The 575,132-nt window shown below is 39.6% G+C and overlaps 4 protein-coding genes across 16 annotated transcripts; 1 reads left to right on the top strand and 3 right to left on the bottom strand.

Moving 5' to 3' along the window:
* Window positions 1-5,050: 5,050 nt before the first annotated feature.
* FAP (fibroblast activation protein alpha) lies at window positions 5,051-66,264 on the bottom strand. 4 transcript variants are annotated; one of them, XM_026697148.2, is made up of 26 exons: window positions 66,132-66,264; window positions 62,391-62,475; window positions 51,825-51,920; window positions 47,777-47,868; window positions 47,612-47,686; window positions 46,816-46,868; window positions 45,966-46,038; window positions 44,425-44,545; window positions 42,335-42,489; window positions 41,072-41,175; window positions 40,121-40,256; window positions 38,006-38,050; window positions 36,680-36,784; window positions 36,514-36,584; window positions 34,339-34,392; window positions 33,806-33,924; window positions 23,044-23,091; window positions 22,232-22,330; window positions 20,826-20,895; window positions 19,814-20,008; window positions 16,950-17,004; window positions 12,418-12,517; window positions 11,338-11,402; window positions 7,833-7,905; window positions 7,450-7,523; window positions 5,051-5,342 (listed from the first exon to the last, which is right to left on the bottom strand). In XM_026697148.2, the coding sequence occupies exons 1-26, from the start codon at window positions 66,135-66,137 to the stop codon at window positions 5,244-5,246; spliced, it is 2,268 nt and encodes a 755-aa protein (XP_026552933.1). In that variant the 5' UTR covers window positions 66,138-66,264; the 3' UTR covers window positions 5,051-5,243. The 4 variants fall into 4 exon arrangements, with proteins under 4 accessions (XP_026552933.1, XP_026552932.1, XP_087776197.1 ...); XM_026697147.2 differs by lacking the exon at window positions 66,132-66,264 and adding an exon at window positions 62,718-62,830; XM_087920071.1 differs by lacking the exons at window positions 11,338-11,402; window positions 12,418-12,517; window positions 66,132-66,264 and adding an exon at window positions 62,718-62,830.
* A 9,620-nt stretch (window positions 66,265-75,884) lies between these two features.
* On the bottom strand, window positions 75,885-110,884 carry IFIH1 (interferon induced with helicase C domain 1). The gene is made up of 16 exons (XM_026697146.2): window positions 109,984-110,884; window positions 105,924-106,080; window positions 104,228-104,389; window positions 98,079-98,162; window positions 92,916-93,139; window positions 90,651-90,861; window positions 87,586-87,803; window positions 85,963-86,079; window positions 83,545-83,668; window positions 83,201-83,431; window positions 81,806-82,062; window positions 81,093-81,242; window positions 80,083-80,244; window positions 78,543-78,733; window positions 77,677-77,770; window positions 75,885-77,472 (listed from the first exon to the last, which is right to left on the bottom strand). Exons 1-16 carry the CDS (start codon window positions 110,440-110,442, stop codon window positions 77,287-77,289), a joined length of 3,027 nt encoding a protein of 1,008 aa, XP_026552931.1. The 5' UTR covers window positions 110,443-110,884; the 3' UTR covers window positions 75,885-77,286.
* Window positions 110,885-116,403: 5,519 nt separating this feature from the next.
* Window positions 116,404-136,695, top strand: GCA (grancalcin). Of its 2 annotated transcripts, XM_026697144.2 has the most exons (8): window positions 116,404-116,569; window positions 121,530-121,703; window positions 126,612-126,681; window positions 128,412-128,455; window positions 130,219-130,366; window positions 130,723-130,836; window positions 131,423-131,481; window positions 136,508-136,695. In XM_026697144.2, the coding sequence occupies exons 1-8, from the start codon at window positions 116,546-116,548 to the stop codon at window positions 136,532-136,534; spliced, it is 660 nt and encodes a 219-aa protein (XP_026552929.1). In that variant the 5' UTR covers window positions 116,404-116,545; the 3' UTR covers window positions 136,535-136,695. The 2 variants fall into 2 exon arrangements, with proteins under 2 accessions (XP_026552929.1, XP_087776196.1); XM_087920070.1 differs by lacking the exons at window positions 116,404-116,569; window positions 121,530-121,703 and adding an exon at window positions 122,306-122,611.
* Window positions 136,696-144,640: 7,945 nt separating this feature from the next.
* On the bottom strand, window positions 144,641-489,521 carry KCNH7 (potassium voltage-gated channel subfamily H member 7). 9 transcript variants are annotated; one of them, XM_087920066.1, is made up of 17 exons: window positions 488,839-489,521; window positions 485,650-485,880; window positions 308,373-308,528; window positions 303,074-303,106; window positions 291,822-292,250; window positions 289,946-289,966; window positions 285,185-285,399; window positions 229,972-230,286; window positions 214,627-215,026; window positions 199,477-199,676; window positions 182,427-182,679; window positions 181,091-181,296; window positions 176,084-176,183; window positions 170,971-171,219; window positions 165,575-165,743; window positions 148,566-148,755; window positions 144,641-145,916 (listed from the first exon to the last, which is right to left on the bottom strand). In XM_087920066.1, the coding sequence occupies exons 1-17, from the start codon at window positions 488,912-488,914 to the stop codon at window positions 145,650-145,652; spliced, it is 3,510 nt and encodes a 1,169-aa protein (XP_087776192.1). In that variant the 5' UTR covers window positions 488,915-489,521; the 3' UTR covers window positions 144,641-145,649. The 9 variants fall into 9 exon arrangements, with proteins under 9 accessions (XP_087776192.1, XP_087776188.1, XP_087776195.1 ...); XM_087920062.1 differs by having other exon boundaries at window positions 182,427-182,670; window positions 229,861-230,286; window positions 488,839-489,520; XM_087920061.1 differs by having other exon boundaries at window positions 144,642-145,916; window positions 229,861-230,286; window positions 488,839-489,520.
* Between the last annotated feature and the right edge of the window lie 85,611 nt (window positions 489,522-575,132).

Raw genomic sequence — 575,132 nt, 5'->3', positions numbered from 1 at the left:
GGTAACGTTCCCACCCACCTGGCCATCCAATCTGAGGTGTGTATAATGTCATGTGAAGCATCTTCAGGTGGTGTTTCAAATATCTGGCTCACCAGGATGGTTGACCTTGGCCTGATTAGATAAGAAGCTACATCTGTGCAGTAAGCAGGTAAGCATAATCAAGAAAGTTTTCCCAAATTTTACAATTCACCATCTCAAGCCTCCAGCACTCTTCCTCCCTCACAAAGCCCAAGATCAGACTCGTGGTGGAATGATGAATTAATCTTCCCTCCCCCAATTTCTACGTCAGCCAGAAAGACAAGCAGGATTCTTGAAGGCTGACATTGGTTCTCCACCAATCGCTTTCATAAGAGCTAGAAATCTGCTAGGGCGGTTCCAATGTGGAACCATTGCAAACAACAGTGCTAGAAGTGTGATCTTCCCTTAAGTCACTAGTGCAACTATGAGCAGGAAGTTTTGCAGAAAAATGCATATACTGTATATTAACCCCTTAGTTGCTCATCAAAATGCAGAGAGGATGACACTCTACCTTAAAAATTAAATCTACTGAAATTTGAGCAAGAGGGGTTTTTTTTGCTTGCTGTTGCCTTTGGTTTGCAAAAGAGAGATGCCCAATTATATTACAGTATACAAAATCCAGGATTTTCTTTGTTTGAATAGAAATCTTCTCTTCATAGGGCTTGTCCTGCTTTGTTGTCTGCTTAGTTTTACACTGTGCCTGCCTAATTCTCATAACAATGCTCATGATACAACAGTGGCTTTTCTTTTTCAGCCAGCTTCTTTTATGCTGATTAGGATTGAGAGGCAGTGACTGGCCCAAGGTCAAATATTATATCCTAGTGACTTTGTATACGTAATTATTGGTTATGCAATATGCAAATGTTCTATTATTTTATGTTTATTCATTTGATTTGTATCATGCAAACAGAATGACTTTATTATAATTGAGGGGTCTCTCCAAGTATGGTTGTTTTGTTGCAGACATTTCATCACCATACTAGGTAACATCATCAATGCTAGTAGGGAGTGGGGTTTGCTTTTATTTTGTAATAAAATAAAATAACTTGCCCTGTCAGTGTTGGTGGGAGTGGTTTTGGTGGTTCTTTGGTTGGGCTATTGTTCGGATCTTCTTTATTTCTTGATTGTTGGTCTAATATTAATCTTGGTGTTAATCTATGCTCATTTGGGTTTTGATTGCTGGTGCTGGTTTATTATAATTGCTATTGCTGAGAAATAGAGAACTAACTTAAAAGAATACAAGAGGAAGAAGTACTTTTTTTCTTATTTACACAAAAGCATTGTTTCAGCTAGCACCAAACTGGGCCCAGCTGGTTTCTGTGCCTAAAGGAAGACTAGAATCGGGACCTCCCTGTTCCTAATCTAACATTTTAAACAGTCCACCATGCTTCTTATTCTAGGAGATACAAGTATATGATATAAAGCAAGAATCAGGCTTGTAAACATCCTGATATTGATGAATTTTGCTCTCATCATTCTGAATCAATAACTATGCTTGCCAGAATAGATAGGAACTGGAATTCTCCACCCAACTTCTCAGCTCCTGTTGCTTAAAGGAATTTGGAAGTTGGCAATTCTTATGAATCCCTATTGCAAGTCTATGGCCTTACCCAGTTTCTGCCTCGTTTACCATCTTGCAACAAAAACAGCTTTTGCCGGAGGCTTAATCTATTCCATTGTATATTACAAGGCTTTCTCATTTCATCCACTGAATATTGTCTCCTTCATACAATTCCTTGGAGCTTTCCCTACAAACATTTATTCATTTATATTTTAAAAAATATATATACACCACCCATTCTGGAGACTTGTAAACAGTATGACAGTTTATAATAGAATACAATAAAGCCACCCCTAATGAACCAATTAAAACATCTCGGTAAAAAACAAAGAGAAAATGAAGTCTAATAAAATTAGCTTGTGTCAGAAGAGCAGCCCACAACCTCATTTACCACTCATCTACTCAGTGGATCAAAAGAATCCTATCAGCCTTGTAAGCAAGTTGGTTTGAATTAAATTTACTCCGTATACTCAGGGGTGGGATTCAACCAGTATTACTGCCAGTTCGGTGAGGGTGGTTGAAAAAGCAGGAAATAAAGGACAGCCAAGAGCCCAGGTGGGCGGGTGGGCCAAACAGACGACCAAAAGGTTGTTGCAGCAAACAGGTTTGGTGTCTGCTGTTCTTCAGAGCTACCGGTTCTATAGAACCGGGCTGAACCGGGAGCATCCCACCCCTGCATGTACCCAACAACTTTAAGCAAACTTGGTCGGAAGAATATGTCTTTCCTGTGTAGTTCAAACTCAGAAAGAGAGAAGGGTCTCCAGGCAGTTTGTATAAAAGGATCTGTAGCATCAAAATCTTTCTGATAAACCATTCCATCTAATGAGTTGACATTCTTACCAAAAAGTTTTGCAACCACATAGTTCCCCCTAGTAATATGACCATGGCTTTAGCTCCAATGACCCTCTCTGCACTTGGAGAAGATGAAAAATCACCCAAGGTGTTTCTCTTTATAGTTGCTCTTGGATATGGGTGATGTTTTTTGGATTTGTTGGGATTTGGAATGGGGAAATATTATGTATTGGAGGTTGTCTTTCTTAAAAGAAAAACTGTCTCTTTTTGCCATGTTAAATTTTAAGGGGGTTACTCTAGGACCGTGATGGTGAACCTATGGCATGCATGTCACAGGTGGCACACAGAGCCATTTGGGTCAGCATGTGAGCGGCAGGCAAACTTACCTCACTGTGGATGTGTGTGCCTCCCAGCTGATTTTCGGTGGGTTTGAGGCCTTTTTCGGCCTTCCAAAGGCTTGAGGAAGGCTTCTGAAGGCTTCTGAAGCCTTTGCAGGCTGAATATTAGCACCGTTTCATCACTTCCTGTTTTTCTGAAAATACCGGAAGTGATGAAACAGGTCTAGTTTTCGGCCTGCAAAGCCTGCAGAAGCCTTCCTCAAGCCTTTGGGAGGCCAAAAAAGGCCTCAAACCCGCCAAAAATCATCTGTGAGGTCCAGTGTAGGTAAGGAGGGGTGGGGGGGCTGGGAATTGCACGTGCATGCATGGGGGGCATGGGGGGCACGCATTGCCTTCTGGGTGCTGGCACGTGAGCATGAGCATGTAAGTGCACACGCAATAGCCACCATTGCTCTAGGACCATGATGGTGAACCTATGGTGCGTGTGACAGAGGGGGCACACAGAGCCTTCTCTCTGGGCACGTGAGCCATCTGCCGTGCATGCATGTGTGCGCCTCCTGGGTCTCTGCCGCACATGCGCAGGAGGTTGGGTGCACATGTGGGGGTTGCATGTGCATGCGTGGGGAGAGGGGCGCATACGCAGAGGTCACATGCGTATGCATGGGGGTGCAGAAGGGTCACATGCGCAGGGGTGAGGCACATGTGTGGGGCACATGAATGTTGCATTTTGGGAATGCACGTGTGCACACGTGCTTCGGGCACTTGGTGTCGAAAAGGTTAGCCATCACTGCTCTAGGATATCAGGGATTGTTTTATGTCTTTTAAATGAAGTTTTGCTTACAGCTAAGACTTGAGATGTGGAATGTTGAGTTTTATATACACTAATTAGTGTTAATATTTTTGTGCTCTGCTTGGACTTTTTGTTGATAATTGTATAAGGAGAAGATGTTATTATTTAATTTGCCTATTGTTAAAAGATGAATTATAGGAGGAAGACTTTTATATTTGTTAATTAAGAGGAGGTGAAGAGATTATGAAATGGTTTACTTTCTTGAGAGGGTTATTTTTACTTTTTTGCTTTCTTGCACTCTTCCCCCTCCTCTTTTTTTGCATTGTCTTTTATTTTTGTTTCTAAAACTTTTAATAACATTAAAAAGATACCAGAAAATTGCATAAACTGTTTGCTGCCTTGAGTCATTTATAAAAGTAATAAAATGTATATAAGTAAAGAAAAATAAAAGATTAACATACCCAGTCCCCAAAATGATTCAAATTGGTGGGAACACAGAGTTGAGAAAGCAGTTTAAAACGAGCATGTTAAAATGTACAAATACACACTGATAAAGATTTGGCTCATAACACACCAGATTTAATTGTGGTTGAAAAGAATAGTGTGGATAATTGATAAGGCATTACTAGGAAATAGTATCAGATAGAGAACTGGAAACGATCACAAAAAACCATGATCTGAAAATTGAAGTTGGAAGATTATGGCATAAACCAACCATGGTGGGTCCAACTGGTTACCAGCACACTGGTGCCACACCCCAAAAAATCCTAGATGGCACTTAGAAAATCTATGCACTGACAAAATTTCGATCTGTCAATTACAAAAGGCCATATACTTGCATAATGTATACCAGGGTCAAACTCACATCACATCGTCATCATCACATGACGTATTGCAACTTTTTTCCCCTTCACTAAACAGGGGGTGGGGTGGCCAGTGTATGACGCATCTGGCCCAAACCCCGTGAGCTTGACACCCACAGATGCATACTGTGCCAATACATGATGACATTCTAAGTTCTTGGGAAGAACTCAGTGCATATGAAGGCCAACCCCAGCTAAAGAATCGGTGGGTGTGATTTCACATTGTTGCAAATTATTAATAATAATAATAATAATAATAATAATAATAATAATAATAATAATAATAATAATGCCTACAAGTACTCTCCCTGAGATCCAAATCTTAAGGTGGATCGCCAAATGCTAAAGCCAAACTTGCCTTGGCCAACATCAAAACACACATTTCACTTTTAACCGAAAGGAATCATTTTGCTCAGTTGAGATGCAATTCTCCACTGGCGATATGGAAGAGCTGCAGCCAAGGGTTAAGCAGCAATGTGGTCGGCTTTCCTTTGCAGCAAAATTGTCTCTGATCCTTCTGAAGCATTTTTCCAGTGACTCCATTTGCCAGATTGAATAATCAACCAGATACAGGGCTGTTTCCAAAAGTGCTTTCCCCTCCGCCCAAATTCTTTCTATTCTTGATTCAAAACGTGTGCCTGAATTTGACATGTGAGACTGACAATATAGGGAGAGAATACACAAAATATGCAGCCTTTAATTTCACACTTTTATTTGTATTCATTTATTTCCTAGCTAACAAAAATTCCCAAGCGGTACACAAGGGTCAGTAAGAATCATCGACACCTCTTTAATTCCATTTTTCCCCAGGTTTTGGAATGTGCATAGTTTGTGCAATTCACGTTGCTTTGTCTTGGAATCAAGACAGAAGGGAGGAATCCTTAAGGCAAAGAAAAACACTGCTTCAGGAAATGTGTCATGTGAATGTAGAGATGCTTCAAAGAAAGGCCTGGGATTCCATGGTTTTGGTCTGTGTACCACTGAAAAGGAAGGGAAACATTCTCTTAATCCCGTGGTTCTTAAGCAGACTTCAAACAAACAGTAACAATTTTATAAGATGGGGTGGGAGAAAGAAAAGGGGATTTGGGTCTTTGCATCTCACCCACTAAGCAACAGTGCTATAGAATTTAGACTTATATACCGCTTCACAGTGCTTTACGGGCCTCTCTAAGTAGTTTTACAGAGTCAGCCTATTGCCCCCAACAATCTGGGTCCTCATTTTACCCCCCTCGGAAGGATGGAAGGCTGAACCAACCTTGAGCCTGGTGAAAATCAAATTGCCAAACTGCTGGCTAAGTCTGCACAGCAAACTTATTATAGTATGTTATGCATGGGGAGGGCAGGGTTTCCTGACCCAAGAGCAAAAGATCAAAACTTGTGTGATTCTCTCGTTCATAACAAAAGCCATTTAGGTCCTGAAGGGGCAACAGCAGGTTTATGACGGCAAACATCCAAGCCGAAGGAGCCAATCTGCACTGATTGTAATGAAAAAAGCTGGGATCAAGCATTAGGCTTTGTCTTGAAATGAGATCTTCAGAATTGCAAAATCAGCCTCCCACTCCCCTTTATATCTCCCAATTTTTTCTTCTATTTAGGGTTTTGACAAGTAACATAAACATGCTGGTTTCCTATCAGATGTACTTTCCTACCCCCACCCCAAGTTTACATCAATTTTGACCTCTAGGCAGGAAACCCTATACCATTTTGGACAAATGGTCGTCCAATCTCTTCTTAAGAATTTCCAGTGTTGGAGCTCCCACAACTTCTGAAGGCAAGATATTCCATTGGTTGATTGCTCTAACTGCCAACAATTTTCTCCTTAGTCCCAGGTTGCTTCTCTCCTTGATTAGCTTCCACCCTCCTCTCTTATTGGGAAAGAAGAAGTTAGCAGGCATTTGTATCTATGATTCCAGTTTAAAAGGAAAATTGGATTTGAATTGGAGATGAAGATGTTTAAGCCATCAGTCTTGTCCTTTGTCCATTGGAGGAAGATTTGAGGCACATAAGCAAGGGGCCAACAGTGCTGTTTCTATAGGCACCATGGTGCCTACGATACACTGAAAAGCATTGGCTAGACCCAAAAATTCAGCCTAAAACTACCTTGTTTATAGGAAAACTCCCAAAAGATCAGCAAAAGCTGTGGCATTTCAATGTTCCCACCTAAAATCTTGCAATACTTCGGGTGAGAAAGCAAAAATCCTGTGACATTTAGTAATTGATTTAGGCCATTTGAAAAGTAGTTTTATTGGGTGCATTTTGGATCTGCAGTGTCATACCTGCTAAACAGAATTTTAATTAAAGAGATATCTAAGATGAATTATATTTTACTTAATCAGTTGTAGTATTTGGAGGCTTGGTTTTAATTCCAGAAGTCCTCCCATTCTTTTCCATATCCTCTAATGCACTATCTGGCTGTGTTACATCTTATTGTGTGTCTGAAACAATGGATAGAAACTAATCAGGGAGAGAAGCAACTTGGACTTAAGGAGAACTTCCTAACAGTGAGGATAATTAACCAGTGGAACAGGTTGCCATCAGATGTTGTCGGTGTTTTATCCCTGGACGTTTTTAAGAAGAGACTGGACAGAAACCTGTCTGGAATGGTGTAGGGCCTCCTGCTTCATCAAGATGAGAAGACCTCTAAGTTCCTTTCCACCTCTATTCTGATTGATTGAGTTGCGGTAGCCGTTTCTTCATTAGATTTATAGCCTGCGTTTCATTCAAGAGTTCCAAGCAGCATATATAGCAGTCCCTCCTATATTTTACTATTGGAAGACCTGAAACACAAGTTAGGAACAGATTGCCATGGAGAAAATCTATGTGGCCACTAAGAGTCAACCCTGACTTGATGGCATGTAATCAAAATCTATCAATCAACCCTCCCATTTTCCCCTCATAAGAGCAACTCTATAAAGTTGGCTGAACTGGGTGAGAATAACTCTCCCAAAGTGAGCAGGTAAGCATCTGTGACTGAGGGTGAATTAAAACCTATCCCCACTCCTATTCCCACTTCTAATCTAACACGGAACAACTATTCCAAATTATTAGCACGACCAATCGACACTTGAATAATTTGATCATATCTACCATTGCTTGAAAATCCACTTGTGCATTGACTAAGGCTTTGGAGATCTGTGCCGAGTTCTGAAAATGAACATTATCTGAAATATCAAGCAAGGAAGAAAAGAAATTAAGAAAGAGAACGTGGCTGATTAAAAAACAAAAATCCCACCAGTCTGACAAATACCAGAAAGCACGCAGGAGTAGAACATTAGACTCGTGTCATGAGTTAACAAGCGATATAGCAGGGACGATCAACAATGAGTCAGCAGTGCTCAATGTGCCAGACAGAAAATGAAAATATGTCTAAATATATTGACCCTGCTCACAGGAACAGAGCAATGCTTAATGTTTCTTTTACAAAGTGGTTCTCTCTCAGGATTGGTACCAGTTTTTTCACAGAGCCTCACCATCTGCCGTTCCATGGATGAGAAGGTAATCCACATTATGGAAATTCTGAGCCCTTGCCATAACGGTTGAATTCTGAAAGGGAAAATAATGAACAATTACGTAAAAATGATAGGTGCCTTCATTACAGTCAGTGAAAAGTTCTGCTTAATTATTCTTCAATCTCAGGTTTTGTGGGTTTTGTTTAAGGAATTACCTGCAAGTACAGACAGATCTCAAGTTACAATAGTTCATTTAGTGACCGGTCAAAGTTATAACAGCACTGACAAAAGTGACTTAGGACCATTTTTCACACTTATGACTGCTGCGGCATCGCCATGGTCAAAATTTAGGTGCTTGACCACTGACTCATATTTATGATGGTTGCAATGTCCATTTTTTGCGAGCTTCTGACAAAGTCAATGGGGAAGCCAGATTCCTTTATCAACCATATTACTAACTTAACAACTGCAGTGACTCACTTAACAACTGTGGCAAGAAAGGTTGTAAAATGGGGTAAAACTCACTTAACAAATGTCTCACTTAGCAACAGAAATCTTGGGTCAATTGTGGTCATAAGTTGAGGACTATCTGTTTCTCATTGTACTGGAAGATAGAATAGAATAGAATAACAGAGGTGGAAGGGACGTTGGAAGCCTTCTAGTCCAACCTCCTGCCTAGGCAGGAAACCCTATACCATTTCAGAGAAATGGCTGTCCAATATCTTCTTAAAAACTTCCAGTGTTGGAACATTTACAACTTCCAGAGGCAAGCTGTTCCACTGATTAATTGTTCTAACTGCTAGGAAATTCCTCCTTATTTCTAGGTAGCTTCTCTGTTTGATTAGTTTCCACCCATTGCTTCTTGTTCTGCCCTCAGGTGCTTTGGAGAATAGGTTGAGCCCCTCTTCTTTGTGGCAGCCCCTGAGATACTGGAACACGGCTATCATATCACCTCTGGTCCTTCTTTTCATTAAAGAAGATCAGAAGATGTGGAGAGACCTAGTCCATATAATTGCCAAGAGTCAGACATGACTGAATGGTTAACATCATCATCATCAACTCATAGAAATATTTCAGTGCAAGACTCACAGGAGTTATAGTTAAAGAAATTAAGCCACCAGCCAAATCCGTTTTGAAAATTTGTTTGAATCATGGTTATCTTAGGGTTAGTTCAAAGAAATGACTTCCTTCTTAAGTAGCCAAGAAAAGATATAGCTTAGAAAAGAGAAGCAAAATAAAATTATGAACATCTCATTTCAACTTAATTTCTCATTTTCTTGAAATAAGGCTTGGTTTGCCTTATTTCTACATCATAATCAGTCCGCATAAGTAGCCCAAAATGTGCAATGTACTATGGATAAGATTCCTGCTGTTTTGCTTAAAATTGGAGGGAAAAGAACATGTGGACAATGCTATGTAAAGTTGTATATCTCATTTTTCCAGTATACTAACTGCCAATCCCTTATGCCATGGACAGCTTTAAGACTTGTGGAATTCAACTCCCAGAATTCCTCCTCCAGTCATGTTAGCTCAGGAATTCTGGGAGTTGAAGACCACAAGTCTTAAACTTGGCAAGTTTGAAGACCCTTGCCTTATGCCATCCACAAACCTTACTGGCACAGAACTGGATGCCCTCACTGGCAATACCTATCTTGCCAGCCAATGACAATAACCCTTATTCACTGTGTACAGGACATATTAAAAAAAAAAAGTTGGAGGATACCTTCAGTTTTGTTTCCCTCCCAATCTTCAAACATTAGCGGTCAATGGGAAAACATCTATCAACACAGGCTGAGCGGGGAAAGTGGCAAGTTTTAATAGATAGACTGACAAGGATATCTTATGTCACTCTGTTTTTGCGTGAGTCATTAGTGTGAGTGCATCTAAAGCAGAAGTGTCAAACTCATTTTCATTGAGGACCACATCAGGGTTGTGTTTGACCTCGGGGGGGCTGGGGTAGGTGTGGCCAGGGTGGGCATGGCCAGCTCAACATCACTCTTGTCAGGGGCACCTGTGGGGGCCTGAGTGTTCTGTGAGTGAAAATGGCTCCCGAGCTCCGTTTCTGGCTGCAATGGCTTCCTGCAACCCTCTGCCAGCGAAAATGGAGCTTGCAAGGGCAGCATGAGGCCTTCCCGAGCTCTGTTTTCACTGGCAGAGGCACAGTGGACCAGTCCTTCACTGTTTCCAGGGCGACCCTGCAGGCCGGATCCGGCCCCTGGGCCTTGAGTTTGACACCCCTGATCTAAAGGGACTCCAACTAGCATTTGATAGGCTTCTTTCGGATACACGTTTTAACACTATTATGGAACAGCATTAAACTTTTATTTTAAAAAGCAGACTGAAAAACTATGGAGAAACCCAGTGAGAGTTGGATTTTGAAGCAGCAGAGGCATCTCTCTCTCTCTCTCTCTCTTTCCCTTTCCTCCTTCTGCACACAGGTTAAGGCCAGCTTAAGTCGCTAAGCCAATCCCTGGTGGGTACAGCAAAAGAACCAAGTTTTATTTCCCTGGATTTTCTTCCTTCCCGAAGACAATGCCTAGGGATAGGGGTGGGATTCAAATTTTTAACAAGTGGTTCTGTGGGCGTGGCTTAGGTGGTGGGCGTTGTTTGGTGGTCATGTGACTGGGTGGACATGGCTTAGTGGTCATGTTACTGGCTGGGCGTGGCCAATTCAACATCACTCACATTGAGGCACGCATCTCCTCGCCTGGCCTCTCATGGCTGTGGGGATGCTGCCACAGTCGTAAGTGTGAAAAACAGTCATAAGTCACTTTTTTCAGTGCCATTGTAATATTGAATGGTCATCCACAAAAGCAAAGTACTAGCAAAGGAGGGGAAAAAAACTCCAGAGAAGTTCCAGAGACAGGAAGTCTAGTCCTGCCAAGAATGTAATAAGGGTTAACGGAGAGGCAGTTTCTGTAAGCAACACCAGAATGTTTCCTTCCTGCCTTCCTTACAGAATTAGGCCAGTAATTTCTTCTAACAACCGGTTCTCTGAACTGCTTAGAATGTTAACAACCGGTTCTAGTGAATAGGTGCGAACTGGTAGAATCCCACACCTGCCTAGGGACCACAGGGAGTAATTCAGCACCAACACAGTGGCTCTTGTATGTCCTGATGACCATAAGTTGACTATAACACCAATCAGTGAAGTGTGTCAGCTCACAACCAAGGCTTATTGTTGTGACTTATTGAAATACTGGAACCGCTCAAGGCATTTTAAACTATCTTGGTAATAGTTTGGGGATGAGGTAAAGGCTATGTTATTAGGGCATGGCTTTTTCAGTTTAAAAGGAGACCTTTAGTTTCCTTTATAAAACCATGCCAACCCTCCCCCCAATCCAAATAGACAAGGCCTCCCAATTACCCTCAAATATCAATTTAAGACAGTGTCAGTTGGAAGAACCGGCAGAGACAAAGAGGGCAGCCCACACACTCAGCCAAGGAGCAAAACGCAGGAAAAGGAAATTTGAAATTAAACAGCAAGAGTATAATTAAAATATAGGAATGTTTACACAGTTCTTACTTTGTAATGCTCAAGATTGTCAGATTTGGTTGGAAGACCCATAAATCGTTCAGTGTAGATGGATGCTGCAATGTACAATAAATGCAGCTGTCACGATACACAGAAACACATGAACACACACACAAAAGCAGATGTATTGTAAAGCATTACATTTACATTCATTCATGCTAGGCATTCAGAGGGAAGTTTGGGCAGTTTTCTCATCATTTTCCATAAAACAGACAATTAATTTTAAAGCTGGCCTCATGCTACAAAACACATTAACACAGCCATAACCATACAGGAGGCAAGCCTACTATTAGCCAGAGCAATGAGAGTGCCTTCACTCTCTTAGTTTGTATATTAAGTGCAAAACCATTTTATGCAGATAGTTGTTCTTATTTAATTCATTACGAACATATATTTTTTTTTGCCAAAGAAGCAGGGAATTGTCAAAACAATGCTGTTTGTACTTTAACTTGATGTGGAACTATATGTCTCTGTGATACGCATTCTGTGCATTTTGATTTGTGGGCAGATGATCATTTCCTATTGTTTCTTCATCAGCAAAACTTTGCAAGGAGTGGAAAAAAAAGCCTGCCTGAGATGGCATAAATAGGGTAATGAAGGTAGAGGAATGTTCAAGAAGTAGCTGGGCACGATGCCAGGCTGCCAGCTTTGTAGCCACAAGATTGCGTGCAGAACCGATTGAGATGAACAGCAGGCCCAGCCAAAGTTTAACCTCTGAAGCTACAATTGATCTTATAAAGGGCACATAATAATTGAAAACAGGAGCTGTTTCATGGACAACGATGTCTTTGAAAAGGCTTGTATTTTGCCATGTTTGTTTTAAGAACATCTGCTTTGAAGATACATACTCAGCAACTCTGCAAACTATTTCAAAGCAAGCTTTGCCCCAGAGAAGGTGTGTTTGTTTTTAAAAGAAAGTGTATTTTGAAGAAGGTGTTTTTAGATGAAGTGTGCCTCAAGCCTTTATTCATATGAGCAAAGGCCTAGCAGTGACCTATTTTTTTTTAAAAAAATAATCCATTTTCTGTATCCAGCTGTCAAAACCCAATGTTGTTAGTTGTTTTTCCATACCATAATATTCCCAGCTGGAAACAGGAGCCACAGCTATTCCACACTTAAACATGCCAGAACCAGACCCAAGTGCCAGAGACGTAATATATCCACCATAGGACTAGAAAGAAGCAAGAGAGAAGTTAATATTCGAAAAGGCAAGTATTTGCTCTCTAAGAATCCAAGTAATAAAATATTGAAGCCAAGGAGAATATTTGTTTTGGCATCCAGGAATACAAACTACTCAACAGTTTCTCCTGAATAATTTTTTTATGAGCCGCTGGAACAACTGGGACTTCCAAATATTTCTCTTCTAAAAAATACTTCTCTTTAATTCCGCTAGGAATCCAAAATGTTGCACCTGAGGATCTCATCTTATTTTAGCTTCATAACAATCTTGGGAGAGATTGTAGTTGATCCCTAATCAGCCAGGTGTGTTCCATAATTTAGTGAGAACCTGCACCTGCATTTTCCCTTCTGCAATGATAGAACGAAGGAACTTATGATTAGGTTCTTATATCATATTAAGCCATATTATGATTTGGGGTTGGCTTTGCAAGTTATATACACTCGGCCATCATGATTTGTGAGCCATGGTTTATCACTCAGTTTTATGTGGGAACCCATCCAATTATGGATTATATTCAACAAACCATGTTTAATAAGGTGGCATAACATGATATATGAACCTAGCTGATGTTTATTGCAGGTTCAGTTACAGAAGGTAAAAGAAATGCTGCTGTGTCCCAACTGCAGAGCTGAAGAGTAATAACCATTTACATTAGAGATGACAAAATTTCTCATTTTTTCACGCCTTTTCATAAAAAGAGAAAATAGCTCTTCTCGGTAATTCTTCATGCCCCTTTGCAGATTGGCCAACATCATTTACATATATGAAGGAGACTAAGGAATATACTAGTATTAGGAAAGTTGAAATTCTAAGGCGGGGGTGGGGTCAAACTCGCGCCGTCACATGACATATCACAACTTTCCCCCCTTCGCTAAACCAGGGGTGGGCGTGGCCAGGATGGATGCATCTGGCCCGCAGGCCGTGAGTTTGACACCCCTGTTCTAAGGTATAATGTCATTCAAGAATCTGAACTACATTGCATGGAGATGAAGAACATATCATGTAATATAATGGCATTATCAAGAGACTGCAATCCTTACAAAGTAAGCAACAAATAAAAATTCTCCTGAGAAGCTATACAATCTGAAGGAGAAAAAAAAATCAGGAATGGTTTTCCCATGATTTAGAGTGAGGTGACTGTCTCAGCAACAGAGGTAGCATGCCATTAAAGGGCAGCATATTATTAATTACTTCATTTGTTATTACAGTAGTGTGGTAGGGAAAGAGAAGTGATTGTGGGATTTGATAGATTAAAAATAACATGGCGGTGTTATTGACAGTGATGGGCTAGAGAACTCGCCTTTTACTGATCTGTCTCAAGGTAGGAACACATACAGAGGAAAAAGAAGCAAACCAGAAAAATTGGGTTATTCAAAAGTGGGTGAGCAGAGTTAACCTGGGTTAGAATGGGTAGCCAATAAATTTAATAATAAATACAATAAACATGCACACAGTGTATGGGCTTTGATCCTGGGATCTGCTCACAGAAGATGCCAAGTCATTATGTCCCAAAGATGCTTTTTTCAGGAGCCAACTAGACTGGTTTTTTTTTTGAAGATGTTTCACTTCTCATCCAAGAAGCTTCTTCAGCTCTGACAGGATAATGGGGAGTGGAAGGATTTATATTCCTTGCAGACAGCTGGTCATTTGCATCCTTTTAGAGGGTCTTTGAAGCACTTGAAGTTTATCTACATCGTCAGAGTCACCTAGTGCTTCTAGTTCCTGCAGTCTGCAATTCTTTCCTCTGGAAATCCATTCTTACTCCCACACCATTCAAACGGTGTCCATCCCAAATTGTACAACTAAAATAAAGCTAGACATACTGCATTCTTGTATGGTATGGGAACAGCTCTGTAGCAGACAAAAAAGCTCTACAGAGAATCATTAAAACTGCCCAGAATATCATCGGGCTCCAGCTACCAGCCCTGGATGACATCTTCACATCTTGCTGTTTGAGGAAGCTGCACAACATTCTCAGAGACTCTTCCCATCCTGCTTACAATCTTTATGAACTGTTGCCTTCTGGCAGAAGATACAGAACAATTAAAACTTGGATCACACGTTTTCTGAATAGTTTTTATCCCAGAGCTATAAATGTAATTAACAATGAACTTAAGGACCACCATCAGTGAGCTGTTGGACAGTGTTACTTAGTCTGTTGTGTGGATGCTTGTGTGTTTTTAGGAGGCAGGGAATTTTGGCAGGTGGGGAGGTGTTTGGGGATTGTCATGTGTATATGCATGTTGAGTCTGGTCTCTGGGTGTTAGGTGAATTTCTTTGTATGTATACTGTGTATATACATACAATGACAATAAAGAATTCAATTCAGTTCAAAAGCCTTTGGGACAACCATGACCTGGATGACTGAGAATCTCTACAGGCTTTTTGCCAAATCATAATGTCTTTAGTTTGACTTTAACATGTTGTGTGAACCTAACCATCACAGTTAAAGCAGGATTTATGACAGGGTAACGGTTGTGAAAATCTGGGGAGTTGATTCATTGAACAATAGACTGGGGAGTTGATTCATTGAACAATAGACTGTGATGAAATAAACCATAGCTATACATTCCTTTGGTCACGATATATGTGGCTATTTGTACCATAGGGACAGTCCTAACACTAGCAACATAGGTTCTCAGTGGACTAACAAAAGAGTTCAACCGCAACTATGCTACCAGAAGAACATTAAACATTAATTTGGTGAATAACCCCTTCTGATCTCAGTTACCCACAAAATCGCACGATTCTGCAGCTGTAGACAAATATTTGTAGTAGCAGCTTATCTGAACTGCCGAGTTATCCTGTCAGCAGGATACCAGAACCAGCAGGCAGAAATGGATGATGGTTTTCCTCTGTGAATTCCCTAGTTGCCTTCAAGGTGCTCTCAGGGCTTGTTTCTCTGCCAAAGTACAATTCCCTCCCCTACCAATCATGGCTCTGTGGGTGCCTCTGTCCTGACGGTGCGAGCATTTTATTTGTTGCAGGCTAACCTCAGAGGAAGCATTTCTTCAGCTAAGCCAGTGCTGCTTATCGTGCCTAGCACTGATCTTTTTAAGGATTAATTTAACAAGTAGGAAACTGGAATGCTGAAAAACAAAGGGCCAACATCCAAAATTATTCTTCTTGCCAAGGATAGTCTCTCCCCTCAGCCTTAACAATAAGAGAGCAGACTACACTACTGGTGCTCTATTTAGAAGTGTCCCAGGGGTGGGATTCTACCAGTTCGCACCTATTCGCTAGAACCAATTATTAACATTCTAAGCAGTTTGGAGAACTGGTTGTTAAAAGAAATTACTGGCCTAATCCTGTAAGGAAGGAAACATTCTGGTGTTGCTTACAGAAACTGCCTCTCCATTAACCCTTATTACATTCTTGGCAGGACTAGACTTCCTATCTCTGGAACTTCTCTGGAGCTTTTTTCCCCTCCTTTGCTGATCCTTTGCTTGTGTGGAGTGACCATTCAAAGTTACAATGGCACTGAAAAAAGTGACTTATGGCCATTTTTCACACTTGGCTGCAACACACTGACTGTTGCAACATCCCCACAGTCATGAGAGGCCAGGCAAGGAGATGTGTGCCTCAACGTGAGTGATATTGAGTTGGTCACACCCAGCCAATAACATGACCACCAAGCCATGCCTACCAACTAAGCCACAGAACCAGTTGTTAAAAAATTTGAATCCCACCCCTGATGTGCCCATATTCATAAGGAAAATGAAGTAAATTGGGGAGATGGGAGCATGAGTGAATGAAGGGACGCAGAGCCCCAATAATGTGAATTTTGGTAAATGAATACTTTGGAGACCTTCACCCACCAAGGAATCCACTTTCTAAGCATACCCTTTATATGTTATGGGTTTGAAGTGCTTCCAGCTGCTACTGTATAAAGGTTGAGGATGGCTAGTTTCAATGATAGCATCATGTTGTTTACCTGAAATATTTTAAGAGAGCTTATATAGGAAAAAAAGAGAGAGAAGCTTTTTCCAGTAAAGGGCTCTATCAGGCATGAAGAAAGAGGGGAATTGTTTTATTTGTTCTCTACTAATAAGTATTGCACTCCTCGTATATAATTTATTTCACCTGTCATGAACTCCTTGGGTTGGGTAGGCTGAGGAAAAACATCCATTATATCATTTAGTCCTAGCATTTTATATATAGTTATGTCAATATAAAAAATTATGCTAATATAAGAAGTTAGGACAACAATGTTACCTGATCTTAAATATCAACCAATGAATTCAATTTTGGACATTTTCCTTTTGAGAAAGTATGCCATATTATATTTTTTGCCAAGCTGCTTTATTGGAATCCAAGCCAAGGAAGAAGATAAGAAAAACAAACTGCGAGTGACAGGCTAAACAGAACATGATTATTCAAGATTTTTTTTTTTTGGTTAATTTTTAAAATAGTGTATACATACCCAGCCCCATATGGCTATTCGTTTTTCATCAATAAAACCCATGTCTATAAATTTTCTGTTTGGACGAAAAATACACACAATTAATTAAAGAAATATACTGTTTTAAAGTACTTTGGGATGCTAGAAAACATGAAAAGGGTTATGTGCCAGAAAAATACTTTACAAATCCTCTAATAATTTTTAATAGATATCAGCAACTTCATCTGGATCTGAGCCTAATAAAGCCAAAGACAGCTGGTCATTTAGATTTTATCTTAAGCCACAATGTCACATGTACACATTTTGGCAACTTTTGCCAAACCCAACCCTAACCCTGCTTCTAATCTCTATTTTAGAAGCAATTCAAAACTTCTGCTTCTAATTTTTAATTACCTTTTCCAACCTAAGTTTAAACAAGCCAGGATAAATTGCGATTCACCAACCTTTTATTAACCCTAATCCTTTGGACATAATTAACTTATAACTAATTTTATCTGTGTATCTGTAAAATAAATTCCAAGAAGGGATAAAAAATAAATTTTCTTTTGCCTATGATATACTAGCTGGATACCTGTGCTTCGCTATGAAACTCCTCAGCATCAGAGCATGTTAATAATAATATAGGAAATACTTATACCCCGATGGTCATTTCGAAAAATCCTTTTTTTAGTGAGCACTAAAAGCCAAGAGGAACATATGTGCCAAATTTCAAGTTTATAGGCTTTATGGTTCTGGAGATTTTGTGATGATGGGTAAGTGATTTTTCGCTTTTATATATATAGATTTATTATTATTATCAGACCAGGGTTGCAAAAATCTTGCCAATTACTAGATGGTCACAGAACTCGATACACCTGTTTCCTGTGGTGTCATCTTCTGGGCATCTGGATTTTTGCAATCTTGTTCTGGTAGACTAACCTATGAGAACAGCTGATGTGCCCAGCTTCAACCATTTAAATGTAATAGGTGCTTTATTAATATTATTTGGGATCTTTTCAGTGGGTCATGATAATAACCTGGACCATATTTCAACAAAGCAGTCACAGGAAGAAAGGGCACCGGAAGGTTGGTTTTCACATGCATGATACCTTAAAAAGCAAGCAGGTTTATGGAATGTTAACCCCATTATTAGAAATTCAAATTAATGAGGATTACCACCAGGGAATACAACAACAAAAAAGCAGAAGAGAAAATGCCAAAATATTTCAAGTAGGTGAAAGATTTTTCCTGTTGATGCTAGCTATAAAACCTCATTTCTTTGGATGGGTGTATTATTAATATTTATTGCAATAAAAACTAAACTAAACTGAAAAAATTCTCTTTTTAATCAACCTTGGCACCATGTGATGTTATTTGCACCAATGCAGAAGTATTCTGCCATTTCATATGTGTCTGTCTCTGTGTGCCTTCCTGCCTGTCCAGCCGTCCATCCATCTATCCACCTACCTACCTACCTACGCATGCACCTTCCTTCCTACCTACCCTCCCTCCTACCTACCTACCTATCCACCTACCTACCTATCCACCTACCTACCTATTAACCTACCTACCTACCTACCTAAAGGGCAGGAATCATGGCAGAGAAGGCTCTTCTCCTTGACCCCGCCAGCTGAAAATTCCTTGACTGACGGGATCTGCAGCTTGCCTCCTTTGCCAGCACAGGTGGGGCTGTAGAGTAAAATATGAAATTTGCCATTATCTTCTGCCTGTGTCAGTTGTAGCTTCCTGAATGATTGAGTACAGGGACTCCTGATCCAGGAAATTCTGCAACTGGTGCATATACCAAAGTTGTCCAAAGGCTGTCTTGGTCACGACTGCTACCTGGTCTTCAAGCAGAGTCCCAAGCCCAGGAGAACCCACCCACAAGTCGCGAACTGGGTCTGTCTGGTATAGTGCCACCCCATCCAGAACTAAATATCTCAAAATCCCAGATCCTAAATGCATGTTTTTGCTGATAAATAAACCTGATAGGTACAGAAAAATGAAATGTACTTATGAATGAGTATGTGTAAAACTAACCTAGATCACATCTGTCACCCTAGTATCTTCAGTTTATTACTTTATGACACCAATTTAAAACTGTTATGGTTACTATAAAACAAACAATTCTGCTATTGCATTGTACAAAAAAAGTAACGCTAGCAAGATGGAAATCAAAATGGTAAATTGCCCCATCTATTTCACTTTGTGCATTTAAACAGAAAAGAGGAAGCGGAAGCATCAGAAAGGAGAAATGGGGTGAGAGAGATAAGAGATCCATATAGTTACGGGAACATGCAAGCAAGATGTAGAGGTGAGAAGCTCTAGATTCTATTCCTAAACCGGCTGGTTTATAATTTGTCAAGCCAGACTAATCATTTTTGCTCAACTAAGAAAAGGTCCATGCAAATATTACTTCTACACATGTGGTGCATCAAATTTATACCCTTCTTAACATATTCGGAGCTCTTTACCTCTTAAGTGTTGACTTCCGAAACAAATCCTTCCAAGAATTCCACCAAATCCGGAAGAAAAACTGTTATATTCATGGGATAGGTCAAGAATATTGGGATGCGCAAGGAGAAATAATAAAAATATTTCTGTAGCTTTGTAAAGACTGCCACATAAACTCACGTGGCAGTCTTTACACAGCTACAGAAACATTTTGCCAAACAGTTTAGTTTAAATTTTGCCAAATTCCCAAATAGTGTTCTAGCATGACTGTTCAGAATATTCCCAGATGTACTGCACTAATACAAATAGTTATAACTAATTTATTAACATACATTTCTTTGGCATCAAACATGAACAGCACTGAATTATTCTCAGCGGCTATTCATGGAATTATTCCCAGAAGGAGTAATCTGTTGTAACCTATGCTATGCAAAATCTCTCCTTATTCTTACCTTACAGCTGAGATTTGATCTTCAACTTCATAAACCCCAAGTTTTCGATAGACTGCGTGCAACATCTTATCACCTTGAAAAGCGGTTCCTCTGCCATCCACAAGTGCTACCACTATATCTTCTTTGCTTGCAAGATAGCTGATCCAGCTAACACTAAAGGTATGCTTCACATTTTGGCTACAAGGCCCTCCATACCTACAGGAAATATCAATGGGATTTAAAGCTTTCTACTTTAACATCCTAAGATCCTAAAATATTTAATAAATAGCATAAGAAAAATGGAATGACGAAGGACTTCCCCATTGGAATTTTGGAATTACTTCATTACAGAATGACACAGTAGTTAAAGTTTTGTATTATTATATTGTGAAGACTACCCTCTGCCAAAGAAACTCACTGAGTATCTTTGGACCAAAACCCCTCTTTTATTTTTTAAATATCCCACAGAGCTTTATTTGTCAATGACCAAAATAGTGTGTCTGTCTGTCTGTCCATCCACAGAGCTGATATGGGAAAAATTGTTAGCTCGAGCTCTGGGAGAAACAAAAGTGACAGTAGCAAATACTAGTAATTTCCTACATCACTTTGGGCAATTTTGCTTGAGAAGAGCAGCCTTACATGGAGTTTTTTTTTCCTGAAGATGAAGAAGATTTCACTTGGGAACTTCTGCATACTCAGCATACATTGAGCTACAGTGACGCAGTGGTTAGAATGCAGTACTGCAGGCTACTTCTGCTGACTGCCGGCTGCCTGCAATTTGACAGTTCAAATCTCACCAGGATCAAGGTTGACTCAGCCTTCCATCCTTCCGAGGTAGGTAAAATGAGGACCCAGATTGTTGGGGGAAATAGGCTGGCTTAGAGAGGGCCGTAAAAAGCACTGTGAAGTGGTATATAAGCCTAAGTGCTATTGCTAATCCTGATGTGCTGTGGCCAGCTTTGCAAAGCTATTGATAATTTTGACAGTTTATACAAGGCATATAGGGAGGACAATTGAATAAAACATTACATACACTTGTATAAGAAGAGGATATTTCTTGGATCTATCAAACTTTGGAGGTAGAAGCATCTTGTACCATAAAGCTATAAGAAAAAGGGGGAGAGGAGAGAATAAATGAATTATATGTGAAACTTTCTGTGGCAGTTTAAGATCCCTTGATAATACTTATGGCTACAAAGTTTGCATTATTGATAGCCAAGTGGATTAAAAACCACTGCAGGCCTCTCTTTTAATCATGCATACCACGTTGCATTGTGCATTATACACTTGCATTTTCTATTATGTACCTGTGGTTTGTGATGCCTTATAAAGTCTGATTGAGTCCTGAGAACTTCATGGATTTGCCCACATAATTTTCTTGGCAACTATGTAGAATTAGTCTTCCACTGTTCCGTTTCAGGATTATTTTTTTTTCCATTTGCCAATTTAGCCTACAGATCTGCGATTCCTTTTTTAGTACTGAATCTAAGCATTAACAAGGTCTGATGATGATCAGCCCCTGAGCCCAGATAAGATCAGCCAGATGATACTATCTGCAAAGATGTAAGAAAAAACATTCTCCCAGGTAGTCCTCGAATTATGATCAAAATTGAGCCCAAAATTTCCATTGCTAAGCAAGGCAGTGGTTGAGTGAGTTTTGCCCCATTTTACGATCTTTCTGGTCATAGTTATTAAGCAAATCGGTGCAGTTGTTAAGTGAATCACATGGTCATTAAGCAAATCTGGCTTCTCCCATTGACTGCACCAGTCAGAAGCCAGTTGGGAAGATTACAAATGGCGATCATGTGATCCCAGGACAGTGAAACTGTCATAAATACATGCCAGTTGTCAAGTGCCTGAGGATGCTATAACAATCTTAAGCGTGAAAACTGGTCATAAGTCGTTTTTTTCAGTGCCGTTGTAACTTCAAATGGTCACTAAATAGATCAGGGGTGTCAAACATGCAATGGGATGTTGTCATCACAAGACGTAGCACAACTTTTTCCACGTTCGCTAAAATGGGGGTGGGGGTGATCAGTGCGTGACCCAAACAGCACACGGGCCGTGAGTTTAACATCCCTGAAATAGATGGTTGTAAGTCAAGGGCTATTTTTATTCACTTTCTTCAGATCAAACTTAAAGATATACAACTCATAACATGCCCTTTATTTTATTCTAAGCCAAAGAACTATAGAAGGATTGCTCCAATTTCCTCACCACTTTGGTTGCACATCTATACAGTCTTTGTCTGGGAATACGCTATTATTAATGCATAGGATTCCAGTAATTAATTTCTTAATACACTGTTGAAGGAAAAACTCTACTGTACTGTTTCTTGGTCTAAATTCAGATATCATACACCGTAAGTTTTTAAATAGCAACTATTTAATTCTTGTGCATACGCTGAAAAATCAGGTGTAAAAAACAAACAATACTTACTTATGCCATCCACTTCAAGTTTGCTAATCTTCTGTGTTGGTAAACTGATTTTTTGCAGAGCAGACTCCAAATCTGCATTGTCTTCTAAGACTTTAATTTCTGTGTATAAAAAGTTTTGAATTAGAAATGCATTTCTCATTGATTCCCTGTTCTTGAAATGTTACACAACTGGATACTAATAAAAGCTTAAATCATCAAGTCTGTTAAATTTAAATGAGTAAATGAATTCCCCAAGTTTATAATTATGGAAATACCAAAAGTTTCATGATGTAACTGAAACAGACTTGAGATTTTCCTAGAAAAATGCAGGGATGGGAAAGACAGGAAATAAAGTGTCTTGGAATTAAGGTAAACCTCATTACAGGGTGATAAATTCAATTTATTAAGGTAATCCGGATATAAATAATGAAATGTGTGGCTTATATCATATACTCTGTTAGCTGTTTAATTGAATGAAAAAAGTTAATCATGATAAAGTAGTTATATCATGATTTTGTTGTATATTTACTTAAACCCACAACACAGACAAATAAATTGGGGCAATACAAGTCAGCTTTAGATGAAGTGTAAAAACATTTTACCATTCTGGCCATCAGAATCAAAGTTCTTTTCCTCATAGCACAAACACGCTCCTGCATTTTCCCCCACACAGTGACCCATGACAGGGCTTTCATTTCTTCTCATCCTGATGAGTCATGCTGAAGCTGGTCTTTATTGTGCTAGTTTTGAAGTATGACTTTTCTCCTTATGCCCACAGCACCTAAGATTAGCCTCAAGGTGTGTAAAACTGGTTAGGCTTTGACACCTCTTACCTTTATTATATCTGTTATCATATATAGTGGAAATGGGGATGCCTGGGCCTGCAGTATTGATTAGAATAAAAAGAGAATCTCCATTAAACAAAATATCTGAAATATCTGAAACTGATTGCAGGAAATACGACTTCAGCAACAGAGTGGTCAATGTCTGGAATACTCTACCCGACTCTATAGTTTCTTCGCCAAACCCCAAAAACTTTAACCTTAGACTGTCTACTATTGACCTCACCCCTTTCCTAAGAGGTCTGTAGGGGGCGTGCATAAGCGCACCAACGTGCCTACCCTCCCTGTCCTATTGTTTCTTTTATTTTTCTTTTATTTTTCTTATATGTACCCATTTCATGTATTCATAACTATGTATACACTTATACTTATTATCTTGTAAACAATTGACAAATAAATAAAATAAAATATTATTGCTACTGAAAATCATTTCATTGCTTAGCTACTTGCATATTCCCGTTTGTTCATCCCTCACAGTTTTTTTTCCCCCTCGTAAGCTTAACATTTTAATTTGAGCAAACTGCAAAGCCCAGTTGGATGTTAGAATGACAGTAGATCTATAGAGACCTGAATTTACACTAAAAGTAACTTTCTCAATGTTTCTAAAAAGTGCCTTATTTGAAGCTCCTTTTCTCAGGGTTCCAAGTAATAGATCCATTTCAAGCCAGAACTCCAAGGCAGGGAAATTCCTCAAAGAATAGCTTTATTGGAAATATCAAATTGACACATATCTGGTGAAAGTCAACTCTGAAGGGGCCCTTGGTTTTTACCTAATTAAAAGTAAAAGATTTTCCCTCAACCCCCCAAACAATCAGTCACATGGCCCAATCACTGCAGCACCCGCTGGTCTGGTGACATCACTCCTCCTTCTCTCGGCTAGGTGAGAGAACGTCCTTGGTTCCCAGGAGAAAGTCTTGAGAAAGTATTTTATTTGGACTACACAAGTCCACCTATCTCTAATCCCCCAACACTGTGTGGAAAGGGAACTTCATGAGGACAGTGGTGACACCCAAGCAGAAAAAAAGCCCAAAGGGAACACCAGGCCAGCCATAAAACAAACTTGCATAGGAAAAGAGATTTAATAAAAGGTATTGAAAGAAGCCCCCTAGACAAAAAGCCAAGTAATTAAGAAAACTAGGGAAACAAAAAGAAATCCCTTACAAACAAAAGGCCATGCCAAATCAGCAAAACAAATAAGACAAAAAGACCCATAGCAGACAGGAGATTGCTACTAAACAAATATAAGAAATGAAACTAATAATCCAATCAAACCACCCCGCAGAGTTTACCCTCTGATGGAAACCCACCCCCCTGACAGGATTTAAGCACTCACACACAAAAGGAGAAAAGGTATAAAAATCAGGAGTTTATTACACAAAGCTGGCTAGCCCCAGGAACGCAGACTTCTTGCTATCTCTCGCCTTCCTGAAAATTAAAGAAACTTGCTTCCAGGTAGCTGCCTCTGTCTGTGTCCTTACTCTGAAAGCACTCCCAGCTGGGAAAAAAAGAACCCTTGGAAGAAAGGCATTTGCCAGCCTTTCAACAATTGGCGACCACGAAGGTTTTCCAGCCAACCCTGCCACCGGACCGGGCCCGCAGATCCAAACCCAGCCGGCATGGACCTTCTTTGTCCAGGGAAAACATCCACGGACCCAGCCCGGAAGGCATAAGGGTAGTAAAGGGAGTCCTTGAGCTTTTTTCTGCTCAACAGCTACTTGAAAGCAGGTGAGTACCACTTCAAATTTATAATCTTACTAGGGAGGGGAGTGGAAGCGTGAATGTACCAGGTGTGTGAGTGTGGGTTTTCTCTGCTGAAACAGTGGGACCTCACCTCCTCTGTGATTGCCAGCCGCACCCCAGCCAGCTGCTAGCTCCAACAAGCCGTGACCGGCTGGATTTGGGAATGCAAGGGGTAATCACAGAGTGTGAGTCCTTCTGAAGGACGTAAGAAAAACTGAGTGGGCTGAGAAAGGAACTGTTGTTGGGAAATAAATAGAAAGCAGAATAAATAGTCCCAGTGCATCCTGCAAGTAAAGCCCTGTGCATTTAGAAGGGGCCTGTACCGGCTGCTGGCAAACAAAATTGGAAATAGTTTGCCTTACAAAGCAGAGCAGGTCCTTCCAGATCCCCACCTTTAAGGGAGATCTGAAAACTGACTGGCGGAGTGTAGGAAGGGGCCCGTACCGTGCTGCTAGGGGGCAGACGGTCCTCCAAGATCCCGTTTTTAGGGGGTCTTAAAACTGACTGGCGGAGTTTCCCTACGAGAAAGGGGCCCGTACTCCGTGTGTAGGGAAACCGGAGTCCTTTCCAGACCTTTTTTGTCTGAAAACTGACGGCGGGAACCCGGCTAAACCAAAGTAATCCCCACATCAGGTAGGGAATATGGGAAGTTGTAGCTCGAGGGCAATGGAAGAGACCCCCTTGGATAAATTACTTGAATAGAAAGGAAGTGAAAAGAATTTGTAAAAAGTGGGCTAGCAAAAAGTGGGCTTTATTGCGAGATGACATGGGTAGACAAATTTGGCCTGATAGTGGTACTTTAGATTATAAAACCCTGAAAGCACTTAGAACATGCATTAAGCCTAGCCAAATACCCTATTGGTACTGCTGGGCTGAAATTGTTAGGACCAAAGACCTGACTGAGAAAAAAAAAAAAAAGAAAGAAAAGCCTGAAACCCATTTCAGGGAAGGGAATACTGAGGCACGGATTATGGCTCCCCTTTTAAGCAAGCCAGTGCCAGGCAGAAATAGGGGACAACTAGAATATGTTTTTACCCACACTCCCTTCTCTGCCTCTGACCTAGTCATCTGGAAAAAGGATACCCCAGCTTTCAGGGCTGATCCTCAAACAGTTATTAAAACCCTGAAATCTATCATAGACAGCTATAATCCATCCCGGGGTGACATGACTCAGCTGTTACAAGTCTTTCTAATGAAAGACGAACTATTAAAACTGTTTGGAAGAAAAAAAACAAAACAGTCCAAATAGCCAAACCACCAACTATCCCTGGTCAGGCAGCCCCAGTCCACATCGCAGGGCCAATACATCGCCCTGACTGGGATTATAATGATACCAATCAATGGGACAAATACACTAGAGCAAAAGATAATTTACTAGAAGCTCTAGAGGAAATAAGAAAAAAAAAACCTTTTAAACTAGTCTGAATTTCAAAAGAAACAACACAAAGGGAAAAGGAAAACCCTGATGCCTTTTGGGTCCGTTTGTCAGAAGCAGCTACTGCATATGCCCACCTAGACCTTAGCTGCCTGAAGGACCAAAGGATTTTAGCTTCAGCCTTCGTGGATCAGTCCACCTTAGATATTAAAGAACATTTCCACTGCTTCATCTCTAACTGGCCAACCTTAGACATAGCAGAGTTGCACAGGATTGCTAACTTTGTCTATGATCAAAGAGACAAGCTGAAAGAGGAAGAGAAAGATAGAAAGAGATGAGTAGAAAGACAGGAAGACCTTAAAATGTTTGCTGTAATGAAACATGATGCCAGACAAATGCCAGGTAAACCCCCCTATAATTCAAAGAAATGCTAGCATTGCGATAAAGCAGGATGGTCGCAAGGCAAATGTCAGCATTGTTATAGGTGCAGACAGGAAGGTCATTTCAGCAAGCAATGTAGGCAACACCCCCCCCTCCTGCAACCGGTATCACCCACCACCTAGGAACATGAGGCCAGGCAATAATCCAGCCCATTACACTGAGCAACAAAGTTTCAGTCATCAGGCACCACCCAGCGCTCCCTTTCCTCCAAAAAATAATAACAGTAGACATCAATGGGAGCAAAGGAGAGAACAAGATTTACCCCCTTCTTGACTAGAACATGACAATGAAAGCACTGAATTCATGGCTACCTTTAACAGGCTGGCTATCCCCCTAAAAAATGGCCCAGAAGGGGAACCCATTGTAACCATTCTTATAGGAGGAAAGAAATACAATTGCTTAAGTTGATACTGGAGCCACCTCCTCATTCCTGAACTACCATATAAAGCTTCAGTGGCTGAAGGGGCTCAGGATAACATAATGGGAGGGGGAGGACTAATCCCTGTAGAATTTACTCAAAACGTACCAGTAGAACTAGGACCTTTCACAGTAGACCATGCATTTACTATTTGCCCCCAGTCCCCACTGTCTTTACTAGAAAGGGATCTCCTATGTAAAATGGGAGCTACCATAACATGTGGAAAACAGGGGCTGCAATTGGAAATCCCAGGAAAAGGCACACACAAGACAATCATGCTGATAACCAGCAACACAGGACTCCATGAAGATTTAAAAAGCCTGCCACCCTCCTTATGGGGCTGGGATACATCAGAAGTGGGACTACTTAAAGGAGACACACCTCTCCTGGCCACAAGTGCTCCCAATTGCCCTCTTTTATTTCAGAACCAGACCAAGACAAGATATAGGTATTTCCCCCCCCCCCTTTGAGATCCTTTTTGGTCACCCCCCCTTTGAGATCCTTTTTGGTCACACACACCCCCATACCCTACTATCCTCATTCTCAGCCTAGATCCTCATTCCCTTTGCTTAGATAGGGGGGATAGGGTTTTCTCTTCTTATCTTACAGCCCTGCAAAAGAGACTACAAACCCTCTGGATCCAGAGTGCACTGACACAGACCTTACCCCTGGAAGAAGCCCTGCATCCATATGAGCCAGGAGATTGGGTGTGGATCAAGTTCTTCACCAGAACCTCCCCTCTACAACCCAGGTGGAAAGGACCCTACCAAGTTTTACTGACTACACACACCGCCATAAATGTTTGCAGAATGAGACTTTTGGCTACATTGGACACATGCAAAGCCAGCAGTCATAGACCATAGCCAAACTCCACCACAATCAATCCCACCCATCAAACTCAAAAAAGATCAGGACACAGATCAATGGACGCTTGCAGCATTCTTCAACACTGGTAAACCACACCACTGTGAGGAACCAAGTGCAAAGGTTGCATTACACAAAACTGGACTCTCAGGTGCTGAGTTATAAACTTTTTTTAATTTTTGTCTCACCTTAAACCTTTTTTCATCGTATTTTTTTTTAACAAAAAGGACTTTACTCATAATTTTTTGATACTTGACCTTTTACATTTTTTTATATTGCTATTAAAAAAAAAAAAAAGAGGGGGGAGGAAGGGAAGAAAAGAAATCTAGCAATGGGGAACATGAAATGCAATGTATTCTATGTATTATTATCTGTAATAATTGTAACATTTGTAACACAAGAAACTGAGCTCCTGGAACCAAAGCTTATGCCAGAGAAAGGAAAACATATGGGAACGTTTAGCAAGAGAACTTTTGCTTAGCAGGAGGGAAATCATAATGTCACTGGGTGCAGCACACCTAGGGTCACAGAATACACCAGTCTTAGCAACACAGAACTAAAATGCAACTATACAGAGACCATATCATTTTCATATAGTTACCTGAAGCTCCCACCAGGATGGTTTTTCCTTTGTGGCTTAAAAGCCTACTCATACCTTCCTGCAAATGCCACAAATGGCCCCTGCACCTTGGGAAGGTTAACCATGCTTATGCCATCCCTACAGAGATGACACAGGAGAGCCTTCCAAACCCTAGACTCAGACTGTGATTCCAAAGTCTCCCTTCCCACAAAAACAGAATACATCTCATTGGCAATATCCTTGGTAGGGGTACCTGGATTGGCAGTGCAAAATTCTAAAAATTTGAATAGACTAGCATGTACCCTGGCAAAAAGCTTGAATTTGACCTCCCATGCCCTGGATGCCCTTAACAGAGAACTGAGGGAGGTCAGAGAAGCCACCTTGGAGAATTGGGCAGCAATAGGCTTCCTTCTCTTGAAGCATAACTATGGCTGCGAAAAATTCCAAGGGATGTGTTGCCTCAATCTGGACGAAACCTCAGAACTCGTAGGGAGGGACATCCACCACCTGAAAGAGCTATCTCAGAATATTGGTCAGGAGCAATCATTTCTGGACTTTTCATGGCTCTTCTCATGGATGCCAGATTTCCATTGGCTCAAAATCCTTATAACAACCACAGTCACCATTTGTGTCTTTGGAGCCCTCATGTGTTGCCCCTGTCGATGCATACCACCCTGCCTTAGCTGCCTAAAGGCCTGTATTCCCTCTCAGAAGAGAAAATTAAAGGGGAGACAGGCAGCTATGATGATGATCCAGACTGATCACAAATAACGATTATACCCAGACATTCAATCAGAGACCACCCTTTAAAAAAAAAAATGAAGGATTGTGGAAAGGGAACTTCATGAGGACAGTGGTGACACCCAAGCAGAAAAAAAGCCCAAAGGGAACACCAGGCCAGCCATAAAACAAACTTGCATAGGAAAAGAGATTTAATAAAAGGTATTGAAAGAAGCCCCCTAGACAAAAAGCCAAGTAATTAAGAAAACTAGGGAAACAAAAAGAAATCCCTTACAAACAAAAGGCCATGCCAAATCAGCAAAACAAATAAGACAAAAAGACCCATAGCAGACAGGAGATTGCTACTAAACAAATATAAGAAATGAAACTAATAATCCAATCAAACCACCCCGCAGAGTTTACCCTCTGACGGAAACCCCCCCGACAGGATTTAAGCACTCACACACAAAAGGAGAAAAGGTATAAAAATCAGGAGTTTATTACACAAAGCTGGCTAGCCCCAGGAACGCAGACTTCTTGCTATCTCTCACCTTCCTGAAAATTAAAGAAACTTGCTTCCAGGTAGCTGCCTCTGTCTGTGTCCTTACTCTGAAAGCACTCCCAGCTGGGGAAAAAAAGAACCCTTGGAAGAAAGGCATTTGCCAGCCTTTCAACAACTGAATCTCCAAGATGGCTCCACCCAGGTCAGCCTCAGGGTTGACACCTTTACAATGGATAGTGAGATTGCAGGATTCAACCCACAAATGTCTGTGTCTATATTATGGAGAACACCATCCAGTTTCTGGGATTCCACAGGTACAAAAACCTCTCATAATACTTCATGGCAGTAAGATGCAGTAAAACCTGAAAAGTAATGCCATTTGGCCACTCTCGCTGCAAAGGTTTAGGCCTTAAATTGGGTTTATACCCATGTTCATACATATTAATTTTTTTCTGCCATTGATGCTTTACTATTGCTTCATTCTTAAAGTTCCTCCATTAATCATGAAGCACCAAGGACTGGTGCTCAAAGAGAGGCCAATTGGGAAAAAAAATCTCTTTTTGAAAGCCATGTGGAACTGCTTATCTAGTAGCTAAGAAATTCTGCAAGAGCTTTCGGAAATCCATGACTCAAGACTCCTGGGGCAGACATACTAATTAATCCCCTCTCCCTGCTGAGATTAGCAATGGTGGCAAATCCAGTAAACTGTCTATGACAAAAAAAAAAAATCTTACAGAAATGTCTTCCATATTCACTTCACAAATTAATTACTTCAAGGTCCGATATATGTGTGTTTGTATGAGTCAGGAGTCATGTCCTGGGTCAAGGCCATTAAATACTGAACCACTCCTGACCAGGCCTGTCATTCATAGAGATTGAAATCCCTCAACAGTATTCCCCCAGGAGACTCAGCCTCCAGTTTGGGCAGTATTGTGAGTAGCTCAAAAAGAATGTTGTTAAGCAGTGGCCACAGTGGTGGGATTCAAATTTTCTTACTACTGGTTCTGTGGGCGTGGCTTGGTGGGCCTGGCAGGGGAAGGATACTGTAAAATCTCCAGTCAGAGGTGGTATTTGCCAGTTCTCCAAACTACTCAAAATTTCCGCTACCGGTTCTCCAGAACTGGTCAGAACCTGCTGAATACCACCTCTGAGTGGCCCTAATTAATCCTTAGTGCCTATCTTGAAATACATAATGAGCAGGGCATCCTGTTCGCTTTCAAGATTATCTTCAATAAAGAAGTTTTGTTACAGAGAGAGAGAGCACTTTACATTTTTAATAGCAGCTAGAGACCAAGGCTTCCAGCAATTTAGCATCAAGACTTACAGGTCAAAGGGTTAGGGATAGGACTGGCATCAAAATGCCCATCTCTCTCTCTTCCCCTGCAACATCCACCTCAAACTCTCTCATCATATCTCTTTTCCCATCATGATGTAAATCTTTCCCAAGCCTCCTTTGCCCAATAATTTCCACTGCCCTTTTCATCTCTGTCCTCTCTGGAGCATCTATATTCCACCACTCTATGTGATTACCTGGTCACTTGGTCACACATACACCCACATCTGCAACTCAAACAATTCCTTTTTCTTATTAGCACTGAGAAATTTACTTCTTTCTCTTTGTATGGGCAGCTGTAGCAATCTCCCTCTCTCCCCCCCCATCCCTCCCTCCCTCCCTCTCTGTGTACCAACACTGCTGCCGAGTATAACCTTTGCATTCACTCTCCCAGATAAAAAGATACCTAGATAAATGGTTACATAACTTGAACATCGAATTAACCATGCCCAACAGAATCTGGATAAGTTGTCTTAACTCATTTCTCAAGGTCAGCACATTCCCTGTGTGACACAGTTTTGGCACAGATGAATGATGGAAGTGCTTATTCAGTTATGTTTGCAATTTTGCTAGTGATATTGTCCTCATTTGCAATACTTATACACCTTGTCCCAAGCATAAATATATGATAAAAACTGCACAAGCAACTATTTTCTCCCTAAAATGACCTGAGGAAAATGTACATTGCTATCCAAGCATCCGTTCATTCATCCATAACTAATCTGCCAATTTGGGTACACCCAGATTTCTCTCTTTAAATGTAATCTGAATTTTATTTTATAATTTATTTTATTTTTCTTTGGTTTGGATTTTAAATACCATAACAAGCAAAGGAAATTGTCCCCTGGGCCATGGTAATGTCACCGGTCAATCTTTTCAACCTAGAAGCAACTTAAATGGTGTCTCTGGCATGAATGGGATGGGAGCAAAGAAAGTACTTCTTTAAATTTATTTTAGGAAACTAAGCCAGAGCAGACAGCGCCTTTCCTGATTCCATAAATTCAGAGCTCAGTTGGAGAATCCTTGTATAGGATGAAAAATGTTCTGGGTCCAATTTGTAGGAGTTCAAGTTCCAGAGCAATTGGAAAAAGCTCATGGCTGAAACCATGGAGAGATGCTGCCTCTCTTTTTCATCCTCATGATTTGATGGTTCTACATTCTGATGGCAAACTGTAAGTCAGTTTCCTACATTCTAAAACTTGTTCATATCAACTTTGAGCTCTCTCGTGCCAAACCCAACTCATTCACGTAATCAATGGGTTTGGGCTCAATTTGTCTTACAATTTGTTTTAAAGGATGAAAGATAATGCTGCCAGGTCATATTCTCAGAGTCTTTGCCATTTCATAATTAGAAAGCGATACAGGTGATTTATAACCCTTAAATGCACTATCCTAATTTTCCAAATGATTAGACTATACATTAAATTACCTTTATAATAGAAAACTGAATGGCATTATTTTATTTTGTAAAAGATGTATGTATGTATGCATGTATGTATGTACTGTTACTACTCTACAGGGGTGGGATTCTACAGATTCGCACCTATTTGCTAGAACTGCTTAGAATGTTGTTAACATTCTAAGCAGTTCGGAGAACTGGTTGTTAGAAGAAATTACTGGCCTAATCCTGTAAGGAAGGCAGGAAGGAAATATTCTGGTGTTGCTTACAGAAACTGCCTCTCCGTTAACCCTTATTACATTCTTGGCAGGACTAGACTTCCTGTCTCTGGAACTTCTCTGGAGTTTTTTTCCCCTCCTTTGCTGATCCTTTGCTTGTGTGGAGTGACCATTCAAAGTTACAATGGCACTGAAAAAAGTGACTTATGACCATTTTTCACACTTACAACTGTTGCAACATCCCAACAGTCATGAGAAGCCAAGTAAGGAGATGTGTGCCTCGATGTGAGTGATATTGAGTTGGCCGCACCCAGACAGTCACATGACTATCAAGCCATGTCCACCAACTAAGCCAAACCCACAGAACCAGTTGTTAAAAAATTTGAATTCCACCCCTGCTACTCTACTCACCAGGCCCAATCCAGAGAAGGAATCCAACTCTACATATAGGATTTCAAATAATAAACCATCTATCAGGAAGGGGGAAAACCATTCATCAGCAACAAGTCAATTGTAAACAATCGTCACTCTTACCACACCCAGCAACTGTAACATCTGGATGGTAGTTTCTGTATCCACATGATGTTCTGTAAGCATCATGATATTCATCGGGGCTTACGCCCAGATAAGTGTATCCAGGGGTTAGCCCAACCCCTAGCTAAAATTCTGTGCAATTTAGAAAACCCCCAAATCTTACTCTTAGCTGGCTCTGCCCACCCCCTTCCCTCCCAGGAATCCCCATGCAGGAATCCCCCTGCACCATTTTGGGTGCAAGTAAGTGCAGGGCACACGTAGAGCCTCGGGGAGGGTGAAACAGGCCTACCAAAAGTTCAGGAAGGCCAGCAATCGGACCGTTTCTGGTCTCCAGGGGGCTTCCAGAGCATGGAGAGGCTGTTTTCTCCTTCCCGGAGACTCAAGGAAAGCCTCCAGAGCCCAGGGAAGTCCCGCCATAGTGCAGGAGGCCAACTAGCCATGCCCAACATGGCCATGCCCACCCAGCAACTGGGCATAGAACCCCTTTCTAAAAATTTTGAAGCCCACCCCTGAATGTACCAAACATTGCACACATTCATTTACTAATGTTAAGGTGGTCTGAAATAGAAACAGTGAATTGTGACTTGAAATAACTATTAGGATGTTATTTATCCATAAATTTGACCTACCATAACAGATTAGTGCATAATAGTTAGCGTTATCACTGAATCTTGCGGCATAATACTGGCATCTTTCTTTTCGTAAATTACAAGTAATGCACTGCTTTGTTCCAGTATTTCTTCCAATTCTGTAAAAGAATCAGATTTAGGAAAAAAAAATCAGTCTATATATAGAAAGATGTTCCCAATCTCTATCAGTCTTTTCTGATGTTTCCTTACTATAGGAGGGTGTGGATTTTGGATAAAATGTTTATGTGGACTAGTATGTTAAAAGTTGGGGTTTTTTAAAATCAAAATATAATTACTTTATTTGGAGTACTGGCCTCCATTATGTCTAATATTACAGTACTATATTAGGTCCAACTTTGTTCTCTTTATGCATAAGAAATATGAGATAGTGATTATTCCTTGAAATCTATGAGCCAAAGAAACTATATAGTTTTGATGAAGTTGACAAATTGTCCTCACGAATCTGAAGTACTCTTTACTATTTTACACTTCATAGTCAGATTTCTATTGCAGAAGTTTTTACAGCAACTTACTTGTAAATATTTCTCCTTCCTGGGTAACCTTCAAATTCATTGCTTGAATAAAATCTGGAAGGTAACATCCATTAGCAAATAAATTATGCATTCACTATGGAATGAAATTATAAAATGGTATTTATTATGAAGAATTCAAAAGAAAATGCTCAAATGTGAACAGTTCCAGCCAGCCAGGAAATTCCCCTTCTTGCTAGATTCTTGTTTTTCCCAAAGGATTCACCAATTATGCCTATTAAGTGAGGTATGATTTACTTTCCTGCCCAATTCTTTTACTTTCTTGTAAAACTTTGGATTTGCCAGCCCGTCGAAGTAGACCAGACACTGTAAGAACAAGGATGTAATAACAGAATTTTGAAAGCCTAATAGAGATTCTTGGTCTTTTCCTTCTGATATCAAAGAGAATCAAGGCAGGGGAATCTTGAGTTTCTTTCTTACTCTTTCCTTCCTGTCAGACTAAGCTGGTGCTTAATTAACAGCTGCTGAATTCCTTCATCGAGGCTATCTCCATAATCCTCTACACGGGATTCCCTGAAGCTGCTACCTTCATCTTTTTTGTGTGGGAGGTAACATTTGGCTATATAAGGATCCACGTTCAGAAAATAAGTTGCTATAAATATTTTATTAGGCTGTTGGACAATAGAATTCTTAGAAACCCTAGAAGCTGCCTGCTGTTTTTGAAACCTGTATCTTGCTTTTTACCCGAGGAAGAAACTAAATGCACTACTTTTTTCAATGTTAACAGAAAAAGGGAACTTGGAAATGTCTTTCTTCCCCAGTATATATGAAGAAGGAATTGGATATGTCTACTTTAATGAAAAGAAGGAGTAGGAGTGACACGATAGCAGTGTTCCAATATTTAAGGGGCTGCCACAACGAAGCGGGAGGGAGAGCTTCCTAATCTCTACAACACCCGAAGACAAGACAGGAAGCAATGGATAGAAACTGATGAAAGAAAGAGCCAACCTAGAACTAAGGAGAAATTTCCTGACAGTTAGAACAATTACTTATTATGGTAATTAATGGAACAACTTGCATCCAGAAGTTGTGGGTACTTCAACATTGGAGGTTTTTAAGAAGAGATTGGACAATCATTTGCCTGAAATGTTATGGAGTTTCTTGCTTGAGCAGGGGATTAGACTAGAAGTTTTCTAAGGTTCCTTCCAACTCTGTTATTCTGTTATTTTTGCATGTAATTGATGCATGCATGTTTCTTGTTAAGAAAAATCATTGGATATTCAGCTTGTAAAGTTATTTTGTTATTGAACAATCCAATATATACTTATTCAAAAATAAATGTTGCTATATTGTTTTGGAACTATACTCGTACATAGACATCTGTATTCTGAATTCTTATTCATTCAGAGACAAATTTAGGTTTCTATATTTCACTAGACCACGGCTTGATTGATCAGGTTTCTGTACAAGCCAACATCGGCTGAATTTATATACCTTGTTAAGTTACAAGCCAAAGCTAAGGCCAAACTTTAAAGTAACTGAAGTCCCTCTGCTTTATTTTTAACTAGATCAATATGTACAGTAAGCTTCTGATAGCCTGGAGTTCCCAGTCCTTCTCCAAAACTCTTGTTCTCTACAAAACTGATTGCAAATAATAATAATAATAATAATAATAATAATAATAATAATAATAATAATAATAATAATAATAAAAAATAGAAATAATCCATAAGTATGTTAAGTGGAGGAAGAAGACTGGTTTCATTCAGTAAAAAGCAGGTCAATTTGATTGTTGCTTCTTTATAGATGCTTTGTTTACAAAGCCATATAGGCTTCCCAATAGATTGAAATCAGCTATTATGCCCAAATGAATAAATAATGCAGAGCATAGTAATATAACTTATATAGTAGTGATTATATTCTTGATTAAGATGCTATTAGACACTTCTAGTCATGTCCAATGTTTATGACTGGATGCACAAGTTGAGGGAGGGTGAAATTCTTTTTTCCTCCTTGGGATAAATCTAACTCTGAGGCCTTTCCAGGCCATAGCTGTTGAGGGAAATCCATTGTAACTAGTCACATGGAATGACTCTCAAAGACCTTTAAAAATGGGGTTCAGCTGCAAGGCTAATGGAAAAATCATTCTTGCATTCTTGCATATAATTTTCATTGACAGACAACATAACTAACATACCACGCAAGTGGGATACTTACATTGCATCATCTGTTACTCTATAAATATATATGGCCTCCCACTCACCGCTAGTGATCTGGATTGCCTTTTCCTACAAAAGCAACATATTGAAAGTCAGGTACTTTATCCCGCAGCACATCCTTTGCAACATAGGTGAACTTCAGATTGGTTCTTTGGTTGACCTACCACTGAGTCGTTGATGTAATGAATGTGTTTATAGCCATTCTGGTCGCTAAAAATTTTGTAGTATGACATGGCATCTGAAGTGAAATAGGGTGCTGAAACAAAGAACTGAGAGACAACAATGATAAACGGTAGGCGAAACAGAAATTAATATCTTTGAGAAGTGAATGAAAATAATGCCAAGTATAGTAAATATATATTTATACTGCATCTTTTACTGTATATCATTTTGCCATTTTGTGTATTTATTAAAAATGTATGATTTACAAAATATATTTCACTATATTTACTATAGTAAAAATATAGCAAAGCTTTCTTTTCCCCCTTATTCCATTAAGTGGAACATCTTTCATACTGTAGTGAAAACACATTCGTTAGGATTTACAATGTACGTACCTAACATTTTTACTCAGTTTTACCTACTGAGAACCAGTAGGTTCTCAAACTGATAAATGGATGCCTATGATATCCCCCTCCCCAAAATAAATTAAATCCAAAAAAACCAAATAAATAATTACAGAAGTAACAAAAATAACAGAGTTGGAAGGGACCTGGAGATTTTCTATTTCAAATTTCTGCTCAGGGAGGAGACCCTATATATACTATTTCAGGCAAATGGATGTCCAATCTCTTCTTGAAAACCTCCAGTGATGAAGCACTCACAACCACCGAAGACAAATCATTCCATTGATTAATTGTTCTCACTGTCAGCAAATTCCTCCTTAGTTTTAGGTTGGTTCCCTCCTTGATTAGTCTCCATCCATTGCTTCTTTTTCTGCCTCTGTCTAGGTGCTTGGGACAATAGGCTGACTCCCTCCTTTTTGTGGCAGCCCTTTAGATATTAGAACACTGCTGCCATGTTGTGGTTGGTGGAAAACTTTGACAGATGGGCAGACCCACAGTTTAGCTATTTCTATGAATTCATGGGAGCATTTTTCTAGGTTTTACCTGTGCCAGTCTGCAGTGGGACTGCCCAGGCAAAGAGGTACGGAACTCTGACACAAAGCCAGAGCCCTACAAAACTCATTTCTGGCTTTGCTTCCTACTTTACAATGTCAGCACTCACTCCGGATTTTGCTTTCCCCTTGCCATAAGTTTAGCCATGGCATAAAACTTGCAGCTGTTTGATTCCCCACTTTGCCTAGGAAGCTGGTTGCCAGGCAAGGTGGGTAGGCAAAGCAGGAGTGAATTCTTACAGCTCTCCAGTTTCATGGAGATGGCCGTGTTTCGGTTTCCCTGAAACTTATAGATGCATGGTTAAAAGTCAATAAAGAATGAAAGAAGTCTTATTTAATAACACCCAAAGTGGGAAGAGCATAGAAGCCATACTCCACCAGCCCATCCTGTATGGCTCTCTTCTACGTGTTGCCGAGTCTGTCAAATCAAAGAAAGCAACAAGGTTGGGATGCAAAATGGAAATCTGATATATCAATGCTATAGAGCTTCAATCAAACAGAAACATGAGAAAATGAGGACCCATTCAAACACAGGCTACTTTCTCAATAACAATTTGTAGCATCCTCTAATTCAATCAATGCATCAGCACAGCAATGTCTATTGGCTAGCAAATCTTCGCCCTTAGTTATCTATGTGGAACCCTTGTAACAATCTGAACATATGTTGATAAAAATCAGGATATTCAATGATAATCTAAAAGCATCTTGTGAACAATTCACTTTCCAAATATTTTAACAAAGCTTTCAAAGCAAACCTTTAAGTTATGGATGCCTCTTCCTTTGAAGTATTTCTTTGCAAAATGCATTCCATTAAACTAAACTAACAAATTTAATATATTTACCTATGTGATATGGCTGTAATAATATTATTATTTATCCTTATTATCTTCTTTACTCCCCCCTTTAATAGGTATTTTATTGGTATTATTATTGCTGTTGTTAACTCTTTTATTCATTAAACATGAAACTCAGTCAACTGAACATTTAAAAATGTATCACAAATACCAGTGACTGGTGCTAATTTCTTGATGCATTTTGTAAAATTCTTGGACATGGTACCAAGTGCCCTGATGACAATGGGTATCACTGTTACATGTTTCAACCATAACCATGTATTATTATATACTTTATTCATTAAACATGAAACTCAGTCAACTGAACATTCAAAAATGCATCACAAATACCATTGACTGGCTCTGGCAGTTGATATGGGTTGTTGCCAACATCCTAGGTATCAACCAAGTATCTTCTTAAAATGTTGTTGTTATTATTATTGTGGTTATTATTATGTTACTTCATGTATACTGCGTGTGTCTGTACCAGAGACAAATTCCTTGTGTATTTAATCACTCTTGGCCAAATAAAATATTCAGTTCAATTCAAACTCAAATGATAGATACACAAACTTTTGTAGGATTCTGTAAGATTGTTCAGAAGCTCGTACAGAAACTTGAGGAAGTGTAGCAGTTCATCAAGGCTGCAAGAATCTGGATGAGCATTAGATGGCAGCAAAAACTCCAACCTTGCTGCCATTAAGTGGTCGTTCAGAATTTGTAACCCAGATAGGGTAGCTTTGAGCAAGGTGACTATTTAAACTTGTATTCAATTTTTATTTATTGGGTATATTTGCTGATTTTCTGATTTTTTTTTTTTTTAGTATGGAGTTTAGAATCCTTTCTGGATTTGCAGAAAAGTATTTCTTATCGTTATTTGCCCACTGCAGCTTTATTATCTCCTAATATATCCGGTTTAATCAGAAAACAAAGTATGAAATGGAAATTTATTCCCCTGAGATCTTTTCAGCAAACACAGCTTAATGGAGTTCTCCCATCTGTTCGCACTCTTATTAACTAACCATTGGTGTGCAGAGTGATGCGGTAAAAGCACTTTATAAACAGAAGATAAGAGTGGTTTTATCCACATCTTTCTTTTGGTAAGAACATGCTGAGGCATGGAATTTTTACTGTATTTGGGATCTTCCAGGACAAAGTAGCTGATCATTTTGGTTCTCTGTCTAATCACAATTTTTCAGAGGGACAATCTTAAGATGAAATATTGGTCTTATAGTTTTTCCATATAGCAACTTGAACTCTAATGCTTATTTGTATATTGTGATAAGACTTAATATGGTTGACTTGAGTTTGATGTGACCATACCCTTTGTAGTTTAGAGCCAATAATGTATGACTTCATATGTTGATAAACCAGGCCACTAAAGATCAGCAGACCCTCGGTCAAAGATCAAAATGAAACAGAGGAGAAAAGACTGTAATAGTGATGAGTAAAAACCAGCTCCCTATTCTCACCATTAATAGGTGCTAGCAATATTCTTTCTGAGACAACTTAGGGTCCCACTTTAATTTGGAATTTAATTTAATCTTTTCCCCTTCCTTTTGCACAGTAACTATCCAGTTACGGTGGAACATTTACCAAATTATTCACCGATATGAGTTTTTGCTTTAAATCTTAGCTTGATGGAAAAATACTACCTCCGGGCAATCCCAAGATCTGGAGTGGTAATTGTAGTCGCAGATTGCCGACAGGGAGAAGTTCTGGATCCTTTTCAACCACTGCACACAGATTCTGTCATCTGTTACCCAGGTAATCCAAGTGACATAGTGATCGCTAAAGGAAAAAGGAAAAAGAAGGGAGTTAGTGAATACAGAGAGAAGACAGGAAAGAAATATATTATTGCATTAATAATGTATCTATGATAGGTAGACCAAATTAATAATGTAGATGTGAGCTCTGAAGCAAACCTGGCTGAACCCATATTTTGTTGCCTCATAGATGCCACAAACCCTGAGAGGGGGAAGTAGATAGAGAAAAAGTTTTCCTGTGGAAATCACGGTCATCTTAACAGGTGGCTGTGAAAGGAGGAGAGGAGTGATCAAGCAGCCTGCCAGTTACTTTCATTGGATAATGTGACCAGTGACATCTGGGAGGGGGAACTGTTTTAATTAGGTGAAAACCTTGGGAACTTTTAGACTTGGTTTTCACTGGCTGTGCCAATATAACATATCCAATGAACATGTTGTTTCAGGAATCTACTTGCCTCGGAGTTCTGCTTTCAATGGGTGCGTTACTCGGAATGCTGACAATAGATGTGATAGGCCAGTTTAATACCATATCTGAGTTTTAAAAGTTTAAAATGTAAAGGTTATTAAAGCAGCACCCAAATTCTTTGAACAAATGGGCCAAGCTCCTTAGCGTCAGCACTCTTGTACTGCTATAACCAAGTGGCTGAAATGGTTTCTATCATTAATGAGATTTACACCTTAGGTTTTCCTTTATAGCAATCCTTGATCCAGAGGCTATATTACAAGTAGAAAGAAAATTTTAAGAAAAAAAAAAAAAACCTCCCAAGGCAAATGACTGAAAACTATTGCTATTCTTTTAAGGGGGAAAAACAGGAACAGACAATTTTAAGAAAATATTACCTTGATGCTATGACTGGTGGTGCAAGTACTTCCTTCGGTCCAAAATCTCTAGGATTTGTAGTATCTATAATCAACACTCTAACAGTTGGATTTTTAGCTCCAGCCTTCAAGAAAAAGTAGGAGCAAATTCTAATGACTTTAATTACAATATTTAAATAAAAGAACTAAGTAAAGTTCTATAGAGTTATTTTATTCATTTCAGGCACAAATAGGGTGCTTTTCCATTTCCAGACAATTTTGGATCCTGTTGAAAATGTGTCATAGCTAGACATTTATTCTGAGAGGTTCACAGTAGACTGACATCATTAACTAAGCCAGCTGTAAACACTAAACAAATAGTATAAAGATTATAATCTCATGGGAGAAGTCTTCTAAGCCTTTGTCTTCAGAAGTAGCAGAGGGTGTCTAAGATCTGCTACTTCAGATTCCATTCCCTTCCTTCTAAGTCAGCTGCCACCTTGAACATTACTATTACTAAGTATTTTCAGTAGGAGTTATATGTGAAGGGAATTGATTACACCTTTCAAAATGTTAGTGGTACCTTGGTAATCAACTGTTTTGAAACTCATTGAATTTGATTCTCAATGCATTTTGACGTGAAAATTTGTCTCAGTACTCATTGTTTGTTTGATATTCAATATACAAGTGGAACATATTGGTGTTGGCTGCCTAGTGACTCACTGTATTATTCCTGATGGGAAAAATCTGTTTGGTACTCATTGTTTTTGGTGCTCATCATGTCTTCCAGAACCAATTAATGATGAGTAACAAGGTACCGCTATATTTTAATAATACAGGCTGCACAAGCTGGGTTTCCATTTAGAATAAGCATAAACAACACTATCCTAAAGGTTGTATTTATTTTAGATTTGTATTTTTCCCCCACCAAAAGCTACAAGCAGAGGCTCATGACATTATGACAGCACCAAGGGGAGCTCTTCCCATTCCCTTTTCATTTTGGAGGGGTAAGGGGTTATGCACCTATTTATTTCATTTTTTGCAGAAAACCAACAAGAATCACATTTTGCAATTTGCTGGCTGGCTGTTATACTTCAGGCATGTGATCTTGGCTGGGGGAAGCAATAGGATTGAGGCTCGTAGGCTTCAAAACACCCACTCCCTTTTTAAAACTTTTTAATTATGCTACTTAGCAGGGTTTTTAAAAAGTCAATGGTTACATGTGGTATGGTTATTTAACATTCAAATATACAACAGAACCGAGCTTAATACTAAAAGAAAAATAAATAAACAAAGCACATCTACCTTTGGATATGGAAGAGTTATTTTTCTAGGATATTGATTCTCGCCATAATATGAGTATTCAATAACTGGGATTTCGGTATCATTGAACTCTATGTATGCTATGTTCTTGCCATTTGGTGACCACCACAGAGCATATTTTGTTCCAAGCATTTCCTCTAAAAGAAACCAGGTTAAAGAACATTGTTGTTATGGTTGCAAAATTGTACAATGTACTATATGATATAGTGCTATCTTTAAAACCATGCCAGTATCTTGATATCTTGCCTTGATATCTTGCCTGTAATATCATTAATCTGACAGATCACCAGTCAGTTTGGGGGTAACTGAGGAAGAGAAAGCAGAATCGCAGAGAAGTAACTATGAAATTGCTGAAGGAGGAAGAAAATCATGGCAGAGAACTGTCAGCTCATGTGTGGGAAAACTGGTTAAAAGCCAAAACTTAAGAGTTGTCCTAGAATGGTTGGACAGATTTGAAGGCAAGAAGTGAACAGTTTTTCTTTTTTCCCCTGTCTTTTAGTCCAAGTGAATAATAATCTAAAGATGCAGATAACCCGGAATTAAATGATTTCACTGAATTACTTCACAGAATGATGAAGGCTGGCATCCAGTTAATACGCACAGGGGGAAGAAACAACACAAAAGTGCCTTGGTTGTAATCACACTTTCCAGCGGGCTATAAATGGGAAAATATCTCTTTCCTTCTCAGTGTTAGTGACTCATGATTGTGTTACAAGTGCCATAGATAATGCATAGATTCATGCTCATGAGTTCAGTGAGCAATAACAATATTCTGAATAGCTATCACCATGGGGTGCCTTGTTGATGGAAGTGTAGATATCCTAGTTTCACTAAGGGTTATTTATTTATTTTGGTCTTTATTGCCAGATATCTGGGGGAAGGACATTAAGACCATAATTCTTCATCACTGCAATTTCATGTTGAGTTTATCTGAATTCACTTAATATGTCACATCTTACCTCCACCTTTGCACACAGATATAGAGGGGTGGGAGAAATTCACTGGTTTTATATAGGAACATTTAATTTGCACTTTCCAAAATAATATGTAATATGGAACAAAAATATATTGATGCATACATGCACGCACATGCATACACACAGACACACAGACACACACAGACACACAGACACACACACACACAAACTGTGTATGAATTTTCATTCAGACTCTTTTAATTTTAAAAGCCCCAACCAAGTTAAGCTTTCCTCATGTCTAGGGATCTCTCTGATCTTCATTCCTGGAAACTCTTGGTCCAAGATTAGCTTGGTCCAAGGCCACTAGTTACAGATCCCTAAAACAGTTACTTTGTTCAATAATCTAACATGTCAACATTTAAGACACGCTGAATAGGATCAACCCGTGGCCCTTCATAGACTCAAAAGGGGTGAGGTCAAGCAAGGATTCTCTCTGAAGGAAGGAATGGTGGCGAGTTTCACTCATACCTTCAATGCTCTCCCATGTCTACAATGGGATTGTTCCAGGGAACTTCTTGCCTCAAGAGAGGATACTTTTTGCAAGGAGCCATGAAAAAGAAATCATCTCCTCTCCCTTCCAAAAATAGAAGCAAGCAATTAGTAGAGTTCTTCTACCTACTTCAGGTCTGAAGCCATTCCACTGGAGCTATTTCTCCAGGTTTGCAGAATTTACTTCTCACCTTTCTTAATGCAATTTTGCATTTAGTTCATAACTGCTCCTTTTTATTATATTCTCCTTGATTGGCAAGGCCTTTTAGAAAGAAAACTACAACAAACCTTTCTCCTAATAATGCAGATACACAAAATACAAGAGACTCTTAAACTAAGTACAATAAATAGTTTTACAACAACTTCTGATGAAATCTATTTTGAGACAACTTTTTTTTTTGCCATAAAGAAGAAGAATGATATGACGGGAAAATGTGAAAAATTGAAGAGACAGGATGTTGAGCAACTGCAGACTTTGTGGAAAAGATTAATGCAACAATAAGTCATAAAGAACACATTTTGACTCTTGTTTTGGGGCACTGCATTACTTTATTGCTCAAGTCTTATCATGCTAAGTCATAACACTGCTTTTAAAATGCAATTTACCTTCATAAACCCAGTCAGGAATTCCATTAAATATTTCATTCCAGTAACCATTTTTGGTTACTTGAATAGCAGCTTCTCTGGGATCTTGTTTGAAATAGATATTATTCTGGTAAACATAAGCCTAGAAGGAGGGAAAGAATCGGTTTCTTTATCTGTAGAAGGTACAAAGGATTTATGCAATTCAAAAATATTATATAGCACAGCTAAATATGGGACTCACTTCAAAATCCTTTCTTACAAATATTTATCTTTGCAAAAGGAAATTGTTCCAATTCTATTTTCCAGGCCACAGAGAAGAATGTATTACTTAATAAGCCTTCCGCTTTCCAAACATGTTGGACTACAACTCCTATCACCTCGTTCATCATGACCAAAAGCCTTATGAGGGATGAGGAAGTTGTAGTCCAGAGAGCATGAAGTTGGAGAAGACTGATGATGGCACAAGAATAGTTTGTGTTAGCATACATAAGATTGCCCTTAGATAAGAAATACCTGGCTTAAGTTCTGAAGCTGTAGGGAAGTCATCTTTTACAAGCTAAATTTGTTATATGAATAAAAGAAGATAACCATATATTATCTCCCGCTCTTATCTGTTTTAGAATTCCCCTGGCAGATGTGCAATATGCAAAAAGTTGAAAAAGTAATGAAATGCTTACAATGAAAGACTGGATCATAAAATTAACTGAACTTTCAGAAATGGCGAAGCTGATCAGTTTGGTCAGAGGAAAAAATAAAGGTGATTTTTTTTTTTTTAAAGACTGGAACCTTTATATGAACTTTTGTCAAAAGAATAAAAAATGAATTGATGACTGTGGGATTTGAGGGTTAAAAATGAGATGAAACAGCTGAAGAAAAAAATTAAGATGACGATTACAGCATCCACTGGAGTTGGGGCCCCAATGCATTTAAAGTAATAAAGAATTCGATGTGTGTGAAGACCAACACCAGCTGAAGAACTGGCAGCTGTGATTTCACATTTTTGTGTCTATAATAATAAAATAATATTCAATAGGAAGAAGAATGAAGGCACTTTTTTTCAATTTCTTTCTTTTTCATTTCTCTTACAGGAACAGTCTTAATCTAATTTCGCACTGTGTTAAGCTATGGTTTCTACGTATTGAGGGCAATCAGCTGATATCATAGTCCACCTATTTGCAGCCCATTTGACCTTGTCTGGATGGGCTAATTTAAGAATCATGACTTAAGGTCTGCTAGATGGAGAGAATATGCAGAGGATTTACAGAAACATAGACAGAAGTCCAGCTTCTGGGTTTCTGTATTTGGTATATCTCACTTGAGACAAGCAAAAACGTGTCACCCTAGAAGAAAACAATAACAGGTCCATGCTGAAGTGTATACTTTATCTTAAACCACAGTTCTAATATGTCATCTAGCCCTGTCTACAAATAGTGTTATTGTGAACATTTAAAATTCTTAAGCGTACATAATAAACAGAAATAACTGATACTTAAAAAAAACACCACAGGCACATCAAACTCAACCAAAAGAAACATTATTGTGACACTGTATTAATTACTGACCAATTTGTGTCCAACAGGTGACCAGGTGATATGCTGAATATTATCTGGTAGTTCATATTCTTTGACAAAAGTGCTACAATGGGGGAAAAAAAATCATGGAATGACATAGTGTTTTTTAAATTCATATTTCTAATTAATTATTCAGTGCTTACATGAAATTTAGAACCTGTACTTTTAGGACAGTTGATGAATGCTCCCCCAAACTATGTTCATTCTTTATTGGTGAACGTATCTGTTCACAATGATATTTTGCCGATGTTAATACTGACTGTTCGTATCTGAGCTTTTTGATACCCAAAATACTTTGGGATTATTATCCTATTTAGTAGAAAACCACAAAGGAAATTAAAAGGTGCTACAGGGGTCTAAGAAGCCCACAAGCAAGACATAAGTACAATGGCATCTTCAGTAGGCAGTAGACATTTACTGCTATTGATAACCATATATTTATTTATTTTATTTATTTAAGAAATAAGGGGATCTTGGCCTTCTTTGAGCTTGGTTGTTTTCTTGCAGATATTCCATTACTCAAACTACCAGTAGGTAACATCATCAGTGCTAGTGAAAAGCCCTTACAAAACCATTGGTTCATTAGTGCTGAATTCTGACAAAGTGCTAGGTCCAGCCCAATGAAGACTGTTTATAAGTGACTGATCAACAGTTTAAATGGAGTTTAATACAAGTAATGGAGAACAAAATGAAGCACTCCAGTACATATTTGGGAATATCACTAGGGATAACAACTCTGTCTGAAATCTATTTTCTTAAATGACTTAATGGGTCTCAAGAGCATTGCATAAACTTAAACATTACTAATGTTTTAATCAACAGGAAAATAAATCTGTCTTACCCTAATATAAGATCATAAATGTGATAGGATGCTGTGTAAGAATACCTCCAAAGCTGAAAAGGTTAAAGCGGAGAGAGAAAAATCATTATTTTTGCTAAATGTAAAACAGGTTATCTAATCTTCATAATGCTTTCTCTTGAGGTCTTCATTCCACTCATTATCTGTGTTTTATTAAAGACAATGCAATCAGGCAAGCAATTTTCATAAAAAGCTCTGTGAGTATCCACAGTGGTATTACCGTAGGAACAGTCATCACTATTTTTCAGTCATGAAGAAGCTTTTCAAAATGCTTTTGACTGATGTAAATACTATTTCCAGAAAAGGAACCAATTTCTCACTTTGTGATTTAGCTATTGATCAGCATTATGATTATGGAACGGTGATCCCAATAGATAGATAGATAGATAGAGAGAGAGATAGAGAGAGAGAGAGAGAGAGAGAGAGAGATGGTATGATAGATAGATAGAATATTTATCTACGTAGTTATCTACATGAGACCCTCAGGTCTTAGGAAATCTCAAGATTAGAAGTCAGTGCACAAGAGCTAGTCTCGCAGGGATGAAGGGCTGATTGCTTGTTCAAAGCAAAATATGATTGTTATTTTGCAGTAATTATTGTTTACTGCCTACTTTGCAGTAATTATTGTTTTACTATGGAGGCTTAAGGTTGGAAGGAAAACGAAGGACTAAACTGAGGCCTTCCTTCCACTTTCTTTCTCAGGGAATTCGTTCAATGAATATTGGTTAATGCCCTGAAAGTAATAGAATACCAGTCCCAACTTTAAAAAAAACATTACCTTAGAATAATTGCTTTCCAATAAAATAAATTTCTGATCTGCGGACATTGCATAATTTTTGGCATTCACTTCTTTCTGAAAGATTAAAGCATCAAATAGTAGCCAACACGTAACCATCACTTGGATAAATTAAACTCGTAATTTTGAAACAGCGGCCATACATACAAGGGTTCTATTTGTCAAGATAGTGGTCGACTGCTCTGATTCAACATTGTGAAGGATGACATTATCTTTAGACTGATGAAGATATTCATTTCCTTCAATGGAAAGAGAAATGGGACTGTTCAATAAGTTTCACGGACATGCTATCTTGTTGCATTTCTCAGGCAATCATGCATTTAGCTGCTTACTTCAAAACCATAGGCAAGAAATTTTCATGTAAGTAAATAAAAGAGCTATGGGAGGAAAGGTAAAGGTTAAAAAATGGTGCTTTGATCTTGTAATTCTGAACAGGCAAAAATGACATCAAAGTTGAGAAAAATCAAATATATGCAGAGGTTTTTTTTAAAAAAAACCTCAAATGTTCTTGGCAGAGATGAGGAATAGATTGATTGAACTCACAACTGAACGTAAATTTTTCATTGTTGCTCTAATACTTGAAAGATTAAAATTTGATTTATATCCCATTTTTCTACTAGGACAAGTATTTGGTTATTATTATTATTATTTCTGCAACATTTTGCATTGTAATTCTTCAAAATATATATACACATATATTCTACACATATACATGTATACAAGTTAAATTCGAAAAATTAGAACATCGTGCAAAAGTTCATTTATTTCAGTAATGCAACTTAAAAGGTGAAACTAATATATGAGATAGACTCATTACATGCAAAGCAAGATAGTTCAAGCTGTGATGTGTCATAATTGAGATGATTATGGCTTACAGCTCATGAAAACCCCAAATCCACAATCTCAGAAAATTAGAATATTGTGAAAAGGTTCAATATTTTAGGCTCAAAGTGTTCCACTCTAATCAACTAATTAAGCCATAACACCTGCAAAGGGTTCCTGAGCCTTTAAATGGTCTCTCAGTCTGGTTCAGTAGGAATCACAATCATGGGAAAGACTGCTGACCTGACAGTTGTGCACAAAACCATCACTGACACCCTCCATAAGGAGGGAAAGCCTCAAAAGGTAATTGCAAAAGAAGTTGGATGTTCCCAAAGTGCTGAATCAAAGCACACTGATATAAAGTTATGTGGAAGGGAAAAGTGTGGAAGAAAAAGGTGCACAAACAGCAGGGATGACCGCAGCCTGGAGAGGATTGTCAGGAAAAGGCCATTCAAAAGTGTTGGGGTCTTTCACAAGGAGTGGACTGAGGCACTCAGTGCATCTAGAGCCACCACACACAGACGGATCCTGGACATGGGCTTCAAATGTCATATTCTTCTTGTCAAGCCACTCCTGAACAACAAACAATGTCAGAAGCATCTTACCTGGGCTAAAGAAAAACAGAACTGGTATGTTGCTCAGTGGTCCAAAGTCCTCTTTTCTGATGAGCAACTTTTGCATCTCATTTGGAAACCAAGGACCCAGAGTCTGGAGGAAAAATGGAGAGGCACACACTGCAAGATGCTTGAAGTCCAGTGTGAAGTTTCCACAGTCTGTGTTGATTTGGGGAGCCGTGTCATCTGCTAGTATTGGTCCACTGTGCTTCATTAAGTCCAAGGTCAACACAGCCGTCTACCAGGAGATTTTGGAGCACTTCATGCTTCCTTCCGCAGATGAGCTTTATGGGATGCTGACTTCATTTTCCAGCAGGATTTGGTACCTGCCCACACTGCCAAAAGCACCAAAACCTGTTTCAATGACCGTGGGGTTACTGTGCTTGATTAGCCAGCAACCTCGCCTGACCTGAACCCCATAGAGAATCTATGGAGCATTACCAAGAAAAAGATAAGAGACATGAGACCGAACAATGTAGAAGAGCTGAAGGCCGCTATTGAAGCATCCTGGTCTTCCATAACACCTCAGCAGTGCCACAGGCTGATAGCTTCCATGCCATGCCACATTCAGGCAGTAATTGCTGCAAAAGGGGCCCAAACCAAGTACTAAGTACATATGCATGCTTATACTTTTCAGAGGTCCGATATTGTTCTATGTACAATCCTTGTTTTATTGATTGCATGTAATATTCTAATTTTCTGAGATTGTAGATTTGGGATTTTCATGAGCTGTAAGTCATCATCATCACAATTATGCCAAATCACAGCTTGAACTATCTTGCTTTGCATGTAATGAGTCTATCTCATATATTAGTTTCACCTTTTAAGTTGCATTACTGAAATAAATGAACTTTTGCACGATATTCTAATTTTTCAAGTTTCACCTGTACATATGTACACATACACAAAATACACACACACACACACACACACATTCTACACAAAAGTACATATACACATGAAACCAGTGTATACATTTTATATTGGGATTTTAAAAATGAAAACTGAATATTCATCTAAATTGCAAGTCCATCAAAATATGTTCCAAATGCTTAAAACCAAAGCTCATGCATTCACAAAAATAAAATAGGACATAAATTGACACATCATCTCTATTTTTGTCTTCTATAATGTAACTGCTTCATAAAAATAAGCAAGGAAAAAAATAATTCCTTAGTATCAGCCAATTCGCCTGCACCAAAATAATAATAATAATACAATAAATCATGCAAATGATGTTGTTTATCGCTCTAAAAGCCCCAGAGAGTATGAAATTTAGTTTTTAGACTAATTATTTAGGTTCTGACCAAGTCTAGAAACTCTGTGGTTTCAAATAAAATACTCCAGGGAATGGCAGATTTAGCAGTTTTGGGCACTTGTAACACTTCTTAGCTGTATACGTTCATACAAGAATCATGATTATCTAGGGAAGCGACATCATCATCACCATCAGCTTCCTATCACCTGTGAACTATTTGTCACAAAGAACTTTGGGGTTTAATACACATATGCTGCAATGGTTTTATCTACAATTACTTTGGAAGCAAACCTTACAGATCTTGGATCCTCAGTGATTCTTAATATCACTGTTGATGATCTCAAGTCTTCCAATTCTCTGCACGTTTTAAATAGGCTTATTGATTTAGTCAATTGTTTGAGATACCATGCACCCTGTCCAGTGGTGGGATTCAAAAAGTTTTAGTATCAGTTCTGTGGGCATGGCTTGGTGGGCATGGCGTGGCTTGGTGGGTGTGACTTGGTGGGCGTGGTAGGGGAAGGATACCACAAAAATCCCCGTTCTCACCTCACTCCAGGGGAAAGATACTGCAAAATCCCCATTTCCTCCCCACCGCACTAACCTACTTTCCAGCTCTGTTCTCCTGTGCAGGGCAACAAAAGAAGACCCAGCCAATCAGCTGGGACTTGGGAGGCAGAGAATAGATGGGGGAGGGGCCAGTCAGAGGTGGTATTTGCCAGTTCTCCAAACTACTCAAAATTTCCACTACCAGTTTTCTAGAACTGCTGAATACCACCTCTGACCCTGTCCCTGCACTGTCTTTGCAAAGCTGAGGGTAAGAAACCACAACTGAAACCCAAACAATCCCATATATATATATATATATATATATATATATATCTTTGGTTGTTCGGGTTTTCTCCCGCGTAAGATTCGAAGTATCTAGGCAACGTTTCGATGAAGTCTCATTCATCATCTTCAGGCTTCTGTCTCCGGCTCTGTGCTTCTCAGAGTAATGTGAGATTGCAGCTGCTTCCTCCTTTTAACTGCCAGTGGGGTGGGACTTGATTGGGTGGGGGCTTGGCTGTGTTCTGATTGGGTGGGGGTGTGTTCTCATTGGTAGGGGTTTGGCTGTGTTCTGATTGGTTGGGGGTTAGCCGTGTTCTGATTGGTTGGAGGCGTGTTCTGTTCAGGTGGGGGCTTGGTTGTGCTCAGGTTAGTCTTAGTTGCTGGGGGATTTGAGCTGGTGAGTTGTGATCTTGCTGTTTGGCTTCTAGTTCGTGGTCGTGCTGCATACTTCGAATCTTACGCAGGAGAAAACCCGAACAACCAAAGATCCACATATAAATACCCGCAAGAACCTCAGAAAACAAATATTTATTTATTTATTTATTTATTTATTTATTTATTTATTTATTTATTTATTTATTGGATTATCCCTGAAATTTAGCAGATTAAAAAAGCATTCCATGTTCCATCACTTCCCCATATTATCCCATAATTCCAGATTAATTTCACGTACCTGAAACCCAGTATGGAGAAAAGGTTTTGTAATTAAAATCTCCATCCAAATACTCATCCAGCGTAAGTGGTCTGGGATTATTTCGTTTGTGTTTATCTTCAGAAACAAGACAGAGATGACAGATTAACAACAGTTCCCACAATATAGAGAAATCGTACCTAGAATGCTATAGTTTTCATTTTTTTCTTTTGAATAGGTGGCAATTTCAGGTTCATGTTGGTTATAGTTTGAAAGAAATCAAACAGGAAAAGCATGTCAGATTGAAATGATGCAAGATGTCCCATCCTCAACTCATTTGAAAAATAAGCCTGGTTACTTGAGGGCCACTTATCATTGGTTGGTTTTGGCCAGTAAGATTGGACAGAATATGTGTGCTGTGCTCCAGCTTGCCTTACTTAAATGATGTCATTTATCAGAACCATGAATGGAAACATGAATCATTTGTTGTTATACCTTTTTAATACAATTGCATTCTTCCAGAGATCCACTTGGATTTAGCTTCAAAAATGTCTGGAAAGTTGACTGGTCACCCAGGCCTTGGGGCAGAGTGGTGCTGAGCCCCTTCTTCAGGGGTGGGATTCTACCAGTTCGCACCTATTTGCTAGAACCGGTTGTTAACATTCTAAGCAGTTTGGAGAACCGGTTGTTAGAAGAAATTACTGGCCTAATCCTGTAAGGAAGGCAGGAAGGAAACATTCTGGTGTTGCTTACAGAAACTGCCTCTCCGTTAACCCTTATTACATTCTTGGCAGGACTAGACATCCTGTCTCAGGAATGTGTCTGGAGTTTTTTTTTCCCCTCCTTTGCTGGTACTTTGCTTGTGTGGAGTGACCATTCAAAGTTATAATGGCACTGAAAAAAGTGACTTATGACCATTTTTCACACTTACGACTGTTGCAGCATCCCCACAGTCATGAAAGGCCAGGTGAGGAGATGCATGCCTCGATGTGAGTGATATTGAGTTGGCCACACCCAGCCAATAACATGACCACCAAGCCATGACCACCACCTAAGCCACGCTCACAGAACCGGTTGTTAAAAATTTGAATCCCACCCTTGCCCTTCTTGATACAGTATGTATAATTTTCTGTTCTGGATGTCCACGATCTGTTTCTTACGTTTTATTGTTTTCTTGTTTTTAAAGGATATACCACCCAGAGATGTTTGCAGTCAGGCAGAGTTTAACTTATTTTGGAATGCTATTTCTGTAAATTGAGTGATGTTGAGTACTTAATGTTAGAAAATGCATTTCCAACATTTGGGAAAGATCATTTTTTAGCACGTGAATGGCAATGTCTCAAGGCTAATAGTATGAAACTTTTACAATATGCATGCCACCAGCAAGATGAAACTTTGGCTCGTGTATTTCAAATAGTGGAGAATGCACGTTGTGGAGATCAGCAAAGGTACTCTGAGACTCACATATGTGTTAACATCAGCATTCAATAGATTCCAGGCGTTCAAGATATTATGGGAAAACCACGGCACTGTTTTGGCATGTGTGAGTATTAGAAAGCCAAATGGAATTCCAGTTTTGTTTTTCTTTGTGGAACTTGAATAGACAGAAATCCAGTACTTGCAATTTTGGTAATTTTGCCATGATTGTCCTTGGTGTACTCAATCAAAGTCATATGCTGTACATTGTTGTGTTTAACTGATACAATGATGGCATATAGCTATGCATTAGGGTTCCTCATTTTCACTGTTTTGCAAAAACCACGAGTCATTTTCATCAAGAAGCAAACTCTTGTGAGGGTTGGGGGCGGGAGTGGAGGACAAACATTGGGCAGCGACCCTCTAACCTAGTTTCAGAAAGATGCCTGTAACTTGAAATTAACCAGACTAAGTACGCAAAGCAGTAATTCACCAAGAAGACTAAGCAACTGCCTATTAAGAAATAGATTCTAGGAAACAGATTCTGAAATTTTTACAATTTCCTGTAATAAATCACGTAATTTGATACATCAGCCATTTCACTAGGAGCTCTGGAAGGAAAACAGTCATAAATTAGACTCACATTCCCTTTCAATAGTCATGTGATCCGTTTTTCTTTTATAATCACAGGGTCACTTGCTAATACATGTTATTATCCTTAAGCTCTGTATAATTTATTGCATACATTCCTATTTTATGCTTATTTGTGGAAATATCTGTTTCTTGCCCCTCATGTGACAGATGATTCAGATAGCTTAGGGAATTCATCATGTTCACACACACACAAACACACACACATACACACACACACAAACAAACCAGTGGTTCGAAAGACAAAACATAAAGGGACTGTGTACAATTTGATGCAACAGTACCGTATATAAATGGTGCAACTGCACACGTATACACAGACACATCCATCGTGCTATTCCTTTTCAGTAAGCAATATTATGCAGAGCTTGCACTAGGAGAAATTGCCAGCCAAAGAAATTAAGGGCATGGTATAAGAAAAAGAATGGAAAATATAATTTATACCAATACATTTACACCAATACATTTCATAATCTGCACTTCTCCAATCTTTTCTATCCTTGCAAACTCTCAGTGATATCCCTCACCTCCATACAAGGTTTCACACATTGTCGTTTGTTTTTTACACTTAATCACCTCTCAACCACGACTTCCTGTTTTCCTCTTCCTCTCAATCCGTTCATTCTTCCCTCATGTATTTGTTTTTATAATTTGATCAATTTTTTAAAAAATATGAATAATTTTGTGTTATAATTTTAAAGCAAATTTGTTTTAATATTTAAAAAAAACAAATCTGAATGATCAAATTATAAAACAAATGCACTGAAACAAAGACAAATACAACAACAAATCAAATATGACCAATCACCTCCAGAACTGGTCAGAACCTGCCGAATACCACCTCTGCTGCCCCCCTTTTAACATGCATTGCATGTGTGTGATGATTGTAAGAAGGGTAGGCTTCTATTGTGTGGCTGCAGCCAGTATTAGTATTTTGACTTTGTGGCCCCATACTCTGAGGGCATTTGTTACTGTGCTTGTTTTATTATTTTTTACTCTGAATATATATTATTCTCTTTTGGAATTAAATTAGGGCTTCTTCCCAAACATAACATAACCTGAAGAGAAGAAGATATCCATAATTTCACTTAATATAGATCTTAACTTCTATAGCCTCTCTACTCTCTTCAATCACTTTTTAACTATTAGCTCCTTCACACCTTTCTGGTTTGATGACTGTTGCCCTTTGCAACATGAAAACATCTTTATTGTAACAGGTGTGTGAAGCATATCTATGTTTTGTAAATGGTAATGCTTTGGATTCTTCCTCCTGAAATAACTAACTATTAGTTACTATAGAATAAACATGTCACTTTCACTGTTGACACAGCTCATCACCAACACTAATGCAGAAGAAAACTGTCAAGATAAATAAATACAAAAAGGGAATATAAGTACACTATCATTTCAAAACTGTTGGGCTGCACCTTATAAGAACTGGGAAGTATATATTTGGAAAATGGATGGCTCACCTTATCAGAAGGGCTTTAAACTAAAATAAAGGGGTGAAGGTGACCAATCTTTAGGAATATTAGGACCTAATTCCAAGCAAAAAAACCTCTACACACCAAATCAAATCAGGAAATAGGGAGTGAAGGGAAGGAAGAAAGATTCAGATGCAAAGTAGGAGATATAGGAAATCATACCTAAAGTCAGCCATAAAGGACTCAGATGCCTATAGAATAATACTCAAAGTTTAGGGAACAAACATTGTGAATTTGAAGTACTAATACACGAGGGCAGGTATGATATAGTTGCCATTGCCGAAACTTGGTGGGGGATGAAATAAACAGATACAAACTATTCAAAACAAACTGATCTAACCCGCAGAAGAGGAGGTGGAGTTACATTATAAGTATGTGACCATTTTCTTTCTACAGAGATGCACAAAACCGAGGATAAAAGCCTCCTAAAATTCATATGGGAAAAATTCATAAAAGGGAAAAAGAATGAGATTGTCCTAGGTGTATACTATGTGTCACCCAACCAAGCAAAAGAAATAAATGAAAATTTTGCTAAACAGTTAACGAATGTATGTAGGAGACACACCACAGTAGTAATGGGGGACTTTAACTACCCTGACATCAACTGGGAGACAAACTCTGCATCAAGTGGGAAATCAAACAAGTTCCTGACCAACCTAGCTGACAACTTTGTCATCCAAAAGGTAGAGAGGAGGGAACTAGAGGGACCTATGAAAGAGGGGATTGCAGGAACTTTGGAGGAGAGTGATCATGTCATATTAGAATTCAATATAATGCAGACACAAGCATTATATAGATCAACCTGGTCCCTACCGCCCATTATGGGTGTCCCAGCTTTCATGGTGGGCGGTAGGGATTTTGTCCCTTACTTTATAAATCACCATTACTGTGGAACCAGTGGGCAGTTAGAAAATTTTACTACCGTGTTTCTCATAAAATAAGGCCGGGACTTATATTTTTTTGAGCCCCGAAAAAACGGCTAGGCCATCTTTTTGGGGGTGACTTAATTCCCCCCCTTGCATCCTTATCTAGAGCATCCCGCGGGCAGCCTTGCCACCAGCCGCTCCTAATGGGTGATCATGGCGAAGTGCAGAGAGCTCCCTACTCCCACCAAACACCTTTGCTGCAGACCCAAGACCTTTGGCACCCGCTGCTGTTGCTTTCCCTTCTGCCCATTCCGCTGCCATGTTTGGAGCTACCACTTCCATGTTTGGAGTGCTGCCACCATTTGGAGCACCGCCGACATGTTTGGAGCTGCCACTTCTGCGTTTGGAGCTGCCGCCATGTTTGGAGTGGCGGTGGCGCTCCAAATGGCGGTGGTGCTCCAAACACGGAAGTGGCAGCTCCAAACACGGAAGTGGCAGCTCCAAACACAGTGGCAGCTCCCAATGCGGAAGCAGCAGCTCCAAACAGCAGCAGTGCTCCAAACAGTGGCAGTGCCCCCAACGTGGAAGCGGCAGCTCCAAATGCAGAACTGGCAGCTCCAAACGCAGCAGCAGGTCCAAATGCAGAAGCAGCAGCTCCAAATGGCAGCGGTGCTCCAAACAGCAGTGGTGCTCCAAACGTGGAAGTGGCAGCTCCAAATGCGGCGGTGGTGGCATGGGTAGAAGGGAAATCAACAGCAGTGGGCGCTGAAGGTCTTGGGTCTGCCGCAAAGGTGCTTGGCAGGAGTAGGGAGCTCTCCGCGCTCTGCCATGATCGCCCATTAGGAGCAGCTGGTGGCAAGGAATTGCTGCCCGCAGGGCGTTCCTAACAGCAAGTCCCCCTGCCCTTCCCCCATTTTGCATCTTTTAAAATAGGTCTAAATTTGGAGGAGTGGCTTAATTTGATTTTATGCCTAGAAAACATGCTGGGTCTTCCTATTGGGGGAGGCCGTATTGTTGGAGAAACACAGTACTAACAGAGATATAAAAGTGGGCGGTAGGTATAAAAAGGTTGACTACCCCTGATATAGATGCTTGTCAATATAAGACATATAGAACGTAATCAAACCAGTGTCTTAAACCTTAACAGAGCTGATTTTAATAAACTCAGAGAAAGCTTGGGAAAGATCCCATGAATGAAAATCTTAAAGGAAAAAACAACTCAAAAAGCTTGGGAAACTCTGAAAAATGTGATTATAAAAACCCAGTCCGGTTCAATACCACTGAAAAGAAAAACAAGAAATCAGAAACCAGCATGGCCACACAAAGAGCACCCTGACAAACTGAACAAGAAAACAGATACAAAAAATGGAAAGAGGAACACATATCTAAGGCAGAATATCAACAAATAGCCCGAACCTGCAAAAATGAAGTTAGGAAAGCTAAGACTCAGAACAAAGTAGATTTGCAACAAACGTCAAAAATAATTTTTAAAAAGTTTCTTTCAACACAGAAAAACCAAGGAAAAAGTCAAGGAAACAATCAGTCCACTCATGGGAGAAGATGCCAAGGAAATAATAGACCCTAGAGAGAAAGCGGAACTGCTTAATTCAATTTTTTTTTGCATCTCTCTTCATCCCCCCCAAAAACCACAGCTCAACTTACCAAATACAGAACTGTAAAAGAAAAACTAAGAATGAAAATTAAATAAGCAAGAAAAAGATAAGAGAACACCTGTCTTTTCTAGATGGATTCAAATCAGAGGTCCTGACAGATTACATTCCAGAATTGTGAAGATTCTGACAGATGTGATTTTGGAACCATTGAACCATAACTTTCAAAGTTCTTGGAGCCCCAGGGAACTAACTACCTGAGGACTGGAAAAGAGCTGATGTGGTCCCTATTTTAAAAAGAGGGGGGGAAACAGATCCAGGAAATTACAGACCAATCAGACTGGCATCAATGCCTGGAAAGATCCTATAAAAGATAATCAATCAATAAATCTGCAAACACCTAGAAGCAAGCAAAGCTATAACTAAAAACACATCATGCCAAACAAATCTTATTTCATTCTTTGACAAAGTGAGTAAATTAGTGGATCAGTGAAATGCTGTGGACATAGCATACTTGAATTTCAGTAAAGCATTTGACAAAGTGCACACAATGTACTTCTTGATAAGCTAGAAAAATGTGGGACAGACAGCACCAACACCAGATGGATTTGTAACTGGCTGACAAACCATACTCAACATGTAGTCCTTAATGGAACTAAATCCACATGGAGGGACATAAGCAGTGGGATACCCCAAGTTTCCATTTTAGGTCCAATACTCTTCAATATCTTCCTAAATGATCTAGATGAAGGAATAGAAGGGGAACTCATCAAATTTGCAGGTGACACTAAACTGGCAGAAATAGCCAACACTCCAGAAGATAGGCTTAAGGCATAAATGGATCCCAACAGACTTGAAAACAGGCCCTATCTAACAAAATGAAATTCAATTTAGAGAAAAGTACAGGTCTAAAATGTACAAATGTACAGGTCTAAAATAGCCCAATAGTAGTAACTGTGAAAGAGATCTTGGAGTCCGAAGTGGATAGTCACTTAAATATGAGCCAACAGTCTGCTGTAGCAGCCAAAAAAGGCCAATACAATTTTATCCGACACTAATAGAGGGACATAATCAAGATCGTGTGAAGTATTAGTACTGTTTTATAAAGCTTTGGGAAAACCACACTTGGAATACTCTATCCAGTTTTGTTTACCACAATATAAAAAAGATGTTGAGACTCTGAAAAGAGTACAGAGAAGAGCAACCAAGATGATTATGGAAGCTAAAACATATGAAGAACAATTGCAGGAATTGTGTATGTCAAGTCTAGTGAAAAGAAGGACCAGGGGAGACATGATAGCAGTGTTTCAATATATGAAGGGCTGCCACAAAGAAGAGGGGATCAACCTATTTTCCAAAGCACCAGAAGGCAAGACAAGAAACAATGTATGGAAAATAATCAAGGAGAGAAGCAACCTAGAACCACGGAGGAATTTCCTAACTTAGTCCTTCTTTTCACTAGACTAGACATATCCAATTAACCAGTGGAATGGCTTGCCTTCAGAAGTTGTGGGTGCTCCAACACTGGAGGCTTTTAAGAAGATTCAACAGCCATTTGGTCTTGAGCAGGGATTTCAACCAGAAGACCTCCAAGGTTCCTTCCAATTCTGTTATTCTATGTTCAAATAATGAGCTGGCAGGAAATGTAGAAGATGAAGGTTTTTAAAAAGCTACTTCCCCCATCAGAAGTCCAATCACTTCAAAAAATTAGAAATAAAAGCTTATCTAGCACACTTGTGTTTTTTTTTAAAGTCATTTCCATTGCATACAATGGATTTGTTATCAGTTCTTTACTAGCTGTACACGCTCCATACAAAGAAATTCCCTCATTAATTACATGTTCGTATAACATCTTTAAACCTAAAACATCTGTTAATTGCATGTTTTGTAATAACCTTTAATCAAGGTTGCATGACTTGTCTATGCAGTTTTCAGCGGTTCTATGAAATATCTATTCAAAAAAGGATTGTGCTCATTACTTGAAATTATTTCATTTTGCTGTAACCTAAGTCCATTGTAGGCAAAAGGTGAATGATGTATTTCTGGTATCCATTTAGTTAACTCTTTTGTCAGATAGGTGTCACATAAATTGCATGTTTACAATATGTTCTATGTTGAAAATAAACTGTATTGTAACACAGCGAAGAAATTGTGATGATTTTGGCAGCAACCTCTAGTATTACCATAGTACTTTGGACCAGGCCTGAATCTTGAAACTAGATCTGTTTGCTATCACTCAGTTTTATTTGTCAGCTTGTCTAAGAAATGCTTCATATTGGCTTACATTTTTGTAAATTTCAGTTAGAACAGCCTTCTCCGAATTGGTGCTCTGCAGATGTACGGAAATGACAAACACCTGAATTTCCTGTCACTATGTCAGTGGAAATAATTGGCCCAGCACAACTAAAGGAAAAAGCTAAATCAAAACCTCTTGATTTGGTCCTCTGCTCTACTTCCACATTTTGTATAAATGAAAGAAGAAGCTGTAAAAAAAAAGTATTTTCAACATGCTCAGGTGTTACCTTTGTCTGCTCTCGTATCATGAGTTCCAGGATGAAACAATGAGACTAAAAAAAGATTCACATCCTTAAAACCATTGGTGACATTCAGTCATTTTTGGTTCTAGCTACTACAGGACTGAAATATTAGTATTTTACGACTGTCTGCAATTAACAGAAAGAGACCGCGTGCACAATTGTTAACACTTAAATACTTCTTAGCTCAGTTTCAGCAATGAAATATGTAGTGAGTTGGCAGATAGGCTTTGCATGCCTGCCAAAAGTTCCAGATTCCAGAATCATCACTTAAGGGTTTCACCCATTTAGCCTCTTGGCTACAAGAAAAGATTAAGCGGAGTCTGATAGAACTGTTCAAAGTAGCACTTACAGATTTACAGATTTACAGAGTTGGAAGAGACCTTGTAGGTCATCTTGTCCCAACCCCCCTGCCCAAACAGGAGACCCTACACCATTTCTGACAGATGGCCATCCAGTCTCTTCTTGAAAGCTTCCAGGGATGAAGCTCCCACAACTTCTGAAGGCAAGCTGTTCCATTGGTTGCTTGCTCTCACTGTCATAAAATGTCTTCTTACTTCCAGGTTGAATCTCTCCTTGATCAGTTTCCATCCATTATTCCTTGTCTGACCTTCAGGTGTTCTGGAAAATAGCTTGACCCCTTCCTCTCTGTGGCAGCCCCTCAAATACTGGAAGACTGCTATCATGTCTCCCCTGGTCCTTTTTTTCACTAGACTAGCCATACCCAGTTCCTGCAACCGTTCTTCCTATGTTTTAGTCTCCAGGCCTTTGACCATCTTAATGCTTCTCCTCAGACAACATTAATTTTGCTCTAGGAGACACCAAGATAGCTGAGGAGGTTTAAGGTCTCTATATTAACTACCAGAAGAGGGATTTTCCCCCTACTACAGACTGTATACTGCTTATAACAATATAGCATAATTTTAAATAGTAGGCTAATGAAAAATGCAGCTGTATATGGTTGGGTATGTACATGCACTCTTCCTTAGTAAGTTGTTTTATCTTCCATTTTTAAAGCTCTCAAGTCTTCATGGAAGAAATGAACTGTTTAAAAAGAGGGATAATCCCAGGTATACAATCATTTGGCTCAAATCTGTATGAGGAAGGCAATCTGAGGTGTATGTGAAGTAAAATGGTGGGTAAGAAAGGTGAGCCATATTAACACTCTAGAGCTTGCATATTACAGGTATTTCTCAATTTGCAATCCTTTGTTTAGTGACCATTCGAAGTTACAACGGCACTGAAAAAAATGACCTATGACCATTTTTCACGCTTAACGACTGTTGCAAGTATCCCCATGGTCATGTGATCAAAACTCAGATGCCTGGCAACAGGTTCATATTTATGATGGTTTTAGTATCCCGGGGCCACCTTTTGAAATCTTCTGCAAAGTTAAAGGGACAGCCATGTTCACTTGAGAACCCTGTTACTAACTTAACAACTGCGATGATTCAACTTAACATTTAACAACTGTGGAAGCGGGTAAAGTAGGGCAAAACTCACTTAACCACTTAGTGACAGAAATCTGATGCTCCGTTGTGGTTGTAAGTCAAGGATTAGCTATCTAACAGATCTACTGTGCCCAGCAGAAAGCAACGTATGAAACAAGTTTGTTTAGCATAGAGTTTGCAACTTGACTGAAAGACCTTGGCTTCCATGGACTGCAAAGTGAATGCAGGTAAGTGTATCATTTGAAAAGATCCTATGCATTGATTGCTCCAAACATTTCTCTTTTACTTGGATGCAGACATGTCTGTCCGGTATTTCTAAATTTTACCAGAGTTACAATTTTGTAGAGTTACAAACGTCTGCACAAATATCACTAAATACAGTTCTGCAGCTTAAAGGGAGGGGCGAGGAATGAGGTTGTGTGTGCCGAAATGCTGTCCAAATTAGAGTGTTGGTAAAATAGGTTATCACGCACACATCCTAAATTCCATTTTTTTTAAAAAAAGGAAAATGCTCTGCAAATACTTGCAGTGATGTAAAATGAAGGAAATGTTTCTCTCTTACCCCACCCCTCCCCTCCCCTCCCAAGTTAACATACCTTTTGCAGGAATTAACACAATGCACAGAAGTAACAAGGAGAGCAAAAGGCAGGAGATCACTCCAACTAGGATTTTCAGCTGAACCTGTGGGAAAGAAATGAGCTCAGATTTTCATACTGTTCATTCCCTTCCTCCTATGTTTTACAGCATCTCTGCAACAATTTTAGTTAAGTCCTGCCAACTACAGAAATCTTGAAGTTTGCTTTCAACTGTTCTTTCCTTGCCTGAGCATGCTTACGTATCAAGTGTTTCTCCACAGTGGAGCACCAGACACTATTTAAATTGCCCAGACTCCAATACTCAAGTTTTCTTTTCGTTTTACAGACCTTCATGCTTCTTGTTGTCTTAAAACGTCCTAGGACTTCTTGCTGTTCTCAGTGTTGGTCACTAACTCTCCCAAAGCAGTTTGAAAAGCAGCTGCAGCTGCTGGCCAGATATGAGACTCAGTTTTTTTTTTTTTTAAATGTGTTTTAATAAGCCATGCCAAATTTCAAAGGTTTTTCCATACAATTGGAAACAGATTTTTAAGGGCGTTCTAAACCCCGCAATGAACTGTGGGTGGCTGCAAAGGGTCTGTGTCATTACTCAGATCTGCTTACACAAAGATTTACGGAATTTTATGACTTAGCAGCAAATTTAGCATGTACTACTTACAGCATGCTTTGGAAATAGGGAAGATAAGATTTAAATTAAGATCCATTCTTAGTACAGTGACAAAGAAAATCCATTTTATGTGTCGACTGATGTATAAAAATAATAGCAAATATGTCTTGGTGTCTGTATATAAAAACCTGGGATTTGGAAGAGGATCACTGGCTTCCACAGGAAAAAAGGATCAGGTAGCTGATAAGAAAAACTATCTGCCTGCCTGCCTGCCTGCCTGCCTGCCTGCCTATCTATCTATCTATCTATCTATCTATCTATCTATCTATCTATCTATCTATCTATCTATCTATCTATCTATCTATCTATCTATCTATCTCTTTTGCTGTGATTCCAGGATAACTGCTGGGATTTATAATAAAGAGTGTATTAGAGAATAACGTTTTTACCAATTTGTTCCAAAACATCACGATTCCAGTTTTTTGTCCAAAACTTTTAAGCTCACCACTATATATTGGAGAAGGCACACAGAGGTCTGTTATATATCAGACAGAAGGCATTTATTTAATCAAAGGAATCTTATTTCATTCTTATTTATTTTTATTTTATTTATTTATTCATTTTGTTTGTCAAGCATGTATGAGAAAATAAGTATAAGTATGAACACACAACAAACATATTTAAGTATACACACAATAAACAAGTAGGGTAAATGGATAAGTGGGAACAGTAGGACAGGGACGGTAAGCACGCTGGTGCACTTATTCATGCCCACTTACAGACCTCTTACGAATGGGATGAGGTCCACGGTAGACAGTTTAAGGTTAAAGTTTTGGGGATTTGTTTGAGGATGTAACAACAGAGTCAGGTAGTGAGTTCCAAGCATTGATCACTCTGTTGCTGAAGTTGTATTTTCTGCAATCTTATTTGAAGATAAGATCTAATGATAATAATTTCTAGGAAACCATGATGAATGAGCACACAAATAAGAAGAAACTCATTTAATATATCAAGGGTGAAGGGAATGAGAGGAAATTCAAGTTAAATCCAAGGATATAAAGGGCTACAGTAATGTAATCCCTTCTTGCACAGACCCTAAATATAATATTCAGTTTTGTTGATGTCAAATTTCATTTAGGCTGCAATCCATTTGCATATATCTGGGAACAAATCCAGAGGAACTCAGTGATATCTACTTTTAAACAAAGATGTTTAAGATTACACTTCTGGTTCCTCTTAGAATAAATTTTAATGGCAATATTTCAATTTCCTAAGAGGGCCTGATGACATTATTGAAATGTGAATAAAATAGATACACCCAGCATACAGAGAGAATTTGAGCCACCTCCTCTTTCACAAGAGTTATTCTTTTCCAATTATTCTTTCAAGTAAGAATCTTGTCCAGTATGGTGTATATCAGATACCTTGGAATGAAAACTCCAAGAATTCCCAGCCATTCTATCAGCTGGGAACTATCTGAGCACTTATGTGGAACTAGGCCCCGAGGTCATTAGGGGTCACTTTCTTATGTAATGTTAAAGATAGTCCACACAGATATTACGTATTATGCACCCAGGGAAATACAAATATGTAGAGTGTGATTTCTAAAACTTTTGCCAATAAGTATTGCAAATCAGTTGAGGTATGAAGAAGGGAGAAATCAGAAATTTAAAAATGTATCTATGTTTAGGGCTGGTTTTTTTTTATGTTTTAGCATTTATAATAATACAATGGAGACTTTGGCATGCTTCTTTTTTCATAAAAATAGACTAAATCTGGTATTATGTATTAATATTATATTGAGCGATAATAGTACACCTCAGCAATTATCTGTTCATTCATAGATACCTCTTTTTTTTAAAGACACACATTTGTTTTCAAGAAACTAAAAGTATTATAGAAAGACTTGAAAAGCAATAAGGTAAAAAAATGAAGGGTATTGTCGCTGTACTTTTTTAAAAAAAGGAAATAAGCATGCTGTATATCTTTAAAATACACAGTAAAGAGCATTGTGCCTTTTGAAAAAGGGAAATAAATATATTGTATTCATTTCCCTTTTTGAGTGAATACAGGATTCATTCAAAATCTCTATTCTATTTTGAATACAAAATATTGTATTCAATATTTTTGAATGCAATATTTTGTATTCAAAAATATTGAATACATATTTCTATTTCTCTCTATTTCTATACGCTATAGCGTCACTAAATAAAGTTTCAACTAAGAAAAGCATAGTCCATCCTACTAAGCTGCACACAAACTATGTTATGGTCCAGCATAAAACAGACATCCTGTGGTACTCCTGTAATTGTTGGACTACAATTCCCAGCATCCCTTACCACTTGCCATGCAGCCTAACAGTGATAGAGTTGGAGTCCAGCAATTTCTGGGGGGAGACAAATTGCTTATACTTCATTTAAAATGAGGCATGCCATCCCTTAATTGTCAGCAAATGACAGAAGTTGCAGTCAATTCATTGAACAAAATGAGGAGCAATAACCCAGGTAATTTTTCTTCCATACAGTTCCTGTCACTGATAGAGAAGGAGAGTCAAAGATGTCACTAAGAGAATAGCAAGCAATGAATCAATACACTATTGCAGAAATCTGGCTGTAACATTGCACAACCTTTTCTTATTTTAAAATATTTTGTACTTAGGAGGGGATAAGACTGATTATAGATACATCCCATAATATTGATGATATAGTCAAAACCAACTTAGCTGCATCACTGCCGCTGGGAAACTGGAGTTAAAGGCTTTCATAAGGAATTCAGTCTGAGAACAAGGGAATCTGGAGCAATCTATTTTTAGTGGTTCCTGTGACTTGAACAACTGCATGGATTTGCAATAGATTAGAATTCATCCCCTCCTCAAGATATTTTGATAAGGTGAGTTTACTTTAACTGTTGATGCTATACATCACTGAAAACAATGCCGGAGCATATACATGGAGCTCACTATGTGCATAGACTGAAATAAACGAATACTTATGCATTGCAATGCTCCACCTACCATTTTGCAAAATGACCTCCCTGAATCTGCTCCATTGCAGGCTTCACAGAAATAAATAATCAAGAGCCAAACTTAAATATGGTATATAATTTGGGTTCTGGCTTATGGTAATGGATATGCTCACCTCCATTGTCTTGGCTTTCTGCTTCTTTATCCTCTTTGCTAGGCGGCAGGTGATGCTTCCCCAAATCCAACAGTGGCCAGTTTACTGCTGAGTAGAGATAGCGCAAGCCTTTTTTTTCCTCAGTTGTTAGAGCCTAAAATGAAATAAAATGGAACCTGAGATCACAAAGCTCAAAAAGAAGTAGCAACACAGTGCCAGTTGCATATTCAATAGGAACTTTTGCTGTCTTGCTATTGATAGAGATGGCTTTTTACGCATGTTCTAAATCAGGGGTCCCCAATCCCTGGTCTGTGGATCAATGTTGGTCTGTTGCATGCCAGAAACTGGGCCACACAAACAAGCAAAGACCCATCTAAGGGATGCAGGTGGCACATGAAATCACGCCCCCTCCGGTCCACGAAAAACCTCTCTCCTATGGAACCAGTGCCTTGGGGGCCATTTTCTAAATGATAAGAAAATGGGGGCAATGGCTCCGAAGGAAGAGCACTCCCTAGTCTCCCTGGTCTGCTACAAGAGGTCAGAAGTCAGCTTGGAAACATTCATGGCCATTATGGAGGATGCGATTCTTGAAGAGACAATCCTAGTACTGCAGCCTTAAATGGTTTCACTTCTCTGCTTAAACTGACCGGGAATGAAGCCAGCTTGAGAAATTATCTCCAGATTTCCACCACTTCCTTTGCTTTGCTGGACACAGAAATGGCTTGATATTCTGTTTGGATTACATCTACCACAACCCTCATTGCTGAATTCTGCTTTCTTATCCTTCCAAGACTGGAGAAGACAAAGGAAAGGAAAAGAGATAAAGACAGAAAAAAACCCTAATAATTAACTATTTTCCCCCATCACTTGGGCTAGAAGAGAAAGTACAAGAAGCCTTGCCAACTTTATCTGATCTTTTGTTTTTTAAAAAAGCTGTGATTTCTCTGTCTGATAGGTAAAGCAGGAAAAGAACCAAGTCCAGCTTTTCACCATTCTCTTGGTGAATCTGCAATAATAATATGTGGTAGGGAGCAGAGACAAGTAACTGGGAGAGAGTCTTGCTACCACAGGGCATAAGAGCATCTGGAGTGGCCTGCCACCATATGAAGCCTGACAAGCAGCAAGTTTAGTTCAATCAACTTTAAGTTGGGATGCATTACTTTCGATCTGTAGCAGGAAAAGATAGGCGGAGGTTGCCTTCTGGAGGCAGGGATTTGGGGCAGGGAAAGGATAATGTCACGCATGACTCAAGAAGAGAACAATGGCTAATACTAGAGCTGGCTGAGCTTGTCATGAAGATCAGCTCTTAGCGTCAAGCCTCCCATGAAGAGCGGGTATTCAGCAGGTTCTGACCAGTTCTGGAGAACCGGTAGCAGAAATTTTGAGTAGTTCGGAGAACCGGCAAATACCACCTCTGACTGGCTCTGCCTCCATCTATTCTCTGCCTCCCATTGAGTCCCAGCTGATCGGCTGGGTCTTCTTTTGTTGCCCTGCACAGGAGAACAGAGCTGGAAAGCAGGTTAGTGGCGTGGGGAGGAATGGGGATTTTGCAGTAACCTTCCCCTGCCACGCCCACCAAGCCATGCCACACCCACAGAACCGGTAGTAAAAAAATTTGAATCCTACCACTGCTCCCATGACATAGATCCTGGGTTAATCCAAGCCACTCACAAGATCCCCCCTGACTAGCACAAGAAGAGATAGTGTTAAGCAGTAGGCTAACCATATATTCCAGCTAGCACTCCATATCATCAGACTGTTTATTAATAAAGGTAACCTCTATATTAACTATCTTATCCAGCAACTAGAAGCCAACTACATTCATGCCGCTAAACTGGGAAATAGGTTTCTGCCATTTTTACTAGATGGCAGACAATCCTGTTATTATCTAATACAAGGTGATTTAAAGAGTGCAAAGAGTGCCCCAATGTTGCCAAGACAATAACTGGTGATCAATTATAAAAAAATGTTTGATAATGATCTTGTCTAAAAGATTTACAACCCTTAACTGGTCTGTCAACAACTGCACAATTGAGCAAGTTAACATCTTTCAAATACTTTGCCAAACAAAGTGAATGGGGGAGGGGTACTAGTGCAACTTGGCAAAGGAGTACCTTGACCATTTTGCAATTCCATCACATGAAGGAAATCTTTTGTCTGCCACCATCAAACTCTTTCAGGGACTTAGCCAAGGATTCAGACACTTAACTCTGAAGAAGCTTCTCCATTCAGCCTGCGGAATGCCAGCCTCATGACATTCTGAGTCTGATCAAATACTTTACAGACACCATCAAAACAGCTGGATATTCCTGTCAGATGATGAGATATGGCTCCAAGCTCTTGGATTCAGCATGTAGAGTGGACCAGGCGTCTCCAACCTTGGCCACTTTAAGACTTGTGGACTTCAACTCCCAGAGTTGAAGTCCACAAGTCTTAAGGTGGCCAAGGTTGGAGACCGCTGGAGTGGACAACAGAACAAAGATAGTGAGGCTCCTTGCCAAGTAAGGAAATAGCTTTCTTGTTAGAGAAAATTGGCTGCAACTTAATTTAAGAGGCAGCCCTGACCCATGTTTTTCTGTTGGAAATAACTCTCTGATCTCCTGTTCTGTGGGTAAATCTTGCTGGTGACGCTCTGGCTTTGGATTGGCTAACACACCTGACTTTGCTGCCTAACTTCAGGTTGGATTTTGACTTCTCTTCTGCACTCTCCTGTTAAAAGTAAAACCACCCACCCAAGCAAGTTTTCTTTCCAAGAGATGTTGATTTACATTCCTTCCTTGGCTACTGTTTTCTGCTCAGCCTTGAGTAAAATGCTCTTTTCGCTTAAGTTCAGGCCATGTGAGATGGTATAGTCCAGGTTTTTAGAGCTATATTCGGCCTTCTCAAAAGTGGTGCTAGAACTGTTCTTTAGATTCCAGCCGTGCTTGAGTAAAAACTGGAGTTTGGATAGCAGCAATTAACTATTGTAGATAGGCAGTGCAAAAAAATGGAAAATAAATTTAAAAACCCATAAATGTAACTATTCTATCTGAGCTGCATCACCTCACTTTTCAGTAAAATTTTTCAACTCAGCTAGGAGAAGGCCCTTACACATAAAATGACATATGGTGGCCTCTTTCCAGATATGTATATTAAATAGGGACTAGGCCACAAAACTTGTAGCACGAGTCCTCCTGGATGTGGAGCTGTAGTTCAGTCTAGGTCAGTGATCCGGTTTCTGTAGAACTGCAATCACATTTGATGGGAGAGTCACGACATCTTACTGTTACAGTGAATACCAATGAGCCTTCACGGAGACGCTGCAACACTTTTTTTTTCCTGCCCTGCCACAAGGCATGTATCATAAAATTCCTGTCACTTGTTATTTGTGTTCTTGTAAAATAGGAGAGGTTGAAATGATTACACGTGTGGTTTTATACTGCCGGTGTTATTGGCGTTTATGCCAAATTTAATCTTTCCCTTTAAAAAAATAACAATGCCAGCACTGTCAGATGATCCTTATGCTTGTATACTGGGTTTTCTTCCTGGCTTTTAACTACCATAAAGTTTTGATTTGATTTTGCCAAGGTTGTTGGGTGGAGGAATGCACATGATGTATATAAAAGCCGTAATTTTATGAGGCTTAGCCTCAGTACTCTTCACAAGATAACTTTCATTTTAAATGACCTATTTGGTTAATTAATTAATGCTAATAACTTAGATAAATTACAAAGCTGTCCCTGATTGTCTACTAAAAGAAGAAAACTGCAATAGGACCGGACTCAAGAACATTTCTCAACCATGTACGGGTAAGCATGTGTGGAAAGCATTGTCAAAAAGCCTTCTAAACTATAGGCTCTTAGAATAGTTGGTGTCAGGAGCAAGTACAGGGACTGAGTTCAAAGCATTAAATGTTTATTCCATATCACCTATATACAACAGTCTGACTTAGGTCGGACTTAGGTCTCTTGTGGTTATGTAAGGATTCCAAACTGATGATACATTTGACCCTGCCTTCGGGTTCTACCTGGTCATCTCCTACAGTTGGTAGTATTATGTACGATTGTACCTTGCTTTCCAAGAGGCCCTCTAACTCTTCATCTTCCCTTCTCTTTTAATTTATTCAAAAATCATTTTAAAAAAACAACCCAAAGTCCAGATAGGATAGGAACTCTGTTAAATTCAAAAGAAGGTATCTTTAGGTAGTTTGATGGCTGTGGGTAGCGGGCCGTCTATGGTATTCCTGAGCAGTATTTTAGATTTCTAATAGGAAGCAGCTACATATTAAAAGAAGAAAACACTCCCTTGAGCATGAACAAATTGTTCCCTGACTAAAAATCTATCCCACATATGGTCTTAAGGTTTTTCCCCTCTTGAATTGGAAAAGTTTTTGAGTATCACATCACACAAGGTATTTATTCATCTCATCTATTACTATTTTCTTGGAAATCCTTTTTCAGAGATGTACTTTGGGGGTGGGGGGTGGGGGGAAATTCCCCTGACAGCCATGTGAGGAAGCAGCCTTTTTAGGTATGATCACAATGTACCAAGTGGAGAAAGTGTCTCCCCTCATAACAATTAATTTAAGGAAAAAATCTTAGAAAAACATCTTATTAGAATAAATTGTCCCTCCTTCCCATTATTGCTGCAAAAAGAGGGAGAGTGGGGTTGCAACAGGTAGGAAGGAGTTAACCACCTCCAAAAATGTAATTACTGCATTCAGTTCTGACAAAGGGATGGGTCATGCAAAGCTTTATTAAAGACTGCTGCATACAATTGGTTATCAGGATTGATCTCGTGCTAGGATTCTCCAAGATGGGATGGGAGAAGGTCCACAGGCTGAAATGTCTTTAGAAGCAGTAAATCCATTCTGCTGAAATACAACATGTTAGGCGAATAATCTTACCAGAGGCATTATTTGGACCGGTTCTCGTGTACCAGTAGTGGAAGTGTTGAGTAGTTGAGCGAAGTGCTCTCTCAGAACCAATAGGAAAAAAAATGTGGAATTTCACCACTGAATCTTACCCATAAACTCTTTTGCAGATGCGTGGGCCAAGAATAAGAACCAGCTTTCCTGCTGTGCTGGTTTTAGCCCATTAAAAAAGTTAGGGCAAAGAAAATCTTCACTGTTTGTGCGAGATGAATGAGAAACTGGGGTAATGTAGCAGTGACACTCTTCAGGGTAGTGAACGGGATGGGAATTAGAATTGTACTTCTTACGCTAAACATTAGTCCTTTTTGAATATTTGAATATCTAGGGCTTGCTAAACTGGAATTCTGCTCCACATACATAAACAGTTATCTATATGCTGATTTCTTACCTCCTGTTGTTGAATAACAGACACTTCCAGACACTTGATAAAATAGATGGCTGTCCTTCATCATTATACTAAGTAAAGCAAGGAATGAGAAATTCCTCCTTTGTTCTGTCTCCCTCTATTGGCAAGGAGGTTTTTCAACTGGTGAGATTTGCTCATGTACTATTTTACACACAGACACAATAGTAGAAAGAGGGAAAGATTAATGATCTCTCAGCCTCCCGTAACACATGATTACATATAAAAAGCCCCAATCCCTACGTATTTCCCACTTGTTCCTTGTATTATTTTTTAAATATGTTGTTCTACTTCAAATAACAATTAGATGGAAAACAAAGCACAAGTCTTTAATATCCTCATTGTTGTTGAAATTTTGCCACAACAGCAGCTGTTGCTACAGCGTATTATCATTGTCATCAGAAGCCTGTTTTGCTTCTAGCTCACCCAACTAAAAATTATTTTTATCTGGAGCTGGAATAAGCCAAATAAGAAGGTTGAGGGTTGAAACCTCTTCAAAAGTACATTGTATTTTGTACCTCTTTTTATTGTTTTAGTTGTAGAATCTTGCAATAGCATAATGGAGAAACATCAGAAGACTCCAACTGGGACCATTAAAAAGAAGTATGGCCTTGGCAGAGGAAGATGACAGATTAGAACAGGAGTGTCAAACTCGCAGTCATGGTGTCATCACGTGATATATAGGGACTTTCCCCCTCTTTGCTAAACCAGGCGTGGCCGTGGCCATAGTGTGATGCATCCGGCCCTGGATTAGAAGAATTATATGCCTGCCTCTCTTCTGCTTATTGTCTTGCCCAGATGGATTATGTACATAGACTGGATCACCCTCTGAATTGGAGGTGTTATTGATGAATGCCAGGTCAATTAATAGTAAGATCTATCTCACGTACAATTTAATGGTGAATTAAAGGGCTGATTTGTCATGTATTACTAACGCCTGGTCAGAGAGCTGGTGTGCTTATGTATTCTCTCTCCATATTCTATCATAGACACTTAGCTCAGGAGCAGAACACATCAGAAGAATTATGGAGTAGTTGCTGTACTATGTAGGAATTCAACTTCTCTTTCCAGGCAAGTGCTGATCTATACAATGTATTTTCTATTAGGCACTTGGAATACACAGGATTTCTCACTACTCTATTCATTTGATAGAGGTAATTTCAGATTTGGTATTAAGGAATCTTGTGTGTGGTGGGGTCACTTCTGGGGAACCTCAACATCTTTAATAGAATTGCCTTGCTTGAACTGTTGAAGTTGTTATAGCTGTCATGACTAACCAGGGGTTCTTTCCAAAGGTGTCACTGGTCCCACACTCTTGCTCATTTCAGGGAGGTTTGTCATCCCACTAGGCAGGAAGTGGGAGAACGCTATCACATCTTGTAGGACAGGGGTGCTCAAGTATACAAAGTCCTGTGAGGAGTGACCCCACCCCACCCCAACTTCATGTAATGAGATCATTCCCAAAAGACAAAAATGATGAATCTAGACAATCCATTAGTCAGTGGCCAACTTCTTACTGGGTAAGATACTCAAAAATTGTGATTAAAATCATGTGGCAATGTTACGTAAAAAGTTCTGCAATTCAGGGACAAGATTGCTTTAAAAGAATTGCAGACAGGTATTATGTTCACACACCCCTGATGCACAGCTCTAATAATACGTGTATCTATAATTAATCTATGTTATCTTAAACACGATCACATGCTCAGAAACTAGAACAAACATATGTTACCTATTGAAGAGAGTTTAACTTGTAAACAAAATCATTAAACATTTATAGAAATTCATGAGAATGTATTATACTTAGTCTGGTATATGTAACCTGGTATAATGTATATTTTTATCTTTATACAAGTAGATGTTAATTATAAAAATGACCATTGCAGAAATCAAGTGAACTGTTTTATGGTCATCAGAGCTCTCTTTTCCCTAGACCAGAGGTCCCCAAACTTGGCAACTTTAAGACTTGTGGCTAGAGAATTCTGGGAGTTGAAGAATTCCCTAGACAGAAGCACTACTGGGCAATGGTTAGGTGTCTTTATGGTTGCAAATTCTGAACAATTATCAAATGGCCCTTTTGTTCCAAGTTTCAGTTTTACTGATTGATTTGATGTCATTTAGCTCCAAAACACTCTGGATAGCACACAGCACACCAAATATATCAGAAACAATATATAGTGGAAGCAAACAGCAAAACCAGACAATGGAAAAACTAATTTCAATTAGATTCAATTCAGAGTAGTATAAATGCTTTTCAAAGGAAACAGTGACCAGCTATTTTGTATTTTAAGAAACGGATTGTTTCACTGTTTGTTTGAACAATTGCAGTACACGCTCCATGGGACTGACTTTGAAGACCGCTTGGAAGCCTCAGTTGGTCCAGAACAGTGTCTTAAATTCTTATGAGCATCACTTGGTTTCCCGATGTAATACCTTTGCTTCAACATGTCCCAAGTGTGTTTTTTCAAGAGGCAACTGGACTTTCTGGTTTCTTTGAAGACATTTCACTTCTCATCCAAGAAGTTTCTTCAGAGCTGAAGGAAGCTTCTTGGATGAGAAGTGAAATGTCTTCAAAGAAAAACCAGAAAGTCCAGTTGCCTCTTGAAAAAACACATTTGGGACAACCATGATCTGAATAACTGAGAATCTCCATAGACACTTTGCTTCAGCAGTTGCACTTATTACCAATATGCTTCTGGGTTGCTGTTTGTCCCTTTTAAAACCTTGCCTCTTCCAGGACCTAGATAGATCCATGAGATTAGCTACTCCTAACTGTCTTCCATTAAGATATGACAGAAGGTTCTCTCTGGATCCAAACCCTTAGGGAGTGCCATCTGCAGGTATCTCAAATCCAGCCCTCCTTAACCATATCCCACCTTCTCTGGAGCAACGTCTCCCCTGATATCAGACATGACAGGCTGGCAAGTCATCTAGCTTTCTACGCCCCCATTAAAATTTGCCTTTTTCAATGGTCCTTTAAGGCCCAGACAGCTGTTTTTTTGTTCCTTCATGGTGGATGAATATCTTTTACCTATAGGTTATTCCTCCTTTTGGGAAATGTATCTTGATTAATTATTGGACTGTAGGCTGTTTGAGAGGAGTTATGATTAGAATGGCATAGAAACCAAATAAATATCATTGTCATCCTAGAAGATGGATCTAAGCATACAGATGATAACAAGCTGTCCAGCAGCAATAAGATACTGGATAAAGACTCTGTAATTACAAAATGACTCTGATAAGGGTAGAGAACAGAGGTCCTTTCATAGTGGAAAATCTGGCACATACAAAATATGCCTGCTATTATTTGTGCGGTATGCAAAGGGAGTATATATTTAATGCTGCAAAACAGTATTAAAAAAAAATCAATAAACAGTTCCTTGGCTGCAGAGAAGGAATTGTGAAGCATACAGTAAGTCCACTACCCTGATTATAGAGAACTGAAACAGACTAATCAAGAAATAATTCTGGAAAAGATAATAGTTCAATTAAGTGAACTCAAAACAATAGCAGTAACACTTAAGACTTATATACTGCTTCATAGTGCTTTACAGCCCTCTCTAAGCAGTTTACAGAATCAGCATATTGTCCCCAACAAGATGGGTCCTCATTTTACCCACTTTGGAAGGATGGAAGGCTGAGTCAACCTTCAGCCCCTTCAGGATCGAACGGCTGTCAGTCAACGGAATTAGCCTGCAATACTGCATTCTAATCACTGCGCCACTGCAGCTCCTGGACTAGACTATAGTTCTAGACTACGGACTATAGTTAGCTGGTCTTTTAAAAAGAAGCAGCAAAAAGAAACTTGTGAGTGACACAAGCTGTATCAGCTGGACTATACAGTGCTTCAGATCCAAAAAAGTGCTTCACAGACCAAAGTGAAAGAAATGTAGCATCTACCTACTATAGAAGCAGCTGCATCTTACATCTTACAACAACTGCATCTTTTTCCAAGATGACACAACAACTCTCTGCAGCTGCCAGAAAAGACAGTATTTCCATACACACACACATCCATATGTTCTGAAACCAAAGCCTTTTTTGGCCTTTGGATCCAAAGCTTTCCACAACTCTATTCATCAGTATTTGCCCGGTGAATGGGTTAGTGCTACAAAAACAAATCAATAAATATATTGTTAAATAAATAAATTAAATAAATAAATACATATATGAATAAATAGCAGAGAAAACACAAAGGCAGCAATGTTTTTTTGAATTCTTTATAACAATGGCAAATGTGGAAGCATCATAAATTTGTATCGGAATCCACGATCACGTCAGATGCTTGTATTTTTAACTCACTTCTTTACAAGTATTGTTAAGAACAACTTTACTTATTGCATTAGACTTTTAGTGCAGTCATTTTAGTCACATAAAGTAGTCATCTAGGAAAAGAGATGGAGCTTAAAAAAACTACCATGACCCCAAAGAGAACCAAAAACTCATTTCACGATTGTTCTTTTTCATTTAGCATAGAAATTAAACTTCAAACTGCTCAGTGCTTAAAAGAATGAGACATCTAGGGAAAATACAAATATGTTGTAATATAGTCTGTAGTCCAGAATATAAGACAGTCTTTTGCATAAATTTGATCGAATACAATTGTATTTTATAATTCTGTTAGGTATTTTCTTAAAGTTATAGGTAGTCCTTGACTTACAACGGTTTTGTTTAGCGACTGTTCAAAGTTACAACGGTACTGAAGTATGACTTATGCCTATTTTTCACTGTTATGACCTGTGTAGCATCCCCACGATGATTTGAGCAAAATTCGGACACTTGGCAACTGATTCATATTTATGACCGTTGATGTGTCCCAAGGTCATGGGATCTCACCTTTTGTGACCTTCTCAGAAGGAAAGTCAATGGGGATTTCACTTAACAACCGGCTTATTAACTTATCAGCTGCAGTGATTCACTTAACAACTGTGCCAAGGAAGGCTGTAAAATGGGGCAAAACTCACCTAACAAATTTCTCACTTAACAAGAGAAAATTTGGGTTCAATGGTGGCCATAAGTCGAGGATCATCTGTACGTGGTCCTCAACTTAAAACCATAACTGAGCCCAAAATTTATGTGAGAAATTTCCTAAAGTGAGTTTTGCCCATTTTACCACTTGTCTTGCCACAGTTGTTAATTGAATCATTGAAACTGTTAAATTAGTAACCGGGTTGATAAGTGAATCTGGCATCCCCATTGGCTTTGATTGTCAGAAGGTCACAAAAGCGGATCACATGACCCCGGGACACTGCAATGGTCATAAGTATGAACCAGTTGCCAAGCATCCGAATATAAATCACGTGACCATGGGGATGCTGCAATGGTCATCAGTGAGAAAAATGGTCGTAACTCAGCGCGTTGTAACTTCAAACAGTCACTAATCGAACTGTTGTAAGTCAAGGACTACTTGTATTAGCTGCACATTTAAGTAACAAAAAGCATTGGCATTTTTAAAATAAAATGCCAATTTTCTTTAAAATGTTTTAAAATAAATCCTTTTTTTTTCCTGATCTTTTATGCAGTTTAAGAAAATAATTCTACATTGGCATGGCTTTTTTTGTCCACTGCAGAAAGTCCCATTAAAGTAAAAAGTAAATTCTCACACCGAATCACTTTACATCCTGGTTAGAGGGGTAGCCACAGGAACTACATTTTTTTTTCTTTTCACATAGTGAATTAGATCTGAACTGTCGCTATTCAGAAATACAGAACCCTGAATGATACCGGGGGGCGGGGGGGTGGAAAGTATTTTTGCAATATCTGCAGACATCCAGACAGAAGAAAAAGGTTTCTTTGAACTTGTCATTGGAAACCTGAAGGCAGAAAAAGTTCCCATCTATCTTTAGAGACTCTTGCCTTTCTTAATCTGCTTCGCTAGAAATATAATGATCCGCATAACTGAAAGCTGGAAAATTAATGGCTAGTTCACTCCATTTTTTGTAAATTTTCTTTGAGGTGCATTTCTTATCTTCGAAATGCAAAACGAAATTTTTTATTTTTAAGCAAGGAAGATCTAGACCTTTGTATACCATCATAGTTCCCCAAATCTGGAAAAAAAAAAGTGAGAAAATCGTATTAGGAATATACCTATACAAGAATCTGATGTTGCTGGACTCCCATTCCTAGCCATCATCATAATCCAAAGGGATTGGATTATGTCTTTGGGAGAGGTGGCTTAGAGGTATTTGGAGAATCCAACCCAGGACTAACCCAAAGATACCCGAATTACATTAATCAATTCTGACACTCACCTGGCCACATTTCCTACAGATAATGTCCCCATTTGTTTGATAATCTGCTTCTTTTGCTCGCAGTGTCTTATTTTCCCTTACGATATAAAGGTCTCTGAAGTGAAAAAATGGAACAATTTACTTACTTTTTTCTTTTTTTTAAAAAAAGGAAGACATTATGACTAGTTTTTCATATAGGCAGGAAGGAGTTCAGAATCTCACCAGATAAGCATCACTGACACTTCCTGTAGATTCAACCCTATCTGCTGGATGAGTCACCTAGACTACAGGCCAGAAATCCTCACTCTTTTGCTAGTGTGGTATTTAGCTTTGTGATGAGCTCTAGAAGTTCACTAGTCAGATGTAGGAATAAAATGAGGCTATGAAAAAAAAAATGAACTGGCTGAAGGGGCAATGATGTTCAATACCAGCTACATTTCCTAAATCAAAGCACTGGGATTTACAACACAAGCCTGAATCTATTGTCCTTGTCAGTGGTGGGATTCAATTTTTTTCTACTACCAATTCTGTGGGTGGGGTTTGGTGGGCATGGCACGGGAAGGATACTGCAAAATCCCCATTCCCTCCCCACCCCACTAGCCTGCTTTCCAGCTCCGTTTTCCTGTGCAGGGTAACAAAAGAAGACCCAGCCAATCAGCTGGGTCTCAGGAAGCAGAGTCTAGATCGGGGCGGGGCCAGTCAGAGGTGGGATTTGTCAGTTCTCTGAACTACTCAAAATTTCCGCAACCGGTTCTCCAGAACTGCTCAGAACCTGCTGAATACAACCTCTGCTCCATGGTCTCTTCCAACTATGATGTTCTGTGTTCAGTCAGGACAAGACACCCTGATTGTAACACAAACAGATACACACACAAAGATGGACTTACGCAAATTTCTTTTTAACGTTGACATGATGCATATTTAAAATAACTTGAATGTCATCTCCTGAGCATTTTGGATCCTTGCAGTTTTTGCAGTGGAACATGATCAGGGAGGGGTTCTCCTTGCATTGTTTAAATTGTTCTTTCTTTGCCTTCATTTTCATTTCCATGCAGCTTTGCAGCTGAAGCTCTTTGATCTAGCAAGGGAATGGACAGAACTGGGAAATAACTCCCAACTAAAATTTCATATCATCCAGGAAAATTCATGTTGGATTATTTTAAAATTGGAATAATTAAAAGAAAACCCTTTCCTTTTTCATGCCTTAAAGTAATTGCCTAAATACTGAATGTCTTTATTACATTACAATATATTACAATATCGATCATCCTCGTTTAAGACCCTAACTGTGCCACTAAGTGAAGCAATGGCTAAATGGGACATCATGTGACTGTAAGTGTGCTTTCAGCCAGGAAGAGACAAGACTACTTAGTTTCACATCTTTGACTTTTTATTTTTATTTTTTTTTGCCTCGTAACCACTTCCTTATCTTTTGGAATGCTCAAGTGCCCACTTACTGTCTTGTACACATGAAAAGCAATGCAATCATGCCACCGTGTGCCATGCAAACAGTTGACAATACTGTCTTGAAATCTCTTTCTCTCCAATATCTCCACTCTGTGACAGGGTGGGAGAAATCAAGTGATTTCTGCAGGCAATCTCTCCTTTGTGAGCATAATCACATTGCATTTGATGTGCAGAAGAGCTTATTCTCTTGAAATCTCTATGTTCTACACAGTGGTGGGATTCAAATTTTTTTACTACCAGTTCTGTGGGCATGGCTTGGTGGGTGTGGCAGTGGAAGGATACTGTAATATTTCCAGTCAGAGGTGGTACTTGCCGGTTCCCCAAACTACTCAAAATTTCCACTACCGGTTCTCCAGAACTGGTCAGAACCTGCTGAATACCACCTCTGGTTCTACAGGGGAAGGGACAGGGGTGGGATTCTACCTGTTCTATCCGGCTCTACAGAACCGGTAGCTCTGAAGAGCAGCAGACACAGAACCGGTAGCTCTGAAGAGCAGCAGACACAGAACCGGTTCTGTGTCTGCTGCTGTTTTGGCCCACCCACCCACCCGGGCTCTTACCTGTCCTTTATTTCCTGCTTTTTCAACCGTAGCTGCTTTGCGCGGCACAGCTGCGGTTGAAACAACAGGAAAAAAGGGCTTTTCCAACCCCTGCACACCCACACGCAGCGCTGCTCAGCTGTCCGGGCAGCTCAGCAGGTCGTAAATTGCACTCGCACGATGCAGAGCAACAGAACCGGTAGTTATACCGGTCGGATCCCATCCCTGGGAAGGGAGGGGACAAGAGTCAGGCAAAGGAAAGATTGTTTCTGAATAAATAAGCAGCTCACATACGCTTTTGAACAAAAAAACCCACCAAGGCTTTTCAAAAATAAGTAACAGCAAGCAAAAAATAAAATAAAAAAAGGAGAGAAGTATTTTCAGAACCAAAATGGTCACACCAATGGTGTGGGCCTTATACCTTATGCAAATACTTTTCATGTGGCATGTTTTGGACACGCTTAATTGCTCGGTGCATCATTTTCTCACGAAACATATTAACATTTTCACGTTCAGCAGCTCCCGATCCACCTGAAGCTACAAGCACATAGATGCTTTCCTCAGCTCGAGCTCTTCCCCGAGCCTGGAAGAAACAAGAAACTAAAATAAAATAATTAGGAACTCACATGTAGGAGTTAGGTGTGTTTTGTCTCCTTCTCGGAAAGTGTTAAAGAGCTTTGCTGGAATATGAATCTTGATTTCAATATTTATTTGTCGTGTACTTTCAGAAATTAGCAACCCATCCAGACGACAGAAAATGTCTTCCAGTAGTTGGCACACAGAATCTTAATTAATTAAACTTAGTTACTGTTTCTAATAAAGCTTGAGGAACAGCCTAGTGGTGAAGACGCTCGCCTCCCAGTCGGAAGGCTTGAGAATTCAATCCGAGGTAGCGGTAGATGTTTCTCTCTTATGGCTAAGAGAAAATATATACTGCAAACTGTGTGGCATCAGGGAGGGAATCCAGCCAGTAAATGCTCAGCTCCATCCACTCAGACTCTATCCGAACCCTACAGAGTCGTAAAAAGGGAGGGTTTTTTTTTTTACTGTTGCCAATAAAATTTAAAATCTATTTTAAAACTGATTTAAATAGCAGTTGAAATATGGGGTAAAAGGAGAATTCAGATAAAATGGAGGGAGAGAGTTGCCTGTTTCTCCTGTGCCATACCAATGTCTCTCCCTCAACTTATTTGTCCCAATTACAAAAATACACAGGTGCACATATCTTCATGGGCTACAGAGCAGAAGCCCAAATATATTATATCTGGGCACTTGAGATAAGCAAACTTGCCTTATTGATAGAATGAAATTGTAAATGCTTTTTACGTTGCTGTAGAGAGCCATTTTGGTGTTGTGGTTAAAGCAGAAGATGGTAATCTGATTATCTGATAAACTTACAGGCAAAAAAGCACGGGACGGTTGGAACATTACCTGAATCATCGCTATTTCATTGGTAACAAGACCATAGCGTATAACAATGTTGCACTGTGAGATATCCAGGCCTTCCTCTGCTACGGTAGTAGCAATTAGTAGGTTGATTTTGCCAGTACGGAACTTTTGAATGATATCTTTTTGTTCATTCTGTAGAAACATGTTGTTGTTACATTCATGAATGGAATGACAGCACAACTCTTACAACTTGAGTTAAGTCATGAAGCATTTGTTCTCAGATCTCAAATGTCACAAACTATGTTTTGAATTGAAGGCAATTGTAAAGCAATTTTTTTTAAAAAAAAACATATATAAAGCTGCCACAGGTTTCCCCCGCCTAAGCAGGAAGAACAAATTGTCAGCACTGATGATGTTACCTAGTTGGGTAATGAAATGTCTGCAAGAAAACCAGCAAGCTCAGAGAGCACCAAGGGCTCCGTGGAGTAAATCTGGTTCATTCCTATTCATTGCTATTTCCAACATATCCAGATTATCCAAATACAGTAGAGCTGTAGCTCTGACAAATGCACAAGCACAGCTCACTCACGCGAGAAGCCTTTGGAGAGCCACTTGTGCGGTACATTAGCCCACTTCTTGCATGGCCCGGATCCAAATAGGCCATGATCTGGTAGGAGGCTATGACCGGGAGTTGGGGACCTACACAATTGAAAAATAAAGAAAATCTGGCAATAGACTTTATATTTTTGTTTTACCTGAGTCATATGCTGAAATTCACTATTATGTCTTGTACCAATGAGGTAGTGAGCCTTCACTCCAACTTCTTCAAATTTGGGATTATCATTAATCCATTGATAGATAGCAAATGCACTTTGACGAGTTTTTGAGAAAATAATTCCTCTGGGTTCATTGTTCTTTGTGAATTGTTGCATTAAAGTTGCGCGCAACTTCGTTAGTTTTTCATTTTCATATTGTAGGTTTTGTGCTAACTCTTCCAGCTCTCTTTGTTTGTCTTCAGGAACAAATGTAAATAGAATAAAATATTTAAGTAATTATGTTTTGAAAGAATTAGAGGATGTTATTATGAGCCGTGCTGGCTGACACTGATTGCTGTTCAAAATATCCGAAAGAATCAGCAGATCATGTTCAAAAAGACCATCATCCATTTGCAACAGCGCCAAACAAAGACAAGAGGGTGGGATGGAGTGGGTGGGTGGCTGGGCGGTGCATCTGGTGGGCCTGATCCCGTGCCTCCCCCGCGCCTCCTCCTCCACCTGCTGCTTGGAGGACTGGCCTGGTGGTCACATCGCATGGACTCACCTGCACCGTGCGGGCTGCGCAGCCCCAGAGTGTGCTGGCCAAGAGGCCAGTAGGCTGCTGCTGGACACCAACAGCCCCCATGTGCTCACTTTCTCCTTTACTGGCCATGCCCACCACAGGGCTGACAATCTTAACTGGGGCTTATTTTGGGAGTAGGCTTATTATTACGAGCATGATGAAAAATCATGCTAGGGCTTTTTTTTTGGTTGGGTCTTATTTTTTGGGAAACACAGTAGAAGGCAGAAACTACAGGAGATAGACAGGATCTCAAATAACAAGGCCCTATGCCATGTTAGAGCTTTATAGGTAATAAACAGTGATTTGAATTGCACCTGGAACCATAATGGGAACTAATATAATTTACACAACAGAGACTGACAGAGGCTCTGTTGTCTGGATATGTTCACAGCAAACAGTAGTAGTGTAGATTTACCTAAAAGTAGTAAGCTATGAGAAACCTAACCCTTAGACTCCTACCTGCTTACACTGGGAGCACATGGTTTATAGTTATAATTAAATCAGGCTAATAGCCTTGAGAATAAGAAGGCAGCTTGCCCAAATCTCTATCCACAGAACTTCCTAAATTACTCCTCCCTGAGTTTCAGCTAAAATAGCAGTTGAGAAAATTAGGAAGTTTATATCCCCAGTTTTAATGAAAACCAGAAATTTTATAAACATGAATGAAAAATTCATGTGGAGCGTGATCAAGCCACTTGTTACAGACCAGCCTTACTTAATGATCCAACCGCAAGAAATTTTGGTTCTCATTTTAATAGTGTACATTTATTTGTAAAAGTGTAGACAGGAAATCCCAAATGGCTCATGCTTACCATAAAACAACTCTATCAGACGTGTATCAGTTTCATCTAGTTGTGAGGCTGTGACTTCATCTTCCTTATCTTCATCCATTGCCATCTTTCTGTTCCTTTCTTCCTCATAAAAGTTCTTCAGATGGTTATAGGCATCAATCATTCGGGTAGTATCATTAATCAGCAAGGCATCGTTGTATTTCTTCAAGTGTTCTGCACATACCCGTTCTTTACGAGTTCCTTCCTTGGCAGCTAGAAAACAGAACAAGCACTGAGAAAACAAGCAAGCAAAGATCTAAGGAAAACTCCAGCCATATAGTTTAGCAATGTATTATAACCATGTAGTAATCGAATGTAAACATTACCTTTCTTTTCCTCCTGAATTACCCACTGTTCATAGGCCTGTGATCCAAAATCAGTGTTTGGACTGAATTGGCCATAGCCTTGAATCTCAGTCATAATGTTTATGAGTTTCTCTCTAAATGGATCCTAAAATATAAAGCACAACATTAGTGAACAATTGTAAGATTAGAAGGGATCTTTGCCCATTTCTTACATTTTTATACTGCCCATCTCGCTGTCCCAACTTACTCTGGGATGTTCAGCAGTTTGGAAAACTAGTCTAATACCTGCACCCCACTCAGGAAAAAATCCTCACACCATCCCATATCTAAATTTTGTTAGGAAACTCTCCAGTTAAATAGATATTCAACCAAAATCACAGTAAATCTTGATTTAATTTACAATTGAGGAAAATAGTAGAAACATTGCATCATAGCAGATCAATGAATCCAGAGTCCCTCAACCTTTCTGGTTTGTGAACCGGCATAGGGCCTTGTTATTTGAGATCCTGTCTATCTCCTGTAGTTTCTGCCTTCTATCGTGTTTCCCAAAAAATAAGACCCAACCAGAAAATAAGGCCTAGCATGATTTTTCAGGATGCTCGTAATAAACCCAACTGGCTTGTGAACCGTGCTAATGGCTGGTAAGCGCACACACTGCTTGCACGCTACTTATGCAAGAGGGGATGCACCCATACTTGTGCAAGCTCACCCGCTGCTTCCACAGCCCAGTTCTGAACAGTTCACGGCTCAATAGTGGACCACGGCCTGGGGGTTGGGGATCCCTGAAGCAATCAATTGTATGCCTACATATAATGAAAACTAATGAAATTTGAGAAAGGAAATGAAAACATCTCACATTTCGGGAGGAGTAATATTAAAAACAAATCTTAACTAGATGAGTGGGGCAACAGTCTCCAGTCTCAGTGTCAAATACAGAGGAACCTCCGGTCGTGACCGCTACCCAATTTGGTCGTGACTGGAAGCAAGGCTGACTGTGCATATCTGGACCAAAAAAAAAAAAAAAAAGGCACAGCAGAGAAAATAGCCGTGGCTTGTTTGATTGCCACCTGGGGTTGACCAGAGTGAAACATTTAGCAGATTTTTTTGGTCAGCACCCGATTTCGTCATGGTCAGAAGTGTTCATGACCCGAGGTTCTACTGTATGACCTTTGAACAATATGAATACGGTCATACATAAGAGGTTGGAGGAATGGAATGACCTAGCAGGATATTTTCTTGTGTATAATGTGGGAGAGAGAAGGTGGTTCACTGAAATGTTTTATTTTTTAGTTGTATTTGTTTCTTACTTTCCTACCTTTATGATTTTTACAGTAGCAATAGCATTTAAACTTACTGCTCTATAGCGCTTTACAGCAGAGTTCCCCAATTTTTACAGCTTTGTGGAATGGCGGGGGAGAGGGAAAGGCGATAGTTCTGTGTAAGCAGCTAGCAAGCGCATGCACGGGTGCACAGTCCATTTGTGTGAGCTGTGGGTACATGTGTTCATTGCTTGCGCAACTGAAACATGTGCGTGTGCACACATGCTCGCCTGCAGCTTTTGTGTCGCAGTTCTGAACAGCTCATGTCCCATTAGTGGGCCACAACCCAGGGGTTGGGAACCTCTGCTTTACAGCACTAAGCAGTTTACAGAGTCAGCATAGACACACACACACACACACACCCAACCATTTGAGTCCTCATTTTACCGACTTCAGAAGGACGGAAGGCTGAGTCAACCTTGAGCCCTTCAGGATCGACCTCCTGGCAGCGGACAGAATCAGCCTGCAATACTGCATTCTAACCAGTGCGCCATAGCTCCAGGAGGACCATTTACTCCTATCTCCCTATGGTCCTATGTGCAATCTGTCACATATGTTTTTCTTTTTAGGGGCTACGGGTACAAAAAGAACCAAGATGGAATCTTCCTCGAGGTTTGAGTTCTTCTCATGAAGAAAAAGGAGAACTTTCGTTTCTGAAAGAGTAAGCTAACATCTGTAGTGTGTCTTTTTTTAATAAATAAAAATAAGGAGCCATACAGAATGCTATAGTCAGGGGTGGGTTTCTACCGGTTCTGTCCACCTCTGTAGAACTGGTAGCTCTGAAGAGCAGCAGACAAAGAACCTGTTCTATGTCTGCTGATCTTTTTGCCCACCCACCCACCCGGGCTCTTATCTGATCTTTATTTCCTGATTTTTCAACTTCAGCTGCCGAACGAGGCACAGCTGCAGTTTAAAAAGCAGGAAAAAGGGCCTTTTTGAAAGGCTGCTTCTCTGCACGCAGCGTGCCGATGACGATTTACACGCATGAGGCTCACAGCGTGCAGGGAAGCACATCGTAAATCACCGAACCTTGTAAATGACCGAACTGGTAGTTAACCCTGTCAGATCCCACCCCTGGCTATAGTTACATGATCACATAAAGCACAACAAAAATCCATACCTCCTTTTTGTCGTCTGTAATCTCAAATTTCTTAAGAGGCTCTTTTGCTTGATGTTGCAGTTGCGCGCTGTGCTCTTGAACAGTCACAATCTCATCTGCATCCAGGTTGGCACATATCTAGAGGAAGGAAAGTTATTTAAGTTATGGGATGGTTAAGTGTGGGCGGCGTTTTGGAAGCAAATGGCATACAACCTTAACGGTGACTTTTCATTGCTTACTGGTGCAGAAGCACCTGAGGAGCCACCCTTGAGCATCTCTTCGATTGTTTCTTGAGAGGGATACATTTAAGGCACGTTAGCCTAAATCAGGGGTGTCAAACTGGATTTCTTTGAGGGCCGGGTCAGCATTGTAGTTGTCCTCTGCGGGCTGGCTGGTGGTGGTGGGGAGATGGGATGGATGGCAGATGGGACAGATGTCTCCTGCAGCACTCTGCCAACCAAAACAGGGCCTGTTTTTGGCCTACACGGCCTCCTGCAACACCCTGCTGGCCAGAACGGAGCACAGGAGGGTTGCATGTGGAACCTGTGCTCCATTTTGGATGGCAGAGTGTTGCAGGAGGCCATCCAGGCCAAAAACAAGGAACGGGGGGGGGTCTGCTCACGGGCTCCCCACACCCTATTTTCACTAGCAGAGGCACTGCGGGCCAATCCTTTTTCCAAGCCAGCCCCGTGGGCCAGATTTAAGCATCCCGCGAGCTCGATGTGGCCCACAGGCCTTACGTTTTGACGTCCCTGGCCTAGACAGTAACATGTTCAGCAGCAGCACACCAAAGGATCCTCCTGACTATTGTGAATGGCTTTGCCGTAGTTCGACTTTTGCCTCTCAAGCAGATTCAAGATAGTGTTGCTTGGAGACAGTCACGCCTCAGAATGCAACCTATTAAGTGGTTAAGTTAATAACAAGGTTGGTCAGTGAATCAGGCTTCCCCATTGAGTGTGCTTGTCAGAAGGAAAGGTGATTACATGACCCCTGGGACATTGCTAGTGTCATAAATACAAGTCAGCAGCCAAGCGTCTGAAATCTGGTCATATGACTGTGGGGAGGCTCCAAAGTGTGAAAAACGGTCATAAGTAATTTTTGTCAGTGCTGTTGTAATGTTGAACGGCTGCTAAGTGAATTGTTGTAACTTGAGGACTACCTGTATCAGAATTATTTCTAAAATCCATATTCATTTTGCTTGCATTTAGAGCAGCGATAGCTAGGTTTATAACTTGCAAAACCCTGGTTTTATTTGGTTATACAATTTAAATGAGTCACAGTGTCTGGATTCATGTGTCTCACCAAATTATGAATCATGATTTATAAACTTCCAGGGCTAGGCTCTCTCAATAGTTCCTGCCAAATCCCAAACTGCAATACATACACCCTTAAGGTCCAGGAGGAAAACTAGGATGTCAGTCTAAAAAATAAAAAGAAAATTACATATATTACTCCTTGTAGGACCACGCAAACCCAGGGCAAATTCTTAGTAGCTTTGGTAATAACTCCTCAAAGGTGTTGACTGATTTCCCATGTGAAAGCAAACTCTCTGCTCCAAGCAAGATCTCGCACTTTATAACCAGCAATGATAAAGTTTGCTCTTGCAAAATATTTGCCACAGTTCTATGATCGTGTATAACTTACTGTTAGAATATGTTCCTCTGCTTTTGAATGAGTCGTTGCACCTCCCACTCCGGGTGAGGCTGTCAGCCCCAAAATCTGAGGCTGAGCCACCAGTGGTTTTCCTTCTTTCTTTCGCTTCTCATTTCCTCTTTTTTCTTTTAAGTAGTAACGCATTATATTGTTATAGACAGCTTCTTTCTGGGTATGATGGCATTCGTCAATGATCATCAAGGAGAACACTAGAAGACATGTTGTGCAAATTGGTTGTAGCTCATATGCACTGTAGTATAACAAACTACTTTGCTTTTGATCAGACTGTTTCTTGTGAGTCCTTTGAATGTGGTTGTTTGTTTCCTTGTAGGCATTTCATTGCCCGACTAGGTAACATCATCAGTGGTAGTGGGTTTGTGGTTTGCTTCCTGTTTAAATAGAGTAGCTTGGCCTGCCAGTGTTGGTGGAGGAGTGTGGTCTTCTTTTTAGTGGTTCCCTAATTAGGGTATTGTTTTCTGCTTCTTTGTTTCCTTAGAATTTACGTGAATTGGGTACTGTTATATCCTAATACCCTCTAAACCAAGGGTGTCAAACTCAATTTCATTGAGGGCTGCATCAGGGTTATGCTTGACCTGAGGGGGATGTGTGTGGCCAGCTTGACATAGCTCGTGTCACGGTGCCTGTGGCCCGAGGCTTCTGCCATCGAAAATGGGCTCCCGAGCTCGGTTTTCAGCTGCAATGGCCTCTTGCAATCCTCTGCCAGTGAAAACGGGTGCTTGACCTCAGTTTTCACTGAAAGAGGAGGCACCACGGGCCAGGTTGCTGTTTCCAGGGCAGCCTAGCGGGGCAGATCTAAGCACCCCATGGGCCAGACCTGACCCCTGGGCCTTGAGTTTGATACCCCTGTCCCAAACCCTAATGAAGGAACTACTAAGGAGACAATCAAGCAGAAAACAATATTCTAATCAAAGAACTACAAGAAGAAAACTGCACCTCCACAATACTAGCACACTACTATATCCAAACAGGGAGCAAACCACACATCATTAGCACTAATGATGTTATCTAGTTAGGTAATAATGAAACATCTGCAAGCAAACAGCCAAGCTCAGGGAGCATCAAGGAGTCCACAGCTCAACTCTGAGCTACAGGTGTCTTCTTCTACTGGTAACATCAGCTCCTTGCTTTTCTTAACATTTCTTGCTTGCTTTCGAGTCGTTTTACACGGTGTATTCAAATGGTGGGATATACTTCTAAATATACAGACAGATAATAGCCTGATGCTATTCCTATACCAGAACTGAACAGATGGAGATCATGGGTAAGCCAATACTAACCTCTGAAAGTCTATGTGGTCTCTGCTTATTTACAGATCCTTTACACATTTAGTACATAGAACTGCAGAGGTCAGTAAATGTGTTTGGCCAGACAGGGTCTTAGAAGTCCTGCAATTAAAATATCTTTTTTACAAGGGAATTCCATATTCATTCAAATGTGTGTATAGTACCTTTGGGGAGGGGGGGAATTGTACTGAAGTCTAACAGAGAGTCTAGCAGGCTGGGACATTTTTGCTTTACGTGATTGGGACTATTGACTTGAACAATTACTTATGATATAAAACATATTTGGCAGTATCATCAGGAGAAGACGTTTCAGTCAGCAAAAACTTAAACCATCTGGAAGTTAGGTTAAGATTCCTCGGCTGTGTCTTTGTTTAACTGGCAATTCTTTTGGCTGAGGGAAGATGGAGAGAAGAGCAAGTGGCTAGTTCTCATCAAGAATTGATCTGCAGAAAAACACTTAAAAGCAACAACAGCCAAGCTGAATCTGCGACTACTATTTCCCAGAGCAACATGGCTTTAGCCAATCCAAGGAATTTCTGCAAAGTTCTTTTGCTATAGCGCCTATCCATATGTACATCAATGAGAGACTGAGTCTTCCAAACCATGCCAAATTCTCAGTATATAGTGCCTATCCATTAATCCTCCCATGTAGAACTTTAAGAGGTTTGACAGATAGTCCTCATTCAACAACAGTTTGCAGTTACAACGGTGATGAAGTAGCAGTATTTGCAGTTAAGAGTTGCATGACAGCAAATTAAATAATTAATTAATTAAACAAGACCTCTGCAGGTCTGCAAAGCAAAAGAAAGCTGTAGCAAGATTTATAAGCAGTTATGGTTTCATTTAGTGACTCTTTCACTTAATGACTGGGTTTCCAGTTCCAGTTGTGGTTGATAAACAAGGACTATCTGTACTTCCATGGCAGGCTGCAGAATCTGTAGCCTAGAAGAAGTGGCTGGAATGAAACCTCAATCATTGGACATAGCAATAGCAATAGCACTTAGACTTATATACCGCTTTATAGTGCTTTACAGCCCCCTCTAAGCGGTTTACAGTCAGCCTATTGCCCTCAACAATTTGGGTCTTCATTTTACCAACCCCAGAAGGATGGAAAGTTGAGTCAACCTTGAGCTGTCTCAGAGTTTCTCTACTTGAAGTACACTTTTGTCTCTTGGGTCCATGCTAAGGCTGCCTGAAGTATTTTCTTCCTCTCTCAACAAACAGCCACAAATGGAGGGGACATTTTCTGAAGGAACCTGATATGGATCCCTAATTTAGCCTATAAACATTTTCTAGACTGATGCCTAGGCTTGGCAGTCCTTCACAAATGAAAGAGGCAGCTAGGACCAAATGTGTTTTTGAAGGATACAGGGTGGGTTATTTTTCACCTAGGACCGTACTATTTTTGGTGTGATTTTCAATCTCCATCAGCGGCAAGCATTATTATTCTAGTTATGCTGTAGGAAATGGGACTGATATCTTTTAAAAATGCATTTGTTGGGAGGAGGCCTATATGCTCAAAAGATATATTAAACTTTGTGAAGACTAATAGATACACCTTGCACCTTTTGAGGGTTCTCCAAGTAGAAATCATACAACATGAATATTGGTGACATGAGTTGGTGGTTATTATGGTGTGTGTGTGTGTGTGTGTGTGTGTGTGAAATAAGACGTTCTGTAGGTGGACTGCAGCTTGCTTACTTCTGCTGTAATACATTTGGTATTTGGATCTACACAGCTGTTTATACATGCCTGATAACTGGACTTTTTCTTCATCATCTTCATACACTTTCTCCAATGCATTCTCTAGGATCTTAGCTGTACAAATAATCACATCATAATCTCTAATTAGTTCAGGGAATGAAAATTTCAGCTGAGACGCCCCACTTAGTCCTATTGTTCGGTACGAATGCTTCAAATAGGGACCAAATTCATTTTCTAAATGCTGTTCCACCAATGGCACCTGTTTTCCAGATAGATAGAAAGAGAGAGAGAGAGAGACAGAGAGAGAGAGAGAGAAGGATATAATTAAACAGATGTTCATGACAGTGAACCAGGAATGTCAAACTGACGGCCTGCAGGCTGGATGCATCACGCACAGGCCATGCCCACCCCAGTTCTGCAAAGGCAATAGGTCTCGATATGTCACATGACAGAGTCAAATTTGACACCCGTGGCTTAGACCAACATTTTCCCCCTCCAGTTCTCCAGCAAGCATGGCCTTTGATGAGAGGACCTGAAATCCAATTATCCAGAAGAAGCCACTATGAGAAAGGCTGCTTACATAAAGCTCTTTGGTTATTGTAATGTTTACTTATGCCTCCTGGGTTGATCAAGAGATGGGAACTGTGGCCAGAAATACCTTTACCCAACTCTGGCCTGGTGCACCAATTGTGGTCTTACCTGAGACGGGAGGACTTTATTCCAGTGGCTCACACCCTTGTATCAGTAGGTGGTGCAAAGAGCCTTGGTGGCGCAGGGGTTAGAGTGCAGTAATTGCAGGCTACTTCTGCCTCTAGCCAGCTGCCTGCAATTTGGCAGATCGAATCCCACCAGGCTCAAGGTTGACTCAGCCTTCCCTCCTTCTGAGGTGGGTAAAATGAGGACCCAGATTGTTGGGGGCAATAGGCTGACTCTGTAAACCACTTAGAAGGGGCTGTAAAGCACTATAAAGCAGGGTATATAAGTGTTAATGCTATTGCTATTTGTATGTTATTTAGATTAGTGCAACATACTCTGTGTGAGGCTACCTTTACCATACAGCCTAGAAAGTTCAACAGGTGCCTAATGCAGCGGCCTAGTGCTCACCAGCAGTAGTTGGTGGGATCATATGATGTCCTATGGGGAAGGGTCCTGCACTGACTCTTTATTAGCTTCCAAATCCAATTCAGAGAGCCTTTTTTAAATTTAAAAGACCTGTAGGCTCAGCCTCAAGTTATTTGCATTGCTGCCTTTCTCTATGGGAGAATCTGATGGTGCTGAGAAAAGCAGCTGGTTGTTTCCCATTTTGGGAAGGTTGAGGGTTCTCCAAAGCATTTTTTTTCAACTGTAGGGAGTTGGGCCTCTGGGCTGGTCCTCCCTTTGGGGATTGCTTTAGCTCTGATGTCTTTCATTTTCAAGAAGAAAGACAGGACTCTTCTGGAGAGTGTTTGTAGTGGTGATGTCATTTAATTATTGTTAGTGGGTATAGGTATTGGTCTTTTGGTAGATGTCTTGTGTTTTACTTTGTTATATTCTGCCGATAATCTGTTCAGGAGGCAGTGAGATAGGAATTTGGTAAGTAAATATGTATCCAATAATTAAGCCTAGTAACAGGACATCAACACAAGTACAAAAAATTTCGTGCAACTAGGACTCCTGCATATTTTCCAGATCAACCAAAGAGCTCTAGTTATATACTTAAGCAAACAGAGGCAGAATTTCCTCCAGTCCTCTGAGGAAAGGCCAGCATGAACAGCTGCATCCTTCATTTATGCTAGGGGTGTCAAACTGGTGACCTGTGGGCCAAATGCAGGCCACGCCTACCCCAGCTCCACAAAGGCAAAAAAAATAAAATAAAAAATATTGTGATACATGATTTATGCACTTGATTTCACTTAAGGATTACAAAACCAAGTGATAGTTGCTTAGCTATTCCCACTGAAAGTCAGTCTGGAAGATACACAAAGAGAAGACGTGTGGAGGCTCTTCAGATCAGTATAGAATTTGTCCTTTTCAGAACTTGCAATTAATAGTTAATTAATAATTGATAATTCAATGAATCACAGAAATGATTTTGATCTTTGCAAAATGTTGTAAGGTTCTGCTGAGAGCCTTCTGGAGCAGGCAGCCACAATACATTTGATTCAATAAACGACATCCAGGTAGCTCAGGGGAGGGGAAAGTCTAAGGGGGAACATTTTTACCCTTTGGGACTTCACCCTTCATTCTGCTAAGCGGAGCCCAGAACTCCCATCTTGATGTCACCATGGACACCAGCAACTGCTGATAGTTACCGTTTATCACCGGATGGTTTACCTTGTTGACAAGAACTATAACCTTTCCACACTCTTTTGCTTTTCTTTTTTTATCTAAGTGGTCTTTGGCAATGTAAACGGCAACTCGAGTCTTGCCAGTGCCTGTGGGAAGGCATATAATAATATTTTTCCCTTCCAAAGCTGGTTTGGCCACTTCCATCTGATAGTCTCTCAGACTCAGCTCTTGTTCAGAGGAAGGTCTTTGATCTCTACTTTCAACATGATCTGCAGAGGAATGGAAAGTACAAATCATTGATAATAATAATAATAAAAAAAAGAAATTATGATGATTTCTCCTAGTAAGTGCTCCAACACTGGAGGTTTTGAAGACAAGAATGAGCAACCATTTATCTGAAATGGTATATATAGGGTTTCCTGGTTGAGCAGGAGTTGGACCAGAAGCTGGAAATTGGTCCCTTCCGGCTCTGTTAATCTGTTTACTTTAAAACTTATAATGACAGTTTAAAAACTTTAAAATCTATATGTCAGGATTCCAACTAATACCCCCCCCCCCCCATGAAAGAACTCTGAGGCCTGAGGTTTCCTCAAAGAACATTTTATTAGGGCATGTCATATTGGCACAATGCTGATGAAAACCGGCTCTAAAGTCACACCAGTTTTCCCCTTAATTAAAAGTAAACGTTGGTCACTTCCCCCAAGGCATCAGTCACATAGTCCAATCAGCATACAGCCCAAATGATGGATGATTCCAGTCTCCACCTCCCAACTACCTGTACGCATGACCTTGGTTCCCAAGGGAAAGAATGCTGTTTTGGTTATAGCACCCCAGCGATCTCTACGCCTCCCCTCTCCCTATCCCTCATCTCCAGTCGGTGTCAGCACTAAAGCTTTGAAGAAAAGAAGAAAACAGAAACCCCAGTGGAATAGAAAGATGGCCACTGTCTTGCCAGTTTCAGGGCTGACACTATAATTATGGTTTAAAACATATGTGTAAAATATTATCATATTCTAAACATAGACAGAATATAGAAAATAGACTGGAATGAGAGAAAAATTACCAGAAAAATATCTGATATTTTAAAATATTATTTCTGGTAAAATTGTCAATGTAGGCCAATCATCAGGAAAATCATCATAACGATATTTATAGATAGGATAATAATTATTATTATTATCTTTACTGTCAGAGTACAACATGTGTACAATGAGATTGGCTGAGCCTCCCTTCGTGCCGCCCGCCCCCCGTAACACAACTCACAGTGAGGACAAAAGTCCCTAATCCAATCCCAATCTTATTACACTATGTGACCTTGTTGCACAATGCACCAGCCCTGCAAGTCTATTATACTAGGTTGATAAGGAATGGCCATACCTTTTTGTACAGCTAATTCCATTAAAAGCTAACTAAGCTAACAGCACTTACTGAAGCTTGCATAATACTTCCTAATGGACATCTAATTAGAGCTGCTTGCTTTATTTCAGCTACAGAAAATTATCATCCAAGAAATCTTTTCTGCTGTTATATAATCACCACTTCTATTGGAAAAATTGTCCAATTTGTGGCCCAGCCTCAATGTTAGGAATGTGTCTGTGGCCACTTTGTTCCTTCTTCCCAATATCCTGATATCCTCTCTGGCTATTAGAAAGCTATGGTGCCACAGTGGTTAGAATGCAGTATTGCAGACTAATTCCGTCAACTGCCAGCAGTTGAACCCAGGCTTCCATCCTTCTGAAGTTGGTAAAATGTGGAGCCAGATTGTTGGGGACAATATGCTGCCTCTTTAAACCGCTTATAGAGGTCTATAAGGCACTATGAACCGGTATATAAGTCTAAGTGCTATTATTATTCCTATTCTCTCACAGAGATGCGTTAAATGGATAATTATCAGCACCGAATGAGGTATCAGTGAACCTGAATTCGAGAAGACCATTCTTCTGGAGGAAACCTTACACAGAAATGCCCTCCTAATCTCTAAGCTACAAAGGTTACCACGTGCTAAGGCGGTGCCACCTTCTCTGAAAAATGATAGCCCAAAAGTTCATACCTTTCTTGGGGTGAAGTTACTGCAGGAGTTACTGACACTGGTTCATGCCTTTCTCATTAACTATTACAAGACAGCAATAGCACTTAGACTTTATATACTGCTTCACAGTGCTTTACAATCTTCTCTAAGCAGTTTACAGAGTCAGCATATTGCCACCAACCATCTGGTTCCTCATTTTACTGACCTCAGAAGGATGGAAGGCTGATTGAACCTGGTGAGATTTCAACTGCCAAATTGCAGGCAGGTTGACAGTCAGTAGAAGTAGCCTGTGGTACTGCATTCTAACCACTGCGCCACCATGACATGTAGTGCCTATACAGTAGAACCTCTGGTCATGAACACTTCTGACCACAACCAAATAGGGATCCGACCAAAAAATTCACAACATTTTTGAATTTGGTCACGGTTCAAAAATTGGGTGGTGATCAAACCTGACTGTGGCTGATTTCCCCTTCCACGCCATTTTTTTTTGTAAGCGCATGCTCAGTCAGTCTTGCTTCCGGTCATGACCAAATTGGGCTATGGAACGAATTACGGTTGTGACTATTGGTTCTACTGTGTAACTTATGTGAGAGGGGAGAAGGTCTACTATAGATTGGATTCTGTGTAATCCATAATGATGCTACAACTGTCAAGAAATAATGGCATCTCCTATGTATGACTTATATGGAGCTATCCAAAGTGAATCTGTTATTTACAACATTATTAGGGACTCTGAGTGAATGATATCTATTACAGTAGTGCTACAATGATTTTCTTTTTTTCTAGAATTGTTCTGATATTTTTGTTAGACAATACAAGTTTAAAATAGCAACACAACTGGTCAAGTGCCATAAACTTTTAACTAAACTGTTTCCTGCTATAAGTTCCCAAGTCCTGGAATAAAGAATGGAGATAGCTAGATAGATGTAGACTGTTTTCTGAAAACCACTTCAGTGTACATTTTAGCTATACTTTAGCTATATTATTAGCTAAGGCCATTTTAAGATAAAAAAACACATGCTATCATGATCCCCAGGTTTAATGCTTTATTCCGTCTTCTATAATTAACATTGTTTGTTCCAAATGTGCAGAACAAAATTGAAACGTGCAGAAATCAACAGAACTGCCTGTTCAGAATGTGATACACCACAATTACTTAATGGTTAGACAGCCAGTATACAGCACTTAATGTGAAGTGTGGTAGATCTACTGGTCTTCCCTTCAAATATATATTGTTCTTGTTTTTCTATCCACAATACTTGAAGATAATCTAATTTTAATAATAGTAACTTGATCAAGTGAGCATGGAACTATATCTAGGCCTAATTACTCTTCCATATAAACTATCTGCTAATATTTTTTAATTTTTTTCTTTAAAAAGGTAGGCAATAAAAGAGACAAAAACAAAGGTGAGGAAAAAGAATGCATAGATCAAAGGTTGAAATGAAAATATGTTAATTAGAGAAAGATTAAAAAACATTTTTGGAAAAAAAGACAAAGGTTATGTCTAGTTTAGTGAAGAGGAAGACTAGGGATGATGACATGGTAGAAGTTTTCCAATATTTGAGTTCTCCAAAGCATCTGAGGGCAAGCTAAGAATAGATGGAAACTTATCAAAGGTTGAATCAAAGGGATTCAACCTAGAACTAAGGAGAAATTTCCTGACAGAGAGAACAATTAATTAGAGGAAAGGCTTGTCTTCAGAAGCTGTTTTTAAGAGACAGGACAGCCATTTGTCCAGAATAATATAGTCTCCTGCTTGGGCAGGGGCTGGCCAAAAGCCCTCCAAAGTCCCTCCCGTTATTCTGTATTCTGTAATCTTAATATTTATTACCATCTCTCTTTTTCCCGCTCAAAAGTCATAACCTTTTCTATACTTCGGGCTCAAACTTATACAGGCTTGCTAGCAGGGGTGGGATTCAAATTTTTTAACAACCGATTCTGTGGGTGTGGCTAAGTTGGTCGGTGTGGCTTGTTGGTCATGTTATTGGCTGGGCGTGGCCAACTCATTATCACTCACATCGAGGCATGCATCTCCTCCCCTGGCCTCTCATGACTGTGGGGATGCTGCAACAGTCATAAGTGTGAAAAATGGTCATAAGTCACTTTTTTCAGTGTCATTGTAACTTTGAATGATCACTCCACACAAGCAAAGTACCAGCAAAGGAGGGGGAAAAAACTCCACCCACATTCCTGAGACAGGAAGTCTAATCCTGCCAAGAATGTAATAAGGGTCAACGGACAGGCAGTTTCTGTAAGCAACACTAGAATGTTTCCTTCCTGCCTTCCTTACAGGATTAGGCCAGTAATTTCTTCTAACAACCGGTTCTCTGAACTGCTTAGAATCTTAACAACCGGTTCTAGCGAATAGGTGAGAACTGGAAGAATCCCACCCCTGCTTGCTAGGAAGAAAAGTTTACTGCCCTCTGACTGTAGGCAGATATAGGAGATGGATAAATTTGGGCAAGGATCGTGACCATGATCACTCAAAGCAGATGATCTGGGTTACATTGGCTTGTGCTTTGGTTACCCAGGTTGCAGCATTCTTTTTCTGTGCCTACCACTTCCCCATTTATTCATACCTATTTCCTGTATTCTTACTCATGTTTATACTTATACCTATTATCTTGTAAGCCAAGGGCCTTCAAACTTGGCAAGTTTAATACTTGTGGACTTCAACTCCCAGAATTCCTGAGCTAACATGACTGGAGGAGGAACTCTGGGAGTTGAAGCCCACAAGTCTTAAAGCTGTCAAGTTTGAAGACCCCTGTTATAAGTGACAATCAAATCAATGAAAATAAAATAAAATAACATTGTGAATGGATTAGCTAGCAAACCTGCAGCTAAAATCAAAAGGCAAAGTGATCAGAGAGAAAAGAAAAGTTACAGGCTGCAAAAACCACATAGTATGACCAATGTGGATTATGGGAGAATTGAAGCACGCACCGTTGGGCAGAAAGAGTCTGCGAGCTACAAACGGAGATGGTTCAGACAACTTACACTTTTGTAGGCAGAGGAAGCAGTAACATAAATTAAAGAACTCAGCAGCCCCCACTTCCCGATCCTGCTACCATTTGGCCTTGAACACAAAGCTTCTATCGCAAGAAAAAGTTGACTGAGCATATGCTTCTAATTTCATTTCATGCTTACCAGAGTACAAGGGGAAAAAGTCCTACCTGAATCATCACTGTAAAGGTTCATCTGTCCAAAGCTTGCATCCACATCACAGGCATTTGTTTCTTGCAAACTGACATCAGGTTCTGGCAGGTTAAATATATAAGCAGAAGAGTAAATGTCACAATGCACTGTTATTTCTGCCTGTTTAACATACTTTGCTGTTTGATGTAATCCCTTTCCTTAATCTTATTCTCATTAAATAAGTAGGTGTTTCTAATAGTGTAAGAGAGGCAGAAACTGCTATGAAATGTTTAAAGCACAACTGAAAACTTATGAATGTTCAAAATGTTTTTTTTTTCCTGTTTATATTTTCTGTGAGTTTTACTAGTTCAGACACTTGGGACACAAACTTGAATCATATTCAGGCATGTGGATCTCTCGTGAGGAATCAAATATGAGGAATCAAAATCTATTTATATATGCCTATATCAGAGATGTCAAACTCAATTTCATTGAGGGCCGCATCAGGGTTCTGTTTGACCTCACAGGACTGGGGTGGGCGTAGCCAGGGTGGGTGTGGCCAACTCAAATGAGGGGCGCCTTAGGAGGCCCAAGCACTCTACCAGTGAAAATGGGCTTCCCAGCTCCATTTCCGGCTGTGACGACCTCATGCAACCCTCTGCCAGTGAAAACAGAGCTCCATTTTTGCTGGCAGAGGCACCGTGGGCCTGTCCTTCACTGTTTCCAGGGTGGCCCCACAGCCCAGATCTAAGCACTGGCCCACGGTCCTTGAGTTTGACACCCCTGGTCTATATTTATATCCATATCCATAGCACTTAGGCTTAAATACTGCTTCATAGTGTTTTACAGCCATCTCTGAGCGGTTTACACTCAGCATATTACCCCCACAACCTGGGTCCTTATTTTATGACCTGGGAAGGTTGGAAAACTAAGTGAACACCTTGACTGAACTCCTGGTTGTGGCCAGAGGCATCCTGCAATAATGCATTCTAACCACTGGCCACCTGTACTAAAGTCTCTCTATCTGTCTGTCTCTCCCCCTCTGTATTTCACAATTGTTTTGTCCTTACCTTTTCTTTTCTAAATATAAAAGAGAAAGACTGGTCCAAGGTCACCACCTGGTTTTGTGATCTAAGACAGGACTATAAACCCACAGTCTCCTGATTTCTAGCCTGGTGCCTTAATCACTGCACCAAACTAGCTGTTTCTGATTTATATTAGGTAGTGCATAATTAGGCAGGGTAAAGAAACCTTTTGCTTGAGACCATAACATTAAATTTGCTTTATCTAACCCACATTTAACACAAGACGCAATGGGATTTATTGTGGTTAAAAATTCGATTATGCAGCAGAAGAAGCAGATCTTCTTAACACGGATGGATAGAGTGCCACCTACTGATTCCCTAGGTATTTGAATCAAGATGAATACTATTCGAATGGCGAGGATCCTACATTTAGGCAAAAGTATAAAACTGAGGTAAAAAAACATGATTTGCAAAGTTCTATTTCAGCAAATGGCCTTAGAAGGATGAAATTCATTCGTCTCTTCCAACACTGCAGAAGATATGAAAGGGAAAATAAAAATAAAGAAGGATTCATTTAAAACTATATCAATACCAGCAAAATGCTGGGCTGGAAAAAATCATCCAATTTCTTACTTATAAAATTACATACTTATATAACCCCTTACTTATTTTAAAACTAAAGACTGTATGCACAGTTGGAGATGAGAACAACCTATTTAAATTAAGAACAGTGTCTTCTCTTCCTTATTTAAACAAGCTCTGAATCCATTTATATACATTTCTTGGACAGACTGGTGTAATTGAATGATAACAGCAACAGGAATGAGTCACAACTATGTTTCCAATGGGCAGAGGGAGGAAAGCAAAGTTACGTCTTCTCTTTCAGCAAATGGAGGAGCTAGGAGGTGCTATGGGTAGAGAAAGTTCACAATTAATTCTAGCAGGGTGAAAATTGTACCATGATTAGGAAATGCACTTTCTTTGTAACTGTTGTAGAACTGATGAGGGAAATTGGGGGGGTGGGGGGGGGCAAGGTTTTTGGGAAAAGAGGGATAAAAAATTAAAAGTTCCTACATATAACGAAGAATGTGTATGTTTGTTCTAGCTCCATATCCTCCTTCTCCCCAAAACACTCTTTGCCTTTTTAGTGATTGTGACATAGTAAGAGAGAGACACACACAGATTTTGAAAGCTACAGGCTATCAGGCAGATAATATCAAGCTAGGCTGATAAGCATTCTGGCCAGTGTAGTGCAATTTCCTCGGAACCGATGCCCCTGTTTCTTTCCCTATACCTATATTTTCATAGTGGAAGTAGCACGGTACAATTACAACTGGATCCTAACATAACGTTCTTTATAAACACATGGAGTGGGGAGTGGAGGTAGAGAGAATATAACCCTATTTTTTGATCTTCAAATGAAATGCAAATTGCATGCTCAGTGGCTAAGACGCTGAGCTTGTTGATCAGAAAGGTTGGCAGTTCGGCAGTTTGAATCCCTAGCACCGTGTAACGGAGTGAGCTCCCATTTCTTATTGCAGCTTCTGCCAATCTAGCAGTTTGAAAGCATGTAAAAATGCAAGTGGAAAAATAGGGACCATTTTGGTAGGAAGGTAACAGCGTTCCGTGTGCCTTCAGCGTTTAGTCATGCCAGCGACATGACCAGAGACATCTTTGGACAGCGCTGGTCTTCAGCTTTGTAACGGAGATAAGCACCGCCCCCTAGAGCCGGAAATGACTAGCATGTATGTGCAAGGGGAACCTTTACACTCATGTGATCAAAATTCTGGTGCCTGGCCTGGCTGTGCCAATCTTCTTCCCAAGGTTGTACCCTTGTCCAAATTGCATGTGGCTTTGTCCAAATTGTGCGCAGCCTTCTCATGAGTTTTTGGCTGGCAGGCACATGAAAAGACAGTTATAGCTGTTTCAGTGAAAAAGAAAGATGCTTTCATTCTACACTTAGGGAATAGAGGAAGAATACACTGCTCAAAAAAATAAAGGGAACACAAAAATAAGATATCCTAGATCTGAATGAAATATTCTTAGTAAATACTTTGTTCATTACATAGTTGAAGGTGCTGACAACAAAATCACACAAAAATTATCAATGTAAATAAAATTTAGCAACCTACAGAGATCTGGATTTGGAGTTACACTCAAAATTAAAGTGAAAATAAAACACACTACAGGCTGATCCAACTTTGATGTAATGTCCGTAAAACAAATCAAAATGACGCTCAGTAGTGTGTGTGGCCTCCACATGTCTGTATGACCTCCCTACAATGCCTGGGCATGCTCCTGATGAGGTGGCGGATGGTCTCCTGAGGGATCTCCTCCCACACCTGACTAAAGCATCCCCCAACTCCTGGACAGTCTGTGGTACAACATGGCATTCGTGGATGGAGCAAGACATGATGTCCCAGATGTGCTCAATTGGATTCAGGTCTCGGGAACGGGTGGGCCAGTCCATAGCATCAATGCCTTTGTCTTGCAGCAACTGCTGACACACTCCAGCCACATGAAGTCTAGCATTGTCTTGCATTAGTAGGAACCCAGGGCCAACCGCAACAGCATATGGTCTCACAAGGGATCTGAGGATCTCATCTTGGTACCTAATGGCAGTCAGGCTACCTCTGGCGAGCACATGGAGGACTGTGCGGCCCCCTGAAGAAATGCCACCCCACACCATTACTGACCAAACCGGTCATGCTGGAGGATGTTGCAGGCAGCAGAACGTTCTCCACGGCATCTCCAGACCCTGTCACGTCTATCACATGTGCTCAGTGTGAACCTGCTTTCATCTGTGAAGAGCACAGGGCGCCAGTGGAGAATTTGCCAATCTTGGTGTTCTCTGGCAAATGCCAAACGTCCTGCATGGTGTTGGGATGTAAGCACAGCCTCCACCTGTGGATGTCGGGCCCTCATACCCACCCTCATGGAGTCTGTTTCTGACTGTTTGAGCATCCGCATGCACATTTATGGCCCGCTGGAGGTCATTTTGCAGGGCTCTGGCAGTGCTCTTCCTGTCCCTCCTTGCACAAAGGTGGAGGTAGTGGTCCTGATGCTAGGTTGTTGCCCTCCTACGGCCTCCTCCATGTCTCCTGATGTACTGGCCTGTCTCCTGGTAGCACCTCCATGCTCTGGACACTACACTGACAGACACAGCAAACCTTCTTGCCACAGCTCGCATTGATGTGCCATCCTGGATGAGCTGCACTACCTGAGCCACTTATGTGGGTTGTAGAGTCCGCCACATGCTACCACTAGAGTGAAAGCACCACCAGCATTCAAAAGTGACCAAACCATCAGCCAGAAAGCATAGGAACTGAGAAGTGGTCTGTGGTCACCACCTGCAGAACCACTCCTTTATTGGGGATGTCTTGCTAACTGCCTCTGCTTTCTACCTGTTGTCTATTCCATTTGCACAACAACATGTGAAATTGGTTGTCAATCAGTGTTGCAGTGGACAGTTTGATTTCACAGAAGTGTGTGACTTGGAGTTACATTGTGTTGTTTAAGTGTTTATTCTTTTGAGCAGTGTATAAAGCTACATTTAGTGCTTTTATGGTGAACGTCATTTCTTCTTGAAAAGCTTAGGACCCAATGTCTTTAATTTGAGGGAGATTTGGCATTTTTAGTTAAATTGATTATGTCAGAGGAGAGCAAACTTTTCAGATAGAAAACACCATGAAGTGATTTTACATAATATTGCACATGCCATCCTCCCAAAATGTTAAATTGGAAGAAAACAATTTTGTTTTGGCTTCTTTAATTAAAAATTCTTGGAGAACCCCGTCTAGTGTATGTATGTATGAATGTGTGCGTGTATATATATATATGTGTGTGTGTGTGTGTGTGTGTGTGTGTGTGTGTGTGTGTGTGTGTGTGTGTGTGTATGTATATATATGTTTTCTGAGGTTTTCGCAGGTATTTGTATGTGACGTTTCGATGAAGTTTCATTCATCATCTTCAGGCTTGTGTCTTCGGCTTTGTGCTTCTCGGAGTAATGTGAGCTTGCAGCTGCTTCTTCCTTTTAACTGCTAGTGGGGGTGTGACTTGATTGGGTGGGGGCTTGGCTGTGTTCTGATTGGGTGGGGGTGTGTTCTGATTGGTTGGGGTGTTGGCTGTGTTCTGATTGGCTGGGGGTGTGTTCTGTTCAGGTGGGGGCTTGGTTGTGCTCAGGTTAGTCTTAGTTGCTGGGGGATTTGAGCTGGTGAGCTGTGATCCTGCTGTTTGGCTTCGCGTTCGTGGTCGTGCCACATCTTCATGGTGGGCATCAGTTTGCTTCATGTATGGGTCGGAGGGGTTTGAAGCGGGTAGTGATGCAGCTGCAGTACGGCTTCTGGTCCATGGTCTTGTCTCATCTTTTGTGTGGGTGTACTTCCATCGCTGAGATTATGATACGAGATGATACCTCCTGCCTACCAGCCATTTGGAAACCCACCCTCATGAACAAACGAGTACCTAACATGAAGAATGACACCAGACCCACACGCACGAGGGCCATACAAGATACTATCACCACACTTCCACGTAGAAAGCAGACTCACACCCACACAGAAGATGAGACACGACCCACGGACCCAAAGCCATGCCGCAGCTGCATCACTACCCACTTCAAACCCCTCCGACCCATACATGAAGCGAACTGACGCCCACCATGAAGATGTGGCACGACCACGAACGCGAAGCCAAACAGCAGGATCACAGCTCACCAGCTCAAATCCCCCAGCAACTAAGACTAACCTGAGCACAACCAAGCCCCCACCTGAACAGAACACACCCCCAGCCAATCAGAACACAGCCAACCCCCCAACCAATCAGAACACAGCCAACCCCCCAACCAATGAGAACACACCCCCACCCAATCAGAACACAGCCAAGCCCCCACCCAATCAAGTCACACCCCCACTAGCAGTTAAAAGGAAGAAGCAGCTGCAAGCTCACATTACTCCGAGAAGCACAAAGCCGAAGACACAAGCCTGAAGATGATGAATGAGACTTCATCAAAATGTCGCCTAGATACTTCCAATTTTACATGGGAGAAGACCCGAATAACCAAAGATCCATACACACACACATGTAATGGCATCCACCACTTTACAATATTAATGATCAGTTATACAAATTATATGTAAAAATACTGGTAGCTGACAAATCACCTGAAATTGCAGGGAGGTCTTCAAATGATTTTTCTGATACATTCTTGCCATCCTCCAGAGCTTCTTGTAATTCAGTTCTTGGCTGCAGATTCTCCACAGCTTCTGAGTTTGGTGCCTCATACATTACATTTGATGAATCAGAACCTCCATTTACGCCTTGTTCTGTTCAGCCAAAAATAAAATGTTGCACTCCATGACTGAAGCTTATTCATTTAATTAACCGTTCAATTAAGGGCCTACATGAAATCGATGGACTTTGGTTTCTAATATACAATTCGGGATGTACTCAGGGCTAAACTGAAAGAAATCTTGGGAGTTTGATGATCAGAACCTGCCATCTGTCACTGGCTGTCCATATTCATATATGCACCCAAATAACAGGTATGAAGGAACCTTAATTTAAGGCTTACAAAGCACAGTAGCAAGAATCAACTTTTGAAAGTAGAGAACTTTCAGAAGGCTTGAAGCTTTAAAGCAGGCCTATTAAACTGTTAGCCTGCGGGGCGGATGAGTCACATGCAGGCCACACCCCAGCTCTGCAAAGGCAAAAAATGTCAAGATACGTCACGTGATGTGACTTGAGTTTGACACCTGTGCTTTAAAGTGCAGCTGTAAAGATGAGGAGAAAAACAAAAATAAGACCACAGACCCTGGCAACTCAGAGAAATGAAGTCCTACTGAAACAAGTTTATAGCCAGTAAGGAACAGATCTACAGGTTGTCTATTTAAAAACAACTTTCATTGTTTTTAGCATATCTTATTCCCGAGTAAATGTAGAAACAAAGAAAGTAAGCCAGTAATAATATCCCAACACAATATTATCAGTCTCTACTATATATAGAAGAACAGGTAGCCTTCAACTTACAATCATAATTGGGATCGGGACTCCTATTGTTAAGCAAGTCCGTCATTAAGCAAGCTGTGCCCAACTTTACAACCTCTTCTGCCTCAATCATTTAGTGAATCATAGAGTCGTTAAAAAGAATCATGTGGTCATTAAGCAAATCCAGCTTCCCCCATTGATCACACCTGTTGGAAGCTGGTTGGGGAGGTCAAATGATCACGCAACACCTGGATGCTGTAACTATCATAAAATACATGCTGGTTACCATGCATTCAAATGTTCATCCTATGACAGGTAAGTGCAAGCACTAATCAAAGGCCACTGTTTTCAAGGCTGTCATTACTTCAAATGCTCACTAAACGAATTGTTGTAAGTTGAGGACTATATATAAGCATAGGTCAGAAGCGAGTCAATTCATTTCAAGACTGTCATTTCCTTTCCAGTTGAAAATTTAAACCGATTATATTTGAAACACAGTTATGCTCCTAATTTTACGTAACCTTTGCAAAATGCGTATTCTTTCTTCCTATCCTTTGTTTAATGATTATGCTATTCTGTGATGATCAGTAGCTAAATCTGAATCACCACAGAAATAAAAAGGGTTTGGTCTGATTGCTCATTTACTTACAAAATGGTTGTCCGTATCTTACAAATTTTTACGAAGGACCTGTAAAGTCACAGGCACAACTGCACCTCTGTATCCTCACCACGATCCTGAACTCTTCCTTTTAAACAGCAATCCCTATGGAGCGAAACTTTCTTAGGTGACAAGCAACAAAAGCAACACCACCAGCACACAGACATTTATCAAAACGTGAAGCTACGCTGAAACTCATGAAATTATATTATTACCGTTTGGGTGCCCACTTATGTAAGCGGCCATGTTTGCATGACCAGCTTTACCCAGGACTTCCAGAAAAGGTGAGAGCCATTCTTTCTTCTGTGTTATCCTATAGAGCATTTCTCTCACTGCCGATTTATTCCCCTGTTTATCCTTTTCGATGACTACCTGTTTAGGAAAATCAAAGAGGCAAGAGAAACATTTCGGTAAGATCCTTCACAATGCATATCAATGTCATTTCTTATTGTCAACTACGGGGAGTCTGTGATCTATGACTACTAGAGGAACGTTGTGCCTGATTTTATGATTGTTTGGCCATATCGTCAAGTGAATCGTGTGTTTGTTAAGCGAATCACGGGATTGTTCCTGAATCCTGCTTCCCTGTTAACTTTTCTGCTTGGAAGCTGGCTGGGGAGATTGTAAAAGAGAATTCTGATCACATGACTGTGTAGATGCTGCAATAGTTGTTAAGTTACTTTGTCAAGCACCATTTCACTTTGAACTGCCACTAAACGAGCGGTAGAGATAATGGTGTTAAGTATCTGGGGGTGCAGATAACGAACAGTCTGGTCTCTCCGTACATCATCCTTAGTGAAGCGTGCAAACCAGCACCTGTATTTCCTGTGTTGGATGAGGAGAGCACATATTTCTCCTTCTGTCCTGGCCACTATTTTAGAGGCATCATTGAGAGGGTCTTAACAAACTGCATCACTGTTTGGTTTGGTGGCTGCAGTGCCTCAGAGAGAAAGTCCCTACAGAGAGTGGTAAGGACAGCTGAGATTATAGAAAGCTCACTTTCTGTCTGTCATTCAGCTTTTAAGTGCTATGTGCTTAGACCTCAAAGCATTGTTAGAGACCCCGCACACTCACTTCATAGTCCATTTCTGATGCTTCCCTCTAGGAGGAGGTTCAATTTATAGTAGGACTACCCAATTCTGTAACAGCTTTCTTCCCTATGCCAGGGGTGTCAAACTCGATTTCATTGAGGGCTGCATCAGACTTGTATTTGACTTTGGGAGGGGCTGGGAGGGGCCATGGCCAAGATGGGCATGGCCAGGTCGACGTCACTTGTTGACGCTCAGTTTTCAACCACAACGGACTCCTGCAGCCATCTGCCAAAAAAAAGGGATCTCGGGGAGCTCTTCCTGGGCTCCGTTTTCGCTGGCAGAGGGCTGCAGGAGCCCATCACAGCCAAAAATGGAGCCTGGGCAGGCCACACACAGCCTCCCAAGATTTGTTTTTGCTGGCAAAGGGATGCAGGAGGCTGTTGTGGCTGAAAATGGAGCCTGGGAGGGCTCCCCGAGCTCAGTTTTTCCCAGCAGATGGCTGCAGGAGGCCATCGCAGCTGAAAATGGAGCACGGCAGGTTGCACACGGCCTCCCTGAGCTTTGTTTTTGTTGGCAGAGACACCGCAGGCCAGTCCTTTGCTGTTTCCAGGATGGTCCCGTGGACCAGATTTAAGCACTCTGTAGGCCTTGAGTTTGAAACCCGTGCCCCTATGCTATCTGACTGGTAAACTCGCAAGATTCATACTTCTCACTATGTACAAAGTATACATCCCAACTAGACTGTGTTGTTTCTCTGGGTCATATAGTATAGGTGGGTGTATGCATAATTTTGTATTTATTTATTTTGTCATGTTTATGTCATGTATATTAGAGGTGGAGACCCTTTGAGAGCTATAATCAATGAAATTTCATTTTAATGTATGCCGATTAGTGTACATTCAAAGTAACAAAGTTATTCTAGGGCCTAAGTTCTAAGTCTAAGTAGTCCTTGTTTAGCCTTCACAATTGGGACCAGCAACCCAGTCATTAAAAGTGGTCACTAAGTAAAACTGTGATCTTGCTTTACCTGTCTTTTGCTTTATAGACCTTCAAAGGTTGTAAATGGCAGGATTTGTCATAAAGTTGCTTTTTCATCATCACTGTTAGCTGTGAATAGCTGCCAGGCCCCTGCTAAGCGAGGGCTACCCTTTATATGTTACTCCCTGTGTTTTCAAAGAGTTATACTTAAAACAATATCCAGCTCTCTTCTGAGCAGCATTTGTCAACTCAAGCTCTGCTAGGTGACCTAAAAGAAACAAACAAAGTCCAAGAATGTTCAAGGCAGATGCCTTGTCCTAGTGGCAACCTGATTTGGAAATACTTCATTCTTTTTGATTTCTCTCATTGTTGCTACAAGAAACTGCTGAGCTAGAACTCTCCAGCTCCAAAGTCCCCCAAACACATGGTGAGTTTCTTCTAAGCACTTTACTTTATGGTTACACACCTAGACAGAAATCGTGCTCAACTAAAGGAAATTATTTGCATCATTAAAGATATATACTCGGAGAACTCCTAAGTTCTAGACCAGGGGTGTCAAACTGGATTTCTTAGAGGGCTGTAGTTCTCCATGGGCCAGCTGGGGGATGGGAAGACGGGATGGATGATTCCTGCAGTACCCTGCTGACCAAAATGGACATGGGGGGTGCACATAGCCTCAACACATGGCCCTCCATGCCCCGTTTTGGCTGTCAGGATGCTACAAGGAGAACTTCTAGGCCAAAAACGGTGCGTGTGAAGGCTGTATGCAGCCCCCATGTGCCGCGTTTTGACTACCAGAGGCATCATGAGCTGGTCCTTTGCTATTTCCAGGACGGCCTCCATGGGTTAGATTTAAGCACCCCACAGGGCAGATCTGGCCTGCGGGCCTTGAGTTTGACACTTTTGGTCTAGAGTCTCTTCCTCCCAATCAAACTATCTAAACTTTACTGTCCCTTATTTCTCTGGAATGCAGTCACCCTCTCCCCCTTTCCTGGGAATCCAGACTACATTCCACCACCAGAACTGTACTCAGATATAATAAGTAGCAGTGGTGCAGCAATAAAGCTCCAGCATACACATTTTATGAAGACATCAACAGCCCCTTAGGGGACAGCAGTACAATCTCATTATTATGCTCTCCCCCAGGCCTTGAGTTGGCAGCAAAGAACACTCCTGCCTTACACTTTTAAAATTAGGATAAGTTTGTGACCCAACAAACAAAATCAAGAAGCTAGACAACCATGTTACTAATTTAACAACTGCAGTGATTCATGTAATTTAACAACTGCAGTGATTCATGTGCAAGATATGCAGGGATAGTCCTCAACTTATAACCCACAAATGAGCCCATAATTTCTGTTGCTAAGGGAAAAAGTGAAGTGAGTTTTGCCCCAGTTCACAACCTTTCTTGCATAGTTAAGTGAATCACTGAAGTTGTTAAGTTAGTAACCTGGTTGTAAGACAAATCTGGTTTCTTGACTTTGCTGGACAGGTCAGAAAAGGTGATCACATGACCCCAGGACATTGCAGCAGGAGAAGGCAAATGACAAATTGTGCATTGTGATAGACTCCACAACTTACATACTAATGTGCAACATTGTGATCCAAGCATGAAAATGTCATGAAGCATCCACTGTTTTTGGCATCGTGGTGATTAGGAGCAGAATTCTAGGGTCATGGAGCCTTCATGTTTAGGAGTGTTTACTTCAAAAATCCCCCCTGTGAATACTTGATTGTTGGTCAGCCCCAGCGTTAACCATATTGGTTAAGAAATAGGAAATGTAAACAAATATACTGCCCAGAGCCTCTTATGAGGGAGCTGGTTAGTTTAAACAATTAGCTAGAAGAGAGCGAGTGGGAGCTCTCTAAAGTAGGTATTGTGGACAAGATTCATTTGGCAAAACTATATGTTTTCTCCAAGAGCGTTTTGTAAGGTAATAATCTGCAATTCAGCTTTTACATTTAGGACGGGTTTGATCTCCCATATGGTCTTCACTACAGCTTTCCACAATCTCAACAATTGTAAGGTGTGTGGGGAATTCAGAGAGTCCAAGTCCACACACTTTAAAGTTGTTGAGGTTCAGAAATCCAGGTCTAGTATAAGGCCTATAAGGAATTCCGGGGATTCATTCCAAATAGCTGGAGAGCCCTCTTCTTTCCGGATCTCTCTCGCCCCATTTCGCTGCAACCCCCCCCCCCCCCACCTAGTTTTAAGAAAGGACCAGGTTTGGCTCCCTGCTGCCGCCGTTGCTCTGTTCCGGCTTACCCGCTCCACATCTTCGGGATTTAACAGCCCCTTTTCCAAACACTGGAAAGCCACCTGAGTGGCCTGTAGCGTGTCGGTGAGGCGACCGAAGAACAGGTTCACCAGAGCCTTGCTCAGGTCGCCGGCCGCTTCCAAAGAGGGCGAGGGCAGTTCGTTCAGGCTGGGATCCAGGTAATAGGCGGCGGCGTAGCCTCCCTCCACCAGCGCCTCGCAGAACTCCTGGCATAAGCCCGGCGAGTCGGGAGCCTCCTTCTCCACCAGGGAGAGCAGCTTCTCCGCGGCTTCCACGTCCCCTTTTTCTGCAGCCACGGCGTGGAGCTGACGTTTTTGGTCGAGGCTGAGGGACGGCATCAAATCCAGCACTTGATGCACTCGGACGTTGTTCTTGATCCTGGTCCTAAAGCAAGAGATCAAGTAGAGGATGCACTCGTCCCGGGATGGGCTGGCGGCCGCTTCCATGCTGCTGCTGCTGCTGCTGCTGTAGCCGCCGCCGGGGAACCGCTCGGGAAAGGGCAACGATTCCGTCTATGTTGTTGCTTTCACTCCTCGATCTTGATCATGTCGCTTGGCCGGGCGAAAGCTGGGCGATTCTCCGGCTGCACTTTCGGTTTCTATTCTCAGTGGGAGCTTTAGTTTCCAGACGCCCGTTTCCCTTTGCTCTGAAAGGGCGGGGGGGGGAGTGGTTGCAATTTAGCTAGTTTCGCCCGCCACGGAGGAACCTTACGAAGGCGACCAATGTTCTAGCAAGTTCCTTCCTCCCAATATTGCTCCCATCAGACGTTTTCGTTTTACCTTTCCCACAATTCACAGCACGACTCATTCTAGAAGACGTAGAATTCTCCAATTCTCTGGGAGCGGGGGTGGGTGGGTGTGGGTGGGTGTCTTCAAGCACGACAGCTTTAAGACGCGTGGACTTCAACTCCCAGAATTCCTCCTCCAGACATGTTAGCTCAGCAATTCTGGGAGTTGAAGTCCACGCGTTTTAAAGCTTGTCAAGTTTGAAGACCCTTGTGACTTGGAGGTTAGTGGTGTGGGAAAGTTTGCTCAATAGATTTGATTTGTAAGTCAAGTCTCAGAACGACGTTTAATACTGGAATCATGAATGAGGCAACTTCCCGCCTATCATGTTTAACAATTGATTATTTTAGGAAGTTTATTGCAATCGTGTTAGCTTGGATTTTTTTCTTTAATGTTTATGTCTGGAATACTCTACCTGACTCTGGCTTCTTCCCCAAACCCCCAAAACTTTAACCTTAGACCAGGGGTGGGCAATTAATTTCTGTCGGGGGCCACATGGAAAATCAGATCTGCGTTTGATGGCCGAACCAATTTACGTTTCGATGAAGTCTCATTCATCATCTTCAGGCTTCTGTCTTCAGCTCTTGCTTCTCAGAGTGATGTGAGATTGCAGCTGGTTCTTCATCATTCTGAGAAGCAAGAGCTGAAGACAGAAGCCTGAAGATGATGAATGAGACTTCATCAAACGTGCCTAGATACTTTGAATCTTACGCGGAGAAAACCCGAACAACCAAAGATCCATCCATATATATATATATATATATATATATATATATATATATATATATATATATATATCTATATATATAATTTGCTGCATTTTATAATGGGCCTTTATAAAATATATATATATATATATATATATATATATATATATATATATATATATATATATATATATATATATTAATTATATATATATAATGTATATATAATGTATATATATATTATATAAAGAGAAAAAATAACACCGCGGCTGCTCCTGCTACTACTTTCCACACTTTCCAAACGCGAGTCCCAGGAGACAACAAACAGCAAACCCGCGCTCAGGGGCATCCAAGCCCACCTAAAGCTAGGCCGCTGCTGGTGGAGCCTTGCCCTGCCTTGGTGCCCCATTTCCCGGCTCGGCGGTCCTGCTCGGGCAGCACTTTAAAAGCCCTCCTCCTCGCGTACGCGCCCGACAAGCCCGACGGCGGCTCCCAGCATCCGAGCAAGTTCCCAGCAACTTGTGGCTTGCTTTTTCCTCTCAGGTGCTCGCACCTAGCCCCGAGCCGCGCGGTGGAGGGGAAGCCCGGAGCACCGCCGGGTTGCCTCCTCCAAGCAGCCCGCCCGCCCGCCGGGCAGAACCCTTCCCGCTCCTCGGCGGGAAGACGCTCCCACCTGCAAACTTTGCCTGTGCAAAGTTTAAGCCCCGAAGCCCCAGAAACCCGAGCAACTTCCGGCAACTTTCGGCTTCCTTTCAACTCGCAGGTGCTCGCGCCTGGCCCCGAGCCGCGCGGCGGAGGGAAACTCGGAGCGCCGCCGGGTCACCTTCTCCAAGCAGCCCGCCTGCCCGCCTGCCGGGCTTCCCTCTGCCGCACGGCTCGGGCCAGGCGTGAGTGCCCGCGAGGAAAAAGGAAGCCGCAAGTTGCTGGGAAGTTGCTCGGGCTTCCAGGCTTAAACTTTGCACAGGCAAAGTTTGCAGGCGAGAGCGTCTTCCCGCCGAGGAGCGGGAAGGATTCTGCCCGGAGGGTGGGCGGGCTGCTTGGAGGAGGCGACCCGACGGCGCTCCGGGTTTCCCCTCTGTGCACGGCTCGGGGCCAGGCGTGAGCGCCTGCGAGGAAAAAGGACGCCGCAAGTTGCTGGGAGCCGCCGTCGTGGTGAGCGGCTTGTCGGGCACATACGCGAGGAGGAGGGCTTTTAAAGTGCCGCCTGAGCAGGACCGCCAAGCCGGGAAACGGGGCAACAAGGCAGGGCAAGGCTCCACCAGCAGCAGCCTAGCTTTAGGTGGCTCCAAGCAGCCCAACCGCTCCAAGCAGCCCACCCGCCCGCTGGGCGGAACCCTTCCTGCTCCTCGGCAGGAAGACGCTCCCGCCTGCAAACTTTGCCTTTGCAAAGTTTAAGCCTGAAAGCCCCGGAAAAAAAAGGGGGATCGGCAGGGAGTCACCTTTGGAGAGGTTGCACTCGAAGGTGATTTCAAACTCCCAGCCGAGGCCTTTGCAAAGTTCTTCTTTTCTTTCCTACCCCGAGAGCGCTCCGCACTGTTTTGCAGCTTTGGGGGCCACGTGGCGCAGGGCAATACGCCACGCCCACTGATTTTTTTTCCGGGCGGGCCAGATTGGACTGACCAACGGGCCGGATGCGGCCCGCGGGCCGTAGTTTGCCCACCCCCGCCTTAGACTGTCTTCTATTGACCTCACCCCTTTCCTAAGAGGTCTGTAGGGGGCGTGCCTGCGGTCGCTGTCCTATTGTTTCTTTTATTTTTCTTACATGTATCCATTACATGTATTCATAACCATGTTTATACTTATACTTGTTATTTAATAATTGCTTGACAAAATAAAATAAATAAAAAATAAATATCTTTAAAATTCTACTTGGAGAGGGTTTTGTAAGCCACCCGGAATCTTCGTTGATTACAGCAGCATATAAACCTAACTATCTACTGCTTATAGTTGAAAGCGCACATCCCAATTTGTCAGTAGTAACTACTGTACCCAAGAAATTGCAGCTGTGCAGATATTTAGGTAGTTTTATGACAGCAATACAGCTTCCAGTGTGTTTCTAGGAATGTAGGATAAGTTTCTTTTCTCTGGTGTGGTCTGGTGTACAAAGACTGGCTTCTTCTTTTTTCATAGTTTCATTTTATGTCCTCCACCCCCCCCCCCCTTTTTTTTTAAGCCAAGGAAATCAGTAGAAATCTTTGTGAGAAAGGCATCTTTAAAAAATAGGTGTTTAGGAAGAAGTAGTGAAACACAAGCTATATTCTAGATTTCCAGGTTTAGATTTTGATACAATCGTTATTATTAGTGAAATATAAACTACTATGTTACCACTACCATGACCAACAAAATAAAATAGTGGCTATGTTATTTAAAAACCCAGTAGAGAATAAATAAAGGAAATGGAAAAAAGAAATAGAACTAAGAAAAAAAAGGGGTAAATAAAACAATCTATAGTATATTTAGAGCAGGGGTGTCAAACTCAATTTCATTGAGGGCTGCATCAGAGTTGTGTTTGACATTGGGAGGCAGAGTGTGTGTGGCCAGGGTGGACGTGGCCAGCTTGAGGTCATCTATGTCAGGAGCGCGTGTGGTAGCCCAACCGCTTTGCAAGCAAAAATGGACTCCCAAACTCCATTTTCGGCCATGATGGCCTTCTGCAACCCTCTGCTAGGGAAAATGAGGTTCAGGAGAACTGCATGTGGCCCTCCTGAGCTCCATTTTCACTGGCAGAGGCACTGTGGGCCGATCCTTCACTGTTTCCAGGGTGGCCCCATGGGCCAGATTTAAGCACCCCACTGGCTTGATCTGGCCGGCAGGCCTTGAGCATGATATCCCTGATCAGATATAATGGCCAGAATCACTGAGACTTGTGCAGCATACAAGTTTCATAATTTATTATTATATGTCCTCAGCATATTTTTCTTGTTTGCCATTATCACTGCTCCTGGCTGCTTGCTTTTCAGGGAAAGCTGCTACGGGATAAAGTAGAAAACAATTACCTCCACTATTCAGGGATTTTTCAGAAGTACAACAGCCACTGTATCTTGTATAAAGTGTACAGAAAATAAAATAAAATAATCTCTTAAAATAATAAACAATGAAAAGGAAATGGAGGGGGGAGAAGAAATATACCTCCAACACTCTGGTGGATATTAACCATATTCAGGTAGTCCTTGAGTTATGACCTTTTATTCAGCAAGTTATAGCAGCATTGAACAAATGGTACTTATGTCGGTCCCCAAAGTTATGGCCATTTCAGTACAGGGCCATAAATATAAGGAATGAGAAATGATAAAGAAACCAGTTTCAGAAAAGGCAGTGGAGACTGGGTAACACAATTCTAACAACGGTGAGACTTAAGGGTCTTTGTTTTGTGGAATACAACAAAATCTTTGATTGCATGATGCAAACTAGTATAAAGTTCGGCTATAACTTAAGATCACAATGTGCCAAAAATAAACTTAAGCAGAGGCTTTGAAGAACAAATCTAACTTTTATTGATCAATAAAAGGGAAAGACCTCTCCTCGCATACACACAAGATAGATATGTGAGGAAAGTTACAAAACATAGACGAAAGTAACTCTTCTTATACCTTAAGATTCTTTTAGAAGTAGAGTAACTGCATTGTAAAACACTCTTAGATTTACATCTTTCCTGCCAGACAAATGTCCTTCTGGCATTTGTTTATCTTTCATTATCCCTTCTCCTATTGTCCAGCTAATCTATCACAATTGACCATTTAACAACATACTTCAAAAGTGTGGATTTCTCCTGATGGAGGAGATTGCATGCCCAGAGAAGTACCTTTCATTCTCAGGGAGGTAAAACTTAAATCAGATGGATTCAGATTGATTTAGATGAGACAATCATGCGTCTCAATAGGAGAGGGGTGTAACTGATTGCAGGCATGTGTTATTACTAGTTTTACAACACGTGAAAAGTTAAATATTTTCCACAACAGCAAGAAATGCCTATTGAGATAAATACTTCTACATATATAAGAAAACAACTGCGTATCATCAAGATAAGACATGCCTATAGAGTGATAAATACTTCTACATAATGCTGTAATATATTTTACTTCTTTATTACCCTTATGCTAGCTAATTGGTATGCAAGTACACTGATTTTTTTAAAGGATCTTTACAGTAAACAACAACAAAGTCCTTACTGCAATAACCAAAAGTGGAGAAACAGTGGTTCATAATAGAAACAGGAACTAGGCAAAGGTCTGTGTTATCTCAGTATTTGTTTAGCTTTCAAAAGTGCACGTATTACAGGAATTGAACTTTGATTTAATCAAATCAAATCAAAATGGAAGGATAACAATTTTGAGACATCAAGATAGTAATACTTTGTTGACGGAAGGTAGAGAGGACTTTTGAGTTCATCATAAAAATAAACAAAAAGGATCCATCCATTTCTAGATAGAAAAGATTTATTTGTTTTGTTTGTCAAGCATGCATGAGTAAACAAGTATAGGTAATAGAGGAATGATCGGCGTTCCATTGCACTCAGCATAAGCAATACTATTATCAAAAACCGACATCCATCATTCATCTCTTTCGTTGGTATCACTGATTTCGATAGCCGACTTAACTTTCTCGCATAAGCTCTTCATCAAGGAAATACAGCCGGCGTCTTCCCTGCCTTTTAAGGAGAATACAGCCACGCCGACTTCCGTTCTCTTACGAAACTGCAACCGCGCCTTCCTCTTTTTCCTCAACGACCATTTCCGGAATGGGCGGCACCTCTTTCTTAACCCCTCCCCCCCGCCGTATACCTCTTCCGCTCTCCCAGCCTCCTCATCTTTGCGAACATGTCCCGAGCGGAAGTGGACGACCGCCTTACCCAATAGAGGAAGGAGATACAAGAGGGCGAAAGGAGGGGGGAGGAAAGGAAGTCCCGCCTCTTCGTAGAGCGACTTAAGGAAAGAGAAGGCGGCGACTGAGGCCTTTGGTGAGGGGAAACTTAGACTCGTTTGTGGCGGATTTAGAATCCCGCCGAGCTTCGAAGTCGGCTGTAACCGTTCTAACGGTTCGTCTCTCGCAAATTCGGCATGACGTATCCGGCGTTCGGAGCGGTGAGTAAAGAAAACGGGAAGGCGCGGAGCCCGCCGAACTGCTGCTGCTGTTGCTGCTTTCCGTACTTGGTTTGGAAGGCTGGTCGCCCGTCTTGGTTTTCAAAAGATATTTTCGCTTTCACGCCTTTCGTTGGTGGGTCTCCTCGGTTGGGTTCCCTCGCCCTCAGTCTTCGGGTTCTATAAAATGTCTTCTCTCTTCTTCCCCTCTACCCGCAAACCCAATCAGTGCCTCTTTTTCTCTTCCCCCCCCCCTCCCTTCCCGCAACTCCTTGTCTTTGACTGGGAGATGTTAATGGCGGCCTCCGAATGGAATGAACTTAGAATATCATTTCCACCCAGTAGGGTTGTAGAAGGTGGCTAGGTTGGGATTAAATTGCAGATACCGTAGTACATAAGCTGCACAGGTGGTCCCCGACTTAAAACAGTTTTTTGAGTGACCAATCTTAACGATGAAGAATGTTCAAACGTGCATCTTCCTCCATTAGAGTGTAAAGGTAATAGAAGCAATAGCACTTAAGACTTATATACAGCTTTACAGTGCTTTTACAGCCCTCTTTAAGCGGTTTACAGAGTCAGCCTATTGCCCCCAACGATTTGGCTCCTCATTTTACCCACCTCGGAAGGATGGAAGGCTGAGTCAACCTTCAGCCTGGTGGGATTTGAACTGCCAAATTGCAGGCAGTCAAGCAAGTAAAGGGGTTCTCTGGATAGTATCTTGACTTAACAACAGTTCTTTTATTAGTGACCGTTTGAAGTCATGATGGCCCTGGAAAAAAGTGACTTATGACCTGTTTTTCACATTTATATGACCGTTACAGCACCCCCCCCAAGGGTCATGTGATTTACATTTGGAGGCTTGATGACTGACTCACATTTATGACGGATGCAGAGTTCTGGAGTCATGTGAGATCGCCTTTTATGACCTGTTGAGCAAAATCAACAGGAAAGCCAGTTTCACTTAACAACTGCACTACTAACTTAACCACCGCAGTTGTTAACTGGCAAGAAAGGCCGTAACGTGGGGCAAAACTCACTTAACAAATTTCTCCCTTAGCAACATAAATGTTGGTTCCATTGTGGTCATAAGTTGAGTAGTACCTGGATGAGCGCCTTTTCATTTTTGTCTGAGGAAATAATCTTTTAAAAACACTTCTGTGCCTATTAGAATATTCTTTATTGGCCAAGTGTGGACACGCAAAGCGTAAGTTTCCCCAAAGCATAAGGTTCACTATACATACAAGCAACACAGTGATAAATCATAAAGTACAGGTAGTCCTCAATTTACAACATTTCATTTAGTGACTGTTCAAAATTACAACGGCACTGAAAAATGTGACATATAACAATTTTTCACAGTTACGACCTTTGCAAAGTCCCCATGATCATATGATCAAAATTCAGATGCTTGGCAGCTGGTTCATATTTATGTTTCCCAAGGTCATGTGATCCCTTTCTGCGACTTTCTCACAAGCAAAGTGAATGGGGAAGCCAGGTTACTAATTTAACAGCTGCAACAATTCACTTAATTGTGGCAAGAAAGGTCATAAAATGGGGTAAAACTGACTTAACAAATGTTTCACTTAAAAATGATGTTGGCCTCAATTGTGGTCGTAAGTCAAGGACTACCTCTATAGCCAACAAAGTGATAGTCATAGCATACCAGTAGAAGTAGGTAATAGGGAAGGTGAGATGAGGTCAGGGTGGATAATAATATTTTTTTAAAAATCAGATTTTTAAAATTAAAATTGGATTTTTAAAATTTAAACCAAATTTAATTTGATTTAATAAAATGCATTTGGAGTAAAAATCTATCTAAAAATAGTTTTCTATTTAAGATATATTAATAATTTAGCTTATTCAGCATGAAATGGAGCTTAGTTATGTAGCATGAGGCTGTATATTCTATAACATTTACATTTTTGGTAAACTCATTCAATGAATCCAAGCTCTGCAAGCTGAGATAACATGCACTGCAGTGATGCATTCACACAATTTCACAATAATCATGAGATAAATAATAAAACAAAGTTCAGGAATATTCTTTTATCCCATTGTTTTGCAAATCTATGTACACTACAAACTGTATGATTGTTTGAAGATAAATGCATCTGTATCACCAGGCTCTCTAAATGTGAGGAGGAAGGGCAAGCTGTAAAAATGAAAGTGAAACCTTCTAAGCAGCTTATAAATATAATATTAAAGAGCACCTGTCATTTCAGATCCATCATGGCAGTGCCTGTTAGTGGCCATCCACTCAACTGCTACCTGCCATGTCCCTCACCTTGTTATGTCACTGCCGCATCACCAGCCATCCCATTAAAGTGATTGGGTCTGTTGGTGAGTCAATAGCAGGTCAGAGGAGGAGCCGCTGCGGAACAGATGACAGTTGCTTTTTAAAAATTATGTTTTAAATTGAGTTGATTTAAATCAAGCCTTTTTACTAGTGACTTAAATCAGTGGTCCCCAACCTTTTTTGTACCACGGACTGGTACCGGCATCAGCACGCACGACCAAGGCAAGGCGAGCCGAGCGACTGGTCAGCCAGCCGTCCCCCGCTTCTCCCCGCCACTTTCAACTCCTCCTTTGTACCTTCTTGCGGTCGATGGGCTTTTCGGGCTCGCTCTTAAACTCCTCCTGAGTAACGCGAGACTCTACCGCCATCAGGATGGCTCTTCGTTCGAAGCCGCTGCCCCCTTCGATGAAACTAAGGCGCGAGGATTCCTTCAGCACCCAAACGCCGCTTTCCAACCAACAACCGACAAGCTCACCCGGAAGCACTTTCTCAAGTGCTGTCCAAACAAGATGGTGGCGCCAGCCCTGTCATTCTTTGCGGCCCGGTTCAAAATGATCCATGGACCGGTACCGGTCCTGGGGCCCGGTTGGGGACCCCTGATTTAAATTACGTTTTAAATTGTGATTTAAGTCAACTTGATTTAAATCAAATCTACCTTGGGTGAGGTGTTTCTCTGCCATATTCCAGGCAATTTTCATGCCTCGTTTCATTGACATTTAGCAATATGGAAGTAATTTGCCATTTACCAGAGTTATTTGGTGGCATGAAACCCTTAATTTAAACAAGAAAGTAACAATATAGGAAACTGGTTATGTGCTAAGGGAAACAATGGAAGTATTTTTGAGTCAAGGTAACAAATCCATGCAGTGTTCTTGGCAGGAAAAGTATACGATTTATAATTATACTGCTTTCTGAGATGTTTTATCAAGTTCCTAATGTAGTTTATAAATCTGGGATTTCTGGGTGATCTTCTATCCAAGCATTAATTCAGCTTTTTTAAAAAAGTTATGTTACCAATTTGCTGCCACATGCTGTATCATTTGGGTCTTCATCTAATGTTAAACAAATTAACAGGATTACCACAGCTTTTGGTTTTTATCTCTCTCCCCCACCCCCCCTTATAAACATGCAATATATATAGTCAAGAAAAAAAATCGAAAATGCAACAAGGAGAAAAAAAGAGGTTGGCAAAAGAGGCAAAATCTGGTGCACTCAAGCCCCCTTTGATTTTGTCAATTTTGTTGTGTTGCAGCCTGATTCTACAGTTCAAATTCATTTTTTCTCTCTCATTACTCTACACTCAGTATCCCATGACAAAGTGAAAACAGAATTTTAGAAATGTCTGTCAATTAATTAAAAAGAAAAAATTGAAACATCACACTGACTTAAGTATTCAGACCCTTCACTCAGTACTTGTTGAAACACATTTGGCAGCAATTACAGCCTTGAGTCTTTTAGGATATGACGTAACAAGCTTTGCACACCTAGATTGGGGGATTTTCTGCCATTCTTCGTTGCAAATCCTCTGAAACTCAGTCAGGTTGGATGGTGACCATTGCTAGACAGCCATTTTCAGGTCCCTCCTGGATAGGATTCAAGTCAGGGCTCTGGCTGGGCCACTCTAATACATGCACAGAATTGTCCCTAGGGCCTTCTATGTTGTCTTGCTTGTGTACTTAGGATCGTTGTCATGTTGGAAAATGAACCTTCGGCCCAGTCTGAGGTCCTGAGCGTTGTGGAATAGGTTTCCATTGGGGATATCTCTGTACTTCGCTTCAGTCAGATTTCCCTCAACTCTGACCAGTCTCCCAGTTCCTGCTGCTGAAAAACACCCCCATGGCATGAAATATTCATTCTTCCTTTCAACAAGACAAGTATACATTTTCAATAGCTCAACACCTTCTCTAATATTTAAAAGATATGGAATAAAGAGACTCTGGTTTTATCTACTGGCAAATATGGGTAGTTCTTGACTTATGACCACAAGTGAGCTCAAAATTTCAATTGCTAAGCAAGGCAGCTGTTAAATGAATCTGTCTTCCCCCATTGACTTTGCTTGTTGCAAGCTGGCTGTGAAATACACAAAGGTGATCATGTGACTACAGGACACTGCAATAGTTGTAAATATCTGCTGGTTGTGAAATGTTCAAATCTCAATTGCATGACTGCAGAAATTTTGCAATGGTTGTAAGTATTTGGACTAGTCATAAAGTTACCTTTTCAGTGTTACCATAATTTAGAATGGTTGATAAACAGGGCTGTCATTATCTTTTCTTTTATGTATACTGAGAGTATTTGCACCAAGACAAATTCCTTATGTGTCCAACCACACTTGGCCAATAAAGAATTCCTGTTCTGTTCTGTTCTGTTCTATTCTATTCTATTCTATTCTATTCTATTCTATTCTATTCTATTCTATTCTATTCTATTCTATTCAGTGAGGTCTGACTATTGCAAAAGCTATATTTCATTATTATGTAACCAATGTAGTTACATAGTAATGAAACAGCCTTCAAGCATGTTTCACTGGATTTTAAATATTTAAAAACTGCCCTTTTTATGGTAATATTTGAGAAGGTGTTTTCCCGAAGTTGGGGTGCATGTGCGTACATGCCTTGTGTTAGGCTGATGAACATAGTAAAATGTATCTCTTCTTTTTGTTAAAAGTATGGTGCTTACCATGGTCAGATGCCAATGCAAATGGCAGTGGGACAACCGGTCCCTAGAGGGGTACAAACTGTAGCCCCTGATGGATCTACTGGATATTCTGTTTATTCTGGTGCCTATGCTGGTGCTGCCGTCGATCCCTTGTGGGCATTCTTCAGTGCTACTGCTGGACAGGTAGGTCAGTTTAAGTAATTGTAAAGTTTTGAAAGACAGTCCCTTTTTTTCCTGCTGATCAGTGTTAGAAATATCCCATAATCTCAGGGTTTTGTTTGGCAATGGATATGTTGACAATATTGATATGCACCCTTATAAATGACCCTATAAAATTGCTTGCCTATAATTTTTTTATATGACTGACCATAGAACACAAGATAGTTTTTCATCTACAGCTACTACCATGTAGATTGCTACATTTTAGGCTTGTTTCTAAAGTTTTATAGGTATTAAACAGCTCACTAGAAGAAAAGGAAATAAAATAAGTTTTTTTCCCACCTGTGACCAACATAATATCCAGCAGAACTGAGAGGAAGAATGGAGAAATTCATCTTCAACTAATCTGTTAGTTTGCATGGAATCCATAATCAGCTTTTAAATGTAGATATAGGCAAGCAATATATAGCTATCTTTCTATGATAACATTTAAAATAATTAAAATTTGTACTTTCTGTGTAAGAGGAATGGGAGGGCTATTGCAAGTCTGATTTTTGACCTCATTAATTGGACTATGATCTTCAGCCAATTTTATTTGTAGGGATATCTGGCAACTTAGAATAGCTACAGTACATCAAGGTTTATATAATAAAAACAGTGAAATGGTGTTTAAGTGAATGTTCATCAGGCTTCAGTTTGGAAGAGGTCTATACATTATATGTGACTAGGTATTGAGAAATACAGAAGCCATATACGTATAATCTGGGCGAAAGGACTGGTTAAAAGGTTATAGTAAAGATTCACCAAAGGGCATATGCATGGCCCCACAGGTCATTGGTCTCTAGAGCGTTTTGGGAGTTGTGATGCCAATTTGCATTCTCTCAAGAGTGTGGAACTGCAAAAGCAATATTCATGAAGAACTCCAGTTGCAGGTGAGTAGCTTTTCTTTACATTTATTCTTTTGCTTGCATTTTAATTTTTATACTGTTTACAAATAATGCCTTATAGTAGTAGTAGTAAGGCATTTTGCTTAACAGTTAGCATCTCCACAATAATAGCAATAGTAATATGGTATTTCTAGCAGTAAAAGCATTCATGTCTCTGGCACAATCCATTTGATGCTATATTCCATTGGAGGAGTTGAAGAGAAAGAAATTACATGTGATCTGAGGCAGGGACAGTGTAAGAACTGCCTTCTTAAATACTATCTTTTGATCCCGAACATTTTATCACCCACAGAGAGAGTTTTTGATACTGAGCTAATTTGAAGGGATTTAATGGTAGAGCCTATTGAAAATAGTTTTGTGTGTGTAGGATATTCTTTATTTGCTTATTGATTGACAAGAACAGTAAGCATTCATTTCAGCCAGTGCTAAATTCTGTTTGCTCTCTGATAGCCAGGGAGCTTAGGGAGGGAAAGTTATTTTATTGCCAGAATGGTGACAGTTATTTAAATCACTAAGCTTATGTGAATGTGATTCTAAGCTTACACTGGCGAAGTAAATTTAAATTGTGGAAAGCTGGAAAATACGTGCAGTTCAACAATTAAAAAGTATGATGTTTATGGAAGCTAGTATTGTGATTAAATTGTAAAAGGAAATAGATGCCAGAATATACTTTAACTCATTCTCTAATCTAAAAATAGATTCTGTGGATGAGTGCCTAAAGAGAAAAAGAGTGGCCATATTGGATATTCATTCTCAGAGAAATGCCTAATTTCAATTGTAAAATGCTGTTCTTACTAACATGGAAGAAGAAATGAGTCTTAACTGTCAAAATATGGCACAGTATTTGCTTCCCCTATAGACTGTCTTCTGATACAGGACAGGAATGACAGGAAAGGAATTTCAAAACATTTGTTTCATTAAAGCAGCAACTGCTTGAAATAGTATCTAGTACAAGTGTGGGTCAATAAATTGCTTCTTTTATCTACAGGTAAACCACAAATTTTGTCTAGAAAGGTGACCAGCTACTTCATAAAGCAGATTTTTTTTGTTATAGTATAAATGGAATGCAGTAATTTTATTAATGTTCTCATTCTGAGCATTTCTCTAAATTCTACTAAACCCTTCTGGAAATGGTTCAAAATCCAGTCTCTTGACTTTCATTTGAAGTGTTAAGACAAACTTAGCAAATAATAACCAAAATCAAGTTGATAGTGTGAGCTACTAAGGCCCCAAGAAGAATAGGGTTTTGGGTGGAAGAGATAATTTTCCAAGCAGTATAATTTTTTGGAATTATAAGGAATAGCATATACATAGCATATAAATAAACAAATGGTTCTTTTACTACCCAAAATAAGTTACTATGGGCATATACTAGGTAATACTGTATAATAATAGTTGTAAAAATAGATATCTAAAAATAGATATAAAACAATCTATGTAGTACACAGAGCTCTTAATTATATTTAGTACTATTTCATCTCAAATATTGACTGCAACTAAAATTTCTATAGGTAATCCTCGACTTACAATCACAATTGAGCCCAAAATTTCTGTTGTTAAATGAGACATTGGTTAAGTGAGTTTTGCTCCATTTTACAAACTTTCTTGCCATAGTTGTTAAATGAATCGGTGCAGTTGTTGAATTGGTAACACGGTTGTTAAGGGAATCTGGCTTCCCCATTAACTTTGCTTGTCAGAAGGTTGCAAAGGGGGATTACATGACCCCGGGACACTGCAACTGTCATAAGTATGAAACAGTTGCCAAGCATCTGAATTTTGGTCGCATGACCATGGGGATGCTGCAAAGGTTGTAACTCTGAAAAATTGTCATAAATAACTTTTTTCAGTGCTGTTGTAACTTTGAACAGTCATAAATGAACAATTGTACGTCGAGGACTGCCTGTACTAGGTGATCCATTTTTGCAAGTGAGGAAAACATGAAATACCATTGCTTTTTCATTTTTTTCCATTGCTTTATAGCAGGGTTTTCAAGCTCTGTATCTTGAGAGAAGTTTTTATTTGCTGTCATTTGTTAAAGAACATGCTATATATCAGCTGTAGAATTCAACTGCATAGCAAAGGATTGTGCAGTGTGTTCTGGAATAACATGTTCTCAGGATCAACCTGTATGATTTTGAATAAATGGGCTGGAATTCTAAATACAGTTACAAGATCTGTTTAATGTAGCCTAACATCCTCAAATGTAAAATGCTGACAATTGAACAGAGCATAGCCTTAGAATAATCCCAGCATTCTATTGCAACTTCTTCTACAGTTCTACAGGAGAAGTTTAATAGCATAGATAGCACAGTAACCTATATTTTGGGGGGCGGGGGGAGATAATGTGACTGATTATATTGAAGACTACATGATAGGTTTCTAAGGAATTGGGGAGTTTTCCAGAACATAGTTTGAAAACCACTGCTTTAAAGTAGCTATCTGGAACAGGGAGTTTTTCTGTGTTTTTAGTTTTTCATAAGTAGGATCGCCATTGCTGACTTCCATATTTTTCTTAATTTTCAACTGTAATATTTTAGTAAATTTAGTTTTTTATAGGAGGAATAAACATTCACTCCTGAAGTACCAGTCAAATAAGCACAATGTCATCTGCCATATAGCAAGACCAGTGGGGTGATGGAAGCGTGGGCCTTTGACACTCAAAAGAACTGATCAGGTAGAAATTTGCAGTAACATGGGCATTGTTTTTGGAGGGGAGGGTAAAGAAAGGCAGTTGAAACAGTTTCTGAGTTTTCTTGCATTTTGAACTGACAAAGAGACTCAGAAATGTCTAAATCAAGCTTCATTTAATCTTTTCCTTGTGCCCTGTGAACTTATCCAGCGAAAATCCTTTTGCCTTGGTGGTAATTACAAAAGTATATTTGTGTTTTGTACAATCATTATGAACAATCACCCCAATTACATAGGTCTTGTAGAAAAGCTATATCATGTACCGAATTTTTGTCAATATGAGTAATATTTTCTTTCTATGAAGAACTTTATATCAGCCTGATCCTATTTTTTTTAATCTAGCTGGGAAAAAGATATGCCCATTCAGTTTGGAAAAACACTTCTGAGAAACCTCTGAGAAGTCATTACATGATTCCCATGTTAGATTAAGGAATTTTGCTTAAGGCCAAATCAAGCAACAGGATTTTCAATATCCACCATTCCTTATGCTTTCATTGGCAAAGCTCACAAAGTTTTTTTTAAATCATTGCTGTAAATTAATTTGGATATACTTAGATTGCTTACTTTTATGTTTTAATATATTTTAAGATAAGTTCTTTTTGTATTAGCAAGATAATGCATCATAATGCAATGGTACGGTAGCTGAAAGGCTGCATTTCATGTCTTTTTGAATGAATATTCTCCCATGTGAGAATTTGCAGTAGTTCAAACAGATAGCAAATTGACATGGATATTAAGGTAGCTTGACGCATTAATTTAAAGACTTTCATTATATAGGTTATTTTGTCTGGATGAGCTTTATGTTTGTAGTTTATAATTTGACATGGATAACTCTAAACTTATGAATTGTTGGTCTTGTATATTTTTGTATAGAGCTGGATTTGAACTAACCTGAGAAACTCTGTAGGATCTGCCTGGAATGGAGAAATAGGGAGAGAAGTTTTTTGTTTATTTTAAATGGTTTGTCTCATAATTTGCAAAGCTTGCACATGAAATGGGTTTTTTTTAAGTTCAACATTTGTAAAAACTAGTTTTTATGATCTGTCCTATTGTAAGATGTCTCAAATGAGAAAGTTATAGTTTATTTGTGATTTTGAAAACATGTCCATTGCGATTTACTTATGTAAAATAATTAGTACTGTACAGCAAATATATAGTTGAGGTATATTTGTGAAGTAAACTATTTGAATTTAAGTAGAACAGTTCATTAACTGTATAGAATGCATGAGTACTTAATTTACTATTACCAGTTTTGCTAATCCCTTGAACCTCAAATTTGTATGCATTCATTTTACAGAATGGTGAAGTGGATGCGGAGGAGCTACAGAGATGTCTAACACAATCTGGAATCAGTGGAACATATTCTCGTAAGATTGTTATTGAATTTCTTGTTTTGGACTGTTTTATAATAATGTACCTGTAATTGTTTTGTGATCCTTTTTTCATCTGTAATAGGAGAAGTCAAATTTTTGTATCCAGAGACCACATTTGGGGGATGTTGATAGTTTTTACCTTCAGATGCTTTGCCAGTGATAACCCAATGATGTCTCCAAGTCAAGCAGGATCCAAATAGTTAAATAATTTCCCCCTAGTTTTGAAATGTATTAAAGAGAAGGTGCACACATACTTTTAACCTCTGTTGAAAATAAATTAGTATGCTTTGAAAACTCCAAAGCTGATGGAGGATCCTCCCAGAGGTATAAAAATTAATCTGAGTTCTCTATGTAACCTGCAAATTGCCTCTTAGATCATTAGTTGTTTACTTACTGCATGTAGTACTAAATCCAAGTTGATCTCCCCCATCAAAAGGAGAACAAGCAGGCAAAAAAAGTACCGGTTCTCTTCCTTTGCTAATCAAAAGATTGCAAGCAGTAATAGAAATTAGTCTTGAAAATGGCCTCTTCATTAGGTCATATGATACACTCTTACGTGCACGTGTACCTGTATAGATAGTCCTTGAGTTGCAACCACAGTGGAGTCCAACATTTCTGTTGCTAAGCAAGTCAGTTGTTAAGTGAGTTTTGCCCCATTTTACAACCATACTTGCTGCAGTTAAGTGGAAATCACTGCAGTTGTTAAGTGAATTCCCCATTGACTTTACTGATCAGAAGGTCGCAGAAGGGGATCACGTGACCACAGGATACTGCAGCCGTCATAAATATGAATCAGTTGCCAAGCGTCTGAATTTTGATTAAGTAACATTGGGAATGCGGCAACAGTCGTAAGTGTGAAAAATGGTCGTTAGTCACTTTTTTCAGGGCAGTTGTAACTTTGAAGGGTCACTAAATAAACTCTTGTAAGTTGAAAACTACCCATATAAGTTAATGTTTATCTCTGTCAGGAGCTTCATTCTTAAAAAAAAAGGAAGGTCCAGAACAGAAGCAATATTTTTTATGCTACCCAACTTCCAGTGACTTTGGCAGCAGTACTTAATCCTGGTTAATTCAATTAATATTAAACATTTTCTTTACATTCATTTTCCTGTAATTGCATTACAAGACCCTTAAACTAATATATACCAACTTTTATGCATGGAAACACATATACCTTCTCCATTCTTTTAAGCAGAAGAAGCAAATGAAAAGTAAAGCAAACCCTGATAGAGATAGGGTGGGAGGAAGGAACAGGGAAGAGAAAGAAACTAGGATGGTGATTCTGTGCAATGTGGTGAACGAGGGATGCCCAGCAGAGGACAAAGGGAGAAGCTATATTCAGACATTACAAAGTGTTATTTCTTGAGCAACAGAATACCTCACCTCTTTGTTAATACTGCTACTGAATTTTTATCTCTTTGTGTAATACATGAAAGGTAACTGACTGTTTGCCCCTCCTTGTAGTATCATTCTTGACTTGGCTTTCAAATGTCACCTATCACCTCCTAACTACCATTCCACCTAGGAAATCTCTGTGGACAGAGCCTTAAGTCCAGCTGAAAAATTTCAATTGGTGCTCTGTTCTAAACAAGTTGATTGCTACATTCAGTAAGTTTGAATGGTAATCCTTTAAATGAGATTTGCGGTTCCTGTTTTTAAGCACTCATAATTACAACTGAAATGGATCTGGTGCTTTAGAATTAATACTTTGTTTGCAATTTCAGCATTCAGTTTGGAGACCTGCAGAATTATGATATCGATGTTGGATGTATCCTTTTAAAAATAAGTAGCTGAAATGGTCTTTTTTGAAGGGTGTCTTTTTTAAAAGTTAGTTCTACTGAATTTAATGGAGCTTATTTCTCCAGTTTTTCACTTGTCTCTTGAAAAACATCAATATGTAATGCAGGTGAGAGTATGTATTAAGAAAGTTTGAATCACGGAGCAAGTGGAATAATTTGTTCAAACTTTTACAGTATACCAAAGTCTCTTCTTTATCTTCATCCTGCTTAGCTGGAACCACAATTGCCTGCTTTAGAAATTTACCAAGATTTTTATGTGACAAAGTATGTCTGATGCCAGTCTTCAGATTGAGTTATTCTAAGTTGGGCAGTGCGTCATAAAATTTAAAACTATAACTATGGGTTAAACTTAGAATACACTTTTGTTTGTTGTCTGAGGTGCAGGTCATCTGATGGAGACTGTAATTCTGTATATAAAGGAACAGAAATGGCAGGATCAGTTTGATTTTTACTAAGGATTATAAACATAAGAATATTTAATTGGTTCATTTAATGATTAAAATCTATGCAGCTAGGTTTTCTGGTTGCATATATTTTTAACTGGTCCCATTAAAGATTGATTTGTACTTGTCCCAATTCAGACTACAATCAGTCTTTTATTTACAGCCCATTGACCACAATGCAGAAAACAGCTAAGAAGGAATGTCATGTTACAGGGCAATCCTGAAACAGTGATCAGTTGTCAAAAGAGCTAAACAAAGTAGAAAAATGTCTTAGTGTTTTTACAGTGATACTCTCACAGCGGTCAGGCTGTAAATTATGACCTCTTCTAATTTTGTGGGACTATGGCTTTTACCAGTTGGATGCATGAAGTTCAAAGGGAGCTTCATGCCCTAGTTTTTCTTATTTCATCACAACAAATGGAAATTATGTTACACATTCAGTTATTTTTCCACTAAACTTCAGTGGCACAATTTTGGGGTGTGCAGTAGGCTGCAAAAGGGGCTTAGATTCACATTGAAGGCTATAAGTTGTCTATCCTGATTTTCGGGGACTCTGTAAAATGCTTAGAAGCTGTATAACAAAATATATTTCTGCATTTGTTAAATGTGAAATCTGAGTTACCTCACATTGATTTTAAAATAAATATGTAGGAAAGCTCTGTTCCAATTCAGATTGCTTCCAGCTCATAAATAATAGATTCCCAGGGTTTTGTTGTCTTTGTTTTTACAATTCCTCTTTTAAAGGAAGGACTTTTATTTACATCAATTGAAGTGCAAGTAGGAGCCCCAAATAATTTTTGTACTGTACTGTAACATCTTGTATATGCCCAGCAGGTGGCAACATTAAGCTATCCTTTGATGCTCTCAAGACTGGTTAGTACTTAAATGCATGACTGTAACAAAATCCTAGGGCTGTAAGTGAGATTCTGGAATTGAAAAATACATCCTAAGAGAAGGCACTGGCAAATTACTTCCATAATATTGCTTAAGAACATTAGATAGAGGTATTACTATTGTCACCAAAGTCAAGCTTAATTTGAGAATTGTCCAAATACCAGTGTTAAAAGGTTTAGATTGATAAGGTGATGTTTTCTAAAAGAGCAAAGTAAGAAGAACATGGGGTATTTTTTGGCTAAATGGTCTTTATGACTTAACTGTTTAAAACATGAGCAAGATTGCAGCACAAGTGTGCAGAACAGTAACAGAATCCATACAAGTAAAACATTTATATTTTTATTCTTTTAATCACCTATCCACAAGCTGGTATGCTTCTTAACACATAACATTAGAGACAGAATACTGGAAAAATGGGATATAATGAATTTAAAGAACTTTGGACGGCTCTCAGTGCTTGGAAACACAATTTCATGTTGGTTGATCAAGACCGAAGTGGAACTGTGGAATTTCATGTGCTGACTCAAGTGATTGTAGCTATGGGTAAGTAAAGCTTTTCTGATTTAGAAATCTTACTTAAACAGGTAGACCAGATTTTTCTGCAATCAAATCTAATGCTGATTGTCTAATTTAGGTTAGAAATTTATGGACTGTATTCCCTTTCCTACATCTGGGAAAGTTAGTCTTTGGTAATTGCACAATAGAGCAATATAGTATTCTTAAGAGGTAGTCTTAACAAATCATCTTAACTTGCTGTACTTTATTCACTCTATCCCTGTTGAACTTCTATCTCAGATTGGTTGTGACTACTGTAAATTATTTATGAATACCGAAATATTGGAAAAATTCTCCCAAGCTTTCTGTCCTGAAAGTGTTTTTCTTTCTAACTGCTTATCTAGGATACAGACTAAGCCCACAGACTTTAATTGCTATTGTAAAACGTTACAGCAAGAATGGCAGGATTTCTTTTGATGATTATGTGGCTTGCTGTGTGAAGCTTCGTGCTTTAACAGGTAAGTGTTGGATTTATATAATATATTCTGATTTTACAAAGCAAGCATTCATTGCTTGGATATAGACCAGTTTGCATAAGTAGAACATATTTGCCTAGAAAAAGCTCTGAAAATTTATCCTATTTTTTTTCTTGCAGCAAATTTCTTTAGCCATTATGTGTAATTCCAAAGGCTTTTTCATACTGAAAGTGGGAGTACCCTCAAACAGTTGTCAGCTTAAAAATCAAGCCTCATTTCAAAGTCCCAATGCTTTGACTTGTACTATTAACAAGATGGCAAACATTATTCTTCAGATTACTTTAGCCGTGAATATGGCAAAAGATTTTACATAGAGTGCCAAGCATCTGTGGCCTTATCTGGAGTCTGGTGTAATTCCATTATATTGCTGGTGATTTTATAGAGTGTGCTATCATCTGATGACTGTAGAAATGAACACATAATGGAATGCTGTTAATTTAAAAGACAAATTATATTATATATTGTGGTTCTTTACTATTTTAAAATATACCTCATAGATATTTTGTGTGTATATATAGACCAGTTCTGGATTTTTATAATGTAAATTTGCAAATCTTTTTTTTTAAAGATTTTTTCAGAAGAAGAGATAGCATGCAACAGGGCATTGTGAATCTTCTGTATGATGATGTAAGTAAAAATACCATTAATTGGTAATAAAAAAAATGGTTTTAACTAGAATTGTGTTTCTTACATTTCCTTTTATAATCTCACTCCCATTATACTCGAGAATATTTTAGGAAATTACATCTCAGGATAGTGCTGTAGCTCCTCTTAAGATCTCAAACAGATGGCAGTTCCTTTAATTCTTCACTGGGCTCTTGATTTTTCATGTTCATTATTTATTTGCTTGTGCAGGATTTTATTTGGTACCTTCCAGAGCTTACAGATTGTTTTGGTCTGTTCCTCCCCATTTGTATCACAGAACATGGTGTGACTCCCATCTCATTTTTCCATTGGTTTTCAACCACTACAGTTTTAAATTATTTGTCCTTGACTATTTTTTTCCTTTTATCATAGTTGTTTACTTTTCCCTTTGGTTATTAATCCCCTTAACTTACAGTTGTTAGCTTGGTTTTCTGAACCTAAGGGCCCCATTTAATGAATGCCAGTGTTGTGGGTGCAAACCTAGCCCTTGACTAAATAAACAGTGTTTGTTTGCTTTGCCATCGTTCTTCTAGTTGGCAGGCCAGTCTTTGGGAAGAAGCTGTCTGATTTCTTCCATTCCTCCTAATGTGTTCTAGAAATTGTCTGATGACTGTCCTGTCTTTGAGAAATCAATCAAATTCTCCCTGTTGACAGAAGATTCATACATTTCTGCTATTCCATTAATGCTATACCATTCCATCCTTTTTTCCTCATTTCCTCAGACAATGCAGTAGTGGTTTGCAAAGAATTTGCTGTTACCCAGGAATTCTTTGTGCCTCTTGCTGCAGCTGATTTTATTTGTTTTGGACAATTGATTCTTGGAAGACTAGCAGTGTTAATTGGATTTTCTCTATCTGCCTATCCATGGACTGATGGCCCCAAAAACCCTTAGATTTGTAGCCTTGTCTGTAGAGATCTGTTAAATCAAGGCATGATTCACTTTCACTAATAATACGTGTCATGAAGAGCAGACTTCAGTGGTGCGAATTAGTGTGTCTGTTCTTAGGGGAAAGCATCAGCCTCGTACCCTTAAGAGAACCAGTTATTCTAGGCTTTACATAGTTTGAGCTAACAATTACTGTCTTTATTAAATGCATGTACAATATAGATATTGTACTATATTGTTTTGTGTGCTGTTTAATCAGATTTCCATTAATAGAATTTAGATGAAGCTCTGATCCCTCTGGTCCCACTACTGCAAAACCGAAAGGTTTACAAACTTAAACTCATCAGGTGGCCCGGTAGCCAGTCTCTCCTTTTCCTTGGGTGGTATTCCTTCTTTGCTGATAAAGCGTCATGAAAAGCCACCTGCTTTGGACCTGGAGCATGTCTCTTTTTTTTTTTCTTTTTGATAAAATCAACAGACTTTGAACCTAGAATTACTTCCATCTCATGGACACTGCTCTGTTTTCTCAGTCTGACTTTGGCTTACGTAGAAAGATAAAGTGCACTGAAACAGAAAACGTTATGTGTGACTGTCAAGATCAGAGGGGTTTTTTCCCCCTCCATAGTGATCTGTCAGCTTCCCAGCTTGTAGGCACTTTTAGAGAAGGGGGCGGGGGAGGGAAACAGTTTAAAACTCCGTAGAATCACCTGCGAGCTGGCACATAGGTTTCAAATGAAAGAAGTAGAAAAGAAGCCACAGAAGGGTGATGGGATATAGAGTAATTTCTCCAGGTTTGGCAGGAGAAGTTGCTGGAATAAGAAGGTGTGTGATAGAAGAGGCAATGGCTGGGAGAGCCAGAAGCCAGAGAATCCATGGTCAGGGAGAAGAACCAGGAAGGAGCCTGAGGCAGCTGAAATCAAAGAAGAGCCTGCAGAAAAGAAAAAATATATAATCCTGGACTCTAGACAGCAGCAGAGAAAACTCTACATGGTTTAGGCCCTGAGAGACGGGCAAGTAAACGTTAAGGAGAGAAGCTGTTGGCATTCTGAAGTCCCTGTTGAAGACAGTAAATGTGGGAAGAGGAGGAAAACAACTAGCAGTAAAATATTTCTGTATTAAAAGCAAAACAGCGGAAAATTAAATCATCTGGTTATCAGTATTAGATTAAGCTAGGACTTAATGGTATATAGGTAGTAACCTTGACTTAAAACAGTTCATTTAGTGACCATTCAAAGTTATAACAGCCCTGAAAAAAGTGACTTATGACTGTTTTTCACACAACATTTTTAGCATCCCCATGATCAAAACTCAGATGCTTGACAACTGGTTCATACTTATGACCGTTGCTGTGTCCCAAGGTCATGTTATCCCCCTTTTGCAACCTTTTAACAAGCAAAATCAACGGGGAAGCTGGATTCTCTTAACAACCGGGTTACTATCTTGTGTGGTGATTCACTTAACAACTTTGGCAAGGTCGTAAAATGAGGAAAACTCACTTAACAAAATTCTCACTTAACAACCAAAATGTTGGGCTCAATTGAGGTTGTAAGTCGAGGCTATCTGTATCTCCTCTCTCTCCTTCCCCCGCTCTCTATATTGTCTCTCTCTCTCTCTCTCTCTGTGTTACAGAGTCTTATAAATACATTTGTATAGTAATAAAGAGTACTATTTTCACTTGTTAGCTGTGTTTGGTTTTGTTCTTACCTATTCCTACTCTTTAGTAGCTTGTCAAATTGGAGAACTGAGTCCCTGATATTTCATAGTCATCATCCCAGTTACATCTTTATTTCTGAAGTCAATTTGGACCTTCCTTTTGAATCCAGAAATATTGCTTAGTGCTGTTAATGAAATGCTATTTCATTCTTTGATTTCACGTGATGCTTTTGCATTTGGCCAGGGTCATGATTGATTCATCTAGGAAGCACACAGCCTTTCTGCCCACTATTGCTCCTCGTGGCAAATGGGTATTATCTACCTTTGTATGTGTTGGTGAAAGAGTCAGGCCACTTTCTCCATACTTCAAAAGCACAATAGTAGCTTTAATAGACTTTCAGTGGGATGTTCGCATATCAGTGTCATCCCGGTGGCTACATGAATCTTCCTCCCCTCCCCCCAACTCCCCTCTTTTTTGGATTTGTTGTATCAGTTTTAGGAAGTGAGGGTTCTTCATTTAATCATATGCCAAACAATTCCTACCATGTATTTATGCAAGCTCTGAAGAATCTCGGGGCTACATGGAAGCCTTTAAATAATGTCTATGAACTTAGGTGACCACTTGAAAAACTGCACTTAAAAGTAAAGAATAGTTTAATTTTTAATTTGATTAGCAAAGTTTGATATCTTGTCTCAGATAATCGGCCTACAAAAACAAGATATATGGAAATGCTAGTGAAAGACTATTTACATGGAAGCATGACATTGAATCAAAATAGTCACGAGTAAAGCTTTCATACATGCAAAGTTATTTTTTCTCTGAAATATTTTGCACAAGTTGCAGAATTTCTTTTAGTTTTTAATTATTTGATAGATGTATATGCAAATAGTACAGTAGGAGCGTGGTGGTTAGGACAGTGGGTTGACAATGAACAAGCTTGCCTTCAAGACCCGAGTGCTGCTGCATGGCAGGGTAAGCTCCTGTCATTTGCTCCAACTCTTCTCGATCTAGCAGTTTACAAGTGAGTAATCGCAAGTACCTAGATAGGTACCGCTTTGGTGGGCACATTAACGGGTACATGAAAGGAGCCCCCGGTCAAACATTCCCTGGGTAACAGTGACGCTATCGGTGAATCCTTTCAACCTAGAAGCAGCAACAGCAGCATAAGAGCCACGGTGGCGCAGTGGTTAGAATGTAGTACTGCAGGCTGCTTCTGACTACCAGCTGCCTACAATTTGGCAGTTCAAATCTCACCAGGCTCAAGGTGGACTCAGCCTTCCATCCTTCTGAGATGGGTAAAATGCAGACTCAGATTGTTGGGGGCAATACGCTGAGTGTTAACCGCTTAGATAGGGCTGCAAAAGCACTGTGAAGCGGTATAGAAGTCTTAAGTGCTATTGCTATATGCAAATAGTGTCTCAGCTGAGAAAATTAGTTTGTGAGGCTAAGCTTTTACTGTATGATTTTGACAAGTTGTTACTTGCTTTACCACATAAATTAATCTGTAGTGCTGAAGAAAATTACCATAATCTAATTTTGTTCAGGGATGTGTGTAAATAGTGACATCAAAAGACAACAGTGGAGAAGATTTTGAGGGCTTTTAATTGGTTTGTATTTTGGTTTTATAATTATGAATTGCCTAGAATGACTAGATGACATACATATACAGATAGACCTTGACTTACGACCATAATCGAGCCCAAAATTTCTGTTGCTAAATGAGACAGTTAAATGAATTTTGCCCCATTTTATGACCTTTCTTGCCACATTTGTTAAGTGATTCACTTCAGTTGTTAAATTAGTAACATGCTTGTTAAGCGAATCTGAACATGTGACCCCGGGATGGATACTGCAAATGTCATAAATATGAGTCAGTTGCCAAGAATCTGATCACATGACCAAGGGGATGAGGTAGTGGTTATAAGTATAAGACACACTCATATGCCACTTCAGTGCCTTTGTAACTTCAGATGGTCATTAAATGTTGTAAGTCGATAACTACCTGTAGTTATAAGTAAATATTGATTTTAATGACCGTTGAATTATATTTTCTCAATTTCAATTTTGAACAGGAGGGAGGCAAGCTGTAATGGCCATAAGCTATTATCATGTGAAGTTTTCGACTTTCAAAGATGTTACAAAGGGCACATTATGGATGCACTTAAGATAAAGCAAAAACAACAATGTTTAATAGAATTTGAGAGCCATGTACATTCTTGGTTTATTTTTAATGAAATTTGTTCAAATTGCACGTGTGCATTTTAGAAAACTGAGTAGGATGTTGGGGCTTCAACTACTTTTTACTTTATGAGACAATCTAAATTGAACTGAGATATTTTGCTGGGTTTTTTTTTTTTTTTTTGGTTACTTTGTTCTGTTTTGCTCTTTTCATCTGTTCCCATGCTCAACTGCAAGCCTTTCCCCCCCCTGCCCCCCCCAACTCTATTAAATTTGTTTTTGTTTTTCAGTTCTTGCAGTGCACCATGGCCATCTGAATGCCGGCTGTGGAGGAAAACTCCCATGCTTAACTTCACCTACGTAGAATTGCTGTGAGAGCAAGGCTGTCATTGATTTTCCATATTTCTGCCTGCTAATGTATCATTTTTGACCTTTAATGTGTAGTTTGAAATAAATAAGTATACAGGTTGTACAGTAATTGTTAGAGGTGTCATTCTTTTACATGTGGATGATAGTCTTTTTTTTTTCCGATTTGGGGTTACGGTCTTAGGATGGATAAAAGGAAACAATCACCTTTCATGTAATGATTATAAACAGGGCAGACTGCATCTTGTGAAATTGTAAATGCCTAAGAAAGCAGGAAGCCATGAATTGGTGGCAGTCAAAAAGTATGTATAAACATTTGTATATTTCTTCGGAAGTTTGATAAATAATTTGAATGCAAACGAGAAGAATGTGTTCATAGTAAAGATTATACTCTATGGTAATAAAACATACTCTTCCGAGTGAGTGGTTTATCCTCTTGACCAAGGGTCCCCAACCCTCGGGCATACCAATCCGTGCAAGTGGTGGGTGAGTGAGAGAAACTTTACCTGTGCATGTGTGGGATCTAGGTTGTGTGTGAAACACCCCTCCCCTTGGGTTCATGGAAAAATTGACTTCCACAAAACTGGTCCAAGAAAGATTGGGGACCGCTGTTCTTGATGTAATCCTCAAAAGAATACAGGTGATTTTATGGAGTTGCCATTTTCCCAATGAAGCATAGATCTTCTAGAAAGGTAAATGGGGGGGGAGGGGGGTGCATTTGCAACTGGCTCATTGTTATCACCTAGAATCCCAAGAGCAGGTGAAGAATCCAAGAAATAAACGCCTGAGTTGAGGCTTCCTCTGCTTTACTGCGCTGTGGTTACTGCCTGAAAATAGAATCTTGGATGTGGTGGGAAGCTGTTAAAAGTGAAGCAGCTTCTCATATTGTAATAATTACATGCCAGTTGAATAGCATCAGCAGATCTCTCGCTCTCCTCCAACTCTGCAAGTGGTATTAAATAAACAGGGACTGTGGCAAATCATTCCTTTATATGTTTTTAAAATACAGCGGCTGCTGTTTTCTATCCATTTATAATTTGTACATTGCAAGGAAATGTCAAGGTTAGCTAGCATTTGTAGATAATGGTCTTGGTTGACTGGCTTGGTTATCGCCACGTTTTGCAGATTTCAACATTTTCTTTCTGCGTAGACATCTCATTATACATTGTGGATGAATCATAAAAGCCTTGCTATAGTGAGCTGTTGGATGTGTTCTGCTGCCAAAGGAAATTAAGTCCGGGTAGCGCTTCACGATTAACCTAGCAAGTGGTGCATTTGTTACAAGAGTTCCCCATGTTGCCATTTCTTGGTATATCGAATAGCATGATGCAGTTGTATGATCTTGGTAAGAGGAGGATATATTTGCATCACATCAGAGTTTGGTCTCACAACTAAAATGTAAGAAGTCATTTTGTTGAATATTGCAGTAAGCTGTACTCTTGCTAAGAAAGATAGTTTTTAGCCTGGAGTCAACAATGCATCTGTAAAACATTTCAGTTATTTGTGTCATCCTGCACCTCCCTCTATAATTATGCCATTATATTTATCTCCTTTAAAATGGCTTTTGCGTTATCTTTGAATTTCTGTAACGGTGGAATCAAATCAAAGTTTTGCAATCATTGACACTATTCACGTGGAAATTTTGTGTTCACCATTGTCAAGTAATAGCTGTAGATTATTTGCAATCTTCTATAGAGATTTTGTACCTTTTAAAATGGATGCTGTTCTAACTGTAAAAATGTTCTCGTTCTATTTTCAGTGCCATTCCAGGCAATTGTTTGAAAATAAAGTTAGAGCTTGCTTTGTATTTTTTTTCATTCCTGAAACAAGGACATGTGAGATTATATTTTTGAGTGCTACAGTAATTTTACGGCTTCTACAGTATTTAATATTCCAGCCTATCAGGTGAGATGTGTGCAGTAGATTCGATAAGGGTGAGAGAAAACCTGCTGTGGCAGTGCTCTTTGAATCCCGTACTTTCCAACCACGGGCGTAGAATTTTAGCATGTGCAGAGAGAAAATGGGCCGTCTTTCTCAAAATTCTTAGTCACAAATGTTCACAATTCTTCTCTTAAATATAAGAGTGTAAAATGTAAATGCTGCCTTGATGACTGAGGCAACTTTTAACAATAGATCTACCCCCAGTGAAAAGCGAGGTGGTTTTGCAGGGGCCATCTGGTATATCTACAGTATTTATAGTTCCCGAGGCAATTGCAAGGATTAAATAATCAACACTATGAACCATCCAATATAGTATAAAATTGAAAGTGAGGATTTATGGGGGAGAAGGAAAAATAAAAATGGGTAAGTAAGGGAGGGTGTGATATTCTCGTTATGAGATAGTGTGATTACATGAATCCCCTCCTTCCCTGCACTTTTGGAGGAGTTCTGATGCCAAGCCCACATTCCTGTTGTTTTGCCACTGAAGGATTGTGTTTGCCAGTTCTGCCTCCTCTTGTGCCCTTGGTATCTCCGGCAGGTGGTAACCTGCCATATTGTTTGATATATTCAAGATTTTAGTGACTATGTTACAATACTTCGGTTTAAATTGGGACCACCTGTGCACTATAATGATGAGGTCCACTCAACATATAAACCAGAACTAAAACTTTGTCAGTTGCCACTTAAAGGTCAAAACTTTACAACTCCCCCCCTTTTTTTAAAGTACTTTTTACGAATACATTCTAAATGTCCGCTCTAAGTATTGTAGGATAAATTGCATATGCAACCTTCAGATATTGTTGGGTTGTAGCTCCCACCATCCCCCACAGTAGAGATGCTTGCTGGGGCTGATCATGATTGAGTTCCACATTTTTTCCTGGATTCCTAATGCACCTCAGATGACATATCTTGTCCATCACCAACTCTTCTATAACCACATACGTTTTAAAACTTTGTTCATTCTGTAAAACATAACATGCTGTTGAGTTGCCAAAGAGTTACTGATAGCAGCAGAGTTAGGATGTTTGCTTAATGTTGCCAGGCTATCAAGGCTAATTATTCAATTAAATATTGTATTGAGACAAGCTGATGAAAGTAAAGAAATGACAGCAGGGAATCACTCCTGTTTGTTTTAGGATCTGCTACATCAATCACAGGGTGCAGCAGAAATCACAAGCTTGAGACAACACACTAAACTAAATGGATGGTCAAATAACAGACTGAAGACCTACAGCAAGGGCGTCAAACTCATGTCATCCTGGAGGCGTCACGTGACACATCAGGACTTTCCCCCCTTTCACTAAACCGGAGGGAGGGGGGAAGCACGTGATGCATCTGCCCCATGGGTCGTGAGTTTGACACCCCTGACCTACAGGATTGACAACCACCAGGACAAAGCAAAACAGAAACATTGTCCCCAGCAATCTAATTTGGTTTAAATACTCCACGCAGCCGATTTCCTCTCCTGTCAAGACTTAACAGCTTTCTGAGATGTCATGGCAACACTGCATCGTGCAACCTCCTGACCTTGTATTGGAGTGTGCTGTTCCCAAACAGTGCCCTAATTCCCAAATCAGGATCTGGGTAACTTGGGTTCAAACTGCTGGGTACTTAAGGTGGAAGTTTCTGGCAAGACAAGAATTGGTCTCTTAGTGTTGGGGCTGCTATAGCTCAAAACTTTTGGGGAGTCTGCCTCCTACTTTTCTCCATGTTTGAAGATTTGTCTTCTTTCAGGGGCATGGTAGCTCTTGACAAAGTCTATCCACAATGCTTCATTGCTGTTTGGAGCAAAGTCTTAAGTTCTGTTCGCCAGATAGAGAAGGGAATTAGACTGCAGCAATTTCTGTAGAGGGACTGTTAAAAACTGCCAAATAATTTCAATTGCAAACACCGCTTTGAAGACGTATAAATTAGAAGTCCTCATAAAACAAGGGTTGAATATTCCCCGGTATGGTACTGCAATTCAAATTGGGGAGGCCTTAAGAGGATGCATCCATTCACTTGGCAACAATGATCTAGATTTTATTATGACTCAATGGTATCGCATAAAGCAAATTGACCCCATGTGGCAAGGTCTGAATAGCTTCAATTAATTATGCTTCTCCAAACAGCTTCTTTTAGAAAAGTTCTTATACACTGGCACATTTAGAAGACAACGACAACTAGTTAGCTCTCTCATCATTCTACCACTAGATATCGAGGCTATCAAACTCGCGGTCTGCAGGCCAGATGCGTCACAATGGCCACGCACATGCCAGAGATGGTATTCAGCAGGTTCTGAACAGTTCTGAAGAGCCGGTAGGAAAATTTTGAGTGGTTCGGAGAACCAGCAAATACCACCTCTGACTGGCCCTGCCCCCATCTATTCTCTGCCTCCCGAGTCCCAGCTGATCGGCTGGGTCTTCTTTTGTTGCCCTGCACAGGAGAACAGAGCTGGAAAGCAGGTTAGTGGGGTGGGGAGGGAATGGAGATTTTGCAGGAACCTTCCCCTGCTATGCCCACCAAGTCATGCCACGCCTACCAAGCTATGCCCACAGTTGTAAAAATTTTTGAATCCCACCATGCCCTGTTCAGCAAAGTGGGGGAAATCCCAATATGTTACATGACGCCAGCATGACAATGTGAGTTTGACACCCCTGACTAGATCATTATGAAAGTAAGTGCAGCTTACTTTTCTAGTTAAAGCACTTCTAAATTGTTAGTGAAACTCATATAATGTCAGCAATGAAATACTTCGTTTACAACATTCTGCTTTAATAAGGTTGCAAGAATTGGGTATGTCTAGTTTAATGAAAAGAAGGACAAAGGGTGTCATGATAGTAGTGTTCCAATATCTGAGGGACTGCCATAAGGAAGATGGGGTTGACCTGTTCTCCCAAACCTCTGAAGGCAGGACAAAAAGCAATGGATGGAACCTAATCCAGGAGAGAGCCAACCCAGAACTAAGAAATGTCCTGACAGAACAATTAATCAGTGGAACGATTTGCCTTCCGAAGTTGTGGGAAGTTTTTAAGAAGAGATTGGGCAACCGTTTCTCTGAAATGGTAGAGGGCAGTGGTGGCTAACCTTTTTGGGCTCCTGTGCCAAAAATTGTGGGCACACTTGCATGCTTGCGCTCATGTGCCATCACCCAGAAGGCAATGCGCACCCCCCATGTCCCTATGCATGTGTGTGCAGTCCCACCCTGCTAACCTGCTTTCCAGCTCTGTTCTCCTATGCAGGGCAAAGAAGACCCAGCCAATCAGCTGGGACTCGGGAGGCAGAGAATAGATGGGGGCGGGGCCAGTCAGAGGTGGTATTGGTCGGTTCTCCGAGCTACTCAAAATTTCCACTACTGGTTCTCCAGAACTGGTCAGAACCTGCTGAATACCACCTCTGGTGTGGTAGCAGTATGCATGAGATAAGAGACCTGGGGCAGAACCACTCATGAAAGCAATAGGGATCTGATATTGTAAGGGGCACAGGAGAAGAATGTAGGGGAAGCAGTGGGACAGGATATCAGTTGTCCCCATTTCTACATGGTCATACCGTTTCATAGCACCTTGGTAATGTAGTGCAGGGGTGTCAAACTCAACACCCATGGGCCAGATCCGGCCCACGGGCCCGGGAGGATGCCCTGAAACAGTGAAGGACTGGCCCACGGTGCCTCTGCTAGTGAAAATGGAGCTTGAGAGGGCCATGTGCGCCTCCTCTGGGCTCCGTTTCCGCTGGCAGAGGGCTAGCAAAACAAACCACAAGCAAAACAAAGCAAAAGGAGAACCGTTTCCCCTTTTGCATTTGAGCATCCAAAGGACAGGAAAGGAGAAAGGGGAAAGAGAGAGAAACAGAAGGCAAGATGGGAGGGGAACAAAGAAAGAAAAAGAAGGAAAGAGGGGAAGGAAGGAAAGGAAGGGAGGGAGGGAGGAAGGAAGGAAGGAAGGAAAGTCTTGCCTTAGCACTTGGCCACCAGCAGACGGCAAGGCTTCTCTGGAGGACAAGGGTTTGGTGTTCTCCCTGCTCTCGGACAATGGGTTTCTCCAGCCCCACCTGGGCCATCACAGGTGCCCCGACACGAGTGATGTCGAGCTGGCCAGGCCCCCACCACCATACCACCCCCTCCCCCGATGCATCCCTCAATAAAATCGAGTTTGACACCCCTGCTCTAGCGAGTCGTACAGATGATAGCCTTACCCTTTGCTGATGCTGTTTGAAAGAGACAGATAAGATAAATTTATTGTCATTGTACTCAGAAACCTGAGAACAACGAAATAAGGTGCTCTTTCACAACATACAACTGAGCAACACCAAAAGACATATACAAATAACAATGTAAAACAAATTAAAACAAATAACAGTTAAAAAACTGGCAGATTCTTATGGTGACGCAAGTGAAGTGGTACGTTTTTATGTTTAGATTTAAACATTTCAGAGCACAATTTTCAAATCATTTTCACGTACATTTAAACTGTAAACAAAAGACCTACTTATCAGACTCCTTTGAAAATCTAAAGTGGTTTGGGGTTTATACTCCTAGGGAACGCGTACAACCACTTTTGATGAGCAAATTTTTTGTGATTATAAAAGCATCATCCATCTGTGAAATTGAGAGCAACTCTGTGAACTGTGGTGTTAGTTTTCTATTGCAGTCTTTCATAAATCTCAGGCCTGATCGTCAAGAGGATGTGGCACATTGATATCTGTCTAAGTAACCACAAAAGAACAGTGTGGTGAATGTCATCACTTTATGGTGACATTTCCATCACATAGTGAATCTTAAAATCTCCCAAGCTGAGCAAAATGTTGTCTTTAGATATAGACGAATTCAAAGAGCTTGAAATAAGAAATCTTTTTTTAATTAACATCAGAGCAGCTGAAGAAATAAACGTCAAATGTTTCTTTTAAAACATTTTATTTTTGCTTCATTAGTCACTCTGCTATTCAGTTGTTTCAATTTTTTCTTGTTTTTTCTCTTTTTCCTACAAACAACCACAGCCACACAGACGCTCAGAATTAGGGAGGCTGGTTTTGAATGTAGGGGGGAAATCTATACTCTTTTTCTGTCTGTATGTCTGGCTGTCTCTCATCTCTCATCTATCTATCTACCGTCTATCACATCTATCTATCAACTATCTACCGTATATCTAATCTATTAGCTCTCTTTATCATCTATCTGTTCTACAGTATATCCATCCATCCATCCATCTACCATATATCTAATCTATTAGCTCTCTCTATCATCTCTATTCTACAGTATATCCATCCATCCATCCATCCATCCATCCATCCATCCATCCATCCATCTACTATATATCTAATTTAATCTATTAGCTCTCTCTATCATCTATTCCACAGTATATCCATCCACCCACCCACCCACCCATCCATCCATCCATCTGCCATATATTTAATCTAATCTATTAGCTCTCTCTATCATCTATCTACTCTACAGTATATCCATCCATCCATCCATCTATCCATCCATCCATCCATCCATCTGCCATATATCTAATCTAATCTATTAGCTCTCTCTATCATCTAAACAACACGAAAATGTTTACAGTTCCTCTCCCGTCCCATCCCACAGCTTGAGAGGCCCCGTTCTCCCAAGAGTGGCAATGTTTCTGGATTAGTTTAGCGGAGGGGGGGGGGGGAGAGGAATCTGCTTTGGATATAAATCTTCCAATTAAAAAATTTAGATTGTGATACCAGACTTCTCTATGAAGATGGAAGTATAAGCTTAACAGAAATCTGTTTTCCTACCACCAATGTCTATATACTCTGTCTTGCTGGACCCTTTGTTACAAAACGGGCAGAAAGCTGGCTGGCTAATATTCATTTACAATTCTGTATATGGTGCCTCCCCTCAGAACTCTAGGTAAAATATGGCAGACATATCTGGATTTTCTTATTTCTACAATGACCTGGATTGCTGTGTATGCATGATGTGTAGTCAATAGACCTGGCAACCATAGTGAATTGATCAACCCCTTCAGTTTAATGTTACTTATTGAAAGAATTTTGGACACCAGAAATGTTATATGAAAGGATTCTATAATGTAGTTATATTGGAAATGTGCTCAAGCTTGCAGCTCTGTGTTGAGGCATATTGGGCTAGAGGGTAAAAAGAGATATCAAAGGATTACAATGGGAAAAAAATTGTTAGTACTCAGGGTTTTTTTTAATGTTTCCATTTAATTGAAAAAAGACAACATTTTCTAGTTTATGTAGAAATTATGTTTATTGCATTGTTTGTATTTGAGGGTCTTGACAGCTAGCTGCCTTTGAGTGTGGCAACTTATAGCAATGATGAAATTTCAGTAAAGAAAAATAAATTAGAACATTAAATGATTCAACTATTGTAAACTGAAGTCACAAATGTTGCTTTCCATTATGCAGTCGAGTTACAGGGTTTTTCCCCCCCCCACTTTTCCAAAATGTATTTGTGTTTTGCTAATTGGATTTTTACATGAATGGATGCCCAAACTACAAAGTTTCTGTAGAAAAATCTATGTTTTCCTTATGTTCACTGCTAAAGGAGGTTGCTTTGACTGCAAAATGCACAATACTAGAAGGTTAATTGTAGTGTTTCCCAAAAAAGGTAAAACTGGAAGAGAAAATTGTTTGAAGGTAGAGTAGTTCAAGAAAAGCAAGTCATTTTTGTTTTTGGGTCATTATCGTCTTTTTTTTTTTTTTTTGAAGGCATGTCCGCAATAAAATAGTTTTTAATTGAAAACAGTAAACAGGAACCTCCATGCAACAGAACCATTATCATTTCCAAGCATGCAGGTGCTTTTTAAAAAATTAAAAAATAGAAGGTGCCTCAAGAATGCTGGCAGTTTTATATTTGCAACATACCATTTGTTTGTTAATATATGTATATATCTATATATTTATATATTTACATTGTTACTGATCAACTTTCCTTACAAGCTTCAAAGATAGGAAAATATACAGTACTTTTGCATATAATGGTATATCCTTGTAGCCCCTGAGTCAAGTATTGAGATTTTGATAGGGAAAAAAAAGGAAGAAGGAAGGAAGGAAGGAAGGAAGGAAGGAAGGAAGGAAGGAAGGAAGGAAGGAAGGGAGAAAAACCTCAGACATTAAAAGCACTTACATTTTAGGTGATGTAAGAATGCAAAAGGGTCATTTCCCAGGAAGGCCAGGATCGGAGACATGCCTGTGGAGACCCAACATTCCTGTCGTGCTTAGGGGAGAATCGGGCAAGGACGGATGCCTATTTGGGTGGAGGTAGGTCTTACGGAGTGACGGGGTTGGCTCTACAGGGAGGTCCTGCTCCTGTTCCAAAAGGGAAGCCAGGTTATCTTCCGAGGCCAGGTGACGGTGCTCTCCACTTGAGAGGGATTCTTTGGATTTCTCTTTCAATTTGTCAAGATCCAAGAATTTGGGACCCTGAGAAAACACAACAAAAAAGAGGCCACCGTGGCGATTATTGCCATTAAAAAGCACTTCAGAACATTTGTTGGGGTGGTTGGTTTTTTTTTTTTTTTTTGACGAGTTTACACTACTGGAGAATTTTTTGAAAAATGAGCAGTGGGGAAATCAGAAGTCGAGCTTAGTAAAGATGTTTCATCTAGAAGAGCTGTGGTGGCACAGTGGTTAGAAGGCGGTATTGCAGGCTGACTCTGCTGACTGCCAGCGGTTTGATCCTGACTGGCTCAAGGTTGACTCAGCCTTCCATTCTTCCAAGGTCAGTAAAATAAAATTTGGGACCCAGATTGTTGGTGGGGGACAATAGGCTGACTCTGTAAACCACTTAGAGAGGGCTGTAAAGGACTGTGAATCGATCTATAAATGCTATTGCTATTAAGCAATCCGCTGTGTTTCTGAGCAACAGATACACATCAGTGCAATCCAAATACAGGTGCTCCTTGACTTACAACCACAACCAAGCCCCAAATTTATGTTGCTAAGTAAAACAGTTGTTAAGTGAGTTTTGTTCCATTTTGCGACCTTTCTTGCCACAGTTACTAAATGTGTCACTGCAGTTCTTAAGTTAGTAACATGTTTGTTAAGGGAATCTGACTCCCCCCCCAACTGACTTTGTCAGACGGTCGCAAAAGGTGATCAGCTACATAGCAACCGTCATAAATATGAGTCAAATGCCAATCATCTGAATTTTGATCACTGTGACCACGGGGGGGGGGGGGGATGCTGCAATGGTTGTAAGTGTGAAAAACTTTTGTTCAGTCGCTTTTTTCAGTAATGTTGTAACTTTGAACAGTCACTAAGTGAACTGCTGTAAGTCGAGGATTGCACTACCCGTAGTACCTAAGGCATTTAGGTGGATGTCTTCCCCTCTGCAGCTTTTGGAATGCAGATGCCACCTTTGAGGTTGAAGGAAGAACTTCTTCTCCCAGATCGCATGCAGGCAAGCGAAGCAAAGAGATAGGAAGGAGGCCTCACAGAGTTCAGCCTTCAATGGTCAATGAAGGAATTCAAACCATTCAGTGAATTCCAACAACTGCATGGGTGAAAAGGCTACCCGAAGCCTGCTTATCAAAGTAGCCTTCACTTTGCCAGCACTATTCCTTTCACAACCAAGACATGACTCTTGCCTTCATGTCCAACTAGTCTACCTCCATAGAGGAATTTGCCCATGCAGGAAACAGGCCCCTGTCAAGCATTAGGGAAATCAGAAGATTCAGGCAGTTCAAATGTGTATAAAGATTTAGTTTACTTTATTGTCACTGCACCTCGTACAACGAAATCAAACACCATCTTCAGTGCACATCATGACCATGAAAATAAACACAAGCATACAACCTTTGCCCTCCACACCTTGAACCGAAAACCCCCGACCCCGCACCAATACTGCCCTATACGGCAGAATTCAAAAGAGCTATTGCCCTGGGATAGAAGCTGTTTTTCAGCCTATTTATTGTGAGCTTAAGCTCTCTATAAGAATCTGAATTATTAACAGCCAATGGAAATTAGCGGGAGTTTAGAATAGAAGGAATTCAAGGTAGGGTGGACTTATATCTCATATGAGCGCTGTTGTGGTCCGCCAGCAGCCTGCAGAGATAGCAGCAGAATTGGACAGCAGGGAAGAACATGGGCAAGTCTGGGAGTTTGGGGAGGACTTGGAAGTTGGTCCTGCGTCCGATACAGAGATGGGGCCAGGGCCATCTAGGAATTATGTGCCAGAGCCTCCAGAATCTGGCAGCAGCGAGGCAGAGGAATAAGGGGAGCCTGTTCCCAGTGCGCGTGTGCGCAGAGCTGCCGGAAGGCAAGACCAGCTAAGACAAAAGGGGCAACTCAGGAGTAAGGCTTGGAGGTGATAGATAAGATATAAAGGAAGTGCAAAGGGACAGGAACCTTTGCAGGAAGCAACATTGTTTGCTCTGGTCGGTTTGGAACCTGAAAGCTGAACCTGAATTTGTGCTCTGTTTGGTTTTGAAAGACTAATTGGTACTTTAGTCATTGGCAGCACTTCAAGAAAGACAAAGGTGCATTCTTATCAGACTTCTCCTGAAGAACTTTGGCAGACTTCCATGGGACTATTTATAAATGGTTGAGACTCATTACGGGCTGTGAATGACGATAATTCACAGTCAATGAACTAAAATAAAAGGGTTTTGGATTTAACATGTGTTTGTTGGTGTCTCAGGAAGCCTTGGTCAGAACAGGCGCAATGGGATTCTTGACTGATGACATGTTTGATCCCTCCTTTGTTTACTTAAGTTTACTTTATTGTCATTGCACCTCGTACAATGAAATCAAACACCTTCTTCAGTGCACGTCATGACCATGAAAATAAACACAAACACACATCCTTCACCCTTCACACTGAACTGGAAACCCCCGACACCACACCAACGCTGCGCTATACAGCAGAATTCAAAAGAGCTACTGCCCTGGGATAGAAGCTGTTTTGGGGCTGATCCTGGTCGTCATCTACAGCATCTCGAGTACAGAGGCCTTTGGTCTAACCCGTTTGTGCTGCTTTTCTCATAACGGATCTGTGTGAAGAACATCCTGTTTCCCACAAGAGGATAAGACTTTAAATTATGTAAACCCGCCCCCTCAGAAATGCCTTACCTGTGAAGGACTGAAGCTTCGGTCTGTTTTAATGGATGCGATGGGATGAAGATGTCGCAGTAGCCGGACAGCTGGTTTCTGGTAATCTGCACTTGCCATCACCATGCTATAAGCAGGTGGGATGAGGGCTGACTGTCTCTGCAACAGCTGTAAGATGGTTTGAATGTCAGCTGTCATTTGGGATTCAAGCCTGGAAAATAACAAGAAATAACCCGTCTGTTGTAATGGTGCAGACACTCCACCTTCTCTCAAGCTCTCAGAGCAGAGCGCTATGGATGGTAATGCATTAGGCATGCTCCTTTCTACAGGGTTTCACGTGACTTTCCCCTTGCTAGTGGTGGGAAAGTCACACCTTATATAATGTGCAGTGGTTTCATTTTTGTTGACCACTAGAGGCACTATGGGATCATTTTTGTCCTATTGGGACTGATAGCAATCGCACTTAGACTTATATACTGCTTCACAGTGCTTTACAGCCCTCTCTAAGCAGTTTACAGAGTCAACATATTTCCCCCAACAATCTGGCCCCTCCTTTTAGCAGCCTCAGAAGGATGGAAGGCTGAATCAACCTGGAGCCAGGGAGGATCGAACTGCTGGCAGTCGGCAGAATTAGCCTGCAATACTGCCTTTTAACCACTGCGCCACCACAGCTCTTACTAACTGATCAACTGTAGATAGCCAGAATGGTTTGAACTGCAAAGAATAATACCTGGCTAACTGTCTGTTGAGGGGTAAGATGGAATTGTTCCCATAGTGCTTCCTAGAGGTCAGCATAAAAGATACAATTAAGGACTTCACATAATTTGAGTATATGACCTAGCAGTATTTAGAGCACGGGTGTCAACCTCGCCGCGTCATGTTGCTGCCACGTGACATATGATGTATTTTTCCCCTTTGGGGTGGGCGTGGCCTGCATGTGACGCATCTGGTCCATGGGTCACCAGTTTGACACCCCTGCTAGAGGAACAAAAGAGAAAACTCTTTTTTATTTTATGGGGGACATAAAGATGTGTGAAACCAAAGTGCACAGTAAGGTCAGGCCTGCAAATTAGCTACCATCAAGAGTTCACGTAGCATTTGAAAGGTTAAGAAAGACTCAAGGAACAGTATTTTTAAATTACAGCCGCACAAAGTAGCTCTGGTGATATTGGCATTGCATGACGTAGCTTATTAAGCTCACTAAGAAGAATTTAGGGTTTTCTAAAAAGTAAGCTGAAAAAAAAAAAGGGATTGGAATTGATGCTTCAAGTTCTTGCCAGGAGCTTTTTAAGCAACAGAAAAACTAAATTGGCATCAGAAATAACGATAGCGATTGGGAAGAAACTCTAGCATACATTTTTGGCTGAGTGAAGCAATGGAAGCTTTATAGATTTCTGAAAAAGAAATCCTCCTAAATACATTTCCCCTAAGGTTGGTTTTCAAGGAAGCATGCTAAACTGTGTAGCTTTCCGTTAAGTTCCAGTGTTTGATCTGATTACAGTTGATATGTGAAAAATTGCTTCCTTTAAGTAACCATTGGGATGTAGCAGTGGGAGAAGAACAGAGACAAGCTATTTATTTGGGCTTATCAGGCTTGCTCTTCTCATATCCCACTAGCCTCACCTGTATAGGACCTGTGGGATAACAAGGCAAAACCATGCTAGAGAATTTCCTGACATGACATGAGGAACACTGAATTTTCATTTCACTGTTGCCTCTATAACTGAGCCTTGCAATTTATCACAGCAGCCATCAACTTGGATCGCAGCTGCTCTCTGGCAGAGATTCCCTCCGAGACGTTGCCTGTGTGAGCTAGTTTCACTGGGAAAATCAGAAATCTTCCACAAATTGTACCTGAGCAATGGTTTCCTCTCCCATATGTCTTCTAACTGGTGGGTGGGATTCCAAATGCAGATCCTTAAGCCCCCCAGTTATTTATTCTGATCTATTTCAAGAGCGTAAATGCTTTTTTATCAATACAGGTAGCCTTCAATGAACAACTGCAGTTGGGACTGGCAATTCCATTGCTAAATGATGTGGTCATTAAATAAAAATCACAGGATCACATCACCGTGCCCAACTTAGAGCAATAGAAAAAAGACTTACATACTGCTGCGCAGTGCTTTACAGGCCTTTCTAAGTGGTTTACAGAGTCAGCATATTGCCCCCTACAGTCTGGGTCCTTATTTTACCCCCACCACCCCGGAATGATGGAAGGCTGAGTCAACCTTCAGCCGATGAGAATCGAACTGCCAGCAGCCGGCAGTCCACAGAAGTATCCTGGAGTACTGCATTCTAACCACTGCGCCAACACAGCTCTGATGACGGAGCTTATGATTCAGCTCTGCTATGGTCATTAAGCAAATCATCCCCTGGTCATGAAACATGATGTCATGTGACTCCAACCTGTGACTTCCCACTGACTACTCCTTTAATTTTGCTTGTTGGAAGCCACAAAAGACAACCGTGTGATTCTGTGTGCAACCATTGCACGCGTGTTCTGAACGGGCCACGCCAGGGATGGGATGCAAATATTTTTTTACTACCGGTTCTGTGGGCATGGCTAGGTGGTGTGGCTAGGTGGTTATGGCCATGTGACTGGGTTCTTTTTTGTGTTTTGTTTTGTTTTTTTGCACAACCCCCCTGGCACTCTGGTTTTTTTTTTTTTTTTTGCTTCCTGGGTGGCCATCTTTGCTCCCAGGAGGCTTCCCCGAAGCCGAGGAGACACCCCCCCAATGCCCTTTTTGCCTCCTGGGCTTCAGGGAAGCCTCCCAGGTGAAGCAGTAAGACAGCGAGGGGGATCCCAGCACAGCTGATCATCAGAACAGCTGAACATCCGGGATGGGGGGGGGGAGAAAGAAAACAAGAAATACCAGTTCGACCAAACCAGTAGCTGTTTTTCTACTACCGGTTTGGCTGAATGGTAGCATTTTTTACTACCAGTTCGCCCGAACTGGGCCAAACCGGTAGAATACCACCACCAGCTTGGTAGTGGGCCACAGTCTGGCAGTTGGGGACCCCTGTCTTAGATGTACTCTTCCAAAGAGTGGGTGGTGCAGCAGAGAAGGTTCCTGGTTCCCAACAGACAGAGTTCTTTGACCGACAGGATCCGAAGTAGGTCCTCCTTGCTGGCACAAGTAGGACGGCCATAAATCTTGAGTTGAGCCCCTCACTCTTAATGCTTACTGGAAGCTTATGTAAAATTATTAATCAACGGGAAGCTGGGATATCTGCATGCACTGTGTTACTTGGTGCTTGCTGTAAACATATGTTTTAATACAGTATTTTATTATTCCTGGAAATTAGGCCATTGCTATTCAGGCTTTATTGGCTCATAGGCTGCAAGACAAGTGGCTTGCCCTTATATTGGCTTTAAATTGCTTGTTAAAATGTAGAGAGAACATGCCTAGGAGCACTTAGTGTCTAATATGGACGGGATTTGTCAATTCAGGATTAAATTGCCCATTTGTCAGGAGAAAAGTGATGACGGTAGTGGAATACCAGGGAGAGGATTATTATTATTATTTTTTGAAAAAGGTTAGAGACCTGAATAAAAGCCAATTTCCAATTAGATGCAGCTTTGCCTGCTGGCAAGTCCCTTTTGTGCCTTTGTGCAGATTTTATTCTGGTGGTTTTTAGGGTATGATCCTGGAAATACCGCTGGAGCATTGGTAAAAGGCAGTGCCAAAGGCTGCCTTCTGATATCCCTTTGGGACTCCTTTTGAATTTGGGGAAGCAAATGTGATTTCCTACCTCTGTTGAGAGGCCTGTTTTTAGTAATTAAACTGCTCGGTGCATTATTTGAAATCTATAGAAATCTATAATACAGGTCATCCTTGATTGGGCCCAATGTTTCTGTTGTTAAGCGAGACATTGGTTAAGTGAGTTTTGTCCCATTTTACGACTTTTCTGGACACAGTTGTTAAGTGAATCACTGCAGTTGATACTATCAGTGACCCGGTTGTTAAGTGAATCTGGCTTCCTCATGGACTTTGCTTGTCAAAAGCTCGCAAAAGGGGATCCCATGGCCCTGTTAGGACACTGCAACCGTCATTAACATGAGTCAGTTTCCAAGCCTCTGAATTTTGATCAGATGATCACAGGGATGCTACAAAGGTTGTAACTGGGAAAAATGGCCCTAAGTCATATTTTTCAGTGCCATTGTAACTTGGAACAGTCTCTAAATGAACTGTTGTAAATTGAGGACTACCTGTAGTCCCAACTGATACCAAACCAATCATTTTAGTTACAAAAAAAAAATGTAAATAATGTCTATAGATACAATAGGAATTCCCTGTCCTCTCCCCTCATCTGCACCCTTCTCTCTAGAGCACGGGTGTCAAACTTGTGGCGTCACATTGCCATCACGTGATACATCGTGGTGTTTTTTTCCTTCGCTGGACTGGGCTGGGTGTGGCCTGTGCGTGATGCATCTGGCCCACGGGCCGCCATTTTGACACCCCTGCTCTACATAGTCTCCCAAACTTAGGGCTAGTAGTTTTGGCAGCAAACATCTGGATGACCATGAGATGGCAGCAAAATGAGAGTTATCTTTTCATTGCAGCCCCATGCTGGTAGCCTCACCCAATTTCCAGAGTGGATTGGGAGGGAGTGCGCAACAAGTAAACGTTTCTTTATTTAGAGTTTGATCCTGTACATGTGTGCAAAATGTTCCGTGCACAAACAAGTCTGGGCCTAAGACACTAATGTTGGGTGGCCCATGTATAAATTAAATTAAATAATTGTTATTCCTTCCTAAAGGAAAGAGACTCTGTTTTTTTCCTATTTAAAACAGACCTGTTTTTTCTTGTGGTTTTTCAAACAAATGTAAGTTACATTTTTTACTTGATAGAATTTGTTATAGCGAATAAAATGGTACAAATAGTTTTAAAATAAACCTTTTCCTTCTAATCTACAGTAATGAGTGGAAATTTTTCTAATTATTGGAATGTTATTACAACATCTTGCTCTATTGGACCATTTCAGATTTGTTTTGACAGCGTGCATGGCATTTAGAGTATATCTTTTTTTCACAGAGCAGTGATGAGTTTTAACCAAGGTTTTTAGAGCAATTAATTTATTTATTTCGGCTAACAGTTTTCCCTAATGGCATGGTTGCCTATTAAGTTAAATATTATAAATGTCCCAGCAACTTAGTTCTTTTGAATCGACGTGCATATTCAAACATTACATCAAGAATTTAAGCAGATAAGGTTTCATTTTGTTTTGCAATATCTAACTCCATTGCATTGCAGTGGGATCAACCATCTTATCTGTCCTGAAGAATTATACAATTTTTTAAGCTTCCAGCTTTCCCCCCCTAATAACTAACTAAAAGTCGTCTCACCTGCACACTATCCTAATGATGAAATTCTCTACCTCTAAACTAATTTAAATGCCCTTTCTATATTAACACAAAATGGCAACTGGTCCAAGAATTCTAGTTGTGAAACAGAGGTCTTGGACAGTGGCTTAAATTATGCAGCTAAAGTAGCCTCAAATTCTACATCTGATTCCTAAACATTTAGCCAGATGAAATTCACTTCTCAGAATTTCAAGAACAGTAGATAAAGGAGGTTATTACAATGACAGAGTCAATTGGTTCCAAGAAGGGGTGGGTGGATAAAGTAAAACGTTAAGATAGAATTCACAACCTCCTTGACTGAAAGTTCAATTGTGTGGTTGCAACCAGCATCTTGACTTTTTGCCCTAATGCTAACTCAAACAGAAACATTTGAGAACAATCTTTGGATATCTACCACCTTTATAAATGCACAGGAGAAACTTTCATTGAAATCTGAGGGATGTACATATAAACAGACATAAAACATGCAAGCAAATGAAGAATCTCATACATTTTGAAAGCAGAACAGATATTTAGAAACAACGTTCTACTTAATAAGGAACAATCTTTTTAATAAGCGAATTCATTTCTATGTTTATGTACTGTAGATAATATTTCCTGATTGTTTTGTGTCATATACTAATTCTATGCCATCAAAAAAGGAAGAATCACAGCAGTCTATCCTAAAATTTGGACTGCTACTATTGGGTCAGATGAATCAGTTTACCAAGATAAAAAGCTAATATATTGGCAAAAAAGGGGCATTGCCCTTCTTGTTAATAATGATCCTAACATCGTAACAGTGAAAAGTGAGAAATAAACTAATGGAAACGCCGTTTTCCATTATGATTAGTACAAAGCTTAAAAGTGTTTTCTCTCTTTTAACAGTTAGCATTTATATTTTCTCAATCCCCCCCCACTGAACTTGAAATTCTACATTGAATTGAGTTGGAACAAAGTGTACTACATATCCAGTACAGAATCCCAGGCTTGACCAGGAAAACTTGTGTTGATTGTGTTTGATCAATATCAAAATCACCCCTTAAAGGGCATCAGAAGGAATTTGCCCAGGTTTGCCAAACAAGTTCCCCTAAGAGCCCTATTTGCTGGCAAAAAAATATCCTTTGTTCTGAGACAAAAGGGAGAGAGATGAGTGAGAGCTGAAAGGAATCGGATTGCCTGCAAGAGATTGGAGGAAGAACAACTGAGAAAAGGAGAGAGATTGCTGGAAAGGCAGAGACAAGACAGAAACTGGAAACAGTCTTGTGATCTGGGTGAACTGCTTTCCAGGAGGAGCACGGGTCTAATCGACACGTGGAAGGAACTATGATGACAGCAAAGATGAACAAAGCTACTCCCACAATGAGGAGATGAAGAAGAGCTGCAAAGAGTTGATCTTGAAATCAAAACAATTGTCTCTGGATGATGAAAAAAAGGAATTCTTAAGTAGGGATGAAGTAAAGATTCTAGGTCCGAGGTGTCAAACTCACGGGCCACGGGCAGGATGTGTCACGCGCTGGCCACGCCCACTCCCAGTATAGTGAAATTGTGATACGTCACATGACGACAATGTGTTGTCACGAGTTTGACACCCCTGCTCTAGGTGGATACAATAAAACTTGACTCCATAGAAAGGGCAGAGCTAAAGATTTCTGGGCGGGAGGAGAGCAAAAAATTCTGAATCATGTACCAGAAATCTCCGGGAATCAACTGGAATTAAGAGGTGCTCCTAAAGCTTCAAGCAAAGTTTGCAGTCTATATAAATCAAGGATTAATCAGCACCCGTTTATTGGAGGAGTGAGCTTAGAGGAAATCCTTCCTTTCAGAAGTAAAGCGAGAGCTTTTAGGCGAAGATCTATGTTCAGATTACATTGTTTTTAGGTATACTAGTCTGCTATTTGGAAAAAGTCTATAACTGTCTCATGGTAATTAGGTCTGATTTTTCTATCAGGAAGAGATTGACTTTCAGAAAACTTCAGTCCTATGTGTTTTATCCTATCTATCTATGTTATTTGAACCCCCACATTTCTTCCCATATCTTTCTATTTAAGGTTGTTGTTTCGGACACTATTTATACTTTTATCATATCATCCATATGTTTGGTGTTTTGGTAAGCTAAAAAGTATGTTTTCTTTTTCCTTAAATTCAATAAAACTGACTTTTTAAATGATTTTGTTTATATCTTCTTACAAGAGAAAAGGCTGTTCTAAGGCCACACACCCAGAGGTGGTTTTCAGCAGGTTCTGACCAGTTCTGGAGAACCGGTAGCAGAAATTTTGAGTAGTTCAGAGAACCGGCAACCGGCTCTGCCTGGCCCCGCCCCCATCTATTCTCTGCCTTCCGAGTCCCAGCTGATTGGCTGGGTCTTCTTTTGTTGCCCTGCACAGGAGAACAGAGCTTGAAAGCAGGTTAGTGGGGTGGGGAGGGAATGGGGATTTTGCAGTAACCTTCCCCTGTCACACTCACCAAGCTACACTATGCCCACCAACTCACATCCACAGAATCAGTAGTAAAAAAATTTGAATCCCACCACTGCACACACCTCAAAACAATTATGGACAAAACATGATGCTCCTGTGTTTGTTTGCTTTTATTTTTATTATTAGTATTATTACTGCTATCCTCACCATCACCATTTTGCCCAGTTTATGGATAAGTTGCTTTGGCTTTGAGAATCCTATCTCTATCACAATGTAATGGCAAGAAGGAAGAGCCTAACAGAGACATCTCTTTTTTCCAAGAACATGCATCATGTCAGCCAGAAAGTAGTACATAAAATATAACCAGAAGCTTAGGGGTAGGTAGGCCTGAAGAAAACCAAGAGTTCTTCCATCTAGAGTACATTGTCATCCCTTCTTTGACAGCCATTCATTACAAATATAATGAAGTTTACATTCCATCAAATCTTCTAATAGTTTTATTTGAAGTGCAATCTTTTGATTACAGCAACTGCCAGCTACCATAGTCAACTAGAATCAAAGTGTTTTCGGTACACAAACCACGATGGCAAAAAATGATAAAATATTCATTGCAATATCATGATGCAAGTCCTGGCCTTTTGTACTTGTGTCCACTGGGACACAAAATCATAATTCATGTTGCTTGCAGAAATGTTGCAATATACATTTCATCATTTCCCCCATTCCCAGGGTTACCTATGGAATCATCATGCCATTGGAAAAAAGTAAAAGACTTTTCCAGAATGTTTTCAAACTCAATTAAATGTGAAGTTGAAATTATCAAAACATTCCTCCCCTCTTTGAAAATGGAGGTGAATTAAATTTAATGCTTTTGCCTCCAGTGGTGGGATTCAAATTTTTTACTACTGGTTCTGTGGACGTGGCTTGGTGGGGGTAGCTGTAAAATCTCCAATCAGGGGTGGCTTTTGCCATTCTCTGAACTACGGAAATTTTCTGCTACTGGTTCTCCAGAACTGGTCAGGACCTGCTGAATACCACCTCTGGTCCACCTAACTTCAGTTTTTAAAAAATTCTTTTGATAAAATGAAATGCAAAAAAAAAAAGTGTCATCTTCCAAGGTCACCTCATTTCAAAGCATACCTCTAGACCTCGATAGCTTTTTACACAATTTTAAGGATAAAGTATTGTGGAAGAAACTTTCAGAATGAAAACTGCCAATTTTCTTTTCTTAATAAATATGTGGTGTATTAATAAAAGAAGCAGCATTGTACTGAAGGCTGTTCCAGACCATCAGATTTTCTATTTGGGGGCCTTCAGAGAGCAATTTTATACCAACTTACAATGTTAACGTATCCTCTTTCCTGCTTGCGTATCTATTCCGACATTAAAACATATACAGCTTCTTTCTAAGTTGTACATTCTGGTAGGGCCACTGCTTACTTGGACTTTTAAGACAAAGGCATTGGATTAAATAGCACAGATTTGATCAGTTTTATCATTACTCAGTAACAAATCTTGATGAAATAATCTGATTTGTCTTGAGGCAGGATCCAAATATCCATTTTAGGAGCAGAAAAGAGTCTAAAACTTGAGTGAGGAAAGTGTATCCCAGTGTGACATCAAAATCTGCTTTTGAGAAGTTACCTCAGGTCAAAAAAAGTGAAATGTGTTAAGAAGCCGGGTAAAGACTTTGAAGATGAGGCTGCATTAGCCACATATAGCTCTTTACAGAACTTCGTGTTCCAGCCAATCTTTGCCCTAAGGAAAACGTTTTCCATGGTTGTAAGAAAATGATGTCTCTATAGTAGCTTTCAGTCTTCAGGCCACGATGGCATTGCAGTCAGATAGATCCTCTACAGTTTATATCCAGATAATTGCTACGTTAATGGCTATTACTAGAACTGGGAGCAGGTGATTACAGGATACTTTGATTATCAGAGGGACTTCATTGGTTACCTATCTGGAGTGTGGCCAAGAACATTTTTGCACTTTCACTGAGAGGCATGTTGGCAGTTGCCAAGACAGATGTGATGAACGCCCTTCTCAAGAGCAGAGAATATAGAAAGACTATTAATTCTGAAGCAGCCAAGAACAGAATATCTTGACTGGATGTCCGGAGGAATGCAGCATTCCCTAACCAACTTACTAAAGATAATTAAGGATAAAATGTTTCTGGGATCTCACTTTTGCCAGGTGAACATATTGATTGTAGGAATTCTGGAGGGAACTGAAAAAGTCCAGTTAGTTTGTTTGATCTAGAAAGTCTTGGTTCTCCTATAAGATTACAACTAATGGTCCCCTCAGTGTTCCACCAATGAGGTTCATCACAAACAGTGAGATGAAATATGGCCATATAAATGCATAGTCACATGGGTAGGGGACAAAAATATTATAATATTTTGTTTCCCTAATTTTATTAAGGACGTGATGATGATATTATCCATTAAAGTCATGTCCGACTCTTGGCGATTCTAGGGGAAAGACCTCCACGTCTTCAGATCTTGAAATCTTTCTTTGAGTTTTTTTATGCTCTGGTTTTCTTTTACCACTAACTCTAGCCAACATAATTGCTTTCTCCAGTGATATTAAGGATAATGCATGAAAAAAATATTAATAATGTGAAAAATATGGCTTGAGAGAAAAATCCTGAACTCTTCATCAAGTTTCTGTATTTTCTGTTATGAGTTTCTGTATTCTGAAATTATTCAGTTTTATTCAGAAATCATTTTATAATAATGAGGCAACTAAAAAAATATTTTATAACTTTATGTTTCTGTTGAAAAAAGGCTCCTTCAATTACAACAAATACCAATTGCCTGCAAGCAAGAACTGGTAGGACATAACATAGACAAAATAATAGAAAATGAAGATGCTAAAGTGTTCTGGGACTTTAATGTTTGAACAGACAAGCACCTACCACATAACACCCTAGATTTAACAAATATTGATAGGAAAGAGAAAAAGTTTGGATAGTGGATGGGGCAGTACCTGAAAACAACAAAAGAGAAGATAAAGAACTGGAGAAAAACATCAAAATATAAAGACCTCCAAAGAGAAGTAGAATGACTCTGGCAAAAGAAAGCAAAGGTAGTATCAATAGTAAAAGGTGCCTTGGGTGCAATCCCCAAATTTCTAGAGCATCACTTATACGCTACTGGCATTGACAAAATCATTATTATTAGTCAATCGCAAAAGACAGCTTTACTTGGAACAGCTTAATGATACCTTTAATATCATTAAACAACAATATCTCCCTATCCCAGGTCCTTGGGATGGACTCAATAGGTAGGTACAAGTGCCAAATCCAATCTAAACACTTGGGTGACTGTGTGACCAACCATAATAATACATAACTAGATGTGATGAAGGCCAACACAACCTCAAAAACTGTCAGCTGTGATTTTACATTGTTGTTTATACAATAATACATATATGTCTTTTACATGGATATTTCATACTCTATTAGTTTTTCTCAACAGGAATGTGCTTTATTTTCTTCTGAATGGAAGAATTCCTTTCTAATAGATTATTATTTTTCTATTCTGTGATATAAACAAGTTATTTAGTAATTAAAAATAATGTTATAATTTTAGACTATGCTCCTGTAAGTACTGCTGTAAGTTTCTCTGATGAAAATTATATGCATTCTTTAAATGATCTTTGCTGAAAAAGATTTTGCTAAATGAAATGAAACCAAAGTTTTTGTTGTTATATTATCAGGAAATAGACTATATCACCATTTTTGGTATGAGACACTACTGAAGTATTTATTCATGGTTGTGTTACTGTATATACTTCGTCAAAAAAACCAACTGGCTAAAGTTAGATTTTTGGATGAAAAGATAATTATTATTGCTCTGGTCATTCCATTAATGACTTGAATTGCTATAGGTCTTCGGCTTCAATTAAAGATAAAAATAATAGGCTTTGTGTTTCTAAAAACACACATACACTCTGTATAAGACAACAGCGTTTGGGAAAAGGTAGGAAATCTAGCAAGTTATCGCCTTTTGGACTTAAATAAATTAAACAAAATAATATATTATCTCTTTAAGATATAAAAGAGAAAATGTATAAAGATTTCTTATTCATTAATTAGCAGTTTTTGTATTTCTCTTCAGAACTGTGTCATATTGATTCTTTATCAACAGAAATGAGATGGAGTTCTTCTTACCGAAGATGGGTTTACCATATTTTTTTAAAGGATTATTGTAAATTTATGCTTGTATTGTCATTATTTCCCCCCCACAACTTTAATTTCACTTTCCGTTTTTTTCTATTGCAGCATTTCTCACAATACGTTCTGCATATACCAGTAATTAAATAAGGTAACAGTGCGCAGTCTTGTCATTCCTTTCCCAATTTTGTCCCATTTAACTATTTCATATTCTGTTCTAACTATGTTGGCTGGTCACCATATAAATTCTTGAATAAGCAGGGAGTTGACCCAGACTTTTATCTTTTTAAGGACTATCCAATAATTTGTTGTGGTCTATCCAATCAGAAGCCACTGCGTAATCAATATAGCAAAAATAGTATTTAAACAAACCTTTTCGTCTCTTCTATTATCCCTCAGATGCTAGCAATGTGATAATGGGCTGCTTCTGCCTTTCTTAAATTTAGTTTGTATATCTGGCACTTCTTTTCTATGTATTATTACTTTAGAGATCAGTGCTAAATAAGAAGCTTTTCCAGAATTAAAAACATGTTTCATTTCATGTGGAGGACTTCTTGGCTGTATATTCAACTTTGACACGTGTTGTGATGCAATTACTACTTCTGAAACTCCACAAAGTCTGAGCAGAGAATATCTCTAGTTTCCAGGCAAATAAATTTCTTAATAAATAGTTAATGAAGCTGATATTAGCTATTTACATGAGCTTGAATGTCCTGTTCTAATAAATCAGCAGAAGTTCAAATTAAACAAAATGTAATTAAGTTAATTCAACCAATTTTTTTTTTTGCGCATACAGGACAATTTTTTACTGAGGCTTCCCCACATTCTTTTCCCTGTTTAATTTTTTATTACTAGCTTCATGGTTAAGCTAATCTGCATTTATTGCTTTCAATTAATTATATCAATTAATGTACCTTTTAAAAAATTAAATCAGTTTCAAAAAATACTATCTTTTCTATTAATCGACTGCATAAAAGAGTTCCAAATAATTTCAGATACTTTGCTTATGCTGAGAAAGCAACAAAACATTACTGTATTTATTTACCAGAAATGTGTAGATTGGTAAAAAAAAAAAAAGTTTCCAAATTTTTTTCGTATAGATCTTGGATACATTTAATTTGGATGCTATGAAATATAGACAAAATATGCTAGATGCTCATGCAATTGGTAGTAAGCTAAAAATAAACACATTTGATCATGCCTCCTACTTTTCTGGGGATTGTTCCACATTATTATTTTGACCAGAATAGCCAATTTTTTAATCAATTGGATGAAACTGATATGTTCTGAATTCTCTGAAGCCAATCCAAGTACACATTGGACTAGGCCAGTAGTGGCTAATCTTTTTGGGCTCCTGTGCCTAAAATTGTGCGCATGCGCGCTCGCATGCCAGCACCCAGAAGGCAATGTGTGCTTGTCCTGCCCCCTGTGCATGCATGTGCAATTCCCCCACCTCACTGCTCCCTTACCTGCACTGTACCTCCCAACTGATTTTCGGCCCGTTTGAGGCCTTTTTCAACCTCCCAGAGGCTCAGGAAGCCTCTGCAGCCTTTGGAGGCTGAAAAATGGGCCCTTTTTGTCACTTCCGTTATTTCCGGAAATACAGGAAGTGATGAAATGGGCCTGGTTTTTGGCCTACAAAGGCTGCAGCGGCTTCCCTCAAGCCTCTGGGAGGCCAAAAATCAGCTGGGAGGTGTGTGTATGCGCAGTGAGGTAAGTTTACCTGGGGCTCGCGTGCCCACACAAATGGCTCTGCGTGCCACCTGTGGCACATGAGCCATCACGAGACTAGGCAATATGAGCATTCAGCATCTTTTATTCTTAACAGAAATATTTAGCAGAACAATCGAGTTGGAAGGGACCTTGGAACTCTTCCAGTCCAAGCCCATTTGACCAGGCAGACTGCATTGTCTGCATTTCAGACAAGTTATTCAGATTTGAACAATGCCAAAAGCATGGTCCTTATAGCAATGTATTAGACCAGGAGTGTCAAACTCAAGGCCCGGAGGCCTGATCTGGCCCATGGGGTGTTTAGATCTGTCCTGTGGGGCCACCTTGGAAACAGTAAAGGGCCGGCCTGCAGTGCCTCTGTCAGCGAAAACAAAGCTCGGCAGCTTGTTTTCACTAGCAGAGCATTTGGGCCACCACAGGTGCCCCTGACATGAGTGATGTCGAGTTGGCCATGCCCCCTGGCCCCCTAGGTCAAATACAACTCTGATGCGGTCCTCAATGAAATCAAGTCTGACACCCCTGCATTAGACAATGACAGACAATGGAAAGTAGAAATTATATAGAAAAGAAATTGAATCTATACAATATTTTGCAAAAGGGATATATTAAACGTGCATAGGTTGGCTGGAATATAATTCGAAAGAGCAAGTCAGCTTGACTAAATGAAAACGTTGAAGTGGACTGATTTGCTTCAATCGACTGTTTTGATCTGGAGAAAAAAAGAAGTCTTTTGCATGTGCATTTTTCTTATTGTCAAGATCAAAGCAGCACACCAGTCCTAATGCACTGATATAGACTCCTGTTCCGATTCAGCGCTTCACTTTAAAGAGCTGCTTCAATTGGGTATTTGTTGAAGCAAAGCAACCTCTGAAGCCCTGAAAAGTTTCATAAATAGTATCTGGAACAGCAGGAATAGATATTTAGCCACTTTTTTCCCCCTTTGGCAGCAACGTAGTTCTCCAAACAGAAACTGAACAATCCTTCAATTAAATTTAATGGGTATATTTATTTATTGCCCCCTTTTTATTTTGTACAAATAACTGAAGGTGCAAACATGCCTATACATCTTCCTCCTTCTATCTCCTCCAGAAGCTAACAGGGTTTGGCCGAGAGTGAGTGGTCCAAGGTCACCCAGCTGGCTTTCATGCCTAAGGTGGGACTAGAACTAATGCCTTAATAACCACTAGACCAAACTGGCTCTTCATGTGATAGTTGGACCCCTCAGTGATAGGTTTCTCATTAATTACTCCAAAATGGAATGAAATGGCAATCATCCACAGAAAGAATAACCATACACAGATGTTGCTAGACTGTCTGCAATGCTTATTTGGCTCCTGGATACAACTTAAGGTGCGGGTTATTACCTATAAAGCCCTTCTTGGTACAGTCCTATACTTGTAGAGTACTTGTCCCTTATTGATTCTATCCATCCCATGAGATCCAACAGGGTGGGTATGGCTTGTATCCCCTCTATAAAACAGAATCATGTGGTGGACCCAGGAGACGTGCTCTGTTGTAGTACTTGCCCTCTGGAATAGTACCTGCCCCGTAAGATTTGGACGGTCCTGAGGGCATTGGCCATGGGTCTTGAAGGGCTTGAGTTTTCCCCAGGAAGGGGCCACGTGCCAGATGAGCCCATCTATGGTGATTTGATGCTTGACGGGTCAGCCTTTGTTACCTTATTTTTCTTTTATATTGTTTTTAATCTGTTGGTTTGAATACCCAATGTGTACATTGGGTGTCATATAAATTGATTGTAAATGCATGTACTTAAATTTCCGTTCTGCTCTACTGCTTCATGGCACTCAGGGCAGCTTTCAAGAATAAAATTACAATTGAAATAATAGTGTTCATAATCAACAAAACGTGATTGATCTGATTGACAAAAAATGATATCTTTCAGCTCAAGAGTTGAATCCTCCTTGGTAAGAATTTGAAGGGATAATCCCAGTGAGGGGCAGGTACAACAGAAAAATGGCAGGGTGAACAAATCTTATTTATGTTGACAGGAATATTTGTTAACCACTCCCTCCCACTCTGTCCTTTCCTGATATTCCCGTGACTTCTTTTCTTTGAAGGATTTTTTTTTTTAAATCTGCTGTACAGATGTTATTGGTGTACACTCACAAACATGTTGCTATACTCTCTCTTGGATTCACTGTCACTTTATACTGCCAAGAATTCACAATGAATGTATGCTGGTCAATAGGTTTTCTACCTCAATAACCCTGTCAACCAATGTAGCAAAAACCAGCTTTAATTTCATTCATTTGTAACAGTTTGATTTACGTATTCCCTGACTTCCCCTAACAAGTTCCTGAAAGCCTTTGAGTGCACTGCTGTTAACTTGGAAAATCTATTTTTTGTTGTCTTTTGCTAGCTGCATTTTCCACAATCTTTATTTCAAATGTTTTTTAAAAAGTGAAAGCATACACATTTGAAACCACAGCCCAATTAGGGACCTCTAATACAATGTTAGATCACCGAACCATTCAACTGAAGCATAGAACTGGTCTTAGTTTCCATAAAAATGTTTATTTAATTCCTCTATAAAGCTTGGGTATATTTCCTTGACTCAGCCAAGAACACTTCAGAATAATGAACCAAACTTTACTTTCTAATTCGGGATCTTTCAGAAGCTCCTTGAACTAGCAGCTGTCCAAGTTTTGTCCTAGTTTTTGATGAAGTTAATAGGTGAGATCACTGTAGATATGCTATATTTTTTTTATTCCCAAGGAATGTGGGTAAAGTGGGACTTTAACTGAGAAAAATTTAACTAGGACACAAGTTTTGCTCCTCACTGATAGACCTGGAAACAAATCAAGAGTTACAAAAAGCACCAAAGTGATCTTCGACAGCTTACTGAACAGTAGAGGAATTCCATGGAGTACCAGAGACCTAAAAAAGCACACCATAAAAAAGTTCCGGAAGTTAATACCGACCAAATACATCATGGTTTGGTAAGATGCTTAATGAGCAAAAATAGGTGTGTGTGTGTGTGTGTGTGTGTGTGTGTGTGTGTGTCAGTGAAAACAATAGATTGTTTGCTGGGAAAACTCTACACATGACAGGTCAGGTTAAACTATGTGCTGATACGGAGCTAAAAGATCACACTATAAAGAAGTAAGTCCCCAGTTCAAATGTGTTGTAGGCACAAAAACTACTTCAACTACTGGTAGCCATCAGAGGATGTTTCCTATCTTCATCCTCAGGCCCAGTTTGACTCTACATAACAGGGTTATATTATTCAGTGGCATGAATCTAGTTTATAAAAAAGAGAAATGTCAACATTGCTGTCAAAATCAAAGCTATTGAAAATCCAGCTTCGCTTTTTTTTTCCTTCATGCTCTTGAGTTACCTGCTGAGTTGGTCCTGAAGTAGATCCAGCCTCTGCTCCACTTCACCATAGTTGATGTCACTTTCTGTTTCAGAGATTCCCCAGGTGACATGAGGTAATGCGGATGGACAGGATGATTCTTGGTGACTTCTGCTCTGCTCTTCCTCCCAGGTTCGTCTGTCCCTGACATCTGCCAGTCAAAACGGTGAACGAGAGTGAAGGTTAGCCTAATGCAGATACTATTTTATGTCTGTTTCTTATATTTCCAATCCTTGCAATACGAAGAGGCTGCTTATCTGTTACTGTAGTCTTTCATTTGCCACCAACACACTCACACATAAGGCTAATTTCTCTGTGCAGAAGCCACTCTTAGAATTTTGTAGAGCTAAAGCAAGTTTTGAAAAGGAAAATGCAATCCCTTATTCATATACTCCTGGGTTTATTTCCTGCCTTGTTCCCTCTGAATGGCACAGATCCTCACAGCATCTCAGATTCCTTGCCATGGTAGGCATTTGATGCGGGGAAAGTGGATGGATTGTGTGAATGCACAGACTACCACTGTAACTATAGTTCCAGGAGAATATTTGTTTTCATGCTCTCTGAGCATAAGACATTTTCAGTGAGTCTGAGCAAGTTTATTGATAGAGATGCTGGAGCTAGTTAAGGAAGACAGACAGTGAGAACCAGAATAACTGCTTTGGGATTAAATATCCAGATGTTAGTGGCTAATTGAGGTGGGAGTCTGGATCAGATTATTCTCCTACAGTGTTGCTGTATAGAGGGCTCTGCAGAAAAAGCAGCTGATGATAAAAGCACCTGAGCCAAGAGTGCCTGAATAGCCACATAATCTTGAGCAGGAATGTCAAACTCGATTTCATTGAGGGCCGCACCATTTTGACCTAGTGGGGTCCAAGGTAGGCGTGGCCAGTTCAACGTCACTCCTGTCAGAGGCACCTGTGATGGCCCCATATACTCTGGCAGAGAAAATGGGCTCCTGAGCACTGTTTCCGGCTGTGATGGCTTCCTGCAACCCCCTGTCAATAAAAAGGAACCCAGGAGGCTCCCAGGCTCTGTTGGCAGAGGCACCGTGGGCCAGTCCTTCTCTGTTTTCAGGGTGGCATCACGGGCCAGATCCACCTGTGGGCCTTGAGTTTGACACCCCTGAACTTGAGCAATGCTGCTACAAGGACTTTTGAATACATTTGCAAGCAAAGGTAATAAGGAATGACTGTGAAGGACAATTATTGCTACCAAGACAATAAACAGAAATTGAGCTGGTTCAAAAAAAAAAAACTAATTTGAGAAAATGTTTCAGACAAGCACCTTAGTTTATATGAAGATAAAGTGAGGGAGAGAGAAACACATTCAGACTTGCCAAATTTTATTACAGTAAAAATAGTCCTAACTTATATGGCATTTGTTTCTTAGTCTTGTTCAGGGGTGGGATTCAAATTTTTAACAACTGGTTCTATGGGTGTGGCTTAGGTGGTGGGCGTGGCTTGGTGGTCATATGACTGGGTGGACATGGCTTGGTGGTCATGTTATTGGCTGGGTGTGGCCAACTCAATATCACTCACATCGAGGCACGCATCTCCTCGCCTGGCCTCTCATGACTGTGGGGATGTTGCAACAGCTGTAAGTGTGAAAAATGGTCATAAGTCACTTTTTTCAGTGCCATTGTAACTTTGAATGGTCACTCCACACAAGCAAATTACCAGCAAAAGAGGGAAAGAAAACTCCAGTGACGTTCCTGAGACAGGAAGTCTAATCCTGTCAAGAATGTAATAAGGGTTAATGGAGAGGCAGTTTCTGTAAGCAACACCAGAATGTTTCCTTCCTGCCTTCCTTACAGGATTAGGCCAGTAATTTCTTCTAACAACTGGTTCTCCAAACTGCTTAGAATGTTAACAACCGGTTCTACCGAATAGCTGTGAACAGGTAGAATCCCACCCCGGTCTGGTCTACCTTGTAGGGTGACAGTACTACAGAAGAAGCACCTATAGACCCTACAGGAAGCAGGGCACACTGTGTGTTCATTGGGGGAAATCTGAAAAATAGTCAGATATTCACTGATATGTCTTCCTAGGTTAGTGATTGATAAACAGCAGTTGCCCAACAATGCAATTTTCAGCCTCAAAAAATAGATGGAAAATAATAACTTTTGCTCTATTTATCGTTTTCACTCATAATCAATTCCTTTGAATTATTTTCATTTTCAGGAAGAAAAGTAGAAGTACAAGGAAGGAAATTTTGAAATTCCCCAAACAAAACCCAACCATACTCTTTGTTGCACTCCTTTCTACAGACTGTAATTTCCTAGGGTTGCTTTTGCTTTTATTCAATAAAAGTACTTTATTTATACTTTAAAAAAACTGGTTTCTTTATATAAATATTTACATATGAGCTCTCAAGGTGCACAGCCTCTTCCTTCTGTTCTCTTCACACCTTAAAAATATCATCAGAAAACAAATGAAAAACAAGACTAAAATAAAAAAATTCCCAACAAGATCAAACATCAGCAAGAGCTGATCCTAGCTGATCTGCAAATATTCGAATAACTCCTATGGTAGATAGCATCAAAAGATGCAAAAAAAAATATTATTTGCTACCATCTATGGTCAAGAAGTGGAAGCCATGTCATCGAAAAACCAGTTAGCTTCATGGACTGTTCTAAAACAAGTAAAGTAACTATAAACAACCAGGTCTTTTGGAGCTTTTTAAAAGCAATTATGGAGTTTCAGGTACACAAATCAAAAGCAGGCACTTTTTTTAATAATAGAGCTGGCACTATGGCAGGAGTTCACCAGTTCGATTCATTTTTCTGGCAAGCTTTTTTTTTTCTTTTTGCAAAGGCCTCTGAAACTGTTTGGAGAGTTCAGGCAAGTTCACATTAATGCAGACCCAGTTTTCCATCGTGAGGAGAAAATATCCACTGTAATGCCAATATCACTCCTTACACTGGATATTAACAATGAGGTATCACATCATTAGGCTTTTCCCCACCACAATCACTAAAACTGAGAAACCTATCAGCATAATATTTATCAGCATACGCATATATCATTACACTGTATACACATACGGTTAGAAAACATCCACATTTTGTTAATTAATTCAGTTAACAAGAACAAATGAGAATGCTGCTGATTAGATGGAACATTATTAAAAGCAGGCAGACACACACAAAAAGAAACGAGAAAAGACAATTACTTCTTAAGTGTCCCAAACAAAGAATAAGGAAATTTTATTTGGGTTTGTGTGTGACCACAGTAAAAACACTCCTGAAATTAGCTAAATATAGCCCAGAGAAGATTGTTTTGCTAGGTTGCCTTGGAAAGTGTTGCCATAGCTGCGAGATATATTTCTAGCAACCAAAAGGGAAAAAGGTGAGCTTCCAAATTGCAAATATATATTAGTGGTATTTACAAGGGTCGGAGTCACCGGGAATTTATGGGTAGATGAATGACATTATTGGCTCTCTCTTTCTCTTTCTCTCCGTAGCTCAGAGGTGGGCAATTAATTTTCCCAAGAGAAACTGAGACTGCTGTGGAGAGCTGAACAATAGGGTTGTGAAGGTACATAGGCACACATACACATGCACATACAAAAATTGTGGGAAAAAATAGCAGTTGCCTTCAAAATAAAAGCCATTGCCTTCAAAATAAAAGCAATCCATGCAGGCTGGACAAAGATAGTCAAAGGTCTGGACATGGCCCTAGCAGGCCACAAAATGCCCAGGTCTGATGTAACCTGATATTTGATAAAATGATATGGGATTAAAAACTGAAGTTTTTTATGCAGAAATATTCATGCAAGGAGAGAAATCAACAAATCAATTGTGATGTGTAGAAATATTGCAATGACAGAACTCTTGAAGTGTTGCATATCTTCATGCATTTCAGTTATTCCTAATCAACAGTCTTAAAGTTCTGGCAATAAAATGCCATGGTGAGATAGCTGGGAGATAATTTATATGTCTGATTAATAATAAGGCTAAATTTATTCGGTGCTGATCTTACGTGGTAAATGTTTGCTACATACTGAAATTTGGAATGGCATCTGAAACCTAAATTGCAATATTTGAGCATCTCCCGCTTAATTCAGAGTGAAAAAACAGCAACCCATGACTACTTATGACTCAATTCTATCATTTCTTAAAACAACAGCAGCACAATGGCTAGTTTATACAATGAGATGGTATCATGATTCCTTCCCAACAGGTGGAGCAATACAGCTGTCATTAATTTGGGTCAGAGCTAGCAAGATATCAGGCTTCACAGGAACAGGATAATTTCAGAAACTGAAGACTCAGCACCAAATGAAACAAGACATCAGACTTCTGCAATCAGATTAGTCTAATCTTAGCTTCTTGAACAAACTCACCAAGGTAATACCAGAAATGTTTGAGAAGCTGCATTATACGGGAAGTTCCAATCTTTGTACTATATTACACTTTATGGCCAGATAGTTTTCTATGGTTTCTTATCTTATGTGGTTCAGCTATAACCCACTGACCGAAAAGCTGGCTTTGAATAGCATAGCACCTAGACTTATATATCGCTTCACAGTGTTTTACAGCCCTCTCCTAAATGGTTTACAGAATCAGCATATTATCCCTAACAATCTGGGTTCTCATTTTACCCACCTTGGAAGGATTCGGAATATTAAATATGATGTCTTGGTTCAAATAAGCTTTTTTAATGTGGCAGATTTGTTAAGATAGGATAGTTTTCTTCTCTTTTTTTTTTTTTTTTGTTTGCTCTATAGCTTTTAGCCAATTTTTGAATCTTTTGTATATATAAATAACGCTTCCTGTAATCCCTTAATTTGGGGTAGAGTTGGGGGAACTGGATGAAGCTGAGCGTTTACTGGCTGGATGCCCTTCCTTATGCCTATGCAGAGTTCACAGTTCTTTGCGCCCTCGGAGAAAAACATCAATCACTAATTAGAATTGAACTCTCAACCTTTCAACTGGGAGGCAAGTGTTTTCACCTCTATGCTGCTCATCTTTTGTATATACCAAAGAGATAAAAACCCCAACCCTTTGCTGTTGGGAGTTATACGGTCAACTTAAGGATGACCATTCTGCCTTGCTCTATTGAAGAGAATACCATGTCAGGGCTGTCAAACTCCTGGTCCACAGGCCAGATGCGTCATGTACTGGCCACACCTAGGCCCGGTTTAGCAAAGGGGGGAAAAGTCCCAATATGTCACGTGATGATCCCATGATAATGTGAGTTTGACACCTCTGCTGTAAGGCTTGAAGAAATTAACTACTGAAATGTGATAAACTTAATCTCACACGCTATTTTCAAGGAGATGTTTGGTTACAAGGTTAAAAGTCTGACTGCTCTAACCATGTCCCGTGACTTCTTAAACCTGAATGCAGATTTGGCAAAAGACTTTGCTGGGTATACCTTTACAGGAGTGACTTCGCCGATCACTTTGGATTCTTTCCGTTGCATTCACTATTTCCTCAAAATCCAACGCTGCAGCCTTGCCTGGTCCAGCTGGGTAGCCTAGGCTCTCAGAAAACAAAGGTTTCTGCTCATCATCTGTAGATGACACAAAAGATGATGACCTGCTTCTCTTTTCCACATAATGTTTCTCAATGGCCTGACAATGCTGGTTGTTGTCCATAGAACTCTCATCTTCTTTGTCATAACCTGTGAGAAAAGAAATGATCAGATTGGTGCTATTTATTCTTGTCCATGGGGAAGTGGGGAGTACTATACATTATGATACCATTTAGCAAGTTTGTTCTGTTCAGAGAATAATGTTACTTCAGTAACATTATTATAGTAACATTTTATAGTACATGCCTGTAGGATTTACATCTATTTCCTCAAGCAGATCCTGAGATTCCTCTCTAGTCCCAAGGAGCATGGCTGACTTTTTAAAAAAATAATAATGATGGTGAGTACAAATGAGAATAAATTTTATTTGCATACAGGATTAGTCATCTTCTTCCACAGCACTTAATACATTCTGATTTAAAAAAAACACGTTTCTAAATATTCCTAGGAAAGAAACATGACTTTAAAAAAAGAGAGCGAGAATGGCTTATTTTGAATGTCTATAGCAGCTTAATAATGGTACCATATCCATTTCAATTAGCAAACAATATGCAGGATCTAGATTGAAATTGGGACACTAATATATTGGGCTGATTTTTTTTTCTTTTGGCTTCCTTGGGTTTAGAATCTTTGTTTACCTCCTCATACACAATAATGTAAATTTTCAAATCAACTCTGTTGTTGAAAGTGAAGAGATTTTTTTTAAACACACTTGTGAGAGTCTAGGAATGATGGTATTTAGAGCCTAGAGGGAGTATTTAATGCAAATATGGATAATATTCCCAATTCATAGTATATCCTTTTCCTCTATTTAAAATAACATGATTTGAACCAGCTTTATGCTCTCTATATATGGTAATTTTTAAACACAAATAGATAACCCTGCAAATATGAATAGAATATCAGCCTTAAAATTCTTCAATTTATAATCAGTTTTTTTATCCCCAAACATAAACCAATCATTTCTCCCTTATTTACGAAAATATCTACTTTGTAATATACTTATCAATATCTAATTTTGTCAATCTCTGTGCAGCTGAGGACTGAAACAAATAATCCAGCTGGATAGTTATAGTTTAAATTTGTGATTTCACAAGGCTTGCTGCTATGTCTAATAGAAAATCTTTGTCTAATAAATTCCAAGAATTGCAATTGGATGATCCAGGATAATTTGTTTCAAATTGTAATTGCTACAATAACTTGTATCATCCCTGATACTAAAAACATTGTTATTAATTCATTTAAAAAATAACCATTTCATTATCCCCCAATTTTACTACTTCAGCTATCAACCTCATTCTGCCTAACAGTATGGCCAGCCCTGCTGGAAAAGGATTATCACAGTCATTTTGTGATCAAGACAATACCTGACCTACATTTTCCTCCTTAATTATGGTCAGCAGGTATGCAATAGCAAATTATTGCATTCTCTGCTTTGAAATGCCTACCTTAATTAGTTTCCTATGGGCAGGTTTTAATAGCATGTTTCCACTTTATCATTGCTGTTAAAGCATGTAGATGTCACTGGTAACTTAGAATACTACCATTGGTTGTCTACTTATCTACCCAACTTTTAAGCAACAGATCTACAATATGTTTAGGAGAAAATATTTTAGGGCAGACTCGTGTTTATCTTCATACTGATAAGTCCTGATTCATCCCAATCAAAGGAGACTGAATATGGAATATGTTAGAGATCATCAGTACATATTCATTCATTCATTCATTCATTCATTCATTCATTCATTCATTCATTCATTCAGCTGTCCATCTTACACAATATGATTATGGATGGTATTAAAAAAACACATCATAAAAACCAACCAGTAATACAATTCTATGAAGAAGAGCACCAATTGGGATTACTACTACTAAAGTTGAAGAGAAAGTATTATTATAGGAAAAAATATTATAGCATTTTTACTAATTCACTATTTCCCTGAAATCTTCGTTTATTTTCTGTTCTTCAATACTCAGTACTCCCCCTAGAACCATATATAAAGGAACTGATTGGCTGATTATGTACCAGTCAAGCTGGTGTTGACTTTTAGTAACCTTATAAATATTCTTTAGGAAACTCAATCCCTAACCTGGTCCTTCAAGTTCTGTATCAAGAAATAGAAAGTTACTTATTTTTAAAAAATGATGCTATCTGAGATACTCTATAGGATAAAACACCCAAAGCAAATAAAATCCCTTTAATGAAAAGTTAGTATAATTTAATTAAGAACAAGCTGAATGGTACATGAAATATGAGAAACTATACTATTGCTAATATTGGAAATAATATTTCTTTTGTGAAATATGTTTTATTAAGATTTTTTATACCCTTCTTTTAATGCTGAACAAACATTTCTTATGAAGAAAATCTGCAATGCTGAATTAATTGTCTTATCCTTGGAAAATTAAGTGGCCCAGGTACTAGAGGTAAAGGATAAAAGGAAATATGCATTATCAATGTTTTGTATGAAGCCAATGTAGAGACAGTTGCTATAGAAACTACTGCAGTGAGAAAAAAAGCTAAGATTTCAAAGAGATACTACCCCTCTTCAACTTCTGATATTTAAAAAGAAAAAAAAAAGACCTCATAACAAGGGTATCACAGGAGTGGAAGGAAAATGCATATATCTGTTTTAACTAATTAAATCTAAATGCTGTTCATTGACACAATCACAAAGTCTTCCCTTCTAAGTAATTCTGTATTTTTGCGATCCCCTTTGTGTCATTTTTAAAAAAGATTTAAAAGCCTCTTGGGTCAAGGATCTGCTCCATTATAAAATTAAAAATGACTGACTGGCTGAATAACATTACATGATGTCTGAGATCCAGATGTTCCCTATACTCTGGAAGGTGTTAACACCTGGTTTTTCCCTCAGGCCTTGGGCCAAGATGGGAGGTACAGCCAGCATTGTGATTTGGGAGGACAGTGATATAAGGTTGGTGATGCATGAGAGAATTTATTTTATAACCTTGTATAATTTATAATTTCCGTATCTGATGGTTCACTACCTAGGATCATTTTACCCTAATATGGGCAGCAGCATACATCGGCTACATGATGGCTACATGAATTGAACAAATAAATAACTTCTCTCAGGATTACCAAGATCACTTAAAAGGGGGGAAAGCCCCTGGACAAAGAGCTTTCTCTTAAGTCAACATTGCTCTCTTTCAAGGGACAAACATTTTATTTAACCAAGTATATTTTAGTTTTAATATGCTGTTTGCTTGTTCCTGTGGATTTGATTGATTGACTGATTGATTGATTCCATGCTGCAATCAAAAAGACTCTTGGTGGCTTATGCAGAAAAGTTACAAATTAAACTATCCACAGTGGAAAGATAAACAGAATTATAATACAATCATGCAAAGGTAAAAGCATATAAAATAAGACAGGAATAAAGATAAAGAAGAGCTGTAATGGCAATATCAAGTCAGCTCTATGGAACAACTCAGTCTTCAACAGTTTACAACAAAGAGGGAGCTAGTTTGCCCTCTACAAGATGGCTATTTCAGCATGCTGCCTTGTCTCAGCCCCCAAAACGGAGGTGGTATTCAGCAGGTTCTGACCAGTTCTAGAGAACCGGTAGTGGAAATTTTGAGTGGTTCGGAGAACCGGCAAATACCCCCTCTGACTGGAGATTTTACAGTATCCTTCCCCTGCCATGCCAACCACGCCACGCCCACAGAACCGGTAGTTTAAAAAAAAATTGAATCCCACCAGTGCCCCAAAACCTTCTGAAAGTCCCAAATGCCTGGTTGATCTAATCAGTCTGGCCAACATTGAATGGAGCAGAAAATCCTGCATGTATCTGAGCACCAAACTATAAAGGATTTTATAGGTTAAAACCAACACCTGGTTATATTATGTGATACCCCATTCTGATAGAATCTAAAATGATGAAAATTGGTCTAGATGTAAAGTACTTCCGTTTGTACTGGACATGGCTTAGTAGACAAAAACCAACATAAGAATAGACTGAATTTCCTGGAGGCAGAGACAGTAAAAGCATTTTTGGTATTTATGTATTCTCTGAAACGGAAGTGAAGGATTGCTTCCCATAAAATAGTGGAGATATAGCTCTTGTTCCAACAGGGTCTTCATAGTTTCGTAACTGTTTATTTGTTTGTTTTACAAATGAAACATGTCTTTCCCTTTACAGATGGGAAAGTCAGGAGTCAAGTTAATTTTTGCTGACTTCTAGTGTTCTTAGTACATCAGCAGTGTAGCCCTTGGAGAAGTGAAGTCATAGCAGTAATTTATGTGGCATCCTGAAAAAAATTCTATTAAAAATTCATAATGGATAAAGGCCAGAAAGTTACTTTCTCTTTTTCAGCATGTTTTAATATTTATTAGTTACTGAAGGTCACCCAGGGACATAATCTTGGTCAACAATTTCTCAATTGGTGGTGGGGGGGGGGGAGGGAAGAGGACTTTAAATAGTTTATGAAGGCATTTTCTTGAAAGATTTTGTTGCCTCTTTTCTTTTGGCTTCATGCTTTAGAGAGGTCGTTTGATGAAACAGATAACACGGTACTTATCAACAATAAGATACTGAGGTAAAAGTTTTTTGTATAGGATACAGGCAACTTGGAAAACATGTTTTATACTGTATCAATCTTTCAGAAATGCATCCAATTAGGATTTATAGGGCAATAAGGGGAAAGCCCTAACTGTTTAATTTCATTAACCTTGAAATTGCACATGTCTACTAAGCAATAATCACCACTGAATCCAATGGGAGTTATTCCCAAGTAAATGTATATGGAAATGCAGTAAAAGAAATGTAAGTCAAATAGGCATTTTTTGCCAGATGAAAAGATATTGGTTCTATCTGTGTACTAAGATGTTTGAGCACACTACAATGACCTCTGAGGCTTAAGACAAATTTAGTATAGGTTTATGTGATTATCCTTTCAAAAAACATCATTTAGTATATAAAGACATCCTTACCTTTATCCATGTCACTTTCAAAAGACAAGTTCCTTCTTCGGAGTTTACCATTGTCTCCATCCGAATCACTTGTGGTCTGTCGCCTTATTGCAAGATCAGCCTTGAAAAAGAAGATGTCCATACAGTATATGATAGATTAGAGACATTTGACTTTATTTATTTACAACTCTTCATTAGTTTACTTTGAGATGGATCCAGATCTTTACTGTCCATAGGTGGAAAACTTACTTCTATAGACAGAAAGTTTTAGAACCATGGGGAGCTATTGATCCTAGAAAGTGGGGAAGGAAAGTAGCCTTGGCACCAGGTATGGTTCTGCACTGTTGGAGGGTCAGGTTTTCCCAGCCTCCACAAAGAATAGAGTATGGAGAATTTAGAGGGATGGTTTGTCTCCTATTTCTCCTAGGAAGAATAGAACATTCCAATGCCCAATATTTTGTCTATATGCAAAACAAAAAAAAAACTAATAGTAGTAATTCCTTTTCTGAGTAAGACTCACAATTTATATTAGATGTCTGTGTAATATTGAAGAGGAGGTGTCTCTTTTAAAAAAAGAATGTTGATATAAGCACTAGAATGTTAATTAAAGTCCCCTTTACATCTTGTTCTCTGAATTACTATTTAAAGTTGTTTATTCTTTTTAAAACAGAATGTTCTCAGAAATAAGCCAGTGAAGAAAAAATGGAAAACAACCTCTTATAGATTGTTTATTACTTCAGACAGTAATGCAGTAGTAAATTATAATTAGCTATGTTTAATTACACAATAACAGTAATAAAAGTTGATCTACATAGCAATAAAGCAGATAAAATTATATGGTCTTTTGTCTCTGTCTAATTTTTCCTTCTATCATTGAGCCAATGACAGAGATGTGACTTTCATAGCTGAAAAAGCAGCTTTTATCTTGGTAAGTGCCATTTCTTCTTATAATTATTTCTGCTCTTTGTCGATAATTTCTGAGATATGCATAGTCATTTTTCACTAAACAGAAACAGAATAGAACAAGAAAACAAAAAGAGAACAGAAGATAGAAAGCAAGACTGATCACATCTGTCTTCTCAATACAGGAAAGATGTAGGCAAAAGTTCTTAGAGAAGTTTAGTGTGGTTTGCCCTTGCCTCCTTTCTAGGGCTGAGATAGAATGACTGGCCCAAGGTCACTAGCTGCCTTTTGCGCAAGTTAACTCTCCCAGTTTCTAACCACTACATTATACTAGCTCTATAGGTGCCATTATCTTGATAAGTCATAGAATCGTAGGGCTGAAATGCACTTTGGTGGTATTCTAGTCTAACATTCTGTCCAAGATAGGAGCCCTTATACCAAGGGTCTTCAAACTTGACAGCTTTAAGACTTGTGGACTTCAACTCCCAGAATTCCTCAGCTAACATGAGTGGAGGAGGAATTCTGGGAGTTGAAGTTAACAAATCTTAAAGCTGTCAAGTTTGAAGACCCCGGCCTTATACCATGCTTGACAAACGGTTGTCCAATCTTTTCTTGAAAACATCCATCGATTAAGGGTCTTATATATCTTAAAATATTTATAATCTCCTTGACAGGAAATTTCTCCTTAGTCCAGATTGGATCTCTCTTTAGTGAGCTTCCACTTATTGCTGCTTGTCCTACCCTCAGGTGTTTTGGAGAATAAGTCATCCCCATGTATTTAGTAAACCCACTGCTCAGTAAAACACCGATTACAATTTATAGCAGTTTTGCCTAATGTAGATATTCTCTAGATCAGCATTTCTCAAACTCAAACAACATTTCTACATCTACATCCTACCCAACTAAGGAAATGCTGAGAATTTTAGAAACGTTTGTTTAAAGATATGGACAGAACCCACATTGGAGAAAACGGATGTACAAAATGGTTATTGAGCTTCTGTTTAACCTAACTTTTTGGTCTGACAAAATTGTAATGTTCCCCTGTTACTCTACAGATTTAACTAGGTCTAGTTAAGTGCTCCTCAATAATGGGTTTTTAAAAAGATATGTAATTGAACTCTCACTTTATGAGACCTTCATTCATCATGTCGTTTGCATTTATATTGTAAATTCACTCTACTTTTTTTTTTTTTAGATTGACATGAGCCTTACAATTCTTTATATTCTTCCCCTTGTTTGGAGACTAAAAGAAAAGTTAGCACTTTCTTCCTCCCTAGAATCTTTCTGTGATTTGTAGAATTAGAAGGGGCCTGTTAGATTCTCAAGAATATACCGTAGTATACAGGACTCATCCTCAATACATGGCTGACTAGTATTTGCCTGAATGAATCTAATGAAGGGGAGATTATCTATTTCTAGGTCATTGGTTCCACTGTCAGCCTGCTTTTACTGCTAGGTACCATTTTGCAACAGTCTTCTGGAATATGCTTTTTCTGTAATGCAAATTAAACGTTTTTGCATCCTGCATGCTGAGATAAAAAGAAAGGCCTTGATCTTCTGTGTGACATCACATTAGAAGAGTACTATCATACCTCTTCTCAATTGGCTTTTCTCACAGCTAAACACAGCAAATTGCTTAAATTGCTCTTCATAATTTCTACTCCTCTAATTGCCTCCGGTACCCTTCTTCAATTCCAATTCCACTCCGGGTCTGGGTCCCGGTCACGTGGGGGGGGGACCAAAGCCTTTTCTTTGCAATTCCTTAATTCACTGAAGAAAAAATATTTTGACATTTTTTTTTTCTTTCTGGTTAAATGCAGGGTTGAGTGCCAAGAACTGGTTACATGAAGCCTATTCAGTGGAAGGTTTTCTGATTCTCAGCTTGGTCACAACCGGTAGCTCTGAAGAGCAGCAGACATAGAACCGGTTCTATGTCTGCTAATGTTTTTGCCCACCTGACCTTTATTTCCTGATTTTTTTCAACTTCAGCTGTCGTGCGAGGCACAGCTGCAGTTAAAAAAGCAGGAAAAAAGGCCTTTTTGAAAGGCTGCTTCTCTGCACACAGCATGCTGATGACGATTTACAGGCGAGCCCCAGGCAGAGTGCAGGGAAGCACATAGTAAATCACCGAATCTCGTAAATGACCGAACTGTAGTTAACCCTGTCGGATCCTACCCCTGGGAACAACTCAAGAGGTTCTATCCAACTGGGTCCCAAGGGTTGATAAAAGTAAAGATGTCAGGGAGCAAGGAATGAAAAAAAAAACATTATATATGAGCAGAAGCTGTTTAAATTGTGGGTGTTTAAGGAAAAACAGCCAAAGAGTGCTTAACATTTTGCTATTTATTGGAATCCTAATTTGACCTCCTGCAACGTCTAAGGTACTATGTTGCATGGATAGGCAGTGCAGAAACATCCAGCCCCATGACAGCAAACCTATGGCACATGTTCTGGAAGTGGCATGCAGAGCCATTTCCCCTGGCATGCAAGAGCTCGCCTGGAAAAGCTCCATTGCGCATACATGCACAACGATGCCTGACAGCTGATTGTCGGGTATCTGGTGCGCATGCACGGGGAGGGCAGGGAGTGCACGGAAGACATGTGCGCATGCACAGAGACGCGAGGCATATGCAGAGATCACACATTCATGTGCAGAGATGCGTGGCACCTGCGCATGCATGCACAGATGGATGGTGCACAGGGGGTGATCATGCACGCATGTGTAGAGATGCGTGGCATGCAGGGGGGTGATCGCATGCGCATGCACAGACAAGTGAGGCATGGCAAGGGGATTGCACACGCATGCCCAGAGACGCACGGCACATGGCAGAGGAATCACGTGCACATGCACAGACAAGCAACACACGGCAAGGGGATTGTATGCTCATGTGCAGATGCGTGGTGTGTGGCAAGGGGATTGTTCACACATGTGCAGAGATTCATGGTGCACGGCAGAGGGATGGTGCGCACATGTGCAGGGAGTGGGGGGCCAGCACGCATTGCCTTCTGGGTGCTGGCAGGTGAGCGTGAGCACATGACCATGCACGCAATTATCAGCACGGGAGCCGAAAAAGGTTTGCCACCACTGATCTAGCCTGTATTGGGATTAGAAATTGAGATGATTATGGAAACAGAAAAGAAGAAGAAATGTACTATATGCAGACTGAAGCAGAGACTACAAGCAACGGGAAATATATGGCTACCAACCAAAATAATTTAGGTAGTAATGTTACATTATAGATAAATAGAGAGGGAGAGAGAGGAATAGGGAGAGATAGAGAGAGTCATTGTCTTTACTGAGATTGCCTTTCAGATTGTGGGTACATTACTTCAAAAAATTGAGGCATGGATAATCTTATTTACGATGTGCTTAGTTTCTAAATATGTCATGTAATAGAATTGCTGTTCTTTTCTCTGCTGGATATTAATATACTGCATAACTGCCTTTTCCTACCTGTTTCTATGTATCAATCTATGTATGTATCTATGATCAATATATCTGCGATCAAGCAGCATGTTCTTCATGCTCTCATCCCTTATCATGAAAATAAATAAGCAATGCAAAAGGAAATTATTTTACTAGGGTTTTTTTCTTTGCTAATATTTATCTTTCATCATCAATTTTTATTATGGTGACAGAACATATTTTTCTTTCTTTCTTATCTTTCTGGACCAGGGGTATCAAACTCAAGGCCCAGAGGGCGGATCCTGCCCACAGGGTGCTTAGATCTGGCCCACGGAGCCACCCTGGAAACAGCGAACCGTCCTGTGGTGCTTCTGCCAGCAAAAATGGAGTTTGGGTGGGTTAGGGTTGCAGGAGGATCCCTCCGGCCCTGCCTGGGCTACCACAGGTGTCTCCAACACAAATGATGTTGAGCTGGCCATGCCCTTCCCATGGTCAAACATAACAGCAGCCTTCAATGAAATCGAGTTTGACACCTCTTTTCTAGACAATATGTAAACGTTGTTTTTGCCTTAATTTCATCAAGCTAGAAAGGAAGCAAACCCCTTCTGAAAACCTTGCCAAGAAAACTGCAGGGTTTGGACAGGACTGAACAGAATAAAAAGAAAACCTTCATTTTTATTGGGAAATGAAAGGATATCCAAACACTGTAATTAACATACTTTTGCATTTTCGTGTCTCAAGTTGAAAGTGAGTTCTAAATTGGTGAGAAACAGGTCTGAAAATTCAGGATACATATCCAAAACTTCTAATAAGTCTTCTCGCTGGATTTTATGTAAGTCACAGTAGGTTAGTGCTCTCACATCGGCATTTGACTTTCCTGGTTTTGCATAAAGATGGACCATCTCTCCAAAAATATCATTTTTGCCTGTAACAATAATGGTACAGAAAAGCATGGTAATTATAAGAAATTCGCATTTGTCTCTCTTCTTAAAAAAGAAGACAGAAATGTCTACAAATGATTGTTTAACCAACAGTTATTTATTTTTCCTGTAAAAAAAAAAATCTTCCTCTCTGAAAATCTCACTAACAAAAGAGAATAACACAACCCACGATCATTATAGTCTTTCCCATATTTATCTAATGGATGCCATTTTTTGTAGAAGGTTGTTAGTGCCTAAACAGAATTCATTGGGCTTTTACCTCTAGAGATAAAACTGCGATTATTTATAATCCTCATAAAAGATCCCTGTAAAACTATGATGATTCAAACCCTTGAAAGTAAGGATGGTTGAGTTCTGACATTGAGGTGTTGCTGCAAACATGTTCCTACTATCAGGTTCTTGTGGGAAATTATGGCAATAATTGTTGGCACTCCCTAAAGGATGAGCACTGAAGTTTCATCACTATTATGCCTTTTCTCTATTTTGTAATTCAGAATATCTAGACAGTGGAGATGTATTTTTCCGCTAGCATAGTAGTAGTACACATCTGATCCTAATATAAATTAAGCTTAATTTTGTTTTGACAAATTACAGTAGTTGCTTTCCGAAGAGCCAGCACCTAGGGTTGCTTTAACTGCTTGATGTAGGAGAAAAGCAGGCAGAGCTTGGGGAGGGAAGTTAAATGTGTCATAAGCTTAGAGTCCTTACATTGCCACAATCCAAATCCAACCCCATTTGAATTCTATTGGCTCTCATCTGATGCCAAATAAGGATCAATGGAATTCAAGAGAAGTTGGGCTTAGATTGTTTGTGGCAATGTAAGGATTCTAAACTGATGGCATGTTTAACTCCACCCCTCAGCTCTGCCTGTTTTTCTGCACTTGGTGACATATTCCTTTTCTCTAAATTTTGCAGAATTTACACTTTATGAAAAGAAAAGGGGTTCATATTGGATTCAGTATGACACTTATGCATATTCTTTTTTTATTCATTCTAATATGCAATACCAATTCTGCTCTTAAAAAGGAACAATTGCTGATCAAATCGTTAAACATTTCCACGTGGTATTAAATGAATGGTATTAATTAAATGAATGGTATTTCTGAATGCTTACCAAGAATTGCTACAACCATGTCATTCTTGAGGATTTCAATGGAGCCTCGGGAAAGGAAGTAAAGTGCAGTCAGAACATCACCACAATGGACTAGTGTGTCCCCAGGAGGTGCATGAGTAGTCTTAAACTTCATAGCCAGAGCCCGGAGACACCCTTTACTCGCGCCCTGGAAAGCTTTGCAGTTTTGAAGTAAACTTTGGTTGAGATGGAGACAGATATCAGCTTGCAAACATTCTGGAAATCCCTTTAGGACCTGATGAAGATAACGTAAGAGTTTAAGTACAACCTAGCTACTTTGCCTATAGTTTGGGAATATCATTTCCTTGTTCAATCAGGTGCCAAATAAATTGGCACAAGATGTGTAATACAACGGAGGTCAAAATATAATCAGAAATTTGACTGGTAGCACTGATATGGGTAAAGGCATTCATGTTTGATATAGGTTGCAGTCACAGGATGTTCTTTTATTTAGCTAGCTGGATCAAAGTAATCAGAATCGGATCTCTAACTACATACTGTAGCTCGCTAGAAAGTTATCACCAGACTCAAGGTTGACTTCCATCCTTCCAAGGTCGGTAAAATGAAGACCCAAATTGTTGGAGGAAAAATGCTGACTCTATAAACTGCTGAGAAAGGGCTGTAAAGCACTGTAAAGCAGTATATAAGTCTAAGTGCTATTGCTATTATGTCCGGAATTGGATTCCTAATTTGATATGTCACTGGTGATAGGCCTACCTTTTGGAAGGTAGGGCATGAATTCTGGTCATGCTAAAATGGAAAGCCTGTGCTCCCCAAGGACATTGGAAAGAGACTGAACCTTAGGGGGCAGGATGTGAGAGGAGTGGGATGAATCATGAGTCATGTGAAGGGAGTAGGATGAAAAAGACATATGTTTCAGTGACTCAAAGACATGGAGCCAGCTTGCGTTGGAAGAAAGAATCCTGTAGTCCTATCAAAGGAAACCAACTAATGATGATGCTGATGCAATGCTTCAAAAAGTGTGTCTTTCTTTTGCGTTGGCTTCTGAGGAAACTTCCCCAGGTAGCACTGATTCAGGTCAGGTCCAAGAAAAGTTTCCTTTTGAGGTTGGGGGTGGGGTCCCTGATGTAGGAAAAACGAGCAGACGGAGGAGGCACAGAGTTGACTTCGCTTAATTGGAAGATTTATGAAAGCAGCGGGTTATTTGCTGCAAAAGACTGAGCTTGATGTAGGTTAAACATCTCCACTTTTAGAAGAAGCAAAGAATGCTTTTGCTTGTGGCAGAGGTGGATCCTGATTAATGGAACAGCAGCAGGTAGGATCAAGGAATCTGGTTCTTCCTTCCCTTACTCCAACCCTTACTCCAGCAGTTCCTTTGATGCCGCTAAGCTGCACTGAGACACTTCCTTTGATTGCTAATGGTAGCTTAACATGAATTATTTTGCTAGGTCTGCTTCAAGGGAAGAAATACACACACACACACACACACACACACACAAACACAAACTGCCTTCTGTTGATTATGAAATAGATCAATCCATCTCTGGTAACAACTCATATTCAAAGTTCTAAAACACCATTGTGAACTCTCCGAAGGCAAAGCTATGCTCCTGAGCCCAGGAGAGAAGGATTGCAATTCCCTCTCAAACAATAGCTGCACGATCTGAACCTTGAACCTTTCTTCCCTATATCACCTGTGTATTACAAAGGGGAGCTCAATTGAAGTGCAAAAGCTGAGAAGAAGTACTTTTTAGCTTGCGACCCAAATAGAATGAGATTTTACATCTATCCGTCATCTATCTATATCTATCTATCTATCTATCTATCTATCTATCTATCTATCTATCTATCTATCCATCCATCCATCCATCATCTATCTATCTATCTACCTACCTACAGTTGTGCTCATAAGTTTACATACTCTGGCATAATTTATGATTTCTTGGCCATTTTTCAGAGAATATGAATGATAACACAAAAACTTTTTTTTTCACTCATGGTTAGTGGTTGGCTGAAGCCATTTATTATCAATCAACTGTGTTTACTCTTTTTAAATCATAATGATCTGGTCAAATCGGTCCCAACTCACTTAATGACTGCATTCCTTGGAAACAGAGGTCCCAGTGTCAATTGTGGTTGTAAGATGAGGACTACATGTATGTGCTGTGACAACTGAGTTCTGACTCTGGAACCCGAAGGACTGCTCTAATTACAAAAATCCCTTCTCTCTCTCCCCTCCCCGCAATTCACCATTCCTGCTGAAGGATGGACTCTGATGCTTTCCCCAATAACTCTTTCCTCCTTAAGTCTCCAGCACCATCTCTTGTACCATTCAAAAGGCAAGGCCCAATATGGATTTTCAGGAAATGTAAGGACCAGTGGTGAGTTTCAAAACATTTGCTTACCGGTTCAGAAAGCTTTGTGCGTGCATGCGCAGGACTGCCCTCTGAATCAACGCTGGTACAGATACAATGCCTAACACGCGTACGCAGCAAACACACATTTCGCACACACGTGAAAAGGGCCCAGAGATTAATTGCCCTCTTTATCAACGATGGTGAGCTGTGCTGGATTTTTTAGCTCAGCTGAGGTGCAGAAATCCACTCTGCCACATGAATCAGCTGAGGCAATAAACAACAGAATATAGGAGAGGTAAGAGTGAGGCCAGCCAGACTTCCGGTTTGAGCCTCTTCGGCGACAGATCAAAACCTCGTCTCTGCGAGGCTTTGATCCGTGCTCGCTGTTGGAGCGCCCCGAGCCAGCTGGTTTCGGGGCTAAGCCACCCCGTAGAGGTGGTGAAGAGGGGGGAGACTGCCTGCAGGGTAGAGGAGAGCTGCATCTCTCCTCCCCAGCTGGCCATTACTCCCTTTCCTGAAGGCGGTTGTAGTGGTGGTCAGAAATGGCCACCACAAAGAAGAACTCAACCGGAAGAGAATGTGCAGGAGGAAGATAAGAAGAGAAAGTTTTGATTGACCAGGTCAAACAGCAAAAGCAACAAATAAGGTACCCTGGAATTGAAACTATTAAAAAAAAACCAATAACATTGTTCCCTAAGAAGATTTTTAAGCTGCGAAGGAGAGAGACAGGGGAAAAGATTTGGTTTTTTTTCTCCTTTTCCTATACTGACAGCTAAGAGACTTAAGCAAGAAATTGGAAAAAAATCCACTTTGACATTAATAGGCATTTAATGCTGAAAATAAAAAGTCAAAGGGATAATAAAGATTTCTGGACAATCAAAAGCTTTTGAAAACAGGAAAAGAGACAAAAAGAATAAAAGAATAAAAGGGCAGGATCTGGAAGGGAGGAGACTGCCTGGAATTAAAAAGAATTTACAGCAAAATCTCAACAAGACTTCCAAAAGATACATTTTAACTGAAATATCACAACAAAAACCCCAGGAAGAGAAAGTGGAAAAAGAAATAAGAAGAAATAACTCGGGACTATTTGGATTTCTTGATGATTTCTGGATTTCTGGTTATTGTATTTGAATGACTAAAATCAATCGGGTGGTTGTTTAAAACTGTTTAAAATGGCTCTACTTTTAGAAGAACTGAAAATGGAACTTAAAAAGTACAAAGAAGATGCACAAGAAGGGAGAGGTTCTTTTGGCTTCATATTTCAGTTTTTAGAAATGGAGATTTGGAATTATGAGAAACAACAAGAAATGCCTGCAGAACAAGAAGATTGCGACAAAGAAAAAGCCATCTTTAATGAATAAGTAATCTTAGGTGGGGGGAAAAAGGAAAGGAGAGGAAAGAGAATGGAAAGTTTAAGATTGGGAAAAACAACTTCCCCCCCCCAAAAGAGTGAAAAATAAGTATAAAATCAGAAAGCAACAGAAGAGGGAAATGCAGAAGAGAAAATTAGATGTAGAGAGACAAGGGGGTAAAAAGGGGAGGGAGAAGATGAGAGGGAAGAAAGAAAGGAAAAGAAGTGATAAGGGACAGAAACAAAATATAGAGAAACAGGGCCTATTTAGAGATAATGGGTGAAAATTTAATGGAAAAAGGGATTCTGCAAAGGTACATAAGATGCTTGTCAATAAATAAATGTAACAAAATGAATATTTAATGATTTACAAAACATATGTGAAGAGAAATAAGGGAAAAATTAATTATGGAGATTATATGTGTCTTTAAGGAAATATTATATTTAATTGAAAAGAAATGTTAAAGATGTTAAGACTTGAATGATTATTAATGATAGAACTGAATTGGAATGGAATGAGAGTTTATAATTACATATATTTATAATCTTTTTTTAAAGAATATAGTGTGTATTATAAGAATGTACCAAGCAGAATTCAATTGGAAGTTATATATTATGTATTATATTGAAGGTCATAACCTTAAGGTATATATTGAAGTTTAAATAAGAGTTGAATGGATGTAATTAAAAGATATAAAGGTGTCTTACTCCAATTAGTAACTACAGGAGAAAATTTGTTTAATGAGAAAAGATAATATGAAATTGAAACAGAACAGACAAAAGTATAAATATAATGATTTGAATTGAGATGAGATAATCAAAATAAAATTGAGAAAATTAAAAGAGGGGAAAAACTATATAGAAAATGTAGAATAGTATAAGATATGGAATAGAACACAAAAAGGAACATGAAATTGAGTTTTGTGTCTGTATAAAGAAGTTCAACCCGGGACCATGCTATTTTCAAAAAAGATGTTTTACTTGTATTTTGTATGTGTGAAAACCCAAATAAAACTTTATTTAAAAAAAAGAGAGTGGGGCCAGACAGAGGTGGTATTTGCCGGTTCTCTGAATCAGTCAAAATTTTCGATAGTGGTATGCCAGAACTGGTCAGAACTGAATGAATACCACCTCTATAAAGCGGAGGAAAAAAACAGTTGAAAATGATCTTCTACCTGAAGAAGACTGATTCCAGTTCAGAGAAATTTGGATCCAACTCAATGAGTTTCATATTTGTAGAGTTCAAGCACCCTAACAAAAACGGGCCTTGCATGTTGAATCCATTCAACTGTTTATGACAAGTTCCGAAGAATTTTTTAAATCCTTTTATATCCGAAGGATAAAGAACCAGTGAAATAATCCAAAGTATGAGCACTGCAATGAAGTGATAAAATGGGGCCCGAAGCAGTTTCTTTCCGTTTCTTATCTTTGCAAAAACTGGTTTATTTTACCTTTCCTTACATTTTAGATATGTTCCTTGACTTGAAAATTCACTTAATTTTCCTGCAACTTGTTTCTAGACATTTGGAATAAATGAATGTGAAACTATTACATATGTAATTATTTTGCTAATGGTTTTATTAAATACAAAATCTTTGTATTTGTTTAACTAGTATATACACTTTTTTCTGTGTGTTTTATCCTGGATGCTAGACTTGTTGTGATTCTTATAATCTTTTTACACATTGCTCTTCGTATAGAGAACTGCATTGCAAAATTTAGGGAAGTGCAACTTCCTTGAAGGCAACATTAAGTAATCTCAGTTTAAAATCCAAAGGAAACGAATTTGATTTCCCACCCCCTTATTTTTTTCTTCTCACCTCAACTGCCCTGGAATGGCATTCCTGCTCAGAACATTATCACCCCACACCAAATTGGCAAAAGGGAAAAAATAACTTCAAACTAGAAGAGTCTTCTTAGGCAGCTAGGAGTCAGCTATACCTAATAAACAACAGATGCAATTAACTTGGTTCTGCTTCTCTAAGCAATTAATCTGCACTTTTTTAAAAAAAATACCCCGATCATAAAAAAAATGTTAATAAAGGCTCAGCATTTGGGATTATAAACTTCTCTAGCAATATAACCTTATTTATTCTTTATTCAGTTGTAGACAACCGGACCAATTCTAGCAGCATAATGTTTTTTTAACCTTTGCTGAGTTGTCATCCATTTCAACTGAATGTATGAACGTTTAGAACGGATCCCACAAACAGCATAAAATACTGGACATTTTGTAAAGTTATCTTTCCCATTAAAAGGCCTCTTTTCTTACAGAGTATTTGGATGTATTTATCACATTGGTATACCACTAAATCTTGTGCTTTACGGTGGCTTTTTTTGTTATAGAACACAAGGCACAATATAATTACAAAGACCTATTAAATTATTGCAGCTAAAATGATAATCCTACTCAATGCCAGGTAACATCATGCCTCAGAAGCTGTCTGGAACAGTTCTCTTTTCACTGATTTTCAAATAAGCACAAGGGTCAGGCAAAGGCTGTTTTATCAAGTAGGACTTGATCATTGAGAAACACTGGCTAAGGATCACTAATGATCTTAATTTTTTTTTTTACACAAGGGATACACAGCATTCCAAACTAGGAGCGGCATATTGACTGGACCCCAGGCTAGCTGGAGAAAGAAGTCATACAGGTATCTGGGAGCCAAATCACGAAAGCTTTCAAGGTTAAAGCCATCACTTTTACAGTATGCAGAAAAAATTGCAGGAAAGCCAATGCGATGCCTGCAGTTTGGATGATATATGGCTGCAGAAGGCTTCCCTTGCCAGCACAGACAGCTGTATTCTGACCAATTTCACTTTCTGAGTGGTCTTCAGGGGGACTCCCATGCAGAGAACGCTGCAGTAGTTTATTCTGATGGTGATGGGGGCGTGAGTTACAGCTTCCACATCCTCTCACTCAGGATAGGGATGACCTACTCTTTCAGGGAGTGTGTATTTGCAAATTTTAAGTGGCAAAAGATGAGTAATGAAGGCTGTAGTCTTAAGCACTTTTATAAATTGCGTTGATTGTAACGGTTCTGCCATTACCAAAAACCATGCGGTACAATATATCTAAAAGAAAATTGCTCCATCAGATCAGACCCGTGTTCATAATTAACTGCTGTAGTGATGTTGGGGATAGGGGGAATAGCAAGAGATTCAGACGCTGAAAAAGTTAAAAGGAAAATCTACATCCGTCAATCCAAATAAAGCCATAGAGAAATCCACCAAGAATAAATCCCTAAAAAAACCCTCAAGGTTGCGGCAGAATTTTCTCTCTCTGGGCACAAAGAGAAAATAATGCTCAGTTCCATTCACTTCACCCCAATGCAAGGGATTGCAGGGTCATTAAAAGGAAAAAAATATTTATTTATTCATATTTTTCCCTCAGAGAGGGGCTCTGAGTAGTAACTTATTTTATGGACTGTTATTGGAGTTGGGGAATTTCGTTTGGGGCAGAGGTGGTATTCAGCAGGTTCTGACCAGTTTGGGAGAACCGATAGTGAAAATTTTGAATAGTTTGGAGAACTGGCAAAAGCCACCTCTGACTGGAGATTTTACAGTATTCTTCCTCTGCCATGCCCACCAAGCCATGCCCACAGAACCGGCAGTAAAAAAAATTTGAATCCCACCACTGGTTTGGGGACTGTTTATGAAACATTCTGGCTGTGGGTGTGGAGGACAAAATCACCCTCTTCCAAAATAATTTCTTTTCTGCCTCTCAACTTCCTTCTATGGTATTTAATCTTGATGAATATGATCAAGGCTTGATTGCTTAATGAATCAGTGGCTCTCTCTTGGGAAGGAGAAAGGAAGTATAGCTTTTAGCGCACGTTTATTCCCTCCCAGTTACAGTATATTTTCCAAGCGACTCTTGGAAAGAGAATTGCCACTTATCTCCTTCTAAGTAAACAGGGCCGAGAGGGATTTTTATTGGGAAAGGATTGGCAGAAGCATCTTCCTCTGAGCTGTGGGTAGATAAATAGTAGGGTTGTGGAGAAGAGTTGGGAGTCCCTTTATAGGAGCCCAAAGGAACCCAGCCTACCACATTCCATGGGTAACTACTCAGATGCATCTCACTATAAGTGGTCATTCCTGATTGTTTATGTTCGACGTACACAACAGTGTATCTTCCTGCCCTTCCCAATCAAAATAAGCTGCTCAAAGTGGCTAAGAAATTGTGCATGTTATATAGGATGCAAAACTATCGTAATTAGCACAAGATTGTCAGATGAAAAGGAGTACAGACGCAGGAAGGAAAAGACAATTTAGATTAAAGCGACTCTAACATTAAAAAAAATGTATTTGTGGAAATGTTTTTAGAAGGTGACTTCACAGAGGAAGGCAGAAATAGAAGAAGAAATCCTAACCTCTTGTGGGTAGAGAGTTCTTTCTTTAGGGCTCTGCAGAGAGCAGCTCCTTTCTCTTGCCATTGAAACTGTATATACACTGATTTTATGAGAAATAGATTGCAAGGATCAATATATGCGATTTGGAGAGAGGAAAGCAGAACCTTTGCGCTATATTTTAGCACTCTTTAGAACAGTTTATTGTTTTATATACTTCAAATAAGGATTGTATCACTGTTATTAAATTCAATGCAACCTTATTTCTCAGTTGCAAGAACACTGCATTGCAGAGGAAATTGATTTTTTTTATCTGTCTGTCTGTCTGCCAGAATTTAGAAGGCTAATTCAGCGAATAAATTGAAAGTACCAGAGGTAATAATATCTGACCCTTCATTCCATCTATATCTGATTCTGTAAAGTTGGAAGACGGCATATAGAAGGTGATGATGGAGATGAAGACAGACTTAAAAGATGAAAACTTCAATTATACACTGCGATAGAAATATGGCTTACTTTATAAGCTAATAAAAAGAAAGGAAGAATTGTTAAAAGGAAACTCTTATAAGGAATTACATTCATTTTGAATTTTATTTCAGTGTTCTTCTATTGCCTTCCTGTAGTGACATCCATAGAACATTGAATTTAAACAGTGTACTATCTACCAGAACTGTCACAAAATATTTGCATTTTGATCATAAAATAAATCTTGGGGTTGTTAATACGTCTTCTTCATAAACTTTTCCATAAATCAAACGATCTGTTTTCCAAATTGCGTTGATTTGATTGTGGTATTTGTAGTAAGCACTCATATTTGCTTGTTAATAAGCCCTATCCAATTTCCAAGGGCTTACACTCAGAATAGAATGCTTAGGAGTGCAGCCTTAAGCAGCAAGATGAACCTTTTCATCGATTTATTGGACTGTTTAGCTGTGAAATTCAACAAGTTTATCAGTTCTTCTTTTTAACAGAGAAGGTACTGTAGTTACTGATAAAGAGTCGTCTCAGTAACTGCTATTTGCCTGACATGATGTGGCACAGTCACAAAGGTATAAATACAAGCATCTCAATGACCACCATTTTTCCCCACTTATCATTTCAATTGTCACCCAATGTGGTTTTTCTGTTCGATATTTGTGAGGTTTCACTGGTTTGACCGCATTAAACTTTATAATATCTCATTATTCTTTATTATGTTTGCATTATACCATACTAGAGAGCCTTTTGGCATCAAAAGATGGTTATCTGAGCCTTTTGAAACATAAATATCATTTTATAGGAATATACTCAGACAATCAGACAGGTCTAACTTGGGTTATGTAAAATTGTGCTATTCTTTTGTATCATTCAGCACGTAGGTAAGTGTATAAAGGGATTTCTAGGCAATAAAGATGGGTCAAAATTATTAATTATAATGGCTATTGCTCTACCTGTTATATAAAAGAATTCACAAACCAGCATGACTAAGGCATTCCACTAACATTTTAAAAAACTAAAATATGTTCAGAATCTGCTAAAGTGTATTTTACATTTTAATCTTTCTAAAGTTGTAATATCAGTTTGGTTGACTTGATGTATGGAAGACCACGGAAACATGAAAATCAGGAAAGGAAACACACATATGACTCTCCCCCAGATTGTGTCTTTATAAGGAACAGCATGCAAACTAATCAATGCTGAATGGATACAGCAAAGTAGACAAGATGAACCAAAGTGAATTGGAATTATAATAAACTCAATCTGATATATCGACAGAGAATTAGAAGGAGAAGTGCAAACATATTTGCATTTCTTTGATTTAGGCCCACCTGACTCCAAAATGCAGCTCACAATTTAACAAAGAAAATAAAATACAGTGCCATTCAAAAATGGTACAACAGTTAAAACACCCTAAATAAGTAACAGCAGATAAAAAGCAAGATGGTGCATCCAGCCAACACAGTACTAATAAGAGGCTCCAATCACTTTACCTTAAGGCCTGGGAAAAGTAGATCTTCAAGTCCTCTAGAAAGTTATCAGTATGGGAGAATAGTTCCCACTGTGAGGTCCTTCATGTTCTCTTGAATTTGGTTATTTTCTTGTAGATGTTACATTATCCAAATAGATTAACATCATCAGGCACTGATGATGTAATCTAGTTTAGTAATGAAATGTACAGCACCTTTTTAAGTATTTGAAGAATGCTATCATTTCCTCCTTTAGTTTCCTCAGTCTTTCTTCATAGGAATTAACATGTAGTTTTCTGATCAGGCCCATTGCCCTTCTTAGAACTTGTTTTGGTTTGTCAGAATCCTTCTTTAATTCTTTTAAAAAATATGATACATCGGTGAGGTCTAATCAGTGTTGAACAAAGTGGAAGTATTTCTTCTGGTGTTTTGGAAAGTCTATTTCTACAATTCTACGTTCTTAATGCTATTGATTCACCTTCAGTTTGCAGTCAATCACTATTCCAAAATGAATTTTACAGGTGCTGTTATCAGACAGGCATTCCTCAGCTTATATTTGTGTGTCTTAGTCCTATTTCCTAACTATATTATTGCCTGTTATTTTTTCCCTCAGATTATGTCTCTAATCTATTCCAAATTTCACTTGTCTTCCAGAGTACTTGATAATTTTATGTCATCTGAGAAGCATTTTTCATTAAAATACTGAATAGTGCAGAATGTGAGATTGAAAAAATTGAATCTCATTAAATGTCCCACATTACTTTTATAAGAAATTACTGATGAAAACCTATTAAGAATGACTTTTATGCCAGCTATTTATTCACTTTAATTGGCATGCCATTCAAGTCATGATTAAATAGCTTGTTAATTATAATACTATGGGATACTTTATCAAATGTTTTGGTGAAATCAAGGTATGTATTCAGCATTCCCACGGTCTGCTAAATAAGGCCAGTCTGCCAAGCTTTTTCCTTGAGAAAATTTTGTGTGATGATTTTTAAAAAGTTTGCCGTGTTTTTCTGTGAACAAACCAATTTTTTATGATCTGCTCTAGAGTTTCCCAGGTATTGTGGTAGGCTGAATAACTCTAGTTCCCTGCATTCTCTGTTCATTTTGGGGACACTTCTTTTCCATTGGTCATGTGGTAGTTCATTTACTCACTAGTGGTCCTCTAAGAGAAAACCTAAAATGTGTTCCTTTTCACAATTTGGACTATGATTAAACCAAATCCCAAATCCTGTATGTATGTGTGTGTGTGTGTGTGTGTGTGTGTGTGTATATGGATCTTTGGTTGTGGGTTTCTCGCGTAAGATTGATATCTAGGAAGCGTTTCGATGAAGTCTCATTCATCATCTTCAGGCTTCTGTCTTCGGCTCTTGCTTCGAAGCAGAGCCAAGACAGAAGCCTGAAGATGATGAATGAGACTTCATCGAAACGTGCCTAGATACTCGAATCTTCGGGAGAAACCCAACAACCAAAGATCCACATACAAATACCCGCGAGAACCTCAGAAAACTTATATATATATATATATATATATATATATATATATATATATATATATATATATATATATTTTTCTTAAGTTTTCGGGTATTACATGTATGGCATTCGGCTCTGTTCAGGTATTTTCCACATCATTATAGTTGTGCTTTTAAAGTTATACAACGTTTCGGCAGAATCTCATTTGCCATCATCGGGCTTCTGTGGCAGATGAGATTCTGCAAACATTGCTACAACTTTAAAGCACAACTACAATGACGTGGGAAAATACCCAAACAAAGCTGAATACCATACATGTAAGTACCCGCAAAACGTAAGAATATATATATATATATATACACACACTTGGCAAAGTTTCGGTGAGGTTCTTGAGTGGGACCTTGCTGAAATGTTGCCAAGATACTCTTAACCTTACATGGGAAAAGACCCGAACACACACACACACACACACACACATTATATTCTAAGCCTATATTTGTTTGAAGATACCATTCTTTGGATCAACCAGTCATTTGGAATACAGTAAGGAAAAAGTATTAAGCATTTTAAATAGCTCTTCATAATATTCACAGTGAATATAATTACACAAAGCATGCATTAACATATCACAGCAGAAACTATTCTTTCTTTAGACCAGACTAGACTCAGTTTTCACAACTCATCCTGGCCAGAAACATACTCGAGGTGGAGCTCTCGCCTCACAATCAGGAGGCTGTGAGTTCAATTCTAGGTAGAGGCAGATATTTCTCTCTCTGGGCACACTGAGAATATATCTGCACTGGCGATCGGAAGAGCATCTGGCCATTAAAACACTCTGCTAGCTCCACCCAGACTCCACCCCGCAAGGGATTAAAGGGTCATTAAAAGCCGATGATGATGATCCTGGCAACAAACATCTCAGGCTAGTCAAACGATCCCTTTTGAATCTCAGAAAGTCTGCTAATTGCTACTGAAGACAGGTGGGAGGTTTTTCATGATTAATCACAACATATGCTTAAATGATTCAAAGAATATGTGAGTTCAACTCATCTGCATATGGATCCAAGAGAAAGAAAATTCTTTAAATGTTTGCTACTAACATGCACAGAGTGGGAATGAAAAAACACTAACACAACTGAAAGCATAGAGCGATAGGCATGATGGCTTTATTCGGAAATGAGGGGCTAAACCATAGACCATGAATATAGCACCTTCACAATATTTTTCAATTTAGATTTCAGGTGGTTTTTGGGGGTTTTCGGTTGCCCAAGCCTGATTTTGCCCGTCAATTTATCAATCACATTGGTAAATAAGGAAAAAAAAACTATTTGAAAGAGAAATCATTAAAATAAATTTAATCTCAACAGTTAACACGGGATATTCAATTTTACACTGGAATTAAATTGGATATAAATACCTCCTGCTCTTACCAGTGGGTGGTGTTATTCCATGTATTAAGGTATGAAGCAGACAAGAAAAAGATAAATCTTTCATAAGTACAACATATAAAAGACAGTTGGTACAACAATCTTGCATTAAAATTCATTTAATTATTTTCCTAAATATATGGAAGTACTATAGTACTTCTATATAGTACATAAGAACTACTATATTACAAAACGCTGCTGAATTATGTTTACTGCTGCATTTGGATTTGAAGCAGGAATCTTATACCTGTTCACGTACATGCAATAGCAACTAGAGTGGTTAACTGGCATCCTACCCAGCATATTGATGAGTATGAGATGAGAAGCCATTTAAGATTGCTTTTTGATACACCAAATCTTACACCTTGTACTATTCAGCTGAACAAACATTAAGTGATTTAGCAATATTAATTGGAGTGACTAGATATCACTTCTTTTAATGCATACTAAATATGGCTTTGATAGAACCTCAGAAATAATAGATTGGTTTCAGACCAAGTCAAATAACATATTGCAACTTTTGAGAGCTTTAATAGTTTATTTGATACGGTAGTCCTCGACTTACAACAATTCGATTAGTGACCGTTTGAAGTTACAAAAAGCACTGAAAAAAGTGACTGATGACCATTTTTTACACTTATGACCATTGCAGCATCGCCATGGCCATGTGATCAAAATTTGGATGCTTGGTAACTGGTTCTTACTTATGACTGTGGTGTCCCAAGGTCATGTGATCAGCTTTTATGACTTTCTGACAAGCAAAGTCAATGGGGAAGCCAGATTCACTTAACAACCTTGTTACTAACTTAACAACTGCAGTGATTCACTTAACAACTGAGGCAAGAAAGATCCTAAAATGAGGCAAAATCCATTTAACAACTGTCTTGCTTAGCAACAAAATTTTTGGGCTCAATTGTGATCATAAGTTGAGGACTAGCTATATTCTTTTAGTAATTCTGATCACATGAATATTGGCACTGAGTCTGCCATTTTAGACATTGATGTAGAAGTAAATTTCACTGTTTTCGATATACTTTCTCTCAATGTAAACTAGGTATATATTAGCTGTTGTAGAAACTAGACTGAAATAGGATGTTTTTCTGACAAAGGGTGTTTTTGATGCTGAGTTTTCCTGATTTGGCATATTTATCATTGCTTTCATATTGACAGCACAACTTAAAAAAGACACTTCAAGTAAAAAAAAATCCTTTTGATATTATTCTTCCCTTTCCAAGTTTTAAGTCCATCGCACAAAAATCAGCCATTCCATTAGCTGCCTTAGGGAGTCAAAAATCAAGCACAGGGAATGAAACACAACACCTCCCTGGAAGTAATTTGTATACCTTCTGCTGAATGCAACTTTTTTTTTTCTTTCAATTTACTGGTCCACCTTCTAAAATATTTTATTTCCTTGAATGGTACCTGCAGACAACCATGCCTGTTTCTTTTGGGGTGGTAATTTTAGGAGGAAGATGTTGGTTGTGCGGTTTTTCAGTTCTGATTCCTAGAAGGGGCTGCTGAAAAGCAGCGCCTGAAAGACTCAGGATTGCACATCAGCCTTTGGTGGCTTCCTGTACAGTCCCAAGAAATAGTGCAGCTGCTTTGAAGGATTGCAGGCAATGGTTAACACTTATTGTTTGCTCCTGGGCCTTCTAAAGCAGGGGTTGCCAACTTTTTGGACTTCAGAGACCACCAAACTCATAATTTTAAATCCCACGGACCAGAGACTCTAGGAAAATCCCCAAAAAAGTCTGCAGGAAAATCCCCCACCCTGTTTTCCTACCAATCGAGCATTCTTTATTTGGGATCGCAGGATACCATCTCCAGCTCCATTCTCAGGGGGGGGAGAGACTTTTGGCTTCATGCAAGGAAAACAGCAGAAGTCTTTCTCTCCACCAAACTCCACCAGAAACATGAGCCTTTGTGAGACTTGTCGCACCGGCGCAGCCTCTTGGAGCAGGATGCCTTGCAGGGTCCCAAAGACTTATTTCTGGCAGAGTTTGGGGGAGAGAAAGAAAGACTTTGGCTGTTTTCCTTGTGTGCAGCCAAAAGCAGAAGAAGAAACAAGTGGAAAGAAGCAGCTCAGTGGCCAGGTGAGGCACGTGGGGCAAGTTCCTCCCTCCGCTCTTTCCCCCTTCCCCTCACTACCTCGTGTTGTTCGCAATGTAAGCGACGCAAACCTTGTGTTCCCACGGGCTATGTGGGCGGTGCAGCCTTGTGTTCCTGCACAGCCTGGATTAATTGCTATGGGGTGACATTTCTCTGCGGACCACCAAAATTTTCTCACAGCCCACCAGTGGTCCCTGGCCCACCTGTGGGTCCCCGGCCCACTGGTTGGCAACCACTGTTCTAAAGAACCTTTTGGAATCAGATATGAAACACTGCACGATTCCAAGAGTTCCACGAAGCTATTTCTGTTTACAGCTCACGATAACATACAACTGCAATATCTTCCATGGTGATCTTGTTTAAATCAATTTTTTGTTGCAGTATTTATAGCTTCAAAGGCAAGAGTTCATAGTCTACGCTTACATGGAAGGCCTCATGGGATAGATTAGGTTTTTCTTGAAGAAAGGGAGCTGTGAGTCTGCATTCCCACAGTGACGGAAACGGTGGCTCTGATTAGAGCCATAGATGATTAGATCGACTGTGAGAACAGGGCCATTAAAACATATTTGAGCCAGTGCTTTATATCAACATCAATGTTTTATTTGTAGTTTAAAAGGCGATTTTCAACACACCCAAGGATTTAGGTAGATTTGCCTAATGGGTTTTGGAAGTCTTATATACTCATATGCTCATATGTACGGCAAACAGCTTTGGAGATTTGCTTCAATTTCAGAAATGGATGGTTGTTTAAAAAAAGAAAACAAATGGCTCTATTTTGGGGAAAAAATGGACACGCCTTCCCTCATCCATTCATTCACCCATGGACTAGATGACCTACAAGGTCCCTTCCAACTCTGTTAATTTGATTTTTATTTAAACTAGAATGCAATTATTTTATCATGGGTCCTTGCTGCTCCCTGAGCATCATTATTTTCTTGCAAACATTTCACTATCCAAACTTGGTAACATCATCAGTACTAGACTACCAAGCTCAGAAATCACCAAGAACCCCTCATTTCAACCCTGAGCTACACATATTATCCTTTATTGGTAAATATTTTATCACTCTGTTGGATCCAAATCTTGACCAGATGGATCAATTTTACCACAGCAAAGTCCTTTAGTATTGGTGGCATTTGGATCACACTTAAAGCAGGTTAATTTAGGATTAAACTGTTTAGGAATTTGCAGACTCCTCTCTTCTGTGGAAGATTTGATTTTATTGAAATGCACCCTTGGATGTGATGGTTAAAAGCAGAAGAACATCGGAGCATGATAGATATTTTTCTGCCTGGCCTTTTTTTTTAATTGAAAAAATTGCATGTGCATATTTTTGTGTATTATACAACCCTAGCAGCTACTCTGAAAATAAAAACCAACTAAGTGCATAGTATATCATGACCTGGAATGAGCAAAAAGGAAGAATTAACTCCTCACTTTAGGATTCTTCTTTCAATTGCTGCTTTTGAGTTGGCTTTCCATTGAAAAAAAAAAGAAAAGGAAATACATAATTACAAATTATATGGTATAATTTGTCCTTTAAGCATCTTCCTTAAGGCATGTAGAATGGTATTTCCATCATCCATGGAATAATATATTTTGGCACCTACTATGTATGAAGTTATGTTACTTTCACCAAAAAAAACCCTGCAGCTATCATTTTTATGGAGCAAGGTTTGATTTGTAAGCAGTTTAGAATAATTGCTCATGCAATCTTTGTCAAGATATTTTGTGTACAACTGACATTTAAAGACTGGAGGTTACTTCCTCCAGTCAAAATTGGCTGTTTTCCAAAGTGTTATGCTAGTACAGTTAGTACTTGATATTTATTTATTAAAATAATGTACACGGCTGCCCAACTTCCAATACAATTCAGGGACAGGGGCTAAGTAAACATAAAACCCACAGAAAACAATATTAGCAAAGAGTGAAGTGTGGTTAGGGTTGGAAATAAAACCTTTTGCTAGCATGAAGCTTTGTTTTCTTTTTTTCCCCTATTTGGGTTTGTGCATGTTTGTGTGCAATTGTTGCTATAAGCAAACGTACATACCATGTTCATGTCGATGCCATTGGTGTACGTCCAGGCATGCTGGAAATATTCTTCGAGCCTCTGCCTCAGTGGGTTGGGAATCTGATGAAAGCGAATGAACTCTTTCACACGAAGCATCTGCATGTGATACCGTGCCGTTCCAGAATATAGTCTTTGGATTATTGCAGATACGTTTCCAAAAATGCTTGCATACATTAATGCTGGGGTTAAAATAAAACAAGAAAACAACTGGTTGGTTAATATTATTGTACCCATACAAAATTACCGATATAGCTTAAAATATGTGTAATAGAATAGTTTTCGAAAACCCCACATTTTACAGAGGAGGGCACTAAAAGGGACACGTACCCCTGGCCATAAATTGCAAAAACTGGGAAACAATGATTGTCTCAATTAAGTACACAGACTTGGCTACTTGGTCCAGGTGCCACATAGAGGCACAGGATCATACATCATGGAATGAAAACTTAATGCTCCGTTTACTAATATTTCTAAAAATACGCCAGGTATGAGAAGTACCCAAAGTTGTTTACAATTACTGGATGAATCACTCTGCCTAAAGCCAATGGGACAATTCCTACAAAGCTGTAATTGACACCACTTCCAACGTGTTCCAACATGTCTCAGTAACAAAAATTCAGATGTGCTATTAGATATTGGGTCAAGTTATTTTTTCAGCAACACTGTGAGAGAAAAAAAAGAATTTTCCTCTGAATATCTGCCAAAGAGTATCTTTATTTGGCTGTCTTATGTCAAGAATGCTGCTCTGCTTTCCCCTCCCCCATCCCCTGGTATGGTCTTGCTCGATTATGCCAACTACTCAAACACAGACTGGCTAGCCTCTCTCAGAGTCAACGATGACAAACTATAATATTACCCCGGTTTAGTTTTTAACAGTTTAATGATGACATAAGTCATATGAGAGGCCAAACAACATTAAGCATTTAAAGTATTTAAAGGTCGGAAGAGAACTTTTGCTTTTCATTGGACTGCATCCAACATCACGAGAACAGAGTTCTGGACTTTGCTTGAGTTGCCCTCAACTCTGCTTCTGAGGAATCTCCTAAATGGAGTGGATTTGGGAGTAGACAGGGCAGGATGAACCCAGTATAATTGATCCCCAATAGATTTATTTATTTAATTTGTCAATCGCTTACAAGATAACAGGTATAAGTATAAACATGAGTAAGAATACAGGAAATAGGTACGAATAAATGGGGACAGTAGGACAGGGACGGAAGGCACGATGGTGCACTTATGCACGCCCCTTACAGACCTCTTAGGAATGGGGTGAGGTCAACAGTGGATAATTTAAGGGTAAAGGAGTGGGGGTTTGAGGATGTAACAACAGAGTCAGGTAGTTCATTCCAGGCATTGACCACTCTGTTGCTGAAGTTGTATTTTCTGCAATCAAGTTTGGAGTGGTTTACATTGAGTTTGTATCTGTTGTGTGCTCTTGTATTGTTGCGGTTGAAGCTGAAATAGTCATTGACTGGTAGGACATTATAGCAGATAATTTTGTGTACTACGCTTAAGTCCAACCGTAGGTGGAGTAGTTCAAGGTTGTCCAAGACTAAAATTTCAAGCCTGGTGATATAGGGTATTCTGTTGTGAGGAGCGGAGTGTAATACTCTTCTCATGAAATACTTCTGGACTCACTCAATTGTATTAATGTCCGATATACAGTGCGGATTCCAATACAAGCTGCTGAAATATTAGAATATCGGAGCAAAGTCTAGTCTCAGGATATACAATTTGCCTACAAAATATTTTGGGTTCAGTTCTTGCCATCAAATATACCCGATACCCCGGAGATCCTTACATGATAATCAGTAAATGTAACCACTATTTATTCCAATCATCTAGTTGCCCAAGTCTGCATGATCACAAGCAGCAAGAAAAATATGCCTGGCTAAAATATAGATGACCTCATTTATGATTCAGTTTCAGTTCTGCAAACCATTTGACTTTGTGGCTTTGAACACATACTTGGAACACGTAGCATTTGCACTGAGTTTCGTTTCACCAGACCGACATCTAACTTCACCTTGAAAGCACTTAATGATGCTTGGATTATACATGTCCTTAAAATGCCCCAAAAGTTAAACAGAAAAGGACATAAAGGGGGCATGAAATCACAAAGAAAGTATTTGATGCTGGGATTGTGGAAAGTTCTTTTTTTAAAGTTTCCTGTAGACTTCTCCACAATTGGTTTGGATAAAGGTAATGGAAAAAAGGAGACAAGTATAGATGAAACAGCATGCCATTTTGCAGTATTACAACAGTTCTATGATGTGCCACCGCTGAGGCAACAAATTTTAGGACTGAACCATTTGTCTCGTCTTTTTGAAATACATTCCAGTTCCATTGATAGTGAGAACTGTGTGCCATTTTTTTTAGATCAGTCTAAGCCAGGGGTGTCCAACCTTGGCAACTTTAAGACTTGTGGACTTCAACTCCCAGAATTCCTCACCCAGCAAAGAATTCTGGGAGTTGAAGTGCACAAGTCTTAAAGTTGTCAAGGTTGGACACCCCTGGTCTAAGCAATTTATTTTTGGCTTGCCTGCCCTGGTCAAGGGCAGTTGCTGTATAACCAAACTTTTTATAACATTACTTAATGTTAGTCCCCTAAAACATAAAATGGAGACTGATGTAACTGTACTATTGGTCAGCTATAAAATGTGGTGTATACTATGTAATGATCATTTGTAATCTACGGTATCTAATAGAACCAAATGAAAGTGTGCAATTTTTACTGACTTGCAGAAATGAAAAAGACAGAAAGTCGATTCTGTGTCAAGTTTAGAGATGCCACTGACAGAGTTATTCTTGAGGGACTGGGAAAAAATAGGTTTATTTATTTATTTATTAAATTTATTTGCCGCCTATCTCACTGCAGGGCAACTCGGGGATCTATTTAGGCCATTGAGATCAACTTCACTGTAGATGTTCAAATTAAAGCATCTACCCAACAGATGGTCATCTAGCTTCTGCATGGACACATCTACTGAAGAAAATTTCACCAGTGGACATCAGTATTGAAATTTTTTACAAATATTAAATTGAAACCTGTCTTTTAGTCTGTGTTATACATACAGAATATCTTGACTTCATTTCTGTGTGATATCATTTTTGGTATTTGCACACTGCTATTACATCACCCTTCATTCTTCTCTTCTCTAGGCTAACCATGACCAGATCCAACAATCTTTCTTCTTATGATTAATTTCTATCCCAAGTGATCCTTGTGGCCAGTCTATTAGTATGGAATCAAAAACTGGACATAATATTCATGGGGGCCTTACCACCTCAAAATAAATTGTAAGTATTACTTCTCATGATTAGCAGGGAAATTCATTTTTGAAGCCATATCACATTGTTGATTTATATTGTTTGCAATAAACTATTGCTCCAAGATGCTTTTCATTTGTAATATTGCAAAGCTACGTATTCGTTCTTTCAGTCTATGTATTTGATCTCTTTCCTAAGTGAAGATTTTTACTTTTGCTTCTGTTAAAGTTATTTAGCATTTTCAGCCCTTCCCTCTAAGCTAGGGAAAATGTGTTTTACACTCCCAGAAATTAATGGTACGATATCCCAGTTGATATATATCTCCATTTAATGAGTACCCTTTGAATAAACATTAAGCCATGTATTTGTCCATTTTATTATCATACCATCCAGCCCACACTTAAATGGTTTGTTTATAGGTCAGGGTATTTTATCAAATGTGCAGGCAACAGTTCTCTTGTGAGGCAGTATGGAAGTGAAAGTAGAAAGTGTTAAGAAATAGGATGAGAAAGAGTCTTGATGCTTTGGGATTGTAGTGCTACAGAAGACTTCTGAGAAGGTCATGGATAGCCAAGAAAACAATAATTAAACTAACCAATCAGGGTTCTCACTCAAGGTACAGATGGCCAGGTTCAATTATTATACTTCGGACACATCACACACAGAACTAGCTGTCTCAAGAAGTCCATCCTACTGGGAAAGGTGAAAGAAAAGATCAGAAGAGGACAACTAGCAAGGTGGATGGACTCAATTATTGCATGTCTATTAGAAGATCTGAAAAACTAGTTTAGAGGATAGATCATCCTGGAGAAAAAAATGTGATAATTAAGCATCGATGCTAACTCGACGACATGATCATTTTATTAAATGCTGTGATAAATCAAGCTAAGTGGCGTTTACAGCACTCCCAACAATTAATTAAGGAAGTTAATAAAAACATTAATATCAATAGTTGCTTTAATTTTTGATAAATTTATGCTGTCATCTGGGAAGTTAATACATTGTTTTCAGCGTGTTTATAAGATTATTTTTATAATTCACTGCAAATTTTTTAGGTATCAATGTCAGAATAACTGACCTGTTTCTTTGGATCTTCCTTTTCTCTCTTTTTAAGATGGGGACAAGATTTGGCACCTCAAATTCCCTAGAGCATTGTTTATTCTCCAGGATTTCTCAAAGATCGTGGAGAAAAATCCAACCCACTCACTCAAACAGGCTCTCAAACTTCCGTCACTGTAACCTAGTTCAATAAAGTAAAATCTTCAGCGAGACCTCGACAATCTGGTTCTGGCTTTGGCCTAGTTCGAAAGGTTGATGCAGGCTGAGACATAACAGTCATAATGAACAGGGCCCTAAATTACATTGGGTGGTCTCATTGTTCTCCCTAGAAATGAGAGAGAGACAGAGAGACAGAGATAGGGGAGGAGAGAGAGAGAGAGAGAGAGAGATGTCTCTTACCTATGGCTTGGTGCTTCTGACATTAACTTGTGTTTCAGTAGCTTCCCTACTGCCAAAAGAGCAGAAGGTCTAAAGTTTTATCTACCCTTCACTAATCAGAGGGGGGATGCTTGAAGCAGAGTAATTAACTGCAAGGATATAAAGAGATTTTCCATTAAGCTCATCTAATCCTTCAACCTTGCTGGGGAATAAGGTCAGTAAGTTGCCAAAGAGTTCTTTGCACTTGGCAATGTCCTTAAGAGGAAAGCCACAAAGCTTTGAAGACGGCTATCTCAGTAGCCAAAAAAGAGTCCAGCGAGGTTCGGTCCCCACAGGAAGGCTGATCTTGGGGGAAGTAAAAGTAATAGCAGGTGCAATGAATTGGAGAAGAGCAGGAAGGGGGAAGGATTCCAATTTCCCTAGGTTTTTTTCTTTCTTTCTTATATCTAATAAGTGTGCCTAGAAGAGCAATATCTTGCTACTTGAGAAGGGAAAAGCAGTGAAGTTCTTTTTTTTCCTCTAGCAAAGTCTCTGCACATCCTGGAGAGGGAAACCCCACCTCTCCAGGGAGATGGGGATCAAGGTTGACTCAGCCTTCCATCCAGTGGTGGGATTCAAATTTTTTTCTACTCTTTCTGTGGGCGTGGCTTGGTGGGCGTGGCAGGGGAAGGATACTGTAAAATCTCCATTCCCACCCCAGTCTTGGAGGAATTCCCTCCCTACCCCACTAACCTGCTTTCCAGCTCCGATCTCCTGTGCAGGGCAACAAAAGAAGACCCAGCCAATCAGCTGGGACTCAAGAGGCAGAGAATAGATGAGGGTGGGGCTATTCAGAGGTGGGATTTGCTGGTTCTCCGAACTGCTCAAAATTTCCAATATCGGTTCTCCAGAACTGGTCAGAACCTGCTGAATACCATCTCTGCTTCCATCCTTCCGAGGTGGATAAAATGAGGACACAGCTTTTCTTAATGGGGCCTTCTGTTGCTTAGTGGCTTGCATATGCTGAGGAGCACATTCTCAAAAAAAGGACTGTAGCTGATTTGAAATTCACAACATCTCTGGAGATGGTTTTCTGAGGAGGATGAAGATTCGTTCTCCAAGCCTGTGGGTTGGTTTCCGAACATTTCATTACCAGGTAATATGATATCAACTAGCTGAGTACAAGGCTAGCAAAGTTTAGGGGATGTCATTGTCCATGTTCTGATTATAAGGGCTTCGGGCTTCGGGTGTGTCAAATGAGGGTCTTTTGATCGGTGAGGCATGAGTCCTCAGTGAGTCTTGGGATGGGCCTTCGGATAAGGAGGTTACATCAGGTCAGGGTCATTGGGAGGTGAACTGCTGGTCGGGGAGGGAGGTTGTGTGGGTTGGTTTTGACCTTGACCCATCACAAGTCCCTCATGTGACCCACCCACACCTGAAACCCTTATAAATAGAAGGACACTGACATTCCCTAAACTCCACTGAAGATGTTACCTAGTCTCGTAATGAAACATTTGGAAACCAACCCACAAGATTGAAGAACAAACCTTCGCCCTCATCCTACATCTGAGCTACAGATATTCGCCACTATTGCAAACAGTGTTCTGACTATTTTTTCTTGTCTGCAATACAACAGCTTAATTAGCGTGTATTTCACCCATGAAGCTTCTGTTGTTAGCTAGTTATTAAATGAAGGACTGAGTTTCTGGAGAGGTGAAATTTATTGCTATGACTGTAATGAGGTGTGACATAACAGAGTGCATTTGCCAATTCTCATAAATGTGTATGTTCATAAATGGAATTAAGACCAATATAATAATGGATTGTGAGAGGATTTTCTCTTGTTATATTCCTAACATTTGAGAGACAGAGAATCAAACTGATTGTCACGAGATTCGGTGAAAAATATATAAACAAGTGTTTACTGAAGCAATATGTAACTTCAATCCTATCTTATGAAATTGCAAATAGAGATTGCATTAAACTACATAAAATGCACGCTGCAGTTCTTGACTCAAATACTGTATTACTGGAATACCTTTTGCTATGGAAAGGGGGGCAATACAGATATGAAACCCAATTGTTTCATGTCCTGACTATGAACTGTACCTACAAGTTTAGCTAGTCACTTTTGGAAACATGATATCAGATTAAATGGACCTTGATCTGATCCAGAAGAGATCCTGTTTCCCCTGAGCTTTATCTTGAGGTACAGTTATTATATTACTCAGAATAGCCTGTTGCCAATTTATTGCCTCTCTGAACATTAGGGACCACCTTATAGGATCTATCTTCTGCACCTGATAATTGCACGTCACAACTTAAATCCACACTTGAACCTTGTGTACGGAGAATGATCAATTGAGATCAATTTTGCGCTGGTTCCTAACAATACATACTGTAATGTAGTTACTCATTTTTCCCTTCCTGAGCAAATACAAATATGGTGGTTGAAAAAAGAGGACTACAAGAGGAAGAAATTCATGAATCAGATAAGGTGATTGAACAAATGCCTGATCTGGAAGCACCTACACTGGCTATGGCATCATTAATGTTTTAGTCCATATGTTTAGTAAGTTGATCTTTCTAAATTACAGTTTCTTTTCATCCCAGCTTCTAATAAGGTTGACTTAAATATTATCATTTTAAAAAGTTATTTGTTCAGTCTACCCAATTTCTCACTTGTTTATATAATGGATATAAGACTCAGTAACAACTTGAAAACCTAAGCTACAGAAAATAAAATTCTTCATCCTCCTCTCCCACACAAAATAGCCTTTCATCCTTTAAAAACTGTAGTGGAGATGGCATTTTGCTATTGATATTGTTACTAACAACAATAATATTCAGATAGAATATTAAAGTTTTAACTTGGCTTAAAAAATAAATTTGAAGGTCCTAAGAATTCTAGAACTTGCATCTTAAAAAATTCCAGGGTTGCTGTCTTTATGTACCTCTTTTGGGGATTCTTGAAAGGAATGAACTGCTATCCTCAAGCCAAAACATTTTGCATGTTTTTTAAACAGGTTTCCCAAAGCAAGTCTTGTAGTCTGCATCCCCGGGGTGCACAATCTGACCAGGAGTTGCTTATTGCCCCAAAGCATTACTTTTAAGATTTTTTTCCCCTAATATTTTTTTTTTAAATCAAATGGTTTCCTAGCTCCTGTGACATTGATATCACAAAGCCAGCGGATGGTGTCAGATCTTACAAGTTCATTTTTTTTCTCACATAGATGCTTAAACGGTTTAAAATAATGCAAGAAAATCCTGCTTTAGAAGTTCTCTCCCTCATCCTTCATGGGTATGACAAGACATTTCACCAAGAAAACAGTTTATTTAAGGAGTGTTTGCCTTCCTAATGGGATCCTTGTTGATAGATGGCTACAGTGCCAAGAATGCCCACCTATTTCTCTCACTTCCCTTTTTTTCATAGTTTAAGAAGGGCTCCACCCAAGAAGAAAAGGTTGCTATTTCCAAGCACTGAATGAGTTTGGTTGGATTTTGGGAGAAGGAGGAGGAAAGAGAGAAGAAGAAGCAGGAGGAGGAGGTGGGGGAGGGGAAGAAGAAGAAGAAGAAGAAGAAGAAGAAGAAGAAGAAGAAGAAGAAGAAGAAGAAGAAGAAGAAGAAGAAGAAGAAGAAGAAGAAGAAGAAGAAGAAGAAGAAGAAGAAGAAGAAGAAGAAGAAGATATCCATTCAGTCGTGTCCACAGAGTTGGATTGGATCAGATGGGGAAACAAAGACAGAAGTAATAGCTAGATAACTGCATTAGGAGGATATAGGGAAGCTCTCTTCATTTTATGTCTGCATGGTGGTCTGAAGTAGGTTGGGTTGAGAGGACATGACTATTTTAGAGATACCCAGAGAGTTTTCATGGTTAAAGAGTCGATAAGACTCTGATTCTATTCAGGATTGAGCTGCACTTCTTTTCTTGCCTCAGAGCAAAGGTAGCCATCTACCATTTAGAAAGGGCAGGACGAATGATGTCATCTTCAGCCTGTTCCTAGGTTGCTGGGAAGACAAACATTATAGTCTTCTTACTCTGCCTCCTTTCTTTCTCCAGTGGTGCAAGCATGTCTTCTCAGGTGCCTATTTTGCCTTTCTTTCCACTTTACAACAAATGCCTCTGTTTCCATTGGCTAGTGTGTGCTATCTTGGGTATCCTTCAACTCTCTCAGTTTCTGCCTTGTGTTAGGAATGTAAGTCACCTAACAGTTGGGTTGGAAAATATATAAACCAGGATAGACATTTTAATACTGTCTCTTTAAGGGAATGCTAAAATTGTAATTGGGTGTGGTTCCTCAAATGGCCATAAGATGGAGCCAGAAACCTGGGCTGTTCTCCTGTTGCTGAGAGTGTGTTCCTGCATTTCCCTATTGATTGTTGCTGATCATAGTTCTTGGATTTGATGTAAGTCTGTTACTGAACTGTTTATGATACTGGACTTTGTTATTGGATTATCCCTGGACTGAAAACTGACTGCTTAACTGTGAATGACTTGGACTGTGTTTGGACTTTGCTTAACTGTTTACTGGAAGTAAAAACCTACATTTTACTATACAGTGTATCTGTGTGCTGGATGTGTGTTATTCCTCACCACTCTCACTACATCTCCCTGTGTGCGCTCATTCTCCTAACGGGGAATTACCTCAACATCTTGCCAAGCATTTCCTACTGGGCTGGTGGCTTATCTCCTATGAAAGGATGGAGCTTTGGGGTTTTATGTCCAAGGCGAGGAACAGTTTAAAAAGTGGATAAATTTGGCAAGGGTTCTTCCACATTTTTCATTCAACTACATTGACAGGAAGGACTGTAAAAAAAATGTTAGATTTTTTTTCTTCACCAGCATTCAAAATGCTTGCCCACATAATAGAAAGTAAGTAATGCTATTTCCATTGCATGGAAGAAGAGGGAGAGGAGGAGAAGGAGGAGTGGTGGAAACCGTAGTCTGGACAGAATAGCTGACCAGCTCTGTGGCCAAATGGGTGGAAGGGACTGAAATCCGGAAACACTTTCTATTAACGTCATTTCTCAGCTAATTTACATGGAAGATAAGAAATTGAAGGTTGCGGTGCAGAAAAAGCCCTATATCCTAGTCCTACATCTTAACCACTGTACCATACCAATTCTCTCATTTTGAATTTGCCTCCTGGTGACTATGTAGACCCATCCATGAGATGTTTTTGACAAGTATTTAGAGACCTTCCAACCTACTGCTCTTAGCTTATTGAGATCAACCAAGGTTGGTTAGAAGTTATAGCCTACTGTAGACACTGCATGTATGAAAGCCAAAATAGAAATAATGACAAGAGTTTCAGTAGAAATGAAACACTTCCCATTTGGGAAGGCTTATGACAAGGTGACCTAAGCGTTTCTATGTAACTCTTACAGTTAATGGGTAACTTCAAGCTCCCTGTTCTTTCTTATGTTCTTGAAACTGGACTTGGTTTGAACAACACTTCAAAAGGAGGATGGCACAGATGGAAGATATCCTCCGTAAAGTAGGTCTCCTTGCCACGCCCAAGATAGACCTAGTTAACATAAACTTTGCAGAGTAGGGATTTTTCAATACATTGCACGTATCTGAGCCATTCTCAAAGGACGTCTTAAAGGCCCAGGAATGTCCGTGCAGAGGAATGGTCTCATTTTCTTGTATAACATCTTAAAAAAAAAACCCAATAAATAGGCTAAATTCATTTGGTAAATTGTTTAAAGCTGCAACCTTGAAAAGTTTAAGAAAAGACAAGGGGCATATTTTATACTAATTTTATATTGGTGACTTGTATTTATGTCATTGGAGGTTTCATTATCTGCTCTGCCAAGACTTCTATAAGGACAATTATTTCTTATTGAATGTTATTACCATTGCACTTACATATTATTAATAATATTTTTTCACCACAAGGAAGGAAGTGAACCATCACAATACTATGTCTCCTACTCCTAAAGGCCAGGGGTGTCAAACTTGAGGCCTCATGTTGTTCTCAAGTGATGTATTGTGACTTTTCTCCCCTTCGCTAAACCGGGGGTGGGCGTGGCCAGCATGTGACACATCTGGCCTGAGAACCAGGAGTTTGATACCCTTGCTTTAGGTGGTCCCGAAGGATGCCATGCTTGATGGTACTGAAAGATCAAAGAGAGTCAAAATGGATGCACTATCATCATTGCCGTCCCACCAGAGATCACCAGCAAGCACAACCAATGCTGATTCAGTTATATGTTTCAGTCTGAAACATGATTGGAAAAGGAGCTCTAGGGCACTTGGAAGCTGTAGCCTGACTACCTCCTCAAAAACTTTCCCCCCAAAAGGAGATTGGGGGAAAATTGTATAAGAAAAATGTCTGGATCCAATGATAGCTTCTTGAGGAGGCATACTAATGCCTTTTCAAAGCAGTTGACTTTTCAAAGCAGATACTATGGTGGACCTCACCACCCATAGACTTCTGGATAGCCTACATCAGCCAGGGCTGACATGTAAATAGGTGGGCAGGTCAGCAATCCCAATGACCTTGTCTACTTCCTCATGAGTTACAGTTTCAAACTCACCCCAGTAACCACACAAGGTTTAATTATCTCGACAAATTTTCTAGGCGGAATCCAACTTTGAGTGGATTTGAGTTATTTTAGGCACCAGACGCCTGAAATATTCCTTGCAGTGAATATACAGATCATTCCGTGGCTTGTTACTCCCTAGCAAGGAATAAGCCACTTTAAAAAAGGGCTGCTGGATAGCTATTTGTGGGTGTGATAAGAGTAGAAAAATACCTATCTTTTACTGCTGTTATTGCTACTTTGTAATCCCTAATATGGGCTTTTACTATTTTTTGGTTAGATTTACTTCTTTTGATGGCACTCTAGTTATTTCTTCTAGCTTATCATCTCCTGAAGTGCATCAGAAATCCAGTGAGGACTTCAAGGTGCAGCCACCTAGGAACAATAATAAGCTAAGGTCCTCATCATATGCCCACTCCAGACTGTAACCAAGGTTTCAATCAAATTGCCTCAAGAACACTTTGAAGCTTTCGTTGATTACCGCAGTCTGGCTATTCCAAGAGAAAGCTGTTTACACATTTCATAATCAATAAACGTTTAAACTAGGGAGACTTTAGTAAGAACTCAGAATTAAGTTAACTGAATGCCACAGCAGAACAGGTTACCAGATGCAACGCATGTCTATATCATACCAGTATAATTGCTTTGCTACCAACTCACAACTTACACATCTACAGTGTGTGCCAAGAATGAGGCTTCTGCCCATCTATGTGCTATTTTTTGTGGCACTATCTGCCTGTGCAATGCACTTTCCCTGTGAAGCATCTTCTATTATATGTTTACCATGCTTGTCCAAGCCTATCTTCTCCCCCAGGCTTTCCATGAATAAATTCACAATAATTGTAGACTTTGTTTTCTTCCTCTGCTTCCTTTTTATTGCGCAGATGTGTATATGTATTTTAATTGTGGTTTTTTTTGTACACCACTTTGAGATCCTTTTGTAGAGTTGTTGTTGATGATAATATTACAACTAATCTATATTCTTCTATTCAGTTGTGTCTAATCCCCAGAGACTACCTTCACAAGCCCCTACAGTTTCCTTGGCAAGGGTTTTCAGAAGTGGTTTGCCATTGCTTCTTTCCTAGGCTGAGAGAGAGAGAGAGAGAGAGTGACTGGCCTAAAATTACCAAACTGGCTTTGTGCCCAATGTGCGACTATAATTCACAGTCTCCTGCTTTCTAGCCTGATTCCTTCACCACTGCACCAAATTGGCGCTCTCACTAATAATAATAAAGCCAACCAAATATCGACTAAATTAAATTGAGCTACAAAGATCAATAGGGTCTATACATTCAGAGGTGCTATTCAACCGGTTTGCACCTATACGGGTGAACCAGTAGCAATTATTTGGCATGGGTCACCGAAACAGTGGCAATCCTTGGCTGGCCACGCCCCCAACCCAGTTGCCCGGTCACTCACTTGCGATCTCTCTCCTAGCTTTCCGTTCCCCACGTCCTCTTTCTCCCCGGGGGAAAGGAAGAAAGGCATGGACTCTGCAAGTATCGCTTTCCCCTTGTGAGTTAAAGTGTCTGGAGTGAGAAGGAGTACGGTCTGACAGAGGGGGTGGGGGAATCCACTCAAGCCTTGGAGAAATTTAAAGGAGCTGCTTCCAAAATGCTTGTCTGTTAAGTGCTCTGTGTGTGTGTGTGTGTGTGTGTGTGTGTGTGTGTATGAGAGAGAAAGAACGAAAGAAAAAAAGAGGAAGGTAGAGAAAGAAAGAAAAAAATAGGAAGAGAGAGAGATAAAACTGTGCTATTATTTTTAATTGTTCCATTATTTATCATGTGTTGATATTTTACACTGTCCCTACACCTAGAGTGATTTTTCTGCCCTTCTTTTGCCCAGGGCTACCACATATTTTTCAGGGTTTACATGCATTCAATGTCAATAGTCCAGAGCATAAAATACACATGTGTTTAACAAGAGTTGAAAGGGGCCTTGGAGGTCTTCTAGTCCAACCCCCAGCTCAGGCAAGAAAACTGAGGATGTCAAACTCTGAGTAGAAATCCTGGGAAAGGTGTCAGAATAATACTTAGAAGGGACCTTAGGGTGAACCCTATACCATTACAGAGAAATGCCTGTCCAGTCTTTTCTTAAAAACTTCCAGTGATTGAGCACCCAGAACTTCTGGAGGCAGGCAGTTCCACTGGTTAATTCCACTGTCAAGAAGTTTCTCCTTAGTTTTAGGTTGCTTCTCTCTGTTTAGTTTCCATCCATTGCTTCTTGTTTGCATTCTGCTTCTTGGAAAATACAGTGTCCCCCTTTCTTTGTGGCAGCCCCTTAAAAGCCTGTTGCCTATCATACTCTTGAGTAAAGCATGTGAGCCATTTCCTCCTTTCGGTGGTCCATGAAAGTACATCTATAGTATGCAGATAATAAAGTCAAAAAAGGTGAACAACATTTTTACAGAACCATAGATAAGCTGAGGCTGGGTGACAAGGAATGGCTGGGAGGGGAGGGGCCAGGTGAGGCACCCCTTGATGTGAGTGACATTGAGTTGGCCACGCCCACCCAGTCACATGACCACCAAGCACACCCACCCAGTCACATGACCACTAAGTCACACCCACCCAGTCACATGGCCACAAGCCACGCCCACCAAATAAGCCACGCCCACACAACCGGTAGTAAAAAAAACCTGAATTCCACCACTGTTCACATTGTGCCACAAGATTGCAAGTTGACCTTTAAAAGGATTCTAAGTGTGAATAGTTCCTTAAGAGGTACTATAAATAACCTGAAGACAGTGGCTAATTTTTTAAAAAAAGAAAAGTGCTACTGAATCTTTTCTGGAATACAAATTGTGCTGGAGGCATTGATTCCTGGCTTAATGTACGTACGTTTGTGATTATTTTGTAATTAGGAAAATGCATCCTGTATTATTTTTTTCCCTTTCAAAAATCCAAAATCCTTCATGTCAGTAGATTACAAATAGCCAAGAAGAACTATATAATATACAACTATACAATCAATTTAGAGAACATGAATGAACCAATAAAAGAACAAGTCTACACTATATGAATCAACATTCCAAAGCCGCATCTCTAATAGCAAAGTAATTGCAATCAATTTGTTAGACATCCAGAAATTGTCCATGGTAATCAATCACTCCGAGACAAGCATAATTTCCAATTGATTTGTTAGGAACAGCTCTGGTACATCTATGAAAATTTCCAAAACTGAAAGTCATTTTCAGCAAGTTTCACAAAATCCACCTTCTCTCCTCCCACTTCTTACACTTCATTAATCACGAGAACCAATTAACTGCAGCTGGAATTTCTTAATGCGACATACGAAATAACCTTGAACTTTCCAATCCCTCCACCCCCCTTTCATTCCTTATAACATTCTTGGCAGCTAATCTCTGAGCTGACACAATTCTTATGAAATGTTCTTTAAGTAGCAATCCTTTTTAAAGCAATAGTAAACCAATTAAATAGGTTGTGATGCAAACCTTCCATTTTCATAACCAACCCTAACAAGACAAGACCTTCAAGCTCATTAGTCCATAGAGTGCATAAATAACTAATATTAATTTCATAAATTTCTGTAAAAAAGAATAGGCTACTGACTTAAGGGCAGAAGTAAATTCCTCTAAAAAATTCTAATGGCTGTGAAACCTCCGTACCAAAAACATCCAGAATTTTGGATGGAGACCTTCCCCGGAACCAGAGAATTTCGGAAGGTGAAGTTCGACACTGGCAAAACTTTTGCGTGAAAATACATTTACAAGTGCACGCCCTACAGAAATTTTGCCCAGTCTTCACTTTGCAAGCACATTCTTTCAATCTTTTCAAAGTTTTGAGTAGCCAAACAGTTCAGAAATTCATTAGTAAATTAGTGCAGAAGTAAAAAATGCAAACAACAACAACAAAAAAAGCGCTGCATACTTACAGCCAATCAGCATGACGCAAATAGAAAAGATTTTCTCTGAGTTGGTATTTGGAGACACATTTCCAAATCCTACACTGGTCAGGCTGCTGAAGGTAAAATAAAGTGCGGTGACATATTTGTCTTTGATGGATGGTCCTGAGCTGCCATCACTCCGATTGTAATGTTTTCCCAGCTGCTGTCCCAGGGAGTCCAACCAACCGATTTTGCGAGACAAGTAATGCCTTTCAACATTCCCAATGGCATACCAAATGCAAGCCAGCCAGTGAGCAATGAGTGCAAATATGCACATCAGTAGCATCAAGACAGCTGCACCATATTCCGAGTATCTGTCCAGTTTGCGGGCAACCCTCACTAAACGCAGTAGACGGGCTGTCTTCAGAAGGCCAATGAGAGTTGTTGTCTGCAGAAACAGAAACCACAGTGCGTATTAGGCAGTAGCTCAGATGCAAAGGAAAACAGCTTAGGTGAAATTACAACAGTTTGCTTATAACAGGGGTTCCCAACCTTTTCTATACTTGCACCCCTAGAACACTTCTGATATATTCTCGCACCCCTTAGAAAAGTAAATAATTATATGCATATAATTATGCATATTGTCAGCTTTGGAAGCCATATTAAGATTTGATGCTCCCAGGCTGCCCCAATTGAGCCTGAGAAAGTGGGAGGGAGGAATTCATTTGAGTATGTCTAGTTAGACAAAATGAAATTCTTTTGCTGGTTCAAGGTCACTGAGTGTGGCGCATAATGACATGGGAATCTAACTTTAGGACAGATGGGGATCGGACCATGTCAGGTGATGATGGCTAAGGTGGGGGGGATGGATTTGTAGTTTTGACTTTTGCAAGGAAGCCTGAAATTTTCAGATTCGGGATTCCACAGATGTGCTAGTTACTATCGAAATAAAGGAACCTTTGAGAGATGTCTGTCTCGGAGTTATTGGTTAGAATGGAGGGTTGCTGGAACGCTGACACATATACACTATAATTTTGAAACTTCTAAACCCAGGTTTTTGCACCCCCTAGAATATTGTCTTGTACCCCCAGTTGGGAACTCCTGGTTTGTAAGTATGGTCTCATACCAAAGGGTGCCTTCTGGGTCTTTTGAAGAATAGCAATAGCACTTACACTTCTATATCGCTTCACAGTGCTTTACAGCCCTCTCTAAGCGGTTTACAGAGTCAGCATATTTTCCCCAACACTCTGAGTCCTCATGATGCCTACTTAAAATATTTAAATTCTTACGAACCCCTTCAGACAATCTCTGTGCACTTTAGCATGAAGTTCACAATGAACTTACCAACAAAAGAACCTCATTAAGTACACTGAATTTTACTCTGGTATAGAAATACATACGTCTTTCATTCATCAGAGTTTTTGCTTCTTTCATACAGTACAAAGCCTGCATGCCTTAGATTCCTTCAAGATCGAAGAAATGATCAGACCCAAGCCTACCATGAGAGTTGCACATCTTTAGCCCAGAATGCAGCACCTACTTCATGGATTGTCAGTCAACGATGCAGTAACTCCCACCGCATCACTGACCTTTGCGGGTCCCTCTCCCTGTTTTTTTCTTACTTGGATCTAGGAAGGTTGCCTTCTCCATAATTTTCTCTGCTCTGTGGAGCGCCCTTTTCCAGAGACCCGGCAGAAACCCTGTTCCCTTGCTTTCCAGAAGATCCTGAAGAGCTAGCATTGGGGTAGGATGAGACTGACATAGGGGAGAATGTTGCTGATTGTGGCTGGAGTTTTTTCTTCCTTTTGGCTTTAATTGTTTTGAGAACCATCCAGGGTTATAGTTCAGAATACAGGATAACCCTTGACTTACAATCGTTTTTGAATGAAGTTACAACGGTGCTGAAAACCAACTTAGGACCGTTTTTCACACTTACAACCATTGCAGCGTATCCACAGTGATCAAAATCCAGGTTCTTGGCAACTGGCATGTAGTTATGACGGTTCCAGTGCCTGGGGTCATGTGATCGCTAACCGTAACCTTTCCAGCTGGCTTCCGTCAAGCAAAGTCAATGGGGAAAGCTGGATTCATTGAATGACCACCTGATTCACTTAACAACTGCAGTGATTTGCTTAACAACTGTGGCGAACAGGTCGCAAAATGGGGTGCAACTTCCTTAGCAACTGTCTTGCTTAGCAATGGAAATTTTGGGCTCAATTGTGATTGTAATTCGAGGACTACCTATATGGGCAGCTACGTAAGTTTGATAGACTCACTCACTCACTTGCTGTCTTTAAAAATCAGTTGCCAAATGATCCCGGGATGAAGGAAACTACTAAATCAGGAGACGCAATAACAGTGCTTCATAAGGTACATACACACTTTGGGAGATTCTCTGGGGCCTTGAGCATTATCTACGGCCATTGTACAGGCTATAGAAAATGCTCAAGGCAGGCCAGAGAATTAACCATAGTAACTGTCCCATTACAATCTATTGTTTACACTATAATAACTGCAATACAATAACTGCCCTTTTCACTGGTGAAAATGTGACAAAATAAATAGCATATAGTAAATAGTACATTTAATACAGAGTAAATAGTTGTAAATATGCAAGCCGTAGTTTATGCTTGGATTTAAATTGCCTCTCTCCAAAGAACCATTGAATTGGATTTAATTTCTAAACCCAACCCAAGATTTGGGGCTTTTTGCAAGAGGCATTCAAGGTAGAATTCTTAGGAAGTATTCCTATATATTCCTATACTTAGGAATATGTATATCTGAAGCTCCCTTATTCTGAGCCAGACATTTGACTGAATAATGTCTGCAATGATTGGAGGGTTTGTCTATCACAGATCTTTCCAACATTTTCTTGAAATGCCAGAGACTGAATTGGAATTTTCTGCATTACTACTGCTGCTGCTGCTCTTACTACTATTTTAAACGCATATCCTGCCTTTCCCTTGAGTGGTTTATGTGGGGAGTACCCCTTACTTTATTTACTTGCAAAGATATTCTCTATGATTGAGTGACAGACTTTTTCTTAAAAGCTTCAAGGCTTTTTAGAGAAACGGAATTGAATGGGGAATTATAATTGAATGGAGAGAAAGTCTAGTGTAGTGTTTGTGGCATCAAACTAGAAACCAGGAGATTGGGAGTTCTAGTCCTGTCTTAGGCATGAAGCTAGTTGAGTGACTGTCAGGTGCAAACCATCAGGTTTATGTGTGAAGGGGTTCAAGTTGACTACTTTATTGTATTCTACCAGTCATACAAGAAACTCCCTGGACTGCTTGCCTTCTCTTGGGAATAAACAAATAAGGTCCCATGGAATTTAGGGGGCAGGGATCACCCCTAGTCTCTTGCAGCTGTATAATGACTCGTGTGGAAGAAGATTGAACAGCTCTTCATTATTCCTCTCCAAACAAGGAGAGGACTTGAGATCACCCACAATTGTTCCAGACAGTTGCTCCTTGTGAGGAGACCAAAACACAGCAATCTCCAGTGGGTTTAGAGTTCTGGGAGAATCTTGGAAATTGCCTGTTAACTAGTTTAAAAAAAAAAAATCTTGGATCAACAAATCCAATAGCTGAATTTCCTTCAATCTTTCTTGAAAAGATTTTTAAAAACAGGATTGACATAAAAATGCATTTTTTAAAAAAATAAGCAGAAAACAAGTGATTAGAACTTTGTTTTTGGAAAGTTACAAATTGACTAAGAGTCCAGATGGATTTGACATAAGATTTTAGAATTTATTTTAAGAAGCCTCCCCATGAGAAAATACTTTGAAATATTTTGAAAAAAAAAAAGCATGATAGTTTGAGGCGCTGAATGTTGGACACTCGAGGGAACCAGAAAGAATGAAAGATTACACTAAAGAACAACATATCAATTTGACTTACTAATATAAAATGAAGGAAAGTATTTTAACATTGGGTGTATCAAAGGATGTATTTGAACAATAGTCCCAGTAGTAAATTTTAAGAGTGTCTGGCAGATAGATTGTGTTTAAAAGATGTTACAGAAGAGGAATTTGTTCTATTTGACAAGACTTGAGGCTGATCTGAAAGTGGATTTAAAAATAACAGACTTAATAATTAAACTTATTAAATTATTTTACCTAAATTACTTAAGAATTAAATTCTTAATAATTAAAAGGGATATACAAATGATAACTCAAGACAGTGACCTGGATAAATTTCCTATTTTACAGTACAAAAGAGGCTTGTTAAAGCTTTGAAGAATTTTGTGTGAAGGGACAAAGAAAAAAATGAAAAGAAATCAAGTTCTGTTACATTATTTGAAGGGACGAAAGATCAAGATTGTTGAAAACAAAAGGAAGGAATATAAATTTGGTTTATTTGATAAAAGTTAAAATAGATGTCTTTGGTAACCCTTAATTGATTTTTCCTGAAATCAGAACTGAAAAGACAAAGGTTTATGAATTTCTTTATAAATAAAAGATGGTATATGGCAGTGGTGGATAACCTTTTTGGACTCCCGTGCCGATAATTACACATATGCTTGCCTGCTTGTGCTCGTGTGCCATCACCCAGAATGCAATGCGTGTGCCCCCCCGATGCCTCCTGCGTATGTGCATGCAACTCGCGCTGTGTGCTTTTGTGCAAGAGGCCCATGCTGCGCACTTCTGCGCATGCGCACGAGCCCCCCATATACGCCAAGTGCTTCTGAGCAAGTGTGAGTGTCTCCTGCAGGCTGCCAAGCCCCCACACATGAGCACCAGATACTTGACAATCAGCTGTTGGGCGGTCGGCACGTGCGCATGCACAGTGGACCTTTTCTGGACGAGTGCTGGCGTGCCAGCAGTAATGCCTCCGTGTGCCACTTCGGGCACGTTTGCCATAAGTTCACCACCACGGGAATATGGGAAAACTAAATCATTTGTTGTATTTTAAGAGAAGGTGATAGGTTATTAAAATTGTTTATTCTTGTTGTGATGAAGGAGGATGTCATTTATTTATATATTTTGCTTTTCTTTACTATAGTCTAATTGTTCTTTCTTTTCTATTTTTTATTTCCATTTTTTCTTTTCTCCCCCTTCTATTTTTCTTTTTCTTGTTTTTGTTTGCACTAGTTCTTATTTTTACAGTTGTACTTTTTAATAAGATTACTATTAAAAAGGGTTCTGCATGTGTGCATCCTCCCACGACTATCCCTTTTATTTTAAAGATGGCATATATAATGCATAAAGTTTAACAGCTTAAAACATGTACAGTTTTAATGTGACAAGCCATTTCATTCCCCTAAGTGCAATTAGAATGTTTTATTAAAACTTTGCATGTTTTATACATAGATCATAGGAGCAATAATTTGGAAATAAGTGTTCCCTTCTTTTAAAGCAACTTGAGCATAACTTAGTCAGCTGTCTACTGTTGAAAAATGTTGCTATGTTTCATTTAGGTTTTTATCCTCTAGACCAAGGCTTCCCAAACCTGATAATTCATCCAAAATTGGATAAAAGTGTTTTTATTTTGGGTAAGGTCATATGTACCCATACCAATTACAACAAAGCAGAGGTGGTATTTAGAAGTTTCTGACCAGTTCTGGAGAACCAGTAGTGGAAATTTTGAGTAGTTTGGAAAACTGGTAAATCCTACCTCTGACTGGCCCCGCCCCCATCTATTCTCTGCCTCCTGAGTCCCAGCTGATCGGCTGGGTCTTCTTTTGTTGCCCTGCACAGGAGGAGCTGGAAAGCAGGTTAGTGGGGTGGGGAGGGAATGTGGATTTTGCAGTAACCTTCCCCTACCACGCCCACCAAGCCACACCCACCAAGCCATGCCATGCCCACAGAACTGGTGTTAAAAAATTTTGAATCCCACCAACAGAGACATTTAAATTGACTTAAAGACAGACTCATATACTAAAATATATTGAAAAAATTCCCAAAGTATTTCTATAAGACAAAAATTGGTGAAATTACCAGTAGTAATTTGTTGACATGACATAAAGATCATTCAGTAATATTGTTTTATACTATAGTAGTCCTCGAGTTAAAACCATTCAATTTAGTGACTCTTTGAAATTATGACAGTTCTAAAATAAGGGACTTGTGTCCAGTCCTTGAAGTTTGATTAGACTTTCTGATAAGTGGTTTTGAGTTATGAAGGAAAAAGTTTGAGAAGGACTGTCCTACACCGTATACATGAATACATTAGGGGGCATCCTTCATAAAGGTAAATAGGAAGATAATGTTTACAAGGAACAAAAGCTGTAAGCACTCAGCATTTGTTTACTGCTATGTCATTCCTTCTAAGAAATCCACTACAGTTTCTGACTGAATAAAATGGCATGATTCTTCCAAAAAGATGGACACTGATGTATAGAATTCATAGTGAGAGGGTTCCCTCTGTCAGTAATTGAGATTAAGGAGAAGATGCTATTAAAAATTACAAGTAAAGCTGAGAGAGAGAGAGTGCGTTGAGAGAGTGGGGAAAAAAGTAGGTTAAGGCTTGATATGTTTCTTGATATATTGATATATTTTTTGCATAATTCTGTACCTATTTGTAAATATTTTCATTTGCGTATAATATTAAAACAAGCTATGGGCTCTGGGTGTGTCTGTATCGACTCCTTTTCTTCAACAGGCTTACTACCATTTTATTTACTACTAAGTACTATATAATATACTCCTAAACCAGGGTTGAATTTAAGTGTTATTTTTATCTTTTGTAAAAGAAGTTGGAAGTCTCTTTCTTTTTATACTTTTTTCCTATAGTTTTTGTGACCTGGACTATCCCATACCTTTCTTTTTATTCTTTCCCTCTATTTATTCTGACCACTTATATTCATTAGTTTTTATCTTTATACTCTGTAAAAACTGAATAAAGTTATTTTTTTAAAAAAACTGAAATAAAATACATCTCCCCTTTCAGTCTGCCTGCTTACCTTTTTGCTTATGGGCAACTTTTCCCTTCTCACGGGTCTTAATCTTTACATCAAGATCGGGCAGGAAGGCCTTTTGGAAAGGAGCTTCGCCTGAAAAATATTTGTGCACTTGCAAGGAGGACGGCTATACAGCACTTGTAATATATAAATAAAACTGGATTAAAATTCTGCTTATTGTAACTTGACAGGGATGGGATTCAAATTTTTTTACTATTGGTTCTGTGAGCCTGGCTTGGTGAGCATGGCTTGGTGTGGCTTGATGGGCATGGCAGGGGAAGGATACTGTAAAATCTCCATTCTCTCCCCACTCCACTAACCTGCTTTCCAGTTCTGTTGTCCTGTGCAGGGCAACAAAAGAAAACCCAGCCGATCAGCTGGGACTCAATGGGAGGCAGAGAATAGATGGTGGCAGGGCCAGTCAGAGGTGGCATTTGCCAGTTCTCCGAACTACTCAAAATTTCCGCTACCAGTTCTTCAGAACTGGTCAGAACCTGCTGGATACCACCTCTGCTTGGACACTGAGAATTCAGTCTTTCACAAAGTCTCTGCCAAATGCAAGAGGGATTTTCCCCAGGGATCTAGAATCCAGGTCTATAGCAAAGTTACTCCTGATTGGAGGAAGGCAATTTTTTTTTGAATGCGTGACAGAAATCAGTGACTGCTAATAATCCAAGTATATCTAAATTATTTTGGCCCCAGTTTTTCTGCAGACCCTTTCTTGCTTAATAAAGTCGTGTCCTCTTTAATTACATCGTTCTGTTTTCTCCTTCTTCAGCGAAGTAGGAGGGGATCAGATTTCTCCCCTTCCTTTGGAAGATAAATGTCTTACATAACAAATTGCAGACCTTTCATTTTCACCCCAATGTAATTACATTCATTAAAAGTTTCCTTATAATGCTCCTATCCAAATAAATAATAGCACAAGAAATGGTCTTTTGAATTCATTTTATGCTAACAAATACGCATACTCTTTGAAAGCTTTATGTTGTGTATAATGAAATTTCACCTATCCCCAGGGATTCTTTCACACTTGTGAGGGAGAAATAAAAATAATCTTTTTGTGAGTCATATAACAAAAAATCTTATTTTCGTAAAGTTTCCTGGTTTTTAAATCTAGTTAGTTTAAAAGTGATTACAGATTCAGGATATTTGAATATTTTGCTATGTTCATCCTTGGAAACCTCATTCATGTTTCCATCTTACACAATAGCGATCAGAAAGATATTATATATAAATATCCACCCACCCTAACTCTATTATTTTTACAAATAACCCATGGGGGCAAACATATCCAAAACCCCATCCTCCTTCTATTTTCTCTCAACAACAAACACATGAAGTGGGTTGAGTGAAGAGAGAATGACTGTCCCAAAGTCACCCAGTTGGCTTTCATGACTAAAGTGGACATCCTTCTCTGTTGCCCCTTTCATGCAAGGGTTCCCTAAGACTTATGTTTTGCGGGGGAATCAGATGAATAATTTTTTTGTTTGCTTTCAATTGAAACAATTATATTTTTGTCAGAATTTGAAATATTGTATCTATCAGAACATCTTTAAGGTATAAATGTTGTTATGCGTAAGATAGATTTTGTATTTTTGAATTGTACTTATACAGTAACTCACCGGGCTAAATATTAGGTTATATAAATATTACAATTCAGAGGAACCTGGCACAACTTTTAGAGAACTTTATTGTATTTATGCGTGAGCAGGGATTATTACAATATTCTTTATTTCTCTGCTTCGTTTAAAAGATCTCTAGATCAGAAGTGGTATTCAGCAGGTTCTGACCAGTTCTGGAGAACCGGTAGCAGAAATTTTGAGTAGTTCAGAGAACCGGCAAATGCCACCTGGAGATTTTGCAGTATCCTTCCCCTGCCACGCCCACCAAGCCATGCCCACAGAACCAGTAGTAAAAAAAAACTGAATCCCACCACTGCTCTGGATGGATACATGCAATGATATACCTACTGTAATCAATACTTGAAGCAGATAGTTTATTAACACCCCCTTCTTCTATTGCTTCTATTGCTGCTGTACCAGGCTGCTGACTGCTAAACAGCTGATCAGTGCAGCAGGGACCCGACTCCACCACACTTACTCCCAACTCTCCAGATACACTCCTTGTCATCCCCAAGTCATTTGCCTGCGCCCCATTATTGACTGCAATGTGCATGTGCAGATTGTCACTTATTTCAGTTTAAGGTATGTTGGGACTTTCATGCTGGTATAATTGCATTTCTGTTTTTAATGTTTTTACATTAAAACTCAAGGACCCCCAAGATTTTGCAATATTTAAATAAACAAATGAAAAAATAAAGTAGGTGTCAAGGCTCCAACTATGTTGTGGTTCGCCGGCAGCAGGCGCGGATGGCTGAGGTCTTGGAGAGCAAGGACTCAGATGAGGGGCCTGCGTGTGATGCAGAGATGGGGCCAGGACCATCAGGGAGTGGAGTGCTGCCTTCAGAGATTGTGGAGGCTGGGTGCAGTGATGAAGAGGTTCCCGAGGAGCCTGTGCCCTGTACGCGTATGCGCAGGGCTGCTCGAAAGAAAGAGTAGCTGCAGCAGCACGGGCGACTTGGGAGTAAGGCTGCAAGGTAATGGCCCCTCCCTCAAGAGATAAAAGCCAGTGTCAGGACTCCAACAAATCCCCCTCATTCAAAGTAAAAGTCTCTAGCCGCAGCTCAGAAAAAGTAAATTGGTCTGTTAGAAATTGCCATAATTGGTACATGGCTGGGTGCAGCCGGTACTAAATCACATCATACATTTCCTCCTTGACCCTGGTCTTCCCCTCACCCCCCTGGATGTGACTTCTCCAATGGGACACATCCATCTCCACTCTTTGTATTTGAACTATTTCTTAGTAACTTTACCTAGTATTCTTGGCAGTCTTGCAACACCTTGGCAAAGCTCATTCTTATCAGAGATAATTAGTTTGAAACAGCCTTTTAACCGTGAAGGAACAGAATTCATAAAGAATCATTAAAAGTTTTTTCTGTTACCTCTGTTTCGTGTTTGTTTCCTCAGAACAAGGTTTGGGTCAGAACAGACTAACAGTAGTTAGTCAGTTGGTTAGAGAACTAATTCAAAAGGCAAGAATCCCACTTAGCTAGGCAGAGTCCATGGTGGATACCTAGTGTCCAAAGAACTTTTTAAGAATCTGCTTGGATTTTTTTTGCTTACAATGGGTAATCCCCCACTTACAACCATTCAAAGTTACCCATGGCACTGAAAAACTTATGTCTGTTTTTCACACTTATGACTGTAGCAGCATCCTCAGGTTCACATGATCAACATTCAGAAGCTTGGCAGCTGGCATGTATTTATGACCAATCACAGTGTTCTTGGATCATGTGATTCCATTTTGCGACCTTCTGACAAGCAAAGTCATTAGGGAAGCCACATTCACTTAACATTCACATTACTAACTGAACAACAGCAGTGATTCACTTAACAACTGTGTTGTGTCAAGAAAGGTCATGAAATGGGGCAAAACTCACTTAACAATGTCTTGGGCTCAATTGTGGTCATAAATCAAGGATTATCCGGTACATGCTCTGGCCAACTCACTAAAGTTATATGTAACACAATTGCATGTTACTAAGGGGTTCCCTTTTTGAGCATGCTTTCTCTGAGGGCAGAAAATGCTTCTGCGTGTCTGTATTAGGAAGGATTTAGTCAGGAGCCTGTTGAACGAAAATGGAAAGAACCCCCGTTCTTTCTATCTTCTTCTCAATTCTGATTACTGAAGCTTTCAGGAGTGCTAATGCTACTCAACTTTCAATTTCCAAAATAAAAGATGTTAGTTTGATTTATAATGATGGCTGCTAGATTGAAGGGCAGAATATGTCAGGAGACGACAATGCACTAGTCTGATTGCAAAACTTATTTTCGAAGTATTTGCATTTGGGCAAATGCATTTTAATGTTTTTTAAAAAAGAAATGTAGAGTCTAACTCCGTGGTGGCGAACCTGTGGCACATGTGCCACAGGTGGCATGCAGAGCCATTTGTACAGGCACGCGAGCCCTAGCTAAACTTACCTGCACTGTGCATGCGCACGGCTCCCAGCTGATTTTCGACCCGTTTGAGGCCTTTTTCGCCCTCCCAGAAGTGTCGAAACAGACCTGTTTTTCGGCCTCCAAAGGCTGCAGAGCTTCCTTCAAGCCCTCGGGAGGGTGAAAACGGCCGAAAATCAGCTGGGAGGTACGCACGTGCACAATGCAGGTAAGGAGGGGGTTGCGCACGCATGTGCAGAGGGCAGGGCGCATTGCATTGTGGGTGCCGGCATGTACACGCTTTCAGCATGCCACAACAAAAAGGTTCACCATCATTGGTCTAACTTTTGGTCTGACTTCTTTTTACTTACAGAGCTTATTTTTTACCGGTAAAACTTTTGCTTGTATCCAGTCAGCTTTCCTTCCCCCCATTACCTATTTTAATTAGTTATTTTTTTTATTGCTTTGCATGTTTCTATTGGTGTAAAGCTGTGTTTGTATGATTGCTGGAAAATGTCCTAAGAGCCATAGGAAGTTTTGGTTTTCTAATCCAAGGGTAAAAAAGGGAGATCCAACTTCAAAAATCCCCCCTTCCAATTACTGCAGAAATGTCAGTGGCGCACATCATTTCAATGCCATTTCTGTTAAAAACACGATCTTATGCGAGGATATCAGGAAGGAATCCAGAGAAGGAATGGAAAAATGTAGCTCTTTCCTTTCTACCTGGTACAGGTTATTTATCATTGCTAAATTGTTAGACAAATATGCTTTCAGGTCAAGCTTGATATTTTTTTCATTCTCAACGTAACCTATAGTCAGGGTATTACCTTAGCTTCTCCAATCCAAGTACTAATTCAGCCTAAACCTGTAATAGTCTCTGAGCCCACAAACTCAGCCAGGCACTAAATTATTCAGAAACAAAAGTTCTTGCTGATCTATGCACAATCACTTTGATATTTATTATTAATTACTGATATCTCTTAGTCATCCTGTTCTGTAAAGAGGCTCTAAATCGTCCAAAATATATGGCTCTATACTTAATATGAACTAGAAACTGTTCCTTGTGGGTAAAAAGTGGGTCAGGCTATGTCTTCATCTGGGTCATGCTTGGTTCATGTGCTTTGCTCAAAATTATTTTCCATGTTGACCAATGCTAACCATCCATTTTAATGTTCTGCTCTGTCTTACTGTTTTTTTAAAATTGCATTTGGGTTCTTTGAGGCTGATGATACTGACTTATCACACAGGACAATCTGCATCCTAAAATTATTATGTGGGACCTCTGATTTGGTTTCTTATTGTTAAGTAAAGACTTCAAAGGAACCTGTCTCAGATTTTAGTGGGTACAAAGTGGGATCTTCCACCGAGTGGTGCAACAGTCAAGAGGTGAAGACAATCAGGTGGTTGTGAGTTCGATTCTAGGCAACGGTAGATATTTCTCTATCCGGGTACACTGAGAATATATCTGCTGAACAAAACTCCGCATTGGCAACAGGAAGGGCATCCGGCCAGTAAACATTCTGCTCCATTTAGTTGCCCCAATTCCACCCTGATGCAAGGGATTACAAGATAAAAAGAAGACAAGAAGAAGGAGGAAGAGGAGGAGGAGGAAGGGGGGAGGAGGAGGATCTTCCACCAAAATGAACTTTGCTGAATAACAGATGGGCAGCAGTGGAGAACTTAAGAGAAGATTTTAGTGGAAAAGCTGCTTCAATGTGGAGCATACATTTGGAAAACCAATGTTAAAAAAAGGAGGTATTAAGGTAGTTAACTTTTTAGCGAAAGTATATATTAGGAGCACTTCGGTTTAAAAAAAAGCTATGTTTAGGGGTCTTGGGTAGTAAACTGTGCATATTAAGGAAAGTAGTGAATGGTAGGAATATGATTTTCTAATCTTTTTAAAAATCATTTTAAATAGTTATTATAGAATAGAATAATTAGCATATTCCTAAAAAGATGAGATAAAGCTAATTAAGACCGATTCATATATTCTAACCGAAAGATACTGCACAACCACAGGGCAGATGAGCATTACCATTTGGAAATATCTATTTAATACCTTTGCCATAAAATCTCATAATTTAACAGTTGTATGCTAGCATAATATTTTAAAAAGAGAGATTTTAAGAGAATCCACAGGAGACTACCACCACTCTGCCAAGAATTATAATCAGTCACCTCCCCCCCTCCCCCCAGCATGCTGATACACAAACAGAATTATGCACATAGTGTGGCTGGTAGCCTTCAGCTTATTATCTTGTGGCCTTTCTAAAAGCAGCTTGAGGTCAAGACTTTCTGAGCCTTGGAGAACCTCCTGGTGAAGCCCCTGAAAGTGATGCCATTTCACAAAAAAAGACTGATTGACGAAGTGGTTAGCAGGGGTCTTTATTACAGGGGGACCTTGTGACAATAGGGATTTCAAAAAAGGACTCCATGACTAAGGTTGTAATTAAGAGTAAGAAATAATACTGCTGACCTATCATCACAATCATTCACATGATAGGGGCATTACCACCAGAATATTAAGCTGATCAAGAACAAAATAAGAAGAAACAGCCCCTAAAAAGAGGTAATTTAGAAAGTCACCAACATTCACCCTTATGCAGTAAATAAGAGAATAGCTATACTAATAGAAATAGTTATGGTAACAGTAGGAGCAGTAGCAGCAATAACTGGACATGCATCTACAAGGAACTAGGAAAGATTTTCCAGATTGTGTAAGCTGAATCTGACCAACTTACTTCAGGGATATTGCTTCCACAGGAAGGGTGAACACGAGAAAGGATTCTTTTCTCTATCTTTGCCCATACTCTAAAATTTAATTTGGGAAATGATCGGTGGAGGTCCAGGCCCTATCTGACATTGTTTTGAAGCTTCTTCCACCTCTTACTTGCCAAAACCAGAAGAAGACCAAGCATTCTTGTTTTTGGTGAGCCCTGATGGTGGAGGTCTCAGTCTTCTCCAGCAGTGTTCAACAAAGCCAGAAAATTAGGTAGGTGCTATGCTGGACAAGCAGCCATGCTCCTTAGAGCTTGGGGGAGTAGGGAGCGAGCATTGGAGGGACACATATCGTCCAAGGTTTGAAGACAACAGGGTTGTGGTTAGCCGGCAGCAGGTGTAGACAGTGGAGGAGAATGAGGACTCGGATGAGGGGCCGGGACCATCAGGGAGTGAATTGCTTGCCTTCAGGGATTGTGGGGGCTGGCAGCAGTGACGAGGAGGTTCCCGAGGAGCCTGTGCGAAGTGTGCGTGAGCGCACGATGATTTGAGGAAGAGAACAGCTGGAGCAGCACAGGCAACTCGGGAGTAAGGATACAATGTAATGGCCCCTCCTTCCAGGGAATATAAGCCTGGTTTCAAAAGGTTTTTGCCTTTGCAGAAAGAAAAAACGCTCTAAGGACCCAGCATTGTGTGTAGAGACTCCAGGTTATCTGAAGAATTCTGTTAAGGCTTTTCTGGTAGAACTAATTGGCTGCCAGCCATCTTTTATCTACAAAGAAGTTTATTTGTAGATTAAAGCTGTGAAGGTTTGAGTTGCTGCATGTGTTTGATATTTTCTTGTTTGGTAACAGGGTTGGGTCAGAACAAATAATGTCCAATTAGACAGGACAAGGCTGCTTCTGCAACTTGTTTCTCCCTTGAGACTGAGGAGTTGAGGCCATTTGTTTTAATACAGAGTTCTTTATCATGGATAGGCACTGATGGAGACTTGAACCTAAATCTCTCCAATCAACATCTAACACCAGAGGTGGGCTGCTGCCGGTTCGGACCGGTTCACCCGTACCAGTAGTTCCAACCACTGGCTGGGCTCTCCCTCCCTTGGTGCTATCCCATCCTATATATTTCACTCTCTGGCTCGCTCGCCCCGCCCACGCAGCCCAGCTGATTTCCATGCCTCACCCGCTCTACTCACCACAGCTGCCCGAGAAGGTGGGCTGGAAGCCGCGCGCATGAAATCGCCATATGTTTGAAGCCACACGCAAGCACAGAAGGCACGCTCACATTTTTGGTTCTGCACTAGGCAACTGGTTGTTAAATTATGTGAAGCCCACCTCTGTCCAACACCTAGTAGATATTCTTACGCAGATACACAGTGGTAACACAGAATAACCCACATATGAATACTCCACATTGTTGGTGTGAGAGAAAAAAAGAATATTTTGTGGATATCTTGGTTTGGGACATTCATACAAAACGGGAAGCTATGATCTGCTGTAAGTTAAGACGATTCAGTTCTCTTCCTTGTACTTGCAAAGGAAGTGGGGAAGGTGACGAACAATCATGCGTTGGGATTATGTCTGAACTGAGATGAAGCAGGTGGCGCGTACATACGGGATGACACATGCATTAAAAGCAAGCGAGCTGCACGCTTCGTTTGGCTTACCTCATCCGAGCCAGATCCAAAGATCAGCAGGTCAAAAGGTATTGCAGCCACCATGTCAATTAGGAACCAGCCTTTGAAGTAGTGAATTGCTATTCTCGCCGGGTCACTTACCACTTCTTCATTCTGGTTGACATATGTCGTTCGGAAGTTTATGAGAATGTCAATGATAAACATAATATCCACAATTAAGTCTACCATGTTCAAGGGGTTGCAGGAATAGCCGCAGACCCGCCTCTTCTGTTCTTCGCTGTCATTGAGAAGGAAGGCTGCCGAGTAAGGGGTGAAGATGGCGGTGTAGATCACAAGCAGCAAGATGAGCCAATCCCAGACTGCTTTGAAAGGGCTGTAGTGCAATATCGTAAACTTGTTGATGCGGGGCGTTTGGAGCTTATATTCTGGCAGGACGTCGGCTCCCAAAGACAGGACCTTGGGAAGTCAAAAAAAAAAAAAAGAACAACCGCCATCCGGTGAGTCACGTAGAAATGGAACAGGAAATTAGAGAGCAAGAGGATAAACAATTCTATAAAATTTGGGACCTTTTCTATCAATGGTTGGATGATAAAATACAATAATAGAATATTTAGAATGTTAGATAATAAGGAATATCTTTGTTTTTTTCTTTTTCTTTTGTTATTTGACATCATATCTATAAAGTGTTTTTTAGGATAAATTTGGTATGATTATATGATTTGTTATAGGATAAACTACTTAAATTATAGTTATCTCATAAAGTATGAATGAATAAAATCATAGTCAAATGATTTTTTAATAGTGATATGAGGATATATAAGTTTGGATTGATAATACGAGTTATTATGTAATATAACTGTAATTGAGACTACGAAATGAATGCACAAAACTGATGAACCAACCGACACACTGCTTGTATATATGCATGGAAGAGAGCTGATGTTTTTATGTTTTGTTTGTTTTGTTTGTTTTTTAAAAAAACCAATAAAATTGTTTTCAAAAAAAAGAAGAAGAAATGGAACAGGCAAACTATCAAAGAAATGCACCTATTTCTGAACAAGGCTTCCCGAAAAGGCAGCGCAAGATAATTGTGTGGAAATTAGAACGGGCAAGGTGACTTTTAAAGTATTACAGGTAATCCTCGGCTTACAACAGTTCATTTAGTGACCACTCAAAGTTTAATGGCACTGAAAAATGTGACCATTTTTCACCGTGACGACCTTTGTAGCATCCCCGTGATCACGTGATCAAAACTGAGATGCTTGGCAATGGTCTCACATTTATGACGGATTTAGTGTCCCGGTGTCCTGTGATCCCATTTTGCGACCTTCTGACATCAGCCAAGTCAATGGGGCAGCCAGATTCGCTTAACAAACAGGCTACTAATTTATCAACTGCAATGATTCACTTAACAATGGTGGCAAGAAAGGTCATAAAATGGAGCAAAACTCACTTAACAAATGATTCACTTAACAACAGAAACGTTGGGCTCAATAGGGATCGTAAGTCGAGGACTACCTGTATTACATTATTTATTACTAGTATCTATATGAGAGAGAGACACATCCCTAAAATTCCTGAGGCTAGAGAGTAAATGAGAATTACTAGGAAAGGACAAAAAGATACGATTTAACACTCTGTATAACTTGCCTGCTGTCTAAAAATCAACAACCACTTATTCTGTTCCTCAGAAGCATTTCTGAAGTGATAGATGGATAATGAACCTAGGCCAGAGATGGCTCCTGGAAACAGCCAAAAGCTAGTTTGCACTCAAAAAGGATCTTCTCATGTCAGCTTTCCTAGTGCTAACTCCTAATTCCCTTGGGAAACAAATACATTCCCCTTGATTACATATTCCAATTGTCATCCTTTTTTGCTGAAATATTAAGCAACAGCTTCTTTGTCTGTGCATGTGTGGGTCCCGTTGCTTACCTGCAAAGCAGCTGTACAAATGGAGACGATTGTTATGCATATAGAATTCTTTATTGGCCAAGTGTGATTGGACACACAAGGAATTTGTCTTCGGTGCATAAGCTCTCAGCGTACATTAAAAAAAATACATTCATCAAGAATCAGGAGATACAACACTTAGTGATAGTCATGGGGTACTAAATAATAAGCAATCGAAATCATACTAGGAAACTAAATAAAACAACATAAATTGGAAAGATACAAGCCATACGTACTCATAAGTAGAAGGAGGTGGATAATAGGAAGGATGAGAAGAATAATAGTAATACAGTCTTAGTAAATAGTTTGACAGTGTTGTGGGAATTAGTTGTTTAGCAGAGGAATGGCATGCGAGGAAAAACTGTGTGTAGTTGTTCTGGACAGGTGTTTGACGGCATGATTGTGGATATCTGGGGTGAAACAAGCTAGTGCTGTTTATTGGGAACAGGACCAATCAGTAGAATCCCACTTCCTATTCACAGTTGATTCAATGCTTGGTCTACACGTAGCACTAATCATATTTGGTTGTGGCATACTGAGTAATCAGAATGGCTTGATTCATAAACTATACGCTATGCCATGATGAACGGTTACTTTCACACTTTATACCATGATGTAAACTGCATGCTCCTTGTCATTATATGTAAGCCAGGCCAAAATGTGGTGCATTTTATACATAGATAAGCCAGACCAGCACCAAGACATTTTAATATCGGAGGAGAGGACAAGACAGTGTTCCTCTTCAGGGTTAAACCTTTCAGATGCCTCCTTCCTCCAGACTACCCTGTCATGTTAGCCATCAGTTAAAATGTGAGGGGAAGCAGACCGGTTTAGATGCCAGGGCTCAGGCACACAAGCTGGGAGGAACAAGAAGCCCATGGCCATCACATCATGAGTATTATTATGAGCTCCCAGAGCCACAAGAGTCTGCATGAACATTAGAGAATTAAGCTTGCACTCTGTATCTCTAGTGCCATCTAGTGGTCACTCTCAGTACATTCTGTTTGCGAGGCTGGCCTGTTTTCCACCTGTTGTTCAGCCTTCACTCATCCTGCCACTTCCTAACGCCTAGGTTCATCTTTGGATCCTCACCAGAATTACAATAAATCATGACCAGCACTGTTTTTTCAAGATGGAAGAACCAGCTGGGATCTCTGTGCCTGTAGGGTCAAAAGTGGCCACCCCTCCTGCCTCAACTATATTTAGGCCACTGTCCTTTCCTCGTTTCATATACAGAATAGCAATAGCGCTTAGACTTATATACCACTTTATAGTGCTTTATAGCCCCCTCTAAGCAGTTACAGAGTCAGCCTATTGCCCCCCAACAATCTGGGTCTTCATTTTACCCACCTTGGAAGGATGGAAGGCTAAGTCAACCTTGAGCCTGGTGAGATTCGAACTACCAAATTGCAGGCATCTGGCTGCAGCAGAGGTAGCTTGCAGTACTGCACCCTAACCACTGCACCACAGAGGCTCTAAGAAGCAGACGATAGGAACTCAGAATCATTGAGCTAGATGGGGTCCTTTAGAACAGGGGTCTGCAACCTTGGCAACTTTAAGACTTGTGGACTTCAACTCCCAGAATTCCTCACCCAGCAAAGAATTCTGGGAGTTGAAATCCACAAGTCTTAAAGTTGCCAAGGTTGCAGACCCCTGCTTTAGAATACCAAACCTAATTCTCTGATCACTGAAGGAACTGGAATCAAAAGAATCAGTCCTAACAGGCCAGAAAGAATCTATTTTGGGGGAGGTCCGTTACTTTGAACGGTTGCTAAGCAACCAGTCGCAAGTCAAGGACAACCTGTGTTTTATGAAAATATCACAAATAAAAGCCTCATGTTTGAGTGTTTTCAAAAAACTCATTTTCTTTCACTTATCTTTCAATAATAGCATCTTGGATAATTGCTTTTTCATATATACACCGTGTTTCTCACAACATAAGGCCCGGCCTTATATTTTTTTTGACCCCTGAAAAAATGGCTAGGCCATCTTTTCGGGAGTGACTTAATTTCCTCCCCCACCTAGAGCGGCCTATACGCACTCCTCTCACCACGAGGCCGCTTCTTTCGGCCGACAAAAGCTCCCCGAAGGCAGAGTCCCCAGCTGCTTTGGGGCGTGGCGTGGCTGCCCATGTTCCCTCACCTTTAGGCAGTCTCTTTCGGGCGATGGAAGCTCCCCAAATGCAGTCACCAGCCACTTCGATCAGCCGATAGAAGCGACCTCGGGGTGAGCGCACACACATACACTCCTCTCGCCCCAAGGCTGCTTCTACTGGCCGATCGGCTGGTGACTGCACTTGGGGAGCTTCCATTGCCTGAAAGAGACTGCCTATAGGTGAGGGGACATGGGCAGCCATGCCACGCCCTGAAGCGGCTGGGGATTCTGCCTTCGAGGAGCTTCTATCGGCTATCGGGGTATTCTAGCCTAGGCTACCTGCAGGGACTCCTAAAGGCAAGTTTTTTCCCCATCCCCCTGCCCTTCCCCCCCATTTCTCTTCACCTCGTGTAGTTATAACGAACGATGTGAGAAATGGTAGGGAAATGCATGGTTTAAATAGGCCTAAATTTGGGGGGCAGGGCTTAATTTCACCTCATGCCTAGAAATCATGCTGGGCCTTCCTATTGGTGGAGGCCGTATTGTTGGAGAAACACGGTATATATTTTAAAAAACACCCTCTGTATTTAAGTAACACCCCCCCCCCCAATTATTCATTTTATGGTCCATTTGTTGGGAAATTATAATCAGGGTACCTAAATACTATGAATAAATTTTATTAAAAGCAGATTGACAAAGGTTTTTTCAAAAAAATTAAACAAGCATAGAAGAAACAGAAAAAAGATCATAAAAGGGTCAAAGAGAAAAAAAGAATAGTAAAATAGCAAGAAAAAGAAAGGTAACTAAAGAAGCGAGTTCCGATCTTTGCAGCAGTTTCAAACATAATTGGATCTCCATCCTCCCATATATTGTAGCTACCTTCTTCCCATAAATAAACCTTTAAAATCAATAAATCCCGAAATCAGCAATTCAATTTTCTCTATTTTCAGCAAAAAAGGTCTATAAAGGGAGTCAGTGTACCTAAATGCTAGAAAGCTACATGCATTGAGAGTAGCACAGGGTAGCTTCCCATTATAGGAAAACTGGAGAAAATGCACCAGTGAAAACAAAGGTAGACCAATACATTCATACCACATGCACTCATTTGAAAAGTTTAATTAAAAGCAATACAATTTGTGATAGTAGGTTAGATTGCATAGACCTTCCCACTTTGACACTGTTTCACAAGGCTCTAAAGACCTGGTTTTACTAACAGACCTGAGCTCCAGAATGGGATGGAGCTCATCAAGTGGCCTATTTGCTTGATTGTCGTCACTAGGGAGTGGAGGTGGAGTTATTGTTTTTATAATTTTCTTTTTTCTCTCTCTTAATGACCCTGTAATTCCTTGCATTGGGGTGGAGTTGGGGCAACTAAATGGAGCTGAGCGTTTACTGGCCGAATGCCCTTCCTGATGCCAATGCGGAGTTCACAGCAGACAATAATTCCGAGAAATATCTGCCGCTACCTAGGAATGAACTCATGGCCTCCTGATTGTTAGGCAGGAGCTCTAGGGCCACCGCGCTGCTCGTTTTTATTGTTTGTATAATGGGTTTTTATTTTTGTAAGATGCCTAGGGTCACTGAGAGTGTGGCCATGTAAATTTACTCAAATCAATAAATAATAGGACAGTGATCGGGTGAGCTCTGTACCTGCCCAATTTGCTGTAGCTTCGAGATCCTTACATAACATTTTCTCCCGTCTGGTGTCACAGAGACCAAGCGCTTGAAAGAAGGGCTTTGGATGAGTGTGGGTTAAGTCCAAATAAAGAAACTCTTTTTTAAAAAAACTTTGAAGCACTCACATCCGTGAAAAGGACAAACTTTGCTGCAGTAATTTTGTGTTTTGTTATGGAATAACGCGCAATTAGGCTATTCTGATAATAGTATCAGTGGTGGGTTTCAAAGTGGTTTACCACTGGTTGGGTGGGCGTGGCTTGGTGGGCACACTTTGTGCACGCGCAGAGACTTTCCTACCCACCTCCTGCAATCCTGCACTCTCCCTGTGTCTCCCACAGCTGAAGCCCAGTTGGGTGGCTGGGTCCAACAGCAGCTCGTCAGAGAGAACCAGTTTGGTCTCAGCTGATCTTCAGTGCTACCGGTACGCCAGACCCAGGACGAACTGGTAGAATAGCACCCAACTTTGCTTGATAACCCATAAGAGATCTTTCTTTAGGTCGAAAGTAGGAAGAAGGCTTCTGATAGTGGTAGGCTGATATTGGTCAACTAAGAGCTGCAGCAAGTAGGGTGATGATGCAAAATGGAAGGACTTTTCCATGGATAGATCAGGCTTTTTCTCTCTCTTTTTCCCCTCTTGATTTTCTTAGGGGTCTTTTTTCTTTCTTTCATTTTATACACTATGTTAAACCTGTTTTATTGTTTACAGTCTTCTTCTAAATATTTTTAGTCTCTTCAAAATCGACTAGTTTTCAGCTGCTCTGATCATAGTTGGCTTCTTGCAGAAAGGTCCTGAAGGATTTCAGCTTCAGAATGGGTTTTCTAGAATTGGAAAGGGGAAAAAATGCCACCCTAATTACTTTAAAAAAAAAAAAGATATTCTTTAAGCTGAAAAGCAGGTTGATCTTCTGCTGTCGTTTTTGTTAAAGGTGAAGACTCCTTTGAATTGAACTCAACTCCTGGTGATTTTCATTTCTTGGCCACAATACAGACTTTTTTCAACTGCCGCCTCTTGAAATGTTTTTGTGATTTTTCAATCTAGCCTGATTCATTTTTAGTCCCCATCCAAGCAGTAACCAAGTGCAACGCTGGTTGGCTTTTAAGTCCAGGTACGGCTACTTGCTGCTGCCTCATGCTGAGGTTCACCATTTTCATTAGTGCCTGTTTTCTTTCAATCAGCTGATTGTCTTACACAAATCAAGAGAAGCCATAATTATTTTCTACTTTGCCTCCACCAAAATCATCCAGACTTCTCAGCCAGGCTAATTTGTTTACCCCGTCAAAAGAACATGATTAATAGCTGCACTTGCCTTATCTCCTGCAGGAAGGCCTGATGTGCAAATTTAGTTGCTAAATGTATAACAAATCCAGGTGCACAAGTGAAAATTAAGCTAACAGTTACCTCCACCCTCCCCAGTGATAGAGGGAGGGGAGAACTTTAAGATTATATTAACTTTCAGAACAACAATAAAGAAAATAATTTCAATCTTTATTGTACTTCATTTGAACTCCAGCATTTTCCCAGGACAAAACACATTTGAATTTATATACAGAGGGTGTGAATGCAGCTAAGAAAGATTGGGGGATGGCTACTACCAAAATACAGCTTAGCTGCATTCACACGGAAAATCACAAGGCAAATCTGTTGTAAATTAAGTTCCAGTTCCAAAACAAAAGAGTTCCACCTATGCCGAAAATATCACGAGATCCATTACAGGAACACTGACCATATTTAAGATAATGAATTTCTTATAGACTCAGCTAATGAATTTGCTGACAAAACTTATAGATATGTAAACATGCAAGCTGAAAAAAAAACCCAACACTCACATACCTAGGCCTCTTTTGTTAACTCTTAAAAATAATGACATTCTAATGAATTAAACCAAAAGGGATGACTAGAACACTACTAATTTAGAGTCCCATGAGACAGTTTCAATCCCACCAAATCTAAGTACATTTCACATCTGTAATAACAGGTAGAAATACAGAGTGGGGACTTGGATTAAATTAGATATGGTTATTAAATTAATCATGGTTAACCTGCCTCAAAATGATTTCAATGCAATTACAGCATGAACACTTAATCTGGATCCAACCAATATTGGATGTGATTTCCATAATCCTTCATTCAGCTTCCAAAAGCACTGCTTACATAAATTACGGCAGAATATAACCACAGTTTCCAATCAAAGCAGTTCATATATTTTATTTCTCCATCTAACTCCAAATCAAGGTTGTGATATTTCAAACAGCAAAATGCATTCGTTTGTATGCATTAAGTGAACAGTCTTTAGCTACTTCAGAGAAGATACATCCAAAGATGATACATTCTGATCAATCTAACTAAGCGCACACATCCTTTTTTCCATCTCCCTTGCCACATGGGACAATGAATAATACTGTCAGGCGCAAAGAATCAGGACCATTCATAAAGTTGAAACACAGATGATTTATTAATCAACTATCTAGCCAACTAACAGCACTAAATTGGCACTAGATAAGGGTCAATTGAATTTGCAGGGGGTTGGACTTGGATCTCTTGTGGCAATGCAAGGACTCTAAACTGATGACATGTTTAGCTCTGCTCCACTTTAGCTACCCTCTCCACTCCAGCGCTGCTTGCTCTTCTCCTACAAATACCTACTTTTATCATCTGGGACTCTGGGAATGTTCCTTCAGTTCAGAATATAGCAGTGGTGGGATTCAAAAAAATTTACTACCAGTTCTGTGGCCGTGGCTTGGTGGGCATGGAATGGCTTGATGGGCATGGCAGGGTAAGGATACTGTAAAATCTCCATTGGCCACCCTACTCCAGGGGGGAGGTTACCACCGGTTCTCTGAATTACTGAAAATTTCTGCTACGGTTCTGCAGAACTGGTCAGAACCTGCTGAATACCACCTCTGGAGTATAACAATTCTAAGATGTTGTCTTGGAGAGTGTAATCATTGCTTCAGTTTACTTTCTTTTTTCTTTTTGCTAGTTTGCTAATTACTGTATGCCTAAGCACTACCAGAAGAGGCCTGCTCTTGATTCTAATTATGTTATGAATTCCTGTTCTACGGGACATTTGTGGAATGTATTAAAAGCATTATTTAAAAAGTTCATTCAAATTTAGGACTGAGTTCCAGTATTATTAGAGATAATTGTACTATTATAATTTCTGGCATCTCAAACACCCTTTATATGAATCTTATTATCTCAATATAAAAAACAAGTTCAAAGAAATCTCATATTAGCATTTTTGGAAGAGACTAAACAGCATGTCAATAGCACTATACTCGTTACATGAAATTCCTTTGGGTCAAGAAAGAGTAGGACATAGAGTCATATTCCAGAATTTATTGCATTCTCAGTAGTGGACTTAATTAGTTAGTACGATCTTTTTTTTGGGTGGGGGGGGGAATGAGGTTGGGGAGCAATGGCAAAGCTGTAGGAGAAAAAACTCTCATTATCGATCAGGTAATGTTCTCAGCTTCCCAATTAAACTGCTATTTTCTAGAGAAATTGCATTTAAGGTTTTTCTCTGTAATTGCACAGGGCTCAGCTTTCAAATTGGAGCACTGGGTAATGATTAAAAGCCAAAGAGACGAGCAGCATGCAGCATGTTCTCCCAACATGCTTTGCTTGGACTAGGGAGGCTTTTATTTAATTAGCTGGTTTGTTGAACTTCCACAACTATCAAATAAATAAATAAATAAAAAGACTCAAGGTGGACTTGGAGGAAAACTCCGTGAAAACACCAGATTGCAAAATGGCACTACAGGAGAGGGAAATGAGTAAAATTCTGATTTCAGCCATCCCTCAGCATGATCAGGGCCCACTTGAAAGCCAAGCTTTCGAAAGCAGAATAGGGATAGGACTTCTGAGAGCTATGATGGATGTGCTTATCACTTAAACTCTTCTTTCGCTGACTCCTCACGGTGCCTACGCACGCAGTCATTTTCAACAGCTACGCTGCTGGAATTAGCACAGAGAATGAAACGGGAGGATTAGGACAGACGGATTATACTCCTGGCAGTTAAGTTTGGGCAACCCCTTAGAAATATAGCATAGTCCCCTGGGAATCCTATGGCCCACATGGAGAATCACTGTTGTACAACATCATTTACACACAGGCAGACCAGAGGTGGTATTCAGCCAGTTCTGACAGGTTCTGGAGAACCGGTAGCAGAAATTTTGAGTAGTTTGGAGAACCAGCAAATACCACCTCTGAATGGCCCCACCCCCATCTATTCTCTGCCTCCCGAGTCCCAGCTGATCAGCTGGGTCTTCTTTTGTTGCCCTGCACAGGAGAACAGAGCAGGAAAGCAGGTTAGTGGGGTGGGGGAGGGGAGGGGATTTTGCAGTATCCTTCCCCTGCCACGCCCACCAAACTATGTCTACCAAGCCACGCCCACAGAACCGATAGTAAAAAAATTTGAATACCACCACTATGACTCAGCATGTTCCTTTTTGGAACACACAAAAATAGTTATTATTTTGTTTTCACTTCTAAATCTTTTTCATTGGCAACCAAAAAGCAACTGGACATTGCTGGGGTTTACTAACTTCTTCCTTCCCATTTAAGGAATATCCCTTAAGACAGGGGTGTTAAACTCAAGGCCCGTGGTCTGGATCTGGCCCATGGGGTGCTTAGATCTGGCCTGTGGGGCCAGCCTGGAAATAGCAAAGGACTGGCTTGGGGTGCCTCTGCTAGCCAAAATGGGGTGTGGGGGGCGCGCGCATGCCTCCATGCCCCATTTTGGCTGGCAGAGTGCTGCAGGAGGCATCCATTCCATCTATTATCCCCCCTCCTGGCCAGTTGTCCCCCAGGGAGGACAATTACAATTCTGATTCGGCCCTCAAAGAAATCCAGTTTGACACCACTTAAGAGATATTAAGGTAACTAAATCACCTGCAGTAGCCTGAGTCAACTAAAGGTAAGGTAAACCATGCAACCATAGGCTGAGCTGCACCTGTGGTTGGACATACAGCAATTCAAATAATCCATTCAACCATTCATCACCAACACGGCTCCATTATTAAGTTCTTTCCTTAGGGAGTTACAAGCATGCTGGGCTTTCTTTGGGCCTGGAAAGAGTTGCAGGTAGTCTTCGACTTACAACCACAACCGAGCCTGAAATCTATGTTGCTAAGTGAAACATTTGTGAAGTGAGTTTTGCCCCCATTTTACGACTTTCCTTGCCACAGTTGCTAAGCGAATCACTGCAGTGGATAACTTAGGAACCCGGTTGTTCAGTGAATCTGACTTCCCCGTGGACTTTGCTTGTCAGAAGGTCGCAAAAGGGGATCACGTGACCTTGGGAAACAGCCACGGTCATAAATATGAAACAGTTGCCAAGCACCTGAATTTTGATTACGTGACGCAAAGGTCATTACTCTGAAAAATGGTCATTAAGTCACATTTTGCAGTGCCATTGTAACTTTGAATGGTCGTTAAATGAACTGTTGTAAGTCAAGGACTACCTGTACTTAACATATCCATTCTCCACATGGAAGGACCCTCATACTGGTTCTGAAGCTGTGCTGTTGTTGCAAGACTGAGTTCCAGGGGATGACAGAAGAGCTGGGATGTCTAATAGCAGGTGGCAGTACATGGACACGGTGGCTCAGTGGGTAAGACGCTGAGCTTGTCGATCAGAAAGGTCGGCAGTTTGAATCCCTAGTGCTGAATAATGGAGTGAGCTCCCATTACTTGTGCCAGCTTCTGCCAACCTAGCAGTTCGAAAGCATGTAAAAATGCAAGTAGAAAAATAGGGACCACTTTGGTGGGAAGGGAACTGCGTTCCATGCGCCTTCATTGTTTAGTCATGAGGTATAAAGTTTCATTTTATGTTTTTAAATTTTGAAAATGTAAAAAACTAAATAAAATTTACTAAATTTAGAAAAAAAAGAAAGAGACGGGCGGATTTCTATTTTAATTATCATTCCAATAAACTTCTTTTGATCGCATATTCCTGTGTGCTCAGAGGAGCAGAGGGAGTCATTCACTCCTACCTTGTGAAGTAAGATTCAACTCTTATTCTAGGTTTCATGTGGGAGTAAATTGTGCTGTGATGTGGCTTGTACAATTTTGCTTTGGTGGTATTAGTTTCGTGTTTCAGTTAAATAAATAAATAATAATTTCTATTGAAATTGACGTTCCGTGTGCCTTCGGCATTTAATCATGCTGGCCACATGACCACAGAGACGTCTTTGGACATCGCTGGTCTTCAGCTTTGTAACGGAGATGAACACCGCCCCCTAGAGTGAGGAATGACTAGGAGGTATGTGTGAGAGGAACCGTTACCTTTAGTACATGATTGAAATTCTACGGTACACCACAGAAATACTTGCTTATCTTTAGAGCCAAGCTTCCGTCCCCAAAGTAGGAGAAATTCTGGTATACTTAGAAGCAAGTAGCCATAAAAAAAAATTATATTTACACATGCCCACTGAGGTACAAAATGCATGAGTGCCTCATGAGGAGGCAAGTATGCACGTTTGTTTCAAAACCAACAAATATTATACAGCAGAGATCTCCAATCATTCCCGATTGGCGGAGACGGTGGTGAGGTGTGGGAAGGAGAAGGGATGGTTGTTCATTGTGCCATTTTTACAAATGCAGCTTTGCACTTGCGCACACACGCTTCCATGGCCTGGTTCCAAACGGGCTGCGGCCCAGCCCCGGGTCATGAACCGGAATTGGGGACCCCTGTTATATAGGACTCCAAATGCATTGAAGAGATGCAGTCATCAATTTGATTGCACATAGATTCTTATTTTTTTTTAAAAAAAAAAAAAGCAGAAGCCTGTGTTACTTATTCCTTACAGATGTTCAGCAAAACAACATCTATTTGGGAAATGAGAGCAATATCTCAGCATAGAATGTTATACATTATATAAACCTCAGAAAAGGTTTACACTCAGGAACTTCATCCAGGTTTGCGCAGAGAGGCCCTACAGTGCATAAGGGAGGAGGCAGAACCTGCCGTTGCAATGCCCTATTTCTTGCACATTCACTTTATGCAGACTGAATAATGCAGAGATTTTGTGTGGGCATATTTTAATTTTTCATACAGTATTCCCTTTATTAGCCATTGATAGACTTTAATAAAACCTCAAAAAGCAAAATGTATTTTATTGTTCATAAATTTCCTTGATCTTCCGATGTGTTTTTTCTCTCTCCACAATTTTACTTTAGATAATTATCTCCTTCGTGCTAATTCCAATGGTAGCTGAGGTTTTACTCTCCATTGTGAGTCTATTGTTCCAGACTAGTTCAGAATAAAAAAGCTCTATTTCTCCATTTAACAAACTGTCTTCCTACCGACTTATATCCACTGTTTAACGCAGTGCTCTAAACATGAAAATTGTCATGTTTTTGTCCAAAGATGTGGGTGTAAAACATCACATAACAATTTACTCTTTCTAAATAAGTGGTTCAATCTAGGGATTTGATTTGATTTTTTTTAAACACTGGCCATGTTTGCAAATATGGAGAAGGCTGCAATTTTGTATGTTCATCTTTTAGTAGGCTCTTGACGGGGAATCTTCTGCATAAACATGCAGAAAAACTCTTAAATTCTATGAGAAGGAATCCTTCCTGAATTAGCTGCATTTAATCTTGGTTAAGCAAAGGCAGGATTGCTGCCTTAAAAGATATTACCAGCTGCTCATTTGGAATTTCATTATCTCTAATATGCAGGTGGACCTTGACTTACAACCATTTGTGACTGCTTGAAGTTACAACGGCACCGAACAAAGTGACTTACAACCAGGCCTTCCAATGATGTCCCTTGCACCATCCCCACAGTTATGTGGTCCAAATTTGGGTGCTTGGCAACTGACATGTATTTCTAATGGTTGCAACATCCTGGGATCATATGATCGCAATTTGTGACCTTTCCAGCTAGATTACAACACGCGAAGTCAATGGGGGAAGCCATATTCAGTGGACAAATGGGTGGTTCACTTAACAACTGCAGTGATTCACTGAACAACAGTAGCAAAAAAAATGGTTGTAAAATGAGGTGCCACTCACTTTATAATTACCTTGTTTAGCAATGGAAATTCTGATCCAATTGTGGCCATAGGTCAAGCATCTATCTCTTATATCTGGCGAAGCTGTAATGTATCTTTGCAATACCTCCTAGAATTCATAGCAATATTGCTAGCTGCAGCATTTATATGCAGCGTGAAATATCCAGTGATTTGGATTAAAAGATTGGTACTGGACCACTGGAGTTGTTCTTGGGCTGATCTAAAACCACTTTACTGTTGGTGGGTAAATGCTATTCAAGCAATGACTTTAAGGAAGTGTTGTTCTCAATCAGGGCCGTCAAACGCCTGACCTGAGGGCTGGATGCGTCACATGCTAGCCATGCCCACACCCGGTTAAGTGAAGGGGGGGAAGTCCCAATAAATCATGTGACACCGCTGTGATGCTGTGAATTTGATACCCCTGTTCTAGATAGTATCACAAATTATAATCTGTATTCTAGAGGCTTCCACAGCGAACGCTGATGGTCCAAAATGATGGCACATGAGATGATGACACCATATATAAATGCCACATTTGCGTACCTGCACTAAACTACATTTTTCTTAGAATTTGCCTAATGATGCCACCAAGCATGTCCTCATTTTGGCTCTGTCATGGTTTGCTGTGGATACTAGTACTGCGATCGATCCCTGGAAGTTTTTCCTGACTGTCTTGGATTCTCCAACTTCTGTTTTCTATGACATGGTTAATTTAATTCAATTATTAACTATTATCTTGACGTATCTTTCATGCTTGAAGCAGGTGTTGGCAATGAACAAACTTTCACAATGTTTATGTCTCTTCCATATTGCATTTGCCAAATCCAATCCTGTAGTTTTAGGTTCATCCATTTCTCCAAACATTGCATTGCAATTCCCTTATTAAGTACTGAGTATTGTGTCCCTTCGAGATACTGCATTTTGCTATGGAATTTCTGTCTTCCATTCCTGCATGTACAGAGGGACATACAACTGTGTAACACTGATGTTTACTGGACATTCACTAATTCCAGTAACTATATTACTTGTTGGACTGTAGCCAAACACACATTCCAAAGCACTTTGAGTATCACCACTTTTATATTTCCTCTGCAGTCTAACAGAATTATTAATTATCTGATTTATAGTGACTCATTCCACTAAGTTCACTCATTCATAAAACATGCATTACAATGCACTTCATTTCTGTTTTGTTTACATCCTGTCTTTCCTTCAAGACGTCAATGTAGATTTCCTTCCTCTGTTTTCCTGTAATAAACATGATGTGAGGTAAATTGTTCCAAGAGAGTATATTGCCCTAACAATCATCGGAGCTTTTACCAATGAGGGTGTATCTGAACCAGAGGTGGTATTCAGTAGGTTCTGACCAGTTCTGGAGAACTGGTACTAGAAATTTGGAGTAGTTCGGAAAACCAGCAAATACCACCTCTGACTGGAGATTTTACAGTATCTGAATCCCACCACTGATCTGAACCTAGGTCTCCCTTCATCAGTTCTGAGAGTTTCAACTTTTCCTTGGTTTGTGCTTGCCACTTCCATGTTCAACTGCATATATCCTTGTCAAGTGAGGAACCCTTCTTCTAATACTGGCAGCAACAATGACCAGACTTCATTATATCTTTGTTTTGAACCTCTGGATCTACTCATAAAATTTTGACATCCTCCCTCCCCAATAATTAGAGAAGCACTTTCCAACCTAGGGTCTCATTACATGGCATTGTAATGCATTAAATTGCACTGCTCTGAAACTCACATGAACTATCTGTCAGCTTGGAAGTCATGTTTCGTTGAGGCTTCTGCGCTGCCACATTTAGTGCCTGGGAATTTGGGAGTGGGGCTTCAAGGAGCATTGGAAGATTAGCCACAACAACATTCCTTTCTCATAAAGTCAAGGACATATTACCCTGCACCTGGAGGGGAGTGACTGGGGATAGTCTCGGGTTGGAAGAAAGTAATGATTGGACCATGTAATGGACTATTGGGTGCAGGGGTTGGATTTTAGGTTTTCTTTAGGCTAGGGAAAACCCGGAACACTCAGATTTGGGTTTTCCCCAGATTTGCCAATATGACATCTCTCATAAAATGGATCCTTGGAAAGATGATGTTCTTGGAGTCTTTTTCTTTGGAGGTTGATACTTGGAACGCTGACACTATTCTGCTTGGTCAAAGAACAATTGTGATTTGTTATCACTTTCATATTTTACTGATTTTCTTTTTTATCTGAACTGGCTTCCCTCATGACTACAGAGACCATTACATTCTGGATTTTCCCTGATTTCAACTCTTCCATTTTGACCTTCCCAGCAAGAATGACTCACCAGGAACTCTAGCTGCACATTAGTTTTTCTCTCATAACTATTGGGCCCTCCTGCCACCTCAGTCTGGTAACTTTCTGCTAGATGGATAATTAATCTAGCTCTGTTTCAAGTGACAGTTAAATATAAAAGCTTCCTCCTTATCCAATTATCCGATCAATTTTTCATTAGTTTATTAATTTTATTCATACTAATTTGCTGTTCAATTCACACAATTTCAGATACTTTACAAGATTAAAAATGGGGGGGAAATCAATTATTTAATCATGCAAAGTATTTAAAAACCTGCACTCTGGTATAATGCTGTATATTGGTAATGCACTTAGTATAACTTTAGTACACTTTTGAATAATTATGTGTAGTTAGAAGCAAAACAATTGCGTGAACTACTGCTTTGAAATTATGAGAACTGTAATCTCAATATAATATACTAAAGTCCTCCTAAGATGAAAAGGTCATAAAAACCAGGCACGACTCACTTAATTGCATTGCTTAGCAATTTAAGTTACAGTTCCAATTGTAGTTGTAAGTTTAGGACTGCCTGAATATAGTTTGTGAAGTTCAGCAAGGCCTGGGGTACCTTGATCCCTGTTCTGAAAATATACACAGCAAAAATTGTCCCAATGGTAACTTATGATGTAGAAATGAAGGGCCTTACGAAAACCTATTTCACCTGAACCAGTTTGGAACCTGTTTTTTAAAGAGGTATACTGGTAAAAACTGGTAAAAACACATCAGCTCCTGTAGTCAGAGCAGAAACAGGTATCCATTCCAGACATAGCCAAAGCAATCATGAAGGTTTTCCCTTACCAGCACAGGACCCATTCAATAGACCCAGGTAGACTATCTAAAAAATGTTTACATGAAAATAGCTGTCAATGAGTTTGATGCAGTTCTTAAGAAGGGCCTGCTCTCGATCAAGATCTGTGTTATTGTATTCCACGGCCAAATATGGGAATTTCCATCACTTGACCTATAGCAATAGCACTTAGACTTATATACTGCTTCACAGTGCTTTACAGCCCTCTCTTAGTGGCTTACAGAGTCAGCATATTGCCCCCAACCATCTGGGTCCTCATTTTACACACAATGGAAGGATGGAAGGCTGAGTAAACCTTGAGTCTGTCAGGATTGAACTGCTGGCAGTCGGCAAAATTAGCCTGCAAGACTGCCTTCTAACTATTGCGCCACCACACTTATCTCATATCATGAGAGGATGTGCAGTTCCCCAGCCATAAAAGATTTTGCTCATGTTTTGTTTGTTAACTCTGTGCCCTCTTAGGCTTACAGGTATTTGACATCCCAACATGAAAGAATAGCTCACTGTAATTGCCTTATTTCATCCTTGACTTTAATATATACACTGTAGGAGACTTCCGGTTGGGCACTGTGTCGGTGCGGAGCTGAGGAGGGATCGCCGCTCTGAAAGATTCTGATTTTTGCTAGTTGGTGGCTTTTTGGAGCGTGCCGGACCCCAGAGGGGTAGGCAAAAGAAAGGGGAAGACACGAAGGTCTTGAGGAGGTGCCGTGATCCCAGAGACTGGAAGAAGAACCCCCTGAAAACCAACGGCAGAAGAGGGAGATTGTGACAACCATGATGATCGGAACCAGAGACGCAGCAGCCCAGCCGATTAAAAGAAACAAAAAGAGGGAAACAGCAGGCTAAGCACTGGAAAGGTGTATTTAAAGAAGATCTTCAGAATATTGGTGTATACTGAAAAGGAAGTTCCGAATTGAGTGGTGTGGTGAAGCGGCAGAGTTTTTGACAGGAGCGCTGACTGAAACAACAGCAGAGATTTATGCTGACTAATGGAATTGTGAAACCTGAGGAGACGAAGGGTGAGATAACAACATTTGCTTTGCGAGTGGAGGAGTGAACTATAGAACCTTATTGTCCGTTTATTTGAGAAGTGGGGAAAGAAAGAAAAATAAGTGAAAGCGATTAAGTGGTATAGGAAAACGAAAGGACAATTAAGAGTGTAAAACTTGGGAACAAACTTTTGGTGCATTAAAAGATCGGAAGAAAGGACTGAGGAAAAGAAACTTTAATTTGATAAATATTAATAGACAATCCTGACAACAAAATAAGAAAGATTTATTTAAGGTTCATAAGTGAAACGGTGACTGTGTGGGAATAAAAGAACAAAAGAGCAACAAGAAAATACACAAACGGAGAAAGTGACTGTGCAACTTGGAACAAGGACATTTTGAATTAAGGGCTGTTGTAAGACAATTAACAAAAAAAATCTCTGGATCTGATTTAATAGATATTGGTAAGATACAAACCTATTGGTAGAAAACTAATTTGATATAGGTAAATATACTAGAAATTTGTATACAGAATATTGCTTAATGCTGATTGAACTTTTTGGATTAATTGAATAATTGTTGGAAAGTGATTCTATAAACATATGAATTAGATGGTCAAAGAATAATTATATAGTATTATTATTTTCATCTTATTGTTCTACTGATAAATTATATCAATCAATTCTTGTTTAAAAGTACTATATAGGAAATCGAAGGGGAAAAAAAAAGAAATTAGACTTACTTACTTCGATTAAATATATATCCTTAAGGAAATAGATAAATCCATATATTTAAATATATTAATGAGCTGGATGCTTTAACTATTTACATTAATTACGTGATTATATAGATTTGGTGTTTTCTGGTTAAACATACTGGTATCTACTTACTTGTATTTATAGTGGATTAACTAAATATATATTGGATTAATATTTAACTCTCTAAACCTTAGAATATTTGACCAGTTAAGAAATAGAAATAAGATCTGTCTGGGACTATCTATAATATTTATTTAAAATATATGTATAAATACATATACTGTATTTAAAGGAGAAGACAATATAATTCTACTAGGATAGTTGATGGTGGATTGAAGAGAGCTTTTACAAATAGTTAAAATGGCAACAATAACTACAAATGTAAAATCAGGGAAGAAACCTACATTCGTGACATCTTCACCTCTGGGACAGAGATCGATTGACACAATGCTACTGGTGGAAAAGACAAATCCCGCCCAAAGTTTGCAAGCAGTACAGTCAACATGTGCTATGATGCAGGAAATGATGGTAAAAACCCATGAACTGATAGTGAGGAATCACGAAGACATGAAATTAGAAATGAGAATGGAAATAGGAGGAGTGAAGAACGAGATACAAAATTTGGACAGCAAAATTGGAAAGATGCAAGAGACAATGACAAAAAATGAACAAAAATTAAACACAGTAGAGGCAAGAACTGAGGAGGTGGAAAAGAGATTAGAGGAATCGGAACAAAATTGGAAAGTTTTATATTGTGAACTTCGGGATTCTGTGGTGCATACAGAATTAGAAAAAGCATCATTTGAGATTCCAGAACGTTGTTGAAGATAAAAATGAAGATCTACGTGAAATAATGGCGAACTTGATAGCAACAGCCCTACAGAAAGACAAACAGGAAATTGACAATGACATCGATGAGGTTTACAGAATATACACACATTACACCCGAAGACACAGACTACCCCGAGAAGTCCACTTCCGATTCACGAGAAAGACGATACGAGACATGCTATATGGCAAGACCAGAGATGAGCCACTGATATATAAAGATCATGAAGTGGTAACGTTGAAGCAAATACCCAGGAGACTTAGGGAGCAAAGAAGGAGCTACCAGTTTTTGTCATTTCAGTTAATTAAGAATGGTATATTGTTCAGAAGGCTCACCCCAGAAGGGCTCCTAGTAGCATGGCAGAATAAAAAATATAAAATTGATACAATAGAGAAAGCACAACAATTTCGCGAATAATATCTGGGACCTGAGGAAGAACGTGAAAGTGGAGAAGAAGTTACAGTATATGCCCTGAATGAAAATCAAAAAGAATTTTACAATAAACTCCATTATAAGATCGTAGAAAATGAATATACAAATGTATGTACTGTAGGAGATTTAAATGCTGTTTCAGACAAGGACAAAGACTATAAAAGTTCCCAAAAAAATAAAAATAAAAGGAGACTATTCCCATCTTCTTTTAGTAACATAGTGAGGGAATTAAACTTGAAGGATGTGTGGAGAGAACTATATCCAACCAAAAAGCAATATACTTTCTTTTCCAATCCCCATCACTCTTGGTCTAGAATAGATCAGATTTGGATGGACCCAGGCTTAATGGAAAACATTGAAAATATAGAGATTTTGCCAAATGTATGGGCTGATCATAACCCTATTCAAATTAAGTGGAAAGGAAATAGAATGATTGGAAGATGGACATTTTAATAATAGTATATTAAAAGATAATGAATATATTGAAATGGTGAGAAAAGAATTGAAAATATTTTTTGAAATGAACAAGAGAGAGCATACATCCCTTCAAAATCTCTGGGATACACCAAAAGCCTTACGTGAGAGGTTTAACTACTGGCTATAGTATTAAAAAGAATAAAGAAAAAAGACAACAACAAAATGTGTGGAGAGAAAAAATTAAAGATTTAGAAGTAAGTAGACAAATTGATCCAAATAACCAAAACACTAGTAAAGATATAGATTTGGTAAAACATAAGATAAATTTAAGTATGCAGGAAGACCTGGCCCGAAAAGTTAAATTAGTAAAACAAAATTATTTTTAAAATGCAAATAAGCCAGGGAGATGGTTAGCCCATAAAATAAAAAAAGAACGATTATAGCTCTCAAAGACCAAGAAGGGAATGTATGTACTCAGGCTAAGGAAAAGAAAGATACTGCCAAGGGCTTTTTAACAAATCTATACAATCGAGAAGAAGTACCAGAAGAACTTATTAACCAATGTTTGAAGGAAAAAAAATTACCAGAAATTATGGATGAAGAGAAATGTATTTTAAATAATAAAATATCCACAGAAGAAATTAGAAAGGCAATTGGAGCCCAAAAACTAAATAAAACCCCGGGCCCGGATGGAATTCCATCTGAATTCTATAAGGAGTTTCAAGAGTTATTGGAGGAATTAATGACAGACCTATATAATGAAGCCTTGGATAGTGCTAATATACCAAAGTCATGGACCGAAGCATACATAACCCTTATTCACAAAGAGCAATCAGACCCACAAAAAATTCAGAATTATAGGCCAATATCACTTTAAACGTAGATTACAAGATTTTGGCCACAATATTGGCGGAAAGACTAAAGAAAATATTAAGTAGGATTATTCATATTGACCAGAATGGGTTTCTGCCATATAGACAAATGAAGACAAATACAAGAATAATTATGGATGTTTTAGAATTCTATGAAGGACACACAACTAAAACAATGGCACTGATGTTTTTAGACACTCAGAAGGCATTTAACAATTTGAATTGGAATTTTCTTATTAAACAACTGATAGGCATGAAATTTGGCGAAATATTTTTAGGATTCGTTAAAACAATATATAATACCCAAACCGCAAAAATATTAATAAATGGGGAAAACACAGATAATATAAGAATAAATAAGAGTGTAAGACAAGGATGTCCCTTGGCTCCCCTACTTTATATATTAGCAGAAGAGACACTACTGCAGTGGTTCCCAACCTTTTTTTCGCCCCGCACCCCTAAAGAAATTTCACTCGAACCTCGCACCCCTTGAAATAAATAATAAACAAAAATGCCAACATATAGCCAATATCCTATGATTTACCTCGACTTTTCTTGCACCCCCTGGAATATCATCTTGCACCCCCAGGGGGTACGAGAACCCCAGGTTGGGAACCCCCGCACTACTGGCACAAATCTGACAAAATCAAAAGATCAGGGGGTTAAAAGTTAAAAAAGAGGAGTACAAACTTCAAGCATTTGCTGACAATATGGCCTTTATAGTGGAAGATCCCCTGGAAACAACACCTATCTTGATGAAAGAAATAGAACAATATGGAAAGGTGGCAGGGTTAAAAATTAATAAAGAAAAAACAAAAGTGATAACTGTTAAGTTTGGGAAAAGAGAGGCGGAACCAGAGCATGAGTGCAATAATACTTTATTATAACAATAAAGGGCTGACCGTGCTTGCCACGCCTGGAACTGGCTCGCAGCGATCAGCAACGGGTTGGACCCCGCAGCCTGCTTTTATAGCTGGCTGCTGGGAAGGACCAACCAATGAGTGAAGGGGAGAACGCCCCCGCAAAGTGGATGGACCTGAGTGAGAACTCGTAGAGTCCTCAGGACATAACACCCTTCCCCCAGATGCAAACACGCATAGTCTTTGAGGTAGGCAGGAGGTTTATGTTGGCGCCCGGGCGGCGCAGCTCTGGAACGCTGACTGTCCGTTCAGAGTCTGTCTGGGAAGGCAGAGCCGGGTAAGTGTCACCAACGTGCCCCTCGGTTCGGGCAGGCCCGGGACTCGTAGGGTTGGTCACTGGGGACGTGCTCCCGTAGGCTGGATCGGGCTGGTCCGCCGTCTGGGCGCCGCTGTCCGTGTTCGGGCTTTCTGGAATTACTGTTGGTGTGCACTGGTCGCCGGGAAGGATGTGGATGTGGGGTTGATGCTGAGACCTCCCGTCACTTTGTGATTCTGGGTCCCTGCTAGTGTGGGTGTTGAGACGCCTCCGCAGCTGGTCCAGGTGCCTTCTCCAGACCCGCCGTCCTCCAGTCTGACCCGATACGACCTTGGTCCGGTGATGGCCACGATCTCGCCCGGAATCCACAGGGGGTCTCCAGCGAAGTTCCTCGCGAATACTGGCTCCTGTAAGATAAAATGTCTAACCCCGATGTGGAAGCGAGGGAGAGTCAGGGCAGTATTGTGGGTGAAGTCTGTCCAATACAGTCCTCAGACGCCTGCCCATCAGGAGCTCAGCTGGGGACTTGTTGGTGACTGAACATGGAGTTGAATGCTGGCTCATCAGGAAACGCGAGAGTTTGTGATGCCAGTCATCCTTGCTGAACCTAGCCAGGGCTTCTTTAGTGGTCCTGACGGCCCTTTCAGCCAATCCGTTACTGGCAGGATGAAATGGGGCTGTGAAAATGTGGCGGATACCCAGGTTGGCAGCGAAACGGCTGAACTCGGTTGATGCGAACTGTGGGCCATTGTCGGAGACAATGGAGTCGGGTAGCCCGTGTGTTACAAACAGGCGTGTTAATACGTTGGTGATTGCTTGTGTGGTGGTCGTGGATAGCTGTGCTACGTCAATCCATTTAGAATAGGCGTCCACGACCACTAGGAACATCTTCCCATGCAAAGGGCCGGCCAGGTCGATGTGAATTCTGGACCACGGAGCGCTGGCGCTCTCCCATTTAGTAGGGGTGGCAATAGGAGGAGCTGGACGGGATTCCTGGCAGGGGTTGCAGGAGCTTACCCATCTAGCGATGTCCTCGTCGAGTCCCGGCCACCACACGTAGCTGCGTGCTAATGCCTTCATTCTCACGATGCCCGGGTGTCCCTCGTGCAACGCCTCCAGAACTCGGGTACGCAGTGAGGTCGGGATGACCACTCGAGTGCCCCACAGTAGACAGCCCTGCAAACTGGACAATTCCTGCATGCGGGTCTTGAAAGGTGTGAATTTGGTTTCAACATTGTCACCCGGCCACCCCCTCCTCACCCAGTCGAGCACCTGGGCGAGCGTTTTGTCTGCCTTGGTTTTAGCAGCAATGTCTAGGGCAGTGATGGGGAGGTCCAATTGGGTGACCTCGAAAATAGCGTGGACAGGAGCAGGGTCTTCAGCCGGAGCCGGCAAGGGACAGCGGCTGAGAGCGTCAGAGTGGGACAATGTTTTACCTGGGCGGTGTATGAGTCTGTAGGAGTAGGCTGCTAGGAAGAGGGTCCATCTCATCATCCTAGGAGAAAGGACTTGAGGGGTCTGTTTGTCCCCAGCTAGTAGACCCAGGAGGGGCTTGTGGTCTGTGACCAGCTCGAAAAAATGGCCAAAGAGAAATTCGTGAAATTTTTTCACTGCTGCAACAGCTGCTAGAGCTTCCTTATCAATCTGGCTGTAATTACGCTCTGTTGCAGAGAGCGTCCTGGAGAAAAAGGCAATGGGAGCCTCGGCGCCATTGGGAAGCCTGTGGCTTAATACTGCCCCAATTCCAAAGGGGGATGCGTCTGCTGCCAGCACTAAAGGAAGGTTGGGGTCGAATTGAATAAGTACCGCCTCTGACGTGAGTAGTGATTTGACGGCGTGAAAAGCATGGTCTTCTTTGTGCCCCCAGTGCCAAGGTGACTTTTTATCCAGTAATCTGTGTAGGGGTTCAGCTACTGATGCTTTATGGGGCAAGAAGGACGCGTAAAAAGTTCAATAGCCCCAAGAAGGCCTGTAGTTCAGTTTTGGAGGTTGGAGTGGGTGCCTCGTGAATTGCCTTAACCTTGGACTCCAGGGGGTGAATGCCTGAGGCGTCAATTTTATATCCCAGAAAGTCCACCTGTCTAGTGGCAATGGCGCATTTTTCTTTTTCAATTTGAGGCCATGCTGTCTGAACCTCTCTAACACTGCTCGAACTCTCTGGAAGAGTTGGGGTCTGTCCCTGGCCGAGACTAAGATGTCGTCGAAGTAGGGTACTACTCCAGGGAGGCCCTGTAAAATCCGCTCCATGAGGGATTGAAAGATACCTGGGGCAACACTTACGCCAAATTGGAGACGCTTGCATCTGAAAGCACCCCTGTGAGTGACAATGGTCTGGAGTTCCGCTGTTTGGTTGTCAACAGGGAACTGTTGATACGCTTGAGACATGTCCAATTTGGCAAAAATGCTGCCAGGTTCAAAAGTGTGTAATAAATGCTGAATGACGGGCACTGGGTAAGCGCTAACTTGTAGAAACTTATTGATTGTGGTCTTGTAGTCCGAGCAAATTCTCAGGCTACCGTCTTTTTTGAGGGGTGTGACAATGGGCGTCTCCCATTTGGCGAAATCTGTTGGCTCAATGACCCCTTGTTTTAATAGTTTATCCAATTCAGCATCTAGTTTTGGCCGAATAGCGAATGGTACCCTACACGGTTTTAGCCTGATTGGGACTGCCTGGGGTTCAACTGAGAATGATATAGGGGTACCGTTATAACACCCCAGCTCATCGCTGAATACATCTGAGTAATCAGCGAATAAGGAGTCAGTGTCTGAGGTTGAGACAGCATGGACTCCTGTTAGCCCTAGGCCGAGATGGGGAAACCAATCGAGCCCCAATAAGGTAGGGAGATTGCCGTTAACTACCACTAGAGGTAGGTGGCCTTTAAAAGCTCTAAAATTGACAAGGAACTTGCCTCTGCCGATTACAGGAATGGTCTTCCCTGGTAGTCCTTCAGGCTAAACTGGCACTTCTGGAGCCGGCTAGTGGACAGGCTGGGCTGGAGCCTCTTGAGGGTGTTCCACGAGATAATTGAGAGCGCTGACCCTGTGTCAACCTCCATGCGGCACGGTTTACCTTCTAAGGAAACGGAGAGAGAGATTTTACTAACAGTGTGGCAAGTGTGCTTGGCATGGTGGTGCGTGCGACAGTTCAATACTTGCCTCTGCGGCCCCGAGTGTGAGAAGGGGGGGTGCCTTTGTGTTGAGCTTTGAGGGGCTTGGCAGACTCTTGCGATGTGCCCCCTTTTATGGCAGTTATTGCAGGTGGCTCCTTTGAACTTGCAGGTGGCCCTCAGATGAGATCCACCACAGGCTAGGCACAGGGTGATGTGCTTGGGCGGACCGATGTTTTCTTGTTTGGCTCCTACCTGCGGCCGTCTGTCGTTGGAGAGGCTGTGGACGTCGTTTTCATCACTCAGGGATTCCTCTGCTACCACCTCCTCGGAGTGGACTGGAATTGACGTCAGCTTGGCAGTCGGGCCATGGATTTCGGTAGCTGAGTGCGCTGCCAGTTCTGCTGCTAAGGCCTCCTCGAGTGCTTGTGCGAGATTGAGGTCTTTTTTCGCGAGGAGGCGCCTTTGAAGGTGTAGGTCCTTGACCCCGCAGACTAGTTGATCGAGGAGCATGTCCTCCAGGTAGGTTCCAAACCCACAATGCAATGCTGCTGTTCTGAGGGTGGCCATATACTGATTGATGGTCTCCTTGTCCGCTTGCTTCCTCATACGGAAGGTGAATCTCCTGGCAATCTGTGAGGGCCTGGGAGAATAGTGGTTAGTGAGGATTTCAAGTAGCTCTGACCAAGGAACGTTTTTCAACTCACGTGGAGCCACGAGGGCTGTGGCAGTATCGAAGACGATGGCCCCACAGTAGATCAGGAAATACGATTTTTTCCGATGCTCTCCAGCATCAGCCAGCCCAATTGCATCGATATAATGGGTAAAATGGTTCTTGTATGATTCCCACTTCTCCTCATCCGGTTTGAATGCTGGGAAGACTGGATTGGAATTCATGGTGATGGGGCCGGTAGAACAACCTGTGGACAAAATCTCTCTGGGGCAGCAGAAAAAATGTTCTAGTGCCTGTGGCAGGCAAGTGATTTCAGCTCTGGAGAGGCTTTTCGCAATCCTCTCTCTCTCTCTGGGTTAGCCACGTTTGGCCGTCAGCCGTTGGCGGCGTTTCAATTCGCGCCTGAGTGGGCGTCAGTGACTTGACTACAGCACCGTGCTGTGCCTTTTAGGTTTGAAATTCAAATGACAGCCATTTGAATTTCGCGCCTAAACAATGAGCGGCTGCGGCTCGCAGCGCTTCACTTTCCCTGTAGCTGGGCTAACAAGCGGCTACAGACGCTTCTAACTTTCGTTCTGACCACTCTCTCTGGCTGCGGATCAGTGTTCGCTTCTATCGCTTGCTGGCCGCTTTCTCTGTCAGCGGACCAGCGTTTGCTCTTTTTGTTTGCTCTTTTTGCTTGCTGACCGCTCTCTCTGGCTGCGGATCAGCGTTGCTCTTATCGCCGGCCGATCGCTCTCTCTGGCTGCGGATCGGCGGCTAGTGACTCAGCGGTTGCATGGTGCTTCTGGTAGCCATCCCATCCTCGTCGCCAGTGTTAAGTTTGGGAAAAGAGAGGCGGAACCAGAGCATGAGTGCAACAATACTTTATTATAACAATAAAGGGCTGACCGTGCTTGCCACGCCTGGAACTGGCTCGCAGCGATCAGCAACGGGTTGGACCCCGCAGCCTGCTTTTATAGCTGGCTGCTGGGAAGGACCAACCAATGAGTGAAGGGGAGAACGCCCCCGCAAAGTGGATGGACCTGAGTGAGAACTCCTAGAGTCCTCAGGACATAACAATAACAAAAAACTGTACAAATGAACAAAAGGAAGAACTAACAAAGAGATTAGAGATACAGGTGGTAAATAAAGTAAAATATTTGGGGATATGGCTCACAGCTAGGTGCTCATCAATTAAAAAAGATAATTATGATAAATTAACAATCCAATTATTTAAAGACTTAGATAACTGGGCTAAATTACAAATATCTCTATTAGGCTGTATTGCAATAGTAAAAATGAATATTTTGCCAAAATTGTTGTTCCTATTTTAGACGGTGCCAATCAAGTTGGAAAAAAGCTTTTTTGAAGAACTAAATAAAGATATATCCAAATTTATATGGCAAGGGAAAAAACCCAGAATAAAATACAAATTATTACAGGATGATAGAAAGAAAGGAGGCTTTGGTCTTCCAGATTTCAAAACATACTACTATGCTGCAGTAGCAACCTGGCTTAAAGACTGGGTTAATTTGATAAATAAAAGGATCTTAACATTAGAGGGCTTTGATCTCCAATTTGGATGGCACAAATTTATGTGGGATGAAAAGAGCAAACACCACTTGTACTTTCAAAGGCATGATATAAGGAATGTGTTACTAAATATTTCAGAAAAGATAAAAAAGTACATTACTGTAAGGTCCAAGTGGGGTAATCTACAATGGAGACAGTTACACATCCAAATGTTTTAGATTTTGATAATATTGTAAGATATAAAGATCTTTTACATCAAACTGGAGAGTTAAAGGGTAGGAATCAAATACAAATTCAAGGAAAAGAGATAGCATGGTGGCCCTATGCGCACATACAATCGCATTACAAAAAAGATAAAGAACAATTTGGTTTTAACATGACCTACCCAGAATCAGATAAAATTTGGTATGGAGAGGAAAGGAAGCTGATTAGTAAAATATATAAATATTTATTGGATTATAAATTAAAAGAAGAAAGAGTCAAGGAGTGTATGATAACTTGGGCAAAAAATGTGGGCCACAGTTTTGTATTAGACAAGTGGGAACATATTTGGGAAATAAATTACAAACTATTTCAGCCTCATACAAAGAGAATCTCTGTAAAATGGTGTATTATTGGCACTTGCCACCTGGCTAAGATGTTCCTGAACCTCCCCCCAAACTGCTGGAATTGTAACTGCGCCCAGGGAACATACTTCCACATGTGGTGGACATGTCCATATGTGCAGAAGTTTTAGAAAAATATCAAAAATTGGATTCTAAACAAGAAGTAAAACTTGAACCTGAAACCTTCTTGCTGGGTATGATAGATTCAAAAATAGAAAAAAAATATCAATATTTAATCTTGCACATTATAATGGCAGCCAGAATAAGTTATGCTCAAAATTGGAAACTGTCTATTGTCCCTTCAGAGGAGATGGTCATTAAAAAAATTCACGAGTGTGCAGAGATGGACAGCCTAACCAAATTACTAAAAAACAACAAAGATAGTGAATACTACAAAGTTTGGAACTGTTGGTATGAATGGTTAAAGAAAAAGTAACATTTGATAACTGAATAAGGTATGAAATTATGAAGGACGTGCGTTTAATTATAAAGTATTCTGTGAAATTAAAACATTAAAAGAATGAGGAAGGTATTGTAACAAGGTAGATCACGTCAATGTTATGGGGTAAAAGAAAAAAAGAAAAGAAAAATGTAACCAATGCTCAATACCTGCTGCAAAATGTATATATGTATATATATTTGTTTATATGTTTGTTTGTTTCTTTTTAAATGTTTTATGTATGTATGTATGTATGTATGTATGTATGTATGTATGTATGTATGTTATTCAGCTTTGTTCGGGTATTTTCCCAGGTCATTGTAGTTGTGCTTTTAAAGTTATAGCAATGTTTTGGCAGAATCTCATCTGCCATCATCAGGCTTCTGTATTGTGTTCGTCTGTGAGTCAGACCACTGTAAAAGTCTGACTCACAGACGAAAACAATACAGAAGCCTGATGATGGCAGATGAGATTCTGCCGAAAGGTTGCTACAACTTTAAAAGCACAACTACAATGACGTGGGAAAATACCTGAACAAAGCTGAATAACATACATGTAAGTACCCGTGAAAACTTAAGAATATATATATATATATATATATATATATATATATATGTATGTATGTATGTATGTATATGTATATGTATATGTATATATGTGTGTGTGTGTGTGTGTGTGTGTGTATGTATGTATGTATATATATATATATATATGTGGATCTTTGGTTGTTCGGGTTTTCTCCCGCGTAAGATTCAAAGCATCTAGGCAACGTTTCGATGAAGTCTCATTCATCATCTTCAGGCTTCTGTCTCCGGCTCTGTGCTTCTCAGAGTAATGTGAGATTGCAGCTGCTTCCTCCTTTTAACTGCCAGTGGGGGTGGGACTTGATTGGGTGGGGGCTTGGCTGTGTTCTGATTGGGTGGGGGTGTGTTCTCATTGGTAGGGGTTTGGTTGTGTTCTGATTGGTTGGGGGGTTAGCCGAGTTCTGATTGGTTGGAGGCGTGTTCTGTTCAGGTGGGGGCTTGGTTGTGCTCCGGTTAGTCTTAGTTGCTGGGGGATTTGAGCTGATGAGTTGTGATCTTGCTGTTTGGCTTCTAGTTCGTGGTCCTGCTGCATCTTCATAGTGGGTGTCGGTTTGCTTCATGTATGGCTCGAAGGGGTTTGAAGTAGGTAGTGATGCAGCTGTAGTGCAGCTTCTGGTCCATGGTCGTGTCTCATCTTCTGAGTGGGTGAGAGTCTGTTTTCTACATGGAAGTGTGGTGGTGGCATCTTGTGTGGCTCTCATGGGTGTGGGTCTGGTGTCCTTCTTCATGTTAGGTACTCGTCTGTTCATGAGGGCGGGTTTCCAAATGGCTGGAAGGCGGAGGTGTCATCTCGTTTGTTCATGCTGTGTGGGCGTTTTCTATCTCTATGGCTTCTCTGATTATTCTGCTGTTGAAGTGTTCGGTTTTGGCGATAGTTCTGGTATTTTTAAAATCAATTTCATGTCCTGTGGCTTTGAGGTGTTGGACCAGGGAAGAGGTCGTTTCTTCTTTTTTGATTGAGTTCTTATGTTCTTCAATGCGTGCATTTATTCTTCTGTTAGTTTGTCCAATGTATGTGGTAGGGCAGGCAGTGCAGGGGATTTCGTATACTCCTTGGTTTTCTAATTCGATTTTGTCTTTGGGGTTTCTTAGGATGGTGGATATTTTTCTGTTTGTGCAGAATGCTGTTTTGATGTTGTGTTTTTGGAGGATCTTGCTAATTTTGTCTGTAGTGCCTTTTATATATGGGAGGAGGGCTTTGCCGTTTTCTTGTTCTCTGTCTTGGATTTTGGTTGGGGTTTCTTTTTGGATTAGGTGGGTAATCTTCTTTCTTTGGAATCCATTGGCTGTAAGTACGTTGGTGAGAGTGTGTAGTTCGGTTTTTTGGTGTTGTTCATCGGCTAAGCATTTTGTTCTGGAGATGAGTGTCTTGGCTACGGAATTGATCTGTGCTGGGTGGTGGTGTGAGAGTGCATGTAGATAGCGGTTAGTGTGTGTTTTCTTCTGGTAGATGGTGTGTCCTAGGGAGCCATTGGATCTTTTGTATACCAAGACATCTAGGAAGGGAAGTTGGTTGTTGGCTTCTGTTTCCATGGTGAATTGTATTTTGGGGTGTAGGCTGTTGAGGTGTGTGAGGAAGTTGTTCAACTAAGACTAACCGGAGCATAGCCAAGCCCCCACCTGAACAGAACACGCCTCCAACCAATCAGAACACGGCTAACCCCCCAACCAATCAGAACACAACCAAACCCCCTACCAATGAGAACACACCCCACCCAATCAGAACACAGCCAAGCCCCCACCCAATCAAGTCCCACCCCCACTGGCAGTTAAAAGGAGGAAGCAGCTGCAATCTCACATTACTCTGAGAAGCACAGAGCCGGAGACAGAAGCCTGAAGATGATGAATGAGACTTCATCGAAACGTTGCCTAGATACTTTGAATCTTACGCGGGAGAAAACCCGAACAACCAAAGATCCACATATAAATACCCATGAGAACTCAGAAACATATATATATATATATATATATATATATATATATATATATATATATATATATATATATATATATATATATATATATATACTGTAAGCAGAACTAAAATTATAATTAAGGCAGTTCAGCTAAGAACCCATTATATAAAACAGGATAGGGTATCATGTAAAGGCAATGTATTTATCCAAATGCAGATTCTTTGTAATTATCACATATGTTTTCTTTAATTACTGTATCTTTTTCTCTATTTTATCCTAGAGTTATTTTATTTTCTTTGATACTGTCATAGAACTAATCAATTAATAAAGCAATATGTAGTTTGTGTCTCTATTTTTTACTTTTGCAGTTTTTGTAAACAAGATAGGATGATTTATTCAAAAGCTTTAAAGTTTTCTATAAAATTCCCTGTATGGATACAAAGAAAGCAAGTAGAGCATTTAGAGAGAAAGACAAGAGGACACCTAATGTTATGTGAGATATTAATAGAGCAAGCGAAATATATCTTCAAAGATCTCTTTCAGACCATTCTTTTCAGTGTGTGCTGGATAGACAGACAGACAGACAGACAGACACACTTATTTCTACTTCTTACCAAGAGATTAAAGAAATTTGCTCATTAGCAAGAACCCACATTTTGACCATCTCTGTTATCCTGCCTTGTTGTCCCATGATTATTATTTTGTAAGTAATTCAAGGTAGCAAATCTATCTAACACTCCTTCCTCCTCCTATTTTGTACACCATAGCAACCCAGAGAAGGCGACAGGGCTGAGAGAGACTGAACAGCTCAAAGTCACCCAGCCAGCTTTTGCGCTTGAGGTGGGACCAGAATGTATAGTTCCCCTGGTTTCTAGGCCAGACATTCACCACTACACCAAACTGGGTCTCTAATACATACAAATGTCCAAATATAAAATTTATATTGAAGTTTTGTTCAAAATATACATGAACAAAGAGTTAGTTTTGCTAAAGTTGTCTCACGGCTGGAAGTGGGTCATATACTTCCACCTTCATTTTGGTTCTGTGAAACAAAAAAGAATGTTCTTTCTGTGCCAACTCAGAAAGCTCAAACTGCCCAAGGAGCTGCTGATCCAGTTCTCCAGATGAATTATTGAGTCTGTCATCTGCACCTCTATAACTGTCTGCTTTGGTTCTGCAACCCAACAGGAAAGACACACACTTCAGAGAGTAATTAGGACTGCAGAAAAAACAATTACTACCCATCTGCCTTCAATTGAGGACCTGTATACTGCACGAGTCAAAAAGAGGGCTGTGAAAATATTTACAGACCCCTCACATCCCAGACATAAACTGTTTCAACTCCTTCCCTCAAAATGACGCTATAGAGCATTACACACCAGAACAACTAAACACAAGAACAGTTTTTTCCCGAATGCCATCATTCTGCTAAACAAACAATTCCCTCAACACTGTCCAACTATTTACAAAGTCTTTACTACTATTACTATTAATCTTCTCATCACTCCTTATCACCCCTCCCCTCCCACTTGTGACTGTATGATGGTAACTTTGTCGCTTGTATCCTTACGATTTATATTGACTGTTTCCTAGTATGATTTGATTGATTGTACCCTATGACTATCATTAAGTGTTGTACGTTATGATTCTTGATTCTTAACAAATGTATCTTTTCTTTATGTATACTGAGAGTATTCACACCAAGACAAATTCCTTGTGTGTCCAATCACACTTGGCCAATACAGTATTCTTTCTTTCTTTCTTTCTTTCTTTCTTTCTTTCTTTCTTTCTTTCTTTCTTTCTTTCTTTCTTTCTTTCTTTCTTTCTATCTATCTATCTATCTATCTATCTATCTATCTATCTATCTATCTAAGAAATATTTGCACGTATGGATCAAAGCTCACACATTCTTCATTGTGAGGCAGAACCTTTGTACAATGAAGTACCAATGCAATGTTTTTCAAAGGGAATTGCTCATACACCAGGATGAGGATTATTAATTGTGACTCAGTTATGAATCACAAGTTAGTTAATAGGACTGAATCCAGATCCAGTGAAATTTATGCAACTGAATATTGCCTTGATTAACTGCTTCAGTGAATCTTAAAGCATAACAAAGTCTGGATTCAATCTGTAACAATTCATACTGTTATCCCATCTCCTGCCTATATGCCTCAAAATAGCTGACAGGGTGAAGAATGATACATAATAAAAAGTAACTAGAAAATCTGAGTTACAATCTCATACATTCTAAGGGAAATCCAATAACCACTATTCAAAACAAATGGCAGAAACATTAAAAAAAGAAGTTCAAACATTAAATTAGTATCAGAAGCCTTCATGGGATCACAAATTCCAAGACAACTGTAGACATACATGTATAATTTTTTTAGAGGTATAGTGACATTTATAATAATTTCTCCATTACTACACTTTCCTGACATTGACATTTTTTCCATGCACTTATAGGCACACCTTTTTTTGAACAAGGCTATTTAAAATACAGTGTGAATGAATGTCTTTATATGCATTTTAATTGCATCACAACATTCAGATATCCTTCCTTCCTTCCTTCCTTCCTTCCTTCCTTCCTTCCTTCCTTCCTTCCTTCCTTCCTTCCTTCCTTCCTTCCTTCCTCCCTTCCTCCGGGGCTGGGTAAGAAGATAGCTATTCTGTCTAAAAATGTATGTTTCACTTACTTATTTTTAGACTCCTGCTTACCAGGTTCATCATTGGGAAAAGGTAGCATTTTATTTAAAACCACTGGCAAACTTTCACTTCTTCATTAAAATTGTTCAAAAGTAGATGGATATTACTATGAAAAAATACAAATAGAGGCAATTTCTGTCGCTCTTTTCCTGATGTGGATTTGCTCTTCTTAAAGGTATTTTTTAAAAATACCTTTAGATATAGTACCTACAGAACAGATGACAATCACTCCTAATTCATCTTCACAACAGATCAGACTATTTTCTTTAATACACTTCTCATGAATTAAATTCCTTTCCATAATCTCTAATTTCTAGGAAATTTTGTTTGCTTAACGCACACATATATGAATCAGTTCTCTGGGTAAAGTAGCTGCTTAAATATTTTCCCTGATTTAGACTTTAAAGCCTGAAACTTTAAACAGCACACTTGGAGATAAGTAGGAAGGCTCCATTTCTGTTTATATCCTTACCAAAGATTGAAAAAATATGAATTATTCTTTTCTTCTTTCATACCCCTATATCTTCTTAAAAGTACAATCTTACATTCATCTAGGGAGTAAACTTCACTGAATTCAGGGGGATTTTCTTCAAAACAGGCATGTACTGTATAAGGTTCCACTCTAAGAAGATACATAAAAGATCTTCCATATTGGGAAGCTCATGACAGCTGTTTTGAAGAAGGCAGTGCTCAATACATATAAGTGGTCCTCTTCAGTCCAAGTCTGGTGGGAAATAAGCAACCTGAAGAGAAGGCTGGCTTCTCTGCCCATTTTTCTTTGATTTGTTTTTGAGGAAAACACCTGGTTTTGGGCATTCATATATACCCAAGGACATAAAATATGGGACTTTCCCAAGCTCTTTAAGAGCCTGCAACTGCTGCAATTTGCATATTACTTTTAGATGCTCATTTTGCTAATGTTTGGAATAGTAAACACTATCCAATGGAAGTGGAATATCCACCTTTGTTTCCAGCACTTGCAGAAAACATTTGGAGGATTGAGGAATGCTGTTGAAGTGGGGTCAGAAAAGTTATTCTTCAGAAAGTCGGTGAAGACAGGTCAAAAGTCGAAGTAATTTAATGAAAATGACATTTAATTTAGTGCAATTATTAGGATCAACCCTCACACAATAATGTAGCCCTTCTGTCCCCACTTACAAGTTATAATTCAACAGCAGTGTTCAGAGTGATGTGAAGATCGTAGTCAAGATGGAGGGGTGTGTGTGGAATAATAGAACAGGAAAAAAAAAATCTTTATTGGCGAAGTCTGATAGGACACACAAAGAATTTGTCTCTAGTGCATAAGCTCTCAGCGCACACACAACCACGAAGTGCTAGTTCATGGATTCCACACCTCAAGCACAGCATGTCCCTGTTTTCACCTAGCGAATGTTGAAGGACAATCCAGCACTAGCAAGCAGGTTGTCCCAAAAGTGCTTTTTTCAGGAAGCAACTGGACTTCCTTGTTTTTTTTCTTTTGAAGACATTTCACTTTTCATCCAAGAAGCTTCTTCAGCTCTGACAGGATAGTCGTCAGACTACCAGTTGTCTGCAAGGAATATAAATCCTTCCATTCCACACTATCCTGTCAGAGCTGAAGAAGCTTCTTGGATGAGAAGAGAAACAAGCAAGTCCAGTTGCCTCCTGGAAAAAGCACCTTTGGGACAACCATGACCTGGATGACTGAAAATCTCCACAGACTTGGAGAAAGCAGGTTGCTTTCTCTGAATTGTGGGATCATTTTGCCTGGAGGATGGATAAACTACAGCTGCATCAGCAACTCAGTATTTAGGATTTGGCAACATGCCTAATTCTATTTGCTATTATGAATAAAAAAAATGTAATAGGTCCACATCTTTTTTCAAGAGGGAAAAAAAAGTTCTAATTAGGCCAATCTTCCACTTCCTTATCCCTGGCATTAGCTTTTCTCTGCACACCTTTGTGTCTTGTTCATATTTGATTTCCCTTAATGACAGCACAGGTGCGAGGCTCTAAAGGAATCAGTCCATTGATCTTGACAGCTGATCCCACCACAGTAAACTGAACTCCTTTCTCCCCCTTTGTTCCAACAATCCAGCTGTTTTTCCACGTTTACTTTATGTAATCACACTTTGGAAATGATCATGTAATTAGCCACACTTAAATCATTACTATAATTAGGACTGGGGTTGCAATGTAAAATATCTGCATACATTTTACTGAAAGTAAACGGAGATAAGTTTCCTGCATGGTGGATACATTAGTTTTCTGTTGGGCAAAAGGAGACATGCTGGGGAAAAGAGAAAACCACAACCAGAGCACACAAACTTCAGAGCAAATCAAAATAATATGAAGTGGCATTGTGCTAGTAGAATCAAGATTATGTATGTGCTGATGCAGAATTAACATCTGATGCAATTCAAAAGTTGAGGTTTAGAACGATTCACAAGTGTCATATACTAACTTTCTATGATGGGTAATGTTTCCTCCAGATGTTCCTATCATTTTTTCTAAAGAATTGGTCTAGACCACTGTAGGTAGTACCCAGTAATATTTCAAGAGCCACAGGAACAGAACTCTGCCTGTGTTGCACAATACACAATACACTTATATAATAGTTGTGGCTATATTGTACAACATGCTAAGTTTGAATATTTGGATCAGCCTTGACTAGATTCCTGTAGCTTAGTTAAAATGGGTTACTTCGGAAACCAGATAAAGAATATAGCATAAATGGAGGCCATGATTGTTAGCTGACATTGTTATCAAGAATACTATATAAATACATAGTTGCAATTTCCAAGTCTTTCCCTGGTACAGGGGTGTCAAACTAGCGGCCCATGGGCCAGATGCATCATGTGCTGGCTACGCCCATCTCTGGTTTAGCAAAGGGGGAAAATGTTGCAATATGTCATGTGACAATGTGTTATCATGAGTTTGACACACTTGCTGTAGTAGTCTGAGTCTAAAAATTATTGAAAGAGAGAAAAAGTCAGAACTTAAAAGTTCACAAATAATCTCCTCCCATTCTTACTCTTCTCCTTTTATATTAAAAAGGACCATATTAGAACAGAAGGGTTTCCCCTCCAAAAACAGGTAGTTTCTCTCTGTCATGTTTTCCCCTCATTTTGTCATTTTCTCCTGTAAAGTCAGTCACTTGTCAGTGCTCATGATCACCCATGAGCATTTTTATCATATGATAAAAATGTGCTACATGAGATTCATATCTTTTTTCCCCCTTCATCCTAGTCTTTTCCTTGCATGTTAGTAGATAAGAGAATGTTCTACTCATTGGTAAATTGTAAAGAAAAATCCCAGGTAAACCTAGGCTCTTAGGATGAGAGGTGACCTCAAAGTTCACAGTGGATTTGTTCAGAAGGAGCCTCTCTATTCTTCATTGCCTTGCTATCAGCAGCAAAAAAATCTTAGCCATTTCTCCCAGAGGACATAGACAGAATATTGAGCTATCTGCCAGCCAAAAATAATAAAGGTGGGATACAAATGAATAAAACAAGTGATGCACAATGGAGCTACAGAGATGGTACATTCTATTCTGAATATTACGGTAAATGAAAAGAGAAGGAAGAATAATTAGAAGTCAGTTCCTCTTGAACAATTCCTTCTTTCACAAGCTTTGTCTTTGGAGACAGGAGAACACTGAGAAAGCTTGGCTCGAATAAAGTCTGAAAAACTCATCCACAAAACCTTACGGGAAAACTTTTTTCACACACTCTGAACACATTTAAATAGAGGAAAAGGATTTAGGGCAGTGTATAAGCAGTCAGAGAGCTGAATAAATGGATTGTTTTTAGGTTTTCTACAAGCCCTGTTTGTCCTAGATGTGATGGCTATCTTGCTTTGATTTAGATTGAAAAGTCAAGATAAAGACAGCGTTTTCCCTTCTGTATCTACTGAGCTTTGGTAAATAGTTGGACAGAGATCCTTAAGCCTCCGGGGCAACAAGGTTTACTTTAAGTAGCACTTCTTCCTTTAGTGCCTTAGGTAACAGTTGTTCACATTGCCTGTAATGTGATCTTCCTTCTAACTGGAGAGCTCTCAGGGATTGATGCAAAGATATTTTTCATGCAAATCAGAAGACATACAACTCAGGAACAGAAGATTGAAGACTGTATTTTTTATGGAACCAGAAAGACAAGACAGTAGCACTATATATTACTTGCATATCTGGAAATTATGAATATTGCACCCAAAGATAAGTTGCAATGCTCCTAAGAATAAGACATTTAAATGTCTATCCAGTTTGGAAAAATAGGATGCCAAAGCTGTTCATGATTTGGTTAGGAGAGCCAACTGTCAGGGTTCTGACAGATGCCTTAATTAAATCACGAGTCTCAAGCCAAGCTTCAAAAGAAATCCAGCTATTCATTAGGAGCTTCATGGCGGCACAGACCAGGTGGAGCCAACTCTGACCTCAGTTAATTCGTGTTTTGCCTCTGACCCTGTTTTGCCCTCCCCCCAATATGTGTCACCAGTCACATTCCCCAACGGAGCAATTCCACAGGTTGTAAAAGTCCCTCCGACCACTGTGGGTTCCTGTAGAGATGGCCTTGGCGTATTGGGTGGAATGTGCCTTGTTTTGACTGAGATACTAGCTCCTTAATGCAGCAGCGAAGTTCGTTCTCCCATCCCCCTTGCTCATGGCAACTCAAGAGCAGTTCAGGGATGATTTACGAGTTGACACCAGGATCTGATCTAAGTGCCAATTCAGACATAAAGACCATTTTTCATGTGTGTAAGCTGGTCCTCTCTGCTGAATCCAAAATCAATGCGTGAAACTGAAATGAGGTAAATTAGGAGCATGGCAGAGTGCAGGGGGTTAGGTTTCCAGTGCTGCTGTAACCCATTGTGATCAAGCCTCCTTGTTTCTACTTGTTATTTTGGGAGGATCCCTAATTTTGGCATGGTTTGGGATTTTCCTATGATTGTAAAAAAAAAAAAAACATGGTCATGGTCAAATAATTAATATATTTTTCTTCCAAGCCATAACCCCATGCTAGCTCAGTTAACCATTTCTTTCCTTGCTTTTTTCGAAAGAAATATCACAGTATGATATTCACAGTACGAATATCACGTCTTTAATTTTTTTTAAAAAAAGGTTTGCTGCTTTGATTATGCCAGTTCAGTGAAATTCGGTGCAGTATAAATTCATGTGAAAAGAACATTACCATTGCGTGGAAAAACTGGCACGATGCTTCAAACCACATATTTAAGCCAGCATCCAACAAATCTTTTAAAAAGCTAATAATGTGGTGTCTTCTCCTTACAGAGGAGAATCCTCTTAGAGAAAAGTGTAAGCTTTTCTTCGGCAAGTAGAAGGCTTATAGTAATTACTCTGCCCTTTTCATTTATTGAAACAGAGAAGAATTGGTCAAGTCAATGAAAGGCCACAGACAGAAATAGTCCTCCCCTTCTGTTTGCATTGCAAACAGACAAAGTTTCTCTCTCTCCCACCAGCTTTCAACTACAATACTGCAACACAACAGAGCCTATCCCAGTTCTGTGTCTAAGACTACAATGAAGAATTAGGTCAATATGAAGAATTTCCCTAATTTAATAGCTGAAGGGCCAAGTTCGCCAAGATCAAATTGGAAAAAGTCTGTCTATGCAAAGAGTTGATATGGATGTGATGGCACACAATCAAATAAGGGATGATAAACACTTCTCTAGCTTCAGTAACTCCAGCTGCAGATGGAATATCCATGGAGCAGAATCAACTGGCACTCTATTTTGCTGGAATTCAGACCAGTGGTGGGATTCAATTTTTTTTTTACTACTGGTTCTGTGGGCGTGGCTTGGTGGGCGTGGCAGGGGAAGGATATTGTAAAATCTCCAGCCAGAGGTGGGATTTGCCGGTTCTCTGAACTACTCAAAATTTTCACTACTGGTTCTCCAGAACTGGTCTGAACCTGCTGAATCGCCATCTCTGATTCAGACTCAATTAAGCTTTGTCTCTCATAATTCACATCCAAGACCTTCTATAGTAGTAGAACCATAGTGGTGGTTCTCAAGAAATCAATGGGTTGGAAATTAAACTTCCACATTTTTTCCTATGTTCTCTTAGCCTGTGTTATACCTTATATAAGAAATGAGGAGGACAAAGAGAAGATTGTGAAACCTGGAGAAAAACTTGGTGTTTTTCAGCAGAACTATATCACATGTAGCAAGTGTTCTTTGAAGATAAGTTCTACAACAGCGTGAGGCTAACGTAAAACCAATTAAATTAATAAACTTATTCTTCTGTAAGAGAAAATGGACCTAATTAAAGGCATGAGCTTTACACAGTAATAGGATTTAATGAAATTCAAGATTAAATTTATTTTTGATCCTGGCTTTGTTCTTTCCACTGTCCTCCTAAAGTGTGCCTACTTTTGAGTGGCATACTAAAAGCTGTGCAAATCTAGATTTGAAAAAAAGGAAACCTTACTGTAAATGAAGAAGTATGCAAAAGAACCATTCAAGGAAATGGCAGAATGAAAATAAATGAAAACAAAAACAAAGCAAAAAACAAAAATATACCACAACCTCTCATCTGGACCATAATTCCAAGGGAATCTGCTAAACTGGAAATGAAGGTAATTTCCAGAGTATGAAACTACTTTTTTATGCTTTGTAAAGTTCTATGCACACTGATAACTCCCTCCCTCTCTTTTTTATGTATGTGTAATGCGCTCAGATCAGGGGTGGGATTCTACTGGTTCTGTCCAGTTCTATAGAACCCCGTGTTAACTTTCTAAGCAATTCGGAGGAAGGGTAGTTAGAAGCCATCTCCTTTTGTTATTTTCCACCCTTATTACATTCTTGCTAGTACGCCTAGACTTCCTGTCTCCGGAGCTTTTGCAGCTTGACTTTCTTAAAGGAGAAGGGTTGTTTTAAGATTTTTACACTGCTGTTGGGAGGAAATACTTCCCTGGACAATCAGCACTTTGAAGAAGTAATTGAATAATGAAACAAAGCTTTTAGTAACAGGGAACCAAGATGAGCAAGGTTTCTTGGCTAGCTAGAAAGATTGACATTCAAATGTGAGTCCTGAGTTTTGGTCTAAAACTGGTTTTTGGTGAAGGTTAATTCTGTGCTTGGTGACATTTAATCCTGTGTTTATTGATGGGATAATTTTCCCCATTCAGCTTCAACAAGCAACAGCTACTGTTGTGATTTAATTATTTGTATTGTGTTTGCATTTTTCCTGCCTCATGGTTTCTTTTTCTATCTGGGGAGGGGGTCTTCCTTCATTGCTTTAGTACTATCAGGCACTGTACTTTTGGGGTATACTTCCAAGAGGCAGGATGCAAGCTTGGCACTGATATTTTTACTGCCTTTCTGGGGGGCATGTGACCTTTCCTTAAATCTGGATGATTTCCTTAGGATATCTTGTAAGGTGAGTGAGACCAGCTGGTATCTTTAAGTAGTGCAAATGGATCTAAGGATTGCTTTTTCTGGAGAGCTTAAATGACCTCTCTGCTAAAGGGCTTCACTTTATGAGCAAGAGTTGGCTGCTTGATAGTTATCACTGCATTCTCCTCCATGCTGCATCGAGAGCCCAGGATGGGCTGACTCCTTCCTATGATGTCATTTAGCTGAGTCTGTACTAGGATATAAAAGCCAGACCCCAGAAGTTACCCCAGCTTTTGACTCAGCTCCTTTCAGTCAGTAGCTGTGTCTCTGAAAGCGTTCTGTTAGATAGCACTCACCAGCAATCTTCAGTACTTTTTCCTCGCTTCAAGCAGCTCCCAGGGATCTGGGCAGCTGCTCTTCCAGGAGAGCAGGGCTCTCTTTCCTGCAATGTTGGGAGCAGCATTACAGAGCTCTGTGGAGGTAAGCTGGGCGGCGTCTGTAGACCTCCACCACACCTGTGGTTTTGAGCGATCGTAAAAAATGATCAGCAAACTGATAAGAGCACCAGCCAGCTGATCGTCTGGCTGGCGGCTGCGTTTTCCTTTGCTGACTTCGCTCGGGGCTCTTTATAGCCTAAGGAGCGATTCTTCAATTTCAGAGCCTGTTTCCCCTATTCAGCAGCCATCTCGGATTGAAGCCTTTCACCATGAGGTGAGTGGCCATTTTGTAAGCCCGGGGGCCATTTTATACCCTAAAGGGCTTCATAAAAATTTCTAAACAGTGTCTTTCTAACGCAAGAACCTTTATTCTACAAATGGAGCAAGATAAGGCTTAGGCAGAGCTTTCCCCCCACCAGTGGAACAGTCTCTTAAGCCCAGTAAGAGAAAAAGATGTAGGCAATGCACCCAATCAGTCCAGAGGGAGGTGGCTGTTAAAATCAGAGCTAAGGCTCTAGCCCCTAAGAAGGCAACTCAGGCTGAGTTGAGGGCAGAGAAGCGTAGGCATGCAGCCCTAGAGAGGCAGTTCAACAGAACTATTCAACAGAAACCTGCTGTGCAACTACAGCATGTTTCAGGTGATACCCGTTGGCCCCAGCCAAGCCCTCCCAGGGGAGAAGTTATCTATGAGCCTTTCCATCCTCCATCCTGGTCTCCTGAGGCTCTTGCAGTACAATCTGAACCTCAGGATCTCAGCAGATCTGGGCCTTATTTACAACAGGCTTCTGTGCCCTATGCTCCTCACCCTTCCTCCAGGCCTCGAACCTCTTCTCAATCTAGGCCTGAAGCCACCTTCACTCCCACAGCAGCAGGCCTTTGGCCTTCTGCCTCTACCTCTGAGCATAGACCAGGGGATATCCAAGATGTTGTCTCATTGGCCATTAGGCAGGGGTTGGCTGAAGGCTTCAAGCATATTCTTCGATCTCTGGAAAGGGCTCAGGCCCTTTTCCCTTCTCAATCTATAAGTTCCCTGCCTCATCATCCTGATTTACACAGGCCCCAGGACCTCAGGGTCCATTCTTCTCTACCAGAATGGGAGGAGGTTGATGAGGAAGGAAGGGCTTCACCATCTGAACACAGTTACTCCTCTCGTTCAGAGTGTGAAGAGAGCGAGATTTATGATCAAAATCTTTCAGAGGAAGAGGATTCTCACCCAGAGCAGACATCCTCTGCATTGGTCTTCAAACCTACTCTCTTCAGGCCATTACTCAGCAAGGCTTTGGTCACTGCCAAGCTGTCACTGGAGGAAGTGGCTTCTGAGCCACAAGGAAATCCCTCTAGCCAAGGGGACTCGCTCTTCTCCAAGCCTGTAGTGCATGCAGAGGTATTGCTTTCTCCCATTTTGTTCCTGGACATTGTCAAGGAACAGTGCGCTTCCCCTTCAGCAGGTCCTCGCCCATCTTCTCTGGATAAGTGTTTCTACAATGTCAGCGCAGCTCTGGATAATGCAGTGCCTTCTGTTGACATTCCGGTTCTGGCCCCGTTCTCATCTTCTGGCACTCCCATGGAGCCAGAAGATATCCTGAAACTGGATGATAAACGTTCTGAACAGACCCTCAAGCACAATCACCAGGCCACTGCATGGGCTGTTCGGGCTTCAACGGCAGCATCCTTTTTCACAAGGGCATCCATATGGTGGCTGCACCAACTCCAGAACAGATTGCTTGCTTCTGACCTTCTGACCTTCACCAAGACCTTAATAAGTTTATCACAGTGGTGGAATTCACTGCAGATGCCATTCTCAATTCCTCCAAATTTGCATCCAAGGCCATGGTATCATCAGTAGCAGCAAGAAGACTTTTATGGCTCCAAAATTGGCAGGTGGAGTCACGCCGAAAATGGAAGGTGGCTTCAGTTCCATTCGCAGGTGATAAGCTTTTTGGCGATGTTCTGGAACTGTATCTCATCAAAACCAGAGATAAACATAATATTCTCTCTTCCTCTGGGAAGAAAGCCGACTATCGCCCTGCTCCTTATCGCCCTCCTGCCTTCTGAGCAGAGACCTCATCTCGCTTCCCCCGCTCTCACAGGCCATACTCCCAATGCCAAGACCAAGGTGCAGAAGCATCTGGCAGGCAACAACCTTCTATTGGTAAATGGCCCTTTTGTGGGGGAGGAGGTCGTTCCTTCTGTCACTCTAAGTAATCCCTCGTTCTCCCCACCCATTGGAGGTCGCCTAGCCTTCTTTGCCTCCAAATGGGAGGAGTCAATGACGGGCGCCTGGGTGCTCAGCACTATTAGGTCAGGGTTACAAACTGGACTTCCTAACCCAACCCCCAGAAAATTTTTTGATCTGTCCTGTCTCTTAGGACATTTCAAGGCAAGACCTCATGAAACAGGCCATCCAGCACCTTCTTGAAATTAGGACTATTCAACCTGTTCCCCCCTCTCAATGGGGACATGGGCTTTACTCTCGCCTTTTCATCATTCCCAAAGCCTCGAGGGGTGGGTGGCGAGCCATCCTGGATCTAAAATTTCTCAACCAATTTGTAAAATACAGGCAAATTAAAACGCAGACTCTGCATTCTATTTTAGAGAGTGTTCAGAAGGGTGATCTCCTCTCTTCCATTGATCTCATGGAGGCTTCCTCCACATCCCCATTTGGCCTCATCATCACCAGTTTCTCCGTTTCTGTTATCAGAATACCCATTACCAGTATGGAGCACTTCCCTTCGGCCTCTCATTGGCTTCAAGGGTCTTCACTTCTGGCAGCATTGGTGGCATCTCTGCGTTCTATTCCAGTGAGGATCCAATGCGACTTGGATGACATTTTGATTCTGTCCTCTTCCATCCATGCGGCCCATCGGGATCTGCAAATTACCCTGTCATATCTCCAGAGCCATGGATTTTCCATCAACACCAAGAAGAGCCAGCTCTCTCCCACCACCAAATTGCAACACTTGGGAGCAGTCATCAATACAATGTCGTGCCAGGTTTTACTGTCCCCAGCTCGTGGAAAGAGCCCTGTAGAGATCATCAGACAGACCCAGCAACATCAGACTGTCCCCCTGTTGCTGCTGTCCAAACTTCTGGGGAAGATGGTTTCCTGTATTGGCATCGTCCCGTGGGCTTGGCTCCACTCCCAACCCCTCCAATGGCTCCTGCTTCCCTTCCAATGAGCAGGAACCAGCCACTCATCCATCAGGGTCCCGCTCCCACCTCAAATCCAGAGATCTCTCAATTGGTGGCATTCCCCATCAATCTGGAGGGGACTCCTGTTCAGGGACCCAGACAGGCTCGTGATAACCACTGATGCCAGCCTCCTGGGTTGGGGTTCCCATATGCAGGGCCAGATAGCTCAGGGAGTTTGGTCCAGGTCAGAGCAGACCATTCCCATAAATTGGCTAGAGCTCAGAGCCATTTTTCTGGCTCTCAAGCATTTCAGGCAATCAGTGATCGGCTCTACGGTTGGGGTTATGGGCAGAAAAACACCTGTTATCGATCTCGGCAGACCACATCTCTGGGGTTGACAACTCCCAGGCCGACTGGCTCAGCAGGAGCCTAGTCGACCAGGCAGAATGGTCCATTCCTCCATCTCTATTCAGGGACCTTTCCCTCAGATTCGGAAGACCGGAGGTGGATCTCTTCTCCACTCCTCAAAATGCCCAAGTCACCAGATTCTTCACCAGGTTTCCTTGCCAGGGAGTGGAGGGGACCAATGCTTTTTGGTGCAGATGGCCCAAAAGTCTCCTCTATGCCTTTCCCCCGCTTCCCATCATTCCGGCAGTAATTCAGAAGATGTTGGAGGAACGGGCGGAGCTCCTCCTCCTGACACCCTATCGGCTAAGGAAGCCCCGGTTTATGGACCTGTGGCTATCTGTGGCTTCTCCTTGGAGGATCCCAGCCCATCTAATCTCCCTTCACCAGGGGGCCCTGCTCCACCCAGAGCTCCAATGGTTCAAGCTGACCTTGTGGCACTTGAGTGGCAGCGGCTAGAGGAGGCTAATCTTCCAGAAAGGGTCATTCTCACTTTCCTGGCATCTCGCAAACCTTCTACAAGGCGCATCTATGATGCCACCTGGAAGGCTTTTTCCTGATGGTGCCTCAGGGAGGGTTTTTGTTATGTCCTGAGGACTCAAGGAGTTCTCACTCAGGTCCACTCACTTTGTGTGGGCGTTATTTCCCCATTCCCCATTGGTTGGTTCTCCCCAGCAGCCAGCTATAAAAGCAGGCTGCGGGGTCCAACTGGCTGCTGATTGCTGTGAGCCAGTTCCAGGCTTGGCAAGCACGGTCAGCCCTTTATTTGTAAAATAAAGTACTGTTGCACTCATGCTCTGGTTCAGCCTCTCATTGCTCAAACTTAACACTGGCGACGAGGGTGGGATGGCTACCAGAAGCACCTTGCAACCACTGAGTCACTAGCCACCGATCTACAGCCCAGAGAGAGCGATCGGCTGGCGACAAGGGAAACGCTGATCCGCAGCCAGAGAGAGCGGTCAGCTAGCGAAACGAGCGATCAAAAGAGCAAACGCAGATCCGCAGCCAGAGAAAGCGGTCTGAGTCAAATAGTTAGAAGCGTCTGTAGCCGCTTGTTAGCCCTGCTACGGGGAAAGTGAAGCGCTGCGAGCCGCAGCCGCTCTGCACTTGGCGCGAAATTCAAACGGGTGTCATTTGAATTTCGAGCCAGTAGGAATCACAGCACAGCGCTGTAGAGAGTCACTAACGCCCACTTTTTTGGCGCGAATCAAGACACCTCCAACGGCTAGCAGCCAACGTGGTAACCCAGAGAGAGAGAAAGAGAGGGTAGCAAAAACCTCTCCAGAGCTGATATCACTAGTAACTCACGGCGTTCGTAGTCCCAGAGAGATTTTTCCGCAGGTAGCCCAGCCGTTCCAGCACCATGAGTTCCAATCCAGTATTCCGGCGTTTAAACCAGACGAAGAGAAGTGGGAATCGTATAAGAACCGTTTCAATCATTACATCGATGCGGTCGGCCTGTCGGATGCGGGAGAGCATCGGAAAAAATCCTATTTCCTAATCTACTGCGGAGCCACCGTTTATGATACCGCTGCAGCACTCGTGGCGCCGAGAGAATTGAAAAACGTTCCGTGGTCCGAGTTGCTTGAGATCCTCACAAACCACTACGCTCCCAGGCCTTCACAAATCGCCAGGAGGTTCACGTTCCGAATGAGGAAGCAATCAAGTAAGGAGACCATCAACCAATATATGGCCGCCCTCAGAACAGCAGCCCTGCACTGCGGGTTTGGAACATACCTGGAGGACATGCTCCTCGATCAATTAGTTTGTGGGGTCAAGGATCTCAACCTACAGAGGCGACTGCTAGCTAAAAAGACCTCAACCTCGCACAAGCGGTAGAGGAGGCCTTAGCAGCCGAGCTAGCAACGAACTCAGCCACCGAAATTCAGGGCCCAAGCGCCAAGCCAGCAGCGTTCCCAGTCCATTCCGAAGAGGTGGAAGCGGAGGAAGGCCACAACGATGAGAACGATGTCCATCGCCTCACCAATGACAGACGGTCGCAGGTAGGGGCCAAACAAGAATACACCGGTCCACCCAAGCACATCACCCTGTGCCTAGCCTGTGGGGATCACATCAAAGGGCCACCTGCAAGTTTAAAGGAGCCGTTTGCAACAACTGCCATAAGAGGGGCACATTGGGAGAGTCTGCCAAGCCCCCAAAGCGCTGCACAAAGACCCCCGTCCTCGACTCGGGACCACAGAGGCAAGTATTAAACTGTCGCACGCACCGCCTTGCCAGGCGTACTTGCCACTCTGTTAGTAAAATTTCTCTCTCCGTTTCCCTAGAAGGTAAACCGTGCCACATGGAGGTTGACACAGGGTCAGCGCTCTCAATAATCTCGTGGAACACCCTCAAGAGACTCCACCCCAGCCTATCTACTACCCGGCTTCAGAGATGCCAGTTCGGTCTGAAGGACTACCAGGGGAAGGCCATTCCCGTGATCGGCAGAGGCAAGTTCTTTGTCAGTTTTAGAGCTTTTAAAGGCCACCTACCTCTAGTGGTAGTTAACGGCAATCTACCCACCTTATTGGGGCTCGATTGGTTTCCCCACCTCGGCCTAGGGTTAACAGGAGTCCATGCTGTCTCACCCTCAGACACTGACTCCTTATTCGCTGACTACGCAGATGTGTTCAGCGAGGAGCTGGGTGTTATAATGGAACCCCATCTCGTTCACCGTTGACCCCAGGCAGTCCCAATCAGATTAAAACCACGTAGAGTTCCATTTGCTATTCGACCAAAACTAGACGCTGAATTGGATAAACTACTAAAACAAGGGGTCATTGAGCCAACAGATTTCGCCAAGTGGGAGACGCCCATTGTCACACCCTCAAAAAGATGGTAGCCTGAGAATCTGCTCGGACTACAAGACAACAATCAATAAATATTTACAAGTTAGCGCCTACCCGTGCCCGTCATTCAGCACTTATTGCACACATTCGAACCGGGCAGTATTTTTGCTAAATTGGACATGTCTCAAGCATATCAACAGTTCCCTGTTGATAACCAAACAGCGGAACTGCAGACCATCATCACTCACAGGGGTGCCTTCCGATGCAAGCGTCTCCAATTTGGCGTAAGTGTTGCCCGGGTATTTTTCAATCCCTCATGGAGCGGATTTTACAGGGCCTCCCTGGTGTAGTACCCTACTTCGACGACATCTTGGTCTCGGCCAGGGACAGACCCCAACTCTTCCAGAGAGTGTGAGCAGTGTTAGAGAGGTTCAGACAGCATGGCCTCAAGTTAAAAAAAGAAAAATGCGCCATTGCCACTAGACAGGTGGACTTTCTGGGTTATAAAATTGACGCCTCTGGCATTCACCCCCTGGAGTCCAAGGTCAGGGCGATCCACGAAGCTCCCACACCAACCTCCAAAACGGAGCTACAAGCTTTCTTGGGGCTCCTAAACTTTTATGCATCCTTTTTGCCCCATAAAGCCTCAGTAGCCGAACCCCTACACAGATTACTAGACAAAAAGTCACCGTGGCACTGGGGGCACAAAGAAGACCAGGCGTTTAACGCCGTCAAATCACTACTTACGTCAGAGGCAGTGCTCATCCAATTCGACCCCAACCTTCCTTTAGTACTGGCAGCAGACGCATCCCCTTTTGGAATTGGGGCGGTCCTTAGTCACCGACTCGCCAATGGCGCCGAGGCCCCCATCGCCTTTTTCTCCAGGACGCTCTCGGCCACGGAGCGAAATTACAGCCAAATAGACAAGGAAGCCCTAGCAGCTGTTGCAGCCGTGAAAAAGTTTCACGAATTCCTTTTTGGCCACTTCTTGAACTGGTCACCGACCATAAGCCCCTCCTGGGCCTACTGGCCGGCGACAAACAGACACCTCAAGTCCTCTCCCCTCGGATGACAAGATGGACACTTTTCCTAGCGGCCTACTCATACAAACTTATCCACCGCCCGGGCAAAACCCTATCCCACGCTGACGCGCTCAGTCGCTGCCCCTTACCTGCTCCGGCTGAAGACCCAGCTCCTGTCAATGCCATTTTTGAAATCACCCAGTTGGACCTGCCCATCACCGCCCTTGACATCGCCGCCAAAACCAAGGCAGACCAAACGCTCGCCCAGGTGCTCGACTGGGTGAGGAGGGGGTGGCCGGGAGGCAATGTTGATAACAAATTCGCACCCTTTAAGACTCGCATGCAGGAGCTGTCCAGTTTGCAGGGTTGTCTTCTGTGGGGCACTCGGTGGTCATTCCGACCTCGCTGCGTACCCGAGTCCTGGAAGCGCTGCACGAGGGACACCCCGGCATTGTGAGAATGAAGGCGTTGGCACGCAGCTACGTGTGGTGGCCGGGTCTAGACGAGGACATTGTCAATTGGGTAAGTTCCTGCAGCATTTGCCAGGAATCCCGTCCTGCTCCCCCATCGCCACCCCTACCAGATGGGAGAGCGCCAGCGCCCTGGTCTAGAATCCATATCGATCTGGCCGGCCCGTGCATGGAAAGATGTTCCTAGTGGTCGTGGGCGCTTATTCCAAGTGGATAGGCGTGGCGCAGCTATCCACGACCACCACACTAGCAATCACCAACGTGTTAACGCGCCTGTTCGTTACACATGGACTACCCGACTCCTTGGTCTCCGATAATGGCCCACAGTTCGCATCAGTAGAATTCAGCCGTTTTGCAGCCAACCTAGGCATTCGCCACATTTTCACAGCCCCATTTCACCCTGCGAGTAATGGGTTGGATGAAAGGGCCGTCAGGACCACCAAAGAGGCCCTCGCTAGGTTTGGCAGAGATGACTGGCACCACAAACTCTCATGGTTCCTGATGAGCCAACACTCAACCCCCTGTACAGTCACCAATAAGTCCCCAGCGGAACTTCTGATGGGCCGGCGCCTGAGGACTGTATTAGATAGACTGCACCCACAATACTGCCCTGACTCTCCTCTCGCTTCCACTTCGGGGGTTAGACATTTTATGTTACAGGAGCCGATATTCGCAAGGAATTTCGCTGGGGACCCACTTTGGATTCCGGGCGAGGTCATCGCCGTCACCGGGCCGAGATCGTATAGAGTAAGGCTGGAGGATGGTCGCGTCTGGAGGAGACACATAGACCAACTCAGAAGGCGCCTCAGCAACCTCGCAAACAAGAATCCAGAGTCTCCAGTCGAAGGGGAACCGTCTCATCCGCCACCCAGCCACACCGCACCCAGTGACCAGTCTGCGCCAGCGGTCGCCCGGTCAGCCCAAACTCGGACGACAGTGCCCAGAGAGTTGACCAACCGGATCCAACCTCGAGAGCTTGACCCCAGAAACCAACCCGGTGGTTTCCGAGGATACCAGTCCAGAGAGAGTGTTGGCGACACTATGCCAGCTCAACCGTCACAGACTGATACCGAACAGTCAGACAATGTTCCCGAGTTGCGCCGCTCCGGGCGCCAACACAAACCCCCCATCTACCTCAAGGACTATGCGTGTTCGCATCTGGGGGGAAGGGGTGTTATGTCCTGAGGACTCAAGGAGTTCTCACTCAGGTCCACTCACTTTGTGTGGGCGTTATTTCCCCATTCCCCATTGGTTGGTTCTCCCCAGCAGCCAGCTATAAAAGCAGGCTGCGGGGTCCAACTGGCTGCTGATTGCTGTGAGCCAGTTCCAGGCTTGGCAAGCACGGTCAGCCCTTTATTTGTAAAATAAAGTACTGTTGCACTCATGCTCTGGTTCAGCCTCTCATTGCTCAAACTTAACAGTTTTTCTCTTGCTTCAGCCCAGTTGGCAGAAGTTCTTAGCTTCCTTCAGCATGGGCTGGAGAAAGGTTTGGCCCCAACACCTTATGCAGGCAGGTTGCAGCCCTCTCCTCAGTCCTTTCATGGGGTTCGCTTCCTTCCTTATCCCATCACCCTTCAGTCAGGAGGTTTTTGAAAGGGACTTCCAAACTCCACCCACTGGTGGTTCACAGATATCCTTCCTGGGACCTCCATATGGTCCTTAATGCCCTTACAAAGCCCCCTTTTGAACCCCTTAGAACAGTGTCTCTCCCTTTCCTGACTCTGAAGGTAGTGTTCCTCGTTGCCATCACTTCTGCCAGGAGGGTTTCTGAGCTTGCTGCTCTTTCCATCAGACAGGACCTTTGTTCCTTTCATGATGATAGGGTTGTTCTCCGTCTGGACCCCTCATTTATTCCTAAGGTTAACACCTGATTTCACAGGTCCCAGGATATTGTGTTGCCTGACTTCTGTCCTCTCCCGCACCATGACTTAGAGTGGCAGTGGCACACACTTGACGTAAGAAGGGCTCTTAGAATATACATTAAGCGCACTTCCTCCTTCAGGAAGTCGGAAGCCAATGTTTGGTTCCTTTTTCCCTTCTCACTTGGGGCACAAGGCCTCTTCTCCTACTATTAGCAGGTGGGTCAGGTCTTGCATTGATCAGGCCTACAAAGCTGTGGCCCTTCCAGTTCCCTGAGGTCTGACAGCACACTCTACCAGAAGCGCGCCACTTCTGCTACCTGGGTGACCCAAACATCCTTGGAGGAGATCTGTCATCTGGCCATGTGGACATCCCCGTCTCCTTTCATCAGACACTACCGTCTGGATGCCTTTGCCTCGGCGACTGCAGCCTTCGGCAGACAGGTGCTTCAACAAGTGTTTCCACAGTCAGTGTAATGAGCCGCATGAGGACCCGCCTGTGGACATGCAAGCTTTGCTATGTCCCATCCTGGGCTCTCGATGCAGCATGGAGGAGAATGGGTGTTGGTAGAAGTTACCGTGAATGCCCTTTCTATCTATGCTGCGAGAGAGCCCAGCCTCTCCCTTGATTTGTCCGGAGAGGGTAAGTCATATTTCTGTATTCATTTGTGCTTTCAGAGACACCTTTCAGTCTGTCAAGTATCTTCGCCAAAGCTGGGGTCTCTCCCGGGGGCTGGCTTTTATATCTTAGTGCAGACTCAGCTAATTGACATCATAGGAAGAAGTCAACCCATCCTGGGCTCTCTTGCAGCAGAGATAGAAAGGGCATTCACGGTAACTTCTACCAACGCCCATTTTAATTATTTTCATTCCTGCCTTGCAGATATTTTTAATTTAATGATTGGTATTTAGGGCAGCTATTTGCAAGCAAAGAAGCTTTTTGTATTTTTGTACAGGTAATCCTTGACTTGCAAGAGTTCATTTAGTGACCATTCAAAGTTACAATGGCACTGAAAAAAGTGACTTATGACCATTTTCACACTTATGACCATTGCAGCATCCCCACTGTCATGAGAGGCCAGGAGAGGAGAAGCGCCCCTTGACATGAGTGATGTCGAGTTGGCCAAGCCCACCCAATCACATGACCACCAAGCCACACCCACCAAATAAGCCATGCCCATAGAACCAGTTGTTAAAAAATTGAATCCGCTGGCTCAGATGTTTATATTTAGGGAATGATAGATAAAAAATTATAATAGGAAGGAAATACAGAGAATTGCTTTTCTTCTCATTAAAAATGGTGAACTTGTAAAAGCTATTCCTGCAAATTGTTCAGGAGTTTATTAAATCATAAAGAGAACAGAAATACAAACTAATGCCAACATTCATTGGAAGTATTTTGTAAATATTCTTGACCCCCCTTGGCAAACCCTTCAAATTTAATTTTGAATGCAGAGAGCTGTAGCTCCTGGCATGTCAAACTACAGATTCTACCGGAAATTCTATGGCAATGTGTATAAAAGTGTAAAAGACATGCCTATTAATTTTAAAAATATGTAATTTTTATTTTGTATACTTATCCCTAATATAGAGTCACTAATAAATATGAATGACATCTTGTGGCATTAAATTATCTTTAATGCCTTTAGTAAGCAGAATGGAGCTAGATTTAGGCTACTGTAAGTTACACAAGCATTTGAAAATACTAAAATAATTTCCTTGTTAAACACAATTTAATATGTTGACCCAGATTTATAAAAACAGCTATCAGATAAAATACAGTTATACTAATATACACTCATATACACAAATAGAAATACTAGCTATTCTTTAGTTTGAGGGGGAAAGTCTCTTTTTTTCTCGCTTTCTGATAGGTTGAACTATGTATTTCTTTGAAGCTGAAGAGAAGTTTAACAATAATATTTACAATGCTAGATAATGTGACTGGAGAATATTTGTGTATATGTGTAATCATCCACTCCTGTTCAGAATTAGATTCTTGTAGAGCAGTGGCTATACAATCATTTGTCAATGGAGCCTCCATAAAAGAAAAAAATAATGAAAAAAAGAGACACAAAAACCAGACTCTTAAGAAAGCTCGCTAGCCAGCTTCTAAGCATAATATCAATGGGATGATTGCCATAGTTACAGAAACTTTTCAGTGCAAGTTAGCCTCACCCCTTCTTTTCCTTCTGAAAAATTTAAAGGACCTTTGAAGGATTCCTTCAATTGAAGTTGCAACAAGTAAAGATCTGCCATCTCTCTGAAGATCTGCCAAGCCTTAATACTCACACATTGTCAAAAACAAAAACAAAAACCGAACCGTAATAATGGAAAAGAGAGCTGAATAATCAGAAAATATTAGTATAATTTTAATAGAAATGCAATCCATTATACTGCAGAAGAAAAACCGAGAAGAGGAAACTTCAAAGACTAGCACATATTGTATAATAAAATACAATCAAGCAATCAAACATAAACAAAATATGAAAATAAAATATATAAAACCAGCCTAAATGACTAAGCCTATAGCCCTATAAAAGTCCATTAACCTATAAAAGTGAACAGAACCGGAGATCTAGTAAAACAAAAATACAAGATGAAAGATTGGCCAGGTAAGGCCATTGCTTGCTTAGTCTGCTGCCCAGATGTTCACAATTGATGAACAACTTCAAGGCTGCTCTTCTTAAAATGGACTTGAATTGGTCAAAAGAATCATTTTAAATAAGAAACATTCTCCTCTAACAGTCTTTCAAACAAAATTGTCTTCTGCAGGGTATGATCTAAGACTATGCTATGATCCATAAAAGAGATAATTTCTTCTGCTATGTTTGTTTGTTTAAATTTATTAGCATCAACACACACACACACATCACTTTTTATCTGCTGATGCTCACAAAATGATTTAGAAACAATAAAAGGAATGTATATTTTAAAGCTCTTATAAAAACCTTGCTAAGCACAGGTATCGGAAGAGTTTAGAGATGTTATTCATCAAAGGGAAAACCCAGAGACGAATAATTCAGAGTGAAAATAGCACAGTAGCATCTCTGAATTTCAGTTTTGCAGCAGGCACGTCTGAAGGATACTAGGATAATAAACCAAAGCTTTTGTTGAGGATGAGGGGGAGGATGAGAAAGAAGAGATAAAACCACAGCATCTATAGGAGATGGCACTCCTACCTCTGGGATAGCATCTGAGACAGAAGAGAAGAGCATGGAGAATATGGAATCAACCAACCCCTTACCCCATGCCCACTCCCCAAAAAATTAGAAGCAGAACACCAGACCAGTACTTGGGAGAATGAAGGTACCGTATTGTGCTAAGTGACAAAGGAATTTGAGCAGAAAAGCAGAAAGACCTGTTTACTTGACTGACCAACTTTAACAACTGGGAAATAGTTACAACCATGTCACTTGGGTGGAAATTGAACCTACGAGAAATATAAAGATCTCCCTGATGGTGTACCAGAATCAGTACTCAAATTACCAGCCTGAATTTCATGTCTTGATTTTGTCTCTCTTAGATAGCGTGACCCTTGTAATGTGATGTGCATGTACTTCTTGCAGTCTGTGTAACATATGGCAACTTGGCTATTAGGACTGAAAGAAATTGCTGAATTTTACTCAACTTCATTTGACTTCTGCATATTATTCACAGTCAGGTAGGTAAATAGAATGAACCAAGGCCACCATAGAACAGTACCTGTGTCACTATATCAGACATATCTGAGTTAAACAGATAAGTCTGTGACCTTCCAGAGAATTCACTTACAACTACAGCATGCAGTTTCCCTCACAGAGCCCTTTCTCTGATTAATTATAGGTTTAATCTACATTAATTTTCCTCTGTGTGTGTTGCTAGAAGAATTGTGGTCATTCCATTTAATCCAGAAGAATCAAACTACACAAGTCTAACAAAAGCACGAAGGGCATGCAGACGTGAAGAGGAGTAGAGTGTTCACAGAAATTAGAGAAGAGGCACAATTACATATTAAAAAACTCCTACCTGTGTAACTTTTTCAGTCACGTTGTGTGTTCTTTCTTTCACTTTCGGTGCAATAATTGTTTTATCTGATGATGGAGGTGATGATGCCTTTTTTTCATTTTTGATATCAGAAAAGTTTAGAGTGAGCTGGGGAATCTTATTGATGGTGCTGTATTTGTTGAGGTTTGAATCAGATGTAGATCCTAACAGACTTGACTTGATATGGTTAAAAGGACCTACAAGAAAAAGAAGATATCAGCTGATATAACGTCTTGATTCACTTTCCACGTAACTAAAAAAGTAAATACCCTTATTGTTATTTTTTTTTTTCAACCAAGCGTTAACTCTCTAGTTTAGAATCTGCCAACACTTTAGTTGTGGAAAAAGGGAAGAATATAGTGCCTAGAAGCAGTAAATAATTCACCAGGAACTGTGAGTTTGAGTGTCCATTGCACACCCACTCGTGAAACAGGACTTCTCATCCTTTCCACTATTGTAAATGATTCTGTTATCATCCAATCTTTGTAGGGTCCTTAAACTAAAGGAAATTTTAAAAAGAGAAAAATTATAGAGAAAGCGGGAATCTATTTCTTCAGTGGTTACAGATTACTGAGCTAGTTGAGTGAACACAAGTGGAAGCAAAAATCCATTAGTGGAGTAATATCTTGGATTTAATCTAGATACATTTTGCCCTAAAAGCTTTATTTCATGCTAGATTGAGAACAATGGGCTTTTAAAGTCTGGAGCAAGTGAACTTTTTAAATTATGAATTTAGAAGAAATCTATAGTTATTATGACTCTATGATAATTTCAGATTCAAAGCAGTATACTTGTAAATACCAAATGCTGAAGGAGTGACCAGAAAAAAAAAGTTCTGGTTTCTTGGTCTCCTGAAGACCTCTGGATTCTCTCTGTGGACAGCAGAGTTTTTCATTATATTCTAAAATCCCCAACTTTCCCCACATAGTACATTGCTCCCATTTAAGGTACATACATCTGTGCTGAAGGGGTAAATAAGGTGACATTTATTTACCTTTCCTAATCCACTAAAAAGGATTCAAAAAAATGTTAGGCCCACCTTCTCTGATGTCACATTGCCAGCCTTGTCTCCTGGTGCCTTCAGGCAGGCAGAAGGGCTGCTTTAAAGACTGAAAAATGATCCTTGAGCATATTACCTTCTGGCCAGCTTCTAAGAGTTGTTGCGACAATAGAAGACAGATGGACCACAAATGTATCCCATAAATAAATACTTCCTGAATAGCTAAATGTCCAAATTAGGGAGAAAAGAAGACTGTTTAATTTCATTGGCACGTGGGCTCCTGAATACAAGACAGACTCCAAAACCTGGGTAATCCTGGGTGTCTTTTGGGCCATGGCTGCTTGTTTTCCATCTGTGATTTCAATCACGGAAGAGCAGCACAAGTTAGTGTTCTTCTCTGCTTGCCTTTCTTATGTTTGTTATAATAATACTTTATTTGCGGTCACAGACCAAAACACAAGTACAACAAAAGAAGAACATGGGAAAATTAATCATGAACAATTGGTCACCAAAAACTTGACTAAGGGGAATTACAGCGTTCTCCTCTGATGGTTACAGCTCTTAAAAAAAAAAATGGAAACCAAAGAAGTGAAATATGAGGAGCCATCCCCTAGACAATATAAGAACAAATTACTAACACTGGGTCTAGAAGGGTCTGTTTCAAGGAGAGACAGTAACTTAGATCTGTCTGCGTTATACATAGGGCAATATTAAAGGACATGCTCCACAGTTTCAACCTCAGCTCTGTCACAAAGGGCATAGCCACTTGTTAATTGGGAGCTTCTTAAATTGCCCATCCAGTAGTGCTGAGGGCAAACATTAAAGCGAGCTAGGGAGAAAGCTCTTCTATACTTGGGAATGGTTAGAGTGTAAAAATAGGAAGCCATCCTCAGTCTGTAATTATTAAATTGGCTGATGATCAGAGGGGAGCAAGTTTTGTTAGCTCTGGCTCATAGATATTGCAAGTCAATGTCCACAAGCCATTGGACTACCCTGAATTGGGCATCCTTAAGGCCATAATCTCCCAGGGCATCCCCCGTAAAACCTAGCAGGTGTAATTTCCTCATCAGCTTCCTCTCCCAACGAGAAATATGAGAGTCAGCAAATGCCAGGGAGAGGTAGCTACCAGGAACTGCCAGAAAGAGCACCCGAAACCACCATTTAAAGGTGTTAATCCACACTATACATTTGACTGATCGAGTGCCCAGTTCCAGGTACATTGGAGCAAAACCAACACAAGGAGGAAGACCCAGAAGTTTTCTAAAAAAGACAGCCTGGGTTCTTTCAATACAATCCTTGAAGCCCCGTATCCATATGGGAATTCCGTAAAGAGTTTGAGCCAAAGTTTTGGCTTTGTAAATACACAGAGAAGAAGGAATAAACTGGCCTCTTTGGGTATAAAAAAATCTTAAAATCTGCTGGTGACTACAGGAGGCCGAGATAAGCACCTGGGTTCGATGTCTAGTCCAAGCACTGGTGTTCTGAAATTGAATACCTAAATACTTAAAATGGAAAACCTGCTTAACAGCATTACCATTGATAGCCCAGTTATACAATTTCCAGGCTCTAGAGAACACCAGTACTTTGGATTTGTTGTAATTAATAGACAAGTGGTTCTCAGCACAGTAGGATCCGAATACAGAAAGTAATCTTTTCAGACCTGGCTTTGACAATGAAAGGAGGGCTGCATCGTCAGCATAAAGGAGAAGTGGGATCTTGACAACTTTGGGGCGTTGGACTCAATACATCCAATGTGAAAGGCCAAGTCAGATAAGAATAAATTAAACAAAAGAGGAGCCAGAACACAACCCTGCCTTACTCCGTTCTTAATCGGGATAGGATTTGAAAGTTCTCCTTGCAGACCACACCTGACCCGACTAGAGGTCTAGTTGTACAAGGATCTAATTAGGAACAGAAGACGTCATTTATGTTTGTTATTCATGCAGATTTAAGTCTTACTTTACCGAAGCAAGTAACAATTACTCGGCTTCTAAGATCAGCTCTGGTGGGCCTTTTCAAGAGCTTATTCATAAGAGCTGCGAGGCTGGCAGGCACGAGAAACAGAATATTTCTTTATTATGGCAAGTTTGTTCTTATGGAATAGGCTTCTGCCAGAAATATGTTCATTTCCCTCTGAGAATCTTAAATTGGCTTTAAAGATTAACCCTGATGTGGATCTATAGCAGGGGTGTTAAACTCGATTTCATTGAGGGCTGCATCAGGGATGTATTTGGCCTAGGGGGCTGGGCTGGGTGTGGCCAGCTCAACGTCACTCGTATCAGGGGTGCTTTTGGTGGCCCAAATGCTCTGCCAGCAAAAACGGGCTCCCAAGCTCCATTTCCAGCTGCGATGACCTCCTGCAACCCTCTGCCAGGGAAAAAGGAGGCCCACCTGAGCTCCATTTTTGCTGGCAGAGGCACCACGGGCCGGTCCTTTGCTGTTTCCAGGGTGGCCCAGATCTAAGCACCCCGCAGGCCTTGAGTTTGACACCCCTGATCTATAGTGACAATAAATAGAGAAATAGGCAGAGTCTTAAGTACTTTGAGCCAGCAGCAAATTACAGACAGTTGTTCACTTACAACATGGTGCCACACAATATCAAAACCACCGCTGATGGAGACAAGAAGCAAATGGGACGACTTCCTAGGAATGGGTCACCTGTGGGCATTATTAGCACATGCACATCATGCAGGTTTGATGGAGACATTCCATCAAGTATATTAAATGATACGTTGAAGAGAAGCAAAGGAGAAAGTTCCTCCTTCATCCTGCCTCTCCTACTAAATTTAGGCTATAAACACAAATGTTAAGTTTGTTACGGGGAAAAATATATATGCAAAAAGGATTCGTGTTAGCTAGAGAAAGGAATGTCTCCATTTGACTAACTTGGCTTTACACGGCTGTCCCGGTGAAAAGGACCAATACTAGCATGTAATAAATATGAATAAGCATGTTTCCACATGAAATTGCAAATGGAATTCATGCAAGCACACCTGAAGACTACAGTAAGCTTAAACCATACCCCCTGCCATCCAGGAGCGTGAAACTAGTTTTAAGGAGAGAAAAGAGGAATACGTGAAGGGTCCAAGATTATTCACTGATTGTCTTGGTGTCAGGATGAAAAACTGGATTTAAAATGAATCAAGGGTGGCTAGTTTCCATCATGCAAAGCTCAATTTGTAATACTTTTACAAGATCATATCTTGAAAACTTCAAGTTCAGGTATCTGTGTAGGATTGGCAGCATCCGCATTCTACCTTCTTCAACAAGCTTACTTGGGTACAATCCAGCCAAAGTCCAAACTTTTAAACCCTCCTGGGGTTTTTGACGGGAGAGAATAAAGCAAATGTTTAATTCTCCCAGTCAAATCATAGGGGTTTAGCAGGATGTGCTGCTCAAATCAGTGATCAAGGAAAAAGCCCCAGAGAAAAGATGGGAACTTTCTTCTGGACAGACAAGTAGAGGATTGCATTGTAGCTACAGTAAGTGAGGCCAATGGCTTCGAAAGAACATACTATGCATCCCTTCACAGCTTCCTCTGAATGGCCGTCTATCATTACTCGGAACTGAGAGCAAAGAGAATTGTGATGCATCCATCAAGCAAAAAAGAACAGTAATTCCTGTAATGTGCCCAGCTTCATAAAGGTTAGCATGAATATGATGCATTTGTACAGTTTAAACAGCATGCCAAATAATGTGTCTCTCAAAAGCATCGGACAATAGAGGTGATAAATGTACATTACCTTTGACATTGCGACCATTGTCTGTTATTCAGCAGAATAAAGAAAAGCAAAAGGGGGAAATAAACTCGGTATCCAAAGACTCCAAACTGGTGTTATTTTTTCCCCCTTCATGGTTCCCCAATACATTTTGTGGGAGCCAACATTAATTTGGGCGAACTAGCTAATGGAATGAATGGAAGGCTATTTTTCTCTTTTTAGAATTAAGAACCTCATTCATCTGCTCTTCAACATTTCCCAGAGTGCTCAAAAATGTTTTCAAATTAGCTGGAACAGCCATTTAAATGGAAATGATATATCTCAGGAGGGGCTGTTCTTTAAATGTGGAGGCCAATTTGACTTAAGAAATTGTAATTGATTAAGCAAGTTTCCTGGACTGTTCAATTAGTCAAATACGTATTCTAATCCATCAGTTGCATGAAGATGAACAAGAGTTTTATTTGTGAAGCAAGGAATATCTTTCTTTTGAAACAATATGCATGCACATGGCTGATTCTGACTGACAGGTTGGGCAGACAACTAGTCCCTACAGTTAATACAGTGCCATCTTTCAGATCCAGGAATCGTATCTTCTCTATCATGGCACCTGCTCTCTGGGATGCAATTTCCTATGAAATCTGGGTGGCTTCCACCCTCTAATGGAATGTATATGAGTGATCTTGATGGACGACAGGAAGACATGCTACCCATGAAACAATCAGATAGTCTACAATCAACTAAAGGTCAAAGGAAGAAACTTGGGAAGGACCCTCAGGCAGCTTAAAGTGATGGTGGGAAGTTTGTTAAGGGAGCCTTACAATAAGGTAGAATTAGCTCATCTAGTCATGTTTCCTATTTGGTTTACCCTGATGGCTTTCTGGAAGATCTTGAAGACCTGGCGATGCTCTCAGGCTCTAGGCTAGGATGGTTGGAGCCAGTGCTGTGTGTATAATATTTGTTTTATGTGTTTGGTGTGTTATTAGGTGTTCATTTTTGTATTGCCATCTATGTGAGCCACTTCCCCATGTCAGTCTGGAATCAGGCGGTACCTAAATTGAATGAATGAAAATGCAGGGGTGGGATTCAGCCGGTTTGGGCCAGTTCGGGCGAACCGGATGCTAAATTTACATCTGGTTTGCCAAAATGGTTGTTGAACTGATCAGCTGGCCTCACCCACCTCTTCCCTCCCGAGAGTCTCCACGTACCTCATTTTGGAAGCAGGTAAGTGCAGGGTCCGCGTGGAGGCTCTGGGAGGGCAAAAAAAACGCTCTCCCTGAAGTCCGGAAATGGGCCTGTTTCCAGTTCCGGAGGACCTCTGGAGCCCAGGGGAGGTCATTTTTGCCCTCCCAGAGGCGCGAGGGAAGCCTCCGGACTCTGGGGAAGGCAAAAAAATGGCCCACCTGGAAGTTCCAGTAGGCCATGCCCACCATGGCCATGCCCACCCAGCAACCAGGCAGAGAACTGCTTGTTGGGATTTTTGAATCCCATCCATGAAATGGGATTCCTCCTGGGTGCATCCTCTGGATGAAGACCTTCTGAATATGAAAATGGCCATTGCAGTCTGAACCATTCTTGTATTATTACCTCCTTTACAATAAACTGCTGCAGTTTATAATGAGGGAACCCTTATTAGAACTTACAACACAATATGCCTGGACTTACAACACAATATGAAGCATGTTGACTTGGAAATAAGCTTCTCTTTGCACAGGGTCACAAATTATGAACCATAGAGTGCTTAATGTCACCCCCGCTATGGTAGAATTTCCTCTTAGCTCTTAAAGAAAAGAGGCTTCAACGATCTTGTCCTAGTTGAATAAAAATGGAACGCATGTGTCCCAGCCTTTCAGTTGACATAATTCCTGAATATTGATCATCCTCCCCTTGCCCAATACTGTACCTTCACTGGCATGCCGATCCCTAAACATGTTCTTCGGATGGACGGTAAATCCTTCTATGTTGTGCACTGAAGATGCTCTCCTTATACTACTAATGCTGTCTCTTGACTGAGCAAGAGTCAACGCTGCACTGGAATGCAGCATATCCGGGTACAGTCGATCCCACTGATGTTTGGGTGATGAATGATCTAGAGGCCCAGATATATTCACTGGAGGTGAACACGTCCTTGGTTGAATGAGTGCCTTGGTGTCATCTCCTTCAGAGGGGCTGCAGCTTTCTTTCGTAGGAGATTTGAAGTGCTTCAGGGCCATGGAGTTGTCGCTGTGTTTCGATGAATCAACTATCACCGCATCAGGATCTTCTTGTGGCAAAGATTGCTTTCTGTAGGATAAAAGACTCAATCCAGGTAGCCTGAATCCAAAAAGTTTGCCTAAGTAGGAAAGGTCAGATTTAAGGGGGGAAAAAAAAACCAGTTAACTATGAAATCGCGAGCTGTTGCAAAATATTTATTCTCTACAGGTAGTCCTCAGCTTACAACAGTTCATTTAGTGACTGTTCAAAGTTACGCTGAAAACAGTTGACTTATGGATGTTTTTCACAGTTACGACTTTTTCAGCATCTCTGTAATCGTGTGATCAAAATTCAGATGCTTGGAAACTGGTTCATATTTATGACCGTTGATGTGTCCCAAGGTTATGTGATCACCTTTTGTGACCTTCTGACAAGCAAAACCAATGGGGAAGCCAGATTCACTTGACAACCAGGTTACTAATTTATCAATTGCAGTCAGAGGTGGGGATTCAATAGTTTCTGACCAGTTCTAGAGAACTGGTAGCGGAAATTTAGAGTCGTTTGGAGAACCGGCAAATTCCACCTCAGACTGGAGATTTTACAGTATCCTTCCCCTGCCACGCCCACCAAGCCAGTAGCAAACAGAACCAGTAGCAAAAAAAAAAATTGAATCCCACCATTGATTGCAGTGATTCACCTAACAATCATGGCAAGAAAGGTTGTAAAATGAGGCAAAATTCACTTAACAAATGTTTCACTTAACAACATAAATTTTGGACTCAATTGTGTTCGTAAGTCGAGGGCTACCTATAATGCCCTTTGTTTACTGGTAAAGAACCCATGCTATTCTGTTGACAATGGCTAAAAATTAATGATGCAATACATGATTCTAGGGCTGCTACACATTTGAGGGTAAAATGCTACTTTAGATGTTCAAAAGATTGGGGCAGCAATGACGAGTCTAAATAGTTATCTAAATAGGGAACAGACACCCCTCACTTCCAATTTTGCAATGGAGAAGAGTATAAATTTGGGAGCTCACACGCTAGGGAATGGTAGCAATTAAAGAGCTTAACCAGAACCAAAGTACTTATTTCTCCTGTCACTTTTTCTAAGCGTGTGTCCAAAACATGACCTGTTTCTTGAGAAAAACCCTTATATCTGACATTCGTTTAGTTACAGAATGCAGCAACTTTGATTCGTGGGGAAAATCTATCCTTGTGGCTTACCCTATCAGTCATGGTTCCGTTCTTTTCTCTGATTTTAATGGATTAAAAAAAACCTGTTTAAAGCCTTGTATTTATTTAAAAATTATTATCTCTAGATTTTTTATTTTTATTCTGAACATTTTCAGGGCCACTGTGTCTATTACTACTATGGCTCATATCGTGTTTTTGAAAAACTGAAGAAAGAATCTCAGAACGATCAGTTATTCAGAAAAATTCACCTTTTTTGAGGCTAAGAAAAGAGAGCTCTATTGTTGATTTGGTTTATATTTACATTCATCCATTCTATTAATGCTGAACCTATCTTTAGGGCAGGGAATTGTCTGCTGACAACTTGAGTCAAGAGTACAATGAAGCTGTTTGGAAATATTATGCTTTCAAGTTGAAACACCTTACAATAGTTAATTCAGGAAAAAATGGCTTGCTCATTAATAGCAACATCTGAAATGGCATGTGTTTCACATCATGTGTGTTTTCCCTAGAGTTAAACATCATGCATAAATTAGGTGTTACTATTTTATCTCAATGAAACCTGGTAGGAGCAGTGTTTTAAATTTCCAGGCACCACCTGCATATTCAATAATGAGGGAGGGGAAAGGGGATGATAGCTAGTTGCCATTATTTCCCAAAAAGAGAAAGTATTTGTGATGTTCCTCCAAGGTTTTGGGTTGACTTGCTGAGATTTTTCAAAATAATATGCCTCCAATGTTCTATTGTTCTCTAGCTCAGCTGCCTGAATGCTCTTCTCCCCTATTTCCATGGACACAACCAGTCCAAGATAGTTAATCCAATGACACTCAATCACTGATGGATCTCTCTGGTAAAATGATGTATGCATGAGTGATTTGGGAGGGGAGGAGGGGAAGAAATTGTTGAAGATAGCACTGCTTGAAAATTGACGCTGGTTAATTCAAGTCCAAATTGGCTTCCAACATAAATTTATTGCAAGCCTTGGAACAACATATCAACTGAAACTTAGTTACATATTTAATTTCATGCACAACTCTGTTAATAGTTCTCAACTCAAACAAGATCTATCTGTCTGTCTGTCTGTCTGTCTACAGTATCTATCTATCTATCTCTAATTTATATAGCCACCTATCTCACCCAAAGTGACCCTGAGTGGCATACAACAAAGTTAAGAACAATGAATAAATGTATAAAATCATTTATCACTATTAATTATAGTAAAAACATTAAAATTATAAATAAGATAAATAAGAAAATAATAGACATGGGAATGTTAACAATAATGGAGGACATCGCAAGTTATTCATCTTCTTGTTGGCATAACCAGATCTTAATAATAAATTAAAATGTGTTTGAGAAGAAATACACGTATAAATATACATTTTGGAAGGGAAAAATCTACAGTTATATATGTATTGTGATAGCAACTTATGAAATGTTCTCTATCTGGAGGCTTGGCTGATACGTACATGGGTTTTAAGCCTTTAGTCAAGGGTTTAATTGATTGCAACTTAATGAAGTTTTATCTGTTGGTTTAATACTACAGCTCTGCATTAATGATAGTTTGATGGATCGCCTTAGGATAGTGTTTTATGATTTATGGTAGTTTTTTTTTAATGAACTATAGCCTGCCTTGAGATCTGTTAATCCATTGATATCACAGCTTTCTTAAATCTGACATCTTCCAGATATGTTGGATCCATAACTCCTAGAAGTTGCTGATAATGAATTCTGTTAAATTGTAATGCCACACATTTGGAAGGCTCCAGGCTAGTAAAGATCCAAATAAACATTTTAAAGGAGTATTAAACTTCCATAAGACTATAACTTCTTGGAAAATATATTTTGGATAAAATGCTAAAGTTACTTTCATAAACATAAGATTAATATTAATGTGGACTGAGTAGATTATGAAAAACCCATATGTATATGCTATATAAATGCTTAAAAACAAGTGAAAAAATAGAGCAGGAAAAATAGAAATATAAGGTACAGTATTTTGTTACAACCAGATAACATGAATGATTTTTCTGTTTCCTGTAGTTAAAAATACTGATATTGGAACATTGGAAAGATAATTGTGTGACACGATTTATTCAATGGACTGAGGATCTGGTTACACCTGCTGACTATGAGCAGATTGCTTGTAGATGTATGTATGTATGTATGTATGTATGTATGTATGTATTGATTGATTGTCAATTGCTTACAAGATAATAGGTATAAGTAAAAACATAGTTATGAATACATGGATACATATAAGAAAAATAAAAAATATATAAAAGAAACAATAGGACAAGGACGGTAGGCACATTGGTGCGCTTATGCTACAGACCTCTTAGGAAAGGGGTGAGGTCAATAGTAGACAGTCTAAGGTTAAAGTTTTTGGGGTTTGGGGAAAAAAAAACCACAGAGCCAGGTAGAGTATTCCAGACATTGACCACTCTGTTGCTGAAGTCGTATTTCCTGCAATCAAGTTTGGTGCGATTAACCTTGAGTTTGTATCTATTGTTTGCTCTTGTGTTGTTATGATTGAAGATGAAGTATTCATTGACTGGTAGGACATTGCAATATATGATTTTATATACTATACTTAGATCAGACCAAAGGCAGCGTAGGTTTTCTAGGTCTAGAATTTCGAGTCTGGTGGCATAAGGTATTCTGCAGCGAGTAGAGGAGTGGAGAACTCTTCTTGTGAAATATTTCTAGACTTTCTCAACTGTGTTAATATCAGATATGTAATGTGGGTTCCAGACTGATGAGCTGTATTCGAGTATTGGTCTGGCAAATGTATCAACTAATACATTTCTAAGTGTTTTAGAAATATATGTATCCATATACACACTTGTACTAGATAAGTATTTGTAACTTCACTGTTGTAACAAGTTATTTATTTATTTATTTATTATGAATAACTCAAGATGGCAAGCATCTTTACTACTCCTTTCTCTTCTCTTTTGCCCACAAGAGTGAGGAAGGTTGGCTATGAGAGAGGGACTGGCCCAAAGTTACCCAGATGGTTTTCATGCTAAGGGTGGGACTAGAACTTTTATTATACTATAATATACAATTAACGCAGATTGATTTTTTTTCTCATTCTGAAATATGGCAACCTATATATATGCACCAATGTATAGGTATGTCTAAAGTACATTTTCCAGGAGCTTACTTGCTCAGGAGGCTTATTAGGTAGCAAAGATTCTCTATTTCAGTTCCTTTGGAAAGGATGACCAGTATGGGAACAATGATTCTGTCTTTTTCCTTGCTCTCCTACTGTTAAAAGTTTTCAAATTGTAGCTGAGCTAATGTCTATATCAGGGGTCCCCAAACTTGGCAACTTTAAGACTTGTGGACTTCAACTCCTAGAATTTCTCAGCCAGCTACGCTATTCTGGGAGTTGAAGTCTTAAAGTTGCCAAGTTTGGAGACCTCTGGTCTATATAATTCTCTTTCTCCCTGATACTAAACTGAATATTCTGCAATTAACTGTTTTTAAGAATACCTTTTATTGTTCTATGCCTTTCAATCTCATCACATGCATCTACAAAACCAGTGAAAGATTTCACTTGAGGGCAGTAATAGATATCTACTAAAACTAGCTGTAGGTAAAAATGATTATATTAAAATATTCTATAGCTTTTATAATGCCTTTGAAACTGAACTAAAAAGTATTCAATTACTAGCTAATGACACTGAAGTTTGAACTATGAAAGCTCACCACAATCTCTTTCCCACAAAACTGGAACTTTTATGGCTTTTCTCATATTCTTGCAAGGAAAGAGTAGACATCTCCACACACTCTTGTTCTATTTTAGAAATATTCATGGTAGAACAGATGGTATTTTCTGCTTCACTGGTTTAAAACAGTCATGTTAGAGTCTGTTGCTGATCAAGTTGTCTCTTAATTCAGCTGGAAAAGATATGCTTGGAGAGCATCCCTCATTGCTAATATTTTCAGGCACAAAATAAAATAGCAGCAGCAACATATGACTATCTTTGCCAGTTTTTTTTTTTAAACAAGACATAAATTGTTCCAAATTTTTGGTTGCCTATTTTATTTTAAAGGAGCTATTTTTTGAAAACAAGTTATTCATGTGTGACGTACTGACAATTAGCAACTGGACTGGTTTCCTGCCTTTTCATACAATATGAACAGTATTTCATATTGCTGGAAATGAAGTAGACAGAACACAGATTACAAAGATAGCGCCACATGTTACTGGATTCTCTATGTCTGTGTGCATGTATGTATGAGAAAAAGAGGTAAAGAGAAGCCTTTTATTTGGATCAACTGCTATGGATTGCACAAGAAACAGCAAAAACAATCCCCTTCCGAGCAACATTTAATTAACCTGTTAATCTCCTCCTTTTAAAAACATATTTGTTCTTGAGCTGTGATGGTGAACCTATGCCCACGCGTACTGGAAGTGGCATGCTGAGCCATCTCTCTGAGCATGCCAGCCATCACCTGTTGCTCTTCCTGGTTCCGACGCGTAGTGTGCATGTGCACACTGGCCAGCTGATTTTGCTGCACACATGTGCATTAGCAACTGGAAGACCAGGTGGCCGGCGTGCATGTGCACGTTGGGAAGCTAAGCTTCCGGTTTCCAGTGCTCACGTATGCATGCACACCTAAAACTGGAAGAGCAACTCTGTGTGTGTGTGTGTGTGTGCGTGTGCACTCCTGTTTCAGCACTCGGTGCTGAAAAGGTTAGCCACTACTGTTCTAAATGGTTTTAATTTCTTATTTTTCTGCCTGCGGTTAGCAAATGATGCTGGATTTGATAAACTGATGAAAAAAATGATAGCAATTAGGGCTAAATGGCATTTTCATATTCACAGAGAACTTGACTCAATGCCATTTTCTGGAATATAAAAGGATAGAGAACAACTTCCATGGAACAGGAAACTTAGCAAATGATAAGGGGTGCTGGGAGATGTAGTTCAGGATCATCTAGAAGGGCACAAAGAAACATCTGGTTGGCTATAGTAGAAATACAGACGTGGTTGAATCTTCATCCATTGCTGATTTTTCAGAGGTTTTTCATAATACCTGGTATTTTTCATTACCAGAGTATCTATCTTAATATGTGTCAGCTCTGGAATTCATCGCTGCCACATTTTTGAAAAGTGGGGTGATGTTACTGAATAGTTCTTAGAGGGAAATATCTAGGTGATAGTTCAAGGTTACTGAGAGTAGTGTGGTAGAAATTTCAACTGAAGTGTAAATAGTTCACGTGATCAATGAGGTGTAGAAAAGTGGGTGGGGGTAAGTTGAATTGTGTGAAAGTCTGGGGGGATGATTTCAGTTCTGAAATTCAACAGATGTTACCAGTAGCTGGATGAATAAAGCACTTTGAGAAATGTCCGTCTGGGAGTTACTAATTAATTTGGGAGTTTGCTGGAATGCTGACATTATTTCAGAACTCCCGAATTGCAGGGTTTTCTCTGCTAACTTAATGTAACATTTGCCATCCTGCAATCCTGCATAAAAATGTTACTTCTGAATCTGATAAAACCTACTTGGAAGAGCAAGTGTCTGCATAAATCAGAAGAAGCAAAGTGTCATAAACAAATTTAGGATTTTTTTTAACACGTTCATTTAGTACAAATTCAGGGAATCAAGGGAATACATTTTTTCTCTTTGCTTCTTCTATTAGTCCCTCCAGTGTCATCCCTACACAGTAAAGGAGAGGAACATCTCCCCAATTCTTCAAATGATAAAATATGAAATATGCCTAAAAAGAATACTGTTTCTCAGCTGGATATGTTCAACACTTCAAAAGCGATAAACCTGTCAAATATTCTTGATGTTTTGCAAGATGGGAAGTAAATCTTTTCAACCCATTGGCTGCATTTGTTTTGCAAAGCTATTTTGCCATTATTATTCTTTTAAGTTAATATCTTTTCCTTTATATCCAGAAAACCTTTTATTATAGGTTGATCTGTATGATATACAGTTAAACTAACTAAACTAAGCTCCTATACAGTATGTTTATGATGAGGTAATTACTGAATAAGGAATATTCATGGATCTGTGTGGGCCTATCCTCCAAATTTTAAGAGATAGAGAGAGACTGCCCTGTATAAAATGCCCTTGGCCCTTGGTAACCAAGTATGTTGATACAACTTCTAAACTTGTCCATGGAGATTCTCAGTCTTCCAGTTCATGGTTGTCCCAAAGGTGCTTTTTTATTTCAAGCAGCAACTGGACTTTCTTGATTTTTCTTGCAGATATTTTGCTTCTCCTCTGAGAAGCTTATTTAGTTCTGACTAACTGGTGAGGAAGGAAAGATTTATATTCTTTCCAGGCAGCCAGTACATGACTCTCAAAGTGTTAAGGACTGGCTGACTGCAAAAGGTTATAAATCCTTCCTTCTCTTCCCTTCCTTGTTAGAACTGAAGAAACTTTTCGGAGGAGAAACAAAATGTCTTCAAGAAAAATCAAGAAAGTCCAGTTGCCATTTTGAAGAAAAAAAAGCACCTCTGGGATAACTTCTACACTTGGACACTGTATAAAAAAGAAAGCAACCCACTGGAAAATAGCCCAGGATCACTTTATACAATCAATGCATCTGAAAAAAATATTTATTTATTTGATTTTTTTTCATTCTGCCTTTATTAGCTTATAAATAACTGAAGGTGAACATACCTAATACTCCTTTTTGCTGCTCTTCACCCCATAATTGCAACCCTGTGAGGTGGGATGGGCTGATAAAGAATGACTGATCCAAAATCACCCAAGCTGGATTTTATGCCTAAAACTAGATTAGAACTCAGTCTCCTGGTTTCTAGGCCAGCACCTCTGGTTAAGGAAACATTGCCCATGGTGTTTTTTTTCTCCAGGAAATATTGGATGGAACATTCTCCATAGTTTTACTTCAAACCTTACCAATCTGCCCTTCTAGAGGCAGTAAATCTGCAACAGGAGTTTAGTATCACAGTACATTGGATGTGATCTGGCCTTGTTTTCTAAGAAAAGTGCTGAAACATCTATCAACATGGACCTGAATGAAACGGAACACTCTGGTGTTTTCCAGAACATTCCATCTCATAATGATACACTGAGCACATCCTATTCTTTCACATATTTTATTTTTAATTGGAGTTGCTAAGGTCTGATCCTGTAAAGTTGTACGTTGAAAAGTAACAAGTAGCTGACAAACCAAATGTAAATCTTCTGCTAGATTGTCATAGTATTATATTTGCTCTTTCAGATCCACTGACAACATTTCTTGGGATAAAATGTAATCTGTGAACATTTCCTGTGAAGTTTAATTGGACTGATGTCTTGTAAGTGACAGGCTCATGTTATGCTATGAATCAACAGGGTGCAAGAAGGTGTGTAAAATCTTGTCAATCTAATTTATTCGGTAACAATAGATATCCTTGTGAATATGGAACACATCAATTGTGCCCATCCCACATGATCAGTGTCCTGTTGGGAAAATGCAAAACAGATGGAGAAAATCAAAGTGATTCTGTCTGTGTCACTGGGACTGTTACTCATGCATAGAGAACGGTCCATAGAAAAATATGGAAGGAAAGAATCCCTCACACATATGGTTTAATGAAAATGTGCAGAGACAATTAAATAAAAGCCGGTTAGGAAGCTATTTCTAGCATAACTGAGCCATCAAACAGCATCTCTAGTTGGTGGATATTTAATTCATCATTGTAATTCTAACTGATGGTGTGATGAGATACAAGGGTAGGGTACCAATAATAGTTGCCTGTGAAGAAATAGCTTTTTACTAAGCCATGTCAAATAGCTCCTGATGGCACTTTTGAGGGATAAAATGGACACAGTTGCATCAAGGGTGTCTAATCTTAATATGCAGATCGGAGTATCCAGTCAGGCATAGAAGAAATGGAAGGTAGGAGGATTGTGACTGGAAAAATCCATGTAGCAGTTCCTTATGGCTTTAAAGGACTAGAAGGAAATAGAGAAATGACTCAGAACGAAGAGTGTAGGCAGATGATCCAACACTTTTACATTTTATTTGATTATTCACATAAAAAGAGCTTCCAATATTTATGGTCTTGGAATCACTGCATCTTTGTGTTAACCTGAGATAAAGGTTACATGGACACATACTATAAAGCTAGGATTTTATTATGGTTTGGTAATTTGTTCAGCAGGTAATTGTTTTCTCCCTTTCTTCTACCAGGACCCAGATTTTGGACAGGACAAAAATCGAATAAAGAATGAACTAGAAATAAGATACAACAATAAAGTCTGTTGATATTGTAGTTCATAAGCCAGAAAGCCATGGTTCAAAATGGCAGGAAAATTAACCAAAATTCTGAGCCCAAAAATACATTATAACTTTGAGTTATGAGCAAACCAGATTCAAAACATATCTCAGGCTAAACTCCATATGTCCTCTTGTGCTAGACAGTAGTTAACATTCAAGGATTAATTTGTAGTGATTCAGATGCACAGATCAATTGAGTGAAGTTATATTGAGACTGATAATTCAGATTAGTGTATGATGATGTTTTTATTAGTTCAGCAAGCAAGCAAGGCTTTTTCGATTTATGATCCACAACACTGAAGGAAGCTCTGCCTAAGTCAGTGCTTCTCAACCTTGGCAGATTTAAAATGTGTGCTCCCCAACTCCCAGAATTCCTTCAGCCGGCATAAGGTAGGGAAACTCTTACTTCTGTTTTTTTTTTGTTGAATTTCAGTATCAATAAAAGAGAATATGAAATATCTATTAAATCTCTCCCTATTGTGGATGAGGGATATGTTTGATGAGGGAATCACTCAGCACTGATGCTCCAGATGACAATAGAAAGGTCTTCAGATCCAATCAATATTTAGAAACAATATTCAGAAAGCTGAATATTTATGTAGCCTGCTCTATTAGCAGTGTTCCCTGGATGGATGGATGGTTGGGGCCTTACACCTGGAAATGGCGATAGGAAGAGCCCCTGAGGGAAGTTTTTTTTTTTCCTGGGAGATATAGCCCCCAGGTGGGGGAGTAAGAGGAAGTTTCAGGGAGCTGAGGTAAAACAGGATTGAGAGGGATGGGAAAGGACAAACTGTTAAGAGGGAAAGAGACTGCACTCCTTCAGAAAGAAAGAGATATTATGAGATTGCCACTCCAGGGAAAGAGCCTGCATCTTGCATTCTGGCTGCCATGAGAGGGAGACTGGATAGGCCTCTTGCTGGGCCTGATGTTAACAATAACATGTAGACTTATATATTGCTTCACCCTCTCTAAGTGGTTTACAGAGTCAATACATTGCCACCAACAATCTCGGCCCTCATTTCAGCGACCTTGGACGGATGGAAGGCTGAGTCAACCTTGAGCTGGTCAGGATTGAACTCCTGGCAGTGGGCAGAGTTAGCCTGCAATACTGCATTCTAACCACTGTGCCACCATGGGTCATAATGAGGCTTAGGGTTAATGAGGCAACAGGATTGGTGAGGGGCCATTTGGTCTGAAAGGACAGCTGTGGGGACATTTTGCTCACCAGTTCAATGTTTGATATTATTGTGATGCTTAATTTGATGTGATTTTTTATCTTAACAGTTGTCATTTTAATTAGAGCCCGTAATTCCCTCCAAGGGAGGGTGTTGGTATGCTTGGGCTAGGTGGGTTGGTCACCTGGGAAAGGGCTTAGAAGAAGAGCCTGATTGCCAGTGGCCCTTTTGGGGGGAAGTGCTACACTTAGGATATCAGAGAGTTGAACTTTGCGACTCAAGTAAAATAAATGAAGGAAACAAGTGCAAACCATATTTCAGTAGACAGAATTACCTGATGAAGCTCCTCTTGAAAGGCTGTTACCATCTGAAATACAAGTAAAACTGCACTTACAGATAGCATTTGATTACTTCTTTTAAACCATTAAGTTAATAAGAAGACAGTCTGAGGCTAGCCTTTAAGGCATGAAACAGCATGACACACACACACAAGAACATTTGTCTCCATATGGCTACAGATTCACCAAATCGCGCTGTATTAAGTTGTTTTCAGAATCAAACAGCTGAATGCTTTGCCAATTTAGGTTGGATGCAGAAAGCCTCTGGACAGAAGAGAATGGTTGACAATGTAAGCCAAGTCGATCCCTTTGGCACTGCTAGATCCAGAACCCAGATTGTACAGATCAGAAAAAAAAACCTCTTGTTGCTAGGAATTATGTGCAAAGCCATTCATCATCATTGTTTTCTAACAGGAGAAGATTTGATTTTACAATAATTCAGACAAAGCTTTGTAAAAACTCTGTTGCTCAGAGGGACAGGGATGGCAAAATGACTCGAGATGAACTGGGAGGAAGCAAATCAGCAATATAACAGAGGTAAATGGATTGTTGAGGGGATGTAAATTCACTCAATTAATCTATGCATCTGAATTACTGCCTATCATTATTTGATGAGTGTTAACTAATAAGCCGCACTAGACTAGAACCGGGAGGCTTAGTTTCAAATCTTTGGTCACACATTAAAATCAGTAGGTGATCAGTGTCACATGATTTCTCACAATAAACAGCATTTGTTTTATCTAAGGAGGGGGAGGGGGAGGCCTTTCAGACTGATAGCACCTTTTGCACATTGGATAAGATTTAAGACTATAGGATATCTAAGAGTCACTTCTAGATTGCATGGTAGAATCAATAGATTTGGTGAGAGTTGGGCCACTCTTGTGCCCATATCTTTAGGTCGTATGGCCAGAACCATGGTGACAGGAGGAAGGGTGACCTTTGATTCTAGTTTGGGGCTCTAGCAATGGGTCATGGCAGGAGAAGGTTTAAGGCCCAGTCCAGTTGCATTGACAGTATTGTGGCATGACCTTGGCTCATGCTACCCAGGGAGATTATTTTTTTCTCCCCAGCTGGCTAGTGAATGATTGTGCAGCCACTAATAAAGATTTCCTGTAAAAAAATTGGATGCAGATCTTATCTCTTGTAACCAATAAAATTGGGGCCAATATTTTCACACTTGCTAGCAACTGTTTTATTTGCTTTAGCCTTATTTTGCTTCTGTTTTTTGGTCCAGTTCGCAATATTCAACACCACGGGGAAAAGGGGTTGGAGATAGACAATCAATACATATCCAAAGGGCGACACATGTCACATTCCACTTACAGGTGGAGATTTGAGAACCTGAGGCACCCCTAACCAGACAGGCCTTTGAAGCCAAATATATGTTCAATTTTAGAATCAATCATAATATGAGATGGAGGCAGATTAATTAATTACAGGTTATTTTGATGTAAAGCTCAGATCTGTTAGGCCAAAGTACTATGCTAAATAATAAAAGAGACCAAGTAAGCAAAATATTAATAAAATAATATTTTGCCACATAAGGCTCACAAAGTTTTTATAATATTGTGTTCTACACCCTTTTATATAACTTTTGGAGTAACTAAAAATATCTATTGTCAAGATTATTTATGAATATGTTAAATGTATTGTTGCAACATTTCTCACACTTTTTTTCTATTCCAGAACTCTCTTTCTTACATAGCATATTCATATGCTCTGTAATCAAAAGTGAACAATACTTGGATTTAGAGAAATGTTTTTCTGGGCAGGATTTGTAACTAAATAAACAAAGCAAGGATAGGAATAAGCTACTCATGACTTCAGAAAAATGTATCAGCCAGCAACTGCCTTATTTCTTCCTCCATGATTCTTCAGTAGTCAGTATTTACTGCAGAACATATGACTAAATAATTAATTGTGTTCACTTTTTCAATCTGTAAAATGGTAAAGTCTAATATCTAACACAGGTTTATCAAAGTAAAGAATGTAATGAACTTCTGGAAAAGGAAATCTTTTAAAAAAAGTTTGGGCCACAATTAAAACAGATCATCTAAGTTCAGTCATCTGTATAGTGCTGCATAGTTTTGCTTTGATATTGGCTTAAGCCATATGGAAATGTGAAAAAAGAAGTGAAGCAAAAAATAAATAAATACATACATAAAAGTAAATCTACATTTGCAAAACCAAGATTGTAACTGTGACATTATGAAGTGGTTTATAATGAAATTGTCAAAAGATTCATATCTCAGTGAAGAATTATGATTTTTCTCTCAGTAACTTTTTGGTCTGGCATTCATTTTTTAGTGCATGAGTTGTCTGATTATAATTGCTTTTTGAGTTAGATCTGTCTATAGCTATATAAGGGTTGTCAGATGTTTGTCTCTCCTTCCCTCTTCCAACTCTGCTTGGGTAATTTTCATTTAACATTTTTGCAAGATCGAAGAGTTATTTGTCTTTGTGTTTATATATTACACAGGATACCAGTTAATCTCTGCTTTCCTATAGTTTCACAAACGTTTTCTTCAAATATTGTCCCCAACTGTGTATCCAAAAGGAACACATCATAATCAAGGTAGTCAGATGCAAAATGGACAGCAAGACTGACCAGGCCATTTAATTGCTATATCCTCACTAGCTGAAGCTCTAAATCAGGGGTGTCCAACCATGGCAACTTTAAGACTTGTGGACTTCAAATCCCAGAATTCTGAGAGATGAAATCCACAAGTCCTAATCTTGTCAAGATGGTTTGATAACTGTATTAGCTCATTATCAGTGTTCTGGACTGTTGAATTTGGTGTCAGAGTAGTTGCCTGAGGTTGTGTATAGCAATGGAAAAGTTAACTAGATAATTAAAAACTAGTAAAGAAGTAGAGAATATCCAAGAAATGTTCCAGCTAGGAAATTTGAGGGACAAGATAGCTTCAAAGATTTTAATTTTATTACTGTATCAAATATTATGTAGACATATCATTGTATTCCTGTACAAAGTTAAGATTCCAAAAGCTCATACAACTATTTCTATACTTTAGGACAAAACCCAGGGTCAGAAATATACAAGCTGAATGCTAACTGCCATATACAGTCCCCAGTTTCCTTTGGTCGTTATCTGATGGTGGCCACTGAAAACTGATGAAACAGCTTCCCTCCATTTTGTTGCCATTTCCCCTAAATTAATACATTTGTTGAAAGGTAAAATTTTCTGCCTCCCCCATTATTGTCCTAAAAGTAGTGATCTCCAGGTTCAGGCTACACCAAAGGGAATTCTAAATTGTGTAAGATGTTTTGCTATACTCTAAATTTGTTGGTTCGCTAAGCTAAGACATTTATGTAAGCCACACTATAGAGACCTGCTCCAGTAAGCAGAACAATGGAATTGCTATTTTAATTTCCTCTTCCTGTCCTATAGCTCAAATGATACACACACACACACACACACACACACACACACAGAGAGAGAGAGAGAGAGAGAGAGAGAGACAGAGACAGAGACAGAGACAGAGAAACAGAGACAGAGAGAGACAGACACAGAGAGAGAGAGAGAGAGAGAGAGAGACAGACAGAGACAGAGACAGAGACAGAGAGAGATTCTATATGTAGATTGACTTCAGTTCAAAATCAACAATGCTGCATTGGAGCATATGTAGATAAATGTTATGGCTTAATTATACTGGGTAACTATGGCACCAATGTGTGTACTGACTTGGTGTCTTTGCCCATCTGACTTTTTGTTTGTTTTGTGACTGGCCATAAACCTGCTGGGAAACCCTCAGGAAACCCCCTTCTGATGCAACCATAATATCTACAATGTGACCTCATCGTTCCAAATAGGTCGAGTATCTGATACCCAGATATGTAATTCTGCTCATTTTCTGTTCAAGAGAAAAATCTTGAAATGTAGCCCTTACCGCACAATCCTTCCTTTGGGCTGTTTGCCTTCGTGAAACAATTGCAGATCCCCACCCCCAAGGGTGAAATTCAATTTTTTTCCCCCCTACCGGCTCTGTGGGCGTGGCTGTGGGCATGGCTTGGTATACTTGGCATAATAGTAATAGCAACCAGGGGCGATTTTTTACCGATTCAAATAATCCATACCCATCCATACCCATGAGCTGAGGTGATTGAATTTCATCTCTGCCCCACCGCTCCCTTTGTTCGTAATTCTTTTTGATTAGTTAACCTTTTGTCACTTACTACCTCATTCCTAAAAACAAAACAAAACAACCTCCCACTGGAATCTGTGGAAATGCCAGTACACATTAATTCATCAGGAGGCATCAGGCTGCCTGTTTCTGAAATGGAGAAAAAGGAGGGAGATTCAGGATGCTAGGGGCTTTTTCTTCTTTCTTTTTGAGTAGAACAGCAGCTCCAGGCAGATGGAGAATCTTTCCTGCTGATCCTCCCAAGTGAAAGATAAAACTGCAGCTATTTGAATCACATAATGAAAGAAGCCCACAGTCTCTAGCCAGAAGCATAATATCTTGTGTTCCCAGAGGCTGGATAGTAGAGAAGGGTTGTGGCAGTTCTGGAATCACACAGAAATCAAGTAGCATAACTAATACGATTGGTTAAAGACCAGGATATACTAAAGCATTATATCCCTAGGATAAGATTAGGGTTTTTGTTGTTGCTGCTGTTCTTGCTTATATCAGTCACAAAAACTACAGCTCTTAGCTTCCTCTTCTCACCCCATCATATAGAATTTGGATATGAAAAAAAAACTAGCTCTCTGGATGTTGTGGCCATGTCTCTATCCCCCTGAATTGTTCTAATTTGGATTTTGTTTCATTTGGAGGCAAAGCTGTCCCCACTTTGAACCGGTTAACACATTTTACCACCCCCACCCCCAATAGAATTCATTAAGCTATCATAAAAATGAACGTTCCAGAATTTGAAGCTTAAAATTATATGTGAATCTGTATGAAAGCATGATTAATACCTATTAAGATATTGGCAGTTGTTTATATGTCAGCATCGACCATTGGGTCACAAAATAACAGCAACGACTGAACAATTAAACAACAATAATCATTTTGAATTTATGGCACATATTTTTCAAGTGGAAACATAATAATTGAACCCAGGAATTGTTAACAAAAGCATCTGCTTCTCCATAAGCTATGCTCATTCCATTCCATAGATTTTCTTTCCAATGTATGTGTTATGATCATTACTCAATTCCAACATAATAACAAGAGTTGGAAGAGACCTTAGAGGTCTTCTAATTCAACCCTCTCCTTCAGAATTCTACTTCTCTTACCCAGAGATACCCACAATAAAGATACGTATACTTACGGTTTGTAACTTTGGCTGTTAGTATCTGGCTGAATTTCTCTGGAGACTCCACATTTTCTTCATCAGTTACATTTTCAAAGCTAATAATAAACATCATAGCCACTCCTTCTTGATTTTTCACTGGGATGATGTGAGTGTTACAGATGAAGGTAGACCCTAGAAAGAAGAGGGAAAAACATAAACAAAAGTTTCTATGGAAGTAATTCCATTCCAATTATGGTACTTTCCTAAAAAAAGATTCCAAAATGGTCACCAATCAGAGAAATACAGGCATGCCTGTTTTATTGTGAGTACCCTCTGACAATTCAAACATAGTGTGCTCCATTCCAGAACATCTGCATTGTGGCTTCTCCCTCAATTGTGTTTTGTGCACCACAAAAGCTTTGGACCCATTTATAGAATCCCACCAGGGAAGAAACTCACTAGCAACCACTAAGTGAAATGTATTTTATCTTTAGACCTGTACAAATGATTAAGAATTTTATTTATGGCAATGCCACAAATGAAGCCCTTTTGGTCCCCAAAGCACTGAGGCAAACACGGTTTTCCAAAGGCTTATAAACGGTCATATGAAAGGTTTTTCCTGGTCGTTTGCACAGGGGTATATATGCACAGAATCTTCCGGGATTGCTACCAAAATAAACCATGTTAGGAATCAAGTGTGGGATCTTGATGACCCTTCAGCTTAAGCCAGGATGGTCAAAAAATGTAAGACTGTATTTAATTCGATAAAAACTGCAGTATTTGTTTGACCAGTATGTTCAATCCCGGGCTGTCACTCTCTTTCTCTGTGCACACAAACACACAAACACACACACACACACACACACACACACAAATGTAGACTGTTCTGCCTAGAAGCAGAAACTTGGGAACTTACAAGTGCTGGTTCATCCTCCACAAACTTCTGGCAAGTCCTAACTGAGGTTACTTAGTTTGCCCATCCTTACAAACCCGCCTCCCACAAAACCATGGCAGCAAGTGTCCTTCTGGCTCAGCAAACTGGTTTAAGTTGTGTTTTTGTTGGTGCAGCCTATGAAAGCAATTTCAGAGAACCTGCCACTGTGTTCACATCCCTTGCACGGAAAACATGCAGAAAGCATCACTAAAACGGCACAAAAATAGATGTGGAAAAAAATGCCCTTTGGTTTTGGAAGTCCAGCGCATACACTGAACTCAGCAAAAAGGGCACTTTTCTGTACAATTTATATTTAGCTTGCTTTATATATATATATATTTAGCTTTTAAAAATAGATACATAATCGTCTGAAATTTGGCATTTTTTTCTTCCCCCTCCAGAACCTGCTACTTATTTAATTATTTACAGCACAGTAACTTTTAAGACTCCTCCTCTGCTTGGGAGTCTAGACTGCTACTCAGAGTAAAAACCAAGTAACAGCTGTAAAGCCTGTAGATTACTAACCTCAGAATAAAACCCTTAAAGCACTGCAGCAAAAATGAGGCAGACAGTCTGCTGTATGATGATTCCTTGTGCAACACAAGGAATCATCTACACTGTTGACTTGGCCCCTTTTTCCACCTCCACCTTTTGGCTTCCAGCTGCTTCATGGTGACCCATCCTGGATGTTAATTCCTCCAGGGCAGGTCTTTCTAATGATAGCTTCCCAATGGCATGACCCACTGGTTAGTCATCTGGAAAAAAGGTCTTCTTCTGCATGGTTCCTGAAATGTCGAGGACCCTCTTTTAGATCTGAAGTTGCTTTGACATTTCTCTGCTTTTAGGAAGGGGGTCAAGATAGACCTTTATTTTTAGCCTTCCAACATGGCTTCTTCACCCCTTGCTCCTTGTCAGTATTCGATTAGGCTCATACAGTACAATGTTTCTAAATGTATTTTTCACCCTTTTGTTTTTATGTTTCTCTTCCTATGTTTAGTCATCTTGAGTCCCATACTTTGATGGGAGTTATAGTTCAATATATCTGCAGGGTGTCAACTTTGGAAGGCTGCAGCACTCTAAGCATATATCATGAAATAAAATGTATATTGTTTCCCCTGTTGCATGTCATTTTACGACGGCACAAGCTATGCATAAAGACTGACAGGCCTTGCCTTTCAAATGTTGTAGCTGCGGCTTCAATCCATTTAATAAAACAGTTAAGCTGTGACACTTGCCACGGTTTCCATGGGAACAAACAGGATGACTTTAGTAAACAGAAAATAAGCAATTTAAGACTCTTCCATCTGGGGTAAAAATAGAAATGCTGCAGGCTGCGTGCTGAAATTGAGACTGGTTAATCAGAGTATTGGAAAAGAGACTAGACAGACCCATTATGCTTTCAGTTCATTAACAAAAATAAATATTGACTTTAAAAGACTTCAAAACGATATTTCCCGATTTATTGGAAAAGGCAGTTGCACCACGTAGTTTGGGAATGTTTGACATGTTTTGCATCAAGGTTTATTACATAGTGACATGCAGACTGCTTAGCCTCTGATGCCAGGGAGGGAGAGAGGGAGGGGAAAGGAAATGAGATACATACTTAAGAGCACAATGTGGAATCAGTTGCAATAGGCTTTGGAAATGGGAGGATTTTGCTCATGCGATCCAAGATTGGCACTATTTTGGCAGGACATCATGCTGGGAGCCTGCAGTTTCCCTCTTGGTTTTTAAATCCATGGCTAAATTTGGAAGGCAAAGCCACTCAAGCTTGTTCTAACTCTCCTTTATCTGTTGTGGTTGTCTGGCAGCAGGTGCAGATGGCTGAGGTCTCGAAGAATGAGGACTTGGATGAGGGGCCTGCGTGTGATGCAGGGATGGGGCCAGGACTATCAGAGAGTGGAGTGCTGCCTTTGGAGCTTGTGGAGGCTGGCAGCAGTGATGCAGAAGACCCTGAGGAGCCTGTGCCCAGTGCACATACGTGCAAGGCTGCTCGAAGGAAAGAGCAGCTGCAGCAGCATGGGCGACTTGGGAGTAAGGCTGCAAGGTGATGGCCCCTCCCTTAAGGGATAAAAGCCAGCCCTCGGAGGTGGGATTCTTTGCAGGAAGCAAAGAAGTTCTTGCACTTCAAGTCTTGTGGAAGTTCGGACTATCCTGGTTTGTGTTTGGAGACTTTTGGTTTTGATTATTTCCTTGCAATTTAATCTAGTGTTCTTGGCAGTCTTGCACAACCTTGGCAAGGCTTGTTCTTATCTGGGACAATTAGTTTTTAATAGCGTTTTACTATGAATGAACAGAATTCACAGAGAAGCATTAAAAAGGTTTTGCTTTTATCTCTGTTTGGTGTTTGTTTGCTTTGAATGAAGCTTGGGTCAGAACATTATCCCAGGGCTGATCTTCTCATCTTCCTTCTGGATTATGCTATATGACATCTGGAGTTCTGCTTATTGCAGCTGGTTATAGTTCAATACATCTGCTGGGTGTCAACTTGGGAAGGCTTATGCACGATCAAAAAAGGGGAGAAAAGTTTGCATGAAAATTGTACGTATTGACTCATCCGGCTTGATGTAATATTGGTATGATGGCCATCACAGAAACGGGAAAATCAGATGGGTCTAAGGTATTGGATCAATTATCCCATGCAATTGATAGGCAACTTTAAGAATGATTTTTTAACTAGGCACAGCGTATCTGGGTTGCAAAATCCCAAGTGACTCCCAGAAGGCTTACACGTTTCTGAGGGAATGTTATCTTTTGAGTTGGGCTGGAAAGAACGACTTCCCAAAAGGGAGAGAATTATCCTTTGGCTCAGCTTACGGCTCCACCCAGCATCCACAGTTCTGCAAATGGGATGTTTTAAAGTAATGGAAGGATAAAATGAATCAATTCATGAATTTGGGCATCAGCACGTTACCAATAGGGAATTCATTATGTAGAAATCCTACCATTAAAGTAATACACTTCTTACATTTATGTCTCTTTGTTTTTCCTCCTCATAATTTCAACATTTAAAAGATTCCAATGTCTACTTCTGAAGTTAAAGCTTTTAATTGAAGTCTGAAATTACTCTTGGCCTATCTTGCATTATGCGATGTAATCTTAAATACATTCTTCCAAACTATTTCATCAAACCACAACTCTGCTAAAGAAATTATCATTTTCAGCTTGCCACTACTTGCATGACAGTCTAACGTCACAGCAAATTTTCTATGTTCCAACAGATGGTTTTAGATGTGACTACAGAAAAAAATAGAAAAGTTTTTTTTATAGTACAAGACCTTGAGGGTACCATAACTAAATTAATTTGAAATTGAACATGAAGAATCCAGATTTACAGTTATCTACCTAATCAGGAATATGCAAAACTTTTAAAATTCAAACCAAAAATCTGGTTTTGAATATGAAACATCTTGTTTTGGGTGGTGTGCTTGGCACTCAAAAGATTCAGATTGGGCCATTGACCTCAGAACATGTTGCTTTGAATTTGAAGTGATTTGAATACAAAACAGTTTGCAGTTTGTCTGGATTACCTATGAAGAAATTCTGCATGATGTCAGACTGACAGTCAAGCTCAGACTGTTTCAAAAAGATTCCAAAATTCAATGAAAAATAAAATCGATTGATCATCAGGGGTAAAACTCAGATTAAGGCATCATCAGAAATTATCTCCTTCTTAAACCCAGTTCTGAAAAGGGTTGGCCATGGACTTTCTGATAATCTCCCATCCAAATACTAACCAGGCTTGAATCTACTTAGCTTTTAGCAGATCACGAATAGCTGATTAGATGTAACCACATACTATGGCAAGTTGTATCAATTGCAATAGCATTTAGACTTATATCCAGCTTCATAATGCTTTACAGCTTTCTCAAAATAGTTTACAGAGTCAGCACATTTTCCCCAACAATCTGGATCCTCATTTTACCAACCTCGGAAGGATGGAAGCCTGAGTCAATCTTGAGCAGGTGAGAATCAAACTGTTGGCAGTCAGCAGAATTAGCCTGCAATGTTGCATTCTAACCATTGTGCCATCACAGCTCTTTTGTAAAAGTAAGTCTTATCTAATTTAATGGAGTTTATTCCCAAGTAGAATTGTGTATGGATGCCCTGGCTGCAAAAACGGAATATATTCAGGATCAAAAGGCAATGATGGGAAACTTGGATGAATGAATATTCTTTTCTTGTGACAAAAAAAGAGGATTTAATTATTTAAAAGTACACTCGGTAGGTAACAGAACAAGGACAAAGCAAACCTGTGTACATGCAATGTGCTAGAAACTGAGAATTCATTCCTGCTAAATAAGCTCATAGTTTTGTTCGTAGTTTGCTTCATTACTGTTGCAGAAAGAAGGTTTTAGTTGATACTGCAGATGTGCGTTAAAAGTGGCATTGAGAACTTGGGTGCTTCAAACACTTGAAATATAATGTGAACATATATATAATGAAGCATTATAAAAACGTTTTTAAAAATCCCAGACTTTTACAAGAATGTGAGGTTTTTGTATCATCAGCGATGAAGATAAATCCTCCCCCATCCCAGCACACTTTCTAAAGAATGAAAAGAGAACATCAACAGCTTATTATATAGCTAACATCAACTTGAAATAAGGTATGGAAGCAAATTTAGAAGATTGAAGAATAAATATGCAAATACAGGCAAGACTCTGTGATTTCCTCTTCAGCATCACATATTCTCTGTCATTTCTTACTGACAAGCTCATCATAAAGAGGCAGTGATGATGAATAACAACAGTTCTTCAAGCAGATTTCATGAACACATATCCATTTTAGGTTGTTGTTTAGTATTGATTGAAATGGCTCGCAAAGCTGAGTCTTGCACAAACTTCACATATCTTTGCTTTCAATAAAGTGCAGTCCTTTCTTTGTTTTCCTATTAAACTTTCCTCATTAATGTTGCTCTCTTGTTCAATTTCCCACATGGCATCTATCAAATGCATTGCTGAAATACCAAGTTATTTAGGTTATTTTCCTATAAAGAGATATCAGGCTAGTCTTTTAATGGAGTTAAACTCAACTGAATCAAATTTGGTACTGTCATCTTGCATCATTAAAGACTGGCAGTTCAAGAAAGGCATTATTCAAATTCTGTAAGAGCTGTAAGTAACGGTGTCTATCTGCTAATATACAGTAGCTTCTCAAGTCAAAGAATTTATCTTCCCACTTACGCTTCTTGTGCATCCATGAAATGTGGTCAGTTTGGAGCATATATATGGGGATGAAATTATGAGAATGAAATAAATTTGTGGTGTCCGAGCAACAGCCCAGGTACACTGAATTTGGGCTCCTTGATGCTCTCTGAGTTTGGTAGAGGTTGTTTTTGAAGATGTTTCATTATCAAATTTAGGTAACATCATCAGTCCAAGGACTCCATGCAGGCGTGGAATTCTACCAGTTCAGACCAGTTCTATAGAACCGGCTGTTATGATTCTGTGCAGTTTGGAGAACCGGCAAATTGCACCACTGACTGGGTGGGGGGGAAGTGGCCTGAGAGCAGAGCCGAACCTTCCTTAGGACTGAAGCTTGCTAATTTTCTGTCTGTTTTGAAGGCAGTCTTGATGTGATGCCTGTGTAGTATCTTACTGATTTTGTCTGTAGTACCTCTTATGTAGGGCAGGACAGCTGTTCCATAGGTCAGAAGATGAACACTGTTCAGCTGTTCCATAGGTCAGAAGATGAACAGACCTATGGAACAGCTGTCCTGCCCTACATAAGAGGTACTACAGACAAAATCAGTAAGATACTACACAGGCATCACATCAAGACTGCCTTCAAAACAGACAGAAAAATAGCAGCCATCCTTAGAAACCCCAAAGATAAAACTGACCTGGAAAACCAAGACATATACGAAGTCCCCTGTGCATCATGCCCGGCCACATATATTGGACAGATAGAAGAATTGGACCAATAGAAGAATAAGTATCCGCCTGAATGAACACAAAAAATACAGTAAAAAAGCTGGAACACACTTCCTCACTAGTCCAACACATGAAAGTCACAGGTCATAGCATCAACTTCAATGACACCAAAACCCTAGCCACTATAGAAAACCCCAGCTACAGAATTATCAGAGAAGCCATAGAGATTGAAAAAAGACCTGAAAGCATGAATAGAAGAGATTATTCCATCAGACTGTCAATCATTTGGAAGCCTGTACTCACAAACAAAAAAATCTCCACACCACTAGCCAAGCAAACACTTGGGCACAAACAGATCCCCCCTGATACCTCCAGCTCAAACACAACCCAACCAGACACCCAGATGAAATCTAGCTTCCTAACAAATGATAGCCATCCATTTACTCAGAGCCAAGCTGCACTAAAAGCCTCCAATAAAGGAACACAATGTTGCCAGCCAATCAAGACACAAAAAGAGCCACAAAACAGACAGAAGATATTAGAAACACCAATCAAGCAGAACACAGCAAACTCCAAGACCAATAAACACAGACCAAGACTCCCAACCAATCAGGATGAAGAAAAAACCATTCTGGTACAGCAATAGGCTAGCCCCAAATTTAAAACTGAAACAACTGTAAAAGCCTGACTCACAGACAAACACAATACAGAAGCCTGATGATGGCAGATGAGATTCTGCCAAAACGTTGCTACAACTTTAAAAGCACAACTATAATGACGTGGGAAAATACCCGAACAAAGCTGAATACCATACATGTGTGTGTGTGTGTGTGTGTGTGTGTGTGTGTAGGTCTAGGTGTATTTGGGTCTTTTCCCGTGTAAGATTAAGAGTATCTTGGCGATGTTTTGGCGAGGGCCCACTCGCCATCCTCAGGCTGGTGGTTTCTGCTTTGTGCCAGTGCAAACCCGAACACACCTAGACCTACATACCTGTACCCATCAAAATCTACAAAAACAAATATATATATACACATACATATACACACACAATATTTACATAAATATTTATAATATTTACATATAAACCACACACACCCAGTTACATGACCACCAAGTCACACCCCAGTTGGCAAGCCACACCCACCCAGTCACATGTCCACCAAGCCACACCCACAAATTAGGCCATGTCCAGTTGTTCTGAACCAGTTGTTCAGAAATTTGAATCCCACCCCTGACTCCATGGTTCAGCTCTAAGCTACAAATAATCTCTTTTATTGATACACTGAATGTAGCTTATAGTTGGAGAACAATCCAAGAAATAATAGACATAGAAATAATACTCTATACATGTTCAAATTAAGGTCTTCCCATCACTGGCCCCTTTTATTTGAAATGTTAAAGCAAGTTTTGCGTGCATGAAACCATATCTAAACATCTGCAAAACCTCAAAGAAACATTTTCTAGAATTTGCAAGAAAAAAAGCAAACAGAAAAACCCACAGTAATTTATCCATTGTGAAAAATCTGAGGAACCCTAAATAAATCTATTCATAAAAATGGATAAAGATGATAAAATTGAATTTGTGCTGGGATTATTTGGCCATTTACTCATTGCTGAGAGGATTGCAAAGTGGGGAAATATATTTAGGAAAAAAGAAAGGACAATAAAAGGATAGTGAGTTGTATATAAAAATACCTATCCAACTACTAGTCTATAAATAAATAGAAATAAGTACTTGCTTTATTTCAGTGACGATGTGATCAGTGCTTGGTCTTCCAAAGAAAAAAGGCCCCGTTTTAACTTCTGATGCATCTTTAATACTGGAGACAGGCCATTACAGCCTTTCAAGTAGAACAAGGAAGCTCAGCCAATGGCCCTAAGGTTCAGGTAGACTCTGCTTTTCCAAGTGAGGAGCACTGGCCTAATTTTCTGGTAAAGTTAGGTGAGACACACATAAAACAAGTATGCCTTAAAATGGGTTAAATATATTGCAGTTGATTCCTTCTCTATAAGAATGTTAAATTGTGAAGACCATGCTTTGATGTAAATCCAATGTAGAATTTACTACTAATTTGAAATTATATAGATTTGTACCACACATCCAAAATTTGGGTTTATCTCTAGAATTATATTTCAATAATTGAAATCACCTGATACTGACCTATGTATTATTTATAGTTTTGTCCTTGTTCTGTACTGTCTCAATCCAATATTTTCAGCTTAACATTCAACAATAATCTTTGAGTTTTCTTTAGAGAAAGGATATGAAATATTGCATATAGTAAGAATCTAAGTCCTTAACGATATACTAGATATACAAACTTTTGCAGTGCTTGAGATCCATTGTTTGCCCACTTGTCCTGTTATTATTATTTCTACTTTGCTTCTTACTTTCTTAAATTTATACTCTTTTTACAGATGCCAACACCATACATGCTCAAAAAGGCTAATATGAATCTGCCCATGAAAAGTGAAATAGATGCAACAGCTTAATCATGTCCACTAGAATAACATGTGAAAGTACTTGCAAATATATCTGTAAAACAAAGTCCTTTAAAAAAAAAGAAGAACGGGGAGGCCAATTTGAACACATCTCAATTCATGTGCAATGGCTAATAGGCAATCTGTTCCATTCAGGAATAATAACCTGAAAGAAAGTAATTGATACAAATAGTGATGAGGTCAGTCTTAGTAGTTATTTGCCTTTCTGTTTTTCAGCATAGTTTCTCCCTCTGGAATCAATTATCTCTCCATCAATGAAATGAAAGTGCTGGAGTTAAATAATGTAATGTAATATAATAATGTAATTGAAACCAGTAGTCCAAACTTAAGACATTTATGGATCACTTCACTCATCCCTAAAGTTTAGGCTGCATATGTGAAAGAAATGTTCCTGTCTTGGTTCCATCATAAAGTAAATATTAAACCCAGGGCTGTAATATTAATCTCTTTCAAGGCTCTGAAATGTGATGTTAATATACACTACAATAGTTAGGTCACCTATTAACATCTGTTTTTTTAATTCAGATCATTGGTTGGTTTGTTTTTATTGTTGTAAACTATCCAGACTTTCAATGTTCAAGCCATATACATTATTTAAATGAATAAAATGCATGCCTTCATCGATCAGGCACAATCCTAATTTCCAGTTATTTATATATTTGTATCTTAACTCATTGATTATTTACATGATAGACTTAGGTTGTCAGTGGTGGTATGCTACTGGTTTGGCCCGGTTTGGCAAAACCAGTAGTAAAAAAAGCCTCAGATCAGCTGAGAGGAGGGGAAAAAAACCTTCAACAATCAGCTGGGAGGATAAAAGACTGAAAACTGCATGGGAGGGTGGGAGGGTCGCTCCTAGTTTTTCGTTTCTTCATCTTCTCAGCTGATTGGTGTGTTAGGGGAGTGTGCCCACTGAACTGGTAGCGACTAAGGTAGGATTCCACTACTCTAGATTGTGTATAATTGTCTTTTTTATTTTGTCACACTGTGGTGATCTAACGGGCTGTGAGAATAACCGTGATGAACAGGAGGAAGAGCCACAGCTGAGGTAAGAGTCCGATAAGAGAACTTGTCAGCCGTGAAGGCCATCTTTTTCTTTGGGTCTTCAGGGCTGCCACATTTAGTGCTGTGGGAAAACGGGAGGGGGGTTGCATGGAGTTGGTGGAGATATATAGCCATAACAACATTCTTTTCTCTGGGAGTCAAGGATATTCAGCCTGCACCTGGAGAGGCGTGACTGGGGAACATCTCCAGTTGGGACGGTGGGGTGATTGGACCATGTGATGGGCACGAGGGTGAAGGGGAAGGGACTTTGACTTTGTTTTGGGTGGGGAAGACCTGAGGGCTTTCAGATTCGGGCTTTCCCAGATATGCCACTATGACATCTCTAATAAAATGGAACTTTGAGGAACTGCTGGCCTCGGAGTCTTACTTGGTTGGGGATATTACTGGAATCCTGTCAAATGTGAGTGCAAAGTGTTGAGGTAATTCCCCGTTAGGAGAGAATACAGGGAGATGTATTTGAGAGAAGTGTTTTAATAATACACACACAATACACAGATACACTGTACAGTAAATGTAGGTTTTTACTTCCAGAAAGGTTTAAGCAAAGTCCAAAATAAGCAATCCAAAGTCATTCACAAGTTAAATCAGTCAGTTTTCAATCCAGGGATAATCCAAATATCAAAGTCCAGTGTCAAAAAACAGTTCAGTAACAGACTTACATTAAATCCAGTAATATCAGTCAATTAGAAGAAATGGAGGAACGGCAATACTTTCCAACAGAAGGAAACAGAGATACTCACTCAGACACACTCTCTTCTGAGACTAAGACTAAAACAACCCAGGTTTCTGTCTCCATCTTATGGCCGTTTGAGAAACCATACCCAACTAGTTTTGCATTTTCTTAAAGATACAGTTTTAAAATGTTTATCTTGGTTTATATAGTTCTAACCCAAATACCTGTTAGGTGTCTTATATTCCTAACACAAAGCAGGAATGAAATTTGAGAAAAACTCTCAAGACTGGACCCTCCCTAGTTCTATTTAGGAAAAAGACGGGGAGGGGAAATACACATTCAGCGGTTGAAAGATTCTGTTTCTGTAGCCCTATAATAGAAATAGTTTTAGCATCCGTAACTTTGGTGTTTGAGTCTGGTCTCCTTCAGAGGGCTGACAGGTACGGTCATATAACACCACTGCCATCCAAGCTTACTTATCACAATAGATTTCCAATGGAATGTAAGGTGCTGGTTATAACCTAAAAGCTCTACTGGGCACAGGACTGGTTACCTATCCCACACTAACCATTGCTGCCTTTAGAAGTCCCAAAGGTACTTTTTTCAGGAGGCAACTGGACTTTCTTGTTTTTTTTTCTTTTGAAGACATTTCGTTCTCATCCAAGAAGCTTCTTCAGCTCTGACAGGATAATGGGGAATGGAAGGATTTCTATTCCTTGCAAACAGCTAGTCATTTGCATCATTTTAGTGGGTCCTTGAAGCACTTGGAGATTTATCTGTGTCCTCGGGATCACCTGGGATGACTGAGAATCTCTACAGACTTTTCGCCTTTACGAAGGCTCTATTTTGTTATTTCTATTTATTGAGGAATTTACATAAGGTAATAAAGCAAATCTAAAGAAAAAGATAGAAAAGAAAGAAAAAAAGAGAAAGAGTCCAAGAAAAGAAAAAAAGCATGAAAGAAAATTAAAGTGATGAAATAGAATTACTTCTGATCTTCTCTTCAACAGATACTAACAAACCTACTGTCTCTCTTCCCTCTTAACTCTTCAGAAATCCCTTCAACCCCTATTTCATTTTCATCAGTTTAAGTGATTAAATTTAAATCCATAAACCATCGTTTTGTTTTGTTCTTTTCTTCTTTCAGCAAAAAGTCCATGAAAGATTTTTTAAAAAAACATTCTTGCTTTCTCCCTGACCAAACAGGTCAGGTTTGCCATCTGTGCTAGTTCTGAGATTTTTACAATCCGTTTTTTAAAATTGAATTTTCTCAATTTTTGACAATTTTTTGTCATATTTTGATTTGATTGTATTTTTCTCTATTAGCCTCTGGGTTTTTTTGTAATTAATTTTAATTTAACATTTTAAAAGAAACTAACAGACTTGTGCAGGTGAATTCTTGGATAGGAGAGAATCTAATGAAGACTTTCCATGAGTGAGAGGCAGGCAGCTATTTTTCACCATGCAGCTCTTGTGCACCCTCAAAATCTGCTGCAAATGCTCCCACCTAGACAAAGCAGATTTTGAAAGAACCTGGAAGGCTGCAGGGAAAAAAGAAAGGGGGAATCTTAGTGCAAAAGATCAGTAAATATGGGTTTCATCACTTGCTTTGTGTATTTGTATTATTTTTACACAGAGAGAACTGCCTTGTAAATGCTTAGGCTTTGAAGAATGGGATATAAATATATCACTCAGTAAATAATTTAAACCTTTAATAACATAGTGAAAACTGGAAAAGTACAAGGTTGCTTCTATTTTTATCTGTGAAATATTAGAGGGTAAATATTTTATATCTTGGTAAGTCTCCGAAATAATTTTTCTAACAGTGCTGCAGAGATGGAATAATGTTCCTTGCTGCAATAAATATTATTTTTCAAGCTGCCCTTTCAAGACAATGAAAAATCAAGTCTTAGGAATCTTTTAAATACAGACAATCCTTCATTTATTCTAACCACTGCAACATCAATAAGCCATGATGGCACAATGGTTCGAATATATTGCAGGCTAAGTCTGTCCACTGCCAGGAATTTGATCCTGATGGGCTCAAAGTTGACTCAAACTTCCATCCTTCTGAGATCGGTAAAATAAGGACCCAAATTGTTGGGAGCAAAATGCTGACTCTGTAATCCTCTTAGAGAGTGCTGTAAAGCATTGTAAAGCAGTATATAAGTCTGTGCTATTGCTATTATCAATTGGCCTATACCCTATTCTTTGTCCCATTGATGTATCAGCAAAACAATTTCTGAGAATTTCTAAATCACAGCTTACTAATAAGAGTAGATTTAGATGTACAGGTAGTCCTTGACTTACGATCATAATTAGGACCAGAATGTCAGCTGCTAAGCAAGGCAGTGATTAAGTGAATAAAGCCTTATGATCTTATGATCATAATTTTTGTCATGATTATTAAGTAAATCACTGCAGTTGTTAATTGAATCATGGGGTCATAAATGACGGCTTTCCCCGTTATTTATTGGGAGCTGGCTGGGAAGGTTGCAAACAGTGATCATGTAATTCTGGAGATGCTACAACTACTGTAAATACACTGCCAGTTGTCGAATGCCTGAATTTTGATTAGGAAACTATGAACGTGCTTTGACAGTTGTGTGAAGTTTGGTTGTAAGTCACTTTTTTCAGTACTGCTGTCACTTTGAATGGTCATTAAACAAAGGGCTATAAGTTGAGGACTACCAATAACTATTACTTATTATCAGTAAATTACTATGTCTTACTGGGCATAATATCAAAGGTAATATCAAAAGTCTCTCTATTAAATTGACTTACATGGAATTCCCAAGACTATTTATTCCTCTAAAGCAGGGGTGTCCAACTTGATTTCATTGATGGCTCATCAGGATTGTGTTTAACCTCGGGGGGCTAGGTGGCCGTGGCCAGAGTGGGCATGGCCAGTTCAATGTCAGTTGTGTTGGGGCGCCTGTGGTAGCCTGAGTACTCTGCCAGCAAACGCAGCCTTCCCGAGCTCCCTTTTCGCTGGCAGAGGCACCATTGGCCGGTCCTTCATTATTTCCAGGGTGGCCCTGTGGGCCAGATCCAAGCACCCCACAAGCCTTGAGTGTGACACCCCTGCTTTAAAGATTCATTGTCAAGAAACTACTGGGAGTAGTTTGCATGTTGAAATGTGCTCTGTCTCTTTTTATACCCTAATGTAGTTACTTGAGGGGTAGAAATGTTAGTTGAGGATACAAAAGAAGAATAAAGAAGACCAATGACTGCCTTTGGTTAGGCATTTATTAGGAATTTAGCTTACAATGGTTTAGCTTACAATGATTAAATGGGAGCTCTTCCCCTGCCTTGACATTTCCTTCCCCACTCTGCATCAAATAGACATTTAGCCTGTCACTGTAGCTGCTGCTGTTACTCATCCACTTGATTTACTCAGTGGCTGGAGGGCATTTCCTTGCCTCATTTAAAGAAAGAAGAGCAACTCCATAAAATAACACCAACAAAAAAAAAAACAACTCTCCGAGAGAATAAGCACAAATATATATACCATATACCATGCGCTCAGTAGCTTGAATATGGTTTAAATGTGAATTTTCTGCTCAGCTTTTTCTCTTCCTACATTCCCAGGCAACTGGAAATACACACTTGCTTTATTTTCTTGAATATCTGCATTGACCCTAGGACTACTAAACTCTTTCTCAGATTTTAATGGTAATTATATACATGAATACTGAGAACATTTGCCATGAATTATCTCGTGAATCCTTGCAATTGTAAAAATTCAATTGTAGATCAGTCTTAGTATCCCCATTATTTCTAGATTGTATTTTGGCTGGGATCTGATGAAACTTGAAGCATTACCAGTTATTTGTGTAACTCACAGAACTGAGATTAAAGAATCAAATTATGGGGGGGGGGAGGGGGGGGAACCAAGTCTTTAAAAAAAATGTTGCAGTTTTAGGGCAGAGGCTCAAAAACAGACTAGCAAGCATTGTTAGCCTATATAAACACAGGCAGTCATTGCCCTCTATCTCTTTCCTGCCGAAGTGGCCAGCTCCTGTACAGACACCACTGGTTTGTTTCATGTTTAAATTTCTTGTCTATTTCAACTTTGTGAAGCATAGAAGTGAACCTAAATTAGTCCCAGGTGTTCATAGATTAACAGAGTTGGAAAGGACCTTGTAGGTCATCTAATCCAACTCCCTACACCATTTCTGACAGATGGCAGTCCAGTCTCTTCTTGAAAGTTTCCAGTGATGAAGTTCCCGCAACTTCCGAGGGCAAGCTGCTCCATGGATTGATTGCTCTCACTGTCAGAAAGTTTCTCCTTATTTCCAGGTTGAATCTCTCCTTGTTCAGTTTCCATCCATTATTCCTTGTCTGGCCTTCAGGTGCTTTGGAAAATAGCTTGACCCCTTCCCCTCAAATATTGGAACACTGCTATCATGTCTCCCCTGGTCCTTCTCTTCACTAAACTAGCCATGCCCAGTTCCTGTAACTGTTCTTCATAGGTTTTGGCCTCCAGTCCCTAATCATCTTGGTTGCTCTTCTCTGCACTTTTTCTAGAGTCTCAACATCTTTTTTATAGTGGGATGATATAAAAATATAATAAAGATTAAAGAAGTATGCAAGATACTAGAAAGAAGTTAATAACAAAGTTCTGTTTGATACATTATCCAAATGTGGTTGTAATTACCTGCCTGTTATGAGTAACATGAATATTTTATACTGTGATTACTATTTGCCAACATTAAATATGCTACAGGTATAGCATATTTTATACAGCATATGCTTTACCTATGGCAGGCCACCTTATGTTTTTTGATGAGAACAGAACAAGGAAACAGGTGGACATAGCTGCAGACATCACTGTTGAAAAGTATGGATGGCTTGGAAGATCAGCTTGGCAATTAAGAGTTATTTTGGACAGAATGATTGCCAGCTGATTAAAAAAAAAATTCCAATGGCCAAGAATAATTTATCTCCCTTTCTGTCCTCATCTTCATCTTCTTTTTCTTTCCTGTAACCAGTGTGTTGTAGTGTGTGACTGGTACATAGAGATGGGAGATTGATTAATCAATTATATAAATGGAACACACTTTTTTTAAACAGGCAATTGATTTTAATTAACAGTTATTAATTCAATAGTGTTATTTTTAAATCCTGCCCTTCCTTGATCTGGAGTCCTGATTTTTGATAAACAGATGGATACATTGCATTCAATTAACCAGATTTTCAGAAGGAGTTTGCCTTTGCCTTCTTCCTAGGGCTCAGAGAGAGGGACTGGCCCAAAGTCACCCAGTTAGCTTTGTGCCTAAGGCAGCACTAGAATTCCCCTCTCCCAGTTTCTAGCTTGATGCACAGCTGCATGGAACTGGCTCTCTGAACAGTAAATGGAAGCAAACATTTGACTATTTTTTCTGCAAGCCCACTTCCAGGTTCCTGCAAAACAAGAGACGCACCTTCCAGTCAAGATGTCAACAGTTAGGGAGTTCTAAAATGAAGAACAAGAAATGAACTAATGCTTTATGATACCATCTTCCACTTCTATCTGTATGGTCTATATTCTCATGTTTGGCTGGTGTTATTTTAATGTTATAATGAAAGTTTGGACCATAGACACTTTGATTGGTTTATACAGTATGTTGTATATAAACTGCCAAGAGTCTTTAAACTGCAATAGGATAGAAATACATTAAATAAATAATCAGCATATAGTTTCTTGTGAAATATAAGGCATGAAGTAGCATGTTTCATTCCCCTTAGATTACAAACTGCATCTTAAAATACTGTATATTTATAATTGGAATTATTTTAGCATTCTAGATGGTATTAAAATATTAAAGGGCGTGAAATTCTGTTTTTGTCCTTTAATAGCTCTACTGTTGATCTCTTTATGAAAGAACTTGAGAATATCACATTCTGTTTGAAAATGTTTGGCTTAGAATATTGATTGCCAACAATGTATGGTTGATTAAAGATAAAGTGGAAGTAATTATCCTGCCTTCTAATACCAACTTCAGATGCAGGATGTTGCCAATATTGTAACTCAAAGGCCATGGAAAACAAGGAAGAGTCTTCAAATGCTTGTTGGAATATAAAAATGCAGGTGGTGTCCTGCCAGATCAACTCAACTCAATAGCTCATGTAGTCCAACATTCTGTGCTATGTCATGGCTCAAAGTTTGAAATTCTTTAAATTAATTTGCCCCATAGATTTCTTCTTCCATTTAATCCCATTCTTTCATAAATTAATTTCTTTTTAGTTTTAATGTTTAATTTTATTGCTATTTCTATATAAGTATAAATAGACAAGTATATGACAGTGTGTGTTCATGCACATATCTACATACACTTTCACACTCAGAGCAGTTACCATGTTATCACTAGGTAAATTAATACAATATGCAAGAACACGATATGCTGCATATGACCAGAGACCGGAATGACTAAGCTGGAAAGATTAAGGAGGAAAATGTAGTTGTACTGTACAGGATACCAAATGAAGCAGGAGACCAACTTATCAACTGCTCTCACTCTTCATAGCTTTATAGATTTCTTCATAGCTAACACACTCTCCAAACAACCAAAATGACGTCTCTATTCATGGACATCACTAAATGAAATATATAGAAATCAAATTGACTACATTATTGCTAAAAGGAAGTGGAGAAGCTTAATTATAACATCAAAGATACGGTCAAGTGCCAGTTGTGGAAACAGATCCCATGCTGCTTATATGTAAGCAAGGAACCCAGTCAGTTTCCACAACTTGATATTGAATGTATTTTCTATAGCCGCCCATTTCAGCAAACAACTCTGGGTGGCCCACAATCCAATTCTTATGCCCTTGAAGATTACCTGGAAGCTATAAGAATGTGCTGGTTAAAGACCAAGTTAGGATCAGATCATCCTGGGCAAAATCTATTTATGTGATCTCTAAAAGTTGACAATGATGTACATGATCACCATCAATCATGTAAAGAGCAAATCAATTCCACTATGAAAGTATTGAGGAACTGGAGTATCTCACAGGACAGGAGAAACCAAGGTTGAAGTCATTTGTTGACTTTTGAGCTTACTTGGTAACTGTGGGCCAGGCACAATTTCTCAACTCATTTTACAAGGATGTTGTAGAGATAAAATGAGAGTAGTGCCTTGAGTTTCCAAAGAAACCACGTTACATAAATGGAGTCCACTCCTCCCTCCATCTATCTGGCATAAGTATGGGAGGTTCATAATGCGATGCTTTTCATCCAGTAATAGCTCAGTCACCACTATATTATTGTAAATGTAATAACAACAATATTTCATTTAAAGATCTCTGCTTTGATCTAAGATGAAAATTAAAAAATGGGCAAAGGGAACCATTCTTCTCACTTGCAAAACAGCCTTGGCACAAAAGTGCACATTGTACTCTTTTATATCTGAAGAACATCTTCTGTGTTTTATGTGACTCCTGTAGAAATATTTCATGCAAGATTCTATTACCAGGGGAGATTCAGCTAACCGAACAAAAGGCTAAATATGCTTGAAACAATTTATTCATTCTTTGATCTATAAAAGGAAAAGAGTAGAGTTCATTGTAAGCATTCATAATGCCTGAATCCCTTTTTTTTCTCTTGACAGTCATCAGGACTACTAACAACTGATTGAGAATCAGAAATTCAAAAGGAGTCCCTTAGGACTAAGTAACATGTTTTTGTAAGTAGTAGCATTCATTGAATTTCTGCCTGCTATCTAACAATAACTGGAACAATACTGACGTCAAGAAGAAAACTTTAGTTTATATAAATTAATTTACCTGCAAAAGGGTAGGACCTGGCTCCGTGTTCAACATGCTTTCTCTTCACATATCAGATCCCAGATTACACTCAATGATGAGATTTGAGATAAGGTAGCCTGGAAAAATAGTATCCTCAAAACCCAGGCAGCTGCCACCGCCCAGGGGAAACAGTCCTTAATTACTAAGCTAATTTAATGATTGGCTTGATTTGAGAGAAAGCAGCTCTTTATAAGGATGACTTCACAGCTATTGACATTTGATGGAGACAAACAGAATTATTAGTGAGGAATGAAGGGTGGATGAATAAATGGATGAATTTATCCCAACATTCTTAGTGGATCTCAGTCAGCCTCCTGTTTCTGGAGTCAACTCTAGCATGTGGGTACCACTGCTCACCCAACCCCAACATTCAAGGATTCTGGACCTGCTCTCTATACAATTATTTAATGCATTCTTCTCAAGCTACCAGTATGGAAAATCAAAGTAACTCTTTATTTTTAACATTTATTCTTCCAATTCCTCTGAGTCATAATGGTTTTGCATTTTAGAGAGTGATTTTGAGTGCTTTGTGTATTTGATCAGCTAGTAAAATTTTGAAAAACTAATATGAACACATTTTCATTATTTTATTCAATTAGCTTCATTAACAGAAATGTACTTCGTTAAATTTGGAAAAAAAATGTCATGTTTTTCAAATATCTTTGCCATCCTTTGTTGTAACGCAAGTTTTATTCTTCCTAATCAATCTAAGAATGTTCCAACACTTTCTTGTTGAATGATCACTTCCACAGCCACAAACTGAATTAGAATCTATTGTGTTTATTTTTGGAAAATCTACAAAGGGATTTCAAGTGGCTGACCTCCTTAACTTTCACAAAATTATTCTCCAGTTGGAATCTTGCTAGAAATTCTTCCCCTGTGCAAACTCATCTGTCTAGTTATCTTTGTACATAAATTCCTTGGTGAGTCCTAATTATTTCTGAGTAAAAGCAAAGGAATAGTTAAGGAGGAGGACACATATTCTGCATGTGTCCTCCTCCTTAAAATCCTTGGTTCAGTGTTAGCTGTTCCAAGGAAGAAAAGTGTTTTATACCCAGGTGATCAGATGCTAGTCATTTTTGGAGTCAGTGAGTCAAATAAATAAATACCCTGATTGGGTGTGAGCTGCCTTTCTATAATGGCATATGATTTGAATGCAAATTTATCAGACTGATTTCCCTGCCTTGGGAATTTTAACACTTTGGGCAGCTTCTGTCAGTGATTATAAGGAATATGAGATAGAAAATTAAGAGGTGTCAAACTGGTGGATCGCGGGCCGGATGTGTCATATGTAGGCCATGCCCACCCCATCGTGAAACGTCACATGATGGCAATGTGACACTGTGACTTTGATACCTGTGAGGTAGGTGGAGCAGTTGTCTAACTCAATAAAAAACAGACTTTTCTGTTTTTAGCAGGACATCTCAGATGCCTGCTTTCTTGTGCTATGATATCGCCAAACAACAACAACAACAACAACAACAACAACAACAACAAAACAGTTGCTTTTCTTAAAATCACCATTTTTCTTTTCATGTTAAAATTTTTCCATTGAGGGGAAAAAGGATAAGTGTGTTGGGTTACAGTTTTGGGTCTCTCTGGAAATCCTCAAATAATAGACTTTTCCAGATGAATCAGATTGCAATTCCTCTGTTTGTGGGAAAGAAAGGAAGATGGTTGCAATACACATCCATAGTCTACCAGGGTTGAGGAAAGTTGCCCCAAAGTTGTCATCTTTAATTCTGGCTGGGAAGGAAGAATGAGGTGGCCTCATTTCATTGCTGCCAAACATTTACCTTCAAAGCAAATTTAGACATTACAGAATCATCTGGAGCTTTTTCCAAAAACTGCCATCAGACCCCCTCATCTACTGTGAAGATAACTTAGCCTTTAACAAACACTAGTATAGCACTAAGCCAAAGGCCTCTTTAAGTCCTACATTTTGCTGGGTTTATTGTGGCAAAATAATGTTATTTTAATGAAGCATTTTGAGATTTGTTTCCTATTAAAAAGAAACTCAGGCGGTGGAAGTAGAACACAATAGACCATGGCAGCATGTTTGTTATGATCTCTTACTGGAGCTCTAGAAATGGCTTTTAAATGGATATTATTAACCTAATGAGCAGTAATGGCTGCTCTGAAATTATTGAAAAGCAATGGGCAATTTCTTTATTTAGATGTTGGATACTATGTACTTTTAGATTTCCCACTGCAAAATGTCATACTAAATATAGTTTTCAGGGTAACCGCACTTCTACTTCACACTTATTTTTGTCACTATTTAAAGGAATGTCCCTGGGAAATTAACACAAGCCTTATTTAGGATGTTAGAAATTACAGTGAAAGGAACCTTTTGTTAGATGCTTCAGGTCTTCTTTATTATATAAGGTCACCTCCTCTGTGGCAAAAAATGCCTTGTGCAACAGATCTGTACAGGCCAAACCCTACTAGCCTGTTGTATGGTCTGAAGATCTGGCTGTCTTACCAGGAGGTTAGGCAAGCTCTGTTGCTTATTTGGTGGTGGTGGTGGTAGGGAGAGCTTGGAATATATTATTGACCTTAAGTGTCATAGCTACTGTACTGAATTTAAGGGGAAATGTGTGGCTTAATATTTGCAAAGGCTAAGTCATTCCTTAGGATTCCTACCGTCCAAGTTTATTTAAGCGCAGCAGGTCTGGTTTTGAAAAGTATTGTGTATACGTTTGTGTGTGTATGTGTATGTGTGCGTGACCAGTTCTATTAGGCATCCCTTGTTAAAAAGAGCTTCTGGCTCTTTTATGAACTGGGTATATTGTGCATGTTTTCCATTAAAAATCTGTGGAAGTAGGGCACCCTAGGTCATGTCAACATGGAGATAGCAATAGCGTTTAGATTTATAAACTACTTTACAGTGCTTCAGAGCCCTCTCTAAGCAATTTTAAAGAGTCAGCCTATTGCTCCCTCCAATAATCTGGGTCCTCATTTTACCAAACTCGGAAGGATGGAAGGTTGAGTCAACCTTGAGCCTGATGAGACCTGAACTGCTGGAAGCCGACAGTCAGCAGAAGTAGCCTGCAGCACTGGATTCTAACCACTGATCTACCACAGCTCCTGTGGATACTGAGATGGTGATACTGTTGCAGTGCATACCTTTTCTTTTGCACATGTGTTGTATGCCACACTTCATCTGCCATCTTGCCAAGTTTGTTAATGCCCCCATGCAACATCACTGTCTCCTTGGATTTTGGCCACAAAGTTTGTTGGAGTTTCTTCACTCCTAAGTACGTGCAAGTGTAACAGTTATACTGGATATCATCTATACACATTTTTTATTAAAAAAAATAAAATCTATCAGGGAAACATGACCTGGTAATACTAAAACACAATTTGCAACTCAGAAATATAAAAATGAAGAAACATGAATAAATATGTTATAGTTAATTTATGAATGGTATGACAATTTATAACACTTTATTATGCATTATAGTTTATTTCTAAGCTTTCTTTGTATAATTTAAAGAGACATTATATCAGCTGCCATAAGGAAAGCAGCGCATAAATTAGGAAATCACATTCCTTATAAAGGAATGAAAAAGATTTATAGGATCTGAAGATTTAATGTTTTACCCACAAGAACAGATGTAACATTGTTGTTGCCCAGCTGGAGATATGAAGTCATCACACATTTTCCTTTGCATACTATTTTAATAATGCCCTTGTCATTTAACAATCCCAGTAGGTTGGATGTAGAAAACATTCTTTTTCTACCAATAGACTTAACCTTGGAAATTTTCAGGAGAGTTCTGTTCATATTCTGTTCCATTGCTATTATTGTTTGGAGGCTCTTAGCATAGTTCTATGATCTGAATTTTGTACATCTATTACATGTTTATTTATTTTTAATTTATTAATCATGTTTAGAAATTAACCATCTGCCTCACAGATCAATTCCGTGTCCAATGAAAATCTGTCATTCAATGCATAATTTCATTTAAGCTTTTCGGATATTATTTTCTGTTAGTACATCTGTCTACATATCTATAGAACATCTATCTGTCAGGTCTGTCTATCTATCTATCTATCTATCTATCTATCTATCTATCTATCTATCTATCTATTTATCTATCTTTTCCTTTTTATTGTATGTAAAGTATAAAGACCTTCTGGTCTTAGAGTCTAATAAAGAATAGAGAAAATTATTAACTATATACGTCTATGCCTACATTAAACTTAAATTTTGAGGAAAATCACTAAGCACATGTAAGCATGCATAGGTGCTTCAGCTCAACTATAATGAAGATAAATACAATAAATGGAATTGAAGAATGAGCCTGAAAGCTGAAGCCTATTTAATGCCAACTGTTGACTTTGTTGTGTATCACAGCTGTAAAAGACCTACCGCATATCATAGAATTCCCTAAAGTGGCATCCACCGAGCCTGACTGCAATAGCTGTTTCTATACAAAAGACTTGTCTGAACAAAATGTATGAAAAATACTCAGTCTCCCAGCTTAGCACTTTTAAGATGTGTTGGGTTATGCGTTGCCCAGAGAAGATGGCATGTGTAGCCCAATACATCCTAGAGGAAAATGGTTAGAAAAGGTTGACACTATTTAAAACAAATTACATTACTAAATTAGGAACCAGCGTGACAGCTGAGATGGAAGTCATCCAATATTAAATTCAGAGCATAACACCATGCTTGTATTCTAATAGTACTTGGCTTACTATAGCTAGCAGAAAAAAAGGCTTATCTAATGTCTTTGCTTATTTTTTTTTTATGAATGATTTTTTTTCATTTCATGCCATATCATTTTCTGCCTTTCCCACCGTATAAAATGCATTTCTTAAATACTGCAGATGTTCAGCGTAGCTGTGGTGTCTCCCACCTTCTACGGACATAGAAACAGTCAATAGATAAGATCAACTGCACCACCATACATGTACACTGGAGGAAGTCTAGTATTATCCTTGCAATTGATAAACTGTGATGGAATTACTGATCCAGGTGGTATATTTACAAAAACCATGTATCCAATGCGGGGGGGGGGGTCTTGCTACCATTTTTTCTTGCATGTGACTACCACCCCAAAATTCCCTTTTTGTAGCCCTTGGAGACCTTTCTGACCATGATTCTTACACACGGATAGAAGAGCTTTCTACCATTTTGAAACAGAAATGGCATAAAAAGTCCTACAAAGGGAAGGTGTACCTGTAGCTAAACAGCAGAGGAAAGCTCCAAAATTCATCTTGATTACCCAAAGAGTATCCAGAATAACAGAGCTGGAATGGACCTTGGAGGGTCTTCTAGTCCAATTCTCTGCTCAAGCAGGAGACCCTGTATTGTTCCAAACAAGTAGTTGTCCAGTCTCTTCCTAAAAGCCACCGGTGATGGCGCACACCTCACAACTTCTGAAGGCAAGCTGTCCCACTGGATTCCGCTTTGGTTTACTCGCCTATTTCAGAGGACAGTTCTGTACAGTCTAACAGTGAGCTTCAGTATTAAATGGAAACACTCTTTTTCCCATTAAAATGTAATGTGTATGGCAAAGTCATAAAGGAGGCATTCATGATGGTTATCATGTACTTGTTCATGTAAGGTTCCTGGAAATCCATCTAAGTATGAGCCTGCATTTCTTTAGGAACACTGAAAGTGTGTCAAGGGAGTCAGAGAAGTTAAAAGAGACTGTAAACAAAGACTGATGCCATCCTTTCAAGATAGCCCAGGTCAGAAAACAGACTCCACAAGGACTACTGGAACTCTTTATTGTTTAAGGGGCCAAAATCTTGAAAGTGGCTCTTGAAAGCTTGGCAGAATTTCTTTCTTTCTGTCCTCTCTAATACCATGAAGAATTACGGCGGGGTTATTTTAAATCAGTTTCTTATGCTTACTACTTTTCCAGGCCTGAGATTTTGTTTACAACCTCTTTTATCTGTTGATGGCTCTTTTATTTCTTTGCCAGAGTTACCTTTGCCTCCTTATACAGGGTAAAAAGTTCTGACAGCTAGGTAGAAAGACAGTGAAGGTGAAACCATAGTCATGAACACATCTCCCTACGCCAACAAGCGCTAGTCATTTCTGGATTGTACTACTATAATCTCTTTACATGGAGCTGCCCTTGAAGAATATTTGTAAGCTTCAGCCAATGCAGGATGCAATGTCCTGGGCTGCTATGTGTACTCCAGGGCAGTACATACTATACTTCTACTCTACAGGCTACAGTAGTAGCCAGTTTGCATCTGGGTCCAATTCATGGTGCTGCTTTTAACCCTTAAAGCCTTCCATTGGATGGGCCTGGGTTATCTGAAGGACTGCCTCTTCCTAATAGTATCAGCTCAGCCCATTAAATCTGGCTGAGAGGAGATATTGTAGATGCCATTTGTCAAGGATAAATGGATAAATTGGACTGGATTAATAAATTAAAAAACAAAACAAAACTATCCCAACCCCAACAAGTTACACACCCAAGATTAGAGGCACCTTCTCATATGCCTTGATATATACGCCATCATCTTCTAGCAATATTCCTCTGAATTTTACACATTTGCCCAGATGCAGATAGGTGGCACCAGACTCAACAGTAGCCCTTGTGAGAATGAACTGGGTTTCTTGGCAGACCACAGATTAGCATGAACCAGCAAATGTATTGTGGTTGTCAAAATAGCCAATGCAGTTCTGGGCTGCATTGACAGAGGTATAGTGTTCATACCTCTGTATGCTGAACTGATTAGATCTGTGGTCTCCAACCTTTCCAGCTTGGTGGACTAGCGACAATGGAGAAGGTGAAGGGTGGGGAGAGGGGATGGTTTTGCGTGAGGCCTGCTTTCACAAACTCTCACTCACCCACCACTTCCGCGGCCTGGTTCTCAAGGGCTGTGGCCCGGCACTGGATTGTAGACTGGCAGTCGGGGACCCCTGGATTAGACCACATCTGGAATGTGGTGTCTAGTTACGGTTATCCCAATACAAAAAAGATGCTAAGGAACCGGAAAGAGCACAGAAAAGAGTGACAAAAATAGCAAAAGGCGAGGAGGCTAAATCCTATGAAAAGTAAGTTTATGCTCTTGCTCAGCATAAAGAGAAAAGCCAAAGGAGAGACATGGCAGCAGTCATCCAATGCATGAAGGGATGTCATAAAGAAAAGGGTGAGAAATTTTTCCCCATAATATCTCAGGATAATGTAAGGGCCAATAGGTGGAAACTCTACACCAGGGGTGTCAAACTCAATTTCATTGAGGGCCACATCAGGGCTGTGGTTGACCCGGGGGAGCTGGCTGGGTGTGGCCGACTGAGTGGGCATGGCTGACTGGGTGGCTGTGGCCAACTGGGTGGCCGTGGCTAGTTTGACACCACTCCCCAAACTGCTGGCATGTTTCCTCTTCGCATTGGGTAGACCAGGCTGAAGCCAGGCTGGCCCAATCTTTCCTCTCTGCATTGGGTAGACCAGATCCGATCTGTGGGCTTTGAGTTTGGCACCCCTGTTCTATAGTATGGTGAGGGATCTAAACTTGAAGCAAGGAAGAATTTTCTGTCTGTGAAAATTAAGCAATAAATCAGCCTGCCTCCTGAAGTCATGGATGTTCTACCAGTGGAGGTTTTCAAGAAAAAAAATGGACATTATTTGACCAGAATATATGAGGATTCCTGCACAGGATAGGGGATTGGATTGAAAGACCTCCAAGATCTATCCCTTCCAAATCTATAATTTTAGGGGCATTTTCAGTCCATGTTCAGAACACAAGAAAAATACATCGCAAGGTTCTAAAGGTGAAGAGCATCTCAATATTCATTCACTGATAATGATCTCATTTTTCTTTAAGAAATGAATACATTAAAAATAAGATAGATGATTCTTCCTTGTTCCATTCAGTGCACCCCTTGTTACTTTTGATTGTCAGCACATTCTGAACTCTCATTAGTCATTATTCTAGCTATGCTGCAATTACTACTTGGCATGAATAATGGCGTTGGAAACTTGTATTTTGATTATCATGATTATTTTCCCCAAGGACAAATCTTATGCAACTTTTGGGTTAATTGGAAGGTCCCAAGGGAAAGCAGAAAAAATACCAGATGAAAACAGGAATGAAAGATGGATGCATGCTTTTATTTGAGAAAAAGTGATAAAACTAGAGACACAAACGATTTGGAGAGCATTCCATGAATCAGTGGAAACAACAAGATATCTTGATTTCATTTCACTAGAGACTGAAGATAGGACTGGACCTCAGAAGGGAATTGGACATTGGATACCCTTTTCCTATCTTCTAACTAACATTTGAGGCTTTTTTGAGCTCCAAAGACACAATGAAATCCGGTGTTCTGGGAACTGAAAAAGGGATTCAGAAAGGATTTGGATGCAATAAGGAGATGGAATTTGGACAAATGAGAAACAGGCCCAAGAGAAGACTGAGAAATTTGTACAATGTTCTACTCTACTGAAACATATTGCTTTCTGAGCAGGTCTGCTTGCTCCTTTTGATTAATATGACAAGATAAAAGGCAAATGCAGAATTGCTGTAGCACAGATGTATCTCTCTCTACCTGGAAATCTATCCTAATAAATTTTCTGAAGTTTGGTTTTTTGGTTATTTAAAATATTTCATTTCTTTTTTTTAATACAAGTTTTATTCATTTTTCACATGTTAACATCTCTTTTTAGTGAACGGCATGTTACAGGTTTCACATATATTTACAAATATGACCATAGTTACATATTCAATTCTTGTATTCAATTTCTTATCTTAACAATGCTTTTATACATTTTCTATTTTATTATATTATTCCAAATGCTTATCTATTTAATTCACTTATGTTAGCTTCATAATTATTTTACTTTAGTACTTTTAACTGTCACAATTGTATATTTCATCTTAAATTCTAATTAAAAACACTCCTTCTATAAATTGGTTTCCCCCCTAAAATATCAATTTAAGTGCGCCACCTCTAAGTTACATATTCATTTATTAACTCCCCTTTTAAATCCCATTAAATGTTTAACATTTTATTACCTAAAACATTAAAATTAATAATCCCTTTAAAACTACTTAGCATATATAAATCAGATTCTGCATTGTTTTTCCCCTTTTTAATTTCATAAGATTTATTTACAATTTCAAAAAAAGGACATATTAATCTATTCATTTAATCCTAAACCCTGATGTTAATTCCATTTTAGCTCTCCTCTTAAATAATTTCGTTTATTTCAATATATTTAATACATATTCCATTAATTATTCCATTCATATTTAAACAAAAAAGCCTTCATTCCAGTCCTAGGAATATTTCAATATATTTAATAAATATATTCCATTATTTGTTAAAATTATCTCTATACATAAAGGAAAAGAGCATTAGATTCCATTATCAAGAAATAACAGTTCTGTTTTCTATCTTATCAATCTCTATGTCCCTATTTCATAACTATAAATTTATTTATGCTACCCCCCAGTACCTTGAAGAATCCACTCTCTAAACATTATGCAACCATTATCTCTATGTCTAATTAAGCAATTTTCCCCATTTTTTTTACAATTCCCATATTTCTTTGTTCCCAAGTCCTGTTTCTTCTCCTTTCTTTCTCCTTGTATTTTCCACTTTGTTCTTTCACTCCAGTTTTTATCTCCCTCTCTATTTATAGCTTCCTTCTGCCCTTTGAATTTCTGCTGAATCTTTTTCCCTTTTTTAATTTTCCGAATATTCCCCTCTTTATTTAACTTCTTAAATCTCTTATATTTATTTCCAAGTCTTTTCCTCTTTCTTTCCAGAGTTCTTCGTTCTCGATGATAATTAAAGATGGGTCCTTCTATGATTTGCTCCACCTCCTCTTCTGTCTTTTGTCTTTGTTGTTCATATTCTGCGATCGCATTTTCCATACATTTTAAAGCAAAGCCCAACAATTCACCTTGCTGTTGTAATATTTCTTTCATGCGTCTAAGTTTCATTTTTAATTCCAGAAGAGATAGCGCCATTTTACAACTTTCTAGTTAGCAATTTAATCCAAATAGTGTCTTTGAAGTTAATTTCCAACAGTCAGCTTTTATTTTCTTCCTCTCAAGTTTTAGTCCTCAGCTAATCCAGTCCCAAATCCATGTCAGAATCAACAATTAATCCAAGGGCAGAATCTCCCTGTTTCTTTCTTTGTTTCAATGTTTCAATTTTTCAAAGTTCTTGTTCTATTGTATCAATTTTCCTTGCAGTTTTTAAGAAACAGAGTCTTTTAAAAGAAGAACAAGTTAGATTTAAATTAGATGGCACTCTTTGTTATAACAGATCTTCACCCCCTCTTTTCTTTTTTTTAATTATTCAGAGTTTTTTAAACCAAGGTCTTCCAAACAAAAAGATCAAATCCAATTGGTATTAAATTTTTTCTTTAACAATCTATAGTTCAGCTTTATTAGTGCCTATATAGAATCAGAATATACTTATCCAAATTGATTAGATGATTTCTTCTTCCAGCTTCTACCTTTCTCGGTTCAAAGCCCCGCCGCTGTCAAAAGCAATTCACACCTTTTTTCTCTCTTTCTCTTCACCGTTTAAATCCTTTCTTAAAAATTCTTTGAAATATTAATCCTGGGGGGTACCTTCCATTTAATTATATCGTCCCATTCTTTCTGCTGTTCGCTTCTTTCTCTCTCTTGCGCAATCTTATTCCAGCCTAATCTTCCCCTTCGGGGTGGCCATTTTAGACCACCGCTTCAGGTGACTTCGGGAGGGAGCAATTGCCAAGCCAGAGAGGGAATTTGCAACTTCCCTCTACCCAGCTGACAGTTTCCCCTTCTCCGCCGCCCCTACAAGGCGGCTTCTGCCCCAAATCTGATAGATCGGGGCTCTCTGACCCCGAAGCATGCACCAAAGCCATGCACAGTCGCGGTCAGTGGTCTGTCTTCGGGGAAGTTCAAAACCGGAAGCCTAAAATATTTCATTTCTGAAAATCCTCTTACATAGTCTCTTATTATTTTCAGCATATATTTTATAAACAGCAAGTGCTTTTTGTATGAAACACACATATATGAACCCATCAATGAGACTTCAGCCAGAATTATAGTTTTTAAAAGCATTTTCTTGTCTTTACAGAAGACACAAGCTTGCAAGAACTACAACTCCTTCACAAGGTGTCTTTGGGGAAAAAAGTCCTGTTTACCCATAGAAGACTATTTATGGTTATGCTTCCTTAAGGTCTTAACAATCCCAGAATACCTTTGTTACTTCTTGAGACTTCTAAGTGTTTAAGAGACCTACAAAAATGTATAAGACCTTACTCTGACTTGCTATGTATTTGGCTTCTCTGTTCACTTAGATTGTTCTCTCTTTTCTTCTCTTTTCTCTCTCTTTTCATCTGATCCACCAGCATCACAAGATGCTCATAAGTAGGTTCAGTCACTGCCCTTAGAATCCTCTCTGGGGAGAAACTGGAAGTGGTAAAATATTGATCTATTTTTCTCGATGAAGGAAAAAAAGCAGCTTCCTCGAGGCATATTCTTGGAGGTTTTGAGTATATCAACAGCAATAGCTCTTCCATAAATCCTTAATCTGTCCTGTTAAGTTATTTAAATTTAGAAGCTGGAGCAGTGGGGTTGTGCAGTGAGCCAGAACACACAGTTGTGTTGGATTGTCTGGAGAAATTTGGCGCCTGCGTGGGGCAATCTGCATGAGGCAATCTGCATGAGGCAATCTGCGCTGTGATTGGTTGCTGTGAGTGTGGAGGGGGAGTTTGCTTGACTATCTTGTTTAGTGTATATACAGATGCAAAATGTATTTATTTATATAAAAGTACAACTTCGTGTCAGTGTCTCTGACTTCATTTGGACATGCACAATTCCCTGACAAGAGAGAGGGAGGGAGGGAGGGAGGGAGAGGAAGAGGGAGAGAGAATTTGGCATCCCCTATCTTCAATCCAAATTGGATCCCAAATCTCTGCCCTAAATAGAAATTGGGTTGCCATAGCAATTTTCTGATAATGGGCTATATATTCAACCTCTGGAGGCCACACAGAAAAAATATATATCCCTTCTGATAATCTAGTATCATGGACTTCACGTAAAAGCCTCTATATGGGGACATGACATACTGTAACATCCATATCCCCCTGCTCTGAGAATTTAAGGAAGTATGGACTGTGTACATCATTCTCATTGATTCCTTCAGATAAATTTTTCCCATGTGGAACTAAGATCTCGGGCATCTACAGCTATTTTTATTTCGCGGGGGCGGGCAGGAGGGGGAAGGGGGAATTGTCACAAGCTGGGTTGAAATGTCCACTACAGCAATGTATCAATGGGTAGCACCTCCCAACAGATCTTTTCTTTAAACTGTTCCCCAGATTACTGATCCCTCCTGATAAAAGAGAGTAAAAGTTATAAGGCCAAATTCTACACAAAAAATTTTCAATTCTTGGGATAGACCCAAGGCTAAACTATCCTCACTTCTCCCTTAACACTCCAATTTAACATCACAGCTTACTTGTTAATTCCATCCCTTTATAGGAACCATGCCTGCATTTTTTTTTAATTAACTCTAAGCACTCCCAGAGTACTTGGCATGCAGCAGCTTAATTACAGAAGTTTTGTTGTTGTTTTTTAAGAGGGGAGGAATAATAGAAGGTGCTAGAAGATTAGCACAGTAGGGCCATAAATAAGGCAAAAAGCCAGCATGATATTGTACACTTGAAAGACACAGGGCTATAGAAAGGCTTTCACCTGGCACCTGTAAAGGGAAATGAAGATGGAGTCAGAGACAACCTGTTGAATGAAGAATGGGTTACCACAAAAGAGAATGGCTTTTCTCATTGCTTGTCCGCCTCCTAGGTAACCCACAAAAGGAAACATGACTAGATGAGCTAATTCTACTTTATTGTAAGGCTATATCAACATAATCTGAGAGTATAAAAACTTTTCGTCACTGCTTTTAACTGCATGACCCATTAAGGTGGTCCTATTAAGTTTCTTTCTCTGATCATCAAGCCACTGGGGACTCCTGTCTCACTTGTGTGGTTGTTTCCTAGGCAGCATCTCTTTCCCTCATTTCCCAAGGTTATCTGAACATTTTATTAGATTGCCTTTCTCACCTCAAAGGAGAGTGGGAACTGGGACAGGACTTTGGAAGCTTACCTCAAATGTGCGTTCCTAATGTTCTGACCTAGGCTTCCTTAGAAAGCATAGAACACAATCTTAGTTCCGGCAAAACCTCTTTTATTTCTACAGCTGTGAATTACATTCACAGGCTTCACAAACAGTCTTTTGGGGGAATGTTTATAAACACCCACCTTATCACACTTGGAATGCTGCCAGAGAACTAATTGCCAAAAGCAGGGCAAGGCCAAACTTGACAGAGTCAAACAGAATTTTTCAAAGCTTGAATCGACCAGACGAACTAATTGCTTCCTGCCAAAGCTCACATCCTGTTCACTCTTCTTTTATGTTCTATGGGAGGGACCAATCATCTCCGAGGTGTGGCCTTACTCCTGAGTCAACCCTGCTTTCTCAATTGTTCTTGTCTTCTGGTAGCCCTGCACATGGGTAGACTGGGAACCAGTTCCAGAAACCTCCCCGCCTCACTGCTGTCTGAATCTGAAGGTAGCCAGCCTGCCCTGGTCCCATCTCTACTTCTGATGCAGAACCCTCGTCCGAGCCTTCCTCAGCCTCCAGGATTGGTCCAGGTTCCTTTTCGAACCTCCTCACTACTGTCCAATTCTGCTGCCAGCTCCATCAGCTGCCAGTGGGCCACAACACCTAACTTAATGCAAATGTTTAGGTTTACACAGTTCTTAAAAGTGGATTTGCAAGTAGGCCTGCAGCCATAGTTTCAGCTAGAAGAACTTACAGAATGCACTCCGTATATCTATTCCAATTAAAGCCCTGCTACAAGCAACAGTCCTTAAATGTAAGAAAGTGCAACATTTGTTATACCCATGAAGTGGCAAGTCACCAAGACTTATTGAAAGCTCCCACTGGGGATTTTAATTCCACTCTTTCTGCAATTAATCCATTCAGACTTATATTTTCCTCCTGTCAAAGCCACTTTTTGAATATTGATCTTATGAGCAATGAATGATTTCCAGTCGCCAGGAAACCAACATTTCATTTTAAAGTACCTTTGTGTTGAAATTCATCATACTTAGAAGACACAACTTAATCATTAAAATGTACCCACTATAAACTATAGTATTTTTTTCCCTGAAGAGAATTCCTGTAAATCACCTTTCACATCCTCTCTATTGGTTGATTGATTTACAGGTAGTCCTCGACTTACAACAGTTCATTTAGTGACTGTTTGATGTTACTATGACACTGAAAAAAGTGACTTATGACCGTTTTCCACACTTATGACTGTTAAAGCATCATCTTAGTCATATAATGAAAATTCAGGTGCTTGGCAAATGACTCATGATGGTTGTTGTGTCCTGGGGTCATGTGACCACCTTCTTTTGCGACCTTCTGACAAGAAAAAACAATGGGGAAGCAAGCCATTGACTTTAAGACTTAAGAACTGCAATGATTCACTTAACAACTGTGGCAAGAAAGGTCGTAATATGGGGAAAAATCACTTAATAATTTTCTCATTTAGCAGTGAGAAACTTGGGGCTCAATTGTGATCATGGACTGAGGATTACCTATATCAAAATTTTCTAAACATTTTGTTAGGCTATAAAGTATTATAAAATACTAAATACAAAAATAAATGAAAGCACAGTGAAAGCTGAGGGGAAGTGGGAGGGAGACATGAGGAAAGGTAGGGAAGAGAAAAAGCATTGACTTCGACTCTCTCTGTTGCAGTAGAATGGGGCCTTAACATCAAATCACAGCTTTTTGTTTTTCCATAATAATAAGAACAAGTCATTTCTATAAAGATCTATCAATCTAATCTGTAAAACCCGAAGTCAGAGTTCTTTTCCACATCAAGCACGAAATTCAGAAGCAGTTTCTGTTGTGGCCCCGATTCCCGAGCCTATGCTGTCAGAGGAAGAGGACCTGGAAGATGAGGAGGAGGAACTGGGAATGCCTTCCTCCCCAGGAACTTCCTCTCTGGCAATGCCTTCCTCCCTGATGATGCCTCAGGTTTCAGCAGACAACTGAGGGGAACAGCCTGAGATTAATCAGGAGGAAGGCATATTGGAGCAATCCCTGACAGGGAGTCAAGAGGAAGAGTGTTGACTCGATCCTAAGCAGCGTCGTAGGGAGAAACGTGAGCAGCAACGTAGGAGCCGTGGGAGGGTCAGAGAGTGAGCTGAGTCATTGAGCCACACCCCACAGGGGATAAAAGTGGGTGTGTTTTCTCCTGAAACTTTGTACGGGACAAAGTTTAACCTTACTTCAGATTTTCTTCGTGAATGACTATTTTTGTGGTCTGTCTTGTGATTTTCTGTGAGTAAAACTTTATTCGTTCGGACTTGGCAGGCAGGACATGTGGGAATGCAAAGAATGTTATCAGTTCCAAAGAATTAACTCTGTGAAGTCCGAGCCAGCTTGCCTGCCTGTGTTGGTGTGAGTTTGTACTCTTTCATATTTTGGGAAAGAGGAAAGGCGAGACAGAACAAGTTTCCATGTGGAAACAAAAGTACTTATGGTTTTTTTCCTTTAATCGGAGTAGTCAGTTTTGCCATTTCAGCCAACTCCACTTCTAGAAACAATATGATAATGGTCCTGATTCTTGCTGGGTAACAAGATCTGATAAACTGGCCTTGGAGGAGACTCGGCAGAGAAAAGAGCCAAGGGCAAGTTGGACAGTAAATGCAGCTGAATCAGAGACAAAGAATCAGTCGAGGAAGAAGAAACCATGATGGAAAGCAGATACAGCAACTAGCCAGTATATACAGAGCAGACTAACATTGAGCAGTTGGCCGTCCTGTGTTTAAAAATGGTTCTCCAAGAACATGACTTGAGTTTTGTAGAGAATTCGTCAAGGAAGAAGACCCAAGATTTCACATTCCTGAGGAAGGTCAGACCCCATTTTCTCCCCATTTTCTACACAGAATTATCCCCTTTGGCTTTGCTCTACACTGTTAGTTGAGGCTGATGGGCCAGGTTAGCTGAGTGGGAGACAGATTAGCATTATTCAGGGGGAAGGCAAAGCAAAGTACTTGGTTGGATTAATTTTCTATAATTAAAGATTTTCAATGACTCAGCAGATGGCAGCACCTAGCTGACCCTGAAAGATCTCGGAATTTAATCAGGGTCAATTCAGTTTAATAATTGGTTGAGGCAACCAGGCTTGAGAATTCCCAGGGTGTTGGATCAACTGGGAAGTTGTATTGAAAAGGAAATAGTAGTCTTGATCTCTTTCTCCCTTTTTGCACCTATAAGATTTAGATCAGCTCAGGAACTACGTGTGCAACTTAACAAACCAGTACAGTAAATTCCTCTACACACAAACCTAGAAAAAATGACTTAACAAGCTTTGTGGATCCTATTATTGTATTATAAATCATATATAAATCTTGTGAGGCTTTTATATGTATCCCTACTTCCTATCTAAGATTAAGAGGGCAAAACTTAAATCTAACACTGGCTAAGAGTAGGAAGAACAACTGTTGTACACTACAATAATGTTTCCCATAAACAAAAAATTCTTAGCAAATGTTCACTTATTGTAGTTACCAAACTATTGATAATACGTATTATCAGACCCAGAGATGGTCTGATAACACATCTTATAACACATCTGATAACACATAACCTAGCTTCCTAACAAATGATAGCCGTCCATTTACCCGGAACCAAGCTGCACAAAAGGCCTCCAATAAAGGAACACAATGTTGCCAGCCAATCAAGATACAAAAAGAGCCACAAAACAGACAGAAGATATTAGAAACACCAATCAAGCAGAACACAGCAAACTCCAAGACCAATAAACACAGACCAAGATTCCCAACTAATCAGGATGAAGAAAAAAAAACATTCTGGCACAGCAATAGGCTGCCCCAAATTTAAAACTGAAACAACTGTGGGGGCCTGACTCACAGACGGACACAATACAGAAGCCTGATGATGGCAGATGAGATTCTGCTGAAACGTTGCTACAACTTTAAAAGCACAACTACAATGACGTGGGAAAATACCCGAACAAAGCTGAATACCACACACACACACACACACACACACACACACACATATGGATCTTTGGTTATTCGGGTTTTCTCCTGCGTAAGATTGGAAGTATCTAGGCGACGTTTCGATGAAGTCTCATTCATCATCTTCAGGCTTGTTTCTTCAGCTTTGGGCTTTACTCTGAGAAGCACAAAGCTGAAGAAACAAGCCTGAAGATGATGAATGAGACTTCATCGAAACATCACCTAGATACTTCCAATCTTACATGGGAGAAAACCCGAATAACCAAAGATCCACATACAAATACCCGCGAGAACCTCAGAAAATATATATATATCGATATCTTCATATTCATCTTCATTTATTATATGAATATGAAATCTCCAACATTCTAAAAGTTCTAAATGCCAGCTCTAAGGGGGCTGCTGTTGTCATTTGGAGGGTTCCTAGTAAGCTGAAGAGATGTGGGTTAGTATATCTTTCTCTCTAGATCTTCTCATATTTAGTCAATAAAATCCTTTTGGCATTTTACACTGGATGTTTTGGAGTCCTCAAGAATCAGCTGTTTTCTGGCTGTATGTTGGAGGCAACACAGTAAATGTGTTGGGATTCATCACACATTTACACACTGAGGTAAAAAAAAAAGGCTATGAAAGAAGCTGATGGCAAACCATCTCTAGAATATTATTGGATGCCATCTCCAGCAGCAAAGCTAACCTTGCGAGCCTCTTTATCTTTAGAAGCACAATAAATTGGCCAATCTATGGTCCTACTAGCCTAATGATGCTTCCTAGGATTTCTGATACGATGTTGTTTTGTCTCACTTAGAGACACCAAGGACTGAGTATGCAGAGTACACACTTTATGCTTGAGCAAACCTCCTCTTGCCTCTTTTACTGCTTTTTTATTTTAGCTCCCTTACAAGGATCAGAATATTTGGAGTTCTGCAACCTTTCAGTCTACTGGGGTGGCAAACACAAGCCTGAGTCAGTACTTAGAAAGTGTTTTAAGAGGCTGTTGAAATGTCAACTATGATGATGGCTGAAATGTGCTGCCGTCGGTATATTATGAGAAAATAAGAAGAACCCTCTATCAATTATGATCTGTCACATTGCAAGCACAGTGCCTGATAAGCATTTTACTTATATTTACTGTCTGAAAATAAGCTAGACAGAATGTAACTATTATAGTAAGCGAATAAGCTAGACAGAATCTAAGTGAGACATGGCACACTGCATTAAAGTTCTAGATTGTTTTTGTTTTTGATTCTAATTTTAATTATATATGAGTGTTATTTTTTTTTTGCATCCCTCTTTAAGTGTGTTACAGAGAATATTTTAATAACTGGGATATTATTCTATTAAGCTTTATATTTTAATGGTGTTGTTATTTTATTTGTATAGCAGCAGAGATTGGTTTTTTCAGAATCTTCAACATTAATTTCAAAATTATCCTAAACCAGCCTACAAAGGTCTTTGATTTAGCATACATAAAAATATAATAAAATATTGCAAGGAAACTATCTAACACCACAGCAACATTATTCTTAAAAGTGACATAAAGAGATGTTTTAAATGCACATGGATCCTTACATATACAAGGTGATTCAAAAGTTTCTTGTGACAGGGAAATAAATAAAGAACATCAGAGCGTCTACACTCAGATAAACTACAGTCACCCGGTTCAGTAAAAGGCATGAACATAAAAAAGTGTATTTTAATATAACTAATATAAACTCAGATAAACTAAATAACTCTATGATATTTATTTTATATAAGAAATAATTATGAGACAAAACATTGTGAGCAACTCGATCTCTCTCTGTCTCTCTCTCTCTCTCTCTCTCTCTCTGTGTGTGTGTTTGTCTTCTATTGGAGACTATGAGTCTGTTTCCTCACTGAAAAAAACTCATATTCTTGACAGCCATGTTTGTTTCCTTCCCATCTTCTGATTCAAGGCATAAAAAGCCATTGCCTATTATTATGTAATATCATGGGACCAATATAACCTGCCCTTTTGCTTGTTTTCCTTCCTGCTGTCTTTCCCATTTCTAATCAATTTAGTAGCTTTGCTTTTCTCCTGTATAGTTCCAATGTCATCTGGGCCAGGAATAGTTTCATGGCAACAGCTACAGAAGAGAATCTCGCAGTTCCGAATGTGCTTCTCCACTCCCTCACTTTATGTTTGTGTGAACTAAGAAGAAGCTGAAGAAGATGTTTTCTCAAATTAATTTTTTGGAAATGGCTCAAGCCCCGCTTATCTGATTGCTGCCTTGGTAATACTCCTTGTCCTTCAAGGCCATTCCCAACATCCCACAACTGTGGTATATAGGTAGATCTGGTCTCCCCTGACAATTCTTTCCTTTATGAGCAGACCTAATGTTCTAAAGCCCTTTTCACCCATCCAGTGGCATTTTATAACACTTCAGAGATCCATTCAACAACCTGCAAGGTCAGTTTGCGTTACCCTTCCGAGAGAGGGGAGGTTGCTCACTGAGATTAGGTCCTAGGCATATTCATGTGAGAGGGATATTTGGTCAGATTTTCCACATCACCGTTCAGATGCTTTAGGCACTACGATAAACTAAAATGGGTAGTGATACTGGAGTGTTCAGAATGAAAGAGAAGGAATATCATATTTAATTTATGTTCTATAAGCTTACTATAAACTCTCCCTGCTTGTTGGAATAGCCTTCTGGAACTGAGCCTTTAGAATCAAAGTGATTTTATTCCTAAAAATGAAACACGCAGAATCTCACTATGAAGCTTGTGAGTCATGCTTCTCCCCTTCCTCCGCTGAAGAGTCACGCTTTTTGTCTGAAACTAAAAGCTTATTTTTATCTATAGGTCTAGTATTAGAAGCAGGTCAATAGCTATTTCCATCTTATTTTCCATCAAACTGTCAGTGGCGATTAAACATATCTTACCGCATTATGCAATCTAACCACTTGCTCCGATCAGATTACTACTGTATTTTAATGGAACATTCCTGTTTCCCAACCACTAGGATGGCAATTTTACAAATGCCATGGTCATGAGTTCAACCAAGTTAGAAACGGGAGCAAAAGTTTAGGCTGTTTCCATATTCATGGTAATAATATGCTTGCTCCTTTTGCCTTTATTTTTAATAAATAAATAAACCAGCATTCTTCAATCTTCATGTGCCAAGGGACCAATAGAACCTGATGTCTAGGCTATAGTCTAAATTCCAGATTGCTATTCAATTGCACATGAGATAATAAAACTATATGCTGACTCCACAATTTTCCTCTACATCTGAAAGAGGCTGCACAGCTGACTACCTTCTATTTACCTATACATTCATACACATCACCCAGATAGAGTACTAGGAGATACTGTAATTTCCAAATAGCTAATGGTTTGTCTTAAAAGATGAAGAATGTTCAAGCATGCATCTTCTCCATTACTGCTTACAGTGTAAAGTAATGGAGTAAAGCAAGTAAAGTGGTACTCAGGGTAGTCCTTGACTTTACAACAGTTCATTTAGTGACTGTTCAAAATTACAAAGGCACTGAAAAAAATGACTTACAACTATTTTTCACACTTATGACCACTGCAGCATCCCCAGGGTCATGTGCTTTATGTTTGGATGCTTGACAACTGGTTCGCAATGGTTGCAGGGTCATGGAAACCATCTTTTGCAACCTCTGACAAGCAAAGTCAGTGGGGTGTTGAGGTATAAGATTTAATAGCTGCAGCTTCTGTAAGGCTGATGCAACAAGGATGAATCAGCATAGCATTAATACTGCCTCTTTAAGACTGAGGATGGGTTCTACATCTTTCAGGGGTATTTATATAAGGCAGCAATTAGAGGGCGTTTCCTCTGTCCTTGTGTCCAGTATTCGTTGTAGAGTTCTCTGTATAGAGTTAAGAAGAAGAAAGATTGCTTGTAAGGTATTTTGCCTATCATGTATATATCTGTATATAACTGTTGTATATAAACTACTGTTAAATGTCTAAGTCTCTGTGTGCTATGTTTTACTCCTGGGTTGTCTCACAATAATAGTCACACTGCAAATGCTCTGACATGGGGAAGCCAGATTCATTTAACAACCGTGTTACTAACTTAACAACTGCAGTGATTCACTTAACACATATGGCAAGAAAAGTTGTAAAATGGAGCAAAACTCATTTAACAAATTTTTCACTTAGCAACATAAACGTTGGGCCCAATTGTGGTATCGGTACAGACTGGGCCTTTGTTTTAGGGAGAGATGGGTTTTCATATCCATATTTTTCATAATGATATAACTAAAAGATGAAGATGAGATGGAATTGAAATATTTTTGATAGCCTTTGGATTGCCAAAGTAGAGATCCTGAACAGATCAAATAGTGTTTTAAATTGAAGATTCAAAAATCCTGTTTATTTTATCACCAGTTCTCCCACTCTCTCTCTCTCAGTCCAACTCACCATACAGGGTTTTTGTTATTGTTGTTGTGGGAATAATAGGAGTAGGAGTAGGAAGTCCTGTTGAATATGTTAGCCATCTTGAGTTATTTGTAAAAATAATAAATAAAAATAAACCAACTGACCAACCAATAACTGACTTGTTGACGGCAGTGATGGATGGAAAACTGAAAGGTTACAGTTGGAGGTATATTATCCGGAAGGAGGTCTAGTTATGGGTCTGTTAAGCTATTAAGAATCAACACTAATTGATGGCACCTAATCAGTTAATGAAAATTATACGTGGTCATGGGGGAGAGATCTTATTATATGTTACTACAAGTCCTTCGGATGAAGTATCCTTTCCTTTCATTCATTGCATGAAGCATCCTATTATAAGTATAAGATCACTGTTCTTGCTGTATGATGCCCTGACCTTTCAGAGGGTGGATTTTACACTGCCATTAAATATAGATAACTCTAGGGATTCAATTGATGAGTTGAAGACTTGCTGGGATTTGCCCTAATGGCCAAGCTGGCTTTGACAGTTCCTTTTTTTTTTTCCAGTGAATAATTTACGAAGGCTCTCAAATGCTTTCAAGCAACTTCAATATAAAATTGCAGCTGACTCCTTAGAAGAATTGTATAACGGCTTTGCCTAGGGTTCCATGGCAGCTTAGAATTAAAAAGCACTTAATGGTTGGTTAATCAATGTTGCAATGTTATAAAACGCAGCTTGGTTTTTAAAGGAATCCCCACATGATTCGGGCTGAAAATGTGATTACAGACTCAGAATTAAAATGTGTAAAGAAGGGCTCTTGAAATGGCACCCAAAACAGCCAAGGAATGATTACTCTGCAGATGCATCTTTAAGTTGTTTTACTCTTGAGTTGAATCCTACATGCATAGCTACAAGGACAGTAAAACATTTCACATATGCATATGAATAAATGAAGACAATTTTTATATCTTGTCACACTAGTTAAATTGCAATGCTCAAGTCACACATTTGCAACTCTGTCACTTGTATCCATACGATTTATATTGACTGTTTCCTAGTATGATTTGATTGCTTATTGTACCCTATGACTGTCATTAAGTGTTGTACTTTATGATTCTTGACTCTTGACGAATGTATCTTTCCTTTTATGTGTACTGAGAGTATTTACACCAAGACAAATTCCTTGTGTGTCCAATCACACTTGGCCAATAAGTATTCTATTCTATTCTATTCTATTCTATTCTATTCTATTCTATTCTATTCTATTCTATTCTATTCTAAGCAGAAAATTCACAGTAGGTAGGGTGGGTTATTAAGAAACCAGCTGATGTGGATACATCTTTGTAGGTGAGCTTATCTTTCATATTTCATCTGCCAATCAAGATTCAGTAGGAGGATCATTTGCTTTTCATTTGTCTGAAGACTTCAATAACTTAGTACGTTTCAGATTTGATGGACTCTACTTCTCATAATCCTACCAAGCATGATAATTATGAGCTTTATGGTCCAACAACCGGAGAATAACTAGACCAAGGGTCTTCAAAGTTGGCAAGTTTAAGACTCGTGGACTTCAACTCCCAGAATTCCTGAACTAACATGACCGGAGGAGGAATTCTGGGAGCTAAAGTCCACAAGTCTTAAACCTGTCAAGTTTGAAGACCCCTGAAGTAGACCAGGGGTGGGATCCAACAGGTTTAGCTACCTGTTCAGTGATTTACGATGTGCTTCCCTGCACGCTGAGCGTGCAGGTAAATCTTTGTCAGCTTGCTGCCTGGACAGCTGAGCAGCGCTGCGTGCAAGGAAGCAGCATTTGAAAAAGCACTTTTTTCCTGCTTTTTCAACCGCAGTTGTGCTCGAACGACAGCTAAGGCTGAAAAAGCAGGAAATAAAAGTCAGGTAAGAGCCCAGGCGTGCGGGTGGGCCAAAACTGGTTCTATGTCTGCTGCTCTTCAGAGATACTGGTTCTACAGACCTGGACAGAACGGGTAGAATCCCACCCTTGGAGTAGACAATAGAAGGCTGAGTCAATGATTAGACTTTTTAGCTATGGCAACAAGAGTTAAGGATTGTCATTCTTGTGAGGCTCTTTTAATGCCTTTTTTTAAAGTCAGGAAAAATTATACAAATTTAGGCAGCTATTCTATTGGAAGGCTTTCCCCCCCCGACTCTTTATGTCCAGTGTGAGATTGCACTTGGTTCGTGATCATACTGTTCTCATTTCTCAGAATTGTACATCTTTTATTGTTCTACTCAACTATTTTATTGCATGATACTTGGAGGGCATCCACCGAATAGCAACATTTAAATAAAGATGTAAATGGAAGTATAATTCAGTGCCACAGCAGGTTTCAGCCCTTTACAATAAGCTAAGTCAAGAAGCCAACTTTGCCATGCTATAAGGAATGTCCTTTATTGTTGAACAACAGAATCCTGAAAGCTCACCCAAATTTCTTCTTGCTATATCTTATATGTAACACAATCAAGATGGAGTTGAGTTTCTCTCTCTCACTTCCATCTATATCTGGACTTTATATTAGCTTCTCTGAATCCCCATTTAATAGATCTTTCATATATTCCCCAGTCAGCTCTACGTTTTATTTTAATCTCATTTTTGTTATTTTTTTAAATAACTCAAAATGAACAAATCCACCATACCTTCCTCCTTCTATTTTCCTCACAACACCCCTGTGAGGTGAGTTGGGCTGAGAGAAAATGACTGGCCCAAGGTCACCCAGCTGGCTTTCATGGCTAAATGGGACTTGAATTCACGACATCCTGCTTTATAGCCTAGTACAGGGTTGTCAAATTCGCAGCCCTTAGGCTGGATGCATCACATGATGTCCATGCCCACGCTCAATTTAGTAAAGGGGGGGGGAAAGTCATGATACGTCATGTGACGATGACATGGCAATGCAAGTTTGACACCCCTGGCCTAGTGCCTTAAACACTAGACCAAAGCTGCCTCTAACATTCTTACTCTAAACATTCCTTTATTCTGTGATTGGCCAATGGACTGCGTGATTCTTGCCATGTATTACACAATTTGGACATAATCTCAGTCAGAACAGCTGGAGACAGATTCAGCATTTTAAGTTGAGATATCTCTTTTGTAGCCCAGATGTTCTCAGAAATCCACTGGATTCCCTAGCATTGCTCATCAACAGCTGTGTTAAGGATTAGCCAGAACTTTCCTGCTCCTTCACCCAGCAAACTGGCTGGGAGAACAATTTTGTCCAAACCAGTCAGTTATTATACTATCAGAGCAAGAATGGCAGATAGTATATATTCTCCATGCTACCTATACTCATTTCTTCTTACTAGTTCAAAACAATTCGAAAACTGAGAAAATGGCCAAGAATATTTACTCTGAATTTATGTTCTGTAAATAAAGTTTATCACAGAGGCATTACATATCTCTGAACAAGAACTCCTACAAATAAGCATACAGACCCACATTTCAGAATTCAGTTCTACAGAAAGACTTGAACCCACAGATGAACTTGCTTTTGAGAGGCTCAACCAACAAATCTCTTCTGCTCTGATTTAACCATATACGTGTTTCCATGGGTAAACATTTAATAACATGAATTGTTGATCTTTAACATTTGCACAATCCCGGGATAAGGAAAGGCTAAAATAGTTGAGGCTGTAGTCCTTCCAAATACAATTATCTTGAAAAGAGCATGTGACTATGTGAGAATGGGCCACTTCTGGAGAAAGGAAGGATGCAAAGATAACACAACCAAGTTAATAGCTTAACAAATGCATGCTTTTTATTTGTTATTTATCCATTTTATTACTAAAGCTTGCAAGCATCCAATTCAGATTTCAAGAAGAAAGTGGGAATAAATATACCTATAGTGCTAGAATTGTTTCTTTTAAAGAAAGAACAGATTCATAACTATCTTTTTACTTATACCTATTATCTTGTAAGCAATTGACAAACCAAATAAAATAAAACTGACAAACCAAATAAAATAAAATAAAAAATAAAAATAAACGAATATCTGTGCAAGACCACAATACAAGAACAACTGACTAAAGAGGATTTATTTCCAGTGTAAGTGCATATATCAAGAGCGAGTAACCTTCCAGATGCTGTTGAATTCAGCTATTGCTGAATATTACAGTCTGCAAAAAAAAAAGAAAAAAAAGACCAGAAACTCCAGGGACTGAATTTAATAATTTATTTAATAATAAATTCTAATAAGAATTTATCTAATCTAATAGGATGAGAGCTGTGGTGGCACAGTGGTTAGAATGCAGCATTGCAGGCTAGTTCTGCCGACTGCCAGTAGTTCGATTCCCATTGGCTCAAAGCTGATTCAGCTTTTCATCCTTCCGAGGTCAGTAAAATAAGGACCAGACTGTTGGGGGGCAATATGCTGACTCTGTATACCGCTTAGAGAGGGTTGTAAAGCACTGTAAAGTGGTATGTAAGTCTAAGGGCTATTGTTATTAAAATGCATTTAATAGAAATCCTTCCTCAAAACCGCTTTTTTCTTCAAAACTCCTGCAAATTTGGCATCACTTTTTATATGTTGTAAGAATAATGCTTAAGAAACAAGGGACCTTGAAAAAGGATATCTATTCGGAAATGTAATGGGTTATATAATACAATATTTTTTTCATAGCACCTGGAGTATTCGCCTCAAGTTCCTCTTCCTTTATTGTTTTTCTTTGCTTTGATTTGCCTTCTTGACCTGTTATCCAGCAACATTTTTCCTATGGCTAAAGCACGGGATACAGCGTAAGTGTTAACTTAGTTGCAATGGCCTTTGTTCAATGTTATTTTTATTTTGCCTTTTTGTTTAATCAGCTCCTTTATGTCTGTTAACAGCCTTTGTCTAATCCTAACTTTATTCCACCAGCAATAAATTCTACCTGATTGATTCAACACAACTTTGATTTCAATCGATGCTATCCTGGCACAAAATCTTCGTCCTGAAACTTGATATGGAAGAGTTAAAAAGAAGAATAGCAAAATAACTGTTTTCAGCTGAAAGGTTCTCCTTAAGTAGCTCCCTCTTGCTCTTTATCATTCATTATTTGTCAAGCTTTTAGTTGTCACATTCATTCATTTATCAGATTAATATACTTCTGCATACAAGAAGGGATGAACAGCAAATAAGGACTAGCACAAACCAATAGCAAACATGCTGATTTAAACACTGTCACTTTTCTCGCCTGTAAATAAATGTCCTGTTATCCTAGGCACTCGTTTGTCAAACATTTGCCCTGGTACCAAAAAGGCGTTCGTGCAAATACCGAGAAGGGTGAAGGGGAAGGGACACCGACATAGTTAAATGTTTCAAAAGCCTGTTGATCTGGCCTCAGGATTCATGGGAGAGATGGTGTTAGACTTGACTTTGTCCCCTTTGAAAGACTGGAGAAGGGGTGAGAGCTTCCGAGGTACAGGTAGCCCTCGATTTACAACAGTTCATTTAGTGACCTTCGAAAGTTACAACAGCACGGAAAACAGTGACTTACAACCGTTTTTCAGAGTTACGACCTTTGCAGCATCACCATGGTCGCGTGATCAAAATTCAGGCATTTGGCAAACTGTTTCTTACTTATGACCGTTGCTATATCCCAAGGTCATGTGACCCCGTTTTGCGGCCTTCTGACAAGCAAAGTCAACGGGGAAGCCAGATTTGCCAAACAACCAGGATACTAACTTATCAACCGCAGTGATTGACTTAACAAGAAAGGTCGCAAAATGGGGCAAAACTCTCTTAACCTATGTATCTCACCTAACAACAGAAATGTTGGGCTTAATTGTGGCCGTAAGTTGAAGACCACCTGTAGTGGAAAACGGCAGAAGCACAGAGGTACCATTAGCGGAAGAAGTGATGATGTCGTGTCTCTTGCTCCAAGTGTAGGTGGAAATTGTAATCCAGAGGCCCTTGCACAGCTTGACGTTGAGCTCTTCAAGCAGTCCTCAACTTATGACCTCAATTGAGCCCAACATGTCTGTTGTTCATTGAGACGTTTGTTACAGAAGTTTTGCCCCATTTTAATAACCTTTCTTGCCACAGTTGATAAATGAATCACTGCAGTTGATAAGTTAATAACCTGGTTGTTAAATGAATCTGGTTTCCCCATTGACTTTGCTTGTCAGAAGGTCACAAAAGGGAGATGACTTTACCCTGGGATACTGCAACTGTCGTAAGTATGAACCAGTTGCCAAACGCCTGAATTTTGGTTCAGCATGGGGATGCTGTAAAGGTCGTCACTGTGAAAAATTGTGGTAACATTTTTCAGTGCTGTTGGAAGTTTGAACTGTCACTAAACGAACTGCTGTAAGGCGAGGATTACTAGTGCCCCTTCCTAGACTGAACTGCAAAGGTGGAATTTGCTTCTGAGTTCAGTTCAAGGTACCCCATAACCTATAAAGTCCTACGTGGCTTGGGCCACTTATTCGAGGGCATGGTCCAGTTAACAGCCTGAACTCCGAAGAGCCCGGAGCTTGGTGTGGTGGCAGGGATGGCAGGGTGGGTGAAAATGGGAAGCCCCTGGTCACCACTGCTCTGCACTGGGCCTACCCACCAGCGTTCCCTCTGTTGGGAAGTCCCCGGCTGCAACCACTGCTCTGTGGCCTGCCCAGGCGCTTACTCACTTGCCCACCCAGCTCTCCCACCCCGGCTATCCACAGCAAATTGGCTGTGTTGAGTTGTCCTGCAACAAGTTGACGATGGTGTGTTGATAGAGGTGACTTGGCAATGGCGAGCTGGCCACAGCAAGCTGGCAGCGCCGAGTTGTCCTAGACCACCCTCCACCCTCTGGTTACCTTTATTGTCCCATGAGGTCTGGCAGAAAAGGCACGTTGTGGGTCTTGTCCATGAAGAGATGTCATCTGATGGGACAAAGGAGGAGAGCCATTCTCTACCGCAGTGCCTCCTTTTTGGATAACTATCCTGATCCTTCGCTCCCAGAGGCTAGATTGACCTCAGCCCTGCTTGTCTTCCAAAAGGCTCTAAGAGTTATGTCAATGTGCCTGGGGATTTTGGAGCCTGCCAGATGGCTTTACTGATTGATCCATGACTTTCACTTGCCTGTCTTTTATGCTTCTAGGTTTTATTTTGGCTTTTTAAAAGAGCAGGGGCATTGTGTTTCTCACTGAATTCTGTAGTTTAACTTCTTTTTAATTCATGGAGTGCATTTAGGATGCTAGCTGCTTTTGTTTTTTTCCCAGCAAAAATTCCAGGGATACGGTCTCCTTAATAAATGCATGAGAACGAAATGTAATTTCAGAATATCTCATTTCCAATGGCAAGACTGGGCAAAAGCCCAAAGAAGTGGGTAGGTACGAGAGTGTGGAAATGCGTGTTTCATTTGCAAATGCTGCTGCTTATAGGCTGCGTCAAACCTCAAGAAGTGCGTAAAGGTGTGCCTGCATCACGACAGCCTTGTGTACATGTCACCATTTTGCCATCACAGTGATTGATTATGCAGACTGCTGGCTCAAGATAAAAATAAACAAATATCGTTGAGATCATAGAAAAATGCTCAATGGAAGGAAATTTGACTTTTTTCTCTGAAGCAGTTTTATTTTGCAAAGGGAAGCATATTATAGGATGTCCTTAAGTTCATTCTCATTTCGGAAAACATTTAGCCCCCCATCAGTATTTTCTCCATTTAGAAGGGTAAGTGGTTTTTCCTGCAACAGAAAACTCCCTTTGCATCGGTTACATAGGAGGTTTTTTAATGTTAGCATCAGTGGATTTTGTTTCAAACATTCCGTTCAGTCGTTGCTTTCGTTTTTCCACAGTGACAGCAAGGCAGATACGTATTGATCCCTTTTCACGATGGCATTAGCTTTCACATTTTCCTAAAAGGATCATGAGTCATGGCTTTCTGGTTCAGCAATTTGCTTGGTCATGTAGTCCTCTGTGTCAACAGCTGGGGACTGCCCCCCCCTCCCCCATTTGCAAGTGTGAAAAGTGAATCTTCTTTTCGGAACAGCTATTGTTCTTTCACATGGAAAGCATGTCCTTGCCAGTTATTTACAAGTTCACATTTGTTTGCCATTGGAAGGATCTTTTTTTTTTTTTAACCTCTCTGTATTTTTATAGAATTGCAGTACTCATATTGAATTTATTATTCAGTTGCTTTTCTATTCAGACCTCTACTTGGCTTTCTTCTCATACATCAATAAGGCTGGGGATGCTTTTTTCCTTCTTCTCCTCCTTTTCATGCGTGTCTGATAAATGTAAATAAATAAACGGCGATCGGTTGTTCCTACTTCTCTGCCTTCGTTTATGAAGAATCTCTACACTAGATCCTTAACTGTTTTCTAAAAATAAATAAATCTATAAATCAGAACTCATTTGTGTGTCACAAATTTGAGTTAGGACTTGCAGAATTATTTTGTCCCCTACACCTCCCTATCAACAAAATGTTGGGATGGGTGTAAACTTAGTACAGATTTATAGGCCACAATGGAGCCCAAAATGTCTGTTGTTAAGTGAGATATTGTTAAGTGAATTTTGCCCCATTTAATGACATTTTTTTGCCACAGTTGTTAAATAAATCACTCCAGTGGGTAAACTAGTAACTTGGTTGTTAAGTGAATCTGGCTTCCCATTGACTATGCTTGTCAGAAGGTCGTAAAAGGCGATCACATGACCTTGGGACACTGCAACCGTCATAAATATGAGTCAGTTGCCAATCATCTGAATTTTGATCCCGTGATCATGAGGATGCTGCAAAAGGTCATAACTGTGAAAAAAATGGTCATAGGTCACATTTTTGAATGCCGTTGTAAACTGTTGCAAGTTGAAGACTACGTGTAATGTCTGATCCTGTTCACCCCTTTTTGAGAGAACTAGCTGGGACTGCTTGTTGCTTCCACCCATTTATATATCATATCATCGTGCAGAGGAAATACAACCCTCTGAAGAGAGGTTAGAAGCAGGGGTGGGATGCTACTGGTTCTGCCCCCGGCTCTATAGAACTGGTAGCTCTGAAGAGAACAGAACCGGTTCTGTGTCTGCTGTTGTTTGGCCCACCTGCCCGCCCGAGCTCTTACCTGTCCTTTATTTCCTGCTTTTTCAACCTTAGCTGCTTTGCGCGGCACAGCTGCGGTTGAAAAAGCAGTAAAAAAAAGAGAAGCTTTTCAAATGCCACACACCCGCATGCAGTGCTTTTCAGCTGTTCGGGTGGCACAGCTTAAGGTTTGTTTTACATGCGCGTGCAAAATGTAGTCACTGAACTGATGGTAACACCAGTTGAATCCCCCCACCCCCGCTTAGAAGGATATCTGTGCTCCTTTCTATAATTATAAGTCAGGCACCACTGGAGGGAGAGTGCAAGACTTAATACAGATAGTCCTCAACTTACAACTACAACCAAGCCCAACGTTTATGTTGTTAAGTGACAAATTTGCTAAGCGAGTCTTGCTCCATTTTATAACATTTCTTGCCACATTTGTTAAGTGAATCACCGCAGTTGTTAAGCTAGTAATATGGTTGTTAAGTGAATATGGCTTCCCCCTTAGACTCTGCTTCCCAGAAAGTTGCAAAAGGGGATCGTGCGACCTCAAAACACTGCAACCGTCAGAAATGCGAGTCAGTTGTTAAGCCTCCGAAGTTTGATCACATGATCGTGGGGAGGCTGCAATGGTCGTAAGGGCGAAAAAATGGTCGTAAGTCACTTTTGTTGGCGGAGTTGTAACTTGGAACAGTCACTAGATGAACTATTGTAAGTTGAGGACTACCCATATATGTAGGCATGTTTCGCAATATAATAGTCATGGGCTATGCAGCAGGGGTGCGCTTCAACCGGTGTTACTATCAGTTCGGTGACTACGTTTTGCGTGCTGCGCGTGTGTGTAAAACAACCTTAGGCTGTGCCGCACGGACAGCTGAAAAGCACTGCATGCGGGTGCACAGCATTTGAAAAGCCTCTTTTTTCCTGCTTTTTCAACCTCAGCTGTGCTGCGCAAAGCAGCTGAGGTTGAAAAAGCAGGAAATAAAGGACAGGTAAGAGCTCGGGCGGGCAGGTGGGCCAAACAACAGCAGACACAGAACCGGTTCTGTGTCTGCTGCTCTTCAGAGCTACCGGTTCGATAGAGCCAGCCAGAACCAGTAGCATCCCGCCCCTGCTATGAAGTTTCAATTAGGCCTTCCAACTCACAATCACTATGTAAGCATCCCATTTATCAGATTTTTCTAGCGGCATGGTGGTGTGCATAGTTAGGATAATGGGTTGGAGGTTAGCAAGGCTGCGTTTGAGACCCAGTGCTGCTGTGGGGGCGGGATGAGCTCCTGTTTTTCACTCTACCTCCTGCCGGGGTCATGAAAGGAGCCCCCAACTGGGTGTCTAACTGGGCAATGATGATGTTGCTGGCTAATCCTTTCAACCTGGAAGCACCTCAATAGTAATAGCACTTAGACTTATATACCGCTTTATAGTGCTTTACAGCCCTCCCTAAGCGGTTTACAGAGTCAGCCTATTGTCCCCAACAATTTGGGTCCTCATTTTTCCCACCTCAGAAGGATGGAAGGCTGAGTCAACTTTGAGCCTGGTGGGATTTGAACTGCCAAATTGTAGGCAGCTGGCTGCAGAAGTAGCTTGCAATACTGCACTCTAACCACTGCGCCACAGAGGCTCCAACACCAGTGAGATGCGATCAGCTTTTGCTTCTATCCAATAGCACAAAAATAGAATGCCAAGAATGATAATGGGATTAAAAATCACCCATCCTGGAGAACATTTTTCAAAGAAAAATCAAGTTAATCACTCCTCAGGTTTGATGATTGTATTCATGGATTTCCTTTCTTTTGTCAAGATTCATCGTTCCTTGATCGAAGTTCAAAGTCAGGTTTCATACATTATGTAAAACTGATTGAAATGGAGATTCAAATGTTTTATATTGAAAGAAACATTTTTGTTTTTTAAAAAAAGCCTTTTTATCAAGATGGAACAAACAAAAAATTAAAAAAATTTCACAAAAATATTATCAACAGCCTTTCCTACTCTTTTTTTTTCTGCAATAAAACGTATTTAGTGTTAAATAAATTCTTCCTCTGTCATGTTGGTAAGAATTTACTGCAATGTCCTAAAGATGGAATTTTTACTTGCAAAATGTTATATAGCTATACGCATTATATAATTGTTGTTTATAGCTGTGGCACAGTTTCATTAATTACAATGTCAAGGAAACATCGATGGCAGATTTCTTTGCCATTCTATATCCGCTCGCTCATTCCCTGGTTACTTTTCTTTAATCAAGACGAAATCCAACTCACCCAAACTCTCTTCTCTTCTGTTATGTGAATCTAAAGTAGTTAATAAGATGAATCTAACATTTAAAAGTTGGCGACAATATTTTAAAATGGTCAATCAACTATTCAAAATAATCTACCTCAATGATCCATGAGGAACAATATTCACACACAAATAGACATTTGCCTGCACTCATTCATTCTCCCTCCCTCTCCCTCTCCACCTCCCCCCCCCCCACAAGCTTTCTTCACATTTGCAGCAAGCTAGGTTGGGAAAACTGTCCTATATTCGGTGGTTTTAACTGCACTATTGTATAGAATAGAAGATGTTGACATGGAAATAAAGGCATAAAATTATTACTTGTGATTTAGAACATCATTTCGATTCTACATCTTGCCTGCCTGGGTTAAAACTTGAACTTTCTACTTCAGTCATTAATTTATTTAAATGTATTTGCCCATCCAACTCTAGTGGATGCCAGGGGTCATTAGGAATATGTTGATTATCTCAGATCAAGGCAATAATGTGCAGACTAGACACAAGAACAGTTTTTCCCCAAAAGCCATCACTCTGCTAAACAAATAATTCCCTCAACCCTGTTCAACTATTACAAAGTCTGCACTACTATTATTGTTAATCTTCTCACCGCTCTTTATCACTCATCCCCTCCCACTTGTGACTGTATGACTGTAACTTTGTTGCTTGTATCCTTATGATTTATATGGACTGTTTCTTAGTATGATTTGATTGCTTATTGTACCCTATGACTATCATTAAGTGTTGTACCTTATGATTCTTGACTCTTGATGAATGTATATTTTCTTTTATATACACTGAGAGCATTTGCACCAAGACGAATCCCTTGTGTGTCCAACCACACTTGGCCAATAAAGAATTCTATTCTATTCAAACTCAAATATTTCTCTTTCTTAGTTCAGTTTCTTGTCAAAAATATAATAATACTGTTACTGTTCCTTCTTTCAAATACTGTGTACACTTCCTTCCTTCCTTCCTTCCTTCCTTCCTCCATTCCTTTCCTCCCTTCCTCCCTACTTCCCCCTCTTGATTTTACACATTTCAAAAACATTTAAAATGTGTAAAAATCTAACTAAGAAATAAAAAAGAATTACAAAGCACATCACATATCATCAAGTTAAATTATTTTTAAAATTTCTAGATTAAACAGAATGAATGATAATAATCTGTTGTAAAATGTAATGAAAGCTATGGCAAAAGAAAATGTATTGCCTCTTTTTTTTTTGTCTTTTCAATAAAAATCTTCTACATTCATTTCTTTCACTGCTTCTTTAAGATTGCTTGTCTCCTGGCGTAGACAAGAAACAGCCTGTCCTTCAAGCTACTGTTTTAGTTTTAAAAATCTATGTAGGGAAATTGGATGTCTTTCAACCTCAATTTACATTGCATTATATCAGATATTTGTTTTTTTCATGTATAAAGTGTGTAAGTACATATGTATTACTTTGATAGCAAAAGAGATGCAAAGGTGTTATCTCCTTAACTTCTACAGTCCATCATTTATTTCCTTTTTATCCTAGCTTGACTTTAGTGTTAGCCTTAAACCAAATTAGGAGGGAAAGCACAATGAAATACAGGCAGTAAATTGATGAAGGGTCTGGCTCCCATCAGGCTTGTGATGTATTGTTTTATCATTTGTTAAACATCTATCCTATTTTTCTCTAGGAAAAATTTTGTGTAATACATACCCCTATTTTTTAATACAAATACTGATACATACTGACTGGCTCAAAGACACCCAGTAAGCTTTATGGACTTCAAGTTGGGTTAACCCCCAAACACTAGTTGTAGCTAACATCCTTACCATACTAGTTCTGTTTGTGAAGGCAACAGATAGAAGAACAAGTAATCATGGAATTGTCTATTATGTTTGCTTTTCACTTGGAAGGAGACTACCAACAGCTTTTAATCTCCTTCCTTTTCATGCTCTTCATTCACAAAAACACCCCTCCTGATTTCTACTGCTCTAAGCATTGATGGTCCTGCTCTTTTGCCTCCACAGGGAATTCACCAAAGCTGCCCAAGTCATACATTGAGCAGATAAATAAAGGTTGATAAATATAGAGTTCATGTTTCTGGATGATGGAAATTTCATTAGAGTCTATTTCCACGATCAATTATTAAATACATTCACCTGAGTCTTTCCCCTTCTGGCCTACCCAGAGCTAATATATACTAATCTCTTGTAATGTGTGAGCAGATTGTGAACAAAGAGGCATTATATTACTCTCATGTCCTGAAGATTTCTGAGAACGCTTTGCTGAAATATTGTCTGTTGCAAGCACTTTGTGGGCTCTGGAGGTACCAAGTGATTCTCTCCACTTTGCATTCTCTGGATTTTTATTTATCTTTTTTTTTGTAGCTTTGCCACTGCATATTGGCTTACTGGCTCACACAAAGGATTCTGAATTAAGAAATAACCCTGAAGTCTGATGCTTGCTTAATTTATTTCATAAACAAAGTGTAACATGTCAGTGTGAAAAATAATAATAACTCCCATTGATTCACTTGCATTATCCTTGCTGCAATAATGAAAATGACCTGTTTCCTGTAATTGGGAGTTGCAGTGTTTTTGCCATCAGGACAAGGCAATTAGTTATTGGGTAGTCTCCCTGGTTGTCCTAAAGTATCTTCTCTTTTTACTTCCATTTACACTACTGGTTCTGATTCTTTCTGAGAAAGTAAAAATGGTCTTAAGCATCTGTCATATATTTTCTATAGTAATGTTTCCTGCAAACATTCTATCTTCCTCCATATCTATATATTTCATGAACCAGGATCACTCTTCTGAACAAACAATTATCATTTGGAGCTAACTTTTTGTTTCTGTTAATGAACCATACTATCTCTGTTTGTGAAGGCAACAGACAGAAGAACAAGTAAACAGATAGCAGATAAATAATTATTTGTTCAGAAGAGTCATCCTGGTTCATGAAATATATGGATATGGAGGAGGATAGAATTCTCCTCATATTATTCTTATCAGTCTGCTCCTTTCAAATAATCTGATTTAGTAATATTTGCCGAGTGAATATGACATCACCATCACAGTACCCAAGTTGAAGAATTAGCTATGTTCAGAAACCATTACAAAAGCCTTCAACATCCAACAACGATCCATTTTAATTCCTTAAAAGCTGATGAAAAATCCTTTTCTCCTTTGCTTTTGGCACTTTCCACTCTGTAACCTAGGGTCAGCTTGCATTGCTACACAGCAGCCAGAGAAAAATCAATGCGTTCCCAAGAGATGGAAATGCTATCGTGAAAGGTCACCATACCATTACAATGCTTGAAGTTCAGCATCAAAACCTTGAAATGGTGCGCCTTTACCCAGTTCATCTAGACAGACTCAGCTGATTAAGACAAGCCTTGCTTTGTTTCTGTCTTCTGGGCTGTTTTTGCGCTAGTACGATAATTTGTTTCATCTAGCAAAACATGGCTATCCATTATACTTTAGGTCACCAGGCTGGGTAAACATGATTGTTTTCTCTTTACTTCAGCTAAGGAGAGCTGGGACTGCCTGAGCTGGAAATTTCCATTATATTAGTTGGTTCGTATGCTTTCAGCACACCTCCAAGCAGTGTTTGTCCATGGGAATGAAGCTATGAAGAGCTTTCTTATTCTGTGATGCAATAATCATCCCCATCCCTAGTTTTATGTCTCCTGTTCCTCAGACTGATTAGAATCCCTTTCCATCTCTGAAGATGGAAGATCTGGAAACAGATCATAGGGACCTTATCATGTATTGCCCTAACAAAGCTAAGAGGGAGAAAACATGTCCTTTTCATTCAAGGACTCAGGCTTATGTTTCAGATTTAGAAAGATTTGCATCATGGAATACTTGCATCACAGAACCTCCAAACACCCTGACCTGGCATTTAGGTTGCGTATGTGCAACTAAAAGTAGGGAGGTAAATTATGTAAGTCTTAAATTAAGCTCCACCAAATTGTCATTGACTCAGCTCCTGTTTTTGCCATGTTGGTGGGAGAAGGCTGACTGGAACTTCCACCTTTGTTCAAAAGTTGCTTCGGAAGTCCTTCCTCATTTAAAGACAATGGTACTTCCACAGCAAAATGCTATGTCTGAAAGTGGTGGGTGATAAGGAGATGGGCAATGAGGCCAAGATTTGGGATCTAGGCCAACAGAGATATGGCAGGATACATTATTTCAGCATCATCTCCTTCTTAATTTTTGAATGATGCCCTGCAAATATATATTTGTTGTGTCAGCAAAGGGAACCAGTGAACACATGATCTCAGCATTATTTCCTTTTTAATTTCTGAAAGATGTCCACAGTAGCAACAGCACTTAGGCTTTTATACCACTTAGTAGTGCTTTACAGCCCTAAGTGGTTTACAAAGTCAGCGTATTGCCCCAGCGATCTGGGTCCTCATTTTACCGACCTTAGAAGGATGGAGTCAACCTTGTGCTGGTCAGGATCAAACTGTTGGCAATTGGCAGAATTAATCTGCAATACAGCATTCTAACAACTGTGCCATCATGGCTCTTGCAAATATATATTTGTTGTGCCAGCAAAGGAAATCAGTGAATGACCAAAAACATTGCTTTGCAATGCATTATGTCACAAAGCCAAATTATTTTTTTCCCCTTCCTTCATAGTAAATGAGTAGTTTGAACTTTGCCTTCAAGGCAAATTACTTGGCAGGAAGCCTTCCTTTTCCCACACAGGAAAATAAAACAAGAGTATCTTCCAGCTGTTCCATGTGCTGTCCTACATTTATTTGCACAATTTGAAAAAAACTGCTCAAGGATAGTTGGGCAACCAACTGAGAGAAGAAAGAAATAACCAAAGAAACAAATCAAAATTTTTTTTTCTGATGCATGAACCACAGAACAAATCCAGCCCAGCCAACGTTAATAAAGTGAACTGTGTTAAAAGAAAGTGGAATGGACTACAGACAAAAGAGTTTGTGATCATGAAGAAAATGAGAGCTGTTTAGTAGTGTGTGGTGTTGAGACATTACTGAGCAACTTATGCTGGTTGCAGGTTGTTTTCTAAATTTAGTTCAAAGCATTGTTTTAATCTTCAGAACTGTAAACAATTGTAAAGGACCCCCTGTTTTCTTAAAAACTTCATGGGGTGCCCTTTGACTGACTTTATGACAGAGGAAAAAACGTTTCACACCTGAAGTTGCTTGTTGGGTTTTCAAAATGCACTTTGAATAGTGTGCAGTATAATATTACCTTATTTACTATTTCATAACAGAATAACACTAAAGAAACATTATTTTCGAAGACAGCTCTATCAAATGGGCAGTGCAAACTAATAGATATGGTACAGATGGACTTCCGTGTTTTCAAGGTGCATTTAAGCCTGCAGCCAGATCGATCATTTGGTAGCCCCTTATGAAAGCTTCCTTCATAAAGTGAAAGTATTTTTTCAGCATATTTGAAAATGTTTGAAATGGTTGAGTTTGTTCCTCAACACCTTCAAGGTTTGTTGATCCATGAAACTTTCTACAGCTTCATCTCAAATCTGTTAACTTTTGTATAAAAGAGATGTACAGGATAAGACCTAAGATTCCTCCACTGTGTATTCATCCTAAATCTCAGGTCACTTTTTGTACTGATCAGACATAATGTTTAATAAATGAGATCCTCCTCTGAAGCCAAAACAGAATGGTGAAGTCCTTGACCAAGGAAAGGATGTGATTGTGATTGAACAGCTTATCTGAACAAGGAAGCAAATATTATACAGGGATCTGCTCATATCATATGATCATTGCTAAGGGCTATGTCATCCCTGTGCTTGTTAATAATTTATAGTGATCAAATATAGCATTTGATGTCCCCATGCCCTCTAATTTATAGATTTGTTTCTTTGGATGAGCTTTTTACCTTCAAAGTTGTAGGGTTCAATGTCAGATTTCCCTTGTTGTTCTAATGACTTGACCTATGGTATTCTCAAAATTTGGGGGAACAGCAGCAGTGTTCATGGATCGTCTTTTCAAGATGTTTAGGATGGAACACAAAATTGTTGAGGTCTTGAACTAAACTCTTTTAGATTCAAAGAGATTTAAAGTGATTTACAGAGTAATAAAGAAGTAAAACAAATGTGTTTGCTAACCATGCAAACAATTATATTAAGGGGGATGGAATTTGCCATTTTTTTTAAAAAAAGAAGTGACTGGAAATGTTTAAAGACAATTACATAATGTGATATTCCTTTGGAGAAGATGATTAAAAATATAATCCATTTTTCTTAGGACAATTTTTGAGAACATTCTGGTCAACTGTTGCAATATTTTGCCTAAGCATAATGAAAGTCTAAATCAGGGGTCCCAAACTCCCAGTCCACTACTGGGCCATGGCCTATTTGAAATTGGGCTACATGAGTGGTGCGCCAGAGTCTGCATGGGCGCACAACTCAACTTGTGCCAACAGTGAGCTGGCGGGCACCCATGTGTATGCCAGCCTGCCACTTGTGCAGTCCAGTTCCCCTCTCTTTGAGTCAAGCCACAAAGTTTGGGGACTGCTGGTCTAAAGCACATATTTCATTTTTCTACTCAATTATCTAAATCAGTATTCTCATATTCTGCGAGAGTACATGAAGATGGGGAGACAATGAAATTGAGAGTACACATATTGGCTCTTCCTGAAGAGTCTGAAGACACTGATTTGTACAGTGTTTATCCTAGTTTACATTAAGTCATTCTTTTGATCCAAAACTGGTCTACCTGTTTTAAACTATGATTTATTCCTAGTCTTGGACCTGAAACTAGAACTCTTACTCTTTAAAAAATATATTATTTGAAGAGCGTATATCATATATGAGTGATTACACTATTAGCTATCGTTTATTTCCTCTTTTATTATTGCAATTTCTAGTCTCCTAGAAGTGGTTTTGACGTTTTTTTGGAGGGGAGAGTGTTTATTGTTAGCTGCTCTCCAAATTCAGTTCAGCTTCCTGCTCTCTAGGTCAATTGACAGATCATGGTATAATTAATTGAATTTTGTGTGTGTGTGTGCGTGCGTGTATGTATAAATTAATGTGTGTGTGTGTGTGTGTGTGTGTATCAATGTATCAATAAACATGTTTCTTCCAAACCTGTGTAGTGAAGGAATTCAAAGGAGGAAACATGTATTAATCCAACTTTGAGGACAATGTAGTTCAGATCTATTAATGCTTTGAAAAAAGTACAAGAAGCAAATCTAGAATGCAGCCAAGAATCTTACCACTTTGTCAAAGGAATGGCACTTGGTTTGCCCTTACTATTCTCAGAGTAGGGTGAAAATAATGCAATTAGAATTTTAAAACCAGTAACAACTAAGCATTTAGATATATTTAGTCTCTTGAGAAAAACACTTGGGGAGAGATTTAATAACAGGTTGCTAAAAAGGCAGCCATAACGAAGAGAGAGGTAAATTATTCCCTAATGGCAAGGAGAGGCTAAGAGAAGGCAAAAGGTCAACATTAGTGTAGCTTTTTAGCATCACTCTTAATACACTTACATGCAAAAAGTGAGAGCTTCAAGTGAGTTCAGTCCAGATTAGATATTAGAAACAGGGGCACATGGTAATATTCAGGCTTAAGAAAAGTTGAAGTTTCTGGAAATATTAAGGGGCAATATCCCCCCCTGAAAAGCTCTGCTATTTTCATCCTCAAAATTCAAGTAAGTCCACTTTGCTCTGCTGTATTCAGAAGTCTTCCCTGGCTTTTTTCTTCTTCTTCAGTATGTTCTGCTGAAATTGGACTTTTGGGTATCTGGAACAGGAACATTTAAATTCACGCAGAAAGACATTTATAGGATTATGATGTCCTCTTGCCTAGTTACAAATCATTATTATTCTAGAGTATAATATGAATGTGCCTGATGATTTAAATTGTTGCCAAGAACTACAGGTTGCTATTTTTCTATAAGTATAAATAGGGCAGTGTTTAAATATTATAGCTCAACATACAGTCAGCCATATATTTAGACTAGATTTATCATTTTTGTCCACCTATTGAATCCTTCCTTGGGATCTGGGATAGAAAGATATTATTGTTTAATACAATTAAAAGTATCATCAGAGGATGTAAGCTGTTCCAAGCAAAGCTGCCTTTTGCAATTGGCTGGGGATTTTGTCAATGGTATTTGAGTGGTGCTCTAGATGTTTAAGGTGTCTATTACTATTGTTACATCATTGCTTTTTGGGCCATAATTGTTCTACTTCTATTTGCAGATCCTTGTATTTGTGATTTTCTCCAATTTTTTCTCGTCTACTTTGCTGTTTCCAGGTACTACCATGTCCTTTATCCAAACTTTTTTTGTGTGCTAACTCTGGGATATTATGTGACAGGTACTTGTCTGTTTGAATTCTAAAGTGCCAGAGCTACTTCATTTTCTATTATTCCCTATATTTTGTGCACCCACCCCCATCCAGTTCTTGCTTGCAGACAAATAGTATTTGTTGCAGATATTCCAATGCACCATTGTTGCTATGTTGTTATGCCATGGTTTGTCATCAATGTGTGTGAATACTAAAGTGCCAGAGCTACTTCATTTTCTATTATTTCCTCTATTTTGTGCCCCCCCCCCGCCAGATCTTGCTTGCAGACAAATAATATTTGCTGCAGGTATTCCAATGCACCATTGTTGCTACGTTGTTATGCCATGGTTTGTCGTCAATGTGTGTGAATTTCTTGCTAACTAAGTGGGCCACTGTTTCTTCAGCTTCTTTGCCTTTGGCATTTGGTGTCTGTTGCTATCTTCTCAATTCTGATTGAATCTGTATTTGTTCTTAAGGTTTGGTCTTGTGCAGGCAGTTAAGGGTGGTGCAACCAGATTATTACCATGTTTCTCACAAAATAAGGCCGGGCCTTATTTTTTTTTTGAGCCCCGAAAAAAAGGGCTAGGATGTCTTTTCGGGGGTGAAATAATTTCTCCCCCCCCTGCGCACCAGCGCCATCTCCAACATCTGAGTTGCTCCCGCTTTTCCCCTGTCCCCGTAACAACAGGAAAAAAAAGATTTTGAGGTACCTGGGAGCACTGTGCGCTGCATTTTGGTTTAATCCTGAGCAGCTGGGTGGGCGTGAGAAGAGCCGAGTGAGCATCTCTGCTCAACTCTTGGTGCTCCAGCCTTGGGCTCTGCAAGTTTGCAAAAGTCTCTGTGCGCAGCCCGTTCCTGCATTCCAAGCACCCAGGCTGAGCTGCAGCTGTCCCTTTCTCACCAGCGCCATCTCCAACAACCGTGGCAGCAGTGGCAGGAACCGTGGAAGTTATGGAGGCAGCTCCCCCACCTGAGAAGCAGCTGAAATTCTTCCACGGTTCCCGCCACTGCTGCCGCTGTTGTTGGAGATGGCGCTGGTGAGAGAGGGACAACTGCAGCTCGGCCTGGGCACTTGGAATGCAGGAACAGGCTGCACACCAGGACTTTTGCAAACTTGCAGAGCCCAAGGCTGGAGCACCAAGGGTAACAGCAGCAGAGATGCTCGCTCGGCTCTTCTCACGCCCACCCAGCTGCTCGGGATTAAACCAAAATGCAGTGTGCGGCGCTCCCAGGTACCTCAAAATGTTAATTTTTTTCTGTTGTTACGGGTACGGGGGAAAAGCGGGAGCGACTCAGATGCTGTTGTTGGAGACAGCGCTAGCAAGAGAGGCGCCAGCACTGATGGGAACCATGGAAGCTACGGAGGCCTGAGAAGCGGCTGAAATGCTGCCAGACATCCACGCCCGCCTGCTGACCAGGGTAAGGGAGGGGTAAGGGAGCCCTCTGTACTCCACCATGATTGGCTGTTAGGAGCGGCTGATGGTGAGGCTTAGCTGCCCACAGTGCACTCCTAATGGCAAGTTCCCCCCTGCCTTCCCCCCCACAATTTCGCATGTTTTAAACTAGGCCTAAATTTGGGGGGAGGGACTTAATTTCATTTTATGCCTAGAAAACATGCTGGGTCTTCCTATTGTGGGGGGGCGTACTGTTGGAGAAGCACGGTATTAGTAATAAAATTGTATTTTTTTTTAAGATTTTTTAAGAATCTGAAATTCAATTCACAGTCTGGGACTGGTAAAAACTTAGCAGTTCAACTACTAACCAAGGACCTAAGAGCTGTTAAGGTAATGTCTGACTATTTAGGTAGATCTGAGTAAGGTGGTTTTATTGTTGTTGTTTTGTTCTGTTTTACCATTATAAAAAATGTGGCTTTTAATGTTTTAAAACTCCTACAGAAAAAAAAAGCTTTTGCTCCTCATTCTATACAAATTATAGGACTATGTACAGAACATGTTGGATTCAAAGATCTGATCTGATTGTCTGTAAATACTAGAGGGCTGACAAGTATTTTGTATTGTTTTTTTCTTTCTTTCTTTTCCTTTCTCCAATCATGATTATTCATACTTTAGCCAAAACTGGTTTGTCAAATACTGTGGTTTCTTTATTATCGTTCCAAACAGTCTCAGCAGATTCAATATTTTTGAATGTTAAGGTAACTCATCTTAAGTGCATATGGATTTTTTAAGTTTCTTAAATGAGACAGATTGTTCCAACATGTCCTCATGTTCTGGAAATAAATTATTCCAATAGGTTCAAGCCTAGAGAGCGTAACTCCATATTAACTAGAAACCGAGTTACTTAAAGCAGATAAATGGGTATAGCAGATTAGCAACAGAATAGAGCACCAAGGTTACTATAGAATCATAGTGGTAGGCTAAATCAATATCCTGTTCTATGCAAAAATCCAAATCGAAACATCCATAATGGTTGACTATTCAGCCGTTGTTTCAACATATCAGTAAAGAGGCGCCTATTAGCTTTCTAGATAAATTTGGATTTATTTATCTTTTTTACTATTATGAAATTCTTCCGAACATTCATCTGGAAACTGTCTTTACATAACTTAAATCTAATCTGCATTCTGGTGTGAAAGGAATTTATTTTGGCTGCCTTCTCTGTGACTTCCTTTCAGATATTTAAAGAGTCTTATCCCATCAATGTTCAACAATACCAGTTCCTTCAACCCTTCTTCATTAGAATAAGTTTCTAGTTCCCCAATCGTCCTCATTTCTTTTTTTCTGTATCCATTCAGATTTATCCAATCCTTCTGAAAGAGGAGTGTGGAGAACTATACATAATACTTGAGACAGAGCCTTACAATGTGTAATTAAGATTTTATATTTTTTTCCTCACTCTCACAATTTTTAGAAGTGGTGTAACTCACTGGTAGTAATGACACTTGTAAGAAACCTTAAGCATATCAGTTTATATGAACAGAACAAAGAGGATGATAGAATTTGTTAATCACCCACAATTCAGTTTTAAGAAAGTAATGATTAAATGTGACATAAAATCCAAGGTATTATTAAAAAATAGCTATACTTGTTAAAAAACATAGCTTGAGACACACATAAGAATCAAATTTGGGCTACCAGTTGTATGATGTGAGCCTTCTGAAGATCTAAAGAATTCTCACTGCTTCAGTTCACAGATTATACTTTAAGATCTTATGCCTCTGGCATTTAGTCCTTATAAGGGTCTCACATATAATGCATTTTTACTCTATGAAGTGCTAGATATAAATATTAACTCTAATGGTGGCAGTGAAATAAAATCTCAAAATTTATTTGACAGATATTTACAATCTGCCCCAGGGTCATGTCATCATTATTTGTGATCTTTCCAGCTGGCTTCTCACAAGCAAAGTCAATGGGGACACCAGATTCACTTAATGACAGCATGATTCACTTAATAACTGCAGTGATTGGGTATGACTCAACAGTCACCTTGCTTAGAAATGGAATTTCTGGTCCCAATTATGATTGTAAGCCAAGGATTACCTATACAAAGAAACTGCATAATAAAAATGCCAGGAGTACCATATCTGCAGAAGAAGAACCCTTAATTTCCACCTTTTTCATGGTTTTATCAAGAATTAAATATTTTCAAAAGCCTACTGAGGATGTGAACTCAGGACTGATTCTTTTTTTTATTTTGTTGAAAAGAAGATCATAAAAATAACAATGGGATGGAAGCAGATGGAAGCATACAATGATAACCTCCCCCAGGTGTGTATTATTTCTTGACCATCATAATCCCACAGACTCATCCCAGAGTTTTATAAGGGAAAAGATACAGCAAAAGGATAAAGTTCTTGTTATATCTGATCTATTCTCACCTTCCTTTATTTTCTAGTCAAATCCAGGCTTCTGGATGTAGAAAGGGGATATTACCGTGAGGCTTGTCTGTTACATTTTAAGAAGGAAGAAGCAGAACTACTATTTTAGCAGTAGCATGTGAAAAGCATTTTTAAAAAAAAAACAAGGAAAAAGCAGCAATCTATATTCAGAAGCTAAGCGTAATAACTATCATTTTATCACTGCCAAGAACTGCATCTACAAGACAAGTAATTTATAAGCTTAAGGTCAAGATTAGATTGTATAGATTTTTGGATAAAGATAGGGAAACATTTATTACTTTTACATAAGAAGATGGCATAGCCCACTAATGCTTGCACTTTCTTTGTGTCTTCAGTGAGTTAGTTTGCTTTACCAAGTTGGACATGCTTTCAGTACCAAGAACAGCTCCTGTCCTTCTCTATTATATCGAAAAGCAAACTAAAACTTACTGAATATTCAATTATACAGTCGAGGGAGAAAAGCACCATACGAACAATCTTGTTGGGATTATATCACAATAGTAGCATGACTTTCTCCATTTAATTCTTTTTAGAATTTTTTATTTCTACCCCGGGACTAAATTTATGTGAAGGTGAATGAGATTCTGTTAGCAAGGATTACCATCTTTTTTAGGACCTGGATATATTTTTGAGGGAGAAAGTTTCCCCTGTTTAGAGTAGTGATTGCTCTCTAACTATTTAGAAGATGCATAATTGGGATTGGGAACTACCCTTTCACTCCTGGTGTCTACTTTATTGGAAGGGTTGCAAATATGGAGAATGTGATTTCCCAAATTTTACCTGCCTGTCTGTTTTCTATCACTACTTAGAACAAATAAACAAACAAATAAGGCCAACAGAGAGCTAGTGATCAGACATGATTCCACCAAATGACAGACTAGAATTGAAAGGTTTTCAAACTTGAATACTGAAACCATTTCAGTTCAACTGCAGACCATTAGGGTCCCTTGAGTTGATTTTCATTTCTGGTAACTCACAGACATTACTAGTTTGTTTACTTGGCAACAAGTATACTGTGACTGCTTTCTTCTTCTTCTTCTTTTAGTTCCTAGTCTAACCTGGATTTCTGGGATGTGGGCATCCACACCAGGAGGCAAGGGCAATGGCAAAATGAATAAAGAGATGAAATGTCCATCCTTTATGTATATGTTTGAGAATGTGTAAGCTATGAAGAAAAAGGAGTTTCAAATCCCAAATAGTCTACTCCTTGCTCTTGAGTAGCAATAGTAGTAGACTATTTGAATCCATGTCCTTTCTTTAGGAGTTATGACCAGAGATATAACCCCCTACATACAGTATTTATTAAAATATCAGAAAATATTTCAATCATGAACCCTGAAGAAGACTGCATCACAATTAGTCAATCCATGCCTTATGCATCACTATGCATCATAGCCCTCCTTTATTCGGATTGAATTCTTCATGCCTTTTAAATCCAACTTTATAAAAATGCATGACTTTTGAAGATGGTCCAGTTCCATGCTCACATTGAGCCTCTGGATTATGGGTTTGCAACCAGTCAACGGCCAGCACTATTAGGACACGTGTGGATCCTATGACATAGAACTGCAAGATTTCTGTATGCTCCTGTATTGTCAGCTGTAACGATGTTGTGTATTGCAAAACAGGACCAGCGTGAAGAACCTGCCATTCATCATTTCCACAAGCATAGGTTCTGTTAACAACTCTGTGGGCAATTTAAACTGTTGCACTGTGTTCACATCTATGAAATTGTTAGTTGAACCTGAGTCGATAAGAGTTGTATTTTAGAACTTGCTGGGAAAAAAGAGGAAAAAGAATATACTGTACTCACCTGTTGCTGGCTATCTGAGTTCTTTTTAATTGTCTGCACTTGCCCCAAATTCTCAGAAGTCAAGCCTGCAAAGTTTTCCTGAATGTATGGCTTTGAAACAATTTGGGCACTTATTTGCTGTGTGGCCTACACTTTGACAGGTGCAGGTCTTTGTGGCTGATTCAGAGGCCTATACTATAGCAGGGTAAAGTATACCCCCTTTAAAGTAGCAGAGTAAACTATACTATCTCTTTAATTCAGAGGTCTATATTTTAGTTTAGGAGAGCACAAACTGAAACGGAAATGTGCTTGAATATTAGTAGCTTGGGTTGATAGTTAGGCTCTTGTTTTGAGCTCTAAGCTTGACAAATTGATTGCAAACATTTTGTCACCATTCGAGGAGACATCGGCAGTGCATTTTGAGTCATGCTCGTCTGTCCCAACACAGATTTTTTTTTTAAAAAAAGACCCATATTCAACAGCCTAACAAAGTTAAATTGTCCATAGAGTTGTCAGTGGAACCTATGCTTGAGGAAATGAAAGCTAGAAAGCACTTAAAAGTTGCTGCTGGTAACTGGTGGACCTCCAAGGTGGTCACAGGGTGGAGGCAGGGGTGAATAAAAGTTTAGAGTCTCCTCAACTCTTCCAATCATCATTCTACGATTAGACAATGTTGGAACAATTTCCCCTGCATTCCCACTAATTTACCTCTCAGATTGTCAATAAGACCTTCTTCCTCAATTAGAGCAAAATCACTCCAACCAGCTCTAGCAAATAATTGAAAATTTTATGGATATGCACGAAGCGTCCGGTTGCCTTGTTTCAACTTGTAAATCTCTCCGTCTGCCATTGCTCTCCAAGCTGAGTCATGAAATGCAGCTCTAAACCTTTGCCTGAAATTCTGGTAATTGTCCAGTTACAAATCATTGCTCTCAGTGAGGGATATGGCTGCCCCTTCTTTCATCAGAATCAGAAAAAAATGTCACCTTGCAGTAATCTGTGGGAAACTCTGTTGGCTGACACATTGTGAATTGTTCACAATGAATTGTAAAAACCAGAAGTTTATCCTGACCTCCTTCAAACAACTTCTTCTTTTTTAAATCTTTAGTGGTAAGTAAAAAATGCAACCAAAAACATCCACGGAGAAGCACCTTGCCTACTAATAGCTAAAAGGCCTAATTATTTATGTAGTTCCTGACTGTACAGGTAGTCCTTGACTTACAACAGTTCATTTTGTGATGTTTCAAAGTTACAACAGCACTGAAAAAAAGTGACTTATGACAGTTTTTCAAACTTACAACCTTTGTAGCATCCCTATGATCATGTGTTCAAAATTCAGCTGCTCGGCAATTGAGCCATACTTATGACCATTACTGTGTCCCAAGGTCATGTGATCAGCTTTTCCAACCTTTTGACAAGCAAAATCAAAGGGGAAGCCAGATTCACATAACAACCATGTTAATAACTTATCAACTGCAAAGTTTCACTGAACAACAGTGGCAAGAAAGGTCATAAAATGGGGGCAAAACGCATTTGAAAAATGTTTCATTTAACAACAGAAACTTTGGGCTCAACTGTGGTCGTAAGTCGAGGACTACCTGCAGTCTGCATATGTGCTTTACATAACTCTAAAACCTGTTTTGATTTGCTAATTACAAAGAGATATTTAAAAATTGCCTTGCTGACTTGTTAACGGTGAAGTTTGCCAAGCTCTTGCTGTGACTAATCTGCTTATTCAAGCACTTTGCTAGCAAATAAGAATTATGAGCTGCAGAACTCATCTCAAAGAAGGAACTTTTGGGAAAAGAGCGGTGCCTTGCTAAAAACTGAGCAAAAATATTACTGAGAGATATTTTTGCCCTCATCTCTTCTCCAAAATGCTTCAATATTTGTTTGTAACTCCACAGTAAGTGGATTTAAACTTAATGATAGGTTTCATTGCGTGTTTAAAGTACAGTGGATGGTGTCATTTGCAAGAAGTCCACATGGTAAAACAGATGCAGCGATGAACTGGAAGACAAATGAATGGACAAGTTCTTGGTGTTATTTCCCATCCCAGAGCAGCCTTTTCAGCAAATATTTCTCTCTTCCCCAGTATGCAAAGAAGGCTTTTGTTTTAAAAGGGTACAGGCTATGAGGCTACTCGTGAAATAGTGATGAATTATGCAGTTACAGTAGGCTCCCCCCCCCCCCCAAGTGAATGAAAGGAGGATTACAGAGGATTACTACTCTACAGAGCTGAGAAAGGATCTTAGTTTTTCAGTCCTTAGGTTTTCCAGTCCTTTATAACTCTTAAAGTAGAGTACTGAAAAAAGGGGATCTGGATTTGCTGGGCAAAGACAGTGAAGAAAGATCAAAGACTGTTGAAAGCAGGAAAGGAGACACGGGGACTGGTGTGAAAAGGAACAGAGAGCAGGATTAAGCACAAGGTACAAATCCCATTCAGCTAATCCCAGATTTATAGCCTGAGTGAGACAAAGCAATAACTGAAAGTATTATTTAAGAACTGTGCTGAAATATGGGAAGAAGACAACACCCCAATGTTCATATTGAACCATTTATGCTGGCTGTTCCTCTGCATATTTGAAACCCTGGGGTAGGGTTAGGATTTGGTAGTGAAATGTCTGCAGCTTTGCTAGCCCCAAATCCTAACCCTAACCCTAACCCCAATCCTAATCCTACAATGACTCTGAGCAGGGCGCAAAGCGTTATCATGTACAACCACAACAGAAAACAGAAAAAAGCTGTACAGCAGAACTAAGATACTAAATTAGCTCAGTCATCCGTACCTTTTATCGCTATGATTCTGAGTGGGGACTCATTCTGGATCGGAACATTTCAATTCGGATGCATCGTTTGCATATCAGACAGAGAATAACAAATTCATCTAGACCAATAAATTGTGTTATGAAATAATTGGGAAGTGGGCTTCATCACATCTTTGTTATTTTCCCCCTTTGTGGAAGTCATCACATCTTTGTTATTTTCCCCCAGGGCTTTCATTGACTCTGAAAATGATAATAATAGGAATATAGCAGACTACATTTTCATATATAGAGCTAAATGCCCTTCCCTAGCTCAACACGTGAATGGAGAGTAAAGTCTGTCCCACCAAATCATGAAATCAGGGGGCCAAGAGTCAGACTTTCAAGGGAAATGATTTATTTGAACAATGCTTTATTTATAGTTGTCCTCTATTTCGGGAAAAGTTCGTAATCCACAGAGCCGCAATGAGTCCCATTCAGGCAGGCACAGAAGAGATCTCTGATTTCTTGCTGCCTTTAGAAGAAGAAAATTAGTAATTTTGAACAGGGAAGAAAAAGGAACAAGGCTGCCCACCTCCCCTTATTCTGCTCAGTTTTACTAGGAGGAGAAAGGGCTGGGTATCCTTTTCTGTCCCCCATTACCATGCCTGACACTGTTAAGCTCCAGAGAAAAGTATCATGAAAATAAACAGGAAGATCTTCCTCTTCCCAATCTTTTTAAGGTTGTTAGGGGGAAGGGAGGCAAGCAAAGAAAAAATAAATAAAGGTGCTATCTGTGTGATGTATAAATTGTTTCTGTACATACACATCCCTAGATAATCTATAAAAATGAAAATAAAGTGACAGGGGTATCCCAGATGGAAGCAGGAATGATGGATTGGAAGGTTTAAGTGGATGGCATGAAAAATCCTCACAAATTTACCTCTATCCAGAGACAAAAATCAAATGAATATCTAAGGGAAACAGAAGGAAAAAGTTCGGGAAATTGCAATCGTGGCCTCTGTCTTTCTTACAGTTCATTGCCAAGAAAACATGTTCTCTCTTTATCCTTGTTCTTCTTCCGTCTTTTTGTCCCCTGGGTTTATATTATCCTTTGTAGCTTAGTGTCCCTGAAATACACATCCTGCTATTTCCTTTAGGCAGGCAGGAGTTTTCATCCATGAATCTCTCACACAAAGATACCCTTCAAATCCAATAATTACGCTTGATTCCCAGACACGAAGCAACAAGGATTCTTTTATTAGTTTACCAATGCATTGTGCATTGTGAAAAAGATTCTTCTCTGTGTAACTGGAGAAATACAAGTTAACTGGTTATGGGAAAAGGGATTAAGAACAGTCTGATAACAAAAATTCTGCATTGGTTTTGAAATTCACTTTGAACTTTTCTTAGGCTACAAAGCTGAATGGATTTCTGGCCTAGCTACAGCATATTTAAAAATGAGTAAAACATGTTTTCCTATTTACAACAATGGGATTCTGTAGAACTTCTTAAGTCATCATTTTAACACTGCTGATCCTTTGTGCCTGCTGCCACCTTTCAGTTTCCCAGCTTTAGCTGGCCTAGCAGGCTTTTTAAGGGGATTATTTACAGCTTTGCATTCAAACACTTTGATTTGGGGAGGGGGAGACCATACTGCCAAATAAATATGATTTTGCTTATTTCATTTCGGAGTGGGGTTGTTGTTAGTTTAGAATCCGTAACAGCTGGGAGGGACAGTGATTGAATAATGCCATTTCTCTCTCCTTCTCACCTTTCGAAGCTGCTAAAAGTAAAGAGAAGAGGTGGTATTCAGCTAGCTCTGACAGGTTCTGGAGAACTGGTAGCGGAAATTTTGAGTAGTTTGGAGAAGTGGTAAATACCACCTCTGGTTGGTCCCTCCCCCATCTATTTGCTGCCTCCCGAATCCCAGCTGATCAGCTGGGTCTTCTTTTGTTGCCCTGCACAGGAGTATGGAGCTAGAAAGCAGGTTAGTGGGGTGGGGAGGGAATGGGGATTTTATAGTATCCTTCCCCTGGAGTGGAGTGGAAATGGAGATTTTACAGTGTCCAGTGGTGGTATTCAAAAAATTTTACTACTGGTTCTGCAGGTGTGGTAGAGAAAGGATACTGTAAAATTTCCAGTCAGAGGTGGTATTTGCCGGTTCTCTGAACTACTCAAAATTTCTGCCACTGGTTCTCCAGAACTGGGCAGAACCTGCTGAATACCACCTCTGACAGTATCCTTCCCTTGCCACGCCCACCAAGCCACGCCCACAGAACCAGTAGTAAAAATATTTGAATACCACCACTGGTGAAGAGGATAATAGGTTATCTCCAAATAGCTTTTGAGAGATTGGCAAGTGGAAATAGGGGTAGTAACAGAAGGTTAAATTCTCCAGAGTGCTTTGAATATGGTTCAACAATCTAGAATTGTGGATTCATGCAAAAAATAAGTAAAATATGGCTAATTGGCTTTAATTTGTTTAAGAAGTAATCAGGTACAGCAAGCTGGAGTCTGTTTTCTAGGCCAGTGCTTTACCTGTTAGAGCAGAGGTGTCAAACTCAAGCCATCACAGTGGTGTCACATGAGATATCGGGACTTTTTTCCCCTTCGCTAAACCGGATGTGGGCGTGGCCAGCGTGTGACACATCCAGCCCGTGGGCCGGGAGTTTGACAGCCCTTTGTTAGAGGGTATGAAAACTATTTTAAAATGTAATTTTTCCTTCTCTTCATGGTTTGGATCCAGCTAAGTGGGCCATAGAACAATTCCCTAAAGCAAAAGAAAATCATGTTATTTGGTAGTGAATTAAGTACCATGGATTTAAATACATGATTAGGTCTTAATCCATTCCAGTGAGTATGATTTGTCTAATTATAAGCAGTTTAGTTTAATTAAGCTGAATTAACTATTTACCATTTTATTTGATTCCATGTATGAGGGGGAAAAAGATGAGCAATTCATTTTAAAATGAAGAATCCAAGTATATATTCCTTCTGAATTGCTATATTCTTGAGAACATAGCACCCACTTTGATTTTACATGTGTACGTTATTGTAGGAATTAAAGTGTTGGTCTACGAGTAGGAAAACTCAATTTTAATTCTACCCTCAGCCATGGAAATTAATTAGTGATCTTGGGTTACTTTCTTCCTCCCTATCAGCTCAGCCCATTTCATAGGATGGTTGTAGTAGGAAGAATCTTAAAACAAATCCCTGTGAAAGCTATCTGGAGCTCCTGCAGATAAGATCAGTTATAGCTGTAAACAATAAATATAACAATAATCATGCCATAGGATGAGATATGGTTGCATGATTAAAAAGTGGTAGAATGGGTAACACCCATTCACTCTTGGAAGAAGGTCTTTATTTCTGAAAGCTCTCATAACCCTTATTTTAAACCAACAAACAAGCAAACTAGGGAAGGGTAGTAGAACAAGCCAGATTAAGTTTCCCTTGATAGGCTGAGATTTTAATTGCAGGTATGGTATTTTGTTCTCACACAATCATAATTCAAAATGTCCTCCTCTTTGAACCATTTCAGGATTCATACTATCTCCTTCTCTGATGTGGCACTTTGAAAAAAAGAAAGCCTGTTATAGAATATGTATGTATATATGTATGTATGTATGTACGTATGCATATGTGTATATACTGTATATTGATATAGCTTGATTAGTAGAGTCATGAGAAGACCTTTTAAAACAAACCTCTGCAAACTAAAAATTAGTTTCTATGAAACCAATTAAAACCAGACTAGGTTTATTTGATCACCATAGATTTATTTGTTACCTTCAATGTGGCCGGTGGGGGCATCTCAAGGAAGAAATTCAAATGATATTTTTGATGTTTTATGGCTTGTCTTAGTTATTTCTACAGATTTCCAGAACAAGACTTTTATTTTCTTTTATATAGAGACATGGAATACTCTGGATTGTAAAAGAAAAGTCTTTTTCTTACCCAGAAACTGTCCATCAGCATTAGTTATTCTGGTCGCTTGAAAGCTCACCAATGGAACTGAGAGTAATCTATTATGAAACATGCTGTTAAAAATAAAATGTTAGAAATAGCATGTTTCTACCTAACACCGAACAAGATTGATCACTGCAGTAAGAGGAAAAAAAGGAATGAAATACAATTTGGCAAATTTGTGGAATCAGAAACATGTGTTAATTATGGCCTGTTTGTTATATAAGGGTATACATTACAGTATATATTAGTGCAATTCTGAGCATGGATTATTTTAATCAGTGATATAATTTGCAATATATGCCGCAATGATATTCACACCTCTAATTTTACACAATCCCTTGATGCAGAAAATTCAGCAAAAATTCTGAGCATTTTAAAGGTTTATTGCATAACAGCAAAGCAAGATGATTATCGTGCTTGGGTTTTGGTTCCTTCTTAGGAGTCTCCGGTTAAATATATTCTAATTTCTCACATTTATCTGACTTCTTTTGCAAATTCCTCTTTATTTAGAGGAAAGAGAAAGAAAACGATTGTTTACTTATATGAAACCAGAGATTTGTCCTAGAACTCCTGGAACTTTTGAGTGTTTTGCTTTGAAAAGACGACAGAGAGAGAAAATAAATTTTAAAGAATGTACTGGGGGAGTTATTATGGGTTCAGAAAGTACAGAACTATCACGCTCTTTCTTTCTACATAGCTGTATCTACAATCTCATTTAAGACTAACTTCGCTGTGCATTCTTGAAGTTCATACTTGGGTTAAGACCCAATTTCTACTGCCATTACATTAGTGACACAGAAGGAGGGTGTAAATAGATGAGCTTTGTCGCCAAACTAAGTGAGATGTTGTTCTAAGACCTGTTTGGAAGTTTGCCGCTTTGTGAAAGAAAGAGAGAAAACTGCAATGCTTTGTTAACATATCAGTTATTTTTGTATGATGCAGCCAAACAGGGTGATGGTACACAGTTAGTGTAGCACATAACAATCCCAGTTATTAATTAACTCGTTTAGGCTGTTCAAACAGGACACGTCAATCCCTTTATCATGTCATCAGAGAGGGAATAAAAGATTGGAAGGTTTCAGAGGGATATGTACCTCTGCGTGGAAAAGCAGTGCTCCAGTAAATGGACAACTAATTGGTAGCATCAGAGCAACATCAGAGAATCAGGCTGCCTATGGGGAACAAACTTTGGCTTTCTTGGAACATAAAACATCCAGACCAAAACTGCAATTCTGTGAAACCCCAATCAAATACTTTGGCTGCATCCTAGGACTACAAACTAAATAGATAGACCCCAGAACAGGGTGGGTTTCTACCGGTTCTGTCCACCTCTGTAGAACCAGTAGCTCTGAAGAGCAGCAGACATAGAACCGGTTCTATGCCTGCTGATGTTTTTTGCCCACTTGCCCACCCGGGCTCTTACCTGATCTTTATTTCCTGGTTTTTCAACTTAAGCTGCCGAACGAGGCACAGCTGCAGTTAAAAAAGCAGGAAAAAAGGGCTGTTTCAAAGGCTGTGTCTCTGCACACAGCATGCTGATGACGATTTACAGGTGCGCGGCTCACAGCATGCAGGGAAGCTCATAAATCCTGAACCGGTAGTTAACCCTGTCGTATCCCATCCCTTCCCCAGAAGAATTTAAGACACTGAAATGTTGATACTAGCAATCTCCATGAGAATCCTCCAGTCTTTCTTGGTTTCCACTGATTTTGTGGGCAATGCAGTGGTGAAATGCTACCGGTTCGGCCCAGCCAGTAGTTAAAAAACAAAAAACAAACTCTAATGATCACCTGAGAGGATGAAGAAGAGAAAAGTGCAGGAGCGGCCCTCCCACCTGCCCCTGCGCTTTTCTCTTCTTTATCCTCTCAGCTGATTGGCGTGGCAGAGCCTCAGCTGGTGTTTAGAAAGCTGCTCATGCACATGTGTGAAGTATGCAATCACCGAACCAGTAGGGAAACTGGTAGAATCCCACCACTGGGGCAATGGTTATGCACAACTTGAGGGGTCTTACAAGAACCCCTACACAAGTATTGCAATGGATCCCGGGGGACCCATCAAAATTAAGAAGCTTCAGAAGGTCTTGTATCAGAAGTCAATGCCTTTCCCCCACCCTTGCTTTCCCCCATTCTTCTCTTCCCCTTTCTCTTCCCTAATTTCCCTACTATTTACTTTTTTGTTTTCTTTGTATGCTATATTATAAACGAATAAAATTGTATTCTTAGAAGACCTTGCTATCAGGTTCAGCTTTAGGATTTACGAACTATAGAAAAGGTATTTCAGCTCATATTGCCATGACGAAGAGAAGATACAAAAGGACCCCAAAACATAACTTGGTCATCAGACCTGTGGGGTGTTTGCCTTACAAGATGAACCATGTGGCAGAACCCCTGTGGAAGTAGCTTTGCTCCATGCTACAATGGCCTAATGCAGGAGTGTCAAACTCAATTTCATTGAGGGCCGCATCAGGGTTGTGTTTGACCGTGGGTGGGCATGGCTGGGGTGGGCATGGCCAGCTTGATGTCATTCATGTCAAAAGACCAGCCCACGGTACCTCGGCCTGGCCACCAAGCACAGTTATACAACCTGGTGGTGGCTGGCAGCGTGCTGGAGCAGGGTGTGGCAGCCGAAAATGAAGCTTTGGGGCGGGGGGCAAGTGCCAAATTGTAGATCAGTGCCTGGCGGGGTGGGCCAGGGCACTGTGGGCCGGTCCTTCACTGTTTCCACGATGGCTCTGTGGGCTAGATCTAAGTACCCCACGGGCCGGATCCGGTCTGTGGGCCTTGAGTTTGACACCCCTGGCCTAATGTCATAACCTCATCAGCTGCCCATAGGAACAGACAGCATGCAGATTTTTGACTTCCTGCTCTTTGAGGCCCAACGTACTAATAACCAGTAGTTCTCCATTCAATCCAGCCACTCTTCTCCCCATCAAAGGGAGCTAAGAGCCTCATAATGAGAAAGGCTTTTGTATCCTGGCTCTTGCAGCTTCCAACCCAAGAGTGAACATTCAAGAGACTCCGCTACCAAATGCTGACTCAGAATTGCCAACAGATGGGCCTTCTTATGTGACACAAAAAGAGACCAGTGTCGAATTATGCTGTGACCACAGAATGCTCAGTACTGGAGAGCGAGAAGTTGCTCTCAACTTTACCATCACCCATGGCAGAAGTTTTTGTGCTTCTGTGAGCAAGTCACCAGCTAACTGGGAAGATAATTAACATTAAACGGTTAGCAAATATGCTTTTGGAGCAAACCACAGTTTTGGACAACAGAGAGAATTTCTTTCTGTTAGTTAAAAAAACTCCTATATCAAGCATAGCCCTTCATAAAAGATGTGTTTGGGACCACGCTCTTCCCAACATAATTAGCTATGGCTAAAATTGAAGTTCATCCTTGACTCCAAGGGGATGAAAAGCCTGATGGTGAAGCATCTCTCCTGGGAACCAACCTGCCATAATACATTGAGATGGACTGGGATTAGACACTTTCAATCAGTCATCCTGATTTATCATTCAGGATATGAAAAACAAAGGAGGAATGACAATGTTATAGCAAGGACAGTACCTGGTTACAATGCAATTGGTGACCGAGTAATATAAATTAAAGTTTTTGGACAACCCTTTCAGGTAACAATCATTCAAATTATGCTCTAATCACTAATGCAGGAAAAAAATGACATTGATGAATTTTATGATCGAGCTCAATTTGAAATCAACAGAACATGCTTGCATGTTACAAGTGTTGCTTGAATTTTTTTCTTCTTCAAAAGACACTTGGACTGTTTTTTTCTTTGAGGAGGAAGAAGAAAACGTTTCACTTCTCACCCAAGAAACTTCCTCAGTTCTGATGGTGGGGGGAATGCAAGGATAGGTACAGATAATTGAGACTGGGATGGTGGGGGTGGGGGAATGTAAGGTTTGTATTTCTTTGAAGTCATCTGGTCATTAGCACTCTCTAAGAGCTGTTGAGGCCACTTTATCTGTGACCTCAAGGTCACCTGCATTGGGTGAAATTGGCTGTGGAATCTTCTTGGAACTGCTAAAAGGACTGTGTTATAAACTCCAGGTAGGTGGTATCTTACTCCTTCCCCTCTGTTGAGGGAAGGATGTTCAATTCTAAAATAGATGGATCCTTTTACTCCTCTTTCTTAATTCTTAATTTTAATTGTAATTTTAATATTGCTAAAAGGAAGTGGAAGATGTCAGTTCCAGCTCTAAAAAAATGAGACCAGCTTCTTCGCTGTGGAAATAGATCACAAACTGCTCACAACCAGGTTCCAAATTAAGCTAAAGAAGGTTATGAAAAAGAAAGCCACAATGCAATCTCCATTTTCAAGGAGAACAACTGGAATTGCTGAACCAGAGTAAATATGGAATGAATTTTTAAAAGATGTTAAGGGTAGATATGAAAAAAAGATAACCAAGGATGAAGAAATAGGAGAAAGCAAACCACTGCAGATGTCAGAACAAACCATGGAAATCGCTGAGAAGCCAAGAAAAATAAAAATCCCAGAAAGAAATTTAACAGGGTTTCAGACAGCTGTTGGAAAAGATAAGAAGTAGTGTTACATCAACATCTCTGAAAGCACAGAAGATGAAAACAAGTGCAGAAAAACAAGGAAAGTATTTTAAGAGATCTTTGAACTCTGAAGGAGTTCCTTGAACTGGGACATTAAAAGATGCCAATGAACAGGTAGTAACCAACTCAAAGGTGAACAAACAAAGATGGAAGGAGTACACTGAAGTACTGCACAGTAGAGATGTTACCACCCAAGATACCGAGTAGAAATATTCCCTACTTCCCAACTTACAAAAAGCTCTAGTACTACAAGATGTAGTTACATCAGCACTCCTGTTATTGCCAAGTTGGAAAGCTACAAGAATAGATGGAATATCCAAAGAAATGTGGCAAGTTTTACTACGGCACTAAAATGTTTTATTACGGCACTAAAAAGGGAAAATCACAAGTAACCTTTTTCCTTTCTTTCTAGAATATTGGGAACAGCCTTAGAAAAATAAAGCAAGTTTGACAATAATAACCAAAAAAAATGAGGACTTTGCTGCATGTGCAGTACCATTCCAAGATTCATGGTTGGAATCCAAACAGCCCTTAATGGAAGAATGTCTCTGGAAATCCTCTATGATCTAGGTTTGCTTTGCTGGCTGAGGAATTCTGGGAGTTGAAGTCCACAAATCTTAAAGTTGCCGAAGTTGGAGACCCCTGATCTAGGTCATGGTTCTCCCAAAGGTGCTTTTGCAACTCTTCCTTCTTGGTTTTAACTTTGAAAACATTTTGCTTCTCATCCAAGAAGCTTCTGTAGAACCTAAACATTTTCAAAGGAAGTATCTATGGAGATTCTCAGTTGTCCAGGTCATGGTTGTCCCAAAGGTGCTATTTTTCAAGAGGCAGCTGGACTTTCTGGTTTTTCTTTGAAGACATTTTGCTTCTCATCCAAGACGCTTCTTCAGCTCTGATTGGAGAGTTGAAGAAGCCATCCAGAAGCTGCTTGGATGAGAAGCAAAATGTCTTCAAAGAAAAACCAGAAAGACCCATTTTCAAAGGAAAAACAAAAACAAAGAAAGTCCCGTTGCCTTTTGGAAAAGCACTTTGGGATTCCATAATGGAAGCATGCTCCAACCTTTAGGATTCAGAAATGATATTTTTGTCTCTTCAAAAGTGGGAGAAACTGAAAGAGGGCAGAGCATGTTAGGTATAGAAAGAATGGCTCCTTTTCAAGGAAGACTGGAAAGAGATATGGAAAACTTGTCAGATTCTTATTAAAAGTAGCTACAATATTAAAAGGTAAGATTTCCAATATGCTGATAATCCAAAGTAAACAAACATAGATTTATTAATTTGGACAATTGTGTACAGTGGAGGAATGTTAATGAGTGATGTGCATATTAATAGCATACATATTATATAGGAGTTAATGTTCACATATACATGCATTACTTAATCAGTCACTAATCTATGTAATATATCAGTTGTCAATAGATGATATGGGTATTCCAACTGTACAGCTGAACATTTGCTGGCTAATTGCCATGCAAACCATTCCTGATATGAAATAATGAATACCCCTTGGTTGAATAAGATGGACTGATGATCCTGCACATAATATTAGATAATTAAAGGTGAACATGAAGTGTATTTTTAAATTCTCCAGGAAATATGGGCTGTATTTTAATTTCCCATCATTGTGGGTTTTTTTTTTTTTTTTGGCTGTAAGAAAGTGAAGAGAGCTTTCTAAGCAGTGATGGGATTCAATTTTTTTTAATACCGGTTCTGTGGGCGTGGTTTGGTGGGCGTGGCATGGGAAGGACGCTGTAAAATCTCCAGTCAGAGGTGGTATTTGTCAGTTCTCCAAACTACTCAAAATTTCCGCTACCGGTTCTCCAGAACTGCTCAGAACCTGCTGAATATCACCTCTGTTTCTAAGATCAATATTGTTCACTTTCCATGGCCTGTAATGTAAGGAGGAATAGTGCACTTCATCTTCTGTATATATGCTTATCCGTACACAATAAGCCGGTATCCATTCTCACCTATGATACCTCATGCTTACACCTGGACATATCCAAACTCCATACATTCTACTACCATAAGTGGAACCAGAACTTCCATCGCTAAGTGAGGCAGTTGTTAAGTGACATGTACCCAATTTTCAGTCTTTTTTGCTGTACTTGTTAATTGAATCACCAAAGACAGCAAGTGAATCACACAATTTTAAGCAAATTTGGCTCCCCCCCCATCGCCTTTGCTTGTCAAAAGTCGATTAGGAAAGTCACAGATGTAGATTATGTAGCCCCAGCACACTGCATTCATCATAAATAAGTACATGCCAGTTGCCAAGAGTTAAAACTTTTTATCATGTGACCATAGGGATATTATGATGGTTTTAAGTGTGAGGACTGGTATTAAGTCATTTTTTTCCAGCGCCACTGTAACTTCAAATAGCCACCAAACGAATGGTTAATCAAGGACTTGTAATCTGTACTCCACTTTAGAGATACATAAGTGAGGCTTAAGAAGGGGGCATAGGGTCTGTTTTGACCAAGGCTTCCTGAGACCATAATTAAGCACACACTTAGTTAAAACAACTCTTGTGTTATTTCAACACTGGGAATTATGTTCATTCCCAGCCTGTAACGAGTCCCAAACAGTCCCTCAAGATAAGCACCCACCTTTCTCTCCTTTGAATTGCTGCCAATAAAAATAAAGTGCCAAATATACTTATACCTATTATCTTGTAAGCGACTGACAAATCAAAATAAATAAATAAATAAATAAATAAATAAATAAATATTAACTATAAAAAACCCAACCGAAGTAGAAAGTGCACACAGAGCTTCAAGGTTTAATCCGAACAGAGCGAACGACTTTGCTTCCTGCAAAGGTTTCTCTACCTTTGCATTTCCTTCATACTCTAGGGGAGGGGCAATCACCTCCAAGTCTTACTCCTGAGTCGCTCTTTTTGTCTTAACTGCTCTTGCCTTCTAGCAGCTCTGCACACACGTGCACTGGGAACAAGCTCCCCTTGTTTCTCTGCCTCGCTGATGCCAGACTCTGGAGGCTCCGGGGTCAGCACACAACTTCCAGATGGTCCTGGCCCCATTTCTGCATCGGACGCAGGACCCTTGTCCGAGTCCTCCCCAGACTCCCAGACTGGTCCCCGTTCTTCCCCACTGTACAATTCCGCTGCTGTCTGCACAAGCTGTCAGCGAACCATAACAGGCTTGCTCTTAACAGCTATGTTTCTTTTTCCCTGTTTGAAGGCCTAAAAAGCAATGCCTAAAATACCTTTTAGCATTAAAGCAAGCTAAAAGGCTTCAGGAAGACAGAATGGGAAGGAGACGCAGTAAACCAGACTTGAGACAAGCCAGCTGGTCAGAGATTTCCTACTTTCTGTTAAGAAACATTTCAACAATACTTTACCTAAGGGTCTCAATGCATCATTTGTTTTGTTGTACTTAGGATTATAAAATTGATTGGGAACTTAATTATATATCGCACTTGGTCATGAGCAACCTTTCTCTACGGATTGTTCTTGATTTAACAAAATGCAAACATTTAGTGTGGAAGGCTTATGTGGGAAGAGGGAACTTGGTGAATTTAGAGAATAATCCTTCAGGGTTTTTTAACATCAGAAGTAGGCATAATTAAAGACATCACTACAAGCTGCATCTTTTTCCCCCTTCCGACTGAATCCCTAAAGTATATGAGTGGGTGGAGTGATTAGAAAAGTAATGAGGTAGCTGCTAAATCTGTCTTTAAGATAGCAGTGGTCATCAGTCAATCCCCCACAGAGCAAAAATCCCTAGAGTTCCCTGGAGGGGGAAGGAATGTCTATTAAAACGGATAAACCAGTTGTGGAAATACACCCTAAAAATCTTTAGCCTTATTCTGAATCCTGTAGCTGCTGGTTTTTTTTTTTTTTACTCTTCAGAGCAATTCTACTGAGATAATTTTTTTCTTTCACACATAGGATCTCCTTTTGCGTCAGGGATCAAACATTTGACTGGAGATATTTCTAGACTCTGTACTGCAAGGGAGAATGTGCATTCTGCGCACATTCTTCATTCTTGATGACTTTGAGAATTAGGATGCCTATGTAGTCGGTATGCTATTTTTAAGGCATTCTACAATTTCTTTAATTAATGCAATATACCCATGTTTAGAAGGAGCTAGAGTTCGTTTTTAAATGGCTTTCTGAGAAAGAACCACCATAATCTGTGATAAAAATGATAAATGAGCATTGTTGTAAAATTGAGGTTTTTCATCTTATTAAATAGGCAAGCAACGTTTAGAAGATTGAAACATATTTTTATCCCCAAACTCCATACTATTAAGCTGGACTGACCATTGCATTCTTGATGATTATTGAAATTCCCCTTCCAATGCTGAACTCATCCAAAAGATTATTTAGTACCACTTATAAGTTTCAGTCAACACTGAATTTCTTAATTTTAATACATATTTAAAACTACCGCGTCTTGTCTATGCTCATGAATTCCACAACAATCCCTTCCCCTACTCCTTGTGAAGAGCAATCCCCAAAAGAAATTCCCACACAAGAACTATCTTGAAGCAACTGGACAAATTTCAGTTGCTTACTGGATTTTATTGAAAGCACTGCACATATGTTTAAGTCCCCAAAGGCTTGGACTCTTGTTTTAAAGGGTCTCTCACTACCCTCCGAACCTGTCCGATTTTTAAGATCTGAAGGAAGATTTCTTCTGAAGATATCTTTGCTATAAGAAGCCATGTGAGAAAGGACTTTCTTCTTTTTTTGTTCCCAGGTTATGGAACACCCACACCCTGTTAACTGCTTTTGGCACATCTACTGCACACTTTCAGCATTTTAAAAAATCTGAAATGATGCAATATCTTTTACTGGACTTCTCACTGTTAATTGTTTTTTATTTATTTTAGGATTAATTATAGTGGAAGCCTCTTTTGGATTCTGTTTTGTGTTTTCTTACATTTTCTTAGCTGTCTTAATAAGTCACGAGAACAGAATATAAATCAAATAAATAAACATTTAGAAAGAGATATACAATTATTGCATCCTTTAACCTCGTTGAAATGATACAGCACATGAGAATTACGACTGTTCAAGCCTCATTGCATGGATGTTTTCTTTTATTCTAACTTTATCAAATTAAGGATACTACAGCAGGAAGTTGTGTCTGACAACTGATTTGAGGGTTTTTTTTCTTACTGTCTTGTGCAAAGTGGAGCTACATTTTCTTCTCACCTTTCAACTCAAATAAAACAAAAAACAGAAAGGTTGAGCAATTGTCAAATATACCTGCTCACTTTCATTAGTGAATACACAGTGGCTGCATACTGTACATTCAGATATTGCTAGTGTCAATTTAATGGCACAAACCATTACTATCCTTTCCATTCATGCAGTTGTTACTAATTTATCAGGAAATACTGCTGAGTTAGGAAACTGAAATCTCAGCCTCCAAGATTCAAAGGAAAAATTACATTCCCTGTTTAACATTTTTATTGAGCTATAAAATATTGTAAGATACAAAATACAAAAGTAAATAGGAAAACAGTGGGAAGGAAGAGGGGGTAGAGAAGTGAGGAAGGATAAGAAAAAAAGAAAAGAAAAAGAAGCATTGACTTCCAGCTTAATGTCAAATCACAATTGGTATTGGAAGTTCTGAATAGAGGTATTAGACAAGATGGTAAAATAAGGGACATAAATATTAAGAAAGAAGTTTATAAATTGAGGGCTTTTCTGGTGATCTGGTTATATTTTTATAGGACCCAAAAGACAATATAGAATATTTGATGAGGAAATTGAATGAGTTTGGGGCTTTGGCAGGTTTCAAAATAAATAAACAGAAAACAACAATGCTGATCAAGAATATCTCTTCTCAGGATAGTGATATATTGAACAAAAAGTTGGGTTTTAGGATTGAGAAAAAGGTGAAATATTTAGGGGTTATGTTAACAAATACAAATATAAAATTGTTTCAAAACAACTATGTTTCTCTTTGGAGGGATATTAAACAGGATTTACAAAGATGGGATAACTGCACTTATCATTATTGGGTAGAATCTCTGTGATCAAGATGAATATTTTACCAAAGATGCTTTTTCATTTCAGATGGTATCAATACTTACAACTAACAATCCATTGGCAGAAGGGTATTTCTAAGTTCATATGGCAAGGGAAAAATACAATTAGATATAAGCTACTGCAAGATACTAAAGAAAGAAAAATTACATTCCAAAACACTGCATATTTTGAATGAACAATACTCAATGAGAAAATCAATAATATAGACAAGATTATGAATACCTATTGAGGAAAGGAGGAAGAGTAGAGAAATTGTATCACTCACACACATCATATGCAACTAATCTTTCAGAATACCAATATTTTTGACTGAGGGATACTAGACATTTCATTATCCAAGCTAGGTAATATAATCAGTGCACTCAAAGAACACCTCATTTCATCCTTGAGCTATAAATATTCTCCTCTATTGATGTTTCTGACTATTTGGCACTTACAAAGCTATTACCATAAACCTACATGAAAGGTATGTTTTACCAAACGATCTAACTGTAAGTATTTCCAAAAGCAAGCTTTTAAACTTTGGCATGAAATCTGTTCCCCTTTTACTCAAATATTTATCTATCCATAATGCTGGAAATGGAACCTAGGCAGAAAGAATTAATTATATTTACCCATCTGTTTTAATGTCATTGTATTTTTCTGTTTACTAGTATGAATACTGAAAGAACAGGAAAGGTAGCTATTCACTTTATCTTGTTCATTTATTTATTTCAATATCCACTGAGGCCTCATTTCCAGCATATTAAAGACCAAGAAGTAAGAATCTCCAAAAGACATCCTTCATCCAAAAGTTTTATCATAACTAGTGGGTTGTAATCCAATCCACTAGATATGATAAAACTTTTCTCCACCTCATTTTTTGGAAAGTATCAGAATATGTCCCCGGGAAAAAGAAAAAGTAATTCGGTTTTGTCACTACTTTAAAATACTAGAACCATTCTTTAAGTTTTCAGATTTCAGTGCAAAGAGCTTAATTCTCTAACTCTGTGGTTTGCTTAATTTAAAATGTCATTAAGCACATACAACCCCATGCAGCCCTGTTCTATGGATTGTTTCTAAAAACATTTGGGTGATACAGAACAACTGTTTGCTTCCAAGAAAATCCTGCTAGAATTTAAATTATCCTCCCTGCTGATTCTCCTGAACACTGGCAGGTAGAGTCCTTGGGCACACGCACAGTATACACCACTTATACATCACCAGAGACTAAGGCAAGGCTAGCTAAGGGGTAAATAAGGTGAAAGGTTGGTTGCATAGCTTTATTGACAAGAGTTGCTCTTTCATTTATAGCCAAATATTTATAGTGCTGGAGATCCATTCTTGCATGCACTGCTTTGCTGCATCCAGTAGAATGAAAAGATGGAACAATTGTTAGGGTCAAAACTGATATAGGAATGAGCTGTTTTATGTTTATTTTATGACACTAAGTGGCATATTTTTAATTGGTTGGACTGATATTCACAGTCTGTCATCACATCAATTTCTGTTTGCATAAACTATCTTTGGTAATGGAATTGATATCCTGCTGGGTTTCACTGCATGACTTTTAATTCTTTAAACTGGATTACAGCTATGTCAGGTATGGAGGTTTTCTCTCTCAATATAGTTTCTCAATAATCATTTTCTTTCTTTTTTTTTTTTAAAGAGAGAAGGAAGTATCCATTTCCAGGCAGAAATCCTTTTGTGAGTTGCTGTATAATTTTTTTCTCTGCGCATATAGTTTCTTGCATAAAGCTACTCATCTACGTATACTAATCATTGCCCAAAGTGAACAGTCACCGAGACCGAGTGTGAATGAAAGAACCTGTAAGAAGGACAATCACAAAGATGATGATGATCAATGATGATCTATGATAAAGACATGGAAAAGTTATAAACATACCATAAGCAGTCATGGGATACAGTGGGAGAAGGAAGTGAGAAAACAAGGGATGTTGTGACATATATGAGTTCCAGTATACAAAAGCTTTGTGCTGTGGCATCACAACACACTGAATCATTTGCCTGAGGCTGAATCATTTGCCTGAGGCTAATAGAACTATTACTACTTTCTTTACACTGTCTGTATAGAATTCCCTTTGTCTAAATTATTTTATAATGTAATAAAGGATTGTACTTTACGCTTTACAGTAAGGTTGCCACTGATTATCATTTGTAAATGGTTATGCATGTTAGAAAACATAACAAAAAACCCTGATCACACACAGTAAATATTTCATCATTTTAAAGATTGCCTGATTTAGACTATAGATCTAGTTTGTTGCTAAGTGCAAGATGGATGCTTTTAATATAGAAATTATTCTTCTGTATATTCCGTGGTATAACTTTCTTGGAAAGGTATCTCTTGGGAAAAATACTAGGATAAATAAATATAAGAGGCCTTGTATTTTGACATTATTTTTAGGCTATCTCAAATGTGCCTGCTTTGCTGTATCCATACAGCTTACAGAATGCAAAGTTATCAATTTTCTAGTATGGAGCTTTGTTCTCTCTCCACCTTGCACAATGGATTATGAATATTTAATAAAAGAGTACATGTTTTTCTAAACCAGGAGTCTACTGGAATAGGTGTCTAAAATAAATTTAAATAAACAATAAACTTCCCCATAGTATCTCTGTAAAAAGAATTTGCACGTCTGAAAAGTGCTAATATTGAAGATGACAAATAGTGCCTACTAATAGAACACAAGCCCTCTAGGCAAATACATGGCCTATTTGCTTGGCTCTAAGCAACTGTGGTTACAAATAATATATACATTAATCTATAATCAAGTGTATTTATCCGCCAGTGAATGGAACAGAATTACACTCCAGGATTGAATGACCTTTGAGGTCAGTGTAGAAGTAAGTAAAATTATCTTCAAATCCAGTTTGACTTCTGGTAACCATGCAAATGGTTTTCTTGGCAAGATTTGGAAATGGTTTGGTAATGCTTTTTTCTAGGCTGATTTTTCAACTTCCTGATTTGTAATGCTAATCCAGATGAACATTATCCAAGCTCTAACTAAGACCGAATGTACATTGCTTTTTAGATTACATAAGTTGGTGAGGCATTGCTGCCTAACTGAGTGGGACATCCTTAAAGTGGGGCAAGAGGCTTACTTATGGGATCTCTCCTGCGATCAGTGAATCAGAATAAATTAATTAGAACACTGTTGACGCCGCTTCCAGAGTTGCAGATTTCCTTTTTAATAGTTGACACCTAGGTTTTATACTTAGTTCTTTATGAATGCAAAAAATGATTCCATTACTTTATCAGCAAACATCTGCATGTAAGATAACCATTAGAATTGTTTCCCCAACATAGGTGAGAAATATCAGTAGGTGCACATTTTAAAAAATTCATTACTTTTCAAATAACCAGGAACAGGAGTGGAGTTCAAAGCACTAGGGGTTTATTCTTGCCTCCTATCATGCAAGAATCTGAGCAACTAACGGTCCAGGCTAAATTGGTGCTAGATAAGGGTCAACAAAATTCACAAGGGGCTAGGCTTGGGTCTCTTGTGGCTGCACAATGACTCCAAACTAATGACATGTTTAACTCTGCCCTCCAGCTCGGCCTACTCATCTCCTACATCACTGTAATTTAAATGAAAGGTCATCATATCCTTGTAAGTTGCATACAGTTTTTACAGATGCGGTTTCTAGTCTACCATGAGTGCCTGCTAGTCTCCTCCCCTCTCTCTTCATTATCCTTTTCTAATGTGGCCCTAAGAGCACCAGTCAAACCACTACAGTGCCAGCATCTCTTGGGCAATTGTAATGAATTATTGCTACAATACCAGAACCCACTCATTTATTGAAACTCCCATCCTCAATCATTGAATCCTCTCAGATATGTCAGAATAGCTACTAACCAGGCTTGCACATTAGAAAGGAAGGCTCCTTAGGAATGCTAGTTGTCAGGTGCAAAGGATCAGGGCCATACATTAGGTTGCAGGAGGGAAGATTTATTCAAGCCAACACAGAAGAATCTAGTCAACTAACAGACAGCACTAAATGGGTGCAGATAAAGGTCAAAGGAATTCAAAGGGGGCAAGACTTGGATCATTTGTGACAACTATGATCTCTAAGCTGCTGACACATTTAACTCTGCTCCCTAGCTTTGCCTGCTCGTCTCCTATACTAGTGCATGCAAATCATCCACCCTCAAAGCAACTGTGACCTTCTGCTGCTACTTTTAAGATATCTCTGTTCCTTTGCACTTATATTTGCATCTAAGCAAGCATGCATTGATAAACCTACTGCTGGGCTCTCCAGCGAAAGGGTCTCCCATTCTATTCATTCACGTCCTGAATTTGCAAAGCTGCTCCTAGCTTCTGATGGTTGAAGAAAGCATTCTGACAATTTCTGATAATAATGAAAATTACCCATTATAGAAATGGTTATCCTAGACATAAAATGTTGGAAAGAGATTTTTGTTTAGGAAATGGAGGGGGAGGGGAGAGGATTCTGAATAGACCTTTATATATTGTTATATTTGTCTCCAAAGAAAAACCAGGAAGTCCAGTTGCCTCTTGAAAAAGCACTTTTGGGACAACCATGACCTGAATGACTGAGAATCTCCATAGATGTACAATTATTTACAGAGAAAGACAATTATAGCAAAGAATGCAATCAAAGAGAGCAAGAAAAGGTTAAGATTAAAAAGTTAAATGCATATGCAACTACGGTCTCCTATTGGTTTTGCTGCTCTGCTAGTTTGTTGAAATTGTGAAAATAAACTAGAAGGGAACGAGGATGCTTTCTCCAGGGAGATGGCGATTGGGGAGAGCACTTCAGCAGCCATATGCAATTCCGCCAGCATTCTATTTGTGCTCACAGTGGTTAGAATGCAGTACTGCAGGCGACTTCTGCTGACTGCCAGCTGACTGTAATTTGGCAGTTCGATTCTCACCGGCTCAAGGTTGACTCAGCCTTCCATCCTTCCGAGGTAGGTAAAATGAGGACCCAGATTCTTGGGGGAAATATGCGGACTGTGTAAACTGCTTAGAGAGGGTTGTAAAGCACTATGAAGTGGTATATAATTCTAAATGCTACTGCTATTTTGGTCACAGAATTTCCTCCTGTTTTTTTCCACATTATACGTGGAATTGGAGAAGACACTTGAAAGTACCATGGACAGCCAAGAAGAAAAAAAAAACTGACTACATCAACGCAGAGTTCTCACTCAAGGCTAAGCTCAATGACCAGGCTTAAATTATCATATTCTGGGCACATTAGGCAAAGATCTAGTTCTCTGGAGAAGACTCTAATGCTGCGAAAGAGGACAACCAGCAGCACAGTAGATGGACCCATTTACAGTGGCAATTGGTATACCCCTGAGAGATCTAAAAGACCAGATTAGAAACGGATCATCACAGAGAAAATCTATGCATGTGATTGCTATGAATCAACAATGACACGTTGGCGTCTAATCATCAATCAAGAATGAGATGGCTCCGAGGGGCAAATCATCTCCTTTTGCAACCTTACCTCCTTCACAAACCACAAGATAAAGCCTGAAAAAATATGGTTCCTTCTCCTTCTGCTGACATCCCTCGATCGCTGGATGGCTGCTTGCAGCCGAAAGGCAACCGTTCAAGGGCACTGCCCTTTATAAGATGCCCTTTCTGAATTAAAATAATTCAGGATACAAAAAAAATTGACCTGCAGAATGAGGCAAAAAGAGACTAACATCTTTCCCCCTGCCCCCCCCCTCGTAGCGGTCACCTTTGGTGGCCCCGAAGTCACAAGCGGGCTGCAGATAGGGAAGCCATGTCCCTCTTCTTCTGCTGCTCCCCAGCTGGAATTCAGCGGCATGGTGGCTGTGATCCTGGCGATAACATATCCCACTGAGTCATCACAATTAGGGGATATATATAATGAGGTGTGCAATTAAAGTAAGTACCAATGATACGTACTTTCTAGTGCTTTTCCCCCTAATGCAGCACCCTGGGAGTTATTAGACAAGCACCATCACTAACTCTAAACAAATCAGCATGAACTCAAGAGAAGGGAAGGAAGCAGAAGGAAAATAAGAAGCGGGGATGGGGGGAAGAGGAAAGGAAGAAACAAGTTTTGTGTGCTTTTCTGGCTCTCTTCATTTCCCCTGCTCTAAACGATCTTGCAGTACCAAATGACAACACCATTATTTCTACACTGGTATGTGTGTGCTTTAGAAGAAGTACATATTATGGATTACATGCAAGCAATCCAGCAACATTATTAGAGACAATGTTCCCATGTATACAGTAGCACACACTTTATGAACAAATATTTTTTACTACTCACTAGAGCCCTGGTGGCGAATCTAGGGCACACATGCCAGAAGTGGCACGCAGAGCCATTACTGCCGGCATGCGAGCCCTTGCCCAGAAAAAGTCTACTGCGCAAGTGCATGCGCCGCCCGCCCGCCAGATGATTGTTGGGTATCTGGCACGCATGTGCCACGGAGCATGGGAGACACGCTGCCTGCGCAGAAGGACGCAGCGTGGTCATGCAGGTCATGCACGCATGCGCAAAAGCATGCAATGCAGGTTGCGTGGGTTGTGCGCACATGCACAGCAAGTATGGGGGGGCCATGCGTTGCCTTCTGGGTGATGGCATGTGAGCGCAAGCACACAAGTGTGCATGCAATTATCAGCACGGGAGCCCCCAAAAAGTTAGCCACCATTCCACTAGAGTGATAAATAAGCATTTAAAACTGGTGACGAAGACAAATGACATCTACTTTTAAACAAGTCTCATATCATGGTCTTGATCATACATTATTAAACAGGAAAGATTTTACAACAATGGATTGGAAGCAAGGGCAGATATTCTGGAGTTCTGATTCCACAGAATTGCAGAACCTCTACTGCCGTTGGCTATGTTGGCTGAGGCTAACACAGCATTTCTCAACCTTAGAAACTTTAAGCTGGGTAGACTTCAATGCCCAGAATTCTAGAAGTTTTATTTATTTATTTTATTTTATTTGTCAATTGCTTACAAGATAATAGGTATAAGTAAAAACATAGTTATGAATACATGGATACATATAAGAAAAATAAAAAATATATATAAAAGAAACAATAGGACAAGGACGGTAGGCGCGTTGATGCGCTTATGCACACCCCCTACAGTCCTCTTAGGAAAGGGGTGAGCTCAATAGTAGACAGTCTAAGATTAAAGTTTTGGGGGTTTGGGGAAGAAACCACAGAGTCAGGTAGAGTATTCCAGACATTGACCACTCTGTTGCTGAAGTCATATTTCCTGCAATCAAGTTTGGTGCGATTAACCTGGAGTTTGTATCTATTGTTTGCTCTTGTATTGTTATGGTTGAAGCTGAAGTATAATGAAGTAAAATGGGTGCCCCCATTTTAAACTTGAGAAACACTGGGTTAATAGGAGCTCTTGTCAGAGGATGGGTCAGGACAGGATCCTATACAGGCACACCTACACAGTCAGTACTCAAACAAATGAGGTACTTTATTCTGTACACCACTTATAGCATAAGACACTTATGCTAGTAAAGTGTGAGCTATCATTATATACAAGTGACAGTGTAATTTACAAAAGACAGCATGTACAAGATAGTACATACGGACATAGAATTTAAGAAATAAATCTACTTAAATTCCTCTCAATTCTCTTTCCCTCACTTTCTGCTTATGCTTTATTTCGGGCTCTTCTTCCCCCTTGTTGTTGTTCAGTCGCTAAGTCGTGTCTGACTCTGCTGATATGAGAATGTCTTTTTGTTATCACCTGGCTGTTTTACTGCCAAACAAAGCCTTTAAGTCATAAAGTTCTACTGTCCAGTATCTGAATCTCCATTAACGCAACACAGCGTGTTCCCACTTTTTCTTTACAGTCTTCTTCCTTTTCTCAGGGATTTGATAGGGTGTACACTTCACATTCATCAGGTGGTGTCCTCTCCACCAAGCATGTCATGCAGCATCTGCAATGCAACCCCTCCTTTTTTTTCCCTGTAGTTCCTGGCTCTTTTTATAACCTAGACCCAGGATATACCATATATATTACACAGGTACCTTCTAACATTTTCACCTGCTCTGATTTATTTATTAAGTTTGTTTGCCAGCAATTTTGCCACAGGTTGACTCTTGATCTTCTGCTGAGTCATCTGTCATAAATAAATAAATGGGTAAATAAGTAAATGAACGAATAAATAAATAAATAAATATTATGGCCATGGCACAGACCCAGATGATTTCTTTCAGACAGATGCTTCAATCCGCAACAGTCCCAATCACATGAAGCATACTAGATAACTTACACAAAGTTTCAAGAGAGAAAGACCGAGATTCAATCTGCATTATTTCCAGATGGGACTCTAAGAAGTTCCTGTTGAACTTCGGCTGGCGGTCTGTTTAGAAACGAGGGCTCTGCGTGCTTTTTAAAGGTTCAGAATAGGTATTCAATGAGCAAAGCAGCAAAAATCTTTGCATAAAGCTTAATGTGCTGCAGGATCTTCTTTGCCATAACCAGGTGGAAGCATCGAGTTAAAAAAAATGGTACCAAAAGCAAACTAGGTACCTGGTGTTTACTTGCATCTTAGTTTAGTCACAATAAAAATATACATCATTGGCAAAGACCAAAACCAGAAAGTTAAGATTCTCTCTAAGTAGAAAAGGGCTCCTGTGTTCAGTTATATCTTGGGACCTGAGAGCCTGTCTGGATTTAAATTGGGTCTCCTTATCTGCATGGAATTTCATGTTATTTTTGCATTAGGAAACAGAATGGCGGATGTGTTGAATTTCTGCTGAAATTCTACTGTATTCTTTTTAGAATGCATTGCAAAAAAAGAAATAGTCAACAATGTTAGGAATATAAGTCACCTAACAGTTATTTGGGTTGGAAATATATAAACCAGGATAGACATTTTAATACTGTATCTTTAAGAATGCAACAAAATTGTAATTGGGTGTGGTTTCTCAAACGGCCATAAGATGGAGCCAGAAACCTGGATTGTTTAGTTTTGTCTTAGTCTCAGAAGAGGGTGTGTCTCAGTGAGTCTCTGTTTCCTTCTGTTGGAGAATTTTGCCATTCTTCCTAATTGACTGTTATTCTTGGATTTGATGTAAGTCTGTTACTGAACTGTTTTTTTGATACTGGACTTTGTTATTGGATTATCCCTGGACTGAAAGCTGACTGATTTTACCTGTGAATGACTTTGGACTGCTTGTTTGAACTTTGCTTAAAAGTTTCTGGAAGTAAAATCCTACATTTACTGTACAGTGTATCTGTGTGCTGTGTGTGTATTATTCAAACACTACTCTCAATACGTCTCCCTGTATGCGCTCATTCTCCTAACAGGGAATTACCTCAACAAACAGACAACTCTTTGTCAGAATGTTTTTCTTCATATGGAACAGACAGCATTATGAAAGGCTGAATTCATAAAGAAAAAAATTAACAGCACCTAAAATAATCAAATGGAACTACAAATGAAACTAATTTTGGTGCCAACAGATTGATATGAGATTATGCATACCATAATCACTTCTTTTCATTTTCCTCTTTAAATTAGATTCTGGGAGAACCTAAATAATCATTTTAATCACAAACCTCACCGAAAATGCAATAAAGAGATTGGCACAAACTGGGAACTATTATTACACAGGAAAATTCAGTTTTCCACTTAGTGCTAACCACCTTTCCAGCCTTCAAAAATATTCACTCTTTCATATTCAGTAGTGTAATGCCGGTGGTCTAGATAGCAACACATACAATATTTTAATATTGGTATTCTGTCTCTTTGCTTGACCCGTGTCTATAAAAGCTGCATGCTAAAACAAACAAAATGCTCCTGACCTGAGCAGCTTTTGATTATGCTTGAGAGTTTCCACACTTATTCTAATGTCAATAGACCCAACTGTTGGAAAATACACACATCTATCCTGCTTTAGCGTTAGGGATTACAGAATGTGTTATAGCAGAATAACAGAGTTGAAAGGGACCTTGGAGGTCTGCTTAGGTGGGAAACCCTACACCATTTCAGACAAATGGTTATCCAATCTCTTCTTTAAAATTTCCAGTATTGAAGCATTCAGAGTTTCTGGAGGCTAGTCGTTCCACTGATTAATTGTTCTGTCAGGAAATTTCTCCTTAGTTCTAGGTTGGTTCTCTCCTTAATTAGTTTCCACCCACAGCTTCTTGTCCTGCCCTCATGTGCTTTGGAGAATAGCTTGACTTCCTCTTCTTTGTAGCAACCCCTGAGGTATCGGAACACTGCTATCATGTTACCTGTAGTCTTTATTTTCATTAAATTAAACATACCCAATTCCTTCAACTATTCTTCATATGTTTTAACCTCCATTCTCCTAATAATCTTTGTTGCTCTTCTCTGCAATCTTTCTGGAGTCTCAACATCTTTTTTTTTATATCGTGGTGACCAAAATTGGATGCAGTACTCCAAGTGTGGTGTTACCAAGGCATTATAAAGCCGTAGTATCACTTCTCGTGATCTTGACTCTGTTCCTATGTTATTGGAGCCTTGGTTTGCATTGGCTTTTTGGGCAGCTGTAGCACACTGCTGGCTCATATTTAAGTGATTGTCCACTAGGACTCCAAGATCCTTCTCACAGTTACTACTGTTGAGCCAGTTCCACCTAGTCAGTACCTGTGCATTTGGTTTTTCTTGCTTAAGTAGAGAACCTTATCTACATACACATCTGAGCTAACAAGTCTCTTCCCTCCACCATTTTTTTTTAAAATTAAAATGGGGTTTTCCAAGAAGCACCAAAATTACGTTTCACCTTTATCTGTTCCTGACGAATTATATCATCATGTCTTGTGTTGAGATATGCGATTCACTGTGAGCCACTCTTACCATTCTCTCACATTCACTGACTTCTTAATGCTACGCCAAGCAACCAACAGCTAGCACTTTCCCCACCAAAAATTCAGTTGCAATAAGCTATCCTCTGGATGATATAACCTTCTGTGCTATTTTTAAGCAACTCTATTAGAAGAACATCAGAATTAAGGAAAGGATGAGGAAGATAATAGACTAATTATTTCAAACCACTCCTAGTTAATAGCAAAAGCAATCCAGTGGCTTGCTTCCTAGGAGGACCTGTGTGACGAAAGTGTTGATAACAAAGCTTGAATTTCAATCAGAATATCATCTAACTGCATAAATAGCACAGACCAGAACCATTTAGCTATGTCTTTTTATTAACTAAAAGGCCTATTCCTGACTTATCTCCATGTACGGAGGATTAACTCTGTGAAATAACAAACATCTGACGAGCAGAGCTTTGGACATGCACTCATATCTCATGTGGGGAATTCTGCCCTATTTCCTGGAGCCTACCTGCCCATAAATTATCAGGGAAAATGGAGACATATTCTTCCTTTCCCTAGTGCTATTAGGATCTAGGAAATCTAGAGGAAGATGGCTAGGAGGGGAGTGAGAAGTACAAAATCTCTCAATGAATTTGACCAATAATTTTTTTCCACCAATAGCAGCAAAGAAGGACAAAATCAAACCACTCATAATGATCCAGCCCATTATCTCTCTTTTTCTGTCTCTTCTGAATATATAGTGTTACCTCCAAACGAGGTAAATGTTTCCTTTTCTTTGAATATATTGCCTGCATTATCAGTTAATCAACCTAGGTTAATATATGGAAAATACTCTTCTAGGACTGAAACTTAAATTGATCATTTTCTGGCTCTTTTCTCTCAGTTACTTTACCCCTGAATAAGTAAATGGGCTTCCCACTGCCAAAATAGGCTCTTAAACTCTTTATCTCATGAGGTTAAGTAGATAATTTGGCTCCCTTTTAGGGCATCTTAAACTACTCTGTTTGCAATATAGTGATACATGTAAACAGAGCACAATAATTAAACTACTTTCTGGACTAGCTTAATGGATTTTAATAAGCTAACTCTGGTACTAAAAATTTTGAAGTCGATTATTAACTGGGAAAATGATAAAATTTATTTCACTGTGCTTGAAAAATGCTCTGGAAAGCGGGGGGGGGGGTGGAATTGTAGAAGAAAAGCAAGCATAATATGGGTTTTCCACCAAAGGGATTCTGTAATTTTTTTTCCCCCCACATTCTCACTTGTATAAATGGATGTATCTCCAATAAAAACATGAATATTTATTTATTTTATTTATTTATTTTGTCAAGCAATTATAAGATAACAAGTATAAGTATAAACATAGTCATGGATACATGAAATGGATACATATAAGAAAAATAAAATATGATTGGAAGTGATGTTTCCCTGATCTTAAACGGGCGGGCATGACTTTATTGCCTGAAGAATCACACTAGGAGCATCACAGGGGAGACTATAATGGAATTAACTTAGCTTTCAAGAGATATAATAATACAACAAATGCCGCACTTTATAGGCAAATGAGATTGGTGAAACAATGAGATACCAGCCATTTATGGGTAATGGGTTCATTTATCTCTCCCCCAACCCTATAAAGAGTATACACATTAAAACAGCACATATCACTAACAAAATAACTTGAGTCACAAAAAATAGTCCCATGAAGATTTCCTAATGGTAAAATCTAATTTTTAATTCCCAGCAATGGGCTGAAATTTAATTTTTTTTTTCCTGAAATGCTGATGCAATTTTCAAAGCAGCTACTATAACGTAGGTGGGATCACACCAAAACCAAAATTCCAGTTACTTTACCTGCTATTAGCACTTACTGTTTAAGTTAAGCAGGGCTTAACTCAGTGGTTTGGGGGATTTAGCAAAGCACTCTCTAGTGAATCTTCCCTTATAATAATGCTGATCCCACCAGGTTTAATGGGAAACAACAGCAACAGTTGTTTTATTAAACAGTTGGTTCACCATTTAGCACAAAATAAAATTGAATGAAGATATATCATGGCCCTGCAGGCAATTAAGATGATGGCTTTCTGTGCCCAGATGCTCAATGCAGATGAAATAGCCTAGAATACAACCGTGTAGATACCACGTGTAAAGGCAGACCTGTATTAAATGATGTGCAAAGACAAGACTGGATATATCAAACTTCTCTAGAGGAAGCTAATGATTTTCACACTGCGGATTCTAAAATATTCTCCATTTTTTTTGGCAGTTTATCAGAAATTTCTTAACCAGAAAGCATAAATTAACTGCTCAGGGAGGTCAATAGCTTGCAATGGCTACCTTCTACCTGCAGAAAGGTTTGGGCATGTTAGTAGTTTTAAGATTACGCCGCTATTTTTAAGACGCACAAGCCTGGCCAAGAAATCCTTTATTATTTGAGATTTAAGACTGACTTTTTCTCTGCCATTCTGGTTTTCTGTTTGCAAGGGGTATTTTTTTTTAGAGGAGAGAGAATGTGATGGGCGGCAGGCAGCCTGTTTCTCTTCAGACATTTCAGACTTATTTGCCCCAGCCACAATCACCCCTGGCAAAGAATTGCCTGAATTTTCATCCAAATTATCTGGAGGACGCCACATTTTCTGTCTCTGATCAAAATGATTTAGCAGCCTTTGGAATGCGTTCAGTCCATTTCTATCACTTCCGCCTCTGTTACTTCACTCTGGTGCTGTACAGGTCATATTGACAAGGCTGACACCATTACCGTAATTATCAACTCTAGCTTGGGTTGAAGAGCCTCCCCAGGGCCCCTGGCAGAGTGTTCCGGCTCCAGGATTTGTATTCAGCACAGACAAACCCAGGAAGCTTTCATCTCATCTCCCCAGCTTTTCTGAGCTCTGCACTGCTGCTCCTGAAAGAGTGTGAGAACTGTTTTTCTCCTCCCAAAAATCGTGGGCCAGCCTGGAGAACTTTCTAATAGCCCTGACTCATCAGTAATTATACTGAAGTATCAGTCTATCATCAATGATACAACTCTTTCCCCACTCAGTGTTTATCGAATACAAAAAGTATTCCTTTAGGTCTCTGTCTCTCCTTTTCCTTTATATATTTATATGGCTCCTCATTTACCAAAGCATTTTGGGCAGTATAACAAAGGCAACCGTGGTAATCCATCACGGTAATCCATTAAAATTGCATAACAAGAAATGTCTATATAGTTGTCCAGGGCTTTTTTTTTTTAAAAAAAAGTCACAATAACATCAGATAGACCTGCCTTCTTCCAAAGAAAACATTCTAGCCCCAACACCTGGAGGAATAGTCAGTATGTTTATATTCCCACACATATAAAAGCTGTGACACGAAAGTCACCAAGAAGTTCTACACCAGACCAGTCACCGACCTAGTGTTGCTGCGGAAAAAGGCTGAACTTGAAGATTGAACCTCAAGTTTTGCATGCTTTGCTTTGTTTGATGCTATGTTACTGTTTACTGTTTATCTTAGTTATATAGTTAATTAATATTTAGTTGGTATGGAATTTATAATTCCAGATGGGGAGTGTGCTGTCCAGACAGTTTATAGGTAATGGGAATTGAGATAGTTAGTTAGGAATTGAGAGCTGTCCCCTTAAGGGAATGCATCATGATAAATGTAGTTAAGGCATCCTGGGAAATGTAATCCATGTCATGTGGTCACATCTGTAATCCTGATTGGTCACTGAATTGACTCTTGGTGGGTTGGGGGAGGTTCCTCCACTCTTGCCGGACCCCAGCAGCACCCCCTTGATCCCACATTACGGGGATGAAAAGAGCACTATCCTTTTACATTATGAATTCAGCTATGCAAAGATTTGGACATTGAGACGAATCTCAATGTAACCGTGAGTTATATATGAGGATACCTGATGAGCCAATAAAGAAACTTTGTATGGATGCTTTGTAGAGTGATCTGTCTGCCTTATATTCATATATTTATATATCAAGGGACATTGTTCCAACAATGAAACTTAGAACCAGATCTCCTTGATCTGCTGGGAGGAATAGGCAGAAATCACAAATGAGAGACATTCCCACACCTACAGTAATATGGACCCACTCCATGTAGGACTTTAAAGTTGGCATCTTGAATTGCAGCAGGAAAACTAATGAGAGTCAATACAATTGACAAAACACCCACACTTTTTTTTCTTTTCAGGGTTGAGTTGAAGCTCTCCATCCAGACTATAGGGCTTTGGGGGACCGGGAAAGTACCTCAACCGCAGCACTTGGACAGCCTGAGAACAACACAGAACTGTTAAGCTGGCTATGGTGATGTCTATTAAGAAGAGGTTTGAAGGGGCAAGAGATGGATGTTATTTTGGGATCCATATTTGTTTTTCCGGTGGTCAGAATCTCTGCTTAGATTGAGACGCAAGTGCACGAATGCACGCAGATAAAAGAAATGTGCTTTTACAAAACAAACTAAGATATCAAGGACACTTCTGTATTTTGGAGGATATCAGAAGGTATTTTATTTATTTACTTTTAGTAAATGAGCCGTGATGGTGCAGTGATTAGAATGCAGTACAGCAGGATACTTCTGCTGACTGCAGTTTGGCAGTTCCGAGCAAGGTTGACTCAGCCTTCCATCCTTCCAAGATGGGTAAAATGAGGACCCGGATTGTTGGGGGCAATATGGTGACTCTGTAAACTGCTTAGAGGGGGCTGTAAAGTACTATATAGCAGTATATAAGTCTAAGTGTCGTTGCTATTCTGATCTTCTCTGAAGGCCAGACAGATTTGTCACCCCAGTGCAATCTAAGTGCATTTGAAACACACGGAATTGGAAACGTTGGCTATGGTTTTGCCACCAGACACTAGCAGGCTGTACATACCACATTTATTTGTGCTCAGGTGGCATTTCTGCCTAATCCTTCCCTTTTTAATACTCCTGAAATCATAGCATGGGCAGGTGGGCAGAAAGAAGAGGATCCAAAGTGAAATATTATTTGCCTCTTTACCATCATTTATTGTCATATCTGCTGCAAATTCCACATGGCATCAGGAATGGCACTCAGCCGGTAAACGCTCAGCTCCATCCAGTTGCCGCCACTCTACTCCAAGTTAAGGGATTACAGGTTCATAAAAAAGGAGTTTTATTGTCAGGTTTCAGTTGTTATTAATTTCTTCAGGCTAATCGTACAGTGCCACATTTTAAATTGCAGGGCTCTAAATCTGGTTTACATACATTTAAGCAAAACCTGTTGTGCCCTACCAACTCAGCCACAAGATAACTATCAGTAAAGATTGCTGCATCACACTGTCTTTTTTTAACTAGCAGAGTTTTTTTTAAAAAAAAAGGGGGGGGGAAACAGTTGGTGAAGAGTGGGAAAAAAAGGGAGGGAGGAGAGACAGTCTGAGCTATAAATAGATTCCACTAGCAAACAAGATTGAACAACTCCAGCAAAATTCATTGCTTTGTTCTGCTTGCATATGCATGCTTTACAACATTTCATTTGTGTGGGCAGATGTGTGACAAGAAGAGGGAGCTGGGGTGAATGGCATACTCAGAAGACCAAAGCTGGATTTCCAAATGAAAATGCTCATAAACAACTTCAGTGGCAGCACAGCTGGTCTCAAGAGTAGGCAGGGGTCTGTAAAACAATTAAAAATCCTCGGCCAGATGGAAATGGGGGAGATTTGTCTTGCTACTTATGAAGCATGCAAGGAATTGGCTGTTGCGCAGTGCACAACTTCCCAAGAGGGAGTGCACAACTCTGGGATCTGCTGTTGAAAGAGGGGTAAATGTCACCCAAATAAAATCATCTGTGTGATAAAGAAGATGCGAAGCTGCAGACAAAACCGTTTTTATGAAATACACGCGAGGTTTATAGTCAGACCTCAACAATCTGAAAGTTTACAACGAGCCCAAATATTGAAGCCCTCCATATCTGACCATGCAAGTTGAGTTCTCTTATCTGGATTCTTCCCTTTCTCTTGGTTACCTGGTACTGGCCCAATCAACTATATACTTGGAGCTTCAGCTGTTTAGTCCCAATTTAAACAAGGAGTTTTTCCTTCTCTGTCAGCAAATGGAGATCCCTTTACCATTTGACTCTCTGGGTAGGGTTTACAAAAGAAAATTTGGCAAACAGATCGGTCTTTGAGAGGCAGTTTAGCAAGGAACTAGCTCTCAAAAAGTAGATGAATAAGATAACCTTTATTGTCATTTTTTTTCCTGTGGGCACACTGGCACACATTAAAAATAAAATTCTGTTGCCTGCTCTCAAAAGTATAGATACATACGTACATACCTACATCCTAACCTATAAATATTAATCAAGCATTGTAAAATGTATTTTTATTTGCAAAATGTGTATCTTTCAGACCGGAATAATCTTTTGCAAAAATGACTGCTTATGACAAATCTAAGATCCTCAATAAAAGATAAAAGTCTGTAGGATCCTCCATTGAAGCATTGCTGGTCCTATTCACTCTTCTTCTCCTTCTCCTAGTCATCAACTCTCCCAGTAGCCTGCCTCCTTCCAGTCTCAAGGAGAAAGAATGAACTCCCTTAGGTAGTATAATCTGAACCAATAAAAAATAACCCTGAAGCAGCATAATAGATTGCTTTATTGGAAGAAAAAAAAGGATGTATGGCTAGTCCTCAACTTACAACCATAACTGAGCACATAATTTATGTCACTAAGTAAGACAGTTAAACTGTGTTTTGCCCAATTTTAGGACCTTTCTTGCCACAGTTGTTAAGTGAATCACGGCAGTTGTTCAGTTAGTAACATGGTTGTAAAGTGAATCTGGCTTTCCCATTGACTTTGATTGTCAGAAGTTCAGAAATAATGATCACAAGATTCTTGGACAAGTCACCTTTTCAGGCTGTTGTAATTTCAAACAGTCCCTAAACGAAAGGTTGTAAGTCAAGCACTACTTTTAAGTACTACAATAACTAATTGAATGCACTCACCCATACATTAACTCACCTTTCTCCAACCAAGCATCCAGGGCTGTCAAACTCCCGGCCCACGGGCTGGATGCGTCACGCACTGGCCACGCCCACACCCAGTTTAGCAAAGGGGAAACAAGTCCCAATATGTCACATGACACCACCATGACGGCGTAACACCCCTGCTCTAAATGTATTGGACTTCAACTTGACAAGCCACTCTGGCAAAGGAAAATGGGAATTAATGTCCAAGACATCTGGAAAACTGGGATGGTTGCCCTGACTTTTAAAAACAGCCATATGCCCATTAATTAATGAACTTATCTATTTAGAATATTTCTTCACAGCTTTTCTGAAAAGCATCCAGATGGTGTACATGAATTCAACAATTAAAAAAAAAAACCCACAACATTATGCATTGAACCAGTGAACATTAAAAACCACTAAACAATGTAAACTACCTTATAGTCTTAGAACACAGTAAACCCACCTCTTTAACGCTAACAGTAGTCAGCCTTGGAAAAATCACAAGTAGGATAAGTGTAGCTATCAATGTTTCTCCTGAGCAGCTTGCAGATCAAATAATTCATATTGCGTAAGCAGTCTTAATATTTGCAGATTGCCATGGAATCTGTTCAGGAAGTTAGTTTTTAGTCGGCTGTTCTTTTCTAAGCCCCATATTGTTTCACCCATAAAGATGTAGATATCTAATGTATAAAAATGGGTAAACTAAATCGCAACATGTTATAAGGCTTACAACCACAAATAAGTAATTACAAATAAATTAATAATTAAATAATTATTATAATTCAATTAAGTAATTGCAAATAAATTAAAATAAGTTATTACAAATAAGTACTACGTATTATTAATTAATTATGTAATTATTAAGTAATTCCAAATAAGTAATACTATGTACTATGTATTACTTATTATTAATACCATGTATTACTTATGAAGAGTTCAAATTCCTGTCACAATTCAGGATTAGCCAAATAAATGACAGCGTCTAATATAAGAATGAAAACTACGGATAGAATATTCCGAAAGCGCTTTTTATCAAAAGGCAACTGGACTTTCTTGGTTTTTTTCCTTTGAAAATGTTTTGCTTCTCATCCAAGAAGCTTCTTCAGTTCTAACTGACTGGTGGGGAATGGAAAGAATTTATATTCTTTGCAGCCATCAGGTCGATTCTCACCACCCACTGGAGCACAAACTGGGTTCAGTCAGAACCCTACATCTCAGGGCTGAAGGTTTGCCCGCAAGCAAAGAAGGAAAAGCGAAATAACAAAGTCCTATAAAGGAAGCCATTGTAAAATCCACAAAACAGAGCAGACAGAGCAGACGAGAACAACAAACGGAGCAACAACAGATCACTTAGTGAGTGTAGTTCAAAATTACAACGGCACTGAAAAAAGTGACTTATGATATTTTTCACAATTATGAAAAATGTTGTATATGAGCTCAATGCAGCAGACATGTGCAGTTCTTTATATTGGGGAGGGGGAAAAAAAACTACTTCACAAATACATGCCCCAACACAGGAGAACAAACTCATCAGGACAAGCAGTCGATCTACATCTGAAAAACAAGGGTCATTCTTTCAAAGACAGCAAGCTTCCCATTCTGGACAGAGAGGACCACTGATTTGAAAGAGGGGGCCAAAGAGGCCATCTATGTTGAAATTGAACATCCCCCTCTCAACAGAGGGGGAGGGATATGACAGCACCTCTCTCCTTTTTACAACGCAGTCCTTTCAGCATGTTATTCATGTTATTCATGGCAGACATTGCAATCCTTCCAAGTTCTATATGCCTTCTAATCTCCCCACTTTGGTCCCAAGAAGGTTCCAGAGCCATTTGCCCTTTGATTCAGGTGACTGAGGATACAGATTAACCCCACAAATGGCCTCAAAGGCTCTCAGAGTACTAACAAGAGAGCCTCGGAGCATATCTGAAGCCAGAAGTCAGTGATATGCTTTCACAGAATAACAGAGTTGGAAGGGACCTCGAAGGTCATCTAGTCCAACCCCCTGCTCTAGCAGGAGAGTCTATTCCAAATATTAGCCTCTACCTAGGATCAAACTCACAGCCCCCCCGATTGTGAGGCAAGAGAGCTTTGTGGCATGCCGGTTTCCTTCTTTAACCCAGCTCTATAGTCTTCTAAAAAGTTTAAAGCCAGATGGGCCAGGAAATGTCACATTGAGACAGCCACAAACCAGGGGTGGAATTCAAAAATCCTAGCAACGGGTTCTCTGCCCGGTTGCTGGGTGGACGTGGCCACGGTGGGCATGGCCTAGTCGGCCTCCTGCACCATGGTGGCGGGAGGGACGTTTTTGCCCTCCCTGAGCTCCAGAGGCTTTCCTTGAGCCTCCAGGAGGGCAAAAATGGCCTTCCTGGGCTCAGGAGGCTCTCTGGAAAGTAGAAACGGCCCACTTTCCAAACTTCCGGGAGGCCCACTTTTGGCTCTCCCCGAGCCTCCGCACATGCCCTGCACTTACCTGCATCCAAAACAGGCCGTTTGGAGACTCCTGGGAGGGGCAGGGTGGGAGGGGCCAGCCAGGAGTGGGATTTGGGTTTTTTTCGAACTGAACAGAATCTCTCCCGAACCCCTGCAAACTCCCAGCAGTCCACCCACTGCCACAAACGAACTAAAAATATAAACTAAGGAAGAAAAGAAGGAAGAAAAATATACCTCATGCTTTATAATGTTTTGGTGGCAATATGCTGACCCTGTAAACCACTTAGAGAGGGTTGTAAAGCACCGTGAAGCGTTATATGTCTAATAGCTATTACTATTTCCAATTTCTTGATGTGATTTTTATAAACCATCCTTTCCCTGCTTGATATAACTATAATTCCTGACAAACAGTCAAATTCCAAAGCTTTAATATAAAGGCACTGTATTATTCAACATTACATCAACACATTTAACATTTAAAGGTGTTCCCCATTATCCCACTTAGATTGGATTTGGCATTTTTATCCACTTATCAGGTCTTTCCCAATTATTTATTATTATTAATATACTATCCCCAAAAGATAACAAATGACCATGTGACCATATCATATGGGTCCTGAACCCTCATATTTTTAACAGCAAACTGTTTCTCAGTTTATCCAGCCATCATGGTTGCCAAGGTTCACCAATGGCACTAAGCCAACTGGTATCAAACAATAACATTGTTCAAGTGGTTGTTGCAGTTGCAGATAGAGTGTCTTGTTGGGAACTTAGTACTTACTTTCTACATGCACATACACACACACACACCTCATTGTGGAAATTGAAATTGATGTAGGTTTCTTACTGTGAATCTATTATGAGAAGTTTAAGCCAATGTCATCACAAGCTGCAAATGACAAATGCTTTAAATTATGCACAACTGATATCAGCACAGGAAATGATATGCCTTGTACATTGCTTAAGTGTTTATCTTGGATTGGATTCAAATTACTGTCAGCCAAATGGTAGATTTGAATGCACCTCTGTCAGCTGTATTCTGACAAGGTAGCACTGTCTGTCACCAGAGTGTGTCCATTGTGATTTCTAATCCACTACATTGTAATTGTTGCTCTGGGTTTAACTACTCGCTTAGAGGCAGAGTGTAGATGCTAGCATCTCAAGCAAAGTTAAGTTTCAAGGCTATAATCGGAACACTTAGCATATAGTTTCAAGTATGTTTCCTTAAAGTGATATTCCAATTTAAGTAGCAAAACAAGCTTTCAGGTAAATGGACTCTGCGCTAAGGAAGCTTACTAAACTCAGTCTGAATTGTTTTTGAAATATATGGAGGAATGTACTTCCAGAATTCATATTTTCTTTGGAATTCATTATTATTTAACAATGAACCTTAGCTGAATGAGAGACTATATGCTTAAATTCCTTGGTATCTCTGAATTGTATTAGGAAGGACTCCTATTTGTAATTCATATGATCAAATGATAACATTCTTGACAACTCCTCATTCTGTGTCTGTTTTTAACATATTATAAATCACTTGAATGCAGGATTTTTACAATATGGTGTTATTGTATGAATGCAATTCTGTATCCACAAGCCCCATTTAGCATAAATGAGTTGATTTCCCAGTTGTATGAAGTTGCTTACAAAGATTGATTTGTTAGGTTAAACTATCAGAAATGTGGTATATACATTTATATATTCATTCTACATTTGATAAAAGTAACCTAGCGCTATACTGGAATACACACAAAAGTGTATTTTCTAGTTTATATTTAGATGGACAATGGTATTACTTATGTAATATGACAGCTGTTCAGATATCCTGAAATAAAATGCTCCATAAAGTAGCATTTATTTTCCAATCAACATTTATCCTTCACCCTAACAACTTAAATGAAAGGTTTAAATAAAGCATTCTACACTTAAGCAAGAAAAAATTGATTTTGAGATACAAAATACCAGATCCTTCACTCTGATCCAATCCTGAAAAATTTTATCCAATATATCTTAATGTATCAACTTGGGAATACAAGATAGTTATTATTGCAGCAATAGCAAAAGAATGGTTAAGAATGGTCCTTTCTATAACTGGCAAAAGAAATATTATTTGGATGCTGGTTTGAGCAAAAAATGTTCAAAAGTTTGAACATTAGAAAAAAAAATATTAAAACTGTACTATAACCACAATCCTTCTCCTCCATGCTGCATCGAGAGCCCAGGATGGGTTGACTCCTTCCTATGACATCATTTAGCTGAGTTTGTACTAAGATATAAAAGCCAGACCCCGGAAGTTACTCCAGCTTTTGACTCAACTCCTTTCAGCCAGTAGCTGTGTCTCTGAAAGCGTTCTGTTAGTTAGCACTCACAGCGATCTTCAGTACCTTTTTTCCTCGCTTCAAGCAGCTCCCAGGGCAGCTGCTCTTCCAGGACAGCAAGGCTCTCTCTCCTGCAACGTTGGGAGCAGCATTGCCAGAGCGCTGTTCAGGCAAGTTGGGCAGTGTCTGTAGACCTCCCCCATGCCTGCGGTTTGAGCGGTCTAAAAAGCAATTGGCAAACCGATAACAGTGTCAGCCAGAGGCTGCCCTTTCCTTTGCTAACCTTGCTCAGGGCTCTTTATAGCCTAAGGAGCGATTCTTTGATCTCGGAGCCTGTTTCCCATAGTCAGTGGCCATCTTGGATTGAAGCCTTCCACCACGAGGTGAGCGGCCATTTTGTAAGCCGAGGGGCCATTTATACCCTAAGGAGCTTAATAGAAAAATTTACAAACAGTTTCTTTCCATCACAAGAGCCTTTTATTCTACAATGGAGCAAGATAAGGGTCAGGCAGAGCTCCCCCCCCGCCCCCAGTGGAGCAGTCTCTTAAGCCCAATAAGAGAAAAAGATGTAGGCAACGCACCCAATTGGTCCAGAGAGAGATGGCTGCTAGAGCTAAGGCTCTAGCCCCTAAGAAGGCAACTCAGGCTGAGTTGAGGGCAGAAAAGTGCAGACATGTAGCCCTAGAGAGGCAGTTCAACAGAACTATTCAACAGAAGGGAGTGTAATTATAGCACGTTTCAGGTGATACCCGTGGGCCCCAGCCAAGACCTCCCAAGGGAGGAGAAGTTATCTTGAGCCTTTCCATCCTCCATCCTGGTCTCCTGAGGCTTTTGCAGTACAATATGATCCTCAGGATCTAAGCAGATCTGGGCCTTATTTCCAACAGGCTTCTGGGCCCTATGCTCCTCCCCCTCCCTCCAGGCCTTGAACCTCTTCTCAATCTAGGCCTAAAGCCACCTTCACTCCCACAGCAGCAGGCCTTCTGCCTCTACCTTTGAGCATAGACCAGGGAATATCCAAGATGTTGTCTCATTGGCCATTAGGCAGGGATTGGCTGAAGGCTTCAAGCTAATTCTTCGACCTCTGGAAAGGACTCAGGCCCTACTCCCTTCTCAATCTATAAATTCCCTGCCTCATCACCCTGACTTAAGGTGAGACCTTTGGCCAAAATCTTTCAGAGGAAGAGGACACTCGCCCAGAGCAGACATCCTCTGCATTGGCCTTCAATCCTTCTCTCTTCAGGCCATTACTCAGCAAGGCCTTGGTCACTACCAAGCTGTTGCCAGAGGAAGTGGCTCCCGAGCCACAAGGAAATCCCTCTAGCCAGGGAGACTCACTCTTCTCCAAGCCTGTAGTGCATGCAGGGGTTTTGCCTTCTCCCACTTTGCTCCTGGACATGGTCAAGGAACAGTGCGCTTCCCCTTTGACAGGTGCTCGCCCATCTTCTCTGAATAAGCATTTCTACAACGTCAGCACAGCCCTGGACAATGCTCTGGCAGTGGGCTGTTCGGCCTTCAACAGCAGCATCCTTTTTTCATGAAGGCATCCATATGGTGGCTGCACCAACTCCAGATTAGATTGCCTACATCTGACCTTCGGTCTCCCCAAGACCTTAATAAGATTATCGCAGCGGCGGAATTCACTGCAGATGCCACTCTCAATTCCGCCAAATTTGCATCTAGGACCATGGCATCTTCAGTAGCAGCAAGAAGACTGTTATGGGCTCAGAAATTGGCAGGTGGAGTCACGCCGTAAATGGAAGCTGGCTTCAGTTCCATTCGTGGGTGATAAGCTTTTTGGCGATGCTCTGGAACCTTATCGCATCAAAACCAGAGATAAATGTTAAATTCTCTCTTCCTCTGGGAAGAGAGCCGACTATCGCCCAGCTCCTTATCGCCCTCCTGCCTTTCGAGTGGAGACCTCATCCCGCTTCCCCCCTTCTCAGAGGCCATACTCCCAATGCCAAGACCAACGTGCGGAAGTATCTGGCAGCCAACAACCTTCTACTGGTAAATGGCCCTTTCGGGGGTGGGTGGGAGTCGTTCCTTCCGTCGCTCTAAGTAATCCCTCATTCTCCCCACCCATTGGAGGTCACCTAGCCTTCTTTGCCTCCAAATGAGAGGAATCAACAACAGATGTTTGCATGCTCTGCTCTATTAGGTCAGGGTTACAATTGGACTTCCTAATGCCACCCCCAAAAGGAAAAAAAAATTTTTTTTTAGAGCTGGCCTGTCTCTCGGGACATTTCAAGGCAAGACCTCATGAAACAGGCCATTCAACACCTTCTTGAAATCCGAGCTATTCAACCTGTTCCCCCCTCTCAATGGGGACGTGGGCTTACTCTCGCCTTTTCATCGTTCCCAAAGCCTCGAGGGTGGCGAACCATCCTGGATCTAAAAATTCTCAACCAATTTGTAAAATACAGACAAATTAAAATGCAGACTCTGCATTCTATTTTAGAGAGCGTTCAGAAGGGCGATCTCCTCTCTTCCATTGATCTCATGGAGGCTTCCTCCACATCCCCTTTTGGCCTCATCATCGCCAGTTTCTCTGTTTCTGTTATCAGAATACCCATTACCAGTATCAAGCACTTCCCTTCGGCCTCTCATCGGCTTCAAGGGTCTTCACAAAGGTTCTGGCAGCATTGGTGGCATCTCTGCGTTCTATTCCAGTGAGGATCCAATGCTACTTGGACGACATTTTGATTCTTTCCTCTTCCATCCTTGCGGCCCATCGGGATCTGCAAATTACCCTGTCATGTCTCCAGAGCCATGGATTTTTCCACTTCCATCCACTCCAATGGTTCCTGCTTCCCTATCAATAAACAGGAACCAGCTTCTCATCCATCAAGGTCCTGCTCCCACCACAAATCCAGAGATCTCTCAATTGGTGGCATTCCCCGTTAATCTGGAAGGGACTCCCTTTCAGGGTCCCAGACAGGCTATGATAACCACCTATGCCAGCCTCCTGGGTTGGGGGTCCCATGTGCAGGGGCAGATAGCTCAGGACCTTGGTCCAGGTCAGAGCTGGCCCTTCCCATAAATTGGCTAAAGCTCAGAGCCATTTTTCTAGCTCTCAAGCATTTCAGGCACTCAGTGTCTGGCTCTCATGTTCTAGTCCTTATGGACAACATGGCCACCATAGCTCATGTCAACTGGCAAGGGGGGACAAGGTCCAGAGCCCTCATGGGAGAGGTGCTACGGTTGGTGTTATCAGCAGAGAAACACCTGTTGTCAATCTTGGCGGACCACTTCTCCGGGATTGACAGCTCCCAGGCTGACTGGCTCAGCAGGAGCCTAGTCGACCAGGCAGAATGGTCCATTCCCCCGTCTCTATTCAGGGACCTTTCTCTCAGATTCGGAACGCCAGAGGTGGATCTCTTCTCCACTCCTTAAATCGCCCAGGTCACCAGATTCTTCACCAGGTTTCCTTGCCAGGGAGCAAAGGGGACCAATGCTCTTCGGTGCAGATGGCCCAAAAGTCTCCTCTATGCCTTTCCCCCGCTTCCCATCATTCCGGCAGTAATTCGGAAGATGTTGGAGGAACGAGCAGAGCTCCTCCTCCTGACACCCTATTAGCCAAGGACGCCCTGGTTTGCAGACCTGGTCAACCTATCGGGGGCTTATCCTTGGAGGATCCCAGCCCATCTAACCTCCCTTCATCAGGGGATTCTGCTCTACCCGGAGCCCCTATGGCTCAAGCTGACCATGTGGCATTTGGGCAGCAGCGGCTAGGTCTGATCTTCCTGAAAGGATCATCATCACTATCCTGGCATCTCGCAAACCTTCTACAAGGTGCATCTATGATGCCACCTGGAAGGCCCTTCCCGAGGGTTCCTTAGGGAGGGTCTCTCTCCTGCTTCAGCCCAGTTGGCAGAGGTTCTTAGATTCCTTCAGCATGATCTGTAGAAAGGTTTGGCCCCCAACCCTTACACAGGCAGGTGGAGGCCCTCTCCTCGGTTCTTTCATGGGGTTCACTTCCTTACTTATCCCATCAACCTTCAGTCAGGAAGTTGTTTTTTTTTTTTGAAAGGGGACTTCCAACCTGCACCCCCGGTGGTTCACAGATATCCTTCCTGGGATCTTCATGAGGTCCTTAATGCCCTTACAAAGCCCCCTTTGAACCCTTAGAACATTGTCTCTCTGTTTCCTGACTCTGAAGGTAGTGTTCCCCATTTCCATCACTTCAGCCAGGCGGATAGCTGCTCTTTCCATCAGACAGGACCTTTGTTCCTTTCACAGAGTGTCCTCACTCTGGACCCCTCATTTCTTCCAAAGGTTAACACCTGTTCCACAGGTCCCAGGACATTATGTTGCCTGGCTTCTGCCCTCTCCCGCACCATGACTTAGAGCAGCAGTGGCACACGCTAGATGTAGGAAGGACTCTTAGAATATAAATTAAGTGCACTTCCTCCTTCAGGAAGTCAGAAGCCATGTTTGTTTCCTTTTCCCTTCTCACTTGGGGCACAAGGCCTCTTCTCCTACTATTAGCAGGTGGGTCAGATCTTGCATTGAGCAGACCTACAAAGCTGCGGGCCTTCCGGTTCCTCAAGGTCCGACAGCACACTTCGGCTGCCTGGGCGACCCAAGCACCCTTGGAGGAGATCTGTCATCCGGCCACGTGGACATCTCCATCTCCTTTCATCAGATACTACCGTCTGGATGCCTTTGCCTCAGCAACTTCAGCCTTCGGCAGATGGGTGCTTCAACGAGTGGTTCAACAGTCGGTGTGATGAGCCGGATGAGGACCCGCCCGTGGATGCAAGCTTTGGTATGTCTCATCCTGGGCTCTCGATGCAGCACGGAGGAGAATGGGCATTGGTAGAAGTTACCCTGAATGCTCTATTTAGGCTGCGAGAGAGCCCAGCCCCTCCCTTTTCTTCGTCTGGAGAGGGCAAGTCATATTTCTGTATTCATTTGTGCTTTCAGAGACACTTTTCAGTCTGTCAAGTATCTTCGCCAAAGCTGGTGTCTCTTCTGGGGGCTGGCTTTTATATCTTAGTACAGACTCAGCTAAATGATGTCATAGGAAGGAGTCAACCCATCCTGGCTCTCTCGCAGCATAGATAGAAAGGGCGTTCAGGGTAACTTCTACCAATGCCAATTTCATGAGAAAGGAAGTTTCTTTGAATAGCCGAGGTAATTCACACAATAACGTTTGATTAAACTTCACTCTTTACCTATTTGGATTTTTTGAATAAGTACCTTATTGTTTTTGTTTCAATTACTCTACTGATTTTGATTTTCTATTGTATCCTGAGTGCCTTTATTATTTTTCTCAGAAATAAGGTATCTTTGTATGTATATACCTTATTATGACCTATTTATGACAACAGAATCAAACATAGATTATTATATTCCACTTGTGATTCTCCTGAAAGATCTCTGATATGATTATGACATCATGGTAATTTAAGCCTATGGCAGAAATAGTTTGCATTGAATGGAAGGGTCTAATTCTTTTCTTTTCTATCATGGATATGAAAAATGACTGGAGATTCCCTTGAATGTAGTTAATCTTCTAAGAACAACACGAATATGGAAATGGTTAGTCGCTTCCTCTTCCAGAAAGTTTTCAACTCGCCAATCTATCCCAGACCCCTGTAACTCCATGATATTCCATCCAAGTACCAACTTGGCCCAAACCTTCTTAGCTTCCTATACCAGACAAGAATTCTCAATCAATGAATCAATCAATCATATTTGCCAAAGAAATCACATGTAGTATATATCAGGGGTTGTATGCAGCAGGTTCTGACCAGTTCTGGAGAACCAGTAGAGGAAATTTTGAGTAGTTTGGAGAACTGGCAAATACCACCTCTGACTGGAGATTTTACGGTATCCTTCCCCTTGCCATGCCCACCAAGCCATGCCCACAGAACCGGTAGTTAAAAAAAAATTGAATCCCACCACTGGTATATATGGATACAGAGTACATGTCCTTTGCAATACAGGTTCCACATATTCTTTCATAAAAGCAGGCCAAATAAAACCCTTGATTTTAAATTGATGAAGCAGAAATATCGATCATGAAAAACAACAGAAAGAACAGCAGATGTATTAGGATAGCCTCATAGATATGTTTCCTGCGCAGTGCTGTATATTTGAAAATAAATCCAGAAAGCTATCTTAGCTATGTCCCAGAGGAATCGACACAATTATTTTCCTGCTAAAAGCAAGCAGAAATTGAAATTATAAGGTATACACTGCGAGCCCAGCTGTAATGCATTCAATTTTGGTAAAGAAGAGATCATCAGCATCCATTTGGGATAATGATACAAAAATGGAAAATAAAGATAGTTCGCTCTCGATATTGTCCATGAGGATTTCAGAAATACCATGTTTGAAATAAGTATAGTAGAAACAGGGTCCTTAATATTTCCATGAAGTCAGATATCATTTATGACTGAGTGAAACTGAGATTCCATTCAATGGAAATTGCTGTAACCTCGGCTGGACCTTACAAATTATGTTTAGATAATTGGCCAGAAATTATTTCATGTATTGAGAAATGCAATACACTAAAATTGAATGTGTGGACTTATTTAGAATATTAGTACCAAAATTAATTCATTACAAAATTTGCCTCAATTTTCTCTTAGCTAATATGTGTGCTTTGCATAGCTGAACTTTTTGAGTATGTCCATATACAGGCAGTCCTCGACTTACAATATTTCATGTTCTGACCAAGGCTTCCTGAGACACCAACACATGTTAAATCCAAAACCCTTTTATTTTAGTTCAATGGCTGTGAATTATCGTCATTCACAGCCCATAATGAGTCTCAACCAGTTATAAACAGTCCCATGGAAGTCTGCCAAAGTTCTTCAGGAGAAGTCCGATAAGAACCCATCTTTATCTTTTTTGAAGTGCTGCCAATGACTAAAGTACCAATTAGTCTTTCAAAACCAAATGGAGCACAAATTCACCATGGAGCTTTTAGGTTCCAAACCGACCAGAGTGAACAACATTGCTTCCTGCAAAGGTTTCTATCCCTTTGCACTTCCTTTACAGGGAACAGGCTCCCCTTGTTCCTCTGCCTCGCCGCTATCAGGTTCTGCAGGCTCCAGAGTCAGCACATAACTCCCAGATGGCCCTGGCTCCATCTCTGTATCAAACGCAGGACCAACATCCGAGTCCTCCCCAGACTACCAGACTTGCCAGTATTCTTCCACACTGTCCAATTCTGTTGCTGTCTCCACAGGCTGCTGGTGGACCACAATGGTTCATTTAGTGACCATTCAAAGTTACAATGGCACTGAAAAAGTGACCATTTTCACACTTACAAACCACTACAGTATCCCCTGGTCACGCAATCAAAATTTAGGCACTTGGCAACTGACTCGTATTTATGACCATTGCAGTGTCCCAGAGTCATATGATCCCCTTTTGCAACCTTCTTCAAGCAAAGTCAACAGGAAAGGCAGATTCACTTAACAACTGTGTTACTAACAACTCCATTAGCAACAATGACAAGGAAGGTCATAAAAATGCACTTAACAAATGTTTCACTTAGCAACAGAAATTTTGGGCTCAATTGTGGTCATAAGTCAACTACCTGTATTTATTTTTCAGACGATCCAGGCTAAACCACTGTTTATGAAATTTGATTTTACAATTTATTATTTTTAGGGTAGCTATATGCCATAATGTTTACTATTTATCTGTCTGATACTAATATGGCACTGAAAGCCTTAGTAAGACCACACCTAGAATAGTGCATCCAGTTTTGGTCACCTTACTATAAAATGACTGTAGAAAAAGTGTAGAGAAGAGCAGCCAAGATGATTAGGGGACTGCAGACTAAAACACAGGAACTGGGCATGGCTAGTCTAGTGAAGTAAAGAGAAGGACCAGGGGAGACATAATAGCAGTGTTCCAATATTTGAGGGGCTGCCACAGGGAGGAAGGGGTCAAGCTATTTTCCAAAGTATCTGAAGATCAGACAAGGAATAATGGATGGAAATTGAACAAGGAGAGATTCAACCTGGAAATAAGGATAAATTTTCTGACAATGAGAACAATCAATCAATGGAACAGCTTGCCTTTGGAAGTCGGGGGAGCTTCATCACTGGAGGCTTTCAAGAAGAGACTGGACTGCCATTTGTCTGAAATGGTGTAGGGTCTCCTGCTTGCGGGGGGTTGGACTAGTTGACCTACAAGGTCCCTTCCAACTCTGTTAATCTATAATCTGAATTTATAATGATGGATTCTTGATGTGGTATTTTACTTTACAAAATAATTTAGATTTTGAACTATAATTATATTTAAAATGTGCTTTTAAAAACTGCATATTTTCAGTTTAGCTTCAGTTTAATTGAATTAATATAAATATTTTATTATCTCCTTGTGGACACTGCTGTTTTCATTGGAGGCGGGGATTATGCCAACCAAAATGACAATTGTGTAATCAACAAGCAGTTATTGTTGTTCCTCTATACTTACACTATAGCAAAATCCAATCTTGTTTTCTCAAAAGTATATCTCAATGAGTTCAGTATGGCTGTTCCCCAAGGGAACAGCTATAGGACCTCAGACATGCTTTCCTCGCTTCTCTGGCATTATTGTTCAAAAATGAATATTCTATGCACAGACAATGAGAATTCATGTGTAGCTCTATAGTAAATTCTCCACACATCCAAAAAAATGCTAACATAGCAACCGAAAACCTACCTTAGGAAACTTTTCCCTGGTGTGCTAGCTCATACATTCAGTCATGCTTTAATATGAAGCATACGTCCATTTCATGGTAAATAATATGGAACAGAAAGGAATCTTAAGCAATACATCCATGGCCGTGATATAAAACTAGAATTCAATATAATTCAATATAAGTTGACATTTGGGTTTTTATGACCGTATGGCCAAAGTTGTATTTTAAAAGACATCTATTGTCAAGACAACTCACTTTTTGATGAGTAGTTAGCTGCTATCCTTGATTTGAAAGGTGAAAAAAATATATGGGTTTGTGTAATATTTTAAGAAAGCCGGACATTCTTTATACTTTGAATAAAGAGCTCACCGGTTCTCTGTCACAAGGGATTCTTTGCTTATTTCCAATCTGTCAGCAAAGATCTATGTTGCATTCTAGTTCATCAGTCAAACTGGTCCAAAATGTCCAAGAGGCATATGAAAGGACAAAAAGTACAGTTTAATCTTTAGCCGTAGTCCACAACTACAGGAAAAGCTTATTGCACAACTAAAGAAAAAGCACTGGTACAAGAGTACATAGTGTGTGCAGTGCATGCACCAATAAGTTCACTACATAGACAATCCTCTCCATTTTTCTTGGCCACATTTTCAGGAGTGGTTTTCCACTGCCTTCTTCTACGCTGGCCCAAGATCACCCCTTGGGCTTCTGCAACTAAGGTAGGACCAGAACACAGGTTTCTAAGTCCAATGCCTATAATTAGACCAAAAGAAGAGAATATTTGTAGCTCAGAGTGAAACTGTGTCATCCTTGGCTGTTTGCTTGGAGACATGTCTTTGCCCAGTTAGGTACCGTTATCAGTGCAAGTAAATATGGCTTTTGCTGATTTGTCTGCAAATACTCTAATCAAGAAAACAGTAGGGAGGTAAAAGGAGGAAAAGCGTAACCCCTCCAAAACTGCCAGGGCAAGTTATTTCACAGTATATAAACAGGCAGCAAACTCCACACTCATTCACACAAATGTGAATGTCTCATCATGGAGGTACATGTGTGTGTGTGTGGGTGTGGGTGTGCCTGGGATGGGATGAGTGAAGAATAATGGGAGCGTACCCCAAGAGTATTGTATGTTAATCCTATCAGGGTCACCCAAGTTGAGAAGAGCATCCCATCTGCCCAACTAAAACAAGCACCTATATTGCCAGCAGCAATATCAAAACACACTAGAGGCAAGTGTTCACTTTAGTGATAACAGCACAGGCACAATTTCATACTGTGCGGGAGAAAACAATTATAAACTGTTCTTGAATTTTACTAAGAGACTGCATGGATTGTCAGTCCAGGTTAGAAGATATAACGGTACTTGCCTAAGTCGAGTAATCAACCCCACCCCAAATGCTTAAGTTTGCAGACCACGTACAGCAAAAGCCCTTCAAAATCTTCTTTTGTCTGTTTAATAAAAAGTGGATCCTTTATAATTATGATGTACTGAAAGACCATCTTGGTTAAATAATAATGACTTTTTGTAATTGTAATTGAGGCCACTACTAAAGCATGATTAGATATTTACATGACATTGCCTAGCAGTCGAGAGTAAGGATCAAGACAACAAAATATAATAAAATTGGGGGAGCATGTCTGATATACAGGTGAAAAAAAAACCCCTACCTTCTTACAGTTAGAAAGTAAAGTTGCTAAATATCCGCCAATTGACACTCTATTATATAAATTTTTAACACTTCCATATATTAAATTTAGCTGGAACAGTATTGCAGTCTAGCAAAAGACCCAAAATTTCCAGCCTTAATTATGTACATGTACACATCTGAACTTGGTTGTGCTGCTTCTCTGTGTCATGTAATGTATGTGGGTATATGCATAATTTTTATTTATTTATTTATATTTTGTCCATGTTTGTGTAGTGTATATTGGAGGTGACGACTCTTTGAGAGCTGTATGCAATGAAATTTCATTTTAATGTATGCTGATTAGTGTACATTTAAAGTGACCATAAAGTTTATTCTATTCTATTCTATTCTATTCTATTCTATTCTATTCTATTCTATTCTATTCTATTCTATTCTATTCTATGTGATCCCCATCTTAAATAAAAACGTAAAGCCTCTGGATGGCTTTTACAAGGAACATATAAATTAACAGATGCAATTCAATCTTTAAACAATTATTACTTATCCTTCTGAATTACTTAACTCTTCTTCCCTACAAATTGTGAAATACTTTCAAAAAGTTTATTGGAAAAAGATGACCATAACTAGGTCTGGCCTCTAAAGCTTGTCAGCCTTTCTCAGGCAGTTAATCTTGTGAATTTTGCTCTTCTGATCTGGACTGGAGAGGACATAACATCCTCGTTTAGCTTGTTCAGCAGTAGAGATACCCATTTCTGCTTGATCTCAATTTCCCCTCCACAAGTAATTTATTCTTCACCTCACATACTTCATCCTTTGAGATGTATGTTGCATGGTGAATTGCATGAACTGCAGGCTGCAAGATGTTGGATTTGTGGATAAATACAGGAGACAAGCAGGTAACCCAACCACTTACTTGCAGAACAGGCTGGCAGTTAAAATCACAGATGTAACACCAAAGCAGAAAGAAGCTCAAACTATAGCACATGAAAGTGCTTGGTTCTAAAATACACACATTTGTGTCAAAAAAAGGAGGAGGGAAAAAAGCTGAACTGCAAATGTGAGGAAGGAGTGAATATTGCAAGGATATAAGTTCAATATTCTTGATACTGCAAGGAAAATAGGATCCTAAATCCTGCTGGCATACCATTAAAATATGCAACATTATTTGTTTGGATGCGAAAGAGAAAGAAAGCGTGAGGTGTCAGATTTTATTGCTCCTGTCCAAGCAAACTGCAAGCAAACCGTGCATGTTATAAAGGAGGTCTTCCTTGCCACTCTAGCAGACAAAGAAAAGCTGAAGAAGACAATGTTGAAATGAGTCCCAACATGTGCAAGATGTGCAAGAAAGGGGATTCATTAATCTGAAATAATGCTTACCAGAAAAAATATTGGCAGATGTACTCACTAAAACTTTTACCAGAGACTGACACAGAACAAGAATCAGGGGAATTGCAGATCAGAAATTTAGCCAATAAGAAGAGCTGCTGGATGTGTCAACCCGATGACACTAACTTTTCAGCACCTAGTGTCCGAGAGGGGAGTATGTTTTCATAGGATTTACTCTGCATCCCACCTTTGTTAAAGAGATTGATAATCTTAAACTAATTCATTCTGCCTTTCTTCCTATACAACACTTGTACTTAGACTCTCCTTTTGGTAGGAAGTTGTAGCTGGTTATGTATCAGTCTTTGCCTGGTGCCAAAGAAGCCCTCCATCAAGGAACTGAATGACTACAGACCAGTTGCTCTAACATCGGTAGTTATGAAAATCTTTGAAAGGCTTGTGCTGTCCCACCTGAAAACCATCACAGATCCACTGTTAGATCCCATTGCAGTTTGCATACCGAGCAAATAGATCGACAGATGATGCTGTTAACATGACACCTTGAATCTCCAAATACCTACGCAAGGGTCCTCTTTGTAGACTTCAGTTCAGCATTCAATACCATCATTCCAGACACTCTTCTAAGTAAATTAAACCAACTAGCGGTACCTAAACACACTTGTAAGTGGATCATAAGCTTCTTAACATACAGGAAGCAGCAGGTGAAGCTAGGCGGAATCACACCCAATACCTGTACCTGCACAGGGCCCCCCCCAAGGCTGTGTGCTATCTCCACTTCTCTATATACCAATGACTGCATCTCAAACGATCCATCTGTTAAAATGCTGAAGTTTGCTGATGACACAACAGTGATTGGTCTCATTCGAGACAACGATGAATCTGCATACAGACAGGAGGTTATACAACTTGCCTCATGGTGTAACCGGAACAATCTGGAACTGAACACACTCAAAACCGTAGAAATGGTGGTAGACTTTAGAAGAAACCCTCCTATACTACCACCTCTTACAATACTAGACAACACAGTATCAACAGTAGAGACCTTCAAATTTCTAGGTTCTACTATATCACATGATCTAAAATGCACACCTAACATCAAAAACATCATCAAAAAAGCAAGAATGTTCTTTCTGTGGCAACTCAGAAAGCTTAAACTGCCCAAGGAGCTGCTGATCCAGTTCTACAGAGGAATTACTGAGTCTATCATCTGCACCTCTATAACTGTCTGGATTGGTTCTGCAACGCAACAGGACAGACACAGACTTCAGAGGATAATTAGGACTGCAAAAAAAAAATACAATTACTACCCACCTGCCTTCAATTGAGGACCTATATACTGCACGAGTCCAAAAGAGGGCTGTGAAAATATTTACAGACCCCTCACATCCCAGACATAAACTGTTTCAACTCCTTCCTTCAAAACGATGCTATAGAGCACTGCACACCAGAACAACTAGACACAGGAACAGTTTTTCCCCAAATGCCATCACTCTGCTAAACAAATAATTCCCTCAACACTGTTCAACTATTTACAAAGTGTACACTTCTATTACTATTAATCTTCTCATCACTCCTTATCACCCATCCCCTCCCACTTGACTGTTTCCTAGAATGATTTGATTGTTGATTGTACCCTATGACTATCATTAAGTGTTGTACCTTATGATTCTTGATTCTTGATGTACCTTTTCTTTATGTACACTGAGAGTATTTGCACCAAGACAAATTCCTTGTGTGTCCAATCACACTTGGCCAATAAAGCATTCTATTCTATTCTATTCTATTCTATTCTATTCTATTCTATTCTATTCTATTCTATTCTATTTCTGCAATGTATTTTCTATAAATAGATTGCTTTTTACATTGCAGCTATAAAATCAATTTCAGTGATAATTTGCTCAAGTTTGATTCCTACTCAGGTGTATACACAGAATGCTTTGACTTATTTATTTATTTATTTATTTATTTATATGAATGCATGCATGCATACACACATACACACACACACACACACGCACACACACACATACATACGCCTCCCATCTTACCACAGGGTAGAGATGCAATTTTTAATCCAATGCCATCCAGAAATATGATACTTGTGGATCTATATTGTCAGATCTTTATACAAGATCCATGGGTCGCCAAGGAATATGTGTCCCAACCACATTTAGCTCACCCTTCTACTGGCAGGGTGACATTTCCCTACATTTAATGCCCAGGAGATCTGTTGTTTAGGTTTGTATCACATTCTAAACATAAAGATCCTGAAAGAGATAAACTGTTTGGGTAAATTTTTACTTGACATGGCATTACATTTTATTTTTTAAGTATATTACACCTGTTACTTAACTAGATGTAAAATTCTTAGAAACCCTCTTTCTCCAATGCTGTTCCAAATATATTTCTACATTTTCAATTCTTGCAATTTTATTACAACTATAAAATATCAACTTTGATCCATCCCCAAAATATCTCACGAGCAATCCATGCTATAGGCCCGTGGTGGCTGACTTTTTTGTCATTGAGTGCCAAAAGTGCACATGTATGTGCATGTGCACACGTGTCTGCAACCATAATGCAATGCACATGTGATCCCCCACCCCCCTGTGCCTGCGCATGTGACCCCCTCATGCTCCCCCCACCCCCCTGCGCATGAACATGCGTTGCCCACATGTGCCCCCCATGCATGCGCAGCAGATACCCGAAAATCAGCTGGCTGGCAGGAGGTGCGTATGCATGTGCAGTGGAACTGAGCTGGAGCAACTGCTTGCATGCTAGCAGAGACGGCTCTGCGTGCCACTTCCAGCACGCTTGCCATAGGTTCGCCATCATGGCTATAGACCTTTTTATAACCCTTAAAGGCTGTAATTCTGTTCATCAGGGATAGCAAATACAGTATGTGGCCCTCCATGTGTTTCTGCAACTCAGTCTCAGCCAGGTCTTGAGTATTGAAGATTTGTCCTGAAATGAATACAAACTCTAGCTCCTTTGTCGTGCAGTGGTGGTTTATTCATTAGCTCAACAAACAGCAGATGCTCTTCTCTGACAAGAAAGGCTAAAAGCCAGGCAAGGTTAGAGTTGGGTTTGAGTTTGCTCCCTTTCCTTTTATTACCTTTTTCATGAGACACACCCCATCACACCCAGGCCTATACCTAGTTCTAATTCTTGCCACACCTAACCCATGATCCCTAAATGCTATTAACCCTATAACATGTCTACATCCCTACCCTATTCCGACTCTCACTAACTGATCCCCACCTGGTGCCACCTTCACCATGTTTTAACCTAAGGCTTAATTACCACCTATATGTGTCCCAATCCCCTTTAATAATATGCACCACATTAATACATGAAAAGAGCCATTTCCAGCAGCCCCGCAGTTGCTTCAGAATCCATCCTCCATCCCCGTAGTTGTTGCAGAATCCATCCTTAGCTCTGCTGAGTCATCTCAAAGCCATCTGCCAGCACACAAGCAGAAATACAGATCCGGCAGCAGATAAGGTGACATGGCCAGCTGACTTGCTGCGAGGCATATTCGGAGCTGACACTCAGCCTGTTTGCCCAAAGCTGCTGAAAGTTACTTAAGCAACATTTGGAGGAGGCCAGCTTGTTCCCTCCTAATATATACTGAGTAGATCTATAATGTTGTATTACAAATTGTAAGGTATCAGGCAAAATTTCCTACATAGGAATAGTCAATTGGTATCTTAAAGCCTACACAACCACACATTTTGAATTCCAAGTCATATAAATGAATCTGGATTGCAAATTACTAAAAAAACAAATAAACATTTTCGCTTTTTTTATCCAATGGAAAACAGTTAAAACCAATGAAAACTTTCATTTAGACTGAATGCACAGAACATGTTTTTTTTTAAAAAAAATTGCCCAGAAATCCCAACTTCACCTACTTCCGTCTTGACCTTGATCACTGTATCCAATAATCATTCCTGCCCTTTTGCACTTTCTATTCCTTTTGTGCCAACTGAGAAGGACACAGAGAAGCACTGCAACAGGTTTTAAATGTTTAACTCTCTATTCCAGGGATGTCAAGCTGGATTTCTTCGAGGGCTGGATCAGCATTGTAGTTCTCCTCCGTGGGCTGGCTTGGGAGGAAGGGAGACAGGATGGACTCCTCTTGGAGCACTTTGCTGTCCACCCTGCATCCCGTTTTGGCTGCCAGAGATACCCTGGGCCGGTCCTTTGCTATTTCCAGGCCGGCCCCACAGGCCTTGATTTGATGCCCCAGCCCTATTCCCTTCACAACAAAACCTGAATTTAAGTATATTCACTCACCTGCTTCGTTATGCTTCTCTATCCTCTTTCAATCTTACAATGTTTCCAAGTTGCATCCTAATCCTGTCCCTAGAACAGCTGTGTGCTGTTCTGCTCTGCATACAGGTAATATTCAATTTATGACCATAATTCACCCCAAAATTTCTGCTGTTCAATGAGACATTTGCCCTATTTTACGACCTTTCTTGCCACAGTTGTTAAGCAAATCCCTGAAGTTGTTAGATTAGTAAGCTGGTTGTTAAGTGAATCTGGCTTCCCCATTGACTTTGCTTTTCAGAAGGTCGCAAAAGGGGATCGCATGACCTCAAGACACTGCAACTGTCATAAATATGAGTCAGTTGCCAAGCCTCTGAATTTTGATTACATGACCATGGGGATGCTGCAAAGGGTTGTAACTCTGAAAAATGGACATAAATCACTTTTTCAGTGCTGTTGTAATTTTGAATGGTCACTGAATGAACTGTTGTAACTCAAGGATTACCTGTACAACTTTAGCATGCAAGATTCTAAGAACTGGGATTGATGTGTCTCTGGATTGAAGTTCAGACCCTGCTCAACATAATCCAGATGAAAAAAAAAATTCCAATTGTAAAAATATTGGTTGCTACATATGCCATTTTCCCCTTGTTCTCATTATATGGTTGACCATCTGAAATTTTTTATTATTCCTTGAAACTATGGCTCAACTGGTCATTCTTTCAACCACTAGGTAGCAGCAAAGTTATAAGGTTTTTTAAAAAAATATCTTTGCTGCCATTTGGTTCAAAGTAATCAGAATTAGGATCACAACATCATAACTCTAAACCCAGAACAAACTATTGTTTCGCTGAATCATGATTACTAAGTTCTTCAATGAGCATATAGAATTCACTTGCACTGTTGAAGAACGGGTGACAGATCTCACACGGCGTTTCCACAACTGTCATTATGTCCACAGCTAATCACAACAGAACGATTTCCTATTCTTTTTTTATCCTCCCCTCCATTTGTAACATAACATTTTTATGTTCAGTTTTATTTTATTTTTTAAGTTGCTATTTGACGAGAAGCACCATGTAACTTTGCCTTTGAAAAATAAACAATAAACACACGCAACAGAGATCTCTGTGCCTAAATGTGATGATGCCAAAATTATGTGACATCAAAACAAAACAAATATCCCCTTTTTCATACTTGCATTGTGACACTGTAGTTAAGGACAGAGTCTGTGTAGTTGACATCACAATAGAGGTTTAGGTTCTTAGTGTGTTTTCCCCTGTGCAGGCAACTGTAGTGCCAAATATGTTAAAGTCTGCTTCCCATAACATTCTTCCTATATAGTTCTTCTTACCATATAGTTCTTCTTCCTAAATAGTTCCTATATATTCTTCCTATATAGTTCCTATATAGTTCTTCTTCTTACGTACACAGTCAATTCTTTATCACAACAATGTTTATTTTGCCTAGGGTGCTTTCTTTTTAAAAAATAGATGTTATTTCACTGCAAAAATGAATGTACCCTTATACTTTATACTCATTTTTGCCTTTTTTTTCTTTTCCTTATTTTTTTTAAATCTTCTGTGCACTGTGCTTTGTTCCTGTTTCAGCCACAAATAATTCATTTTCTGAATAAGTCTGATAACGAGAGTTGTCTCGTTATTACAGTAATTATTATTTTTCTCTTCACTAAATATTGCTTTATTAGCCTTAAATTGCAATTTGCGGAACTGCCAGCCAACAAAACTAAAACAATCAATGGGCAGCTTTTTAATTATTATAATTGTACAAGTTTCTGAATTGAATGTTGTGGAGTCCTTTTAGTGTCTATACTTTCTTTACTAAGCAGGACTTCAGGAAATATTGCTGATGCAGAAAGGGATCTGGAATTTAGTTACAAAATGTAATACCATTGTTCTTGATTACTGGAATGCATTCATTCTTTTTTTATGAAATTTGGTTTACTAAAAACATATTACAGGAATTACATATTGATCATGTTTACAACATTTACCAAATACTCTGAAAGAAGTCACTCGGAATCGGGTGGCATGTGAATTGATGATGATGATGATGCCATGGGAGACATTACATGCCTGGCTTCTATAGGAACTATGAGGCACTTCTACTACTGATAAGTGAGTGGATAGAGGCTACAAGAAATCCCTCATACATCCTGCTAACTACAGTACAAGAATATTCATTCTCTCTCTCTCTCTCTCTCTCCCTCCCTCTTTGCAAGATCGTGTCTTTAGGTCATATGTAACAAATCATCCTTTCATCAAGATGGAAAAATACAAATTGTGAAATCACAATACTGTAATGTAAGAGTGATGGCATCACAGAATTACAAATCCCATTTCATACTTGCTCCCATCAATGTTCGATTCATAAGCAGATAAAAACTTAAATCCATATGCTGCCTGACTATATCCCTGGGATATATCATGGACTCTGTTGCCCATATTTAAGCGTACGGCTGTTATATGTGGATGTTAGAATCTGTTTTATTTTCAATTACCTGACAGTATTTCCAAGTCGTTCTGAAACCTTCTATATATAAATGCCATTTTCAGTTCCAATGGACTACCTCTCTCTGGATGTTGCCAAATTCTGTGATGCTGTCAGCAAGATAAGATCCAGATTGATTCACTTCACATCCTTCATCTTCAGCACAACTGTGGCTAAGCCTTGAACAACTATGAATAGCAATCTACAGGGCCTCGAAAATGATGCTGGTAATGACACAGTCTGAGGCCCAACTTCTATTGTTCAGCTGTGAACATGCTCCTTAGTTTCAGCTCTTTCAACTCTGACGTCGACGGCTATTCTGTTTTTGGAAGTAGGAGTGTGTTCCTTTTAAATCTCCCATATCAAAGATCCATGGCTTAGAGGAGGGGTCTTCAAATTTGACAATTTTAAGACTTGTGGACTTCAACCCCCAGAATTCCTCCTTCAGTCATGTTAGCTCAGGAATTGTGGGAGTTGAAGTCCACAAGTCTTAAACTTGCCAAGTTTGAAGACCCTTGGCTTAGAGGGATGGGGTGGGACAGGAGGAAGGGTTCTTTAGGTATCAGTTCCCCAAATGTAAGGAGATGATCTGCAGCCAAGATGGGAGAACTGACAGTTAAAGACCTGCCACCCAAGTTGCTATCCTCAACTTGGGAACTTCTGCCACTCCTCTGTTAAAAGTTAGTGGGGCTGATACCTTTCAAGCCAGGAAGAACACCAAGAGAAACTGGAGGAAATAAAACCGGAGAAAATTGTTCTTTAGCCACACACTCTCTAATTTCATATAGGAGAAGGGGAACCCTCACCTGTTTCTCTTGCCAGCCCAGTTGGGGTGGCAAAGAAGAATTCTTCTTCCAGTGAATCTACAATTACCTGGAGCCTCTTCTAGTTTACCGGGAAACCTCAAATCACTCTTTCAATTGGGGTTTGACAAACTGTTAATCACATCCACGTGAGTTTGTTCCCATTCAATCTCACACTCTCGTCTGTCTCACCCATCTGCAAGATGGACTATTTTTTGGACTCAAGTCTTACAGAAAGGCCCATTATCAAAAATAGTCCAAGAGATGGATCGCCAGAGCAATGCCAGCAATCTGTCACTTGGTCAACTGGAAAAAAAAAAGGGTAAAGTTTCTATTGATGAGAACTGGTTCTCCATCTGTTAAGAAGTCTAGTAACCATTTCTAGAACAATTAGATGCCTCTCCTTTACACAAGAACTTTATACAAGTTCTCCGCCTGTATGTATGTGTGTATGTGTATATATGTATGTATGTATGTATGTATGTATGTATGTATGTATGTGTATGTATATGTATATATATATATATATATATATATATATATATATATATATGAGAAAAAATCTGAGAAAAAGAAGTGAATCTTACTGCTATATTTTGCCTATGTATAATTCTTATTTCCCAATATTCTTATGCAGAAATTTAAACTTTAAAAAAAAAAAAAAAACCCTTACTAATCAGAGCTCTGAAATATTTATCCTAGCAATTAACTTTTCCAAGAGAAGTCTGATCTAATGCTGGACACCAGCCTGGGCAGCCCATCACACATAGTTGGTGATGTTTTTCCCACCAATGGGTCACAGTGAGTAGAGGAATGATGACACTGGGGAAACCCACCAATCTTAGCCCTCGGGTTGCTTCACATTAAAAGTGTCAGGGCAGTATCAATTCATGGTCTTATTGCTGAAGCAGAACAGGACCCGGCAAAGAGACCATCACAAAGTAGACCAGTATCATTGTTGACCAGGGGAGACACGATAGCAGTGTTCCAATATTTGAGGGGCTGCTACAAAGAAGAGGGGGGGGTGTCAACCTATTTTCCACAAATCAGAAGGCAAGGCAAGAAACAGTGGAAGGAAACTAAACAAGGAGAGAAGCAACTTAGAACTAAGGAGAAATTTTTTGACATTGAGAACAGTTAACCAGTGGAACAGTTTGCCTTCAGAGGTTATGGGTGCTCCATTACTGGAGGCTTTTAAGAAGAGACTGGACAATCACTTGTCTGGAATGGTATAAGGTTTCCTGCTTGAGCATTGGACTAGAAGACTTCCAAGGTCCCTTCCAACTCTTATTCTGTTATCAACTGGATGAACTGACATTAATATGGCCATGAGTGAGAACCTTAAGTAGATACAGGTAGTCCTTGACTACCATTGAGCCCAAAATTTCCATTGCTAAGCAATACAGCATTGCCCCATTTTACAACTTTTCTGTCCACAGTAGTTAAATAAATCTTTGCAGTTAAGTCACTAACATGGTTGATAAATGAATCTGGTTTCCCCACTGACTTTTGTAATCAGAAGAACGCAGAAAAAGATCACATTTAGGATAGCGTAATTGTCATAAATGCATGCCACTTGCCAAGCATCCAAATTTTGATAATGAGATCCTGTAATGGTTATAAGGGTGAAAATGACCATAAATCACTTTTTGGTGCCATCGTAACTTCAAGTGGTCGCTAAAAGAATGGCAGTAAGTCAAGGACTACCTATACTGATGCATATGTATAGTGTGTGTCCTCAGTTAAAATGGAATTGCAGACATATTCATTAGTATCTGGCTAAGCCCGTCCCCCACTAACCTAACATGTAGAAAATTGAACCCCTTTGGCAATGAGAAGAAACGCTGCTCTAAATAGCTTATTCCTCTTGGGAAAACTACATGAGACTACTTCTCTTCCAAATCATTTAAGCAGTTTAAAATATTAGAGATTTATAGCATGTTATCTAACCGCTGTCGCATCTCCCTATGATCTGAGGGGAAAAATATACACTGCATACATTTGTTTATTAATATGGCTATATATACTAACCAGCAACTGGGGAATATGCATGTGCTAGGATTTTCATTGCACTGAAAAAGAAACTTGGTCTTTTTTGACAAGAAAGCATTAGGGCGGCAGTATAATAAATTCTTATTCTCAGATGTAGCTAACGATCAAGGAAAAGGATTTAGAAGGAGTTGTTGTTGTTGTGAGTGGGATCTGTTCAATCACACCAACCTGTCTGAAATTTGTAAAGTCTATCAAACTCTAGGTTGTAAACATTGCTGGATTTAGGGCATTTTAGAAACAACAACAAAAACATGAATCTAATATACGAATTCTGTCTTATTGCTCACTTCTATGCCTACTGAGGATTAGAGAATTTTTCTGAGAAACATAGAATATGGTTCAAGGAGCTGAAGTGGAGAACACTTTTTAAATGAGAGAAAATAAAGACGTTTCATGTGAAGTGCTTGAAAAACAGGTCTGGCAATCTAATCCAAAGGTCTTTATAATGGATACCGGCCCACTTTAGTAAAAAAGAGCTTTGGCATTTAGAACAGAAGAGTGGCAATAAACAAATGGAAACTGAAAATACTAAGAATATTTGAAAGCCATGGCAATCATAAATGGTCACTGGTGGAACATTATTTTATTTCCAATGATTTCAGCTGTCCTCATCCTTCCAGCAAGAAAAACCAAGGAAATATGCAACCAAAATAAAGAGGTGGAGAGAAAGTCTATGCAAATTATGATCCACCCAACTCATTCCTACATATATTGATTTCTTTTGCTTCAGTTTTAAAGTTAGAAATCGTATTTTTGAATTTTTCTCCAGCTAAACAATTCCTTCACTTAGTAAAATAGTTGTTTAGGAAAAGAACTAGGCTAACTTACATAATTTTATATGATGGAAGTTATTATTTCTTTGGCTCTCATTTATAAAGGTAGGAAACTCACAAGGCAGGGACTGATATTGCATTCATATAAATGTGGAACTTCCCCCCCAAAAGTGGGGATTGCACAGAATGTTTGCAAATGCTTAATAAATCAGGGAAGAATCGGGGAGAAATTGGGAGGGTGGGGGGAAACGGAGTCCAACATACGTAAAGTAAACCAAAGTTAAGTGCAGAGAGAAGAGTCACAGTGAATGCCTGAGTAGTGTCTTCCCCAAGTGCCAATCAATTGGAACAACAATAAATACCACTGGACATTTGGATGGGGGAAGGAACACCATGATGCAGGCTGAAAGGATAAACTGGTCAGAGGAATTCTTGGTACAATCAACATTTGTACCAAAGGTCCTTTTTCAACAGGCAACTGGACTTTCTTTCAAGACGAGTGCAAATGACCAGCTGCCTGCAAGGAATATAAATCCTTCCATTCCCCACCATCTAGTCAGAGTTGAAAAAGCTTCTTGGATGAGAAGTGAAACGTCTTCAAAGAAAAACCAGAAAGTCCAGTTGCCTCTTGAAAAAAAGCACCTTTGGGACAACCATGACTTGGATGACTGAGAATCTCCATAGACAATCAACATCTGTAGTTTCTTCCTTAAAAAGAAACACTGGAATAATTAACCACACTCTCTTTATCTAACTCCCACCACAACCCTCTCCCCGCGCCCCCCAAAAGAACCCAGGATGAATCACAATTTGGTAAGATAATTCAATCACAAAACTAGAATGAATCACAATGTAATAAGACAATTCAAGGACTAAATCATAAATAATGCTGGATTATACATGAAAATAAAGCTTTCGTGCATGAACAATTATGGGTAGAAATATCTGGAGTAATATTATTTCACAATAATATGCAGATTTAAACCATACAATCATAAACCATTCAAGGAACATTTAATGGAAAAGGAACATATTATTTCAAATGTACTATGATAATTTTTTTAAAAAAATAAAGAATGATGAGAGGAAGAAAAAGGGGGAAAATGAGATGTCTTAAGACTTATTCTGGTTCTTTTCAAGTGACATGTTAATAAGAATAACTCAAACATTCTGAAAAATTATCATTCCTTTTTAAAGAGAAAAATAAGAAAACACTCAACAGATCAAGGAGATGAAAAGAAAGAAATATGGCGTACAAATATTTTACTTTAAATTTACTTTAAAAAACAATTACTATATATATTTTTGTCCTATTATTTTGATATTTAGTTTATGTAAATTAAACATTAAAAAAACTCTCTATGAGTCTCAATTTTCCTGAAGAAGAGGACTGTTCTCTTTTCTGGATTCCAGATTGAATATAAAATATGTGCAGTGTAGGCCTTTCTTTCTACATCTTTTACATCTTTTTCCCCCTAATATTCTACTGTATAAGAGCACAGCAGACAATCCAAAACTTTACCTCAGTCCCTTTCAACTCTACTTTTAAATGCCTATTTTATTTCAACTAATTGGAAGGTGCGTCCTTAGGGTTTTCTACCAACAGGAAGAAGGTGGAAGGATTAGTCTGGACTATGCATTCTCTCCTCCTTTCCTATGTAGATTTTTTTTAAAAAAGTTTGAAAGTGGGCTCTTTACCACACATTGAAAAAAAGAATCAAGCAAGTTTGTAAATTTTGCTGTTGCTTACATTTGGCATAATTCATGAAAAAGGTTTTGTCCCCATATAATCTCTGGCAGATTATTCTGAACCCATACAAAGAGATCATATAAATTATCGCAACCAGCTAAATATGAGCCAGCAGTATACAGCAGCAGCCAAAAAAGCTAATGCAATCCTAAATTGCATTAACAGAGGGATACAAGTGAGGTACTAATGCCACTCTATAAAGCCTTAGTAAGACCAAACCTAGGGTACTACATCCAGTTTTGGTCACCAGATTATAAAAAAGATGTTGAGACTCTAGAAAAAGTACAGAGAAGAGCAACCAGGATGATTGGGGACTGGAGGCTAAAACATACGAAGAACGGTTACAGAAACTGGGCTTGGCTAGTCTAGTGAAGAGAAGGACCAGGGGAGACATGATAGCGGTCTTCCAATGTTTGAAGGGCTGCCATAGAGAGGAAGAGCTCAAGCTATTTTCTAAAGCACCTGTAGGCCAGACAAGGAGTAATGGATGGAAATTGAACAAAGAGGGATTTAACCTGGAAATAAGGAGAAACTTTCTGACAGTGAGAACAATCAACCAATGGAACAGCTTGCCCTCAGAAGTTGTCTGAGCATCATCACTTGAGACTTTCAAGAAGAGATTGGACTGCCTTTTGTCAGAAATGGTGTAGGGGTCTCCCGCGGGGGGTTGGACTAGATGACCTATAAGGTCCCTTCCAACTCTGATTATCTGTTATAAAATAATATAAATGAGAGAATCCCCTGGTCTAAACACTTTTAACTACATTACTTAAGTCTACTTAAATAATTGAGAATTAAGCAGGCTCAGTCATTTCTTTAAGGCAGACTAAATTGTCACTGAATGGGCAGATTATTAATGCATAAAACGTTTTTTTTTATTACCAGGAATAATACAAAACGTTCTCTGTATCACATTGCAAATGCAAGTTATGAAAAAACATTGGGGGAGGGAGGATTTGCTACTGTGCAAATGTTCCCATTCTTCCTTGTTGCGTACAGGTGTAATAAAGTAAATGTGTTAATAACCATAGAAGAGGATTATAGTGATAAATATCCACAACTGGGCCTAGAATCATTAAGGCAGTCATTAAGTGACTCACATCCAATTGTATAATCTTTTTTTTTTGCCATGGTTGTTAAGCCAATCACACATCCTTAAGGGTATCACGTGGTCATTAAGCAAATCCAGCTTCACCCATTGACTCTGCTTGGGAAGATCACATACGGCAATCATGTGATCCCATGACACTGCAGCCATCATAAATACTTGCCAATTGCCAAGAGCTTGAATTTTGAACATGTGTCTGTGACGATACTGTAACAGTTGTAAGTGTGAAGACCCGTCGTAAGTCATATTTTGCAGTGCCATTATAATTTTGAACGGTCACTAAACAAACGGTTCTCAGTCAAGGACTATCTATATTATTGTAAGAGTTCCCTAAAATACCTGCAAATAGAAGTACTATGAAGTCCCTAAAGAAGTTTTCAAACAGACTCATAATCAAGTAAAAGTTCTCAGGAATCCTTAGGTTTTTTTTTTCATTTTCTAAGAGAAAATATCTTCATATGGAAAATCTTTCTTCAAAAGATCTCATGTTCCCGAGGGAGAGATTTAAAGATCAGTATCACAATGGTTTTTCACAATAGATTTTTTTTTTTCAGATTCCAGTAACTCTTCAGTCAACAGTATGACAAGGTCTATTTGAAACCTATTATTTGAGAACAAACAGTAGGTGCTTTACGTTAAGGATGCAGAAGATAAAAGCACATTTTTTCCTCCCCTAATGTAGATAGATAGATTTGCAAAGGATCCCTGATACATAATCAGCTGCTCGTATATAGGGGCTCCACGTGACTAGAACCATCAGATAACCTTGTCATGCTGAGAGTCTATTCATGTGCAGCTGCTCACACACTAGAGTTCCTTGGCAAACAGTTGAGGTCAACGGACAGATGGAGGATACTGAAAAGGTGACACTGGAGATGGAACTAAGAGTGCAGTATAAATACTTTTTTGCCAAGTGTGGTTGAAAACAAGACAAAGCGACTTTTTTTTTCCTGATCTTAAAGCGCCGAATCAAGATGTAGCTGCAGCAGTGTTAAACTCTCACATTTGGGATGAGAAAAACAAATTTGGTTGCTTATTACAACAAGGCAAATGTAAAATCTAAAGATGAGCTTCAGCACAGCAGACTAAAATTAAACAAACTAGAGCCTTTTGAGGTTTTTTTCCCCTGAATATTAACAATTGGATATTTCCTAAATATTAAGGAAGGAGATAATTTTACATTCTGGGGGTACTGGGAGTTGGGGAGAGAGCTTCACATATCTAAAGTGTCAGCAGTAGAAAGGCCTACTAATCTATTATGTCCTAATGTAAGGATGATCTGTGTACATTGGATTTGCAGTTAATTATGGAAACATAGGACTGCAAGAAACTAACATATACTGTATGCTAAACTAGATAATTGGCTTATCTTGACCAATTATGCCACACTTGTCATTTCTTTCATCTATACTCTTTAAAATCTAGAGAGCTTTACTTCAAAATAGTCATATGCATGATGTTCTATCTAAGTCTGCAAGTCCAGTCACATTTTTATTTTGTGTGCTTTGAAAAGAAGACAAGCTAGCGTGAATAATTTGCGTAATCAGTTCCTATGAAATAGGGATTTCTTTCATCCTTCAAATTGGGAAGAACTAATGGGAGAAATCTTTGGCATAGTTTCTCTGTATAAATTAAAGGAGTTACCTATGATGTCTGAGCATGATGTTTAAATATCAAATATCAACTACACTCAAATCTGTTTTGTATCGGATCATGTTACGCATGTTGGGTGGAATGATCCAGCTTTCACAAGGTTAGAGAGTCCTTTTACAAAGATAACACGTTTAAAGTTATACTTTTTGATGCACGTGCTATCAGTGCCCTGCTGGCAACACTGACGAGGAATGCAGCTGCACAAACCCCATATCAAGGACAGGCAAAGATGCACAGCCTGCCTGCATCTCCTGCCCTGGACAGCACTACAGAAGTCAAAGATTAGACATGCAAAGGAGTCCCATGGCTTTGCAAATCTCCCAGGAATTGGACTGTGAAAATCACTTGTGCACTTTGCCTGGATTCAGGAATATGCACAATGTTTTATGGCAAAATCCATTTAGAACTGCTGGCCTCCTGTCCTTTCTGTTTCTCCATTGCCTGCATTGCATGTAGCAAACTTCTGGATGTATGGAAACACTTGTTCTCTGTTCAAGATCCGGAAGAGACACCATTAAGCCAAAAACAAATCTTCCTGCATTCATTTTCAGCATCTCCACATTCTTTCTGTACAGATAAATTCACACAGTCTGTTCAGACATCAACGGCTTACACTGAGTTTGCTGACACAGCCATCATGGGTTAAACACCCCAAGCTGTAAATCTTAGTTTGCAAATCACAGTGCTTTGCTTCCGATGATACAATAGGCCAAAACAAAGCATTAGTGTATCTCTGTGCATAAAACCAAACTTTGGGGATGAAGTTCTCAAACCCAGCTCTTCCCCCAGTCTTTTTAATCATTGGGTGCATCTATCAAGCAGCCCTTTCAATGCAAGAACAGTCCTCTGTTTGCAATTCCTATTTCTGCCCCTGGATAATTTTGCAAATACTGAGTAAGGGACAGAGGTCTCATCTCTGGGTTTATAAAAGGTGTGGTACAAATGTAACCGTACATCTATCATCATCCACAAGAGGATAATCCTAGGGAAGTGACTGGAATTGTTGTTCACATTACCCTTGTTTGTTTTTTTTAAAAAAATCTGCCTTCTATACATGTCATAGCAGATCTTATATCATAGCCTTTGGTCCGTTTAATAATATTGCAGAAGAAAGAAAATGGATGCCTCTATGCTGGTCAGACAGTATATAGTTAATTGGGATAGTGAATTGGGAATGCCTCAAGGTCAATGTAGTTAGTGCCTCAGGGGAAATGTAATTCATGTGATGTGGTCACATCTGTAATCCTGATTGGTCACTGAATTGACCATTGGTTGGGTTGGGGGAGTTTCCTTTACTCTTGCTTGGACTCCAGCATCATGTTGGTGTCTTTCCCTTTGCTGCATGGTTATGGGATAAAGATAACCATATTTTCACAGTTTGAAGTCAACTATGCAAAGATTTGGACATTAGATGAATCTCGACATAACTGTGAGTTATATCTTGAAAATGCCTTGTGATCCAATAAAGAAACTTTGCATGGAAGCCTTTGTAGAGTTTTAACTGCTTATTTTAGGCATCTTTTGGAAGATAAATATTGCCAAAGACAAGACAGCCTCTACCATACCAATCATGTTTGGACACTGGGGCTTTGCTGCTTTTGCTGCTGGTTGCCTTCCTATACCATCTGCTTTGGGGCTGAGCAGTGATCGGGTTTGGCAGGGGAGATCACCACAGAGTGGCAGGCTATTGGTGATACTGCTTTCCCACCAGAGACCACTTTTTCTTCCCTCTGACTAGCCCTGGGAAGGAAGAAGGAGATGTGGCTCCAGCGGTTGAGTTTCCCACTGTAGGTTGAAGACCGATGCCTCTCTCTGAGCATCAGCCAGAGAAAGAAGGAACTGACTGAAAAGGGGCGGCAGAGGAGGTTGAGCGTATTATGGTGCATGTGTGTGTTGTAGTGAGAGTGAGTTGTAGTAGACTGTGGAGGTGGAGTGGGAGGTGGTGGCTGGGTACCCTGATGACCCTGAGAGTCAGTGAAGCTAAAGTGATTTGGGGTGCCCTTAGTTCTCAACCTAGAACTAAGGAGAAATGCCCTGACAGTTATAGATGCTCCAACACTGCAAGTTTTTAAGAAGGGATTGGACAACCATTTGTCTGAAACGGTGTAGGGTTTCCTATCTGAGCAAGGGATTGGACTAGAAGACCTCCAAAGTCCCTTCCAACTGTGTTATTCTATTCTATTCTGCAACCAGGGATGGTTGCAGAGGACAATGGGAGTACAGTTTTGGGATTGCGGGGGGCTAGATTTGGGGTTGCTGCTAAAGAGGTTGGAGTATATAGACAAAGGGAAATATGGTAGGAGAAAGGGAGAAGGGTGTCCTCAGGTAACGCCGGGACCACTGTCTTACATTGGTGTTTCATTTCAGCCACTTGGTCTCAGCCCTGGTTAGTGGGCCTTCAGTGGCCCTGGCCTTCGGCTGCTGCTTTTAAATGCCAGATTGGTCCATAATAAGACTTCCTTCATTAGTGATTTACACATTGATGAGAGGGCCAACCTGACATGTATCTCGGAGACTTTGCTGGGTCTGGAAGTAGAGGGGGTAGCCCTTTCAGAGATATGGCCATCTGGGTTTTGGAAATGGTGCCAACAGAGATTCTGAGACAGAGGCAGAAGCGTGGCGATTGTCATCTGGGAATTTCCTACAGCTTTCAGGTTACCAGGTGAACTTTTGTTCATTAAGTTGGACTCTTAAGTTGGTGATCTTGATCAAGCTGCAAGAGACTGACAGATACTGGCCCAAGTTCATCAGTAACTTAGAATGTGTCCTTTTCCATTTCTGGTTCATATTACCATACCACAGACTCTCTCTTTGGCACACATGCATACATATACACATCCTAAATCCCTTCCTTTCTTTTAGATAAATAAATATTATACATTGCAGATCCAATTTTGAATCTATTCTGTCCAGACTGAATAAAAACATGTCATTGCCTAAATGTCTAAGAAGTTAAAAAATAAATCTTAGATGAAAGCAATGGCCAACTGCTTCCCTACTGTTGCCAGAAAAACTGCATGGACATGTCCAAGAAGTCACCAGGACTTTACTGAATAGATAGTAGATAAATTGTCACATGAAAGCTCTCTTGCGCTCTTTCTTTCATCTGGTTCCATGGTTGCTATAGAAACTGTTCCTTTTGTTTGCATTTATTCAAAGTAGCCTGCTCTTTAGGCTAAATAGCATGGAGTTTTTATATCTGAGCAGAAAAGAAATACTATCCTGATTCAAGCCTTTCAATACTATTCTCTGCATATGCCCTCTCTCTCTGTGTAAACTAATTCTCTTTTGATACTTCTCTTATTCTTTCATTAAATTCATGAAAATGAGTGTGAGGATTATACTAATATCATTATGTCATCACTCCTGGGCAACAATCCCAAATGTCATGTGACCTTAAGAAAAGAAAAAACAACAACCTATAAGGGGTAGGAAACAGGAAGGATCTCAGAGTTTGCAATATTTGGCCACAATCTTTTAGTGATAGATCTAGGTAGGTCAGGAAGCCAGGGCATTGAAAGTGGCAGGTATGCTCCAAGCATATTGTCTCAATCTGTTTCAGCTGTTTAAAAGGGAAAATGAATCAAAATATCCAATTCATATGCATTGCTTAAACCTTCCTAAACCTGTTGCTGCTCTTGTTCAAAACTGACTGACAGCAGATGGAGTAATAAGCAATTGTGCATACAACACCGGGTTTTTCCCTCCCTGGAGGAGAAGCTGTTAGGAAAGGAGAAAATAATCCCAGATTTCCTGAAGATCAGATGGGGATATTAACATCATCATCATTACTGTGATGGGTCACACAGTCAGCCAGATGTTTGAAAGATTGGATTTGGCATTTTTACCCACCTATCAAGGCCTCCCCAAGGCCTTGGGTTAGGCAGATGTTGTTTGATGGTGTTAGTGGTTTTGTCATGGAATTATTATTATTAAAGTAATGCTGATTGTAGGCATAACAGATTCACCCAGCTGCAGATGTTCAGACCACTGAAAAGGCAGAAACACATAGAAAGTGTTTTCCTTCACAAACAAAACGAACTGTATTTCTTTTGGCAGGGTAAATTCCTTTTTATGACAATTCAACATGTGATATCTACACAAAAATGCAAAGCTTGTTTTTAGTAAATAGGGTATATGAATGGTTTTTAAAAGCAATAATTTACCTTCTCCACCCTAAAAAGGAATCAAATGGATTGTTAAACAATTCATCATATACGTGAGGACTATTTTTATTTATATATTCATTAAGTTTATATGCCAACCATCTTACTTCTCAAGACAACTAATGATATAAATTAATCAGACAGGATAGAAGAAGTCTTCCCCATTGATTGTTCTGATACTCCCCTTGATAAGGGAAAGGTGCCCTCATGTTTAAACCAGTCCTTCCTCTGAGGTCCTTCATTTCTGAGGTAACCTATGCCTGGGGATAACCAATGAGTGGAATATGAGACATTCTTGCTACTGCACCCCTTCATTACAAACTGGCTTCTCTCACCACACCAGCTTTCTGGGGGACCAGGAGAGGATGAAAGGGGACAGTCTACTCACCCAAGTCTGCTTAAATATGGAAAGAAAACCAAACAAAAACTTTGGGATTCTATAGTCACCTCAGCTGAGGTGTGTGTTTAGAAGGCAATTGAAACAAAAATTCAATTTTAGGAAAGGCATCAAAGGAAAACAATATACACAACACATAGTTCAAATACAAAAATGTCCAACACAACTCTAACTATAGTTAAATAATTTTCTACCTTGCATTAGGTCACCCCTCATCCAGGACTCCAAACAAATCCCTCATGTGATGACCCGGGGCGTGGTGCAAAAGCAACAAAGCCACAAAAGTAGGTAAAGTCCCTTTAATACCTCCAACTTGGCCCCCAATGTCCAGTTATCCTTGGCTGGAGATCAAACTCTTCCAAAAACAATCTGCAAAGGGAAAAAATGCAGTCCAAACCTTAAGTACAGTTAATTAGAAATTTAAAAAACCAACACAAACCATGCTGAAGTAATTAACACGACAGGCCAGGATAATAAATTGCAGACTTCCCAACAATAACGAAGCACACACAGTTGGGAGGATGCCAACACCCAGCTAAGCCTCAACCAAGATAATACACGCTTTGCTTCCAGCAAGGTACTGTGTGCAAACGCCCTTCTTATATCCTGTTCTCCCAGCTGCAACTAATGAAAGGGATCAGGCCTTTTTCTCTCCCATAAGCCACGTTGCTCCCTTCTCCATTCCTCCCTAAGTACCCTTGGATGAAGAGGGGATTGCCCTGGGTCTTCCTCTGGATGCCCCGCCAGACTGTGCCTTTCCCCCCAGTTTCTTCCACAGCCACTGGAGCCACACTCCCACTCCCTGGCAGCTCTTCAATCTCCCCCTCAGAATCAGAGTCCAACAAGGTCATGACACCTCACCAAAGATAACCAAAATGTTTCTTGCCCTACTCTTTTCCTCTGGAGAATACTTTCTTTTCCTCTATGGGCTATCAGAGTCAGGTAACTTTTTTCTGGGCATATCAGGCTAGTTTTTGATTTTTAAAAATCTAGCTTAGGGTTGTCAAACTCACATCGTCACAGCAGTGTCATGTCATGTATCGGGACATTTTCCCCCTTCGCTAAGCTGGGCACTGGGCATGGCCAGCACGAGCTAGAAGTTTAACAGCCCCGGTCTAGCTGCTTTAGACAGAATGCATATACATTCAGCTGCTTCCCATTCAGTGGTGGTATTCAGACTGTTCACACCGGATCGGCTGAACCGGTAGCAAGAATTTGGTGTGGGTTGCCGAACCGGTAGTAAGTTCTGGCTGGCCACCCCCCCCCCATCCAGTTGCCCTCCTGCCCGATGCTCGCTCACCCTGCCCACCTGACGTTCACCTAAGGTATTTCTTTTTTCCCCCTCCCAACAATCAGCTGTACATAGATCAGCTGTGCCAGGATTCCCCTTGCTGAGGCCTAGGAAGGCAAAAAATGGTTCAGCCCCCCCCCTCCATTGAGCCCCAGAGAAGTGTAAGGAGCAAAAAGGATGTTTGAGGCTAGGAAGCTCCCAAAATGGAGCTTGGAGGGGTGCTGTGCGCCCCTCCCATGCTCTGTTCCTTTTCTTCCTGAGCCTTAGAGGAGCCTTAGGGGAGCAAAAATGCTCCCCCAGAGGCTCCTATGAGGCTAGGAAGCTCCCCAAAATGGGTGGGGGCGACAAAAAAACAAAAAAAGCCACACCCACCCAGTCACATGGCCACACCCACCAAGCCATGCCCACAGAACCGGTAGTAAAAAAATTTGAATCCCACCACTGTTCCCATTCCTTCCTCTTAAATAATGTGAGGATAAAGGGGAACCATGATTTAGTGAAGGAAATGCAGGGATTGAAGCTTGTGAACTTTGTTAATAATACTCATAGTGACTGCTGATCCAGGACTACTTTTCTGAAAAGTTGCTAAAGCTAAAAGTAGGGAACTGGTGGCCCTCAAGTTGTTGTTGTTAGGAGGTTTCTTCCCATCAAGTTCAGTCAACGTAACCAATAATTAAAGACAATGGGAACTGCTATCCAAAACTTCTCTTGTAATCCGATGTGAAGGGAGTCTTCCTGTTTAAGTATTGTTACAATTGGAGCTCTGTCTCTTATATGAACCACTAACAAAGCCTGAAGGGAAGAATAAGTCGTTCTTTCTGCTTCACTGGGCTCATGTCCAGCAAAGCAGAAACAACTAACTTTAATTTGTTTATCTGCAAGAAGTCAACCAGTTCTGAAGTAAGTTATTCTCTTCCTCTTTCCATACTCCTTCTCTCTCCCACATGGTACAGCACTTTGAACAAAAAAAATTTAATCCCCCGTTGAAATACCTTATAATAAAAATCTGGCTGCTGTGTAGACCTCTGCAGGGGTCTATATTTTAGCCACATCTGCTGCTTTGTAGGACTTCTCGATTTTACTATCCGTTTCACCATCAAAAGTACTGCTATACATTATTAAAATGTGACAGCTTATGACCTAGACTGAACTGTCCTCACAACTCAAGAGAGAAACATGTGGATTTATTATAAACAGCATTTTAAACAACTCCCAAATCCCGCATTTACCTTCACTAGCATAGAAACAGAAAAAGGGGGGAAAGAGGAGGAAGGTCAGGGGGAAAAAAAATGAATATTTCTGAACTATCTTTAGATCACAGATGCTAATATTAAAATCCGATTAACTTTTGTTTCAGTATTTTTTACTGGACTATAGAAAACAAGAGAGAGTGCAAAACCTATGAGAGAGAGAGAGAGAGAGAGAGAGAGAGAGAGAGAGAGAAGAAAAACTTTAGCAAAATAAATTAATGAAGAGAACAGAAGGCAAGGGAAACCCCCCCCCACCGCCTCTCATTGGGAAAACAACAGAACAGCAGGGGAGGGAATTCCTGGGGATTCATTGCGGGTTGGGGGGAGAATCACTCCCAGTGATGAACAGAAGGGAAAAAGGGATTCCTTCCTTGTAATGAAACCCTTTGGGGAGAGCAAATTGATAGAAAGGAACAGAAAGGAACTGTAAACATTTAGGAGAAAACAAGCAGTAGGACCAATCTCTGCACTGCCTCCTCTTATCCCCTTGGAGGTAATCAGTCTTGAAAGGTTTCCACTAATTACATCAAAGCAGCTCTGTATGTCTGCTAAAAGCTTCACTCCTTTCACTGCATCATGATATCACATTTATTATTATTTTAAATTTATCGCAGCCACTCATTCCCATAGACTCTGGGATGCTGTGATCCTCGTGCATCAAAAGTCCTGGCAGGGGTGCTCTGCCAGGGCAGAGGATATGGCCGTCCTATTATAGCAGCATATATGCCTGTTCCCCTTTTCCAATCCAATGGGAAAGGCAATCACTTCAAACTCCCAGGTTTGTTGGTTTGTTTATTGCAGAAAGTATTGTTTCTCACCACTGTAGAAATGGTAGATAGGGAGATTGCTTGAGAGGAGTGCCCAGTAGAAGAGATTGCATATGTTTCTCTTTAAAGAAGCTGTTGGGATGAGAAGTGAAACGTCCTCAAGCAAAAAACAAAGCAAGTCCAGTTGCCTTTTGGGAGAGAAAAAAAAAACACTTTTGGGAAAACCATGACCTGGATGATTGAAAATCTCCATAGATGTTTCTCTTTAAAACAAAAAAAATAATAATAATTTTCAGTATTCATGCTACTTATTTACAATTGCCCGAAGCAGAAAGAATCTATTTAATCATGCTTGTCCTAATAAGTCTACTGAGAGAAATGTTGTAATCAGAATATCAAAGGTAGAAAAGATCTAATAGGGTGATTCTATTACCATAGTTTACAGGTTGCAGAAAAGAACATGGTTCATTCATAGTTTTGATTCACAACTTACACACACACACACACACACACACACACACACACCTCTCTTCCAGTTTTATATCTAAATTAAGCTAGGCTTCAGAATCAATTTCCATGGCTGAATATGAATTGAAACACAGGTTTCTCAATCAGCTCACTGCTATACCATTCCGTCTAGTCAATTTCTCCTTCTACAATAAAAATGCATTCTACTGAGGTTTAAATTCAATGTTTATTTAAAACCCTTCTTTGTTGTTGTTGTTGTTAGTCGCGAAATCGTGTCCAACCCATTGTGGCCCCATGGACAACGTTCCTCCAGCCAGTAGTGGGATTCAAACTGCTTTGCCATCAGTTCGATGGGCGTGGCTTGGTGGGCGTGGCTAGGTGAGCGTGCTTTGCCTAACGCCAGCACGCAGCTTTCCCCATACCAGCTGAGACCTGCAGCGCCAACCAGCTGAAAGGATAAATAAGAGAAAAGCGCAGTGGCAGGTAGGAGGGCTGATCCTGCGCTTTTCTCTTATTTTTCCTCTCAGCTGATTTAGAAGAATTTTTCCCCTCCTCTCAGCTGATTGTTGGCTTTTTTTAAACTACCAGTTCGGCTGAACCAGTCTGAACTGGTAGCATACCACCACTGTTCCAGGCCTTGCTATCCTCTACCACCCCCCGGAGTCCATTTAAGCTCACGCCGACTGCTCCAGCCACCTCATTCTCTGCTGTCCCCTTCTTCTTTGGCCCTCAACCGTTCCCAGAATTAGGGTGTTCTCCAGTGAGTCCTTCCTTCTGATTAGGTGGCCAAATTATCTGACCTTCTTAGCGGCCTTTAAATATTACTAGCACATTGTGCAAGTGGAAACTTGGCGGGGGGGGTAGCGCCTTTCCCAAAGTTAGTTTTTGTTTCAGTTGACCAGATTGCTTTCTATCACCTACCTCACTTGCGCTGAGCTATTGATTCTCCAGAGTTTTTGCTTGTTTTCCTTTCTGTATATTAGCCAGATCTGGATCTCCCTTCCATCATCTCCAAGTCTCCTATATTGAAAGGATGGCATCAGGGAGACCTCATATTCGAGTAACTGGTCACCCACCGGTGTGGTTTCTTCAGAAGCAAAGTACAGGTGGCCCTTGACCTACTACAGTTCATTTAGTGACTGTTGAAAGTTACAACTGCAGTGAAAAGTGACTTATGACCATTTCCAACACTTATGATCATTGCAGCATCCCCACGGTCCTATGATCAAAATTCAGATGCTTGGCAACTGACTCTTTTATGACGTTGCAGCATCCTGGTGCCATGTAATCATCTTTTGTGATCTTCTGACAAAGTCAATGATTCACTTAGCAACCGCGTGACTAATTTAACAACCACAGTGATTCACTTAACAACTGTGGCAAGAAGGGTCATAAAATGGGGCAAAACTTACTTAACAACTGTCTCCTTTAGTGACAGAAATTTAGGGCTTAATTGTGGTCACAAGTCAAGGACCACCTGTACTTCAGAGAAGGGGCTGGTTCGATTCTCAGGGCACCTTCTCCCCCAATTACATAGAATAACTTCTCTGTTATCAAAACTGAGAAAAGATGGCACAAATGTATACAAATTTTGATTCTGATTGGCGAGTTCAAAATTAAATATATCTACACAAATAGAAATGCTGTAATAAGAACACTCAGGTGCAAACTTTCACTCTCCTGTCCCTGTCCACTCACAGCTGATGGGCAACTTCAAAAGCTCTGTTATATCTTGAGTTTTTGATCTTTAAGTGAGAATACCATGACATCACATTTCACTTTAAAGAAGTCCTTTATTGAGAAGATTATTTTCTGTAAAGGAGAATACCAGGCTACCCTAACCTATTTTCACTAACTCATTGCAGGTAGAAAGGAAGTTCAGATGTAAGATATTGTCAGATGACAGATAAGTGTAGCAGAGTGGGGAAAAGCCACGTGCTCACACTGTCATTCAGCAGAGCAAAAGCTTTACCTGGGATGCCAAATTAATTCTGGGCCTTCTGGTGATCTGTCATAGCATGCTTTTCATTGACTTAACCATCAAAAAGAATTTTGTGTCACCAGAGGTGATTTTCAGTAGTCAGAAGAATAAATTTCTTACAATTAATATGCATGCTATAGTTTGCAATAATTCCATTTTCTGTACTACATGGAAATGTTTATATTCCTCTCTTCCCAATGATTATGGAGGAGTGGGGAAAAAATGAATCTCATGATATCAATTTACAAATACATTATAACAGATGTTATAGAACTAGACAAGTGATTGCTTCTCAGTCACAGCCAAATATATATTTACAAATATAAAAATAGAGTGTGTACTGTAAAAACACTAGTTGGGAACAACTGAGACTCAGAACTCCAGTCAGCCATTAAGTTTATAAATGACCTTGAATCCATTCCTCTTTTACACTTACCCTACCCAAAAGGTCACTAAAAATTCAAAACTTCCTGTATTATTTCTGAGGTAAAATATTGGCACCCCAAAAGAGACCTGGATTGATATTTTCATTCATGGCAGTTAAACTAATTAATGCATTGGTTTTGAAATGTAAATTCAAGGATGATTTCAGTATTTAATTTTCATCACATACTTATCCAGCCTCCTCAGTGAACAAAGTCATGTATGAAATGTTATGTGCTGAGGTAAAAATGGTAGTGAGCGGGGTGGTGGGGAGGAAATCAAATTATCTTCCAAACTCTCCTCACTTTTCAAAGTTTAAAAAAGGCCTGGGTTTTATTTTATTGCACCAGAAGCAAAGTCCAAGAAGAAAAATATTTTCCAATATGTCTACAATTTCCTTAAGAATGCAAGGACTCTCAATTCCAAATTACATTGTGTATAAATATGTCAGAATCTTCCATGCTCCAGTAGAAGCCAGTGGCTCAGGAAAATGACATCTGCTTTAAACACCTTGCTACCACTTTATTGGGAGAAGAAAGAAACATCTCTCATCAGCTAAGCAAATGAAGACACTGGTTGAAAGTTCTGGCATAGAGGGAGGGAAGGAAGGAAGGAATCTGCATACAATATCAAATATCTTACTTGTTGCTTTTAGTGCTTGCATATACAAAATTTAAAAAAAATACAAAAATCATCAACTGGTGATCCAGCTTTATTCCACATATGGAAGATAGGCCTAGGATATAATTTTAAGCCAGGGAGATGGTGTTCAGAAGTTCAAACAAGATTTTAAGTATTTGCAAGGCTAAAGGCACCTGTGGTGCCTAAATATCTCTCTTGTGTGATTCCTACTCAGAGAAAAGGTGAAAGAGAAAGAGAAAAGGGTGGAGTAAAAAGGAAAAAAAATTAAACATTATTGTTCCTCGCTCAAACCATAAGGAAAATTAGGCAAAAAGTAGCCAGGTTGGATGAGCAGTTTTGTGTATTTCTATGACAACTAGAACCCAGCCAGAAGTACAGGTGTTGTCTAATAAGTATGATATTTTTTTCTCTAGCCGCAATGAATTCCTGGAGTGGATTGTATCTGTTTTTCTCAGCCCCGCAATGTTCTCCAGCATTTAAGTGAGGTGAAATAGAATTGCGCTTCTCTCCAGGTAAACTTTTTGGATTCCTAACCCAATTTAGGCAAAAGTATGAAGCAGCCATGATGAGAATCGATGTGGTTCTGCTTATTCAACAGTTGTCTGAATGCTGGGATGAAAATTCAAAGAGCTCTTATGCAAGTTATGTTTGCAAGGAAACAGTTATGCCATGACAGCTTGTATCCAGCCTTGTCACGCCTACTCCGAAGTGCTATTTGCAAGCATTTCACCCACTGCAATATGGTTGTTTGATTGTGGTACAGAAGCATAATCTGGATTTGTGTAGAGATAGGAAATAAGAAATCCAAACTCATAGAGCCAATTTCCCAACTGTAGAAAATTGAAGGCATCCTATGGATTAGCGGTCACTAACCGGTGGGCCATGGCCTACTGGTAGGCCGTGAGAAAATTTTGGTGGGCCGCAGAGAAATATCACCCCCAGAGGAACCCCCCCAAAGCAATTAATCCAGGCTGTTCAGAAACGCATACCCCATGAGAACCCTCCCTACCCACTCACTCCTTAACGGGCAAACTTGCCTGCTAAGTTGCTATTTTTCCTTTTTCCGACCATCAGGTGTTCTGCTGTGCCAGGAGATTTAGATTAGCTAGGAAGCAAGAAATAGTTGGATTTCTTGCTTTCTAGCTAGTCTTTAGATCTTCGGCCCTGCTTTTAAGCACAGCCGAACCTCCCTTAGGACTGAAGGCTCTCTTATTCAGTGCAGACTCACGACAAGCAAATTTGAGAGATTGATCTAGTCAATGGCAGATAGATAGATCACTGAATGATTCTGTGAACAACTCAATCTGCCTGCCTGCCTGCTTTGCCTGATTTGGGGTAAAAGTTGTTCTTTTTTAAATTAAAAAATCAATATTTACATACAAGGTGTGTTGTGAGTTAATTTTGTGAGTTTGCTTGCAAGCAAATTTTATGAGTTTGCTGGTAAGCAAATTTTATGTGACAGACTGAGCTAGTCGATGGCAGATACATAGATCTCTGAATGGATCTGTGATTCTGTGAGCAACTCAATCTGACTGCTTGCTTTGCCTGATTTTGGGTAAAAGTTGCTTTTTTTAATAAAAAAAATCAATATTTATATAAATATTTATAATATTTACATACAAGCCATGCCCAGCCAGTCACATGACCACCAAGCCACACCCACAAATTAGGCCACACCCACAGAACCAGTTAGTGGTCCCTGAGATCTCAAATTACGAGTTTGGTGGTCTCTGAGGTCCAAAAGGTTGGCGACCCCTGCTATGGATGACACTAGGTACGTGAAAGCATGTATATATGTATGTGTGTATGTATGTATACGTATTTGAATCACTGCAGTTGATAAGTTAGTAACTCAGTTGTTAAGTGAATCTTTTTGAATCTAATTGATGTTGCTTGTCAGAAGGTCGTAAAAGAGGATCACATGAGCCTGGGACACAGCACACAGCAATGGTCATAAATATGAACCAATTGCCAAGGACCTGAATTTTGATCACATGATCATTGGGATGCTGCAAAAGTTGTAACTGAGAAAAATTGTCATGTCACTTTTTTCAGTGTCATTGTAACTTTGAATGGTCACTAAATGAACTGTTGTATTGTTGTAGGTCGAGGACTAGGTGTAACCTCTGCCATCCTGCAGCCTCCTTGACTTCCCATCCTTTAAATTACAAGGCAGGATATCAGGATGAGACTTCACAAAGATTTTCCCCCTTTAATTATGATACTAATATTTCCATTAAAGTGGGAGGAATGTCCTTGAGAAAATGTTGATAATTTTCCCCCCCTGGAGAAATCAGGGGTATCCATCAGTTTTAAGACATTGGTAGGACTGTCTAGTGCTGTAATGTGTTTTTTTTTCACCTGCCTCTCTTTCCCTGACAGAAGTATTATCCATATTCCAATGGATAGTATTGTGTTTGAATTGGGCTACCCAGCCTTTTTTATCTTACAAAATTATTACAAAGGTAAAAATGAGACCTTCTATGTAATCTTACATATTTCTTAGTAGAGGATTGTTCTAAAAATTTATCAGAAAAATTGGTAGATGAATAATCATATATAATTTGATGTGTCCATAAATCTATATTGTATCTATATTGTATTGTACCCTGCAATCCCAAAAACTGTGATTAGATTCAACAACTCTAAAATGATTGTTTTGCTCACCTTCATTTATAACTAGCAAATATTCTTCATTTTGTTTCTCTCCACAAATGTTGGATTACAACTCCCAGAGGTCCAAATCAGCATACTTTTTACTCTGGAGCAGGTAAGCCAGGGACAATCGTATGGGCAGTTTGTTAGGTTAGTCAATTAACATCCAATGTATATTTACGGGCAAGCTAAACTGATTTCCACCATGTAAGAAACTCTAACTTTCCTGCCTGCGAGATTTGTTCCTTGATATAATAATCATATCCTTTGAAATCCATAGCAAGAGCCATTCGTCTTTTACTATTCCTTGAGGTAGCATTTCACATATTGACATCACTGTTGGTTCCTTGCTCATAAAACAAGAATAATTAGCTCCAAGAAAAATCTATATATTGAACCAGGTATTTTATGTGTGTGTGGTTGCATTAATTAGGGAAAGGATTAATTGTGTTTTGTTGCAGTATTCCATGGGATTAACCATAATGTAACTTAATCACTATGCTGTAAGTAGAAAGCGTTTTTCCTTAACTCATCTCTGAAAAGAACTAAATGAATATGTCGTTATTGCAACCAAAATAATTTTTAAATAAGACTGTTACAAAAAGAACTATTTTAAAAAATAAAAGATTTCAAACCATCCTCTACTTTCTTGTGATCTTAACCAACATTTTTTCCCACTTCTGCTTTACTAAGGAGCTTAGATGTTTAATTCTAAGGAGCTTAGATGTTTAATTCTCTCCGTTCTACCTCCTTCCTTAACTCCTTGTAAAAAAAGTTAAACCCAATTTAGGAAGGTAACACATTACATACGGAAAATGCCAACTTTAGTTATTGCCAACTAAAGCAGCAAATTCTAAACAAAATTGCTTAGCATTTTAGAAACTAAGTAGTTCTCTGAATGTTATTGTCAAATGTATGACCCCAGAGCACACGCTTCTCCACGGCGTTGTGAACTAATGTAGCTATACTCTAAAATAAAATTACATTGCTTGCCATGAAACAGCAAATATTTCAGAAGCTTGGAACAGAAATTTAAACATAAACAATCATAGCAAATGATAACTTAAAAAATCATAGCAAATGATAACTCTTTAATTTAGCTAAATTCTTCAAAGGGGTTCAACCTACTGTTGCCAAATAGCTTAAACTCAAAATCCTATAAGCCTTAGGCAGTAATCAGGAATTATGGGAATGGTGATCCAAAATCCCCGAAGAGCAAGTTTGGCTAGCTTGCCTCTGTGAGAGTTAACATCAGTTGTTAATTGCAATGTAAAGACCTTACTTGGTCAAGTTAATCAAAATCTTTCCACTAATAATTCTCTAGTTTTAAACCAGCCTGCATAGAAAGCTGCCTTATGGTAGATCAGACTACTAGCCTGTAATTTCAGCTATGATTGGCAGCTACTCTCCAGCAGAGGCTTTCACATCATCTGACATCTGACCCTTTCTTAAACTGAGATGGTAAGGATTGAAAGTGATATACTCTGCTTGCAAAGTGTGTGCTTTTGTATCACTGAGCTATAGTGCCTTTGCAAAAATATACTGTCTAAATTGCAAAGGAAATCCATAATAGCAAGAAAAGGTTCTTGCAGAAGGAAGTCAATCTCACTGGTGTACAGAATATCAAGGTAAGCAAGACAGTAATTCACGACTTACAAACAAGAAGTGAGACGTTGTTGTTAACATGAAGATTAGAATGAAAACATCTAACATGTTTTTTGGCTGTCTGATAAACCTGCATAAATTCCACTTGTTGTTGGGCATCTTCAAGCAACTCTTCACTCTTCCGATTGTTTTTATCTTTAACAAGAACTTGAACTGGGCATTCCTTCAAATAGAAAAATATCCTCTGAAAACTATTCTGCAGTTGATTACAAGTGGCAGTGTCGTTTTGCAAAAAGCTCCTTGCATGATGATGACAATGACAATAACAATGATTAGGGAGAAACTTCTACTTTAATGACTGCTTTTTAAAAATGTTGGAAGAACTGGCCAATATAGCAATAACACTTAGGCTTATATACCACTTCACAGTGCTTTACAGCCCTCTTTAAGCAGTTTAAAAAGTCAGCATATTGCCCCCAACAATCTGGGTCCTCATTTTATCCACCTCAGAAGGATGAGTCAACCTTGAGCCTGAGGCTCTTATGTTACACATTTTTACCCCAGGATTCTATCAGGTTTCTGTTGTATAGCTAAACCAGCCCAAAGGACAGAATATGCAAGTCAGTTTTGATAGTAAGAGATATTGAAGTCTCTCTTCATGTAGATCCTGACCAATACTGCCCAACTCTAGATGATGGCAAGAACAAATATTTACCAAGCCTCCATGATCAGAAGGCCCGTTGCCTTAACAGTGCTGAGTAGAATAGTCAAATGGTTTACGAAGTAAAACCTCCTTTGAATCCCACTCAACTTTGTAAGTATCTCAGACAGCTTTTGTAGCAACAGTACTGAAGTCTTCCCTGCCTTCTTCTAGAATTTTTTTCTTTTTCTTTTTTAGTTTCCCAGTCTAACCTACAGGCCCGAGATTTCCTGGCAGTCTTCCATCAAGGCCTAAACAGGTCCAACCTTGCTTAATTGGTCAAACAAATGCTACCACCTGCTGAAAACATTCAGGACTTGTCCTTGGAGAATCTGATGTTTCAATGCTTTGCACTTCCTCAACAACCTGTAAAATGCACAAGCCACCTCTGAACTAAGAGCATGCAGGGCTCTTAGATCAGATTCTTGATCATGTCTGTTGCAGGCTAGACTTGAAATATTTTTTTTTTCTTATAATAGTTTCTAAACCCCGAACATAAGTTTATGTCAGGATGGACTTCTTTTTTCAAGCTTCAGAGGATTGCCTTTTTTCCCCATCTCTTATCTGTGTGAAAACCTAGTTCTTACTGTATTTTATTTTCTTGATATTGATGGTACTTAAAAGGAAATCTGATGAGAACATTGAACATAAAGTGGTTACAGTCTTCTCTGGCAGAAGTGAAAGTATATTATCTTCTGAGGAAAATTTTGAGAACAGCATTTCTCATCCGCATACTATGTGGAAGGAAAATGCGTTCTTCAATTTTTTTGTTACTTTTTGATGCCACGCTTAATTGTAATTTTATATTTAAGCAGTGATTCCTGTCAAAATGGACTGTATAAAAATTTTTAATTATCTTTTATCTCAAACAGAGCAATAATTGTGGTACCAGTTGTGGAAAAAGTGGCCCACATGCTTTCTGTAGTCTTCCATCTATCCAGCTGAGTAAACTCTTTAAATGAAATAATGAAAATAAAGCAGCACAGATGGCAGCATGTTGACTAAATGAGACAAATTCTCACCACAGAACTGTGTTCATTCAAACAAAGTAAAATGGTGAGAACAATCTTTTTATTATCAAAGGCCACCTATAAACAGTTGGCATGATTGAGTGGCCTTATTCTTCTTCGTTCTTTTTGTCGTACACATTTGCATACTTCACACATTGCCCCCATATGACCTTGTGTGAACAGGAAGGAAGGTTCACATTTTTCCCCTGGCTGATAAAAGTACAACTGCATTTTCCTTATTTTCTCTGCTATCCTGCTGATTAGTATTGGAACTGCCCAACCAGCATATTAATTAATATCCTCTCGAGTGTTACCAACATAAATCAGCTGAACAGCATGCAAGAATGAAAGACACAGAATGACAGAGGAGTTTGTGTATCAACACTCCAATTGGCAAAGGCCAAATGCTATATATGATTTTTGGGGGTTGTCTGTATGCAAAGGAAATGTGAGATGGTAACTAACCAAGGAGACAAGCAACCTAAAACTAAGGAGAAATTTCCTAACAGAGAGAACAATGAACCAGTGGAACGGCTTGCCTTTAGAAGCTGTGGTTGCTCCATCACTGGAGGTTTTCAAGAAGAGACTAGACAGCCACTTGTCTGAAATTGTATAAAGTTTCCTGCTTGAGCAGGGACTGGACTTACAAGATCCCTTCCAACTCTGTTATTCCATTACCTTCTGTTACTTTATCCAGTATACCTCCAATGTGATGCCACACATTTTTACCACGAAGAGACAAATGATATATCATCTATTACATATGCATCTGCTTTACAGGTGTTCCAGTGTGATGTAGCAGATCAAGTGCTGGACTAAGAGTATGGAGACCTAGGTTCAAGTCTACCATCTACTATGGAGGTTCATTGGGTGGGTTGGGACCAGACTCTAAGTGCAATCTACCTCATACATTGTTGTTGTTGTTGTTGTTGTTGTTGTTGTTGTTATAGGAAAAATTAGAGGAAGGAATGCTGTATATAACATCTTGAACTCCTAGAGATACAAATATAAGTAAACAATTCTATGAGATCTGCTATCAAAATATTACAGTGTCAATTCATACTTTTCAGATAGGCTGATGCTTTAAAACCCCAAACCTTTCTTTTCCACATGAAATGTCAGGATGTCATTAAAAATCCATGGTTACTAGCTAGATGCTTTCCTCTTACAAGAAAGGCCCATCTCAGCTCCTTGTTAATGACCTTCTAAAATGTACCAAGACTTCCTTTTTTAGGAACATATTTAATATGCCATCGATGTCTTTTGAATATTTAAAATCTTTTGACTTTTTTTGTAGTTTTATCACCTAGTTCTGGTCTTGCATTTCAATGTTTGGTGAGCTTTGAAATAAACTGTACTTTAATTGTGAATTTCATCTATCAAATTAAAAGTGTTTTGATTGTGGGCTGCAAAGGATTTTCAACATCCATAAATAAAAATAATAGGCAATTTATCCAATACTTCCTCTGAAATGTATTTTTCTATCAAATTTGTCTTTCATGGTAATTTTGTGATTTTATTGTCTAGTTGCTTGCACATGAAAAGGAATATTTTCTATTGCTGATGTTGATATTCATGAAAAAGCTAGAGAGTTGTCCTTCCTGTTACGGATTTTAGAATAATTTATTTAAAACAAATATGTAAATGGTTGAAGAGATAATTCTAAGATAGAAAAGGATGAAAACATCAAAAGTAGTGCTTCAAAGTGTAATTAAATTTGTTAGTAGTTCAGTAGTTTTTCATGAAATGTTCCCAGAAATAATCTTCCTAGTTTTGCAAAAACAAACAAACATTTAGTAGAACATTTAATATTAGGAACTGCCTCAGACAACTGAATTTATGCTGAAATAACAACCAAGTTGAGATTTGCTAGTCACAGGAGAATTTCTGAGCATGCTAAGGCTTTTTAAAAAGCAAATAAAACAGAACTGGAATTCCCCCTCTTCCATGTATTTATTTCTGTATCTGTGTTTCCTGTATCCTTTCTTCTCTGTCTCGAATATTTGTCCTTAAAGTACCTTATATTCACAAAAAGAGAACTGAGATCTCAGTAGGCTCTACAAAACTATATAGCTGGCAAACATTCAACAAATATTATTTAACCAGAAGAAACCCTAAAGATTACAGAAGTCTCCCAAAATAGCCCAATGAGTATTGAGCAGGCTAGATATTAAAAAAAAGTAAAAGGAAATCTGGAGAAAATGGGAATTTGAGAAAGGGAAAAAGGGCACATTTCAATGTTTTTGTTTCCATTCAACCGCATGCTACACATGCATGTGTAGAAAGTTAGCACCCACCCCTCTCCTAGAATTGAGAAATATTAAAAAGGCAGAATATTATATTTCCCAAAGAGAGAAATAGAACATTTTTAGAGGGAGAAAGCAGCCCTCACCTTCCTACAGCAGATGTCAGCACTTAAAATATAAAGAGATAGATACCTCTATTCACAAGCAAATACCCTCATCCAAGATCCAAAAAAGATTAAGATTAGTCCTCAGCCACAATAGGAATTGCCCAACACCCTTTCAGAACACAAGTCTCTTCATTGCATCATCTCAGCAGTTCAAACTTCAACCAAACCTGGGAGCTCAGAAAACCTATAGAGCTAGCTATGACCCCTACATAACCCCTACATGGCTCCATTGGAGTCTGACAACAGCCAGTTGAATACATGTTCTTGCACAGGAACAGGAAGCTCAAATACAGAGCCAAGGAAGGTATAACATCCCCCCATCTCAACTCCATGTGGTCAGCTGCCCAGAACCCATGTGATTCTACTTCATCATTAAACCATCTTTTCAATCAGCCTCCATGTTTCCAGTGTCTTTCTCCTGGCTTGCAACTGAACCAGATGGATATTTCTTCCAACACATGTGAAATGGATTTGTATGACACTACTGAGCAGTGATCAGCTATGCTGGGAATCTGTCCACCAATTACTTGGGTTGGCAATATAAAACCAACAATGTATGTTTGTAGCTTTAAGACAAAATCACTGTATTGATTTATACTATATTCTGATTGGTTGATTATGTTGCAAATTACCATAAGAGGGAGCTAGAGATCATAGCTCTCTCTCTCTGACATTCTGTCTCTCTGACATTCTGTTGCTATCTAAGATTCTCTGTTGTATTTATGCAGTGCTTATACTTTGATATATTTGTTTACTGTAAATGACAAAGGCAACCGGTAAGAAGACTTTGTAATTGGATATTCTTTGGACTGTTAAATGTATATGACCTGGACTGTTTATTGGACTGTGCTATTTCTTAAAATAAACTTTAACTCAATTTAGTGTATCTGTGTGTGGCTGGATAATTATTCATAACTATTCTCATAAACGTTTCCATGTGCATATCCTTGTTACTCAAGGGTTATTCTGTACATATCATAACAAGCTATAACCTACTTTGAAAAAAAATGGATCAAAATTGTCTAGATCTGATAATGAAATAGTTGCATTTATCTCAGATCATCACAAGCACCAGTTAGCTGGTGCAACAACAATGATAAAGCTTCTGTTTCAGTAATTCTGATTTTCCAATTATGCCATGTTTCTGATATCTGGCCTGTCCACCCACCTGAAGCCTAGTGTGGCCACAGCAAGGGGAACTCGTTTTATTTTCTGTAATAACTTCTTTGACTTTATTTTTTCTTACTCCTTCATTTCCTAGGAGAAATTGTTGTGCTAAAGGCAGTAGTCTAGGTACTCCTCATCTATTCAGTCCATTAAACTCTACTGGCTTCCTAATAAAATCTAAAAACCTATTCACTTACACGAGGAGAATTAAAGCATTATAGATTTCTTAAAAGAGAAGCAAATTAGAAGGGAAATAATTGTGGTGTGGATTAGACTTGATCTATATCTGCTTAGAAATTGGGATAGTTACTATGAGTCTTTTTAGTTCACATTTCTTTATCTTCTTTTGCTAAATCAAATAGGTAGGATACACACATTGGTGCTATCAAAGATTTTAAGCAATGAACATTTCTAAATATTTCTTTCTAGAAATATTTTGGCTCATCCTTGAGTGCATTTTGCCAAATAAAAGAGGGTAAGAAAATTCTACTGATACCTCTTAGCATGCATTTCAGCTAGACTCTTAGCATGCATTTCAGCTACTCCATCAGCCTCGCTAGCTGTTTTTGCAATATAGTTAATATGGATAAGAAAACATTTATAAAATCAGATGTAAATTGAGCCTATGGAAATTTTGTTGTCAGATGTAGATACGTAAATCTAGATTGCACTTAAATCTGATAGTAAAACAACGAATGTAAATCGTATTTGCATCTGGTTGTTATTTAATTCTTTGGAGACAAATTCTTAAGTATATTAACCAAAACACTGCCATTTGAAAGAATAATAAAAAAAAACCCTGCCCTCCAAAAAAGAACAATAGAAAGAACATCATTGTTTAAATGACTCAGGTAGCTGGATTCACCTACTGCCCATAACCAGGTTTATGTTTAGCACAGTGGATGATTGAAATACCACCTGGCCTGAATGAAGAAGTGAGACAGTTTTAAGTAGGATTAAACATCAGCAAATAAGTGAAAGATAAAACTTCCTCTACCCTTAAAAGACTCAATATAGTAACCTTTCCTTCTCAAGGAGTTGCTGTTTATTAAATGTGTATTTGAATATGAAAATAAGCAACAAATACTTTTATATCTACATTAGGTTACAATCAAATCCAACTAGCAGAAAACAATTATTGGGGTAAGCCACTTCACAAAATAAAAGCTGAATCATTTTAATATTGCATTAAACCACCTTAAACGATGGATTGATCAAATCATAGATGGGCCTGTGAAAAATAAGTATTTCAAAAGTACTGGAGCTTAAGAGGTCCTCCCTTAGGCTTTTCATGTGGATGGGACCATAACCAAGATCTTCTCTAAGCCTTGCAAAGCTTGGGATAGACTGATCATGTGAGGCATTCTAGCAGCTCCTTAAATCTTAATCTATTTAGGGTTTCTAAATCAAAATTGTACACTTTAACGTGAACAGGTAGCTCTCTCCATTCAGGGTTGAGATGTGATTTCAGGTTTGTCCAAGGTTCTATCCTTGGTTTTCAGTTTTATTTGAAAGCCTTTTCTTGTGTTCCTGTGACAAAAAAGCAACTTTTTTTTTTCTTATGGAGCTTTGTATAGGATGAAAGAAGGGTTCAATCTGGTCCTCCAGAGGCATACACTTTACTCCCACACTGGAGGAACAGGGTTAAACCTCCCCTATGCAGCATTTCAAATACAACCAAAATCACAGTGTTTGTGTATGAACATGAATGTGTGTTTCAGCACAGCAGAGATACAAATGTGTGGTTTCATTTGCATATATGTACATACAAGGACATGTAGGGTTATAACCACTGACACATCAATAACCATAAGAACTGATTGTCACTTAGTAACATTAGATGAAAGCTGTCTTATGTAAATCATGTATGAGAAGGGAAAGCCAGCAAGGTAACTATAAATACAAAACCATTCCAGAGATCTGATTGCAGGAAAATGAAGCTGGAATGAAAATTGATTGAAAATTGATTCCCAATTGAGTGCCACTAGCTCCGACACTCTCCTGGTCAAAGTAATGGCCATTAGAAAAACCACCTTGATTGTCATAAATTGAAGAGACACAGATCTAAGAGGTTCAAACGGGATTCCTGTAAGGGCCTGTAACACTTTAGGGAAGTCCCATGTGGGATACCTATGAACCACCGGGGGGCGAAGATTAGAAGCCCCCTTCAAAAACCTGTGAACTGAAGGATGGTGGGATAAAGTCGAGTAATTTTCCCAGGACAACACTGATGACAGAGCTGCCACCTGATGGTGAAGTGTGTTAGATGCTAGCCCCTGACCTAGCCCATCTTGAAGAAACATTAACACATCTACAACAGATGCCGAAGAAGGGTCTCAGGCTGATCTAGAACACCAAGTACAGAAGACCTTCCAGGTAGCATCGTATATGCGGGTAGTGGAAGGTTTACGGGAAGCCTGGATAGTCTCTATCACTCTGTCAGGGAGGTTAGTGTCCCTCAGAGATTGCCACTCAAGCACCAAATGGCTAAGCGAAACCACTGAGGGTCCGGGTGGAGTAAAGCTCCTTGATGGAGGGAGATCCTGTTGGTCAGAATCCTCCATGGCTGGGCCACAGACAGATTCACCAGGTCGGCGAACCAGGGTCTCCTGGGCCAATGGGGTGCCAGAAGTAGTAGCTCCGCCTTTTCCTCCAACATCTTCCAAATGACTGCCAGAATGATCGGAAGAGAGGGAAAAGCTTGGAGGAGACCTGGAGGCCCTTTGTTCAGAAGACTGTTGGTCCCCTCCGCTCCCTGGGTCGGAAACCTGGTGAAGAATCTGCTTACCTGAGTATTTTGAGCAGAGGCAAAGAGATCTACTACTGGAATTCCGAACCTGTGGGATAGATCCCGGAACAAGGAAGGATGGAGACTCCATTCCGATCGGTCAACTCTGGAGCAACTCGACCCCCAAAATGTGGTCTGCCCTAATGGAAAGTAGGTGAGTCTCCACCCACCACCCCAGGAGTTCTGCTTCCCTCATCAATGCCCTGGACCTGGTCCCCCCATGCCTGTCGACATGTGCCTTTGCAGCCACATTGTCTGACATGACCAGTAATGTGACAACCTGCCACCCTACTCCGGAAATGCTTCAGGGCTAGGAAGATGGCCCTGGGCTCTAGCCAATGGATGGGACAGGCTCTGTCTACCTGAGACCAAGTTGCCTGGGCTATTTCACCGGCTAGATGGGCCCCCCAAGCTGGCATCTGTGGTGAGCAGGATTCTGTCTGGTTTCTTGAATGGAAGTCCTTTCCAGACTGCCAGAGACTGCCACCACCTGAGGAGCGAAGGATCTGTGGTGGAACCTGAACCCTGGTGGAAGTGTGGCTGGTTCCCGCCTGTTGAAAAGGCAGCAGGAACCACTGAAGAGCCCAGGCATGGAGATGGCCCCATGATTCAATGCCAGTGCAGAAAATCATTTTCCCTAAGAGCTTGGACAGGTGAGACAAGGGAACTGTGCGCTGCTGTTGGATCTGAATGATGAAGTCATTGAGGCTCTCCCCATGCTCCAGGGAGAGAAAGACCTCGCAGAGCGATGAATCGATGATTGCCCCAAGATGAAGCAATTTGGTCATTGGAAAAAGAGGGCTTTTCTTGAAGTTGATAGAAAAACCATGGTCTTGCAGGAACTGCAGTGTGATATGGAGGTCGCAATGGGAGGATTGAAGTGATGTTGACTGGATCAAGATGTCATCCAGGTAATACAGGACCCTCACCGGAATCACTTGAAGCAAAGCCGCCAATGCCGCCCAGATCTTGGTGAAGACCCTGGGGGCTGATGAAAGCCCGAAAGGCAGTGCCGCAGTACCAGAAATGCTTGTTCTGGTAACAAAAATGAAGAAACTGGGAGTGATGAGGCCAGGTAGAGATATGGAGGTAGGGCCTCCATAAGGTCTATGGAAGAAAGGAAATCGCCCTCCCGAACACTCTTTAGAATAGAATGCAAGTTTTGCATTTTAAAATGCCTGTAAGGGATGAATCTGTTCAAAAACTTGAGGCTGAGAATGGCTCCCCTCCCCTCCCCCCACCGAGGCCTTTGGGATCACAAAGAGGCGAGAGTAGAAACCTAGCCCTTGTTGATCCATTGGAACTGGCTGAATGGCTCTGATGTCCACAAGGTGTTGAATAGCTGATTCCATCAAGGCCCGTTTCAAACTGTCCCTAGAAGTCAGGCAGCAGACAAAAATCTTGGGGGTGGGGAGAGGAACTCCAGCTGGAGACCCTACCTCACCATCCTGAGCACCCAGGCATCCGATGTTGACTCCTCCCATCTGGAGGCGAAGAATGACAAACGACCTCTGATGGGTAGGGAGAAAGGGCATTCACTTAGAGTGTCGGAAAGAATAACCTCCTCCTCCTCAAAAGGGACGTTTACTGGTGATCTGCTGCTGCCTGCCTGCAGCCTCAGGTCATTGTTCCTGACAAGGAGGGAACGTTCTCTGGCCCCTAGAGAAATGAGCGGAAGACTCGAAAGGAAAGGAAGAATATCAGTAGTATGGTGCTGGACGATACTCTGACTTCTTCCCCACCGAGGAGAGAACCTTTCTCTTGTCCCTGGTTTCCACCAAGTATGGCTCCAGGGCTGAACAGCTTTTCTCCGGGACATGGAGCGGAGGCCAGCTTCCATTTCCGGCGAGACTCAGACTGCCAATTTCGCAGCCAGAGGAGCCTCCTAGCCGCCACTGATGATGCCATGGCCCTTGATGCAAATTTGGCCGAATTCAGTGTAGCATCCACTGTGAATTCTGCCACCGCAATGATTTTATTAAGGTCTTGATGAGACTTAAAATCAGTGGTTAGGAAGCCAATCTTGCAGTTGGCGTAGCCATCGCAGAGATGCCTTCATAAAAAACTAGGTTGCAGAGGCCCAGACCGCCCAAGCTGCTGCCTGGTAGATGTGCTTGAGAGTTTGCTCTATCTCTTGTCCTCCACCTTGAGCACATCCTCTGGCTCAGTGGGGGTGCCTGAAGTTGAAAATGAAGCAACCACCAGGGAATCCACAGCTGGAACCAGGAGAGTGTTGGCAGAGGAAGGGCCCACATTATAAAAAAGCCTGTCATGTGATGAAGGCCGAGCACCTGCTCCCGGGGAGGCACACTGACCAAATCCAGAAACAACAGAGGGGATGGAAGTACTTCTGTATGGACCACTGGCTTTGAGAAAAGAGAGGCACTGTGGCTAGAGGAAGCCACTTGGGGTTCAGAAGCCACCTCCTTAGGACTTAATTGGGCAGTGACTAGGGCCTTGTGCAGGAGTGGTTTGAACAGAGAAGGTTTAAAGACTGCTGCTGAGGTGGGGTTGATCAGATCTAAGCCCCTCTTCTTCAGATAAATTGGGATCCCTGATCTCCCTTCCTCCTCCTCTGACATGGAGGAACGACTGTGATCAGAGGAGTTGGAGTAATCCCTCTCCTCATCCTCACCCAATCAGATTGGTAACGGAATTGTTGTTGTCTGGAAAAAACCCTCTGAACTGGAGGGACCCCTTGGGAGTAACCAGGAACCAAAGACTGACCTCCCCCTGATGGGCAGAGGAATTGCTGAAACCCCTCAGCGAGACCCTGTATGATGGCCACTGACACCATGTCTCTGATATCCTCAGGCCTGCTCCCTGTGGGATCCACTGGATGCAAAACTGCAGCAGTGGGGTTGTAAGTCGCCTCAGGTTTAGGCCTAAGGCCTCCTTGAATAACCTGGCCTAGGGGGTAAGAGAGACCTGGGCCCCAAGCAGCCTGTCTGAAGTTGGGTCCAGACCTACTTAAATACTGGGGTACGACTTCTTCCTCCACCCTCTCTGGAGACCAAGCTAAAAGATGGCTGGCAGAGCTAGATTCAACTTCCCCCGTCCTAGTCATAACCCCTGGGCAAACCTGTACTTCCCCTGACTGAGATGTTTATTGGATTTGATTTCTCATCTGTTCCAGTGTCTTAGCAAACTGTTTTCCCAAAACAGCATGCCTTCTCTTCTCAGCCCTGAGCTCAGATTTGGATGTCTTTTGGGGGGCCAGGGCCTTGGCCCTGACCTTTGCTGCAGCCTCTCTTTTTGCTGAATGGCCTCTTTGTCTACTTCTCTTCCTCATTGGGACTTGAGAACCTTGAGCTTCTTCCAGGCCAGTGAGGTCTGACTGGGCCATTTCGCTCTCCATTTCGCTAACAGGACAGACACAAGTGATGTTGGGAGCTTCCCCTGTGAGAATGCTGCCTGTTGCATGGGCTAGGTGAGCAGTGAAAGCTGTGAGGCCCTGGTAATGACTGCTCCACAAAACAAAATGGCCACCTGGCTCCCAAAATGGCCACCGGTCACATGTACTGGCCCTGGGATGGCCTGGTCACCTCCTCGCTCCCTAGGCTCTTACCAGGTCCTGAGCAATCAAACAGCTAAACAGAGAAACAGCTGCAAAGCAGTGAAGTAGAGCTCCGAAAATCAGCTGTGGAGCGGCCCGAAATCGGCTGTGAAGCCACCGTTCATCGCAGTCGAGAAACTGGTGAGAGGTTCAGCTGAATGCTCTCTGTGACCGCAGCTTCTCCGGGGCCTCAATGCTGCAGGAGAGAGGATCCCCGCTCTCCTTGTAGCACAGCTCAACCGGAGCCCCGGGAGCTGTGTAGAAACTGTTTTTGTGCTTCTGAAGATTTATTTGCTGTAAAATGCTCTAAACGCCTTAAACTCTTTTATGCTTCTTCCAGCTCCTAGACACAAAGCTGAGTCAAAAGCTGGGGAGCCAGCTAAGGGCTGGCTTTTTATATAGTGGCAGACTCAGCTCTATGACATCAGAGGGAAGAGTCATACCCATCCTGGACTCTTGTCGCAGTGTGGATGAGAAGTGGGTGTGAGCAAAATCCAAAAAATTCCAAGTCTAATTCTTTGTATCATCAATTTAACTGTTACAAACATTTCAACTCTCATCTAGCTGAAATTGACGAGTTCTCTTAATTCTTCATACACGTTTGTAGCATTCATCGAATCATATTAAGTATGAATTGGGAAGGACCTTAGGGATGACTTATTGTATTTTCCTGCTCACTAAATCATCTAGATTATCCAGGTCCTTCTTGAAATCTGCTGTAGGATTCTGTTCTGCAAAAGGAAGCTTTTCTCCTGCATGCATATTCTTATTGTTGTTGTTGCTTCTGCTGCAACAACAATAATAAGAATTGTTGCTTTTTCTACTACAATACATCGTTGCTGTCCCTGTTATCCTTCCCTCTCTCCAACTCAATGGCTTAGATGGAGAATAAGTAGAGAATAAGAGGTTGGTTGGCCTGAAGGACTGTGGTCAGTCAGAAACGTCTAATAAAGTAGTGATTTGTGTCTTCCTGGTTTCAGTTCGACACCTTAATTGTGGGGTTACATACACTAGATAAAAAAAATAATGCATACAGTTCTATGTATGTAGTATGTGAGTGTACATGTGCGTGTACATACATGTACACACATACACACATTTACTGTTCAAAGAAAAGGAGCCACTGTATTTTTTTCTTTCTATTGCTTGAGTCTAAGGTTCTTAATATCCAAGGCTGGATAGCCTTTTAGACAAAGGAGTACTTCCATGAGTACTACTCCTCATTCTTGACTGTGAAAACATCAACAAATGAAATTTACTATTGCAAATGCAACCCACCTATCCCTGGGAGTTCAAGGCAGTCTACATAGGGGTTTCCCCTACCTAACCCCATCCTGTGAATTAAGATAAAAAAATGAAAGAAAGGAATAGCCCCCCCAAAATCCCTCCAGACAGAAGTTGAACTGGAACTCCCTAATTTTAATTTAATATTTTAACCTTAACACCGTGCTTGCTCTAACTAACAGTTTGTCGTCCTTTCTGTCCAATAATGCACCCATCCTCTTCTTCCTCCTTTCTGTGTGTATGCCACAGAATATTAACAATAAACTGGGATCTAGATTTGCCCCCCATCTCCCACCTTAATTCTAATGCTTCATTATTACTCTCCACAAACAAACCTGAAATCAAAATGAAAAATTATCTCTGTACTTTTTCATCACTTTATGCGAGTGGTTTACAAATTTGTACACACAATCCTCAATAATGTATAAGCTTCAGTAAACATGTATATGATTTCAACTTTAGTCACCCAACACTGCTTTCTACAAGGTCAGATAATAAATCACATTAAAAAGATCATTCATGTCCACTCTAGAAGTACGGTAGGATATGCTTCCACACTGCCTATTGTATATCAAGTTTTTTTTTTCTTTTTTAGCGTTTGTTTTCAGCATTGGTCTTATCTTCCTCATTCGTGAACACTGTGAACCCTGGAATTAAGAGAGACAAGAACTTTCTTTCAAATAAGTTCCTGGCATCTCACCAGATAAACCAATGCTTCAAAGAAGCTGAGAATCTACAAGTGTGAGGGGGTGTTGAGTGATTTTGTGAACGGAAGAAATAAGCAGATGCTAAATAAGGGATAAGCACTTCCTAGCTCTATTCTCATCCGAGCAGAAGGAAGACGAATAGATAGGAAAGTGCCTGAGTCCTTTAGACGGTGGGAAGATGCGTGAAGGTAGTCTGGGAGGAACACCAGGGAAAGGCTGGGTGGTCTGTAGGCGTGAGGACATGCAAGGCAAAGGCATGGCTCAGTAACATTTTGCTGTGTAAGATGAAAGTAATGACAGAAGACGTGAAATGGGCAGGGGGTGGGTTTTCAAAAATTCTCCCTCCTGCTTTTGAGCCAGATAAGGGAACCAAAGCAATGAACTTCTCCTAATGCAGAGAAGAAAAGTGATTTGGTGGGTTATCACAAGCCAGTCTCCCTAACACTCCAAAAAAGAACGCCACCCTGTAAGAAATACATTCCTGCTCGTTGAAGGCCTGCTCTGTAGATCTTCAGCAATACGGATGGAGTGCTGAGTACACGGACAGAAGACATACCGTAATTGTATGACAGCAGCTCCAGGGTTGGTTATTTCTCACTTTGAGGAAGCTATTGATAAGTTTGTCAAAGAAATTTTTTTTAAAAAAAGAGGGAGGGAAGGGAGGAAGGAAGGAAAGAAGGAAGAATGGATGAAAGGAAGGAAGGAAGGAAGGAAGGAAGGAAGGAAGGAAGGAAGGAAGGAAGGAAGGAAGGAAGGAAGGAAGGAAGGAAGGAAGGAAGTCACTTTGACATTATTTTAACTCATCTTCCAAGATTCATATAAATGTCATTCAAATTTTCTACATGACTCAGAGTTTCAGGTAGTTAAAGTTTCAGCCTTGCTCAATTTGGTGTCCTTTACATATGGAATGGCACCCCCATGATATATGTAATACTTCTGCTCTTTCAAAATCATATTACAAATAGATGATGGACAGGGATAATTTGTTCTCAATTAACTGAGTCAAAGGTAAACATATAAATGCAGACTCTCTTAAGCAAATGTTTTCCTTTTCTTTCTACATATATAATTTTATTGTTACAGTATAATTAAAATCTAATTTCTTGTTTAATTTAATTGATACCAGGTTCATTGGGAACAACATGTCTTTGTTTACAACAATATATTTTTGGTTCTGTTATAATTATTTTTACATTGGTTCTTCTTAGACCCAATTTCCCAGCTAAAAAACTGAAATAAAGACTCACTTCATCCTCACTTTTTAAAAAGAGTTCTGCATAGGATAAGATGCTATTTCCCTTTATTATATTTCTAAATCATTTAAATTAATAGCATTCACAGTTAGCTTCTATCATTTTTCACTGTAGACAAGCATGAAATAATTTCCAACTGTTACCATTTTTTCTCTATTCCAATTAAAGCACATTATATGTTACTGTTACTTCACTCAGTTTTCCTTTCCTTTCACTTAAATGTATACATAGTTTTTATATATTGCAATACATTTTCAAAATTTTAGAAAGAGATGTTTAACAAAACGATAGCAACAACAATAAACAACCGAATTCTTACCAAAATTTGTCTCATTTCCTATATAGAACGAACAAAAAGTTACAAACCAAACCAAAGTGATTGTTTTCCTGCATTTAGTGGCAAAGTCTATCATTCCTGTCAATTTAAGTATTGAATAATCACTTGAAAAATGTTTCAGTGAGATTTGCTCCATTGCTCTGCTTAATCTCTGATAAAATTCACATGCTTAAAAAAAAAACGAGGTGGGGAATTACTATCGCATTCTAACAGAAATGACAGAATTTCATCTGTTCTATAAATTAAAAAAAGGAATAACCATAAAGACGTGTAGAAAATTTAAATAGCCTCTTTAAGAATATAGAAACTATTGTGTGCAATGTAGGTTGATGATGATAATGACAATGATGGTGATGATCATGATGATTTTCACTAGGAGTAAACTAAATATTTATAAATAATTTATTTCAACGAAACAGGCAAGGGTGTGACTCGTTAACGTTCTGAAAATAACTGCTTTGCTTTGGCAAGAATGAGCCTGATCACCTTGTATGAAATACCTTTAATGGGAATGACTAAGTGAGACACTGATGAAGTGGGCACAGCAGCGCCTAGAGTTTCTGCATTGCACGAGAAAAGCACATCTTCCTTCCCCTGTCCTGACTACTTTCTGTAGAGCAGGGTTGTCAAATTCAAGGCCTGCAGGCCGGATCCAGCCTATGGGGTGCTTAGATCTGGCCCGTGGGGCCGCCCTGAAAACAGCGAAAGACCAGCCTGTGGTGCCAACAGCTTCATTATGTATCTATCCAGGCTACCCCTGTGTAGTCCTCCATTACTTTGAAAGGCTGGATGTCCTTGAAACATTTGTCCAGTCCCTGTTTCCTACCTTGCCCCAACAACTGTACAATCACCTCAGAGCAGAAATGAGAATAATTCTTCTTGTGCTGCGGGAGTCCCCAACCTTCAAGGCTCCCTAATCTTTCCTACCTGACCCACCATCATTAAAACAAATGCCCATAAACAAACAACAACAAAACACCCCTTTTTCTGAAAGGATATTTATTGGGCATTGGGCAACGTCATAATTTAATGAGTGCAAAACAAAAGGAGTGCAGAGAAGAGCAACCAAGATGATTAGGGGGCTGGAGGCTAAAACATATGAAGAATGGTTGCAGGAACTGAGTATGTCTAGTCTGGTGAAAAGAAGGATGAGCAGTGATATCCCAATATTTGAGGGGCTGCCACAAAGAAGTGGAGGTCAACCTATTCTCCAAAATACCTGAAGGCAAAAAAGAAGCAATAGATGGAAATGAATGAAGAAGAGAATCAACCTAGAACTAAGGCAAAATTTCCTGGCAGAACAATTAATCAGTGGGACAACTTGCCTCAAGGAGTTGTGGGTGCTCCAACACTGAAGGTTTTTAGGAAGAAATGGGACAGTCTCTTGATGCTACTATCTTATTCTACTGCACCAAAGGGAGTCAGAAGTCAACGCCTTTTCTTTCTTTTCCCCTTCTTTTTTTCTACACTTTTCCTTTCTCCTTTCCCTCCTCTATTTTTCCTATTATTTGTTTTTGTATTTTTATATTTTATATCATCAACTAAAAAAGGACAACTCAAAAGAAGAAAAAGAAGAAGAAGAAGAAGAAGAAGAAGAAGAAGAAGAAGAAGAAGAAGAAGAAGAAGAAGAAGAAGAAGAAGAAGAAGAAGAAGAAGAAGAAGAAGAAGAAGAAGAAGAAGAAGAAGAAGAAGAAGAAGAAGAAACTGGACAGTCATTTGTCTGAAATAGTATAGGTAGTATATTGTGTCTGGATTATAGTATAATCCAAACACAATAAAAAACTTTTAAATGTTTGATATTTATTGCTAGTAACAAAAAAAATTATCACCAAATCACTCCGTCTAAACATTTAAAATAGCTTCTTCAGCTTGCACAAATATAATCATTGATCTACTTAACAATTAGTGGCTATTAACTAGTAGAAACATCCATCCTCCTTGGATTAAATCTTGATAAAACCACCTGGCAGTTAGAAAGCAGCCAACAGAAGAATAATTCTAAAGACTAAGTTCAAGATAAAAACTACACAAAATACTTTCAGGGATCCAGAAAAAATGAGGGTGGGCCAATCTACATTCATCACCTGGGTCTGCAATGTAATCTGTGCATGCCTCATTCAGGGCAAGCAACATGATTTGCAGCCACCTGTTCTAGAACAGCTTATCAGCAGCACACCAAAACCCTTCCCTCCCACAATATTCACTGTATAAGATGCACAGACATTTCCACCCATTTTTGAGGGGCCAGGGAAATGCATCTTATACTCCGAAAAATATGGTATATGTGCTTTAAAGTAATGGAGATGTATTGGTGCATGGATTCCATTTCGATGATGTAGCCAGCAGGCAGAAAGGAATCCTAGGCAACTCCAAGAATTGCCTTGGGAAAGAGTAGGATTAAGCTACTTGAAATGATATTATTTGAGAAACTAGCATGGACACAATGTACAATTTCCTTTCATTTGGGAAATAAAAGTATGTACAGTTATGCATATTCTTATATCTTGGGAGATCCAGACAGAGCATATTGCAATACCCAGCGCTTCTCCAAGGTGATCAAAATATCTGCTGAGTGTCAAACTGCAGATGAGCAGAAAATGATAATAGCGGCAGCAAGAAAAACTTGGGTTCAAATCTAGCTCAGCCTGGAATCTTGGAGGATGAAATTGCAGAATAGGAACAGTGCTGACATTCAGCTTCTTTATGAATGTATCTGATAACTCCCAAGTGATGCCCTGAGGTTTGAGCATTACATTTATAAACAGAACAGTGTATGGGGGGGTGGGGGGAATGCACCAGCTGGCTTGCTGCTAAAACATTTTTACAAAGGAGCATCTGATGGCATCAACAGATCTCAGATACCACTTCATTTGGGTTCACACAAAAGGCATCCAGAAAGCAATCTGGGCCACTAAGCCATCCCTCTTGAGATCATGAGGTTAAAAGACAGCTATGTATACAGTAAAATAGAGACCAAACAGAATATATCCATGGTGGGTAGAAAATTGGGCTGGGATCTTTTTTGTTCCCCAAGCAATAAACCATCAATTTGGGATTGGTTCTCTCCTTCAAACTGAGCATCCCGGAAGTCCTGGGAATGTGTTCATTGAATTGTTCTGGCATTTTCAGTGTCTGGTCTTTATTCATACGTATCATGGACAAATAGATTGCCCATGGTGGTGCTGTCTATAGTACAAAAACCTATCTTCGCTTTCCACAGAGCTGTTCTATGGTTTGACTTTTTCACCATTACCTTTGTGCACTATAGATGGGGGGAAGGAAAAGAAGGGACAAGTATTATGAGACATTTGTTTGGAAACTAAATATAACCTATTCTGAGCTGCTCAGATGAAGAATGGCGGAACACATATAACTAATAAAAAGAATCTGAGTTGGCAGGTGGCCCTACAGTAATCAATTTTATCACCTCCAGAGCACCAAGTCTGGCCTTCAAACTTTCATATATTAAGTACAAGGTGTAAGGATCCTCAGTGTCAAATTTCAGCATTTGCTACAGAGGTAAGAGAGAAAGTGTTTGATAGGTGACATAAGATCATCACCAAAGCGGAATCTTAATAACAAGTATCTCCTTCAGCTGGGAGGAAGAGATTATGGTAACTTGTCCCATCCTCCGAGGAAAATACTAGAAGTAAAATCATTCCACTGGCAGTTAACCTCCGAAGAAAGTCAGCTTCATTGCAAATACAATGACCTAATGATACAGAATATTGAGTTAATTGAAATCTCGTTAGCTCTAATCATTCTGCAGTGCAAAATCTTATGGCAGCATTAGAAACAGATGCAACGTATTTTATCTACAATTTCTTTATATATTACACATACATTTTACACATTCTCAGTAGGAAAACTGGTGGTGCCTTCTCTATGTAGTTTGTGATGCTATTAGTAATCATTGTTGAAAAAAAAAACAAAGCAGACATTTACAAGGGCAGAAGGGATCTTTGCTGACCTTTAAAAGCTTTTCAGTGAACTGAGTAATAAACAGGGGCCGGGAGGGGAGACAGAGAAATCAGATCTATTCTTGATATTAAAAATCAACATGCGAAAATGAAAGAGCTGATTCTGTCAAATATTCTGTGATTGCAAGTTTCTTACAAGATGTAAGAAAAATAGCTGAGATGACTATTTGTATTCCCTTTTTGCCTAGGGTTTGTTTCTGCTTTTATATTTACTGTTAATATGATTTTTACACACACACACACACACACACACACACACACACACACACACACACACATATATATATATATATATATATATATATATATATATATATATATATATATATATATATATATATATATATATATATATATATATACATATACATATACATATAAATGTGTGTGTGTGTGTATAGATATACACAACACAAATATATATATAGAACAGTGTGACTATATTCAAATTGAAAACAGATTCAGTGGTAGAAGGAACCAGAGTAGTTAACATTCCAAAGACCATCATACTGAAGCCCTGAAGTACAGTAACTACTAGCAAAAACACAAATATACATACATGTACTACTTTGTAAGTGTGTTTGCGGGGGCGGGGGGGCGGGGGAGAAAATTTCAGTATTTTTGATGAGCTACTACGGCTGACAATAGCACTTGGTAACTTTTAGTCCGATGACTCACACTTTCTCAATACTTCAGTAGGTTTTCAGAATGAGATTTGTTACAGACTGTTAACTTGTGTAGAGAGCTTGACTGATACACCTTGCACCAATTATTAGAAACAAAGTAAAGATGACAGGCAGAAATGAAAATACTGTTCCACTTGTGGCTGGCTGAAGTTGCTCTGTCACGAGAGAGGGATTCTTGTAATTATAATCATTTAACAACAATTTGAGAGCCTTGTGAGGAATTCTGGTTTCCATTTTAAAATACCTTAGGGCTGGGGTGAAAACCCCTTTAGTAACAAATTCTATTTGGGGGGACTAAAAACCATGCAGTGTGTGATCCCACAGCCTTTGTAGTAGGGCTGTGTTTGAGGAACATTCTTTTATCATGAGAGGCCTACAATGTTCATATGCTTCCCATTCCCAAATGGAAAAATATTAGGCCACCATTTTCAGGAAAGCCCTAAGAGCTTCCAAAAGGGAACCCAGGATTCAAATGCAGCCCCAAAACATACGTTCTGCAGGCCTGAAGATCTGCTTTAGGACATTTCTGTCACCATTTTATAAAAATGGTGGCACACATTTTTGCTTTTGCTTTCTCCCACCAATGACCATGTTACACTAGCATAGGCTAGTCGAGTCAACATTCCAGCAAAAAACAAAGCAGAATCTAAAATCTATGCCAGGTGTACGGGTAGTCCTACCAGGAGTAGTGCTTGCAAACGTTCATTTAGTGACCACAAACATTTACAACAGCAGTGCAAAAAGTGACTTATGACTATGTTTCACACTTACAATCATTACAGCATCCCCACAATCGTGTGATCAAAATTCAGGTGCTTGGCATCTGAATTGGCTGAATTTCGTTATATTTATGACAGTTGTGGAGGTCATGTGATCACCTTTTGTGACCTTCTGACAAGCAAAGTCAATGGGGAAGCCAGATTCACTTTACAACTGTGGCAAGAGTGGTCATCAATGGGGCAAAACTCACTTTAACAAATGTCTGTTAGCGACATAAATTTTGTGGTCATAAGTTGAGGATTACCTGTACAGGACTATTGCAAGAAAAGAGAGGTCAAATTTGTCCTTGGGACAGGTCCATGTCCTCTGTAGGAATCCAAGTGTATGCAGTGCCAGCAATACTAACTGGTTTCAGACCACGAACCAACAGAAAATCGATGAACTTTGTCAGTCTCCATTTTAGATGAGAAATGCTCAAATCACACAGTCAGGCTATGCTCTATGGAAAATGCAAACACGTGTCCTACTATATTGGTAATGATAGGCATACAACACTAGGGGTTTTTTTCAACTTAATAACAGCAGATAATTTAATAACTTAAAAACCAACTTCTACCATGAAAGGACTGGTGCCCTGAAAGGACTGGCCTTTTTATTGCAAACTGTCAATATACTTATTAAATTACAAATTGTTTGAGAGCCTTATGGTAGTTAGCAGAATACCAATCTAGGGAAAGAAGCAAGCTAGCTAACAGGCTATACTGCAAAAATCTAGATGACCACTAGAAAGCAGTAAAAATGTTTTGTTGCCATCCAGTGGCCATCCAGATTTTGCTTCCTGATTTTGAAAGGCCATAGAAAACAAGTTGTTGGAGAAAGAAAAATACCAGTATGACTTTCTGCCTCAAATGCCAACATGACTTGGCTGGATTTACAAACACTTCACTTCCAGGACACTTTTCTGCTTCAGGCAACAGAATGCCTTGGACAATCCCCAACTAAAATTCATCACATGGAGTCAAATGACACTATAGAATAATACCCTATAGCCAACCACCTGTTTGTTCACCCAGCCTAGCATTGCTCAATGCCACTTATTTTCCAAGGGTCAATTTCTTAAATCTTCAGATACAGCTGAAAGAAACTTCCAAGTGAAACCCTGGTTTCAGCCAGAACAGATAATTTCAAGATGGTTTCAGCCAGAACAGATAATATCAAGATGGTTACAGCCAGAACACATAATATCAAGCAAGATGGACCAAAGTTTTGGGTCAGTAAGATTCAGCAACTTCTTCAGTCTTTATTTACTCTTTTCATCATAAAGTCTTAAGCTGTCATGTCTAATATCTATTGACAAAAACATATTAATGACTTACCTCCCTGGGTGATAGCAAGGCTGCATCAGATGAACATTTAACTGAGGGTTATGGAAAATGGCAACAAAAATACACCTTTTTAGCTAGTGCATAAATTAAGTTATCCACCTTTAAAATGATGGGTTGAGAAATCTATTTTATTTTTTTTTGTAAGTTTTATTTGAGTTTTCACAAAGAGAAAAAAAATATCTTTTCTGAAAGTAGCATAATCCCGGGTTACATTTCTTCGTACAGACATAAATTCAGTTTCATGCTCATTTTTATATTCTATTCCATATCTTATTACTATTTTATATTTTCTGCATAGCTTCTCCCCTCTTTTAATTTTCTCAATTTTATTTTAATTATCTCATCTCAATACAAATCATTGTATTTATATTTTTTGTCTGTCCTGTTTCAATTATCTATTATCTTTTCTCATTAAACAAAATTTCTCCTGTAGTTACTGATTGGAGTATGACGCCTTTATATCTTTTCCCTAAAGTTGTAACATTCAATATAATACATAACTTCCATTCGGATTCTGCTTGGTACATTCTTAAAATACACACTGTATTCTTAAAAAAATTATAAATGTATATAATTAAAACAACATTCCATTCCAATTCAATTTTATCATTAATATTAATATTCATTAAAGTCTTAACATCTTTTTAACATTACTTTTCAATTAAATATCATACTTCTATGGGAACAATTATAAGCTTTCCATAGTTAATTCCCCCCCTTCACTTATATTTTATAAAACATTAACTAATTAAAATGTTCCTGTTCCTTCCTAATTCAATTTTCTCATTTATTTTATTTCACTCCTTTTATTCACAAACATTTCACTAAATTATACTAACTATTTTATCCCTCATTTTAATCATACATTGTTTCCAATTTTCTAAAGTTATTTCTATTACTAATATAACAATACAATCTTATGTACCTTTACAGAATCCCTTTTTCAGTTAGATTTTCACCCATTATCTCTAAATAGGTCCTGTTTCTCTATATCTTGCTCCGGTCCTTTGTAACTTCTTTTCCTTTCCTTCTTCCCTCTCTTCTTCTCTCTCCCCTTTTTACCCCCTTGTCTCTCTACCTATATTTCTCTCTTCTGTATTCCCCTTTTCTGTTGCTTTCCAGTATTATACTTATTTTTTGAATTATTTTTCTTTTCTTTGGTTGTTTTTTTAAGTCTTAAATTCTCCATTCTCTTTCCCCCCTTTCCTTTTCTCCCCACATAAAATTGCTTGTTCATTAAAGATGGCTTCTTCTTTGTCCCAGTCTTCTTGTTTTGCAGTCATTTCTTGTTGTTTCTCATAGTTCCAAATCTCCATTTCTAAGAATTGAAAAACGAAGCCAAAAGAACCCTTCCCTTCTTGTGCATCTTCTTTGTACTTTTTAAGTTCCATTTTCAATTCATCCAGAAGTGGTGCCATTGTATAAATTTTTAAACAACCACCCGATTGATTTTAGTCGTTCAAATATAATAACCAAGAATCCAAAGATCACCAAATAATCCAAATACACGCAAGCTATTTCTTTTTTGCTCTTTTTTTCACTTTCTCTTCCTGGGGTTACTATTTAGTTGCAAAGTTTCAGTTAAAATGTATCTTTTAGAAGTCTTGTTGAAGTTTTACTTTAGATTCTTTTTAATTCCAGGCAGTCTCCTCCCTCTTCCAGATCCTGCCCTTATTCTTTTTCTCTCCTTTCCTGCTTATGAAAAAAAAAAAATTTAATGTCCAGAAATCTTTATTATCCCTTTGGCATTTTGTTTTATTTTCAGCTTAATTGCCTATTGATGTCAAAGTGGATTTTTCCGATTTCTTATTTAAGTCTCTTAGTTGTCAGTATAGGGAAGGAGAGAGAAGAAAAAAAAAACCCAACCCTTTCCCTTTTCACTTTCCTTCGCTGCTTCTGACTCTTCTTTGGGAGCGATGTTATTTTTTGTAAGTTTAAATTCCAGGGTATCTTAGTTGTTGCTTTTACAATTTAACCCGGTCAGCCAAAACTTTCACTTCTTATCTTCCTCCTGCACATCATTTTCCGATTGAGTTCTTCTTTGAGGTGGCCATTTCTGACCACCGCTGCAACTGCCTTCGGGAAAGGGAGTAATAGCCAGCTGAGGAGGAGAGATGCTTGATCCTTGATCCTGCTGGCGGTCTCCCCCCTCTTCACCACCTCTATGGGGTGGCTTAGCCCCGAAACCAGCTGGCTTGGGACGCTCCAGCGGTGAGCCCAGACCGAAACCACACACGATCGTGGATTTCTGTCTGTCACCGAAGCCCTTCAAACTGAAAGTTCCAGACCAGGGTTGGGAAATCTATTGATTGATCTGTTCAACACTAGTTCATAAGTTCAACACTGATATTCATCAATCAGTCAGGAGTAATGCTATTGCTCTCTGGAGTAACAAAATAAACTCTTTGGAGTCATGATTCCCAGTTGTCATTTTAATGGTGTCCACTTCCTGCCCCTGGACTTCTCTGAACTTTTCTCCACCAACATGGTAGCAGGACACAAGTTCACCCTCTTGTCAATAATCCATCTTCATGGAGCCTACTTGTTCTTAGATGTTTCCTAGTTTGAGAGCCTTGCTGTATACCCATTACACAAAAAGAATCAACAGACCACAATATCCCTCAATTGAATATGCCATATCATCCTCAATCCTTCTACAATTATAGCTTTTATGTCAAAGCTTTACAGCTTTATCACCTCAAGCAATATTTTACAGCTGTCAAGAGTGATTTATGCAATAATGATTTCAATGGCAAAATGAAGTCCTCAAAGGAAGTGCTGTCACATATTTCCATGGCAAATAACTTTATTAAAACAAAAATATTGATGTGCTACGTAAATACTATTTTACCTCCATCTGATACCTAATCAGATCAGTCCTTAAAAATAAAAGTTTGCATAAAGGATGTTATGAAGCTTATGTGGGGGGAAATGCATGAATAGTACTAGTTGTTATTCAGAATTTAAATACTTCCTGGCTTAGCAATTTTGGAGAACATTTTATTTTGATGCAATTGCACATAAGATTCACATATGTTGCTACACTGTAACATTTCCTGTGTGTTGAATAGGATAGTCTCAGAATCAAAAAGAATGTAGACTCTTTGCTTTTAGGCCAGAGTAATCCCATTGCAATGTATCTCCAAGAATTTTTTGCTTCTTTCTGACTATTTTATAATAAGCCACCAGGTAATAGCTTGTGTGGCATAAGGTTCAAAATTGTAGCCAAATGACTCTATTAGATAAACAGAACTAGGAACGGAATGCAGCTTAAGCACAATGCTATAATGGAAGTAGCAATAACAATTACATGCATAATTCCATACAGTAATTTTTCAAGACCATGGAAGTGTTGCTGTGCTTAGCTTTCCAGGAAGGTAATGAATCCAGGAACATTTCAGGATTGCTGTCCAAGAAAACCAAGATTAATTACTGTGACAATGGTTTTTTAACCTGCAATTGTATCTCTCAGGACTGAACTACAGATGGATCTCCAGATATTGTGAAATTCCAGCTTTCAACTTCCCTAACCAATATGGACAATTACAAGGGACTTGAAGACATTGTGGTACTCTATTTCTGCTACACTTCCTCTATTTAATGCAAAGGAACTTCTTCTCACTGGATGTAAGCAGATATGCTTATTGTTGTTGTGACTCAATCACTATCCTAAGAACAGAGAAATTAAGTAATATCTCATTTTCAGGGACAAATAAACTGAAACGCATTTGCTTTAATCCAATGAATTCATAATCAACTGCAAGGAACGGTATGTGCAGGTATATATATAATCACAAAAGTGTGATTACAACCTTTGAAGGTTCTGCACACAACTTCTAATACATTTTAAAGGTCAATGAGCAGTGCCTGCAAAGCCCAAGCCTTCCCTTTTAATTTCCACATCAGTATTTCTTTTAACCACTTCCATTCCAGATGCTCATAGTTACTCTGAATTCCTCCTGTAGTTTGTATCTGAAGACTAGAACTTCCTTATCCAACGTATCCACTCAATTTACTACTAATGCAACAGGTTTGCCACATCCGTTTTTTTACAAACTTCCCATTAACTGGAAGTCTGTCAGTTTTGTCATTTCCATGGTTAGTGGCTGGGATTCACACAACACATGGGCCCATAAAAGTCTAATTTAGATTGAAGCTATCTATTGTATTCCATTTAGATGTAGAAAGACTGATAGGTAGTCCTTCACTTATGACTATAACTGAGCTTGAATTAAGGTTATAAGTCATGATGGTCATTAAGCAGGTCATCACATATCTGCATCCAAGTTTACAACCTTTTCCATGGCAGTCATGAAATGAATCACCATGGTCATTAAGCCAACACCAAGGTTGTTAAAAATCCATACCATAGTCATTAAGCGAATCCATTGTCTGCAATATTTTTTTTTGCCAGAAACCAGAAGCAAACATCGGTTTCTGACAAAATAAACCCCAACCCATTGTAAATCATGTGACATCACTGCAGAATGCTTCAATCAGCTTTAATTGCAGCCCAATAACCACTTAGACTTATATACCACTTCATAGTGCTTTACAGCCCTATGTAAATGGTTTACAGAGTCATATTGTTCCCAACAATCTGGGTCCTCATTTTATCCACCTCAGAAGGATAAAAGGCCTTGATCCAGTTAGGATCAAACTGCTGGCAGTTAGCAGAATTAGCCTGCAATACTGCATTCTAACCAGTGCGCCACCACGGCTACAATCATGTGACTGGGGGAGGCATAAAAAACTTTAAATGCAGGTCATAAATAGCCACAGGGAACTCTGTTGTAACTTCATCATAAATTGAGGACTACCTGATGTGATAGACCATAATGCAGGGTCACAGGAGGGAGGGGCTCTTTTCCAAAAGGTGAAGAGACAACATAGCTTGGAATCCCTTGTGCAGGAAAAGGACAAAGGCAGACATCTCCCCACCCCAGCAATCCAATGTGTATGTCTAATAATTATGCAGGTACATCTGCCAAGATTTCTGTCTATGGCTGAACAATAATAAACCACTCTGAAGTAACCCCTCATGTCATCCTCAGTTCCTTGGGCCTGACACCCTATATGAAAAGCTACAATTCTTTAGAAGCATTAAAAAGACAAATAATTCACGTTGCACAACAAGAATTCGCTGGTGTGCCTTCCCCCATTCGATCACGAAGCTTCCTAAATAACCTTGTGCCAATCATAAAAATAGTATTTGTGCTACAGATCTATCTGGTTTACCAGAGTTACTAGGCTGCAAAAAGCCAGATAATTGCTAGGAGGCAGCCAAATGTATGGTTTTCTGCATCTCTTCACCATAAGCACCTAATGATATGTATGTTTAAAAGCCAGTGTTTCTTCAGGAAATCCTGAAAATTGCAATATGGTGACAGTGCTAGGAATCTCTGTGAGAGACCTACGTTGTCTGTTACCAAAACAACTAATAATATACTAATCTGAAGCTGAAGTTCCGAACAGATGGCCTATTTCTGAATATAGTGGAAGACATAAAATTGTGGTGATTCTCTTCTGCTTAGACAAGGCCAACATCTTCATCTTTGTTCTATCAAATCCAGCAAGATTGGTAGTTGCAGCTTCTTGATCCTGGGCCAACCCTTTTGTGAAAACATGTGAGACTGATCTGTACACCAAGAAAGAGGGGCTTGCATTATGGTGCATTATGTCTAGTTCCTTTTGACTTCTCCCATCTGTGAAAGCTGTACCAGGAGAGTTACTGAGAAAATAACTACTAGGATCCTAAAAGAAGGGCACCACAGAAGTCTGTCAAAATAAATTAACAACATTTTTGCTTGTTTTGTTTCTAGGAATTACATTTATCGGTGAATGGAATCCTTCAGCAACGCCTGTCCACCAATGTCACCACAACCATTGAAGAGATACAGGAGTCACAGCTTCTTTAAAGTTCAATTGTCATTTTATGATCCCTTTCATTGTCACAATTCTCAAATTAATCTAAACAGCGCACAGGTGGGTCTCTGAAGCTTAATTAAAGCTCATGATTTGAATATATTACAAATTTGCATTTGTCCTTCAAGCAGATATACAGCGCAAATGTCAATAGAAGAACAACAACATGGTTAAGGATTACTGTAACTGAGTAATCAGAAACAAAAATAAACGAAGCCCTGAGAAATAATTAGTATTGTTACTTCCTTACCTGGATACATTTTGAGAAATAAATGTACAGCTTAAGTTCATAAGCAAATACATATTATACTATTCCTACTGAAAGTAATGATTCATTGTGCAAATCTAAATCAGTTAAACCCTGCTGGTTAATGACCACAATAAAGTTATTTCAATTTGAAATCAGTTAAACCTTAAAAAATACTTGATTTAACCTCTTTGAAACAGGTTTTTTTTAAAAAAAAAATCCCCCAAGTTATTACTCAGTATACAAAACAATATATTCAGATTATCATTTAAACATAAGTATACTTTATAGCAGCAAGCATCTTATTCTATCAAATCAAATTCACAATTTATTTTAAATATATCACCACATAAGGCTTTTTTTTAATTCGACGATGTGAAGCAGCAATTAGTACAGATCAATACAGTCCACAGTGGAAAATACTTATTCGTCCTTCATTTGTTTACATATGTATGCAAGGGATAAAAGTTGCAGAATGACAATCACATTTTGCATATAATGTGATTGGATTTTTAATATCAATCCAGTATTTAAAATTCAACAATTGGGCACATTCTTCACTGTTCTCAGATTCCAATAGCCCTGTGCAATTCTTTGGATTTAATTCCAAAAAGATGCTTTGGGCCACACAGGGGCATGAACATAACACCCATCTCAAGTTCTGTTTCTGGGAACAATAGTAGAGCACATTGTTGGAATAAAATCCAGTGTACTAAATTGCCCAAAGTTTCAAGAACATTCACTGTTGAATTTATAATGAGGAAATGTGGGGAAAGCTATCCTTACACCTTGTACAATTACACATGCATATATCCAAAACCATATTATTCTGAAATGCATATAATGCTGTATTTCGACACTGCTTTGAGACAATTCCTTCACAATCTTAACTGTAATAGAGAATGTAGAAAATAGAGAGAACGCTGACGATTTCCATGAATGAGCCCAGTCAAAAGTAATAAATATATAAGGAAGGAAGAGATATGAATAATCATTCACTGGAAATAGTAAAATATGCATATTCAGCATGCACTCTACTTGAGTTTTAAACCTGAAAACAATCACAATCACACACACACAAAATTTGCCCAGAAATAGAATCCTTTCCTCCTTCCTTCCAGTCGTGTACTAAATTGAAAACTTAAGCCATAAACAAGATCTCTTTGAAAACCCGGACATGAAGAGACTCATTCACATCACTTCAGCAATTCAGTAATTTACCCAATATGCAAACAGAAACCTGCACACACACCAATCCAGAGCTGTGTTTAAATGAAAGGAAAGTGGATTGCTGGTGTGGAAGGTGTCCCTCTAATGCTGTGTTTCTCAACCTTGACAACTTGAAGATGCGTTGTCTTCACTTCCAGGAACACCACAGCCAGCCTGCCTCTTCAAGTTGCGAAGGCTGAGAAATGCTGCCATAATCTGTAGTTCAGGATAACAGTCCCCTATCTTAATGTCCTAGAACGGGCGGACTGGCATTCTTTTGATACATCAATAAAAGACACATTCAAGATGTCTGGGGGAAAAAAATAAAAAAGCACCCCACGTTTGATAGGCGTTCAAGAGCCAATAAGCATCTCAACCATAATGGGAAGCTGAACTTTCCAAAACTTCTTTTGAAAGAAATGCAAAAAAAAAAAAAAGGAAACTACTTTACCATCTTTATGATAATAGGTAACGTCCACTTTTCTCTCCTCGGATCCAAGCAAAGCCTGGGCAATTTGGGCAATGTGATGCCTTTTGGTTTCTGGTCCATGAAGGAAGTCACAGGTGCAGGGTTTTTGCATGACATCCGGCCGGGAGAACCCCGTCATCTCGCAAAAGCCATCATTGCAGTAGATGATCGCGCAATTCTGTACTCTGGCATTAGCAATGATGAATTTTTTATCTGCAATAAAACAAGGGGTTTTTCAAGACTCTTATGATACCTCAAAAGCCTCAGGTATCTGTCTAGATAAAGGGCTGTTCCTGCATTGAATTTCTACATATGTTGAGCTTTAGTAGAGGCCTTAATACCACTCAGGTGTACCAAAGCTCTTTAAAAGGGACTCAGTGGCATACAGGCGAATTAAAACTCAAAATCAACAGACTTCGTGGGAGAGGGAAATCCATTCTAGGAAGCTGCTTGCAAAACTTAGCCTGCGTGAAAAGCGTAATACTGGCTTACTGTTCTATTGAAAAGAAAGCTTTTTTCCTTTGTGCTGAGAACTGCTTGTCCAAGCTATTGAAAGAGCCTTCATTTCTGAGGGCCTGAACTCTAATGAAAGCTTTGTGGACTGGGGAAAAAAACAGAGAAAAGTTAAGATAATATCATTGGGCTTGCAAACAATTCTGCAAATATATTTAATAGATTATAAAACTTGCTTTTCCACCACCACGGTAGATGTTAGTTTTGCTTAATATTTGAAGAACCCTATTCAAATGAAAAGGGCTAGCACATATCCTGCCTATAAAAAGGTTCTCAAAAACAAGAATCTGTTCATTAAAAGATGACTTATATTTGTAGGACTGTTGGGCATCTAGCCCCGAATCTCTCCAGGGCATACATATGACTTGAGCCCATCCAAAGGACACTGCAGCATTATAGTCCTTAACGTAATAGAAGGGGGCAAGGATGAGATAGGACAGCAAAATCAAGCAGCCTTTATTAAGACTATGGTGAAATGAAATGAAAATGCAGTGTTATACTCTGGTCCCCCCTTGTTTCTTTCTTTCTTTTTTACTCCTACCTAATTTGGGAAATCCAGCTCCTGGCACTTTTCTAATCCTTTGTCTAAATATGTAGCCCATCTATTTTCTAAGGTCTTTAACATGGTCTTTTCTATCACTTACTACTTGGTCATGTTAACAGAAGATGCCACAGCTAGAGAAACTTTGCGGGCAACCTAGGTTTTTTTAAATATGGCACAGGAAACGCCTTTTTATATTTGCCCTACCTGAGGTGCTAAACAGAGAGAAACCTGAGAGCAGAGGTTAATCTAGGGCACTGTCCAGTGAGAAGGAAAACAATTTGGGGGGAAGGGGGCTACCTGAGGCACTCCAGCGCTCTTTTGCAAGAGCCGGTTGATTTTAACGCGCTTGATCACCCTGTAAGATAATCCTCTAACCACGGCTGTGGGATTCTTGTTTTCACAAAATCCAAGTGAAAGAATTTAATTATACAACACATCTAATCCTGACTGTATAAAGCAAGATACTTTGACTGGGCCGATTTTCATTCTCATATGCAGAGGTAATCCAACAGAATTGCACAAACATATGGTTTTAGGTGATTATTAGGAGTGTAGGAGGAAGCAACTTATAGCCTCAATTATTAATTTACAGCTTAAATACATTAATGTACTCCAATGGAGCATTTTACTTGAATGTTTTACTCACCCGTGTATTCTCTCTACAGAATCTGCACTGCCTGTTCGTTTTTGCTGAGCCTGTTGTTTTCAATGACAGGCACAACCTTGAAGCCACATCTGTCACAACATTAAGGATCAAGGCACAAGATATTTGCCTCACTTCTTTTCCAAGCTTCATCGGAGCTATCCCATGGCAGAAGTGCACATGAGCTATCCAAAGGCTAAAACATATTTACACTTGAAGACACAGCGAGAAGTCTGCAAGGCATCTGCGCATCTGTTTTGATTTCTCTCAAACCTCATTCACATATTTTGTGAAATATTTCTCATGCATGTCCTCTTCCAAAGAAGAAAAGACCTGATTACTGACAAGTTCTCTTTGCAGCAGCCATAACTTAGTATGTCGCTCAATGGCCTCGTGATGTACTTCCTTACGGAGAGATAATTAAGTCCAGTAACTTTAGTTGCTACCTTTCATCTAGAAAAGTTTCACTATCTGACTTTTACAGGGTAGGAATCTGTCACCTTGATGTCCATAGCGTCCATTAAAGAATTGTTAGCAATCTACCTATATTCTTCCTAGGCTAGTTTCAATGTATCTAGAATTTATTATCTCGTTGCATTCCAATGAGATACTTTTCCATTTTCCTGTTTTTAGGGAATTGAGACAGACTAGGTGACCACATAATTGCAAGATTGAAATTGTAATCCTATACACACTTATCTAAAAGAAAATCCTCATGATTACAGAAACATTTACAGCATTGCATTTAACCCAGCTTGCAACTCTATTTTGAGAGGTGCTTAAAATGAAAGCTCATGCAAGCCACCATACTTCACACTCATTGTTAGACAACTTTCCAAAGGGACTCATCATTTATTGCAGTTTTACAACAATTTTAATGTTTCATTATGACAGCTCACAAAAGGTTTTATTTACTAACGTAAAATTTTGAGTCTTTACAATCCCTCAGGGCTTTTGATGCCTTAAGTTTTAACCATCAGATCTGTCAGACTACAGTTCCCCCAGAAAAATCCTAAATCATCCTAGTCAGCCGCCTGGTTTAGAAAGGGCCTGCAAGAAACTTTTTTTTTTTCCCCCCACAAAGTCACTGTCAAATAAATATCTTTCAGGCAACAAAAATGTCAAGGTTTCAACTTCCAGGCAGAAAACAGCAGACAACTTTCTGGCTGCCCCTCCAGGACTTTAGGCCATTTAACACCCTCCCCCTCACAAAGATGGGGAACACGCATAAACAGACATTTGCGTTTCGTCTTGGCCCGTTTGTGCCGAGGAAGGAAAAGAGAACAATTTGCCAACCCAAGGCGAGCCGAAAGCTACCTCGATCGCCGTCTTGGATAGGGCTCAGCCACCCAGGGATGCCAGGAGCAGCTTTTGCCAAGCCCGATCGCTTTGAGTTTAAACTTGTCTTCGGTCCCTTCCCTCCTCCCCCCCACCCCCACCGCCCCGAAACATCTCCAGGGCGCGAACTTACTTTGCCCTTCGAATTTCCGGATGATGGTCCCCAAAAAGGTGTTTTGTGGCGCCACGTGACCTCTGCGAACTGGCATGTTGCACGATCGTCCCCCACCTCCGCGGGCGCGATGCCTCCTCCTCGGCTTTGCCGGCTTCGGCTCTGGCTCGCTCTCGCTCTCCCCTCCCAGGCTACCCTTTGCGAGATTTCATCTCATTGGGGGTGGTGGGGGGGGCGCCGGGCAGGCTCGCTTTCCGATCCTAGTAGCAGCGTCTCCGAGCACAGGCAGCCTCCCGCCCTCCCGGTGCCCGCTCCATGCCCGGGTTCTGCACCGGGGACCAACCTGACCCGCTGGCTTTCACCTTCTCCTCGCTCCCACCCACCCCCGAGAGAGAAAGAGAGAGAAGAGGGGGGGTGAGGGGGAAACAAAAAACGGTGGCCCGAGGCGGCGGAGGCGGCGGGGGGGGGGTTGGGAGGGAAACCTGGCTGAGGGAATCCGCCCGAGGTGAGCGGCTGGCCGCGCCTCAGCTTCTCCTCCCGCGGAACGCAAGACCTCGCCCAGTTCCTCCCCCCCCCCCGCCACTCCCGACGCGAGCGATGGCCGGGCGCCGAGGCGGGAAGGCAAGAGACGCTGCCGGCTGCTCCGCTAGCGAGAGGGAGTGACGTCCCTCCCGCGCGGTTACGGCAGCTCCGGTTACTCAAGCGTGGCTCGGCGGCAAGTCAGCCCGGCGGTAAATCTTCCTTCCCCTCCGCTCAACACCCTCCTCCCGGAACCGGCAGACGGAGCAGCAGCAGGCTCCGGCGGCAGCGAGGAGCTACGAGCCTGCCGCGCGCGGCCGCATCCCGAGGACGCCGTCGCCGCTGCCGCGACGAGGCGAAGCCGAGCGAGGAGGGGAGGAGCACGAAGTGACAAACTAACACAGGTCGCTTCGTCGGGGGAGTCGCGGGCAAAGGCCGGGATGGCGGCTGCGGGCAAAAGCTGTTCGCGCCTTTTTTAATGTTTATGTTTATTTATTTATTTATTTATTTTCGGGGGGTTTTTTCCCCTCGCTTTCCCTGCGCTGAGAAGATGAGCCCAGGAAAAAATCCAAGGCAGCCGCCCAGCCTTGGCAAAACGGGCGTGCCGCCGGTGAAGTGAATCGAGAAAAGGCCGTCGAGTATATATACATATTCATTCAAATCTCTCTCTCTCTCTCTCTCCCTCTCTCTTTCTCTCTCTCTCTCCTTCTCTCTTTCTCTTTCTCTCTCTCTCTCTCTCCCTCTCTCTCCCTCTTTCTTTCTCCCTCTTTCACCCTCTCTTTTCTCTCCCCTCTCTCTTTCTCTCTTTCATCTCTCTCTCCCTCACTCCCCCTCCCTCTTTCTCTCTCACTCTCTCTCCCTCTCCTCTCCCCCCTCTCTCTTTCTCTCTTTCATCTCTCTCTCCCTCCCTCCCCTTTCTCTTTCTCTCTCTTTCTCTCTCTCTCCCTCCCTCCCCCTCTCTCTTTCTTTCATCTCTCTCTCCCTCCTTCCCCATCCCTCCCTTTCTCATCTGCATTTTCATCATGAGGCTTAGTTAGCCTCAACCCTATGCAAAGAGGAGGCCAACTGGCACCCATTCTGTTCGGAGTCAGTTCGGTTCAATGCTCTTTTCCAGCACTGAAAAAACACAGCTCTTCTTAAGAAGTGGAAATGAGATAACAGATAATCAGAGTTGGAAGGGACCTTGTAGGTCATCTAGTCCAACCCTCCGCCCAAGCGGGAGACCCTACACCATCTCTGACAAATGGCAGTCCAATCTCTCCTTGAAAGTCTCAACTGATGGCTCTCCCACAACTTCCGAGGGCAAGCTGTTCCATTGGTTGATTGTTCTCACTGTCAGAAAGTTTCTCCTTATTTTCAGGTTAAATCTCTCCTTGTTCACTTTCCATCCATTATTCCTTGTCTGGCCTTCAGGTGCCTTGGAAAATAGCTTGACCCCTTCCTCTCTGTGGCAGCACTTCAAACATTGGAAGACCGCTATCATGTGTCCCCTGGTCCTTCTCTTTACTAGACTAGCCAAGCCCAGTTCCTGCAACTGTTCATTTGTATGTTTTAATCTCCAGTCCCCTAATCATCCTGGTTGCTCTTCTCTGTACTTTTTCTAATGTCTCAACAACATGAGGAAAGCCTTCACCTGCTGAAGGGGGGGAGAGGCAGTCATTGGGGAGAGGGAAAGGAGTATAATAATGATGGAGAATAAAAGCTTGGTTTTGCCTCCCTGACAGGGCAGAAGGTTAGATCAAGAAGTTCAAAGTTGGGCCTCTTATGTTCTGATCTCTCCCTACTAAGGCAGCACTTAGTGAATATCCTGAAATGTAGAACAGCAACCCCAACCTTTTGGGCACCTGGGACTGGTTTTGTAGAAGATGGCTTTCCCATGGACCGGGGTGGGGGTGGTGGTTTCACACGCTATCTAAATCCCGCAATATACACAGATGAAGCTTTTGCTCACTTGCACGGAGTAGTTGATAACAGGCCATGGACCAGGATTGGTCCAGGGACCGGGGGTCGGGGACCTCTGGTGTAGAAGACACATGGATGACCACTACTATGGATAATGGTGAGGCATGAAATTATGGAACTACAGCTCCCAATATCCTTCAGTACGGTCTATGTTGGATGAGGGGATTGGCAGTTGTAGCTCATCAACATCTGGAGGACTAGAAGTTCTCCCTCCCTCTCTTCTCTACAAACTGTTAGCTGCTTTTGTTTGGTGGTTTGTACACAATGTTTAATACTAAAACAAATAAAAATTAGTCTGATTTTATGATCTCACTGTTCTTGGGTTCCCTCTCTTTCTTTGACCCTCTTCTTTCTAAAAGGCATTTTCCTAGCATTAATCTCCCAGTAGAGGGAATGTAAAGTGAGTGGAAGGTAAGAAATTGAGGAAGCTTCTGGGAACAAAGAGAAAATAAGTATGTTATAAAGTGGCACAGCAGTGTGTGAAGTTAGTCTATTTAATAGAAAGTATAAAAATGACATGTGATGAAAAAAGCAATTTATTCATTTCCATGCTGCCTCAGTCATCAACGTATTTCTAAGTATTGCTGAAGTGAAAAAGGCTGTGGATGACAAGAAATGCATGTAAGGGAATAAATGTTGTGAACAACTGAGGATAGGAGAAAGACATACATAGAACTAAAAGCTGCAAAGTATGCTAAGAAAAATAATAAAATATTAAATTTAAAAGAAAAGATAGAATGATTTTGAGGGAAATTAAAATGGGTTGGAGGTAGGTGGAGAAGGCTAAACAAAGTCTTCTGATGAAGGGGTAAAAAATAGAAATAATGAAAAGCATTGGGTTGAGAATGAAATGAGGGATTGTTTAGGGGGAATGCTAATATGCTGAGAATGAAATGAGGGATTGTTTAGGGGGAATACTAAAGGAATGCATCGGAATGATAGTGATGTTTTGAAAGGTGGAATTGAAATGAATGCTATAAATGTTATTGTCAAACAGAAGAAAAACAGAAAATGAAATTATTCCTCATATTTCTTCATATTTTTACAGTCACCCATCTCATAGAACATGATTAAAAAAACCTAAAAGGCTGCAGTATAATTTTATAATGATATAATTATTAAATTTTTGAAACATGGTTATAATTTACTTATGGAGCAGAGGCTTGGTAAGCTGCATATTACGTGAATATTTCATGTGTAGTTGATGATTGGATGAAGTCCTTTATTGTTCAGTTACAGAAAGACAAACAGCAGCAATGAATGCAAAAAGTATACAGGGGTTAGCATAAGTGTTGGAAGTTGTTTGACCAAATTTAAATTGAAAGGGACAAGAGTTGACAATGAGAAAAATTTAGGAAGTGCAGTGTGATTTTATAGGTGTTGTTTTTATTTTATTTTATCCCACCTTTATTTTTATAAATAACTCAAGGTGAGGAACATACCTAATATTTTTTCCTCCCCCTATTTTCCACACAAGAACCCGCCTGTGAGGTGAGTTGGACGAAGAGGGTATGACTGACCCAAGGTTACTCAGGTGACTTTCATGCCTAAGTGCAGGCCAAATTGTTATTCTTCAGTAGCTCATTGATTAAGGCAGCCTATAAGCCTAAGCAACTAATCATTCAATACATTGAGAAATGTAAATATGTTAAAAAGTTTATTGTACTGTACATATGTTGATTTAGGATTACATGAATAGACTGAATTATTGAATTTTTCAAGTAAATTTGAAGCTGGAGGATGATTGTTGAATGTGAAAATAATAATATAAAATAGACATAAAGTACATGTAGGACATAAATGGATTCCTTAGTGAGCAGTTCAACATCGTACAGAGAGTAAGAGACATACAACACCTGTTGTGATATTAGAGATATGTTGGTGAGAGATATGAACGTATGTGCCCACTTCTGACACCTGGGAACTGCATGGACTAGCTCCTGCCATTTTCTTGGCAAGATTTTTCAGAAGTGGTTTGTCATTGTCTGCTTCCTAGGGCTGAGAGAGAGTGACTGCCCAAAGGTCATCCAGTTGGCTTTGTGCTTAAGGCTAGTTCTAGAACTCCTTTGAGCCTGATGCCTTCATCATTACAACAAAGTAGCTCTATATTTAAAAGTAAATAGAGTTGCTTTTTTGTAAGTACAGTAAAAAAAATGATTGTAAGAATTGCAACCATGCAATGTAAGCCGAGACATGAAGTGGGTCCTACCATATTTAATCATAATCATTATTTTAAAAAAACAATTCTAAATATTTCTGGCCCAGTTGGGATGAAGGATGAAATATTTGTGTTTTGCATATATACTCTTTCATTCCCGTGTTATTTTTTTTATCACAACAGGTTGTACAGTCCTCAATGTGCCATGTTAAAATATGGCACCTAGTGAATTTATGACAGAGATGGAGCTGCTGCTTTGAAGTGGACTTACCATTCCCCTTGCTTTTTAAAAATTATTATTATTCCCAGATGTGAGCTTTATATACAACCTTGTTTTTGAGAGGGAAGAGGAGTCTGAGGAGACATTCTCTGAAAATACAACATAGTTCTATTTTTTGCAACTAGCTAGATTCATTTTTAGTGGTAATGAGCAAAAAGTCTATAGAAGAGCCCTGGGAATAGGAATGATTGGAGAGTTGGTTACATTCCAGAATAGTGAAAGGGTGTTAAGGGAGGAGAGGAAAGGAAAGGAAAGGAAAGATCTATGACTCTAGATAAAAGCATAGACTCCTAAGCTTCTTTAAATTCAAATCAGCAGGTTGTATATTTCAGCAGATTCTCCTGCTAGTTGAAAGGCATATATATTCAATTGCCCACCTCTGTGTGTGCGTATGTGAGAGTGAGTGAGAAAGAGAGAGATTGAGGAATGAGATCATGAAGCCAGATTCTGTAGATGCATGAATATTTATTAACTGGGTGCTGAGGAAACGTTGACTGGTTGAGACTTGGGAAAGAGACAATAAAGCAAAGGTAGAAAAGAGCCCCTAAACAAATGGATGTATTTGCACTGCCAAGCCCATTCTCTTTGTTTCATTGCCCTTTATTTGGGGACTTTCAGCAGCTGCTATTATTATTATTATTATTATTATTATTATTATTATTATTATTATTATTATTATTATTATTATTATTATTAAAAGAGCTTTCACGAGCATAATCAAAAGGGCTCTTTAAAAACAACAAATAGTCCACCTCCAGATAGCAGTAACGTGGAAGGAAATAGATAATATGGGTCGTTGGTGCAAGAGCCCAGCTCCTTCCTTTAATTCTCAGGTATGCGCAGACACACGCTTCCTCCCTCCTGGGACACCTTTGCCTTTCGTGTCAATCTGGCATAATTTTCTGCTCGTTGCTTTTGCAACCGTTGTCGTTCCTTCGGATTGGAGTCCCGACGCCACGCTGGGAAATGCAGGAAGGAGAGATTCGCTCCTGGGCTGGCTGGCGCTCGCGTTCATGTTCTACAGCCGAGAAGGAGCGCTCTGGAGAATTGCGCGGCAAGCTTGGAGTTGTCCATGGTCCTGATGCGGGACCCTGAGAAACCAGCCTCCGACTTCTGTAGCAGAACGAAAGGAATTCTCGCAGCCCGATCGATACCTTTCCTCCTTCTATTTAACCCGAGAGAGCGAGTGCCATGACAGAAAGAGGATTAGGAAGATGCCCGTCACTTTCTAGCTATCTTTAAGGCTTACTAGAGTACAGCAATGGGTTGTTTCAGCAATCAGTCTCATAGGGTCTTGTTGTGACTCGCTGCTGATCTAAGGCAGGAATCCAGCAGGCATCTCTGTGTTGAGCGGGGAGCTTCTGCCCTCCTTTCCAGCTGGAAGAGTGAGACAAGCAGTTACAGTTCTGAGTCAGATGTTTCTGCTTTCCACCTGCCCTTTAATACAACCAGCAGGTCGTTTCTTTACTCCAGCAGCCTTTCTTAAAAACTGCTGGAATTCCTAATTTATGTTGCATTTTATTCAGCAAATCAGGCAACTGAGATCTGTATTTGTGCAATAGATAATTGTGGAACTAATTTCCTCAGAGTGTTATTCTGAAATTAGAAATAGCCCCAGTGTGTTGGTAAATAGATTGGATTTTTAAAAAATACTAATAAGGGAAGTATGGAGAGGCAGCTTTAAATAGGAATAAAGGGAGCTAAAATAGAATAGTTTCTGATTCACAGGCTACTAGATAACTCTTTAATGTCTGCATTTTAACAGAAAGTGTCCTTGGCATTTTTTTTTCTATTTCCCCCCTCACATTTGGGGATTATTAGGAAAAGGTGTAGTCTGAAACTCATTAAAGTAGCTGTGTCTTTTTCTTGGAGGTGTATGGCATCTCTTTGCAGATAATCTGAGAAAGAATGTGACCACAAAACATCTTTTTGGAGTTGAAATCTATCCACTGCACATTTATAATACATGCAATTGATCATCATGTCTTCATAAGTAAGACGCGATGTACCCACATTTTGCCTTAATTTTTCCAGTCACTTCTAGACTTGGGAGAGATCCATTCAGATATTTAACACCTTCCATAATCACTTAATATTTAATACAAGTTAGGGGCTGCCCAATTCCAGACTGAGACTCTAGATGGTTTACATTAAACAGTAGAAACAGTACAATGCCTCCTACTTTCTTAGTAACATTTATTAATACAGCACAAATAAAGTTAGTCCAGGTTTAGCATGAACATGCCAGCTTTTAAAAATAGGACTTGCATTAAGGGTGAAAACTCTTCTCACTTCTGATTAAGATGTTTGACAGAACTATGGAGACTAAACTTCAGGTCTCTGCTCAGTAGAGTGAGGCAGGCTGGGAGAAAGTGTTTTTCTCTTGCTGTCTTTAGAGCAGGGACAATATGTTTATGAAAAACTGTCCTCTCAATAACCCAGCTGAAAATTTTTGCAGTAGCTACAGCTTCTGATACAATCGCAATGGTTGGTTGTGTGCCATCAAGTTGGTGATGACTTTTAATGAAGACATACATAGGTTTTCTCTAGAAAATCTCAAAGGTAGTCCCACATGGCATATTTAGTCTTGAGATTATCACATTGCAGAACCAGATTTTTCTGACGGGGGATTGTTGCAGCTGGTGGTAGAAGAAATAAAAACAGAAGAAATGGAAATGGAAGGCCAGGTACTACTTCGTTGTGTATTCTGCACAGGCCTCGCAATACTCTAGTACACGGGTGTCAAACTAGTGGCGTCACATTGCCTTCACGTGATGTTTTGTGGTTTTTTTTTTTCCCTTTGCGGAGCTGGGGTGGGCATGGCCTGCTTATGACCCATCTGGCCCATGGGCCACCAGTTTGACATCCCTGCTCTAGTACAACCACTAATTGTTCATGCCCAGGTAGGTCTGAACGAATATTTAAATTTATTACTGGTTGATTATTATCATCAATAAGATCATAAACCTTCAATCAATCACTATCCATATTACATATTTGTTCAACAATTCTGAAAAAAAATCCTGTGTAATGTATTTTTTTTTTTAAAGCATTACCATTTTTCTTTATAAATGCTTTTTTTTAAAAGTTGATCTTTGATGGTGGAGGGAAAAAAATGATAACTAGCATAGGTTAGGGAAGTAAAGAATTTGATCTGAATCCTGACTTTGGGCATTGTGTTTCCAGTAATGCATGGCAACTTGAATGTTAGCCATCAATATAGCCCAGTTATTGTTCAAACATATCCTTAAAAACATACAGTCTTCTTGATTAAGAGGATATTGACTGTATGCAGATGACTTTTTACAGAAATGACATAAGCAGCATTGTGAAAGAGGGCAACTTTTGTTGAAGAACCTGGGAGCAGAAAGACATTTAAAAATGTTCCAGGAACCCCACCACCATCCCTACCTCATGTAGTAGATGAGGGACGCCTAAACTAAGGCAATTTTTTTTCAGCATTTTTATTCCAGAGTTTTAAGGAGTAATCAAAAAGAAAAGGAAAAAAAAAAACATTAGAATAGATGCCATACTACTTTGTCACTCTATTTCCTTTTTCCATATACCTATTAATAGGCATTTTCCCACATGAGAGATCTTAGACCCGGAAAATTGAAACTTCTTTACTAAATAGTTGCTTGTTTTTCTTTTCTTTTTTAAAAATGCAGCTCATTCTTTCAAATTCATAAACTACCTTGAAATGGTTTTTAATGAAAAGCTAGGGCATTAAATACAGATTGATTGAAGGCTGTTGAAAATTAGTATTATTATTTGAGACAGAAATATTTTTCCATTCCTGAGATTTTTATTAGCTCTGAGGTATTTCTTTGACCGCACTTTTGGTTAAATTGTAGAATACAATTTTACGTGTCACTATGGCTGCAGCAACTAGTTTAATGTCAAGAAAGATTAGTTAAGAATGAATAGGCTATAATTATTTAACTTCCTTTTGTTAATTCAAGCTCCGAGAATTCAAAATAAATGTACTATTATAGACTGGGCAAGCTAAGTACAACCAAGATTAATTCTTTTGGAGATTTTAACAGGAATTGAAGTTCTTCTTCTTCTCCTCCTCCTCCTCCCTTTTCAACTTTATAAGATTTGTGGCTAAGGTTAGAAAATTAAAAAAAAGAAAGTGAGTTTGGTGTAGAGGTTAAGATGTTGGCCTAGAAAACAGGAGGCAGTGAGTCCTATGCCTGCCAGAGGTGTGAAAACGAATTGGACGACTTTGGGCCAGTCCCTCTCTCTCAGCCCAACTCACCTCTTAGATTTGTTGATATGGGATAAAATTGGAGGCAGGAGCAACTGTAAGCCGCCTGGAGTCACTGTGGGAGAATAGGTGGCAATATAAATTCCTTAAATAAAATAAATAAATAAATAAATTAGATATTTTGCTGCCTTGAGTTATTTATTAAAAAGGCTAGAGGGTTTTTGTTTTTTTAACAATACTGCTGTGTCCAATCAAATCTATAGACATTTCTTTGGGGAAAGATGATAGAACCTTTCTCAGCTAGTTTCTGAAATGCCTTCTCTTGGTAGTCAGCATCATCCTCGCTTTTCATAAAACACAATAAGTCATTAGCATTGAATTCCCAATGTCATAGCTGGAAAGGGTTAGAAAAAGATGAATCTCTTTTGACAGTTCCATCGGCAGTAACATATCAACCATGCGGAGCCCTGATATAGTAAGCCTTGTGCTCATTACCATTGAGGTTTGCTTCTCCCAACCAGAGGGAGACTGAAGTATGAACTAACTTAACACTGTAACCATCTTCTCTGACCTATACCTATAACCTTTTGGTGCTGTGTAATTTATGTGTATATCTGTAAAAACAATCATAACCATGCAAGCAAAGGTCATTTTTGCATGCATCAACATGTGGGATGCATGTAAAAAGATGGTGACACTTTGATCATACAGTTGCAGAGACCATCTTGACGTTTTTTTGGCATACACATTCCATTTCTTTCACTTACCTGGTACTCTTAATTTTTTTCTCCTCGGGTTGAAAGTAGCTAGAGGTACTAGAGGGAAACCAAATTGGAGATCCAGTCTGGTTTAGTGGTTAAGGCACCAGGCTAGAAATCAAGAGACCGTGAGTTCAAGTAACACCTTAGCCATGAAAGCCAGCTGGATAACCTTGGGCCCATCAATCTCTCTCACCTCATAGGGTGGGGAAGATAGGAAGAAGAAGGTATGTTGGGTATTTCTGCTACCTTGTATTATTTGTAAAAATAATAAATAAATAAATAAATAGCAGTAGCAATAGCACTTAGACTTGTATACTGCTTCACAGTGCTTTACAGCCCTCTCTAAGCAGTTTACAGAGTCAGCCTGTTGCCCCCCCCCCCCACCCAAAATCTGCGTCCTCATTTTACTGACCTTGGAAAGATGGAAGGCAGAGTCAACCCTGAGCTGGTTGGGATTGAACTGGGCAGAGTTAACCTGCAATACTGCATTCTAACCACTTTGCCACCAGGGCTCTTTATCTACAACAGCCTTTTCTTTCAAAGATAATTTGCCTCCACATATTTTTGAAGGGGAAAATTTTTCTTTTTCTTAAGCAAAGCTGTCCATGCCTTAACCATTTTACCTTCCATTTTGGAAATCCTGATGCAAATCAAAGTTCAGTCAGAGTTCATAAATATTACAATATGTGGCCACAAGTAACTCACTCATTAAGCAGAATGGTGACTAAGTGAAACTGCCTCCCCTTCCCTTTATAGACCTGCAAATGTTCAAAATGCAAGAATTGGTCATAAAGTTTTTTTTTCATCACTATTGTAACTGTGAACAGTCACTAAATGAAGACTCCTGTGTTTGATTGAGTGATGACTTTCACCCAAGAATTAGCAAACAATTATTTGGGAAAATCATTATACAGATAAACATTGAGCAAATAAGTTATTGGAGGTCAAATTGGAGGGCAATATGACCAGGTCACATTGTTCAATTGAGTCTCATTGTATTGTTATGAGAAAGTCTTTAGCTCTGGCAAACACCTGCCAAAGTGTCCTTGGTTCTCACAGCTGTCTTCTTGATGTCTGGAGCCTACATTCCATTTCCTCCTTCCTTCCTTGCATAGTTCATTGGCAAGCTGAGAAAATATCATTGTTGCAACAGCAAAAGTGCATTTGAAACTTGACAATTACCTAGTTTAGTAATGAAACATCTGCAAGAAAGCAACTAAATTCAGAGAGCATCAAACACACCTCGGTCCAACTCTGATCTACAAATATTATTTTCTATTGGTAACAGATTGGATGTATTTAACAAAGGTAAAAATGAAAAAAAAATCAAGTCTATCTATCAATCAGAGTGAATTCTTATTTTTCTCTCTTTTTTGGGCAATACTGAACCATTCCAATAGCCAATTTTCTTCTCCAGAGCTTGTTTTTTTTTTTTTTTGCCCAGGAAAAAGAATTCAGCTTTTCAGAGTGAGAATTTTGCCCTGTCATAGAAACTAGTAAGGAGGGGAAAAAAACCCCACAGAGTGCCACTGCTGAATAACCATGGGAAAATATGTCTTAACCTTGTGCAATGGCTGTCATAAACTGGCAAGATTCTGAAGTGGAAGATTAGTCTCTCACTTAATCACACCATTTGTTACTTTAAATTTTTATTATTTCTTAAAACAACTCAGAAACATGTTGTTTCTCGGTTACTTCCATTTTTAGTACTGAAGTATCGATTGTCTTATCTTTCTGCAAGTGTTTCTTTGCTAGTGATTTACAGTAATTTCATAGCATCACCAGCCATCAAATATCATATGAAACTATGTGAAAGCATATAAAATGTGTCCTCATTATTGTTATTTTGGCACAGAGATCATTGAACGATTGCAAAAATTGTATAAATACTAGTGGGAAGATTGCCCAATCTGATGGATTACCTTTTTCCCTCATTTCACAGAAGTGAAATAATTGAAGAAAGGAAGAAAGGAAAGGCATAGATATTTAAAATACAATAAATGGTCGTTACTAAAAGGCTAATTATGAATTATACGGAACAAGAAAGGAAGAGGAGGGAGAACTCTATTTTTCAGTATTCTATGTACCTTGTATATACCTCACCCAAAGAATGGAATGAATACTCTTTTTTAGGTGTTAATTTTCTAAATGCAAGGTATCATTTCACTCATTTCTCATATACAGACTGAATGGTAAACAGACAGGGTGGTCTTTGTATCTGCTCCTAATTAAACAATCCATGAAATCATCCAATATTCTGAAAAGCAATTTAATCAATCCATGCCTAGCTATGGTATGTGGATCTTACACATTTCATAGAATGCAATCTACCAATGCTTAGGGATGTAGTTTGGATTGCATAACTAAAAGGTAAAAGTTTCCTTGTCCAGTTGAGTCCAACTCTGGTGGTCTTCATCTCCATTTCTTGGCCCAGGAAACCAGCATTGTCCAAAGACATTTTCTATGGTCATGGAATGCTGTTAGTTATGGAACACAAATTATGGAACATAAACCTCCCTTTTTACAACTCTCTAATCCCTTAATTTAGGGTAGAGTTAGGGTAACTGGATGAAGCTGAGCGTTTAGCCCTTCCTAAGGCCATATGAAGTTCACAGCAGAATTTTTTTTCTTTGTGACCTAGGAGAGAAATGTCTGCCTCTACCTAGGGTTGAACTCTCAACCTTCTGAAGGGGAGGCTAGCATCTTCACCACTACACCACCACCCTGCTCTGTGGAATCCATTACTAACATCCCAAAGTCTTGTGTCTGCCTCCACAAACCTTCACATATGCCCTGAATAGTCCTGGTTTCTCATATAGAATATGCCTATTTAGAAATCAGTGGCTAAAATTTCATTGTTATTGAAAACAAATGACTTTTGCTCAGATTTTTCCCTTTCAAGGTAAACAGCAAAAAAAAGCCATTTCTGAGTCTCTAAAGCCACTGCAAAGAGGCTATAAAGAAAGGCAAGTTGACAACTAAATGTTGTTCCATAACCCAGTGATGTAGCCCAGGAGAATAATAAAATGCCTTCTGCAATAGATTGAGATACTAGTGTAATTCTAGAAACAGATTTGGATCCTCCTTTAATGTAAAGTTCAGTGCACCCTCTTGCACTAGTCTTGTTTACACATACGTTGGCCCTGTGAACAATTACATTGTTCATTTCTTCTCTTGTATATAATTAATATATTTGATGTGGTCATAATGCATGCAAACATTTCTACTTTATACCCAGCTGGATATTATTAAAAATGATGTGAAAAGCTTTATCTAATGCTAAGTTCTACAAGTTTCTCAATTAGATTTGTGTCTCTGCTACAATATTATCTTTTACCCTTATTTCAATCCCTCCATATAGCATTATTGTTCAAATGAGTAAGACTGCCTGAAAATAATTATTTACTGTCCCAAATTCCATCAGTAAATCTATCAGAGGCAGCATTTATCACTGTCATTGCTCATAATGACAGTAATCTACTACATTTAGGTCAGATTCTTCTCTATTAATATTTTACACTTTTCTCATGATGTTCCAAATAATTCAGTTTAAAAACAAACTTGGGTGCATTTTTATTCATTACGGTAGACACAGAGATACATGCTATTCGTCTTCAAGCAAGCATGGAGAACTTGTAACCTTCTTGCAGTAGCTGGATTGCAACTCTTATTAACACCAAGTATTAGCACACTCATTCGAGCTGATGGGAGTTGAAATCAATAACATCGGGAAGGCCACAATTTTCCCCAACAGTATTTTTATATTTCTGTCCTAAACTAGCTTAAATATGCTATGATTTGTTAAAGGCAGTGATGGGATTGGAATAATTTAACAACCCAGTTCTCCAGCTGGGTAGGTGTGGCCAGTTGGTCATGTGACTGGGTGGGTGATGTCACTCATCACACTCAGCCCTGCCTCCTGGCAACTCACCTCAAAGGCCGAGGTAGGATTAGCCGGTTGGGGCTAATCCCACCACTGACTGGCCCCACCCCTACCCATTTTTCAGCCTGTTTTTTGGCCATTTTCAGGCTATTTTTACGGCCCAAAAATGCCCCCCCAAACAGCCATGCAAATCAGCAGCAGCCCATCTCTGGATAAAGGTAGACATAGTTTAGTTTGTAGTGATTGTCTTGGTGAAAATATGCAACTGGTTTCCATACATACTGTAATCACCAGAAACTGAGCTAAATCCTTACCTTTACCAGCCACTGCCTTTTTCCAGGATACTTTTAAAAAAAATCTTTACAGCCTGGTTCCTATCCCTGTAATTTCCAGATTATCTCCCATTGAAGTACAACTGAATCCATAACCCTGATAAACATTTTGGGATCAATCATGGTTGTCTAGGTTCTGATTCCAAGTATAGGACCATAAATTTGTCTTTAACACTTCTACACTCTGTCTGCTTCTGAATGCAAGAAAAGTTATGTTTGAATCAACATGTTAAATAGCTGTGCTCTGTTAAATTCTGTGCTCATTTTTCTGTGTGTAAACCCCTGACTAAGCAAGTAGGAATACAGCAGACTACCAAACTGCATTTTAAATGGAGTGAAAATGGCAGTTTCTATGTAGCCTTGTTTAGGACTATATCACATATCAAGCCAGATATATGATTTATTTAGACATAGCTATAGGGAGAAATTTTTATTTCAGAACTGCTACAAATTTAATTCACCACAAGGCTTCGTTAATATATATTTGACACAGTCTGCCTTTAACTGGACCTATCTATAAGGTTTTGGGTTGTTTTTTTTTTTTTTGCTTAAGCATAGGGCTAATCCAGAAAATATCAAACATGAGAACATATTGAATGTATTTTCTTTTTCTTATTTTTGTTCATTGTACTTCATTAAACCAACCTGAATGAGACTGGCTCCATTATTAAGAAAGGTGAACATTTCTTTTCTACAGGTTCCCTCTTGTTTAAATTAGGAGGTAATATGAACCCTGGTGGTGGTGGTGGGGAAAACTTTTCCTTAATTAGGGAAACAGGTACAGTTCTAAGTCAGGCTGACACATTCATTTCTGGGAAAGGTAATTGAGGTATTATAGAATCATAGAACTGAAAATGACCACAGCGATTATCTAAACCAGGGGTCAGCAATCTGCAGCTCTGGAGCCACATGTGGCTCTTTCATCCCTCTGCTGTGGCCCCCTGCTGCCAATCGGCTCCACAATCGACAGGGCTTTTGGTTAGAACAGGTAAAGGAAAAAGGACACTGCGCTAGGAGGAGACTCTATGGTGGGGGAACCGCCATAGAGTCTGGTTGGCTCCAGAATTAAATGGCGGTTTCCAGTTAGGACCTTTGTGGCTCTTTGAGTCTTTAAGGTTGCTGACCCCTGATCTAGACCAATCCTCTACATCATGGGTGTCAAACTTGCTGCATCACATTACCGTCATGTGACATATCGTGAAATTTCTTTCCCTTCGCCAAGCTGGGGTGGGCATGGCCAGCCCATGATCCATCAGGCCCAGGAGCTGCCAGCTTGACACCCCTGCTGTACAATATTCAGGAAACCATTAAGCCATTCATTGTATGGGTTGTGGCCTAACAGTTCCAGACATCTGAAGGTTACCAATTATCCAGAATTATTTCAACTGGGGCTTTTGACAGGAATGTAGTACTGAAATTGCTTCGATCGGTCTGTAGAAAAATGCTAGAAAATGGATGGAAGAAACCTGCTTCCATTTTATACTTCTAGGCTGCTCTCAGTGGTAACAGTGACGGCATCTGGAGTTCCATATCACCTGGAGTGCCAGGTTACGATTTTTGGCCACACTGTTTTCCAGTGATTCTGGTCCATCTGGCTGGGCCATATCCAAAAGATGGAGTTCAGGGACTCTTGCTGAAATTCTGGGCTGCTGATTATTGCTATTGCATCCATAATATATGAATCTATTGGGACAAGTCATCCAAAGTTTTGGAATGGTGTGTTATTAATATTCTGATGATGCTCAGCAAAATTGTTCCTTAATCTCCAATCCCACAGAAACAACCGTACCCTTGCATACTACTTAATTATAACAATGGACTGGGTGACAGAAAACAAACTGAAGTTTAATTCTTACACAATGGAGATACTTCTGGAAAATAGGATGCTATAAGTGACATTCAGTTTATTCTGAATGGGCTATGTTTCCCCCATTAAAAACAAATTCACAGGCTGGAAGTACTCTTTATTCCCATTATTTGTCAAATTAGTTTTACTGTATCGTTTGAAAACAAAACAAACAAGGCCCGCGTAACATTCCATCTTCCTACATGTACAGGATGAAATCAGCCCACATGACACATGGCACAGCGAAACGTATGTTGTAGAATTTGGCTGCAATCCTATGCACAGTTGTATGTGAGCAAAAGCCGTTTCCAATTCAGCTGGAGTGATACTTTAATGACGAACACCTCAAAGATTTGCCATCCAAAGGCTCACTATAAACATTTCCTTTCCCAAGTGGCATGTTTTGCATCATAAAATATGGCATTTCCTCATCTAAGAACAAGGACATGGCATAGGAGCATCAATTAATTGGTCTGATTGTAAAGCCACTTGGTAGGCATTTTCCCCACAGAGCCTCTAGAATAATTTTTGGTGGTTACATTTGGGGTAGACAATCTCTGAAACTTCTCTGACATATTTCTCCCATTCAGGACCAAATATATGATATCAAAAATGTGATTTTTAGTTTTGGAGGACATCCAGATTAGGGAAGATTGTTTTAAGGAATGCTGGAAACTAAACTGAAATATAAGAGAGCACAAAAGCTTATCAGACTTCAGCTAGTCAGTTCATGCTCTTATGTCCACAAACATTGCAGAGTTGAAAACTGCGTTAAAGAAATTAATATTGTTTTTCATTTATTCTTGACAAGGTTATGAGGCCCGGTGGCTACAGAGAACAGCACTTTCCATATGGAACACTGAAAATTCAGGAGCGAAGGAGCAAAAACGTAGATTTTTCTTTTACCTGTCAAATCCCACCAAGGGCTCCTTTTATCTCCTTTTACTTTTCAAATTATCCTGCTTTTAAAAATCCATAACTGTGCCCTGATCCTTTCTCATGTAGTGCAGTCTGTTTCAGTAATGGCCTGGTCAGTTATTCTTTCTCTCTCCCACGCTCCCACCAACATATCCTTAATTCAATTTTATTTTAATTTCATTTTGTGAGAAGGTAATTTGAGAGTGAGACATGGCATCATACTGCAGATGGCAAGTGTTAGGCAGATCTTATTACCTGCTTCAATTGAATCACCTCTGCCTTCTACAATCATAATTGGTCTGCCTTGTCTTCAAGGGAAAAAAAAACATTATAACATAGCTCAGGATGAGTACTGATGTGGGTTGGCGGGGAAGCTGACTTGTATGTTCTTGATTTAATGTTCCATGGGGCTGAGAGTAAAACAACAACAACAACAACAACTTTTGGGAGAAATAATATGCTGTCCTGTATTAGAAATGGTGCTGTTCCTAAAGGCAGAATCAGGGCACAAACAGATAGCCCCTGATACCTCCAGCTCAAACATACCCCAACCAGGCACCCAGATGAAACCTAGCTTCCTAACAAATGATAACCATCCATTTACTTGGAGCCAAGCTGCACAAAAGGCCTCCAATAAAGGAACACAATGTTGCCAGCAAATTAAGACACACAAAAAAGCCACAAAACAGACAGAAGATATTAGAAACACCAATGAAGCAGAACACAGCAAACTCCAAGACCAATAAACACAGACCAAGACTCCAAACCAATCAGGATGAAGAAAAAACCATTCTGGCACAGCAATAGGCTAGCCCCAAATTTAAAACTGAAACCACTGTAAAAGTCTGACTCACAGACGAACACAGTACAGAAGCCTGATGATGGCAGATGAGATTCTGCCAAAACGTTGCTACAACTTTAAAAGCACAACTATAATGATGTGGGAGAATACCTGAACAAAGCTGAATACCATACATGTGAGTACCCGCAAAAACTTAAGAAAACACATACACACACACACACATATATATATGAGACAAATAGAATGTTGAACTTTTTTTTAAAAAAATGGTGTAGCTTCTAATATACACTATGTTCAGGATATATAACAGGAACATTTTTCATATGCTTTAGTATGTACACGCATAGAGATTCATTTTTCATTGAAGTAGGATATTTTTGTGCTTTATTAGGAGCCTTAGTGGTGCAGTGATTAAACTGCAGTACTGCAGTCTCTGACCATAACCTATAGTTCAATCCTGATGGGATCAAGGTTGATTCAGCCTTCCATCTTTCTGAGGTCAGTAAAGTGAGGACTCAGGCAATATGTTGACTCTGTAAACCCTCAGAGAGGATTGTAAAATACTATGGGGTGGTGTGTAAGTTTATGTGTTCTCTTTGTCTCTCTAGTTCTCTTTCTCAGTCTCCCTTCCTCCACTCCCTCATGGCTTCTTTCTGACTGCTGAAGAGCTATTAAGTAATTAGCTGATAGAAAAAAAAATCTGCACAAATATTGCTTCTGATTATTTGTGCATATTTCTCCAACCGTACAGAATTTTATTTCTGTTTTCCCCAGTTCACATTCCTTTTGCCACATAGTTTTCTCCAATAACCTGATATTTTGTGTGTACTTTTCTTAAATATACATATTTATGTCCATTTTATTAATTATAAATGTCACTACAACATTCTGAAAACTTTCTGTAAAATGCTTACATGCATTTTATCATTAGATAGACAGACTTAGAAATTGATTTTTGTATATAAAAATTATCATACCACCTATTTCTTAATACAGCCCAAGGAATATTCCATTTTAAGGAACTGGAAATACATAGAACTGAGAGGATGGAAAAATATTGCTAGGCCTAGGCCTTGATTTTCTTCATGTAAATAATAAAATGCACATATAATTGTTTATTTGCTTGCGTATGCTTTGGAAAAATTGTTAATTTTTATGAAATGAGAACAAATTGGCTACTACTGAAATCTTAATTAACCAAAGTGGCATCTGCTTATAGAATTTAGCTGGAAAATAATTAACCTGTTTCCACATCTTACATTAATGCATTTAACTGAGGAATATGAAATTATTCCAATCCTGTGATACTCAAATCAGTTGCTGTTTACATTTGCGTTTAATGAACAGTGTATTATGAAACTTACATATGTTGATGAAGTTGCATTCACAAAGGTTATATTGTTGCATTGTCTTTCCTTTCTTTTATTTTTTGTTGTTACTTACTTTGACTACTGGTTTGGAATATTTTTTGAATCATAGGATCATACACTATAAACTATAAACATAAGCTACTTTATATATTTGTGCAGTTAGATTATCTACACTAAAATGATAACTTGTTAAGGACCCTTTTCCAAATCCAATAATGATAATAAAATATGGGTAATACCATAAAGAAAATATTTCTTCTTTTCTATTTACAGTTAGAGGAAAATAAGAAACACATTTGCCTTGGGATGAGAAAGATCAAATTGGAAGGCATGATTCTATGGCTCTATTTCTATATTGATACAATCTGGATCCCATCCCAAAAGCAATGTTGATGGCAATTTAGCAATTTATATAAATTGGAATTTCCCCAATATTTTCCACTCCATAATTTTTCCCAGATTAACCTCCCACTCCCCAAATTTCTCTGGACCTTAGTGATTTATTGGATCAACTAGCTACAGAATGGTAGCAATTAGTGAAATTGAGCAAGCCAAAGTGTTTCCACTAAGACAAAAACACACTGATACAACCCACAAATAGTGATCTGTCAGTTGATATTTAGGCTACAAAAATCTTTCATTTATTTGGAAGAAAAAGTCTCTGGAGATAAGTCATTCAAAGTGAATATTCTAGGAAGACTAGGTTAATTCCATTTTGCATAGTCTGTTTGTCGATTGTGTTTATATACTTCCTTTTCTCTGACAGTAAAAGCATTATATATGGAAGTTTCTTCTATTTTATTTCCATACAAACCCTTTAACCCCACACCAGGGCAATTGAAAAGAAAATGAACTGAAATAGAGCAACTGTCCCAAAATCATCCAATGAATATGGGTGAATAGGTTTAACAGGGACCTTCAAATTTAATCCCTTAACTACTAATGTACACTAATTATTTTGCTGTATAAAAGAGGGATACATAGTCAGAAATTAAATCTGTTTTCAGCAAACCATTCACAAAAGGGGATTGGGATATGCATAGTATTAGCTCCATTCAAACTTTCTTGAGGAACATCAACTACTGAAAATCCCTGATTTTAAATAAATATGGTGGCACAATTTCAGATAAAATCCAGTTACTGCAGGGAAAGTAAACCATCAGGGAAAGAATGAAACCATGATAAGAGGTTAAAAAAATACATGGAAGAAGAATGAACAGATGGAGATCAAGAATGACCTAAAAGCAGGATGGAGCAGTAGCCAGAAGGAGACATCTGATGATCTTCTTCCAGATAACCAGCAACAGAAAAGTAACATGTCAACCACCCTGCAATTTTGTTGGCAAGATTTCAGAAATAGTTTACCATGTGCCTGCTTCTTAGGGCTGATGCAGAGGGACTGTGAGGGATGAACTAGTCCGGATTCCCTGAAAAGAGAAGATGCATTTCATAAGAATGAGAGGCAGCTCAGAATAAGAATAAGAGGCAGCTCAGTGCAGAGAGTTTTTGTGAGAGGAAGAGGGTGAAGACAACCCTTTCCAAATAGTCCTCTGAGTTTATGTTTGGTTTAAATAGCAAAGTGCTTCAGTTTGGCAAGATTCTGTCGTTAGGTGTGAAACAATAAATAAATCTGCTTGGAAAAATCACCATGTCTTTCTTGGTTTGGGGGCCTGAATGGGACTGGCCCAATGTCACCCAACTGCCTTTGTGCCTTAAGGTATGACTAGAACACATGGTCTCCCAGTTTCTACCTTGATGCCTTACTCACTAGTACACTAAACTGCCTGTCTTAATAGGTTTAACATATGATATATGTATTAACTGTATCTCTTTCTGTAGGTATTCACTCTTGTTTTATATGTGTATACTGATTTTCTGTGTACTTTGCTGTCTTGTGAACAAAAGAACCCCTTTGTCATCTGAGGTCTCTTGAGCAAGGTCCTTAGACCCATGGGGCAGACTATTGGTACTTTTTGTTCCAAACTAGGCAGGAATTTTTCAGGAAAAGAAGCTTATTTTGGGACACATCAGATTGCACAAATGCATTTTCTTAACCTAAATATGGGACATTTTTCATGTGCACAATAACACTTCTTTTCTGGAAAGGGACTTTTAACTCATGTTAAAAGTTGAGTTGATCCATAAAGGAGAAAGTTCTCCATGAAGTTAAGCTGCAACTTTTGGAGCCTCAGGAAAAATAAAGGTAATAAAAATATGATAACCTAGATTTTCCATTAGATTTTCATATCGCCTGGAACAGAAAAATGTTTTCTTGCTTGCTATGGCAAAGAGGGCTCTCAGCAAGGAAGTCAGTGGGCAGAAATTTAATCCCTCTATCTTTTTAACTCTAATTGTGGAATTCTTTTTTCTTTTTTATAGCATCATTATCTTTGCAATTCCTAACCTCCTGTAAATACATACTCACTTAACATCCCAACCTAATTATGAAAAAGTATTTGCTTTTTAAAATGCCCTCATTAAAACATCGAGTTAATGGCAAACTTGCAGAGTAATTAATCTTTGGACTACTTAGAAACTTCAAATATGATTATGGTGCCTAATAATCTGCAATGATGTAATTATTCTAAGACTGTGCTGATCAGGGATGAACCATAAATGCCAGTGTCAGCCACTGAGAGTCATGGTGTCCATACCTTGGTCACCAGCCAAAGGAAACTTGGTTTGCTTTTTTGTTTTGATTTTGATAATGTGGATCAGCAACTCAAATGGGGATTTATTTCTTCGTCCCTTAACTTTTTGCTAAATTCTTCTTCAGACTAATTCTTATTGAATATTATCCATTTTCAGGATGGGTTAAATGCTTGCTACAAATATTTTTAGCTGATGGTACCTCCATCTTGCCAAGTGACCTTCATTTCTTTTGTTTTGCTTCACATTAGAGACAGCAGGGATAGCTAAGGTGTTCTCCAGGGGTCTTAGATTTCAACTCTGATAAATAAATAAAATGTCAACTTTCAGGGGTACAAGCCAGCGTTTATGAGGAAAGGACCGAGGAATTTGTAGTCAAAGCACTGAAAAAAGAATTAGATTGAGAGAAGAAGCACCAGAAATAGCAATAAATGAAAGTCCCCACTTCATTTATTTACCATATAAGATTGCTTGATTTTCTTTTTGCTCATCTGCCCTGGATCCACTGTGATCCAGAGAATGTAATAATCTAGAACCCCATGACTTGCTACAGAGCCTGACAGAGGTCACTTGCAATGGAAAGCATTTATGGTTTCAAGGATTTTTATTTTTTCATCAGGGTTGCTACATTCCCAATAGTTCTCTCTGAAGAAACATCTTTATGTCAATTGTTTGTGTACTTAACTGTAAAAGGATGACCTGTTCTTTCAAGTCCTTCACCAAGGAGAGCAATGTATGCCTTATCCCAATTTTCAGTCGTGAAATCCACAGGACACCTATGTGGTGTAGGCAGAGCTAAGAACCACAGAAGTGTTATTGCTTACGTAACGATCAGCAAAAGGAGAAGAACCATATGTGGTGGATTGTATTCTGAAGGTGGCTGTTTTCAGACTGAAACTTTAAGTTTGGGATAAATACCTCTAAGTCTTAGGAGATAGTGAATTTTTGTTACTAATTCTTCGTTATTGCAAGTAAAAAGGAAGGAAGTGATTTAACAATATCTCTGAGGTTCAGTGGATTTTTTCTCCCAGTCTTTTGAGACATTTTCCCTCTTTCCCCAATGTTCTAGGGGTGTAAATCCTATCTAAAGTTTCACGTGCTACTTTTTCATTGCTTAACTTTTGTTTCCTGTTTTTGTTTAGTGGCTTGCCACTGAATTCTGGCCAGGGGCATATGCTGTGTGAAGTGACGAGTTTCAGTAACAATTCTTCTAGGAGCACATGTTTGTTTGTTGTTGTTGTTTTTAAAAAAGCCAGGGAGTATGATGACACTGTTTGCAACAAGTATGCATTCATATATTAGATATGTAATCCAGATGGTAAGGATAAAGGTTTTATTAGATTTACTGAAACAACTGTGATGTGTGACTCTCTGAAGAGATCAATGCTGTTTTAAGTTGGCTCAATAGTGAGAAATATTTCATACGGTGCTCAGCACCATATACAATGAGTAACTCAATTTCACCCACCTCTTCATGCTCTGAATTATGTGATTCAACGCATATAGAAAAATCAAGAAAATACTGCCTGGCCATATAATTGGACATAAGGGACTTACATTATCAACACTGCAATTGGCTGTGATGTAGAAAATAAATGGGGGGGGTGGGGGGTTGCAGCAATATCCTGGGATATAAAATCATTTGTGTTGAAAGCTCCAAATTTTCTTCCAGTATTTACATTTAGATGGGCTTAAGAATTTTTCATATCACTGTCCTTTTTCTTAGACCTGCTTTCTTGCTTTTGCCTCTGTTCATTTTTGTAAAGCTAGCTCCTATCCTCATTTCTTACATTTAAAAAAAAAATAGTAATGCAGAGTATAACTTTAGCTCATATTGTAGAAAATCTTGAAATTCTGGGGACTGACAATAGTTTGTACAGATAATGATATACTTTTTAGGAGCTTGAAGGTTATGGGGGCAATGGAGTAAATATTACTCAGAAGAAATCCCTATAGAAATAAATGGAATGCACCACCAGGTAAGAATGTATAAAGAATTGGGTTAGGAAGAACATGAGTCGTGGGATTTCATGATAGAGAAGTGCTACTTCAAAACTCCTGTCAACATTGGGTAAACAATACATCCCAGATTCATGTGGTTTTCAGACTTGCCTGGGCTAATGCTGGCTGATGAAAGGGAATAAATACCTTACAGATCTATGGCCTTCCACAACATGCTCCCAGCTGTTCCATATTAGCCGGCTTGAAGACCTGCATTCTTATTGGTCTAGAAAAGCCGGACCGTGATTGGACGTCTTAAACACCCCTGATTGGCTCGTATAGTGTTTGCCGCGATTGGCTAAAACCAAGCGTGGCAAACTCAAAGAACTGTCACTGGCTGCCTAGCCGCGGCCAGCTCTATAAGAAGAGCTGCCGTGCACTAGGGTTTTCATCTCAGAATTCTTCCTGTTAAATAAAGAGCTGTTTGTTCACTACTCAAGCCTCGTTCTTATGGGACCCACCGACCATACTTAACACCAGCAAACTCTACAATGCCCTAGTTTAGGCTATCTTGCAGTAGATATGCAGTGAGGTTGTCTTCTCCTGTAGCAGAACTATTTATTTGTCACATCTGATGGGATATCAGCTCTATTCTTTTCTGGGAAACATAGATTTGCTCTGTTAATATCTTAATCTTACGATAACTTTACAGGGAGGTGGTTAGGAGAGGGTAGTTATGACCTCTATCTATTTTTAAAGCATTTTTGGCACACTTTGATTCATGGGAGGGGGAGGCATCTAAATTAGTTCCTGACAGAATAAAGGAAAGAATTATTTGTGTCTCTCTGAGGAAAAACTGCAGACATTGGTGTTACTGATCTGCCATATACTCAGGAACATCCTAACATAGGACAAAGATAGTACAAGCTGTTACTTTATCTAGTTTTGGATTCTCATGAGGTTTAATTAGAATGGCTGATGTCAAGATTTTGCATAATTACAGCCCAAAATCTCAGCAGAACTTGAAGATCACCTAGCCTTTAGGGAAGAAAAGAGAATATAAGTGCATAAATAAACGAAAGATGATTATTTGGAAATTCCAATGCCCCAGTTTGCCTTATCGAACAGACTGAATACAGTATAATTTTGAGAGAAATAAATTCATTTCTGTACAATCAATCAAAATGATTTATATACAAGAAACCTGAAAGAGGATAAAGTACTGATTATTACATCTATAACTCAGAAGTCCATAAACAATTCATTAAGGAGTAGGAGGAAAATTCTTGCAACTGGTATTTTCTAATACTTTCCCCCAAAGAGATGGGATAGGAAAAATGTCGCTGAAACGTCTATAGTAAAGAAAGCAGTAATGGCTGTTGTTGGTGCATACTGACACTTTTTATCGGAATACAGATCAAAGGAGCAAATTGTAGACCAAAATATCTATATAAGAGTCGTGCCTTAATTTGGCCATTCATTATTTGATGTGCAAGAATGTGGCATCATGACCATGCTGGGTCAAAATAGTTGTTTATATTCTGAACAACCATGAGAGAAAGTTCTTGAGAACATTCTGCTTACCAGTTTTGATAGTGTTATTGTTTGATAGTGTTAGACAGAACCAAGGAAGTCTCTTTTTTTGGTGGCACTTTTTGTTGTACAGGTAATCCTTCTTTAGTGATTCCCTTGGGACCAGGGGTGAGATTCTACCAGTTCAGACCAGTTCCATAGAACCGGTTGTTACAGTATCTGCACACTTCGGAGAACCAGCAAATCGCACCACTGGCTGGCTCCTCCCCTCCCCACCCACCCTGCCCAGGAGGCTTCCCTGAGGCCCAATCAGGGGTGGTATTCAGGGAGTTGGAGGAGGGAGACGTGGCCTGAGAGCAGAGCTGAACCTTCCTTAGGATTGAAGCTTCTATTTTTCAGTGCAGACTCAGGCAGCAGATTGCAGAAAGGTAGATCTGGGAGTGAAGCTGTGATTCTGCAAGCAGCTCAATCTGCCTGCCTGCTTTGCCTGATTTTGGGTAAAAGTTGCTCTTTTTTAAATAAAAAAATTCAATCTTTACATATATATTTACAATATTTACATACAAGCCATCCCAGCCAATCACATGACCACCAAGCCACACCCACAAATTAGGCCACACCCACAGAACTGGTTGTTAAGAAATTTGAATCCCACCCCTGCTTGGGACTATATGAACTATTGGTTATGATGATGATGAAAAAGTAATTTTGTGACCAATGCCCATGTTTATGATCTTCATGATCTTAAAGCAAAAAAAAAAAGCTGTAATAAGATTGGAGCTCAACTGCAGTTTCACTTAGTAACCATTTCACTAAGTTTTAGATCTCAATTATGGTTTCCAAATGAGAACTACCTGTATAGGATTTTGTATGCGTCAATCAATTTTTCAATCCCCAAGGTTGAACTTAGTACAAATCTTCTGTTTGGGAGATGAGCTCTTGGTATCCTGGGCACAGAAATATAAAACTTCTTTGCTCAGGTACAAGTCCTCTAATGGTGTTGTAGCTGGATAAGAAGAAGAAGTAGGTCTAAATTAACAGTCCTAATTATGGGCCGGTTTGCCAGACCCCATTGGAACTGGTGCTCATACACAGGAGTGGGCTTCAAAACTTTAGCAATGGGTTCTTGGCCCGGTTGCTGGATGGGCGTGGCCATGGTATGTGTGGCCTAGTCTGTTTCATGCACCATTTTATTTATTTATTATTTATTTATTTATTTATTTATCTATTTATTTGATTTATATTGCCACCTATTTGCCCATCCAGTGGGGGGGGGGGCGTTTTTGCCCTCCATGGGCTCTGGAAGCTTTCCTTGAGCCTCCAGGAGGGCAAGAACGGCCTCCAGAGGCTCACTGGAAGTGGGAAGCGGGCCCATTTCTGGCCTTCCCAAACTTCCGGGAGGGCTGTTTTTCACCCTCCCCGAGCCTCGGTGTGCACCCTGCATCCAAGACTTCTGGGAGGGGAGGGGTGGGATGGGCAGGGTCACCCAAGAGTGGGGTTTGGAGGGTTCTCCAAACTGCACAGAATCTCAGCTAGGGGCTCTCTTGAACCCCTGCGAATCCCCAGCAGCCCACCCCTGCTACAAACATCATTTAGAGTTAATGGTGAACAATAAGGCATCCCAATTTGCTGATGAGGTCAATTATAGATAGAGTGGCTTAAGAACAAGATAGTGGAAAGTTATAAACAAGGTGATTCTTGGTGATCCACAAGAGGATTGTAGGTGAACAATCAGTGTGTGAATGAGGGAAAAAATGATATCTACCTCTTATGTACCACATTGGACTTTATATTATTTACAGTGTATTTTTTTTCCACAAATATCTTGTGTAAATACAATATTCTCTTAATGTATGTAATGGTGCTTTTATATGATGGGATGGGAATGTGTACATTTTGTATGTTCAGTGGTCAAGATGTGATTAATTAATGGATTACGTTCTGTCAAGTCATTTCATATAGATTTTCTCTATGATAATACCTTCTCAACCTGATCTTCCAGATCTTCCAACAGTGCACCCAACCGCTCTAATTGAATCCATCCACCTTGCTGCTGGTTGCTCTTTTCTTCTATTTCTTCCTACCTTTTCCATCCTTATGAAGAGCCTCGGTGGTGCGGTGTTTAGAGTGCTACTTCTGCTGACAGCCAGCTGCCTGCAATTTGGCAGTTCGAATCTCACCAGGCTTAAGGTTGACTCAGCCTTCCATCCTTCCCAGGTGGGTAAAATGAGGACCCAGATTTTTTTGGGGGGGGGAGGGGGGCAATAGGCTGACTCGGTAAACCACTTAGAGAGGGCTGTAAAGCACTATAAAGTGGCATATAAGTCTAAGAGCTATTGCTATTATAGACTTTTCAAGAGAGCTAGGTCTTCACATAAGGTGCCAAGAGTATGATTTTGAGACAGGATCATTGATATTCCTGGAATGAGAATCTGGGTTAATTTGTTCTCTGATCCATTTTTTTTCTTGGGTATCTCTTGTATTCTTAGGAGACTTTTCCAAAGTCCAAAGCCATCAATCCTCTTTACTATTTACCTTCACAGTCCAACATTTGCTTCCATAGAGTGTCACAAAGAAATCAATGGTTTTCTTTGTGGCACTCTATGGAAGCAAAAATTGGACTTTGAAGCAAAAGAGTAAAGAGGATTGATGACTTTGGACTCTGGTGTTGGAAAAGACTCCTTGGTCTTGGCCAATAAATGGGAATCTCAAAATCAGCCATGAATCATGTGGGAATCCCAAAATGAGGCATGATTTTTAATATTGTGTGTTTGAGTGTGTGTGTGTACTGTATGTTTTTTATTTAGTGTTCAATTTTTTTGATAATGATAATGTCATCCATATAAAGACAGATTTGGGAACTGTTATTCTTCAAAAACCTCTCCAGATTGGAAAATGACATTAATATGTTAAAAATAATTGAATAAAAAAATTAAAGCATATTAAATCTAAATTGGCACAGACTGCGAAGAAAGAGACTTTGGGGCCATCCAATGGAGACATTATCTCATTAAGCAGAAGATATGAGAGTGGGCAGGGAAGGAAGGCAATTCTCCAAGACAGATTATTAGAAAATGGATTGAAAATAAAAGTGGCCATATGCATTGTAATGCATTTATAATAAATTTCTGATACAATCTTCCTCTGAATTCTTAAATACTTCTGTTCCCTGTATTTTCAAAATGGATACTGCAGGTCTGGGAAAGATGCAGGAAAGGAGAATTATCAAACTGGTAGAACAACTCATCTGGAGAAAATTGACTGCACAGCTTTTTAGCTTAGGGAGAAAAAATGGGAAGTAATGGTGGGAAGGCATGACAGAAGTAGTTGCAGTTATTGGGATACAGAAAAGATGAAAGCTTTTTTACTTTCACACTGGGAATTCATAGCCAAGCCTAATAGTCACTGAATCAGGACAAATATAAAATGTACTCCTTCGAATTGCACATAATTAAATTATAAAAATTTCAGAGAAATACATGTAAAGATTGATAGCTCTGATTAAGTGAAGGATTTGACATTGTCATCTTCTTTTCAACATCCATCACTGCCAATATTACAGTTTGGATCTATGACAAGCTATCAAAGCAGTTTGTGTGATTCACATTTTCTGTTCCCTCCTCCGCCCCCAGGTAAAGTATATCCTCAAACAAATCTTCCAGATAGTTAGAAGTTCCTCCTGAACTATGCAGAACGTAGCTTAAATTGCTAGTAGGGGAAGGGATGGAATTATGAAAATCATATTTGGGATATTGTGTTAATTTTAAGAAAGACCCTAGTTAGCTTTCTTTCTTTCTTTCTTTCTTTCTTTCTCTTCTTTCTTTCTTTCTTTCTTTCTTTCTTTCTTTCTTTCTTCCTTCCTTCCTTCCTTCTTTCCTTCCTTCCTTTCTTTCTTTTTCCTTCCTTCCTTCCTTCTTTCCTTCCTTCCTTCCTTCCTTCCTTCTTTCCTTCCTTCCTTTCTTTCTTTTTTTCTTCCTTCCTTCCTTCCTTCCTTCCTTCCTTCCTTCCTTCCTTCCTTCCTTTCTTTCTTTCTTTCTTTCTTTCTTTCTTTCTTTCTTTCTTTCTTTCTGTCTGTCTGTCTGTCTTCCTTTCTGTGTGTATGTTCTGAGAGGAGATTTACAATGCATTCTATTGGACTTCTCAATCCTGGGAGCTCACATTCAGGTGAATTGGTTTTACACCAATATTTCAGATCTTCTCATGGTATCCTGGCTCCCTGCCATTACTTGACTACTCTCTCTCCCCCCAGTTATCAGTATTGCAGCTCCTTGAAAGACATTTTTGGCACGGCTCAGTCCTCTCCAGTCATAACTCATTGTGTCTGATGCTTTGGCTCCCATTCTGAATAAACTGCATGTCCTCCACTTGCAACCAGAATTAAGCCCAACATTTCTCCTGTTGGGCGAGACGTTTGTTAAGTAATTTTTGCCCTATTTTACGACTTTCCTTGCCACTGTCATTAAGTGAATCATAGCAGTTGATAGAGTTAGCAACCCAGTTGTTAAATGAACCTGGCTTCCCCATTGACTTTGCTTGTCAGAAGGTTGCAAAAGAGAGTCACATGACCCTGGGACATTGCAACCGCCGTAAATATGAACCAGTTGCCAAATATCTGACTTTTGATCACATGACCATGGGGATGCTGCGAAGGTTGTAATTCTGAAAAATGGTCATAAGTCACATTTTTCAGGGCTGTTGTAACTTTGAACCATCACTAAATGGACTGTAAGACAAAGACTATCCATAATCAAAATATTGGGATAAGGGGATGAAGATATAGGAAACAACTGATTAGTCATTATGACATCAATATCTTGGAGACTGTTATAGCAGGTGATAAAGCAATTATCTTTTTTAATTATTATTATAAATTTTATTAAGTTTTCAAATTTTAAAAACATAAAATAAAACTTTATACATTGTTTTCAACATCAAGACATCTTTTGCATCTCCTTACATTTTTCAGTATATGTATTTACTTATTCCTTTACCATTACATCTTACTCTTGCTATAAATCAATATCTTTTATCCTTACATATCAATCTTCTCCATGGTATATTTACATATTTATATATTCCCTCATTCTTTTCCTAATTGCCATTTTATTTTCTTTTTATTTCTAAACCACTCATCGATAAAGCAATTATCTTTAAGTAGAGTGGAAAAAAACCTTGTGATTTTTTTCAGAAGTCAGCACGGAAATATCAAGAACAAATCTTGTCAGATTAAATTTATCTTATGTTTTGCTCATTAGTAGACTGTGAGAATGCTAAGAACATAATTATGGTGACTTTAGCAAAGCATTTGGCAAAATACTTTCTGATTAACAAGTTAGTTAAATGTTACCTGCTATTATATTTAAGTGGATACCTAGTTGGATCAAAAATCTTATTCAAAAAATGCTCATCATAGGTTTCTGCTCAGACACTTTGCGTGGGATGTAACCAGATTTAATCCTAGACCTGTACTTTCAAATGTTTCTATTAATGACTTGAATGGTTGAAAGTGTGCTAACTCAAATTTATAAATGATTCAAGATTGAGTAGACAGAAGCAAAAATAAAAACATTTTTGACAAGTTACCAAAATGAACTGGAAAAAAAAAATAGAATGGAATTTAACAAAGACAAATGAAAAGTTCCACCCGGAGGAAACAAAACCCAGATGCACACCTATATAGGATGGAGAATACTTACTCTGTTTGAGTGTAAATTCGTGAAAATAAATTTTGGCACAGTAATATTAAAAAGTAAATATGAATTAGTACTGTGATTAGGCAGAAGAGAAAAGAAAAATGTAATTCCTAGATCAGAGAAAGTGAGAGCTCCATGATTCAGCATATACTCTTATTTTTGATATTGTGGCATTGTATTTTAGAAAAGATTCAAATAAATGGAACTGGTTCATAGAAGGGCAATAAATAAGGCCTGGGGAGGGAGGGAGAGGGGGAGGGAGAGGGAGGAAGGGAGGGAGAAAGAGAGAGAGAGGGAGGGAGAGAGAGAAGGTTTTAGAAATATTTAGCTTTGAAAAGCAGAGCACTGCAACAGAGATGGAATGGAATATGATAAAATTAAGGGAAGATATTGTAGGCAGCAAGATGCAGAATAATTAATGCAACTTACAGGAAGATGGATTCTGTTGAAATGTTAAAAGATACATTGCTACCTAAATTTCAACAACATAAATAAAAAGCAGTGATAATGAAGAGAGAAGGAAGATAACAAGAAGAATAAAATAAACAAAAGGTGACATTCATTTTTAACAGCTAATGCTACTGGTGCGAGCCTGAAACCTTGTTAGAAGCAACTATCTTTCTTCCCTGTTTATGCAAAGGTCTAGTGTTACACAACTTTACATTATGCTACAAAAATTGTATGGAGTACAGCATGAAAGAAAATTAACACTGTTTTTCTTTCTGATTAACTAGTAGAATCCTTTTATTAAAAAAATAAAAGAGCATCACGAGGGCGGAGCTGGCGTCGCGATGATATGGCATGCAATCTCGGAGGTCTGAGATCGCAGCTGATATCTTTGCCCCTGGATGGTCCAAACGGATCTAAACTGTCCCGAAGAGATGGCAAAAGTGAAGAGCGCATCCTGTTGATCCCAGGCATACTGCAAAGTCCCTGGTAGATCCAGGAGAAGCTCTTCTTGCCAGCGGCAAAGAGGTAGCCATTAAAGCTGCTGAAGTTGGGACAGCTCTGAAATGGAAGAGAGCAGAAAGAGAAAGTGTGCCAGTTTGGTGAGAACTTTTTTTATTCTAAGACTTGAAAGGACATCCTGAGGAAAAGAAAGAATCTGTAAAAATTTTGATAGAAGTGATTAAGCGGCAATTTTAAACGGAAGTGTCAAAGTAAGGTGTTTTTTTTTTCCCTCATTGCTGGATTTCTATATGCAATTTTGTATTTTCTAACTGGACTGGTTCTTTTCTTATTTATACCTACCTTTTCTTCTCCTTTTTGATTTTGTAATATTTTAGGCTAGAAGCTCCCTTTAGTTACTTAGTTATTTCCCTTTTTTATATATTTTTTTCCTTTTGGGGGGGTAATTTTTATTACGTTTTGCTTGGGAAAGGAGCGGGAAAGTGAGAGCAAAGAAACTTTGTAACACTGCCAACTAGAGGCTTGAAAATGCTTTAGACGAAGCTGAGAAAGCTGAGAAAGAAAGAACTGAGACTCCTTTTCAAGGACTTTGCTAAGTGATAGGATAGAGGGAAGAGCATGGGAGAGTGTTATTGCAGGTGCTCTTCTGGATTTCTATCAACAGCTGGAGCCTGGTGTTGAAGCTTACGAAAAGAGAAGGTGATAAGTCTTTGGAGAAGAGAGTTATAATAAGAGCCTTGAATAACTAAACAAAGTGCAATGTGCCCTTTTTATTTTTTTAAGTTGTGTTACCCCTCCTTACCAGCTTTACTGCTCTTTTTTTTAAAAAAAAAACTTTATTCTTGTAATAACTGTCTGGGTTTTTGGCCTGATTGGAGTTTGTTTTTGTCTTTTTTTTTTTTTTTTGGAAATCCAATTTTCACATTTGCTTTTTATTTTAAAGGGAAAGCCTTAAAAGCCCTTTTTCTTTTCTTTTTTTCCCGGCATTTTTTGTTTTTTCACCCACCTTTTTGGTTTATTTTTATGCACTTTTTTCTATTTGAGAGCCTTTAATTGGATTAAGGTGTTGAAGAACCTGAAGAATTTTTCCTCTTCATTTGTCCTTTTTAAGTCTTTTTCTTTACTTGATTGGATTAAGGTTTACAAGAACCTGGAGAAACTTTGTCTCCCTTTTTTTAAATTACTATTGGGCTTTTTTCTCTCTACCATTTTTATTTTTTACCTTGGATTATAATTGGCTACTTCACAATTGGATTAAGGTTTAGAAGAACCTGAAGATTTTGAATCATTTAAAATGAGTAGGAAATTTATAGCTCCTGGTTCCTGAACTTCTACTTCTGCCTCCCCACCATCTGGAGGACAACGTTCAATACAGACAATGTTAAAGCAAGAAAAAGAACAAGAAAAATTGACTCTGCAGATGATTATGCAAGGAATCCAAGATATTAAAGCAAGATCAGAGACTATTGAAAAGAAAATAGAGAACATCGAACCAAGAACAGAGAATATTGAACCAAGAACAGAGAACATTGAACAAAGAACAGGGAAAACCGATGAAAAAATGGAGAACATTCAACAAATGATGTCAAAGTATGACAAGAGATTCCAAAAAATTGAAGAAGATAAACAAAGAGATAAGAAGATTGGAGACATTGATAACAGATTAACAGTGGTTGAACAAGATAAAAGTGGTATGCTGAGATGGGAGATGGACAGATCAGAATTCTATCTTAGATTTCAAAACATAGAGGAAGAAAAAGGGCAAAATCTAGCTGAGATAATGATAGAAATATTGGCTGAAGCTCTGGAAATAACTGAAGAGAAGATGATGGATGGAATAGATGAGGTGTATCGAGTCTTTACAAGATATGCAATGAGAAATAGCTTACCAAGAGAAGTTCATATTAGATTTACAAAGAAAGCCATTAAAACGCAAATATTGCAAGTGGCAAGAAAGAAAACATTGAAATACAATGGCAAGGAGATTGTGGTCTTAAAACAAATACCCAGAAGAGTGAGAGAGATGAGAAGAGAATATCGATTCCTGACTAAAATGCTACTTAAAAAAGAAGTGAATTATAGATGGCTGATCCCAGAAGGTTTAATGTTCACATAGCAAGAACAGAGACATAGAATTGACTCAATTGAGAAAGTGGAATTATTTTATACAGAATTTTTTGGAAGGAAAGAGGAAGAGGCAGAAAAAGAGACCTCACTAATTGAATTCCAAGAGGATTGTCAAATGGTGACTGAAAAAGAAGAAGGCGCAGTAGGTGGAAAGGTGGAAACCAAAGAACAACATGAACCAAGATCTACGAGATCTGCTAAACCCAACTATAAAATATAACCATGGAAGAGAAAAAATTGATTACAATTAATATAAATGGACTTAATTCAGCCGTTAAAAGAAGGAAAACTTTTCATAAACTGGAGAAATTAAAATTTGATATAATTTGTCTACAAGAAGTACATATTAAAAAACAATATGAACAATTGTTGGTAGAGCCAAAATTAGGGAAAATATTTACTTCTTTGACCCAATGTAAGAAAAGAGGAGTGGTTTTATATATACCACCCCAGCAAAATTGATCTATACTGATGAAGATGGAAGAGTTTTAATGGTGGAAATAATGGACAATAATATGAAAACACTCCTGATTGCAATCTATGCTCCGAATGACAAACAAGAAGAATTTTACAAAAAATTACATATGAAAATAATTGAACTGGACTATGTTAATATAGTTATGATGGGAGATTTTGATGGAATTGTAGACAATAAATTGGACTATACAGCAACAACAACAAAGCAAAACAGAAAAATCCTTTTTTTAAATGGTTGATGAATTAAATTTAAAAGATACATGGAGAGAAAGAAATGCTAAAACTAAAGAATATACCTTCTATTCAAATAGACATTTATCCAGAATAGATATGATATGGATGTCAACAGAACTACTATCTAATATTCAAGAAATAAATATTGAAACAAGTACTTGGGCAGACCACAATCCAATGACAATTAAATGGAAAGGACAAAAAAGAAGATCGAGATGGATGTTAAATAATACTATTTTAAAGGAAAAAGACTTTACACAGCGGATGGAGAAAGAATTGGCCTTTTTCTTTAGAGAAAATAAAAAAGAAGATACATCAATTCAGAATGTATGGGATACAATGAAGGCATTTGCTAGAGGCTTGATAATAGATTATACAAGGAAAAGGAATACTAGGAAAAGACAAGCCACTAAGGCTCTAGAGGGTGAGTATAAAAGACTTGAAAAAGAACTACAGAAAATGACACAGAAAAAGGACATTAAGCTAAAAATGGGTCAAATAGAGAAAGAAAAATTAGCACAGAAAATTAGAGGTGCTAAACAGAACTACTTTGAAGATGCAAACAACCCAGGTAGATGGTTAGCATATAAACTGAGAAAAGAGAAAGAATCAAGGAAAATATTGCAGTTAATAGTTATCAAGGCCAAGTTTGCCATGGCAGTAAAGAGAAGAAGGAAATCATTTGAGATTTTTATGGGAAATTATATAAGCAAGAGACTATTGATGAGGAAAGAGTTAAGCAGTATTTACAGAATGCTAATTTACCTAAGATACCTAAAGATATCTAAAGAGACTGAAAAAATGTTAGAAAGCAATATAACTATGATGGAGTTAATTGAAGTACTTAAGAAGCAAAATAATGGAAAGGCACCAGGCCCAGATGGACTTCCAGCAGAATTTTATAAAACATTACAAGAATAATTGAATTTTCCATTGCTAGAAGTTATGAATGTTAAAGTAGAAGATACCCAAATCATGGTCAGAAGCCTATATCACACTTATTCCAAAAGAGGAGGCTGATCCATTGCAAATTAAGAACTATAGACTTATTTCTCTACTAAATGCAGATTATAAAATTTTTGCTTCAATACTGGCAGAAAGACTTAAAAAATATTTAAATAACTTTATTCATTCTGATCAAAATGGATTTCTGCCAAAGAGACAAATTAAAGACAATATGAGAGTAATTTTGGATACCTTGGAATACTACGAGGCACATCCTGAAAAACAAATGGCTTTGATATTTTTAGATGCACAAAAGGCATTTGATAATGTGAACTAGCGATTCATCTTATTATTATTGGAACAGATGGGTTTTGCCAGAAAATGTATTCAAGCAATAGAAGCTATATACTACAAGTAAACGGCAAAGGTAATGATAGAGGGAGAATTGACAGACTCTATTAACATAAGCAAAGGGACAAGACAAGGGTGCCCACTATCACCTTTGCTATTTGTGTTAACTTTGGAAGTGTTAAACAGAAATATTAGAGATGAAAAGAGTATAAAAGGAATGAAAATTAAAAAGGAAGAATTTAAACTGCAAGCCTTTGCAGATGATCTGGTTTTTATCTTAGAAGACCCTTTAGAAACAGCACCAAAATTATTGGAAAAGATAGAGGCATATAGCAAGGTGGCTGGTTTGAAAATAAACAAAGACAAGACAAAGATTTTGACAAAGAATATGTTATCAAGACAAAGGGAAGAGTTGGCAGATCTACTGAAAATTCAAGTCACGAATAAGATCAAGTATCTGGGGATACATTTGACAGCAAGATGTAGTACATTAAAAGAGAATAATTATATTAAACTTAAACAGCAGATAGCGCTAGACTTGGTGAAATGGGAAAATTTACAACTGTCACTAATAGGGAGAATCTCAACAATCAAGATGAATATATTACCCACAATTTTATATTTGTTCCAAACAATCCCAATTAGCCTTGGAAAAGACTATTTTGAAGATTTAAATAAAGTTGTGTTGAAATATATATGGCAAGGTAAAAAAGCAAGAATAAAGTTAAAACTTTTGCAAGATGCTAGAATTAGAGGAGGATTTTGGTTTGCCTAATTGGGAGTTATACTACCAAGCCACAAACTTTTTTTTTTTAAGAACAAGTTTTATTAATTTTTAAAGACAAACAAAACATAACACATAGAAGTATAAAACCTCCTTTCTAAGAATTGCTTATAAATTTCAACAAGACAAATAAAGCATTATTTTTTAAAACATGGTTCCACATTATCACACTTCCGTTTACACATATATATCTTTTCCAAATTTCTCATTATTTCTCCCTTCACTTTCATTCAATCATATTTCCTTCTATCAAAGTTTCAGTAATTCTCAATCAGTCATAAAGACACAAAATACATAACCTAAAGCAAAACATTGGAGAAAAAAAAAAACCTCCTTAGTTATCATTTATACATATCTTTTCCCAATTTCTCTCCCTTTAATTTCATTTCTCCGAGATTTTATTAATTTAGAATCAAACATAGATAATCCACACACTAAACATCAAACATAAAACTTCTTTTGAAAAGTGACTTGGCCCCAGGTTACATCTTTTTTGACAGACCTAAATCAAATTCATGCCCATCTTATATACCCTTCATATCTTATTAACCATTTTGTATTTTCTATATAACTTCTCCCATCTTTTCACTCTCTTAATTATATTTTATTTATTTCATCTTATTTCAAAGTCATTATACTTGTGTCTTTTGTCCGTTCTTTACCAAACATCTATGTATCTCTTCCCTTTAACAAAAATTTCCCCTGTAATCGCTTTTGAAGTATGACGCCTTCTCCTAAAATAAAGCTTAAAATAATACATAATTTCCATCCTGATTCTGCTTAGTACCTTCTACATATTAAATCTTAAAATAAAAGAATAGTAAACTTATAGTATAATTAAATATATAATTTCTATTCTAATTCTAATTCTGATAAGTACATTGTTTTAGAATAGAAAAAATAAAATACTAAAGTTATAATAATATTACAACACTAACAAATTAAACTTTAACTAAGCATCAATCATTTAACAAGTCTCCTAATATTAAATCAAATATCAACATCCATCATTATTAAACATTAATATTTCATTAAATATTCCAATAAACTGTTTCAAATACAAATACTACAATACTATCTTATGCACTCTTGCAAAATCTTCTTTAATTATAAGCTATCTATCATCCTTCATCTCTAAAAAAAACTTTTTTAAAAAAATCTTGTCCTAACCCGTGGCTTTTTTTTCTTTTTCCCTCCCTTTCTTCTCCAATCTGGTCTTTTTGCCCCCTCCTCTCCTCTCCCCCTTTTAAGTTTCCCTCTCTGTTGTAATTCTCTTTTCAATTGCTTTCTAACATTGTACCTTCTTTTCACCCTATTTTTCTTTTTCTTGGTTGTTTTATTAAATCTTAAATTCTCCTTTTCCCTTCCTCCCTTCCCATTTTCTTTCTTAATCAAACTTTTTAGTCCATTAAAGATGGCTTCTTCCTTTTCCTCTTCTTCTTCTCCTTCTCCTTCCTCCAGTGTTTGCTGGTACATAGAAACCGCCATTTCTAAAAAGTGGAAGGCAGCTCCCAAAGAATCCTTGCCACTTTGTTGTCTTTCTTTTAATTTTTCATATTCCATTTCCAGTTCATCAGCCAGTGATACCATTATAAGTTTTTTTTAAAAAAAAAAACAACCCAGATGCTTTCAATCTTGAAGTAGTTTCCAAATGTCAGAGTTATCAAACAATCCAAACAAACAAAACTTTTTTCCTCTTCTTCTCTTTACAGTTTTTTCTCCAGAGGCAAAGTCCCAGATGTATTTTAAAAGCCGTATTACCATTAATTAATGGTCTTGTAATCTTCAAGGCGTCTCCTCCAGCAAAGTTTAAAGAAAAAATTTTTTTTTTTAGTCCTCCCCTTCCCACTTATAACAAAGAGCTTATTTTTACCTTTAGAGAGCAAGTTTTTCTGTGCTCCTTTGCTTTCTCCGTAGGGAGGGGGAGTGAGCTTTCCTTCAGCACTTTCGCCGATGTTACAAATTCTTTTGGAAACAAATGTATCAATCCAAAGTCAGGTTTCCAGGGTGTTTTAAAAGTAACATAATGTCATGGTTTAGCCAAGAAAACTTCTCCTTCTAAGACTTCCTCCTGCGCAAACTTATCCGGTTGAAGAATTCTTTATGGCTGCCATGGAGACAGCCGCTCGTCCGTCTCAGGAAAAAGGAGTCTAGCCAGCTGGGGAGGGGGGGTGCGATGTCCCCAGACCCCTGCTCGGATCTCCTCTGTCTTCCGCTGCCCCTTCAGGGCAGCGACAACCCCCAAATCCAGTTGGATTGGGGGTACCTTGACGGCGAGCGCAGCAGGGACCCGCAGAGAAGCGGATTCCTGCCGCCGCCGAAGCCTTACAACCCGGAAGTCCCAAGCCACAAACTTGATGTGGGTTAAGGAATGGATAATACTAAGAAATACTAGATTGTTGACATTAGAAGGACATGATTTGTTGTTGGGGTGGCACACTTTTTTATGGTACAAAGGAACTAAAATACAGGGATATTTTAGAAGACATCATATACAGGAGTCTTTGTGGTTAAATTGGGAGAAGATTAAAAGACAATGTTATTTGAAAATTCCAGTCTGGTTATCAACTATTGAAGCATTTTCCTATCCTATAATATACAAGAAGGAACAAACAGTTAGATATGGTGAAATATTGAATGAAAAGGGTGAACTTAAATCTATGCAAAAACTAGAGGAACAAGGTATAAAGATGAATTGGTTTTCATATGCGCAAATACATTTAAGGTATGATAAAGATTTTAAAACAGAAGGTTTCTATGATAAATTGACTGATCTAGATAAGATTTTGACAGGTACTGATGAAAAGGTGATTTAAAAACTGTATGGATATTTATTAGAAACTAAACTAGAAGAAGAACAAGTTAAAGAAACTATGATTGTTTGGGGGAAAAACTTTGGATATGGGATTGATTTAGAGAAATGGCAAAAATTGTGGTCTCAAAATTATAAAATGACAATGTCAACAGCATATAAAGAAAATTTGTATAAGATGTTTTACAGGTGGCATTTTCCCCCAACAAGAATAGCAAGAATGTTCAAGAATAAATCTGAAAAATGTTGGAAATGTCTTCAGACACTGGCTCATATTACCATATGTGGTGGACTTGTGCAGACGCTAGAAAATACTGGACTAAAATCCACATGTAGTTGGAAAAAATGACAACAAAATATATAGATTTGAAACCAGATATTTTTATTGGGAATTTTACCTGATACATACAGCAAAGATTTGAAATATTTGATTGTAAATGTATTAACAGCGGCTAGGATTGTATTTGCTAAAAACTGGAAAAATGAGAAAATACCATCGCAGGAGGAAATCATTAAGAAAATATTGGAATATGCTGAAATGAGTAGAATGACATTTGAAATTAGAGAACAAGAGGATAAACAATTTTATAAAATTTGGGACCTTTTCTATCAATGGTTAGATAACAAAATACAGTAATGAAATATGTAGATTTTTAGAAAATAATAAATATATAAAGATGTACTTTTTAAAAATTATATCTACAAAATGTTTTTAGGATAGATTTTGGAGGATAATATGAATTGTTATAAAATAAACTAAGTAAATTATGGTTATCTCATAAAATATGAATGAATAAAACTATAGTCAAATGATTGATTAATAATGATATTAGGGTATTCAATTTTTGATTGATAATATGAGTTATTATGCAATGTAACTGTAACTGATGACTACGAAATGGATGCACAAAATAATTTGTAAACCAACCGGCACACTGCTTGTATACTTATGGAAGAAAGTTTGATGTTTTTATGTTTTGTTTGTTTATGTTTGTTTTTAAAATAAAAACAATAAAATTTACAAAAAATAAAAATAAAAAATAAAAGAGCATCACTTTACCTACTCAGCCACGAGGCAATCTAGTTTTTATTCTTAACAATATGCTGGTCGCTAAATCCAGTTTTGTGAAAAGGTTCATTGTTCAAAATACAGAATCAGGCAGCTAATTCACACTCCTCATTTCCATTCAAACAGATTCAACTTTGTGTATAATGTATATATGTGTGGAGATCTAATCCACTTGGTGTAGTAGGGAGATTACCTTTTCTCTTCTCCCTAATGTTTTAGCTTTTTGAAAGGAGCAGACCAGATTGTTTCATCTAATCTGTATGTCAGAGAAAAAAAAAAATCTAACCTCTGGGTTAGTCTTCTATGTGCAGAGATTATGGAATGAGTAAGTATATTGTTTATTTAGAAGGAAATAATGATACCAGAGTGGGAGTGACTGAAAATTATTAAAACAAGCTTGGATGGAACTTTGAACTGGGATAAATACCTTCTTTTCTTCCTTCCTTCCTTCCTTCCTTCCTTCCTTCCTTCCTTCCTTCCTTCCCTTCTGTCTTCCCTTACTTTCTCCCTCTTCTCCCCTTCCTCCCCCCTCCCCCCCAGAAGACAGATAACATCTTGCAGAGAACCTAACACTGCTCACCCCATACCCTTCTGCATATGGGTGGGATTCAACCGGTGTAACAACTGTTTCTGTGAACATGCGCTTTGCACATGCTTTGCGCATGTGTGCAGCGTTTGCAACTCGCCTTCTGCTGCAAGCCCTGTGCGTAAAACAGCTGACATGCAGCAATCTGCTGTGCTGCATGAAGCAGCTGAGCTGGAAAACCCAGAAAGAAAGCAAAGACTTGAGCCAGGCCGGGCGGGTGGGCCCAACAGCTGATTATTGGAGCTACTGGTTTCTCCTGAACCCGGCCAAACCAACAGAATTCCACCTCTGCTTCCGCACAATAATTGGCAACTTCCTCATAGCAGGAACAGCTTTGGGTGACTGGAGCCATTCTTATTGTTTGATTTTGGGAGACCAAAAGATGAACCATGGAGAATGTTTATCCAAAATGATCAGGGCTGCATTGTACATGTGCATAGAGCTGGCCCACTTTTTTTTCTTGGATTGCTTTTGGGGAGAGTACTTGGGAGGTTTCTTTAGTTCTGGTTTTTGCTTTTCTGTGTTTTCCACATTATGCAGCTGGAACTCAGTGGCATAGTTAAAGGAACACTGTGGGCTCCTCGATCCACTGGTAATGCACATAATCCTTTTTCCTTCTATTGTATCTTGAGGGGATGAATTAGGTTTGCATTTAATATAAATTTATCCCATTTATATCTTCAGAATGTATATGCCAGTTGGACTGTATTCCATACGTTCTCAAAATTTACCTTCTCAATTAAAAAAGTAAACACACAGGATATTACAGAAACTGGTTAATTACTGATAGTATAATTACAATTATATCAAAAAAAATGGCTCCTAAAATATTTATACAGTATTACGAAAACGTACTGAAAAAAAGTATAATGGCAGAAATAAGCCAAACTTATATATATACTTCTAAAGTCATGCACCATATGGGGATGAGCATTTTGGGTTACAATAGTGTTATTTGAGAGACTCAAAATCTTGGTGTCTTCACACTTTCTCCTAAAATTATTCTCCTAAAATAAAAATATTCTCCTAAAATAGAATTGCTTGCAGTTTTCATCTGGATTCCCTTCTTCCATACATCACTGCAATAATGATTTTTTTTCTCCCCTTCGCTTTGCATTGGTTTTAGATAAAAATAGTTTTTTAAAAATGTACTTCTCACTGTGAAAAACTGTACAAGGATGATGGATGGGGTGTCAGTTTGTTAATGGGAGTTCACTAGCCATAGATATTTCTGGGGGGGAGAGGGGGAGAGGGGGGAGGAAGCAGGGGTGGGATTCCACCAGTTCGTACCTATTCACTAGAACCAGTTGTTAACATTCTAAGCAGTTCGGAGAACCGGTTGTTAGAAGAAATTACTGGCCTAATCCTGTAAGGAAGGCAGGAAGGAAACATTCTGGTGTTGCTTACAGAAACTGCCTCTCCGTTAACCCTTATTACATTCTTGGCAGGACTAGACTTCCTGTCTCAGGAACGGCTCTGGAGTTTTCCCCCCCTCCTTTGCTGGTACTTTGCTTGTGTGGAGTGACCATTCAAAGTTACAATGACACTGAAAAAAGTGACATGACCATTTTTCACACTTACGACTGTTGCAACATCCCCACAGTCATGAGAGGCCAGGCAAGGAGATGCGTGCCTCGATGTGAGTGATGTCCAGTTGGCCATGCCCAGCCAATCATATGACCACCAAGCCACACCCACCCAGTCACATGACCACAAGCCACACCCACCAATTAAGCCATGCCCACAGAACCAGTTGTTAAAAAATTTGAATCCCATCCCTGGGAGGAAGGATATTACTTGGTAGTTCAAAACTCCCAAGACATCCTTATTCCATTGAATTCACCTTTCCTGTTGTTCCTCAGATACCAAATTAGATGGAGAGATGAGCATGATTAATGCCATCAGACAGCAATACATAATCCCATCACTGCTTGGGTCTTTCTCAAGAGCCCTCCCTGCACCCCTTATTGAACTCTGGCCCTTTTCGATATGGCCAGAGCATTCTGAGCAGACCCTTCTTCAAAGCTTCTTTCCACATTTAACAATGCTGTGTAATCTATTCTCTTTTAATGAGGGGGTACTGTTAACTCTCCCAAACTTAAAAAAGGTCTCAACATGGCTTCTTCAGCAAACCTTTTTCTGTGTGAGTGTGTGTGTGAAATAAAACAACATTGTTTACATGTGGACACTTAGCCACCTCTTCCATGGCCCAGTTATGAATGGGCCATGGCCCAGGGGTTGGGAATCCCTTCTACAGGATCAAGCTATTAGCCTATAGGTGTTATTTGGAGTGAGTTCTCTCTCTCTCTCTCTCTCTCTCTCCTCTCCCTTTCCCTCCCTCCCTCTATCTCTCTCCTTCTTCCCTCTCCCTCTCCCCCCTTTCCCCCTCTTTCTCTATCCCTCCCTCCCCCCTTTTTCTCTCTCTCCTTTATCGTTTGTTTGTTTGTTTTCTTGTTTACAGGGTTGGGCTGGGACAGAGTAACAGGCCTAAAATGTAGCCTAAAGGGTCTGCCCTGTTCTAAATTTTACTCTAATGTTATTTTTTTTCATGCATCTCCTTCTTTTATCTCCTTCTGATATTTCTGCTAAAATAAGGCAGAAGAGATGTTGTTACACTTATGGGTTGCAGAGGGGCTGGAGTCTGTGGGGGAACAAATGGCAAAATGAGCTTGCCCCTTTGCGACATCGGTCCCGTTCTTTCTGTCTACGCAGCATGACGTTGCATGCACACACAAACAGGGTTGCATCTTGTGTTACAATGGTATGATCCAATGGTGGGATTCAATTTTTTTTGCTACCTGTTCTGTGGGCGTGGCTTGGTGGGCGTGGCAGGGGAAGGATACTATAAAATCTCCAGTCAGAGGTGATATTTGCCGGTTCTCCAAACTGCTCAAAATTTCCACTACCAGTTCTCCAGAACTGATCAGAACCTGCTGAAGACCACCTCTCGTATGATCCCCATTTAGTACTTTTGACAAAACAGTCAGATTTTGCAAACGTCTCTGGTGAGATTCATCCAGCATAAATATGAAAGTCGGTTAGCAATCTGGAAAAGCGCTATAAAAGCTGGAAATGGATTGCCTTTAAAATATTCTTGACTGATTAACGTTAACAATGAATTAATCATAGGGTTGGTGGAGCATTATCTGAAGTGGCATAAACCCTACTTCCAGAAAGGATGTTCAGTCACTAGTGCCAAATTTTTCTACATATAAATACCCACCCACACCTACTATTTTGGGGGAAGTGTCATGTCAGACTTGTTCCATATGTTGTGTTCAGGGATGGCATTCTACTGACTGAAGGGCATCTGCCAGAAAGGAGACTTCAGTTCTTGTTCCATCTCATTTAGGCCATCAGAATATCCCTCTGCAGGGTTAGACAGATTTTTTTTTCTCTCTGGGCTTCTGGAGCTGAGCTCTAGGCCAAATCTGCTGGAAGTAATCTGTTAACTAGAAATGTCACATTATGGAAGGAAAAAATAACCAAATTAATTTACTTATAGGCGTATACCATATACCACCTAACTACTTTCTTGATGTTTCATCAAGGGTTTTACAGAATTAACTTGAGAGTGTCCCAAAGGTGCTTTTCATGCTTGCGTTTCCACCACCACCACCATTGAAAACATCTCGCTTCTCATCCAAGAAACTTCTTCAGTTCTGGGACTGAATCTTGAGAATGCTCTTTCTCTGCTTGTCCACAGTGAATTTTCATGTTGGAACCTTTTGGTACCTTGATGTTTTGGTGATGGTGGTGGCAGTGAGTGGCCTGTCTTGGGAATCTGTGAAGGTCATAGAATCATTAACATATCTGATTAAAAATGACTCAATGACCGAGAATTGCCTTTGCCATTCCCAAATGAAGCCTCCTTACGAAGACACAAACCAATTATATGGAGGAAGCAGAATGGGCCTAGAAGGCATGTTTCTATCCCATCACCATCTCTGCCTAGTCTCCTATAGCTATTAGATGGCATGAAGTGTCCTGTTTGGCATTGAGAAAACATTAAAGGGATTGGAATAAATAATATTGTTGTAATATAAGGGAAGAAGGAATTTAGAAAAGTTCTTTGATTTCATAAACTGACCATAATTATTTTGGGTTTTTTTTTTTTCCAAATGAGAGTTGTAATATCAACATCTCAAACAAAGCAGATTTGCTCATCGTTCCCTTTCAGTTAAAGGCGAATTTCATCCAATTGGAATCATGTATAGAGCTGGTGCTTCCCAAAACACGTTAGTAGGAGGACAGACTCTGTGGTTCTGCACCAATTGCAGCTTGGAGTAGCAGCCCTCAAAGTTAGCCATAAAGTGCATTTCACTCATTCGTCCATGAGGTGATGGGGATATGGATGGGCATGGCCAAGACATCCGACTCCAGAAAAAGCCATTAATGGAACCCCTACCAAAACTAGGCTGAAAGTAATGTGTTTAGAAGGATCATCAAATCATGAGCTGCTGCATCAGCTAAAGTTATAAAGGCAAATTCTCAAGTGTCTGCTGCACAGACATCGTCTTCATGTTGTAGGGATTCTACCTAAGCTTCTTTCTTGCCATCTTCTCACTCAGATCTTAATAGGCTGTGTGGAATCAATTTGAATCCATCAGGCTCTTGGACAGACCATCTTAATTGATCATCCCACCTTAAAGAAGCTCTTGGCAGCAGCGAGCGGTAAGAATCAGGGAGTGATAGGACTATGGCAGATGGTAAGATGCAGAATTAAAAAGGAAAAGTCTTAAATATCTAATCTCCCTTCCTTAGGAGGATATCCAACTAATCCTATGATTCCTGCAACACCTTGAAGGACTCCATTCTAAAACCTGCACTTATGTATATATCTTTCCTATACATTGTTCGTTTGTGTTTTTATTAAACACATGCATATGCTTGTCTTTAGTTAAAATCTGGTTTGCAAAATTCTGAAAAACCTGGCTTTCAACATGCATATGCTTTGAGTTCTCTTAGATACCAGAGCTTGGAAATGGGCATATTGGTCTAAAATTTCCCAACAATTCCTTGATGACAGAATCCTCAGTGCATTTCCTTGAGGTTTATAATGGGAAAACCATGGAATAAGAATGCCATAAATCTAAGTTGCTTGCTTGGTTGAGATTTTGGTTTCTCTTAATGATAGCATTGTTTCATCGTCGCTGTATTCCCAATGAGCCAAGAAAACTACCTTGAGTTTTAGCTGCAATCTTAACAGTGGCAAAGTGTTCACTTCAAAGTGTTTTTCCACTCCCATTCATTTGTTCACTGATAAGCAAGGTGCTATCGTTCTCCATTGGGTACTGCCTTCAGGGCTATTTTCATCCTGCACAGGAGGCAACACATGATGAGATGTCAGCATGTGTGAGCAGAGATAGTGTGTCTTGTCATATGCTGATAGGCTGAACTCAGCTGTAAAAATGATGCCTTTGTCTTTATCACTGTCACAGTCTTATTTAACAAGCAGGGACTCTGCTTCATCACAAAGGAAGCTGTCATCTCCAGGTCTTCAGTGTCTTTTCATCATTGGTGTAAGAGGACCTTTTAGACAACACCAAGCAGAAATTAACTCTAGATGGACTGTACTCTTGCATGTATATCGTTGTGCCTACCAGGGTGCTTGCATATTACTTTTAGGGTGCTTTGCTTTGACAGTGCTTAGAGCAAAACAATCTTTGAAGCTACTTCATAAAACCATTGTCTCCCCAATTTCTAAAAACAAACAAACAAACAAACAAAACTTTGGCATTTATTTTGCTTTGTATTTCTTGGTGCCCTTTCTAGCATATCTAATAGCATCGTAGACTGTTCAGTAAGCTGAAATAGTACTTTTAAGAGGGTTTTCCTTTTTTTACATGTTCACCACATGTGGTACAACGTTCCTTCCGTTTCCTTGGCATTTCCCACATTTGTGAGTGTATGATTTATCTGCATGCATTTTCTTGGGTTACTAAGTAACTGTGTTTTGCTGCATTGCCGCCTCACCTGGGATTTGCTGAATTCTTGGTTTCCTGGGTCTTGTTGTAAATTGCAGTGGAAGAAATCAGGAACAAATTCTTCCCATGGAGCTTTTCAAAACATATGCAGACAGTCAAGAAACCAGAAGAGCAATGAAATCATACTTATTATCTACTATCTTATCTACTGTTTCTCATCAAAAAAGCAAATTCAAAAGTTACATTACAAGCTATTATATTACAGGAGAAAAAGGCGATGAGCCACATGCTGGCAAGAAGGGACATGCTGCAGATCCCATCATCCAAGGAATTTTGATTATTGGGGTCCAGGAGAGCCTTTTCTACAGTGGCTCCAACACCTTGGAACATCATGCTCTCCCCACAAAGGTCCCATCCTTTTGGCCTTCCAAAAACTCTTGAAGATATGACTGTGTCAACTAGCCTTGGGCCCCTATGGAATGTGGCACGTTGGAGGTGCCTAAAGAAATACAGAATACCCTATTTCCTCTCTGTGTGCATTTTGCTCTCTCCATCTCCATTCTGCTTAGTTTTATTTTAATTGAATTTTTAAATGTATGTCCCTTATTTATAATTTTAATGTTTTGTAGGGCATTTTAACTGAATGTCTGTAAGCTGGCTAGAATCACCTTTGGTGAGATGGGTGGCATACAAATTTGATAAATAAACAAGCAAACTTCCAAACAAACAACTAAACAAACAAATAAAGTCTGATGCATCTTGTGTGGTAGGAAAATAAAACTCACCTAGAAAAAATACTTTCAGTTTTTTAAAAAATCTATGGTTATTTCTATTTTTTAAAAAATCTATGGTTATTTCTATTTGTCAATTTACTATTAGAGTAAAATTAAGAAAAGAATATAATATGAATATAGACCTTTTACAATGTTTTTATTAGGATTTTAAGATTGTTTAAGTCTTGAATATTCATTTAACTTAGAGAGAGATTGTCGTTGTGTTGTATTATCTTTGAACTTAATTAAATTACTTTTTGTTTTATATTCATTAGATCTATTTTTGTCACCTTTTAACCTGCTCCATTATTTCCCTCAATGTTCTCCCCTTTATGCTAGTTTGCATTTTAATGTTTGTTTTAGAAATTTAATAAAGATGTTTATAAATTTACAAAAAGAAAATTGATTGACAGTTTTGGCACTAGGTTAAATCAGATTGGTAGCAACATTCAATGGTGGCTCTGTTCTAACAAGAATATTTGCTTCTGCAAAGGAGGAACAACCTCCCATGTTTCTGAAAACCTGGCTAACATAAATATTTTCTTTCCAATAAGTAGCATGAAATGTGTGACTATTCATTCCCCCTTATTAAGAAAGGGGAATCTGATCTTAACCGAGGCTTTACTGTTAGGAATAGTTAGTCTCCTCTTCATGGGAATGTCCTTTACTCATGAGAAAGTTGGATTTTTTTAAAAATCCATAAATGCAAAATGCCATAATGAAATTTGAAAAAACAGAAAGAAAATTTAAGTCTCAAAGGACAATACAACAGTACAGAATCATATGGTGTATAACACAAAAGGCTTTGCAAGGAAAGTACATTGTCAAAAGGGCTTGCATGAATAGTGTTATTTTTGTCAAGGTCACAAAACTGACATCTTAGATTCAGTTGTAAAGCTGGGAAGGAACACACAACATTTTACAATACCCTGATATGTTATTAAACATGACAAGAAAGGAAAATGGCAGGAATCACTAGTCTTAGATGATGAGTGATTTATTCGGGGTTTTACCCCAGGAATGAATTAATTATGGTATTAATGAAAATGAAATAAAAGATGTCAGTGCCATTATTTGAGGACTAGGCTAATGCAAGTAGAAAGGAATAAAAATTAGATCTTTTTAAATCCATTCCACGGCCATCATTGTAAGTAGATTTATTCAAGGAAAACAATACATATTCATGCTTTGACACAATTAACCTTAATTTTTTAATTTTTTTTAATTAAGGGCTGATTACAATAGTAAAAACTAATACAAACTAAACTTAAAAAAGAAAATAGAATGGAAAGAATGAAAAGAGCAAGAAAAAAAGAAAATATAAATATAAGAAAATAAATACATAAAGAAGTGACTTCCAACATTCATTACAACACTTATAGACAAATTTGCCCTCTTTAAGGTTTCCAATAGCTATGTCTTTCTCTCATATCCTATTCCTTTCTATAACCAAATCCATAAAATATCAACTGTCAATCCTGGTGTTAGCAAAATCTTGCCGAAAGTTGTTAGTACTGTACAAAAAAAAAAGTCTATTTTAACTGTTGGAAGAAATATCCTTCTGGGTTCAGTTCCAAGTGGGGAAGAAAGACACTGGAAACATGGTGACTGCTTGGAAAGATGGTTTAATGGTGGACAGGATCACATGCCTTGGGTGAAGAAAGAAGAAAAGGGACTGATATGCTGATAGTGCAATTGTTTTATACCCTCTGTTGGGATTTGAATTTGAGCTTGTATTCTAATTGGTTGTCAGACTGCCATGGGGCCATGCAGGGGCAACTCTGTGGGGATGTTGCAACTCTGTTCTGAGTCCCAGGCTTGGTTGAGCCTTGCTGGATGATGATGTAAAGAAAGGGCTTTGGGCAATTCCTATTATAGCTTTACCTGGAGTAGATCTTTGTTAAGTAAAATAAACTGGCCTAGGCCAGAGTAATGGTCCATTAGCAAAGGTGGAGGGGCTGAGTTTCTGCTTCTGAGGTGAGTTACTGCTTCTGAGTTTCTACTCTTTTTAGGGGAAACATTCTGCCTTTTAAGTATATCCTACAAATATTTCATTTTCCTAGGAGAAGGGTGGGTTTTAACTTCCAACATAACCTTGATCAAATTAGTCAACTTTATATTCCTTCCTTTTACTGCTAATAGTCTTACTCTTTAATTAATTCAAATATTGTAGTAAGATTTGGTTTCTCTTCAATGCTTCTTTATCCCTTTGCACAGATTTTTTCAAGGGTTTAACAAGCCTCTTGTGTAGTCCCAATTCAAAACCATTTTCCAGGTCATTTTTTTGACTTCTTATTTGTATTTTAAATTTTAAAACTGCAACCAGTTTCTTTTCTACATACAGCATTTAGCTTGTTGCTGTTTATTTCAAGTTCTTTAAATTCTAAGTTTATAATTAATTTTTTCTTTTCTTAATTTTTCTAGTTTGAAGCTAAACTCAGCTGGCAGCTTTTCAGCCTTATCATTCCCAAAGGCTACAATAGTTTCAAGATGATTAATAGGCAATTTCTGAAAGTGATTAGAAAGTGAAATTTGTGAGCATAGGATCCCTAAAAAGGCTCTGTTGCATCTGTGAGCAATATAGCTGTATGGGGGTGGGGTGCGGGGCTGACAATGATTAATCCCTTCATCTCCCAGTGCTTAAACCCATAGAAAAACACCATCCTGCAATCTCCTTGTGTGGAACAACCATTTGGAGCACATATGGGCAATCTTCCATCATCTCCTTATACAGAGAGGTTCTAAGGAACTGGAGTACACATTGATTACTGTGGTCTTTGCTTGGTTATCAGCTCTGCTTTTGCAGAGACCTCTTCAGTTCATCAAGTCTTCCTTGGAAATCTCATTTTTTTTCCTTCTAAGACTTTTCAGAGCACCTACTTCCCCAGAAGCTTGGAGCCAGACCTAAATCTACTTCCATTAATAAGCACCCCAGCGAGTAGAAACCGGTAGAGGAAAGACAAAGGGCAGGGCAAGAAGGCAGCTGCTCTAGGTTTCACTCATAAAAGAGACCCACTGGAGGAATAATTTAACATTTGAACAGAAGCGCGAGTTTTTTTAAAAAACATTAAGACAAGAAAACTATCCAGTCAACATTTAACAGCAAGTTATTTCTGTATTTATTTTTGTGAACTGCCCAGAGTTGTTTTAAAATGGGGTGACCATAAAAATCTTTTAAAATAAGATGAAATGTAATGAAATAAAAGAAAATCAGTTTTCTTCACATAACCTGATTATTGAGATATTGACTTCAATAGAGAAAAAATCCAAACAAATAACCAATGGAGTTAAACCTGGACATAGGTTGATATGTCAGGAAGAAAAACATCTCCCTCTCCCTCGCTCCCTCCCCCCTCCCTCCCCCCCTCTCTGCATGTGTGTGTGTGTTGGTATGTTCAAATCCACCCCAGTTTCTCCAAGCAAAGCCAAGAGAAAGTGCTTGGGAACCAATGTATATAGCCAGAGTAGAAGAATCTGACAATCCAGAGTTGGCCTCGGGTGGACACACAATATATTATTCAGTTGATGGCTTCTGCACATCAAATTAAGCTCTTTGGGGGGCATTAAAATAGAACCACTTTGCATATGTTTTTCCCGGGCTTGACTATGTATTCTACCACTCAACATCATTTGGAGATTTCTTCTCCGTTGTGATTTTAAGTCTGGATATCTTTCAGGTTTCTGCTACTCCCAAGATATCCATTTAAATTGCATTAAGTGCTCAAGTCACAAAGATTACCCACTGAAAGGTGGAAGATTACAAGGCATGATAACAGGAAATTGGAAAGGGGAGGTCATTGTGGTACAGCAGATTCCCTTGACAAAGAAGTGCTATATGGAATGTCATGAAAAGAATGTTAGCTAGAAGAGAGGCAAATGGAAAGATGTGGTGTGTAAGGGTTTTGGTAGGATCCACGCTGTTTCATTTTAGCAAAAAGGATTTGGTTCAACCTCAAGGTAAATTATAAGTGTCCCCAAGAGGGGAGAAATGAAGAAGAATATGAAGTTATGTATGTGATGGTATCATCGTCCTACATACTCATCATTTTGCATGAATTGGGATTGTTCTGGATACCAGTTGGCCATATAATGTGGTCATCTATTATACCTGGGCAACCCACAACTGGTTTAAAGTTAAGGAACTCTAAGAAAAGAGAGATAGACTTTTAAGTTGCCTGTTCATAAATATTTAGGGAACTCTTTCCCAGGACTTTTCCATGAAACACTTTGCAAGGAAACTGGGATTTATGGCCGGTCTGCAAATGCAAGGCTCATATCTGGTTGCTGGACATGAGCAAGTTTCTTCCTAATGTAGGCTGGGTAAGGCAGCTCCTGGCCTTTCAAACTTTCCTGGCTCCATTCCAATTCATTGACACTCATCTTCTCACCCTTCATAAAGATTCAACTCTGCCAGACATTGAAAGTCAGAAAGGGGGAGGATTTTTCTTCTTCTCCCAAATTCTAAACAAAAAATGTGTTTGGTTAGAATGCTCCATAATGTAACCACAATGCTAATGTCTCTATTGCTTGTCCTAGATGGTGAAGTTTTGTCACATAAGCTATGTTGAAAGTGAACGCTGGTGTCCTAGCATCATTTAAAGCTGTCATTCAATCCATCCCTCATCAAAACCCATCAAGAAAAAAAAAACCCAACAACTGGTGAAAAAGTTAACTTGTGAAAAAATTTACTGGTAAAACTTAATGCGAGAGTTTATTTCAGGGTCATATCCATTTATAAAACCTGCCTAAGAGAATTTATGTGTCAACGAACGAAAGGGTGATTTGCCTTACTAAAATGTTTATATACAATTTCTGTCAATAGTTATGTAAATGAAGAAAGCAACATAGGAGTGAGTGAGTTATGAATTTATTCCAGCTTTTTGAGCATTAATCTTAAAGCATTAGCACAAACGGAAAAAGAATGACCCAGATTATATCACATTATACAAATTCCCACAGTATCAGAAATATCCATCATTTACCTGAGGTTTCAAGATCTAAAGGGGACCATTCTCCATTCTATTGATTTTTTAAATCATTCCTCACATCAAAAAAATATTACAGGGTATCATAGTTATGTTCCTAAAACACAGCAATGCAATTATTTTGAAAGCTTCTGAGAATGCCCCCCCCCCCAAATGTGTTTATGAAACATTATCTAATAGAGTTGAAACCACATACACAAGTTATGCACCTTTAATCTTACATTGAACTGTGATTGTTCTATTGATTGGAATCATAGAGTTAACCCCCAGCCTGGTGTGCTGCATTTTTAACAAGAGTGGCAAGAGAAACCAAACTTCGCTCTTCTTAGGTGGAGCAATGAAACAGAACAGATTTTGCTATCTCAGTTGTTTTCTGATTTTAAGCATAGTCACTGCTCAATTTTCTGGAAACTGCCTATTAACACTTGCAAAAAAACCCCACCAAAACAACATTAATATAAGCAGCAAGAGGCTTTAGGAGTCAGTGACACACAGCCAAACAAACACACATACAAATGTAGCTGTTTTAGTAGAGAAATCCTAAATTAGCAGTATTATCACAAACATCCAAAGCAGAGCTATGGAATTCAGGCTAGGGAAAGAATCCCTGCTGAAGCTTGAATGGATCCAACAGTGACTGGATCTAAAAAGGATGATGACTCAAGAGGCCCTTTTCAGTAAACAAAGGGACAACATTAGCTAAATAACTTATTTATTTTCTTCTATATCTTTTGCACTCTTTGACTCTTCTTAAAACAGTGGAAAATGGGAAGACGAGCTCAAGTGTATCTTAGTTACTATTTTTTATATGACGCATCCTGGTGAAGTCATTTCATACTGAACCCACACCAGAGATAGCTTTTTTAACTTTTCTGGTTTTAAAATGGCACTCTCCCTTTTTAAAATTGACATGAATTATTCCATTATTTTAATCCATGAATCAGGGACAGTATTAGGATCTACCTAGCCTTGCCTTGCCTTGCCTTGCCTGTCTGTCTCTGTCTCTCTCTCTCTCTCTCTCTCTCTCTCATGGTTATATACTGCCTCTCTTCTGCCAATGTGAAGCATCCTCTGGTCACTTCTGACTTTCACAAAAATATCAGCATTAGTAGGTGTCTGAATTGCACCTTCCACAGCATTTGTCAGCTTGTGCATGGGTTCTTTTTATAAGTGGGTTTAACAATTCTTTGAAAGAATACTAGGCCTATTTTTGTTTTACGCTTTTGTCTTTACAAAGTAAAATTATTACTTTCTTCATATAGAACTACTCCTGTGGTGCTTAGAAAGTCACTCTAAACTAGGAGAGAGAGTTGGGTTCTGCCAGCTATGCGCTATTAGTTTTGTCAAAAAAAAAAACAAAAAACCATGCCTTACATGCTTTCTATTACTTCAACCAAAAAGGGTTGAAAGTTGACAATACCTTTTACTGTTTTGGTTATTTTGTGGATTGGTGAAACCACTTTATTTACTCCTAGGGCATTTTGTCTATTCTATGGGATACTTTTCAGAATCAGAATAGAGCTGGAAGGGACCTTGGAGGTCTTCTAGTCCAATCCCCTGCCCAAGCAGGAGACTCTATACAATTTCAGACAGATGTCTGTCCAATCTCTTCTTAAAAACCTCTGGCAATAAGGCACCCACAACTTCTGAAGGCGAACTGTTCCACTGGTTAATAGTCCTCACTGTTAAGAAGTTTCTCCTTAATTCCAGGTTGCTTCTCTCCTTGATTAGTTTCTATCCATTGGTTCTTGTCTTGCCTTCTGGTGCTTTGGAAAACAAGTTGATGGCAGCCTTCTTTGTGGCAGCCTCTCAACTACTGGAACACTGTTATCATGTCACCCCTAGTTTTTCTAGACGAGCCATACCAAATTCCTGCAATTGTTCTTAATATGGTTTTGTCGCCAGACCTTTAATCTTCTTAGTTGTTCTTCTCTCTTCACTTTTTTCAAAGACTGAACATCTTTTTTGTAGTGTAATTTTATTTACTCCTGGCTTTGCTCACCTTCTGTCCAGGATGACAGGGGAAGCCTTGAAGAAGGTATGCCACAACCATTACAAAGCATCAACCAGAAAAGATGGGAGGAAGGGAGAAAAAACTCAAGATTGCCTGCTTTGGCTCTCTTTGGCCTAAGAGGGAAGAAGAAAGAGACTCTGCCAGATTTTCAGGATTCTATCATTCCACATAACTCCAATAGTTCTTGTGGTTCCTGATTCTGACTATCCAGCAAATAAGAGCAAATAAAATGTTCCCATTCCAGTCAAAAACTGTTCTTATTCATGCATTCATTCTTTGCTGCCCTGCTATCTTCTATGACAATTAAGCCGACTGCCACATCTCGTCAGGTGGGCTATTTCTGAACACATCCTAGCATTCTTTTGAAAGAGTGCTAAATCCTATTCCCTCTCAGCTGTACGTTTTCCTCCTTGGATTCAGACTCCGATGGGAGTATGATATGTAAGGGCCTGATGTCCTGGCTCTGCCAGTTGGCCTGGTGTCCCAATGGGGGTGCACCATTCTGGCTATTGGGTTAGGAAGGATCTCATCTCTCCCTGTATACTTCATGTTCCCTTCCTCTCCATCTTTAAACAATTGTTATTTATTACTGTTGGTGTTTGTCGTTTTATCACTTTAATGGGTAGTTGTTTTAAAGTTTGTAAGCTACCCAGAATCATCTCTGAATGAGATGGATGGCACATAAATTTAATAAATAAATAAATAAATGAAATCCACCTTTTGCTATTCTTAGCTTGTCCCCACAAGGGCAGCATCCTTCATGGCCTATCTTTCTACTGAAGGAAATATGTCAATGCAGCCATCTGGCTGTGTTCAGGAGGCTAGAATATTCTCATGATCCACAGGATGGGGAAGTGGTTAGTTTGGTGGTTAGGAGCCATATACGGGGGGCTGGGATCACATTGTACAAGAGAATTGTTATGCTTCTTAAATAAAGTAAAATCACCATTCTAATTGAAACCCTGCCCCAAACAAAGAATTAATAATTTTCAACAAGCAGAAAAAGAACAAATACAGGATTGAGATAAATAAATACCTGGGCAATGCAGGGTTATCAGCTAGTATAATATAGAAGACAGGTCAACAAGTTGCAAATAGATTTAGTAATTTAAAATTTTGGGGAGGGCTTGTTTGCAAAGGGAATGAATGCAGTCAGCAAAAGATTATTAATAATCATTTGTTGACATGATGTGTATAAATTGTACATGCTGATTAAGGAAGAAAGATTTTCAATGCGATGATTTAACTAAATTAATAGCAGGTTTTCTAAAGACCTGTGCCAAACTACCTGCTGCCTTATAGGTAATTCTGATTAAGATAGCAATCGCCCAAATGCCCAGAAGAGAAGATATTATTTTTCTCAGTGAGAAAGAAATACAATATAAAAACATATAGCCAGTAGATGTAGGAGCATCCACACAAGGACATTAACATGGAGTGCAGGGCATTTAAACAAAATGTCCTTCTAAAACAGCTGATTTGGGGCATCAACTCTTGCTAACAAAAATGTTATCCTGTTGTTTTTTTTCTTTCTAGCATTTTTCCCAACATGATCACCAACATCCGATGATGGATATAGCATAATAATAATAACAATAACAATAATCGTAATGATAATTTTCCCACGAGTACAGGATTCCATTTTTCATATCAACTCAAAGTTGATCCATTGGTTTTGGTAGGAATGGACTGACCCGGTTATTACCTGAGCCTAATGCTGGAGGTGAAAGGGAGTGCCTGGCCCGAGGTCGACCAGCCAGCTTTCATGCTTAAGACAGAACTAGAACTCATAGTCTCCTGGCTTCTAGCCTGGTGCCTTTATCACTAGACCAAACTGGCTCTTAAAAATGCTCTTCTGTGTGAAAGAAACAAATGATCAATCAACTATTTGTCAGCTGAGAAACTGGTCTCCCCCTTTCTGGAAGCCTGAGTTAGTTCTTTCTCTCTGTCAATATAGTTAAGAGCTGTTTAATCCCTCAGAGGCAACGCCAAGAGAAATTGGCACTGAGAGGGAATGCCAGTCCAATGCCAGAGGAATTTCCTCTTTAAGGCTTTTCCTCATAATTAATTAAATTTTCTGTTAATATCAGAGATCAGCCCTAAAGAATCTGTTTGTATTTTTGAATTACTACTGAATTGCTACTGAAACACAGCCATGTTTGCACATCTATTTTGCATAGTCTCATCCCATTTAGAATTGAAAAGAGGAGATAGATAAGCCACTTGATAGCAGTTTTGCCGTCATAAATGTTGTTTAGACTGCTTAAAAAGAGATGGAAGTGCAGCATGATCTAAGCAACGTGTTTTTATTTTAAATGCAGAAAACGCCTGGCATTTTCTGCGTGTAACATAAATGCAGTCCATCTGATCAACAACATTAATAGGAAAGTATTCACTGTGCTTTGTTTTTATTTTAAAAATCCAATAAACATCCACCTCCATTTGTATTTACAATTCTTCTTTACATATAGATCTTCTGTTTGCAAAAATCCAACGTGCGCATTGTCCTTAATGTACATTTCTTGAGAAATAACGTTGATGAATCTTGCAAGTCAACTCCCACAGGAATTTCCAACCAGGACACTTTAAGGACATTATGCTGAATCCTTGTTAGCTGATGTGTAAAGAGGTTTGAGAAAAAAAAAATCTTTTTTTCTGGTGTACAGTATTTGCTTAGATCTTCTTGTAGTTAGGTAGTAAATTTTTTATTTGTTGCTTTCATAATATATGAGCTTTTAGTTCATATTTACCTGTTTTATAGATTTCGTTATTTACATTTTTATCTTGCCTTCTCTCTTCTTGATAATCTGCTATTAAAAAGGTAGGATTTAGGTCTAAGCCTATGGACAAAAAAATCAGTGGATAACTCAAGATTTCGGGGGAGCACCTGGATGAGGAAGATTGGCAATACAACACACTGGCAATGGCTCCCCAGATTCTTCAAACAGGAATCGACCCAACCCCACCTAAACATGACAATTTCCAAACCTGCAAATCAAGAACATTTTTACCCTTGAGCTACACAAAGTGCCCACTGCCATCCTTCTCACAATTAAAGATTAATTGAAGTTGGCACTACAGCAGATCCTTCAGCTTGCAGCCCCCTTCCCCCCCAAAAAAACTTTTTTTTCTTCATAAGAAAACAATGAAATGTTCCTGCAAAGAATCCATGTTGTTCTTCTAGGAATAGTTGTCCGTTTCCTTTAGTTCCATGGTTTGACTGACAGAACAAATGAGAACTTACAAAAGAACAATTGCCAAGTAGGGAAGCACTGGGCTGCCACATCCTGGTGGTAGCAACATGCCAAAGATATATCGTTTTTCTCTCCTGTTTTCTGCACTGTAATGATAAACCCAATGAAGGTCCCCAGTGACCATTCAGAGAGTGGCAAGATTGTGCATCACATTTCATAAACTAATTCTTTGACTAGCTATCAACAGCTGAAGCAGGTAGAGGTCTCCAGGGAGGAAAGGGACACTTGCACAGATGAGTCTCTTGCACTAGCACTTCCCCCAAGGAGCATATCCAAGTGTGTCCCCACTGTGTGTCATCATGAACAAGATAGTGGCATTTTCATGATGTACGTGAAGAAGAGGCATAACTATTCTAGAAATTAGCTGAAGTTGCCACCACTCCACTGTACATGTGATTCTAATGTCTAAGCCACCCAGAATCTTTTGGAGTGGATGGCATTAATAAATTTAATAATAATAATAATAATAATAATAATAATAATAATAATAATAATAATAATAATAATAATAATAATAATAATAATAATAATAAATTATAATAATAATAAAAAGGTCCTACCCTGTGCCCCCTATTTGTCTTGGTCTCACAGCTACACAGCAGAATTATTTGCACAATCATTGCACAATCATTATCAAACACTGTAGTTTATCAAACAATTTACATGGATTACTCACCAGATTTGAATGGATCCATTTTGGAAGGCAAATACTATATCCAAACCTATAGATATACTACTATATCTGGGGATCAAGTGGCTATGTGATGGAGAATGGCTTTCTATTAAAACCAATTGTTATTTGTAGGATTGTCCAGAAAAAATAAATTAAAAGATGACATATCATCACAAGGTCAGACCTGAAGTTGCCTGTCAACAGATAAAGATTGAAAAGGTACATAGGTCACTTGGTTACAACCTTTCCTAACATTTGTTGTAGCAATAGAGCTTCACAGTGCTTTACAGTCCTCTCTGAGTGGTTCACAGAGTCAGCCTATTGCTCCCCCACCATCTGGGTCCTCATTTCACCGTCTCGGAAGGATGGAAGGTTGAGTCAACCTTGAGCCAATCAGAATCAAATTGCTGAGCTGCTGGTAGCCGGCAGTCAGCAGAAGTAGTCTGCAATACTACATTCTAACCACTGCACCACCATGGCTCTTCCACCCGTGCTTACAGTAAGGCCTATGATAATTTTTATTCTGTTTTATATCTGTGTCTGAGATATACTGCCCACAGTATTCAGAGATGTCATTGACAGCGTTATTTGGCAAGATAACAGTTAAGTTCCTATTTCTTCCTTTATCAATACCATTTTACTACTTATAGCACATCATCTTATGCCATACAATGTTGGCTCTGCTTTGATCCTCTTCATAAGATCAGCTTGGTCTAAATAGCTTTCCATAATCATCTTGCTATTGATGTTTCTACAAGGAAGTGCCTTTTATTTCCAAATGATTTATTAATTTAGTACTTCTTGGAATCCAGTTCATTTCTCAGTGAGCAGCAATTATAATTTGACATATCTACTTATGTTCACCTCTTACTTCTTGTTGAACAGGTCCTGCACTGACATTCAATTCTATAGCTATACAGACTAACATTTATAGAGAAAATATATTTTATATAAACCTTTCGCCATTATTTCAAGGTTCTGATTTATGTAATGAGCCATTAGCACCCTATGAAACCCTTTGTGGGAGAACCAGCATCTGTTATCAACAGCAGGTATATCCATCAAAGAGTTTAAGATTTCCGTAAGTTCAAAAATGGGCATTCTTTCAAAGAGGAATCAGATGAAACCTGCACTGTGCATCTCATTCCCTAAAACCAATGCAACATTAACTTTCTAATTCTGGGGTTGTTTCAGGGTAGGTTGTCCTTCTCCTTTAGAATCTATCTATGTATATCAGTTCTGAACTAGAAATTGATTCTCTCTCTCTTTCTCTCTCCCTCTTCCTCTCCCTCTTCCCTTCTCTCATATTCCAACATTTGACAATATTAACAGTATACAGGAGGTTCGTTCTGCAATCTGAGGTACTTTTTGAAAAATATATACATGAACACTTTTTGTACCTGGTCTGTTCAAAATGTGTCCCATGTTACAAATCCACCAGCAATGTTTGAGTTGCTATAAGATTCCAACTTGAATGAAAACAAACAAACAAAACTTAGGTATAACGTTGTACAATGTTGCTAGCAAAGCTGAACAAAATCTTTTAAAAAGACAGTTGAGGCTGCATATCTAGATATGTTGGTTAATAATAAAAATGTTATACATAATGTAACATGTATACAATATTTGTATATAAATAAGATGGGTTATAATAAATAAAATGGATTATATTTGTATATAAATAAGATGAAGGAATAACAAGCAAAAGACCTCATTCTAACTATTGATTATTCCAGAAATCTAATTTATTTTAGTTATTTTATAAGTCATCTTTTCCTTTCATGCTTTTTGTTCATTACCTGACATTTCTGCATTTATGAGCCCAGCTGCAGCCAAAGTCAAGGTAACATTGCAATATTAAGCAGGGATATTGGCAAACTCAGTCTGAAGTCATGAACTGTTTCTTAGACAGAGCAAATAATAAGAAGTCAGCTGGGCATTTAGAGAGAGAGAGCTAACTGCTGCTGGGTGATATGAATTGCATCCAGTTATCTGTATTTAACTTCTAGTATTTTAAGTGTATATATATATATATTCTTAAGTTTTCGCGGGTACTTATATGTATGGTATTCAGCTTTGTTCTGGTATTTTTCCACGTCATTATAGTTGTGCTTTTAAAGTTGTAGCAACGTTTCGGCAGAATCTCATCTGCCATCATCAGGCTTCTGTATTGTGTTCGTCTGTGAGTCAGACTTTTACAGTTGTTTCAGTTTTAAATTTGGGGCTAGCCTACTGCTGTGCCAGAATGGTTTTTTCTTCATCCTGATTGGTTGGGAGTCTTGGTCTGTGTTTATTAGTCTTGGAGTTTGCTGTGTTCTGCTTGATTGGTGTTTCTAATATCTTCTGTCTGTTTTGTGGCTCTTTTTGTGACTTGATTGGCTGGCAACATTGTGTTCCTGTATTGGAGGCTTTTAGTGCAGCTTGGCTCCAAGTAAATGGACGGCTATCATTTGTTAGGAAGCTAGGTTGCATCTGGGTGCCTGGTTGGGGTGTGTTTGAGCTGGAGGTATCAGGGGGGATCTGTTTGTGCCCAGGTGTCTGCCTGGCTAGTGGTGTGGAGATTATTTTGTTTGTGAGTGCAGGCTTCCAAATGATTGACAGTCTGGTGGAATCATTTCTTCTATTCATGCTTTCAGGTCTTTTTTCAATCTCTATGGCTTCTCTGATGATTCTGTGGCTGGGGTTTTCTGTAGTGGCTAGGGTTTTGTTGCCATTGAAGTTGATGCTATGACCTGTGGCTTTCATGTGTTGGACTAGTGAGGAAGTGTGTTCCAGCTTTTTGACTGCATTTTTGTGTTCATCCAGGCGGGTACTTATTCTTCTATTGGTCTGTCCAATGTATGTGGCCAGGCATGATGCACAGGGGACTTCATATGTGCCTTGGTTTTCCAGGTCAATTTTATCTTTGGGGTTTCTAAGGATGGCTGCTATTTTTCTGTCTGTTTTGAAGGCAGTCTTGATGTGATGCCTGTGTAGTATCTTACTGATTTTGTCTGTAGTACCTCTTATGTAGGGCAGGACAGCTGTTCCATAGGTCTGTTCATCTTCTAGGTCTCCATTATGTCTCACTGAGGGAAAAACTTTCTAACCACAAGAGCAATTTGAACCAATTATGAGCAAGTTACCCACATGTAGGTTTCTTCTTACTGGATATGTTCAAGAGGCTAGTTTGCTAGCTGCTTGTAGCGATTTAATTTGGATTCCTGCATTAAGCAGAATGTTAGACTGTTAGATTTAGAAGGCTCCATTTAGGTCAATAGGCCTATGATTCTAAAAGACTAATTAAATTGTGTGTTAGGGGTCAGATAAAACCAGCATTGTATGATCAATGGAGAATACTGGGTTTGCTGGAATGTTCTAATGCTGTCAAGTAACCTCCAAATGAGAAAAAAGTAACAAAAAGAAAGAGATTGATGATTTAAAAATAAAATCATCAACAGGAATATAAAATTAATGTTACAGAGAACCACTAGTAACACCGGTTGAATCCCACCACTGAAAAAATAACCTTGCAAAGTCAAGTTCAAGTGACATGGTGACCCCTGTAATGACCACAACAATTTATGATCACATTTCCAGAGTCAATTGTTATTTGAGGACTACTTGTATACAATTACTGTGGTGAGATTACTGTATGCACAAAGATGGAAAGCGTCAGCAATTTTCATAATGGAGGAATGATTTGGTGAAATTAACAGAACTTGTGGAGATGAACAAACTGAATTATTTGATTAGCAAAAGAATAATATTTACACAGGTTGGTGACTGGAAACCTCTTATGGATTTTTTGTGTAAAAGTGAAAAAAAATGAATTTTTGATTTATAGTTTTGATGATTAGAGAGGATAAATTATAGAAAGAAGAGTGCCATTATATAATTTTAAAGAAGTTAAAATATAATTAGATTACAACTGCTGTGAATTTATATGATTTTATATAATTTAAAAGAAGTTAAAATATAATTAGATTACAACTGCTGTGAAGAATATTGGAAGCTACTTCTTTTTATCTTTATCTTTCTACTTTCTTCCCCCTTTTTTCTTCTAATTACACTTCTAGCTATTTCTGTTATTTCTCTTTTGTTTTTCTATTCTATTTTAATTTGTACTAGTTTTTATTAGTCCTGTTAATAATTCAATTAAAAATGATATATAAAAAAAGAAAAAATGTAATCCCCCACTAAACCTGGGGTTGAAAGTAGCACAAGGCCCATAAAGTAAGCCAGATGCAAAACTCTGAAATGTGCTTTGTAGTGCTCCATTTAGGACAACAGGTTTTGGGTCTCAAGCAGCCAATTTCTTCCTCAGTGTTAACTTTCCCTGTCATCAATTTGGAGCTGCATGATTCACCTCTGAAAATAGGCCAGAAGGTTTGTACTATCTGCATTTTTTTTTCCTGCTGACTTTTTAAGAACAGAAATGGATGTCAAAATGGGATTGTCCACAGTGAATTAAAGTAGGCACATAGTTAGCCATTTGCTGTAATTCATGTTGATGCACTTGAGTACTCAGAGCCCAAAACTGAGACAGCTCAGCAAAAAAATATACTTGCTTGGGGTCATAATGATTCTTTTCTCTTTGCATCTGTTTTATTTCTCATGCAACTTGGGGAATTGCACTGATAGAATAAGTGATACTTAGTGGGGTTGCTCAACAGTTGCTAGAAGAAATAAATACCCTATCCCAAATCCCTCCAGTGGAGGGACTGAATTAGCCATTATAATCCAAAGTACTAAATCATCTTGCTGATACCCAGAGGTCCTGATAATTATTATAAATTGCTGAGGAGAAGCAGCTCCCTTTCAAAAGTCATTTTGGGCTAGAAGAGGAAATAGAATGTCATGCAGTATATATTAAATTAATAGCATGACTGCACTGGTGAATGGGGTAGAGATTATAAATTAGGAGACAGTAATTTAAAATCATTCACTTGCTTGTCTTTCAATATAATGGTCTAATTACATGTAAATGCAAAAGTAATGCATTAGTTGAGCTTTTGCTACAAAAGCATTGCTCTCCCCCCCATTCCTTCCCTACATGATTTCTGTTTTTTCTTTAATGCCATTTGCTTATTAGTGCCATTGATCAATATTTCAAACATCTGCTGTGTGGGATAGTTCCACATCTTGGCCTCCAGACAGAATGTAAAATCATGAAAACAGGATAATTGATTTCAGGTTATTGTTAATATACCCACAATGTTGTGCGACGCTTCCATTCCAATTTGGAAGATATATGCTTTGGAATGTATAGAAATGGGAAGCATCACTTTTCTGTGACACATTAAAACAGTGGTGCTTTTTCCAGGATTATACAACTGTGGGAAGGTTTACATTAAGAGGGCTGCTTTAATGAGTCATAGAGAAGTAGTACATTTGTCTTTCCATGAGCTCCAAACACTGCTGTCAAACTGAAGCTGAAGAACTGCCTATCAGAGAGAGATACAGAGACAGAAAGACAGAGAGACAGACAGGCAAACAGACAAAAGGATGGTCTGCAGGAGAATCTGGAGCATTGCATTAGTGGGAATTCAATTGCCTGGTCTTGTGATGAATCCATCTGTTGAAAATGCCTAGAATTACATAATTACATAATTCCATCCCAAACCCTTAAATAGACGAATTGGAAAAGGCATGCTGTTAAAACAAAGGGACACTTTTATGGAAACAAGAGAAAGAATGAAAAGAAATCAAAAAGATGTTCAGAAGAAAGAGGAAAAGAAAACAGCAGCATACAGACATACAACAGACTCATAAGTTCTTAGTCCTTATTCTCAGTCTTTATCTGCATAGGATATTCAATCTTCACATATCTCTTCATTGGGATTTCTTGATGTTTCTCTAGATTCAGACAGTGGTGGGATTCAAAAAAAAATTATTACTGGTTTTGCGGGCATGACTTGGTGGGCGTGCTACGGCGTGGTGGGTGTGGCTTGGTGGGTGAGGCAGGGGAAGGATACTGTAAAATCTCCATTCCCATCCCACCCTGGGGGAAGGTTACCACAAAATCTCATTCCCTCTCCACCCCACTAACCTGCTTTCCAGCTCCGATCTCCTGTGCAGGGCAACAAAAAAAGACCCAGCTGATCAGCTGGGACTTGGGAGGCAGAGAATAGATGGGGTTGGTGGGGCCAGTCAGAGGTGATATTTGCTGGTTCTCTGAACTGGTCAAAATTTCCACTACTAGTTCTCCAGAACTGGTCAGAACTTGCTGAATACCATCTTTGGATATAGATATTCCCTTTACATGAAGAGTTCAGGTACTAATACCTTTTGTTTCCCTATTTTAGATTTTATAATGAAAGTTTAATTTCACAGAAGGAAAATAATACAGTAATAAAAATCAAGGATATTTTTTTTTAAAAAAAATCAGAACTGTATGAATGCATAGTGCAGAGAGAAATAAAATGTAACATGTAAACGTTTTTTCTGAATGCTTGGTAAAGCATTACTTTACAACAAAAGTACAACATTTTAAGAAGTAAATAAATGGATAGTGTGCGATTGCCAATGAAATTATAATGGCTTTACACTGTTGGCTCATTTTAAATTTCTGGCTGTTTTAATAACAAGCTCCCTAATTTGAACAGATTGTTTCAAAGAAACTATGAAAATTGGTAGAAAAGATGTATAATTCTGCTGAATCACAAAATTAGAAAAAAAAAAAACCGCACTATTGTTAGTACTGCATTATCTTTGTGATCTTAATTATATCATCCATTTTTCAGTCTTTGTTATCAAGAGTCTCAATTAGAACACTATTTAGACATTTTGACTGAATATCCTGTTTTCTTCTCTTTTGGGGGCAATCACTTTCCTTTTTGGCAAAAAAGAGTGAAAAGCAGGGCCAGGCCTTTGGCATAAATTGAGCAGAATAATGACAACAGTAATTTGTTTCTGAGAAGCTTCTTAAAATGAAACCTAAGAATGCGAGCATTGCAGTTCATTCAGATTCGGAGATTTCCCTCTCTTCCCCTCTACTATGGATGCTTATGTATGCAATCCTATTTAAAATACTATACACCAATTTAAAGTGTAATATACCAAATGTGGTGGCGCAGTAGTTAGAAGTCAGTACTGCAGGCTAATTCTACTGACTGCTGATTGCCAGCAGTTAGAGTCTCACCAGGCTCAAGGTTGACTCAGCCTTCCATCCTTCCTAGGTTGGATAAAATGAGGAGCCAGATTGTTGGGGGGCAATGTGCTGAGTCTATAAACTGCTTAGGGAGGGCTGTAATGCACTTTGAAGTGGTATATAAGTCTAAGTACTGTTGCTATCAGAAGGAAGAGATGCTAACCTGTTGCACCGAAAGAATGTGCAGTCTTGAATTTTCTTGAAAATAAATCTCCTTGTTGGCACAATTCATTATTCTATAATGATGTAAACCAAAGATGGCTGCTCTTTAGAAGAAATTGCCAACATTGTCCAGTTTAAGATGCAGTTTACTATCCATACCCCATATGATTCAGGGTTTGTTTGTTTTTTAAATGTTACAATGACTTTACAGATCAGCATTCATACTGCATCATCTTAGCCTTTTGAACCAAGCTGGAAAGAAAGGTATCCAGGCAGACATTCATGTTTTTAAAATAGGAATCCCTTATATAATGCATATTCAAATTTTAAAAAAATTATATTACATATAGAGAAAAATGGAAAAAGTTAAAGAAATTAAAGTATGGTTTATATTTAGTTTGTCACATTTATGTTGTTCCTTAAATGACAACCACATTAATATTTCTATTGTATCAATGCGGTTCCAGCTGATAAACAGTGTAAATACCCATGCAAACTATCTTTTTATATCTGAATAATTATAATCTTTGTACCCCAATACATAACAAATCCATAGCTCTTCCTCTGCTAAATTCCAAATATTTAAGATAAGATTTAAAAGAACATTCATACACATGACGAACAAAGATCTTAGTAACACAACGTTAACTATTTTGTGAGTATCAAGCCAGGATGAAATTTAATTGAACATTAAATGGATATTTTCTCATTGAAGAATGAGAGTTTAGTTTATGACAGCTCCAAATTGAAATGAAACTGGTAGCATCTTTTCTAATATTTTTTAAAAAGATTGCTATATATTAATATATGCATAATTTGTTTTTAATAAAACTTGTTAATCAGAAAAGGGCTACTAGGATCCTTCTGATTTTGGGTTATCAAATGAGTGGGTTTTTTAAAATCCATGTCACATGTCTAACACATTAGAAATAGATAACCTTTTTGCATACTCACCGATGAGTCCAATAAATATTCAAAAGAAAGTTTTGCCAATTCACTGCTTGGAGCTATACTTTGCAATTTTATGTTTTAGGCTGTTTATATTTCTTTGCAATAGCTCATGGCTTAAAAACTTGACTTGCAATAAGCTGATTTAAACCAATAATGCTACCAATATCCCATGACTTGTCCAACTATTTTCAAATTGAGATGATAGTGGTGTGTAAATATGTTTTATGAGCAAAGGTCAAAATAATAATTCTATATAAACCAATACCTTCAAAATGGGTCTTTTGGGAAATATGACAGAGCTGTCACTAAAAATCGAGACAAAATCCTGTCATTTTTTTAGAAAGATTACATTTTATAATTGTTTCCCAAATGGCTTTTTTAACTTGATAACTTGCATTCCATAGGAAAATCAAAATTGAAACACCAGTCTTAAAGATACAGCTAAAATTCTGGAAAATTGAATTCTTTGTTTTCATGTAATTACTGTTGTTTTCTTGTCATAGAAAGTGCTTAATCAATCTGTTCAAGATATTTTAGAGGTATTAATGCAGGAATATCATTGTGAAAAATCTAACACTTTTAAGTAATCTATCTATATCTGTCTGTCTGTCTATCTGCCAAATTTCTATACCATCAGATTCACAATGGACTCCCAACAATTTATGTTGCAAACATCAGTTCAGGATCAACTTAAATGTAAAACTCAAATGCTAACTAATTGAAGTTATTTTGAGATTCAGTATTGGAAACAAAATAAATCACGAGAAAAACTCAAATCATTTAAAGCTGCATCAGGTTTTTTGGCAACCGGGACAAAAATAGCACAGAGAGTTATTTTCTGTGCCCAGGATAGCTGGCTGCCAGAAGGCAAGCTACCAGAACTGCTCTAGGCCAGAATAATCAGACTCGGTTGTAGCTACTTAGAGGAGAGCAGCCTTTGCAAAAGTCCTCTTGCTATACCTTTGAGGGTCAAATGCACTTTTGGTCAGCTAGGCAAGTAAGGATCAAGGTCAGTGTACAACCAGACCCAGAAAAAGTCAGCAATCTATCAGGCATCAGCTCCAAAGGAGAAACAAGAGACAAGATCCAAAGCAATCCAAAGTCCTTGGCAACACAGGAGGGCAACAGCCTACTCTTAGATAAGTTGCTCTCAGTGTATGAAAGGAGTAAGTCCAATGAATGACCCCTTGAACCTTCACCCAAAGAAGCACAGCTGAAGTTCACCACCCAAGAGCTGCCACTCTGCTTTCCTGTTAGCAATCTCATGCCTGATCTGAAAAGTTCAACCTTCTGTTCCTGGTTTTTTTTTTTTTTTTTGAAAAGTCCTTGCCTAGAACTAAGAGGCCAAATTGCAGTTGGTGAGGGAAGCCAGGGGTTTTGTGAATTTGCTGAGTTTTATTGACTCCATTATTGCTGGGAAGTCTAGCACCAGAAGTCTATGGAGATTCTAGGTCATGGCTGTCCCAAAGATCTTTTTTCAAAAGGCAGCTTTGTTTTTCCTTGAAGATATTTTGCTTCTCGTCTAAGAAGCTTCTTCAATTGTGACTGAGTGGTGGTGGATGGAAGAATTTATATTCCATGCAGTCATCTGGTTGTTAGCACTCTTTCTGAAAGCCGTTGAGGCCACTTGGATGTTTATTTGTGCCCTTTCTGGGGTCTTAACATCTTTTTTACATCTGTAATTTTAAATCTGTAATCATATGGGCATAAATCGTTTTAAATCTGTAATCACTGAGCATATGTATGATGGGGAATGTGAATTTTGCACCCCCACACACACAACCCATCCAGAATCAACTCCAAATATGTATTTTTCTGTTTGGGTATTCATGATAGTAATTGAGGTCATATCCAGTGGAATATTTGCATTTAGCAATGAACACTTTAGGGCTTTTAAACTGGGGCAACAGATTGTCATGAATTCCTTTCTCCTATTTAAGGTCCTCTCCCACAGTGCAGAGTCTGGATGGCAGAGGCTGATTTTCTGGAACAGAACATAGCAAGGAGAATTCTTTTAGGCAATTATCAGCAAAAACTGGGCATTGCAGTTGCAAGCAAAAGCACTTTTCACCCTTAAAAAAATCACCCACCGAACACAACCCGTTGAGTTTTTCCAAGCAACTGCAGGAAGGAAATTAAACCCTGGAGTGAGGGGAGAATATTTATTTTTGAATCCTTTTTTTTTTGTGATGGATCACTTGATTAAACAAAATACACGGCACATTTCCTTTGGATGCTGTAGCTCGGGTTCCTAAAAGTTAAGTTGGGGATAGAGTTAATTTTAGTTTTGCCTCGCTGTAGTCCAAGAGAATTTAATCTTTTTATTTGAACCATCTGTTCCCTTTTTGCTTTGTTAGAGTGGGGGAAATGCAGTAATGCTCTTTTAAGGCTTCTTTTGTTGGCTGGTTGGTTGGTTTTCAACACTGTGGGAGTTTAGCAAGAGAAAATAGAAAATAGAATCTGTTGAGGTCCAAATTTACATTTTAGACAATAAGGATCTGAAAAAAAAAAAAAAACAAGAGTTCATACATCTAGAAGAAATATGCAGGTAGGAAGCAAAGCACGGTGAGCCTCAAACAAGAGGTCTCAGTAGTGGTGGGATTCAAACAATTCAACAACCGGTTCGCCCAGAGTCAGGTTGGCTGTCGTGGAAGGCATGGCCCATCCCTCTCCTCAAGTTCTGCCACACATGCAGGATGAGCCTCCCTTGACAGCCAGCCTGATCCTGGGTGAACCAGTTGTTAAATTACCACCCCCCTCCACTTTCAAAGTGGACCCTGGGCACTGTGCTGCACTACAATGGAGAAATGGGCAACGGACTGTCCTGCATGGGGGAAGGAGGAGGAGCAGGGAGAAGAAAGAGGGAAAGCGGCCTTCTCCTTCCTTCGTGCCGGCTGCTCCATTGCCCATTTCTCCATTGCAGCATAGAGCAGTACAACACCCAGGATCCACTTTTGAGAGTGGGAGAGGGTAATTTAACCACCGGTTCACCTGAACCAGTGTGAACTGGCTGAATCCCACCACTGGGTCTCAGGAATCTAGAGCAGGGTTGTTGAATCTATGATGTGTGTCAAAGGCCATGTTTTGGGTGAAAAGCCAGCATTTCACCAAAACCCAACAACAACTATTCTCCAAAACACGCCCTGTTTGTGCCTGATTTTCAGAGACTGCAGAGGCTGTGTGAGAATGGGTGTGCTCTCACCTGGCCTCCAGACTCTTCGGAAGTTGTGCGAGACGGCTGTGCTCTCGTGCATCCTCCACAGCCTCCCAAAAATTGTGTGAGAATGGGGCATGGGTTTTGGAGGCTGCAGAAGCCACTTCTAGAAAGAAGGCCTCGCACAACTTGGAGCTGCCTCGGTTTAGGCCGCAGAGGCCTGTTAACAGAAAGGGAACACCACCTGAAGGTAAGTGGTATGTGGCAAAACCTGGCAAATCACACGTGTATATTTTTTAAAAAATAAATAAATGAATATGTAAAGAATTGTTACTGTTTTGTTTGGTGTGTGTGTGTGTGTGTGTGTGTGTGTGTGTAAAACATGCTAGCAGAATCAAATTAGGCACTTTCTGATTTTCTGACATGGTGAGCCCAAAAGGTTCACCATCGCTGATCAAGAGTATCTGGAAAAGCAGCAAGACAACTACGTCACAAGTTTACAATTAATAATAAACAAAGGAGAACCAAACAGATACTATGTAAAGAGAGCAAGCATCAAGCTTGTTGTTTATTTGGGGCAGTCCTATACCATTGTGGGCCCAATTCCTCTTTAATACCCAGGGGAAAAAAAAAAAGAGGCCAGCAGCCTCTGAATCACCAGCTATACGATGAGGAGAAATATGAAATAAATATGTGACAATTGCTCTTTCCCTTCTCTGCCAATTCTATGGAGTCCTCAACTTACGATCAAAATTGAGCCCGAAATTTATCTTGCAAAGTGAGAAATCTGTTAAGTGTGCCATTTTTAGGACTTTTCTTGCCACATTGGATAAATGAATCACTGCAATTGTTAAATTAGTAACACGATTGTTAAGTGAATCTGGTTTCCCCATTGATTTTGCTTGTTAGAAGGTTGCAAAAGGGAATCACATGACCCCGGGACACTGCATCCGTCAGAAATGTGAGTTAGTTGTTAAGCTTCCAAATGTAAATCACATGTCCCTGGGGATTCTGCAATAGTCATAAGTGTGAAAAATGGTCATAACTCACTTTTTTTTCAGTGCTGTTGTAACTTTGAATGGACACTAAGCAAACTGTGGTATGTCGAGAAATACCTGTAGTCTCTAAAATTAGGGTGGTTGCTTATGGATAAAGTAAAGTGGAGCAGAGTAGGAATTGCATGGCGGGGCATGGCATAGCAGGAAGGTTTCACCACCAAAACAGAGACGTGGTTTGCATCAGCATTGGGATTCAAATATTTTTACCACCAGTTTGGTGGGCGTGACTTGGTGGGCGCGCTTTGCGTGCGTGCACACACTTTGCCTGCATGCATGGGCCTAACACATACTTTGCACAGGCCCAGAGGCATTCTAACTCACCTCTTGCAAGCCTGCACTCTCCCGATCGCTTCAGCAAGTGCCGCGTGACACTATTCTGTGCCGCGCAAAGCAGCTGCGCTTCAAATTCAGAGGATAAAGGTGAGTATGGGAGCCCAGGTGGGCAGGTGAGGCCAACAGCAGAGCAGTAGAGAGAACCGTTTCAGTCTCAGCTGCTCATCGCTGCTACCGGCTCTGCAGAACCCGGCCAAACTGGTAGAATACCAACACTGGTTTGCATATAAATTGCCCTGTCTATTTGAGATTTGTATATGCAGCTCTGTAAATTTATAATTTTATAGTTTAATAGCAATGTTATTTCTATGTGAAATGCGAGAAAACTAACAAGTGGGGAAGAATGGGAGGTAGATCTATGAATTTAGCTATATTCACTGATGAATAACTTCAAAGTTCCTATTTTTCCTCAAATCTTTAAACCTGACTTGAATAGGGCAATCATTCCAATGGAGCAGTGGCACACCCCCTGAGATCCCCCCAAGGATATGTGAAACCTCTAAAGGCCTTCCAAGAGTTGACCACAACTAATTTTTAACATGAAGGATAACAATGCTGAAATATATAACAAGGAACTGTGCAAAGTTTTACCTAATTTCATTTCATTTCATTTCCTCAAACATAAATCAAAATAAATTTTCGACTATGCGATCTCCATTGGGAATGCAGTTCACACCAGACTTCTCATAGCTGACAAGTTGAAAAATTACAATTATAGATTTCCAAAGGCACAAAAACTGAAATAATGGGCTAATTGTAGAAAAGCTAAAGAAACTACGACAAAAGCATTCTGGCAAGCACTATGCATCAAATGCCAGACCTATTTATATTTAAATCAAACTCTTGGCCTCTTTCTCCTGCCTGCATGATATAATGGGGTTAAGGCAGTTCTTTTTGGCTCAGAAGCAATGGATTCCAGCTGGACTTGCTCTGGTAACAGGTGGATCTGGTGGTAAATTATTGGTACATTCTTCTTAGGTCTCTATATGGCTATTGAAGAACAAGCTCTCCCTTTTAGGCAATGGGATAGATGGTACACTAATAGTATGTCTACTCTATCCTTGTTGTGGTTACCCGGCAGCAGGTGCGGACAGCTGAGGAGAGCGAGGACTCAGATGAGGGGCCAGGACCATTAGGGAGTGGACTGCTGCCTTCAGAGATTGGCAGCAGTGATGAGTAGGTTCCCAAGGAGCCTGTGCCAAGTGCGCGTGCATGCAGGAAAGAGCAGCTACAACAGCACTGGCGACTTGGGAGTAAGGCTGCAAGGTAATGGCCCTCCTTCAAGAAGATAAAAGGTAGCTGTGCAGGGAACGTTCTTTGCAGGAAGCAAAGATGTTTTGAAACTCAGCCTCGTCGACATTACAGTTGGTATTTGAAGACTCTTGTGTTGTAAAATATTTCTTATCTGTTGTTTTTTAGCAGCCTTGCAAAAACTTGGCAAGGCTCTTTCTTGTTGGAGCTAATTAGTTGGAAGCAGCCTTTTATCTGTGAAGAAACAGGATTCTTAGTTGAAACATTAAAAGGTTGTGCTGCCGCCCTTTGTTTTGTTTGCTCTCTTGGAACCAGGTTTGGGACAGAACAGTCCTGGCCACTCTAACACAACAGCACTTGCTAATTGGGGCATTTGGTTTTTGAGATGAAATTCCTATAGACCAGGGGTGTCAAACTCAGTTTCATTGAGGGACGCATCAGGGTTGTATTTGACCTTGGGGGGCTGGATGGGCCTGGGCAGGGTGGTCATGGTCAGGATGGGTGTGGGCAGGGTGGGCTTGGGCAGCCTGACATCACCCATGTTGGGGGCACCTGTGGTGACCTGGGTAGGGCTGGGGGGATCCTCCTGCAGCTGTCTACCATCAAAAACAGAACTACATTTTCATTGGGAGAAACACTATGGGCCGGTCCTTCCCTATTTCCAAGGGGGGCCCATGGGCCAGATCTAAGCACCCCACAGGCTGGATCCGGCCCACAGGCCTTGAGTATGACACCCCTGCTATAGACCTTTGCATTTCCCCAGTCTCCAATTCTAGCCTGACGTATCCCACGGAGTACAGGATTGGAAAAGATGAACACATGTCAGCTAGGACTTTGTGACGCATGCTAGATCAGCTAAAACCCAAATAGTAGATATTAGGTCTGGGCTGGCATCCTGATTCGAAGAACAAAATGACCACAACTGAGCCCAACATCTCTGTGGTTAAGTAGAAATTTGTCAAGTGAATTTTGCTCCATTGTATGACCTTTCTTACCACAGGTGTTAAGTGAATTGCTGCAATCGATAGGTTAGTAACCTGGTTGTGAATCTGGCTTCCCCATTGACTTTGCTTGTGAAAAGGTCGCAAAAGGGGATCACATGACCTTGGGACATAGCGACGGTCATAAATATGAATCAGTTGCCATGCATCTGAATTTTATTTACACGATCATGGGGATCCTACAAAGGTTGTAACTTTGGAAAATGGCCGTGAGTCACCTTTTTCAGTGCAACCATTGTAACCTTTGAACAGTCACTAAATGAACTATTGTAAGTCAAGGACTACCTGTACTTGGGGTTGACTCAGCCTTCCATCCTTCTGAGGTGGGTAAAATGAGGAGCCAGATTGTTGGGGGCAATAGGCTGACTCTGTAAACCACTTAGAGAGGGCTGTAAAGCACTGTGAAGCCATATATAAGTCTAAGTGCCATTGCTACCTCTTGCTGGGAGTATTTCCACCAGGTGAAATTTTTCTTTAGTTTCTGTAGCCACTGCAGAATTTGGAAGAATTTGGTACCAACAAGTCACTTTGATTTCTTTAGTGAGTATATTACCTGAAGTGAAGAGAGGCCAACGTCCCACAAACCAGTATCCTTTCCTTACAATGACCAGGTTCAATGCCCCACTATCTATCAGTGCTTGTAAGAACTGCAGTTATATAGCATTCACTCATTCTTCCATCTATGCTCAGGAAGTGTGTATCCTTATAGATCGCTGTGATTCCATGACGGCTATGCTAATCTTCTGGAAAGGAGAGGACAACCCAAGAGTTTTTGAAATACAAGGCAGACTTTCCACCAAAATATATGAATTTCCTGGCAGTGCTCTGCACAAACTTATCAGAGTGCTTTATGTAACTGTTCATAGGAGTACTCAAAGAATCACAGTAAGCAATTGTTCTTTTCTTGTGTTATCTTGTTCTTATTATAGATAACAGCACCGGATCCTACTGCATAAGAATAAGAAGTGTTACAAGTATGGCCATGTACAGGGCACATAAATTGTTCAGATGTTCCCTGTAATTCTAGATTTTGGAGGTTTCCACCAAATTGCTTATTTACTAATTTATCTACATTGATATCCTACGTTTTTAACAGCAGCGAAGAAAAATATTATTGCTTCCTCCTATTTTTTTTAATGAACCTAAATTACATGGATATTTTAAATTCTGAAATGAGCTTTCATGGTTGAGGATAGATCTGAACCTGAGTTTCCCTGATCCCATCCCAAAATATTAACCCCAACACTAATTAGCATAATGACGAAGCTACTATAAATCCACCCATACAGCACCATTATAATTTCCTAGAAAAAGCTGGGTAGATTTTGTTCCTTCTTTGGCTAAAAAGCTATTTCCTTGGAAGCAGGCATATATCACAAAACAAGGAAGACGTGCCTTAACAAACCACTTTAAGAAAGAGCAGCCAGGAAATATTCCCTGGGGATGACAGTGGTACTGGCTCTCTAGCTCAGAGCACTAGGTAGGACGGACTAAATCATTGTATAGATCCCAGTTACAGTCTAGTAGTTGACAGATCTGTCTGTCTATGTATCTATCGGTCTCTCTCTCTCCCTCTCCCTCTCTCCCCTTCTCTCCTATCTCTATCGCATCTAGGTAGATCCTAGAGTAGCTTCTATATTTCGACATAGTAAATACAAAGTAGGTATTATATTGATCTATACTTATAACAGATACTATATGGATACTATATCTCTATCGGCAATCATACATACCCACATGAGTCAATATATGGAGTCAGCATTTATAGAAGCTTATTATGTAATAAATATGCTTCATTATACACCACCCCAAATTGCCACCGTTGCAGACAAACAAATAAATAACTGCCCATTTTTAATGTTAAGGTTGCTATACCAGTGTTTTGCCAGATGTCACCAGAGAGGTTGAAGCTACTGCTGCCATCTAGGTATTGCTGGAAATTTGGCAGTCCAGCTATGGCAGCCCTACTATCCATTCCTCCTTGTATTTGCAAAAAGTCCCATTGGTAAGAGCAGAAAAGAATGCTCATCTGCCACCTAGTGTTGCTTTTTTCAGGACTGTGAATATTTCAAAAACTCATATCTTCTTTCTATCCTGCGTATATTGGCTCTCTTCGGGTCTTTTCACCTCCTTAGATTTATTATTACAATGTGTAAATAATGAATTCTTGTAATGGAAAGGCACAACTCAGTTGATGTCATGCTAAATAAAAATAGTTTCTGCTTTTATGTAGTACCTGAATAAAGAAAGGAAAATTCATATTACAATTCCCCCTCAACATGATATGGATAAGGGTTGATTTATCCTATTAAGATAAAACCTTATTTCTTTAAATTATAAAAAGAGAGCTTACTTCTCTTTTCAAGCAGCTAGTTAGAGAGAATACCACCCTATACCATATATTTACTTTCTCTTTGGATTATGGCTACTATAAGGAATGGGGATAAAGAACACCAAAAAATTCGCTAGATGGCAGCAAAGAACTATGGATAACTCTCCTATAGTCAGTTGTCCAGATTTTTGCAACACAAATGTGGTAGTCCTACAATAACCCTAATCAAATGCCTAGGAAAGCAGATGCTTGTCTAAAAGAGAGGTTCGTGGAAGAGGCCAATACTTGATCTCATTTGCCTTCTTGGGGACCTTGTTCTGGGAACTTTTCAGGAATAAAAAGTGATTTGTGGGACCACACTCAAAATTCCTTCCATTCCTGCAGCCTACTTCCCACGTAGCCTGTCTGGAAGCAAGCCCTTTTCTTCTACTATCATTCCCTTTCAGTTCACTGATAGGCCACATCAGCACATCTTTATAAATAGAAATCAATTCATAGAATAGAACAGAATAGAACAGAATAGAACAGAACAGAATAGAATAGAACAGAACAGAACAGAATAGAATAGAATTCTTTATTGGCCAAGTGTGATTGGACACACAAGGAATTTGTCTTTGGTGCAAATACTCTCAGTATACATAAAAGAAAAGATTCATTCGTCAAGAGTCAGGAATCATAAGGTACAACACTTAATGATAGTCATAGGGTAAAATAAGCAATCAAATCATACTAGGAAACAGTCAATAAAAATCATAAGGATACAAGCGACAAAGTTACAGTCATATAGTCACAAGTGGGAGTGGGTGGGCGATAAGGAGTGATGAGAATATTAACAGTAATAGTAGTGCAGACTTTGTAATAGTTGAACAATGTTGAGGGAATTATTTGTTTAGGAGACTGATGGTGTTTGGGAGAAAAACTATCCTTGTGTCCAGTTGTTCTGGTGTGTAGTGCTCTATAGCATCGTTTTGAGGGTGGAGTTGAAACAGTTTATGTACGGGATGTGAGGGGTCTGTAAAGATTTTCACAGCCCTCTTTTTGACTTGTGCAGTATATAGGTCCTCAATGGAAGGCAGGTTGGTAGTAATTTTTCTGTAGTCCTAATTATCCTCTGAAGTCTGTGTCCGTCATATTGACGCCATTGTTCATATGCATAATACATTCTGTATAATAAAAAATATATGTCTCCACAGGTACTCCTCAACTTACAACAGTTCATTCAGTGACCATTCAAAGTTCACACAGCACTGAAAAAAGTGACTGGTGGGCATTTTTCACACTTACAACCATTGCAGATCCCCACGGTCATGTGATCGAAACTCAGATGCTTGGCAACTGACTCACATTTATGATACGAGATCCCCTTTATGTCACGTGATCCCCAGCTTACTAACAACTGCTGTGATTCGCTTAACTACTGTGGAAAGAGAGGTCATAAAATGGGGCAAAAATTCATTTAACAGCCATCTCATTTAGCAACATAAATCTTAGCTTCAATGGTGGTTGTAAGTCACGGACTACCTTTACAGATTTCTTGTCAGTGTTGCAAGTAATGCACCCAAAGAAAGCAGAACTCCAAGGCAGGTAGATTCCTCAAGGAATGATTTATTGGATACTTCATATTGTCACAACTGGTTGAAAACCGACTCTGAAAGTTCCCAGGGTTGCCTTCCATTGTTTGGGGCTGATGGGTAGAACTGAAACTTTGGACCCATTGTTATGATATTCTTTTGAAAAGTTGCTGGAAGGCATTTGCCTACTTACATGATTACAGCCACAGATGATGGAATCCATCTCTAAACATCAGTTTATTAGAACTGCTGCTTCTCTTCCTCTAGTTTTTGTCTATCATTTCGGTAAGTGGATATATTTGTGTGCAAGTGTGATGGCCCAGGGTGGGATACAAAATAAACACAATCACAAAAACAGGTGAAGCCCCTTTTATTCCTTCACTTTGCTTCAAAGCTCCAAATATCCTTGACTGGAGAAAAAACTCCCCCACAAGCAGTTATGAAAAGGAGGAAATGCCATTTAAACTAAAAATGCCTATAAATTTTAAAGAGTAAAAACAACACAAACCACACGGAAGCAATTAAGGGAACCAGGCAAGAACCAGGCAGATATCGGAACACACACTGGGAAGGATGCCAAACTCAGAGAGGTACGACAGACTAGAGATATTTCCACACTTTGTTTCCAGCACTGGCCCATGCGCATGTCTGTCCTTTTAACCAGTTCTCACAGCTGCAGCCCATGAAGAGGATCAAGGCCCTTTCCTCCCCTGTAGTCCACACCATTCACATCTCTCCCTTATCTTCTCCTCCCTCCGTGCCCTAGGATGGAGAGGGGATGGGCCTGGGTCTTCCTCTGACTGCCCAGCCGGCCTCTGCCCTTCGCCAGCCTCCTCCACAACCTCTGGAGCCACACTTCCACACCCTGTCGGCTCTTCCTCCTCTCCCTTAGAGTCAGTCTCCATCAGGGGCATGATAACAAGGCACTATTCTCCAGCCATCTGTCAAATCTATGGGGTCCATCTTAGTGCTGTGGAACTTTCTCAAAAATACATAAGATGCACGAGCCCAGTTCCTTCCTTTAGAAGAGCAGAATGGAATACACACCTACGTATATAATGTAAAAATAAATAAATAAGTTGGACACTAAGATAGGATCTGGAGTTACAGTGGTCCCTGGTCCCACCATTATTTTCCTGGGGTTAGAACAGTGATGGGATTCATTTTTTTTATTACCATTTCTGTGGGCATGGCTTGGTTGAGCGTGGCAGGGGAAGGATACTGTAAAATCTCCAGTCAGAGGTGGATTTTTGCTGGTTCTCTGAACCACTCAAAATTTCTGCTACTGGTTCTCCAGAACTGGTCAGAATCTGCTGAATACCACCTCTGGCTTAGAATATTGTGTTTTATGCTGTGTCTTCTTAAAACCAATATAAAATATATTGGCTGAGACAGAGGAGCGACATGTATTCCTCTTTCCATCTGCCTATGTCTAGGCCTATCCTTACCACTTTCTATGGAGGGATGATCAAGAGCATCCTGTCACCTTGCATTACTGTCTGGTTTGGAAGCATTACTGCTTCGGACAGGAAGGTGATTGCAAGTATTGGACTTTTTCCCTTCAATCGAAAAGAACGAACTTCTGAAGACCAGGTGTTTCAAAAGGAATCCTTTATTGAAAGGGATTTTATCTCAACACTAGGAAAAGCAGAGTCTAAGGTATCCCCCAGGCATACAGTCATAGATAAAGGAAGTTAAAATCCCTCCCCTTATTCAGATGTGGATTTAGTCAAACAAAGAACCAACACGTTAATTCCCCCCTCCCCTTCTCTGGGAAGGTATCTTAGCAGAGTTCCCAGGGGTGTCTTCCAGAGCTGGAATTTTTATGGTTCCTTCTCACCTTGTTATCTCTTCAAGAGGTGACAGTTTCTGGACATCTGGCTCCACTCCTCCAGTTGTATATCATGTTGCATCCTGTGCATATACCAGTTGTATATGTAATTTATACAGAATCAATATAGGATTTTATATATTCAGGTTACATCAAAAAGGATTACTTGTACCAACTCCCCCCCTCCCCTTCTTCTTCCATTGAAGAAGGGCAGATACACGGATCTGACATCGGTGCAGAGAGTGGTAAGGAGGGCAGAAAAGATTATTGGCAGTTGTAAGAAGTACATAAAAATGAATCAACAGACTTTTGATAATCTGATCCATAGGATGCTTTATTAGGGAAAATACTGCAGTATGGACCCCTGTACTCCAGAAAAAAATACATTTTCTAGGAGGAAGGAGACACTTCCATTTAGTGAATACAGCTTATATAGGTTTAACAAATCACATGGTTACATAACACTTCCTGTTTCCAAATATGGATGTTATACGGCGTTTTCATAAAAAGTTCCAACTTTTCATGGACAACTTTCAACATCAAAATCCAGAAGATTATAAGAAAACATTAATATCTCTTAATGTGACATTTATAAAGTCAGAGCGCCCCAGGTCATGCCTCTAACTCATGCCAAGTACATAGTGTTGCAATATTGTATTATTCCTAGCAGAAAACACATTTAATAACTGTTCTGAGCTTTAAAAATTCAAACTGTGAACACAAAATGGCTTCAGTTCGGCTCTTTATATTCTCGGGTGTAATAACCAAATTTTACTTATTACAGCAGATCACTTGCTTCTATCCAGGACAAAGCATAGAAGTGCTGCTTGAGCAAGGTCCACAGGATTGTCTGGGATGCCATACATCCTCTTCATAGAAAACATATTTTCCTGTTACCTTCTGGGAGGGGGCTTCATGGCATCCAAAGCAGAACATCCAGATTCAGTCACGGTTTTGTTCCATATAATATCAACCTTGTGAACTTTCAAGCTCAACCTCTTTCTGCTAGGTATTCAAGATGGACAGTGATTAATATTTATATGTAAGGGTGTAGGTATATATACGTATGTATGTATATAGTACATCTATATTGTCTTATGGATGTGTACACTTTTGAGAACAGGCAACAGGATTTCATTTTTACTGTGTACCAATGTGCCCACAGTAAAAAATTAAAATATACATTTATTCTCTCTCTCCCCCCCTCTCTATCTATCTATCTATCTATCTATCTATCTATCTATCTATCTATCTATCTGTCATCTATCTATCTTATCATATCAAACCCAGCTCAGTTTTTTCACTCCATGAACCAGAAAATCCACAAAGCCCTCCTTCTTATCCCTGGCAATGAAGATAAAATATGGCCATGTAATCCTTCTGTCTACTCTTGCTTGAAATCTGGGATGTTACACTCCTTAAAAGTTGGAGAACACCAGATTTGAGAAAGTCAACAAAAGCTGTTGAGAGGTTTAATTTACCAGGCTCTGCAAAAGACTTTGCTGTGGTGACACCCGCTTGGGAAATGTCCTCCCTGCCACCCCAGTTGAAATCAACTGTTCATCTCTTTTAACACTTTTTGTGATTCAATGTGAATTGTTTTCACAGCAGGGGGCTGTTGAAATATTCTGCCCCTGCTGAAAAATCAAGCATTTAACCAATATGCCAGAACTCTGACGTGTTTCCCCTTCTGTCTGTCTCACGCTTTCATTTTGCTGGCGGCTCCCATGCAAGCTAAAGCCAAGCCAGAGTTATGAATCCACAAAGTCCAAATAAGAGAATCAAAGAGAATTAAGATGGAGATCATAAATAAAAAAAGCCTTTTAAAAATGAAATCAAAGAAGGAAAACATGAAGAAATAATTATCTCAGAGTAGAACAGCTGACCCATATCAGCAAGCCTTCAGCAGCTCAAAAACACTCGGTACAAGAGAACCAAATCAGATCATAATTCTCAAGCTTATCTCATTTGTTTCATTAACCTTTCTTTCTATCTGTGATAAGACAGCTCGGTGGGACAGCCACTCTTGAACTGATAGCATGCGTGAAGATTTCAATCCGAACAATATTACTAGGGAAGAAACTGTTGCAGCTTTAGGCTTAAGACAGCTCCAGTTTACCACATAGATTTGAGGGTATTGGACAAAGCAATGTTTAATTTTTAAATTAAATTTACACTTAGGAATATGCACTTCCCCCCACTTCTGCCCACCAGTGTGTCCACACTGAATAGTCTTGGAAAGGGATGCCCATATGGATGTATCTGTAGGGGCTCTGTCAGGCTGGAATCTGACAACAAAAGGCTTGAGTTCTACTCAACGTAATGATTAGGAAGATTCTGTAGAGCAGGGGTGGCCAACTTTTTGAACCTCAGGGACCACCAAACTCATAATTTTAAATCCCGCGGACTAGAGACTCTGGGAAAATTCCAAAAAATGTCTGCAGGAAAATCCCCCACCGCGTTTTCCTACAGATTGATCATTCTTTATTTGGGATGGCAGGATACCATCTCCAGCTCCGTTCTCGGGGTGGTGGGGAGGGGACACAGAGAGAGACACTTTGGGCTACATGCAAGGAAAGCAGCAGAAGCAGCAGAAGTCTTTCTTTCTCTCCCACTAACTCCACTAGAAATGAGTCTTTGTGAGACTTGTCGCACTGGTGCAGCTTCTTGGAGCAGGATGCCTTGCAGGGTCCCAAAGACTCATTTCTGGCAGAGTTTGGGGGAGAGAAAGAAAGATTTTTGCTGCTGTCCTTGTGTGCAGTAGAAGAAGTAAGAAGCAGAAAGAAGCAGCCCGGTGGAGAGGTGAGAAGCAGCCCGGTGGAGAGGTGAGGCATGTGGGGCAAGTTCCCCCCTACCCCCACCTTCACTACCTCATGTTGTTCGCAATGCAATCGATGCAAGCCTTGTGTTCCCATGGGCCGTGTGGGCAGTGTAGCCTTGTGTTCCCATGCAGCCTGGATTAATTGCTTTGGGGAGTGCTTTGGGGGGTGCTTTGGGGGTGACTTTTCCCTGTGGACCACCAAAATTTTCTCGTGGACCACCGGTGCTCCCTGGTCCACTGGTTGGCAACCACTGCTGTAGAGCATCAGAATTAATGCTCCACATTTTCTCTCTCTGAATGAATGCATGGCAATTGCATTTTGCCATGATATCTGGGGCTGTCAGTCATAGGTATCTGTGGGAGTATGGAGGAAAATAGAGTTAATAATGAAATGTGCACTGTGACCTCACAATGAAAACTCTGCCCCTTATGTCAGGGGTGTCAAATTTGCAGGGTCATGTTGTTATCACATGACATATCCTGTCTTTCCCCCCCTTGGCTAAACTGGGGTGTGGGTGGCCAGTGCATGATGCACCCAGCCCACAGGCTGCGAGTTTAACCCCCCCACACCTTATGTCCTTTTGTTTGACAATATGGTGCAAGTTCCAAAGGATGGCCGTCATGTTGCAATATTATAACACACATTTCCATCCTTGTGATTAGGAACACATATTTATGGACCCAATTCATCCAACTCTATTTACATCAGGGTTCCTAAACTTTTTTGCCATTACACTTCCCTTTAGCACAATCTTAATGTATACACATCTCCTAAAAATCTAAGCACCAAAATGAATAATAAAAAGAACACAATAAAAAGAACACAATAAAAAGAACTTTGGAAAAGATAGATTTATTGTAACAATATACAACTACATTGTTCTTCATACCTCCCTGATATTCTGTCGAGACCTCCCCAAGTGAGGTGCACCTCGTTGTTTGGGAAATTTTAATCCAAATTACTTGATTTCACATAGAAACCTATTATGACATGGTTATATTCCTTGTACACAAGGTGAGGCAAGGTGAGCACAGGAGCCTGGAAGAGTTAGCAACCTGCTAAATAGCTAGTGTAAAGCTAGTTCTCCCCCTGGTGCACCTAGGATAGGTCCTAAGTGCTGAACAGAATGAACTAGCATTCCAAGCTGTCAGGACTGCACTATGTGTCTAGCATGTGTAGATTTTGCTGAAATTGTATGCCATATTCTAAATAAAGAATACATTCCTTGTACATATATTTTTCAAGCCTAAATTTTTTTTTTTATGTAGCAATAGCAATAGCACTTAGACTTATATATCATCCCATAGTGCTTCAGAGCACTCTCTTGGTAGTTTACAGCAGGGGTCCCCAACCACCGGGCCCCGGACCGGTCCCGGTCCGTGGAACATTTTCTACTGGGCCGCCGGTTTGCTGGGCGCCGCCATCTTGTTTTGATGAGAAAGTGCTTTTGGTGAGCTTTTCCGGTTGGAAAGCGGCGTTTGGGTCCTCAAGGAATCCTCGCGCCTTAGTTTCATCGAAAGGGGGGCAGCTTTGAACAAAACTAAGGCGCGAGGATTCTTTCAGCACCCAAGGCAAGGCGAGCTGAGCGACTGTCCCGAAGCCGTCATGAAGCCCATCGACAAAGGTACAAAGGAGGAGTTGAAGGTGGCGGGGAGAAGAAGGGGACGGCTGGCTGGCCAGTCCGTTGGCTCTCCTTTCCATGCGTGCTGATGCCGGTACCGGGCCGTGGATCATTTTGTGATGCCGGTACCAGGCCGTGGCACAAAAAAGGTTGGGGACCACTGGTTTACAGAATCAGCACACTGCCCCCAACAATCTGGGTCCTCATTTTTCCAGCCTTGGGAGGATGGAAAGCTGAATCAAACTTGAATCTGTCACGGTTGAACTGCTGGCAATTGGCAGAATTAGTCTGGGATATGCCTTCTCGCCGCTGCAGATCACCGACAATCACTACCAATCACCACTGCTGTTACAGTGGTGATTGGTAGTGATTGTCGGTGATCTGCAGCGGCAATAGTCAGTGATATGTGACGATCAGTGGCAGCAATCAGCGGCGATAGGTGGTGCCAGAGGCGGTGATTCCCCCCCTCCTGGAATGGGCCAAAAACAGGACACACAGAGGCCAAAATGGGACATGTGAAGGCTGAAAATGGGGGTGGGGTGGGCCTTCGGCAACATTTGCTCTATAAGATGCACAGACATTTCCACCCACTGTTTTTTTTTGGGGGGGGAAGTGTGTTTTATAGTGTGAAAAATACAGTAAATAATACATTCCTTGTACACATATTTTTGAGGCCTAAAGGTTTTTTTACGTAGCAATAGCAATAGCATTTAAACTTATATACCGCTTCATAGTGCTTTACAGCGCTCTCTGGGTGGTTTACCGAATCACCTTGCTGCCCCCAACAATCTGGGTCCTCATTTTATTGACCTTAGAAGGATGGAAGGTTGAGTCAATCTTGAGCCCATCAGGATTTAACTGCTGGCAGTTGATATGCCTTCTAAACGTTGTGTCACCAGGGTTCCTAGTAAAGTCAGTTTAGGTCCAAACCTACCTATTTTGGAAGAGGCATAGATGAAACACAAAGACATGTCATCTATCAGTTCTTATAAAGAAATAGAAATAGAGTAGCTTTATTGTCATTGCATTCCACGAATACAACGAAATTTGAAAGCTACCCCAGCACAGTGCCCCAAACACCACATCACAATCACACTACAGAGTATTTAAAAATTAAAATAATTAAAATAATAATAATTATTTTAAAGGTAGACAAGATGGGCTGGACTGCCTTTTTTCATATGTCAATCTGGGAATCAGTTGCTTCAAATTTTCCATTTTTCTTGTTCCCTTAAAATTTTAACCTGTCTCTGACACTCTCTGTCTCTCTTTCCCATCACCCCTCTCTCCATCATCTATCTATCTATCTATCTATCTATCTATCTATCTATCTATCTATCTATCTATCTATCTATCTATCTATCCTATCTATCATCTATCTATCTATCTAGTCTGTCTATCTATCTATCTACTATCTATCTATCTATCTATGTACTATCTATCTATCTATCTATCTATCTATCTATCTATCTATCCATCCATCCATCCATCCATCCATCCCTTATTCTTACTGTGATCAATAGATTTATAGAGGCCATACCCCCCGTGCCCCCCAGCAACCACCACCCCTGCTTATGACTGTTTTTTCGCACTTATGACTGTTGCGGCATCCCCAGGGTCAAATGACCAAAATTCAGACACCTGATCACTGCCTCACTTTTATGACAATCGCAACGTCCTCTGGTCACGTGATCCCCTTTTGGGACCTTCTCACAAGCAAAGTCCATGGGGAAGCCAGATTTACTTCACAACCAGGTTACTAACTTAACAGCTGGGAATTGATTCATTTAACAGCTGAATTGATTCATTTAACAGCTGGTCAAAGATTGGAGCAAAACAAATTTAACAGCTGTCTTGCTTAGCAATTGAAATTTTGGGGCTCAGTTGTGATCATAAGCCGACAACTACCCATATTGGCCTCCCTCTATGAGAGAAAACACCAATAACAATTTTTCAACTCTCAGCTGTGTCGTCTTTATCTTGCTAGGCCATGCTTTGAACTCCAGACTCCACACCTCAACATTTCTTGGGTCTTTTCTCTTGGAGTTGTCATTGGATTCCTGTGTCAAGCCTTTGACTATGTTACAGCAGACATGTTTAGCTATAGGTAGGAAAGAACTCTTGGCTTCTGAAGTGCTTGCCTGAATGTTGCGTACCATGGAACTGTGGCAGGCATCCAGCTTGCCATCTTGTTGGTCAGCAGCCAGCGATGCTGGCACTGAAAATTAGCAGCTGTTCCTGACAAGAGCTATTAGAACTGATTCTGCTCAGAGAAGGCAGTCGTGCCGATACCCAGGTGCCAAGTCATGAAGTCTTTTA

This window comes from Pseudonaja textilis, chromosome 1 (genome assembly GCF_049901715.1).
Source record: "Pseudonaja textilis isolate UNSWEBS1 chromosome 1, rPseTex1.2, whole genome shotgun sequence".
Classification (NCBI taxonomy): Eukaryota; Metazoa; Chordata; class Lepidosauria; order Squamata; family Elapidae; genus Pseudonaja; species Pseudonaja textilis.
This window is presented reverse-complemented; position numbering and strand designations above follow the sequence as displayed.

What these genes read in the sequence shown, in the direction of transcription:
- FAP (XM_026697148.2), bottom strand. An exon ending in ACTTGAAGTGGATGGCATAA is followed by an intron (nt 20,896 to 22,231) that starts GTAAGTATTGTT and finishes TTTTTCTTATAG; the next exon opens with CTTTATGGTACAAGATGCTT. An exon ending in TTCCAGCTGGGAATATTATG is followed by an intron (nt 11,403 to 12,417) that starts GTATGGAAAAAC and finishes TGTACATTGCAG; the next exon opens with CATCCATCTACACTGAACGA.
- IFIH1 (XM_026697146.2), bottom strand. Translation starts at nt 110,442, where the DNA reads ATGGAAGCGGCCGCCAGCCCATCCCGGGACGAGTGCATCCTCTACTTG. An exon ending in CCTTTACAGTGATGATTCAG is followed by an intron (nt 93,140 to 98,078) that starts GTAGGACTTTTT and finishes ATTCCTCTGCAG; the next exon opens with ATCATGTTGAAAGTAGAGAT. An exon ending in CAGAGGAACATATTCTAACA is followed by an intron (nt 86,080 to 87,585) that starts GTAAGTTATACA and finishes TCCTTCCTCTAG; the next exon opens with ATATGTGCCAACCTGGATGC.
- GCA (XM_026697144.2), top strand. Translation starts at nt 116,546, where the DNA reads ATGACGTATCCGGCGTTCGGAGCG. An exon ending in AATCAGTGGAACATATTCTC is followed by an intron (nt 126,682 to 128,411) that starts GTAAGATTGTTA and finishes TTGCAATTTCAG; the next exon opens with CATTCAGTTTGGAGACCTGC. An exon ending in GAAGCTTCGTGCTTTAACAG is followed by an intron (nt 130,837 to 131,422) that starts GTAAGTGTTGGA and finishes TTTTTTTTAAAG; the next exon opens with ATTTTTTCAGAAGAAGAGAT.
- KCNH7 (XM_087920061.1), bottom strand. Translation starts at nt 488,914, where the DNA reads ATGCCAGTTCGCAGAGGTCACGTGGCGCCACAAAACACCTTTTTGGGG. An exon ending in TTCAAGAGGAGCTTCATCAG is followed by an intron (nt 292,251 to 303,073) that starts GTAATTCTGTCT and finishes TTTCCTACTTAG; the next exon opens with GCAAACTTTTTGGATTCAGG. An exon ending in GGATCGGCATGCCAGTGAAG is followed by an intron (nt 289,967 to 291,821) that starts GTACAGTATTGG and finishes GCTGAATAACAG; the next exon opens with ACAATGGTCGCAATGTCAAA.